This window comes from Colletotrichum truncatum (genome assembly GCF_014235925.2).
Source record: "Colletotrichum truncatum strain CMES1059 chromosome Unknown Contig_0009, whole genome shotgun sequence".
Classification (NCBI taxonomy): domain Eukaryota; kingdom Fungi; phylum Ascomycota; class Sordariomycetes; order Glomerellales; family Glomerellaceae; genus Colletotrichum; species Colletotrichum truncatum.
The window spans coordinates 1,203,456-1,742,271 of record NW_027222406.1 but is presented as its reverse complement, the minus strand read 5'-3'; the positions used below and the strand labels follow the sequence as shown (position 1 = coordinate 1,742,271).

The following is a 538,816-nucleotide window of genomic DNA, read 5'->3' as shown; positions in this document are numbered from 1 at the left end:
TCTCTGCTCTTCTGAAGCCAAGTACTTCCCTCTTCACCTTGGTACTCACCTAGGCTGACCTTGCCATCACGAGCTAAACCGTTTATAAAGAATAAAAAAAATTAAAAAAAACCCTCTGCTATGTATGTCATGACTTGGGTCAAGAAGTAGCCTGGCTGTGATTGTCCAACGAGGCGTCACCAACACCACCCCCAGTCTTGCAACCTTGTAACATAGGCTCAACAACAACAGCAGTAGCCCCCGAATGGTTTCTTATTACAGCTGACGAAACACTGCACTATGCAGGAGCCCTCTCACTGGTCACGGATCGTGGGTTTGGTTCGAAGAAAAGGAATCGACGGAAGGACGGAGCCTCAGGCGGAACTCTGAATGGACAGATCAACGATCCATGGACTGGGATCTGCGGATTTCCAGTCTGCATTGCGGCTTCAGACAACCCGCTCGTCTTCGATTGGGTATTCTTCGTCCTGGACCCCGACCTTCCGAGGGCTTGGGCAGGCACACGCGTGACGTTCTTCCCTCCACATTTTGGCTTGTCCCCAGATGTGGATGATCCAGGTAATTGATAATAATAATAAAAATAAGAATAAAAAATGGCAAGAAAAAAAATTACCCTGTTTTATCTCAGCTTCCCTTGCCATAAAGTTCCTCCCGGAGGGGAGTAAGTACCGTAAATCAAAGAAGTCTATTTGATGACGGAATTAAGAAGGGGTTGCCTAGGACAAGGTGCAACTGCCTTAATGACGGAACTGGGGGGCAAGGAAGGAGGGACTAGCATTTCAACATTCAGTAGATGAAGGCTGATGGCAAGTGCCGTTCATCGTCAATGCCAAATTGACTTTTATGAACCCCCCTGTTTACCTCTTCGTTTTATCTTTCTCCGCCATTAGGTCTCGTCTGTCTCTTCTCAGGCGCAATTTCTCAGGTGTTATCCCCCTCTCTTTCCTGTATCCTCTTCGTCCCAGAACATACTCTGAGCAAAATTTGATCAAACTAACACATTCTATCTTGTGACTAAATCTGCTGTGTCTTTCTTACTCCCCAACCTACCTTGAATGGGAATTCCATGCACACTTTTCGGGCCAAAGTCAGCTGAATTCATACTCCTCCATCTACCTAAAGCGGTCACAGAGAGTGGGAGAAAATGAGAAAGAGAGAGGAAGATGGACAGGGAGAGAGAAGAGAGAGGGATAGAGAGGAAGCGAGGTAAGGCACTAACCGCCCCCAATCATGGACAGGCGGTCCGGTCCAGCTCAGTTCAGCCAGCATTGCCCAGCCCAGAACTGCACTTTGCTGCGATGCGATGCATAGCACAGCACAGCACAGCACAGGCACAAGCACTAGGTGCAAACGGCATCATCCAAGCTTGACGATTCGATTTGGATATTGGGCACCCATGGCACATCCACATTCCTTTTGCTTCCCTGTCCCTGACACATCACAAAGCACCAGAGAGACGACCTCCACTTCAACCTCACCATTCTGAAGCAGGGTGGCAGGCAGGGAAACCGAGAAACGGCCTCTCCACCGCTGCAATGAAGCTCCCCCACCCGATCCCTGCCGCCCTAACCATCCCAGCTACGCCTTGAACACGTTTTGGCTCCTCATTTTTCCATCGCGGAACACGGAAACTTCCCCTGGTGTGTTCTAACGTCACCGTCACCGTCTTTTCGAGAACAGGACTAGGAGACGTGAAAGTCGATCTCGTCTTATCCAATCGCCAGTCGATCCTACCAACCTCGCTAGCCAGCCAGCAATACCTTCCCTTAGTCCCCTTGCTTGGTCCCTTCTTCTTTACACAGGAGGCCATTCCGCGACGATCATGATCCGAAAGGCCAGACTGCTTCACCCCCATCGAAAATCCGACTCGTCACTTTTCTCTACGCACTAAAAACCTACCACCTTGTGCTTGAAAGAGATGCCATACGGAGTACAGAATACGTAGAGCACAGACTGAGCGGTGCAATAACGTAGCCAGGCCGGCCCCATGCTGCAGCAAGCACCACCACCACCACCACCACCACTAGCAGTAGTAACACTTTCGTGACAGCACACCGGTGCAGCTGGCGCCTAAGTTACGCAAACATGCCTTACCTCGAGTTTGTTCTAGCTGCTTAAATTTGGGACCCCTCTTCCAACCCAACATTCCCGGTTTTGGTTATTCCCGCCAACTGTCACCGGAGGCGATCTTGAGAATCATCTACCACGTACGAACCTGTCTGGTGTTACGGAGGCTTAACTGGGGTCGTGCAGATAGGTGATATATTTTCTCTGCAATGCCAGCAACTGATCAAGCCTGCCCCCGAGCAAGGCCCTCTTGCAAATAGATGAATAATAGCCTTACACCAATGACACCAGGATAGGGTACGGCATCTTCATAAGGCGGTCAGTTGACGTGCAAAGTTTAACCCCCAAACTGCGCCAGACTAGCAGACCGACTGGCTGTTCAGATCCACACCAACACGCATGCTGCATCCGCTTCATGGACACCAACACTATCGCGCGCATCGTATCGAGGCGGGCGGGTGGGTGGAATAACTAGGCTGGTCATGGATGCTCACCACCTCCTTCTGATCCCACCCGCTGCATCTCAAGATCCTCGTCCAGGCCATGCCATGCCATGCAAGCCCTGCTTCCCGGCCACCTGGAACACCATTCGCGCGCAGCCATGGCCGCCGCTTCTAGATCTAAGCCGGACAAGATACCTCCTTGGGGTTGAACAGCGAGCACGCTCCATCAGCGGGCCACAGAGAAGGATGGACACATCTTGCGTGCATCTCAGTCCACCATAAGCCAAGGGGGGGGGAGAGCATGGACCGTGGATGAAGAAAGTACCGTCCGAGACGCAGCAGAGTGCGGCATGTACCTCCCGCCATGCCATGAGGGCGGTCCCGTCACTAGCAAATCTCCATGGAGGGGCGGAAAGGAGCGCCAAAATTTAGCAGCTCTGGCACCTCAAGCAAACATGCAAGCAACCCAGCTCAAATTGAGATTGATACGTTCATTGCCTGGGAAGGAATCAAACCCCCAACAATTTTCGGTTGTACCGCCTCGCCGATACAACCAAGGGTCGTCTTCTTTTTCTGTTTGCTCATCCTCGACCCGACCTACACTCCTTCTTTCCTACCACGACTTTCCCCACACCACTATCGATTTCGATGTAATATTCCCTGCAAGTAACCCTACGACTGAAATAACCACCCATGTTCTCAGAGAACACCCTAGTAAGCCGACACCGACTATGACTGACCACTGGCTCCAGCTGCCCGTCACACGGTCACTCGTCATGGCATGGGGACAAACACTTGGAAAGACCCAAGACCCATTCAAGCTCCCCCCTCTATTTGCACCATCTCCACACTCGATGGCCTCCCACCTACGCTTTTTCACGCTCTCTCATTTCTTCTTCGTATTACCATCTAATTTTCGCCCCAGGGACTTCATTCTTCACATTGCTCTTTCTTTCTTAATAGTCGTGACCCACTGGCAGCCTCATTGACCCATCTGTCCCGTAGCGGCCGCTGTGTGCCTCCGATAACCACTACCAGCAGGCAGCCAAAGCTGAGTAAAGTGTGCTCTGTTGGTTGTCGTTCGTTCAGTGTTGGTTGGAACGCTGGTTATTATATCAAGTCTGTGTCTACTCCGTACTGATGCTACAGATGATATCTGACCCCTGCCCTGGTCACCGACGCACAGCACCACCCGCGGGACGTGTCGTTGTACATGCACCATGCCACCTGCATGAGCTGTATGCAAGGCCCCAGAAGGAAGGACGTGCCATCTGCGGCCCAAAATGCGGCCCCCCGACACCTCTGTCGGTTGCGTTTTCAAGGACAGGCCAAGTACAAGATACCTGGGTGCTGTTCCGGAACAGACGACACTGCACTAGTCCAGCGTAATCGACGAGGCCACAAGCCAGGGCACTAACGAGAAGTCGGTCATTGGTGCTCCGTACCCAAGGACCAGGTGGCCGCCCGCCGCCATCAAACTCACTCCTCGCCTCACCAAATGAATCGTTCCAAGAGAGTGGATAAGCGCCATAATTCCACGTTAGCTTGTCCGGGACTTTTTGTGCTTCCGCGAGCAACCCTCCAAGCTAGTTTTTTTTTTTTTTTTTTTTTTTTTTTTTTTTTTTTTTTTTTTTTGGTCCTCCTTACCAAACCATCCCTGCCTGCCCTGTCCTGTATGGCTCTGGCTCCCAAAGTTGGGCACGCACCGCCTTGCAACTTGTTGGAAAGTATCCGTACATCGGTTTGGTTGTCAGACAGAAACTCTATTCTCCTGGTGCTTTGCTCGCATTGGAGGGATCAACTGGTATGCATTTGATGGGCGGGGGCTAGAGCGACGATACACCAGCTCGAGGTCTTACCGCCATCTAAACGCGCTCCACTCTATCGCGAGCTCCCCGAACAGGTCGTTTGTTTCCGTTTCCAAATGCGAATATGTACCGGCCACCCCGGGGTTCCGACGTGTGACACGCTTGTGCTGGAGAACTAGTGGCATCTGCTGTAACAACCGAGACGACAGAGAGGCGGTGCAGAGCAGAAGGCCTTTCATTGAGCCTTCAGAGACTAGCAGAGGGGGAAGGGGGATAGGTACCCTGTTAGACCGCAAGATTACCCTCACACCCATCACGAGGCTCAAATTTGACCAAGTTCCGAAATGTTACATTTTGACGCCACGGATTCGACATGGGTGCTACTGAACAGCCATGGAGCTCAAGCAAACAACTTCAGGTCTGAAGTTGCCCGCCTCCTGTATTCGAGATGAACGGGCGTCCTCATCTCATCAGACCTTGTCGCAGCGCTCACAGGGACCAGATTGAATGTAACGTCAATTCAGAAGCAAGGACATCCATCGTTTCTGGGATAGTCCATGAGTATTGACAAGCTTTCATTTGTGCTAGTCGCTGCCGAAGCCGAGGCAACCTAATAAGTCACTTGTGGCCAGGCGGGCAGACTACTATGTACACGAAAGAGGGGAAAAGCCTACCACCATACCCCCTCATTCATGATGCATCTCCGGCATGCCGTGATTGTCACGGGAATAAGCTTCGTCATTCGGAAGCCACGGTGCGGGAGGGTGTGATGCAGGAGCCGGCGCCGACTCACAGCCGTTGATGCTGACGTTTACCGTCAAGCGGCCGGTTGGAAAGTCTTATCAACATGTCTATTGGACCTCCTGCTCCGCAGTCTTTGTCGCGCTGCAGCCCACCCAGTTCGGGCAGCAGAATTCACTTCACCCAGCACTTCCGGAACTGAGCAACGGCGAAGGCCAGATATGGTCATTTCAATTCTGCGCAGTGAAATGACATCGCGAAATGGCGAGATGAACCCCACCGAAGGGCCGAGTCCTCCTTTTTTTGATGAGACAACTGAGACATCTGCAACAGGAAAAGTGAGCACCGTTATAACGATCAACCGCAAATGCGGCGAACGTGACCGCCGTGGGGCCCGAAAAGTCGGCCAAAGCGTCGATGGGCAGACGGGACATAATCACTGCAGTGCTCGGTAGCCGCCCTTTAGAGGAAGGGTGTTTGAACGGCATCCTGAACATGACCGAGAGGAGCAAAAACATCTACCTTGGCGTTCGATTTACGACAAAAGCCACTGCAAACTTTGATGTCAGCGTCTTCTCAGGCCAGCCCCTTGTTCATAGAGTGAGAAGTGGTCAGCATCAACAGGCCACATCAGCCCAAGCAAGACATGGCATTCAGAGCCTGTTCCCTGCCCGTGTTTGCTGTCCGGCCCGTCCCTAGCAATTTGGTTTGTCAACTAGTCAGCACATATGCTCATCAGTCACCGTCACCCGGGCCAGCTGGCTTTCACTAGTGCCGACCGTTCTAGGCTGGCTGATGAGAAGAAGAAAAACTGGAGTGCAAACTATGAGCGATGTGCATCAGCGATCGTTATACCTCGGGGTGGCGCTCATAGGTTGCGCCAATCTCGCGAAGTGGTTAAATGAGAGAAACTAGGAACCGCCCAAACAGCAACAATGCTACCTCAACAGGAAGGAAATGGCACTGGCACGGCAAAATGAGGCGGCAGAGTGACGACCAGACATGAGATGTGAGAATGGCATGCATTTGCAGCTGCAACTAACAACCAATGTTCACACGGGCCGCGGTTCATGCGCCCAGCCCCTCCCCCCTGGGCCGGCCTTGGAAACGGGAATACTTGATAGGAACGGTAGGTAGCCGATGATCAGCGGGTTGCCAGCGGGCGACCCGTGCAGCTTCTATGCAGCTCGCTGTCTTCGGAGCGGGAAGAGGAAAGCCAGCCAGCGTCGCTGTATAGCTGGCTAATGTACGTCGACGGTGCAACGTCACTGGCAAAGCTTACGACAGGATGCCAGCGCGAGGGAGCGCCACCGAACGATGCGACGTAAAGGGAAGGTGTTGAAAGAGAAATAGAACGCTTTCGCGAAGTTCGTTCGTCACTCAACGCACCATCCGTTCGTGCCCCATCAGGACTGGACAGCCCAGCCCGCTTGGCCTGCATCGGCACCTGAGCTACAATACACGATTCATGGGTAAGCTACAGTGAGCATCACCGCAACCCCTCGTTCGGGAATTTCGCAGGCCTTCCTCCAAGGCTTATTGGTGACTGTGCTGTCTGAACCAACTAGCCCCCCATCCCTCACTTGGTGATGGAACAGTTCAATTGGATTTGCATAACCTGCAAACGTAGCCAGACGCGGGATATCCACTTCGGGGCTTTCTTTTCAACCGCAAAGCTCTCGTGAACGATGTGCTGCTTTGACCGCTCACTCGCATGGGGTTCTCCCTTGAGGCCCAGAAGCTACCCTGAAAGAAAACAAATCAGCCGTCAACTGCGGCGACGCTATGGCACGTGAAACGGAGGGTTAATTGGGGGGGGGGATGGAACCGTTTAAATTGAGGATCTCGGAGCTCTGATAAGCCAGTCGGAACAAGCGTTCATGAACGCCCCCAAAACTTCCAGAGAACCTTCTTTTTTCTATGGCTTGCTTGTGTCAAAACCCAGCGGTCGGCGCTTCGCTGGCATGAACTCGCAGGCGATCTGACATCTTAATCCACACCGCCGTCCCGGAACAGGTGCCCAACGTACCATAATACCCACCCGCTCCGAAACTAGCACTGGCGACCCAAGCATTCTGCCATCTCCGGTAAATGCCCCTTCTTTCGAGTCGTCCCATGACACACAACGGTTCTGGATGTCTCAACCGATGATGCTACCAAGGAACAACAACAAACACCCCTCTCCCCCCTTGTTTTTTTTTTTTTTTTTAAATTCAAATTTATTTGGTGAAGGACAGTAACAGTAATTGAGTCCCCCTCGAACGGAGCGAGTCCCTTCGATCAGGGTTCGCGCGTTGCTTGGCAGGTAGTCATCAGCGATGTATTGGTGCGGGATCTACTCGTGCTTAATTCCCTAAAGTTCTTGGTTTTGCTTTTTACGCTTATTCCCTCTTCCCCCTCAAGTACACTGGAGCCAACCTTGAGATGCTTCATCATTTTCCCTTGCTATTTATATGAGGCGCGGTCCCGACGATGGCTGCAGTTACTGTCGTTCTTGATATGTTTTTTTTTGTCACGTTGAAGCAGTAGTGAGGCAGGCCGGGCCGATTTCCGACGGCTTTACTCGGAGGGTTGGGACGCGAACGTGGTGGTTCCGTGTCTTCGGAACGAGATAGGGTCACCCACGAGGTCATATAAGAGTTGCATCATCATACTTTGAATACCTATCTACATTTATGTCATTTCAATTCATTCTCTTGATTGATGTTATTCTGACATTGTTAGATATCAATCATTTCCCCTGTCTTGGGCTCGTGTTACCAAACTGGACGAAGAGCGGAACCACAAAGCAGCCGCCGGGTTTCCTTCGGATAATTATCCAGTGGTTGCAGCAAGTAGAGATCCCGGGTCAATTCTGCAAGGATAACCACATCTGTCCTCACTGCGAAATCCCTCACTTTTGAGCCTTCAAAAAGGCCAGACCCCTTTGTCGTTTTTGACGAACATTGATCGGACGGAACCAGCGGGGAAAACACAAGCCCAGCCAAGAATTCGAAATGGCGACCATTCAACAATGGAAAGTAGAGGAGCCCTACCTCAACATCCACTGCGCGCTGGGTGAGGGGCCGTACCATGAAAAGGCGACCAACGTCCTGCGCTTCGTCGACATCAAGAAGAAGCAGGTCCACTTCGTCGACCTCGCACAGGGCCCCGGATCGCTGCGTACAGTGCAGCTAGACGTAGCCGTCGGCGTCACGGCCGACATCCAAGGAGTCGACCCCAAGGACAAGATCCTGGTCGGGCTCAAGTACGGCATCGCCGTGCTAGATGTGCAGACAGGGGAGTACGAGTACGTTGGCAAGCTGTACGAGCAGGACAACGAAAGACTGAGGGCCAACGACGGGGCCGTTGATCCTCACGGGCGCTTCTGGCTCGGTACCATGACGGATTTTGGGTTGGGCGATTTCCAGGTTGAAGGTACGTTGGCGGTCTGGCTGCCCGCGCACCCCATGTTCACTGCGCCCCTCGTTCACGCTCGTTGTCACGACAACGCACCTCTTCACCGCATCCATCGCAGAGCAGATGTACATGAGCAGCAACAACGGCTAACTCACCTGTGACCCCTTAGGCGCTCTGCACCGCTTCGATGGCAAGTCGAGCAAGGAGGAGGTTCTCAAGGGCCTCATGATCCCCAACTCAGTCGGCTGGTCGCCTGACAACAAAACCATGTACTTCACCCACTCCACCGAGCGCAAGGTGTATGCGTGGGATTACGCCCCCGAGGATGGCGCGCTCTCGCGCAAGCGCGTCTTTTACAGCCACGACGGCCCCGGAGAGCCCGACGGCTTCCGCGTCGACACCGACGGCAACCTTTGGCACGCCGTCTATGGCGAGGGTCGCGTTCTCAAGATCTCGCCCGACGGCCAGCTCGTCGGTGAGGTGCTGCTGCCCACGAAGAACATCACCTGCACGCAGTTTGTCGGCACTGAGCTCTTCATTACGACGGCATCGCTCGAGGAGGGCGACGGGAATGAAACGCAACGGGAGAATGGGGGCGCGCTGTTCCGCGTCGACGTCGGCGCCAAGGGGCTTGATTTCTTTGAGTTTAAGCTCTGAGCTGGCTTCACCTGTTGCATAACAGGGTCTCTTTTTTTGGTTTCATTTTCATTATTATTTTTATTTTATTTTTACGTGGGAATACGCGATGTTCCTTGATAAGAGAAGCCGCAACTAGGGGTTGCATTTGAGGAGGTGGTTTGGGAGGGTGCTGATCCTGAATGGTCATTTCCAAGAAATGATATGGCACGATGACGGTAGAGTATGTGTTGATGAAGACAATGAAGCATAATGACACCGCTCTTTCACCATTCCCCCGGCCCTCGCCGCGCTTTGCTGGTGTCAACTCGAATATCTGGGTCTTGTCGTGTCGTGTCGTGGTCCAGGGGAGAGAGACTGTGTGTGAGTGAGTGGGCTGCTCGCGCGCAAATCAACAACCGTTGGGTTAACAAGGCATCGTGACGCCAGGTGCGACGAAACGACGATGAAGTCCGTCCGTCAACCCTGTCGTCCGCTCTGCACTTGTGCGCTTCCTGCGGCTCTGACGATAAAATTATCCTGCTGAAGACTTTTTTTTCTTTTTTTCTTTTTTTTTGACTCATGGACGATGGGAGAGGTGAGAATAGTCCAGTTTGTTGCTGGCGATATCCGTATGCAACCCCGTATATTCATTCCTTGGACAAACCGCGGCATGCAGGATGTTCGCCTCACTTCTCACGCCGCCCACACACGCATACACAAACACACAAACACATACACGCGCCTACCATTCAGGTGGGATTGCAGCTTGGGCACCAATGCCTCTAATATGTACACGTTTTTTCCCATCTGACATCTGTACGTTGGGTGTTTGCAGCTGTTCGCCTCCACCATCCCCTCCCCTCCCCGCCTCTGCCGCAAAGGAAGGGTCAGACACCAACCAGCCAGCAGAACTGCGGGAAAGACGCAGCTAGTGACGTCCGACATCGCTAGACGGGGCAGGTAAGCAGAACCCAATCATGCTGCTGGTGGCTGCACACGCCCATACGCTCACAACTCGCCACACCCATCCGTCGTCGCGTATCTGCATCCGCATCGTCGACGTGGCAGGCCCCTTTCTCGTGTAAGGTAGATAATGTATGTGTACATGACACGCGCACACTGTTCCGTACCACTAAGTTTTTGGTTGCTCTGTCTGTCCCGTCTTCGTGTCCCCTTTCTAAAATGCCCACCCCCCAGTTTTTCCAGATCGGAGAATTAAAGTGGTTCCCACGAACGAACAAACGACCGGGGGCCTGCCGCATCGTGCAGTTAGATCGGAGCCCGAGCCGCCATGTCATCCCATCCCCATGTTGCTGGCCTTGCCTGGGCTGGGCTGGCTGGGCTGGGAGGCCGGGCACACGTGGGATAGCCAGCCAAGGGAAAGGGGGCTACAACATGGCCTAATCTAGCTCATACAATCCGTCCTTTATTCATCCGGCCGGCCCCCCAACCCCTGGTCTCCCGGGCATAAGCCCCGGATCCATGGTTAGCTTGCCGCTTACCGCCGTCACCGTCGCCGCCGCTACCGACACTGCGTCTGGCCCTGTCTACCCGCCACCGCCAGTTCAGACTACTTGAGGGCATATATGCGTACCGGGAACAGTTCCTTGGGAAAGCCGCGCTGCAGCTCCGTCTGAATTAGGCGAAGACCCGCTTGCTCGAAGAGGAGTCGGAATTTCTCATCCACCCTGTACGTTTGTTTGCACTTGCGTCAGTAAATGCAGGTGTTTTGCATGCATAACAGGTTTCTCCAGCTACACGGGCCATTGGAGTGAGAAAACATGGGGCCCAGACCGGCCGTTTAACCGGCAGGCCTTATGAATGTTTCCCCCCCGTTATGGTAGTGGTTGGTGACGGGGTTGGACAAGGGAACCGGGGTCGGTGGAAAGAGTACGAATAGTGCAAACTCACCTCGTTACGCTACTGTCAACGTCGTCAAAGAGATCCACGCCGCTGGTGCTTAGGTTCTCTTTGACCACAATAAGGCCGTCGGTAGGAGTAATGACCTCTTTGCAACGACGTAGATAGGCAACAAGCTGATCGTCGGTGAGATGGCCGACACACCATTGGTTCCAGACAAGGTCATATGCGGTACCATCGAGAGGCTTCCACTCCTCGAGGCCGATATTAAAGACGGAGCCGACGCCCTTCTTTTCCTGGAGAGCGGCGGTGAACTTGGAGATGGGCTCGACAATGTCAACTTGTTCAGCTACATCGAGGAGGAGCCCTTCAGTGATACGGCCGATGCTGGGGTTCGGAGTCAGCAGGGGGCCATGTATGAATCGGAGACTTGGGTCGGAGAGGCCAGGACAGGGGTGGTGTGTGAGAGGTACCGGTGAGAGGTTCCCGGTACGAGAGGCGAAAGAAAAAAAAAAAAAAGACAAGGAATAGAACAATGGGTCAGGCAAGGCAGAACATTAGTTCGGCCCGCTTGTGCAGCGCTGTTGTGGTGGTGGGTTAGGGGAGAGGTGATGGGGATAGGATGGCAAAAGGGAAGGGTAAGAGTGAAATTTTTGAGGCGGTGAGGTGGGCGAGATGGCGGTGAAAAAAAGACGGAGGGTCTGCGGATGCTGGTGGTTGTGGTGACGGTGGTGGTGTTTATTGTGACGATGGTGATGTGAGACGGCGACAGGCAGGCAAGAAAACAAGAGGCCCAGGTACATGACACTTGAATGTAACGGGTACCAGCCCATATTGATGACCGGAAAGGATAGAAAAGAGAAGAATACGCAGTGGAAAAAACTCACCCGGCCCCGCCTTCCAGAGCGCGGCTCACCGTCCGCAGACCGCTCTTCGAACCGATGCCCAGTTTGGCCAGGAAGTTGCGCGAGCCCTGCAGGTCGACCTTGCTGATGTAGGAGAAGCCGCCTAACATACCATTCACGTCGGCGTCGATGCCCTGCCAGTAGGAGCGGCCATCAGCTGCGCTGATCTTGGCGTCAGGCGGCGGTGTGGTGGCTGCCATCTGTTGCTCTGCTGCTGGTGCTGGTGCTGGTGTTGCTGAGGATGCGGTCGCCTTTGCGGCTGTGGCTGCGGCTGCGGCTGCTGTTCCTTCGTCGCCGAGCATTGTGATGCACACGCACACGTACGCGCAATCTCACTTCGTAACCTCGTTTATGGTGTGTGGCGGGCGGCAAGCGGCGTGGTGGTGAAGAATAATCGGAGGCGGTCTGTTGTAGTGTCACATTGATGAAGAATCATCTGTAGCTGCATTGCATTGCACGGCCGCGAGAGGGAGGGCAATCCTCCACCAAATGTATTAATGGGGGCTTTGAGAGTGGAAGTTTGCTTAACTGCACATTAGGAAAGTATATGTAACTAAAGGGCTACGCTCGTTCAGATGAATATCGTCGTCCATCGTTTCAGACAACTTCGGATAAAGAAGATAAGAGCGATAAGATAGTAGTTATCTCGCCATGAGATAAGAGATCGGCGTAGTAGAGATCTAAGGTTAAGCTCGTAACTCTCTCTATTGGGACCACCAACCTCGGGCCTATCGTCGCTCATTGCGCACAATAAAGTTGCCCTGAATGCTTACTGAATTATCTGCACCAACGGGAGTTTCTTTTGTCTTTTTCTTCTTCGTGCCCATCCGAACCTGTTCTCAAACTTATCTTTCCTTCCCGCAAAACTACTCAGTGCAAAACTCGAGCGTGTAGATGAAGTCAAACGACAACTACATCCCATCTTCTGCTAATCTGACATCAGCTAGTTACTGTTGGACGGCCTGCATATTATTTTTATCTCAAGTACGCATTGTTGCTTCATTTACGCCCGAACAGTTGGATCCTCGAGATCGACTCATAAAGCAGGGATAGACAGTTATGCAACCAAGACCAAGGACCTGGGACGCTGCTGGGTTCCGCGAGGAGATTCAGTAAACATGTTCCAGGTCTTCTCTCCGGTGCGAAATTCTTTACATCAGTCAGGTGACTTGATTCTTTTCTCGTTTGGTAATTCATGCGACGGTGCGAGAGGTGTTTGAAGGATGACACGGGAGAAGAAAAGTTGCCGTCTCAACAGTGCACGCTTCGAACGGTGGCCATCATCCGCAATACTCCAGCGCACCATGTCAAAATAAATGTCATCATCACCAGACGAAGCAGAATGTCCGGATCGGGACTCAACAAGGCAACTGTTTGTCTCCGAGATAAAAGCGGACGATCATATTGTGGGAACTCGGCTGCGACGTTCCTCGCTGTGTCTCGTACGACTCCGGCAAAACTTGTCTCCAATACAACACGGCTCTTAAAACTTCTCAAAGTACTTCCAAAGGCCGCTTCCTGGTCCGTGTCAAAATTTGCAAACAGGTTCTTCCAAATCACCACCCGATCTTCGAGTTCCAACAAATCCACGAGTCCGGGGTTGCCAAGAGAGCCTAACCAAGACGTGATCGCTGAAAATGGGCGGAGGAGGCATATGGAACAAGGTATCTGCTGAGTCCTTGAAGTGTTTTTTTTTTGTCTCCTTCAGGGTATTGCCCTGAACCCCTCGGTCATGGCCGTTGCAGGTCGACGTCTACTTCATGTGATGTTGAAAGCGACACACCCTGTTTCTCAGGTTTTTGCGTGGTGCGGTCCAGGCTTTTGCCCATGAGGGACTTGCGCCTACATGCAGGCCCGCTACCGGGTTTTAGCTATACTACTGCTACCACGTTCTGAGACTAATTCAAGGGGGTGTCTGACCACCAGCAGACTAGGACTTTCTTTTCTTTCCCCGCGGGGGCGGAACCTGCGGATCGCGTAAAGTCGCCAGTCCATTGCCTGTTTGGGCTCGCTGATGGCGCTTCTCAACGGTTCGGTATCTCGGCAGGTTTCGTGGCGCATTCTGCTACTCAGTTCCGCTGGCTGTTCATGATCTAAGCGCCGAAGTGTCAAATAGCTTGATCATTAGCAGTAGTTGACAACTGGCAGCCTTTACCCGCGCCCACGCCAGTTTTCCTGGTGCATGGCATCGATATTTTTAACAGACCTGCTCGGTATAGAAAATATCCGAGTTGTACCAACCCTAAAAATTGGATGCTGGCGTCATGGATGAGTATAGTGAGTGCCATCACCTGGTCCTGGTTGTTTGTCAAATGTACAGACAATCAGTTTTTGAGAGAAACCGATAAAGTGCGTAATCCTCACAGGGAAGCGGTTCGGTTTCTAGCCTATAGATATCCCTCGTTCTCTGCAACGAGTCGCGGCCGACTATGCAACGAATAGTGTTGAGCAGGATGCGAAGCGAGCTCAGACGAGGCGAGGTGGTTTGAGGCGGTTTGACTTTCCTCGCCTCCCTGAACGATGTTTTGCAGCTTCGTGACCTCGACATCCATGAGCCCAGAAAGCTTACTCTCTAAAACGTGGCAAGGTGACTAGGGGGTGCGAGAGGGAGGCACAAAAGGCACGAGCCAGCAGAGCCGATCACCCGCAGCGGTGCTTAAATCAGTACGTGGGTTCCACCTACTCTAGATTCTCTATGCTTATTTCTGAGACCTAATCAGGGGGTGACCATACAGATTCGAAGAGAATCGAACAAAGCATGAATAACCTTGCCCGATCTGTGGGGCTCTCTCTTATTCGCAGGACATGATACGAGGAATGGCTAAGGGGCGAGGGACTGTGAAGACATCGGACGAAAGAATAGAGTTTCGGTTACCTCGAGCACCATGCCCTTTTGAAGGACTGGATGTAAGGGACTTTGGACGACCATGGACCGAGTCCCGAAACGCAACACTGCGGTTGGCCTGACTCAACGGCGTTACTATTCTGAACGATACGATGGGAGAAGAAGCAGGCAGGCCATTTACAACATTTGCCTCTTTCACGCAACCCTTGAGTGGCTCAGCGTTGCACGCCTGGACATTGACATCTGCCTCCCCCTAGGCTGGTTTCAGACTCTCGGTCACATTCTCAGTATGTTCCGCTTCACGCCACTCTCAGCTTCGAGTTCGTCGGTTTGGGACGAGAGGAACACGAGTACATAAACCCACCAGTCCGGTCGTCCATTTTTGACATTTCTTGGATGGATTCGACGGCAGGCCTCAAATTACCAAGTTTAATATACACATTCCCTTAAATCACTGATTTCACTTCAGCACAATCGACAGGGCTCGATTATTATAATTCGTTTTTAAACTACTTCGGTTCACTTCAAATCCACCAAAATGAAGTTCCTCACCTTTTCTCTTTTCCTCGCCTCGACACTCGTTAGCGTCAGCAGTGCTCCCGCCGATGTTGACAGCAGGGCTGTCAGGTATGTATCTATCATCAATCTTGGAAGGATTAAGCGCTAACACATTTTCAGCTTCCAAAACAACTATGACCAGCATTTGGAGGACCGCAACGAGCATCAGGAGGCTCGCGGTGTTTCCGTCCCGTCTTTCGCCGGCGTCGAGACCACTAGCGGTGTAATCGCTGACGTTCAGGACGAGGAGGAGGCTGTCCCCCTCCGCGCCCGCCAGCTCCTCAAGAAGAAGAAGAAGGCCAAGAAGGGCAAGAAGGCGAAGAAGGCTAAGAAGGCCAATGCCCCCGCTGCAAAGGCTAAGGGCAAGGCCACTCCCGCTGCTCCTGCCGCTGGCAAGGCTAAGGGTGCCGCTCCTGCTGCTCCCGCCGCTGGCAAGGGCAAGGGCGCTGCTCCCCCTGCTGCCGCACCAGCTGGTGGTGCTGCTGCTAAGGGCAAGGGAACCAACCCTCCTGCTGCCGCTCCCGCTGGTGGTGCTGCTGCTCCTCCTCCTGCTGCTGCTCCACCTGCTGCTGCCCCTCCTGCTGCTGCCCCTCCTCCTGCCGGTGCTCCTCCTCCGGCTGCCAAGCCCGCTGCTGCTGCCCCGGCTGCTGCTCCCGCACCCGTGGCTCCGGCTCTGCCCGTTGCCAAGCCTAACGCTTAAGCTCTTCGTTGGTGGTGGCGTTGGAAAAGGCAGTGGGAAGTTCACCGACACTGGTGTCGGATGCTTGGCTATTCGGGCGTGTGAGGGCTACAGAGCGCAGTGTCAGGGTAATTTGCAGACTAAGAATCTGCTACGACGAAAACAAGGTTATCCAAATAGGACGTCCGGTTTCGCGGGTTGCTCAAATAAGATGAGACCAGGGCTGGAGCAGTTGCTGTACGGAGGGTTCAACGGGTGTTGATCGGAGTGCGGATGTACATACACAGCCACAAGGAGCAAATCAAGCGCCGGACGAATTTCTTTCTCAATCTAGTTCACCAATGGACCTGCAAGTGACATGCGATTGGCATTCCAACAATTTGTTCCAGTCGTTGGTTGACTTTCCCTCAAGTGACCTCCAGGCGTCGATGCGAGCTTTGTGATACGGGAAGTCTTGGCGCTATGATGCCAGTTATAGGGGTTCCCGTTTCATGGGTTGCCCGTCCACAGAAACATGTTTCGTGTGTTGGTCAATGGTCCGCGCGGGCATGCATGCAAGTAATACACTATGTACGTTGCGGTCGTCTCATCATCAATTTCCAGCAGAGGTGTGTGTATGTGTGTTGATTCGAATAAGTGCCAGAAAAAAATGGTGTGCAGAGGACAAAGACCCATATCTCCGGATCTGGTCGACATCCGATGCGACGTTCTCTGATGGGGTTTGCGGAGTGGATGGATGACTCGTCGGATTCCATTGTCTCGATGTTGAGTGACGGGGCTTGGCTTCACCTGACAGAATGCTGCATTCGCGAACATGCTGCTTTCTCGGAAACTCTTCCGGAATGGGCTCTGGGTGACCGTCATGGCCCGGCCGATCAAACCCGGCCACCGGGGCTGCGACAAACCAATCAGGTTCGCCCCTCGCCAATTCAAGCCTTTGATGAAGCATTTTCCCATCCGAGCGTTTTTTGTTCTGTTTTCTCCTATCATCTTACTAGCCATGCGTGCCATGTCTCCCAAAATACTTGGCCAGTCCACTTTTCTCCACGCTTCTTCTTTTTCTTTTTCGTCATCCCCACTGAACTAGCTCGCCTTCTCCAGTTTCATCTTCATGCAAAGAAAATCTCGTCGCCCACCGCCCCTCACAGGGTCTTGAGCAAATTCTGCTCTCCGTCTCTCAACACCTCACCTCGGCTTGATTAGCTGAGAATGGCCGGTTGGCCCAATGGCAAGGCGTCTGACTACGATTTCATCGTGCAATCAGGAGATTCTGGGTTCGACCCCCAGGCTGGTCAATTACTTTTTCGCCCTTGTCGCTTCTCGACTGTCTACCGGGTTTTCTTTTGTTCGGCTTGTCGCATATCACTCCCTGCTTCAGAAATTCATTTCTACAGCTGTTTCTGAGCTGATCCTGGTCGGTTTGCTTCGCAACCATACTTCTGATACATAACTGATAGCCAGAAACACGGTGGATTCGAAGCCCCCCGTGCCACTGTAGTTTTGGCATCTGGACTTGTGTTTTGTACTGGCGAGTAGTTCTTCTCCATGGCCTTGAATTTAAAACAACGTCGATTAAACTCGTGGTTACGAAGAATAACGATAAGCTTAAACTGATGACAGAACTCAGTGGCGCGCTAGCGGGAGTTTCTACTGAGTTTGAATGTGCATGGCCTCCCACACTGTGATGTGGCCTCGCGCCTGCATAAACTCAAAAGCTAATGTCAATTACAGCTTGTTCGGAATACGTCATGAGTCGTGGGGTATCGGGGTATCTTTTGAATCCACGACTTTGGAAATATTATTATGCATCGATTACCCCGGCAAGAGATACTGTTGTTAAATTTCTCCAAGAAGGTTGTCAGTCAAGAGATATGCGACCGTTTAGAAGCCGTCGAGACGAATTGGCGATCAATCATAGGGGCATCTTTTGCGTACACATCTACCACTTACCTCACGGACACCAAGGGTCCATTGACTGCATCGAGAAGCGTTCACGTCGAGGTTCATGTTCGGTAGGTGTTCAACTTATGCTATTATATCGCCGAGTAGTCTTTGGTTGACAGATATCTTTGACGACGCGAATAACAGACCTCTTTCTCGACCACGGGAATTGGGTCAATTAGTATATGCTATGCATTCCACTGGATGGCAACTACAGTATGATGCCTGTCTGTGCTCTGCATCATCGAATGAGAGAAAGTAAGTTGCAAAGTCACATGACCTTGTGTTAGAGTTACGGGAGTTTCGACATTATCGGAAAAGTTCGTTTATGCAATACAGGCGATGTACTCATAAAGCTTATATGCTAAAGAGAAGTCTTGTTGACAATTGAACCGAGCCACTTTCGATTTCGTCACTTTTTTTTAAAAAAAAAAAAAAAAAGAAACAAGTCAACCGTTTGAGGACTATCCACTGGGTGCTTTTGCCCTGTTCCGACTTTACAATCGTCCTAGGCCTGAAACCCTCAATATCGTTAAGTCTCGATGTTGTTCCTAGAGACCAATATATCGCTTCAATCAGAAACCATGCCCCTCTCAGCATGTATCTTGCGTAGATATCTGAAAAATGCATGGTCACAAAAGGCAGACAGGGCCATCTCTTAGCAAAATATCCAACTAAATATGGCTTGCAATAATGCCAACGGCAACTCCACTTCCATTTCGGGACACTGTTTTACCCTCCTATCTCATCTCAGTCGAATAGCAACCTCACCTCATTCGCGTGGAAAACCTTTGAATATCACCCAAGACTGAGATCTTCCTTTTTCACACTTCCTTGGCGTAGCACAAGAAATAGGGTCAAGTATGATAAAAAACGTACAGGTTGCACTTTCCTGTTGTTGTTCTGTGGCCTTACCGCCCCGACAGGCAGTAATTGACACTTATATCACTTCTTACCACTTCATCCACTTCCATCAGCAACTTCACCGTCACCCTCTTTCGTTTTCCACATCCATATGAAAGTAAATGAATGGTGGGGGATCAGTAACATTGAGAAGTTTTGCACACTACCTTTCCTTGACTTCACGTTCACTTCATTAGGTTTCAAACCTAAATGAGTAGTTTTCTTTCTTGACCTCATCTTTTCAACCACTTACAAGAACTCTTAGAGTCGCAAACACCGAAGGAAGGAAAGGACAGTGTAACAGGCAGGTACGTACAAAAAAAAAGTAATCACCAACCTCTCCTTCCTCTCTAGGCTATTGCCCTACTTTCTTCAGTCTTATCCAATGTTCACCACTCTAACAGCTACAACTGCCGCCTGACTTTCATACCTCACACACCTTCATCTCCCTCGCAAAAAGCCATCAAAATGCCCAACACCAAGTCTTCTGACATGGCAGATTACCAGTCACGCATAATAGAGCGCATACCTGCTACAGTTCCTGACGCGTATCGCATGATACTTGTTGAGACAATCGAAAATCTCGTCGATAATCCAGGCGACCCTGAAGACACGACGCTCCGCTGGCGCATCCAGGCCGCCTACCACTCGAACACAGAACCCCAAGCCCACGAGGTTACCGCCATGGCCCTCTGCTTTGAATCTGGCGCCCTTGAAGGAGAGCTTCTTGACGCACAGAAGAGATTCTATAATACTCATCTCGACCTTTACCAGCACCTTCATGAGTGGACTGTCAGGGGCTTAGCTCACATGCGGACTGTGCAAAACCGGCGTAGAAATATTGCTACTGCGGCTGCTGTCGGAGAGGGTAGTAGCAGCTATGCTACGGAAAGCACGCTTCTTACTGGCATAAAGCGCAAGGCTCCCTCAGACGGAGATTTTCTCTCCAATGCAAACCCTTCTAAGAAATCCTCCACCACACCCATCGACTCCCTTCACGTGGAGAACGAAAATACTCCTCGACTAAACCAACTTGCCCGCAGCCAGTTCCGAGGACTGAGTGAGGATCTCGCCTCGCCTGCCGCACCGGACCTCAAAACCACCAACTTCCCCAAACTATCCCTTCTTAGCGACCAAGTCTTGACAGTCGACACTCCTGATTCTCCACGAAACAACAACACCAATCACCCCGCTAGCATCGCCGCAACAATGCCAGCCGAATATGATACCGTCACAGCTCCTTCTTTATCCCATAATGAGACCCGCAAGAGCAAAGCTGAGCTCAATGCCAGGATTGATTATCTTAACACCCGAGCCGTTGACAAGCTCTCTCATGCAGAGACCCTTCGCAACGAACACTCTTCACTTTCCGACAAACGTAGCCTGAATGAGGACCCAATCGAGGGCTTGAACTCCTTTGTCAATGCCTCTCATAACCTTAGTTCGCGTGCGATGCGATACCACGACAAGGCAATTCGAGCCACTGGCGAGGCGACCCGTCTCCAAGCCGATATTACCAACGCCACCATGGATGAGCTTGACAAGCGCATTTCTCGTCTTGAGAACGTGATGGTTGGACTTGGACATCTGGCGCGTAGCCTTCAGAATAAATCTTGAGCTATGATGGCTGGATGGATAACGGCAGCTTGTAGCCGACCATAAGAACCACTTCATTCAAGTACAATCGATTGTGGGTTTTGCAAATAAAGCACATGCCGAAAGCAGGATTAAGAACAAGCAATTAGTTCTGGACAGATGATCAATTTTTTGGAGTGCGGCTTTGGACTTGGGGCTACATACCCGGAGGCTTAGTTAGCGATAGGGCAAATAGGATCAAACCAGGCAGAAGCAAGGAGATCAGTTATTTGAGGGCAGTGTGTGGTATTAAACGAGAGAACAAATGGGTTTCTAAAAAACCCACCCCTACTTTAGATGAAAGTTCGTTTCTACTCTTGTGAAAGACGTCGATCACTCTATGGCCTTTGTTGCTCATCGTTGGTGCCCCAGATCCGTAAAACTCCCGAGAAATGAGAAAGACAAAACCAGGAAAAAATAACAAGAAAAGTATTTAGAAACACAGAAATTATAGATTACAGAGATATTGGCCCCCGGAGATTTCTCGCCTCGGCTGTCGCCATTTGCTTTCCCTCATATACACACAATCGTGGTGGTTAGACATTATCAATATGCTTGCCCGCTTTTGCTTTTCCCCTTTTTTTCATGTTTAAAAACAAGTACCCCATCCAACCTTGCAACCATTGGACTTGTAGCAGCTGCTGTTATTGAACCACAAGGATCTTGTGTTGGCACAAACACCCCTGCTCGTGCAACAAAGACCTGTTCCGCACTTTTGGGCAGAGGACTCACCACAGGTATCACCGGCTCTGTTGACAGTCTTGATAGGCTTTGCCGTCTGCGTTGGGACAGATGCGGAAGAAGTCTTCGAAGTCGTCGCCAAGGTGGTGCTCCTGCTGCTGCTAGAGGCTGGAACGTTGCTGCGGCTGCTGCTCGTGGAAACGACGGCATTGACAGAAGAACGAACGCTGCTACTAGCGGTGGACGTTTCAGGTTTCTGAGAGACAGTGTTAGCAGGAGGTAGGATAGAAGAGGTCAACTGGCTTTCAGTGCTAGTGACCTCGATTGACATACTACATGTGCCAAACTTGGATTGACATCCAGTGCCACAATGCGCGTCGGTGCTACCGCAGAAGCCGTATGCCGAACAACAGTTACCAAAGGCTGAGCCTTGGCAGAGTACCTGACCAAGAGTTGAACCTAGGTCACCACACTTTCCATCACGAGAGACATTAGTGTCAGCACCAGTGCCGGAACACTTGCCATAACCACTCTGACAACCGGTATCGCAATGACCGGAAGTGGTACCACAGAAACCGTAAGGCGAACAGCAGTCACCAAAAGCAGTGCCCAAGCAGTTGAATCCATTGTTGGAAGCGCCGCAGGTGCCATCAGTGGAAGGCTTTTTGTTGGCTGTGTTGCTGGAAGCTGGAGCAGCCGCTGAGGCAGCAGAGCTCGTACCGGCACCAGCATTACAAGTACCAAAACCGGACTGGCAGCCGGCACCGCAGTGGCCCTCAGTGTTACCGCAGTAATTGTACTGGGAACAGCAGGTGCCCTGGCCAAAGCCTAGGCATGTTTGGCCAACCTTGGCACCGCACTCGCCGATGGAGGAGACCGGGAGAGTGGAGGAAGGAAGAGCGCCGGAGGCAGCCTTTGTGGCCGAAGAGCCAGATCCTGAAGAAGATTGAGTCAGAAGGGGAAACACGAGAAAACAATCATTACAGTGAGAGCTTACCTGCACCACCTGCACTGCTTACGGTGTCACTGTTGGTGCAAGTGCCGAATTTGGACTGGCAACCTGTACCGCAATAAGCAGCGGTGCTGCCACACCATCCGTTGACAGAACAGCAACTGCCAAACGCGGAATCTTTGCACGTATATCCGGAGGTGCCACCGCATGTTGCGTCCTTGGAGATATTCGTGCTTGTGGCTGAAGCGGCCGCGCTGCTAGCAGTACCGGCACGAGAAGAAGCACCGCTGGTTTTGGAAGTGGCAGCACCTGTGGCAGAGCAAACAGGAGGTGTTGCGGCGGTGATCTTGAAGTTGTAACCGGGGTTGCCACGGCGGTACCAGTTCTCGACGGGATCGCCCAGGCACTCACCAACGGTGACAGCCTTCCAGCCGTTCTTGACGAGGGAGTCGAGCATGTGGGGAGTGAAAGTCTCGGCAACTTGCTGATGAATGTCGTGCTCGATGTGCAGGTAGCTAGCATTGCAAGGAGAGCGGGCAAGCATGGCAGCGTCCCAGAGATCGTTGCTGACGCTAATACGACTGGGCTCCGTGTGCAAGTAACCTTGGGTATCAAGATCAAAGTAAGTGATGTGGTAGCCAAGATCAGCCATCTGACCCTGGCACTCGGTTCCGCAAATGGAGAAAGGCGGGCGCATGTATGTGGGATAAAAGCCAAGAATGTCAGTGAAGGCAATCTCGTTGTAGACCATCTGGTTTTTGCGCTGGGAGAGAGTCATTTGGTCAAGGTTCTCATGAGACCATGTGTGGCTGGCAATCTGATGACCCTCGGCGACCATTCGCTACTGCTGTTAGATCTCCAGTTCATATTGATACAGGCGTAGGGGCCACTTACCTTGATGACATCACGATATGCTACATTAATCATTCCCTTGCCAATGTTGTTTCCGGTAATATACCAGGTAGCAACAGCGCCATGGGCCTTGAACGCGTCCAACATTGCCGCGGTGTACTTGTACGGGCCGTCATCGAAGGTGATGGCGATGTCTCCATCTTTTACACAGCTGTAGATACCTAAGCCGCCATACGGAACACTGCCACGTTTGGGCCTTGCATCATTCGACGTGTCGGGACCGTTGGGCTTCTTGTTGCCGTCACAGGCTGGGCCGTAGCTGATCTGGCAATCCGGCGCCGAGCAGTACTCTGGGCCTGTTCCACACCATCTGTCCATCGTTAGTTGTTTCCTAAACCGTTTTCAAAGGATGCTATGCTAAGCAACTCACCCAGCAGATGAGCAGCATTGGCCCGCTTTGCAAGCACCTGCTGTTTTACCACACGTAGAACCATCACCCACTTTGATGCCGGCCGGAAGGGCTTGGTCTCGAGTCTCCAAAACTTTCGAAGATTCCTCACGAGGCTTCAGTGGTACTGATGGGGGGTTCCACGCCTCGTAGGCAGCACGTTTCCTCCGCAACGCGTCGGGTCCACGGCGGCCCCTGATGATGTTCATTATCGGCTCATCGTGGCTGTGGGCATGAGCGACATCTAACCCAGCGAGGGCGGCGAGAAGGATGTGAGACCAATGCATTGTGGCTCACTGTAATTAACGATAGGAAATAGTTCTCGACGTTGGAGCGAGTGGTATAAAGAAAAAGAAAAATAGAGCTCGGAGATGAAAGAATGACTCCTAAGCTTCTTTTAGGGACTCTGAAACACCTTGATAGAGGATACCAAGAGAAAGCCATCTTGTGGTACTGGTGCGGGCGGTGATGTTATATACAGCAGCAAGGGAGCGTCGAGCTCGATGTCGCCGCATCCAAACGGCGTCACATTCTCCACAACATTAGAGATGAATGCGCAGAGCCACTCCCGCCGCTCGGAGGCTCCAGCAGGCTTCGATGGAAATTGGAGGATCGAAGGCCTAGCCCGCTAAGATGTCCGGGTCGGGAAGGTTTAGGGTGGCGTCCAGACCTCCAGATCACCGCCTATCACGGACGGACGAAGGTGGTGAGCTCGTAGCTATGGAGAAAATAGGATATGATGTGCATATCTTCCATGTTATCACCGCAAACCGTCCGAACCGTAAAAGAAGCGCATTGTAGTTGTTTCCAAGAACGAACGGGAATGAGACCCGACAACAGTTTTCAGGTGAGACCATACCGAAGGCAGCGAGACAGAGGGAACGGGTATCAGCCATTGTGAACCGATGGGGCAAAAGAGGTGGACACGAGATAAATGCGGTCAGAGCGGCCTAGGCTTAAGCCATCGGTTGCGACTGTGACGGTCTGGCGAGATGGCCAGGAGCGCCGCCGACAACTGGCGAGGTAAGCCACCGGAAGGAGGCGCACCGACGTTGCTGAAGAGGCTCGAGGGGTGAAGAATGCTACGCTGAGGAACATTGTTTGACCCTCTGAAGCCGTCCGCGTGTTATGATGTACAAGATACGAGAGATGCAAAAGTCGAACATGTAGCAGTAGCAACGAAGCCGGTATTGGACAAGCTGGGCGAGGGCGCCACCGACATCGTCACCGACGTTCCTGGCCAACTCGAAAGACCGCCAATTTGGTACTGCACCTTCACTTTGCTGCCAGTGACTATCATCAGCGCGAGACCTTTTCCAACTTAGTCTAAGGATCAAAATCGCGGCAAGTCTAAACCAAAGCCGGCAGTTCCTGACAGTAGTGCTCTCTGGTGATTGGGTCATAACTGGCAGGATCGGGGGAAATTTTTAGAAATGAGACGAACGCGTTCGGTCTAACTGGTCGATCTCATTTTAGCATTTTCCGCGGCGTGCCTCCAGGTTTGTCTCTCTATCCCAGTAAGGAACACTGATAGCCTTGGCATTGCCGCACCGCGTAGTTGAAGACTTTCCCCTGACACCTGGTGCTTCTCCTGTAATCTGCATCGATATCCGTCGCTTTACCATCCTTTGAAGTGTTCTTGGCATTTGACGTTACCCGAAATCGATCGGCGGAAGGGCATCCCACGGATGGTGACCATAGATTTTGACTTCAGGTCAGAACAGACATAAGCGAGTCCGACAGTCTGGTCTGGCTTGCAGATGATGTCCCTGCTCTGCATGGAAAGACCCAAACTCTGAGCACCAGTTGAACGATGCGCAAACACACAAACAAAATAAACAAAGCCATACATACTCAAAAATGGATAATCAGGGCACCGACGCTGCCATCTCATCACCCTGCCTACAGCTTACTAGTAGGAACACAGCCGCTAGGGTCGCGATTATTTGACAACGAGCAGATTAAAAGTTGAAAACTACCTCAACCCCGTTTTAAACGGCGTCGCCGGTAGGTATGATGCTTTAAATTTACATTGAAACCACCTAAATGCTTCGTCGCGAACAGGCCCAACTTGCTCTTGGAGTTGTTTTGCGAAAATTTGGTTTTGTACGATGTGTTACCAGTCTGTTCCCGAAATGCCGGTAATCCGAGAATCAAGCTGTTGAACAAGGTTGTGCATATAGACTCCAGACGCCTCAACTCCACACCCCTCGCCGGATTTGGTATCTCTCAATCCATTATCAGGCCATTTGTCACCTCGCCTGATCAAAGATCTTCTCTCATACGGCCGCTTGCGGCAGCTTTGATCATCTCGACAACCTTACCACACTAGTGCCAATGGTATTGCTGGGTCACAGCTCGACTTCCCCAAAGACCCTGATCGTCACAAAGCTTGAACATGATCATCTCAGCGATGTCCAACCTTGTATAAGACTTTTCCTTTCAGTATCCCATGTCCCTGGGCTCGGCACTGTCAGATCCGAGCTAGGTTGTTGTACAACACTCATCGGTTGGTCTTCGCCCTCAGTGATCACAATACGCCGCTTGCTTTTGCAACGCGGGGCAACTATGACGCGTGACGATTTATGGTGCCTTTGCCTTTGCCTTTGCCTGCGCAGCCGCCTTCGCCTTCGCCTCCTCGGCCATCGCTTTAGCCTTGGCATCAGCATCATCAGTGCCCGTTGCACCAGATGTAGGGGAAGGACTGCTACCTCCTAAGCCGTAGTCAAGCTTATGCAGGTCGTCGAGGTCTCCAGACCCCATTGAAGGAGAGGGGCTGTCCGCAGCCTTACTCTGCTCGGCTTGCTTCTTCCGTTCATCTTCGCCCTCCTTCTTGCGGCGTTCCTCTTCATCTTCTTTAGCTTTAGCTGCAGCCTCTTCCGCGGCTTTAGCTTCTTGGGCCTTCTTCTCTTCCTCAGCCTTCTTGTCTTCCTCGGCTTTCTTTTCTGCCTCCTTCGCAGCCTGCTCCAATTCATCGTCTGTAGGGCCTATGCCGCCCTCCATATTGTCGTCCTCGCAGCGTTCGCGTTCCAGCTTCATGTCCATGATGAGGCTAATCTCCGGGCAATAATTTAAAATCTTTTTGCGCTGGGTAGGGTTCTTCCAGACGGAGTCGGGCAACGACTTGCCGCCATTTCGAACATGGTAGCCCATAGGCTTCTCCATGTACACATCCTCAACAGCCAAAACACCCTTCTTACCGTGGGCAACTTTCTCTCCTTGCATGATCCACAGTCGCTTCCCGTACCATTCATCTTCCGCTTCAGTATTGTTGTACCTTTCTTGGAATTGCAGAACCCTCTTGATGGAGGAAACGCGCCGAAGAGAAAGCCCTCCATTGCCTGAGAAACGGTCATCGGGCGTCCTAGAATTGAGTCAATAATTGAATAATGTTTCGTGTGGTGGACAATCTTAAAATGCATACCTCGGAGCGCCGGCCCAACTCCAGTCGAGCCACTCGTTAAGACTGGTAGGAGAATTGGAGCACAGAATACTGTCCGACTCGAACTTCAAAATCCATTCTACACCAGGAAGAAACTCGTCGTAAAAGCGCACGTCAGTCAAAAGGCGAAAGATATGTTCCTTGGATTCGATCTCCCAAGGCTCAGGCAGAACCATCAAGTCCAGCTTTCCGATGACTTGCTGGTGCTTCATGCCATAGCTTCGAGAGACACTGGCAACGCTCTTGTTGGAGCCTATGAACAAGAATCTCCAGTCGGGAGGTACGACCGACGTCATGTGCAACAATTGAGGCACAAGATGGGGTATCGGACGGGGCTCGATGATGAGCGCTAGCTTGGACGCATTGTACCTTGCTCTTGGGTCGTCGGTGGGATTCCAGTCGACCTTAATCTTGGGAATTTTTTGCCTTGCCTCTTCCAGTCGCGACTTGAACTTGGCCTTGATCATGGGCTTGTAGTTGGGGAGGATGTGGGCAAACCACCACCTGCAATGAGTGTCAGTTATCCCTTCAAGAATGTCACACGTCGCGATTGCGGCTAGGTGATAAGACGAACGTAATAGCCAGCGAGGCAAGAAGCAGAAGCCGCCCTTTCGTGATGGCAAACATGCCTGCGGAACCATTCATGACAGCCATGGCGAAGATGCGTCTACGTCAAGGGACAGTGCTGGAGAGCCGCGAGGCGAACGTGAGTAACAGAAAAGGCGATCAACTGTATAGGTGGAATGAAAGATTAATGGTGAAGGAGTCTAAGAAATGTCGAGGCGATACAGAATCGAGGGAATAGAACGCTCGGGGCCGGCAGCGGATTCAAAGACGCGACATATCGAGGTTGCGTGAATCCGGCGAAATAGAGCGTCAATATGGACCTGGTACGTAGTAGCACCCCGTTGTGGACAGCTTGACAGGTACTTGGAGGGGATGCCAGAAAGCTTCGCTTGGACGCAGGCGGGAATTCCGAGAGCCTTGAGGCTGAATGTTCGGTCGGCTTCGGTGGGCTGGGACGATTGAGAGACAATGTCAAGTGAGGGAGAGAAAAACGAAACACAAGGGGTTCAAGGGCGGGATGGGAACCTGAGATAGATAGGGCAAGGCTAACCAGATGACGAGTCGCTGCAGCAGGTGCCGATGTTGATGTCGAATGTCACCAAAGTGCCACCCACTCTGCCGTTAGTTGGTGCAGGGTCTATTGATGGAGCTCGGGAGGGAGGGAGGAAAGCTGGAAATTCAATCAATTCCACCGATCACCCACCCACACCGGAACACACTAACACTAACACTGACGCTGAATGATGGAGGGGTGGGCCGGACGGGAGATGTGGGAGACAGTGGAGGTCGAGGTTGATGGGCCTGTCCTTACGGCTGGAACAACACCTAAAGGTAACACCTGGAGCACACGAGCCGCAGGGAGAAAAATGGTGAAGGTTGCGCGGAGGTATCTGCAAGTACCGCCTTCCCCGAGTAAGTGCTGTCGTGGCATGCATGCAGGGAAAGAGCTCCTCCCGCATGTCCCACTTATTCGGGTCGCTCCTCCCTTCCACGTCGCTACAGCTGATGGCGGTCATTCAGTGGACAGGACTCCCTGCGTATGAGTTCGGTCTCGTCAACTTTGCCGCGCAAGTGAGTCGTTGTCTTTCCGTCCCGTCCAGCGCCTCTACATCCAACACCACAGGTTGCCTTAGTTGCTCAGTAGGTTTTGCACTTAGTGTAGCATCGATTATAAGGTATCCTGGCACAAGGTTGTTGCAAAATCCTATGTTCATCTCGTGACGGCGGGTCGTCATTTCTTCTAGTCGTCGCCCAAACTCTTGCTGCCCTGAACCATTTATTCGATTGATAATGCAAAGAAGTACGGATAGCAAAAGAGCCGATGGGTGCACGGCTCGTACAACTCCAGATGACAGCCGGAAATGCAGCAACACTGTGATAAGACTGTTTTCATATGCCACTCGACTATATCCGTGTATGCAGCTTGGCTGCAGCGACAACTGTGGCGCTGCCCAGCCCAAATCCTGCGTGGTTACAAGATTGCAAATCCTGCGTGGTTACAAGATTGCGGTAGGACTGATTCCGCGCTACTGGGAGAAGAATCTCAGGGGGGAGGGGGATCAGGAAGAAAAAAAAAAGTTTGAAATTGGAAGAAAAGAAAAAGACACCGTTCCTTTTCACGTTGAGACAAGAGACTAGTTGATCGACCGTGCGTGCTGAGGCGGATTATCTAGACTCTATTCTGCTTGTCGCTTTCTATCCACGTGATAAACGCGACAAATATGATACGGACACAAAAGCAACATAGAACTTCCGCAAAAGATATAGATGATCGCCGGTAGCGGATTGCTCTCTGTACTCGATGCATGAACATGACTGCAGACCCGATCAGGAGTCTTTTCGTTATGGTTTCCAGCGATTCATTAAGAATGACCCTGATAATATAACTACCCAGTACCGGGAAAGCCTTTCAGGACGTAAATGTCCGCGAGCGGCGAAGCAGTGTATCAGCGTATCAGCTGGATCCGCCAAGAGAGAAGAAGATACACGCCGCATCGCCTTTCTGTTGCATGGAACGAACAGACCTTGGCAAGTCGTTGACAGAGCCACCTTGTCCGCTGTTCACTCGTATAATATGCTTTCATCGGTTGAAAGTCAAAGTGGGCGAGTGTTGTACGGGGTCCTCAAGGAACATGAGACAGCGTCGCACACGGCCCCCCTTGCGTGCCCTTACATGCTGTCTCTGGTGCCTGGGTCTCTCTGTCTGCGAGCACGGAAAACGTGATAAACTTGATGTTGGGTGAAATAAATCACAAGGCTACCAACCTTTTGCGACAGACAGGCTTGAGGAAGCCGGCCATCAGGAACCCGTGTATCCGTACCACCGCGCACCACACAATTGGGCGACGTCGCAACCCCTGACCCTTAATGCGAATCGATTAGTGGATGATACAGCCGGCGATACCGAGGGTCCGGCACTGGGGTTTGTTGGTTACGACTTTGCGCGCGCCCGTACGGGGATCCTGAGCCTTTGAGTGCCAGGAGAGGGCTGCAAAAGTCAACAATGTCTCCCGGATCGGTTCGTGAGCATGAGACGAAGTTCAACGCCCGTCACGAATTGCATCTCTCCGCTGCTGGGTCGTTCATCATATGCCACCTTGTGACTATGCATGGCGCTTCGTATTGAGGAACAGCAACTGGAGGTGCTCGAGAAAACGCAGTACGAGTGGTGGCGTGACGTCCCGTAGCCATCCACCACTACGGCTGGGTGATGGAAATTAGAATGAGAATCGGAAGTCTGGAGATTGCAGACAGAGTGGCTGGGAGACAAGTAAGACTGCATTGAACATCATTTATAACCATCGATGAGGTACTCAGAGGTACACGGTAGGTACTCGACCGATTTAGACATGCTACAATGGGCTGCATTGCGCGGTTTGACAGGGTCTCGGCGATTGTCGACTGCAGCAAATAGCAGGGGTGGGACCTCACCTCTAGTTTTCAGAAGAAGAAACCGGCGTACACTAGGAGCCCACTAAAACACCTCATTGGGTTCCCTTGGTTGAAACTTCCACGACCCAGGGCCAGGCCTGTTGATTGGACTTTGCTGCCACAACTCTGTCTGGCCTGGCTGGCGTGGACAGGTGCCAAGTGCAAGGGGAAAGGGATGGGGCGTCTTATCATCGGATAGTCCGAGGGTGTGGTCAAGGCGACCATTGGGGGGGGGGATAACCTGACCAATTACCCACTTATTTTGTGATTTGTGGGGCTACCCTGAGATCAGCTGACCATGGTACCTTAATCAGTAGTGGGACGTAATTAGTAACTGGTCCGTGCACCTGACCGATTAAAAATTCCATGGTCAGGTGGACCCACTTCACCTTAATACAGCCAATCATAAAATTGGTCAGATAGACCCATAATTCATTTAAATAAGTGGGTAATTGGTCAGGTTATCCCCCCCCCCCCAATGGTCGCCTTGACCACACCCTCGATAGTCCCTCATGGACAGTTAAGTCGAGGGATGTGCCAGCCTGAAGAGCGCATGTAACCAGCCGCAAATGTGAGGTACTCTCCCGTCTTAGTGCATGTACGAATCGAGCTTTTTTTTTCTTCTCCCTCTCTTCCCCATTCTCTCTCAGACGATCTTCTGTCTTCCACTCATTCTTTCTCTTGTCCATCTTTTGTTCATTTCACCTTCTAAGTATCTGCCAACTCCAACGAGGGCAATGCGTAGTTGTCGGAGTGAATAGCACGTCTATTCGCAACCCGCTGTCGTCGTCATCGGCCGCGGAACTGGACATGCCTTAATTCCCTGCAACGACACCACCGACCGACCCATCCGCGCCATTGACCTTGCGTAATCGCTGTGGACCGGACGGTTCTGCGAATAGCGAGCACGCCCGCTCTAAGCACCGGTCTAGTCTCGAACTCGAACCCCCGCGCATCTAAATTTCCGACAGCAGGTGCCTTTCGCTAAAATTGCCCCCTCGAGCCCTGTTCCCAAAGACTTATCTACTAGCCATCTTGGCTTTCCCGTCAAGATGGCTCAATCACCTCAAGGCGAGACCACCATGGCCGACGTATGGCAGCAAGTGAAGCTCTTGCTTCTTGCCGTCTGGGCCTTGACGAGCCGTCGCATGAGGGTAGCGGGCGCCTTCGTCATCTTCCTGTAAGTCACATATGAATTTCACCGGCCGAGTGAACATGGCATCGTTCAGCACACTGACACTTGAGTGACAGCGGCGTTTCAATATGGCTCTCGCTCCCTACGATCAAGACCATGACGGTCCCCAAGGTCTCTCTCGAATACGCACACTCACCATACAACCACTCCAAGGTCGCGTTGCTTATTGAGAACCGACCCAACCCTATCCTCGCGCCTCTGATGCTGCACTTTATTTCAGTAGTGCCTCCCGACTGGCGCTTCCGCTTCATGGGCTCCATCGATTCCGTGCGGTCCATCAACACCTCTGTTGCCATTCGCGAGCAAGTGGCGGCTGGCAAATTGGATCTGACTTACATTCCCTCTAACATGAGCACTGCTGGTCAGGAGATGATTAGTCGCTTCCTGACCAATCTTTGGCTTTACGAAACGGTCTTACAGCCAGCTGAGTGGCTTCTCGTCTTCCAGACGGACAGCATACTGTGTGCCAACAGCAAACACAACATCAATGACTATCTCGAGTATGACTGGATCGGCGCCCCCTGGAACCCTGGCGGTCGCTGGGGTGGCAACGGTGGTCTGTCCATTCGCCGTGTGAGCGCAATGATCGATATTCTGCGGAACCAGAAGCGTGTCGACGGCTCCGAGCCCGAGGATGTGTGGCTTGCCGAACGTCTAGCTCACCACCCGGGAAGCAAGGTCGCCAATGGAACGGTCTCACTGATGTTTAGCGGCGAAATGCACTCGGGCCCAGGCACGGAAATCAAGAAAGAAGGACAGAACGCGACCCTTGAAGCAGCTGCCGAGGGTGAATATGTCGAGGGTATCGATGACTACCGTGAGGGCTACTACGAACCCATGGGTTACCACACGGGCGGCAGTGGTATCTGGCTGCACAGTCCTATCTGGGGCACACCAGCTTTGCGGAAACATATTTGGGAATATTGTCCCGAGGTTAAATTGACGTTGGCTATGGATGCGGCCAAGTACGTTCCTGGAAACTGCAAAGCCAACTGGAAGAGAGGCCTCGAAGAATATGAGGATGGTGAGCTGGTTGAGCGTGAGGAGGAGATTGACGAAGACGAGGCTTTCTCACAATACCCATTCGGCACGGAGATAATCGATGGACAAGAATACCCTAAGCTGCCGCCCAGCTTGATGGCATGGTGATGCCTGGCTACCCCTCAGGACCCTCATTGTCGCATCAAAAGAACCATAATGCGAAGGATATGGAACCGAAACGGAGGGATGCAAAGTTTGTTACATTAAAGGTATTCTTTGACTGAGGAGTTGGCTTGGCGTTTGGAGGGACAACTTGCAGAAGGACAACGGACAAAGATAGCCCGTCGAATGAGTCATGTATGACATACAGTCATGTAGATCACTATTACCAGTGAATATGGACAGTTCAAAAGAAGATTTATGGCACCCGTTGACATCCAGTGCTTCCGGGCGGAAGGGCGGGCGGTAACATGACGATGTCTGTGCCAATGCCCGATCTATAGGAGGCTCCTCCTGACATACGTTCTCGAAAAAGGGAACCCCCCCGCTACGTAAGTTTGCGCAAATTCCTTTTCTTAGCCGATCTTCAATCTAATTGAATGACACACCACTGTTAAGAGTTTATGAAGCACGGGCCCGGGTCCGAAACCTTAGGCGGATGGTTAACAAACAGGGCGGACAGCTGCAGGTACATTCGCCGCCCAATGCACTCGAAGTTTCCTTCGTTTTCCGTCTCTTGCGCGGATTGATCTCGCGCCTAATTGCCAATTTATAAGACAGATGAAAAAAAAAAAAATTTAAAAAAAAATAGATTGACACGGACGCTTCCGACAACCGCAATTTTTCCTTATATCCCCCTCGTCCCCGACTGCCACCATGCCCGTTTTTGAAAAAGGGAAGTTGAGGGTGATGATGGACCAAGTTAAGTAGACGAGACAACGTCGTAATATATGATGCCGCCACGGCCCGCGGAGAACGATGCATCTATCCCTGACTGAGATATCTGCCGACGGTTTTCTCCGAGGAATGCAAGCAGCAAGCGAGAGAGAGAATCAGACCAGTACGGCAAGGGTGGCAATGAATCGTATAGAATATTCGGATATCAAATTTTTGCTACAAAACACTGGCCATCGGTTTGCCGGCGGGCCTATACTGAAGTGTCTACGCGTCTCATAGCAATAAGCCAAATGTGCCATGGCAAGAATCAAGACAAGGTCGCTAAACGCAATCGTGGTCTAACTACAGCGACCACTATTAGAGCACATAACCACCGCTGCCAAGACATTGCCACTCTCTAACACCCCTGTGCTCCTCCAGTTCGACACACCACCAAAGTACCTCCTTCGCCTTGTCAATTTGCCCACTCTCCTCATGAGCCCGGGCCAGCGCGAACCAGGCTTCCGAGTTGTTCCACGCGGCACCAAGCTTTGTAAGTGCGGACAGGAGGCCGTAGGCGCGATCACGCGCGGCCAGGCGGTCGATCGTGGGCACAGAGGTCGCCTTGTACGGCGCAGGGAGCTTCTCTTCCGACTCTGGCTTATCCAATGACTTGACAGATGACGCAGTGGTTGCCGACTGGTGTGCGCTGGGCTTGCTAAAGCCCGAGCCCGCCGTCTTAGACCCCAAGCCCAGGGGCTCTGATGGGAGGTCCTGCTGGGGAACTGATACTTTAGGTAGGTTCGGAGTTGGCAGTGATAGACTTGAAATGTTCTCTGGCACGCTAAGCGCGGGTATAGCTGGAGGAGGAAGGACTTTCTCGCTGTAGATGTCGAGCAGGATGTTGGACAGGCCGATGGTGGCTGCGGGATGATCTGGGAAATGGGTGAGGGCCATTTCAAAGTCTGACCTGGCAAGGTATGGTGATTCCTTGGCCACTGAAAGGTATCCCAACTGCACCTGCTGTTAGTTAAGTTGCACCGGATCTCATATAGAACAAAACTCACCTCGGACCAAACATCTCCCAAAAGTTCGTCGACGCCCTTCTTTCCCGTCCAACCGCCACCCTTCAATGATAGAGAACCGGTGGTATCCTTGGCCACCTCAGCCTCAAGTATTCCCACAAGTTTCTGAGCCTCCGAAATTGCCCCTTTGCTGTCCTCATACATATTGGCCCGGCGGTAGAATCCTGCAATCATCAACCATACTTTGACAAGAAGAGAAAGTCTTTGTCTGCGCTGAACATCCTCGGAAAAATGTATTAATGGTAAGGGGTTTGAAACGGTGTAGGTTGCGCTGGCGGAAATCTCTGAAAAGTTGGTCGATCTTGACTTCTGAGAAGTGTATGATTCCAGATGATGAAGTGATCGACCGCGAGAAATAGAGGATGCTGTTGAGGCCTGGCGATTGCTGAGGGGATACTCGTTTTGTTGTAACTCGTCAGCAGGAGTAAAGTATACTTCGCCATCGACGACAGTCGGCGAGTGAAAGCTCGTGCCTACACTACCAACACTTGCTGCCCTCTTGAGGCCGTCGGTGCTATCCCGCTTGCGCAGGCTGTGTCTCTTGCCCGACTCGCTTCGTCCCCGGCGTGTAACGCTGGAAAGTCTCCGTGATCGCTTTTCGGTAGGCGAGCCGTTCTCTTGGGTTACCTGAATCGTCGGCGCAATGCTTGCAGAGGTTTGGGTAGTCTGAGGCCGAGACAAGGTTATAGTGTCAGCCGTGCTTGCCCGCCTCGTTCGTTGAGAACCAAATATGCTGCCCCTGATACTTCTCAACGTACCAGCGGAGCTCTTTGGAACCATCGTGTCGACAGTCTTCGGCGGCTGCATGGTAGGTTTTGTTTCGAGGTTGCCAAAAAGTCGCGTAAAGAGCGAAAGTAATTCGGGGCTGGAATTGACAGCGACGTCGGGGCCCTCAAGAAGCTCGACGAGTGCAAGTTGAGTCATCTTTACCTCGAGAATGCTTTCTTTCTCAGCGTCATCCATGTCATCTACGACTCCTCTACGCTCATTAACAACCTTCTCGTCCTGAGCCTCAACCTCGTTAAGGTGCTCACTTTTGAAGTGAACATCCTGCTTCCCAAACAGAACGGAGAGGTTTCCGAATTGCTCATAAGCACCGTCACAAGCCTTGGCTGCCATGTTGTAGTCTTGTCTCGCACTTAAGAGCAAACCCAGGAGATGCCAAAGGGGGACAAGAGATCGTTCTTGCCAATACGAAACGTGATAGACGCTGTCGTCCTCATCCGCGGATTTGTTGGAAATCAACGCCGTCTTGACAATTTCGATCGCAGGCGTGAGATCCCGTCGTTCAGCAAGAAGAAGACCGAGGGCGAATAGACTGCGGACGTCTCTAGTGCGTCCCAGCTCTGGGGACAGAGATTTTCTCAGACACCTGATTGCCCTTGCCTGGATTTCAGTTCGAGAAGCCGCATCAAACGTGGTTTTGGACCAATGGGCTTGAGAAAGGCCAATCGCTTGCCAGGAAAGCGCAATCAAATGAGGCCGAATCTTGGGGTGAAGGGGAGTCGTGTCATCCTCTTCAGGAACCGTGTTCTCATTTTCGATGCTGTTTTTCAGCTGCGGCAGCCTTGCCAACCAGTCCTCGAGCTCATTCCCGATGTCACGGGCCTTTTCGATGGCTTCTCTTCCTCCGTAGCGGCATAGCGCCAATATGCATTGCGACATCGTCTCGAGTACTGTACCGTCATCGTCGAGGTTGACCTCAAGATGGCCCGTCTTATCAACTCTGGCCTTGCCATGCCTCACCAGATCAAGGTACGAGTCAAAAGCCTTAAATGCGAGGTCGAATTCCGCCACAGACAGGTGAACCGTGAAAAGACAACGGAGAATGGCTGTAGAGTGGTAGGTCTTCGTCGCTGCAGAATACAAGGTGTCGAGGACGCCTCGGCTGAGACTTTCTCGGCCACCCTGGCCAAGGTCTTGTTCCTTCCATCCACGGCCACAGAGAATAGACCAGTTCTTCACGACTGCCCGAACAAATGACTCGACGTCCTCTCTAGTCTCATCTGCTCGGGGGAAGCTAGTTTCGCTAATGAGAAGGCTCTCGTACGCGGCCTCGACTTTCTTAAGCTCAATTCTCAACTGGTTTCTGGCGGAGCTTTCGTTCGCAATATTGCCAAGAAAACCTGTAGGGTAGGGTAGGTCCAGCTCTAGTATAGTCGTAAGAGCCAGGTAATACTCCAGCCAAACCTGTCTTCTTGGCACTGAGCCCCTATACCCGTATCCTCCTACTACTGGTCCTGATATCGATTCCCAGTACTTCGCCCACGACCGGAAACAGGCGAGTGAGTTAGGATCCTCCAGCGATCTTTCGTTCGAACGAAGAGCTTCGCTTTGCAGTATACAGTATTCCGTCAAAAACAACTCCGACCACACTCTAAACTGCTTGTGATTGTTGCGGGTACCTGGGGGCATAGAAACGGAGGGCAGTGCGGAATCAAACACAACCAGAGCTGCAGCCGTCTCTTTGCTTCGTGATAGGCAGTTGGCCTTGATAAATGCAGCCTTCAACGCGCAGATGTTGGTCCATTCTGAGAGCTTGTCGCTCGAGTCGAGCTGCGCAAGTTCCTGTTCGAGGTTCTGCGGCAGCTTAGCGACGGCTTGGTCGAACTCCCCTACCGCCCAATGTAACAAGCCAGTACAGATCTGAGCCTGGAATCTATCCTCGGGGAACCTCGTCTCTCCGTCGACAGCGGCCTGGAGCTTGGTGATCACATTTGCGGCGTCGAGGTCCTTCGAGGTAATGGCGGTCGAGGGTCGGCCAGCTCCCGAGGGATCGGTGGCTTTCGCGATGGCGCATTCTGTTTCGGCAGCCAAAGTCAAGCCTAAGAAAAATACGGTGTCAGTAACAGGTTCGTCTCGTCTCGTTGGCAAATTTCGATGAGGGCACCAACAGGTTCGGTCAGGCGCATGTTTTCTGATCTTGCGGACAAACTCAGGAACAGCGCTCCAGTTGCCATCGCATCGAGCATCGTCGAGGGCCTTGATGTAGTGGGCGGCCTTGTTCGGATCGGGCTGCAAGAAACAAGCAAAAAGCATGTGGTCAGTCCAGTTCTATCCATCTCGACGTCATGGGTCAGGGACCGCGCAGGTGGTCCAACTGCAGCAGAAAAGCACACTCACTGCCATTTCGCGATGCTGAGGCCAGTGCCAAAATTAGGAGGGAAATGCAAACCAGTTCTTCTATTAGCACAGCATCTGGACACCCTGCATGTTTTGTTGGAGATACCAGGGGGGCGGTGTTTGGCGATGTTTGGGTCCTCGCGCTGGCTTAATTAGGGGAAAGCACGTTGCATAACTGATTGGAGCGAACGTGATGGACGCTTGTGTTGGCGGTGCTGAGGTGCATTGGACTGGCAGAAAGTGACGGTGGGCTGGCCAAGCTTCCCTGGACAGCAGGTCCCTTAGCGGAAGCACGGGCCAAAAAACGGGTGATGATCCAGGGGGGGCGGACCCGGGTAACGTCCCACACCCACTTCTGGGCACCCCCCACATTTGGGCACCCCATTTACACCAAAAACGCCGTTTTTCGAAATTCTATATTAAACTAACTACTATACTTACTAAGAAAAGAAAATATATATAAACTATGTTAAGTATAATTATAGCCATCTAATTTTTTATAAAGGTTTAAATATAATAATAGTTATAATATAGAAGTTTAAAACTAAAAGCTTTAAAATGTTAGTAGATACTAGTAACTTACTAGTATTCCTTAACATTAGAAAAATATATTTTCGCTTATATATACTTATTTAAAAAATCTAGGAAATTAATATTTATACTTATTAAAAGTATATAATTATATCTAAAAGAGATTTAAAAGTATTACTTTAGTAAATATAGTATAATTAAGGGTTAAAATTCTATAATAGAAACTTTTCTTAAGGGAAATTTTAAAATATTATTCTAAGCTTAAAGAATTTTTTACTAAGTATAAGAATATATAAATCTACTATATCTTACTTAAAAATTCTAATCATATTAGTTAAATATCTCTACCTATTTTATATATTAAGATATAGGCTAGGTAAATTAGTATTATAAATATTAAACCTTGAATTTATAATACTTATTATTAATAATACTAGTATATAGCTACTTAAGTATTATAATTAAGTCTTAATCTATTTAACATATATTTATTCTCTTTAATAAGTAAAGTATTTAGTTTAATATAGAATTTCGAAAAACGGCGTTTTTGGTGTAAATGGGGTGCCCAAATGTGGGGGGTGCCCAGAAGTGGGTGTGGGACGTTAGTGCGTATGGCTTTGTACAAAGTGCCGTTACCTTGTTGTGCCTTTGTTCAGTATCCGAACACCTTACATAACCTGCAAGCTAAGTCCTGTTCACCCAATCAGATGAAAGCAACCTTGCCAGCCAGTGGTACATGTGAAAGGTACCTTTTTCACTTACAGAAAAAAAGTTTCACTCAGCATCAACCGCCAGTGGAATATTGGCTGAGATCAGATATTGCCAATTTTTTTGACGTGATTGACCTCTCGACTGTCACCAAATTCTCAATTGGCTATCATCAACAATCTTGATCTCAAAATATTCATTGCAATGTCTCTTCCTCCCGATCTGAGGGTGCTCTGCCGCCGATTGACTTCCACACCACCCGCTCAGTTACCTCACTCAATCCCGGCATTCATCAACCATGTCCTTCGCTGCAAAGACGTTTTGTCTGCGCCTCAAGATCCAAAGGCGAAAGACAACTCATCTGAGACGGCACTTCTGGTTCACAAATTGAGGACCATTATTACGACTCTTTTGAATGGCAAGAGCGCCATGGGGCGTTTCACTGGCGCAACGCTCGTCAAGGCTGTTGTTGACGTCGGTGGGTGGGAATGCCTTAAGGAGTCTGGCCCTTGGGTCCGTAGTCTCTTGGCTATGGTTCAGGTAATATGTGACATCAAAAATCTTAGGGTCCAATGCTAACGTATACCAAGAAAAACGACCCTGTCCCTGTGAAGGAGATTGCAATCGTTACTCTTGTCAGGATATATACCCTTGTCCATGACTACCAGACCCTCACTAGAGAGATCGCAACACCCACGATTCCGACTTTCTTCACTGCATGCCTGCAACTAATCAAGCTCCCGCAAGCTGGCCAGAGGCTCAAGACTCCGCTTGTTGTTGTTGAGACTATCCTGGATGCATTCTCCGCCCTCATCCCTTTGTACCCCACGACCTGCCGCCCTTTCAACGGCCAGATCAGGACTGCCATCCGGCCTTACCTAGCTCCGACTTCTTCGGATGGCCTTACTATTCCTCAGTCACTCCGCCGCGCTAGTAGGCATCTGGCCATCTCCCTGCATCTCACCACTGCGGGCAAGACAGGGCCGAGTGACGACTGGAAGAAACTGGTCGAAGATATTAGGAAAAGTTTCCACTCAACCGCTGACCAAGTCTTCCGTGCCGTTCAGGAATCGTGGGAGCCGGCAGTACCGTACCCTCGCTCTCAGAGTAATTTTGATGCGCCTCCGCAAGAAGTCGAGGCGGCAGACCAACTGCCGCCTTGGAACGGAATCTCTGCTGGCCGTGACAGGCTGGTCGGCTTGCTTCACTACCTCGCCGATGCCTTGCGCTACTCTACTAAAACACCTGTTACGGTTCCCGTTGGTGCTTTATTGGACGTCGTCTCCCGAGTCTCGCTGATCAGCAGAAATTCTAAATCTCAGTCTTGGGACCAAGCCCTCGAAACGCATGCTGCTGTGGGAAGAGAGGAGAAGGAGGAGCTCTGGGCCGCGATGCCCGATATCCATGTCGCCGCCATGGACTTGTTGCTGGTTCTGGTTCAGAGACTGGACCATAACACACTCTCTCTCGGTCCTGAAATTTATGACAACCTGCTGCTTGTTTTCCGCTCAGGCATTAACGTCCCCTCGGTGCGATTTGCCGCGTATAAGCTCCTTAACGAGACGCTGCCCGTTTGCGGACCGGGTCTGCAGAAGCTCACCGTAGAGACTCTCGGTGTCATTATCCTTGCCTGCTGCCGCGATATTCAGCAGGAGAATGGCTACATCCAAGAGGCAAAGCCGATCAGTAAGACCGGAGCTGAAACGAAGAAGAGCGGCATCGCAGCCAATGCAGACCTTTTCCTGCCCTCGCAAACATCAGAAACCCAGTCGGCTTCCAGACCTAGCCTTTCCAAGGACCACATTGCCGCTGCAGAGATCCTCCTTGCCAGCCTCCTCACTTACCTGCCCCAGCAGCACCTCAAGCCGGGTCTGCGCGGCCTCCTGGACCAGACCGCCATCCTCTCGCGCAACAAGAACGCCATGCTCGCCAGCGTGCTGAACCCGTACGTCAACCAAGCCGGCGCCATGTACCCCAGCATCCTGCCCTACCTCTCGCAGCAGTACCCCAACGACCAGGGTGTCGAGATTCTGCGCTCCAACATTCGTACTTCTACGCAAGGGTCGTCGTCTGACGAGGGCTTCGGCGCCGCCGCCGCAACCCTTGAGGAGCTGGAAGCGGAGGAGGCAGACAAGGACGGGGAGGAGATTATCTCGGAGATCGAGGTGGCACAGGACGAAGAGATGGGAGAGGCACCCCAGCTGGCCAATGGCGGTTCCGCCGAGACTATTGTTGTTGCCAATGACAATGACAACGACAACGGTGGCAACCCGTTCAAGCCCTCCACTGGTGCCGGGGAAGGCTCAATAGAGGTTGCGAACCCCTTTGCAGTGTCCTCTGCGCAGAAACGCAAGCACGACGCCGGCGACGCGAGCCCGCCCAAGAGGCAAAGTGCGGAGAGGAAAGTCGAGCGGACCGTCGTGCCCGAGCCGGCGACCAAGCCTGTCGGGGAAGCTGACGCCGACGACAGCGACGACGAAAGTGTGCACCTAAATATGGATTTAGATGATGAGGACGACGAGGACGAGTAGGATGTTGTTCTTGCCAGTTAAGTGCAAGTGGACATGATACCCCTGGAGCAGCTTCTGTCCGTCAATTTTATTGAGCCTGGTTATAATACAAAAAAAGTGCGAGCTCGCGACTCTGTAGTCTAAGCTATACTCCGTACCAATACCGAAAAGAGCAGTATCCAGGGCCGTTAGGCCGGCGAGTATTCTGGTGTGTTTGTATGTAAAGTATGTTCCGCAGAATGACGGATTTATTTGGCAAACTCTGAAGGCATCCCGCCGATAGCCTCTCGCAACGCCGCCGATGGAAGATTTTCCCCTCCATTACCCAATTCCAAATAAGCCCAATTTTGTCAACAAAAAGAAAGCAATTCGCAAACCAAGAGCAAAAGAAACCCCCATAGCGTACACTCCACTTGTCTCAATCCCTCAACCATGCCCTGCGCTTTTCCTCCTTCCTTGCGCGTCTCTTTTCCTTGAAATGCTTAAGCTCTGACTTGGAAGGCTTCTTGCCGCTCCGTTCGGCTTTGAGACTGCGGCCGTCGTGCGCGTTGGCGGCGGCGTCGACGTCGAAGAAGGCGTTCATCTGCCGTCTGCTCTTGGCCTCGTCCGAGTGGCGGTCGGGACCCTCTCCCATCGTCTGGAACTGGCCAGTGAAGCGATTAAACTGCGCAGTGGCGTTGTAGCCCTGCTCCGCCAGTACGGCGGCTTGTTGGGCCTCGTCGTCCTGATCAGTCTTGTCTCCCTGCGCGTACCACGCGTTCGGATCATAGTCGCCGTGAATGGCGGGGTTGTAGCCACCGGCGGCTGGCCGGTCGTTCGACGGAAGAGGCGGGGGAGCCAGGGGCAGCGGAGCAGATGTCGTGCTTGTTCCGGGCGCTGGTGCTGGTGGTGCTGCAGCAGTGCTGGTCGACGCAGATGCTCCGGCTGTTGGCACGCGCGGGTTATCCCATTGGGTCATGCCGGTAAAGCGGTTGTAGAAGAAGTAGGCCTGGGAGTTGGGATCCCACTGGAAATCCCAGCCGTCATCTTCAGTCGCGGGAGGCGGCCCCGAAGGCAGTGGCGGGTGTTCGCTGGGGAGAGGCGGCGCATCGGAGGAAGATGCAGGTTTCTTCTCGTCGGCAGGCGCGGGGGACGCGCTCTCGCTGGCCTCGCCCGATTCGGACGAACTAGAAGACGGGACTTTTGAAGAATCAGCAGTTGCCGTCCGTTCTCCTTCTGGGGTAGAATCTAGATCTCTCGAACGATTGTGGTCGGCCGAAGCATCCGCCGCTCTGCTTTGCTCTGGATCAGCCTCGCGCGGGGAGGCGGGTCGCGGCGACTCTGACGCCATGGTTTCAAAGGGAGTGGAATGCAGGGTTAAATGAGATGGTGCGTCGCGAAGTAAGTCAGTTGTCTGTCACCGAGTAAGGAGAGTCCTTTTGCCTGGCTGGACCCTCATCGCTTGGAATGGATGCGCGCTTTGGGGGAGATAGAGAAAACGCACGTCGCAGACCCAGTGCTCGGATGAGTGCATCACTGAAATTTGAAGACAAGGAAGACACCGTCCAAGGTCGCAAATGACGGCGGCTGACAGGGGTAAGGGGGGCACTTGCACCGCCATCCCACACTGTGCAGTTGTGGCAGTGGGATCCGGGATACTGTGTGGGGCATTTCCCTTCCAGGACCTAGTTCAGAAGCAATACGACCACTGGCTGGACAGAAACACGGTAGTAATAGTAACACTAGTAGCAGCAGCAGTAGGCACACACTCGCACGCATACTTTCTCTTAGCTGGCCGCCCTTACGGTTAGTGGACGAGGGTGGTGGCTAGGGCTAATTGGATATGAATGGGGGGGAATGGAAAAGTTGGAAGAAGCAAAAGTGAGGACCCTTCCCCCGTCCCGTCGACCAGGTTAAATAAGTGGTCGGAACCTGATGGAAGGTGACGGAGGTAGGTCCGGTCTCGACTGCTCGATTTATTCATCGATTGCCCTACCTAACTAAGCTGAGCTGCTTTTACTGCTCGTAGAACTATTGCATTACTCGCGCCTTTGGACCCTTCAATCCACTTGTTATTTCCTCCAACATTCCCATCAGCAGCCGTTGAGCTTTTGCAGCTGCTTCACCATCGGCTTTATCCGCCCAACCTCATCTGCATCGTCCGCAACGCTGATGACCTCTCGCGGGGAGCCGCAATCCCCCGTCCTCGTCGCTAGATCCCCCAAACCAATGACTGCATCTGGTGGAGCTCATCTTCACTTCATGCTCTGTTGCGTGCCGTCGTCACCCCGACCTCTGGACGACTGTTTGCCCTTTGTTGCTACTCAGCGCCTCGGTTATTATGCTGCCTCATCTCGTGCCAAATACCCCTCTTTTCCCTCCCACAGCGACGAGTGAAGCTCGTTCTGGTACGCCTGGCAGCGCGGCATTATCGTGGTCTCATTTCATTTGAAGCACAACTATCGCACCCGGGCAAGCAGCCCCTTACATCAGCCCACGGCATTTCGATTCAAGCCTTGTGGCTATAATGCCTGATCAGAATCAGTCCTTCCGGCGATTGCTCCCTGCCCCCAAAGCTGCGATACCAGCTTTATCGCGTCTTGCGCAACCCCCCGCAAGAAAACGCCCGGCCGTCACCAAGGTTGCTTGCAACGCTTGTCGGTCCAGAAAGAAGGCTGTAAGTACAGAGCCACCTTCCAACCCTTGTAGTGGTCAACGTCTGATATGTGTGGCTCTAGTGTGATGGCAAAAGACCTTCTTGCTCGTCATGCGTTGAGCTCAGCTCACCATGCATCTACATCAGTGTCGACGAGAAAGAGACACCTGTTATGGCACTCAAGCGCGAAAATCAGGCTCTTAAGAAGGAAAATGAGACTAAGAAGCGCCAGATCGAGGCACTCCTGGCACGGCTCAACTCAATGTCATCGGAAGCCCGGTCACAGACCATAAAAGGCATCAACTTTCTCACAGACCCCAACGTTGCTCTCCGCACTACCAGGCCATCAGAGCCAAACCCTCTGGAGTTTTTACCGCGCCTTCACACCAATGTTGAGTTCGAGCTTATGAGGAAATACCCGGCTGCATATCCTCTCCTGAGAGATATGCCACAGCCTGCGAACCCCGAAAGTGAAGACTTTAGACCGTCCAAAATGCGGCGGATTACAGAGATGACCGATTCAGAATCATCCTCACCAGAGCCTAGTGCAACTCCTGCCAACCTCACAAGGACCGGATCTTCTTCTTACGGCGCTCCCAACGAGCAGGCGCTGCTGCGACCAATCAGCTCGAGTTATTTTGATTTTTCGACCCAAAACGTACATCCACCGGTTCGCGCAGATCCACGCTTGAAGGATCTAGATATCACGTACTGGACTGCGGTGTCTATTCCCAGTGATGTTGCTGCACAGGTCATCTCACTCTATCTCGAGACTGATCATGCAATCCTAGGTTTATTTGATCCTGACTTGTTCATACATGATCTTATTCATTTCGAACACCGCTTTTGCTCTCCTTTGCTTGTCAGCGCTCTCCTCTCATTTGCATGCGTTAGTCTTGGCCCCTTCCTCCGCTTTCGTTAGGCCAGAACGGCTGACTTGACCCATTAGCAAGCGTACGCAACTTATCACTCAGCCGCCTCTGGTTGGAGTCACGAGTTGCAGGCAGAGGCCGACAGACTTTGGCGTGCAGACAAAGAAGACTCGCTCACCAGCATTGCCGCTTTAGCATTTCTGGTTCAGTCTGCAGGGTGCAATGGCGACGGCGAGCTCGATGTTCAGTACATCAAGGACACAGTTGCTATGGCTAAACGGATGAAGCTTTTTGGTACTCCGGATACATGTACCGCAACTGATCTAAACAACCTGACCGAAGAAGATGCAAGGGCTAAGGTCCAGGCTGCTTGGGGAGTTTTCGGCACTCTGTGGTGAGTCTTGGGGAGGACCGCCCTTGTCAGCGACTGGATTCCCTAATCGTGGGAGTAGCTTGGCAGCGCAGTTCTATCTTCCAGCTACTACCGAGTACCCTCCAACACTTCCCATTCCGGGGAGGGGCTCAAAAGTCGGCGGTTGGAAAACAAGCGAGAACACAAACACCAGTCGTAGTAGCAGCCCTGAAGCTTTTCTTACCCCAGAACCATCTCCCTCCCGTCGGAAAAGAGAACAGCTTACACCCGCTTCCGAGACTTTTGCGGCCTTATGTGAGTTATGGGCTATTGCATCCCGAATAACGTGGTATTATCAGCATGATACAGGCCCTGGACGAGCATCTCAAGGGTTCGCTCTAGGGAAATACCACAAGCTGCTAGCTTGGGCAGCCAATCTGCCCGAAAGCATGACGCGTAGCAAGCATAGCCCTGGCCATGTACTCTTTTGTCAGTATGTCACCCGTCACAGATGGCTAGAAGCAGGTTCAACGCTGACGATTCTAACAGTATGTGCTTTCACGGCACGGTTCTCTATCTGTTTAGGCCTTTGATCCCTACTGATATGCAACATGGTATCAAATCGTGGTCGCCGTCGGCGCCTCCTTTCCCGTCAATCTTTGCCGCTTCATTAGAGCAGCTCAAAGACCTGGTTGATGTCTACATGACGTTACCATCTGGAAGAAATTCTATCTTTTGGCATACGGCACTGATGCACGTGGCAAATGCGGCAGCTAACGATACGAGCGATCCGGAGTGGAGGCATTACTTCCTTAAGTGTATTTATGCCTACCTAGGCCTGTACCGCTCATTTGCGGTTGCCGGAGTGATTGCGAAAGGCCTTCTTGCAATGGCGGTGAAACGAGGGGCGCTAGGGACTGCAGAGGGATATGCGCTGTTGCAGGAGCTCAAAGCGACCAAGAATCAGAGGCAGCTAGAGGCTGCAACTGGATTATTTGTGACGGATCTAGACCTTGCCGTGACGGATCGCGAGGCTGCAAGGGTGGACCGGCTGATCGAGGAGTTTGAGGAGTTAACTCTATTAGAGGAGTTTACGGTTGGGGTAACTTGAAAAAGGAAACAGTGGCAGGCAAGCCATGTTGGTACTTCTCGTGCGGTTGGCGAGGCAACATAAAAGTAAAGCACAAATGAGTATGAAAATGAACTACTTAGCATCATCAATCTTCTTGGGGTCTCGTATTCCATGATGATGACTTGGAACTGGGCCCGCTGCTTCATTATCGATGAACTCAGCAGTTGAGCTTGCTTGGTACAAAGGTATGGCTCATTGCACCTTCTTCGTAAGAACCCAGATTTCAACTCCGTAGCAAGTTTGGCTCGTTTATCATTCTGTCGATGTTGGAGAGCGGCTTTGAATCTTTGGTCAGATGTCCCGCAGGAAGGACTGAGCAGTCGGCTAGCTAGCTAAGACTCATTCATAGTAAAGCTTTCTTGAAGGGATCTAAAGATATTATAGTCGTCGAGTTGGCGCTTACCAACTATCCGTTCAAGTGCAAGCTCAGCCAGCCATTTTTGACCCAAGAAACTATGTGTGGTCCGTCTTGTAAACAATCGGTATCGTTCGCCCAGTTCACACGGGGACACTAGCGCACTTTGAAAGGATTATGTGACCCGTGGATTCTGAAGTCTCGCACATACCTCACAAGCTACAATAGCAGCTTCATATCCATTTACAGCTGCCTCCATAGATAGCGTTGGAGTCCACGGTCCTTTGATCAACTTAACCTCCTACCGCACAGTCTCCAATACGACTGGAGGAGTCGTCTGAACCACAAATAGCTTCGCATGACACTCGGTGCCCCACCAGCTGGGAGTCTAGTACAATACGGGAAGCTACACGGGGAGCGACACTAAACGACACCAACCGCATGCGTACATTCGATTCATATTTTGCCCATCACCCATCCTCACTTTACAAGCTGCCGGCCCCTGGCGGGAATTGTTTGTGCTCAGGACGCTCTGTCTATAGCCCGCACCACTGTAGCAGTGCTTGCGCTAGCCCTGGACTGCACACAGCACCCTCAAATCATGGCGACCTAATGGCCGCTAGCCATGGAGCTCCCGTTGCCGTTTTCGTTGCAATCTTGCATAGCTCTCATCCCTACTAGTACGTGCTTTTGCCGCCTCGCCGATCTGACCATTATTGTTCCGACGGTGCGATGGCCAGGCCGCCAATTAGTTCGATGACATTTGAAAGTAGACTGCTACGCTGTATCACGTCTCACATTCCGGTGCGTCGTGGCTTGGTAAATCCAGAGCTAAGTTCTATGGAAAGACTGCGACAATTTGTCACGCGGTTGTTTAAAACAATGCTGCCCCCTCTCGCTCTCTTTCGTTCTGTATCCCGCCAGAGCCGCATTATTGGCTTCAAGCCCTCCTGATCCAAAACAGCATGTCTGTCGCGCGGTCATCGCTCCTGGCCTTTGGTCTTGCTTTTTTGCCTCTGGTTGTGGCTGATGACCACCCTGTCGTCCAAGATGATATCTGCAATTGTTTTCTGACCAACAGTTCTGAGAATTACTTCACCAACCACATGTTTTATGACTTTCGCAACCTAGGCCAGTATGCCGGTGTCCCCGATATCCTCGACGATTTCAACAAGAGCGGATCGGCGCTGCCAACATCCGACTATTTCAATTCCGATGCCTGGACGTCAGTATGGAGTGTCCAGAGATGGAACAATAGTGGAAAGTTAGGCAGGGACGGGAATGATGCGACTATACGCATGACCAACTCTCACAGCAACGTATACATCGAGAAGAACAACGATCCCAATCCCTCATCAGACACATTCTTGAGCTTCCGCACCGCACGGCTCAAGAACTTTCAAAGCTCTGCTGAGATGGAGTCCGTTTCAATGGGTTATCACTTCGTCTCCGTCCGTATGCTCGCCCGCACGATCGGTGACCCCGGCGCCTGTACAGCTCTGTTCACCTACCGTGAGGCAGACAAATACGCCAACGTCCAGGAAGCCGACATTGAGGTATTGACAAAGGACCCAGACAACAGAATTCAGTACACGAACCAGCCATCCTTCGATTCCAAGGGCAATACCATCCCTTCATCAACTGAAAACGGCACATTGCCCAGCGGTGTATCATGGCGCCAGTGGGCTGTCCACCGCCTTGATTGGAACTCCGAGAAGAGCACATGGCTTGTCGACGGCCAACAGGTGTCAAGCATCAAGTTCCAAGTCCCTCGGGACCCCAGCCGTGTCATGATCAACTCGTGGAGCGACGGCGGCTCGTGGTCGGGGGTGATGGACGTCGGCGGTTCAGCCGTCTTGCAGATTCAGTGGATCGAGATGATCTTCAACACCACCGACTCACCAACAACGCCTTCGAAACGTAGTGCTGTCGACCAGCGGCACAACCACGGACCCGAGGGCAAGCTGATTCGTCGTAAAGGCGATGGCCAATGCCAGGTTGTATGCAGTATCGACTCCGCACCCGCCGTCGGACAGGTAGTCATGTTGCACAACGGAACTGCACCTGGCTTGCTGCTCGCCCAGTCCAGCACTGCGGCGTTCTGGTTGCCGGTGCTGCTCATGTCGGCCATGTTTCTCCATTTCGTCTATTAATGACAGCAGTGAGTCTTGATTCGGCATAGCGAAAGATTCAAAATCGGCGTGATTTTCAGGTTTCCGTTTTTTTGCATCAAAGCTCACGAGCTGTCTGTATAATAATTCTTCCTAAATGGCATTGAGCCCTGTTCATCTCAAGATTGAGTTTGAAAGACAAATCAAGAGCTGTCGCCTAAGGTAGTTGAAGGGACGAAACCGCGAGCTCAAACCCCCTGTAAATCTGTCATGACGCACTGTGACGTACCTTGTACAGTGGGCCTTTTCCCCCCTAAAAGGGCCTGCAACATCAAAAGAAGCCTCGGCACCCGATCGAGGGGCGGTAACGAATGGGAAAGCTCCTGTGTCCAAACCCTTGCTGCAGCTCAACCTCCCTCAACAAACTTCATTGATCACGGCGGAAATAAAATTCCTTCGACCCCTGTGATCACCGCCCCTTCCCGACCGCAACGTACACAAAAAGTGCGAACTCCCCAAGATAGCCATGGCCGACACCGCAAATGCCCCGACGAAGCCGCAACGGCGTTCGTCGCCCGTCAAGAATGGTTACTTGATCCTCTACAACTTCGTCTCGGCCGTCGCCTGGTCCGTCGTCCTTGGCCGCACCGTGGCCCTGTTCAACCTCCGTGGTCCCGGGTTCGTCCACCTCGGCGTCGGCGAGTGGACGCGATGGACGCAGACTTTGGCTGCTATGGAAGTTCTGCACGCGCTGTTGGGTATGCCATCAAGATTCCCCTCTCGCGTTCCCCTTCGGTCGATTTGCTTGGAAGAATGAAGCCTGTCTAACAATGCATTGTCCGCAGGCGTCGTTCGCGCTCCCGTCTTCACGACCGTCATGCAGGTTCTCAGCCGCTTCGTCCTCGTCTGGGGCGTCGTCTACCCGTTCCCCTTCCTCGCCCGCAGCACCTGGTACTCTTCAATGCTTCTCGCATGGAGCGTCACCGAGGTCATCCGCTACTCGTACTTTGCGCTCAACCTTAGCGGCTTCCAGCCCAAGCCCTTTGTCTGGCTGCGCTATAACACTTTCTTCGTGCTCTACCCCATCGGCATCACGAGCGAGTGCGCCCTCATCTACTACTCGACCGGCCCCTTGAAGGAGCTGGGCGAGATCTTCCCTTACATTGCGTACGGCATTCTGGCTATCTACGTTCCTGGTATGTTGAAGCTTGCTGTGGTATAGGTTAAGAAGTATGAATACTAAAGCAGAGCAGGCTCGTACATCCTGTACACTTACATGATGAAACAGAGGAAGAAGGTCATGCGCAACATGAAGGCCGAGGAGCTGGCCCATTCCAAGACTCAGTAAGACATCCGATGTATTCGGGAGGTTCAAAATTACAAGGTGGGTATTCGGGAACTAGGTGGGTATGGATTTAGACAAAAAAACGGTATCTAAAAGTGCCAACGTTGCTCTATCGCAGCAACATCCGTAATAAGATAGAAAATTCAAACCGTCTCGTGTATCAGGCTGAGGCACTCTCTCCAGCCTCTTTAATGGCCGGTCTATCCTCTGCACTCGTCTCGTACCAGTCATTCTTTGTCCACTGGGCGATCAGAGCGGCCGCATCCTGTTTGAGGCTCTCGTAGCCCGGGTTCTGTTTGGGATCAAACATGTCTATGTTGACGTCAGCAACACAACGTCCAGATCGAAGAGGGAGAACTTACTCATGTGCGCCAGCGTTTCTTCGGCAGCTGCATCATTTACAGCTTCCTTCCAAACTCCTCCATTAGCCTTCTTGGGCAGATTGCAGAAAGTGCGATCCTTTCCTAGCACCGTCCCTACAACACTCACATCCTTGTTTCCTGCACCCTTCCCAAGCCGCGTGTACAAGTTCGCAAAGCCCACATCGAGCTCCTTGTTCAGTTTAACCATGTACTGCACTCGCTTCTGCAGCTCGGCGCCTTTGGCCAGGCAACCCACAAACTCGAGATGTGAGGTCGCCCACGTCCAGCCTTGCGTGATTTGCTCGCGGTTATAGTATGCCGCTCCCGCGCTTGCCGCCACGGCTGCTGCGCTACCGGCCACCATGGCAATCTTACCCCATTTACCCCAGCCGCCTTGCTGTTCCTTCTGCTGGGATGGCGCAGCCGGGGCAGGTAGGGCTGCGACAGGGCCCTTATTGGGGCTCCCAGCACGCGATGGGGATCCGGCTTGCTTCGCACCCCAGAGGGCTGTCCCAAGACCGCTAAGCTGCGTCATGGCCGCCGACGCAGAATTGTAATGCCCTTCGGCACCGTGGGCGACTACCCCGGGTGAGATCCCTAGGTAGGGTGTGTCGAAGGCGAGGACGCCCTGGACGTAGGGGAACATCAGCCCGTTGAAGGTAGATGGGTTATCAGCCTTCTCAACGCCATCTTCCGAGTAGATGGGGTGTTCAGAAGTTAGCCCGATGACGGTCTCTGCGGCGACAATACCGCCCATGGAGTGGCCCACTAGCACGATCCTGACGGAGGGGTCAACTGTAGGCGATGGGGTGGCATTTGCGACCTCCATATCAATGACTTTCTCCAGCAGCCTTGACGAATGTTAGTTGCGCCGCCCAAGCTTCAGGCAAATGAGGGGATTTACGGAAACTTACCAGTCGCGGAACCGGCTGACGCATTCTCCGAGATCCCCGCGCGTCTCATACTTGGGGTATATGAGGTGCTTTACATTGATCTTGGGGAGCGCAGAGGCGAGCTGCGAACGCAACTGCTCTGTGAACCCTTCCTTGTCTCCAAAGGTGTCATCACCTCCCTACGGAATGTTAGATCATGCATCTTATTATTGCGACAGTAATCGCTTACTTTGAACCCGTGGATAAAGACCAATAGTAGTGTTTTCTTCATCTTGCCGCCGCCATCGATGTTGAATCCGAGTTGGATGTTTCGGACAGCTTGGTTTGCCTCAGCCTCCTTCGGGCTTGACGGCCCACGGTGCGCACACAGTGTGAAATGCATGAAGCGCCCCGCATCGCCACCCCGCCCATGTGACTGGCTTCCTCCCTCTCTTGTAAGAGCGGTCACGACTTTGACTTTGGACACATTTTTTTAGCTCTTCATCTGCACCGGTTGATTTATTTGAGACGTTGAAGCCTCACCAACATGTCGTCAATCACCAGACTCTACATTTGGGAAACTTCCTGACGTCAATGACGCAGTGCGGGCAGCGTTCTGACTTAGCGGGCTCGGTCCTCCAATGAACAGGCCGTCATGTGAGGTAGGAATAGGCAGAATGCAGCCCTATTCTGATTCGGCAGTGGCTATAAAGGTTATTCACGGAGTTGGTTGATCAGGCTGGCAAAGTAAAAGTGTCGGTTTTTGAGATCGCCAACCCCTTTCTTAAAGCACAGAATCTCTTTTGTAGACAGGTTGGCTTTGATACATATCCAGCCCCTGCAACAAACAGCACCTTCTATGTGCGCCTGCTCAGCTTCAATACGCAACACCTGGACGACAACTTTCTTTATAGAGAAACTATTCCCAGGACGTCTAGAATACACAATATTGTCACACAGATGGAACGACGAGAAGGCCAACTTCCAGCAACTCCAGAATGTTGACTTGCCAGAGCTTGAGCATCAGGCAGGGGACGCCGAGATAAAGATGGCATGAGACTTCGCGAACAGGGACCACTCTCAATACGTGTGGATTGATTCATGCTGCATCGACAAAGCGAACAACACTGAGCTCTCCGAGGCTAGTAATTTCATGTTTCAGTGGTACCAGGAGGGCTGGTGTAAGTTTCTTTTCATTCCTCTGATACTTTCCATCCGGCTACTACTCGATGAGACGAGGGACGTAGTTTTACTGGTAGCGAGGTCCATGGAGATTTTGCTCCCTTCCTTCTTTATCCGTATGAAGGCTCGGTGCGCTACCCACTATATAACCTTTTCCAGCAGGGTCGTGACTGATTTTGATCTTGCATTTCATCACTTCATCTTGGATGTGACATTCTTCGCGCTTTTCATAATTATTGAAGGCATTGAAATACCTAATTACGGTAATATTTGTGGTTTGTAGTGCAAGGTTGTCTTGTCCTCTCTATGGGAGGCATATGGACGCATGTGTTGGAGTCAACGGGTTCCTGGCGCAGCAAATTCTCTTGAAATGATTTAATACATATTATCTCTTTTTTCTAGTAGCAATTTCTTGTCGATTCCTCGTGTTTCTGCAAAGTTATTTCTGGCATTCCCTCAGCAGAAGTTTACACGAGCTTGCTGGCTCTGGTGAAGAAATCAGCGTGTAGTTAATGAAAAACAACATAGACTCCCTAAGAGCTGTCGTAAACATCAGCAAAACACGCCTCTGAGGACATTCTCATACGCATTTTCTAAGCAGCAGCCGAGCTTCGTGCATGTTGTCACATACTACCATCCAGACAGGAATGTCCGACTCACCCCCTCGACTATACAGCAGCAAGTCAAGACATCTTTCCCAATCATAATGTTGTTATATATATTATTTCGTTTAAAAAACACGTGTTCTATTTTCAACCAAACCGCCCCGTCTCATCCAAGTCTTGGCAATATTGAGATATAACTACCTTTAGGCTCGGGAACAATCACATACGACCATACCCATTGGAAAACTCGGGATCCCGTCCGCTCTCCCATAGATAAGCCAATGAGGGCCGGATTAGTAGTTGGGTCGGTGACGACCAGCGAATACCTGGTGTTGTATGTTTTTTTCTCGCGGTGGGACACGATGGCTTCTTTTTGAGCGTCAACCACCCACTCCATCCGTCACTGCCAACATTTGGTTTGTATTAATTCACTTTACAAACTCCTCTGTTATGCTGAGTCGTAACATTGCATTTTGATGGCAAGCCATGGGAAAATAGGAAAGTCTCCTGCAAACTCAACCTTTGTTGTTGTGATGACCTCAGTCTTGAATAAGGTGAAGCGTAAGTGGGGTTGACTGTGCTGTCGATACCATCACCATCTGTCCAATGAATAGCAGAAAATGCAGGCAGCAGCCGGGGAAATGGTGCTTTACTTATTCAGGCTCTAGGCCAATCACGAACCGCCATCACCTGACAAGGCTGAGCAAGTACGCCTAAATCAGGCACCTGTTTCCAGAACTCTCTGCTGAGAACGTAAATAATCCTGAACCCTCAAGAAAATTTAGTCCCAGAGCCATCTAAGCTGTCAAATACCAAGCGGAACCATGCGTTTACTCAATATAGAGACCAGAGAACTGGAGGAATATTTCGACAACTTTCCGGCTTACGCAATACTATCGCACACTTGGGGCGCGGAGGAGATTACGCTTCAAGACCTCAAACACCCAGACCACATCAAGAAGAGGGGTTATGTGAAACTCAACGGATTTTGCGTATTGGCAGCAAAGCTCGGCTACAAATATGTGTGGATCGACACCTGTTGTATCGACAAGACAAATAGCGCAGAGCTATCTGAAGCCATCAACTCCATGTTCCGGTGGTATGCAGACGCTCCTGTTTGCTGCGCTTACCTCGAAGACGTAACAGAAGGCGGCCATCAGCAATCTGAGGCCCAGTTTCGAAGCAGTCGTTGGTTCACTAGAGGCTGGACCTTGCAAGAACTCATTGCTCCGCAACGTGTCGACTTCTACGACAGCACATGGTCATGTTTTGGCGACCGACACTCTTTAGCAGAGACTATCAAGGCTATCACCAACATACCTATTTCGTATCTCTGCAACCATCTCACGTTTCGCTCAGCAATGTTTGCTGAGCGTATGTCGTGGGCTGCTAATCGTGTGACGACAAAGGTGGAGGACAAAGCATATTCGCTTCTAGGAATTTTTGATGTTAACATGCCCCTCCTATATGGCGAGGGTAATCGGGCGTTTGAGAGATTGCAACTTGAGCTCATGAAACAGACAACTGACCAGTCTATTCTAGCCTGGAGTCCATCAGTTTCCACATTGGAGTTTTGTGTCATAAATGATCTCGTGCTCAAGCTGACCCTGATGGGGGTAGTGCCGGAAAGCCGTGAAGAGAGCGCCTCTCAAGATCAAACAGAAAGCTCTCATGGATCTTCAAACGACAGATTTCTTGCTCGCAGCCCCAAAGACTTTTCATGTTGGATCGGCATATCTGCCGCACCCGTGGGTCAAGCAAGCTCCGTCCTGGAAATGACCGGTCGAGGCTTGCGGGTCACTCTCCCTCTATTTCAACTCGGAACACGCATCTATGGTGTACTCAACTGTCAGGTTGGAACAGATTTCAGATTACTCATAGCTATTCCTCTGAAGTCTTCCTACCACAACGACGAATACACCCGTCAACAAGAACCCCCTTTCTTACTCAACCTTCCTTGGCACACCACACAACAAATCCGGTATCGAACCATCCACATCAAGCGGATGAAACTGCCTAGCAATACGAATTACCCCTTGTGGAATTCAGGTTTTGTATGCGGATATGTTCGGCTGCAAACTTCAAAAATGCTGCCCGAGCGTTTGGTTGAAGTTATGCCAAGATCAGCGTACAATGAGCAATGGAACTCCATATGTCCCGTTGCGGACAGCCAGAAAAGATGGAGGCGAGTACTTCTGCACTACAAAAAGCATGGAACCATTGAAGAAGGATTTGTGGTAGTTTTGGAACAGCGGCCATATCTCTCCGCTGTCTTCTCATTTCAAATGATCCCGCCCCCTTTTGTTTGCCGCATCGTCCACAAACCTTCGAATCAGTCATTAATGGAGATGACAAAGGATCTTGACTTGTCGGAAGCAAAAAGCAACCTTCTTATGGAAGATGGTCTTCGAGAAGTAACGGTGAAGCGGGACACTTTTCTTAAATATGACATGTTTACAGTTGGCATCTCGAATCTCCAGCCTGGGCCCGGCGCAGGACACAGAAAGGCAGGATTGAGCGAAAATCCCCATTCTCAGAAAATATTTCCTAATTTCGGAGATGCATTTTACCAAGTCGGGAAATATATCTATGATAGTTGCGCGCTTAGCTGGGAGGAATTCTTTCCCATCCCCTTGTCCATCGCCATGTGGGCTCTAGTTTATAACGCGATCAGCGTTACCGAGGCGCTCATATTAGCCATGTTTCTGCTACTGTTTTTTTCAGTACGCTTTAAGGCTCGACTGGCTGCTCATGCTATCCGAATGTCAAGTCGCGATACCCCTGACTACGTTGTTGGTTTTCGATACCAACGTCTAGATTTTGTGGTCAGTGTCGCCTACTCACTGTTGAGTCTCTTGGTAATGAACCGAGAGGCTCGACGCGGCAGTAACCATGTTCTACATATCAGTGTAGAGTATTTCTTCTTATTGAAATGGCCACTTTGGCCTAGAAAGCTTAAGACAATAGTTGCTGGCGTTTGGTTCAGGGCGTTTTGGCTTATGGTTGCACTTTTCACTATTTCCCCCGTTTACGCTCGGGTCGTAGTTGCTGGTGTTTGGTTTAGGGTGTCTTGGCTTATGGCTGCAGTTTTCACTATTTGGCTCATTTTCGTCTAGGTTGTGTTTGCGTTCATCAGCTTTATCGCAGATTCAAAAGCGTTTCAAGGATCGAAAAAATACAAGAAATGAGTGAAGAGTCATTTGGGACCTTGGCGTCCTCTGTCGTGGTTTCGTATTGATATGGGGCCATGTCTGCTGATGCTTGGGCAAATAAGATCGAAGCACCCGTAGCGAATGGATGTTCTATGTTTACAGCTGTTTTGTCTTCGAAATTGGGTCAGGCTGGTTTCGAGTAAAGCTGATCTAAGAGAGATCTTCGCCGCCTTTACATCACATGCATTGGTATAACACTTTTTTGGTTGTACGCCTAAGAGACTAGAATTCTAAGATCGATTGCCAGCGCTTACATGCGTCTTGTACTTGAAGCACAAGATAAAGTTCAATCAGTACGTGGCTGCCAATCTCTGTACGAGGTACTGTCCGCTGTTGATGCCTTCATACTTCTTCTCCTCTTCCGTTGCGTATGTGCCAGGGATGGCCTCGATGTGGCTCTTGAAGTTCGGGTTGCAGAAGTACCTGCTCGCCATTAGTATCTCGCAGGCATCAGTAGAAAGCATGTGTACTTACGCAATGCTGTACCGTGGGGGGTATTCGGCGCCGTCCTCTGGCTTCCTCGGGGGCTCAACGACGCGGTGGATAGTGCTCTTGATAGTGTCATTGCTCCATCTCGCCAACAAATCACCCGCGTTGACGACTACGGCTCCCGGAATAGGCGTGGCATCCACAAACTGGCCGTTCGGGCTTCTAACCTGCAGACCGCCGCGGTCGTCCTGGAACAACAGTGTAATGGACCCGTAATCGCTGTGCTCGCCAGCGCGGACCTGGCCTGGGTTGATCTTGAAGACCTTAGGGTCAACAGAGGGATAATGCAAGAGACGCAAGGTATTGTCGCCAACATCAGTAAACCCATCAAAGTAAGTCTCGTCGATACCCATCCCTACGGCAATGGCGCGCATGACCTCGGTGTGCAGATCCTTGCATTGGTCAAAGAATTCCAACATTTGGGATTTGAACCCTGCGACGGGAGTTCCCTCCTTCTCAACAGGCCACTGGTTAGGGTGGTCAGGCTCGCCATCACGGCCAATCTCAAAACTCTCCTTCAGATCAGGGTTACCAGAGCGCTGCTTTTTGATGTCGTCCGCGTTCATGAATTGGCTGACCTTCTCGCGGCCCGGGGCAGAGTAGCCGCGGTTGGCCTCCGGTGTGGTCCAGCCAACGGCCATCTTTTCGGCATCATCTTGAGCAAAAAAGTCGGCCGACTTGGCAAAGGTGGCGCTGCGGAGTTCTGGGCTGATGGGCACGTTTTGGAGGTAGATGAAGCCGGCGTTCTGGAAGCCGTGGAGGATCTGCTTAGCAGTCTCGGTGCGCTGTGCGACGTCGCCGTTGAGGAAGGCGGAGAAGTCGATGAGCTGGGGGGGTTAAGCGATTACTTTGATGAGTGTTTGAGGTGTCTTGCTATACTTACGGGAATGAAGAGGCCCTCCTTGTCTACTGCGGTAGCGGCCATTGTGATTGTGTAGCTTGAGGCCTATGAATAATTTGACGAAATCTCAAGGACAAACGTTTCAGCAATGCATTGACCGGACTCAAGGACTGGGTAGGGAGTCGCGATAAAGTTCACGAATGAGATTCCGTGCGGGCAGGGCGCCCAAGTGACTTATATTGACTGGTAATACAAAATCCTTGTGAAGGACGCCACCAACCACAAGCCGGACATCAGACTCTTTCATCCGACCATTCAGTCAACTCAACCAGCCAAGGCCCTCTGTTTGAACCCGGTACAAGGGCAGTGCAGGAACAAACCCTTGAAATTCTCTCTCAGAAACATGGGTCGGTTCGAACCGCGAGTCGCATGAGCAGCCGTCGGAGAGCTCCTACGCGGTATAATACTAACGTGTAAGACAAAGTGGCGTTACCCCGCCAAAGAGGACGGAAAGATAAGGCCGGGCATGTTCAAGGACCAGTGCAGTCGAGATAACGGCGGGGTAAAGATAATCAAGAGGGGAAGGATTGGGTTGCAGCCACCATGGTTGGAGACGGTCGCGTGTGGGGAGACTGGGGGGATGAATGGCTGTATGGGGAGAAATGTATTGGCGTGCGGGTCAAAGCAACCTCATCACCTTCCTGGAAAGACGTAGTCCCTCCGGTATCTGATACTTACTTAGGAAGACAAGAGACCACGAGCGCTTAGGAAAGAATCGGCCAGGAACATACGCTTGTCCTTTAAAATTCCTGAATTGTATGTGTTGGCTAGAAAACTGCACCACACGCGATTGAACCTGGGATTTTGTAAGTCAGCTAAGTCAAATCTCACCCTTCCAAGCTACTCACAGGGGCTCACCAACGACAGACAGGAAAAAAAAAAACACCTGTGTCGCAAACCACATACCCCGCATCTCAGCATAGAGTAGAAGAAACTCAAGAGACTCATACTCATTTTCGGGCTGAAGACACAATGGCCTCTTCCGCACCCATGAAGGTGGTGGACATCCACACTCACATGTACCCCCCGTCGTACATCAAGATCCTCGAATCTCGAACCACCATTCCCGTTGTGCGCCGCTTCCCGCAGACACCTGATCCGCGCCTCATCCTTCTCACCTCGGAACAGCAAGCTCTTGATGAAGCTACCAAGGACCCTGCGGCAAAGCCTCCGGGCCGGCCGCTGACCTCTCACTATGCCTCGCTTGAGCAAAAAGTGCACTTCATGGACATGCACAAAATTGATATCTCGGTCGTCTCCCTGGCTAACCCATGGCTCGACTTTATCGACGCCTCTGAGTCGGGCGTCATGGCCCGCGATGTGAACGAGGAGTTCGACCGCATGTGTGCCGCCCACCCGGGCCGCCTTTTCTTCTTCGCCGCTTTGCCTTTGACCGCATCGCTCGAGACCATCATTGAGGCCATTGACCATGTCAAGGCTCTCAAGTACTGCCGCGGTATCATCCTTGGTACGTCGGGGCTTGGCAAGGGTCTCGACGACCCGGATCTGCTGCCCATCTTCCAGGCCATTGCAGCAGCCCGCCTGACCATCTTCCTGCACCCGCACTACGGCCTACCGAACGACGTCTGGGGCCCGAGAGCGAGTAACGAGTATGGCCATGTGTTACCCCTGGCGCTAGGTTTCCCTATGGAGACCACTATTGCCGTGGCGCGTATGTATCTGGCTGGCGTTTTCGACGCGGTACGCGACTTGCGAATGCTACTGGCTCACAGTGGCGGAACATTGCCCTTCTTGGCCGGTCGAATTGAGAGCTGCATCCTGCACGACGGGCAGTTGGTGCGCGAGGGCAAAGTCGGTAAGGGACGGAGGAAGATCTGGGATGTGCTCAAGGAGCAGATCTACCTCGACGCTGTCATCTACTCGGAGGTCGGACTCAAGGCGGCAATTGATGCGAGCGGTGCCGACAGACTCATGTTTGGTACAGACCACCCCTTCTTCCCTCCATTGACTACCGATGAGCAGGGTGAGTGGGAAAGTGTGAGCATGAACGCGGACGCCGTAGCGGTTGCGGTGGGTGAGGGAAGCGAGCAGGCAAAGGCGATTATGGGAGGCAATGCGATTGAGATTTTGAGATTGAAGGTGGATTGAGCAGATACATCTCATAAAAATGAAAATTGTCTTGACTAGTTGACATTCAGTGGGTTTGAGTGAGATGTACAAAGTCATATGAGAACCGGCTTGGCAAGGTGAGCGCCACTGACCGCTTTCCTCTCCCGGCTCGCAGTGGCGGGGACATGAAACACCGCCTTCTGAAAGTATCCATTTCATTAATATTCTGCCGGCATTTTCTGAAAATATGCCTGTTTGGCCCGCGACCAGTTTTATCCCACATCTGAACTCATACAAGTCCAATTAACTCATTTTCATCAGCGCTCAAGTCCATTCCACGTGAAAAAGAGCCCAGGTTGTAATAAAATACATTGTATCATTATGACAGCTGAAGTCCGCCGTTCAAACGGCACGCGTCTCGATGCGTCCCTTGGCATCACTGAGCGCATCGCCCCAAGCATGACTGCTTGGACAGGCGACATGCGCAAGAGGTGCGCATCCCTGAATTCTTACTAGTGGCACAGCTACTAACTATCATTCAGATACACCGACTTCCAAGTCTACGAGATCAACAAGGACGGCTCCGTTCTTCATCTCCAGGAAACCAGGATCCCTCCTCCGCCAAAGGAACCTACTCCCCCGCCACCGGCTCCCGAAGAGAAGAAGGAGGAAGAGGTGAAGACGGAAGAAGCGGAAAAGGAAGACACGACTAAGAGCGGCGATGCCGAGACGCCCGCTATCCCCGAAATCCCGGCTGAAGATGTCGCAGCTCTCGCCTCCCTCACAAACGAAGACTTCGCCAACCAGCTCGTGGCGATGTACCAGGCGATATCGGCTGATAAGAACGCCAAACCCGAGCCGGCGACATCTCCCGTCATGGAAGACAAGGACCAGCGTGGCCAGCTTCACCAGGAGGTTCGCCGCATCTTCCGCTCCGTGATTGATACCTCGACAGACCCTACCGGCGCCATCATCGCCAAGGTCCTCCCTCCTCGCGGCAAGGGCAGGGGCGTCCGCGGCGGTAACAACAATAACAACAACCAAAAGAAGCCCAAGGTCAAGGCCCCTGGCGAGGGAGAGTACCTCCACTTCACCCTCTACAAGGAGAACCGAGACACCATGGACGCGACTCACCAGATCGCAAAGGCTCTCCGCATCAAGCCCCAGGCTATCGGCACCGCGGGCACCAAAGACCGCCGCGCCGCCACCACGCAGCGTTGCTCTATCCGTCACCAGCGCGCCGACGCCCTTGTTCGCGCCAACTCCCGCCTTCACGGCATCACAACGGGTGACTATGTCTACGCCAAGACGCCAATTCACCTCGGTGCGCATGCCGGTAACGAGTTCGTCATCGCCCTCAAGGACTGCGTCGTCGCGGGGTCTCCCGACCTGCCTCACGACGAACGCCAGGCCAAGATCCAGGCGTCCGTTGAGGCCGCCATCGCCAGCATGCACTCGCGCGGCTGGATAAACTACTTTGGTCACCAGCGCTTCGGCACCCATGCTGTCGGCACGCACGAGGTCGGTCGTCTAATCCTCCAAGAAGACTTTGAGGGTGCCATCAACGCCCTCCTCGCCTACGACGAGGACATCGCCAAGCGCGCTGCCGGCGGCGAGGTCCCTGCCGAGGGTCACGCGCGCGACGACTTCAACCGCCACCGCGCGTGCATGATCTTCCGCGAGGGCGGCTCCATGGACGATGCCCTCAAGTACCTCCCCCGCCGGTTCAACGCGGAACAGAGCGTCATCCGCCACCTGGGCAGACCCAACAATACATCCCGCAGAGACTTCATCGGCGCCCTGACGAGCATCACCCGCGGCCTGCGCAGCATGTACCTGCACGCCTACCAATCCTACGTCTGGAACCATGCCGCAAGCCACCGTTGGCGTCTGTACGGCGACAAGGTGGTCGAAGGCGACCTCGTCTTCGCCGATTCCAAGACCCAGACCGAAACAAACGACGACGACGATGAAAGCAACTCCGACGCTCGCGCGCTCACCGCCGAGGAGGCGGCGTCGGGTAAATACACGATCCACGACATCATCCTCCCCTCGCCAGGCCACGCCGTGATCTACCCCACCAATGCCCTGGGCGAGTTCTACAAGACCTTCATGAAGGAGCAGGGCGACCTCGACCCTACCAAGATGATCCGCCGCCACCGCGAATTCAGTCTGACGGGCGCCTACCGCAAGCTCACGGCGCGGTTCCTGGCGGAGCCCAAGTTCGAGGTTCGCGCGTACGAGGACGACAACGAGCAGATGCACCCGACGGACATGGATCTTCTCCGTGCCAAGCGCGGAGACCAGGCGTCTAAGAAGCGCGGCCGCGAGGAGGATCAACAGCAGCAGCAGCAGCAGCAGCAGCAAGGCGAGGGAGCGAACAAGAAGGCCAAGACGGAAGCGGGGCCAGGTGCAGAGGTCCCGGCCGAGGAGGAGACCAAGCCTGATGAGAAGATGGAGGATGCCGTAGCTCAGCCCGAGGAAAAGGCGGAGACGGACGAGAAGACGGCGGACGCCCCCGCGACGGATGCGGCGACCGAGCCGGAACCGGCCGTCAAGAAGACGGCTGTGGTGGTGACATTCCAGCTCCCCAAGAGCGCCTACGCCACTGTCGCCCTTCGTGAGTTGATGGGTGTCGACGAGTCCGAGGTGATGACTGCCCCGGCGCCTGCGGCTACGAAGGCATAAAAGTGTGTTTTAAGGATTTTGTTTTTTTTTTAATTTAAAAAAAAAAAGGAGACCATTGATCATTCTACTTGGCATGTGAATGGTGTAGACTAGATACCCCCCATTGGACAGAGAATCGTTGGGTCAGAAATATATACAGTACTCTCGCCGTGCAAGACAAGACCCCCCCCGTGTCGGCCGGAGAAAGTGCGTTGAGCTTCATTGTGTACTCCTTTCAATTGCTCCACACTAAGAGGCCATCGCTCCAGTACCGTGATGGAAAAAAACAAAAAAATCAATGCCTTTTACTGGCAACCACCCCAGAAATACCACAACAATTTTGTGCTGAAGAATGGCTTTGCTCATCATTCCTGACCATATCCGCTACCACGACTCATCCAATAACAAATATGCTCTGTCCGCGTGACGGCGTAATGTTGGTAATTCTGACCCTACGCCCCCGCTCTTTATTAAATCGTGCAAGATAACCATTTCTTTGAGATTAATTGCTTGACCTCCAGCTTCGATTCAAGATTCGAGTCTTTGTCCTTGGTTGCCATTCTTGGCAGTTCCACGCTTTCGATTGTTGAAGCTACTTGTATGCAAACGCTGAGCAGCTCTCCTTTCGTATGTTGATGTGTCTCCTTGGTCAATGCTGTCTTCGATTCGTCCAAATACTGCGTCTCCGTTCAAACTTGGACTTGCAGGGGTGCGAACATAGCCGATCCTGGGTTGCCGGCATGCATGCAGTGAGTGCATCACTTGACCTCCTTCGTATCCCAGCCCCATACCTGCGCCAGATACTTGGCCATATTGACGCGCTTCGAACGCATCTCAACCATCCAAGGGTGCTCAAGCATCCTCCAGGGGCTTGCTCTCCGAGTGCTCTCCTTCTCCAGGCTAGGTCGCGTTAGTATATGGCTCGTCACTCTGAAGATCCTACTTACCAGCATTCGATAAAGTATTTGAAATTGTCACTCCAGAAGATGTTGGCATCCGGCTCATCTTTAAGCTTGGGTATCGGCTGCCGCACAATATAAGTGAGAAGGTCGATGAGGCCAGCGCGGGGCTGCATCTCAGTGCCATCCGCGGGGAAGGGGAACCGATGCTGTGCCACCTCCAGGAGGGTGACTCCCGTTGACCAGACGTCGGATGTGATGGTATATGATTGGCCGGTGATACGCTCCGGGGCCATGTAGTAACTTGTGCCGATAAATGTGTTTGCTTCGCCCTTGGTGCCAAAGTCTCCCGAGACACCAAAATCGCACAGCTTGACGTCTCCGTTCCTGCACAGCAAGATGTTTGATGGCTTGATGTCTCGATGGATGATGCGCATACCGTGCAGGTAAGTCAGTCCGCGAAGCACGCCCTCGGAGATCTTGCCGAGCACCTTCTCGCCAGTCCGGCCTCCAAGCTTCTTCACCTCTTTGTAAATGCTGTCAAGGGAACCACCCTCGCAGAACTCCATAGCGATCGAAATAGTGCCTGTTGTCGTGTCCTCGAACGCACCGTAGTACCGACAGATATGCTCCGATGCGCACTCCTTGTTGAAGCCAAGCTCTCTAACAATTTGCTTTTTGACGTCGGGATCAGGATTTGTAGTAATGACCTGTGGTTGTTAGTCTTGAGTTCTAGCGGGCCACCGAGATATACGCACCTTCAGAGCAAAGATTGTCTTTCCACCCTTCAATTTGGCCTTCGTGACGGCACCTCCGGCACCTTCACCAAGAGAATCAAGCTCCTCGATCCTCTTCTCAATGCTGGCAACTCTCCAGCCATCTGCATCAAGTTCTTCGACATCCAGCGTCCTGCCGCGTTCCAGGGACAGCTTATCGAAACCTTCGAGGCCTTGGAGGCTGTTGTCTCGCTCCATGCCCACACCTCCGTCACTCCGCTCTGAGTATATGGAGCCAACAGCAGACGAAGGATCGGGGGTTCCCTGGGGTCGTGCCCCGAAACCATATTGTGAAGCAAATGATAACGCCGAGTACTGAGAGCCAGCAGACGTAGGGTTGCTAGCTCTGCCATCTAGTGGACCGAAGCTTCCTGACCGAGAGTGGGCCGCACTGCTCTCACTGCCACCGCTGGCTGACTGTCCCACCCCAACTGCTCTTGGAGGTTGCTCGTATGGTGTTGTTTGGCTGCCCATGGGAGTGGCAAGGTGGAGGGTCGGAAGAGGAGGTCGAGAGTTTACGGGTTGGGGCGCCGTTCCGCCGACGGGTTTTGCATTTGGTGATGGGGGGATTGCAAGGCCGAGTCTCGGTGTTCGGGCACCGCCACTGGGTCTTGACCCGGGGATGGCAGGGCGAAGGAGAGGAACCGGAGAGTTCATCATGGGGGCGGAGCCGGGGGTAGAGAGAGCGGGAGAGGGGGCACTCGGTGCCTGTGAGATGTCTATCAGCATCGATCTTCAAGGAAATGGGATATGAAAGAAGCATTATGTGGAGGTAACTTACCACCTGCTGAGGAGCATCCATGGCCTGAGGTTGTGACGAGTTCTGGTCGGCCATGATGACTGTGCGATATTGAATGAACCAGAAGACAGTCGAATCCGGGGAGGGTTAAGCAATAAAGGCTTCCACTAGGTCGCAATAGGGCCGAAGCCAAGCAAACTTGGAGACGTAGTTCGGCGTAGATTTGGAGTGTGGCCGCTACGGCACGAGACGCGGGCGGAGCAACAAAACTAGCGTGGTTGAGGGATTGTGAGAGGAGCTGACGTAGCGTTAACAGAAGCTGGGGCTAGACGAAGGGAGTCGTTGACTGGTGGTCCCTCTGGTTCGAGGTAAGATGGTTTCGTAGTATCTGTCTAGATCGGTACGTTCGGGGTAGTTTTCTGAAGATCAAAGTCGGACAGAGTGCGAGGCAGAAACACGAAATGGAAACATGGAAAACGAGCAGCTTCTCAGGTAGGGTCTCAAGACAGGTCAGGGCTGAAATCGCAAGTCGAAGTTGGGATCCAGAAGGGGAGGGGGTTTCTGGTGAGAGAATGAGGGAGATGCAGTCGGTCGTGGTTGCGTACGCGGTTTCTATGGTTTAAGGGCCTGATCTGTATCGGAACCGGGGTCTGGAAGAGGGGGTTTCTTCCCAAGAGGGACTACAAGGACCACACTGGAGCAGGAGGGGGGGAAGAGCAGCAATAATCCAGAGCCAGTTTGTGGCGAGACCAAGGACCAAGGTCACAGGTCCTTGGTACTTTGGAGCGCCTGAGTGGGATTGGGTGGGCAAAAAAGGCGGGGAGCGGCGGGACGAAGTCGAGCTTGGGCGCTAATTTCAAGGCCAAGTTCCAATGGAAGACGGGACGGGGGAGGAAGGAGAGGTACCGGTTGGGGGGCCTGATTGCACTGACAGGTGCGGCACCTCTCCCCCTTGAGGGCTTATGTATGATGCTGTATAGTGTAGGTACACGTAATAAGCCAAGAAAAAGCTGTACCTTACTCTTGGGTATTCCTGTCGCCGAGGTATTGATTGACTGTGCAGTGTCTCACTTAGTACAGGCATAATATCTACTATTTAGCAATATGCCGCCCTAAGTGAGCTGTAATCTGTCATCGCAGCCTCGACCTTTACCGCACGAACCAAAGTCAATGAAGCGAGTCAATGGAAGCTGGACAGAAAGATTGCGCTCGGTCGTCCATGGCTTCTCTCTTCTCTCAAATGGTATACCAATCGGGATAGAAAGTCGCGCCACATTACGGAATCCCTTGCTTCGTCTGAGGTTTGCACTTCCCGTTCTGGTACATTCAACGTCAAGCTCGGCACCGGGCCTCCAAACCTGGACTGAACCGGAGAAAACAAGCAAAGCTAGAATTGAAACTGACAGGAGTCTATCTACTACTTACTACCTTTACCTAGAAGAGAAACCTTCAGTAAATAATAGACGCCCCGTCGGGGGGAGAAGGAGACCGAGGCAGCAAATGCAATGCCGCTGTTCCGACTCGAGTCAACAACAGTCGCCAAGTAGATTACTATGTACTCCCCTCGGACGCGTACCCGATGATTAAACCATCTCATCATTACATACAACAACCTCCAGTCCCGCAAAAAAAAAAAAAAAAAAAGTGTGCTGAATGAGCTTTAAAACGAAGCCACTAACGGGTCCGGCGATCCAATTCCGCGTCTGGTTTGGCTGCACAATGAGCAGACAGATGTCTGGCCAGTAACACGCAGCCCTCGATTGACGAGATGGGAGAGAGCACATTTGCGATGCAGCAAAGCCATGGGGCCTTGAGGGACGCTACAGGGGTTGGGCTGCAGTTGGTGGTGTGTCGTCTGTGTCTTGGGCTGCCATTCGATGCCATACCCTGCGCTGCTTGCCCGCTTCTTGTTCCCCTCGAAGCCAAGCATCTCGCCGTGGGCATTGGACACCAAGCAAAAAGCTCGAGCCTGTTTTTTCCCTGTCGACCCAGCACCGCTTCCCGGCCGTTTTCTCCTCGTGTCTCTAATGCATTCCGCCCTGGTTCTGCTGCGTAAGGCGGGGGCCATCCCCGATGCATCTTGGTAGGAGCAGCAGGCAGAGACAGACCATGGGGATTTGATCGGCAAGATGGGACATGCCACTTGTTCAGTCAAAAGCGAACTTGTCGGACGACGGGCATGTCTCCTTTCGCATCCTCAGCTGCATTGGCTATCCACCCCCCTCGCCTCCCCTCGATAATTAGCCAACATCTGGCGCGCAAACAGCCTGCCATCAATCAGCAACCAGTCCTGTCACACACTCTCACACACACCCACGACAAGACCATTGTGAAGTATTCGCACATGAGCACAGGATGGGAGAGCAAATTAATGCCGTCCATTCAGCAGCCAATCACCATCCACAGCGTTGCCATTGTGGTCCAGAGAATGCCGATGAAACTCGCATAAGCCTGTTGACAGCGTCGTTTTGTCTGGAAAATGGGGCTTTTCCGTCGGCGGCAGACGAAGAGAGGGCGCACCACCCCAAGGAGGCAAGACAGCAAGGGAGAAGGGGACAAATGGGGCACCACACGGAGCTCCCCTTGGTATGTGTGCCAGCCCAGTCTCTTCATACCCGTACCTTTGCATTGGTTTCATTCCAAATCATTCGGCACTGCCACTATAACCCAACTCGGCAGAAGACTGGCAAAGCAAATTTGGACCAGCGCTCGTAAGCTGACGGCAAAGACGTTGGGGGAGCAAATGATGGGTGGTACAGACCGTCTGCAGCACTAACATCCCCTCCACTAGTCCTGCGGCATGAATGGGAGGACACCCCCCGAGTTGAAGGGGAAGTAGATACGGACGGGAGGCAAGGAATCCTTTGGGGTCCGAAACATCATGGCAATTTCCCCCTTCGTTTTTTCCCTGCCTTATTTTACACCCAACACGGCAACACGGCAGCATGGCAGGCGCCAGCTTTGCTACAACGTATTAGCTAGACTGTTACAGCTGCGTTGTTTAGCACCAAGCACCCATTTTCTCACCGCATCGCACCGGCCCCCGACAGACTTCGGACGAGGGTCCGATTTTTCGATACCCTGTCCAGGACACGCACTCCGTCGGTACGTGGTGCACCGTTGTTTGACGGTGCTTACTGCATAGGTTACCTTGGTCGGTGAATTTCCGATGTCTGGCTCTGCCTCGAGATGTATGCCTTACGTGACGGCTAAACAGTTCGTCTGCGGCGAGAAACCGAAAACAATCGTTGGCTAACGGTCGCTTTTTTACATTATTGATTCGTTGAATTCGCTACATTGAGGCCTAGATGCGAGGTCAAATAAAGCGACACTCAGAGGCAACCCCCAAAAGAGTCACTCACTGTACGGTAGACAGTGCTTTAATTCCCCATCAAGCGCTTATACTTTTAGGGTGGTACGTCTTGGGCAGGGGTCCGATACTCGATTTCTTCCTGGGCCGCAAGCTTACTTTTTGCCCTCCCCACAAGCGATACATACATCCAACGTGTGTGCTTCCCTCGGCTTACAGACGCCAATGTAATCGTGGGCGCGGTGGCCGATGTGTCCGAGGCTCATGCCATGCACTGTCATAAGCACCAGTCCAGGAACCGGTACCTGGGCTATGCCAAGAACATAGGGCAACAAATGCACTGATGCTGGCCGCATCCCTGGACGGGAAGCAACGTTATGCTGTCATCATTCTCAGCCCTGAAAGTTTCCCGGGGCCGGGCACCAAAACAACGACTTTACACTTGGCTACGCTTCGAGTATGGTCAGTCGCCTCTAACATCAGCCCGACACACCTTTCTCAGCCAACCCATGTCTAGAGTAATACACAGGTTACCACCTGGAGAAGTGGTATTGCAGCTCCAGATGAAGTATGTAGCCAAAGGGATGACAGTTATCCGTCTTATCTATCCTCGAGCCTTTTACCAGCCGAACGCTTCGTTCAATCTTTTTTTGCCGCCTTGTGAGTCTGTGACTGGCTGATTTGGTAGCCCGCTTCTCCAAGCGCGCGTCTATCCATGCAATGCGGATCGATTGCCGCTTTCTGATTGGATTGCCCCGCCAAGACCCTGGTATCACCCCGCCTATCCGCTAACCATGTTCTGAACCCGCCCAAGCTTTTGCGCCGACAATCCAAAATTTTTGAGACCAGAACAGAAAATTCTCTTACGCTGGTGCAGCCTCTATCGCCCGCCCATCACCAAAGTTCCGTGCCGCGCGTCTCAGATCTCCGTTTGGTCGCAATTGAAGCGACAGGACTCGTGATTGATCACCATAATGCCTCCCTCCGTAGCTCCTAGGCGCCCCGGTCCCGCGGCCGACGATGAGGATCCGGCTTCATCGCCAGCCAACTCCTCTGATACCGGATCCGATGCCGAATCCGACTACCTCGACAGCCCTGCTTCGCGCAAAAGGCGGCGGACGGAACCGCCAGTCAACACAGACCTAGCCGATCTTGATGGTGACGACGATGATGACAACGAACAGGAGCTCAAGGCTATTGTGTCGACCATCCAGGCACCGTCGCGGATCAAGCGCGCTGCCGCGGAACAAGCACCGCAGACCGTCCGCCCGACGCCATCGCAAAACGCAATTACCGCGCCGACAGACCCTAATACCACCTTCTCCTCACTCAATGTTCGGCCATGGCTGGTACAGTCGCTGGCCAACATGGCCATTCGACGGCCAACGGGCATTCAGAAGGGCTGTATACCCGAGATCTTGAAGGGAAGGGATTGCATCGGTGGCAGCAGGACAGGTTCTGGTAAAACGGTCGCTTTCGCGGTTCCTATCCTCCAGAGATGGGCTGAGGACCCCACGGGTATCTTTGCCGTCGTCCTAACGCCCACCCGTGAGCTGGCGCTGCAAATCTTTGAACAGTTCAAGGCCATCTCCGCGCCCCAGAGTCTCAAGGCCATCCTGATCACTGGTGGCTCAGATATGCGCCCACAGGCCATCGCACTGGCACAGCGTCCTCACGTCGTCATTGCCACTCCTGGCCGTCTGGCAGATCACATCAGGACATCGGGAGAGGACACTATCTGTGGTCTCCGGCGTGTCAAGTACGTCGTGCTCGACGAAGCAGATCGCCTGCTCGACGCCACCGGACCCGGCAGTATGATCCCCGACGTCGAGGAGTGCCTCTCCGTCCTTCCCCCGTCGTCGCAGCGCCAGACCCTCCTCTTCACCGCCACCATCACCCCTGAAGTCCGCGCTCTCAAGGACATGCCTATCAAGCCCGGAAAGCAGCCCGTCTTCGTCTGCGAGGTCGACACCCAGTCTCTCGCCATCCCCGCAACCCTCTCACAGATGCACCTGCAAGTCCCCGTCACCCACCGAGAGCATTATCTGCACACCTTCCTGCTCACAGACGGTAACGCCTCTAAATCCGTCATCATTTTCTGCAATCGTACCTCAACTGCAGACTATCTGCATCACCTCCTGCGCATGCTCGACCATCGTGTGACATCGCTGCACTCGGGCCTACCACAGCGCCAGCGTGTCGATAACTTGGGTCGCTTCCGCGCCGCGGCGGCGAGAATTCTGGTTGCTACCGACGTCGCATCCCGTGGTCTCGATATCCCCGAGGTCGCCCTCGTTATCAACTACGATATCCCCCGCAACCCGGACGACTATATCCACCGTGTCGGTCGTACGGCGCGTGCGGGACGCAAGGGTGAGGCCGTCACGTTTGTAGGACAGCGTGATGTCGAGCTGGTTCTGGCGATTGAGAACCGTGTGGGCAGGCAGATGGAGGCCTGGAAAGAGGAGGGCGTCAACATCGAGACGCGCGTGCTGCGGGACTCGCTCAAGGTTGTGACCGAGAAGAAGAGGGAGGCGTTGTTGGAGATGGAGGAGGGAAGGGAAGTTGGTGGAAAGAGGAAGAGGACCAAGCAGAAGCTCAGAGCTTAGGGCGACGCTGCGGCCTCGCGGGTTGCCCCTGGATGTTGAGAGTGTGTATAATGAATGGGAATAGACGGAATAGACAAAATAATACCCAATCTTCAGGATTCACTTCATGTTGAGGCAAGCTTCTGTGGTGAATATGGAGCGGTTTGTCGCGAAGGTAATTGGCATTGTCCGGCGTTGCCTTACTCGTTGGCTCTCTGGTGACCTTGCCTTATTACGCTCGCGACCTTCAAGAGTGGTGATTGACGAATCAGTGGGACTTTATGAAAAACTAGTTCGTCAACTGAGGCTGTAGTAACCCAGTCAGTGTCGTATATTAGGTCTCGCTTCTCTTAAAAGTCGGCGATAGTGGCGTATTTACTCAAGAGGAGAACCAAAAGCTTGCGCCGAGTGACATGAGAGGGTTTGGTTGTAGAGCACCACTGTTGAGCGGACCGCAGGAAACACCGCTCAATTGCCCCCAGTGAAAGATCTCGTGGGCTGTTGAGTCTGTTGAGAGAGATGACAGGCTGGAACTGAGTCCTCCCAATATGTTTCCTCAGCTTATGGCAAGCTAGCAAGCAATGCATACTTAATGAAACATCTTGTATAGTCGTCTTCAAGTAGATCAGGGAGATGTAAACCATTATACGCTTCGCTTGGTGTACCTTTGATCAATACTCGGCACGGTATAGATGATAGGACGCCCCTTGTACAGGAGGAAGCTGTGTGCCACAGCTTTAAACTTGGTACTGGCGAAAGCAAGCATGAGACAGATCTATTTCCTCATGCTTGCCCAAAAGGCTGACTATGCGTAGCATGATTCACCTTCCATTGCAAAAAAGTTGCGAGAATACGTGTAGAATCGTGAAACCTATTTAACTGTAACTGATAATGCCTTTTGGGGGTGAAGAGTTCATCAATACGGGCCTTCTCCATGTTGTTCGACCAAATAAATGTGTATTTGAAGGGGATGTCATAAACAAGACGTATCATGGGTAGTTGTTCCCTAATCTAGACGACTTTGATAAGCCTGACATGTGTTTTTTTGTGGCCGAATCCAAGTGTTAAGTTTCTCCTGCAAGTGCATTAGAGGGAAACGAAGGCATGCTACAGTTGGATCAATAAACCGATAAAGAAGTCAGACCACATCCTGAAAAGTGAGTCACGATCTCTCTACGTCAACTGAGTCGAGATATTGCGGAACTCGATAAAACAATCAACAGTGGCATGATGCATAGCAGACTGCTCTCTTGGACCGTTTCAGCATATCAAGTATGTCTCATTGGGTCTCTTATTTATATTCTAACAAGTGAGTACTCGTGTCGTCTTGAGGAAACCGACGGTAGCGATTCCAAGGCCAGTCCCATTATCACACGAGAACCCAGAAGAATTCCAAGGAGCAAAACTTGCATCAACTTGTTCTGTCTTGTAGAATCACGGTCAATAAGTGTGAAGTCATGGGGTAAGTTGATGTGAAAGCAACTGTTTAAACTAAGTTACCCTGAACAGGCTTGAATAGGGGTATCACGATGCACTACAGTCTTATACAGCCTCCATGTATCTACAGCGGTAGAACTAGCGTTCTGTAAGAGAAACAAATACGGAAGTAATCTCCCCAACAGTCCTTCCGAGTGAGAAGCTCCGCTACAATGGCCAGCCGGGAGGCACATCAGTAAATGGTAAGCAGAAATATATGATTGCTTAAACCTCAGTACACAGATAATGCTGAATTATCAAATTTAAACTTACGTATTGTACTCATCGCAGCCTACCTCAGGGCTGAAAACGTATTGTGTGTGACTTTGATCTCCACACGGGAATAGGAGAGTCTCCGTCCTGTGGCCTCAGCTCAGAATTGTACTGGAATGTCTTGACCTGGTGATCCACTTCAGCCAACAACTTGAGTTTACTCATGAATATGATCAGATCCGCGCCTCGGCATCCTAGGCTGATGTCACAAACACCTCCACTCCCAAGGCTTCAGGATCGCCGTCACCAGGCCTATGAGTGAATCACTATAAAGCTCCGATGAATCTCTAGCTTTCGCTGCTCCCTTCGTATCGAGCTTATCTCGCTGATCCCTTCCGAACCATCGTCATTCTGTACAGCCTCAAACCACTCTCAGCCGTAAGAAGTATACCACCACCCCTTCCCCGCCTGCGGATCCGCGTCAAAACCGTCACCCAGCGCCACGACCAGAACCGCTGTAGTTCGCCATCCACGCCAAACAAGACGTCAGGGGAAACACAATTTACACCCCTTATCCAGCCAAGAATAACCTGTCAGGAACGCTTGGCAGGTACCTCTTCCAAACGCCATCTACAAAGACGGGCTGAGCCCCTTAAAACAGGGTTTTCTTAACGCACTAGGCGCCGAGCGCACCGGCATCGACCGTTCTTTGTTCCAAGAATAATTCCAGTCGCGAATCCCGTTCCGCGTCCCACCGACGTCACCGCGGCGGTGGGCTAAAAAGACCGATCTCTCGTATCTCGTCCTCTTCACCCCGGCCTCGGTTGAGAGGGCTAGCGTGGTTGCGCAGCACTAAGACACGTTGCAACCGACCTTGGGGCGTCGCGTTGTTACATCGATGGTTTTATGCGAGGCGCCGTTGTGGCCTGCCCCCTTCATGTCCTCAGTCAGCCTTGCGGGACGGGGTTATTCTCGGAATGGATTGGGTTCAGGAGCATTCGAGGGATGCTAGGCCGCTCCACGCCATGAGAGGGGTAAGCTTGTGTGCAAGCCGATGAGAGGTAGGCTCCTCCAAGACACAGATAGTCTTTGGCAAAGCCTGTGTGGTAATGCCGCGAATTCGGAAAGCAAGACACGGGGTTAGCCTTTTCAGCCCTGAAGGGGGGGGGGGGGGGGGGGGGGGGGGAGGAGAAGAAACGAAGGCACTGTGAGACCGGAGACATTGGCCCCATTCAACATCATCACCATTACGAACTAACCCGACGAAAAACATGCATGCGATAACTCATTTCCTCTACTTTACACCGCCAGCATTCCCCCATGCTCATGTCTTCGTAATCCGCGGCTTATACAAGGAAAGAAAAAAAAAAGACATCAATCACATCCAAACCAAGGGGCTTTGGCAAGATGTCTCAGACCGCAGGTGACGGCCGACATGGCCCTGGTACAAGCCTGGTGGAGACCAAACCCGGGCCAATCCGCTTTCACGGAGACACGTCCCCGAAAACTCGGCAACAGGTCTCGGGGGAGATGCTGTTGCGGTAAACGTAGCGAACTGAGGGGGAAAAAAAGAAAGGTAAGACCTCCGTAGGGCCGCAGGGTGATGTCTCTTCAAAAGCCTTCGCTTTCGCGACCTCAGCTTCAGCTCCTGTGGAACGTAGAGAGGGGCATCGCTCCCAGTTTACGGAGAGAAGTGGGTTACAGTTTTGAAGATTAGTTAGCAGGGTCATTTGCGGAGAGAAGTGGATAAGTCTTGCGGATAGAAGTGGGCCATAGCTTTGAAGATAAGTCAGCAGCGTCAATTGCGGAAAGAAGTGGATATATCGTGCGGCGGACTCAAGCACTCCTCAGAGCCCGGCCGAGCAAGTGCTTGCCAGTAATACATTTGCTGTGTTGGTGATAGACACCAGATAGAAAAGATTTGTTTGCAACAGTTTGTAGGAGTGTATAGAATATAAAACCCAAACGTCCTCATCCTCAAAAATATTATCTCTCCCCATCTCGTTACTTCTTCAACAACAAGTTACTATAAGCTGTTAAGAACTTCTTCTCTCTTACCAAAATTCAATCATGTCGAAACTAGTTACGGTAGTTGGTGCAACTGGCATCCAGGGCGGCTCCGTCATTAAAGCACTTTTGGGTGATGACACCTACAACGTGAGAGCTATCACAAGAGACCCGACCAGCGAAGCTGCTTCTTCATTGCGCGACCAAGGAGTTGAGGTCACCAAAGCGGATCTCGATGACCTGTCTTCTCTCAAGAAGGCATTTTCAGGCTCCTACGCTATCTTTGCTGCCACCAACTTCTTCCAACACTTTCCAACCATTAGCGCAAAGGAAGCAGTAGATATAGAGGCAATGCAGGGCCTGAATATGGCCACAGCTGCTATGGAAACCCCAACTCTCCAGCACTTCGTCTGGTCTACTCTTCCTAATGCGAGCCGAATCAGCAATGGCAACTCTTATGTGCCTCACTACGCTGGTAAGAATAAGGTTGATGATTTTATCAAGTCGAAGCCAGAATTACTGCGCAAAACCACGTTCCTTTGGGTTGCCTTCTACGCATCGAATCTGCAGTACCCTTTCTTCCAGCCGTTTCCCATCCCGGCCACGGATTCGCAAAAATACATTCAACTCTTACCAACTCCACCAAGTGTCCCGCTTACTTTGGTCGGCGATGCCAGAATAAACGTCGGACTTTTTGTTCGCGCAATTTTGAACCAACCTGATAAGTCGCTTCCGGGTAAATTTGTTCTTGGTGCGACGGACACGATGACGGCTGGGGAGCTTCTCTCGCTTTGGGCTTCGATTAAAAGCAAAAAGGCGGAGTGCTTAACGGTTGACAAAGAATTGTACTACCGCTTGTGGCCCAAATGGGCGCAAGTGATGCATGCCAATTTCATGTACTTTGATCTCGTACGAGAAAGGTCATACTCGGGAGAGGAGAGTATCCTTACAAGGCAGGATTTGGGCATTGTGGACTTGATTGACACCGCCACTGCTATAGCTAGAATGGGTGATTTAGTAGCCGATAATTGAGTCAAAGAGTGACTGATTAACGTTGGTAACCAGAGGCTAGAAACAGACCTGAACCAGTTTGAAATATAATAATAACATAAGGATGGATTGATTTGCCTTTGTTAGTTCCAAATTGCAACTGTTCTTCTCGCTTGCTCTGTTAGTGCAGGGGCCCTGATTGATGTATGACTCCACTCTAGTTGAAAGCTTAACGCTTTTGATTCAACGACTCTCCAAAAGCAGTGCTCGGCTAATCGCCTGGTACATAGATAATACTAAGGCAGGATACTGCTTATCAATCCTCTCTCACCATTCTGACTCTTCTGCTTCATTCAGTTCTTGCTCACGGAGCCCAGACCAATTGGCTCTAAACATTTTTTTTTTTTTTTTTTTTTTTTTTTTTTTTACCGCGGATCAAAATGTCGCTGCGAAAAACATCGTGCACGGCATGCGTCTCCGCCAAACGCCGCTGCGACCGTGTCTTGCCAGTATGTCATCGCTGCCTCCAAAAATGTTTACCATGCACATATCCCTATCCGCAACGGACGACCACACTAGACGTTCCACGGCAAGAAACTCTACTTCTTGACCCAATATCAGAGAAATTGCCAGAGTCCATGGAAGTTCCATTGTTAGCAGAAGACATGGGTGCTGGCGAGTTCCAAGATTTTGATCTCTCAAATATAGACGAGTTAGCTGGTTCAATCCTATCTTCTGAATGGGAGGCTTCTTACTTACCGAGTTTGACTGATGCCCTAATCTCGGTGGATATGGTCGATGTATTAGATGCATGGGAAGATAGGCCAATGTCAACCACCGACCTCGGTATGGATAAAAGGGAAGGCAATGGTAAGAGGAGGGGGACAAAAGCACAAAGTCAAGGGCATAAGGGTCTCCCAAGACGAGATCGTAAATGGCGCTATCGCGACGGTCAACAAACTACAACAGGAATGCAGGGCATACCAGCTATTCCATGGCTATTATCAACTAGCGAGATATGGCCACGAGGTCGTGATACAGAAACTTGGAAATTTTGCGCCAAAGAATTTCTCTCATTTGTCGACTCGTTCGCGACTACGGCGACAAACCCGTTCATTCTTTGGCCCAACAGCACCCTTCACACCAGTCTCAATCATCCACTCCAAAGAGCGCTGGGCGTATGTGCCGCGTCCAAAACACTGAATGAAGCAAGTCAACATTCTCTTAACCAGCTCCTCGAGACGGAGATGCAGAGTCTTATCAACAGCCCAGGAGCGGGGATCTCACCGATCGGTTGTTCAAATAGGCCAGGGATACACAGGCTCGGTTATGACGAGAGCCTTGTGGCCTTTCGCCACAGCCTTGGACGGTTACAGGCGATGGTATTGTACCAGATTATTGGGCTATTTAGTCCCAATTCTTATCAGCAATGTCTTGCTAGAAGCTATGAGCCTCTCTTAGCTGCATGGACAAGAGAGCTTTTACTTCAGATACAAATACTGGAGCTGAAGGCTAAGGATGCGTCATTGCCATCTCCCTTCTCTGCTGCTTCTTCTCATCCTAATTTTGACAACCCCGAAGATATTCTGGTGCGTCAACCTACTGGACTAGATATAGAGTGTCCGACGCCTCTTTCTTGGCATGGCACGTCGCTACAAAAGGAGGAGATGAACAGCGCATATAGAACCGTTCTCTTATCAGTTCTTGCCCGCTCCGTCTTTTCAGCACTCACGGAACAGACCTGCATGCTACTAGCAGAGCTGGGCTCATTACCCGTTTTCATACCTTCTGGTGTACCAAATTGCCAAGTTTCGGTCAATGCTTCACGACGAGTCTTCTGGAGCGAGCTACGACATCATGCCGAGGGGCACAAACGCTTCAACCGAGAAAGTCGGACATTATCATATCACGACTTTGCCGACCTTTGGAGCCAGAGCAAACTAGAGCTCGAAGATTGCGATCAATTCATTGTTCTGTTGCTCGTAGCCTGTAAAGGGGTTGAAATTCTTAGGAAATGAGTAACGTTTTTCATTAAGAAGGAACAAATGGTGCATCCATTGCGGCAATATAGGGAAAAGCAATGAAAGACCATTTCGATTCAACGATGTGGTGATTGTTGTGGTAGTCAGAATGCGGGCTGATGGGGCTGCCCGGCCGGCCACCCAGCCAGCCAGACGCCCGATAGGTTGGGCCAGAAAGGCACCACAGCCTACCCCTCCACATATGTTGGACTGCGAGAATCTTTTGAGACTTCAGTTATAATCCACCACTCCTACTGTACTTATACATAGGACGGTTACTAGGAATGTATTCTTTTGCTGTTTTTAGTCCGTACGGGACTTCTTCAGAACTTGTGAAACATCCACTCATGAGGTAGTTTCGTGGTTTACTTCGCATTTACCACTCGCAACGGACGAACCGCAGGTCAGCAAAATAAATTAAAAGAGACTATTGACCTTCTATGCCCTAACGTCACAATCTCAAGATAGTTCCGCGAGTGGGTACAGTAACGATTAGCGTTTCGGGAGATGATATTAAGATATAAAAAAAAAATGTCCCAAGCACCACTCACTATCAACCCCCTCCCCCAGGCTCCTTCACATCCGACAAGAATGAGAACTGGAGTTAACCCGCCAGTCAGTACCGTACGAATGGGAGCCTTCGTCAGAGGGTAACGAACCAAATACCCGACCAAAGGGGGGGGGGGGGGGGGGGGGGGGAAACCTCATTGAATCCTACGTCCAGCGGGTGAGTGAAGTCGTGGTTGAAACGCCATTTTAGACGAGTGCAATAATTAACCGGGGTATATGTCTTGCGACGAGACTGATGTGATTAATCACCGGCCTCCCAAACACGCCCCGAACCAATTCTGAGAACTCCCAGGCCGGTAACACCCACGGGATTATAAGGCCGGCTAGCGACGACAGAAAAGTAAATAAAGAATTTTTTTTAAAGATGGGCTTCGGAGCCCGGCGTCGGGCGGCCATACCCTTACGCTTCGACCTCTTCCGCCTTATGCCATCCCATGACGGTTTGTCATCAGCCCTGGCGTTAGAGGTGTTTTTACATGTCACAGTCCCACAATAAAAGAGAGAGGGAAGGGAAAGAAAAAAAAAACTTCATACGGCGACGCCCTCCCTTAACAGGGGACATGGCTTGTCATCTCCATGTGGGTGTATCTAGCAAGAAGGAAGAAGAGGAAGAAGAGGAAGAAGGGAAAATCTAGACCCAAGCCCACAAAAAAAACCACAGTAGGCGTCGAGAAGCGACCAGAATTGATGGGCAGAAGGGAAAAACACCAAGGGGAATGAGTAAAAAGGACAAAATTTTTTCTTCATGATATCCACAACGATGGATCCCCGACGCGAGCCGTTGTGCCTGCTGACGTCAAAAAGGCGTACAAAGAAAAAAATTCTCCAACGAAGAAACCCACTTGGTTGCTAGTGTTGGTTGGGATTTTTTTTTTTCCCATCCCTCTTCTTACACCTTGCTTGCTTCGTCGCCGCCCAACCGGTTCAGTTCGTTGATCATGGATCTTGGACCCCACCGTTCGTTCCCGCTCGACGCTTCGCTTTCGTGGACGAAAGAGCGGAAAACCTCGTTGCGTGGAGTGGGTTTGTGGTGGTGGTGGATGACTGGACCACCCTTGGGGACAGTCATGGCCCATGCAACAGATCAGGCACATCCCATTTCTGGTCCTCCACCCGTCAGGAACGCGGACATACTACGTAGGAAAAGGGACCCACATCAGAGGTGAATCATGGCACCTTGACAGATTGGGCGGGAAACCACGCTAGAAGCACGCTAGAAGGTTGAAATTCCTCGCTAGACGCTGACGCAAGGGCCATATAGATGGGTCAAAAGCGGGACTCCGCCATATGGAAGGACGCTAGAAGGGCGGGAGAAGGTGCAGGGATGCTGTATCTGAAGCTGGCAGCATATGCGAGGGTTGCGCAATCCTCAAATCAAAACCCGCATTCTTCATTGGGAGACTGAGAAGCGAACTTCTCTGACGTAGTGCAGAGAGATTTCGGAGCTTTATTCCCGTGGAGACATGCGGTTTAGGTTAGCCGTGTCGCATATATCACAAAGAGTTACTCAGCGCAACTGATAAAAATGCAGAGACATCGACAAAAGGCCGTCTCACTCACCGTAACCGAGCAATACAACGCCGACGACCCCCGAGCGATAATCGACATCACGTCCCGCCAGCCACGAGTATCGAGATTAATGACGCCCGTACGTGCCTCCGCAATGGAAGCAAGGGCGTGTTCGGACGAGGCCGAAGCCAAGCCTTCGCGAACCTAAACCCTTATTCCACGGCGACATTCCGGCGCGCCTCATTCCGCAGCATGCTTGTTTGCACCCCCCCATGTCGATGGATTCGGTGTCGTAGGGCATAGCGGCTGCCAGCAAGACAGACATCCACAGGGAGGGAGGCAGCTTGTAGCGTTGTATACCAGAGTCACTCGGACAGCAGGCGAATAGCCAATCTGCAAGATATCCCGGTGGCCGGCAATTCGTGGCACAAGCCGCCCATTACAAGCCACGAGCGGTGAGGATAACACGCAGCTGGGGTAGCACCGCCTCAATGTCTGATAGGGTATTTTGTTGCTACTGATGCAAGGAGCGAATCATCGTGAGGGACTACGGCGTAGTCGATGCGGTCAGCAATGACTGCCTCCCCAGGGAGTGGAAAGCTGCACTGCAAAAAACAATTGCTGATTGGGGGTCCATCCCGCGAGCTTAACTCTCGTTGGCTCGCAGCGCAGCCCTATCTGTGAAACCTGCAGCGCGGCGAGTTACTACGTTCCATCCATTGTGTGTGTTGGGCCCCTGGTGCTCTGTAGGGAGCTTACCAATGACTCTACATGGTAAATTTTACGTTCCCCATCCGAACACTTGGCTTTGCGCACCATAAGCTCTAGTCCCATTTCTCACGGCGGGCATGCGAGCAGTTGTTTTCCACCGAGGCCCGCTTGCAGGGCTGTAGCCTGTAGGGGACCTTTTGCATTTAATGATTTCGGCGATGTCCATAGGCTGACAGGGAGGCAGTCTGCCTACCTACGATTACGGGGGTAAATAATTTTTTTGGGATGAGCCTGAGACTCGTTGGCATTCTGCCATTGCCATCCCGGAGGTGCACGTAATTAAGGTAGTGATTGGGGGTTGCACAGGGTTAGTATAGGCTAGCCGCCACAACCGTGGGATTGTGAGTAGCAACAGCGAAGGAAGCTTTGGTGTTTAACCTTTCGGCAGTGATCGTTATGGCGAGTGCGTGACGGCTGTTGTTGTTGGTTATTGCTGATGATGAGTAATTCTTGTGATGTAGGAAATTGCTCGCCGACAGCCGACCGTCCGTCGGAGGCACGGCGACAAGTGAACCGTGCGGGTAGTTCGGAAGGGTGGGGAGGGGGGTGTTGTCAGATAGCTCTGGTGACGCGCAGAAAAGACGCAAAGAAAATGCCGAACTCCTTCTCCCTACCAAAAACCCTGATTATCGTCGACAGTGGAACTTTCGGACGACATGGGACCACCTCGTGAGCCCTGTTGCTACGGAGAGAGTCGGGCGCGGTCGCGGGCCAGGACCATGGAGATAGCACGGGTTTCTGCTGTCATCCCGAGTAGGTCCCAGGAACATGTGCTGCGTGCGCCGTGTTACGCCGTAAAACGCGATTTAAACATCGTGGGGTGTGCTTGACTGCAAGACCCTAGACTGGGTCAAGACTGGCCGCCCCCAATTCCCGCAACTTGGGAAGCCAAAGTGAAGATGGTCACGCGTGAACCGGCGGTCTAACCCACCAGCCCGGGCGTCCGCTCCGCCGCGTTAGGCACCCCCCTTCCCCCAGTATGAAATCGTGGCTTGGGTTTTCTCACGAGAGACTGGATGGTATTTGGTTGGCTGCGGAGGCGGCATGGTGTTTCTTCTGGAAGGAAACATAGACATTCTGCGATCTGGCCCAATTGGCTGAACCGAATTCGCGGTGGAAGCGAAGGGAGGAGGTTTCGAAATATTGGCATGCTATGCCGTGGGCCCCATGCAAGCCACTTGTAATGACGCCGTGTATTCGTACGTGAACATAGATGCGAATGCGCAGCAGGCAGGCAGGCAGGCAGGCAGAAGAAACATCGAAACACCGTCCCCCGTCGACTCAAAAGGCGTCGGTCGCATTCGCGAGTGTGTCTTGCTGCATGTTACATGCGACAGAGCGTGCCAGATTAGGCCTGGGGAATTAGTTGTGGCTTAAACCCTGCCAGTTCATTGGCAGATGACTGATGAGCGATGAGCAATCCTGCTTCGAAGTGATGACTATGTTTTGAGTTTCCCTTCGTTGCTCCGTGCCCGACCGCGGTGCCGATGGTGTCCGACACTTTCAAAGCAATCTCGGAGAGTAAAATCAATCAATCCAGGGCTTTCTTTCGGGATGGGCAAAATCGGAAACGGCCCCATCTTGTTTTGTCATCACTTGACAGCTTTTGCGGGAGCCAGGGTCCTTTTTCTTTTCGTCGGTATCCATGGAGACGGAACAAGTCGGCGACATGGTGTTTTTTTCGTCATTGATTCTTTCTCACTTTCTCAATCGTGGCCGAAACACTGGACTGGATTGAATTATCGCATACTCTATAGTGCCCCAGAGAAGCAATTCTTGAGTCGCTTTCGATAGGTAGGGCGGGTATCCGCACCTTGGACAGAACAAGTGAGGCTTCACCCCCCCTGGTAGGTGTGTTCTGTCGCCCCGGGCAATTGGGCATTCGCGGCAATCCGACGTGGGGTACGAAAGTCGACTCATCATGACCGTGGCTGGTGTCTAGGCACCATCGTAAAACAAAGCGAGCGAGAGCGAAGATTGGTACGGCGAGTGCAGCAGGCAGTAGGCGTTATGCCTAACGCGGAGGGGTGAATGCCCCTCGCTTATTGGCTGTTGTTACGTTGCCTTCAGCCCTATCTCTATCTCTTTACGACGTAGGTATCTCTTCCCCTCGTTGCTGCGCGTAAGGTACGGGAGTGTATTATGAAGCAGGGGTCGTAAGGTACCAGACATAAGGTACGTATCTGGTTACTGCTCTCGGGGCCTTTCGTAAATCCGCACATATCTCCCCCATTCCCCGTTCGTGTTCCTCGCGATGGCCTCTGATTGGTGCTTTTCCGACATAGCCAGTCAGCTGGGTTAACCGGTCCCCCGTCTCAGGCTCGCATTCGCAGGGGCATGTGGACGTGAACGTGGACGGAGCCGACGGGCGGCCGGGCAGTGCAAGTGCTAAGCAGTGCTGCGTACGTTGTGTACGCTGCGTGTGTGAAATGAGTTCCCGCCAGCTAGGCAATTACAATTCATCCATATTGGTGCAGTCGTGGTCTCTCGGCGTAGTTTGTCAAGACTAGTGACCGACGGGGGTTAAGGTAGCAACCGCGAAACCGTTCTCGGTTTGCTCGTTTAGCCCTTTAGATCTTATGCGAATTGGTAATGCTGCCCATTGCACGCTTCGACTGGGCGATTGTACCAAAACACACCCCCCGCCAATTACCAATGCTGGGGCTGTTCCCCAGCCTGTCGCAAAGGTGCACGAGAGTTACAGAGTGGTGTAGCAGGAATATGAGCCACGGGAAAAATGACGGATACCCCGAGGCAACAGAGAATGCCCACGTAGGCGCCTCAATGTAAGACTGGTAATTGACGTCTTCATTTTTATGTTTACTATACAGCGACCGGTTCAGATGAGAATGAGCCCTCAAGGTGACGCGGCGGAGATTGTGCTATAGTTAATGCTGTCTCCGTCCAGTGGTGATCATCTAATCATGGCAGGTAATAACCATCAAGGGAATAAAAGCATCAACCAGTGGTCGGTGCGGAGTTATGCCTATCCCCTATTTCCAACGCGGCCTATGAGCAGCCCGTGAACAGCCGGGGAGGGGGGTTCCTGGGGAAATGGTCGACGTCGATGGAATTGATTACAGAGAAAAAGCGTGCACTGGCTGACAAACTATCAACCCCGGAAGTGTACAGTAATTCACCTTAACTGCGTAGCATTTTCCATTATCTCCAGGCACTAAAACGGTACGTACCGGCTCGCCAATTCGTGGTCGTCCGCCGAGTGCGTCAGACACCAGGACTGAGACGGAAGCCACGTACCTGCCGTATTGCACCCGGCCAAGCACTGGTAAGCTGGAAAGTCCGAACGCCCACCAGAAGGCAGTCACCACCGCAGTTTGGGTCGCGGAGGCTCGGCGCCTCGGGCTTCTGATGACAAAACCCGCCAAAGTCCACAAAGCCCACACTTTCCGCTGTGAGTGAGTATGAGTCCTCCTTTCCCCCCACTTGGTCTCACACACCCCTCCCCCCTGGCCGCTAACCTCAGCAACCCCGGTGGTCATCACCCCTCTGCACCTGCACACACACACACACCCCTCCCCTTGTCACCGCTTCCTCCTACGCTTTTCTTCTCTCCGAGTCCGACAGTCCCAGGTCAGCGGTGGAGGAGGTTAAAAGAAAAGTGTTTCCCACCACGATCTAGAATCCCATCATCCAGACATCAGCTCAAGATTACAGACAAACAGCCTCAGATATCCGAACAAGAAAGTATTTTCTAATCCAGCCTTTTAAGAATATAATCATCCCTCTATTCGGACATCAGCCCAAGCTGTTCGCCTCACTTCTCCGACTTCATACCGAGATAGCCCCCTTGGATATTATCAAAGCTTCAGACACCAGCACTAGTAGCCTAGGCACCCCTGCACCACCCTCTACCCCCGATCTCGCTTTGAGTCATAACTACCAAAATCGCGACATCAGTCACCGTCGGTGCAAAGTCACACAAAATGTCAACAACAACCACTTTTTCCCATACCTACTCTTCCTCTTCACCACTCCACATCACCGCCCAGAAGAAGAAGATGAGCATCACTCAAACTTACTACCTTGCCCACAAGGCCAGGGCCAAGCTCTCATCTGAGGCTGCCCGTGCCGACCACGACCTTCGCCTCCTCGTTGGCCACGCCAACCTCCTTGACTCCTTGATGCTCGAGCTCGCAGATGCCGAGCGTGAGCAGGAGAGCTGGTTCAACCAATCCGTCCGCGGAGCCACCAAGAGCGAGGAGCGCCACGTGCAATGGGCCGATACCATCGTCGAGAGCCCCGAGGATGACTGGGAGGCCAGCTCTGACGACTCCTCGGACTCTTCCGACGACGACTACGACGAGGAGGAGGAGGACGACATCGAGATGGCCGACACCGTCTCCCTCCGCCGCATGCCCTCCGCCCCCGCTTCCCCGAGAACAACAAGCGTCTCCATCTCGGAAGACTACGACATGGAGGAGGATGACCTTGAGGACGACTACGCACAGCTCGAGCTCGTCCGCACACCTTCCCACTCCTCCAGCAGCTCACCACCAGAGCTTGAGCACGACTCGGATATCTCTGACGACGAGTCGATGCCCCCATCCCCACCAAGCGCCGTGCTCACCTTCTCCGAGAAGGAAGCCAAGGAAGAGATCTCACAACAACGACAAGAGGACGCGTTTTACTCTGAGGGCTACTACCTGCCCCCGAGGAACCCAGCAAGGCTCGTGTCTGCCATCTCAGTATACTAGACACATCCTCTCTCCTCTTGTGATTTAATGATCTCTTCTTTGGTTTTTTTACAGCGAGCGTTTGCATGGCACGGCGTTATTACTCTTACCGATACCAAGAACCGGCACGGGTTATGATTTAAAATGGCGGGTTTACAAAAAGACAGCAATGTCACCACTCAGGAATTTCCCTCTCTCCTCTTTTGGATACTACTCTTTTTCTTATGTCGCAACGGAAAGCAAGGCACGATGGTTGATCAGGTGGATCACATATGAGGGCCTTGATGGATGAATGGACTTGTTACTGGGATTTCTTTTCTCTTCTGCTGCCGCTCCCGACTCCCGATCTCGGATCGTGGAGCATCGTGGTTGAGTGGTTCAGCCTATTGTGTTACAGACAAACAGTTAGAACAAGCCGCTGGGGTTGCAACAGTGCCCCTTTAGCGAGCCAGAATCAATTGAAACAAGCTCAAATTGAACCCCCCCTTTCCCATCTCTATGCCCACGTGAAGAGGTCACGATTGCATCATTGCGCTTCATTCGCCTCATTTCGCAATTGAAACTGGCTGACGAGTCATTTAGGCGGTCCACATGATTCAGCAGAAAAGATATCGACACTATGCGCGACAGCGAGCGAACAGCGAGAAAAGGCCCAGTGTGCCAGGCTACCTTTACCTCAGCACACCAAGGCACTGAGAGAAGCACGCTATAGCAACTACAGTACGCCCAACGTGCGCCCTTCGACCCCCGGCAGATCGGCGTCGCCCAGCCTCCGTCCTTCCTTGCTTACCTCATTACAACCCTTACACCGTTTGCACTCGACTATGGTTTTTGTTCCCTTCCCTATCTTAAACCTCTAGCTTTGAGCCGGCTTTCTATCGACACCCCCGCCAAGTCGTATCATGGACCAATCATAGGAAGGATACATGCATCGCATTTCGGACTTTGGGCGGTGTGTTTTAACTCCCCTAGAGTCGGAATTACCAAAGGGCTGCCTGGAGGAAGCGAAAACACCGACGCCCTGCGGGATGACTGTCTTTGTTATTCCCGTGCATCCGCTGTAGCGCAATTCAATTGCATAGTCATCGGCGACTGATGCATCATGAGTTGCTATGGCTATGGTGGTATTACAGTTGAAGGATCCACGGATCAAATCGACGTTGGACTTGTGTGTATTGTCACGATCCGAGGCAAGGAATCAAAAACTTACGAATACGATTTCCACAGTGATCTGACAGATCCGGTCCTATCGCCTGGTGCCGACCGAATGCGAACCGACAACAGAAACCAAGAGAAAGTCGGCGCAGGCGCAAGAGTCTTGGTACTGAACGATTACGACGATGCGACACGTACAGGCAGGCGGTCGAATTGAGCGGAGCGCGCGGCCTTGCGAGCAAATGCGAGTGGCCGAGGGGGGTGTGTGTGTGGCAGAGGCTTGAACAGTCATCGGTTTCCAGAACGGACGAATCCCGTCCGACCGTATACGACGACCTACTGCATGAAAGGGGAAAATTCGAGGGTGGGTAAGGATGTCGCGGAACAACAAGTTGCCCAAAAGGCGACCTAACGGAACCCGTTCGTCCTCTCGGGGACCGGCTTTCGCTGCGCTCGGGCCGTCCTACACCACGTGTCTCCTCTTCACGCCCATTTTTCCTCCAGCCATCAGGCAGGGCCCTTGTCATTAGCGACCTTGGACCCCCGCTGACATAAGGCGCAGCACAACCCAAAAATGCGCAATAGATCTCACTCGAGATTGAATTGGAGATTAGGGGATGCCCGAGTAAGGAAAAATCACACGAGGTTGGCTTGGCCTTGTCTTTACAGAGATACAGGGCCCCGGGCTTCATTTATCTCACTCAGCCCGTCGTGGCCAAATGAGATTGGCAATTGGCAGGTGTCAGCCAGCCAACCCAAACCCAGCCTCTTGGTGTCGTTCAGCTCACCCTCAAGCCGTGCTGACACGCCAGGATCGATGTCTCTATGGTGAGTTTTTTTGGCTGATCTCACTCACAAGCGAGGGACAGCTGGCAAACAGGGCTGAGAAGGAGGGCACGTTTTCGGTTGGATAATCCGTCCGACGTTTTTTGGTTACTTTCCCAAAGACGAGTCCGACTTCGCTCTGACTCTACCGGCGAAAATTATATCGAGCCGACAATCAACGATAGATAACGGAACGAGGAGGGGAAAACAACGACACGCGGATAGAATTTGCAGATCATGCCGTTCCCAGCTCCGCCCGCTACTCGGCTTCGGTAGCCGACACGGCACCGCCAGGTTTTCCTAGAGCGTTTGTGCTAACAATCGGTCCTCATACCCGTTTTTTTCCTCGGTCGCCAGTCTCGGCAAGCCTAATTGTGTGTTGGCTTAGTTCCTCTTCGGGAAAGTTTTAGCAGACGTGCGGGCTACAGGCGAGCTACAGGCGAGCGACAGGCGAGGCGACGCTTAATTGTTTCACCTGAGGATGGCCACTTTCCCAATCAAGTGTGCGAATCCCGCGGGGAAGGGAAGTCGATGGAAAGAAAGCGGAGACGGCGGTTGTTTACTTTGAGAGTTTTTCTTGAGGGAGTAGTTGCTCGCTGTGCTGTTCGCACGCAATCAACCGAGTCGATTAGGTCTCGGATGGAGAAGTTTCCTTTTGGTGGCGCCCAGAAATTCTAGGCTGTATGGGCGCTACGCTACAGCGGTCGATCAAGACCCTGGTTCTGTCTACGGTATCTCTGGGGGACGATCACTGACCGCTCTGCTGTCACCGGTTACCTGTCACAAACTACCAGCCCACTAATCTTAGAAAGAATTGATAAATTTGAATCAAAGAAAATTATTTTGTTGTAATTGCTGCCTTATCGTAGGGATTAACATTGTTATGCATTTGCTGCGGTTGAGGAGAGGGCCTCAAATGTTGAACCAGGCAACGGGCAGGGCGGTGAAAGGGTGGCCTTGCCTTGCCTTGCCTTGCCTTGCCTTGCCTTGCCTTGCCTTGCCTTGCCTTGCCTTGCCCTGCCTTTTTTGTGCATTCGCCTTGCCGGGTGCCTGAGCCTGGAGCAAGCATTAAAGTGTAGGAAATTGGGGCCAGAGAAACCATAAAATCCGCTGCAGCAAGGGCGGGAGAGAGTGCGTGCAGGTGACACGTCCACCCCGGATGAGACATTGGGCACGCTGGGCCTGGGCGTGGGGTTTTCCTCTTTGCGTGTTGTGTCTGGACTCTTTCCCCTCTTATCTTGCTCGGTTACTGTATGGGTACGGTTCAGATAGATGGGGGGGTCATGTGAGGCCGGATTGTGCAAGGCACCGGCCTGGTGAGCTCTTCGCACGCAATGCTGTTGCTATAGTTGTAGTTGCTGTTTCTGTCTTGGATCGCAATAGTATGCATTGATTGTCTGCTTCGCACGCATTATTCATGATAATGGGAGGTGACACGACGACGACGATGATGATGGATGTTGCAATAGCCCTAAATCGAGTCATCATCGCATAGCCGGTGGCGAGCTATACTACTAGTCTGTAACCCCGTCAAACGCGATCTTCGCATCGCTAATTGTCATACACTTGTAGACCGTCTCCACGGCTCTCGGCTGTGGTTTGTTGATGATCTCTACTACTGATAAACGATAACGGCCTTACGGATCGGCCGTCCTTTCTCCTCTTCATCACTCCCTCCCCCTGGTGATTACGGAAACCCTTGTAGTATCAGGAGCCTCCCGACCGGTATGACTGACCCCTCCGTATCCGCACCGCGCACCCCCCCCCCCTCTCCACCTTTGTCCACCTTTTCTCTCCCGTTAGCTCCGATCCGTCGCAGACCGTATCCATCGCAAACCACACGCCTCCCTCCTCTATTTCCGCCGGGGGGTATGCGGCGAATGGGTAAGAAGCGGAATGAACGTGGCAGTCCTTTTCTTTTCTTTTCTGCACTTCGGCACGGCGGGGCGGTGGGCTTTAAGACTTACTTACATGGGCCCCATCACCAGCACTGTTGTCAATCAGAGGGGGGAGAAGGTGGGCTGAGGCTGAAGGGGGTGAAATTGAAATTTGAGGAGTATTGAGGATCGATGAGGTCGAAACAGGGTCATTATAAAAGAGTGCAAAACAAGCGAGAAAGAGATCAAACTGTCTGGGGGCACAGGGCCTCGACCAGAGTCTGTCCATCACATCTCCGCTTTTTGTTCTCTTTTCTTTTTAAGCTGTGTGTGGTTTGTTCGGGGAGTTGAGTCACCCAGCGATGCGAAATCTTGTCTCTGATGCGCAGATGCAATCTTTCTCCGCTTTTATTTTTTGTAATGGGAGTGAGCTTGGCGTTGGAGTTAATCTCACTTTCTTGCCATAAGTCCAGAACCTTAGCCCCCACAAGGATACATAGTACGCGGGAAGGGGAGGGTGTGAGCGTAGTATGCGAATAGTGGATTGATTGATAATTGTGCTTGCTTTGGTAAGCCGAAGCCGAATTATTCATCGAAGTGGGGGAGAGGGGAGGGGATGCGGTTCCCACACTTTTCCGCGCTGATGATGAATGATGTGGAAAGGGAATGCAGATGCGGGTACGGCCGCCGCTGGTTGACTGCACGGCCGTAGGTATGCTACCGCCCGGCCGAACCCCGCTGGAAGATGCTGGATGATGGAGAGAGGTTCTTCCCGTTGCTTCTTTATTTTTTTTTCCCTCCCCAGCCAGATTTGTCACAGGCAAATGGTGTCTGGTTGCCCGGGGTGTTCACCTCGGTGAGTCGGTGTCGTCAATAGTCCCCTATACCACTACCTACAACAAAGGCTCCGTTCTCAGACATGATGGAAACGGCCCGCCTATCTTTACTACGTGGAGCATCCATCAAGGTCTAGAGCTTGAGGGTTCATGAATAGAGACATGATCAGACAGAGATAGGCAAATATCTCTCAAGTAGGGCGGCACCAGATGAATTGAACTGTCTGGCCGTACATGTTCCCCAACTCACGAGACCACCCGTCTCACCTCGGTCCACCACGCGCCCAGCCCCCCGCCCATCCGGGTGTTCCAGACCAGCGGTTCACTTCAACCTCGTTCAAAGTGCAGAAACAAGAGTTGGTCCGTCCGCATGTCTGATGTTCGGGTGCCTGACAGGGAACGAAATGGAGATTCGGAATTAAGAGTGTCTGTCGTCCAAAGCGAAAGTTGGGTGTGGGGAAGGGGGTGAGTGATTGAGCAAGTGTCTGACAGGATGAACGTGACCGTGACGTTAACCATCTCTCGTCCGGATTTCGGGGTCTTGTGACGGGGGAAAGAGAGACAAGAGGACACTTGCTCTACACTGTCCCTGTACACTATGAGTGGTGCCTCATTTCATTACTGCATTACCCCATACTCGGTGGTAAGAAGTGCACTGCCGCATTCTGTGTGTACAGGGCCTCAAGACCCAAATACCACGCGGACAACAAGCGGCGGCGCGGAGCGGATTTCGCAGTCCGCGCCGACACCGAAAAAAAACTCAGGGTCATTGACTTTGGGTGTGCAGGGCAGGCTCGCTCACACAGAGCACACCCAGAGTGCACCCGGGTCGCCGGATCCTCGTCGGGAACTTGCCAAAGTCCGGGAGGACCCACTATTTAGACATACCACTGGCGTGCTGAAGGTCCCTTGCTCTAGCGTTTGTCAACGACGCAAACATACATACACACACACACCTTCTACCCGCGAGTCCCGGTTTTTTGGACCCTGGAAAATGGTGAGGTCATCTTTGAATGAGCGATCTGCTACCGTTCTGGGGATGGGGGGGCTATGGCGTAGTTCGGACGGCGGTGCGGTTGGACGAGTGTCCGCGCCCCCTACGTTCATGTTGTCACCATTTTATGTTTGTTGGAGATCAAGGGTCGATCGACGGCCGATGGGCAGGGGTTCAAGGGTCTTGGTTGACGTTGAAGACTGAAGTCGCGGATCGCAGAGGTAGCTATGTTTTGTGGCCGCGACGGAGGCGGGTATGCGGTTCCCCCCGTCGTCTCGTCAGGGTTCTGGTGCCGGGCTATCGGTATTCGATCGTCTGCTCGTGGAGAGTGCATCCTAGCGTATATGTATCTGTATGATGGCTTCCTTACCTTTTGATGGTCTGGGGTTTGCAGAATAGAGCATATGTTACATTTACGTGTGCTTTTTGCACCTTTCATGCCTATGGCCTCTCGCTCTAATCACCAGGCCTGAATCATTGGTGTGCTGTGCAACACTGATTCGCCGATGACGGCCATGTGTACTTTGGTTCAGGTAACGTCTTCCCATTAGGCTGAACATGAGCAAAGAGAAACTCCAAAGCTGGGTTAGCAAGTCTGCCTCAAATTAAGCATCTCGTGTCAATATCCATAAATGAACAAGTTTGCAATAAGATATACATCGGAGAGCAAACCGAACGTATCCATGCTACATAGACAACTAGTTGTTTCCCCAAGTCTCAACAGATAGTTGCAAGGGCGGCGGGGTCAACACTGGTAGTTCCTAAGAGATAGACTCTAGCACGAGAGATGATCATAAGGTGACTGGGAATTCAGGGTAACCCAGAGCGACAAGATAGAAATCGGAAAACAGATAAGGCCCATCTCACAAGTGTTGTCACTCAGGTCAGAGTGTAGCACCATGGTTTGACACTGCTACCGTAAGCTTGAATCATGAGCAACTACTTTCCGGAGTAGAAACACGCTCCGTTATGCAAGACTGGCGGAAACCTTTATGCAGTCATCATATCCATAAGTTGGTTGTCTAAAGATCAGTTCAAACTGAAGTCAGCGCGACTTCTGCCTTTGCCTCTGCCTTTGTGTGAAGGTCGGCTTCCTCGGGCACTTCTCTGTGTCAGCAAGAGTGGTCTTTTCATATTCTGTAACCTCAACACAAACACATTCATCCCACTATTGGTAAGCCTTTGTCTTAAGTCCATGAATCTTCAAGTGGTTCAGCACTCAATAATCCCCGTCAAATTTCAAGTTTACATATCAGAAACCCTTGTGTAACTTACACCAACACGTACGCAAATCATAAAGTTCACTTATCACATACGCAGTGAAAAGTATTCAAGTGGATTAAAGTCACCGCTGGCAAGGTTGTATTCCAGGTAAATGTCTTAAATAGCGCAGAAGTAACTACCTTCGTGACGTCTGGCCCTGTCTCTGCGCCAACCCACAGGTGTTGTCGCATGCAGCAGTCTGGACCAACAACGATACCACGCAGCTGGGTTCTCTAACCACTTTTCAACTTTAATGCCTAAAATATGCTTTATTATTACAATGGAGCAAGACGGTTCACGGGTTTTTCCGTGTCAAACTGACAATGACACATCTACTCTTGGGGATAGAGCATTCGAGGAACAAATAGGTGGTGTTGGGAGTCAAGTGGAGGGGCAAGGCACGTGATGACTTTCGAAAACCAACCTGTTTTTTTATTGCGTAGCTGCATTAGCAGTTTCCGTATTCATTTGTGACTAATAAAGTGAGTAGCAGGATTGGATGGAAGAGTAGACGTAGAAATGGCAAGGCGGTTAGTCACCTCGACAACTTCTACAGAGCCGGAGTATCTGCAAAAGTAGTCATAGTTCCCTCCGCATATCTTGCACCTCTGACATCCGCGTTCTCGCATGCATCCCTCAGTTTTCTGATCTCATCTTGTTTCAACCCAATATCTAAACCAGCCATGTTCTCCTCCAGCCGAGCCAGCTGCGTGGTGCCCGGGTTCGGGAAGATGTTGTTGCCCCGCGCAAGAAGCCAACTCAGTGTGAGCTGCGACGGCGTCACTCCCTTCTTCTTTGCAATCTCCATGATGATATCGACGAGCTCGAGGTTTTTGGGAAAATTCTCTTCACTAAAGCGCGGCAAATGCGCCCGAGTGTCGTCTGAGTCGAAGTTCGGCGCGTGGACGAGCGGCACTGGAGAGGAGACCGCGCTCTAGGGGGGAGTCCGCGACAACAGCGACACCCAGTTCCCTGGCAACCTCGAGCATCTTGAACTGCGGCGACTCGATTTCGAGAGCGAAAGGCGAATAATCCATCTGCATGGCAGTTATGGGGTGAATTTTGTGCGCGCGGCGAAGCGTCTCGGCGCTAACCTCGCTCAAGCCCAGATACCCGATCTTGTCTTCTTCCGTGAGCTCGCTCATCGCCTAGACTGTCTTCTCAATCGGCGCCTTTTGGTCGACACGATGGCAGTAGCGCAGATCGATTTGGTCTAAGCCAAGCCGAGAAAGATATTTCGCGCATGCGGTTTTGCAATATTCTGGGCTAGAGTCAACAGCCCAGGTGGGCTGGAAACCAAACCTCGTAGCCAGAATTACGTCCTTGCGCTTCTCGGGATTCTTGGCGAACCACCGGCCGTTAAATTCCTCAGAATCCCCATAGACATCGGCTGGGTTCTTAATCTCAGTATATTGACTACAGCAAACAGAAGTGATGGGTTGCATGAACTTACCTGTGTCCCAAAATCTCTCACCTAGCTCGTAAGCCTTGTCTAGAAGAGTCATTCGCTCTTCGTCAGGCTTTGCAGGGCCATAGAAAGTGCTGAAGTCTATCAGTCCAGGTCCAGGCGGGTGACCTCAGGACCATCGCAACCAAGCTGGCGTGTAAAAAGGATGAAATCTTGAGTTTGATTAGGGAGATAACCAAATTTTGGACTGATTCAATTTAATAGGGCTGTGAGTTTTTGCGTATTATTAATCAATTAATTGTTTGTCCATATCAAGTTTCTCATGGATGTTCAAGTAAAATGTGGCTATTGATCTATAGTACCTGCAAGTCAGATTCACTATGAAGATATCAAGGTCATATATCCGTCTTGTCCTATCTCCCTCTTTGATTGATGACAGAACGCCAAGTTCCTTACGACAAAGTCATGGTTATTTCAGAATAACGGCGTCTGCATGATCTGCTTGGTACCAATATTCGCAAACATATTCATTATGAATCATTTGGTTGGTGTGGCGCCGGGGCAGGCTCCGATATTGCAGCAGCCGTAAACGTACACGCCCATGGATCTATCTTGCGGTCTTGCCGGCAACGATCCTACCAGCAGCATCCAGACTGATCACATGGTTCTGTTGATATTGGCTGAAAATCCTCATAAGGACAGGTTACTTACAAACAGTTCATGGTTAGTCGGGAAGCAGCTCAGTTTTAAGCTGGAATAAGTTTCAGGTGAAGCTGGCGAGGCTGTCGGGGACGCGGTAGAACGGACAGAAACGCGACGAGACGATGTCGCCCGAGACAATGAAGTCTCTCTTGCAGCCTAGATGCATCCCTGGAAAAGGATGTAAGCAAATACTGATAATTACTGGTATATCGGTATTTGAAATATGCCAGCGTCGATGTATAGATGTCGTTATAAGGTTGCCCGCATAGTTTGAGAGTTTGACTTAGTGAGCTCCACACCTCTATATGGTTACCGAGGAGCCGCAAGAATGCAGGGGACAATATCCCACTTACGCTTTCGTTGACCAGAACGGGAGCGCTTGTGCAGCGTTGTATAAGCCGTTGTGAAGTTGACAAGAATCAGACTGGTCAACTATAGCGCAGCAAGTCAAACCGCAAGTCTGCCTATGACCCGATCAACTGACGTTCCCTCAGATGGTGGATCACTGACTGTGAAAACTGGGTCTTTCATTACGAGTTTCGAGATGACAGCTCAGTTTAGCTTGTGTTAGACTTGATTGAAAGCCCATGTCTAATATCTAGCGCGTTTGTTTTATAGCCTTCTATGCGGACATTCATTTCACCGCATTGCTAGTTCTTGAAGGCGATTTGTTGACTCGAAGCAAGCGCTTTCAGATAGCTAATGCCAGCAGAGCGATGGCGTTTCGTTCGCATTACTCATCCAGAAATCAGGACAACCACCCAAGGAGATAAGCGGTCGACACCCAAGGCAACGTTTGGGAAGGAATTCCTAGCACATTAACAACATCCTGACTGTTAAAGAGTTTTAGCCTTTGTGAACCATGATAAGATTCAGAATCGACAGCTTACACTGCAACACCCTTCTGGGCCGGGGCATGCGCATGGGGGCTGAAATAGATTGCTGCAGCACGGCGGGTTTTGCCTGCCGAGAAGATGGCGACCAGACACTTCTTTGACAATTGCCCCATCGGGCATGAGAATGTCGCACGCTGCCAAGGCCGCACAGGAGAGAAGGGTGAAAAATTGCAACCTCATTTTGACGATGATACACCTTGACCTGTCTTGCTCAGCTGTTGTTATAATTCGGTGTTGAAATCAACAACAATCATTGTCTGATGGCAAGCAGAAGGTCGTTCGTTTTATAACCCACGTTGGACGCGTTGCCCCTCCCTGGCAACAACTTGAAGATGATCGACAGGGGAACCACTGAAAGCCACATTTAGAGTTTGCCATTTATTGCTCAAAGACTTGGCTATCTGACGTATCATAATAAAGACACAGTGGAGTTCGGAATCGGTTTCCAGGTTCTCAGATCGCAAAGTTCCTATGCAGTAATGCTTGCCGAAGGAATACACCATTTAGGCAAGTCCAAGATGACTCGGCAGAAAAGCTAGGAAAGGGGCTCACACTGTTGTCAGACCCATTTTACAAAGTTAAAGATCTATTATAAGCTGCTACAGTATTATATGCACAAGTGTACTTTTCATTTTTGTGCAACTTACTGACGTCCATTCAATTGTACGCATGAATTGTTTCTCGAATCCAGACGATTCCCGCCATTGGGCTTTAGTTCATGGGTGAACCTACAAAAGCCCGGTTCGCAGCACCACACCGAGACACTCTCGTGACAAGGATGTTATCGCAGTTCCCTCAGAGTGAGTAGACCGGAAAGTATACATAACAAATTGATCAATACTATAGTAAATTCAGTCTACCGAAGCCGTAGAACTACAGTCTGTCCAGTCTTCTAAACTAGCAGGTAGATTGTCGTCTGCCCTAAAACTCAAAGGACGCCCCGATCCCAGTACCTTCTCCCTCAGCTCGTGTACTGATGTATGGAGATAGCACGATGGTCTCTTCCACGCTGCATAGCCTTGGGGAGGCCCGTAGTGGTCTTCGCTCCCACTGGCGTGGATCACATCTCTCTGTTCCACTTTTAGCTCTAATGCCTGTTCATCCATCTGCTCTGCCTCTTCAAATTTCCCTTGTTCTCTCAATACGTCCGCCAAGACGCCCATGCTAATAAGTGTGTCAGGATGCTTAAGCCCTAACACCTTCTGCCGTAGTTCCAGCGTCTGCCGATGTATCCGTTCTGCCTCTTCATACTGTCCCTGGCTTTCAAGCACAAATGCTAGGTTATTCATGCTAGTAAGTGTGCTAGGATTCTCAAGTCCTAGCACCTTCTGCCGTAGTTCTAGCGTCTGCCGATGTATATGCTCTGCCTCCTCATACTGTCCCTGGCTTTCAAGCACAGATGCTAGATTATTCATGCTAATAAGTGTGTCAGGATTCTCAAGTCTTAGCACCTTCTGCCCTAGTTCTAGCGTCTGCCGATATATATGCTCTGCCTCTTCATACTGTCCCTGGCTTTCAAGCACAAATGCTAGGTTATTCATACTAATGAGTGTGTCATGATTCTCAAGTCCTAGCACCTTCTGCCGTATTTCTAGCGTCTGCCGATGTATATGCTCTGCCTCTTCATACTGTCCTTGTCTTTCAAGCACGACTGCTAGGTTATTCATACTATTGAGTGTCCTAGGATTCTCGATTCCTAGCACTTTCTGCTTTAGTTCCAGTATTTTTCGCTCAATATGCTCCGCCTCGCCATACTTTCCGAGAAGCTCATGAATTTCTCCTGTAATAGACAACAGATTCCATAATGCTTCTTCGTCTGTGCATCGATCCTGAACCTGAAGGGCCGCTTGCGCATGTGGAAAATAGGCTAGCCACACTTCTCTGTTCAGGTGATCTGGCCAAGGAAGCCTCTTTCCAAGCCAGTAGATCGTCTCCGTCACCTCATCTTCTTCCTTCCCTCGCTCCCTCAGCCAGTTGCGCATAATTAAGCGTACCAGTCGATGGATGTCGAACCTATTCGCAGTGTCGCGCTTCTGGATGAACGCGTAAGCCATCAGCATGCTTATTGCTTCATCGGCGTCCATATCGCTATCAATATTAATACTGTCGTCACTAGGCGGTAAAAGAGCTCTAGGAATATCTTTTTCTGCGAGGTAACACATAAAGCTAAGGTAATCTGCTGCTAGTCGGTTGTCCCTTGATATATGCTCAAAAGAGATCAGCCATGTCGTGGCTATCGGATTCTGAATATCCTCGTATCGACCTTGGTCTTCGAAGTCTTTGCTAAGCAGTCTTACTAGGGTATCGTCACTAGACCTACAATATTCGAGATATCGAGTAATAGTCACATTCGTGTTCGTAGCCATATAAGCAGATGCTTGCCGAATAGCTAGAGGCAGGTATGTAAGGTGTTCGAGTAACTGTGCCGTACTTTGATCATGGTCAAACTGGCTTTCTTCTAAGCCGCTGTGCAAGAGTTGAGTAGCTTCGTCGATACCCATTTGCGGGAGAAGCATAACACTATCGCGAGTAAATCGTGCCGCAGCTTGGCGGTTCCGTGTTGTAAGCAGAATAGATCCTCTTCGATTAGAGGGCAGCTGCGATATCAACTTAGAGCTGGTAAACAGCATATTCATATCGTCGGCATTATCGATAATAAGAAGCCAGCTGCCAACATCATGTCGTTCTAGGGCAGCTTTGACCAATCCTTTGACGTCCGCTTCGTCGTCCTCAATGCCTTGGATGCTGAGCTGTCGGCCGATGTCGCGATAAGCGTTCTCAAACATGACCATGTCCACGGCCGGCACCCAGAACACCGAGCAGTCCGGGTATACGTCGCGAACGCGATAGGCGGCTTCGATCGCAACCTGTGTTTTGCCAACCCCTCCGAGACCGAAGATAGCTGTCCTTTGACAGGTATCGCCATAAGCAGACGGGGGAATCCTTTCGAGAAGTTGCGTTAACATCTCGTCTCTGCCAACAAAGTTTGCATTCCGGCCAAATGGGACGATAAATTGAGGTTTCTGGTGAGCTGGAAAGCATTAGACTTGATATCAAATATCTCTTTATTTTACTCTCAATCTTTACTTACAATCTTCTTTCCCATGTAGATCGCTCGACACCAACGCCGGGATGGTGGTCAGCAATTCTTTGGCATATGCTGCAGCAGTCGCTGCCGCGTATGGTTGCCACCGCTTGTTCTTATGCGCGTCTGCATAGTCGCAGATTCCACGGATGACAATACAAGGAAAGTTGTTCATCAATCCGGCTGCCTCCATTTCAAAGCACAAGACTCCTCCTAATTCCCGGCTATGCCTATCGCGCGTCGGTCCATCCTTCATCACCTGGTTCCCAGATGCGATGTTGCCAAAAAATAGAACTGGGTCAGTCGTTGTGCGTGGTTCCCTGCGTATCATGTCTTCTGAACGGCACTTTACACATGTGTTTCCGGCAATGTGTATCGACGCTGCTTCGTAAAAGAATGTCTTGAGCTGAGCCTGGCGATGCGAAGTTTGGACGACTGGAGAGTTTGGATAGATGTATAGGGACTTGCGTCTTGCCCCGATCATCATTTGCGCGGAGTTTAGCCAGAGCATTAAGGAGGATTGTCGGTGGCGCATTGAGGCTACCGGTGCGAGCGATGCGACCGTTAGCCCCAGTCTTGCCGAAATCATATTGAATTACTCCACCATGCTGCCCAGTCGGCTGGCTAATGACGACGTCGCCGAGCCGAATGTCGATGTCGTCTTCAAGGTTCGGAACGCCACCGCCGATTCCAACGAGGACGCTGAACCGCAACGAGGGGAAGTTGGTTTTCATCTGACTGGCTACGACGGCCGCTTGGTTCGTGCCCATCTGGCCGACGGGCAGGCAGGCAGCTACGATGTTGTGGACGCCGATGCGGCCAAAGGAGTAGACGTTTGAATCAGACTGTTGTGACGGGAGATCAGCGTATTCCTCGTCCATCATTTCTATTGCGGCTGCGAGCTCGATGGGCAGAGCGCAGACCCAGCCGACCGTGAAGTCGCGGGCAGTGATGGCATTGGTCATGGCGCCTTAATATGGGATGTGAGTCTGGCGAAGAAGTGTCGTTACAGAAAATCGACATGACAGGACGTGCCAGCACTATGGAGTTGTTTGTTTTGTGAAGAAGCCTGTAACCGCCGGGGCACTGCGACGAGAACAGCTTTGTCTTTTCAGCCTGATCGTGAGGGGTCATACGCATGAACATGAGAATGCTGTAAGGCCAACCAAATTAAGGAAAGCTGATGTGGTTGGTCGCCTTTCTCTCCTGCGCCACATGCATGCATGCTTTCTCGCCTGGGTAAGACGAAATATTGCCCATACGACCACTGCATAGGCAGTATACCACCTGAGAATAGATTAAAATTGAGAGTAGCAGGAATCTCTTGTAAATTTCCGTTGATGAGATTGAGGCATTAGGAAAGTACAGCGACATAAACGCAAGACTTTTTATATTGTAGATGAAGTTCTCGAGGACTTGACACTTCGAGGCCATCGCTATTTGGACTTGTGATATCTTGGCAAATGGGCGGGCCGTAAAGCGACGGGGAAAACCACCAGTTAAATTTGAATGGCTTTACCACGTTGGCGACTTAGGCTGGACGATCTAACCTACGGTAAATGGTACAACTTGGCGCAGACGCTCTCAGGAATCATTATTCGTTGACCAGTCTCCCTTGACATCTGCAGAGTGCCAACGGTATAAAGGGCTCTGACACATGTTACATTAAGCCGTTTGGAATGCACGTTGGCATCCCGACCCGATGGAGGCAAAGGTTCGAAGGGCAACTGAACCAAGTCCGTAACAAAACATCAATTTACCAAGCCGTAATTCAGCTCATAAGGTGTGTGTACATGAGTCGCCCCTAGGTCGCCAAACTGTTTGTAGTTCAGTAATGTACACGTGCACTATAATATGTTCGGAGTTCTCTGCTCATTCAGTATTCAGCTGATGACTGATCATATGAGATGAATGGTTATTCCTTCTTCAATGGCTTTGACTTAGGCTAGATGAAGAAGTGATTGTTGACTTCGCCCATGCGATGAGCCATGTTCCAAGCTTCAGTCTGTAACAAATTAAGTTGCAACAGCTCAGGTCATAAAAACCGAAAGCTGGTTCGATACATGAACTAAATGCATCGAGCGTGCAATGAATGGTGCAACGGCAGTGTCCCGTTCAGGCAATGATAATTTTTATATGAATGCAACCCCCGGGCACCATCCACAGCCCGTTCGTGGCTTATACCGCCGGTTGTGGTACTGCCGCGGAAACACCACTTTTAAGAATGATCTCCGACTTTTCCTTCTCGGCAAGGCACCAAACCGGTTTCATTTACGTAGCTAGGTAACCAGTGCCACTGAGAAAAAGCCAGGTTTATCACTAGCAGAAATTCAAACCGTGGATACGTGAATAAGATTGTGGGCAGTAAACCAGGGCTTAGCTTGGCTATTGCAGTCTCCTCGCCCACGCGAGCAACTGTTGTGCTTCAATTACCGGCGGGTGATCATTTCCAGCCGTTCTCTCCCATTCTTCGACAACATATTCAACTAGTTTTGTCCCTTTTTCCCTCGATGATTCACTGGTATTCTGCAAGTATGCCCACGCAAGGTTGTACTGGAGAGCCAATAGTCGAGCGTCTCCCTCAGATGCTGACCTCTTTTGAGTTGCCACTACTTGCTCCAGTAAATCAATCCCTTCAGCATGCTGTTTAAGTTGGACATATGCTAGTGCCAATTCCAACTGCGCCAGAATGTATCTGTAGTCTTCTGTTGCTTCCGAAATTTTCTCATAGACCGTCATCAAGCTCTTTAGTGTATTGATCGCTTCATCATACTGACCTTCCAGACGGTATACCCTGCCCAGTTTATACTTGGTGTTCAGCAGATACGGATCCCATTCGTACGCCTTAACCGTCGTCTGGTACACATTTAGTACATGCTCGAGTAACTCTACCGCTTCCTTGGTCCGTCCGCCACTTGAATATGCGTCCGCGAGACTCGATTGTACTTGCAGAAGTTGCTGGGGGTCTGAATCGTCTTTCGCCGCTTGCACTGCGACGATATGCTCTAGCAAATCGATCGCAGTACTGACTTTTCGCAGATCTAGGTTTATTCTGGCGAGTAACTTTTGCGTACTAAGTAAAGCCGGGTCATCGACCTTGAGCTTTGAGCTTCGCATATTTACCACGTGCTCAGCAACAGCGAGTGCTTTCGTTGATTGACCGAGAGTGCAGTATTGTAAGGCAAGAAGCATTTGCGGTTGTAACACCATTTCGTGGTCTTCTGAATACTTCCTTGCACGCACTTCTACGACGTGTTTTAGTATCTCAAGTGCCTTGTTTCCCTCCTCGGTGTTCATAAACGTATAATTTTCGGCGAGGTCAAGCAGGGCTTGTAGTCGAAAGGGATGTTCCTCGTCGAGCGTTCTCTTTCGGCTTTTGACCACGCATTCCAGCACGCGTGATGCTTCCCGGTAGCTTCCTTCATATAACAGAAAACGGCCTACCGAGCTGCCTAAATTGCATGCTGCCTTATTGTCAAGCCCGAGCTCTTCACTGGTCCGCAGGAGCCTAAGGGCATGGGGCAAACACTCTCGGATGCCATGCTTGAAGAGGTCCGAAAACACATTGTTAAGCTGCACCAATGCATCGTCCACGGCCTTCCTGACGTTTCCTTGCTGTTTAATCCATACGCCAGCTGCCAGATGTACAAGACTGTGCATGTCGAACATCTCGTCGTCGTCTCGGGCGGTAATGAAGGAGTATCCAAGAAGTGTTCCGATCGCGTGCACCGACTTTTCTTCTGTGTCAGAACCATGGAGCATCGAGCGAGGTATTGCCTTGGGTTCAATTTGTGACAGAAAGGTGAGCAGCTCGGCGGCTGGAGGATCGGATTTTCGAATCTGGTCAAACGACACAAGCCATGTCGTTGCGACTGAGACCTGCGAACCCCCGTATCCGTTATTGTTTGAGAAGCTCCGGCTCAAGAGACTAACTAAATCCTTTTCAGAACGTTTCATCAGACTCAAATAATTAGCAACGGAGATCACGTTTCTGTTCAAGTAAGCCGCAGCATGCTGGATGGCCAAAGGAAGATAGTTGAGCTCTTGTAAAAGTTCCTCTATGATTTTGTTATTATCAAATGGCTCTGGTCGGTTCAAGAGCCTATGAAGAAGATCTTTCGCCTCATATTCGTTCATGGTTGGTATCTTGACCACGTTTCCATCTGTGACCTCCGAAGCCACATCCGGCGAACGGGTCGTGAATAGTGTGAGGGTCTCGTCACGCTGCGGAAGAAAGGTTTGTATTCCGTCGTGGCCTAGAAACATGTCCCCGTCGTCGGCGTTGTCGACGACAAGAAGCCACCGGCCAGCTTCATCTGAGCTCAGATAACGTTGCACCGCCTTCGTGGAGTCCTGCCTTCCAGAAGCTGCAAGACCAAGTTGTTGAGCAATCTCTCCGTATGACTGTTCGAAGCTTTCATGGCTCAGGGCCGACACCCAGAACACTGAGTAGTCTGGCAGGCTGTCTTTCACCCAGTAGGCTAGGTTGAGTGCCGTTTGTGTCTTTCCCACACCGCCAAGCCCAAGAAGAGCCACTCTGTCGGATTCTTTCTGGACCAACATCTCTCGCAGTCTATCGACTATTTCAGTACGACCAACGAAGCGAGTATTCCTGCGGATTGGAATGTAGTGATGCGCTCGATCTAAGGCAGGATTAGTCTCACATTATGCAGAACAAAACAAAACTGAGCACACTCACTGCTCTTGATCTCCGTGATTGACTCGGATGACTGGGTTGTTGAGTTAGCGCTTACCGAAAGCTCGTTCAGAGCCTTGGTAACATTTTCCAGTTCATCATGCAAACCGAAGACCTCGTTCATGGCCAGCGTCTTGACGTGCCCCAAAATCTCCTTCATCAGGCCCTCGACCCGGTTCGCTTTTGTGCCCCGCAACGCCTCTCTATACCAGGCGCGTGCCCTCGTCCACGTCTTTGCGGCGGTCTGGTCCTCTTTGCATTTTCCCTCGAATTCCGCAAAGATATCCTTCAGTATCTTTGCCTTCTCGTTGCAATCTCGAACGGTCGCACATACTACCTTGTAAGCTTCATCATCTTCGGCGAACCTCGCTGACGTCTGAAGTCTCCTTTGCAAGTCTTGGAGAATCTTTCGAACAAGAGGGAGATCTTTTTTCACTTCGTCGAATGCTTTCGGTAGACCGTTTATCTTCTCGATGGTTTTGTAGGATTTCGCAATGATGTCAATCAGTGCAATCGCCGAGGTAGCAACAGCGAGCGCCTCCATGTCTGTCGACTGCATCGCCTGGGTGGACGCACGAGCGGTATAACCCTGGTCCCAGAAAACAAAGGGTGATACTGACTCTGTGAGATTGGAAAGCCTCGTGCCACAGCGGCGCGCGGTCGGGATTATAATCCCCCATCCTCTACAGTCAGATCTGCCTTGCCGGCAATCGTGGACTAATACCCTGGGGGTTGTTGGTCAGCTGCGATTTCGTCAACCAATAACAGCGATACGTGGAAGTTTGGCTGCATGAACGCAAGAGGATGTGTCGCGGGCCAGTTGGTCACCCTGTCTTACTATGTACAGGCCTAGGGCAAAGTTCTATTTTTGATTTTGCGTCCGTCTTATGCCTGTGTCAGTCGAATTTGCGGAGGGACGCTACAGGCGTGATACAGTCTTACTTCACAGAGAACGTCGCTAGTAGCATCGCTGACTTCAAATGAATACCAAGCAATGCCATGTTTTTGATTCAAAGCTGCCTGGCACCTGATATGTCTAACTTGGTCCCGATTTTGTAATTACTTAGACTAAAGGTATCATGGAATGTGCACCGACTTGATCCGACCATCCGACGTTTCCAACAATGTCACCGACGTCACATTACTTATGCGTTCCCGTCCCGTCAAGCTCGTATCTTACCCCTGTGTCCGCGGATAACTCAGGAGGCTGAACCATCTTGGGGACGCTGGGAGGAGGACTTTGGTAGTCCCGATCTCCGCCCAGTTCCGAGGCCGCTATGGTCGTGGACGCTGGCACGGGGGAGTAAGCGTGCTGCGGGGCGTACGGCTGCGCCTCGGCGGTGACAGGGTCGGCTGCACTCGGAGCTTGCTGCTTCTTGCGCCGCCTCATGATGCAGAAGGCCACAATACCAGCCACGGCGAGTACGACCACGCCTCCCACGACTCCACCGGCGATGGCACCGGTGTTCGAAGAGGTTGAACCCGACTGTCCAGAGCCCCCATCGGAACCCGCATTGGAATTGGACCCATTGAAGAGCGCGGCCACTTCGTCGCTTGAGTATGAGACTTTTGCGAGGTTGCTAATTCCTTTTGTCAGTGACTCCTTGTCCGGAAAAGAATTGTACAAGTAGTGCTCACCCTGCAGTATACCAGTCTTTGACAACCTCTGGGGTCTCATAAGTGGCAGCTTCGGGTTCATATTCGTCCTTCCACTGCAGGTCCGACATGTCAAAGATGCCAATGCCCTGGGGAAACGGGTCTTTATCCTGGAAGAACTTGGAAACCGTCAAGCTCCGGTTGATGCCGCCGACGGTGATCATCTGGCGGCGACCGCCAACGGCACAGCCCATGGCGTCGCGTGGGCTGGAAGACTTGTAGTCCGCCTTTGTCCAGACGAAACCGGGGAGACTCAAAATCCAGACCTCGTCGTAGGACTCGTCCTTGTTGCTACCACCGAAGACGAAGCTTGGGAAAACTGGTTAGCAACTGTTCGAGAGACCGAAGAATGGCTGGCTAGCAACTTACATTTCGTACGTGTTTTGATCGCCTCTTGCGCCAACCACACAGTGCCATTGGCGCGGCGCCGGCGCATTACCAGAGGTCCTCTGGGTGTACCACTTCTTCGTCACCGGGTCCATGAAGTAGAGGGTGTCGAAGGCGAGAAGCCCGACGTCATCCGCAGCCGCGCCACCTCCGACCGCATATTGGCCTCCACCCAAAAGCATGACCAGGCCGTTGGGACCGTAGTTAGGCACATAGTGCGCCGCGCCGCCGGCGATGGTGCCGTACTGGGAGTAGGGGACGTCGGTGTGGTTCGTCCATGCTTGCGTCTGGTCGGTGAAGTTGAATTGCAGATATCCCGGCACGGGGCCGCTGGGCGTAGGATCGGATGTCGCCTGAGAGTAGCCGCCAAAGTAGAAGCCCGAGTCGGGCGTGCTCACGTAGATACCACCTTGAGAGCGTTCGAGGCTGACGAAAGAACTGTGACCGGGCTTTATCTCTGTGTTCCAAGAGCCGCTGCCGCTGCCGTCCGGGTTGAATCTCCAAAGCTGCGCATCGGGCAGCTTGTTCTGGTACGAAATGAAGCCGCCCCAGATGTAAATCGCATTGGTGGAGTTATCTGTGAAAATCGCCTGTCTCATCATCGTTGGTGCCGACCGCTTTTTGGTCTCTTTCAGCTGCACATTCGAAGGCTTCCATGACGTCGTGAGGTCGATTGAGAGCGTGCTGTTTACTGTTGATAAATGGATGACTTAGTTCGGGCTACTACAGACACCAAACACGGCATACAAACCTGGGTTAGAGTTGCGATATGTGAGGTTCTTCCCATTAACAAGCTGTGATACCTCGCCTCCATCGATGTACAAATAGTTTCCCACGACAGTTGCTGCTCATAGTCAGCATTGCATTACGGGCTTGCGACTAATGAAAAGTAAAAGCATACTACGGGCGAATACCCTTCTCATGAACTCATCAGCAGATGGCACATCGGATACCTGTGCGGCGGTTTGAGCATAGCCTGTAGTAGCCAGTTGCCCAATGGCTAGCAATGCCGCCCATCGCGACACCATTGGAGCTGATTGGTAATGTGAGCTCGGGAATATAGCCCAGGAGGATATAGCGGCGATCCTAAAGATGGCGTCGACGAAACGATCGGTATTCAATATGAGGCGGGACGCAGCATCGAATTCCTCACATCCGACGACCACGGAAAACCCAAGAACAGGATGGCATTGAATAACAAAGGGAGAGACGGAAGAGACCAAAGCAAGGAAACCGCCCTAGGAAAAAGTCTGGGAAATGTAAGATTGGATCGGCAGAACAGATGATCAGGCACTGCGCATCAGGGTTCCGCTCGAGTAGACTTGTTTTTCAGAACATGTCCAAGGGTAGCAAGCGGCACCTGCCCTCGCCCCGAGATTTCGTATTAATGGTATTCCCTCCAAGGCCAGCTGGGATTTTGATCCTCAACCGTGATTTGTGGGGTTAAGAGACACCTCTGGCGTGTTTGATGTGCCCGGCTAATGATGCTCCTCGCTTCACTCTCGAAGAGCCAGCTTAGCGCTCATAGCCACGGAGCATTGGGGCTTTAGCGCATCCTGCGCCCACTGGACCATGCAGCCGTGATGGCACTGATTGGTAGCTCAACTGCCAGGGTCGATATTCAGGGAAATTGAGAGCCACTGGCCCGCATACTGTAGCATCGCTCTATCAGCCTTGCTCAAAAGACCGCCAAATCGAAGATCTTGTTGTAGGATATGCCGTTGTTGGTTGCCTACACTACAACGGGTGTGGCTGTCTACGGGGCCAAAACTGAGCCAATACCTGCAAACAACACATCTGCCAAGGATCTTCTAGCTTGGAGTCAATGGGGGCTTAAGATCGATCGACTTGAGAAGGCCGTATGTTAGTTCATGTTGAAGGATTAAGCAGTGATGTTTCAATGAGTCTGTAAGAGTTGCTGAGTTAACAACGCTTGAACTCATTGTCGTCCCAGGCATCAGCGAAAAAAGCAAAGCACAGGCCATGATTCATTAAGGACGAACCTGGGAAACCGAATTCGCCTTATCCGCTGGTGCTTTACCCGAACTTTCGTCCGGGCGTCGGGGAATAGTCGGCATTAAGCGATCTGATTGACTGGCGTTCCCGCGTTGTGCCCCGTGCGTCCCGGCTCGGAGACGTCATTACAAACCCCAGGAACAATTTTCTTGCCAGCTCCCGAGCCCATCGTGTGAGATTCGGTTTCCTGCGGCTCGGATTTCGGCTGACCATAGCTTCAAGCTCCGGACATTTGTAACAACACCTGAGTTGCAAGTTTACTCGATTGATGCTCAACCGGAAGCCCCAACAATGCACGGAATTCCACGGAACGCGACGCTTGCGGCGCGAAAGCAGCTGTCCACGGCAAGCTTCGTCTGCCGCAGCTGCCGCCAGCAACAGCAGCAAAGCCGTCATTACTCGAGCAATATAACCCCGGCACCCCCGGCACCGCCCGCCGCTGGCTTTGCAGCCCTCTCATCGCGACGCCTCATTTCCGTCGCCGGCCCAGACGCTGCCAAGTTCCTCCAAGGTGTCATCACGGCCAACATCGCGTCCAAGGAGGCCAGAGCGAGGGAGACGGGTTTCTACGCTGCATTCCTCAATGCCACCGGCCGCGTTCTTCATGACGTCTTCATCTACCCAGATATTGCCGGCTTGGGCGGCGGCGCCGCGGCTGGAGAACAGCAGGCCGGTACCCGGTTCCTGATCGAGGCCGACGCGAATGAGGCCGAGAGACTTGCCAAGCACATCAAGCGATACAAGCTGCGCGCCAAGTTCAACGTGCGGCTGCTCGCGGCCGATGAGGCGACGGTGTGGCACGCCTGGGACGACAGCGGCAAGCCCATCACGACGGACCCTGCGGCGCTGAGCAGCATGACGCGGGACCCGAGGACGCCGGGACTGGGATACCGCCTTATTCAAGGCAAGGACACGCCGCCACAGTTGGACCTCGATGCTACCACGGAAGATAGTTACACCATTAGGCGGTACTTGCAGGGCGTCGCTGAAGGACAGGACGAGATCATTAGGGAGCATGCTCTGCCCCAGGAAACCAATATGGACTACATGAACGGCATCGATTATCACAAGGGCTGCTACGTAGGACAAGAGCTCACGATCCGGACGAAGCACCGCGGCGTGGTGCGCAAGAGAATATTGCCGTGCATGATTTACGAAGTGGACAGAGCTGCCCCTCAGAGCCTGCAGTACAGGCCAGATGAAGAGGCGAATCACGGACCTGAAGGTCTGCCGGCGGAAACGATTCCGCGAGAAACCAGCATTGGCCGCTCTGGTAAGAAGGGCAGAAGCGCAGGCAAGTGGCTCAAAGGTATTGGGAACATCGGCTTGGGCCTTTGCCGCCTGGAAATCATGACCGATATTGTCCTGCCCGGCGAGGCGGCTACCTCGACCTTTGACCCTGCTAACGAGTTCATCTTGCGATGGGGCGAGGAGGACAAGAGCAACGCAGTAAAAATCAAGGCATTCGTGCCCGAATGGCTGAGGAAGGAATTGAACGAGGCACCTGCCCACTAAAGAAGTCAGTGCCATTCTTGTTGTAAAATAGAAGAAAAAAGAGGGGTATAATAATCGTATGTATGATCAAGCGGTTGTCGTCGTTGTCGTCCCAGTTTCCATTATGTCCTTCGTCGCATCTTCCGTCTTCGGCCCCGCCTCCGCCGCCTTCTTAGCTTCCTTCCGCCTCTGGGCCTCAAGCATCCGAGCCTTCAAATCTTCCCATTTGGGTGGCGCACGCGGAGCTGCCGGTGCTGGGTTGGGGGCAGTACTCGTAGTGGTTGGTGCACCTGCATCTCCGCCGTCCGTTTTGCCCTTCTTCCTCGCCTTCTTCTCTGCCTTGAGCCGCCTCTTTTCGTCTAATTGCCTTTGTAATTCAGCTAACTTCTCGTCGTACTCGTCCGGCTCCCTTTCCCGCTCGAGGCGCTCCAGTTGCTCCCTCTTGAAGCGTTCGGCCTCCTCGGCCATGCGCCGCTGTCCTTCTTCACGGAGACGGGCCTTCTCGCGCTCTAATTCGCGGTCACGTTCCTCCTTTTCGACGCGCTGTCTCTTGGCTTCTTGTTCCGCAGCCTCGAGCTCGTCAATCACACGCTTGCGTTGACCCTCGACACGTTGGCGCTCGGCCTTGCGAAGGAGAACGGCCTTACGGGCGTTGTCGTATGCGGCGCGGGCCTCGACATCGAGAAGAATGTCTCGGGCCGTCTCGATAAGTTCCCATTTTTCCGGGTCGAAGGCATCCTTAGTTTTGTCTGGGTGGTACTTGAGCGACTGTTTACGCCACGCGCGTTGAATTTCCTTTTCTTCTTTCGCAGTGCTGTCGATTTGGAGTAGCTCGTACAGGTCGATGTTGTTCGTCGAGTATTCCTGCGCCTTAGCGAGGAGGTCCTTGTTGTTGTCCACCATTTCCGGGGTACTAGTTTGTGTTTGTGTGTATGCGTGTGCTGTTTGGGGGAAGTCAGGAATTGAAGATTGAAGAACGGGCTGCTGAGATAGCGGCGGTCGCGTAGGCAAGTGGCACGTCCTAAAAATTAGTGGGGCCGCATTTACGTCCGTACACCCAACGGTGCCATCTTCAGCGCTGAGTCCAGTACGTGTTGTTCAGTCGCCCCTCACAAGACTCTTCACATGGCAACCAGAATACTATCAATCAAGGCAGTTTACAGGTAGATACTATGCAAACCGAAATCAAACCAGCCTCCATCTTTAATCTCATCGTTTTTAATCGATTGTTGTTCATCTACTTTTACATCAAATCGGCCTCATGCAGGATGCATCAGAGCTCAATGAGCCACCGGTTCAAGGCCCTCGCGACCTTGGTTGAAGCTATCTTGAGTACTAGTTCCGAGGCGTGATACGCAAACATCCATTCTATCTGAGAAGCTGTTGATTTATCTCAGTCCAGACCCTGTTCCTGCGTAAGTGGCCGCACAGCCCAGGTAGATCTCTATGGCGGGGACCACAACGCCAACGTGGGGTCGAGATATTCCTCGATCTTACGTCCGTACACATTTTCTGTTACTGGGCAACCATGCTCTGGAATCAGAATACCACATGGCATTTTCAACCGTCTTGTAAGGGTGTAACGAACGGGCAATTCTCTCCGCCTCCTAAAAGATCCTCGTCCCGGGAACCGGGTTGACTCTAACTAACGTATCTGTCTCAGCCATTCCCACCATATGAGACCATAGTTTTGTGATCTTGTGTGCCAAGGCCATGCGATAGAGTATTGGTCCTCAAAAAACAAGAGAAGCACTACAAAACCCCCCTCATGTCAATCACATGTTATAGCTTTTGGCCGTTGGTCGACAGTTCTGCTGAGAATCATGGCGTCTGGTTCCCCCAGCACTCACACCCATGGCTGAATGCCTGATACCATACTCTTTGTTGGCACCCACGCGTTCAACCTCCATGTTATGCTGATGCAGATTATTTCCACTCATGATTCAAAGGTTGGCTTTTCTGGCAACGCCGCTAACTCGTTTCACTTCCAGGGCTGGTTCCTCGGCCAATCTGGTTCAGAAGACACAAGACCCATCCCCTGCGTCTGGTTGCCCATGTCATTCGGGCGCCTCATTGCCTGTACCGTATGCTGTGCCAATAGCCTCGATGCCCTTCATCACTTCGCCGACTTCTGTGGCTTTCACGATAGTGGCAACATCAGATCCAAACATGTGCTTGTTAGACATGTCTTCATTTGGCATACCTAGGAAGATCTTCAGTAGATCTCCTGTTTTCCACCGACGTCAGTGTCGAATGCCGCATCCACTTACATCCTTCTCGCGACAAACTCCTTAAGGCCTTGGTGGATCTCATATCGTAAAGTGGCTGGCTTGGTGGTCTTGGAATAGTTGACACAAGTTAACACAGGCACTGTAGAGCCGGAGAAACCTGATTTCATAACGTTAGCTCAGCATTACGCACTCGGAGCGAGAATAGCGAACACTGAAAAGCTAGCCAACTGTGATGATGGGAGAGACAGCATGCAGACCAAGCTTACTTGCTTTCTACAACTTACCCGGCTTGGGCATGGTGACAACGGTTAAGCTGACGGTTTTGGTTCACATAGTTGGATTTCCACGGGAAACCGAGACAAAGGATGGCTTTAAGCAGGATCGGAAGCGAATCTGGACTCCACACGGGCAGATTCAAAGTCTGTGATGGTGGACGCCACTGATGAGGTCGTTACAGTGCACTCGGGGATCTCAAATGCGACGTTGGTGGCACAAAAGTAAAGGAAACAGCGGCTTGAATTCAGTTTCCGGGCTGTCTGAACCTTGGCATTGGGGAGTCAAAGACTTTCCTCGACACTAGGGTCTTGTGTGTGCCGCAGGTTACTCTGTTTGATGTCCGGAAAAGGCTAACCACCGCAACACCTGAGCCAGACATGAAGACACTACAACTTTTCCGGAGCCGTACCACATGGCTCGGCAAGGTGCCGGCTACTCAAAGTGAGACTTTTACCTTTTTATACACTAGACTGCCATGCGTGTTATGCACGCTCTTTTCCAGTATCGGGCTTCTCGGGTTGCCGTCGGGCTTGCCCTGTAACAATGAGTCTCACAATATCGCCGGAATTGGATTAATCGCTACATTGAGTTGCGCCCAAGAGGTAGACCGTAGGCGACACGGACAATTGCAGCTCCCCGAGTCCAGTGGCTTCGTGAGGGCTTCAATATTCCTGATTTTCTCCGTAGTAGCCTCTATTGGAAGCAGCTGCCTTGAGCACAACAACTCTCTACTATCATCATGGGATGCTGTTAGCTTCCGGAAGTTTTGATTACCGTTTAGCAGCGTGGGTTCACAAGGAACTAAGACTCACCTCTGCCGATCTGTGAAAGTTATTTCTTTAGAAATATTGACCGCTTCAAGGTCCCGTATTCGTTGTTCGCCCTCTTCAAGCACTCAGTAATAGTGGTGTACGCCACCAGCTGAAAGATGCAATCATTTTGTCACTGAGGTTTCCCAGCCTACCACCACCTCTACCCAGCTATCTGGATCCAACGGACACTACTTTCCCCTTTCGCATGTTTGTCTCACCCAAGCTGCCAGGAACCTGAACCTTACCTCCTTCCGGTCATTTCACATCACCTCGCTTCGTTAGCCCAGGGGTCCATGTCTCATCTGTTCAAACACCACATGTTTTCCAAGCCATAAGCTGCTCTCCCGATTTTCATATAATCTACAATTCAATCCTCATAGATTATGAGGTCTCTTTCGGTTTTTGTTCCTCACTGGAAAACAGAACCATGCGCAGATCCAATTACTACTACTTTGACAACAGTAGATGCAAGGTCCGACACCTATAAGCATTCACCCTACGAAGCCTGTCTCACCAAATCTGTTCGTTTATAAAATTCATAAATATGTCGCCTACCCAAGTCGTAACCAGGCCCTGGTGCTCGTCGTTCCAAATGGATGGTGCGGCAGACGCGTACTTCGTGAGGTACCCAGGAGCAGGTCAGCAAAGCCCTAGGCGAAGCCCATCAAAGTCTAACTTTGATACAGCACCTCTCACTACTTCATCAGTCGAGCCATTCCCAGCCAAGGAGGAACTCCTCGACCTATGTGACTCGGTCCGAAGCTCGCTTCGACAGGAGAGGACTCTAGGGCCCTATGCAGACAGGATCCAGAGCCTTATGGAAAGAGCCCTTAAAGAAGAACTGCGTCACACCCCGACTATCGACCTTGAGACGCTCCAGTACGCCCGACTAGACAAGGTCCTAGCCGATATCCTAGACCCTGTCCATCGCCCTTCGCCGCTGCCACTCCGCTTCCGCGCTGACATGGCCGTCGCTGAAAGCCTCCAAAAGATGTGGCGTACCCGCTTCCGCGAACAATATTTCTCCTTAGATCAGGCCCGCCAAAGAACCCTATCTATTGGCGGCGAAATGCGCGATATCCGCTTCACCGCCAATGGCAAGGACCCCCTCGAGTCGTGGACTGTCCAGAACAGCTGTCGCGACCCAATTTCGGAGCTCGAAGGAAACCAACAGTTCGAGCCTGGCCAGTATGTCGACCCGACAGTCTATTCCGCATGAGCGCATGCTAACCTTTTACAGCTGGTGGCTTAATCTGGCTTGCGCCCATCGTGATGGCATCATTGGGACTGCGGTCGAGAAGCCCACCAAGGGCAAGTACGGCATTACAACTCTGCCTCTCCTGACCGATCGAGAGGAACATGTCCACGGCAACCTCTACCGATACGTCCGTGAAGGCAACTTATCCGACATGCACATCTCACTTCTCACCCAGGTCGGCACTCAGATCCGGATTCTCAGGGGCTATCGTCTCAAGAGTTCCCTTGCGCCCCAGGCTGGTGTGCGTTATGATGGACTGTAAGTTGATCTTTCGTATTTAATATGCCAGAGCCATGACTAACAAGTAACCAGCTACACTATCCGCCAGTACGGTAATAAACTGGACCCTGCTACAAACAAGTACCGCCTCGAGCTACTCCTGGAGCGAGTCGCCGGCCAAAAGGCACTTGAACAGGTACAGCAGGTGCCCCGGCCGTCGCAAATGGATGACTGGGAGGCCTTTAAGAAGGTCGAGGCCGAAATGGTCCGCCAGCGCAAGGGCGACGACGGCTTGCTCGATTTTAGAATGCGAAAAGAGGAAGAACGAATCGATCGCGAGCATTGGAGGCGAGCGAGCGAGTTCAAGGCATCACTCAGCCAAGAGGGATGCGGCCTTGGGCTTATTATGCCCGTTTAATGTTAATGTTAATGGAGAGGAAGCGGACGAGGGTGTAGTGTTGATGATTTCGAAGATACCCTGTGTTACCTACTCAATCCTGTACTACATACAACATGAATAATGATAATGATTATGAATAACATCTTGTAAGGAAAGACCCTCCCTAGAGGTTCAGACAAATGAAAAGAGGAACCATAAAAGTCAATTCATTTACATATTTACACGGGCATTACAAATGAGCCCAAATTTGACTCAGTGAATATCCCAGCCAAGTACTCGTTAATAAATATCTCGGGTGTAGACCTGCTATCGCCGAGATGTCGCCTCTCCATGTATCTCACTTCCCGCTATATCAAGGGTGTACACGACGACCCCACAAACATAATGAAGATGCTACATGGCGTTCCCATACTTGAACCTACGGTTGCTTCCAGCATGGCTGCCAGTCCAAACTTTTGGCAATGGTGCAAGTTTCCTAGACTCTGCATCACCACTCATGCAGGTCTGAGCTGACGATCCCAGGGAGCCTATAATATATCTCCTGCCACACTGTGACGGGACCTGCCATCATGCAGTTGTCTCAGAACAATGAAGCATGATTCGCACTCCGATAGCGCTTGCTTCACACGGTATATGCTGATTTATGGAGACGATTCATAGTCTTGTCCATAATCTTCAACCCTCTGCTGGCTTTCCTGCTGCTGCACAATTCCCGCTTCCAGGTTGCCCTCTACCTCGGTTAGGATCTCCTTGCTAACGAGGCTCCGCCATGTGTACATCTTTGACGGCTCGCCCGTTGCACTGAACGGGTACCCTGTGGAGGACATCAGCTCCATCTTTACCAGCTTGTCATACTCCCAGATGAAAAGCCCCAGCCGGCGGAATGGATGAAGGGGAACACCGCGGATAGGAGACGGGGGAAAGTGACGGAGGCGGATGTTAGCGTATACCCATCCGACGGGGTTCTGGCTCATGAGAAACCCCCGAGTATGGCCTGCACTTTCGTCAACTGCGAGAGGCGGTGATGGTTCTGGCCAGAGGCTGGGCAAAGCATCCGGGGGCAGGTTCGGTAAAGACCATGTTTGGCCTTCGCAAGTCACTCCGGCGGCGCACACTTGGTCGATGAAGTCCGACACGGTGAGAAACTCTTCTTTTTCGTAACGCAAAGCCCCGTACAGGGTCTCTGCGGTTATTAGCTGGTGATGGCTGCCGTTGACCCAACTCAGACGCCCCTCGAAGGACGCCCTTCGGAGTTCGTAGAGCAGCTGGAGTCTCCAGAACCCGCGGGCCGCCCGCTGCTCCTCGACCCAAACAGGCGGGCCAACATCACAGGGAATGTAAGGCCGATCTGCGTAGCGGTTTCGCCAGGATTTGTAGGCCCATCCACGCATATCACCTTCTGTATGCGAGGGCGTTGCAGAGAGCCACTGTTCACGGTAACATGAGAGGCAAGCTGGGATCATGTAGGCAACCCGGCGAGCGGTTTGCAGGATGCTCCTGATAGAACCAGGCGCCTGGCAGCGATAAGTCTGGGTTAGTGGTGGGACGGTGCTGTGGAATCGGCCCTTGCCGTTTTGTTGTATGTGATGGTTGGCGCGTTTGATGAATGCGCCGAGAGATGCAGCTGGTGGGTTATCTAAGGTTGACGTCCGGACAATGGCGACAAGCCGAATGAGGCCGTACACCTGTGGCGCCGTGGAATTCGCCAAGACATGTTCGAGGATTTCAGGGCCGATGGTGGGGCTGTCAAACACGCGGGATACGGCTGGAGAAGCCGTAATAAGGTGGTAGAGTGTCCTACAATCGGTGATGTATGAGACGATCTCAGTGATGATCTCAGTCGGGAGGCTGTCTAAAGAAGGCGGCGCCTGAGCCATGACGACCGGTAGATAATGAGCTTGGCGACCACAGGTTGCCTGGCTTTGTCAAGTCACGGCCGCCTCTGAGCTGAGAGATGGGAAAAAATTTCAGCCCAACATTGTCCAAGCCCAAAATTTTGGAGCAGGCCATGCCGCATTTTAAGCTCTTGATGTTGCTTTTGCTATGACAAGCGGCTGAGGCCAGCTCCCCCGCATTTCGCCACACCACTCCTGAGTTGATCCAGGGGCTTGGTTGGTGGGGTGAGGGAGAGACTCCATGTGCCACGACCTCGATTACCCCCACCACAGACTCTCAATCCAATTTTTACAACACAATCATCACGTCAACTCTACGCGGTCATTATGGGTAAAAACGACAAGAAACCTGCCGACAAGAAGGACGGGGGCAAGTCCGCCGGCGGCAAGAAAGGCGGAAAGGGTGAAAGTGAAGAGAAGGGCGGCAAGGTCAAGGGCGCACAGTCCATCAACGTCCGACATATCCTGGTGAGAATTGACCTGGTCTGAGAATTTCCGAGGCAGTGGAACCTGACGCGTGATTCCAGTGCGAGAAACATGGCAAGAAGGAGGAGGCGTTAGCCAAGCTGAAAGACGGTGCCAAATTTGATGAGGTTGCAAGGGAGTTTTCTGAAGATAAGGCCAGGCAAGGTAAGACCTCAGCTCATCGGATGACTCGCCGAGAACGGAAAGGGAGGGGTTCTGGAACTGAAAACCATACAGGTGGCTCTCTGGGCTGGAAGACGAAAGGAAGTCTGGACCCCAAATTTGAGGACGTTGCCTTCGGTCTCGCTACAAGTACGACATCAAGCCCTGTCATTGGAGAGGCAAAGTCGGAGTTTGGATACCACATTATCATGGTACGTGAATGTTCCACAAGTTACCCTCTCACGGGGTTGCCGCAAAGACACACTGACAGGTGATACAACCAGGTTGAGGGCAAGAAATAGATTCCCGGGCCGTGTCCCACATTGGTAGCAGCAAAATCACTCACGTCCGAATCAAAAATTTGCACAAGTAATTTGGTTCAAGAGTGCCCAATGCCGTTTCTCTTTATTTGACCTAATGCAAGATGACCTGACTTCCAGGGAAGCCCTCCATTTTTTTGTTTCGAGATGCCAGCTGAAGAAGCTAGAGTACAACCGAAAGATTCGTTCGTTGCGGCGGGTTCCAAATTCCCCGCCGCCCCTCTATACCCTTCACCCCGTCGTGACGCCCAAATTCAAATCATGAAGACGACCAAATTTACTGCTCGGTCTGGAAGTAGTTAAGGAGGATGGAGCGCTCCTGGGACTCCTCACCCCAGTCCTTAACGACGACGCAAGAGCAGTTGACGACCTTGCGGGCGTTACCCTCACGGTCAAGAACGCCTAGTTTATCATGTTAGTGCACAGTCCCTCACAACTGAAGCCAACGTGGGGTAACTCACAAAGGCCAGCCCACTCGCCGAGCTGCTTGCCATCGGGAACCTTGATCAGGGGGATCTTGTGCTCAGAGCAGAGAGCAATGACGAGCTTCTTGTAGGCCTCCTCCTCGCAAGCCTCGTTGAGGACGCACATGTGAGCCTGGCGACGGTCAAGGGCCTTGGAAGCCTCGCGGAGACCGCGGGCAAGACCGTCGTGCATGAGGGCAAGCTTCAGGACACCCTTAAGGGCGTCAAGAACGGACATCTGGCCCTTGGAGCCAGCATCGGCGGAAACCTCGACCTCCTCGGCCACCTCGGGGGCGTTGTTCTCTTCTACGTCCGACTGTGAGATGCGCAAGCCATTGGTTAGCGAGTCTGTTTCTGCAATAGATGTGGGAAAGCAACCCCAGAAAGTCCGGGGGTCTTGATCCCTTGCCCGCCCGCAAGAATTACGATTGCCCGCTGCTAAGTTGGGAGCTTTGCGAACAATGCGAAAAACTTGCGTCGCCAGGCAATTGAGCAAGAAAATCAGTGGTGACTCACCATCTTGAATGTTTGCGGTCAAGTCTCTGTCGGTGCGATCCTCGAAGAGTTGTGTTGTAATGTGTATGGGTAGTTTATGAATAAAATGAACTTTTACCTTGTCGCGGTTAACCTGGAAAAAGTGACAGAGGTTTGTGTGCAGCCGATAGAGGTCGCTTATTGGCTGGAGGGTGGGGCCTCACAGCCGTGCGCTTAGGGCAATTTTTCTCTGTGCACAGACCACCCACAAGACCGCTGGCGAATTTTTTCCTTGGGTGGGTATCTGCTCCCACTACGACTTCGCTTTTTTTCCCGCTCTCCCATTCCCATCACGGTCTTCCATTGACAAGTATTGCCAAACCTTCAGCGGCACCAATTACCCAACGAGGTAAGTAAACTAACTCGACTATGGCCTCTTGATTCAAGCAGGAACTCTTGCCTTTTCCTTGATGCCGGAGAGGAGCAATCAGACGAGTCGTGCGATGCGAGAATGCGATGATTTCGACCTCGGTTTTCTGACGGACGCTGCTGCGGCCCCTCTCTCATAAGGGGTCGCTTGTTGCCGACGACGATGATGACATCTGATACGCTCCTTCTCTTCAGCAATGAGCTGGCAGAACCCTCCTCTCGATCGATGCTTGCCTGGGAGGGCACTCTCCACGCTCAACAGGCCTCGGAAGGCTAACATAAACTTCGCTGGCAGATACCTCATTTCACAACAAGACTTGAGAATCTCCGCATTCACCAACCGTCAAAATGGTCCGCACTTCCGTTCTCCACGATGCTCTCAAGAGCATGAACAACGCCGAGAAGGCCGGCAAGCGCCAGGTCCTTATCCGACCTAGCTCCAAGGTCATTGTCAAGTTCCTCCAGGTCATGCAGCGCCACGGTACGTTATAAGCTCTTGATGCTTTGCTATACTATTCTCTTTTTCTATTTTTTTTCTTCTTTTCTTTGGAGGACATATGGAATGTACCATTCGGCATGATAACTAGGGTGACCGTCTTTTCTACTCCCACGACCCAGCCCCTATAAGTTGCCGATAGATAAATAGCGGAGATCTTACACCTTTTTCGGATTTTATCTCGTGATGTTCAAGGTTTAGTCTTACGCGACATTTTGCTAATGCATATTTTAGGCTACATTGGCGAGTTCGAGGAGGTCGATGACCACCGCTCTGGCAAGATCGTTGTCCAGCTCAACGGCCGGTAAGTTGTATCTGATCTACAAGATGAATCGCCCTTGTAGCTAACGCACAATCACAGCCTCAACAAGTGCGGTGTCATCTCCCCCCGCTACAACGTCCGCCTTGCCGACCTCGAGAAGTGGGTTGTCAAGCTGCTGCCCGCCCGTCAGTTCGGCTACGTCATCCTGACCACCTCCGCTGGTATCATGGACCACGAGGAGGCCCGTCGCAAGCACGTTGCCGGCAAGGTCATTGGCTTCTTCTACTAAGTGGAATGGGAAACCAAAAAAAGTTTTTGAAAAAAGGGGCATGGATTTTCGCGGCGTTTGGGGGGACACTTGGGTTAGCCGTGGCCGATACCAGCGGACGCCATTGAGCTAGGATCTCATTTACACCAAAAGCAATGAACTTCAAGCAAGACCCCCACCAAATACGACCAGCCTTCCATGTGTCAATCTGTTGTGTTCTTCTGTGAACGTTGTTCTTTAGGGCTGCCCTGAGAAAGATGTTGGAGGTGATGTGAGCCCAGAGAATCCCATTGTGCATGACCTAGGTATGCGAAATGGAGATACTGAATCATCAGCACGGTCCGTAAACGATCTGTCTTGTCAAAATTTGCCTGCCATAAGAACCGTAAAACTTGATGAGCTAGGACTACATGCTGGGTCACCGACAATGTTCGACTCAGACTTATGTTGTCTTTCTAGGGGCCACAAATTGTTGAGTCAAGCGGCCAGTGTAGGATCTAGATGGCCCTAATGATGGTGATGCCATTGACCTGGGTTCGGTCTTCGAAATAATTCCTCATGATTTGAAATCATCAGAAGCTCTACATGGAGCCCTGGTGGGTTCACCTAGGCTAAGGAAACAGGCTCCGCAGGTGAATGGTTGGAATTATTTGCATTCGGCCTCGGCTCGGCGGAGGCATCGGGCAAGGACGTCCTGTACAGACGGTGAACTGGATCTACAGTGTATCAACAAACAGGAAAACGTAAATGATTGATGGGTACCCTCTTTCAGGGTGACATGACATGCACTTTGTCTTTGTGAGGTTGGACATGGTTTTGTTTTGTAGGATTCGCGTCCAATTTGCGACGCTGGGGTAGTCTTGCAAGGTTTGCCGTAGAAAAAGCAAGTCTAGAACACGGGGTACGTGCTTGATGATCACATATACTATACATAGTAGATAACTACCGCCAGTGTCCGCTCATGGCGTCTTCGTTGAAGCTCGGCTCATCGAAGGCGTTGGTGGGTGGTCTGACATGTCTATAAATAATGGCCATGAGGGGGAGAGCAGCTGCATGCAGTGTGAAAGGCTTAGTCCAATTTTTGTTTTATAGATAGCACATTTGGAGGGCGAACACCTGGTGAGGTTGATGCAAGATTGGATGTCCAATGTCAACTGCCAGTCTCCAGCGGCAGCTTGGTACTGGTGCTAATTGAAAGCCCATGATTGGCTGGGTTGTTTGCCGTCAGTAAAGAAAGTAACAGAGCAAAAGTGCTGTGCGTTGGAATGTCTGCCACAGGTTCCACCCGAGAAGCGTGTACGTACTTCCAGCCCCTCAACACCCCGGCTCCGTCCCGGACACACCTCCGGACAGCTGCAGCGCTTCCCCTGCAGTCATCCAGGGCATGTGGCCTTGGACTTGTTTCCTTCTTCTTGTCCCAGCTTGTAGACATTGTGATTCTTGTGCCAACTAAATTGCATTTTCTTTGTGTTTCTATGCTCAAGGCCGCCATTGTTTGTAGATCGATGGAGTTGACTGTTGGCGCTTGCTCATTGGCTAATTCCGCCGTTGTGAGCAGAAAGAGGAAAGTAAAGTCTGGCTTTGCCGTTGCTCTGTTGATTTCAGCCGCTACATCACAACCACGGTCTTTCGTCATATTCAGACACAGTAAAGTACATTGCTTGCGCCATTTCCGCACACGGGATGCTTTCCAGCAACCTACCCAGGCCACACCTCTTTCTTCCACCGGCTTGAAAAGTGTCGTCATGTTCACTGTACTTAAAATTGTTCCTGGCCATCGGCCTCATTTCGCGGCGATTATAAACAACAAACAAGCAGTGCGCCTTTACCCCCCCCCCCCCCCCCCCCCCCCCACCCATCACAGACTTCAGCGTATCATTCCGGTGCAATGATCCTACCGCCTACAACCGTTCATCTGACCAAGCGAACCCCAATCCCGGGACTCATCACACGGAAACTTTTGAGTGGGCTGCCCTGTAACCCACATTCGCGCGACCCATGACGGCAGCGAAAATCCTTGTCTAGGCCACACTTCCCTCTGGACCCAAGTGATTTGTATTACAAAGGCAGCACAGGCACTATGTTTTCTTCTCGGCTGATACGACGGGGGACGGCCCCACCAAAGAGCCCGCCCGATGACGACGAAGGCTCGGCCTTGCTGATTTCAACTTCGCACTTATGCAGCCGAGCTCTTTTCCTCTTCTATCACAGCGTCGGAAACTGAGCCTGCATACGGAAATAGCTCTCTTTTCCATTTGTTCGCGTTTTCTTACGATATCTTGGCAAAGAACCCAACCTTCTCCCATCACGAGTGAGTACATCTGGACAAGGTTAGATGTTGTCTTTAACGAGGGTCACAGGGGTTGATGCCCCTCCGTGGTAAGATGCAAATAAGCGTCTGTCCACTTTGCCTTGTCTATGACGAAGGCGTAAGGAAAGGCCTGTGATTGATGAACCTGGCCTGAAAGCTAGGCTGGGATAACTGTTGGGTAGGTTGTTGCTCACGTTGCTCACCTACTTTCAGTAGACCCAACATTACGTATGCCACGGTGCCTTCTTCAGCGTCGGTCACCTATCGCTTGGACTTCACCCTCCAATGTCGCACAAAGTCGCCTTGCAACAGCGCGGTCACTCCAATGTTTTTTTGTTTGTTTTTGTGTATCGCTGCTCGGGCCAAGACCATGTACCGGCTCTTTAAGACATACAGGCTCGCACAAGCATCGAGTGATGGCACCGCCCGCCGCCAGTTTCGATCTTTGCAGCCACATCTGCTACCCAACAATGTTTCTAATCCAATCGAGCTCACCACCATCCCAACTGCCGTACCGGCCTTCTCCAAGACGTTTAATGACCTCTTACACTAGACTATTTCGAGTCAAGCTCTTGCTCCTCCAACCCCTTGCCCACGTTGTCTTTTAGATGTAACCTTATATCGAGAGGAGCTGTAATCAATGAACGTACTATTTGAGGCTTCGTCTGCCTCGACTATTAGGCACAAATGCAGCCAAGGTATGCACGCTGGAACACACTCAACATCAGAGCTTCCAGCACCGTGGGCGCCCTCACAATGAATCACAAGGATGGGCTTTCTAATCTCATATCTTCCCCCCGCCCCCCTTTTTGTGGAGAGCCACCTGCCTAGGATGATTATGATGCTATCACCTCTGTGTCTTCCCGGCATGTCTCCTTCGCAAGAGGCTGCATGTTGCACTCACCGGCACGGGATGTGGATAAGATTTTGCTCTGGGCAAGTAGTTCCCTAGTCTAGTGTCCTTCCGGGGCCGATGAAGACTTCTTTCCCAGGCTACCCCCGTGTCTGGGATTGGCAAGAGCAACGTAATCCCTGGCCTTGTACTCTGAGAAATGTCGTTCTCTTCCCGATCGGGCCTTTGACGGAGCCCAATAGCCTTCTCGGCCTCATCCTCTGCCAGTAACTTAGACAGACATTCGTTTGTCAATCCAAGTATCTGGAGTATATAAGTAGTCCCCTTCTCCTCTATCCATCTTGACTCTACTCAATGGCTTTTGGGTCAATCGTCTTTCCCATTGTCGAGACAAAGGAACTAATCCCCGGAAGTTGCTGGCTCTTCAGCTTCTGATCAACGAGACGGTCACTGAAGGCATAATAGCATCCTTTTGGTCAATCATTTAACATGCATACCAACCTCCTGCTGGCCGGTCTCGGCTTAGCCTCCCTCTCATCTGCCGCTTGTCCCTTTGCAGATCCTTCCAACATCAAGAAACGGACCGAGGGTGGTGGCTCGCGTGACCATCTCACCAACTATGAGGTTGATGACAGCGAAGGCTACATGACTTCCGATGTTGGTGGACCAATTGAAGACCAGGTCAGCTTGAAGGCAGGCGTTCGTGGCTCGACATTGCTCGAAGACTTCATCTTCCGCCAGAAGATCACACACTTTGACCACGAAAGAGTGAGTGACCCTTCGAATTTTGATTTATTAGCGTGGCTAACGAATATATCCTCAGGTTCCAGAACGAGCCGTCCACGCCCGAGGCGCCGGTGCGTACGGTACTTTTACCAGCTATGGAGACTACAGCAACCTCACCGCCGCGTCCTTCTTGAGTGAAGCGGGCAAGCAGACGCCGACGTTCGTGCGGTTTTCCACAGTTGCTGGTTCCAGAGGAAGTGCCGATACGGCAAGAGATGTTCACGGCTTTGCCACCCGATTGTGAGTGCTAGCGGCCTGTTGAAGGTCGATCAATAGCTGACAAAATAGTTTTACGGATGAGGGCAACTTTGATATCGTGGGCAACAACATTCCAGTGTTTTTCATTCAAGATGCAATTCAGGTGAGCTAAGCATGGTAAACTCTCTACGAAGCGCAAGGCCTGACATACCTTTAGTTTCCAGACCTCATTCATGCCGTGAAGCCGAGGCCGGATAACGAAATTCCTCAAGCTGCTACAGCTCACGACTCGGCATGGGACTTCTTTAGCTCTCAAACCAGCACGTTGCATACCCTTTTCTGGGCTATGGCTGGATACGGTATTCCCAGAAGCTATCGTCACATGGTGAGCAAAAATGTCATGAATCCAAGGCCGCAGCTAATAGTCTTAGGATGGCCATGGCGTACACACCTTCCGCGTTGTAACAGAAGATGGCAACTCGAAGCTTGTAAAGTGGCATTGGAAGACTCTTCAAGGAAAGGCAAGCTTAGTTTGGGAGGAAGCTCAAGTTGTGTCAGGCAAGAATGCCGACTACCACCGTCAGGATCTGTGGGATGCCATCGAGTCTGGCAATGGCCCCGAATGGGAGTTGTGTGTTCAAGTGCTTGAAGAAGAGGACACCCTAAAGTATGGTTTTGATCTTCTAGACCCTACGAAGATTGTTCCAGAGGAGATCGCACCCCTTCAAAAGCTAGGCAAGATGAAGCTCGATGCCAACCCTGTGAATTATTTTGCAGAGACCGAACAGATTATGGTATGTCCACCTCTAAACCAGTTGTGACAAAGCTAATTGGAGGCAGTTCCAACCGGGACACATTGTCAGAGGCGTCGACTTTACCGACGACCCCCTATTGCAAGGCCGCATCTTTTCGTATTTAGACACGCAGATCAACCGCCACGGCGGTCCCAACTTTGAGCAGCTTCCCATCAACCGCCCGGTGACTCCCATTCACAACAACAACCGAGATGGTGCTGCTCAAAATTTCATCCACCGCAACAAGTATCCATGTAAGCCATCCGATCTGAGAAGGGCCATGATCATCTACTGACTTGGGAAGACACTCCCAACACCCTGAACAAGGGCTTCCCAGCACAAGCGAACCAGACCCAGGGTAAGGGGTTTTTCACCGCCCCCGGACGATCCAGCAGAGGAAACCTGGTTCGCGAGGTATCTGACACATTCCTGGATCACTGGTCTCAGCCACGCCTCTTTTACAACTCGTTGACGCCCACAGAACAGCAGTTTCTCATCAACGCCATCCGATTTGAGACCAGCCACCTCCAGTCGGACGAGGTCAAGCAGAACGTGCTGACGCAGCTCAACAAGATCCACAATGACGTTGCGAACCGTGTCGCTGATGCCTTGGGCTTAGAGCATCTGGAACCTGATTCTCAGTACTACCATGACAACACCACCCGGGGTCTCTCGATCCTCGGCGAGAAGCTCCCTACCATTGCCACCTTGAAGGTTGGTGTGCTTACCAGCCTGTCGGTCGATGGCACTGTGCGTCAGGGCAAGGAGCTAAAGGATGCTTTTGCCGCTGAAGGCGTTCTTGTGACCGTTATTGCCGAGAAACTCTCTGAGGGCGTTGACATGACATATTCTCAAGCTGACGCCACCACTTTTGATGGTGTCATCGTCGCCAGTGGCGCCGAAAGCTTGTTTAATGGAACCAACAAGTCGCCGCTGTACCCAGCTGGTCGGCCAGCACAGCTCGTCATCGACTCCTACCGATGGGGCAAGCCCGTAGGTGGTGTCAATACGGCGCTCAACGAGTCCCCTGCCCTTGGCGTGGAACAGGGCGATGGTGTATACTCATCCGATGGGGTGAGCGGCATTGTGGAGGACTTCAAGGAAGGTCTGGCAACGTTCAGATTCACCGACCGTTTCGCAACGGATTAGGTCTGCGGTGTGTAAACGAGCGGTGTTTCTCTTCGTGTTTATAGTTTACGCCACCATCTGGTCATCGCACACGATGAGGCAGAGTAGGACTTCTCTGGGTATCAATACAAATCATAACTTTTCTTGTTACTACGCTTTCGGATAAGGGCTACTAAGAAAAGTTGTGCCGCTTCACTAACTAGTTGCTGTTGTTCTCCAAGGGACACGGCATGGGCATAGTGTTAATCACAGCTCTGATATCAAGCAACGAGTTGAATGGTGGAGGGTAATTTGGGGATCAATTCATCCGGTGGTTCAAGAACCACTAAACGCCCGCCGTCCCGTTAAAAAAAAAATAGAACAAAGTCTGCTGATCCAAGACTATCTCTTGATCCGCCGATTTCTACTGGTAACACTTCACACGAACACCCCCTCTCCTATCCTCCTCTCCAATCTTTCACACATACACACAAACGCACACGCACACAGAGCATCGCATACTGTTTGAATCGTCTCCTCTCCTCGGACCTGCCGCAGTCTTTGTCATGAGTTTCCATTTGACCTTTCCCTGATTTCTTTCTGCTTTTCATCATTCCCGAGTGCGTAGTCTCGCCTCTACGGCCTCCTAGTTCCCCAACGTGCTCGTTTTTGTCCGTCCATCCTTCCGTCCCCCCCTCCCCCGTGTGTGCGCGTGTTTTTGGTGATGCGCAAAGGGACGGCAACACGGGAAGTAGTCGAGGGCACACCAACACTGATACACCACCAACTCCCGGAGAAACGGATAGCAACAAGATAGTAAAAGAAAAGGAGAACGCCAGCCCGTTGGGGCCCTCTCCGCGATTTGATGGGAGAGGGCCCCGACCATGCATATAAGAATAGAATAAACCAACAAAAAAGTTTACATCGTGCTATCGTCGCTGCCTTTGCATTACCATTTCGTTTGGGAATACACCAGTAATAATAATAGAAAATAAAAATAAAAAAACGCAGCCGGCCCCTTTCATCGTCATCATCATAGGCTTCTTTCGCGGCGGCCTTCCACCTTGGCAAGACTGTCGCGGCGTGCAGCAATAACGGGATGGGAGGCGCTTCAGTGGCCCTGAGGTCTGGAACTGGCCATCTCACCGTAACGTCCGCGGTGCTGCGTCGTGTCGTACGCCTGGATGACCCTCGTCTGACTCTCGTCTGCCTGGGAGAAGGCGTAACCACGCTGCTTGCGCATGCGCTGCACTTGGCGCACCTTGCGGATAGCCTTTTGGAATTGCTCCATTCTGGGCGCGGAGTTAGCAAACAAACCAGAAAATATGGGCGGTTAGGAGGGCAATATACCTTGGTCTGTAATCTTGGATGTTGTACTTCTGAATCTCCTGGATGTGATGGTACGTCTGCGGCATGTACATGCGCTTGGCGAACTTCCATGCGAAGTCTCGCAGGAGACACATAATGGCCAACGAGATGGTCTGCAACCAGAAAACGGGGCTGGTGTACAGCTTAGGGATGACGCCATGGTACTCAGCCGAAAAGGGGATCATGGGTGCGACGGTACCGTACAGCGCGATGAAGCCCCACCAGAAGAGCATGCTGCCGGGGATGGCAATAACATGGTACTTGGTCCAGTTGTTTGTGATTAGAGCAGCTTTACCGAGGACGGTGAGCAGGACGGCAGCATACAGAGCCGTACCCCAGACCCAGTGTCCCGCGATCTGTCCATCACCTTGAATGAGGTCACCATACCAGATAAGCTGGCCAAAGACATAGAGGATGATAGAGTGGTAGATGGCGTTGGCGACCCACTCGGCGAAGATCTTGATCTTGAAGAACTGGTTCTGCTGGCCCATGTTGTACAGCTGCGGGTAGCGGTCCAAGAGTCTGGCCGAGATGAACTGGTCAAGGATACCCAAGGCGAGCGGAGGCAGGACAGTGTAGAAGACATTGTAGAATGACAAAGTCCACGACTCATAGATGACAGCACCAGAGAAGACGTTTTGGAATGTGTACTGCAGGAGTCAGCAAGTATGCAAACGTGTTGGAGTGGAAATAAACTAACCCAGAATTGCGTCATGTACAGAGTGATGTTCTTATAGAAGGAGAAAAGGATCGTCTTGGCAACACGCTGGTAACTCCAGGCGCCGTGCACCAACAGCAGCTTTCTCAGATACCGGAACTGACCGATGGAAACGTCGGCACTTCTAGCAGCTTGGAGACCTTCCATACCGCTGATACCAACGCCGATGTGGGCGGCCTGGATCATGGAGACGTCGTTGGCACCGTCGCCAATAGCGAGTAGAATGGATTCCTTCTGATATTTCTTGACCAGCTTGACGACAAGAGCTTTCTGTAGGGGAGAAACACGGCAGCAGATAACCGCCTTACACATAATGGCCAGATCGAGGAACAGCTTCTCCAAATCCTTCTCCAAAGCGTAGGTCAGGGACTTGCCGTCGATAATGAGAGCCAATGTCTCCGTCTCGATTGTTCCGTCACCTTGGGTTCGAATAGCGTCCAGTTTCTTCTGCAGGTTGTCCCGTGTTGCGGCTGCGCTTTCCTCGTTCACAATCAAAAGCATCATGTCCTCGCTAAGAAGCTTGCAACTCATGCCGATGTTGATGGCAGTCTCCTGACGATCACCAGTTAAGACCCACACCTTGATGTTGGCCTGCTGAAGCGTATGAATGGTCTCGGGAACGCCATCTTGGAGACGATCTTCAATAGCGGTCGCTCCCAGGAGATAGAAATCGCGTTCAATGATTTCAGCAGCCTTGTCCAACTCATCGGCACGGTTGCCACCAACAGTAGTAGATGCCTTGTCGTAAATCTTGTACCACTCCTGAAACTCTTGGTCGGGAACTTCACGCATTGCGAGGCACAGTGTCCGTAGACCTTCCGACGCGTATTCCTCCAGATGGCGAAGGGTGGCTTCAACATGAGGGTTCTGGTCGTTGAGACGTTCGAGAATAACAGTATCAGCACCCTTGCAGTAAACACGGACCTTGCCATCGGGGCATCGGTAGATTGTCGACATGCGCTTTCGGGTAGAGTTGAACTCGCAGACCGCCAAGAGCTCGTATTCAAGTTCCCGTCCGTTGGCTTCGATAAATACAGATCTCGGCTTGCGATCCGTAAAGACATAGCCAAGTTCAGCGGCGCCCTCGACGAGTGCGCCCTCGTCAGGTGAGGCCGCCTGGTACTTAATCTTGCCACCCTTCTCCTCGCTTCTCTCGGGGATGACCGTATGACAGGTAGCCAGGAGAGCTAGGAAATGGTCAATCACAGGAGCTGTTTCGTGGCTCTTGAGGTTCTCCGCAAGTCTCTTATAGTCGTGGATTCCAACCTCAACACCATCCTGAACCGTGGCTCTAAGATCTTCTGGGACATCCTCCGCGTACTGGATTCCACCAATCGAAGCTTGCTTAAACTCCATCATGTTGCAAGTCAAAGTGCCAGTCTTGTCAGAAAAGACGTATTCGACCATACCAAGTTCCTCAACCAAGCTGGAGGTTCTGCAGTTCGCTGGGGTGTCCGTCTTGTCGTAATAAATGTCCAGGTCATCGTTGATGAGAATGCCGTGCCAGTACTTGACCATCTCCAGAGTGACGAAGAGTGAAATCGGCACAAGAGATGAGAACAAAACCCAGTAAGTGACCATGTCCTTGAAGAAAGTCTTAACAATGTCGCCTGCAGAACCAGTAGAGTCGAGCATCAAGTATTGGAGAGCGTCACCCTCAACCTTACGTTGGACCAGATCACCAACCGTGCAAATGACACTGAGAACAAGGAGGATGCCAACAAGAACCAAGACCAAGATATTGAGCTTTTTCTCGACCTTGGTGCGCTTAATGGGGGCTGCTGTCGCGTTACGCATGAGCTTTGTCTCGTGACCTGTGAAGACAACGACACCATGAATCCAAGGAGTGTTGCGCAAAGTCGCACCACGAAGAAGGAGCTGTTCGGGGTTCAATGCCAATTCTTTCTCGCCGCCGCCAGCCTGCATCGTCAAGGTAGCCTCGTACGTATACAAGCTGCTGTTTGGCTGTTCAGACTTGATGCGGCCACCGAGTCTTGAGAGCTCGCTGGAGCTAACCATGGGGCATGTCTCCGGCAGAGCTTGCTTGATCTTCAAATTGGTCTCGCCATCGAGGTTAGCTGTCTCAATATAGCACAGGCCTTCCGGTTCGGAACTCGCGAGGAGAACAAGATCGGCAGGGAACGGCTCCTCCGACTCAACACGGATGATGTCTCCCACCGAAACGTTGATCCACTTGGTCTCCTGGAACCCAGTGCCACGTAGGACACGCGCTTTAGATGTGTTGAGTGCGTTATCGGCCTGTTTTCGTCGGTAATCCTCTACGAGCTCCTTGCCTGCGGAGACCATCATGACGATGAACAGCGGAATAATAGTCGTATATCGGTTGGTAGGTGAGAGGTTAGGGATCTGTTGCAGCGCAGCTGTGAACAAGAAGAAGATGTTGGCGAACTTGGAGAACTGCTCGAAGAGGAACTTGGGAAGGAAGGTCGCGACATTGTACTTGGCTGTCGAAATGTGGTTGTCCACATACTTGTTCGCCGCGTTCGCCGGAGGATTGTTGAGGTGAATAATTCTGGGGCCCAAGGTCGAGGGGTCGGGCTTGCTGCGACCGAAGCCAAACTTGAAGTTGCCCATGTCGAACTTCTTTCCCTGTTTCGCCTGTTGGTCGATACCAGAATCCGTCCGCCCATTTCCTGCCTCTGTTAAAGGGAGATCCATCTCTGAGTATCCTTGTCCCATTCCCAATCTGTTCTTTATTCTGCCAAAGAAGCCTCCACCCAAGCTGAGAACGCTATTACGGTTCCGGGCGTTGGCCCTGGCTGCGGGATCAGTCACATTGCTCTGGCTCGCTGCCGATCCTCCCTGTTGATAATACGAATCATGATCCGCCGGATAGTCGTCAAAGTCGTCGGCGTACCGCTGGTAGTTGTTCAGTTCTGATGTTTGACTGTAATGCCTTTGCATGTAAGGGCCGGAGGTAGCGCCGGCGCCGGCGCCCGGTGCTGAGGGACCACCAGGCGTAGGCCTCAAAGCCGAAGGTTGTTGCGCATTGTGTCCTCCTCCTCCTCCGCCGCCGCCACCACCAACAAAATCGTCGTAAGATACGGAAGGGCGGCCCTGGGCCTGGTTCTGATCTTGGCCATAGGATCGCAGAAGGTCATCGTCGTTCATCGCGGATCGCTGTCCTCCACCGTAGACGGGCTGATCATTTTCCAAATCTAACAGTAAATCGTTATTCGAAGGTCCTCCTGGAGGGCCTCCTGTCGGTCGTCCAGCCATGCGGGGGAGACTGGTTGTATTGGTGGGCGATCAAAGTACGCAGCGTGTCTCTCAATTTGCCCAGCATGCGAAGTCGGGGGGTTTGTAGATTAAGGTCGTGTTTCCGGACACATGAGTGAAGGAGCGATGGAATCGAAGAAGGGCGGAATTGTGGAGGCTTGTCGGTAGCCTACTAGGTCAATCGCGGGAGCCGCGGCGAGTGAAGACGACAACGGCGACGACGACAAGGAGAGCAGCGGCAGTAAGAATCAACGCCTCAGCTGGGCGCTCGTGGTAGCTGGTGGGAGAGTAGAAAAAAAGAGTGGCCCTGCAATCCGTATTTGTTGCAGCACAGCCTCCTTCTGACGCAGGATTAGGATTACACAGTGATCGACTTCGCGCTACGTCAACGGATAGAAAGTGCCGAAGAGATAGGTAAGAGGTCGAGCAGAGGTCCAAGAATGCAAAGCAACGCAGTCGCTATGATTGGATTGCAGCGGTCGAGGAAACAATAGGGGATGTATGTCAGATCAGAGGTAAGGAATTGAGGTGATGTGTGAGGAGGTCGTCTGCGGAAGATGGGATCTGCGGATGGCCGTGTTTGAGGTACTGGTGCTTGAACAGACGGCGCAAGGGAGCAACGGGACGAGACGAGAGCAGGGCAATGCTGCGCAGGTGGCAGCAACTTGGTCGTCTCAAGGTTGGTTGGGGGGGGCTTGCTTGGTTGGCTGGAGAAACTGAAAGGGTCTAGCCTGGGCTGGTCACAGCTGGCAGTGCGGGCTGGGCTGTGGGCTTGCTGGCTTGCTGGTGGGCGGTTGTTTCCACGGTACGGAAGTACTGCTAGTACTACACTGAGGGTGGTCTCTCACCAAGTAGCTAAAACGGTACCTGGGAAAAAGGTGGCCCAGGGTTCTTTTTTTTTCTTTTTTCCACGGCGCTGTTTTGCTGTGCTTTAACCTCATCAATCAGCTCCTGCTACGAAACTGGAGCCTAGGTATGATTTTTGGAGGGTGTCAGCTCCACTGAAAGGGGCACGTGGGGCAAGTTGCTATTCGTGGGCCGCTTAGTGGCCGCTCCATAGAGCCTCTGTCCCCGGCTTGGGACTGGCTGCATCCCACTCTACGACCTTCTCATTCCCTCGTAACCGATGGGACGAGCTGACAAGCTTGCATTCTCCAGCCACAATCATCGACGACGACAGGGCGGACTGGACGGAGCATGAAGGAATGCTTAGGCTTTCCCCCTCCCACATCCCCCTCCTCCCATACTAGTAGTCTTACATTCTGGGGCTGGGGGGATACGCAGCGCGGACTTTTCGCACGGAGACTCGGGGCTGTCTGTCCGTTTGATAAGCCACTTGAGATTGACATGAGCCAACCAAACCACATATCGATAGGGTTGAGTTTAGCAACGGTCCTTGTTCTCGCTCGGACATGATACCCATATGCCAACAGACGATGGGTGACGCCAATGCCAGACCTGCGCCAGGCGAGAGAGAGAGAGACACAAAGGGGCTAGATTGGCAGAGTCAGGCTTGTCATTGCCAGGGTTGCCAAGGACCCCGTCCAGTCGTCATCAGGGAGAGAGGAACTAAGCATCTCCCGCAAACAAGAAAATTTCCCTCCGACAGATCTATAAGTATGAATACGGGTGGATATTTCAGTCTCGCTCGTCTGGATTGACCAGATGAAATTGCATGTAGCCTTGAAAAATTCCCACCCTGACACCGCTGCTTCCCGTTGGTTAGCGAGGCGACCTACCGCTGGAGAAAGCTGATGAGAAGATCCAGTTTCAATTCAAAAAGTGGCTGGGGACCCCGTAAAACAGAAGAGAAAACATTCAAAGGGCCCCTATTGTGGCTACTGGCCACCGTCCCGACAAGTGTCGTTTGCGAATCCCAGTCCAGGCCGCTAGCTCCACCCTAATGTCTGCTTCGGACCCACCGGGTGAAACTTCAGCAGAAGAAACTCGGTACTCTAAACGCGGAAGCCTGTTGCGTCTTGCGTCACTCGTCGCTCAAGAAGACCACCTCTTCAAGCCACACACGCGCCACAGACCTTAGCCTTGTGCGCCACCAGCCACTACTATCCTTCCATCAGTCGCCGTTCCATCTTCGTCCCCCATTTCAACGTCTGTTCGGTTGCATATCCCCAACAACATCCCCACGACGACGTCTATTGATACATCACACATATAATTTCAAAAATGGTGTGCACAAAATGCCAGAAGCTGGGTAAGGGTGGATCGACCCTTGCGACTCCCTCCGTCAAGAAGAAGAGCGAAATGTATCATGGCTCCGCCGCGTCCTCCTCCAAACCGACTCTGGGAAGCACAGGCATCGGCAAGAGCAAGCTGCTTTCAAAGGCGGCCAAGAACCCCTACGCCCAATACTCGAGCGCGTGCTCCAAATGCAAAACAAAAGTGTCCCAGGGTCACTCCTTGTGCCAATCGTGCGCCTATCGCGCCGATGCCTGTGCCTCATGTGGCAAGCCCAACAAGAAGAAGACGGCTGCGCCAGTCGTGGCGGGGCAGAAGTTTACGCTGAAGTGAAGAGACAACGTATTGACGAGGAAGAAAAGATACACTGTAGAGCCTGCGCCGATGTTTTCGATGGACCCGATGCCAATACCACACCCGCCACAACGCCGCCACATGACGCAGGCAGAAAAGTCCGCACAACTCGATACTACATGTGCTCCTTCGATGCTTGTGAGTATTTGATAGCAAAATATCCGAGAAAGTTATGAGTAATTGTGCGGAATGTCAACAAGACGAGGAGGCGGGGGTACAAGAGCTGGAGGAGTGGCATGAGGGAGGCATTACGTTACTTCCAAACACTTGACTATTCCGTCATCAATATACACGGCGAGGGAACACACGTCTCAGGACAGGCGCATCATCACAAGGCAAGACGCAATGGCTATAGGAGAGGACGAAACCGTTCGCAAGCGGCAGAAAATGGGAATGCGCCTCGATTTAGCCAGGCCAGTCCGGCACATTTCCGTGCCATGTAACGCACCGGTAAAAGACGGCGCGTCATACTGCGTTGATATAGATAGGTCACGCCAGACGTAATAAGAGGTCTATTGCTTGATAAAATCTTCAAATTCATTATCGCTTTCTGTCATTACCGACTACCAATTAATCACTGCCTTTTTCATCAAACCGTTAATGTCCAGTACCATCATCGTCCAAATCCAATAACTCACAGGTTCGCTGACGGCTTGTTGACCTTGCTATCCAACCACTCCTTAATCTGCTTGTTGACCTCCTCGGGAGCCTCCCACAGAGCCCAGTGCGACGCCTTGACCTCTCCCCGCGTAAGGTCCTCGAAGTGCTGATCCATACCTGCTGCCATGGCCGGGGGCAAAGCCGCGTCCTTGCTAGCAAGCACGAACAGACTCGGTGGTGTGACCTTGATCGGCTTGCCTTCCTTCTGCGCCTCCTCAGCCAAGGGCAGCTCCTCCTCGTAGTTGAGCTTGCGCGTGCGGTACCAGTTCAGGGGTCCGCAGAGGCCGCTCTTGGCGAAGTTCTCGGTGTAGTACTCGATCTCGGCGTCGTTGAGCAGAGGCGAAGGACCGATCTTGCCAAGGTTCTCGAAGACGACACCGCGGTCCGTCGTGAAGGCAAGCTCGCCCTCGGAGCCGCGGCCTCCGTAGATGCCCTGCAGGAACTGGCGGATGTCCTCGGCCTTCGTGAGGCGGCTCTCGACCTCGGGGCCGCGCAGCTGGAGCTGGTACTTGAAGTTTTGAAACTTGCCCGCGGCAATGAGATCGGCGAGGTCGAACCAGTGGGTCGTGGGCGAGTTGTAGGGGGTGCAGACGCTGAAGACGCCCTTCAGGAGGGAAGGGTGCCAGAGGGCGACGCGCCAGACGAGAGCACCACCCCAGTCGTGGCCGCCGAGGATGATCTGCTCGCCGGGGGCGACGTGCTCGCTCAGCTCCTTGATATCATCCGACATGCTCTTGAGGGTGAATTCTCCCAGCTCCTGCGGGGATGAGGTCTGGCCGTAGCCCAGGCAATCCGGGACGACGACCTGGTAGCCGAGGGAGAGGAAAAGGGGAATCTGGTACCGCCATCCAAGCGAAATGTCGGGCCAGCCGTGAACGAGGACGACGGTGCCCTTGGGGGTACCCTCAGGCTTGCCGTAGAGGTAAGAGTAGGTCTTGCCCCTCACATGAGCTTGCTTGCGCTCGATGCGGGGGTCGTTGGGTGCGATCTTGTCAACAGCCATGGTGAATGTGCGTCCAATGAGCGTGTTCTGTGCTGGGCGTTGGAGATACGACGTAGCTGCCCTCAAGGCGAAGAGATGGCGTACTTATATGTCTGAGCTAGTACTCAACGTCTGCCAAGGTAAGACCCTTGTTGACAGGACAGGACACAGGATAGCCTGTTTCCGCCGCAGTTGATGAATCCCGTTCTGCTGTGGGGGTGTACGAGAGAGCTATGATTAGGCAGAGTGTTCGATCTGCAGTGTGCCGGAGCTGTCATGGAGCAAACACCAGTCTAAACTATTCCAGTATGCTGATTTGTCGCATCCGAGTCATGAATCACAGTAGATTACTATACCACGCCGAACGCTTTAGAATTGGCAGTGCGACCGTACGAGCGGTGTGATTTGAGCCTCGGTCCAGCTCAGCGAGAAATGTCTCGCATATTGCGACCACGGCGGGATAATTGCACCCAAACTTGAGAGAAGAGGGGCAACTTTCTGGGTGACAAGGACGTGACGTGGGGTCCGCGGGCGACACGGCCACAGAGACCAAAGAAACGGCCACGCCGGGAACCCACCCGCGCGGGGCCATCGCATGTCTATCTTCGGAGTCCCTGGACGGAATGGTTCTAGTGCCCCCCGTCCGTGTTACAGTGATGCCTCGGTCCAGGAACATCAGGCAACTTAAGCTAGATTGTCGGAGCTACAGGTCTCCGATCTCCGATGAAGAATTGGAAAAAGAAAAGAAAAAAGGGCATCACCATGTCTCACCCCATTTTTTGTAAGTATTGACGCCGGGCTTCGGTGGCTGTCGGCGATATGCAGGTGGTAACAGTTTTAAACCCATCGTGCATTGCATCGATCTCAGTGCCAACAAGCTCGGCGCCAGACGAGGATCCACAGGCTGAGGGGAGGAGCAACACACGTCACTCGGCCGACGTCGAGTCAGCACATTGCCTCAACCGCTCCACGAATGATGTCTTAGATAGCAAATGCCTTGATTTATATTTTCAGGTATTAGTCGTAAGTATCTTTAAGCAAAGGCCGCTCTGAACTCCAATTGGTATCGTATTCCCGACGTTCAACTTTTTATTTCCCCTTAAAAAGAAAAAGAACAGCGCCTCAACCAGCACCAAAGCCTGGCAGTAAACAGATAGTAGCATGACCAAAAGATAAGTTGCAAGACTCCAAAGAAGCTTGAGGGTCTGCGGCCTGTTGCCGTTAGTAGATCACCATATCCTCTTCGGCATCCTCGACGACGTCACCGGACTCATCATGCGGCTCTCTGTCGAGTCTGTCATTGTCATACAAAGATGCAGTATTAGTACTGCCCGCGGCCGCAGCATCAACATGAGCAGCTTCCGGGGCTGGAGGCGCGTCTGCTGAACTCTCAGCAATTGCAGGCGCAGGTTGGTTTTGCACTATCGACGGCCTACTTCGGCCGTAGCGCTGTTCGTGCGCTTCCTTACGATCATTGAAAGCATCAACCTCCCTTGCTATGATGGCTTTGGCGTCTTGGATCTGGTCGTCGATCGAATCTTCTTGCTCCTTCGAGAGTTTCCATGGTCGAAAGTACTAGGTGGTCCGTCAGTGGAAGGCCAGAGACCCGGGATCGGTTGAAGACTCACAATCGGCGGCTGCGCATGCGTCTTTAACGAGTGTGCCATTGCGAGCATATTGGCGTGTCGAACCCTCATCTGCGAAGAGCATCAGCAACCTTGTCCTTGCAAGGGAGGGACTATCCGCATACGGCTTTCTCGTCAAATTTGATCTGCTCCTGCCAGCGCACCTCGGTGATCCTAGCAAGCTTCTCGGCCCGCCTCTTGTCATCCTCCGCTCTTTGCTTCTGTGCCCTCTCCTGTTGCCGTAGCTCGATCTCCCTGCGCTTCTTGTGCTGGGAACTGGTGCTTGTTTGACTTAATGTATTCAGTAACCCGCCGAATAACCGCTTTCCACGCCTCTTTTCCTCATCTCTTGACACAACGCTACGACGAGCAGTGCCGGCGTCAGCGTCCACGTCGCGGTGCCTAGGTTCTGTAGGCGAGGAGTTCGGGTTTTGTGAGCGAGAGTCGTGATGGTCATCGTCATCAACCCTGTGTCTTTTTGAGATTTCTTCGTGGCCATCTAGCACCGAAGAGGCTTTGCGCTTCTGCGAGACTTCGGCTTCGGGGCTCATGGACTCGGCTTCAATGGCATCGGCAGGTGCCCTGTGGTGGTGTCGTCAGCTGGTTGTGCTCTTGGAAAGATGGAAGGCGCATACTCTGCAACGGTGGCCATTTCAAATTTCGCGCAGGTTTATTGGCCTTGTTTCAAGGATGCGACAATGTTTTACTATAAAAGAAGAAATTTAAGACGACCTTGATCAGATAGTTTTGAATGCGACCTTGTGCCGTGCTACAGCTAGGAAGCTCAAGCTCAAGCTCCGAGGCTGAGGTTTGTCAGCGGGGTCCAGCCACTCACATCAAAAGACCCGCTTGTGACCCCACCTCGGCCCGGATCAGACTGGGGCCGTACCAATAACGGAAGGAGAAACGTCGAGAAGATGTGGCGAGGCTGAGGAGCGCGAACTTCTTCCAAGGTCGTTGTGATTTCAACGTCCCGCCACTTTTGCGATCAACAACAACGTCGCTCCCAAATTTCGCGACACCCAAACACTGAGATCACAAGCGGCGTTATTCTTTCGAATCACACAAAATGTCGCGCCATCATCCGTGAGTATTCTCTCTTGCTTCAAATCCCTTTTCAAGCAAATAGACCCAAGACTGACTATGTATTCTTCAGCGATCTCGTCATGTGCCGCAAGCAGGCCGGCATTGCCATTGGCCGCCTCTGCGACAAGTGTGACGGAAAGTGTCCCGTCTGCGATTCTTACGTCCGACCCACGACCCTCGTCCGCATTTGCGATGAGTGCTCCTTCGGCAACTACCAGAACAAGTGCGTCGTCTGCGGCGGTGAGGGTATCTCGGACGCCTTCTATTGCTTCGAGTGCACGCGACTCGAGAAGGACCGCGATGGGTGCCCCAAGATTATCAATCTGGGTAGTTCTCGAACCGACCTGTTCTACCAGAAGAAAACGAATCGCACGGCGACGTACTAGTCCCTACGTCGCCCGGGTATGGGCACCGGTGGTGTTTACGAGCGTGGTGGCTTGAAACATGGAAACGAATATCAGGTTTTTGTTTTTTTTCTTTTGCGAAACACAGGCTTGGCATCATGTGTATGGCGTTTGGGCGTCAATGATCAGAGACATGGCGGAAGGGTTTACGATTTAGACCAGAAATGATATCTCACTCTGCATGACGGAATAGTTTGTGTCGAAAATCTTGAAAACATGCTCCCATTTGCATAAAGAAAAAAATTCAAGACCACATGGAATTACGGCCATTTCATCCAGGTTCATATAGTACAGTGAAAGTCAAAGCTAGCCGGTACCCGTGTCGTAATCATATGTAGCTAACCTTGACTCCCATTCCCGCCGTTGCCTTTACCTTATTCCAACCATTAGCAAGCAAGCGCTGTATCCGCTCTCTGACGTTCTTCTGCCCAAACATAACTACCAAACCCAAAATAAAGGCCACGAGTCGCATCAGCAACATGGGATTTGTCTTGAACGACGTTCCCAGCTGATCTATGAGCTCTTTCAGCCGAGACACAACCATGGATGCCCTCGTAGCGAAGGTTGGATTGGCTGGCGGTTTGCCCTTCGCTTTTGAAAGGGGCAACTTTGAATTTGAATTCGATCCTGATGAATTCGAAACCGCTCTTGCATGTCGACCCTTGCTTGATCCCGCTTTGCTCGAACTTGCTCTGCTTGGCGTCCTTTCGATACCGTAGTCCACCTCAGTACCCTCTCTTCTTGCTCGCTCCTCCTCCAGTCGCCTGCGTTCCCTCTCTTCGTTTTCTGCCCTCAATTTCTTGGCCTCTTCGATATCACGCCTCAATTGCTCCTCTTGCTGGCGTCGTTCTTCCGCATCTCGCCGTTCTGCTTCTTGCTGTTCTTCTTGCAAGCTTTGCAAGGCTTGTAAAAACGCCTCACGGCGCTCATCGTCTAATACGGAGCTGACGCTGATAAACTCTCGAGCATAATCCCATTCATTATTACGGAGCAAGACGTGCAGCGTGTAAAGTTCGAGGATCTTGACCCTCGCATTAAGATCCCTTGGTGTGTCGGCTCCGCTCGTCCCCTTTGCCGGCGACCTATGCCGATTGTTCAACCGTGGGGACGGCGACGGGGAGTCAGAAAATCTCTGTGAAAGATCCAGATTTGGTGAGGTCGAGGCAGCGAGATAACTCTCCAGCCTCTTTTGATTCAGTTCCTGTGTCCGGGCGTGGGCTAGGAGGAGTGTGGCGCTAAGAGTTTTGTTAGCCAAACTACTACCGGCCACAAGACAAATAAACAACTGGATGGGCGCTTACAGGTTAATGACGACGTCTGAATCGACGTCGCTTTCGACGCCGTGATATCCGTTGCGGACGACCTCCTCCCACACCTCTCCCTCTCTGACCTTGGTGCACAGTGACCGCCACTCCTGGCTTCCGAATGCATCCTTCCCCTCGTCCGGCTCCAGCTCCACGATTGCGTTGAGAGTTGTCAGGTAAAGGCTCCAAACCTTGATCCGGGTGGATCGGGAGGCCCTCGCTACGGGAGCTGGCTCTGTCTGGTCGCCGTTGGATGGTGGCGGGGTGATCAATGGCAAGATGGTAGATAGAGCTTCGGGCAGACGACGCGTGAGAAAGAGAGTCGAAGCCTGGCGGTAGGTCTTAGATATTTGTGAAGTATGGCGCGAGGAGGTCGAAGAGGAAAGAGACGAGATGGAACTCGAGAGCATGTGTGGAGGGAATGCAGATGCGGATGCGGTTTCGGACGAGGCAATCGTGGGACTCAAGGTCGCCGTGTAGGAGCCGTTGAGGGACGACATGTTGGCGGGCATTTAGAAGTCGAGCAGCAGGGCATCCAATTCAATTTGTCGGCATTGACGTGCCCCAGACGGGAAGGAAATTGACAGGGAAATAACCAAAAAAGAACTGGGTTTATTGTTATGTATCCGACGTGCGGAGAATGGCGGCCATCATACGCGTTCCTGGTCAAATGCCACCTGCAAGTTGTGAGGAGAGCCGCGACATGTGGTTGTGGTTAGATTCGGGTTGCCGGTGCTCGGTGGTGGTCGTGCTGGGTTGCTGGCCGCTGGAGAATGGAGCTGGCAGTCTGCTGACTGAGGTGGAATGGGGGGATGCTGGACCAATTACCGCCCATAACCTCCAGGCACAGATGCCACTTTTCGGCCCTGGCCAAAGTTTAGCCTCGGTTTGTTCTCCTGGCAAAGCGTGAAGGAGGTGGGCTCCCCCCGGCTTCTGCAACTTTGTCGGCCCAGCCAGCTGACCGCCAAAAACGAGAGGGGGACGATAAGCGAGTACATGGTCTTGGTCCGCTGTACCCAGTGACGTCGCCCCGGATTCCTCACACGTGAAGTACCCCTCTAGCCTCCACGAGCGCTGCCTCTTCCCGGCTTTTGGCCCTCCTCATTGGGCGTAGCTTCCTGATCGGGGAAGAGCGCAGGGCCTGGACGGAGAAAACAGGGGTTGCCCTCGACGACCGGCCGAGCTTCATCTCATCTAGCGGAGATCACCAACCATTTAGAGACGCTCGTCTCATGCTGTCGCTTGCCTGTCATTTCAAAATTCGTACTCTTTGCCCTCCAAGTTGGGGTTCCCCTCCACGGATTTGCCGTAATAAGTGAAATGTTATTACTGCCTCTTTAATTGACCCCATCAGATGTCATGATCGCGTTTAATTAAGAGTTCGCGTGCCCCTGTACTTACTTCCCCAGATTATCCCGAGGCCGTTCCGAGGCACGCCGGTAACAGAACAAGCCGACGTCTAGCATCAGCCTTCTCGTCCACTTGGATTTTTCCTCTCCCCTTGAGGAAGAGGAACAAATTTCCAATGATGTGATGAGTCTACTATTGACAGTAGAACAAAAATGGTGGAATACCGAGTATCAAATAATGATACTTAGACAAACTTAGCCAAGATCATAATAAAATCGAAAAAAGAACAAACCGAACAGCAAGAAACCCACAACCCAATCTCAGCGGGGCCTTTCGAAGAAAATGTCTAGGATCAGTCCCTATTTTTCATCATACTTTGTACAGTTCATCTCTATTTGCGTACAACGCGTCGTTTCTTCTACTTAACGCGTCTTAAACGTCATGTTTTCCCCTCAGTAAACCCCGCCGGGCCCAATCCATTAAAGATCATGGTAGGCAGTCCACTCTATCTCAAGTGGACGACATTCGTCGAGGGCCTCTAGGAAGAGCGGTCCAGCATATGTCAAACACAAGATAATCCCAGTGGAGAGGTTCAAGTTCCGCATCTGCGTCGTCCGAGTCTTTTGCGGACTAGTCAAAGGCCGACTACGAGTCTGAGCCAGAGTAATTAGGGTCACGCACAAGGTCCAGCAGCCAATATTCACTGTACAGCCGCTTTGTCATCTTATCCCAAGTCTCAAATTGGTGGGTGTTCTGCCAAACGCCTCGCAAGTTAGTTTGGGGGCCAGACGTAGAAGAATAGTAGTAGCCATGAAACCTGGCTGCTTGTCAGTCAACCCCGCAAAGGCTCGACCAGTTAACATACTATCGCAACCTGCCTCGTGTGCATTTTATCTACGATTATAGCCATAGGACAGTTCCCAGTAGATATATGGCTTCGCCTCTTCACCATTGAATTTGTCAAACATACCCGCCAGAGGTCATCTCCTTCAATAGCTTGCTTGCTAGTAGCCACAACCTCCATGCCCATAGCAAGCAGAAGTAATTCGTGGACTTAGCGAAAAAAAATCACCGGAGGAGTCAAGAAGGTCGTCAATAGAAGCTCTGTGAAGGAAAAATAAATCCCAGAACTGACTGAGACTGATGATGCGAAGTCGGACAGATTGGAGTCGAGCTTTGAGCATCTTGAGATCGCTTTATGTTTTCTTCCGGATATCTGCTGACTTGGAACTCATTTTGCGGCGCGAATGATAGCTACCTTCCGGTTCTCACAAGGAACAGAGAAGATTTGTGGGCAATGGTGTGTCTGGTATGCTCTACTAGCAAGTTTCCCAACCGAGGCAATAAAGCCCTAACTATGCGAGTTGGGCCTGAGACGTCTTCAAACTCTCCATCAGAAAAAGTTTTTGTAATTGACGGATTTATTGGACTTAGATACCAAAGCTTTTTAGTGTTCAAAGACTCTAGCAGCTTCAACTATCTGCTTTCTCAGTGAGTTCCGAACCAGAATTGGTAAGTTATCTATTTCTGAGGCTTGCCTGCTCTAGGTTGCTGAATGACACCATAGTTCCGAGTGCGATACTTCATGTGCAAAAACAATGTTTAGGCGGCCACGCGAGCTATCTTGTGATACGCGGTTCTTCTTTTTTTGCTATCTAAGGAAGTGACACGAATTTTGATTTCTCCATGGCTAACTGGCTGTCTCTGGTGCTTACATCAACCCTACGACCCCCAAGCCAAACTGTGATGTTTTGAAAGACATATGCGCTGGAGAAGCTCCAATCCTCTTCATTCACGATGTACTGATGGTCTTTCTCTACGTTTGAGTGCTTTTGGGACAACCAGGCGCTCAATTGCATCTCAAGCTTCTTTGCGGCTGAGATACAGAGCTGGTTTATTGGATGTCTTGTCTAGTTAAAGGCCCTATATATATATATATTTGGAACTCTAGTGAATTGAGAGGAAGATCGTTATCTTCCTGTTTACACCATAAACCAAGGGGTCGTCTTCTGGTGTATCGACGAGCAGCAAGGATGTGACATAAAACAGGTCTGTGTCTAGTATGGTTAGTAAGTGGCTGTCAGTAGCTGTTTAGACAATGGTGGGCGGCGCACCCTCATCCGGTCTGAAGATGGTAGAACAGGGCTGAAAAACGTTGCGTGTAAGTCAGCGCGATTCTTTAGTTAGGTTCGTATTAACTCTGTCGATATATATCGTCGCTATTCCACGTAAGCTTTGATATCTTACGTGAATTGCCTGTTATCTCAAACCTGATAGTTACAAAGCTCGACTCCGCGATAGACATCACTACTCTTGGCAGCTGGGTCCAGAAGTTATCCGTGGTGACCTCCATGGCTGTGCGGATGTGTTGATGAAAGTAGAATGCAACGGAGAGACTCTGAATACGAGAATAAGTATGATGACACTGCTAGTAGAAAGGTGTACCAACCGTTGCGAAACGCAATATGCCTGCGAAGGAAGGCGTTTATCTGGGAGTAATTTCTCCTTGTGCCTGAGGGAACCCTTTCATAACCCACCAGCCTTGAATGACGCAAAAGAAAATGATGGAATATACATCGGAGACACTTAAGGATGGAGATAAGACGAAATAGTGAAGTAAGGTAGAAATAGGAAGGAGTGGTATTATAGCTGCTAGCGAGACGGCTCGAGGTGGCCAAGGCTGTTCCACGTTTACGCTACAAGCTATACCCACACAGACCGGAAAACACCTGCCATAGAGTTCCCCCAACCAGCCGCTCATACAAAAAAGAGGTGTAAAATCAGAATGGGTATCCTGTCTTTCCAGATCGGAATACGAGATATTGGGGAGGCTCCTATCGGTCTTGTTGGGGGCAGCATAACAATGCTGGGCTTTTCTCAATAGTGATTGGGATCAATACCAGCCTACGTAACACCGGAGGTTCAGGCGGACTCTCTATATTGATGATTATGATCACGCCGCGGCACGAGATGTGAATATAAGCGAGGGGGGGCTTTGGTGCTAAGGGGTGGGTGGTCTAAAAATGAGTTAAGGTAGGAGGGAATTGTACCTGGGACTATTAGTGTGAACTGCGCGCTCGTTGACTTGGAGAACAAACACTTTGGTCCGTCTGGCCACGGCTGACATAGACTGACTGAACCCCCTCTTGGATATCATAGTGTGTCTTTGTATGTATGAGGCAATGGTGCATCGTCACGACCCAATACATGGGCTATAGCGTCATTTGTAGTGCCATTTTGAATGAGGAGCATCGGTAGGCTGACGAGTTGCCGGATGTCTTTGTAGTGTAACGACAATCCGGCCAACTGCAAGACAGTGATGGAAGAGCTAAATATCCTATTTTGATAGTGATACCGGGAGGCAAGCACATCGTCTCTTACTTACGACATCATTAGGGGAAACCAGGCGGCAAAACAAGTTCAGTCAACCTCACCGGTCGACATCAAGTGAAGATATGATTGTACAGTTATCTATGATACAACAGCGTTACACTTTTCTTTCCCCTCCTTCACATGCTTTCACTTCCCCTGGCGAGACGGCTTAAGTAGCGTAGACCAGAAAGAAGTCCGCTTACCTGTCGGCCAACATGTTCCGCACGCTGCGGTAGTATTCGAACGGCAGCGCCTCCTTGAGCTCCTCCTTCGTCAGCCACTGGAACTCGCTGTAGCCGTGCTTGTTGTTCGCCAGGTCCGCCTGGCCGGCCATGATGCGCCACTTGAGGAAGAAGGTCTTCTCGCCCTTGCGCTCAAGGCTACCATCCTGCTTAACGGCAGGCTTGACGACGTGATGCGCGACCGGCGCGCGGCCGACCATCCACGTGTTCATGTTGACACCGGCAGACTGCTCAAGAACGCGCTGGGCGGCCTATTTACTCAACCATTAGCACCAATCATCTACCACTCGTCCCTAACGAAAGAGGAAGGGTAGGGTCCAGGCTAGTAAACTCACCTCGTGAAGGTTCTCCTCCGTGCTAAGTCCCGCCGCGGGGAACTCCCACTTGCCATCCTTCTTGACGACAAGGTACAGTGTCCGGTCCATAGCGCGGTCCAGTCTCTTCTTGTCGTTCTTCTTATCCGCATCCGATACACGCGGCTGGGGTGCCTCGGGAGGCACACGGTCCTCCTCGGGGATGATCTCGGCATCGTCACTGACGCGCATGATGGCGTCCTTGAGAATGAGTTCTCGCGTAGTGTCGTGCTTGCTCAGAGAGTCGCCAACCGTCAACTCGTCGTCCCAAGCGCGAGACGCCTTGCCGTTGTACACGCCGAGTTCCTTGGCCACGGTGCCCTGGCGATCCTTGACCTTCATGTTCCAGTCGATGAGGGCAGGAGTGTCGGGCTTGAAGTAGACGGACGTGATGAAGGGCAGCGTCAGCCGCTCATTGAGACGCTTCTGGTAAAAGAAGTAGGACTCCTCAAAGTCCGTCAGGGGTCGCGTGAGGAGCGGCGCCCGCGTAACGACAACGCCCGACTTGATGCGGTAGCCGGGGCCGCTCTGCGTCGTGGCCTTGGGCTCGGGGGGGATGCTGGAGGTCGGCGGAGGAGGGGGAGGGGTCGTCGTGGCCGCGGCGGTGGCGCCCGAGTACGCTCGCGAGGGAGCTCTGATCTGGACTCTAGCGCATTGTCGGCAGAGTCTGGGGGATGCTGTCGGAGCACATTAATCAGTCAATTGCTTCAGTAAAAAGATCATAGTCGCAAACGCACTTCGTAGGAGCCCTAGAACGGCGAAAGCGCCTCTGCTTGAGGCCGCCATGCTGGATGTCTGGTGGTACTGGGTCTCCTCGTCAACACCTCAGTCGAGATCTCCAGATGGGATTGAACTTTTTTGCTGCAAGCTCGGCCGCAGTACGTACCGCGAAGGTCTGACCACGCTTACCTAAGGGCACATGAGCTCCAGGCCGAACATCCTGTTCCGAGGGGTACGTATCGAGACGGCCCGTCTCAGTGCCGGCGATGCAAGCCTGGATGGGCCCTAATGTCGCGAGGCATAAACTCTCATATTACGTCAGCAGTGGGACTGGCAGCGCAGAACCTTTTCTATCTCTGAAGCGGGCCGTTCTCTTTCTCTCTTTCTTCTCTCTTTGTCATTACGGCACCATTTCCTTATCGTCAAGACCTGTTCCGCCTCCAGAACGTCCTGATCATTTTTCGAGTGCCCAGAGCAAAAAGCAGTCTTTTTCGCTAGCAGCGCCTGCATCTTTTCTACTGGGAATCACTGTTAGATAGATACTGCATACATTTCATCTCTCAATGCGCGGCTGGTTGCCGAACGTCCCGTTCAGTCCACGCCGTCGCGTCCAGAGTGGTGGCTCCTTGACGGATTATCCTCAGGCTCAATAAGCCGCGCCTCAAATTAGGCACAAACTTTTGAATTCTTGCTTTGCTCATGTTTTGCTCCGTTGCTCATGCCCCTAAAGCTGCTAACTGCACCAACAGAGTCAGCAACGACACATTCATCTCTCATTAGGCCGTGTTAGAGCAAAGTCGTTATGTCCATTCATCGTATCGTCGTCTATCTACAGTACAGGAGGAAGCTTGTGCAGCCTATCTCAGAACTCTTCCACACGAGAACCTCAGCAAATGATATCTGAGTCATGCGAGACCCTTAACATACAGAACGGGTCTATCCCTTATCCTTATCCGAGAATAACAAACATTCGGATCCAAGCGTGGGAAAATAAAATAAAATTCAAAGCCACTTTCAGATGAAGTGTTGGGTATCAAACCGCGTGGTTCGCTGCCAAACCCCTTGAACGCCTGGTGCCCATTCCGTCCGTGACTTCGATCAAGCCTTCAGTTCCTCAACTGCACGGGCCACCTCCCTAGCGGCGATCTTTTCCCATGCTTTCTTAGCATCCTCGTCGAGAGCTAGCGGATCGCGCAAACCCTCGTACAACTTGCGAGAAACGTCACGATTAATAGTTGCATACTGCTCAGTTGTGAGACCTTTCGCGCGGTAATGGGGATTCAGCGCAGCCCGGACAATATTGCTGATTCTCTCCTTGTTTTCTAGAGATATAGCAGATCGAGTCGGGGACGAATCTTGCGACCGGGTGAGGTTGGCTCGGTGGCGCATTGGTCGTTGGGGTCGAGGCTGACGAATTTCGGCGCCGTTCGACCGGCTATCGGAGTCGCTGCTGTCGCCCGAAGCTCGAGTCGGCGAGTAGTTGGCCTTGGGAAATCTTGGCTCTACGTAAGAGCTTAGAGACAGCGTAGGAGAACTAGGCCGGGGGTGCGGTGGTGGTGTGAGGGACAGGGCTCGGGGGGAGTTGCGCGAAGAGGGCGAGGGGGATGTGACTGGGGAAGAGGGGTCAATCCCAGAACGAGTGCCGAAGTAGTTGCGCATCGCATCGTCGTCTGACGGGGTGCTCATCTCAACCTCTTTGAGTAGAGAAGACAGGAAAGAGGGTCCGGTCTCCGTGCCGATGGGGGATTGAGGACGGCGAGCCGGGTGGTTTGTCTGTCTCGAGGCCGGTGCGGTCGTCGGTGCAGGCGAAGAGGTTGCTGTGGGCACAGAGGTGGGAGCAGAGGCTGATGCAGATGCTAATGCTGATGCTGATGTTGATGTTGATGCTGACGCTGACGCCGACGCCGAGGCAGAAACAGGAACAGGAACAGGAACAGGAACAGATCCAGAGCCAGAGCCAGAGGCCGACGCTTCTCCTTGCAAAGGCAGCCTGCGAGTACGGGGTCTCTTCAATTTGCGCTCGGGTTCCTGTGCGGGCTCCTGCGGGGAAGCCGTAACAGATCTGGACTTTCGCTTCCGGGTATTGGGGGTGGTTTCGGTATCACGAGCCCGTTCAAGTGCACCCCAAGCTCTTTGCTCGTCTCTAGTTTCGGGAGCAGGAGGAGGCGGAGGCGGCTGAACTGGCTCAACAGGAAGGCCGTCCAAACGGTGACCAACGGTCGGGCGAATATTTCGCACAAACACATCCCTCGCGCCCATGCGGCTGGCAATGCTCATACGCTGTTCCCAGTCGCGATGCTCCTGCAAATCGCGGATCTGTTCTCTCTGCTCCCGCTGCGATTGTACTCGACGGAAACTCTGGAAGGCGTCGTCCTCTTCATGGTTATCGAGGTCGATATCAGTGGCGTCGTAGATACGGCTCGCAATACGATCCCAGGCGCCTTGCCACTCAAGGGATCTAGCCTCGCGTCTGGCATTTCTAGCCTGCAGTTGAGTACGCAGGAAGCCACGCCGGGCGTAGACGCTCCGTCTGTTAGAGGGGCGTGCAGCCTGCGCGATGGCCTGCGAAATGGCCTGCGCCTCTTGCAAATCGGCCTGTGAAATATCTCCAGGGCGAGAATGACCTGTGTTGTTCTCGGTACACTCAAAACAGAACCAATATTCTGTCTGAGGCACGCCGGCCAGACCAATACAGTGTGTGTGGTAGGCTGCGTTGCAGCCATCGCAGAGGAGCAATACGTCTTCGTGATCTCCAGACTCGCAGATGGGGCAAATCGGACTGGGCTCGGAAGCATCATCTTCGGGGTTTTCCTCAAGCCATCTGTGAATATCGAATTCCTGTTCTTGCTTCTTATCTTGAACAGCATACGAATCGACGGGAGGACCTGCAAGTTCGACAATTAGTTGCTGTTGTTGCCATGTCGAGGGTGAAATGCTTTGGGGGGCGGATACGTACCGTTCAGCTCAGATGATAGACTGACTTCATTGAAAGGTGTACGACAGATGGGGCAAGTATTGGAATTCTTTGCCCAACTCCTGATGCATCGATCATGGACAACGTGATTGCAGCCGACCAAAGTAGCAATATGGTTGTTCTCGTCTTCTTCGAGTATTTCGATATCGGAGTCGATGCGTTGGTAAGTGGCTTTTGATGTTGTTCCTGTTGTCGCTACTGTAGGTCCCGCTCCGTTTGCGCCGTCCAGCTGGGACGAGGGGGGCTGCAGCGACTCCAAACATATGATGCACTGATCCGGCTCAGTCATTGTGGCAACAGTGGTAGTAACGCTTCAGATTTGATGAATTCATAAAATTCGTAGGTTGGAGAGGCCAATATTTGGCTTTTGAAATGCACTGAAATTCACGTCGAATGTGCGTTGTTGTTCAGCAAAAGGGCTTATGGCGTTTGTTTGCTTGTTGTCTGTCGCGGGCAGTGGGCGGTAAGTGGTGTAAAGAGGCGAGAGTGCAACAGTGCTGCTGCTGGTGGTGCTGAGGTGATAGAACTTGGTAGTGCTGGGTGCACGCCCTGCACTGCACTGCACTGGCACTGGGTTTGTTGCTGAAGAGTGGGAAAGGGAAAAAAAAAAGGTGGAAGGTGGGTAGGAGGTAGTAGGTTTGGTTTGGTGCCTCTTGCGTTTCTGGTGGGGGAGGAACTGTCAGCCGGTTCGGGGTGTTTTGCCGCTGGAAGGACGACCAAAAAAAGAAGTTAAAAAAAAAGAAATAAAAAAAGACGAAAGCTGCAGAACAGCCCAGTGTGGGAGGGGTTATTCACACTTCCGCCTTTGGGGGAGGTTTGTTGTGAGGCGAGAAGTGCTGCTGGGCTGGCTAGTAATTACAGAGGAGGAGGAGAGGATGAGATAGCTGCCGAGGGAGACCTGGAATTGTAGGAGGGAAGGTTTGGAGCAACAAAGCCCCCAAAGCGGCTTTTGCGAGCTTAGCGCAGGCCTGCAACTGGCCTGAAGCGGGGCCAATCAACGGCCGGCTTGTGCAGCGGTGCGCCACACACCTCGCAGACCGTAGTCCAGTGAGCTGGACAAGGGACCTGCACCTGCTGGGCTTGCCCAGAACCATCAGCAGCCCACAAACTCAGTACCTGGTACACACGCTGGACACTACAACTGGACGGGTCAGACCAGCCCACTAGGGCCGCTGCAAAAGCACAAACCCCCAAGGATTGTTGCAGTATGAGCAGCAGAGGCACCTCACTTTCACCTCGCAGGACGAGCAAGGTACACGGTAACGCAGGTAGTGGACAAATGGGGCACTGACTCCTCGGCAACTTCTTGAATCGGGAAAGTGAGGAAGCACATAAAAAAGAGAGTTGATACGTACCTGACTTGGCGGGCAGAAACCCATACGACGGGTTGTGGAGCTTGCGTGTGTTGTGTGTTGCGTTGCGTTGCGTTACGTTTGCCGACCTTTACTCCTCACAGTTCCCTTGCTACTCTCTCATCACCGAGCCACCCTCCAAGATCACGAGCGGGCTGTGACTGGAGACGACGACAAAAGGGTGGTGGGAAGAGGAGGGGAGAAAAGAAGCGTTGGTAGTGGTGGTGGTTGTTGTGAGGTAAGGTAAGGTAAAGTAGGCTGGTAGGCAAGTAGGTAGTATCGGTGGGAGAGTCAAAAAACTCTCTCGGCGGGTTGGCTCGTGCGACGTCAGTTGGTCAGGTACCTCTGGCCAGCTGAGCACAGGGTGCAATCGGGTTGGGTTGATAGCGTCTGCGTCTGCGTCTATGTTGCGTCTGGCGTTGAGGCGAACTGAAAAGTGAGATCGGGATGTGCGAGTGAGGCGTTTACGTCAGACAATGTCAGGTGCGATCCACACAACTAAAGGTAGTGCCTTGGAGTGCCTTAACGTAGGGAGGTGGCTTCAGGATTGGAACGCAAACTCGGCAACGACAAGCCGGATGATAAGGGGGGAATTGGAAAGACAAGAACCGGTTGGTGGAACAAGTAGAATGGAAAGAGGCAGTCGAGGGCGACACGGGCTGGCTGAAGGGGAAAGGCCGGGGCGCAGGGTGTGAATACTTGGGCGCTGGAATGGGGTCAGTCAGTACAACTAAAAGTGCCCATCTCCGCTTCCAAAATTGGGATACTCTCATCACAGGAGTTGGGGGCAGTTGGGGGTTAGGCGAAACTCAGGTCAAGCCAAGGGACTCCGACTCCGTACCGAACTAAGGACAAAAGGCAAGGTAGACGCGGATATGCTGATATACGCAAGGTACACGTGAGACCTTCACGCCCCTCGTCTCGGATGCTGACAAGATTGGCTGGTAGTCTGGCCTGCATCAGTCTGCGACCCAAGCCAGAGTCCGTCTCTTCCTTGGTGTGCCCGAGCGAGTATTCGGGAAAGAGTCGATTCAATCAATTACTGGCCGCCCGTTCCGGCTGCGGATTCGCTCCGGTTTTCCTTGCCTATTTAATTCCCCAGGGCAGCCGAACAAAAGGCAATAGCTAATTTGAAGCGGGCGCAGCGTTTTATACCCTTGTGTGTCTTGGTCGTTTACGGTGGCCGTTCCGCAAGGGAATAAACCCCCCAAATTTGCTTACTCTGCGTAACTCATCTCCATGTACGAACCTTTGGGGTCCTCATCCTTGACTGGTGATTGTGTGTTCCTCCTCAAATGCCACGATATCAGATAACTAGGGGCAAGGCGACCAGCGGGCACACACCGACTTACATGCCGAAATGGCACTAACCCGCCATCCTTTTTTCGGTGTCCTCATGTCCATCGCCGTAGTCAGCCGTCCCATTGGCCCACCTGACCCTACCAGCTGCATCCGCGCCTTGTAAGTCCCAGGCAACATGGATGACTCAAGTGTTAATTCAACGTGGCAGCGTCATACTGCGTGCATATGCTCGCCTGCTTCGAGAATAATCTAAATTGCGTTGTCTAACTTGTGTGAACAAGTAGAGTCATTGCTACCTTCGCATGAGGACCTTGCTGGGGCTTCTCGCATTGATGCAGCCCAATGCAGGCACCCAGCGGGACTTCCCTCAGCTTCTCCTTGGCTAAACACGAAGTTGTTGAGAATCACCGACGCCATAGCCTCGTGGATGCCTCTCTATGACGAATAAGGCGGATCCGAAATGGCGTGGGTCCATCTGGCCATGGGGTTGGTTAATGAGATTGATGACTCTGTCCAGTCCACCCGGCTCCACTCCGTCTGCGACCGACCTGCACTACGCTGTTCATCACATCACGCAAATACTTGCCTCGCAAGTAGAGGGGGAGCACGTCAGGACAAATCGGGAGGGGACGTTTCTGTACGTCAAGTTCTTTTCATTGCTGACCAAGTGGTCGCTCTGGCAGCTGACCGAAGACCCGTTCCTTGTGGCCGTCGTCAGGATGTAGGCATGAATATCCGGTTTTCCCATACACCGCCCGAAAATGCAAAGCAGAAGCCGTCCACCATCCGTCATCCCATCCTTAAACCTCAGCGATTTCCCTCAGACGACGGAGAGTCGAGCGCATGGCAGCAGCAGCAGGGGTGCTGTACTTCTGGTTAGCCAAACTGTTTCCTGTCTCCTGAAGAAGGCGTCGTTATGTGGCCTGGTTAGGGGGTTCTACGTACGCAACAGTGTAAGCACCGCCGGCAACGGTCTTCTTGCAGGCCTTGCAGTTCCAGATACCAGTGGAGTGGCGCTTGACGGTAGGCTTGCCGCAGAAGGTGCAGGTGTACTTGGCGTGCTGGGACACTTCCATCTTCTTGACCTGCTTACGCAGGGAAGCACCGTATCTGGTACCGTACTTGCCGGTAACTCCGACCTTCTGTGCGGTTGTTAGCCATCTATGGCCGGCATGGTTGACATAAGATTCACGGCTTCATCGAGATCCCGTCATACGGCCGTCCCCTAGCATTTGTGACATCAAAGCCACGGATTCCCGCCCACGAGTTGCCGACATGAGAGAGGACAGTCCGAGCAGCGCACCATAGTCGATCTTTCGTTTACGAGACGAGCGCCTGAATTTTAAGCCGAGTTACAGTAGTGACCGTCCAACTGGGGTCCATCCTGTCAATCGTGGGATATACAGGATTGGTCCCGAGTGGTCTTTCTGTCGAAGTAATCAGGGCATATGCGTTTAGTCGTGGTAGACATCGTCGAATCGATCGGGTCTCTCTCTTGTTCTCAACTCGCGGTGCGGAAATACTGATGCTGCGGGGGCGGCCAAATCTTGTCGTACCCAGCCCTCACCCGTCGATGCCAATTCATACTTCGCCTGCCACTGTCGCCAATGGAGCGAATTTGACGGTCGTCAGGGCGGGGTATGGGAATTCGAAGCAGAGTGGGATATCGATGAAGCCAGTCCTCCTGGGTTAATTGCAGAGTAGTACGAACCTTCGTGCGCTTGGCCATTTTGTCGATGTGTTGGGGGAACGGGTTCGTTGACTTGAAGTGCGACGATGGTGATGTTGGATCCTCCCAAATAATTTGAGAGATGGTGTGGTCGGGACGATGAATTTCGGGTACCTAGGGCTGGCTGACTGTGTGCGTGCAGCAGGGGCCACTCTGCAAGAAAAAAAATTACGCGGTAAAACCTCGGCGCAGTGGTCCCTGCCCTTTCGACTGCAATTGCCGTGTTCGTCAAAAAGTTTAGCGAGAGTACACGTGACTGATCACATGACTGTGGTTCGGTAATCTGCCAGCAAGCTCCCAGAAGGTGGTGTCCTACTCAGTGGGTTACACCAGCCTCCTTCTCAAATGGATATTCCAATCAGGCCGGCGCATTGGCGTCATACCTACCCGTCGGGCCTTTTAAGCTGCATTGGGAAAGTAGAGCGTCTGGATGATGGCCATCCAGACGCTAGGGTGCTGAGACAGCACGGGCCAAATGCCTTTCCTAGTTGACATGGCCGTTTGCTACACCACAAAGTTTGTCGCCCGGAACGGTTACAGGGTGGAATGTGTCACTACTGAATCACAAAGCGACTACTGTGAGAGAAAGTTGTCCGTTTAGAAAGGGGCTTGAAGGGAGAGACGGGTGCCACTTTTCGTGACTTGCTGGGATATGTAAAGATGGCCGCCGCGGCGCACGACTTTTGTAGATGTCTGAGACTTTAAGCACTTTGAACTACTGCAACTGTGTTTTTCCCTTTTCTCCTCCTTCACCAGCTCATCTTCCCCGCGAGAATAGTTCAAAATGCCAACCAAGCAGCACGGCCGCCAATACGACTTAGTCGTCTTTGGCGCCACTGGTACGTGCAAGCCCAGGTGTTCTGTGACGTGGTGATGAAGTGTACAATACTCCAAGTGCTGAGCGCTGATCACCATCCCTAGGATACACGGGAAATTTTGTCACGGAGCACATCACGACCCATCTGCCATCCAATTTGAAATGGGCGGTAGCAGGTCGGTCAGAGTCTAAACTTCGACGCCTTGTTGCAGAAAACAAGAAGCTGAATCCTGATAGAGTGCAGCCAGGTAGGCCGAATCATTTAACTTCCTCTTTACATCAGACGGGTGTCTGATTTCTCCGAGTGCCCTTTAGCCAAGCGGCTTGGATATTCCACTCTATTCCCTTAAGACCACAGTGGATTCAACCAGAAGACGAAGAATTGGTGATTTACAATTGAAAAAGAGAAAGAGAGAGCGTGTGTGTGTGAGTGAGTGAGTTAGTGAGTGAGAAAGTGGTGACGAAAGGTGCAGAGGGGGGTTGAATCCTCCGTGCAGCTTCATGCGGGCTTGGCGGCCTCAAACTAGTGCGTGTTGAGCTGTGGTTGAAATTGCTAATCACTGCTTACAGAAATTGAAATCTGTGATCTCAAAGCTGAGGATCTCGACAAGCTTGCTAAAAAGACGTACATTATCATCACTACTGTCGGCCCCTATGCCCAGTATGGCGAGTACGCGTTTAGAGCATGCGCTGAGAATGGCACACATTATATGGATGTCACCGGCGAAACACCTTGGACCGGCACGATGATCAACAAGTACGAGGGCGTAGCCAAGGAAACGGGGGCAATGATGTTTCCGCAGATTGGCATTGAGTCGGCGCCACCAGACCTTGTTACTTGGTTGCTCACGAAGCAGGTTCGCCAACAGCTCTCGGCCAAGACAGGTGCTGTGACTGTGTCTATTCACCAGCTAGAGTAGGCTCCCCATTCCTCCTACCCTGAAACCTTTTACAGAACACTGCTCTAACGCCGAATCTTTCGATAGTTCTGCCCCATCTGGCGGTACCCTGGCCACGGCTCTTGGCCTGTTCGAGTCATTCTCCATCCAAGAGGTGAAAGCACAGCACAAGCCATATGCTCTCTCGCCAGTACCCAACCACAACAAGGTTCCGTCGCAGACATCCCTTCTGACGAAAATACTGGGACTGCGAAATGTCCCTAATCTGGGACTAATGACTACGTCGATCGCGGGCATGACGGATGCGCCTATCGTCCAAAGATCGTGGGGTCTGATGGCGTCGCTTCCCTCACGCGAAAAGCAGTTCTACGGACCAAACTTTTCGTTCCATGAGTACATGAGGGCGAAGAGTTATCTTCGTGGGATAATCATCCACTGGGCCCTTGCTATCTTTGGCCTGCTACTTGCAACGGCAGCTCCTTTCAGGAAATTAGTTAGACTGTTTGTTTATCAGCCCGGCCAGGGACCGGATAGGGAGTTGGCCAAGAACGACGAGGTCGAGTATCGTGGAATTGCTGTCCCGGACAGGCAATCCAAGACCGGATACCCACAGGCTTACTGTCGCGCTTGGTACACTGGTAGCATGTATTATTGTGAGTTCCCTGGCGGCAATCTCTGAACGCTAGAATGCTGACACAAACAGTAACGGGCATATTAGTCGTGCAAGCTGCATCGACGCTGCTTGAGGAAGATGTCGAATTGCCTGGAGGCGTTTTCACAGCCGCATGCTTAGGCCAACCGTACATTGACCGTCTGCACAATGCTGGCTTCAGGTTTGAGTCCAAAATTCTTGAGCATTAGTTAAGCCAGCTAAAGTTATTTGTTGTTTAACTCGTGCGATAATTAAGGGCTATTTCCTTGCATGTAACTTTTTGTGCCTCTGCAATGACATGCGCAAGATTTAACTCACTTTTGAACATCGATTCGTGGTCTCGTAATTGAGGGGTGTAAACTGACTCGGCTGTCCATCACTTGCTCGTAGTAAATCGCATTTCACTTGAAACGTTGAACCCTTACGGCCATTCTTGACAAATTCAATGTTCAACGGAGAACCTATTCTTCCGATGCTGTCAAAACCTGAAAGAGAGCTACAGTTGAAATACAGCGATCGGCGCTGTCATCCATTGGCTTGGGTCTTGGGAATGGCAGTGCGCCTAGACAATAGCCTTATGCATACTAACTTGCCCTAGATTACATAGCTGTAACCCAACGTTAACGTTTGCCAGGGGAAACAGCTCAAGGGTTGGTTGCATTCTGGCTCATATGAGAGCAGCTTCAATCCTACATGGAAGAAAGCGCACCAAGCCTGAAACCAGTTGGCTTTAAGAAGAAAAGAGAAAAGATCAATTCCCTTATTGTATAACTAATGCCATTGTGTTGCGGTAAAAGCTGTAAAGACAAAGACAAAAGATTACTCGAACAATAAAAAAGACTTAGAATAGTTGGTTGTAGAGAAGGCTGGGTGCCTTGATGTTTCCACAGTGGAGTACAGAACCTACTTAACCGAGCCAGCAGTTGCAGTGGCCGGGTAATTAGCGCACCGAAAACAGCTTCCCCGCAGAATTTAGAAGCCCACAGCTGCTTAGAGCCAGGCCCTGGTGCGATGGGGAGCGTACCCAATTCGTGAAAACTGAGGACGTCATCAGGCATAGTGCAAATCCAGCGTCCGGACCCAGCAGCATTGTCGCTTCCACACGTAGCAATGACCTCCATCCCCCGGACACCGTCCAGTTGAGAAACACCAGAATAACCGTTTCGACATGCGATAATACGATCGGACCCGAAAAATTTCCATCACCCCAGTCCGCCGGCTTTTTTTTTTCTATTGGAGCTTTCATTTTGTGATACCCCCCTGGAGCGACAAAAACAGAAAAATAAGAAAGGAAGCTTGCAAAAGATGGATCAGACATCAACAGCCAGTTCGGCCTCGGCCACCGAGAACACGCCACTACTACCGACGACAGAAAACCGCCCCAAGACGGCACGAACGGTCACATTCAATCCAAACCCTGTCACTAAGACGATAGAGCCAGAGCCCGACGTCCCTCGCCCGCGAACGAGCCACCACGGGCTCTCGACGAGCCCCGGCCAGAGCTCTGCCATTGCCGCTATCAACAGCAAACTGCGCCGGAGAAACAGCCATGGCGCCGTACCGAGCTCCATGCCGGCTCAGCTGGTTCCCAAGATCGGACCTCAACGGAGTACGAAGAACGCGCAGAAGTTGAAGCTGCTACCCAATCCGGAGCTCGGCGAAGAGAGCCCTGACGAGGAGAGCGGGAGGGATGTGTACTCTCAGTACACGCGTATTAAGGACCCCACAGCGCGAAGAGACGCCGCGCGACTGGGCAAGGCGGACCGCGAAAGGCTGCCTAGAGTGACGGCGTACTGCACGGCGAACAGGTATCAGATGGATGGTCTAATGCGGTTCCTGAAGGGTCGCGGCAAATCAAGGGGCGCCAACCCCAAACTCATTGATGAATGCATCTACTCGGCCTACGACTACAGCAAGACGGTCGAGAACAGACATGACCGTCGAGTTGGCGCACAACCGGACCCTGTTCAGGCGTACGAGAGGCGACATTCCACAGGTGATGTCTCAGACAACGGCTACCATCGAGAGAATCTGATAGACCTTCAATCAGAAGGTCGTCACGATTCTGGCTTTGTGGACGGATTCGACGGGGGCAACGATCACGACAATGCCATCACCGAGACGAACCCCGACTTCGACACGCAGGTACACACCCCCGAGGTCTTCCTGTTTGACTACGGAGTCGTCGTGATCTGGGGCATGACTTTGGCCCAAGAGCAGCGGTTCCTCAAGGAGATTGCCAAGTTCGAGACGGAAAAACTGGCACCAGACGATGTTGAGACGGAGCATTTCAACTTCTACTACACACGCGAGTACCAGGCCCGCATATACAACGACTTCATCACCTTGCGGGACAAGAGGAATTACATGACCAAACTAGCCATTTCTCATGCGTTAGCACAAAGTGTCAAGGTTTGTGCTGTCTCTCTCTCGGCCACGGTGCTTAAGTTGCTAACTCATCCTAGACCTCTCTCTTCGAGGAGTTGATAGCCTCAACTGTTGACACTTGTAAAGACATTCCCACGCAGATTGCGCTGACTGGCAAGATCGCCCTTAGCCGGACCCAGATCAACATGCAGATTGGCGAGCTCTTCATCCTTCGTATTAATATTCACCTCAACGGCTCTGTTCTTGATACACCTGAGCTTTTTTGGGTTGAGCCGCAGCTGGAACCTGTATACCAGGCTGTTCGCAGCTATTTGGAGATGGACCAGCGTGTTCGACTCTTAACGGAACGGCTTGATGTGATTGCAGACCTGCTGGCTGTGCTCAAAGACCAGCTCAGCCACGGACACGGCGAAAAATTGGAATGGATTGGTAGGTTATTCCCCGTGCAACCGTCAGACCTGATCTAACAAGCGAGTAGTGATTGTACTCATCGCAGCTGAGATTGTTGTCGCAGCTATTAACATTGTGGTTGATTTGTATGCATCGGATTAGCAACATGTATTGTAGGCACTCATATTCTCTTTAAGGTTTTGTTCACGGCGGGGAAGTCGGTGAGCATAGGTAATCCATGCAAAGGACATGCAGAACACACTGGAGTTCGGTTGAGTGCATAGAAGGGGGAGCTTTACGGCGCGAGAAAAGCAGGCGACGGGCACATCAAAAATAAAGTCGCAAGCTGCCCCTTATCCCTGGAGCCGATTATGTTATCTCATAATGTACAAATAAAAACAGAAGGTCCTTCTACCCGCCAGTATCCCCAACGCCTGAACCGTTAATACACCCTAATGCGCGGGCACACATCAGTCATCCGCCTTTTCGTCCTTGTCGTCAGCCGCCGGTGTCTCGTCGGGCTGATCTTCGGTGTCATAGTTGCCCATCTCCACGTCCTCGTCTTGCGAAGCTGCGGGCGCCTGCTCCGGTGTCTTTTCGCGCTCATCCTCCTCCTCCTTGGGCTCGGCGCTCTTGCTCTTGGCTGCGAAGGCGTCCTTCTCCTTCTGGTACTTGGCCATCTCCTTCTCGGAGCGGGCTTGAAACTCTTCCTTTTCGCCCTCGGGCAGGTCCTTCCAACCGCGCGCCAGCTCCTCGTCGACGTTGAGGTCGGCGTCGTCCTCCTTCTTCTTCTCCTCAAGGGCCGGACGCGTCTCGCCGCAGTAGAGGTCAAAGGCGTTACCCGGGCGCTTGGGCGGCTTCGCGACGCCGTTAGTGCGGGCAGTGTCGGCACCCTGGCTCGTGTCACCACCCTGGGTGTGAGAGAAGGTCTCGGAACTCGGCGAGATGGTGGCGGCGTTCTGGCTGAGAGGGTTGGGGGAGTTGTTCTTTGCGGCGGAATCGATCTCGGCAAGGACCGAGGGCTTGCGGTGACCGCGTTTCGTACGCAGAGGCTTCTCTTGCGGCTGAGATGGTGTCAGCAGTCTGCTTTGTCGTCGAGGTGGGCTTGGCGGAGGGCCTACAGTCGGGGGTGGGCTCGGGCTGCCGTCTGAATCCTCCACATTGGTGCTTGTCCGCTTCGCCAGCTGCTCGAGAAGGAATGCTCGCTCCATGCGCAGCTTCTCAATCTGCCGTCGGATGCGGGCCAGGCGCACACGCGTCGCGTCATTCTCCTCCTCGACCTCGCCGGTGCGCTGCTTCAGTTGAATGCATTTTCTCCGATAGGCCTCTTCAACGGAGGGAGGGAGGGAAGGCGGAATCGCTGAGAGGTCGATCGCGGGAGGATTAGCTCGAATGATCTTTTTGGGGGGCATTGTGGTTTATCGCGGCGGCGCGCAGGAGGATTGTCTGGGGTAATGGAGTTCGTGTGTGTAGTAAGAGAAGGACAGGAATTGGCTTTTTTTTTTCCGGGTAGGGGGAATGAGTTACGGCGGGATGGGGTTCGCAGCGGATGTCAAGCGGAGCTTTTGCGAGGGTGGCAGGTTGATTGATTGCTGGGTGCTATTGCTTGATTCAAGGGAGACAAACGTACCGGATTGCGGAGCCATTGCGCCTTAGTAACAAGATTTGAGCTGAAGCTGGGTGCACCAAAAGGACAAGAGATTGAGTTGAAGCTTGATTGGGACGCGAATCTGACGGGATGAAGAAAGGAACTGGGAGGTGAGCCTGCCGAGAGCGTGATCCGGGCGACTGTCGTCAGGACCAACGAGCGAATCGCGCCAGCTGGAAGAGCGAGGCTGGCACCTGTTGTCTCGCAGAAGCCCGGGAGCAGGGGGGGTGGATCAGAGGGCCGGGGGTGACCAAACAACACCCACCACTTGCTATGGGGCCGCCTTCAAACGACTGCGACCCTTGGGGAATGTCGTAGAAGCCACGACTGAGTAGTGGTGTGAAGCCGGAGAGATAGTGCTCGGGGGGGAAATTCGTGAAAAATAACCCAAATTCAAAATCTACATGCAGGATTATTGCAAGACACAACGACGCTTCTGCTACAAAACTTTGCCTAAATCACTACAAGACAACCTCCTGAAGCACCAAAGAATCAGGGAGTCGCTGGAGGCACTCCCCCGAAATTTAGACTGGGCAGCTGTGCCGGATCGGATCAACAGCACGCCTGCCGCACCTTGATTGGTCAGCTCCCACTCCAACCCACCAAGGCTGCAGCATACGCTCCCGCACCACACACGCCTTGCACCCAGACTTTTTTTTGAGCCTGGAGGAGCTCCCGCAACCACCTCGTCAACATCAAGGGCACTCCCACACTGTTGTTTCGAGCGGTACGACAGACATAACCCCGATATCCAAAGCGCATCTGGTAGTCGGTCAATCATGTCTCTCAACATCCCCAACGCCCCTAACGCGGGCCTGTTTAAGCAGGGGTACAACAAGTAAGTGCCTCCTATATGAAGCTCCCCCGCCATGGCTGCCCGTCACCGACTGACCCCTCGCAACAGCTACGATTCCGAAGATGGAGCAGTCTTGCGAAACATCGACGCCTGCCGGGCCATCGCCTCGACTGTCCAGACGTCTCTGGGCCCCTACGGTCGCAACAAGATCGTCATCAACCATCTTCAGAAGATGACCCTCACCTCAGACGCCGCCACTATCCTTAGAGAACTCGATGTCGTCCACCCCGCCGCCAAGCTCCTTGTCATGGCCAGCCAGCAGCAAGAGTCTGAGATGGGCGATGCCACAAACCTGGTTATCGTTCTAGCCGGCGAGCTTCTGCGGAAAGCGGAGGACCTGCTGCGCATGGGTCTCAAGACGTCGGATATCGTCACCGGTTACGAGCGCGCACAAAAGTTTGCTCTCGACACCCTCGAGGAGCTTTCTGTTGACAAGGTTGAGGACATCCGGTCTCAGGAGGAGCTTAGCAAGGCCATCCGCACCGTCGTTGCCAGCAAGCAGAACGGCAGCGAAGACTTCCTGGCCGACCTCGTTGCCGAGGCCGTCCTTGCCGTCCTGCCTAAGAACCCCGTCGGCTTCAACGTCGACAACATCAGAGTAGTCAAGATCATGGGCGGCAGCTTGGAGCAAAGTCGGGTCGTCAAGGGTATGGTCTTCCCCAAGGAGCCGGATGGATCGATCAAGAAGATCCAGAAGGCCAAGGTCGGTGTCTTCTCCTGCCCCATCGACACTACCCAGACCGAGACCAAGGGCACCGTCCTGCTTCACAACGCCAAAGAGATGATGGACTTCACCAAGGGTGAGGAGTCTCAGCTCGAGGCCGCCATCAAGGAACTTCACGACGTCGGTATCAGAGTGGTCATTGCTGGCTCCACCGTCGGCGACCTGGCCCTGCACTACCTCAACAGATACGGCATCCTCGTCATTAAGATTCTCAGCAAATTCGAGTTGCGGAGAATCTGCAGAGTCGTTGGCGCTACCCCGCTTGCGCGGTTAGGTGCGCCGATGCCCGACGAGATGGGCTCCATCGACATCGTCGAGACCCTCGAGATCGGCGGAGACCGTGTCACCGTCTTCAGACAAGAGAACGAGGTTACGAGAACAGCAACTATTGTGCTGAGAGGAGCTACCCAGAACCACCTCGATGACATTGAGCGTGCCGTCGATGACGGTGTCAACGTCGTCAAGGCTATCACCAGAGACCCCCGCCTCGTGCCCGGTGCGGGTGCCACTGAGATCCAGCTTGTCGAGAGACTGAACGCTCTCGGCGAGAAGACTCCTGGTTTGTCGCAGTACGCGATCAGGAAGTACGGCGAGGCCTTCGAGGTCGTCCCGAGAACGATTGCAGAGAGTGCCGGCCTGGACGCTACTGAGGTTCTTAGCAGACTGTACATGGCGCACCACAAGAAGGATGACTGGGCCACAGGTGTCGACATCGAGGTAAGAAATCCACCGGGTCGCAGACAAACACGATACTAACTTTTGTAGAACGATGACGGCAGTGGCACTCTGGACGCCCGCGATGAGGGTATCCTTGACCTGTTGGTTTCCAAGTCTTGGGCCATCAAACTGGCTACCGAGGCCGCTCGGACCGTCCTGTCTGTCGACCAGATTATCGTGGCTCGCCAGGCAGGCGGCCCGAAGCCTCCTGGTCCCAATCCTGTAAGTTTACCCAGCGGAACACTTTCGAATCGACATGCTGACCTGCTGTTTAGAACTGGGATGAGGACTAAATGGGATAAAAGGATGGCTGGTAATGGAGTTCATGTCGGTTTTGATGATCATAGACTACGCCAAAAGTCACGTCGAGATATCCCGAATAGATTCCTAAAGACAACTGCTCAGTGCCTTTAAATGTGACACAATTACCTGCCTCGCTCTTCTACCCAAGACAATCTGTATGTGGTGGGCAGTAAGTTGGTGCAAAACCACAACATCTAACCCCAGTGATTCATGTTGTCGAGAATAATTTTTCAATGTCTCTTCGGAGCCAGGACCGTCCTGTCGAGAATTTACTGGCAATGCCGTATCGCTATGTGAAAGCCTTGATCCTCCGCCCAAGACCCGTCATACAGGAAAACAGATGTAGAAAATCAGAAGCTACTGGATTGCAAAGCACTGTATGCCCAGGACACACGTTCCTCGACCGAAAAGCTAACTGTCCCCCACTCCCCCTGAGAACTGTAAATGTCTGTCACCCCGCCCCCTCACGGTCGTTATGGCGGCTGCACCAAAGGCCACAGATGCGGCGGCCATGACAAAAGAAGTCTGCGGAAGCTGACGAGAGAGTTTATAAAGTATAAATAGTCGGTTTCTCAAGAAGTTGGCTCACGCGGTATCAGAACCCAACTTCCTATTTCTACTCCGTACGCAATCACGCCGGGTCACCGCCTAGGTAGAAAAATCTAGGCATTGAATTGTATAACACATTTAGAAAAACTGCTTTTTTATTCAAACTGCTGTCCTGGCAGATGCCGCCAAAGTTGTGAGTCATAGAACTTCGTCGCCTCTCGCTCTGAAACCACCCATTAGGGACCGCACCAAAACCGACAAGACATCGCAAAACCATAAAACTCCAGGTATTCGCTGGCCATCGTCGACAAAAATACCAATATGGCCTTTACTGGCATTCTTCACATGGAGCAGAGAATGCTTTGCCTGTTTGTGATGGCTTCAACAACCTGAATTGACGGGTGTCGCTCCTCTAGATGGACGGAGAGGAACATGAGAATCTCGATTGGTATCTATCTAAACGAGAGGACTGCTTTATTCCACTGTTTAGTTTAGCACCAAGCTGTAGCCTTCTATGTAGAGATAAATGGAACCCGGTGGGCTGGGCTGCGTTCAAGAGAACATCTCCAAGCGGACGGTTGTGATCAAAGTCACTGGGTAACTCATACCTGCTCAACTAGACTCGGACTTCGGTGCGGGAAAGGCATATATATCTATTAGGTCAAGAGGCAGTTGTTGGGCTTCTGCGAGCCTTGGCTGCCCACTTGGCACATTGTAAGTACGTAAGGGCCTTCAGGGTAGCGGAGCTTTCCAAGGCCCGAATGAAAGATCACAAACCTCGGGCAAGGAAACAAACATCCCTCTGCCCGTTTTTTCTTCCCACGATACACTTTGCTTGGGGGAGGTACTAAGGAATGAGGCCAATTTCATTGATGCGGTTGGAAAGCGTATATGGCACCATTCACTAATCTGAAGTGGCCCATCTTCTAGACAAACTTCCCATATGGCCTGTTTAAGCTGTCAATACCCGATTGCACCTGCGGCCAGGTTAAGTTAGGAAGCCCGCGTCTCTCAAAAGTTAAGTTACATGGGTCAATGGCAGTAGTGTTGTCCTTGTGAACTAGAACGGGTTGGCATTGGACTACTTCATCCTTCCCCCTTCGCAGATGCTTCCCTACCACAAATTTGGTTCTCTCAGGACTCACTCGCTTGCTTATATGAGAAGCGACGACATTTCAGATACGCTTGCGTAGATGGAATCATTACGAGCTACATCATACAGTCTTTCCTGTTGACACAGTCTTGAATACTTTATCAGAAAATATGCAGACAGGAAGGTTGAGGGCATATATGAAACTGCTCAAAAGCTAGTGCTTGGCCCCCTTTCTTTTCCTGACACCTCCATCTCTCTACATTTCTCTTATTGTCCATACTTTTCTTTTACTCCTCCCCAGACTTCCATTCATCACCTAAATTAATCTCGTCCTTCACCTTCATGGTCGAAATAAACATTGTCGAGCCAGACTATATATTGTTCTACCTTTCGGTTTCTTTCGCATCCTCTTCTTCGCGCGGTACACCCAAGGTCATCCAATCATTGTTCATAATCCTTCTTTTCAGATGTCTTCATCATTGGCCATAGAATGTCACATTATGAATCTTCAGGTGAGGATCACCAATGATGACTGCCCTTCGGGGTGTTTGTTATAGCTTTTCCCGAGTTTTGGCAATGAGGACAGTATCTTGTCTAAGGAGAGACGTAGTTCACTCCCCATAATTGCTTCAACTCCTCCTCATCCAAATACCCCTTGATTCGGCCAGAGAGGATATTTGTATAGCACAAGACCCCTTGCCACTTTAGCTTTGTAAAATCTTTTACATTGTGTTACGGTAAGGTAGTCAGTAACCACTGCTAAGTTTCTTTTGCTGTTTCTTTAGCACGGAAAGGCCTCGGTTTTCTCGGGGCAATAAAGCTGTTTCAGAAGCGCTATTCTGAGGATCAATGAAGTCTTACACAACCCGTGACAGCTATCTTCCTCGAAGTCGAGCGGAGCTCCAAACACACATTTAAAAACTTGACTACGCACAGCCAGTCGATCAATTTGAGCTTCTTTTGACTATTGGTTGATCCAAGCAGCTTGGCGCTGGAGTCAAATATCTATTGACGAGATTCACAGGCAGGAGTCCGACGAGTAGAAAGTGCTAAGAAAAGACATCTAAACAGACCTCTGAAAATGTCCCTAGGCAGAAATGCATTCAGGCAGCTACAAAAAAAAATCACAAAAGCAATGCTTCGGTCCCATTGCCGAAGATTTTCCCCTCAGAACAATCCTTTGGCGTCGAACGCCTGGTCTTCGAAAGCTGTTACTTTCCATCACGGACACTGTTCACATCCTCTACGAGGCGCAAACATTGGACCGTCTGAGTACAGAGTTATGATTATCAAGTGGACACCGCAGAGCAAGGCCAACATCTCCGTCTCCGGCCGAGGCTGAAGCGCAGTCTGCACCAACAACAGTACTGAGCAACTGGGTATCCCATACCGCCTTGAACAACGGCATGTAACACAGGCTAAATAAAGTGCGATTGCTGGGTAAAACGCAGTGTAGTTTATTTCGGCATTGGACGACCAATTTTTTTTTTTTTTTTTTGAGGGGATGAGGCACAAAAAAGACAAACAACCAAAAGAGTCCGACTCTCCCGACTTGAACACCTACATGCCACTCTCGTAACTAGGGCACCACTAAGTCATGCAGGCTATACCAGAAGGGTTGAAAAGAGATTTAGACACGCCTTCCTCCCATGGTTCCTACAAACATGTGAGTCGCAGTCACGCACGATATCAGATATAGCACCGGTTGTGGCATGTCAATTGCAAGTAGTATTGTTTTTAGCTCCCGCATATGGACTCTGCCTGTTCCCAATCATGTACAAGCAGCGCACTTTTCGTGGCCGAATATTCCCCCTTTTCCCCCATCCGGTACATGACCATCCCCTCCCTCACTCCGGCATCAGTGGCATGACAAAAGCGACATTACATAAACGCAAGGCCCAATGCTATACATGGGACAGAATTCATGACGTTGGAAGAAAAGCAGGTGTCTCATCAGACAGGACTCGTAGTCCAAACATGTTGGCAAAGAAGAAGAAAAAAGAAAAAGAAAAAAAGCAGATGTGGTATCTTTCCGGCGAAGCGTGCGGCTGCGGAGCGGTAAAGACATTAGCGGGAGCAGCTATATCCGCCAAAAGCCAAAACATAATAAGCTGTAGATCAGGGGTATGATGTTATAAATGACAAGCCGTGCCGGCCAACGACTGTAAGAATGTTTGTCCCGGGGAACCGATGCGCCGCCGCGTAGTCGTCCGGGTGTCTAAATGTGCCCAAAAAGCCAGCCATAAAAATAAGCAAGGCAGAATAAGTAAGAGCTTTTTTAAGCTTCCTCCATGATGCCACCTTCACCCCCTCCTTCTTCTCGCCATTCACGGCTCTTGGAGGTAAGCTTCTTGACGCCTGTAACCCGGCCAGCCCAAAGAGACTCGATGGGTGTGCGGAAGGTGAAGGCGCGCTGAGAGCTGATGACCCCGATGGCTTGAAGGACAGCCTTGCGGCTGTCGCGGCCGAAGACAGCGGGGTGGCTGATCCACTCCAGACTGCTCTCCAATTCGGAATCCAGGGCTGCAACGGTGTTGGCATCGATGCCAGCCCCGAGGCCAAGGCCGTCGTTTGAGCGGCTGCGGCCGATCGCTCCCGCAGCAGGATATCCGTTTACGGCGGAGGAATTGGCAGATTGGGTGGGCGAAGGCGATTGCTTCCTGTCGGGAGTAATGGAGGGTGAGCCCTCATTTCCTGGGTGTGGTGTGGATGGAAGGGATCGGTTTGGTGGCGGTGCCGGAGGGATTGGAGGCAGGCCACCTTTTCCAAGTCCCTTGAGGATCGAACGAGTCTCGTTCAGTAGGGTGTGTGCTCGGTCGTGCTGACCGCGCGATACGAGGGTCAAGGCGCGAGTGAGCATATCCGAAGTTAGCAGCTCCATACGCCGCTGAACAATGTGCGGGTGAGGAGGGATCGGCGGCGAGTTTGCCCACGATTCCTTTCGCTTTGCCTGGGCAGGTAGCATTGTGATTGCCAACAGCGACGGGCGAGGAAGGTGCGAAAGCGTGCCGTCTCGCAGAATGTCTCCCCATGTGAGGTCCGCCTGGATCAAGGGCACCTCCTCTACAGAAGTCACCCGTTGATCGTCGCCATCCCCGGCGCCGCCGAGCGCCTCCAGACCCGAGACAATGTTGTCCCAGGGATCTTGGGGAAGTTGCTCCTGCGATGTGTTGTCCGGCACAATGACAAGCTGCACTAGAACGTCGCGCTTGTCGCCAAATCTAAGATCACCAAGCGAGGCCTCAGCGTCGCGACCGGTAGCCCGCTTGGTAATCTGCAAGGCACCGGATATCTTATGGAACTTGGCCGGTGATCCTTCAGGCAGCTTAAGCTTGAGCTTCACATTCTGATGGGAAAGCGTCTGCATGGCGCCAAGACAACCAGCAAGGCACTCGCGAAGCATCATCCAGTCCTTGACGTAGGTGTAGGACGCCTTGGTACGTGTCGACAATTCGATCATGGTGTCGGGCTTGTGAGTCATGCCCAGACCGAAAGAGTGGATGGTGATCTTGGCAGCTTCGGCTCTCGAAACGACGAAGTCGACACTGTCGGCGTCGGATGTCGAAGCATCGCTGATGAGCATGATAGTAGCGATAGGGTTGTTGTACTTGCGTTGCATGAGCAGGTCCATGGCGACATTGGCGCCTTCAACCACGTCGGCGCGGTGGCTCTTCTGGCCAACCGGCTTAATGGACGATAGTACGTTGCCCCAGCCAGGCCAGGCCTTGGTGGTCATGCCAACAATGGGCACACCACCACCACCAGAACCAAACGTGACGAGACCCATCCTGTCCCGCTCGCCAAGGGTGTTGACCATGAACTTGAGGGCGTCGCGGACCAGGTTGATCTTGACGCCCTGCATGGAGGATGAAATGGGCACAACGACAACGACGTCGATGGGGACGTGAATGGATGCGGGCAAGGTTGGACTCCTCTGGAAGTTCGTATACTCTGTCGGCGCGGTAGTGACAGACTTGGGCCCGCCCCAGGACGAGGCGACCGACGAGACCCTCTGCTGCCGCGATCCACGTTGCCAGTCATCCTCGTCCGTCTCTGAGAAGTCACCTCGGTCGTATTCTGGACTGCGCACGGGAGAGGTCTCGACGGCGTTCAAGTCAAGAAGGGCTTGGTGCCAAAGCTTCAGCTGGTTACGATTCTCAAACCTGAGATGGAACTGTGGCAGCTCTGCCACGGAAAGGTTTAGTGTGAGAATGTTCTCATCGACTAATATTGGTTAGCGCCAGATCCCTCGTTAAAAATAAGGCGACTCACTATTACCCGTTTCTGAGACCTCGTTGAGATGCTTTTTGATGAGAATCGACCCCTTCAACGTGCACTTGGTCGTCTTTTTGGGCATTCCGTTCTCATCCCACTGTCCGGGAACTGGAACCTTCTTCTCCTTCACGCAGATAAGCATTTCGGCGAACAGGAAACATTCCAACTCTTGCCAAGACTGCTTGTCCTTGCCGACGCGCAGTGTGCCATACAACCGCAGTTTGCCGAATCTGGTGGGTGTCAGTTACCTCATTGGCTAGCATGAGTCACCTGTCAGAACTTACCTGCTGAAATCAAGGCCGTGCCAGTTGTCCACCCGATTCCTGAGGCTCTCCGTCATTTCCTCCAGCACTTCCCGAGATTCGTAAGGATAAAACCGCGGTGCACTGCGCGCGGGAGAAGGTGGTCTCGCAAAAGCCTCGTCGATTCTGGCGTTGACAGCCGGGGGGCCTGGAGGGGCGGTCCCCAAGTCCTCTGGGTCCGGTCGCCATTTGTTGTCGGGAACTTCGACGGTGATTAAACAGGTCAAAGTCTGCTGAGTCCGAGACCTGTTGATGGTAGGGAATTCAGATCGCACCGTGACTGTCGGCGCAGGAATCGGGTTTCTTGTGATTGCGCGTGGGCTCCCCGGCGTAGTCTCCATTGCCTGAACGTCGTAGTCGTGCCTGCGCGGCGGGCCGCTCTGGGTCGTCTCGGGATAACCGCCAGAAGAGGCGACGCCGGTGGCCTCACTGTCGCTGCGCGCATGTCTCGAAGGGCCATATCGCTCTGAGGTAGGTGGCTGGCTGCTGTCCCTTTCACGTCCAGTGCTCCGAGGCAGGCTTTCGCGAGTGTGGGTGCTGGGCATGTTCCGTTGGTTCGATTCTATGCTTGTGGGGCGTGGCGTCGGCGTCGGGTTCTCCCAGGGCTGGCCCGTAGGCGTAGGGGTGTGGTTTGATCTAGCGTCGTTGGATGAGACAGATCGAACGAGGTTACTGATTTTTTCTGCAGCAAAGATAAAGAAATTAGGAATGTCTCAGACAGGGGGACGGGGGCAGAACGCTTACCGATATCCAAGACATTGCCGCCACGGCTTGTGTCGAGGTGCAGCGGCGCATCGCACGAAGGGCAATATTGCGACTCAAACTCGCGAATAAACTCGTAAAAGCATGCTTCATGAGATACGTGAGAGCAGGAGAATTGCAATATGCGCTCTCCGCGCAGCGTGTGTTCCAAAGGCTCCTCACAGACGGCGCATTCGCTGCCCACGAAGGTGCGCTCCCTGCGGTTTCGACCAGCGCCGGATGTCATGTTACCGGACGAGTGGCTCTCGCCTCTTCGGTGAGAATCTCCAGAGCTGTTGGCTGTGTCAGGTCGGTGACCAGCCCCGCGGATCGTACCAGCGGCTATTGAGACGTCTGCAGTCAAGAATTGTTAGCAACATGTTACCCAAGTGAACCAGAAACCGCAGGTGGACGAGCTGGCGCAACACGTGACAGCACCGCCAGCAAGTCAGGGTACAGCGAATCCAGACATCGACGAGTTTTGCTGCGCTCAGAACGGTCTGCAGTGGAATTCAGGATTCCTACGTACTCTTTTCGGGAAAAGATGGTGCATCCGTCCATTCGGACCAGGTGTTGTTCGATCTCGATGTGGCGGCGGTTCCAGGACGGTAAGGGTCCTTTACCGCCTTGGGGCTTACAACACCAAAATCAAGGTGATGGTTGTTGCCCTGGCCTTCTTTGGTACTGTTTGAGCTTCCAAAGCCGAACGCTTTCGATCCCTTGCGAGATCGACTGAACATTAGGAAGTCACCAGGTGGTGCAAGGCGCGATTAAGCAATGGTGTGCAGTGATGGGCGTTGGGATTGTTTCTTTTTGTCGTGGGAGTTTATGTGTAGTAGGTCGGCAGCGGGCTCGAAATCGGACTGGGGGAATTGTCGAATCGTAAAGCAGGTCGAAGTGGTGTGTATGGAGGGTTGGGCGGGAAGTATATTTTAAGAATGAGAAATGATATCAGAACAGCGACCGGTATAGACGATCTGGGATCCACCCGCGTGACTGGCCAAGCAGGTGAGGTAGCTGTATAGTGCGAGGTAATAAGAGGACGGCGCCGGGTGGGTGGCTATGGTGGGTGTCACACAGGAACCTGGGACGCCTGGCAGGGTGTTTCAAATGGTTGTATCAACAATGCTGGGTCGAATGGGATGTAGAAAGAAAGCGCATGATTGCAGGGTGTTGACGATGGTGGTTGACAGAAAGCAAGTCAACTGCAGTCGAGAAGAACAGTCGAAAAAGTCAATCCAAAGTTCAGCAGAACGGGTTGAGAAGACGGGTGTGCGAATATAGGCGCAGTAGGTTCGCGCTTTTGTCGTCGCAAGTTCTTTGGGCTTCGGTAGGTCCGTTTTTTGGCGTTGGAGTGGCAGTACAGATGGCGGATTGTGTCTAACCCTCTTTTTATTTTACTTCGTCTTCTTCTTTTTGTCCTTACTTCCACTGTCCCCGTTTACTAGCGGCAGTGTCGTCGGGTATGTGTTGTGGGCTATGTCTCAAGTCGGAATAGGTGTGGTGGTGTGTTAGTCGAGAAAAAAAGAATGGCCAGAGTCAGATTGGACGGTAAGCTAGGTATAGCAGCAGTGGTGGTTGGTTTCGTCTGATTTGTTTTTGGGTATATTCTGGCGGAGATTGGCCGCAATTGGGAAGATTCTGACTGCCCCTTTTCAAGTGGCAGCGTGTCGACGTAAAAGGCGCAAGATGAAGGGTTATTCTGGGTTTATTTCGTCGGGAGCGCCCGCCAACACGGTAGGGAATGTGCTATGCGAGGCAGGAGGGCGCGGAAACGGGGAATGGACGAAGTATATAGTTGTAGAGCCACAAGAAGAGAGACGGGGGGGGGGAGAAAGAGGAAGGGAAGGGGATGAAAGAGCCAGCAGCCCATGTGGGGACGACTGCACGTTTTCCCTTTTCTTTGTTCGGTTAAAACTGGTAGGGTGCCCTGGCCTGGGGCCTTGCTCCCACTCCTACTGCAGAGCGGTGCAGCAGCGCAGCAGTGCAGCAGTGCAGAGAGAGTGAGCACTGTATAGGTAGGTGCATGTAGGTATGTAGGTACGGTACCTAGCGTGGGTGGACGCCGGGGATTGCAGGGCTCCTTGCACTAAAAAGCGAGGGTCCGTATATTTTTTCCTACTATGTAATCTGGTAGCGTGTATGGAGCATGCTGTAAGGTAAGGAACCTTGGGCGAGGTTTTTGGCTAGCTTGCCCGGGGTGCGGCCGGGACCCCTTCTCAAGTGCTCTCCCAGTTTCGGCCCCCCTTCTCATCCTCCCATGTCTATATACGCAGTAGTTTTCCAGGAGGATTGACGCCGTCTGTCAGTGGTGGGTGGTACGTGCCCAGGTGGCTCTTCTAGAAGGGGTAGGCCCACGTTTTTTTTTTTATTCTTTTCTTTTTATGATGGTTGCGAGTCGAAACCTGGCTTGAAAACAGTGGGTGGTTAGTCAACAAGACGACCGCCAAAGGCATGGGAAACACAACGAAAGGAGCAAAATACACAAGTGTCCTTTTTTTAAGTATGGGGATAGATATAAAGCAAAGATCAGCTGAATAGCTCAGGCCTTGTATGTTAAGACGACGGCTGCGTTGCTTGCGCGGTGCAGGGTAGACGCGCGGGCTGGCGGATAGAGCGTGCAAGTGGTTTTGCGTCAGGGAACAGACATCTTGGGGCCATATAGGACGGAGCTTGAGCTAGAACGAAGGACCCAGCAATCTCTCGTTCCTCGCCTTCGTAAACGGGAATAAGGGTGAGGCGAGATGATCGGTCCAGTGTAATACCAATCCTACTACGCCCGCCACCGTACTATGTAGTCTCCGTTACGGAGAATAAAAAGGAGGTGCCGGACCTGGGAAACTTGAAGAGACTAGTGGACTGCTCTCGCTATGCCGGAGGCGCAAATGCAGTACCGGATTGGATATCAGTACATGGCGGGAGCGGATCTCATTGTTTTAGCGATTCAATGGTCGGCACGCTTCAATTTCTTGTGTCTAATATTCGGCCCCCTTTCGGTTACGGTAATGAAGCGATTGTTGGTCAACCAAGACGAATGAACAACGGTACTCTCCGCAACGTCAGTGATTGTCATTCGTGAGGAGAGGAGACAATGTAGGCAATAGGCAGGAAAACCGGGGCGTCGCCAAGCCACTTTTTCATTGGATTTTCATCAAGCCAACTTCGTCTCCTGCGAGCCTCCTGTACCATCATCATCTTTAACGGGTGGCCTGTGTGTTGCTGCTGTCTCCGTAGTATGGACTTTTATGTGTCCCGTGTACTGCTTTGCATGACCTGCTTAATTGACGACCATAAAACGGAGCTGATCAACTTCCCAAGAGAGGCAAAAGAATATCCGCTTTGTTCGAGTAATGACTCTACGTGTTTCGTTTCTTCTTCTTTCTTTTCGCCTCTTCCGTGTAATCTCTTTACCCAATTGTTTATACTCTCCTGTCACAACTTTTTTGTTCTTTGGTTGTCGACCGTGTCCACCCAGCACAGCGAGAGTTTGGCAAGGGGTCCGTGCCCAAGAGTCTTTGTCAATGACCCCCCGGCAATGGTACAGTTCGTTACCCCATGTCTTGGTGCACATCTCGCCAGAACAGGCTGTATAAGACGTGTATATCTGCAGCCAGTGTGTCATAGTGTACATTACGCAACCAAACCCTGCCCGGGCCCCCCGTCGTCCAGTGTGCTGTGCATTGCATCTGGTATTGGATGCCCATCACGAACTCTGTTCACATGGTATACGGGCTTGTTGTCTGTTGTCCGTTGTCCGTGGGCAAAACGCAAAGACCTTGCTTCTTTGCCTCCCAACAGGTGCTTCGCCCCCTCTGTGGCGTACGGATAGAGCAGGGTGCGATCCGATGTTGTTTCCCTGGATGTCGGCCGTGTTTGTAGCCGTTGTGAGTCGCTGTTGGGAGATACGTCTTGTCGTCCTTGGTCGCCTGGTCTTAGTATATCCATGCCAGGTCAACGGATAATCTTCTTTCATAATATTTGTTCCAACACGTAGTATATGACATTGGGCGTCTCGATGCTCCATACCTCCCCAAACTTTGGTTCGTTCTTACTCAACGTCAAGCACCCAGGGTTGGTTCACCTGCAGGCTAAGAGAACGGTACGCTACTGTGTATATGTACTCACCTCTTCCAATACACTTGCAGAATACCTTCAATGCCGCCTCGAGATCCATTTGCTATACCTCAGCCGTACATATCAGTTTACATAGCACCAGACCTGGTGGAGAGAAAGTTCCACTAGTAGCTGCTTGCCTCCCCCTCCTTGGTACTTGCCTCTGCTACATCTGCGCTGCGTGTGATCATGTACCTGCGACTCAGGAAGCCTCCACCGGCCAGGGCTCTGGGTCACCGGATGGTAGGCTGGAATTTCCCTGCCTGCCTTTCTCAGCCAGTCATGCTTGCCCAGAGGGACCAGGAGCCCCGAACCGGTGCCTTTCCACGACCCTTCCTGCCTTCTTGACGAGCTGCCCCGCCATCAGCCCCCGGCCAAACATTGACCCCTGGTCCATGCAATGTGGGTCTTCCCAAAGTAAGGAAACGGCCGCCTGGGATTTTTCTCTGTCGTCCATTTTCAAAGACCCTAGCACTCTCTGCCAAAGGTCCCCTCCTTCTACCCACCGCCACCTCCACCATTATACTGTCCATCATCCTGGCGAGATGAAGCCGTCGACACAACCAAAAGCTAGGATTGCCGTTCATTTCATTTTGGCCCAACGCACCAGAGGGCCCCTCTTCTCCTCATTCCCAATACAGCTTCTGAATAGGGAACCCCCTCGTTCCTCTGTTCGTCCTCATTCAGGTCTCTGTCGCACAAAACAAGGGTTCCCACAGTGTTACGACGCTATTATCGACAATCTCCTGATCGTGAAGGGTTGACAGGTTTACCGATACTCCGCACATCTGCTTGCATTCCAACCTCAAACAACTGTCGCCGTGAACTTCAATTCATCTCCCCGCCTTACCATCTGCACTACTACTAGTAGACCACCCGTATTCGCCTGTGTTAGCCAGCCTCCGCCCTGGAACTCTGACATTCCAACGTTTGGTAAAAAGCAGCACACCCACCCGTCTCAGCTCAGGAACCGAAGCCTGCACCCTAAATAATCATACAGCAGTGCACAATCACCACACCACTACGATCGCCCTCGCTCGCAATGGATTGGCGGTGGCTCTGCATTCGGATTTCATTGGGTCTTCCCGTCCCTCCCTGCTGTATCATCCCTGACTGTGCCGCCTCCCATCTACGCATTAGTCGAACAAACTACAGGTCACCGTTCTGAGTCCAAACTAACACGATGACCTACTTTGCACTGGTTTTCTCACATCAGTACAGTGAAGATAGGACCGTCACAGCTGTACTGGCCAGCCGCGGCCGCGGGACTGTGCAATCTCAATAGAACGGAAAGGGTACCAGAATGTGCAACTAAAATGTTTGTCATGTTTACCGTCGATGTAGTAGTCCGCATCTCTCAATAGTTGCAGCGCCTCAACGCCCACCACCCTGCACCCTACACACTTTCTCACACCCCAGACCAAAAAAAAAAAAAAAAAAACCCCATGACCAACCTGGAGAAAGTGCTTTGTGGCTGTAAGATAGCGAGCTGATATATTTCGTTTCCCGCGCTACTGGGTCATTACTGGTCTACGGAGTACCATGCAGGCTGTCCCAGTAGTAGCACGACGGCCAGGCAAACCACAAGGGTTCGAAGCATGGCTTTACAAGTTACAGCACGTGGCAAGGAAGGGCTTGGTAGTCAAATCCCCAATGAAGAATCGAAAAGCAATGGGCCAACGGGACCCGTAGACATTCTTGGCCAAGCGCAAACCTTGCTGTGGCCGCTGAAAGCCTTGCTAATTCTGTGGCCTGGCCCTCCTTTTTCCCACCAACGTTCCCCTAGCCTTCGGGAAACATTCTGGGTGAGACGCCCAAGCGACCAGCCACCCACGATTTAACGGAGCAAACCCCGCCATCAATGGGCTGCTACGGGGCTGGCATAACCGCTGTAGTGTGGAAAATAGCATTAAGGGATCACCGGCTTCCGAAGAGTCTCCATCGGCCATCAATTGGAACCAAAACACACTGTTTCTCATCTAACATGGTAAATGAATCTTTCTACCCGTCCATTCCCCTCTACTGCATAGTTTCCCGTTCAAGAAGACGCGTGGAACTGCTCTTCAAGTTTGATGAATGCACAAGAGAGACATGTTTTCCACCGCGATGCCCAGATAACACGCCCCAGCCAGCAGGAAAAAAGAAAGCAAAAAAAAAAAAAAAAACAGTTCTACGTACTATATGGCAATTACGTCGGCGAAAGGAAGAAAACGAGCAACATGGGCGTCCCCAAGAATGGCATTCTTCACCAATCATGTCTGGCACCCGAGGATCTGGCTGTTTCCAGAAGACCAACTAGCGTGCCTGAAGTGCGTCAGACTAAAGCACCGTTGCTGCACGAGTGGCGCTAGATCTGCAGAAGGAATTGCAATGTTTCTTCAATTTCAAGAGCGAACGCCCTCAAGCAGGTTCGCGCTTCACCAATTACACCACTGGGTTTGGAAAAGCCATCATCGGGCATCGTAACAACCATCATGCTTTCCCCACTGGTGCCGGTTTACACCAGTAAAGGCGGTTATTCGCCAGCTGGTTCAGAGGGCTCGGACCTCAATCACCTGCGCATCTAACCACACCAACACTGCTCGTCTACAATGTTGACGTGTGTGAAGAACCTATTCGATTTGCGATGGAAACGCCAATGAAAGTTTTTACCCATGCTTTCTCCTTGTTTGGCATCTCCATGTCTGCAATTACCGTTCATACGTGTCTACAGTGTACGTTTCAGCGGACAAGGCCGTTTGCCGTCGCCGGACCGACGCACGAAAAAGGGGACACTTAATTAGCTCGTGGGGACGGATATGTGCATCAAATTCCCCGTTGACGAGGGTCTTCGCCCTGCCCGGATTCGAACTGGCTACACAGTGGGTCAGGATGGGGCCCAATAGAGCCGACCAAATTCGTATGGCGCGACAGAGGCTCTTCCGGTCTCGATTTGTACGGCATGCTAATATCCATCGCAGTCAACCGCACGCAGCATTCGTTGGCGCTGTTGTGATTTGCTTTCTTTTTGGAGATATATCTTTGTTCACCTTGTTCTGAAGACCGCGCAGTAGTATCATCTCTGGCGTTCGTTACAAAGAGGCAAACATTGGGTCTGACCCCGTATTGGGTGTTGAATCTAACCAGGGAGTCCCTCCTTTAAGCTCTATTATAACCAGAACAGGGGCAGAACCCTCCATCAACCTCAGACTTTGCTTCCAGCCGATGCCTTGATATGTATGCATATAGGAATAGTTTTCCTTGCAGCAAAGGGAGGGCGATCCCTGTGCTCCGAGCCAAATCACCAACGGGGGCCAAATGGGAAATTTGTCCCACAAGGAGAGAATATTGGCCACCGCCGGATCTTCGAGCTAAGACGCAACGGGGCCCTTGAGGATCCCGTATTGCTGGCACCGTCTGCCTTTGTGTGGTCGCAAGCTTTACCACTAGATCAGGGTCGGGTTGATGGAGTGCTCGCTAGACCAGGCATCGCAGCTCACGTCATGGGCCTTTCTCACCAATAGCCACGGATTCTGATGACGGGCAGCAGAAGCACCAGTGGCCCTGCCCACCATCTGGTCCAAGCTCGAAATGATGCGCGCCCATCATGTCAATCGTCAGGCGGTGTTTACCACCTCAGCCCATGAGGAGTAGTGTACATGTTCGCAACAATATCAAGATTCGGCTATAGTTCGAACCAAGAGTGGTTACAATACGGACACCAATCCCGATGCAGCGAATTCGACCGATCAGGACTTGGGTAGTCATATCTGATGGTGACATGCTTTCTTTTTTTTGTTCTCATTTTTTTTCAGTGACTGACTGACTGACTGACTGACGGTGAGAGTGGGTCTTATTCCCAGTTGTGCCAGCTATCCGGACAACTCTCGGCTGTCCTGACCTGACACCACATGAGCGCATCGGAATCCTTCTACCAAACCGGGCCCCCAGTCCTTCCTGCATACATAGTAGCGGCCGGATGTGCCGTCTGGCTGAAGGTATCCGCACAAGAACAACACTTATGCAAACGCAGTCATCGCGACGTCAGGGCGTACATGAGAGACCCTCTGGCCCGCCCACTGACAGCCGACTCTGCAGCTTGATGATGCACATGGAGCATCACGATGGAAATCTTGCCGGGCGTAACAGGCACTTGTCGTCGAAACAAGAAGGTATGTACTACACCACATATTGTCAAACAAGGTTGCCACCCCAAGTGTGAGCGGGTGGCCGCGTATCTGGCTTCTCACGAAGGATTGAAGACTTCCCCAGCCATTTCCGACGCTGTGGTTGCTGAGTCTAGCAATGATCTACATGGGTTGGATCTCGAGTTAGCCGACAATCTCCAATATTATCCTTCTCGCCACGTGCAGCTTAGTTGGAACATCCCGTTCTGTTCGCGCAGCCACAAAGACTTGGGGTAGGATCGGCCATCTATCGTCAATGCTCACCGACACGGGAAACGGCGGTTAGCGGTTCAAGCCGTGGAGGAGGAACATGTAGTCTAGTTAGCAGCTCCCTGGTTGTCGGCGTATTGGGGGTTGCACTGTGCCACTTCCTTTGGACCATGCCTGAATGGAGAGCAGCCTCGGTGCCGACGATGGTGTGTGTTGAACCCTTTCGGAGTATTGTAGCATTACGGCAATGCACTCTTTGCCGTACAACGTCGCATTGGCGAGGAAAGAATGCGATCCAAGACGGCACCGAAGTGAGGAGCTTCAGCGACGAGGTGTCCATGAGCAAAATGTCGGTGAACAATCCGCATCAAGACAAGTCTTCGCCCGTTGCGGCGACCTGCGTGCCCTCTGACCTTCACATTCATCAGCGACGGGCAGAGCGTCGGCAGTGCACGATTTCTTCAGAAATGGTCATTCAGAGTTTCCTGACCAGCCCTGTCGAATGGCTACGAGGAACAGATGATGGGAAAAATGGAACCTGGGTGACCATGTCTCGGGAACAAGCCAAGACATATCTGTGTCTCACCATTCCACGGCTCGTCTCCGCGCTGCAAGCCCCGAACATGCTTCGCGAATACTGCTCGACCTTTTGAGCAAATCAGACTCTCGGGTCGGGTTGAATTCGCTCTTGCCGTCCACATCAGACGGCCCAGACTGCGGCGGCGCTAGGTCTCGAAGAAATTCCACGCACATTATCTCGTGCGAATCTCCATCGTGCCGGGTTTTCCTTACAATCGACGCCAAAAATAGGCTTTAGCAGTTTAGCAGAAACCAAGCCTTCCTAATCCCAACGCTGAGAAGGGTATTCTGCTTGGTTTCTTAGTCCAATCTGCACACGCGTGCCGGCGCGCAGGCTGGACAGGTGCCTATGGCCGGCCACATTAGCCAAGTGAGGACCTCCTAGGCTTGGGTGAGGCCTCTTCGTCAGTCGTACCAAGTAAGGTAAAAGACGGCGCCTGTGGCTAATCGAATAGTATAGGCGCCATCCCGCTTGTAGGCGTTTGACGTGGCTATTGCCAATCTGCCAGACTTGCATGGTAATCAAACCCGCGTCGTTCTTGCATTTCTGCTTCATCCCGTCTTCGACGAGGCTTGCATTTGCGACGACGATCCTCATCAATAATACACGCCAAACGGCTCGGGGCTTCGACACATGCGGTTCTAGAAGAGAACATCTTGCCAACCAGTGCTGTCAGCTTTGGGGCCGATGCCCTCCTCTTGCGCCGGCTCGCAACCTGCGTTTGCTTTAGGACTAGTGAACATGGGGGGTTCCCTCGTGCACACCATGTCATCGAGTCAGGCCTTGTGCAGATGTCCTCCGAACAGGCGTCGATCAAACTGAAAATAGGGAGTTCCCAATGCTACAGGTCGGATCCGATAAGGCTCAGCCCGTAGAACCTCCTAGACGACAGACGCGAGTTGGGACGAAGTGAACAGCACTAACTGCTCACCGGGTTTCCGGCCAAGCTTTGTCGGATGATCCGAGTCACAAGCTTCCCACCACAAATTATACACATAATGATGGCAATGTCTAATATAACCCGCGCCGAAAGATGTGCTTGCGTGCGTGAATGGGCTGACGCGGACTCTTCGCTCCAGTCGGAAGATACCTTGATGCCGCTTCAGTCTCAGATCAGAGCATAGCATGAACTTCGGCCGGCACTCAACGGAGCGCCAACCACAGTACAGCTGTCACACATTCATAGGCCACTTGCCTTTACCACCTGATGATACTCGACAGGTTGGCCTTCCCCTCAACCGAGAGATTGGGTTTGTCAAATCGTATCCGCTGGCAATATAGGTAAATCACAATAAAGCGCGGAGGAGTCTCAACTTCCAAGTTTGAGAATGTCCGTGGAAACATGCAGTCTTAAGCTAGGGTCCATGCAAGCCCAGCATTGGATCTTGATCTCGTCCCACAGATGGAGTGTTTCATACTATTTTTCAAACATCCCTAAGACGACCTTGGCCTTGAGACAGAAATCCCACCACTCGATCCAATCCCAAGCCCGGCTGCTGACCGAAGTTTTGCCTTGACACGCTTCCGTTGGTCCATGGCGATCCCATCCTCAATTAGGGCGCCGCCGAGGGCGGGGGGGTTGCGAGTCGCCTGCGACCGATTAAGGACTGCCTTTTCATCTTGCGCATTTTGGAGATTTGTTGCGTCAGAGCAGTCGATCTCGGGATCAGACGATGTGCTGATCAGGTAACTCTATTCGCACAGACGGCCACTTCTGGACGGTCGAGCAGCCGTGGGACCGTTCTGTCAAACTTGTCAAAATCTAATAACTCACGGACGTAAACGGCCGTAAGTGGCGATGGGTTCCTATCAAAGCTACCGAGTTCCCATTCCTACATGAGACGGATACAAGTACTGATTTGTTCGAGACGTCTGTGCTACTGGGCGTCCAGGGAGAGACAGGCTGGAGACGATGTTACCACACCGTCTGCACGAGCGAAAAAAAAAAAAAGAGGTGAAGAACCACGGTCGGCGATCAACTCCGAAAGGACTGGGATGGGGTATATCAAACGTCTTAAGCTGGATTGTGTCCCACCGGCGAGAGGGTTCCTGTTGCAACGACTCTCCGCCTTGCCGCAGCGACGGTCCCCACCACATTGACACCGTGACCGGGTTTGCTTCAACGAATCGCTGAATCACGGCCAAGGCCCAAACAAAGCCTTTTATGTGCATGCCAGGTCGTCAGGTGTGCTCTCTTCGTGGCGTCTAGTTGGCCGTCGGCTCGCGGCTCTCCCCCAGGCTGGAACCCGGACGAAGAAACTCTCAAAACGGGGAAGGGGGAGAAGTGACTCTACACCTGAGGGAAAGCGCGCTTGGCTCGTATGACGGGGAACACGTAGGGCGCTGTTTTTCTTGGTTTCTGGCTGGGGGGAGGGGAGCGTTGTTTCAAGCCCACTCTGTATGCTCCGCTCTGGGAGTCATGTCAGCGGTGGTGCTGCTTGCTGTGGTTGCGGTTCGTGCTTCTGCTGCTGCTGCTGCATCCAACACGGCATGACTCCGGTCGTGGTTCGGTAGGCGAGGCGAGCGAGCGTGCGTATTAGTTGACGGAGCGGGCCCTAACCGCGACGGGGGGGGGGCCTAACGAATGTTTCGGTGGGGACCGCGATATCGTGTGGGCCAATGAGGTGTTGTCGTTTTGACGCATTTCGCGAGCTTCATTTGCGACAAATGTGGCCGCCTTAACAATTACTAATGGCCCTATGGCGCAACGGTAGCGCGTTCGACTCCAGTTCAGGAGCATCATCGAAAGGTTATCCGTTCAAATCGGGTTGGGGTCAGTAAGCGCGTCTTCGAGACGCTGAGCTTTTGATCTTTTTGTTATTGTGTCTGGTTTGGCGGTTATGCAGATGGTCCAACTTCAACGATTCTTTTTGTATGTCTGGAACAGCCAGATGGGCCTGTCTACAATCTGTTTCATTTCACGATGCTGTCAGTTGAGTGAGGGCAAAGATTGTCCAGCGTTGCCGCCTTGTTGTTTGCTGTGCAGGAGCTGTTGACCAGCTCGCTTTGGGTCGTGCCTTTTGCTCGCGCTCATGCGGTATGACCATATTCATCTATAATGCCATGATGTTGGAATCACTCAAATACGACACACCCAATGACACAACAGAACTATAAATGGGAGAGGCAGTTACTCTGCGGCTCAATGATTTTGGGGTTGGAATGTTTACTCGTGTGCACTTGTACAGTCCAGTCCGGTCCAGAAGTTTCATCTGAAGCAGTTCGAGCTTGGATTAGATTAATTGCAACGAGAAATTGATGTAAAGGAAAACACGAATATGAAGGGCCTCATTGAATTCAACCTATCCATCTAGGCTACTCCTAGGGACGTTCTGCACAGATAACGACAGAATCCATCTTGTGTGGAACTAACACGTAGCACACAACCTTGATGGTACAGCATGAACCAATCCGCTCATGTTTACTCACCTTGCCGTTTGCTGCGTAACACGGAGGAAACACATGTGCGAACAACGGCGGGCCGTGCAAAGGGCGTACAGTGAGTGCAGAGAGGCGGGATGAACGAAGACGCCGAACGAAAGGGGGGAGGGGCCTGGGAAAAGAGGAGGCCCGAAATGACTCTCCGGACTCTGTTTGTTGTGATTTTTTTTGTTCTCGTCGGACTGGCCGGTGCTCTGGGTATTTTCCAAGCAGCACCGACGTTTACCGTAATAGCACGCAGGGCTTGGGCTTGAGACTAAAGGGGCCAAGGGGCCCTCGGGCTCGCGCCATCGTGTGATGTTTAGCGGGGGGGGGGGTTTTGGCCGGTAGATTCGCTAGTTCGTCTCAAGGTGGGCTGTGCGGGTATATGCTAACGGCGGCGATCGACTTCGTGCTGAACATGTGTGTGTGTGTGTGTGTGTATATATACTTTTTATGGTCATCTTGTCGTCGGCAGATGATAGTTGTGGGGGTTTTCAAAACGTCGCGGGATATGTAATCGCACCGGAGCATCTGACGCTAGCATCGCTTTGGTTCGGCGAGTCTGCTAGACGACGAATTAGTCTGCAGTTGGGGACTGTGATTCGATTCGATGATCTTTGGATAGGTTGTGATGGTGTCAGAGGACTAATCGAGGGTTGCTGACAGGTGTTTGGTTTTAGAAGAATGCGTTGGAGAAGCCTGGGTCCTCTTGAGGTGGTGGTTGTATGATTCAGGGATGAACAGCTCCTGGCTTTAGTATCATGGTAAGAGCATGCGGTAGAAAGCTCTCGGCGGAGTTGGGTCTAGTATATATCAAAAAGTACTCACGAGCGACGAGGCTTGGACTGTATCCAGCCAGCAAAGGAGATGCTATGTGGCACTTGCCATCATAACTTCAAAATACCAATTACATGCTGCTTCCACTTTCCTCCGAATCATGATGAGCATTCTCTTCACCACGAGACGACGGGTAAAGATCAGGCTTGACCAATTTTTTGGACTCTCAAGGAACATGTTTTGTTATTTGGGTATATATCTCTTGTGGCTTCACTTCCCACATGTATTGTCTTTGGTGTCTTGTGTCCTCCCCGACACACCCATCACCTGATTTTCGGTGTCCGTTAGCATTATTGACAAAATATTACGAATTTCAGATGGAATCCCCCTATTTTTCAATTTTCCTCCCATTATCCAATACCAAATCTACCTATGTTTTGACGAACCTGAGCCTCATTACACCTCCGCTTGCTTCTCATCACCCGGCACCTGCTCGTCTGCAGCATCCTCCCATTGCTGCTTTGCCTTTCGATCCCTTCTCACCAAAAACCAAATAGCCCCCGTGATGAAGAACTGCACCACCATCGTGGCCACTACACTCCGGAAGCCGCGCCGGAAGTATGGCGCCTCAACGGCTGGGAACTGCAGTAGCTGAGCCCAGGCAACGATTGCCTGTCCGATGGCGTTCATAGATGCCGTGACAATGGCACGCTCCTCGGCGTCGCCCGCCATCGTAACTGTCGCCCAGGCCATAGTCAGCGACGGGATCGCACCCTCGAAGCCGTTCAGCATGAAAGCTGCCAAACGGCCCCCTTCACCGACGTTCCAGGCGACCAGCATGATGACGCCGATCAACGAGGGGACCGTTGCGCCCACGGACAAGCCAGCAAACCAGCCGGTGCGGTCAGCGAGCGCGCCAGCGGCAAACGCAGAGACAATGGAGATGGCTGTCGCAACTGTTGGCAGCGTGTTGATTCGCGTAACCGAGTACGTCTCGGGAAAAGCTTTCAGGTACAACGAAAAAGGGGATCCGCTGGGTTGAAGGTTCTCGTTCATGATAGTCCATTGCGCGACGAAAAGATACCAGTGCCAGCGAGTGAAGACCCTCTTGAAGATGTCCCGTGAGACCTTGAGCTGCGGCGGAGCTGTCCAACCCTCTAGACGCTTCTGCGCAAAGGCATGCAGGTGAGCGGGCAGCAGCCTGGGCCTCGAACGCGAGGGCACGTCCGGGAAGACGAAGAAGCCGATGAAGGCGATGGGGATGGTGATGATGGCGTCGACGATGAACAGCCAACGCCAGCCAGCGAGACCATGGACGTGGTGTAGGTTCGTGTAGGCAGCGGCCTGGAGGTAGCCGGCGAACATGGTGCCGAGGGGTGCAGCGATGTAGAATAGGGCCACGCGGCGGCCGATCTCCGAGGGCTTGTACCAGCTGCCGATGACGTAAATGATGCCCGTGAAAGACGATGATTCAAAGAGACCCGTGAAGAAGCGCATAGCATAGATAGTCTGGACATTCTGGGCCCACGCGAGACCAAATGTTGATAGACCCCAGCCGATCTCCAGGATGGGAAGGACAACGTTAATGGGATACCGGGTCAGGTAGTAGCAGGCGGGGATCATGGATGTGCAGTACGATGACCAGAAGACGATGGTCATGTAGTTGAGCTCGTTGCCGTTGAGGTTGAGGTCTTCTTTCATGCCGCTGTGTTGTGTCAGCTTCCGCAGACGTTGTCAGGAGTGAGAGTCATACCTGACGTAGGCATTGGTTAGAGAGGACTGGTCGAGATACTTGGTGAAGAAGCACAAGCAACCAAAGATGAGAATCAGCAGGTCTAAACGCAGCACGAGGGCCTTCTCATTGCTGGGTGTATCGCGTGAGTACCAGCGGAGAGCCGTCATGAAGCGAATCCAAGGACCTTCGTGAGACGACTCTGATCCTGGAGTCTCATCGCGGGCATCGACAGAACTGTCTGCCACAGCCGGCGACTTTTCTTGAAGCGTAGCCATTGAGAGAATCGCCTGGCAGTCTTCCTACATTCGTTGAGTCCTGAAACTTGAAAATAAATAGCCAGACCGGCCCCGAAGCATCGCAAGCATCGCTCTTATACCAATCACTTGGTCTGACTCGCCGTGGAGATCAAGAAAAAGCTCATCGGCGACCATATCGATAACGAATAGCGATTGATTCGCACAATCGGCAAGGAAGCTTGGTTCCCCCATTCGGCCAATATCCGCGGCGATGGTTGGGCAGCGCGATGGCGCAATGGCTGCCCACTATGATGGCAACATCGCACCCCATCTTATCCTGCCTATGAGCCATCGCCGTTGCGCAGCGTTTTTGGAGGCCCTGTCCTGGGCTGCAGGGTGGGCCGTGTTTAAAGCCTCTGAAGGACCCTGATATTCCAAGAGGCGCCACACAACCTGTGCTAAGCTTTGAGGTGCCGGGAGCCTAGGGGTTAGATCGCGAGTTAATTCTACAAACTGTCCAGCGATAACTGTAAGTGTGGTGGGGGTGTTTGCGGGTTGATGTGAATCACTGTGCACGTAGGACCTTGGATGTGATCTGGAAGTCCAGTAATGAATCAGCCTTTTATCATTAAAAGCAAACCGACTTTTTTTTGGCTGTTGCCTCGCTTGAGCCTCCCTCAAATCCAACTTTTGTAGTATTCATTGCCTTTCCATGTCAATTTCTTCAAATTCTCCGTCCCGCCCATTATAGCCCCCGATTTGTTCATTTTCACACCTAAACAAAGAACCCCTTGCGCGCCTTCACGGGTGTCCTGCCGCGTGCCAAAAGCGCCTTCTTCGCGTTGACTGAGTACTTCTGCGCCCTAGGCGTCATCCTCTCGTCCTCCTTCTTGGCAACCCGGAACACGGTAGTTCCCACAACTTCATCCTTGGGGCCACGGCTCTCCCGCGCAATCTGGGCCTCCACCGCACTCAGCTTGCGGACCTTGCGGGGCTTGCGCTCGTCATCGGCGCCTTCGCCGTCATCTTCGGAGTCGGAGTTGAGGAACTCAGCCGGCAGCTCGGCGGGAAGATCAAATTTGTCGAGTCTACGACGTCCGGGCTTCTCCGCCGCGGCCTGGGGCTTCTCCTCCTCCTCCTCCTTCTCCTCCTTATCCTTCTTGGCCTGCTCCTCAGCGGCCGCAGTCTCCTGGGCCTTGCGAACAGCAGCCTGTTCCTGGAGGCGGACGTTGCGCTCTTGACGCTTACGCTTCTGAGCGGCAGCTTGTCTGAGAGAGGGGTTAGCTATGAGACGCGGACCAAAAACTTTAAAGTACGTACTCTGCGATGGCCTTGGTGGCAGCTTGCGCGGACTTCTTCGCCTGAACAGCAGCCTTGGACGTAGAAACTGCCTCGGGGGCTTCATCAGAGTCTGAATCGTCCGCCTGCTCGGCAGCTGGGGCCTTCTTTTCCTCCGCGGGCGCAGCTGGCTCCTCCTCCTTCGTCGCCTCTTCATCCTTTGCGTCGTTTCCGGACTGTGGCGACGCCTCTGAATCGTCAATGACCTTGTCCTCCAACTCCGGCTCTGGCGCCGGCTGCTCGGGCCCTGTGATCACAGTCTGTCCCTGTAAATCGGTGCTCTTGGACGGGGTCGACTCTGCTCTCAATTCCACCGCGAGAGACGACTTCTTTTTTGATGACGGCCTGCTGCTCTCATCCTTCTTGGCGGATCCCTTCTTGGGAGTAGCTTTAGGTGTAGACTTGGGTGTGCCCTTGCCGTCCTTTCCTCGCACGGGTAGCTTCTTGGGTGTGGTGTTCTCCGCCGGAGACTCGACTCCTGAGCGTGTCATATTCCGTGTGGTGACCATTGTGAATATAAGACCGACGGGTCAAACTGCTTCCCGCTGGGCGCTGGGTGGCGAACCGCGATACGAGTGAAACTGCAAGCTGATCCGAATGAACTAAACCAATTTGAATCTTCTTCAAAGCTCTCCGACAACTTTAGGTGACCGAATTGACTGGTGAAGAATTGTTGATTGTGGTTGTTGATGAGTGAAGACTGAGCTGCTGGCGAGAGAAGAGTGCAGTCGCAACTTTTTTTTTTCGAGGTGGGGCTTATCGTTGAAGAATCATAACATGATTGGTCAATCTGCGGACCCACCTCACTCATCGTGAACTTCAGTCAAGCTTGCTCCAAGCTTCATCTCACCACGTTCACACTTGGGGGACCTCAATGTAAGTAGCCTAGATTATTCAATCCTGGATATCTCTTGGCGCCATTGCAATAATTAGGACTCACAGATCTCTGTAGATCTCTTTGAGCGGCTTCATTTTCTCTCTCCCTTTGGTCTCTCCTCGTTCTCGCGGCCCACTCAGCAAGTATCAATGGAACACTAAGAAGCCTATTCTCGTCCTAATCATCCTCGCATATGGTCTCGAGCGCCATGTTCCGGCTAGCAACTACTCCCGCCCGCCATGCGCGGCCATTGGTGGCCGGCGCTGTCCCACGGGTTCTGGCCGCCTTCGCCCCGATACCTCCAGCCTCTGCTGCCACGAGTAGGAGGACCATCAAGATGAAGCCCAGGGTCAAGTCCACACCAAACCTCCGCCCCGACCCGGATGCCAAGCATAAACGGAAAGAGACCATGACGAAAATTGTTCTCACCAAGCGTGCGTTGTCCGAGTTCCGGACCAGGCACAGGGAGCTGCAAATCCAGCATGTCACCGCCGAGGAGGCGTACAACATCTACAGCAAGTACCTGGACGCTCTCGCCAACAGCAAGAAGTCGCCATATTGGGAGGCGCAGTTTCTTTACGGTAAGTCTGCGTAGTTCTAACGCGACAAACATTCACAATGGATTGTATGAGAGGAGTTGCTGAGACCGCAGTGCCAGACACAAACGCCACGGCCGCTGCCCTCCACGAGACGGCCATCTTTGTCTGCACTTTTCCCAACATGGTGCAGGAGGAGTGGTATCTCTATTGCAACCTCCTTAACTCGGCCGCAGGTATGGGTTATGATGCGTCGGCCCTGAGTCTTGCTCGGATCCTCCTCAAATCAAAAGTATCAAAGAACAGCCCCTTTAGCTACTACAACCCGGCGTGGGCCAAGATGCGCGAGCGCTGCAGCGCCCTCATCAAGGCTGGCCGCGACGCCAACGCCATTGTTGTCGAGGGCCTTATACATCTGTACCGCAAGACCCGCGACGACGACCACCTGGCCATCGAGGCCTTCAAACGGGCCGAGGAGGTCGGCAGCGATGCCACGCACTTTGACTGGTTCGGGACATGCCTCGAGCAGATGGGCGAGACCCAGCTTCGCCTGGGTCAGAAAAAGGAGGCCACGAAGACCTTTACCAGGCTGGCGGGTGAGGACTACGCCAAGGGTTACTACCATCTAGCCCTTCTGAAACCCGAATCGGAGCACTACTTGTACTGGCTGACCAAGGCCGCGGTTTCGGGGATCCAGAGTGCGTTCGAGCCGTTGATGAATGAGCATTTGAGGCTGAGCGAGCTGTACGAAGATGAAGGCCAAAAGAAACTTGCAGAGCGTCACCGGAATGACGCTTTGGAGTGGGGCCGGCTTCACAAAGAGTGGCTGTCATTGAGGTCGAGGTCGACATAGATGCTTTGTACAGAATATCCTTGTATTATTATATGTACTTTACAATCAGCGAGCGGAGCAGAAAAGTCTCTCTAGCTCTCTCTGTCACACACACACATTATATTACTCAAGCATACTCCTGTCGATCCTCCCAGCCTGGCTGAAGGTAGCCCCAGTCGCGGTTGAACTTGAAGTCCGTCTGGTACTGCCCGTACTGAACCAGCTTCAGCCCGTCGAGCTTGGCGCCATCGTCCGTTTGCGCCCACAAGCTGACGGCCAGAGTGTTGCGGCCGCGGTTGTTGAGCACGCCCGGCGGCACGGGAAACCGCGTTTGCGGGCCGATGTGAGGGACGTACTTACCATACTGGTAGCCGTTAATCCAGAACATGACGCGCGCCGGCGTGCCCTTGGGCGCGGAGAACTCGAGCCCGAGCGGCGCGTCGAGGTCGGAGTCGATGTTGAGTGTGAACGTAGTGGTATAGAAGCGAATGCCCGCCTTGGAAAGACCCTCGAGCGGGGACTCTGCCGTCCACGATGATCCGGATGGGGTGAAACCCGGAAGATGCCAGCCGAGTCTCTCTGGGTGAAGGCCGCCCTCGTTCATGGGTCCGCGGACAGGATCGATATTGGCCTCGCCGCCGGCTGCGCCAGTAAGCTTCCACTGCTTGAAACCCGTCGATGTGCGAGTGGTGCCAGGCTGTAGTTGCGCGCCGAGGATGCCGCGCGGGTTGTTGATGCCCTGCGCTGTCGAAGTCTGGTCGTGTCCGTGGTAGTCGACAACAACAGTTAGGACATTGTTAGACGCGCGCAGTGCAGAGCTCGGGAGGGCAAGGGATTTATTGGTCGTCGTCGCCGAGGCCGATCCGACGTCTCCGCCGATGAACTGCCCATTGATCCAGGCTGACCAGCCGAATGCCAACCCACCCGAGGCAGTGATGTTGACGGATGTGGAGTTGGCACCGTCGAAGTAGCCGCGGTAGATCTTGGCGCCTGGGTGAAAGCCATAGTCGGAGCTGTAGAGCACCGGCAGGGTAATTGGAGCGTACGGGTTCAGTGTTGTTGTCTTGTTGCAGACCACCCAACGTGAGTCGTCATAATCGGGGGCCGCCTCGGGGAGCGCGTCGGCGGAGCGCCAGTTCTTGAGCTCAGGGAGGGCAATGGTGCGGTCCTCAGCGCCCGGAATCTGGGCGGTAAAGGAGCCGTAGGAAGTCTTCGTAGCGGGTAGGCGCTTTCCGTTCCAGTCGATAGTTTCGATAGGCTTGTCGCCAACGTAGGCCTCAAGAGTTGTAGCCCGGTCATTGTCGCCGGAGATGTGAAGCACGCCGTGGGAAATGCTGGCGCTGCGGACCAGGTAGGGACCGAGAACGAAGAGTTGCTCGTTGGGCTTGACAGTCGGGTTGGAGGTGGTCGGCGGGGCCCAGAAGCGCCAGGCAGTCTTCTGCTCTAGGAAATAAACAAGGACACCGTTGGAGAATTTGACCGCCGTCGAGCCGGAAGCTTGCTTCCAGGTAAAAGCTGCGTGGTCGCCGTTCTTGGTCGCCTTGACTTCAGAGTCGCCAAAGACTTCAAATGTTACGTCGGTCTCATCCTTGAAAGCGAACTCTCCCGTCTGGCCCTCTTGCAGATAAAAGACGAGCACCTCCTCCTTATCGAAGACGCCGTAGGTGGCAATATCAGCGGAGGCGTAGAGCAGAGTGTGTTTGTCAAGAGCATAGTCCGAGACAAGAATCTTGCTCTGACGACCGTTTAGCACCACGCCGGGAACGGTTACCGAACCGGCAGTCGTGTTGAGGGTGACATCAAATTGGATAGGAGTCTGGGAACGAGTGTTGTTTTGCTGCACAACAGTGAAGCCGGCTTGGGTGTCTGGGTTTCGGAGGACCCAGGTGAAGGCGTTTGAGGACGAAAGCTGGTAGCCCGTACCATTTCCAACCATCTCGACTTTCAAGAGCCCGCTGGAAACTCTGGTGAAGAGTCCGATGAGCTTCGTCTGGTAGAGCTTGGTCCACTGCTCACGAGTCTCTCGAAGAGGAGCACTGGTTCGTGTTAGCGGCTTCACGACGGAGAAATCGGCGTTCCTACCTGTAATCGTAACTTGTGTAGACCACCGGAGCAGCGCCTATCTATCGTTAGCTGAGCCTACCCAAGAGCCGGCATATCACTCACTATGGCCCCAGTTTGTTCCTCCGTAGCTCAGGTAGACGTTGAGCAAGGTGATGCGCTGGCCGATGTTGTTTTTGTAGTAGACGTCCGGGAAGGCTGGGTCATGCTCAGAAGCGCACTGCAGAAATTTGTTAGCTAGCCCTCTTGGGACTTTCATGTGCTCCAACATACCGCATCATAGAAGGTCTCACTTCCCCAGTTCGAGAACCACCCTCCTTCAAACTCAGGCAAGTAGCTTGGCTGTGTCCACGCGACGCTCTGGAACCATTGGTAGTACGTCCTAACAACGTTGAATCCAGTTCCCGGGTTCGTGCAAGACAAACCGCCAGGGTAGCTGTCGAGGCCGTAGATGTTGACAGCGCCGCCGACGTTGTTGTAGTCGGTCGACCAAGAGCGTCCACGGAAGCCCTTTTCGTTGTGAGTCAGGGGCACGACGACACCAGCTTCGTGGAATGCCTTCTTAAGCTGCTCCATGTATATGACCAATGTGTTTTCGGCATTGTAAGCGGTCTGGGTGTTCTCGTTTTCGACTTGGTTTAGAATGACAGGCTACCCGGATTGTAAAAGTCAGCATCACACACGAAACCGTACCTCTGAGAACGAATGAAAGACAACTTACTCCGCCGTTCGTGATTTGGTTGGCGGCAATGATCTTGGCGACCTTGTTGATGTATGGTAGCCAACCCTTGTAATACCGCTCATCCGAGGATCTAAGTTTGCCGAAGCGGCCGTCGGCGCCCCATAGCGCGAGGCCACCGCCGTTGGTTTCGGCCTGTGATGATTAGCACATGTCAATTGGAGAAGGAAGGTGCTTCATACATTGCAATACGGTCCAGCTCTTGCGATGACGTACAAGCCGGCCTCCTTGCAGTAGTCAAGCAGGCGTTGGATGTTCTTGCCGGCGGTTTCGAAGTCGAAGACGCCCTCGGAGGCGGAGTGGTAGGACCAGAAGAAGTAGATGCTATTGAAACCAATCAGTTTTGTGGCCAGAGATAAAGAGAAGTGGTTGACTTACCTCACAGCGTTGAAACCATTGGCCTTGAACTTTTGGAGCACATCCTAGAGGGTGTTAACAGGTGAACTCGGGGATAAGAGGGTGACATACAGGCCACAACTCGGGGACGGGCAGTCTCGCGTAATGGAACTCGGCTGAGCTGTCATCTATAGTTAGTACGAGATCAATGCCAATCAATATTTAGAAGCACTAACTAGATGTATACTCTCGTATGGTTGACCAGAAGACTGTACTGGTCCCACGACACAACATCGGTGAGGCCATTGTCAGTGGCAACAGCCCCAGAGACAAGTAGCCAAACCAAGGCCGTGACAGCCCTGAAGAAACGCATTTCGATGGATAATGATGCGAACTCGGCAGGTTCAAGTCGCAGCAGCTCCCGCAAGTCAGAAAGACGATCTGCGTCGCTGGAGCAGATGCTTCATTGCGAATGGAACGCTAGATCTAATATCTTAAAAGGAGCCGCAAGCCGATCACACAAACACACAGCTTCTGCCCACGTACATATATCGCGGGAAATGAGACCGAGTGCAACACCGCAAGAGTTGCCTGCCCATACGGCGGGCCGTTCGTCATTCCAGCAATCAGCTCACGGCTAATATAAGCTTTCCTTGCGGGGTATCCCAGTCTTTCGTTATATTACGGTGCGTGACGAGACCAGACACGAGGCGGACCGCTCTTTGGCTAAAGCAGGGCAACATTTCTTCCGCTGGCCCATGCTGAATTGATCAAAATATCGCAGGCGGCAATAGGGAAGACGCAGGTTGTGTTGCTAGTTTTGGAGCATTACATAAAGTCTCGGCGTTATAGTGACCGAAGAAGCGTGATGTTGCGGCCAAATTGCGGGGTTAAACCTCTGATCAGCCGGAGATCATAGGGGCGAAGCGACCATCTCCTTCCGTACCTGGACGCCAAAGTATGCGTGCCTGTCAGATTGCGAGGAAAGGGCGAGAAGACAAGCTTTTCTGCGAACAGCTTGATTGCTCTCTGCCGTTTTTGCCGTCCAGGCCAAGATGCATGTGACGTGCTTCTGGGTTAGCTTGGTGCAACGGCCCGCGTTGATGTTTTTATAAGAGGGCCAACGAATCCCGATGGCATTCGGATAACACATCGCATCCATATTGCCAATTGAATTGGAGTCCATACATGCATATCATCAGCTTTAATTGATCTACGTATACACAAAGAATGTGTGATCATGGTCTAGAACCTTCATCGAGCCCGACTACCAAGTTTGGTCTTGGACTGTATATGGAGGGAAGTACATACTGCCCGCTCCAGACGCCTCCGACATATCCGAATTGACCGCATACGCAACGTAAGGTAGATGTGGCATTGTAGCTCTACATGGTATCGATTCTACAGATGGCAAAATACATGATCCGAAGCATTGTAGTACCGGGGGGCAAGAATTTCTCAGGAAATGCGTCAATCTTTCGCCCGAGTTCACGAAGACTCCTTTCGCCAATGTAGCATGATGTGCATTCATCCATCCATCACATCACCCGCCTTAAACTGTGAAGTTCGATCTACGTTTGCTAAAGTTTGTCTGGAGAATCATAATATGACGCGACGTTCATTGCCACAGCGATACCATGAACTTTTGCCGCAGAATCACCAGTATTGCTTCAGTGAAATGCATATACTCAACTCTCGCAGTACCGGAGAAGTCCATTTGCACCGCGTACACCGCCTTGACCGGACCGAAATCCAAAAACGACCTCAACGTCAACATCCTCTTCATTGAGCTGCTAGCGTAATCCTATAACAAAATGCTGATGCAAGTTTGAGGACCATGCTTGAAACACCTGCATTGGCCTTGAAAGAAAGTTGTGATTGTAAAAGTAATCGTCGAAAGTGGAAGATGTCGAAAGTGGAAGATGACCTCTGGATAACGTCTGAAGCTGTCGAGCTCATCACTAACGATGGCATATCGTATGTCTCCTCGGCTCAGTCAAACAGCGCCTCCATTGTCCGCCTGTGGCCTCACCTTAAGCCATATGGAGATTTGGCAAGCCCCAGTTTTCTTGACTAGAATCACCCATCTTGATACTCAAGGCATCTGGAGATAGCTTACGAACAACCTCAGGATTGCTTCTAAAAAAAAAAAAAAAAAAAAAAAAAAAAAAACTTAAAAAAAAAAAACTTTAATTCAGACCATCCCCAAACAAGGGCCGTTGGCATCGTGGCGCTCTCTACGACGCGGATGAACTTTTCACTCACATCCATAGAAACCGGGCGACTAGCCCTTGTAGTTCCGCATCTACCACATTTGGCCGACTTGACCAAATTCAACGCCTGCATTGAGCCCCAAAGTCCGCATTGAACTGGTTAGCACTCGCCAAACAGCCCTGGCTAACCCAAGCGTCCTTGAAACCTGGTTGATGTTGCTGGTGAATCGATAGTGCTAAAGCTTCAACAGCCCCTGAGAAAGGGTTACATCCTGCACCAGCCATCTTTACCCAAGAGAATTTTTGGTGCAAAGATACTTTTCGGGGAGGGGCGGAACATGGACCACGACCGGGGTAGGCGAAATACAAGGGAGACGAAATGCGAACGGAAGCGAAATGCTACAGAAAAAGGGTGCATTACACCCCTTTTCGAGCGATGATGGCATCCGGCAGATGGCCCCCTCTAATCAAATCTTAATATCGGTGCTTGGAAGCTGTTGATGCTGGAGCTTGGGCGGCTTTTCAAAAGCCCTGTCAACAACCCCCCCCCCCCCCCCCCCCCCCCAGATTCTCAGCCGACCCTAGGATGTCGCGTGGAAGTCGGAGAATAACTTCACAAACCCATGCGGAAATTGTGCAACAAAGCAGCAGCAAAGCAGGCCAACGGGCGAAAGTCGGCGACTTTCCCTGCAACGTCGTGTAGGTGCAACGTCGGCCTCGAGTCGCTGGCCAAGAGCGGGCATGACCGGTGAGGCGTCGGAATCGGAGGCCTGCACCAACGAGGAGGAATATGGGCGAGGCCAGGGCGCTGAGCCCAGGCATATCACCCTTCCGGCAGATGTTAGTGGGCGATGTCGGTTGTGGTGGATGACGAGTTGATCTTGCTGGCTAGTATCGTGCTATGGCTGAGCAGATGCAGATAGAGAGAGGCACAGGCAAACAAACAAACACATCCTGGCGCTGGCGCACCGACAATGGTCGTCGCTTTCGTCAAAGCCACCGTGAGGATCTATCCGACGGCTCTGCAGGTTGCCGTGTGCAATGGCTAACATGGGATGGGGACGCCCCCAGCTGTCTCGAACGATCTGCAGCATACTGTCGAAAACCTTTGGGCCAATGACGGCTGCACAGGCGACATCGTAACCTGGACATAAGGACATTTGCTACCATTGAGAAGCGGTGGGGATACAAAACTGTCATCCTGCCTCACATGATGGTTCTAGGTAGACGAATGAGATCATGGGAACAGGCTCGGCCGGTTTGTGGCGGCGTCTAGAAGCCATCGCGCTTCGAGACCACATGCGGGAGCTATTTTGATATCGTAGGAAACGGAGAAAAAAAAAAAAAAAAAAGGCCGCTCACGAGACCTGGATAAAGGTGAAACGGACGTTGAGAGGCGGCCGAAGTGATCAAGAGGAGGCAGAGCTTTCACGTATTGTGGGCGTGTTGCCTGCCACGATGTCGTTTCAGCTGTTCCTGAAAGGACAAGACAACGATGGCATTGACTGTTGACAAGCATTCGTGAAGTTGTGACGCTCGTTCGTTCTGAGCGCGGATGGCTCTTGGGCTAACCAGACTTTGGTCGTTGGAGGGGGCGCCGGGCGTTTCTTCCAAATTTGGCAACATTTGGGCCCTACCATGCTAGTACACAATGTCAAGATAGGCAATGGGCACTCGTCGAACAGGAAAATGGAGAGGCGGGTTGACGGGATAAATTTTTTTTTGTTTCAACCCATCAAACATGTGTGCGGGCTGGCACGTTGCGAGTGGATCTGGAGAGAGAGACAAAGAGAGGGGAGAAGGAGGAGTTCGCAGCACAAATTTCAAAAGACAACGGGCGAAAAAAGGCTTACCGTCTGCACCGACGGCTGCACTAATTAGCTTCTCATCGTCGGTGCTGTGGCCATGGCGGGGATACCCTCACCAAAACCCCAGAGTAACACCGAGTCAGTTATCGCAGAGAAAACTCAGTCTGTTCTTGAGATCCCGTTCGTTCATCTCTTTGAGCAAACACCGAACCGCCCTCTGGTTCGTGCAGATGGGGGGGGGGGGGGGGGGCACCCTCCCCTCTTCTGGCAGCGGGTGTTTTTCAAGCAAGATCCCAGCGAGGACAGCAAATGGGAAGCAATGGGAGCAACCTAGTTTTGAGGATGGGGCCAGCGGTTCTTTTCGCCAAACTTGCTTCTCCCGAGTCTGTCGCTGCTGCAAAGGAGTTAGACCTCTGAGTCAAGCTCCGCAGCGGGTGGGATCTGAGATAGTGTGTATGAGTCTTTTCTTCCTCCGTCCTTGTCATTCTGGGGCGCGCGTGGGAAACACAAAAAAAAAAATGGAATGGGCAGAAAAAAAAAGACTCAAAATGACAAAGCAACGTGAGTCTGCAGATACATTCAACGTACTATGTACTAATGCAGATGGTTCACCCCACACAAGGTGCATCAGCATGAGCCCTAAACGCAGGAACAGGCACATTTTCAGTACAGGCTCCGGCATTCTTCGTCCGATTAGATATGCGACGAATGAGAAGCGATGGATTTGCTCGATCCATGGGGCACGGAAGAGCGAATGGTCGCCTCAGCATCGCATCACAGCACATTGGACCAGGGTGGTGATAGGCCGGGTACGTACTCCGCACCTCTTTGCCGGATGTCGTGTCGGGTATCTTACTCATACTATTGCTAAGTACTCTCTGTACGACGTGTGGCAGACGACAGAGTGACAGACACCCGGAGCGTACGGGCGTACTAAACATACACTCTGCAGGCAACATTGATTGCGAAATTGTGCCTCCCAGCACATTACATCTGCTTTCTGCATATATTCAGCACTAACAATGTCAGTGAAAAGGCGCAGCTCCGACCCTCCGTCGCAACAGGGACCCTGATTCCGTAAGGTGCCTGACAATCACGAAAGGTCTTGCATCAGATACTCATCCATTCCTGTCAGCCCGATGACCCGCATGTCCCCAGGCCTGTCTCAGCTTTATTCAGCTTCCCAGACACCCCTCAGAGACGATAGCCAACGGGAGAGGTGAGGGTCAAAGCATCTGATTGGAAAGTGTAAGAGAAGAAGGAAGTACGTGTAGAACATGTGGAAATGCGCCCCAAGCCGCCCCTCTCCCTCTTTCAAGGCGTTGGATGGCGCTGGCTGGCGCTGGCTGGCTGGCTGGAGATGTGGGCGATGGACCAGGCTACTGGGAACCGATCATCGAACAGAGCGATGGCCGGCTTGACGGGTGAGAGAGCCTGGGAGAAAGCCAAGTCTTGCAAGTCAGGGCTAGATTCAATTCCAGATCCATTCCTTTCGTCATCAGCGGCGGTCCTTCCAAGGCTTAGGAGTTCCAGCCCTCTGGCCGTGGATCTAATTCCCGCAAGCCCCGTCGAAGTCCGCCGGGTCTTTGGTGGTCCTCTACTGTTCGTAATCCGTTGTCTGCTGCTCGTGGTGCCTTGTCTTGCCCTGCCCTGCCCTGTTTGTGGCCCTGTCTTCGCTTAGCCGGGGAACTGGGCCTGGGTTGCACTCCTGTTAGAACCCAACTGAGGGGTGAAGGAGAAAAGTTTACCAAAGGAGGGGGGAGTGAATGATAGACAGCCAGGGCAGTGTCTTGCAAAGTGGCGCTGTGGAGAGACACGGAGACGAAAAGTTGTCACTCATCAGGGCCATCGAGCGAGATTTACAGTGGAGAGCAAGGAAATCAAAAGTCGGCGAATCACAGCGATGGTATCCTAACAGTGGATAGCTTCCTGCCTAGAAAGATGAGAGCAGGGGCCCATGACTGGCGGAGGCGCAAGCGGGAAGGAGACCTCATCTCTAGTAGCAAGAAAAAAAGACGTTGAAGGGCTTTTCCCAGGAAGGGGGGCTGCCAGGATTAGGTGGCTCCTGTAGCATCTGCCTTTGTTTCAAGCCCTTTCGTCGCCCTTTCATCAGAGCCTCCCTTGTACCATTTCGCAGTCTATACTTCTCCTATTCTTATTGTACACTGTCCACTGAATGGATGTTGTGCTCTTAAATGCGTACGAGTTCGGCGTTGCAGGATCCCACCTGGCAACAGACGCGGAGAAAAGGGAGACGTTAGACGAAGAGAGACCTGGGAGCCTGGGAGCCAGGGAGGGAGGGGGTGAATCTCATCTTGGAATAAATTCGCTCTGATAGTGCTCTGGCGTCATCCCGCTGTGTCTCCGTCCCTCCCCTCCCTTCCCCCCCCCAGCAAGGTAATCCCGAGAATAGAACAGGATAACATGAGACATTTTACATTTGCATTTGCGTTTTATTGCAATGTCCGCAGCCAACCAGTGATTTGGACACCTTTGGGGAGGGATTTTTTTTTTTTTTGGTCTGTAGGTAATACCTACCTTACCTTATTACTTTAATACTACTCCGTACTATGTATGTCGATAGGACAGGGTATGGCAATCAAAAGTACTTTTCAAGCCCATTTCTTGAGAAAAGGTACTTCTCCCATTGCTCCTGCCCCCATTGCACATCTCTATGTAACTAAATTTCTATCATTTCTACACCCATGAAAAAATTTCCTTCCATAGATCGACTTCCCTGTCGCTTTCCAATCCTTCGGTTTTTTTTTTTTCTCTTCTATCCTGTTCGACCAATTTTCTTCTGCCCTTTCGGTCTTCTCACGAGGTTACAGTATCCAGTTCTGTAACTAGGCTTCCGGAAGTTTACTCCCACACACTACGTAGTACGCAATTCTCGACAAAGATTTCTTGGCCCTTTGGGGGCCGAGTCATTCCTTGCCGGCCGGGTCGTATTCGCTGGATACCCGCTCGTTTACTGAGTCTGACAAGCCAGGCAGGCTGGAGGATTCCAGAAGTAATCGACAACCAGACAATGACATTTGTGCGGACCTTTTTCTGCACAGCTCGGCCCAGCTCAGGGCATCTATATCCCATGTTTATCTGACCGTCTGCGTCAAGCTTATGCATTTGCGCCCCGAGCGCAGCCGGGGAAGCGGCACAAAAGCCTCTTGTTATGCAAACTTCCCCTCCTCCAGAACATGGACTATCCATGTGAGCGGCAACAGGTCCCAACCAACTTTTGCCGTCAGCGGTAGACATGCAGGCCCCCCCCTTCTTCTAAGGCCTCAGGTCTTTCTCAACTGCGTAGCCCCCTTTGCCCCTCTCTCCCCTCAGGTGCGGCAGAGGAGGTTCTCCACTAAGGTGCGCCGGGCACGGAGGCGGGAAGGAGGGAACACCCCCTCTCTCAAAACCTGAGAGCATTGGCTTTTCTCATCTGGCGCCTCCGCTCTTTTTATTTCGGCATACTAATTGCCATGGAAACAAGTGGAGGATTGTGAAATTCCTGCCAAGAGCCACTGTCTTCTTGTTTACGACAGGCGATTCAGCGCCAAACCGACGATGTCATGTCTTCCGAAGCCTCCGACATGTCTTGATGCCATCGTCGACTGTGCATGGCAGCCATTGAGTGCAAATAACAAGTTGTCAGCTTTTGTCTGGTTGAGTCGGTCACTTTCTGGCCGTAGCTAACCGACAGGGATCCGCGTCATGTCTCACCCAAAAACAACAACATGCAAAAGGGACACTGCGCATCCCATTGCTAGCCCCGTCGATCAGCAATCAACCTCTCTTCTGGGATGAACACAAAGAGGCACACAACAGCAAGAGAACACCTGCATGGAGCACGGGAGCTTTCGCTGCGACGCCAGAACGCCTGACGGACAATTGATGGATTGTCCAGTCTGATTCATGGAAGCAAGGGAACTCTGACGTTTGGCAATAGGACGTTTGAACGGCGTCAAAGAGGACCGAAAATTGTGTCTGCACACCCCTCACATGGGATGCAACCATAGCCCTCTGAATCCAGCCCAAGTCCAGCCTTACCCTGTGCTGAGCGAGCTGCTAGTGTCCTCCCTGGACACGTTGTCGAAACCATGCCAAAAAGGACAGAATGTAAACAAGCTAGAACAGCCCAGAGCCTCACTTTCATCGAGCCTACGGGTGTCCCCAGTGGACTTAGTTGCTCGACGCCCGTCAGTCCGCCTCCGCATCGTCAAAAAAGCCATGGCGACGGCCGCTCGGCGTGGCAACGTCACTGCCTCTTCTTGGGTACACCCGGTCGCATGTCGTGAGGAGAGAAACACGGCAGTCGATGCCACAGCGAAGCTGAAGTAAAGAAATATCACGTCCGTGCTAATCAACAAACCAGGCCAGGGATATCCACGCAAGAACGCTCCCACTTCCTACTCTGGTCTTATTACAGACAGCTACCTATATCAGAAAGAAATGAGCGATGGAGGCCAGTAAACGATGCAATCTAGAGCAATGGTAATAACTTGGCTGCCTCTGTCTTCGCAGTGCCATTACCGCGGCGTTTGCCGACTGCCCGTTTGCCTATTGTCTGCTGTTGCTTTTTCTGAATCCCATTGTGGCTGGCGACAACAGTCGTTGCTTTTTTGGAGGGGTCAATTGGCAGGATGATGGATATCCCCTCTCCCTTCTCACGCCATGTCTCTAGTCTGTTTTTTCTATCGATGCTTTACATGGCGCTTGTGGCTTCATCCTCATTAATCTGAGTGTCGCGGCCAATCAACCCCTCCCGAAAGCCTCAACCGCCAGCAGCTACCCAGCTCTTCGTAGTCTCAGCTACGTCGTCAGGGTGGTCCATCGCAGCGACACTCGACACAAGCCTCGACCCAGCAGCCACGAGAAGGGCTGTCGAGGTACAATAGAGTCGACGTAAATGATTGGGAAATCTAGTTTGATTAACATAGGCACACAGCAGCTCCTAGTCTTTGGCATGCACTCCCTCTGCTGGGTTCTACAAGCCCAAGAAAGGACAAGGTCAGAGAGTACATAGCCGTCGCATCGTCCGGTCGTCATCCAATTCGCCTGCCTCCTCTGTGCACTGGCAGAAGCATATCATTGCAGCGACAGCGGCAGCGGCAGCGGCACTGCTGGTTGGGACGACAGAGCCCTGCATTTTGCTCTCCTGCCCTTCAAATATATTTCCCCCTCTGCACTCCAAATTGTACGACATCTGTCTGTATCTGCAAAAGTGCAGTCGGACGCACATTATACAAGGCATAGCAAAGCGTCAGCAGCCCATCACAGACCACGAATCATCTCGTCACCGGGCCTCTGTCCCCTGCTGCCGCGGACTCCCAGTCTTGGCCCAAAGTTACAGTCCCCAGTCAGGGAAAAAAAAAAAAACCAAAGTCTCCCAAACCAGGCCGGACTCTGTCCCAAGAGCACACACCCCCCGGCACGGACAAGGGTAGCTGCCAGTGTTTCGTTCCGAGCACCCCACCACGGCATCCCTCCACTATCCTTGTCATTACCATCCTCTCATCCACTCGTCTCTCACTGCCCCTTGAGTTGGGTCTTGTTGAGTCCACCGAACGGCCGAGGCGTGTGCGTAAGGTACCTTACACCCAGAGCACCTACGCTACGAATAAACTCGCTTGGTCTGCCGTCTGCCCACGCGACGCTGGACCTTCTAGTCCCAGTCCTTCCTCCACTTCGACAGGGAATACCATCGACCCCAAACCCAGGCACCGCACACACAAAAACGCGTCCTCGACCGCCTGCCATACTTTATCTGTTTGGCTCCCAGGTTTCGTTCTTCGTCTCCTCTGCTTACACCTACGCCTCTTGCCCACCAACCCCCATTTCCCCTTCTCACCAACTACTATTCTCTCGTTAACTTAACCTCGAAAGCTTCGCTTCAGCCCATCCCGTCAACAACCTGGCTTGCTAACGGCCCATCCTTGCGACCCCAGACCTGAAGTATCTCATCTTGTTCCGTACAAGAGCCTCGCTACCCATTGCCCGGTATTCTATTCGTCGCATAAGCAACCGCCTGTATCATCTATTCAACCTGTGGAGAGTTTCTATGCGGAGCTCTCTTACAGATCGAATAGCCATCATTGCCCATGTACACGGCTGGTCGACCGCGCCCCCCAACTATCTCGTTCTTTCATAGGCGTCCATCCGGGAAACTCTCGTCGACTTGTTACTTACACCAACCGGCATCTCGTGACCGCCTTGCCTCTCTGTGGTTTGCTGCTCATCGAATAAGGTAGTCTGCTTAGCCTACCTACGCTCCGCAGGGCCACTCCAGTTTCTGTTCAACTCGTCTGCAGAGCTGTGAGCTTGACGGTGATCACGATTCGGACAGGCCTTTGAGCGTTTGCATGTAAACCGGCATTGAAGAGCAAACAGATTCTGATACCCACCGGTCTCCGGCAGACCCATCGCAACGCAAACCCGTCTTCCTCATCTGGAACGAGGCGGATACTCACAACAGAAAAACACCATTTCAATTTACAGTCTAGTTCTCGGCTTTGACAGCCCCAATTTCGACCATGGGTTTGCCTCGAGCTCTTCCAGTCGTGGCTGGCGTACTCGCGCTGATCGCCACCATCACGATTGTGGTCATCCATATCGTGCTCGCGATCCACATTACCCAGGCGTCTCCTGTGAGAACGTCATCAATTTTGTCTTCGGTTATGGAAACCATCCTTCTGGTGGTTTTGGGATGGATGTTGTCAGCAAACCTGATTTTCAAGCTCCGGAATTCCTCCAAGCGAGTCATCAGCGCCATGTTTGGCGTCAGCGTCCTGGCATGTACTATGGCTACTGCGGCGTCGGTTGCCACCATGATTTGCCTCGGCAATGCGACGAGGAACCTATCAGACTCTGTTCTTGGTGCTAAGCAGACGAGCTTTCTCATCGCGTCGTCCGCCGCTCTTGGCCTTTGTTTTGCGTGTCAGCTCGTTTTCATCGTCATTCACTTTGTTCTGGCGCGCCTTTCTGCCAGGGAGGAGGCAGACTCTTACAGCAAGGACGAAGAGTCGAGAAGATCACCCACGGTACACGTCAAGTCAATCCCTTACAGCCGTACTTCGCCCACCTACGAAGGCAGGAGCCGGTCTACTTCGATGGGCTCTCAGACGCCACCTCCATCGAGCAGTGGCCGCTCCGCAACCGAGACGCTGAGCTCAATTCGCTCTTCTCTTTCAAACGTCGTTCGCCCCATCTCCTCCAGGACTCGCCTGCTCCCGTTGAGGGAAAAGCGTCGGGCGGAGTCGATCGACTCGAACCACTATCGCTCTCGGTCAAGCAGTGTCAACGAGGACTCGTCATTCGATTCTTGGGACACCTCGTCGGTTGACATGCAAAGCCGTATGACCGTACTTGGCACATCTTCCCCAGTCCCTGGCGGCCGCTTCCTGGAGACAATTCCTGCCAGCCCTACTACAAGCCGCAGCCCGAGTCCTGGTGCGCCACTAGACACGGATTTGGAGCCTCCACGTGCTCCCCGTAGGAGCCGCAGTTACAGCCCCGTGGGATCACTTCGACGTCCAGAGCCTGCTTTTAGCATGGAGTCTGCCAGTGAATCCCACATTCACCCTCTGTTCCGGTCCGATTCACCAGACCCTCCACCCATGGTGACACCTGGCACAATTGTCACGGCGGCGCCCGACGCTTGCCGGGTCATCTCGGACCGGCAAAGCGTTCGCCGAATGAGAAGCGGCAGTCTGCCCTCGGGTCCCAGTCCTCTGAGTCGTACAAACAGCGTTGAGAACTTCTTCCCCAATGGCGAACCTGTCAAGGAGGAGAAGGCGGAGCTCGAGTCGCCCCAAGAGAAGGACGAGGATCCGACCGAACGACAGATGACACCCCCGATCCCGGAGTGGATACTGACCGCCGGAGCCCGCACGAGTCTTCACGGGTACCAGACCCGGAAGCATCGGGTCGAGGACGGGGATGGTCCACAGGAGCAATCATAATGATGATGAAGAATAAGAAGAAGAAGAAGAAAGGGGGCAAGGCCACGCCAACTACGCGTGTGCCTCTGCCCCAAGAAACAAAAGGAAAGGATAAAGAGCTGACCCGGCGTGGTCCCTCATGAACGACTAATTCCTATTTCGTCCTCGGTGACAACGAGGAGTACAAACTCGGGCGGTGATACCATATTTGAGGATTTTATTTTCTTTGTTACAGCGTGGCGTTGTCCTAAGAGATGAGGAGGAAAAAGAAGAGTCGGCTGGCGAGAGAAGCCACCGACGCGCTAGAATAGCTACAGTAGCTACAACAATTAACGAGTCACATGAAACATTTTCTTCTTGCAACAATGACCTGATGGACGATGGCAGAGCCACGAAACGTCGTCGCTCGGCTACGGATCCTTTTAAGTTTGGCTGATGGGCCAAAGAAGGGATAGGCGGCGGGGCACAAAGCTGCTAATCGTTCTTAAGTTGGCTTAGAAGGATGAGCGGATGCTTCGACAGATCTCGGATCATAGATGATCCCGATAGATTACCGCTCGGTCCGGTAGCGTTGGTCAAGATGCAGAGGCACTCAACCTTACGTCAGCATTTGCTCCCAGCTCCGTTCTGAGCGGTCCTGCAAGCAGATGGATGGGAGAGGTAGCCAGCTCAGAACTCAGACGCAGCTGTGTGATATCATCCGTGGTGGTCGCCTGAAAGCGAGAACACACATAGTGTCAATAAAGGTTCCTATACAAATCTGCAACAACGGCTGTGTAAGCAATCTAGAAGTAACCGATACATAAGCCTGCCGGCTGTCGCACCCCGCTTTCTGTGGCTGCGAGATAAAAAAAAAAATCTGCAGGCTGTCTGGGTTGGATGAACGAATGAGTTGAGGCGCAAATCAGAGCAGAGGCTCCCAAGAGTGTGTGCCCTTCCTCGTCCAATGGTTTCCAATGGCTTCCCTAGCAGACCGGGCTCCTCATACTCGCCTCACCCTGCTTGCCCCAGGTTGTGCAGTAAATGTTGCCTGCACCGCCACTCCTACTACAACGAAAAAAGTTTAGCTAGGCAGGAGCCACCCGACCGCTATCCGGACACTAACCAGTTACCAGTGCTCCTAGGAACTTGCCCAAGGCAGCATTAGAGAGAACGTTGTGACTGCTCGGTTACAGTGGGGCAAGAGCGGAACAGCACCAAACCACTGACCTCAAAACATAAGAGAGAGAGCGTAGAGCCCAGCCCATTGGAGCCGCCTCAGCCAACCAACCGCCCGCCGCCTTCCCCCACTGCGCGGCAACCAAACACTGACTTCAGGTCACCACTTACCTTCGTCATCTCCATTAATTCTGTGCTTGTCCTTCCCGCGCACAACAAAACCTCTGGGTGACGGATTTCCCATCTTTCACCCACAGCTTCCGGTGCATCACATTCCAGCGCAACTTCTACCCCCCTAAGCTGTACCACAGCTTATTTCCATCACTCCAACCCTCTCAGCCCCTCCTTCTGTGATCGCAGCCTTTTGCTGCCCTGAAGCTGGACAAGATGAAGGTTACCTTCAAGGTATGCAGCTTCAGAGTGATGCGGCCCTTCGCATTCCGTCTTCCTCCACTGGGCGACTGGCCTTTGAGCTTCAGCTGACAATTTTTGCCTTTTCTACAGGACTTGAAGCAGCAAAAGTTTACGCTCGATGTCGAGCCCACCGACCTTGTGTGTTTACCCCCACCCACTTCCGCCTCCGAGATCCCCCTCCGCGGCTGCCTTGCGACACCAGGCTTGAGACTAACAGGATACGCAGATCTCTGTTGTCAAGCAGAAGATTGCCGGTGAGAAGGGATGGGATCCCAAGGATCAGAAGCTTATCTACTCTGGTGAGTGGTCTTGCGCAAAACAACTGCGATAACGCCGGCTGACAGGGATTTTAGGCAAGATTTTGAAGGACGACGACACCGTCGAGTCCTACAAGATTGAGGAGAAGGGCTTCGTTGTCTGCATGGTCAACAAGGTTCGTATTCGTTGAACCACTGTCCAGCCAGCGGAGATGCTAACTGTCCAACAGCCCAAGGCTCCCAAGCCCGCTCCCGCCGAGACTTCTTCTGCTCCCGCCGTCCCCGCGACTCCGGCCCAACCCGTAGCCGCAACCCCGGCTGCTCCTCCTGCTCCGGCAGCCCAGGCTGCTGCCCCGGCGGCGGTCCCCTCTACGCCGACTCCGGCTGCTCGCAACACGGGCGGCGACGCCGGCAGCAATGACCCCTCGATGGCCATGGGCGCCCAGCGCCAGGAGGTGATTGCAAACATGGAGGCCATGGGCTTTGAGCGTACCCAAATTGACGCTGCCATGCGTGCTGCCTTCTACAACCCCGACCGCGCCGTTGAGTACCTGCTTACCGTGAGATTGGACCGTTCGCTAAAAGAGGAGTCAAGCCATGACTGACGTACGATAGGGTATCCCCGATAACATTCAGGAAGAGCAGCAGCAACGCCAGGCTGCTCCTGCCGCTCCCGCAGCTGAGCCCGCAGCCGGTGGCGGAGGCGACGACGGAAACGTCAATCTCTTCGACCTCGCAGCCCAGCGTGGTGGCAGTGGTGGCACTGGCCCTACTCGTGCACCTGGTGGTAACTCCCAAGCGGCCGCAGCTGCCGCAGCCGCCGCCGCCGCGGCTCAGGGTGGCTTTGGCAACTTGGACTTTTTGAGAAACAACGCTCAGTTCCAGCAGCTGCGCCAGGTTGTTCAACAGCAGCCCCAGATGCTGGAGCCCATCCTCCAGCAGCTCGGCGCTGGCAACCCTCAGCTTGCCCAGCTGATCGCCAATAACCCCGATCAGTTCCTGCAGCTATTGGGCGAAGAGGTGGACGATGACGTTCCCTTGCCCCCTGGTGCGCAAGCTATCGCCGTTACCGAGGAGGAGCGCGATGCCATTGAGCGGGTAAGCTATCCAGAGGGTCTGATTTCCATTAAAACACTAACGAATCTTAGTTATGCCGCCTTGGCTTCGACCGTGACGCCGCTATTCAGGCTTACTTCGCTTGCGATAAGAACGAGGAGCTCGCGGCAAACTTTCTGTTCGACCAGCCCGATGACGATGATCCTCCCCAGAACTAAGCCAACTTGGAACGACTGCATGACAACTCATTCTACGACAGACACGCAAGGCTCAGGGATTAACCGGACGGTGTTGGCTTTGGTAACACAGATTTAGGGAGAGACCGCAGGATACCTTGTCCAGGAGGATTGAAGGTTTTCAACGTCGAGGCCAACAGGGCGCTCCATTATTCGCAGAGGAGGTAGATTTTTGTTCCCTCTAAGTTGACTTGGGGGGCCACAGGGCGATCGATATGCGGGAAACGAATTGACGCATATGTGGTCGAATGCTACTCGGTTGCAAATGCACTTTGTCTGTTGACCGGGAGTGCTCCTGTTCTGGCTCGGAATACAGCGCGGCGTCGGTTCCAGGTAGCCAGGCTATAGGCAGTGCCAGGTAATTCAACTTTTACGTGCCATTCATGCAATCACCCCTGTGACATCTTTGTTGAAAGCAAACTGCACACAAAGGTACGTTCCTGTGAGGCCAAATCCAAATTTGGCCTCAAGTGGCCTCACATTGGACTTGGGTATGGTACGTACATCGACCTTTGCTGCCTGAATTCATTTCTTCACGGGTATAAATGCTCATGTCGCCTCACACTCTCTTGGTAGTTTCTTTCTTCTTCTTATTCATACTTACCTGCTTTGACGATCCGGAGATCAAGAGAACCGGGTCGGGGTGAAGGGGGGACCTGCATTGCACATCGCGGCCGTGCCCGTCACCGTATGGTGCTCCCTGCGAGGGCCGTACAGGGCTTATTTTTGATTTCTTGTACCATCTTTTTCATTGTGTTTCACTGCTGTATGCGGTGACGCGAAGAAGAAGAAGAAGAAGAAGAAGAAGAAGACGACGAAGAAGAACAGGCTCCGGAGGTGTGCCGTTTGGAGCCACTAGATTCACAGGTGTGTCAAAGGACCAATGAGGTGGGGATCGTTAAGGTGAAAGACGAAAGTAATAATCGCCAAGTAAGTGATTGATTGATTGACTTTGTCTTTTCTTATTGTTCTGTTACCCTAGTGAGTGAGGGTAAAATGTGTCCCAAGGTACCATCCTGTGTGTGTGGTCTTTTCGCTGCTGTAAAATACAATTACCAACGCCGCCTGATGCAACCGAGCTCTCGGAACTGTGCTGTCCGCGTAGAGCCAATAATAGGGTATCTGTCTCCTAGCCGCCTGAATCCCACCCTCCGTTTGTCTCTCTCTCTCTCTCCCCCCTCCCCTTGCCTGTGCTCAAAAGCAATCTTGAGCCGGGAGCCTGTCCCGTAGACTCACCCCCTTATCATCTAATGATCTCGCCGCGCATGTTGTACTCCACTGCCTTCTTCTTCGCCTTGCTTGCGCCCTTCTTCTTTCGTCCGGCGTCCGGATCCATGTTTGTCTCGTCAATGGTGATCATGCCATCGGCGTCGACAGTGATCTGGGGTCCAACACTGGCCTGCGGTCGCGGCTTGTTCTTGCCTCCGCCGGTGGAAGACTCGCCATCCTCAAAACCACCTGCGCCGTCGACGGGGTCTTCGAGCGCCGCCTTCTTCCTGGCATTGATGGCATCCTTGGCCGCCTTCGCCTTTGCCTGCTCCGCGTCGAACTCAGCCTGTTGCTGGCGCTGAGCGGCCATGATGGCCTCTACAGGCTCGTACTCCGCCTTGGTCCACGTCTTGTATTCCTCGAGATCGATCTGGAGCTCCTTCTTGCCGACGAGGATAGCGTCGATCCGCGCCGGCGCGTGGCGCTCCTCGCGGTTGAACTTCATCTTGACGTGACGTCGGTTCTTGCCGGGGAACATGCCGCTGATCATCTGGAAGTCCGTGCCGAACATACGCAGTCCCCGGTAGAACAGCTCTGTCTCTTCCTCCGTCCACACGTTGGGTCCCTTGAGTTTCGAGCCGGTACGATAGCTGTTCTGCGTCGTAAGTGTCGTGAAGTCGTTCTCCTCGATCTCGAGCATGTCCTCGGCCGCGGCGTCGGCGATAGCGTGCCGGTCGAGAGCGAGCGAGTTTTGGTCCACCACGATCTGGCCGTCGATGATCTGGAATTGAGGCCCGGACTGGCCCATGCCACCGCCGCCACTGGCTGGTTTCGCCTTCGGCATGGGGACGGGCACCGGCGTGCCCTGGCCGCTGCCGGTGGTTGGTGCTGGCGTACCGCTCTCCGAACCTACGTCTTCTGATCCGTTCCTCTTGTTCTTGAGCCTCTCTCTGGCTTTCAGCTGCTTATCGCGGTGTCGCTGTAGAAGTTCATCGTGCCGACTGAATTTTTTTCCGATGCGGAGGTCTCGTGTCAAGTCGCCCATCGTGAGGACGCTGAGATCGGCCTCCTGATTTTCGGCGTCATCTGGTGTTACTGAACGGGCTCGGCGAGAGGATTCCCTTCTTGGCATTTCGGTCGCTCCGTCCTCCGCCCCGTCCGTAACGGCGCCGTCTTCCGCCGCCTTCTTCTTTCTCGGTCGGGCCGGTCGCTTCTGGGCCTCACTGCCATCTTCCGTTGTTGCGCCATCATTCTTTTTGCGCTGTCGCTTAGGCTTAGGGGCTGCGGACCCGTCTCCCTCTTCAGTCTCGTCGCCAGGTTGAGGGGCTCTTTTCTTGGTTCGCTTGGCCGGGGCCTTTGTAGTCTTGTTCGCTGTGGGCGCTATGATGCCGTCGGCCTGCGTCTCGATAGATGGTAGCGCATCGGTGCCAGAGGGGTCAGTGGCAGTGGCAGGGGGGGTTTGTAGCTGAGCGGGCGCCGTGTCGTTGGGTTGAGTGGTGGAGGTCGATGGCGGGGTCTCCACCACAGGAGTAGTCGGTGCCTGGGTCGAAGTTGCCGGGCTGCCAGTGAATTCGCCCGAGTGCGTAGTATCCTTGAGGGTGGGATCTTCCTGTGCTGTCGGTTTCACAACGGTTGAAGATTCAGGTTGCTGTGACTGTGGCGTAAAAGCCTGTCCCACGTTCGGACTCGTTGATGGCGGGGTATTAGGTGACTGGGTCGCCTCCGGTTCCTCCACTCCAGCAGTGTTAACGATCTTCTGCGTCGTCTTGTCGTTTGAGACGGAAGGAGCCTCTGGCTGCGTCGCTGTTTCCGTGGCGGTCGACGACGGGGCCTTTGGCGGTTGCGTCGAGGCAGCGCCAGGCGCTCGAGGACGGGCCTGGGGCATTTTTGGCTTGAAGGCCATGCCTCCCTTTTTTTTGAACATTGAGCTCATGATGGCGGTGGTATCGAGTGTCCTCTGGTTATAGATGTAAGAATAGCCTCATGGCCGGACCAAAAGTTTGTTGCAAATCGTCGTGGTCGGTTTTGTCGGAGAAGAATTGGCTCGCACAAGACTTTTGAAGACGGCCGCGGGACAAAAAAGTGACTGATAAAGTAGATTAGAGGGACCCCGATGATTAACCGAAGGGTACATTTTGCGCGGGGCGCCTGACTGGCCGATAAGCAGGAGGCAGCCCCATCCGCGAGCGTGACGCTAGTCCTGTCTGGGACGTGCCGGGCTGGCTTGATTTGAACGTGAAGCGTCGGCGTTCAACCTCGAAAATTCAACTCCTTACCCAAGGATTCCATCCCCCTTCGTCCCCGTGAATCCGACTAGTTCCGACCGTCTCGACACCACGCATGGCCCGAATCAACGTGTAATCACCCTCTGGCTTTTCCATCCAGTCACGCTCATCGCTTTTCGCCGCCTCGGACGCATAAGCTGTCTCAGCATCTCTGCCTTTCTCATGCCTGTAGCGACTTCAGCCCCAACTGCCTCGCCCCGTCCGTCCACCTTATCCAAGATGGAGGACAGGAAGAGACCTCCCATCAGCACTGCTGAGGATCTCGCTCCTCCTAGCAAGCGACATCAAACCGTCAATGGAAGCAAGTCCAAGGGCGATAGCGGCGATACTGCCGAGGAGTATTGGATCGAGGTAAGTGTCACGAGACACAGTTTCCCAACACATCAAGTTTTCTCAACAATCAATGGAACCCCACGCGATCCCCCTCTGCCATCAACGGCTGCGCGACATCACGATCATCGACAGCCACTAGCCACGCCCAACACTGGCGGATTGCCGTCGACTGGCCTGGAATGGCCTTTCGGTCGGCTTCCGAGGGCGACGAGGCTGGCTGACGGCATTCCGTCTCCCTGTCTTCCACGCATCCGATTCCCTCCCACAATGTCTGCCTCTGCACACAGTCGCATGACGCGAAATACATATGGAAAAGGCGCGAAGCTGATGATAAGTTCAGAATTACCAAAAGGGCGCCATATACAGGCAACTGCAAGAGACCAAGAGGGAGAAGGCCGACTTTGAGTCACGCGTCGAACAATTGCAGAAAAACCTCGTGTATCGGGAGGATCACATTCGCATCATCGAAACATGGTGGAAGCAGGTCAGTTTGATTGATCCCTTGATTCAGTGCCTGCGCTGACTGTTGCAGGTCTTGGAGGAGATGGAGCAGCTCGTGGATCCCGCGCTACCACCACCATCAGGCCCGTCAAGTAAGTTTCTTTTTCTCAGCCCAACCTAGTTTGATACTGACTCGAGACCCAAGACCCTCCGTACATAACCAGCACGCATTTTAAGGACAATGATGAGTTCCAACGACACCTGGACGACACCGCCTCAGATATCAAGAAGCGAGCCGAGGCTGTGCTCAATCGGATCGCAAGCGCCAGGGGCCAGATTACGCCAAATATCGCCGATTTGGAAACCAGGGTTAACAGCCTTCTCGCCCAACAAAAGGATTATTTGGTGAAACTCGACCGAGCTCACCAGGAAAATGAGCAACTATCTGAAGATCTCAACAAGGCCAGCCTCAGGTTTTTCAAGGCTGAGAAGCGCATGGACAGACTAAAGAGTGCTCAAGTGCAGAAGCTTGAGCAGCAGTTCATCGCCAGCGCCAAGCCAACAATCGCCGGGGGAGAGAATGGCAGCGACAACGCTGAGGCAAACGGCAATGCGGCTGAGGCCTTGATCAAGTTTGAGGAGGCATCTGCTGTTGTCGCAAAGCAGAAGGAGCAGTTGGAGGCTGCACAAGCAGACATCAAGACGCTGCAGGAGGAGAATTCGGCCCTCAAGTCACGACGTGAAGGTCTCACCGATGAAGACTTCATTAGGACCGAAGTTTTCAAGCAGTTCAAAAGCCAGAACGAGGATCTCATCAAGAGGGTCAATCACTTGGAAGCCACAAACAAGCAGTTGAGAGAAGAGGCCGAGAAGCTGCAGTCCGAGCGAACAGCATTCCGGACCAAGCTCAACGACGAGGCTCAAATGATTACTTCGGATTTGGAGCGACAGGTTGAGGAGCGCGACGCAGACTTGACCCGAATCCGAGCAGCCCGAGACGAATGGTATGCCAAGGCCAACATGTTGGAGACGCGAGAGAAGGAGGAGAAGCAGGCGCACCAACACCTCAAGGAGCTCACGGGGGCGCAGGAGGACCGGATCCAGTCGTTGGAATTGGAACTGCAGCGATTGAAGCCTGCCGAAGACCAGCAGATGGCAGACCCCAACCCCGAGTTGGACAGCCTGCCAGCGGAGGAACTGCTGGCCAAATACAAGAAGCTGCAGCAGGATTTCGAGTCCATCAACAAGGAACTTCCCGCGCTTCAACAAGCATACAAGCGATCCATGACTTTGGCACAGAAGAAGGTTATGGACTTTACCGTCCTCGAAGAACGAGTTGCCGCAGCGCTTGCCGAGAAGCAAAAGGTCGACCAGAAGTATTTTGCGGTCAAGAAGGACGCCGATATGAGGGACCGTGAGCTTGGTGTACTTCGAAGCCAGAACCGCAAGAGTTCTGAAATAGTAGCTCAACTGAAGGAGGTTGAGGCGCAACATCGAATCTTGATTAGCAACCTCGAGAAGCAACTCTCGGACCTGAAGCAGGCAAATGCGGCCATGGCTGCGGAACACAAGAAGATGGAGACGACCAGCTCCGACGCTGCGCGCCGGGTTGATTCGTATAAGAACCAAATCAACGAATTGACGAACCTCGTCAAATCTCGGGACGCAGCCGTCGCTGCAGCGCGAGAACGGACGACTACTCAAGAAGCCGAGGTGGAACGACTCAAGGTGCGCGCAGACATGGTCCAGAAGGAAAGAGACGATTGGAAACGCAAGGCGTTGAGCAACTCGTCGGAAGAAGAGGAAATGCTTAGAGTAAGTCAAACCTGCCCCTTTTACCCAAACACGGCCATCTAACGACGATAGACCTTCGCACTATGTACTGTATGCCGCAACAACTTCAAGGATACGGCTTTGAAGACGTGTGGCCACCTGTTTTGCCACCAGTGTGTGGATGATCGAATCAGCAACCGCATGCGAAAGTGCCCCAACTGCTCACGGGCATTCGATCGGTTGGACGTCATGTCTGTACACCACTAGCCTCGTAGAGGATTTTTTCGCTTCGCTTGAATTTCTGGCTCGTGCGATACGAGAGCCTGAGAGCCTCGACACATGGGCTGTAATTTCGATATCCATCGAACATGTTTGCGCAGTTTGGAGTTTGTTTCGCAGCAGGGGATTTCATGGTATGATACCTCGGGGGTCCAGAGGATGCTTGACTTGGAAATGATGTGTTGTACTTTTACGTGTATGGAAGACGGCCTGGACCTGAGTATGTACATACTATCACACCCCTTCAGGGGCTTTTCTTCAAGAACAGGAGGCCAGACAGGGAGGGGCGATGGATGTACGAGAGCTGGGTGTACAGGATAGACCTAGAAAGTCGCCTTAAATTAACCCGTTCAGATAACCAGCTGGTTCAAATTTGCTAAATCATAATGATGCTGTGGGCTATCTTCTGCTTGTAGACCCGAAACCGGTGCTTTCACGACGCGCCGACGAGCTAGAGGAGCTCGTCGATGACCTGGAAGGACCGGCACCCCAAGAGCTGCCGCTACTGTCGTCGTTTCCCCAGCCTGAACCGTAACCCCGTTGATTTCTCGCGCTGTTTCGTCCATGATAGTACCCAGCACCGTAACCCGCGGCGCCACCGGCCGCTGTTCCGCTCCAGAATCCAGGTCTCCAGCCCTGCTGATTTCCGGCCTGCCAGCCTGAAGGTTTGTTGCCAGGGTAGGGCGGCGGAGGGTCATTGTTATCGGGGCCGAAGCCGGGATCCCATCCGCCTCCGCCTCCACCTCCTCCTCCACCACCGCCGCCTCCACGGCGTTGACCGGCTCCGGCCCTCCGATTCTGTGCACCTGCAACGCACGCCGAGTAGACGATCCAAGCCAGAACGGCGAAGAATAAGATGCCAAAGAGAATTGCACCCCAGTCTGACTCGTCGCCACTACCGCTACCTCCACGGCTCTTACCCAGGTTGGGATACCTCCGCTCACCCTTCTCCGTGAGCGCAAGACGGTACTCTACTCCGCAGCTCCCTTTAAGAACGTACGGGTCATCGCGAGAGGAGTAGCCTTCACAGACAACGTCTGTCGAACCGAGCTTCAGCTCCTCTGGGAGGGAAGCTACACAAGACCACTGGATGTCCTCGGAAGAGTATCCAGATCCCTGGTTTGTGCAGCGCATGACGTCAATGTCGTGCAGTTCGCAGATGGCCTTTGAGGAGATGCATTTCAGCTGGGGGGCGGCGGGCACGCGGCGGTGAGTTGTCTTTGCGCCGCTGCCGCGGAGTGTGAGGGACTTGACGTCCGAGAGGAGGATTGCATTCTTGGGGACTTTGGCTGCTGCTGCTCCCTTCAACAGGGGTAACAGCGAGATGGCCAGAGATAGCGTAAGCGAGAGTTGCATTGCCCTTGTCTGCATGCGCCGGCGTGAGGCTTGCGCGCTTTTTTGATGGAATGTCGGTGCAACACGATGTGTGTATGTGTGTGTGTGTGTCGCGTTCGGAGTTGAAATGAGACCCGTTTGGCGGGGGTTGCCTGAAGAACTCTTGAGAGAAGTGGCCGCGTCACGGCATACGATGGCGGTGTTTCAAAGGATACCTGATTTCCCTTATTTTGGGGGCAGTTATTCTTGATGTAGGCAGTTCTGGCCACGTAAGGTTGGACTTAGAGTTAAAAGGACAGATTTGAAATTGGGCCAGGTAGCCTCCTCGGTGTGTTCCGTATGAAGAACGCAGCAAAAGTATTGGTGACTGTTGTTCTTCGGTGAAGAAGTGGCGCGTATCGAATGCATGTGGCGGGCGAGTGATAATGAGCCACCTGTACTTTGTGGCGTGTGGCTTACCTAAGGCAGAAGAAGAAGAGAAAAGAAAAAGGCAGCCAGCCAAGTCCAGTGCAGTCTGTGTCTTCGAGAAAGCCAAAGCCAAGCTTTCAAGGACCAAATTGGAAGTACACGACTTGGCAGTTGGTCACTGCTGCGCAAGCGTTGCGGATCGCCAAGACGGGCCACTTTTTACCTTGCTGATTACATTTGCCCCCTTGCCCTTTCCAGACAATGACTCTGAGGGTATCTTGTGGCGGGGTGTTGCACCGCACGGGAGGTTTAATTCGTGGCGATCGAGTTTCTATATTACTTACTCCCTCTTTCTCCAAGCTTCTTCCTTGGCGATTCATGTTGGCACACATCGCATCGCGGCGTGACTACAAGCAACGCTGACCCGTCAATCCAAGATTTTATCACGGAATCGCCGCGTGGTTCCTCAGCATCCCTGACGACCCTGATTTCTGGGAACTCCGCTGGTTCTTGCTTCAACCACCGTTTGATTTCCCACTTTTGCTCGCTTTCGGTTCACGCTCGCTTATATCCGCTAGACTCGCTTTGCCACGGTTTCCCACCACCATTGTGGCTTCTCCTTTTTCTTGCCTTCAAGATTAGTTTAATGGGGCTACACGGTGGGAATATCGCTAAAGAGTTCTGATGAAGAACAGGAAACAAATGACCAGACTATGCAGGCGAGACAGGCAGTGAGATTCCTCCTTCGTCTTGCTCTTCCTTCAGCCGTATAGGGGGCGCTTACAGCGGGACCGGGCTGAACCAGGCGCCTACCGAGTCAGTTCGTCGGGATATCCGCGATGAGTTGTCTGTCACATCCACATTGTCTGCTGGGTTGATCTGAAGCTGCTGACGGTCCCGCAGGCTTCGGACGATGCCAAACTAACTCCAGACGTCGGCACCGAGAGCGGCTCGGCAGCTGCTATCTGAAATAGAGCCGTCACAGACTATCGACGACGGTTGTCAGTGCACTTGTTCGAAGACACCTGAGAAGGCTGGCCGCGGGCACCCTGTTCAGTAAAGCTTTACATGTTCAAGGAGTGCCTACGTAATAAAACGGACATGTAGCTTCGGAGACATTACAAGAATACTACTTCAGCCCGGTTGCTGCCTGCTGGTTGACCTGCCACGGCATGTGTCAACGGAGCCAAGCCGCGGGACCATGCATGTCGGCGATCAAGGCGCCTCTTTCAAGCCATGGAGGGACGCGGAACGGAGAGCACCGGAAGATAACGATACAGGAGTGACGCAGCCTTCCCGCCGTCCTCTACTGCCACGGAAATCCCGGTGTACGTACATTATTCATCAGTTGGCTGGACCCAAAATGTTGGAGGCAATTGATTCACTCCTACCGACATGTCATAAATCGCTTGAGGCTGTCTGTAGTTACTTGTTTTCTAACGTGAACGGGCGCTTCATGTACAGACGAGGCAAGAATCAAATGACCCAGCGGACTTTTGAAGCGGACTTTAAGACACGCAACGGCGAGATCGGGTAAGCCGCGGGATTTTACGGCTTGAGGCTCAACTGCCCCTCGCCTGCTATGCTCAGGTAGGTGCAAGCAGCCTCACCAAAAAGATGGTGTGTTTACTTCAGGTAGAAGCCTTCGTCATGGCCGCGTAGCTCTGCCGTTGTTGGATGCTTCTGGGTGTAAGTAGTTGTTTGAGGGGCTCAACGGCGTCTTTTAGCGTCCCGGGAGACCATCATCCTACTGACCGCTTGCTTTGTGGATCAGGAGGGTTGAAACACATGGTCGCTTGCAGCTCGCATTGAATGCGAGTAAAGCGATTGGGTGCCCCATCAGCCGTACCTACTGAGTAGTACTATAGGCAACGGAAGCACTAAGGGCTAGTTGATGGGTTCCCCTACCGCATAGACTTTCAGTACCTACTGTTATATTACGTGGCATATGGTAACCCCTGTGGGGTTGATAGGAGCCACTAGGCCGGTGTCGTTGGGCACAAGCTTCAGCTGATGAGTCCGTTCTCCTACATGGTACTCCGCAGCAAAGGACATTTCCGACCCGGCGCGCGTGTGCCATGGAATCTACATCTCGGTGTCCCCACCAGTTTAGTATAATGACCTCTAATTGCTGTATCCGTACTCCGAAAGTGTGCGGCAAAAGAATCCCAGGCGTATCCCTGCGAAAAGGGGGGGGGGGGGGGGGGGGGGGGGGGGGGGGGACAAGAGTGCCTCACACGACCTCACAAAATTCTAGACGGATATCTACAACTATACGTCGTGTCTTGAGACGAGGGCCAGCATGCTGCTTGTTATGACCGCACACTTTCCTCAACTGCAAAGAAGCCCTGTGATATCATTCCGTCGTTTGCAAAGTGGAGGGGGAGAGGGGAGAAGAGAAAGCAACTTGATAAGGCATGAGCGCTGATGAAAATAATAATAATAATAACAATAATAATAATAAAATCACCAAATGTTGAGTTTGGCCAAAGGTTTGTGCAAGCTTGCCCATCATTTGTGTCAACATACTACTAGGCGTCCAAAAAGCAATCCGACATAATCTTCGTTAGCCATGGATGGTTGAGCCGACCGGCACGGTAGACCCGCGCCAAACGACGCCCCAAACGGGCCTTATCCGCTGGGTTCTCAAATGTCGCCGATAGGTGACTGACTTATTGAAATCCTTCGTGTGACGCGGGTCCACGCCGCACCGTGGCATCGGGCCCGAGAGAAAACGTTATCCCCGGGGCACACTTTTTTTTTTTGGCTGATGTATCTGGCGCAAAGCCAAGAGCAGGAAACATGGAGAGCGTGGGCACGCTGCCAGAAAAGCTTGGCCAGAGAGGCACTCTCCAGAGAGTAGTCTCGTCGTGGTTTGCGTGAGTGCCTTTACTTTCAACGAACACATCTGTACTGAATACGTCGTATACAAGAACGGCTATCTCAGATTTCGCCCCAAACCTCGACTCCACCCACTCAGGTGTGCTGGAACCGAATCCTCGGATGGACGACACACTGGGGGAAGGAAATGAAAAGATCGGATTTCGGAGTGGTGATGAACTCCGAGGGAGGGGGGCCAGAGAAAGAACCTGGCATACCTGCAAACAGCTAAGCGAGTGCGGCGGCAGGCCTGACTCGACCGGGGGAGCGGCAAGGAGGGCGCCGAGACAGGGTGACGGGACGGGCTTAGGGGGCATTTTCTGGAAGGAGGAAAAAAAAATGCAAAGTAAACAAGCCAGCGACCATGACGTGCAGGTGCTGCTGGGAAGGTTACCTGGAGGTAACCTCCACATTCTATGGACACAAGTAGTTTAGGTTAGTGGTGAATAATTCTTCCGTCGTTGGTTGGTTGGTTGGTTGGTTGATTGGGTGGTGGTCATGTTTTGTCGCTGCAGTCATCTGTTCTTCAATCGGTTCCTCTCAACTATACATAAACTCTCGACTTAAAAACTGTCGTCGCATGTCGGATAGTGTCAGGGCTCGGTTGTAATTGGCCCCTTTCTGATCCTCGAGACAAGCGAGATACGAGGGACATATCGCAATCAATGTCATTGGGCTAAGCATTGACATGGACATCGTCCCCAAAACAAAAAGGAATTTGACATGCACAGTTCCCCAGAAATTTACTAGATAGAATGAGGAAAAGAGTCAAAATGGAAGGGGGAGGGGAAAAAAAAAAAAAAAAAAAGAAAGAGGATACAAAGGGTAAGGGAGAGAGCAAAAGCTGCAACCTTGAGTTGGCTGTACGAATCCCGATCACGAATCCCGTCTCAGGCCCGGTCCTCGTACTTCAACAAGCCGTACTGTTATGTAGCTGATGAGTGCCATGGTACGTACATTTCAAGCCGCAGCCTGCTTAGTCGCTATTACCAGTGCGTACGGAATATACGTACACAATCTATGCTATGTATGAAGCAGAGATGGCTAAGATGTGCGCGCGTCTCAATCGACTCTGTTTATGGCCACTCTGCGCTAGGAAAGATTCGCGCTTTCCTTTTTGTGTCTCCCCGAGATACCTCTATTGCAGTGGATAAGCATAAGGTACCTATGTGTGGAGTAAGCAGAGTAAGCATTTACTAGATCGAGTGGCCGAGTGAGTGACTCGGGCTTGAATTGCGGCGTAAACGAGGCTAGTCACACTTCGGGAAGTTCAGAAAGTGCGAGGAAAGAAACGGGTTGATTGCATCCCGCTGCGCTTTGCTACCTCGTCTCTCATCGAACTGGCCAGTCCTACCTATCTGGTCGTCTGCTACCCCCGGTTGCAAGATACCGAGGGGCACCCCCAGGTCCAAAGGTGGCCCAGTCCACTCTGCACTCTCCATCAAAAGTTCCCACTCCAAGTCCTGGGTCAAGGGTGTCTCTAGTGTACACTATCTCTCTCTCTGTCTTTCTCCCTCTCTGCTGCTCCTTCTGAAAAAGGTACCATATAGAGAGGCACACTAACCCTTATCCTGGCCTGCATCCCGAGTGGGAACGGAACGCCTCTATTTTCTTCGCATTCTTATTAATGAACTGAAGAAGACGACGCCCGTCCCATAGCTTCTTCTGCACGGCCTTTTGTCTGCTTCTTCATTTTGGGACTTGTGTGCGCTTCTGAAATCGCCCGCAAGGTCGATCCCGATCGCTGCAAATCTTTTCTTGGCTTTCGCCATCTCGCCGTCTTTCTCAATTTCCTCTTTACCCCATTCCTTTCTTTTCCCTTACATCCCTCACCTTACCCTTTGGGTTTCCTAGCAGCTGTGCATATACATTCCATCCTTTCTGCGCCGTCATCGAGACAACAGACCACCCGCCGCCACCGCATGCGAAAGGCCTGTCACACAACTCGGGCTCGAGCTCTCGCCCGGCATATACTCGTATAATCACCGGCGGCGACATACGCCACTGTTCGCTTCGTGCCTGCAACCTCAAGCTACTTTCAGACGAAACGTTCGCCAAGCTCGCGCGCTGCGCATACTTGCGCAACGAGCTCGACTTATAACCCCCCCGCTCTCCATCGCTCGGTAGCTTCTGCGAGCAGCTACCAATGGCGACCGAAAACGAGAAGCCTCTCGGCGAAAAGCCGTCAGAGATCGTGGAAAAGACCGCCAGCAATGGGCCCTCGTCCGACAGAGGCTCCTCCAACGGCGACTCGACCGAGGCAGACGTGACAAACCAACCCAAGGAAAAGCCCACGGCGAACAGTCTCGAGAAGGCAGACTCCAAGGTCGTCGTGCCCAAGAGCCCCTCCGATGACCCTTACAAGCACCTCCCCGAGGATGAGGCCACTGTCCTAAAGCGCCAGGTTACCACTCCCGAGGTCAAGGCCGGTATACTGACCTTGTACCGCTACTCATCCACCAACGACCTCATCATCCTCGCCGTCTCCGCCTTCATGTCCATTGCTGTGGGTGCTGCCCTGCCGCTCATGACTGTCATCTTTGGCAACCTGCAGGGCACCTTCCAGGGATACTTCAACACTTTTCCCCCGACCGAACAAGCCAAGGCCGACTTCAAGAGTGAGATGGCCAGCCTGGTTCTCTACTTTGTCTATCTGGCCATCGGTGTCTTTGTCGCACAGTATATCACCACTGTTGGTTTTATCTGTAAGTCCGCACGAGCCCCCCAACAACTTTTGAGTTTACGTCTGATCCACTCCCAGACACGGGAGAGCATATTAGTGCCAAAATCCGCGAACACTACCTCGAGAGCTGCATGCGCCAGAACATCGGTTTCTTTGATAAGTTGGGTGCCGGTGAGGTCACGACTCGAATCACCGCAGACACCAACTTGATCCAGGATGGTATTTCCGAAAAGGTCGGCCTGTCCCTCGCCGCCATTGCGACCTTCATCTCCGCTTTTGTCATCGGCTTCGTCCACTACTGGAAGCTTACGCTCATCCTGCTGTCCACTGTCGTTGCGCTGCTCCTGAGCATGGGCGGTGCTTCGTCCTTCATTGTCAAGTACAGCAAACAGTCGATCGAATCTTACGCCCACGGAGGCAGTCTTGCCGACGAGGTCATCAGCTCTATCCGTAATGCCGTCGCCTTCGGCACCCAGGACCGTCTGGCCAAGCAGTACGATGAGCACCTTACCAAGGCCGAGTTTTTCGGCTACAGGGTCAAGGCGACGATTGGTATCATGGTCGGACTCATGATGACCATTCTGTACCTCAACTACGGCCTGGCCTTCTGGCAGGGTAGCAAGTTCCTCATCGAAGATAATATCCCCTTGTCGGATATTCTGATTATCATGATGTCCATCATGATTGGTGCCTTCAACCTTGGTAACGTCGCCCCCAACGTTCAGGCCTTTACTACCGCCATTGCCGCCGCCGCCAAGATCTACAACACTATTGACCGTGTTTCCCCCTTGGACCCTTCCAGCGAGGCTGGCGAGAAGCTCGAGAAGCTCGAAGGTACAATCCGTCTGGAGAACATCAAGCACATCTACCCTTCCCGTCCCGAGCTCACCGTCATGGAGGACGTCAGTCTCACTATTCCCGCCGGCAAGACCACGGCCTTGGTTGGTGCGTCTGGCTCTGGAAAGAGTACGATCGTCGGTCTTGTTGAGCGCTTCTACGATCCTGTGCGAGGAAAGGTATTCTTGGACGGCCACGATATCAGCACCCTTAACCTGCGCTGGCTGCGTCAGCAGATGGCTCTCGTCAGCCAGGAGCCAACCCTGTTTGGAACCACCATCTATCAGAACATCAGATACGGTCTCATCGGCACCAAGCACGAGAATGCCAGCGAGGAGGAGCAACGGACGCTGGTCGAGAACGCGGCAAAGATGGCAAACGCCCACGATTTCATTACCGGTCTTCCCGAGGGCTACCAGACGAACGTCGGCGAGCGTGGTTTCCTGCTATCCGGAGGCCAGAAGCAGCGTATTGCCATCGCTAGAGCCGTCGTGTCCGATCCCAAGAGTAAGTTTAAACAGTGAGCATGCTAGAGAATCAGGCTAATATTTGCAGTTCTTCTCCTTGACGAGGCTACCTCTGCACTCGATACCAAGTCAGAAGGCGTCGTTCAGGCTGCCCTCGAGGTCGCCTCCGAAGGCCGTACTACCATCACCATTGCCCACCGTCTGTCAACCATCAAGGACGCTCACAACATCGTCGTCATGTCCGCTGGACGAATTGTCGAGCAGGGAACCCACGATGAGCTGCTAGAGAAGCAGGGTGCCTACTACAACCTTGTCAGTGCCCAGAACATTGCTCGCGTCAACGAAATGGATGCCGAGGAGGAAGCCGCCATCGACGCCGAGGACGACGAACTCATCCGCAAGAAGTCCCGCGTCTCGGAGAAGGGTTTTGTTGCAGACCCCGACGACAACATGGCCGCCAAGCTGCAGCGAACCTCGACCTCCAAGTCTCTTTCTAGCATCGCTCTGCAGGGTCGCAAGGAAGAAGGCGAGATCAAATACGGCCTCTGGACGCTCATCAAGGTTATCGGTTCCTTCAACAAGCAGGAGTGGCATCTCATGCTCATCGGTCTTTTCTTCTCCGTCATCTGTGGTGGTGGAAACCCTACTCAGGCTGTCTTCTTCGCTAAGCAGATCACGACCCTCTCCGTCCCCGTCACGGACGCAAACTCGCACCAGATGAAGAAGGACTCCGATTTCTGGAGTGCCATGTACCTCATGCTTGCCGGTGTCCAGTTCATCGCCTTCGTCATCCAGGGTGTCGTTTTTGCCAAGTGCTCCGAGAGACTCGTCCACCGCGTCCGAGACCAGGCATTCCGTACCATGCTTCGTCAGGACGTCTCCTTCTTCGACAAGGACGAGAACACTGCCGGTGCTCTTACCTCCTTCCTTTCCACTGAGACCACTCATCTTGCCGGACTTAGCGGTGTCACTCTGGGAACTCTGCTCATGGTTTCGACGACTCTGGTTGCTGCTCTGGCTCTCGCCATCGCCATCGGCTGGAAGCTCGCTCTTGTCTGCACGGCGACGATCCCTATCCTCATTGGCTGTGGTTTCTTCCGCTTCTGGATGCTTGCCCACTTCCAGCGCCGCTCAAAGACTGCCTACTCCAACTCTGCCAGCTACGCGTCCGAGGCCATCTCGGCCATCCGCACCGTTGCCTCCCTCACGCGTGAGAAGGATGTCATTCGCCAGTACCAGGCCTCGCTGGCTATTCAGCAGCGCGCAAGTCTGATTTCTATTCTCAAGTCCAGCTTGCTCTTTGCGGCGTCGCAGTCCTTCATGTTCCTGGCTTTTGCCTTGGGCTTCTGGTACGGCGGTACTCTCATCGCCGACCTTGAGTACAACATGTTCCAGTTCTTCGTCTGCTTCTCGGCCGTCATTTTCGGTGCCCAGTCCGCTGGCTCCATCTTCTCGTTTGCTCCCGACATGGGCAAGGCCCACCAGGCCGCCAACGAGCTCAAGATCCTTTTCGACCGTAAGCCCACCATCGACACATGGTCGGAGGAGGGTGCTTCGCTCGAGGCCGTCGACGGCACCCTCGAGTTCCGCGACGTCCACTTCCGTTACCCGACCCGTCCCGAACAGCCCGTGCTCCGCGGCCTGAACCTCGTCATTCGCCCCGGACAGTATGTTGCTCTCGTCGGCGCTTCTGGCTGCGGAAAGTCCACTACTATCGCCCTGCTCGAGCGCTTCTACGACCCCCTCTCTGGAGGCATCTATGTCGACGGCAAGGAAATCAGCACGCTCAACGTCAACCAGTACCGCTCCTTCATCGCCCTTGTCAGCCAAGAGCCCACCCTCTACCAGGGCACCATCAAGGAGAACATTCTCCTCGGTGCCTCCACTGAGGTCACGGACGAAGCCGTCGAGCACGCCTGCCGCGAGGCCAACATCTACGACTTCATCGTCTCCCTCCCCGAAGGCTTCAACACCGTTGTCGGTAGCAAGGGTGCTCTGCTCTCTGGTGGCCAGAAGCAGCGTATCGCTATTGCTCGTGCCCTTATTCGTGACCCCAAGATTCTGCTCCTTGACGAGGCCACGTCCGCCCTCGACTCTGAGTCAGAGCACGTCGTCCAAGCCGCCCTCGACAAGGCCGCCAAGGGCCGCACGACCATCGCCGTCGCCCATCGTCTCAGCACCATCCAGAAGGCCGACATCATCTACGTCTTCGACCAGGGTCGTATTGTCGAGCAGGGCACGCACGTTGAGTTGATGAAGAAGAACGGCCGCTACGCCGAGCTTGTCAACCTCCAATCATTGGAGAAGAACAGGTAATCGGACGGGTTCGCCTAGGGTGTTTCTTGTCAAAAGAACTACACGAGTGCAGTGCGTACGTCAGCGGAGGTTTATTGTGTTGTCCCTTTTCCCCCCGAGATATCCGGATCGAGACCGATCCATGTCTATTTTTTTTTTCTCTGCATTTCAGGCGTTATAAAAGATGGACGAGTCTTTGCATAGACTGGCCACACCATTTGCGTGGGCTTAGTTTAGCCATTTTTTCTAGAAAAAAGGGCGGTTTTTATTGTTGACGATGGGAGATTATGATTTCGACGCGTTTTCCGTAGCCCTGGTTTAATGGTCTAGGGTTGAGAAAATAGACTCCCCTCCCCTTTGGTACACTTTATACTAAATTAGACATAATTCCAATCATTCAAACAATGGAGGTTTTCCGTTCGATTAAAAGGGGGGGCCTTTGGTGCATTTTGACAAGTTCTCTTTCACCGCTTACCGGTAGGTGTATTAACAGCTGCTGCACATGTACCACGATGAGAGAGTATCGTAGGGTCTCTTATGTGTGTTGACACGTAGAAACATGTGAAGAAGGCAATGTGATTCCAATCTCCCCCCAAGGCACACGAGAACGCAAGGGGAGTAGTTTGAGATGCTGTTTTATATTTCCATTACGCTGTTGCCCACGTCGCGTCGTCCGTCAGCCTGGCCAGCTCATATCAAGGCAGCTCCTGAGGTCAGGCCTATTTGACTCGGACGGATGATAAGGGGTTGGAAAACTCGGAAGTGGATCTGTCCTTTGTTGATACAGTCAGATGGATATTTATATACATATATATATATGTGTGTGTGTATGTATGTGTGTGGGCAAATGATTGTTACTCGCCGGATTGAGTGGTCAGCCGGTTACGATTACACACTCTGGTTACGAAAGGGCAGAAACGGGTATTTTATCCCGTGGCCTGTGGACTTTTGCTATGAGGAGCATCAGTCATGCACGTCACAGAACCGAAGGCTTCACTGTTGCCGGCGAAACCGATTAAATGTTGTTCCGCCGTCTCGGAAAAGAGTTCATGTCGGTGTGAAGACTAATTATCGCGACAAACACTTGTTGATGCTTATTTGCCATTCAGATAGATCACGTTTAGGCATGACATTTACATTGCGCCGTATAAATCTCAAGAACCGCTGGCTCGTACATCGATGGGTGACCCCATCACTCGCCTCAGTACGCCGGGTACGCCCTGTATACCACAGTTACCGGCGCAAGGCTAATCGATCCTTCGCTCTCTAATACAGAAATAGCTATGCGTTCGGACTCGATCCCGTCGGTCTCCATCAGAGGCTCATAATCAGGTAAGGCCATTCCCGGGGCGAAAGTTCGCACTTCCCCCGCTCGGCCCCGACACGCGGCCATGACACGGAGACTGGGCGGCGCGCCCCGATCCTTCCGGCATGGCTGCGGTAGGACTACCACCTGTTGTTTCCTGCCTTAAGAAGTTATGAATTGAAGCTATCTAAACAGACGATGCTGTCATCTAACGGCTGAAACGTTAGTCCACGGTGGGTATGTGATGAGAGTACGTTGCGTTTCCATGTTGTTTTGTCTCGGAGGCTGCCAGAGCCGCTTGCGAACATCTCGTATTGGAGCAGAAGTATCTGCGCCAAACGTTACTTTCCCGACTCACTTCCTGCGCAGAACTTAACTGCGACCGCAATAGATGTGGCGCCAATGGCTGAGACCTGTCAGTAACTTCCTTCTGCTCATGTCAGACATGCATTGCAGTGGTGTGTTGGTGAGACTGTCTAACTCTACACTGAAGACAGCGCGAGTCCGATATGGGTCTGCAATTCGCCCGCCACTTCAGGCGGGCGACCTTGCCAGCTATTGTCCCTTATTGACTTTGAGTTGCCCCATGGCATCGTTGGGTGTGGTCGCTCTAGACTTGGTATTACAGACTTTGTGTGCCCATTTAGATAATGTGCACAGCACGCTCTAGTGTTACGCACGTGGGGATGAGCTTTCCAGATCGTCGCTGAGCAACTTCGCCCTAGTCACCTCGTGTCGTTGAACATCTGTGCGACCGGCGGACACTAATCCACGCTATACAAGGAAACGGACTTCAGACTGAGCCTCCTGGTGAACCGGTGAACGAAAATCTTTGCGTCATTCTGACCACGCGTAAGACCAAATTAGAGCAGCCAGTGGTTCTCATCCTAGACTCCTGTTATTGATCCAACCTCTCGAAGCCAGCACGGCAGCATATGAATTTTTAGCGGTTGGCCAAACTCGTAAGCGCGTGTTCCTCCATACCAACACTCCAACCGAGTTAATTGCACTGCGCATTTGTCTGAGGAAGCCAAATGCTCCGCCAAAGGGGGCAAACATCTTGTACGACAACGGGCTGGGCCAAAAGCGTCTGCTTGCCGCGTGGTCTCTCCATGGTACGCGATCTCTGTGTAATGGTCACACAAGACCTGTTGGGTGGCGGCCCAAGTTCGAGTATCTTCCAAAATTACGGTAAACCGACTTATGCAGGGAGGCGCAGGTACCCGCCAGCTAAAGGAAAGACCACGAAAGCCACAAATCGATAGACCTTGCGCCGCCAGGACACTAGTCACCGCACTGCGAGGTCTACGAATATGTGATGTGTGGATGGGAAAACTGCCAGGAACGCGGCGACCTAATACCAAGACAAGCCGTTTCCTCAAGGCCGTGTGGCAGTCAGACACACGGGAAATAGCATTCTCAACCGGCCGTCGGCATGTCGGCTCGGAGGGGAAATGAGACAAGACTGACATGACACCACTTTTGAGTAAGCGTTTAGTTCTCACAAATGAGGGAAAGAGTTTAGAGACAGTCGTGCAGGATACTTGTCGAAGGGTGTAGGGACCATCCTTCCCACAAGAAACCAACAAATGCGGTTAATTTGAGTTCGGGAGGATATGAGTTGCTGTCGGACCGCCCTATCCGGCGGCCGTGGGGAAGGGCTGAATACTTTCAGGGCCATGTATTTGACTTTGAATTGCAGATGAAGTTTATGCTGGCTGGGCTGACTCCAGTCGTTCAGTGTCAAACTCTCCTCTCTGCCTTACCAGGGGAATTTGCGGAGGAAAGGTAGGGTTCTCCGTTGCACGAGTGAAGTTTGGGTGTGGCTGTGGATGGCTGCAGCTGATGGCAAGGGAATCCTCGCGGGATGCGAAGTAGGAAATGAGCATTCGAAGACGTAAAATGTGATTGGGTTCTTGCAACCGGACCGGTGCCTTGCAGATCCGGCTGATTCCAGGGCATATCTCGTGTTTCCTTGATCGATCGAATTGACGATAGGCGGTGGTGGCCCCTTGTGCCTCGTAGGCATGCATACCTGCTGGTGGCCGTATTAGGTGAATGTAAGGAGGACGACGAGATGACAGCTCATTAGTAGGAATTGTTGGGAGCACTGGTTGTCGGACTGGAGGGATTGGCCGCCGAGCGATGCAAGGAGGTCATCATCAACCCATTCCATCCCATCCTGCTAGGCAGCGTCGTTGGCAGAAGATTACAGCCAGCAGCTGAATCGAACTGGCTGTCGTCGTCCGCTTGTTAAGCCTGGCTGGTCTTAGCTGCAGCTGAAAAATTCCTTATTCGGGCCACGTCAGTTAGCCGGGGCGAGGACAAAAACGACGACTCAGGCGATGGTTTCCAAACTGCCGAGTTTTTACCAAATATTGGGTTGGAAGAAAAAAAAGGCGCAAGGAAAGCTCATGAGTTAATAAACAAGAATTTTTTTTTTCCTTCGTCATTTGGCTCTGGAGAGGTCGAGAACAGACGTTGACCATGGATGGCCTGGCAAGGGGTCGCTATTTTTACTGGGAAGGCTCCCCTTTCCATATTGCCCGACACTTTAACAGCCGGGAAGATCACTGGGCGGTGCAATATCTGTCACGTCAGGAACTTCGGAAGGCGAAAACGAGATGAACCAGAAAGCATAACTTTGTGCTGAATTTTGTAAAGGGGGCGCTCCAAAGCTTCCAAATGGGTGGTAAGCTTGGACGGTGCTTTGGCCATCCAATGGTGGGCGGGTAAGGATACTTGGGGCCAACTGATGGTACCCGCTTTTCCCATATCGTAAACCAAGTCATGATTCGCCCGAGCCATCTTGCAGTTTTTCTTTCCCTTTTTTCCCCTTCAAAGGTATACTACGTACACATACCTGTAGGTGCAGGAGAGACAACTGGTAGAAAATGCTCCTGCCGTATTTTCACAACTTCCACCTTGGCAATGCATATCCTTGAAATATGCATATGCACGCACAGGCGTTTTCGCCTTGTGCATGCGCGCCACCTCCCACCTCCCACCTCCCATCACTTTCCATCCACACTGCGTCTGGATAATATCAAAGAGTGGATCAATACACATTCCTCTCATTCGGACGTCCCTTGCGAGGGGTTCGCTGCTTGGCTACATTTTGTTCCAAGGAAGAGGGCAATTGTGGCAGCTCTCACGAGGGGTCGGCGCAGGATGGACACCAAATACATATAGTACATAATATGTTTTACGGCAGTTGATCTCCGCAGATGAAGGGTCTCGAAACAAATGGTCGGATACCCTCTCCAACAGTGTCCAATCGACAGTCACAGGTGAGCGACGATCAACGGCGTGGACTCCCACCTGAGGGTAGACGAATCCGCCCCCACAACTTCAGGCGCAGTCGGATATTGGCACGCAATGCACCGCCAGAACGGGTGAATCCCCCCCCGAAAAGTGACAGATTCCCCCCTACGCCCACCTCCGCCCACGTTCGCGAGCACGACACCCCGACCAGGGGGATGCCTCCCGATGCGGGCATGAGAATGGTCATCTCCCGCCCGCCGCCTTCCGGTCTTTGGGACCAGCAGTTGAACCGCACTCGTGGTCTCTCATTAGAGCTCAATCCAGTACTGTCGCCAAACGGTTGGCCATTGATGCTCGCTCGTCCCTCGTCCCAACCCTAGCCGAAAATAAACGGTTCTAGACCACCCGTTGGCATTCCTGCTTCCTCCTCGAGCTTACGGATACCACCACCACCACCACCACATCACTTCCTATTCATGCCATGCAGCAGCAAACATGGCACCCATCTCTTACTGCATTTTGGTGTGTCGTATCGGCCGTTGTATGGCTTGGCCAATGCGGCCAGAACACTCCGCCTAAGCCCGGTTGGCCGCTGAAGCCGATAAGGTTGTTTCTCGTTCGTGCTAATTTACAAAATAATACCGCAAAAGACATAATCAAACTCAGTTCTCGTGTCTGCGTTTCGTGGCATATTCAGTTTCTTTTCTGAGCGGGCCACAAGAAACGACGACGTCAACCCACAGTCTGGGAATCGTGGTTGTCACAGCTGGGTCGAGACCTCCAAGCTTTCGTTCCGCTGGGCAACTTGCTTGTACTACGTAACGAGGAGTGGGGTTGCTGCTGCTTATCCAAGTCACTCCCCGCATTACGATGGGTGGTGAGATACCTTGGTTCAAGTGCGACCACATGCAGGACAATATTGGCTCGTTGACGCCAAATCTCCTGCTAGCCCCGCCCAGCTCTGTACGTAGTACTAACCCCTATCCCTGCCCTTGTCCCTGCCAAGGAGGGCCGGTTCTGGTGGAGTTGAGCGACTTGGGCCACCGTCCACGAACCAGTCCAAGTCAGGGCAGGGCACTTCGGTTCGTCTGCAGGCCTTGCCCTGGTGTGAGTGCAGGTCCCAGGTGAGGGTTGAAGTCTAGGTCCGGGTTGCTGTGAACGCGGAATCGACTTCCACGCTTCGTGCCTCTCTTCCCATCTCCTGCCCAAATACGATTCAGCCCACACCCCCATGCACCGTTCACGTTCCACTGAAGAAGCCAGCCCACGGCCCTCTGCTGGGTCTCTACGGATACGTACGCTATCTAGGGCATCGTTTGTTCCTAGTTTTGGGCCCCCAAGTTCCCAGTGCCTGTCCTGGAGTAGAGAACCCAAAAGCCTTCTTCCCCTGGACCCCTGTTCCCCTGTCCAACCTGCCACCACGCGGGCGAGCTAGGCCAAGCCAATATTGCTCGCCTGCCCCCCAACCTGTCTTGCCTGTTTATCCATTCATTGCTCCTCCTTCTTAATTCCTTCCTCTCCCCAACCAGAGCCAGGGATTGTCGCCAGCCTTTCAAGAGCCTCAGTTGCTTCCTCTCGCCAACCGCCTAAGCCGACTGAGCTGCTCGCGACATCTCGACTGACGCCTGGCACCCCTCGCTTATCGACGATATTAGCCAATTCCACGTCGACGAGTAGAATTCGGAAGTTCCAGTCTCCAAAATTCTCGGCTTACAGCATTGGAGGGACGAACGCAAACACATTGGTTGTCGATCTTTGCTAATTTTTGAGGACTGCGTTGGCGACCCTAATTCAGCTCGATTGGTCCTGGATTCATTGACGGAATCACTCGTTTGCCCGTTATCCGAATCTCCTCATCAACAAGACGGCACAGCCCGGCACAAGTGGAGTGGTGGTTTTGTTTTTCCTTGGTGCCATAATATATATCCACCACCGCGTGCGTGATCTGGTCGATCGCCGGCTAGAGACAATCGACGCCGATCAACGTGGGGTTCCTACAGACGACAACGTCTTGTGAGCCAAGTTCTTTGTCGAGAAGGAACTCGTCTCCCAAACAACACCGACGACATTAGGATATGTCCCATCCCTCACATCTGCGTCTCGCAGTTTCATGATGGCCCACACGCCTCTCATCATGCCTTCATTCACTACTACTCCCTTCACCCGCAAGCCACGGTCAACATGGCTCCTTTTCCTTGCCATCATCGCTTTGGTCTCGGCCACCTCCGAATCCTTCTCGGGAACCCTTCCAGCTCAAATCACGCCTCCCGCAGTAGCTGCTCCGCTTGATGCTCTCATCGTGGACGCCCGCTCTCCAACCATGATCAAAGGCCGGTGGACCATGTTGCCGCATGAGAACGACCTCAGGAAGCGAGACAAAGACGGCATCACGCCTACGCCGAGTGCAACTCAAAAGGTTAAGGCTACGGACGACCCGACAACACTGACCCTTTCTGTCACGGTTCCCGCCGCGACCGCTGAGGCACCCTCGCCATTGCCTTCGCCCTTCGATACCAGTCTCGCCTTCAATTTCACCAGCAACGACGGCGCCTCCTGCCCTCGGTTCATCAACGAGCTCCTCACTAACCAGAATTTCAAAAAGTGCTACCCGCTCTCAATGTTGCTTCAGGTAGGTACAATACACACTACTACCGTCCGCGGCGTGTACTGACTCACTCAGGGTTCGAGGTCCTTTTTTGAGGCTGAGAAGAAACTCCTCAGCATCGTAAGGGTGCTTGACGCCACTTGCGGTGCCGACGTCGATTTTTGCACAAAGTACCTGACCGGCGTCGCGGGCAATCTCACCATGGACTCTAACTGCGGCTCTGACTTCGACAGTGGCAACCCAATCGTCATGCAGGCCTACCTCGGCCTAAAATCGTATGAGATGCTGTACAAAGCCACCTGCCTTACCGACCCCGAAACTTCAATGTATTGTTTCGCCAACGCCGTCACCAACCTCACGAATCCTTCCAACGTCTACTTTTACTACCTGCCTCTCAACCTGACTCTCCCCAGCGGCGCGACGCCCACCTGCGGTTCCTGCCTTAAACGGACTATGGAAATCTACCAGACCTTCACGGCCAACCGCAAACTTGCTATATCATCAAAGTATGTGGACGCCTCAAAACAGGTCAATACCATATGCGGGCCCGAGTTCGTCAGCGACATCCTGCAAGCTGCCGTGAGCATGTCGGTCCTCTCAATACCATCGTGGGCCCTGACAACGGTGTTCATTGCCCTCGCGATTGCTTTCAATCTCTAAAAGCGTCAGCGGCATCGCCCGTACGGATGGTTATGAGTCATGTTCTTTGTTTTCCAGCAAGCGCCTTTGATACCCTCACTTTTCGCATTTACTTATCATTCACGCCTTTGGTCGAGCCATCACTCGTCCTTATTTTACACCTTTTATTAGTCTTTAGTTTACCACACATTATGTCTAGGTTTAGGGAGAAAAAAGCCAGTCCCAAGGGATGGGCATTGGTTGGCGGTTTATTAGTTTAGCTGGGCATTACAGGCTGGGTAGGATGGCGTCTCGCTGGGTTGTAGCGAAGGGTTCGAGGATCTACAACATATTGACGGCCGCATCTGGGGTGGGATGCGATACAAATTCTAATCTTCCAATAGTGCGCTCTTAATCTTATTCTGTAAATACTTTTGATAGGCGGAGGCGGTTTTATTTTGGGGAACGAGGAAGGCAACCGATGAGTTGCAAAATAGAGTAGACATCCACTACACTTGCCGTACATGCAAATATGTGTTGTGTTCGTCCCAAGCACTAGCAAGTGCTAAATACACGGAAACCATGAAGATAAGGTATCGGAGAACAACAAACCCTACGTGAGGGCTTTGTAGACTTGGCTTTCCACACTTGATCTCAAGCGATTAGACATATACGAGAAAAAACTTGCACCTACAGCTTCCCCTCCCGCCCACGAGCCACCTTCTCCCGCTGCGCTCCGAGCCGCCTCTGAACCACCTTCCACGGGTGAATCCCATCAACGTACCCGGTAAAAGGCGCCCCGACGCCGTATCCCAACATATCCACAAGCCGCCGCGGCATCGAGTCCAGCTTCTCCCAGTCAACGGCGAGTATCTGGTTCTCCAGCGGCCGTACCCACGGCTGGCAGTACTGCACTGTCATCGCCCTCCGCTCGCGGTCCGACGTGTTCTTCCCGCCGCCGTGCCAGAGCGTGCCGATAAAGAAGACGGCGCTGCCCCGCGGCATGACTACCGGTACGACATCTTCTCTACGGGGAACCTGCTCGTTCTTGTCTCCCCACTTGTGCGAGCCCGGAATCACGACTGTGGCGCCGTTGTAGCTGTAAAGTCGTCGATTGCTACCATGACTCCCTGTTATGTGATTAGCATGTCTGAAACGAGTTTTTCCTAAAGCAGATAACCTAGGTGTCTTACTGTCCCCAGCGGCCGGTGCGGCCGCGGCAAGTTCACGTACTCATCGTCGTGGTGAAGCTTCTGCGGCGCCTCGCCGGGCTGGATGTAGACGCTGTGGAACGCGTTCAGGAGGAACCCCGGGTCGAGATAGTGCTCATTCAGAGCGAGGAGTGCAGGGTGGAGGGGAAACTTTTGGAACACGGGGGACTTGTTTAGCAGGGCGTATATCCTCTTGGTGTTGAACCCTTCAAAGTCGGTGCGCCCCGTGCGGTCGCCCCCGGCCGGGCCTGCCGAGGTCGCGTCTGCTGCGATGCGGACAAGTTCTCTGTGCGCTTCCTCGATCTCGGCATCAGTGAAGGCGTTGGGGATGATTACATAGCCGTGCTCCTCGACATGGTTGATCAGGTCTTGTACGCTGGCGTTGGGTGTAGTGGACGAGTTGTCGATAGTGCTGTTAGGATTCATCGTGCTGGATATGAGGTACTTGGTGTTACACATGGGGTTTTGGGACATGGCCAGCGAGATATATATATAGGTAATGAGATGGTAGTCTATATTAGGAGCTACATCACCAGTTCATCTAGCATAACACGCGTCTAGGTTCTCGGTTTCAGTGGGCCAGCCGAGGTATTATACCCGGTTTTGGAAATCGGACGAAATATTGCTGCTCAGTTGTAGTCCGAGTGGGGTGCGTAAAGATGGGATGTCCCCAACTTTGGGACGAGACGTGTGTGGCGGGGAACCGAGGTCGGGCCTGCGATATGTAGTACGGGCGGGGAATGCAGTAAACCTAAAATTGATACGCTGATGATGTCTTGCAAACTGTCATCCAAACGTCAACTGTGAACCGCGGTTACCGATGCAGCGGGAACATTAAATGAACAAAGTTGATCCCTACTTCCTCGGCCGATTATTAACGCTCAATTCCATTTGGTAAAGTAGATGTTTTGCTCGCCGCCCTTTGCGAAGTTAGACGGCGGTGTTAGTCGTTGAGACTGCCGTAAAATCCGATGTGTAGCGTAGGTGGTTAAACCCGAGCAGCGAAGGAAGACGCCCTGAGCTCTTAGGGAGGCTTCAGGAGCAGTTTAGATATCGGGGGCTGAAAACGGTGTACCAATTGCATTTTGGAGCTGTTGTGTTAACTTTGTGCAACAGCTTGCAATAATCATTTGCTCGATGGTTATGAACGAAGGATTGCTTTTACGACCGTGATATTAAACTGGATCATTTTGAGATGACGAGTGCGAGAAAGGCATGATGACTACTGGGTTTCGACGGGGCTTGGTGACGTTGGTTCGAGAGAGCTGTTCTAAGAGTAGTTTGGAAACGTCATTTTGTGGACTATAGAGTAAAAAGCTAAATAGAGGGGTAAACGAGCTATGTTAGGTAGGAACAACTTCGTACCTCAATAACGAATCAAAACAAACGGAGGCAACGTATGCGGCGAATGGCTTATAAAAGTGTTGCGATAGTTGGAATACGGAGTCGTGTGGCACTTCCAGCCACACGCCCGCCAGGCTGAGAGGCCCAAGCCTCCCAGACCCACGTGACAGGCCAAGGGGGAATATCCCCACCTTCTAGTCAACAACACCACTTTCAACTATCATCATGAACCATCGATTAGAACCAATTTACTGTTATTTGTTATTGACGAACGGAATTCCGTTTCACCCCCTGTTTCACCCCCTGTGAAACCTACACTGATCAGTGGTAAACCTCACAGTTGCCATTAATTTGGTTAACTTCACAATTACCACTCTGCTACGGACAAACCGCAGATCAGCAAGGTCAACACCAGAAGAGACGACTTCTTGAACTGGATACCCAAGCCCAGGTAAAAGTAGGGATTTCGTGCTAACGAGAGAAGAAGCGAGAGTAACTGGGATCTACGGAAACCAGCAGAAGAAAGCTTCTTTTCCTCGAATCTACCAGCAATCCGATTATTCGAGTAACCTAGGGACTGCTACGCTCACCCTGGGCGGGATAAGGTTAATCGCAGCCAATTATCGCTGGCAAGAGCGTTCCATCACGCGTTTTCAATCACCAGAAGAAGAGACCTACCGAATCGACGGTCTTCCAACCTCTTCACGCCACAAGGGCGAAGATTCACGAATCCCACAAGGGACAACAACTTCCCCAACTACAACTATCCCCCACGCGCGGTGCCAATCACGAGGCGCCCGCTAGTTTCTCAATAAATCCCCAGACGAGGTGCCAACCGCGAGGCGCCTGCCACAAGAGACCTCCCTACCAGAAGAAGAACACGCCGAAAGGCGAGCGGAGACTACCGGCGGTAATCCGCCTATACAGCTATACGTATACGCCTCCGAGGCTGCGGCTTAGGAGAAACGCACGTGGTTGTGGGCGTCATAAGGCCAACTGTCCGCTAGATTCTAAACTTCCCAACAGTGAGGAGCGAAGCCCGAAGCGAGAAAGAGAGATTCACGAGAGAATCTACGGTAGAACTCTCTCCCTACCAATTCGAGACCTGTGTATACCCTCACACCCCTCGAGAACATCAGCGAGAACGGCGCCGACGGAAACAAACGACGAACCGACGAAAATCCCCGATTTCACGATTCTTTCCCCTTAGAATCGTAATATCCCGAATCGTCTTTTGACTCCCACTTCCAGGCCTGCATCTTGCACCAATCGCAGCTGACGCTGTTGAGGATTAGAATTCAAGATTCTAAACAGAAGTAATCCTTTTATACTGTCAGAATGGAGCGAAATTCACGAGAAGGATCGCCCGCGAGCGGCGTCACTGCCAAAAGCCAATCAACAGTCCCCATCCCACAGAGAATCGAAAGTATGATCGATCCAGCAGTATGGGGCAACTGGGCAATCGACCTTACAAACGCTAGCCCACAGCAACTGGGTTCCTATATGGGTTTCCTACTTGAGACCTATGAGAAGAGGAATCTCACGGGCCTCGAGCTATGGAACGAAGTTTCTCCCGATTTCGCCGACTGGTCAGAAGAAGACTTCCAGAACGTACCTCCCCCAATCCTACGATTCTTCAGAGACTATTTAATCGGTAACGGCGTCTACGTCGAAATGGATGGCAAGAAAATCTCGAAAAACGTGGCATTAGCCCTCAAAAAGGAAGAATTCCACTACTGGTCACCCCAAGAACTCGAACAAGGCGTCAAGAGATATCGCAACCTGAAGGCTCTGATAAAAGACCCCGAATTCCACGAAGAGATCACGAGACCGGCAACAGTAGCCAACAGCACAGGAGGAAGAGTCGAACCAACCCTACAGCCACCTCCTCCACAAGAACAACAACAGTGGCAACTACCGTACCGACCGCCACATCCCACGGTCTCTCCGTTAACAGACTTCCAACCATACGAGTCAACAGACCGTATCGGAAAGCAATTAACAGAATTCGCGAAACTATACCCCGACGATATGAAATACAGCGGCGATATGTACGATGTACTCGAAAAGAAGATGCCAGTATTCGTGGATCACTGTAGAATGCTGGGAATTCACACCTCCCAATACAACAGGGCACTTCCCCTAATACTGAAAGGAATAGCCAAAACCTACTTCTACGCCTCGATTAAAGTGATCAACCCACAGCCCAACTTCGAGACCATGATCAACCAATTGAAATCACACTTCGAGACTAGGGAAAGGCAACAAGCGTACGTTACGCAGTGGAATACAACTACTCTTCCCCAAATCATTCGCGATAACCCTGGAAAGACCAAATCGGAGTGTTTTGACATACTATGTGACAAATTAAGCAAGATTCAGCCCGGTTTGCCACAACAGGATCACAACGACCGATCCCTCCATACCCAACTTCTACACGCTTGTAGAGATATTCCAGAGTGTGCAATGGCGTTATTTGTACCGGCTGAGACGTACGAGGGACTTCGCAGCCAATTAATCTCGTCGATCGAGACAGCTACCCGTCTCAACCAACAACAATTCAACACAGTAGCCAACCCACCAGAGCAGTACTGGACCGACAGAACTTTCAACGGTCGAGGGCGTTATTCACGATACAGTCGTTCATCACGAAGTCGATCATCACGAGGAAGAAGCCGTGACAGACCCCTATTACCGCCAACGCCTAAGAAGTGCTACGTGTGTGGAAAACCTAACTGCTGGTCAACCAAACACACCACAGAAGAGAGACGAAAAGCGTACGAGAAGTTCAAAACCACCCAATATGCCCAGGATACGTCACTTCCAGCATATGGCCAATTTCTCGTCCAATACGAGGGTTTCGACGGGTTAGACCTACAACCTACCGCCGAAGACCCCCAGCAATACTACCACGTAACCGAACAAACCAGTGAAAGTGACGAAGAGGAAGAGACCGGCAGCGACAGTCAATTCCAGGTCACCGCCTATTTCACTACAACAGCAATTGACGGCAACAGGATCGCCACGATCCTAGCAGACCAGTCAACCCGCCATGCTATTACGAAAGAAGACCTCTTCCGCAACCAACCAGAACCGAAAGAGCTACCTTCGCAATTCACACTCGAGGGACGCTACTCTGCCCAGAACTTCCAAGGGATCATGCCCGACTCGGGCGCAGCAGGATTCTCAACCGCTGGCCACCCACAATTCGTGGCCCTACAACAAATTTACGAAGGAATTACGTTAAACACTGAGGCGGCTGGCGGCGTTACAGTGAAATTCGGCGATGGGATACCACTGGAGTCTATAGGGACTACCAAAGTGCCAACGCCGTTTGGAAGCGTCAAATTTCACGTTATTGAGACTAACACTCCCTTCCTTATGTGCCTAGGAGATATGGACCGATTGAAGGTCTACTTTAACAACGTTACGAATACCCTCATCCAAGGAAATAAGGTCGTACCTATTATTCGCAAATGGGGCCACCCATGGTTATTACTCGATAAGGAGAAACCACTCGCCTGGAACCACCTCACAGACGCTGAATTGCGACGGGTTCACCGTCGCTTCGGACACCCATCTGTTCAACGATTACACAAGGTGCTCCAGAGGGCCGGCCACCCAGTTGAAATTACGGCAATTGAGCAACTATCGAAAGTCTGCCATCGATGCCAAATGCACGCACCAGCGCCATCACGGTTCAAATTCACGTTACGAGACGATTACGAATTCAACTACGAGGTTATCGCCGACGTGATGTACCTTGAGGGTAACAGACCGGTCCTCCACGTCGTCGATACCGCCACGGCGTTCAACGCCGCCCGGTTCCTTGAGGACATTTCTGCGAAAGCCACTTGGGAAGCCCTACGCCTCTGCTGGATAGATGTGTATCAGGGACCCCCAGACTGGCTAGTTACCGACGCTGGAACAAACTTCCGCTCAACAGAATTCCGAAACGCGGCGAGAGGAATGGCAATTGAAATCAAGGAAATTCCCATAGAAGCCCACAACAGTATTGGGAAAGTTGAACGATACCATACACCTCTAAGGAGGGCGTACGAAATCATCAGAGCAGAAGACCCAACAATTACGCCAGAATCAGCACTTCAAACAGCAGTCAAAGCAGTCAACGATACTGCTGGCCCGAACGGAATAGTGCCAACACTCTTGGTATTCGGCTCGTACCCACGAATTACCGACGATTCGCCGCCATCTCCCGAAGTCACAAGGCGGGCGAAAGCGATTAAGAAGGCGACGAGCGAAGTATGCGAACTTCACGCAAGGCGACAGGTGGCAGAAGCTATCGCCACCCGCAATGGCCCTGATACAGGGCCAATTGTTAATTTACCGCTACGGTCGCAAGTACGAGTATGGCGCGAAAAGAAGGGCTGGACCGGACCGTTTACTTTAGCAGCCATAAACGGCGAAACCTGTACTGTCGATACGCCACGTGGTCCGAAGACCTTCCGGTCTACCGTAGTCAAACCATACTACGAAGATCCCGATCAACCACCTAATTCCATCGCCGCGCCAGAAGAAGAAGAACCCGAAGCTGAGATACCGCAGCAGGAAGTAGTACGCGACGAAATTATCGTCGCCGGCGGAGGCAGTGAACCGGACGAACCGCAAGAGGCACCGGAGCCACCGAGAAGACGCCCGGGCAGACCCCGGAAGAGACCACTGCCAATCGCCCACTTCACAGAGGAATTCAACGATGACCCGGATTATCAACAAATATTCCTATCGATTAAGGAGCAAGCAGACGAAGAATTAGCAATCAAACTACGACGAGAAGGTGTTATTACTACACCAGGCGAACCGTTCGAACAGTCAACTAAACAAGAGATCAACAGCCTCATCGCTAGAGGAGTGTTCAAATTCACCCAGTTCAATAAGAGAAGGCACCAGAACGTACGAATCTTCCGATCTCGTATCGTCAACGAAGTCAAGGGTAAAACAACCGAACCCTACGAGAAATCGAGACTTGTAATACAGGGTTACGCCGACGATAGCAAGAAGGCTATATTGACCCAATCGCCAACGATTCAACGGGCGAGTCAACGGCTAATTCTGTCAATTACCCCGTCACTCCTACGAGAAGGGAAACAACTATGGCTTCGAGATATCACACAAGCCTACGTTCAATCCTCCACAAGGCTCAATCGCACTATTCTCGCCTACCCACCGAAGCAAATTCAAGACCAGTACCCAAAAGGGACCATTATGGAGGTTGTGAAGCCTCTGTACGGAATCGCAGAAGCTGGAACCCACTGGTGGGCAACGTATCACAAGCATCACAGAGAGAATCTCCAGATGGTTACTTCTTCGTACGATCCATGCCTATTGATCTCATCTACCGAAAATCCACACTTTGGCTGTATCGGCATGCAAACCGACGATACCCTCGGTTTGTCAGACAAGGCGTTCTCACAATTAGAAGACGAACAGTTAGAAAAAGCGGCTTTTACGGCAAAAGCGAAGAATATCCTCACAATTGACGAACCCCTCCAATTCAACGGAGGGATAATCGCGCTGTCAACCGACAATTCGATCAATTTGAGGCAAAAGGGACAAGCCAAGAAGTTACGATGTATTGAGACTACTAAACCCAACCCAAAACAGCAATATGTCGAACAACGCGCCAGAGGGGCGTACATCGCGTCAATTTGCCAACCCGAGGCCTGTTTCGATTTATCCACTGCTGCCCAACACCAAGACCCCTCGCCAGAAGCGATAAAAGCACTGAATCAACGGATTCGATGGCAAATAGAATCGCCTAACCGAGGAATAACGTTTATCCCACTCGACCTTACAACAGCCAAGCTATTCGTTTTCGTTGACGGGTCGTTCGCTAATAACCACGACCTCTCCTCCCAATTAGGGTTTCTGATCATCCTAGCCAACGACACTTCCTCTGACAGCAACAACGGAGAATTCACGATTCACGGTAACCTCGTTCATTACAGCTCTACGAAGAGTAAACGAGTCACCCGCAGCGTATTAGCGTCAGAGATCTACGGGATGGTCGCTGGCGTCGATATGGCCTACGCCCTCGCCACAACCCTGGCGACAATCACTGACCACCTCAACCTACCAACGATTCAGACAGTTGTCTGTACCGATTCCTATTCGCTGTACGAGTGTCTCGTGAAGCTGGGCACTACCAAAGAAAAGCGACTCATGATCGATATCATGGCGTTGAGACAATCGTACGAAAGACGAGAACTACAAGAAATTCGTTGGATTAACGGCGAAGACAACCCTGCTGATGCCCTCACGAAGAGCAAACCAAATCGAGCCCTCGAGAGATTCGTTGATAGCAACACGATAACGATACGTATGGAGGGATGGGTAACAAGACCGTAACTACGGGAGAAAGTAGGGATAGGAGGCCGAATTGACGAGGAGACGGAACTGTATAGGGACAACGTATTCCAACCGCTTCAACACCATAAAAAGAGAGTTTCCAGTGTTGCGATAGTTGGAATACGGAGTCGTGTGGCACTTCCAGCCACACGCCCGCCAGGCTGAGAGGCCCAAGCCTCCCAGACCCACGTGACAGGCCAAGGGGGAATATCCCCACCTTCTAGTCAACAACACCACTTTCAACTATCATCATGAACCATCGATTAGAACCAATTTACTGTTATTTGTTATTGACGAACGGAATTCCGTTTCACCCCCTGTTTCACCCCCTGTGAAACCTACAAAAAGCTTTAAAATTTTGTAGCTGCGACGTTAAAAAACATAACTAGATGCGTAACCCACTCAAGGAAGAGCACTCTTAGCTCCTTGGACACGTTAGACTCACTGTTTTCGGACGGACAAACTCATAAACCTTACTCGGATCTGTGAAATAGGCCTACTATTTGGGGTCTCAACCACTTTGGAGTTGAGAATGATTTTGGATTGAAAGAACCTCTCCGAGGCCTTCCTACATAAAACAGCTGAGGCTTGAGTCTGTTTAGCATACAGCATGACTGAAATCGACACGTAGGTGGAGGGGTTAAAAAGTCTAGGGTGAGACATTCTTAACGTAAAGACGGCATACTTAAATAGTCAGTTATGCTACGCGTATAGAGGAACTTGTACATAGTCAGGTCCAAAGACACTTAATGTGGCTCCCAACTGCTAAAGTGCACCAAGGCTCTTAATAAGGCAAAGTGCACAAACGCACGTATACGTCAGTGTAACACGAGAAAATATCACAACATGAAGTCCACGGTGAAGTTGCGGGGGTGCAAGTGGTTAAAAGTTTCAAATGGTAAGGATTGACTTAGATTTTGATCAACCAAGTATATGTAGACATTATCAGATTGCTCAAATTTCACAGAATTGATGTGTTGTTCCCGTTGGGTGTAACATCACAAATCCGAATTATGCTATCTGCTTGTGCACTACAAGCATCTTAGCACCTTAAATAAGAAGTTACCCCTTAGGCCCGAGCGTGATATTCTCTGAGACATGTAGTTTGTCATTTCAGTTTGATCACAGAGAGAACAGAGACATATAAAGACTTGTTGTCAAGAGAAAAAGTAATTTAATTGCCGTTTCGCGTGTCAAAAATGTTTCAACTGCTAAGTCGAAGGGATAGATAAATTTAGGGAAGAAACAATATATAACCGACAATCCTGAAAATACTGGACAGACAAAGAGAACTAGCCTCTAGTTCATTCTTCAGTCTCTTCCAGAGGCTTCTGCCCATAGACAACATGACTATAGCACACGTTAGCTACCACTCATATAGGGACTGCATTAGTACTTACGTATCGTATATGATGTGCATAGAACCAGACTTCAGCTCCTTTCTCACTTGGGCAATTTGTACTAGAGTCTCCTCCTTTGTTCGCCCAAGAACGTTGCAGGACAACTTCAACGTGAACCCTTCCAGCCCATCCAAGAGTTGAGCTATGTTAAGCATTCCTATTTCCCGATAATACGGATCCTTAGGCCAAAAGCCAAGCGGAGTCTTGAATCTCTGGTGAAAAATGTTCTGAAAGCCAGCGTCATTTACCCAACCTTCCAGCTTCGCTCCTGGGCTGGGGTCACGTCCGATATCCCGACAGGCTTGACCAAGAGTTCTGTTCCAGTTCCATGCGAAGCTCTTGTCGCTAAGTGTGCCATCCTCGGAGTACCACTCGCTGGTTACGTCTTGGAACTCTGCCCAGCCTCCAGGGTTCAAGTTGCTAAGGTCCTGTCAGTATCATCTTAGGCCTGAAGCGTTTCATAATGGCTTCCGTACTCGTAAATATTTTTCACAAGCTTGGGCCAATCCTTGATTGAGGCTGCCATGTATCTGCACATGATGAAGTCGTACTTTTGGTGTCCAACCCAGGAGCTCTCCACATCATCGATCTCAAATTTGACGTTGGGCGGAACCCTTTTGTTGTCAGCTTGATAATTTACACTGCAAATTAGTAAAGTTCTAAGACGCACCAGTCAGGCTGAATGGCACTCAGGTCGTTTCCAATGACCTCTGCGTTCTCGAAGATGTCGCCCATTTCTACTGCCCCTATTATGGCGTTAGCCACGAAGCGTTACAAATGAGTCATCAATCGGCACGTACAGATTCCCGTTCCGGTGCCGATATCCAGGATCCTCCGGACTTCATCTTTTTGGATTGGCGCCAGGTAAAGTCTACTTCCAATTGTTTTGACTATCAAAGCATGCGCCATGTCGAGGCGATCCATCTCACGCTACACATTTGTAAGCTAGTGATGAGAAATGGTCGATTGAAATAGAGACAAACCTCATCGTTAGGAAAGGCGTAACCTTATAAAACTAGTGAGAAAAACCTGCGAAGGGCGCCAAGGGACAAGAAAGTAGTACTTACTGCCCGGCCGAAACGCGTGGTATCGACGGCCATATTCAACGGGGTAGTCGATAATGCTTGAAGATAGAGATGCAGTATATTGTGAACTGAACATTAGCATCGCCAGAGTATGAAAAAGCCCATGAAACTTACATGCGCTCGTCGATCGTGGAAGCCAAATCACTCTGCAGAGAAAGTAAGAGGTTGAAGATAAAGAGGTGAGGTCATGGAACTAACCGTGGCGTCGTCATCAATCTCAAGTTGCTCGTTTCCTAGGGCTGAAATTGCTTCAACGGAGGGCGCCGCGGGGTTTGATGCTGCCTGTGGCGTTGCTGTACCAGGAGCAGAGGCATCGACGGCAGGTTGCCTTGCGGATGAATCGCCCATTTTCGTTGTAAGTGATGGAAAGAATAGTGGGACAGTGCTGCACCTCAGGAACACTCAGCGATTGCAGACTGATTAAATCAACCAGGAAATAAATCTCATGACAGTCACAAGAGAACTGCGAATCTGAGAAAATTACCTACGAGAGATGAAAATATTTATAGATTTCATCTCTTAATTGTACACGAATTCTCGACTAAGGAAATGCTGTTGGTGCAGATCCAACAGCATATGCCTCTGCACAAACAACAGGGGGGGATGTCCTCTTTTCGGACCACTTCCCGTTGACCAGGCCAATCGACTTCATAGTTGAACCGCTTAATGCTGTGGATAACAACAAATCCCATGACACCTACCAATTCGGAATTGTTTACCCCTCTTCGCTAATGGATGCTGTACCAGGTTTCGGAAGACTTGTCCGCTTCCGCGGCGACTGGCACAAAAGCTGTGGAGATCGTCGCCATCGCCTTCTTTTGTTAAAAAAGGAAACCATGGGAATAATCGTCGTCTTACAGGGGTTCATGCTCAAAGTTTCTGTTGGTTGACTCTTATGTTCAGTTGACAGTCCAAGTCAGCAGGGCACTTGATGAGATAAAGAAAGTTTTAGGGCTATAACTTGCAGTTAACAAAATGGGGAGCGACTCTGAAGATTCGGTTATAGGACTGTTGGAGCTTAAAGTGATAAGCAGCATAAAAATAGAATTCAATTTCTAAATGTCTATGGGGAAACTCCGCTGCAAGAACCTAAGTGCCAAGTTGTGACGAGAAAAGTGGTTCCACAATTGCTGCAAGGCAATTGCACCTCATCTACCTTACCGTGACACGAGAACAATTACGCATCAATAGTCTCCTGGATCTGCTGCATTTGATCCCTGATGGCAGTAACCTCACTGTCGAGTAAATGACGAAGCTCGGGGTTCTCCTCGCTTTCTGTAGCCACGTTTTCGCTCCTAATTATGTCCATGGTCGAACTAATGATTTCGAGATGCCTCTGAATCGTTGTCTGCAGATTATCCCTGAGCTCACGTGTCGAAGAATATAGTCGTTTCCTGAACTCCTTCATGAGATTTGGGAACAATTCCTCGTCCTGAATGGCATCGTTGATGATCCCTTTGCGTCTTCTATCACTCCCAGTTCCTGATACAAATCATTCAGTCAATCAGCCCTGACGGCCTTTCAATTTTGCTCAAACTCTCGCGTTTCAAACTTACCTGCCTCAAGGTTGCAAGCTCTGTAGGAGGCTTCCATTGCCTCGCCAATCAAAGATGTGCGAATACCCGAAAGAGCGTTGATTTTTAAAACCCTAGAAAACAGTCAGTCTAACAGTAGTCCAGTTTCCTCAGTAGGTTTGTTTCTTGCCTGAGGTTTCCCTCGAACTTCCCGCATAAATCCTCCATTTCTGAAACAAGTATGTTCTTGCGGCAGGATAATAACTGGCAGATTGTATCAGATGACTCGGATAAATCTCCCAGGCCTCCCTCTTTCGCAAGAGTCAGCAGTCTGAGATATGTTTGCCTCGATTATGCTGAGGTAGCTTACCGAGGGCGTCAATTTCCCCCTCTATAACTCGCACCACATGATCTGTGATTTTTTCAAGCTCATAGGAGAAGGTTGAGCTGACATTTCTCCATGGCGATGACAGAGTTGTCACCATGCCATGAATAATCTCTTCGTTCCAGTTGTGTGAACCCGCAGCGGGGGTGCAATAGTTGCCAAACTGACGGCAAAACGCGGAGTAACTTGCTAACAGATAATAGTCAGAATATTTAGGAACGCTTTAAAATAAATTTGAACCTACCATGGTGCCACTAAAAGGGTAATCAGTAAAGTTTAACGTTATGTTTGGGCGCAGTTGACACTTACACCGGTCCATTCATATCCCGCGTCAATAGCAGTCTCCCTCCAATCAACGGTATTCCGGACTAGAGAGTGATATGTTGGTAGTTGACTTAGTTAGTTGTATAGGCGGCACTCACTATCATATATCTGGACCGAAAAGTTGTCCTTAACTATATTGTATATTCCATTGATCATAGAATCACGTCCCGTCAAATCCTACATTCGCAGTCAGTCTCCGTCAGAAGTGTACGAAGTTACAGATTCAGTCACTTTTTTCAGCCGTCTCTCAGTTCTGTCCAATGCTTTGCGCACTGCCCGTTTTTGTTCTGCACTTGCACTACCAGCCCCAGATTCGACCCAAAGTGCCACGTCTCCGAGAAGTGCTGGAATGTCGTCCGTAACGAAATTGGTCACAATACTCAATTGTGTGTCTGAAATGATAGACAGACAGTGTTTCCTAAGCGCCAAAATCCCGCTCAATTGGAGTGACGGGAGTGCCAAGTCTTTTGGCTTCGAACGATTTGCCCAGTATTCAGTATTGCTCACACAGAACACGGGTATTTCGTCGGGCACTCCTTCGTCTTCTGAATCGTCTTCGGAATCTTCATCGGAATCGTCATGCTTTCCGTAATGCTCACGAAGTTGTCCAATTACAGAAGCGTTGCGGGTTTGAATAAGATATTTCTTGAGCCTTTTGCTATGATTAGCTTGTTCATGGAATTGGCTGACGTAAAATTGGTGCGACTTACTCGAATTTGTTGTGTTCCAAAGCTTGTCTGTCACAGCCAGAACAATTAGTAACAGGAGCAATGTATACCAAAACTACTTACTGTGTCTTCTTAGCGCGAAACCCAAGATCGATAATCAGATTTCTCTCCTCTTCAGAGAGATCATCCGCGTCTTCAAAGTCGGCCAGATCCAAGTTAATGTCATCCAGTTGTCTTTGTGTAGCCGCTACCGCATCACTGAGTTGCTGGACTTTCCTTGCCCGTGGGCCCTTCCAGTCTTTTTTGGCTTCTGCAGCGCGAATGTCCTGTATACTTTTAAGTATCAAAGTGACTCCTAAATACTGAAAAGGGCAACTCACGTCAGATTTGGTACAAACTATACCGACATTTTCTAATCCAGCTTCTTTGGCTAAATCAAAGACGCTTGCAACGCCAACGTCGGTTGTGGCTCGACCAATGTTACAGATTGCGAAGATCTCATCGCACTCAATCAGATATCGCTCTGTGATGGCTCTTCGAGCAGAGTTCAAGTCACGCAACCCTGACAGAAAGGTTAGTGACACGTTTATACGGCCTGGATGGAAAAACACGGCATACCAGGCAGGTCAACAAGTACGAGTCCTTTACTAAGGATATGCGAATTGAGAGAAACTCTAAGAACGGTGAGCAATTCAATCCTTGAGTTACGGTGAGCATTTGTTGCATACTTGATCTTCTTGATGTATGGCCAGAGCGCCGGCTCGCGCGACGATGCCACTTCAGAGGTTAATCTCATCAGACGGGTGGAACAATCCTGCAGGTTGGTATCAACTTGTCGTCCCTCAATTTCAGATGGTCTCAATTCCACGACACGGGATTTCAAAGTCCGGAGTGCTACTTTCAATCTGTCTTCCGTGAGGAATTCCTCATCGTCATATCGGCCCCGGAACATAGCTCGGAAAGTGTCAAGTGCAACTTGTGCCTGCTCCTTAAAGTCACTTAGCTCATTGCCTTCCATTTCGTCGGAGTTCAGGTGGTAGTGTCGATAAGACTTGAGTAGATCTTCAGCCTGTTTAACGAGATCATCGACACTGAACAATTCAACGTATGTAATGAAGTCAGTTTGGTCGTGGAAATGATACTCTGTAACCACACATGTGCATGCAGCTCCACTGTTACTCTAAGAGGTGTCAATTCACTTCATCCATGGATACACAATGATTGAAAATCTCACCGTTCTTGCAAGACCCTCTAAGTCTAGAAGAGAATTCAAAAGACTGCTCTTTCCTGACGACTTTGTTAGTTTCTTGACAACTGCTTTATGTGTCAGTCGGAAATGATTTCGCTCACCAACACCAGAGTCACCGACAAACCCAACTGTTCGAGTGGATGGGGGCTGAAAGTGAGCAAGTTTCTGCGCTTGCCGATGCAGTTGGCGTATGGTGGAGTCAGGGTTGATGTGAAGAGGGGAACTGCCCAATGCATCCGCTAAACGTGACATGAGGGCCTTTGCATTTCGGAAAGCTTCTTGTACTTTAGGATCATGGAATCGATTGGGAGGAACTTCTTCGTCCTTGACGTCATGCTTCGAGAGCACAGTCCGAGAAATACGGCGCGGCCGCTCAGGAGGACGAGGACTCAGCGATGTCATCCTCAGATTGGGGTTGCTAGCCTCCACCCGACTGGGTTGCTGTTCCGAATTGTTGGCGATTCCAGAAATAGCAATTGCTACATCGACCATGACGAAGGGTGAACGTTGCGAAGTAAGGTTCATGTTGTCCATACATCTGGTAAGGCTCTCCGTTTCCCCGTTTCCTTGACGTGAACGAATTTTTGGGCTTGCGAATGGCGATGAAGTCCCACCATGGCTGGAACTTGAAGGAGATGACGGCGCTACCGATGTGGTGGGCGTTTGAATAACGTAGGTGCCATCATTCGATGTCACACTGATTGTCGGACTCCTAGGACCTCCTTCAATGGTAGGGAGGGGATCATCAGAAGACTGGCGGGCCGGCCCGTCCTTTTTCTTGGATGGAGAGACCCGAAATACAGGTGTCCCCTCAGACCTTGCTATTGAGGGGAACTCTGGTGTTGAATCTGTGGATGGCGTTGGGGAATGCCGGGAAGAAGTCGAAGTCGACGCCGACGGTACTTTTGAGGAGGATTTACGCTGAGTTTGATTAATTATGTTGTCTATTAAGGCAAGGCAGCCGCGGTGTTCAATCACTCCAGATAGGGAACTTACATATCTTGTCATTCTGGCCAACAAATGGTTAAGTTAAAATCAAGGTACGAGGAAAAGACCAAAAATGGACCTAACAGCGGTGGATATTTTAATGACCGTAAAAAACATGCAATAGACGCAAAGCTACAAAGTAGCACTTAAAGTCATTGGTAAGTTTTGACGGATTTTGAACTTGTTCGAGATGTCGCCGAAATTGTCGAGAGACATGGAACGGCTCTTAAATTGCTACAAGACCAACAATTACCCCTCTTGTGCACAGCCTTGCGGCCATGGTCGTTTCGCTCAGGAGTTCCCAAAGCTGCAGAGGCTTCTACGAAATGGGATGTTGGACCGCCCCCGGCCCAGGCTTGTTGGTGCGGTGCAGACCAGTATTGGTTTCAGGCCCTCGTTCTCTGTGCAATTCCCAACCAACACCAATAGAAGATTTCATGCACGCGCCTCAACCCCCCACAAGCAAGGCAGAATACGGTCTACATATGGGCCAATCTAAGAAAACTACCTATGAAGGAAGCCTTGCGTCTCAGCTCGTGCATTTATGTCTCATTGAATATGGCTAAATTTATCTTTTATATACTTTCCCTCATCCTCTCAAGCTTGATGAGCATACCATGTTCGACGACTATGGTTCGGGTTCGTGCACTGGGAAATGATTGGTACCAGAGGCCCGAGGAGTCAAACGGCGCCCAGTATGGGACCAAAAAAGAAAGAAAGAAAAAAAAAAGCGAAAAAGGCCTTTCAGTTGCCCCTAGTCAAATCCGGAGCAAATTCCAATTGGATGGCAGAACTGAAGGGTTTACAAAGATAGTATGTAGTAAGTGCATGTAGTCATTATTCCTTCCAAGTAAAGCAGACAATGACTCGTGACTCTAGGATTTATACGAGCCTAACTTTCAAGGCTCTACTGATAACACGGAAACCAATCGTTTCAAATGGATTAGAGACAAAACATTCAATCAATCGAGTTCACAATCCAAATTAGTTGTAGATAGACTCCTGTCTATGGCTCTCATGTGCGATATCGATTGAGTTTGTCGTATATAGTAGGCGTAATCCTGTTTAGTGCCACTGCCCTTCATTTTCGCCGAGGGCGGGGTAAAGCCAAACCAGGCTCCTGCGTTTACCAGTTTTGTTAACTCATATGGTTAAATCTAGGGTACATCCATTAGGAATATGAGGCGCGCGAGAGGTACGAACGCTCTGTATCGATAAAAAAGCTATGTCACAATACAAAGATTGATACGGGAATCAAGGACAAACAATAAACTGCACATTCACTAGGAATAGTACGGAATAAAAGTGGCTATCAAAGCGGGAGTTCCAGGGCTTGGCAAAAATGAAGTACGGCGGTACTTGATAGCATTGTAAGTACATCCCTCATCCTGAGCCGATGTTAGATTGTTCATCGCATGAACTGCCGAGCAACTGTAGACGGAGAGAACGGAAAACTCCTTACAATATGACCACGTGCTTTTTTAGAATAGCAGGGATACTTCGGTTCAATCAAACATACGGTTTATTATCGCCTCTATCGGCAGCGGCGGAATATGAGTCAATAGGTTCAAATGAAATCTTGTGATGTATGTTGGACAGTTGAGTCATGACTGCTATGACCTGTTCTAAAACTGATTTCCCCTTGTCTCTGGCAAGCCGGTTGGCTATGCTTTTCCGGGGTGTCCAGTCACCGTGAAATCGAGTTACACCGTGATGCGACGAATAACACGTCAGCCTACAGAACTAGAAGACTGTATGATACAATTCTAATGGAGAAGCAGGAGTAGATGTACAACCACCGGTCAGTCCGTCGTTCTTTCTTCATTTTGTGGTACCTCTCACTCAGAGCCAATGCGAGGACAATGCCAGTGCGATAAGTCGCGCGCAAAGCATCTTCAGTCCCCACAGAGGTGATTACTATTTAAACACATGATCGCTCCTAAAAACGATTATATTGCAAGCAGTGAGTATAACACCATACTACAAACATCATGGATCTTTCAAAACTTACAAAAAAGACGCTCAAAGTCTCTAGAGGCTTTACCTACACCTACTACTCCGCAGGTGCCCAGGAGGCAAAGCCTACCATCGCGCTTTTCCACGGTTGGCCCGACTCGGCAAAGGTCTGGGCTGGGTTCGTCAATGACTACCTACTACCGCATGGCTACGGCGTTATCGCCCAGGACTGCCTCGGCTACGGCGAGACCTCCAAGCCCACCGACATCGAGTCATACGGATGGCAGCATATAACGACCGACATCGCCGAGATCCTTGACGCTGAGAACGTGCCCAAGGTCATTTCCCTCGGCCACGACTGGGGAAGTGGCCTAGCCCAGAGGCTTTATCACTTCTATCCTTCACGGGTACAGGCCCTTGTCATGGTGAACGCTCCCTATATGCCACCAAGTGGAGACTTCGACCTGGACTCGGTGAATGCCAGAACCCGGGAGGCCTTCGGCATGGGTCTCTTCGAGTACTGGCACTTCTTCGCCTCGGAAGACGGTCCTGGCATAATGAACCGTAACCTTGAATCTGTATACAGTGCATTGTTTGGTGACCCTCACACTTGGCAAAACACATTTTGTACTCCTGGTGGGATGCGCAAGTGGATCAGCGAAGGCCACACACAGCCGACACTACAATACGCTACGCCCGAGCACAAAGCCGACTTTATGGACCGCTTCTCTGAGGAAGTTGGATTCCAGGCATCGTGTTGTTATTATAAGTCAACTGTATTTGGTGTCCAAAATAAGGCGGAAAAGCTAGCGGCCGAAGGCACGATGATGGTCAACGTGCCAACCCTTTTCTGGGGCGTTGAACAGGACTATGTGTGCAGGCCCGCCGGACTTCAGCCGAGTATCCAGGCTGGGCTACTGCCGAATTTAAAGATAGTCACAAGAGAGGGTGGACATTGGGCTCTACTTGAGAAACCAGCTCAATTTGGCCAGGATGTGCTGGGCTGGCTGCAAGAGACATTCTAGGACAATGCCTCTCGGTCAACGTGTTATCACCAGATGTTACGCTTGAATATGCCGCTGAGGATGTTATTGAAATTGCCGAATGGGGCTGATGTATTGTAGAGACGTAATGAGACTAGGAACAAAGAAAAAGAAAAAAAAGAAGAATCTTCTCTCATGGTTGATCAGTATAGAAGTTTCCAAGTATCGTCAACGGTTTTTCTCCGAGCCCGCTGACATGCAAATTGCAATAAGTCATGACCCCGTTTTACGTTTTTCCCTAATTCTAAACTGTAACATGCGCTACTATTGGACTAGGAAAGTGGCAGTTGTCACACCATCCAAAAGCGGCAGCTCACGCGGTCGCGAGTTCCGTTATTTGTCCGTGTGGTAACCCAATTTTGACGTTCGACCAAGAGCGTGGTGCAAAATGCTGCTGCCTTGAGCTAGGGTACACAATGCTGCTGCCTTGAGTGGGTTCGGCTCATGCGCCGTAACAGCATGTGGGTTCACCAGAGACAAAAAGTATTAATAAACATTTGACAGAAAATTAAGAGATTAGCGTTTAGACCACTTGCTTTTATTTTTCGAAATTGGAAACTTGCGTCTTCGACCACGAGCCGGAATGTTTCCAAGCAACGTCGGACTCTCCATTGTATGAGATTGAGGCTCTTGGTTTACTGCCAAACTATCAACTTGCATTCTCCTATATACATCACTAGCCCAGGATGTTCAAACTCTAGTATATGCGCGATGGGTATCAACCCCGTTTGATGTCTTAACCTTCTTAATCTTTTAATACGACAGCCCTGGCAATACTGGGTGGAGCACAAGGGGGGGGGATTGTTTTCCGGATCATTTTGTTAATTCAGAAATGTCACCTGCCCACGAAGTTCCACGGGGGTCTTTGCTTTGCAAAAGTGCAAATGTCCAAAAGACTGGAGGGTTTTGACAGCTTGAGTGGTTGGATAATTCCGAGAGCTCAATTGACCCGATTGAGTAGAGTAGTTAGCCTCGCGAGGCGTACCTTGGCGTGTAAATGGACTAGCGTCATATGTGGCGTTTTGTGACCTCGTATGGATATTTTGTGTTGGGCATTTTTTGTTTGCGGCGTGGTAGACACTAGTCTCTGACTCGTTGGTCAAGGGGTTTTACACGCAGAACCAACAACCAGGATCCCTTTGGGTGATGCCTGGGTCGCAACGGCATTGGCCAGCAAACGGCCTCGACCGATTCTGGACGCTGTCACATTGCTGCGCCCAGTGCTGCCGCGTAGTCCACCTCTACTCCAACGATCGTCAGTTACGTTAATAGGGGGCTGCGTCGTGAAGGTAGGGTAGACGATGCTCGTGTCTCCGGTTGATGCTAGATGAGGCAATTTCGTGGGAACCCCCTCGACGCTCTGTATAACTGGGCCTCTCTGGATACTCGCGGTCATGAAATGGGTCTAGTATATTTTACTGTTAACTCTTGAAAGACACCAGTACTCTCTGTTATTGAAATATGTCGTACTGTTACCGTTAACCCCTTTCGTAACTTCAAGCCTTTCTTTTACTTATTTCCCAGATACCCTTTTTCTTGCAACTGTTTCTCGCATCAACTAAACTGTTATTATTTACTTTGTTCACAATGGTTTCTCTACCTCGAGGAAGTTGTCTCAAACTTTCTGTAGTTGCAATTGTCTCCATCACAGCCGTCGTCGTTCTCCATCAACTCAGCTACACAAACACAAACGACTTTAGCCTCCTAAGCCAGCCCATCCAAGTGCTGAACGAATGCCCAGTCTCCCCTGAAGGCGAAGGCGACTTAATCGCAAAAACAATCCCCAAAACCATCCACCAGATCTGGAAAACGGCCGACGTGAGCACTTACCCGGCGACTCCTTCGCACGATAACTGGAAGGCTGCGTTCGAACCGAAGAACTACACCGTAAAACTCTGGACCGACGCCGACATCCTCGACCTCATCAAGAAAAACTACACGTGGCTGCTGTCCACATACGAGGGCTACGATCAAAACATCCAGCGAGCGGACCTAGCACGGCTGGTCGTGATACACGCGGAAGGGGGCACATACGCAGACCTCGACGTCCACCCGCGTGACGGCGAGGCGATTATGTGTCTGCAGCGCCATGGCTTGCAAGGCGCTTTCGGGCCTACGGGGGGCTCGACTGGCCTGAGTAACCATTTTTTCATGGCCGAGAAGAACTCGGATTTTCTCAAGTGGGCCCTCCAAGAGGCAAAACGACGCGGCGGCTCGAGTTCGAAGCGGATTCTCTTACCATACCTTAGAGTTTTCTGGTCCACCGGCCCGCTAATGTTGACGGCGGCATTCCAGCAGTACTCGTGGATGTACGGCACATTGGCGCCGCAGGTGGTGCTGCTGAGCGAGAATTATGTAGGAACGATGATTGCTCACGCAGCAGGGAGGTCGTGGCACGGATCAGATGGACAGGTGCTGAACTATATCTCAGACCACGTACAACTAAACGGCATATGGGTGGCTGTGTCATGTTTGGCAGTGCTAGTTTTCTTTTGTATTATGAGGCGTTATCGAGCGGACTTGTCTTATAGAACATGTTGTAAGAATAGACACTTTGAAGTTTAACGAAACGGCATTTACAGCAACAGTGACGGTAATGTGCGCATGACAGGCCAGAGTAATTAATCCTATTTGTACATTAATCATTACTAGGTACCTCCCCTGCGAGCACTAAATATGAAGGTTCTCGAGCTCTTCCTGGAGCACCTTCACCGGACGGAACGTGCTTGTAAAGGGGCGCCCAAGCTGCGTGACCCTGAATTTTACAGTTTCCTCCTCCGTGTGCGTCTTGCCTTCGGCCTTTGCCCTATCCTCCATGATCTGCGCAACGCTTTTCACTTCTTCAAACTCGCCCTTAATGCCGCTTTTCTCTTCGCCCCACAACTCGAAGAACGGGTAGCCGTGGTTGGCATACGTCTTGGCATCCACGGGCGTGTCTGGGGCCGGCTGGCCAGTGACGTTTCGGAACGACTCGATATCCAGAATCTGAAGGTTCACCATCACCGACGCCTCGACGTCCCACACATCAGATGGATAGGGATCAGCTTCGATCACCTGATTGATGAGACCGCCAGCAGCGAGGCCCATCTCGTTAACCTCACTCGCGGACTCGGGTCCACTTGCACTATCCATCATCATCGTGTTCATCGGGGCCATGCCACTGGGAGGCGGGGCGGCGCATGCTAACATGACGTTCGCCTGCGGAGCACCGCATCTCGCTGGAAATTGTAAGCTAAGTTCCATGTTGAAACAGAAGGGTAACATACCTCTGAACATGCCGCGTCGTACTGGCTCTGACTGGATGTGGGTGACGCTGAGCGTAGAGAACTTGACAGGGAAGTAGACGTCGCCGAGCTGGACATCATCGTCAAAGTCCATATCAAATTGGCGGGGCCCCAGGGGCTTAGATGTGTGGTTGCTGAGAAGCTGCTCCTCTACAGCAATGTCGAACTCATCCCGAATGCGTAGCTTGACGTCCTTCCATGTGCTCTCTTCCGTAAGACCCTTGTTAGCCAGGTTGAATGTGCGAGTGACCACTTTCTGTTCCTTATCTTCATAGCGGACGTCGAACTCGGTCGGGAAGTTCTTTTTAATGGGGATGATCTCAATTTGGATACCGCCCACGTTCTCCTCGCCGGTGACCTGGGCCTCGACAGAAAACCCGGAGCCCTTTGGCTGAGCAACGAACTGGCGAATCTTGCCATCCTCGGAAGCAATACCATCCAGCCAATGCTGCTCGGGGAGGACCATGTAGTCCTGAATGGGCTTGCCGCTGTTGAGCATCTTCTTCCTCTTCTCCTTTGTCTTGTCGTTCTCCGTCATGGGGAAGCCGGAGACGGCGTTGACACCGCCGACGTAGATCTTGATGGCAAACGGAGCGCCCGCAGAGAAGCTGATCCACATCGCTTCGCGCTGGTACATAGGGAAGAAGATACCGCCCTTCTTGACCATGTCCTTGGGCATGTTTTGGGTGTAGTCGCGCACCTTGAAGAGAGGGAAGGCTCCAAGACCTGGGGGCAGAGCATTGATGTCTTTGTTGTCGGGCACACGGATTGTGCGGTTCAGTTGCATAGAAAGGGCTTCGCTCTTGCCGCCATGTGAGACGACAATACTAGTAGCTGGCTGCGGAGGCTGGCGAGGCAGGCTGACTCTCAGTTTCCTGCCGGCGTTGATGAGTTCATCGTCGCTTGCGCGCACCTCTGGCATCACTTCGACCGTGTCGGCCTCTGAGACTGGGTTGATTCTCGTCATGTTGATGGTTTAATGTTGTTATGTGAGGAAGTCACCTTGATACTTTGGAGTTTGAAATGATCGTAGGAAGATGCTGTGAAGAGATTGAGGGAATGAGTTGTCTTGAGCTGTTCTTATATAAAAGTTAGAGCTCTTCACATGCCCAGTTTATTCTGATCTAGATTAGGCAGGTTCTATCAAAGCATGACTCAATTTGGTCGACATCAATGGCTGTAAGGTGTTGTTTTGTGAGGGGTTCAGCCTCATCACGACACCAATGACGGCCACGAGCGTTGAAAGAGGAAGGACAAAGAACGGATATGATTGGGTCTCTTCGGTTGAAGCTGGCTGCCTCCAGAAAATGGGGGCGCTGATTGGACAGATCTGGTAGATCTGCCGTTGTCCACCCCTCCAGCTTGTAGCACGGGCCCTCCGTGAACCCCACCTAGTTTTGCGCAACGGCGGATTACTGCTGGAAGGAACTCGCTAGCAACTCTGGCAGCTTCGTTTGGTATCGCGGACTCTTTTTTTTTTTTTTTTTTTTTTTTTTTTTGCCTCATCCATACTTCGCAATCTCTATTGTCTGTCTTCTTCTCATCCATCTTCTTATCACTAGTCTTCTACATCGAATACATCCTGCAATGCTCAACTTCTGCATCGTAACCTTCCATCTGGCGCATCTGTATTAGGCACGTTGTCTTGATGGCTCAACTGCCGTTTCGTCTTGACGGTTACCAACACCAGAAACACATGAAAGCGGTCTTCAAGAATTGATAGCACTCCCTACGGGCCTTTAAGGCATTTTACAGCATTGTTGTACCGAAGCTTTTGGTTTCTGGATGCACACAACCTTCACTGTGAATCCGGGCCAACACAACACCTAATCACTAGCCTGCCAGAACCATTTAGCAGCTCAGCCGTACCAAACATGACCGGAAAACTAGGGTTCAGGAGTGCGGTACCTGCAGGGAACCGTTTACCCCTTATCCACACAGGAATCAGACCACAGCCCCAGAATGATTACTGTGCAACCGCCGCCCGCCAAACTGTTGGACTTGTGCAGCCCCTCTCGAACCCAGGTCCCCGGTTCTGCCAGCTTTGCCCCACCAGGTTCTGATTGGCGGTGTAGACGAATGTCAACTGGCGGGCTCGCCGCCCATCAGGCCACCCAGAAACCATGTCTCAATTCTGCCCTGATGGGTGCATACCCTGCGACGACCTGGCCGTCTTTGCAAATGACAAATGACAGTGGCTCTTGGTGTCTCAGAACTCCGTTTGACAGGCCCCTAGGCCTTTTGTTTCTTGTCCGCATGCTGCTCGGCACTACCCTCTTCGGCAGCCCGTTTGGCTGGTGTGATCTCGTTGCCCTTGATCTGGGGGCCGTCGTCTTCGGCCTGGTCCGCTCCTTCACCGTCGTCGCTCTCGAACTCTTCCCTGACCTCTGCGCACTTGCCTTCAAACAGCTTCCGCCAACCGCCGTTGGTCACCTTGTCGTCGTTTCCGTGTAAGCCAACCTCGTACGCCTTCTTCATCGACTGCAGGCACACCGTCCTCCGCTCGTTGAAATCAAACATGGGCTTCGGATACACCCCCTTTTCGGCAGTCTCCCCACGCCCTGTAATCCGGACGCCAGCCTTCTTCTGGTCGGGCAGCGGGGCCTTCCACGGCTCGTAGATGTACTTTGCGTCCAGGCTCTTGAGCTCCGGTACCCACCGCCGCACAAAGTCCCCGTTCTTATCCCACTTCTGGCCGAAAGATATAGGACTATAGCAACGGAAATATTGCGAGAAGAAGGCTGTACAGCTCAGCCACTGCCAGTTCCCCGCGTTGCAAGCCGGCTCGTGATCGAGGAGCCACTCCTCAAACACCTCGCAACCGCGCTCCCAATCAATGTAGCAGCCTCCTCGGGTGAGGAAACAGGCCACCGAGTGGCGGCCCAAGTGATGAATCCAACCCTCCTCTCGCAGCTGCCGCATCAAGGCGTCGATCCACGGGAAGCCCGTCATCCCGTACTTCCACCTCCTGAACCACTCGTCCGCCTGCTCTGAATCAACATGATACTCGCCGGTGATGAGACCCGTCTTGGAGTCAACCTTTGACGGCAAGTGCCATGGGATGAAGCGACAGTAGGGGTTATTTGCCGTCTGCGTAAACCTGTATCCCAGTGCCGCGTGCGCCGCAAAGTACATGTCGCGGAACAGCAGCTGTCCGATCAAGCTCTCCGGCACTTTCGACGCCCCCTTGCCGTACTTATCCGCAACCTCCTTCACCCCCCAGTAGAACTGCCGCACGGATAGTGCCCCAAAATGCAAGAACGGCGACATAAACGTCGTCGACTGCGGCTCGAAGGCCGCGGGGCTCGTCTTGGGCTTCTCGAACGTGGCCGTGTACTTCTTGTTCGCCAAGATGTCGTCCAGCATTCTGAGCGCCCGCGTCTCCCCTCCGCGGTGGGGAGTGCTCGCCGACGGGAACCCGAGCTCCTCCATCGTCTCGATAGCGAAATCGCCGTTGGGCCCCGAAATCTTCCTGTAAGCCGAATCCTTATCCGTGCGCTGCCCCGCGTTGAAGTCCGGCTTCGTGTCAGGCGGCGTCTGCTCAAAATCCACCGGCATGTCCCCGGGATCCGGCAGCTCCTGTGGCGGCGGGATCGGCTTCGCTATGGGGCCGACTTTTGCGCCTGCCGCCTGCAACTGCGTTATAGACATTGTGGGCTTGCCGCCGTGCTTCTCGACCACGGCGTCGCTGTCCCATAGGGTTCGCCCGCTCTTGACGATGACTTTTACACCAGCGTCCAGGGCTGCTTTGATCACGACTTCATCCCTCTCGCGACCGTACGCGTCCGTGTCCTTCTCAAAGACGAGATGCGTCACCTTCCACGCCTTGAACAACTTGGGGAATAGCGTTTGCGGGCCCTCACGAAGGACGAAGAGCTTAGAATTGGCGTTGAGTTTAGTGATGCTCTCCGAGAGGTCATTCTGGCAATCTAGACTACGTGCCATATACACAATAGTATTAGCAAAAAAAAAAAAGAATAACCACTTCATGAACCAATCAAGTCCCGGCGTGTATGTGACGGAGGGCCAACGCACAGGAATTGCCAACGATTCAGACCCCCTCGGGCGCGGTAGACGTAGTGCGGATCCCAAGTGAAGATGGGCCAGAACACGGCCGGGTCGAGCGCAAGAGCGGCCGCGAGGGCGGGTGAGTCGTGCAGTCGAAGGTCGGTCCGGAACCAGTATATGACGCGGGGGCGGGAGGACATGGTGTGACCGATAGACAGGACGAGTGAGCGAGCGAGTAAGCCCCGTGCAAAGGGCCTGGAGGGGTAGTGTGTAGTGGTGGTGGCTGCAAAGATTGGGGGGGGGGGGGGGGGGGGGGGGGTTCAGTTTCGAGGGCCGGGTGGAAATTCGCATATCACTGAGGAATGTTGCAGAGCAGGAGAGAGATCTCGACGGGGAAATCTGAAATCGGCCGCGGCCATCTCCTTCAAAAACGGGAGCTATGGGTCCGGCAGAGGAGCTATGACCAGAGGTATAATGATGTCAACGACTTTAGACGACGCTAGCACTCAGGAACGTTGATCTCTCTCTTCAAAAAACTTTAAGACGGTGGGATCCATAAACCAGGTTATCCAGCGCATTGCACGGTGGGAATGATATTTTTTTTTTTTTACCCTCTTGTTAATTTCTTTTTGTTTTTTTCTTTTCTTCTAGCTCTTTAAACTTTGGTCCTCAGTCAGGGCTACCCCCTCCCCAGAAGTTTAGCGTTCACGCAAGAAAAACCGGCTCCCCACGATCTGGTAGAAAAGTGTAAGAACCATGAACCCTGACTCGGACGGTCCCCATTTCCGGGTTTTCAACCGCTGATCCAGGGAGATTACGGGTACCACCCGGCCAGCACGACCAACATGCAATTTTATGTGGGTAAATAGGTGTGAGGAAAAGCATGTCTGATGAAAAAGCCGATCGAAACCGAGTCCGTCCCTTGTGTCTCGGGCCGTGGAGGATGAAGGTAGGTGTGGATGCTCGACTCCGGAGCCGGCAGCCCGAGGAACCCTGTGTAAAACGATGGCCCGGTGGCCGGATACAGATCGTCGACGCCTACGACTTGGCAATGGGCCGATGTCTAAGTCAAATCTGGCCCCTCGCTGCGCATCTCACGTGTTGCTATCATGCGAGCTTGGCCCAGCATCGTTCGTGATCGGCGCTCCCTTGTTTGCGGCTCAAAGTAGTCACATGTGGCAAGCTTGACGAAACATATGGAAGCAGAGAGATGCATGTCCGAGAAAGGCGGCGCCCCGACTTGATTGTCTGTTGTTACCTAGCGAGGTAGCAGCAGCAGAAAAACTCTGTACCCGTTTGGGAGAGCTAGACGATTCTATACATGATGGTGCCTCTTCCCGCTGGCAATGCAAAAAATCCAAATACGACAAAACCCCGTCAGACGTCCCCTTTCTGCATGATCATAACCCGTAAAGATCCACTAGGGTATATAATAGATACGAAGAAATGGTGTATAGTTGAAACAAGGAAAAAAACAAAAGAAACGAGGATCCAACATGAATAAAATGACAGTTTGCCGAGACCTCGAGGCCGTGAAGAAGTGCATACTTGGTCTTGTAGGCCTGTACAAGATTGTTCGCCGGAAGGGGATTCCCAGTTGAAAAATATCGCCGCCGTGTATTTGCCGATTTATCTGACTCCAAATCAACGCCATTTAAAGACTGCCCCAGTCAATGCACCAGTAGACGGTTCTCTTCTCTGCTGCCGGTGCTTAGTTTACCGCTGCTTCTTGGGCTTCTTGCGCTTGCCCGTTGAAACAGTATCTTCATCATCTTCATCACTGTCGTCTTGACGGCGAGACTTGGCACCTGACTTTTCGTTACCCTTCTTGATGGAGATGAGACAGCCTTGTTCCTTTAGGCGTTTGGTTAGGGCTGTGCTGGCCTGCATGCCTGGGAAGTCCTTGGCATTATACACAGTAAAGACATCGCTCATGATGGTAGATCTGATCGGGGCTATCCTAGCGCGATGGGTGGGGTCGACGACGACCAGGACAAACTTGAGGCGGTAGTGGCCGGGTGTGCGGACCGACATATCAGGGAAGCAGAAGAAGCAGCCCTCTTCGCCGTGCTCATCTTGCCCTACGAAAGGCGAGGAAACAAGTGACCCCATGATGCGCTTACCCGGTCGTACAAAGTCCGGAGGCATGTCGGTGCTGTCAACCGTTCCGGACTCGTCCCAGATGCTGCAGTGGACAACATAGGATGGGTGGTGGACTCTTTCGTACATTTCATCAGCGGACAAGTCGGGGTTGTTAATCTTTAGCTGAACGATGGGCGGCGGGTCGATAACTCTGCGGTCCCTCTCTCCATAGCCGCAGCATCTTGCCGCAACGGGCTGCTGTCGGAAAAAGATTTCGTATTCGTTCTTGCGTAGCGTGGGCTTCTGTTCTGGGGCACGTTGAGCCGACTGTGAGACTCCGCCGCCGCTAAGAAGATCTTCAATCTTGACACTCCTGTCAGGCGGCTGGACGGTCGATCCAGATCGTACCGGAGGCATCCTTAAACTTGGAGGAGTGAAGGGGATGGGAACCTTCCCGTCATAGTTGCTGTTCGGCCCACGCGGGGCGGTGGGCATTGCTGGCGGTTGGTTCCGCATGATGAAATGCTGCTCCCTTGCTTCCCGAAATTGGTCATTGGACTCACGGCCCGCCGGTGATACTGCCGGCGACTCCCGAGGGGCTTCCTGGTGATACCTGGGCATGGGTGCCCGGTATTGGTCGTTGGCTAGTGAGGGATGCGGTGGTGGTTGATAGTGTTGGTATTGAGATGGCGGCTGTTGGTAGCCAGGAGAAGGAGGTTGGTGGTACTCATGGTGGTGATTGTACTCAGGACGATGGTACTGCGAGTGCTCTTGTGCGAACGGTCTGGGCTGTGAACTGGACATAGCGTTCATCGAACCCGTGGGGGGCGGCAGACGGGAGTGTTCAGGTTCGTAGGAATAGTAGCCTTCGGCGGCAGGCCTGGGCGGGCCATAAGTGGGTGAGGGAGCCCACGAGGTATGTCTTTGAGCCATGTCGTCTTGTTGTGCTCTTTGGTCATAGGTGTAGTGTTGAGGGGATGGACCGGTGGGAGTGAAAGCCATGGGAGAGATATCTAGACTCAGATCAGGTGCTGCAGAGGCAAAGTTCATTTGTTAGCAACAACGACCGTTCCGGCGCGAAGCCTCGATCCACGTTCTCGTCTCGAGATGTGGCGGTCGGAGGGAACTCACAGAGTGGAGAGGGTCTCAGATCCGTCCTCAGCCCTTGACCGAGTTGGGTGTGGAGAGGAGGCTTTCAGCTCCGGATGCGCTCAAGATGATCGGCGTGTGGAAAAGGTGAGAGTGTAGGTTCAAATTGGCGATTGTGAGTGGACGACTTAAAAACGGCGTCAAGTGGTAAATGCAGATCAGGCCACGTCCATGTGAGCTCTAGGCAGAGAACAAAGATCGAGGAGGCTAGTTGGTCTTCTGGAGAAGAATTTCGGACGCTGAAGAACGAACAGACAGGTGGTAGCAGAGCTTTTGTGCTCGTGGCTTGCTCAATGGCTCTCTTGTCTTGGCAGACGAATGTGGGCAAACGTCGCTTGAAGCCAAGACTCGTAGCACAACAGAGACAATACGTTCCCTTTTTTGTTTTTTAACTGCCCAGGCCACCACGATTGAGGTGCGCAGTTGAGACACGGTCTAGTCGTTATCGGTGCGGAAAAGTGCGGGCATTTACAGGAGCGAGTGAATTGAGCGTCGTGGGTGTAGCTGTCAAGGAAATGGGAGTCGAATAACTGGGTAGATCCTTGTATAGAGTTTGGGCTAGTTGACCCGGTCTGACGACGAAACCCAGGAACCGGGAGAAGCGATCAGCGGAGAAGGATGTTCGATTCGGGTGGACAATACACAATGGCGTTGCCGGCGGCACGACGTCGAATGTCGTGCAGTGTAGTGATGGCAATATGGGATGGCAATTTAGCGTCAAAGGAGCGAAGGACCTCAGGCTTGTAACCTAACGTGCGCCGGTGAGATAAAGTAGAATAAGATCCAGAAGGTAGTGTAAAGTAGAAGGGGAAAAAAGGGCGGCGGTGCGCGGTGGGGGTTGCTAGCATGTATATGAAGCTGCGGGTAACTAGACAGGGCCAGTACGCAATTCCAACAGTCGGTTTGCGGGCGCCAAAGGGGATGGACGAAAGGACTGAGGGATTGGGGGGATGGCTGGATGGATGGATGGATGGATGGATGGATGGATGGATGGACGGAGACGAGATAGGCTAGGCTGGATAGCTGGGTAGCTGGCTGGCTGAGATGGGTATCAATTCCCTGTTCGCTCAGTCCGCGGCCTGTAGATGCTCAGTGCAGCGTGCAACACCGTCCGTATGAAGGGCCGAGTCTGCACTCGCTTGAGTGGGTTAAAACGTTGAAACAGAGGTGGGAGGGAGTGGTTGAGGATGAGGAAGAGAGAAGAAAAACGAGCGAGGGCGAGGACGAGAACAAGGGCGGGAGTCTAGCAGCATCAGCACGCGGCGTCCGCAAAGCGCCATGTGCAGTGTTGGCTTGTCTTTTCTTGTCAAGGAGGAGAGACCGGGGTCGGGCCCCACGTCGGACAATGTGATGGATGGGGAGAGAAATTGGAGCCTTGGGGCCTTTGGGGCTTGTGTGGAATTGGTCCAAGGTTGGCCGCCGAGAACAAGAATGAATGAGGTATCTGTACCTACTGCGTAAGCGAGGATGGAGGATGAGGAAAATGATGGCAGTGAATGCACGTCAGAGACGAGTTGCGACAGCCGAGACGGAGATCTTGCAACTTGTGCACCGAGTCTTATGGCGATGATAATGACGATGATGATGAATCAGATAGTGATGGCGGTGGGGGTTTTGTTAATGTTGGTGTTCATACTGGATAATGGGATGCCTCGACTTGACCAACACTATATTAGATGACGGAATTGCCTAGTGGGTGTGGGAAAAATAGAAAAAGGATAAAAAACAAATAAAAAAAATAAAGTAAACTAAATAAAAAAGGATGTCGAGGCGTTTGTCCAGCGAGGAATTTGAAAGCTCTGAATTGGCTGATCAGGCCAGCAAAGACACTAACCAGCGCGGAAACGGCTGAACTGGGGCTTCCCCTAGCCCACGTTTCCACGCAGGCTAGCTTCAGGATGAGGAACCAGCGGACAAGGGCAGGGATGGCGACCAGGGTGCCAGCAATGTGAACCGGACTGGGACAAAGACCGGGATCATGGATACGCCCAGGGCAAGACAGGAGGCGACATTGAATTCGCTGGGGACATACTCGGCCTTTAGGAAGGAACCGAGAAGAGGAATCAAATCAAAATCAAAACAGAGGATAAGATAAGTGACGATGGACACCAGTGGAAAGGAAGGCAAAAAACAGAAGAGAAAAAAGGGTTAAAAGAAGAGTACGTAGTGATCTTACCCAAGGCGCTTGGAATTTGGACCCGTCGCTTTTGTAGCGGCAGAGCCGTACGGGCATCTTAGCTGTACGAAGAAGGGGAGAAGACTGGTGACTGAGAAGGAACGACAACTAGTTAGGTGTGGTTTACGGATACTATGTGTTGTGCTGTGTGTGTGTTCTCGCTTGTGTGGAAAGTGCAAGGAAGATTTGGAAAGTGGGCACTCTCTCAGAATGGAGTACGTATCCGTGCCTTACGGCGGGCGCACCTACTACTACTAGTAGCCACCCCTACTGAACTGAGGGAACCGGTTCTCGGTAAGATACCTCGACGCCCTACCAATACCAACACATTCCATACTGCACCTTACATGGTACTTTTGGGTGGCTATCATGGCGGACTCGGTTCCCCGTACTATGTCTCCATGTATAGTGGGTGCACAAGTTGTTGGTGTGCAGATTTGCATGCAAGCCTCCTGCGCCCAGTAAGCAGGTTTACGACCAGACAAGATCTCTCGTCGTGTTGGAACTTGGGACGCCGCGCTGGATGCCCTTGATGAAATGCAATGCGACCTGACATGCACGCGTTAAACCCCGAATGGAAAATTGGATAAAGGGGGACCCTTGTCGAGGTCACCCATGATCCCATGTCGATCTGCCCCTCCCACCCCCGTCATGGCTCTTGTCCCCCCTCCGTCACCACCCACCAACCAGCAAGCACAGGTCGGAGGCGGGCGATGGCTCCAGACCATTGGACACACCAGGCCATTGGACACTGGAGACTGGCTACTACTGAAAGACAACAACACAGCCTGCCGCCTTTGCAACTTCTCTTTGCCTCCCCAACGTACGTGTTTGCATGCATAGCACGCAATATCCGTAATCTCTTCTGGAATCGGCCTTTTATCCTCGGAAGGCATGGCCAATTTGCGGGGACGGGTCGTACCTGCCGCTAATTGACGGGTACACCCATAGCGGCCGACGATTGGCGCCGGGAGAACTTCCCTAGCACGCATCCACTACTAGTTGGCAGCAAAAGCATCCAACTCATGCCACTTAAGAACAAAAAATGACCCGTTGCGTGCGGATTCTGCACCCTAAACTCACGATGGCATCCAATCCGCACTGAGCGGTAACGGACCAAAAAAAAAAAAAAAACAGGGCCCCCATCCAACGGCTCAAGGATGAACAAGTGCTTCTTAAACCCAGTGGCTGGAACGCGACACTGACGCTAATAATGCAGAGACCTAGGTGCAGGTGCTCCAACGGCTAGGAGCAGCATTACTAGCACCTCCCTAGCCTGTGAAGAAGACCTCTTGGGTCTTCACGTACCCCTTCAGCAAGGACTCGGCCAGACGAGAGATTTGAGCTGGAAGGTCTGCATCACCCCCAACAGCACCTCACACACACACATCTGGAATACAATTCGGTGGCGCATCGGATCGTTTCTAGTCATGCCTCCACCGTAGTGCGTCCTGCGTCTGCGTTGCCCTTTTTCCAAGAAGAAAATCTGCCCGCTTGCTTCACCTAGCTCGCCTGTCTCGCATGCCTCGCATTCGCTCGCTGAACGCCTCCTAGGCTCCCGCAAACTTCGCCCCAGCCCAGCCATTAAACTCATGTTGGACGCGGCTTTGTTTGTCATCATTGAGGCATCAGTCATCAACATGGTGGGTATTGACCTCATCCACGAGCAGGAGGCCTTGTCTCCTCGCATCTGCAGCCATTCATAGCCCACCATCGTACTAATACCTCGGTATGGAAACTGAGTTCCGCGCTGCCCATGTCCAACGCTACGAATGACAGAACAAGCCTCGTTGGATTTTCCGGACGGTGCGGGTACCTCGACAGGGCGATTACAACGGCTCCTGGTCATGAGGGGAACAAGGGCATCACAGTCACGCCTTTAACAACCTCCGCGCCCAGCCCGCCGTTCGGACTTTCTGCCGACCTATGGTGCTATCCTACCAATAAATCCCAGGCAACTTTGTGTGGAAGCCGCCGCTGCCTTCACATTGCGGCACAGTGTCTCACCGCCCAGCTAGCCCTTGCAGCCAAGATCAGCTCGAAGGTAGGTGAAGGGGCACTTGCTCCTGTTTGGCCGTCTTGTGGTATCCATCTACGTCTGCTCAAACAGGGCCCCAGCCCATAGTTGATCATCCTCGCAGTTCCAACGTGATCCTACCGTGGTCCTCCGGCTTTCCAACAAACTCGGCGCTCGATCTAGACATTCTCCCGTACAATCAACAAATGCTCCGTTCGCGCCATTACCTGTGTCACCCTCTTCCAACTAACCAGGCCCCTTCGCTTCGTTTATCAAATTTAATCATTCTCATTGGCGACGCGACTAACTACCTACTGGGTTATTCGCATTGTCGTGCACTGCTTTTGTGGCATCTTCATGTCGGCACATCTTAGATTATCACACTAGCTGAGGGTGGAGGTCTGGAGCGGAGCTGACGGCCTCTTGATTCCTCCGTACGGGATGGAAAAGTATCCGAGACAGGAAGCAATAGCCAAACCTCGACCGCCGTGAGTGAGATGAGAGGAATAGCAGAGTCACAAGGATCATTGTTGGAACTCACAATACATGACTGGTATCTCTGTTAACGTTCTCCAGCCTTGCTTGTCAAGCCTTCTTGGACCTTAACAACGAGGCAACGCCCGGATACACCTCCGGATCTTCGCTGCACGTAGCGACGCGCTTTCGGGTAGCCACTCGGCGCCCGACGCGCCCGGCCGTTGTTCAGCGACTCGAACATATGGCCCTGCCTACCAAATCAGTCAGGCTATACTACGTAGTTTGTCTGGATTCTGTTCGTGCAGCTCCCTCCAGCCAGCAGTAGCACGTGCTACCTTTCTCATGGCGCGCAAAATCGCTATATGACCCTGAAACCATCCCGGCGTCCGAGACTAATACAGGCGAAGTGGTAAATTTGGTAACAGGATTGTCATTAGGAGCTCCTACCTTTTCGCAGCATCAAATTCCGGAAGCAGCGAAGATGCAACCCCGATTCCAGGTTGGCCGCTTGCTCGTCAAGGTCATGACCGCGCTAAGCGACGGTGGCATTGTCGAATAGGAACAACGAGCCGGGAGCTGTTCGGGTTGGGTGCTAAACAAAGGTCGAAGACAATGCATATCTGCGGCGTGAAGCCCATCCTCGCATGGAGTTTTGGAACACAGATATGCAGGCTTTCCGCGATGGTGGTCTCGGGTTTTCGGTCATGATTGGGATCGCCGATTGTTGTTGACGCGCCTACAAGTACTGAGAGAAATGTACAAGCAGCTTACATTTTACTCTATCAAATGAGTGGTCGTGGTTCTTTATTCGACCATGGCCTATCACCCTTTTCCTCCCAACTGGTCCATCAACCGAGTCGGTGGTTCCGACCACTAGCGACGGGCGATTGCAGTGGTAAGCTGTCAGTGGAGTAAGGCTAGACGGAAGTGTGCCTCATCGCCAGTAGCAGTAGCAGTAAGAACGACACACAAGACGCAACCTATCCAGCCTCTGCAGGGCTGCCCCTGGCATTGTACTTAGTGGGCAAATGGCCCTCCGCCAGCCTCATGACAGCCAAAAAGTCCGCTTGTAATGGGCAACGCGTGAGGGCGTGACACTTTGTTGATCAAGCAAAGCCAAGCCAAGCCAGCAGGAAGACCGGCAGCATGCTATTTCCGTGTACTCCACGACAAGACTCACAACCAGCAGTAGCATGCCCAACCGAGATTGTGGGCGTTTGACGGAAAGGGGCAAGCTGGGTGTGTATCGGCCGGGAGAAAAGAATCGACACACCGTGGGATGGAAGGTGGAAGTAAAGACTCGTTCCATTGCGGGGGTTGTAAACTGCTACGTACAGGGAATGACCCTCTCTTCAGCGCCCCTCTTTCCGCCAGTCCCCCAGCGTCCGTGTGCTAACCGTCGACCCACTTTATACCAATCAGACACGCTCAACCCAACGCTACCAGCACGCTAACCTTTGAGTATTTCTAGCGCATCTTGTTGGTTCACGGATGTTGGTGACAGCCCGGTGTAGTTCGCTGGCACTGGCAGGGGTACTCCTGCCAAGGTTGGATTAAACAATGGGTCCGCCATCCCGCCAATCTAGCTCTGACATGACGCTCGGTCCATTATTAACAACTGGGCTGGCACGCTGGCCATGGGATGGGCCTTCCTGAATTCGGATTGAGTAAATGGTAGCATGAACAACCGCACATAGTTGCACCTCTTCTTGGTTCCATGGAAAGCCCACGCGCTGAACGGGGTCGCAGAAAAGTCACTCGGCCGAAGCTAATCAATCTGTTGTTTCTTTCAGACACGTCTCGCTTGCCCTATGGCGCTACTAGTACCCCCGGTTGGCATCGACCCACGAGCCTACGGCCGATATCCTGGGGCACTGTCTTGGAAACTCAACTTGCTTTTCACAGCGTCCTCTCAAGCTCTAAGGACTCTTCCTTACCACGCGGCGGGATCTGGTGGCCTGCCATCTAGGGAAACCTTCTCTGTTTCTCTTCTCTCCCCCCCGCAATGCTCGGCATATGCGTTGCGATCCCGCGAAGGGTACCCGCGCCAATGAGAGCCACGACATGGCTCACCGAGCGTCAAGACAACACGGCACTGGAGCAGCCACGTCTTTCTGCGCCTCTTTGGCGGCATGGCCGTGCGCTAGCCGACCGTCGCTGAACAAGAAAGGTAGCAAAGAGAGGCACTGATGCGAGATGAGCCTCCCAGTATGCGGCAGTTGATGCTCGATTTGAACTCCCATATTCAACAGCCAAGCACTTTAGAGTCATCTTTGCGAACCTTGATGCAAACCTTGAGCCTGCAAACTACTGTTTTCAACATTGGTAGGATTTGAAAGTGCGCGGAGCACCATCTTTGAGCGGCTCGCTCTATCTGGCAATGAACTCTCAAGTTCAGTTCGACCTCCGGTAAAGCCTTGCTAAAGCCCAAGTTCCCACTGGCAAGACAGTCGCCGTGTAATAACACAGCTCGTTGCAGCCCTGCCGCATGTACTCCGTAAGGTCATTGCGATTCAACCTGATTCCGGAACGCCACCGAGAATGCCATGGCTCGCTATGTCTGGGTGCCCTACGGCAATTGTAGCTTAGCAATACCGGTGGTGCGTGGCACAGCACGATCAAATGCGTATTCTAAGCCCATGTACCGCAATTTCCAGTGTCCGTATTGCGGTCCCCGACCCAACACTGGTAAAGTCGTCTCCGCTTCAAGCCCTGAGCGAACCCCTACTACTATGGACATTGTAGATGAGGTTGACGAAACAAGGCAAATGCATCTGCAAACTTAGGGCTTCATATCCGCTCATCACACGAACCCGCACCAGTTTTTAATTCAATCAGCCTGGCAGAGCTAGATGGGAGCAACTTGACTTGACTGTGTGGAGGTGCACAACTGTTAGCAGCCTCGACTTGCAGCTACTCTCCTACTGAACGTTAATGATGGCTAGCTGTGATACTACTTTGCTCCTGTCACAGTGCATCTGCGGTGTCAAGGGGGCTGCTGCTGAGCGCCACGCACCACGCAACAAATCCTTAAAAGGCCAACCAGGTTGGAACCAGTTACCTGGAAGTTTGGCGCACATTGTATTCCGCCCCTGTCGGCTGGACCAGAACAGGTTCGTTTCAATCTCCCACTCTCACACGTCTTTTCTGTTCCGGACGAATCAGTGCGACTACCAGTTTTTGGCCTGAAGCTGCGCCTGGCTCTCGATCTCGGTCAAACTACCGCAAATGATGTAGATCTTCAGCCATCGACTTTGCAGGCTACTTTCAAGGTAACGCTGCATACGAACTAATCCGTTTAGTGGGCTGCCAGTCAGTAGCCTCAAATATCCACCAAATTGACAGTTTAGCGGTCGAAATAAAAGCAGGCATTTATTTGACCACGCAAGAACATGCCTGGCGTTTCCACATTCGAATTAATTCTTTGTCTGCAGGCACCGTTTACCAGACTTCTCGCGCCAAGAAGATCACTCGTTGGTATTGAACCCTGGCTCGGTTCTGCGACGCAACCCAATCTCGCCGCTTTTACCTGGAAGCGACTCTGGCCTTGCGATTTAAGCATATGAACTGTGTGCAAAAGTCCCTGGCCACTGCGACGCCTTTGTTTGAGTCGTATGCCATCACCCCGCATTTAACATAAGATTTCCTTTCCTGCTAACGTCAAAGGGGTGAAGTCACTCGAGGCAGCGGCTAATTGCAGCTGCCTATATCAATTTTCATGACGAGTTTCATGTCGGCTGTTAAGTATACACACAATGTGTGAGAGCGAATTATTCTGGAAGTCCATCTGTATATGGGTTACATCGAGCAATGCGCGACCATCCACATCGGATCAACAGGCGGCCGCGGTATCCGCCGGTGCTCCCAAGCTCTCAAAGGCCGGAATTGGGGCCAAAACAATCTAGTTTGAGCGGGATTAATTTCGGTGAGAGTACTTTTGCTTGGAGTACTTGTTAAGTATCATCTTCCCCTTCTGAATAAGCGTTTTGTTTCTACACCTTGTCTAGCCTCTTACATCAAGCTCGAGAGAGTGTATGGTTCTTGTTCCCCGAGAGCATCCCGCCCTGGAAGCACCTAGCCCGGCTAATATGCCGGGCTCACGTAAACACTCCTCCCTCATTGATTAGATGTGTTTAATTTATAGAGAGCATTGGACTAGATCCGGCCTCATATCGGAGGTTTATGTATCACACCGAAGAGGCTCTTACTTCACTTGGTTCGGGGAAATGAAGGCGACGAGCCTGTGACCTGGGAGTGAAAGGTGGTTGTCTTACCAGAACCAGGAAATTCAAGTGAAGTTAGATTAAACGCGCCTAGTATGCCGAGAATAGACCAGCGAGGGGTGTGCTTACCTCAACTTCTCACCAGTCCAGACCTTCCGGTGTTTAGGTCAGTATTTCACTAAAACTCCCAACCTGGTCAGGGAGTCACATGTACTGCGACGTCCTGCTTCAGACCCTTGAGTGTTTGCGGGGGGCGAGACAAGTGATGAGAAGTCGGTGCCATGGTTCGCGGAGATGCACCCGGGAGGAGGCGTTCGGCACTCGGAGGGAGCAGCCTTGTATGGACGGGATAAGGCCTTCATTTGATAAGATCATCCGGCTCATAGCTACCCTCCCCTCACCACCTAGTCGACCTTTTGTTTTGATCCAGATTATGGAGATGATGGTGCTTATTTCCCCATGGCCGGACTGGATTATCTGCTTCGCTCGGTGGCGTGTTTTTGGTCCCGAATCGTTGACGCGCCTCGTTTGATTGGCGACGGTGGCCATGCGACCTTTTTTTTTTGGGCTGGCTGGCTGGCTGGCTGGCTGGCTGGGCCACCATCTACCTACCTACCACCGCCACCCGCACGCTGTCTTCGTTTTGAGGGGGGGGGGGGGGCAGCGCATGATGTCAATCGCTTCCTGATGCGGCGCAAAGAAGTCGTGGGCCATATGGGCTCCAGGCTGTTCAGCTGCCGCTGGTGAGAAATTGCATCTCCGAAATTCCTTCTGGGAAGGTGGCTTTTTCCATGGTCGTACCTATCCCAGGAACTTTGTTCGTGGCTTGGGTTTTTCGTGTTAGTTCGCCTCGGTTATATATGCATTTTAGGGCGGGTTTGTGTATCATACAGCAGCGTTTGATTGTCTGTGCTATGGTTCGAGGTTGGGATGACTTTTGAGCTTCGTTGAATTTCTATATGGTTGTTACTATTAAGGGACAATGTATAGTTTTGGGTTGTTCATATACTGGACTGACGCGGTTTAGGGTCAGTCGTGTGCGTCCAGGTTTGTACAAAGTTTACACTGGATACGTGAACCGTGTTAGTCCCCTCGTAATGGTAGTGGTTATGTGCGGCGTTCCTTGCCAGCCTAGGTTTGCATTTTCCAATTCAATTTGCGTAGGCTACTGTTCAACCTGAGAGAAAGCCAGCTCGGCATTCTTAGTACTCCCTTTCGTAGAATTACCTGTAGCCTTTATATCTTAGTGAAGGTAAGAATGGGCATGCTGAAATGCAACATCTCGGTGCGAATCTCACAACAACGGAGGCATTATCACAGGAGGCACTCGGGGAGTAAAATAATTTGCGATCAAATCAACTTGGTCCGTCAAGGTTCCTATCAACCGCCCAATTCTGATTCTCCGAGTATGTAGATGCAGACTTGATTGTGATGTAGAAAAATATAATCACATCTACCTTTGCAAGCCCCCTATGACCATGGCCGTGATGAACCTTGAATCGGCGGGTCCCTACCGCAAAATCACATCAGGACGAGAAGACTTTTCCCACTTCCTGTGCCTTGATAAAAGGTTGTTCAACCTGTGCGTTGTTCCGACAGACTGGAAGTCAACGCACGCCAACAGAAGCATTCCAGGCGCGCGACAATGGCAGAGCCATCGCGACAACCGCAGAAGCGAAAGCCGAAGATGGCTCTGACGCCGCTTGCGAAGCTCTTGCGACGGAACCCGTTGGGCCTCTGGCTCGGCCGTCGGCGCGCAGCAAAAGAAGCTAGAGAGTACATGCTGTCGAACCGTCATGCTCATATCCAGATTCTCGAAGACAGTATTGCGGCCGAGGTGATTTCAACGATGAAGGATTCGCTCTGGTACAGACACCAGATGAAGTGCGGCTGCTGGGACGAGTCGGTCATGTCCTTTGTCGATCGTATGAAGAGCCACGTCCGCTTACACCTCCACTTCAAGCACGGCATCAGGCAAGAGTTCGCCCGCCCGCCTGTGTCGATCGCTCATTTTGTCTCCATCGTCGGCCTTGCGCTGAACCCCGCCGCTACTGCGCGCATCGCATCGAGTATCGTGGGGTTTGATGCCGTAGCCGGTGTTTCCTGCGCTAAAGGGTTCCTGGGGCAGCGTACGGTTGGGGATTGGCTGAATGTTATCATCGGTCGACTGTTCTGGGCGAATCCGCTGGTTTCGCCCAAGGTAAATCTACCCAAATTTGTCTTGTACTGACCTGGTTCACATTGCTGACGTTCCATGCCTTGAACAGCCAAGTTCCAAACGTCAAATTCCTGACGAGGATGAGTTTGGAGACAGAACAATAGAAAAGGTCCACCTGAGAGGTAGCACGATCATAGAAGCCTGGGCGAACGATCCTCGAATGCGCAATCTGAGCGGCTGGCACGGCCTGAAGGCCATGGACGAGCTGGTGGGCGCCCGCGATCCTGCTTTGCCGCCGACCTGGACGCCAGCAACGCCAGGCCTGCAATGCGTGTACCATGGTACCGCGCACCACTACAACTATAAGGAAGATAGTTGGCCGGACTCCTTCATAAATGCCAACTTTACCGCTCTCTCTGCCCGGCAACTAGGGAGGGCAAACCAACTGGCGCCGATACAGGTTCCCCAGGTGTCCACCGTGTTTAGTCCCCTGAGGGCGTTCCTTTGGGCTGCCTTTGAGGATCAAATTTGTCTTTTGACTTCCTCAGATAAGCTTGCGTCTCCGCGACGAGGATGGAGATGCGGTGGGGACGAGTACTCGGGTATCGTTCTATTCAGATTCAGTAACGTGGAGCCGGTCCCGGCGGATCTGCGCAGTTACATCATCCCCGACGGCCAAGAAAATGCATGGGGAGAGCGATCATATTCGCTTGCCCCCGTCAACATTGACGAGAAACTAGCCTGGTACCATTACCGCGATCTGCACGAGCAGCTGAGCGAAGGAGGAGAGTGGCCGGATGTTGTCCACGGACTGGAGTATGGTCAATCGACTGTTGGGGTTTCTTCTTGCCAAATTAATACGTGGCGAACCTGTTGGAGAGGCGGAAAGGCGGAGGAGTACCTCAATGCGCGACACATTTCCACCTTCGCCATCACGTTGGATCTCATAGGGGCTAAGCATATTGATGATTCAGTTTCCTCGACTGATGATGATACAATCGGTCAACCAGGGAATGCGTAAATTAGATTTTGTGAAGTCGGAAGGTAAAGTTGGTTAAGCGAGTTTGTCGAGTTGAAAACAAATGGGGGTTGTGTCCTGTTTTAGTTGGCATTCAGGGAAAGTCGCTTCTCGGTTTCTGATCTGGCCAGACTTGAGTAGCCTTTCATTGAGTTTCGCCAATCCCTGAGAAGAGATTATCAAAGAACGCTAGATCTACGCCTTGCAAGGCCCAGTCATCGTCTGAAGTTAGCCACTGCGTGCTCGCCACGTCTTCACCAATAAAATCAAAGGCACTATTGTAGCCTCCTGGCGACAAAGCACCTCGCTCGTTGGCTGTAGTTGGCATTGTCTCTCCCGACTCTGCGGGTGCATGTGATTCGGCTTTGGAGATACCATGCCGTTCGATCTTTATGGTTCCAAAGTGTGGGATGTAGATCTGTAGCACGGAACCGCCATCGCTGACCTCACCGCAGCATTCGAGCTCTTCACCTCCAACCATGTCAAATGATTCTGTCTTGTAGCTTCCCCCATTGGCGACGTCCGCTTCAATGGCCAACAGAGGCCGTAGAATGTTGGAAATATTGTTGGCTATAAAATCAGTAGGGTTGGTTTTTTCCAACTCCTCCAATCTCTCGAGTACGCGCTCCATCATCCCTCGATCGGCAGGGCGTTGGAGGGCAAGGCTTAGTGCGGCCGTGTCGTCGCAGCTACCGTCACTGCGGGGGCCCCGTTGGGGGAGCTGAGCGTAAATATGACCGATACACAGAGTTGTGCTAGCAGTGAATGCGAGGAAATCGATACCGCGGCAGAAAAAGGCTGCGCCAGGCTGAGAGGTACGGAATGAAATGAAACGTGAAAGCACTTCACGACTTGCCGTCATGGCTGTGATTCTGCTGTAAGTATAGGACTGGCCGGCGGCTGGGTGTAAAACATAGGGTAAATGTAGTCGCTGCAAAAGGTGATAATGCGCGAACTGGTTCATTAGGCGCGTGGTCTCGCGAAGGACCGCCTCATCATCACCCGCCTTGGGGATGTCCGGGGCCAGCCACCATTGAGGGGGCATCGAGTTGGTGCCTTGCAGGAGGAGGCTTTCAATTTCTTGTGTCTCCTTGCGTTCATATAAGCCTAATCGGTTGCGGCGTACGATGCGCCCGCCTGCGAGAGTTAGAATACGCTCGAGGCGCTCGAGGGGTTGGCATCCGTCCAAGGTTTCCGGCGCAGCGAATCTGTCGTCAGTTGAGCCTTGTGGAAGACCGAGCATAAGCGAGAGGTAACCGTCTGTCTGCAATATGCGGAACCACATGTGTTCTGGGCTGATGCGCCTCTTTGTTTCTTGGTCAAGGAATTTCAGCAGCGGGCAGTTGGTGCCTCGATCGAGACCGATCATCTGGGCAATCGTAAGCGCACGGCGAATGGTTAAGTATGCTCGGCGGAGGTTGCCGCCATTGTTGTGGTACAAGCTCTCCATCACAAGACACTCGATGCCTTCTACGGAGCCTAAAAGTTCGTCATTGCTAGTTACCAGTCGGATAGACGCCTCGATCGCACGAGACTGGATGCCTTCTGAACTCGTGCTGAGGCCGACGAGCTTTTGTGAGGCGACCGGCGGAAGGTTTTGCAAAAACGCGCTGAGGATAAGAAGTTTTCGTGCAATCAGCACAGGATGTGATCCTGGCGGTGGCAGTTGAAGAAGCTTTTGTGGCGATGGTAGATGCTCCATGTATTGCGAATAGGATTCAAAAACCACACCGTGAGAAAGCCCCGAGATTCCGACTGACGCACTCAGAATGATATCGAGGTCTTGCTGACTAGGCCATGCCGCCAAAAGACTACTAAATAGCTCGATAGACCTAGGGCCACGAAAATTCTGAGCTGAAGAGGAATCAAGGGGAGGTTTCGGAAGCAACAAGCGCGGACGTTCCTGTTGCCGGAACGGGTTACTATGAGCGTTGGCGGTCACGATGGGAATACGATGGGAATACAAACCTCATTCTCGTAGCCATGCACGCCAAGGGTCTTTTGGCCGTTTACCCGAGATTCCACAATTAAATGTCTGGCCTGAGGATTGCTGTTGTCTTTGTTCGTGTTCCTTGGTAGTTGAACGAACGGATCCTCAACTTGGTCGATCCTCGTACCCGGCTGTGGTTTCCGATTCGTATAGTCTTCAGGAAACTCCTGACTGACGCAACGAGTTCCGCGGTCTTTGCACCCAACGCAAAATGGGCTGTTGGAAGATTCAAAGACGCACTTAATCTTCCGCCGCTTGCACTCCCAGCAGCTCAGTGTGCCCTTTCGGAGCTTCCTTCTCTTCGGCTCTCTTCCGCCGTTGATCAGGGGGGTTTCAAGGGTTTCAGGCATTGATGGGGTTATGGCCTGTCAACCAATCAGAAATTGAAAGCCTGTTTCCGAATCTGTTGAACTAATTGCGAAAAGTAGAAGTTTGCCGTCAAGAGATTGCCGAGATGGTGCAGGATGAATTGTTGCGGCGAGTAGACGTTGAAAGTAGACACGGAGCTAGACGATGATTCGTTGCTTGGACGCCACTCGGCGGACGAAAAGCGGAGCTCGACGCTGATTCGTCAACATCTCCGCCGTGTGTGGTAGTCGAACCTCCGCCAGATTGACAGCGTCTGGGTATATAACACTACAAGTGGAGACAATGTTGAATTACTTCTAAGTATTGTGACAGAGATTACTCGTTTTCTTTCCACCCTAGCATACTTTCACACTAGAGAATCGCCTCCTTGTCTCTGCTGCGTTACATTCCCCGAGCAGCTCCGATTGAGTGGCCCCACGAAGTTCGGACAATACAAACAGCTTTCTATCACCCTACCGTGAGAATATTGAAAGTTTGGAAAATGGTGAAGATTGCAATTTCTGGTGCCTCTGGCAGTATGATAACAACTTCAGCTATATTCTGTTATTAAGCTCACAGTGCACCAGATGTTGCCCGGGAGCTCCTGGACGTTCTCATCGCTACCCAGAAGCACGAGATCATTCTCTTATCCACAAAGGTTTGATGGTTAACTCTTGTCAATAACCCAATCACTAATGTTAGCAAAGGATGTCCCAGCAGACGCGAATGTGGCGAGGACCACTTGGATCAAAGTGAATTACGAAAACGCAACTCAGTTAGCCCAGGCTCTGCAAGGCGTTCACACTTTGCTCTGCTTTATTACTACGCAGTCAGACCCCGGAAATGCTGCGCAGAAAAACCTCATTGACGCCGCAGTTAAAGCTGGCGTGAAGCGATACGCCCCGAGCGAATGGGCCACGTGAGTTGACCAGCTTCCAAGTTGACCACATAGACTAAGTCGGCTGCATGTAGGTCGAGCTTCGATTACATGCCTTGGTACAGCGGAAAAGCTGAAATTCGCCAGTACCTTGAGCAATTAAACAAAGACGGAAAGGTGAGCTAAACTATAGATGTCATAAGAACTTACTGACTCGCCGATAGGTTCTCGAATACTGCCTTTTCCAGGTTGGAATTTTCGTGAATTATTTTGCGAGCCCGAATAAAACATCAAAACACATCCATACTCCTCAGACTCAATTCGACTTTCACAAGCGTCGCGCTATTCTACTCGAAGGCGCAGATGACGCCCGCATCAGTCTCATCACTACCCAGGACTTCTGCGCCGTCGTGGCGAGTGCCGTCGAGTACGAAGGCGAGTGGCCTGTTGTCGGTGGCATTCAAGGAGACGAGCTTACTGTCGCACAACTGATTGCCATAGGAGAAAGAATTCGTAAGTTTTCTCTTAAAGATATGGCCACGTTTACGGAGATGCTGACAATCGCCCTTAGGTGGACCTTTCGCTATTGAAAAAGTCCAAGCCGAGGATCTCAAGGCGGGAGTAGTCAGATCCTCATGGCTACCCAATTTTGACCACCCTGCCATCCCTGCTGACCAAGTTGAGAAGCTGGCGTCAGGTATGGTGGCCGGCATACTGCTGGGAATTTCTGCCGGGGCTATGAGCGTATCTCAAGAATGGAACAAGCTGCTACCGGACTATAAGTTTACGCGGGCTGAAGATTTCTTGAGCGAAATTTGGAACGGCTTAAATGTTTGAAACTGGCTTGGACGGTTGTTACGGATTCGTCTGCGGGTTGTATCGCCACTACAGATTTTGAAAACCGCTACTACTAGAGCAACATAAGTTTAAGATTAGGGCGTGGGAACGCATTTTATCACTCTGTAGCAGGGGGGATAATATAAAATAGGGCAACAGACAATTGTGTTACTGGGCATTGTGTTTGAGCTACAGCAGGGAAATATAGTTGATGTTAAGGCTGCAATGCATGTTGCTTCATATTCCATCGATTGCGTAGTACTATTGCAAGTTTCTAGCTCTAGCCATATAGTTAAAAATAGATCTAACTTCTTACTTCCTAAATCCTATCACGACAGACAACTTTGGCTGGTGCGGTGAAAGATCCTATATCGACGGCACAATCAGAAAGAAAGAACATTCTTATTCTTCCTAGTAAACCAGTCAATGAAGAACATGAAAAGGTAAGTCATCCCAGCCTGAAGACAGTGTAGTCCCGGGCGGAAGGGCAAAAGAAAATCCAGAAATTGTGGCCTTGTTACCTTCGAATACTGAAGGGTAAATGAAGGACCGCCAGGCCAGTTGTGCTGCCCTTCTTGATCAACTTTCACGCGATCTACCTCGCTCGTGAACACAAGGTGAGAAGAAATTGAACGATAAAAGAATAAATATGGAAGATTTTGAGGGGTGGTAAGGGATTGTCTATACGTTGTATATGGTGGTTGGGTCCTGGGATAAAAGTGACGATCCAACGTAGCTAAACTAAATAAGAAAGTGTTGGGTTCAATGGAACCTAATTCAAAGTATTGAAAGTCCAAACATCACGTGCTAGTAGCTTTCTACCTAGTCAAACTCTCCTTCACAGCACAGCACGTACGTCACAGTCCTGAAGCAAGAGGTGAGACCTCTGTGAGTTCACCAATACCTCTAAACGTATTGCGAGTTGACGAGGCTTACTCTGGTCAGTCAAATGATTGATTATCCTAAACTAAACGATGATAGAGAAACCGCCCGTCTGAATCAAGAATTGCCTATTCGCGCCCAGATTACCAGTTGTATTTCCTGCCCACAGTCTTCGGGAATGGGAAGGGAGTTCTGGAATTGTTGACGCGCGACTCAGATGCCTCACCGTCGGCGGCAAGGAGAGAGAAAGACTGCGTCGTTGGCATACGCGGTGTATGACCTGAGGCAGCGGTTACTTTGTCTGGGTCGTAGCAGGAGATGCGCTTCGCCGGTTCACCAGGAATGACGACAGCAGACACGCCCATGTTGATATTGTCAGCAAACTGGGCAGCATACTTGATGTGGCGCCCGGTTGTCTTGTCGTAGATGTTCGAAACAGTCAGGTCCTGGCCGAACTTGCCCTTTGTGCCTGATGGAATGCGGATCATCAGGCGTAGGCCCTGGTGGATGTCGATATTGCCGCGCTGCCAGACGAAGATTTCCTTCGGATTCTTGATTGGGCGCAGATCTGTGTCTCCGTCGTCATCTGTTGTGGCGTAGTCAAGCTGGTATCTGCTCGTGTCGAACTTATGCATGTAAATCGCGACCGGATCAGCAATCGAAACAATGTTGCCCTGTGAAGCCAAAGAGTTGATAGTGCCACCAATCTGCGATGGTGTTTATGGCGATTAGCTTGTCATGATCGTTATAAGCATGGAATGCGGTGGGTGAACTCACGACGGGGTCCGAGTTTCTGCCTGGGTTTCCGTAGGCAGAGCATTTAATCAATCTATCTGGATCGGTTACAGGGCCGTCACTGTTCTCGCGAAGCACTGTGCCTTGAGCAGCAATGTCGATTTCAGCGGACAGCGTGTTGTTTGGCTGCAGAAGATGCAAAATAGACCCTGTATCAGTGCGAATGTTCCAGTAATTAGCCGGGTTGTACACCTTGTAGGGCTTGGCGCTCTCCTTGGGGTCTACTAGGAAGAAGTCCTCGTCGCTCATGCTCTTGCTGACCGCTGGGTTGATGTCACGAACTAGTTTGAGGAAGTCTTGCTCTTGGTAGCTGGCAAACACTTGCCAGTACTGCATATCAGTGGCTTTAGCAGGAGGTCGACACTGAGGGGGTATTCTGTGTTCTGCGTGATCTTACCTCCGGGCCTTCGCACGTGAATGTAACAGTTTCAATATCGTTGGTCTTCTTGTTTCTAAGGAGGGACCATTCAAGATACTCATCCTGAGCCATACGACTCGCATCGGCTATAGCCCATCGCATGTCGTCATCCCCATAAGCCTTTTTTATCTACAACAAAGTCAGTGAGTCTATCTTGTACATGAAGTGCCATCACCTAACTTACCAGATTAGGAAATCCAATCCAAGTCACGGGTTGAGGTTCTTGAGACTGGTCGTATGCCGTGACTGTCCCATTGAAGAATTGTAAAAGCTCCGTGCGCCCTGGAGAAACCACGCTCTTTTCAGCCGCGATTTCACCGTCCATCCAATGCGAAATATATTTCCGCGACCATATGTCCCTGACCTCCGGCGACATATCGGGCAGGTTGCCGGGGGGGTTATGACCTGGAAGAACGGTATCCTGGCGGAGACTCATTGTGGGTGCGTTGAATGGATGCGATTAAGAAGTGAGGCGAGACTCCGAGAGTATGGGGAAATCTGGACATGGTCGATGGGAATAGATTGTGATCTATATATTTGAGCAAACGATGCATCAATGAAGATTGATGTCTACTTGTCGCGGCGCTAAGGATAAGAGCCGTGTAAAATTGTACAATAGTTAGAGGTTGTGGCCAGCTGAACCCCTAGACGATGCAACCGTAAATAACCGCATTCTGTAAGATAGATGCTCGGCGGACCAATCTTGTTCGCTGTCCATACGATAGCGGCCGATTGAGCTCGTCGCCTTCCTGAAGAGGAAAGCCCACTTATGTAAGACTACCAGCCAGCCAGCCACTACGACGATCTCACGAACAGCATCACCGATATGGACGTGCTTATACGCCTGGGGATATATTCTCCAAGCCGACCTAGCAACCGAGTTTTCAGCTGTCGATGGAAAACATCGATGATCGCTGGATATCAGCCAGCCACAGATAACTACAATGGTAGAATGCGGTCGGGACGAGGCCCCCATGATAAGTCCTTTTCAGCTGTCCACTGCAGCCTAGTACCCAACACACCACCTGTTCAGGTCGGAACTAGTCCTATCGCGCTACATACGTAGCTGGTATCCTGTTCTTACTATAGAGAGACCTACCAAATCTCATCTCTGCTTAAGTTGTTTGGCCTTTTCCGTCACGGACAAGGCAGCTCGCATTCAAGCTTAAATACGCGCCCATGCTCGCCCATTTTGTCGTCTCGACTCAGAGAAGTACACCGGAAATTGTCCAATTAACATGGCCACTTCCAAGGTGTACAGAAGAGTCTTCAACAGGACAGCTGCCAACGATACAGACGTCCTAGTCACGGACGACTTCATCCGCGACAACTTTACCGATGTCTTCGGTCAGCTACTCGCAGACGAGTCTGTGATATCACTGCTCACTTATAAAGAGCTGGCAGAGTGGTTCTGGAGTATGTCTTCCACTTGGGCTTCCAACTGACTCTTGTCTGACCAAAGGCTGCGTACCCTCCAGAAAGAACGACCAACACGTATAGTTTTACCACTTTCGCCATCGCCGACGGCGCCTTTGTACCCAGATCCGACGAAAACGAGAAATGGTTCTCCAACCACGTACGCTTCCTTACGCTGATCACGCCCAAGGAGAACCCGAATGAAAACGAGGCACCACCTAATGTCTTTGTCGTTGGGTCTCTCCCAACTGATGGGTCTGGTGGATTCCTACAGGTCGCCAGTTGGAACGGTCAAGTGATGCGCTACTATGCTGTAAGAATTCACTTAGCAGTCGAGAGACTAAAGGAGACAGCAGTCCAGTTGTAGATGCTCACCCTTCCATTCCTTAGGTTGAAAATCTGAATGGCGAAGATGAAGGTCCTCGCGTGTGGACTTATCAAGGCGATTCTTGGGGTGCTTTCGCCGACGGCCCAGGCACTGAGGAGACGGAGTACTTGGGGCCATTCAACGGGCATGTTAATGGCGCCTGTATCATGAAAGAGCTGCACAAGTAACCCCCCTCCATTGCAAGCCACACGCTCAAACCTCTACTGACCCGGTCTTCTAGGCCATGGTACCATTGGTACACGGGCTCGGATCCTACATTTGCCAACTGCCTTAAGAAGGAACAAATCAATCTTTACAAGGGCATCCGCTTCCTGACGGGAGACAATCACAGTGTGCTGACGGGTGCAAGCGTCCGCAGCGGCGAGCAGTTGGAGCCAGTGATCAAGGCCATAGTCTCCGACTGGTACACCAATCGTGTGCACAGTGACTTTTACGAGCCCGCCGCCGGCGGCGATGAGCACCGGCTACGAGCCAGCCCCGTCAACACTAGACGTTGGATGGCGCACCTGCTGCTGACGACCACGATCAACGTCGTCGCCGCGCTGTCTGACAACGAAGGCTCGTCGTCCGCCGCAGGCCAAGACGATGTTACAACATATACTGTGGACTGGAACCACTTCTTCAACAGCGAGATGCTGTCCATGCTCAGCTCAGGTCTCATTGTAAGTCCTTCCCCCTTGAGTTACTTGGCCAGTAGCCTATGGTGAGATATGTCCACTAACCGGGGACGAATCACGAACCAAAGCCAAGTCAAGCAAATGGAGGACCCCCCAAGTTTGACGTCGGCAAGGGCACCAACTATGATCTTGCCAAGGAGAAGCTTCAACTGGCGCTTGTTTGTGAAGATGTAGAGGGCAATGAACTGAGCAAGTTCGAGCTACCGAGAGGCACTCTCGGAGGCGGCAAGCAGACCAGGGCATATGACACAGTGAACTTTGTCGAGGCTTTGTCTGGGAGTGAGGGCATGCCTTTCGTCATTTTGCAACCATCGTACGAGGATTCCATCGGGGTGCTCCGTATGCAGAAAGTCAAGACGTCACCCGTCGGACTTCTCTCAGCCAAGGCATTCCGGTCCGTCGTGATGCTCGACTACTGGAACCCGGTGTTTTCCTGGCGCCGCGGCGTGCTCATGCAGTACGTCCCCCCGAGCACTTCGCTGTTGGGCACTCAGTACGATCTCGAGGACAAGTGGGTGGCTGCCATTCGGCAGTCCCGCCCCTTTACGGATGGCGATGTTGACAGTCCCGAGTACCAGTTCATTCAGTTATATGACAACGACAATGGCACCAAGAATCAGTATGAAAAGCGGCTGAACCGCTACATTAGCAAGGTGCGAGAGAAGATGAAGACGGCTGACGGCATCTACGAGTATCTGCAGCTCGCGGAGGCCCGCCGCAGGATATATCGACCGTTGCCCCTCGACGAGTTCGGCGTGCAGCTGCCGTATGCGCGCGCTATGCCTGGCGACTGGGGCTTCATTGAAATGAGGGAAGATGGGATCACTGCTGCAATCCCGCCTCGAGGGAAGCAGTTCCTGCTCAGCTGGACGTTCTCTCTTGCGGGCTATGACCCGCATCTCATTCCGGCGACGCCATCAGCGCCAACATCAGATATCGAGGCCTCGCACGTTGATAACATCCTAACAGATGTACGAATGGCAAACGGCGTGTCTCGATGTCCAGTGATAAGCGCACGCGCCGCGAAGGCAGTAACAGGCAACGAGACTACCAACGGGGCGTCTACTGCACCGCCATATCCCACCTGGAACGACGACATTCGCGCACTCTTTGTCACACCAAAGTGGGTGTCTGATCCAGGAAGTGTCGGCTTATACTGGAGGAGTATGATGCTGGAGTACAGCCCTCTTAAAGGCCAGCCCCTCCATCTTGACCTGTTCTCGAAGCAGTCGGTGGAGGAGAGTGCTGTCACTATCTATCAGCATCTCCGTTCGAAGTCAATGCCCATCACGCAAGATCCCACCGAGTATTGGCCTGACTGGGCGCTTGAGACATTCCGATTGTGGGCAAACCAAGGCTACCGTACCACAACTTCTGACCCGATTGTTCCAATAGAGGTCATCGCCTCTGACGACTCCCCGTTCACGATGCGGGTTCGCAAGGATATCCTGTCTCTCAGTGACACAGAGCTCCAGACGTACCGTGAGAAACTCGACACCGTCCTCCGTGTGGGCGAGCTGTATGAAGCGGATGGGAAGACGCCATCCAAATGGCAGGAACTGGGGCTTCTTCGTAGGTTACCGGGCAGACCCATGGTGTGTCTGAGTGCCAGATTGACCGCTGCTAACGATAGATTTTCGCTGCAGATGCCGAGTGGTGCTTGCACTACCAGGAAGCAACCTTCCTCTGGCACCGGGCCTTTCTTCGTTACGTCGAGGAGCTGATCGACTTTCCAATCCCATACTGGAACGGCTTCGCCGCCGATACCAGCGAGCGTGAGTCGCCGTACGCCGGCATCCCACAGATCTTCCTTGACGACGAGTACACCAACTCCGAGGGCGAAGTTCGCAAGAATCCGTTGCGCTGGGCACTCGCCTACAACGGCAAGAGCAAGGGCGGCGGGGCTTATGTGCAGCGGGCTCCGGAGCTCGTAGAAGGTCGCGGCACCGAGCCGTGGAAGAAGAAGGTTGACCTCTTCAAAACCTATCACCAGCAGATTGCGTTTGCGCTTTCGAAGAAGCTGTACAGCCTGCCGCAATACTGGAAGAAGAGTCCGATGCCGTGGGCAAACATCCCAGTCTTCACTGATCACATGGAAGACTGGAGATATCCTACTTTTGCCAAGGAAATGTACTTTGATGGGTTATTCGAGCAAGCTCATGATAACTACCATGGCTGGGTCGGCCCTGATATGGTGAGTTTCCGAGTCTCTCTGTTGTCTCTTCTCTGGCACTATCATCAGCAATTCTCATGCTAACCTCTCCATCACCTTTAAAAAAGGCCGACAACACCTACACCGCGTTCGACCCCATCTTCTTGAGCTACCACTGCAACATGGACCGCATCGTCGAGCGCTACCTGCGTGCGCAGGCCAGCACGCAGCCGACGCTGACGTTCAACTTCCCACTCCGTCCTTTCGTGCAAAACGCGCGAGCACTAGCGTACGCAGACCCGCGCGAGTACATCTACACCACCATTGGCGACATGCAGAAGGATGTGCGCGCCCTCAACTACCTCTTCGCTCCACCTGTCCTGCGCGACTTTGTGACGCTACCGCCAGCCGTCAGCAAACTAGAACCCAAGGGTGGTGTAGCCGTTCCAATCGTGCCATCAGAAGTAACCGCTGCAACTACCGCCAACAACGCTGGCGCCGCGGAGACCGCAGACACCGTCACAGAGGCCATAAACGATCAACAGCCCTACGTCATCTTTGCGGGCGTCACTTGCACACGCGACAGCTACGAAATCGACGTCTTTGTCCGTGGCGCGCGTGACAAGCGCCCGGACCCGATTCTCAACGCCGACTACATCGGCCGCATCACTCGCCTCGGCATGGGCAGTGGCCGCGACCCAACACGCCCAATCCGCAACGCCTCTCGGTGTGTGAAACCTGCTGTTACACGAGTCTTACGTGCTGATGGAGCGGTTTCGGGCTTGCTACGGGAGAAGGGCGTTGATCAAGTTGTAAGGGACTTGACGACGGGGTTGGAGGTTGCTGAGAGTGAGTGGAAAGAGTGGCCGGGTTTCGTTGGGCGGCTGGTCTGGGGATGAGGTCAGCGACTATTCAGTCTGTCAGACATCTGACGAAGCAGATACTCTGATGCAGAGAGATGAGCATATGGGTGGTATCAATTGAGTCTGCAGCACCGGGTTGCTGCATTTGATGCTCGACATGCATGTGCATGTGACCGAGCTATGTCAAAGGATGGTACATGCTTTGGAAGAAGAAATGTTCATGGTCGAATGAAGATGCTGACTTTCTTATAAACACTCATCAACTCATACAAAGAAAAGTGCTATGAGTCCCTAAATTAGTGCTGCAGAATACGGAGATGTAGCAAGATAGGATATAGAACATCCTTTTCTTCAATATCATAATCTTCTTTTTTTCACCACGGTCAGTGGTTCAATCTAAGGCTTAACTGATGACGAAGCTGCCATTTTAAAGAAGATTTTCCTAATGACCAAATCAGACCGGCGCCTTCGCTAGGGAAGGTGCTTGGTGGTAGCAATTCTTTGAAATACCTATCACACATATTCTAATTTCGACTCATCCAACATCAGCGTTCACAGTTTAGTACGACGCAATGCTTATGGACTTCACAGAACGCCCAAGCCCAAAAATGGGACGGTCCATAGACACGTGCCACAGCTGCAAGGCACCGATACTACAGTTTCCCCGGGCGGGGGATCGAATTGACTTTAACCCGACTTTAACCCGACGACGCGTTCGCTGACGATTCGATGGGGTATTTTTGTTTTAACGCGCAACGTCGTCATGTGCCTCGTCCACAGAAGGCCGAAGTGGGCAAACACTTGAAACGTTCTTCTGTGTTAGGCTTGGTCCAAGTGAGCCTGGGTAAAGCCTGTGAACAAGGTTCGTTGATTCGGAGCGAGCCCGAGCCACCTTCTCCTCTTCTGCAAATGTTTTTTTTTTTACCCCCCTCCCCTTCGCAGAAACCCGCAGTTGTGAAAGGCACGGTGGTTGACAGCTGTCGACGGCAACTCGAAACGGTGAAAACCTGGGGAAAAAAAACCAAAACGCAAAAAAAGAAAAGAAAGATAAGAAACAACCTCTCTTTCGGGGAGAGCGAGCTGAAATGCACTCTCAAAGTTTCATCGCCTCAGCAGGGCGCAATCAACAACGGCAGGCAATGCAAGCCAGAAGGAATCTAATCCATAGCAGCATCACCATCCCGGATCTGGCTGTTGGCCGCTGGGGAAACCCGGCAAAGGTTGGGCAACCTTCAACATCTGCTCACACAATTAAGTCTCGGTTGTGACGACATTCTCCCCATCCTTCCAATCCCCTACCTTCGTTTCCAAACGTTGCCTCTGCCAGCTGAGTCGGGGTTAACACCACCACAGAGTCTTATCTACGCCTGGTGCGTCTCATCTGAGCCTGGGAGACCTGGGTCTTCCTGGGAACAGAGAGGCAGAGAAGCAAGAAACCACGGCAGGACTAGACCCCCAGAAAAGCCCGACTGACTCTTTACTGCCTTACCCGAAGAGGGGATAACCGCGTTTGAGGGAGGGGAGGGAGGGGGGGGGGAAGCCTAAACAGTGGCGATGTTTATGTGCGGTTGAAAGGACAGCAAACACAATTTTTCATCAACTTTGCAGCAGGTAAAAGAAAATTTCATCGGCGAGGGGAGAGACAGAGAGAGAGAGAGAGAGAAAGAAGACAGAACAAAAAAGAGAGAGAAAGAAAGAAAAGAAAAGTGTTGCTGTTTATATCTTTGACAAATCGCGGTGAGACAGAGAATGGACAGCCCGCTGAGCAAAGATATGACCATCGGTAAGCCCAATATGCCGACCACGACAACGACGACGACGACGACGACGATGGGTTCGTCAGAAAAGTTCTTCGAGGTGCGCTCGCCGGCCAGCTTCGCCGCGCGAATGTGGTCTCGCACGCAGAACTGCGGCGTGCCCGTCGTACCGGACGGAGACGTGATACTCGTCGTCGGACTCGGCGAGGAGACGACGGAGCTACGCGTGGACTCGCTCATCCTCAAGCGCGCGTCGAGGGTATTTGCCGCGATGCTCGGCCCCCGCTTCAAGGAGGGCCAGAAGCTGCTCGACCGTGGCTCCTCCGAGCCCGTCAAGATCAACCTTCCCGACGAGGACCCGGAGATCATGGAGCTCATCCTCAACATCCTGCACCACCAGAACTCGCGCGTCTGCCAGATCGCCGCGGCGGATTCGATTCTCGAAGTGGCCGTCGTGGCGGACAAGTACGACCTCGTCGACGCGCTCAAGTACGCGTCGCAGATGATGCTACACTACCATGAGCCGTCGATCGAGCACCTCACCGTCGGCGACCTATGGCGGCTGGGGCTGGCGGCAGGGCTGCTCAACGAGGCCAAGGCTTTCGAGAAGGTTACGAGGACTCTGGTCTGGAATCATACTGTGCCATACATCCAGCTCGTGGATGCAGAAGACGTCGTCGACATCGAATTCGCGTTGCGCATGTGCTGTAAGTTTATACAGATGATGGCTTCTCTTTTCTTGCGACGGGAACGCAAACTCGCTGACAAACAAAACCCAGATCTTTTGGAAAAGGAGAGACAGGACTTGAAGACCTCCCTGCTGCAGCACATGCTGCCCATCATCTCCACGGGCAACCAACTCCGTCTCGTGGAGATCAAGGTGGACTCTGCGGAGCACTTTGACGCCTGGCCAGAGCTGATAAAGCTGTTCGGGGCCAGCCTCAAGGAGACGGCGCGGTTCGCCGAGGGGCTCATGCTGACCGACCGAAGTCGCCGGGCCGCGGGACCCAACTCGGACTACATGAGGCACTTCAGAAGCCGCGGCGGCATACGCCTGGCCGATGCACGAAAGGGACGAGACTGATGATGGGGATGGAAGATTAGACACCGGCGCCGACGGATCCTGCTCTTGCTTTTTCTCATTTCTTACCCATCTGCACAAACCCTCTCAAGAGGTTAAGAAAAAAAGAAAAAGGAAAAAAAAAGTAAATAGGAATCTACCGAGGGATAACAGCGAGGAGTCAATATTTCACTTCAATAAAAGCCGCTCGGACAACTGGCTCGGACATGGGCCAGTCCGTTTCTAGATTATATTGTCCTGATTGATCCTATCCTTCTCTTTAAGCTCTTTCAATCGATCGTCGTTAGTTCGGATCGAGAATGGAGAGACCCAGTAACATGGGTTCGGCGTGAGGTGACATTGGAAGCCAAGTCTAATTTTTTTTTTTTTTTTAATTCTCTCCTACGACTAGGGCAAGCCACATAGCGACAGCCGAGGCATGTCAACGTGGCTTCGGAGCTTTGCAGAATTTAAACTCGGCCAAACGCCGACGGCCAGGCGTAACCCATGCCACCGGGTGGGGGGATCGCAGGCGGCTCCGTTCCGCGTAGTGCGGCCTGCAATGGCCGTATTTTAATAACCAAGCAAAAAAAAAAAAAAGTCCGGTCCGCCAAGTCTTCTAGACCCTCACTAACTTGGCGTGGTCTGGCCGAGGTAAAAACGTCAGTGAGAGGGAGCAAAAAAAAAGTTGATAAGCAAGAGTGGATTCAAGACGGGGTTCACTTCAAATGAAAAGACATCAATGGAGTTAGAGACTCGGATAGTCGAATGGGAATCCTAGCTGAACCCTCCCTTGACGGGCTCCAGAATTTATGGGCTGACCAGGTGCGGAAGTTGAGCATGGCGGCGGTGCGGTCCAGGCGAACAAGCAAGCAAAATTTTAAGAGATTTTCTCAAGAGCCGATGGCTCGGGAGCCAAGTCTGGGCCAAGTCTGGCATGACGTGCAGGGGTCCTCCTAGGTCCTAGGTCCTAGGTCTTAGGTCTTAGGTAACGGTGGCCAAGCATCGCCAGCAAGGTGATCTGCCCCAGTTGATCGTTGATGGTTATTGAGTCAAGCCCAGCAAGCCCAGCAAGCATTCGGTCCCGACGATGGACCGGCTCCGAATGATGGGGAGGGGGTGGGAGAGGGGGTGGGAGAGGGGGTGCCATTTGCTGATCGTTGGGTCGGGCGGGTGTATCGCAGATGTTTTCCATGGAAATGACGAAAACATTGAACAAGAAATGCACCACCACGCGCGGCGCTAAACCGCTAGCCCCGAGTCACAGGTGTATCGCCATGATTAATTTCGACGGGCTTGTAGTATGCTTGTAGTAGTGCAATGGTGTGTGTGTGTGTGTGTGTGTGTGTGTGGTCAACAAGCCGCTCGGACTCGCACTGGACTCGGAGACTCAGCCGAGACGAGCCTCATTCGATGCATGCCAATCTGACGTGGTTTTCCCCAAAACAGCATGTCATTGTTGGTTCTCGACGTGCGCCTCTTATCATTTCAGATCCTACCGAGTACAGAGTAGCATCCGTCCAGATCTGGCAGCTGCGGAAATACAAAGTCCCTCCCAACGGATGATAAGGCCTCCCTAACAATCCAAGCGGTTGTCGATCTATTATTGGGCTCGTCGGTTATGCAACTTGCTAGATTGCTCATCATTAGCCTCATTTTCTCGTACGTTTGTGGGACGGTCACCAGGCCCTGGATAATGATTCAGATTCAGAAATACATATTTACCCAGTGCCGGCCCCTCGCAGGATCGGTGCGCCGGAGTGTATGCGTGTTCTCCGCGAGGGATGAACTCAGCAGGCCCGATCGGTCATCTCCACTCCTGTCTGGCTTTGTAATAAAAAACCACTTGCAAGTGAAAAAAAGGGGATGAGCGGCCGGGATGGTGGCGACCAAACCCGTTGGAGTTGGGACTGCAAAGGCGTCAATCGACCTCGGCACGGAGGGTACATCCACCGACATCCCGGTCTATGGGGCCGCTGACCCATGGAAATCGACTTTGGCATGTCGTTTTCGGTGGATGAGCCCGGTGTGCCCGTCCCTTGAGGGCCCAAGCTTAGTAGCCAACACGTCATTCTGCGGCTACATAAGCAGGTACGTATCTGATCGGGCACGGGAGGTAGGAGCTAAGAAATGGGAAGAAGGAGAGAAGAAAAAGAAGGAAGTACAGCAGGGAGACCCACAATGCACAATCAATTCCGCTCTGAGTTATGCAATCCAGTTCGTCCTGTTCCTCGGTAGACTCCTGTCATCGCAAGCTTGGGTTGAAGCCTATATTCGTACGGGGTATTTTTTTTTTTTTTGTTCTGTAACTGTTGGCTTCAATCACCAACTACAACCCTCTCCATCGCCTGCTAATCTAATAGTATCCTGCCGCAATGCCGATACAACCAGTTGCCCGGAAAAGGCTGGGCGTTTCTCACTCTGCTTACTGGATGAATCACCTGCAATCATCCTGCGACGCATATACGGCACACGCTTGCACTAGCCCTGACACCATGAAGGACGCCCAACCCGGAGATAACAAGTCCATTTGTTGTCTCCGGGCAGCTACTCCGACCCTCCGTCGCACTATACTACCAAGTGTCATAGACCCTAAGAATTATGCACGCGGAAGCCACCCCGTCCGGGTGGGTCTTTGACGGGTGGGCCCCCTTTCCCACCCTTACAAGTCCGCCCCGATGGAATCCATTGTGATACGGGCACCGACAAAGGGTGAAGGGTCTGGAAAATCACATTAGAAATCTCCACCGCGACCATGGCCTGGCCTGGTGCAGTATATAGAACAAGCGCCGTTCCCAGTTCTCCGGGATTCAGATCTCGCCTCAGATCTCCTGTTCATCCCCAACTTGGAACCCCATTTCGACTCCGACCTCGACCGTCGTCTAATAAAGTCTACGCGTTATAAGCTTATAACACCATCATCCCTGGTCCACAACTATTTCGGTCCAAACAGCCCTCTACACATACTAGTTCACCAACCCAAGAGACTACTACATCACCATGGCGTCAGCGCCGCATTCTTCGTCGTCTTCGATAACGGCGACCGAGGCCGACCTCGAGGCCCAGAAGCCCGCCAACAAGGCCAACTACTTTCATCTTCTGTTCGATCAGGCCGGCGTCACCCCCGCCGTCCTCGAGCGCAAGTACCCCGGAGAGGGCACCCACGAGTCGCCCTTTGTCGTTGATTTCCTCCCCGAAGATGCCCACAACCCCCAAGCCTTCCCCATGTGGAAGAAGTGGACATACACCATCCTCCAGGCCATCGCCACTCTCGCCGTTGCCTTTGTGAGTACCGCCTACTCGGGTGGTATTGCTGAGGTCATCCGCACTTTCGGTGTGTCCACCGAGATCGGTATTCTGGGTGTTTCTCTCTTCGTCGTCGGTTTTGCCGTTGGCCCCTTGTTGTGGGCGCCTCTGTCCGAGCTGTACGGCCGTCAGTACCTGTTCATCGGCACTTACATTGCCCTCACTGCCTTCAACGCCGGTGCCGCTGGCGCTCAGAACATTGAGACGCTCATCATCCTCCGCTTCTTCGCTGGTGCCTTTGGCTCCTCGCCCCTGACCAACGCTGGCGGTGTTATTGCCGACATGTTCAGCGCTTCCGAGCGTGGTCTCGCTACTGCCATCTTCGCCGCTGCTCCCTTCCTTGGTCCCTCAATCGGTAAGCAATACTAACCCATTAGACTCTCAAGAAACTTTCTTGTACTAACAAAACTTAGGCCCCATCGTCGGTGGTTTCCTTGGTGTCGCTGAGGGCTGGCGCTGGATCGAGGGCCTCATGGCCATCTTCACCGGTGTTCTCCTCTTCGTCGTCGGTCTTACCGTTCCCGAGACCTATGCTCCCGTCCTTCTCCGCCGCCGCGCCGAGAAGCTCGAGAAGATCACTGGCAAGGTCTACATGTCCAAGTACGAGGCTCACCAGCCCCGCAAGACCATCGGCCAGCAGTTCAAGATCGCCTTGTCTCGCCCCTGGATCCTCCTCTTCAAGGAGCCCATCGTCCTTCTCACTGCCATCTACATGGCCATCGTCTACGGAACCCTGTACATGCTCTTCGCCGCCTTCCCCATCGTCTTCCAGCGCCACCGCGGCTGGTCCCCTGGTGTCGGCGGTCTGGCCTTCCTCGGTGTCGCTGTCGGCATGATCGCTGCTGTCATCTACACCGGCTTTGACAGTCGTCGCTACACCAAGGTTGCCGCTTCCTACGGTGGTTTCGCCCCGCCCGAGGCCCGTCTCCCCCCCTCCATGGTCGGCGCCTGTCTGCTGCCCATCGGTCTCTTCTGGTTCGCCTGGACCAATGGACCCGAGATCCACTGGGTCGTCTCCATCATCGCCTCTGGCTTCTTCGCTGCGGGCTTGGTCCTCGTCTTCCTGAGTCTTCTCAACTACCTCATCGACTCGTACGTCATCTTTGCTGCATCCGTCCTGGCCGCAAACTCTGTCATGCGATCTCTCTTCGGTGCCGCCTTCCCTCTTTTCACCACTCAGATGTACGAGAACCTCGGTATCCACTGGGCCTCGTCCATTCCCGCCTTCCTCTCCCTCGCTTGCCTTCCCTTCCCCTTCCTCTTCTACAAGTACGGCTCCGTCATCCGCGCCAGATGCGCCTATGCCTCCGAGGCTGCTGCCGTTATGGAGCGCATGCGCAAGTCCACCGAGCAGGTCACCGAGGACGATGCGATGGCCGAGGAGGAGAAGAAGGAGCACGAGCGTTCCAACACTGCCGGCTCCGGCGGTGTTCTCTCCGACGACGAGCGCACTGTCCAGGGCGAGACCCGCGCCGAGGACGACGAGGCCGCCCGCAAGACGCAGGCTTAAATGATCCTCAAAAAAGAAACACGTCATTTTTTCTATAATTACGGTTACCAAAAAAGTGTATAGATTGGCGGGATAGATGATGATACCCGGGGTGGCACATGTGCCCGTCATTTGCGAGGAGTTATTTGGCACTGTTTTTTTCTGGTTTACGGAGCATTCATCACGGCGGCTATAGGAGGCCACATGCAACTCAACATATACCATATAGACACCTCGTATATATATAATCATAGTAATAGAGTCTTGGACTACTCAACTTTTTGTTTATCATTCTTTTCTTGTTCCCCATGTGATAGAAAACCCAACAATCCAACCCACTCACAGCTCATCTCTCTCCCTCCCCGCAATTTTAATCTTGAGCCCCGGGATGTTCTTGATTCTCACATTATGCGACGTGACTACTCTCACGTTGCCGCCGCCTTCATCTTCCCCGGGCGCCTCCTGTCCAGGCGGCGCCCACGGCTTCACTCGCCCTTGCCACACATCCAGTCCCCAACCCTGCAGCTCGCGGGGCGTGAACCCTCTGCCCTTGGGGTACGGGTATATCCTCCCGTTGGAGAGCTGGTGGGCCGCGCCTGCTGGGTATCCGTCTTCTGCGGGGCTGAGCCCGAGTTTCCCGGGCAGGGAAGGGAAGTAGGCCGGGTCGACCGTTGCGGCGGTCAGGGAGGAGTAGTGGCTCTTTGCGAAGGCGTGGAGCTGCGCGCGGATGTCGGCGCGGGAGGTGGGCGTCGGGGAGAAAATGTAGATCATTGGCCAGCCGCGCTTCTGTCTGTTAGTATGTGCTCACGTACACACAGTAAAAAGAAAGAGACATAGAGAGAGATAGAGATAGATTGCTTACGTTCAGGAGACGTTGGTGATTTGCGGGCGTGAGTTCCGCGATGACGGGACGAGAAGCTTCGATGAGCCAGGTTTCTAGCCCGTCTGGTTCTGTGAAGGAGCGTGCGTGTGTGCTGTCATCGTCTTGTTTGTGACACACCACTTTTGGTTCTTGTTCCGCGGTTTCGATAACGCCGAATGTAAATTCGGCCCAGTACTTTTTTGAAAGAGCCTCGAATGCCTTTCTAACGACCGTCTCGGAGGGTTCTAGGTTAGCGATGCAGACGAAGTCATCTGCGTTTTTGAAAGCCTCGAATTCCTCTGCCGTGAGCTTTTTTGGTTTCTGAGACGACTGCTTGGCTCTGTTGATGAACTTTACGATCCTGGTCATGTTAGTATGTTGGCAAACGAGGAGGATAGGGACGTACTCGTCGCTGGTGCGCGGGCCGGGGTAATCCACCATCTGCTCCTTGCCGCGAAAGAGCCTGATGACGGGGTATGCTTCAGGCGCGAGGTCAGGGCATCGCTGGTCTTGAGGGCAGTCGTCGATTATTTCCATACGGAAATCGGACTTGGAGCGCGCCGTGTCCCATTCCACCGCCAGTGAGCGGGACTTTTGGTCCGATGGCTGCAGGTTGAGGTTTGAATCAGCCACGTGTGTGCCGCGGCTCAGTCGAGCAACTTACAGTTATGTCTGGACGAAGAGTTAGTGTTGTCGTCATCAAATTTTGAATCAACTCACATGCGACCAGCTTCATCTCATGACCGTCAACACCGTCTGTCTCGGTGCTTAGCCTGGCCTGTTGCTGCTCTTGACCATGGGTCCCAGAAACCAACAGCGCCAAAATCCCAAACCGCAATGTCCGCATCGTAAGCATAGCAACGCAATTTCCGTTTTGTATGAAGACAAGAAAACCAGGATGAAGGTCCATTTATCGAGATGACGGTGGGATGTCGTTGCGGATCCCTGTCGCTGCTCAGACAGGGGCAACCTCCTGGACCAGGGGCCATGATCCAAGGTTACATCCTATGGCACGCTAATGGCCAAGCTCGGTATTCAGTCTTTCTATTCCAGAGACGGAGCAAAAAATGGTTGACATTTGTTATCGTCCTCCAGGTTCTCACTCACACCATATTCATCGTTAGAAGCCTCAATAGTGAAGTGCTTGCTTGAAATTGTAATCGATGCGAAGCAGCTTATATAGTGATGACACGATAAGCTCAAACCTACATATTTGGCTGAGAAATATAGTTGATGGATCTATGCGGAAAAATCGCGATTATTTCTATTATCTCCTTCCCCAGCCATCACTCATTTTATTGAGATGCTCGTCTTGCTGGGCGCTATCAGCCCCATCAACGGATTTACCAACGAGTATTGCCTGCGCAGGAATCCCATTTACTGTAGTTGCCTTCGTTGAGGCCTATTTTACATATCTCAATCAAATCCTCCCCATTCCTCTTCGTCTTCGCTGCCACTCTCACCGCTCCCCGAACTCTCACTCTCATCCTCACCCGAATCATCTTCTTCCTCTTCCTCTTCCGCAGCCGAACCGCCCTCGGCATTACCAAAAGAAACAGGCTCTCCCGTGCTCTTCAACACCGGCATCCCCGTCACATCCCTAATAATCTTCCCCTCCTCATCACGAACATACGGCCCATCTTCGTCAGCCGCCTCGTCCTTGTCCCCGTCCCTCACAAACGCAGCGACAAAGAATCCCATCACGCCGCGCCCGTCGCCCTTGTACGTACGAATACACGCTTCCGCCACCGTTTTGTCGCCGCCGCACGCCTCGGGCAGCCCACGAACAGGCCAGTCCCTCATGCCGGAGACCTGCTTCTCCCTGACGAGAACCCTCCACCCGCGCTCCTTGCCGACCTTGGACTCGAGCGCCTTCATCACGACGCCCTCGTTTTCTTCCGCGTGGATCGAGCAGGTCGAGTACGTGATCTTCCTGGCGGCGGAAAACTTCATCGCGTGCTGCAACAGCGTGAGCTGGAACGACGCCAGCGAGTTGAGCCGCTTCTGGAGTTCCTGCTCGGACTGAATCTCGACCGCGTTCCCGTCGTCGTCGACCATCATCTGCTTCGAATCGTCCTTGTCGTCCCTTTTCCGCTTTCGGTTATCCGTCTTCGCTGCCGGCTTCGCGCCTTTCCCCTTTGCCGCCCCCTTGCCGCCGCTGGAGCCAGAGACCTCGGGCAAGTGCAATTCCGGCAAGGAGTCGCGCCCCACGATTCCGCTTCCCGAACAGCTCGGATCGAGCAGCAGCGCTCCGACATCCTTGTATGCCTCCCCCTTCGGATCGACCTCCAGAAAGTCCTGACCGAGCCCGATCTTGGTCGTCCCCCTGCTGCCCGCAATCTTGACCATCTTCTCCAGCGTCAACGCTCTCTTGGGGTCCCTCTCGAACGCGAAAATGGTCTGCTTCCGCGCGCCCTGTTCCGGCTCATGCTGCTTCAGGACTGCCGCCAAGTGCGTCGTCTTGTTTCCCGGTGCCGCGCAGGAGTCGATGACGTCGCCATCCTCGGAGCGCGGATCGAGAAGGTAGGCAGGGAAACACGAGGCCTTGTCTTGGATGATGATCTCGCCGTCGAGGTACGCCTGGGTCTTGGTGACGTCTGTTCCGGGAGAAAGAGCCAGGAGATGCGGGATGTGCGCGTCGATGAACAACGTCTTCGCCGCCGAGTTCGTCACCGCCTCGATGGAGTACACCCTCTCGAACCCCTTGAACGTCGTCTCGAGCTGCGTCTCAAGGTCGCTCTTGAGAAAGTTGACACGAACCCACCGCGGATGCCTGCCTTCCGGGTCCGCGTTGGCGTTGACGTCGGCCCTGAGGGCCTCTAGCGAGGGCATCTTCCGCCTCAGTCGCGCGCGTGTGAGCTCCGACGTGAGACGCGCCTTGTGCCGCTCAATAGTCTGTCTCAAACCATGAGACTGCGGCAGCGCGATGCCGCCTTTTGACAGCAGAAAGTCATGGGCCAAAAGTAGAGCCAAGATTGGCGTGAGCTGCGAAGGGTGATTAGTAAGTGAAGGCTGTGTAGGGGGTGGCCTCGCATTTAGCCTGGCTCGCGATTCGACTCTAACTCACCTTGCGCTCGTGACGCAGCAAATCCGTCGCCTCGACGACTTCCTTCAGCACGCCGCTCCACTTGCACGTCTCGAAAGCCAGGGCGTATACCTGAGCGGGCGGCGATTTGAGACCCTTTTTGCGAAACACGCGGCTCTTGAGGCTGCCGCCATGGTCCGGGCTGGCCGAGAGAATCTCGGCCGTCTCATGGTACAGCGACATGCTTTTTTTGCCGCTTTCCTAGCGCTTAATCTCAAGCCTGGGGAAAATCTATTGGGTGAAGACGCGGCGAACCAATACTACCGATCCCCGCGCGCGCACGACGGGTTGCATTCAAGGTCTCGGTGAGCGTTGTGGAGATTGTTTGGTTCGTCCGGCGGTCGTTGAAGAGAATTCGCGGTTCGGAGAATTTTTACGGGGGGGGGGGGGGGGGGGGGGAAGGGGCCCGGGCGGGTGGAGTCGACGGGGGAGGGATTGGGCGGTGATGTTTCTAGTCCCGGCGCTTATCACTCGACCTTTGGGGGGGGAGGGGGGTTTATTTTGGTCGGCATTCCCTGACTAGATATGGAATTCTTCTGTTCTGTCCTATTTGGAAATTCTAATTTTACTTCGTCCCCTGTACGAGGTCATTCAAACATGTGGAGTGTTGGCTTGAAGTGCACAAAGGAAATGAGGTGAAATTCTTCATAACCTTATTTCGACCACTGTAGTGGATCGCTCATGCGCCCACATCACGAGTGTTGATGAGGAAGACTGAACCCAAGGATTCACAGCAAAAGATGCCAATTGATGAAGATTGTGTCTGGTTGAATTTTCTATCTGATCCACCAAGACTACGATGGGGGTGATTCCCAATCCATGTATCTTCAGAAACCCTTCCCAAAGGTGAACCCTACGTCGAGAGTTTGAAGAATCGAAAGTATGTGTTCAAGGTACAGACGAAAACCAAATCAGTTGAAGTTTGCCCCCGATGCGGCTAGGCTTCATGCCCAAGCCACGTACCTCCGAGTGAGGTATATGTAAAAAATGTTTCATCAACTTCGTCACAAGCGAACAAAAACCGAAAATCCCTCCAAAAGAGGCTCTTTTCCAAGCCCGACCCGACCGATTTCCATATATCCCGTGTTTGTTTCTAACCCAACCCCTGGTATAAGTTCTGAAACTCCCATTTCCAGCACAGGCCCTAGAATGTCTAACGAAGAGAAGTTTGGTACAGGCGCAAAAAGGTTGAGTGCGCAAAGAAAAACTCCATCCACGTGGTAGACCCTCTACTTCTTGTGGTGGCTGTGACGACGACGCATATGGTCGTGGACGTGACGACGGGCCTTGCGGTAACCATCGTCATGGGCCGGGGTGGCGGCGGCCGAAGCATCATCTGTGGCGGTGACAGTGACCGTCTTCCAGACAGTCTGGGTCTTGCGAAGGCAAGATGTCGTCCTGCCCTTACCGCCTTTGGTCCTGTTCTTGCCCTTGTTGCCGCCCACGGTGTCTGTGGGGTTAGCAGGAGGGGAGGTCTCCTTCGCCACCTCGGTAGGGCCGGCGGGGTTGGCAGCAGGGGATGATTCCTGGGCTTCTTTGGTAGGACCAGCAGGCTGAGAAGAAGCCTTCTCGGGCGCCTGTTGGATAGGAAGCTGTGATGCGGCGGTAGACGAGGCTGTGGGGACGTCCTCCTGCTTGACGACGGCGCTGGAAGCAGCAGCCTTGGCGGAAGTGGGCTGGGCGGCGTCGCTGGAAGGGGGCTTAACAACCGCACCACCACTGCCACCTCCAACAACGCTTCCGAAAGTCCAGCCACCGAGGGGGTTGCTGCCTGGAAGCTGATCCAGGATGCCGTCTGTCTTCTCATCAAGGGGCGAAGGGATGGTGCATTCCTTGTTGGTGTTGAGACCCTTCAGCAGACCAGGGCATTTGTCCATACCAGAAGAACCAGCGTCGCAGTTGTCAATGATTTGCTGGAGAACATCGGTGTCCCAAGCGGCGATGAAATCGGCGTGGGAGCTGTAGCCGGAAACGTCACCGTTGGAGAGGACAAAGGGCTGCTTACCCTGGCCGGGGGTCCAGCGGTCAGCGAACTTGGGGGTGTTCCAGTAAACCTCGAAGAACATGTGAGGGACATGGATGTAGCCAGCAGGGCAGTTCTTCCGGCGCTTGTCCTTGGCATCCTTGTTGGACGGCCAGGTCATGCTGTTCTTGTAGTCATCGAGGGCCTTGTCAGGGTTGTAGCAGGAAGGCATGTGAATGTCTGCACGCAGAGGAGAGGCGTAACCATCACAGTTCTGGTCGGGGAATCCAACGCCAGAGCCCTGGTTGTTGGGGTCAACGATGCCGGCAGTAGATCCATCAGAACCCTTGGGGTAGGAGGCCGGGCTGTAGTTGGACCTAGGGCAAGTCCACTGGACCGGCTGCACGGGGCCATCGGCCGGCTCAAGGTTCTGTTCACCTCCAGTGGAGGGAACAACTCTGCTGGAAGCATTGCCGCTGACAATCTGAAGTCCTTGGGGGAAGGCCTTGATCTCGTCATCGGTACCATCGAAGCTGCGAAGAGGGTCAGTTGAGCTCTGAAAGGTCAAGGATGGTGCTTACAAGTAGTAAATGTTGACATAAAAGATCTCGACGGGCTCAAACTTCTGGGTCTTGGGGTCCTGGAAGTAGAGCCAAGGGAACCAGTAGGCACTGTTGTCGCCATTGATCATAGCATTGGTGCACTTGGACTTGGAGAGGGTTTCGCCATTGGCTGAGAGGCCAAAGTTGCTTCCTCCCATGACACCGTGAACATGCGAGGCGGGCTGTCCAGGAGAGACAATAGGATCGACACGAGTGCGAACAAGCTCCTTTCCATTGAAGCGAAGGACGGCAAAGGTCCTTTCGCTAGACTTGGAGCCGGCAGAGGCGGCGCCAATAAGAGTGGTGAGAGCGGCGGCAGCAGTAGAGAACTTCATGGTTGCGGTTGATAGTACGGTGAGAATGGATCAAAGATGAAGTCAAAGAAGAAGGTTAAAGAAGATGTCGTCGCTGCGACTTTGGGCTTTGAGTAGAGACTGTGGGTGCTGATACCGGAGCACCTTTCAAAAAAAGAATGACTTGTCGCCCAGGCGAGATTGTGACCTGGTCGAGTGACGAAAAGTGTGTCAGACACAGCAGATGAGATAGTGAATGAATCAGACAGATCAAAGACGATGTCTGTATGTTTTGTAATGAGAGGACGTGCTCAGCAAGCTCAGCTTTTTTTGTTTGAAAAGGAATGATGGAAAGAGAGAAGAAATGCCCAGCAAAGATTCGACAAGGGGAAGGTGGAGGAATGGAGAAGTGAGGTCGGGAGTGTAGATCAGGGTGGATGAAGGAAGGAGCGGGAAATATTATAATCGGACGGCATCTGGCAGTTGGCAGGCCACGGGCTAGGTTCCTCGACCTCACCCCCCGGCTCACTTCACATGGGCGGAGGAGGCCCGGGGGATAGGAGGGCGCTAGCCAAAGGCCAGGCGCGCTCAGCCGTGACGCCATGGAATATTCACGGTAGTGCGACCTTGGAAACCAGCGATGGATTCCTACTCGACCGCAGGGTGAAGGCGAGGGCACGGGGACCGAAGTGGTGTGGGCGTGGGTGTAAGTCTACCGGGGCCCGGTGGGAACGTGTCTTGGCGGAAGACCAGCAACTTGGGAAGAACTTTGGGTTAGGCCGGACTGAGTACCGTGTGTGTGGAGAGTTTGTACTAGGAAGATGGGATGAACAACAGGGACGAACCCTCAACATGCTTTCTTGGCCCAGGTATCTGCTCCTCTCGAACGCTATTTTCAAGTACAAGTCGAACCAGCTTACCATTATCCACAGCCGAGAAGCCGTGTCTGCATTAGCGCTCCAGCACTAAGAAGAAGAAGAAAAAAAAAAAAAGAACAGGGAAGCAGAGTCTGGACGATCCTGTTTTGGTGGGCAGAAGACCAGACAGAAGAAACGAAACGCAGCCATAGAGGGTTGAGATGTTGAACCCCTGGATGCCAGAACCCCGCTCCTAAGCTGGGCTCTCTGCAAAGGCATCACATTTAGACTGCATATGCTTACAAACAGAAACGCCTAAGCAGTGAAAAGGAGGCGGCAGGAATGCACAAAAAGCGGTTTGGTGTGCTGGAAGAATTGTGAACAAGGCTCCCCATTGGCTGGGCTCACAACGGACTGCCATTTTTGTACAGGTCCCTGGGCGGATGGCCTTTTCCAGTGTTACGCCGGCCCAGCTTTAGCAGCATGACTCGCCCCTGAGTCTGAGTTCTTTTTTTGCTAGCCCTGTGCCGCGCCAAGTGGCGACCAGTCAAGTTCAGCCAAGTTGGATCAGCACCTTGCTCAGTGACCATCAGCCAAGCGGCTGCAAGCTCACAGTTTGGCAGCAGACGCCCGTTAGTGGCGTCGAGGGTTTAGATTGAAGAGGAGAAGTCCCATCCGTTTGGAAACACTAGCAAAAAAATCTGGCCCAGGACTACAGCAACGGATGCAATTTGATCCATGAGGCTGGCTGATTGTCCATGACGACCAAACCCGGCGGCATTTTCAGGGGTAAAAAAAACCGGATGAGCATCAACGATGACGTTCTGGTAGGTTGTCATGGTGTCTCCTCTCATCTGCCATGTCTTCGCCGTTGCGGAAAGGCTGCCGAGACTGATGATGTGGACATTACAGACGTGTGGTCGCTGAGAATGACGAGGGCCATGCCACTGTGTACAAGGTGATTCGTATCGGATGGCTGGCAGTAAAAATAGGGTGGCCGAAGGACGGTTGCCGATATCTTCAGCCAACTGAGACGGAACAAGTTGAAGACGCAGCTCAACGTCAAAAGAGGCAGTGACAGCACACTGAGAATGTAAGGAGGGGAGCAAGCAAGCGCAGATCACGGTAAGCGAACAAACGGGAAGGAGAGGAGGATTGGGCGCCCCCGCTAACCTTATCTGGTCAAGTGGTTCCTGGGCGAGCGGGTCCACTTGCGCAGGGGTTTCCCCATGCAAGATTGCAGGGTTTTTTTTCTCGGGAGGGGAGAAGCAACGGTCGGGAACATAGAGAGAAAGTGGAAAGAACAATCGAGGCAGCAGCCAAAGGCACCTGCTGATAGCTGATAACACTGTCTCTCTCACCTCGGTCACCTGCAAGACAACTGCCTTTTTCAGGGTCATTCTTTCTCGGTACGCCCACTCAGCTAGCCAGGCCCAAACAATCCCTTTCTTGCCTCTGTGAGGAATTTTCCTGTCTCTCTTCATCTTGGCCTGAGAAAAGTTTTTTCCTAGCTGCATAACTTGTCACGCTTGGTGTACTTTGATGCCACACCACCACAGCTGCTTCTGCTCCAGTCTCCGCTTCTGGGCCTCTGGAACTTCCATTTCGGTCTCACAACGCTTGGTCGGGATGTCGCTTCCAAAAGCACAGACGGCCAGGCAGTAACACTCATTTTTACCAGTGGATGGCGACGAAGAAGGTCGCTTTGCCATACCACTCTCATTGGCTCCTTACGAGACTCAATCACCCTAAAGGAGCACCGGTGATTCTGCTACAGTGGATTTCAACACCAGTCCAGACCGGGCTTCTGATCTGTTCTCGCTGCTAAGGATTTGTCTTGAACCCTGCCATGTCAGATTGCACAGGCCCTGCTCAACTGTCCAATCGTCCAAGGATCTGGAGGAGTCGTATGGGTCAGCCGCCAGTGGGGTTTCAGAACGTCTTATCCTGGCGCTCATCCCATGTCTTCCCACGTTGCAAACAAACACTCCAGAAGATCAACGAATCACAAGTCTCCAAGCTGGCCTGTCGGTCAAGTCCAGCACCGGAGGTCAACTTATGTTTCCGAATGCGACTTCGAACCATGCCCCCTGACATTTGCCTCGAGGCTCTTCTCTCGTTCAGTGCCTTATCAATTTACACGCCAATTCGGCGTGACGGGTAAATTGACAGAATTTGAAACGCGCCACACATCATACATATCTCGTAGAGGCGTGGCGGCGACGGCAGCCTGCCCGGTGATCACCATTCTGCCATCTGATAAATGGCTTGCTTACCTCTTCCCAGTCTGGACCTCGTTAAGCCAAAGCCAACGACACACTAACGTCATCCCTATCGGCTGCCAGCCACGGCCGGCGTAGGCCTCGACTTCTGGAAAATTGAGAGGTTTTTGGTGGCTACAGAAGCACCATGCCCGGACACCCTTCGGCCGTCTTCGTTTGCTTCCTTCGATGGCGTGGTTTTCAGGCGTAACCTGGCCAAACAGTGTTACCCAGGCTTCGAGAAAAATGTCGTGGAAGCTCTCTAGACGTGCTGCTTCGGCATCCCGAAGCCATTGTGGCAACGGGTTGATAGTATGGCCAGTGGACGAGTACCGCAAAGAAACACTTGGTTGATTTGATTAGTCATAATGTCGCATACCGGTGGCCTCCCAGCATTTCTCTCCCCTTCACTGGCACGCTGGCTCCCTTTGTTCTGATCCGTCATGTTTTACAATGGCTCATTTCAACGCTCGTTAATCTTCGCTGTTCCAATTCCAGGGAAGATTCCTTTTTCTCCTTTTGTCTTTCAGGGCCCAGATCGGAGTGGTTCTCAGATCTCTGCCGCAACTTACTGTCACAAAACAATCCCAATTTACCGCTGTCGCTGTCGTCTACACCATCACGCTTCCAGCAGTATCGCTCTTTTTGTTTAAACCAAGACTCATGAAGCCTGGCCTGCTTGCATGCGGCCAAGGTCAACGCGGAACAGACGACAACTGAATCCAATGAATCTCATTCAAAACCCTCACATGGAAGCACAAACTGCTAACTAGGCTAAAGCGGCCCTGGCTGTCGTGATCCTTCTCTCCTTGAGGGGGTGTACCCCTGATCCGCCCTCTAGACGGAAAACCGGCTGGCGCGCGCTTCAGAAACGCCCAGTGCGTAGCGGTCCGTTCAATCTAACAATTGACGAATGCCAGACGACATTGAGAACACTGGTGCCAATGGTAAAACACATTGTTCTGGCGAGGCCGAATTAGTGAATTATTTCAACTAAACATTCATCGCTGGCAATTCTGCCTTTAACCCCCCAAGTTGGTGGTTAACCGTCATCCTTGCTTACCTCACCGTGCGTTGCGTTTTCGGCGAGCGGCAGTTGTGTGTAATTTTCCGAACTTTCTTATTTCTGTCAGAGATTACGACAACCCCTCTGATGAGCTGGCAGCAGATTGTTCTCATTTTCAATGCTGTGCGCCTTTCCCCTCCCCGAAAGTCAGATCGACAGCGGCGTGCACGATACCGAGCCCAGTCAAGCCAAAGACGCCATCCAATCTCAAGCCATGTGTCGCTTCCATGGCTCAGATTCTTTGGTCTGAGCAAATCAACCAAGCACGTTAACAAGGTCTCTTAGTCTATGGTATGACGAAGCGCGGCGGGTGCTTATCGCGGGACCGGCGCATCTTCCGTGCTGCTTCTCATCAGTGGTTAATGACCCCCATCCCATCCCATCAACTTCACAATCTTAACCGCTGCCTCAGCTGTCTAGTGCGGGCAGTCTCACTTCTGGTGTTTCCTCCCATCAGACGAGTCAATGTCCCTGCATAAGCGTCTCTCCGCTAACTCTTCACCAGTGCTGTCCTTTCTCTCCTGATTGCCCTTACATTATTGAGACGAGACAACACGGTAAATGCAAACCTGTTTGTGCGCTTGCCGTGTATCCGGTAGGTTCAGGTCTTGGAGCTAGGGCTGACAGCCCCGTGCGGGTGCTAATTTGATGACGGCAGCATACGTCTCGTCCCAGGCCCGCCGGGCAGCCGTGTTCACACAAGTGTCTAAGCCAACGAAAGAAGCAGTAGTAGTCTCATGTTACTTTCCACGGGAGCGTACACTGCTCCATCAATATTTCTTGATGGCTTATGTTCTCCCCCATGTCTTGGATCCGAAGGCCAATAGCTTGTCGGAAAAGGTAAATATAAACCTCTGACGTGTAACACTCAATATCGGTACTGAGAGACCAAACCAGCCAAGGGGCCATCTCATTTGAGAAAAACCACCAGTGATTAATCTCAAAGGTAGCCGCAAGGTATGCGACGTGTAGCAACGGTGACCAGTAGAAGCAGTTGCCTCGGGACATTTGGAGTTGTTCAGTTTGCCCCCCTTCTGTAAAAGCCCTGGTTCCCCAATGCCCTTGAGTCGCCAAACGGCTTTTGTGAATAAACCATCGAATTTCCGTGGCCTGTGAGAAATTTGAAGGAAGCCGGTTTTCGAATACGTATTGGCTTATAAGTAAGCCGCAGGCCGTAAGAGTGACGACGAAAGACCCGCGCAGCTTGACCAAGCGCCCCCGATGATTCCATCGGAATCTATCCACAGCCACTCGCAGCATTCACAAGCACAAATCATTGTCACGCTTTGGCAGAGGTTCACATCTTGGCTTCGTAAAAAGACAATGATATTCATAGCGGATGGTATTATCAATGTTGATTTTATCTGCTTTTGTGACCCTAAACGTGGGCTCCCATGCTTTAGTGATCATAGACACAACCCGGAAAACAATACTTCAAATAAAACAAATGTCGTTTACTGCGTATCATGCTCCTGCGGCCAGCAGGCAGCCACCTCAATCTCGCCATTCTTGCCCTGCTCGAAGCTGAGAGCCACGGTGCCGCCGAACTGAAGAGGACTGCCCTCCCAAATAACAATGTCTTTGGTTCTTTCAAGACCGAGGATATCCTCGACGTTGCTCGAGACGAGACGGACCGTCTCCTTGTCGCCGAGGTTGGCGTATTTGGCCGCCCAGGCGGCTTCGAGAGCGAGGTCGTGGATGCGGTAGTCGACGGGCATTACTGTTGAGCGTCAGCGCTGCGTGCTTTATATAATAGTCAAATTCAGAACACAAAAGAAAAGCAGCGTACTTTCAGATACGACGGCGATGGCAAAGTAGACGCCGGCTTCGCTTAGGAGACGGGCGACGCTGGGCGTCAGCGGCGGGCCCACGACGGCGTCTCGGTGTCGGAACTCGGCGGGTGCTGGGCGGGTTTCGGTCAGGATGAGGGGGATCTGGGATTTGGCGAGCTCCAGTGCAACCTGTACCAAGGTTAGTTGGGTTAGCTTTGAGGTCTTTTATGTTCCAGTCTTCTTACCAATGGCGCCTCCGAACCGCCCTGGATGACGATGTTCACGTCGGGGAAGTCCTTCTTGATGCTGATGACTTGCTGAATGTCCCACTGCTTTACGTTAGCTTTATATTGTTGGCAGATGTGTCAGGGGGCGGATTACGTGGTTGTTCGCCTTGATGATGAGCGGCAGCTTGCCCCGCGCAACTTCTCCAAAAGTTGTCTCGTTGTGCTTGCCCTTGCCATCCGCAAGGATCTTCCGCAGTTTCTTGACGGCATTGCTGATGGTTCCAACGCTTGCCTTTGCGCCGTCATCGAGGGTAACGTGAAGCGCGACTTCGGGCTTGAAAATGCCGCCGTCGAGAAGGGTGCGGTCGCGACGGGTGAGGATACCGACGCTAACGCCGTTGACAAAGCCGGCCTCGCTAACGGGTGGTGAGATGGCGCGGGTGATGCCGCCGAGACGGGCACGCGCGAATGCCTTACCCTCGAGCTGGACGCCGTACTTGGCGAAGTCAAGGTTCTCAGGATCGTTGCCATCGCGCTTGAAGTCGCCGTAACCGTCTCCTGAGTTAGGCTCCGTAGCAACCTCGACCATGCCGAGGGCGGTTGTGAGGGCGGTCAGGCCCGGTAGTACGTGGCCATTGGAAAGATCGAGCGTCGTGACGTCGCCCTCCGCAGAGGCTTGGGTAACCGCAGAGGCGCAGTTCTTGGAGGTGTTCAAGCAGGTGATGCCCCCCTTGTTGATCACGAGGGTCAGGTTCTCACCAGCGACGTCTCGGAAGGTTGAGGGCACCTGAGGATGGTTCTCGAGGAAGGTTGTGGTGATACCGTTGATGACAAAGGTGGCTTTCTTCTTGGTCTTGGCGCAGAACGCCTCCTTCTTCTCGGGCTCAAGCTCCGTTCTTGTTTTGGGAGTCACTGGTAGGGTATCCTTGGCCGCAGCCTCAGTGAAGGTCGTGCCCATACTCTCCTGGACAATTTGATTCTTCAGTTGAGGTTTGCCGTCGATGTAGACCTGGAGGGGCGTTGCGCCGAGGGACAAGGGGTGGGCGTCCCAGACGACCAAATCAGCGTCATAGCCCGGGCGCGCGTAGCCTACGCGGTAGTCCAAGTCGATAGCCTTTGCCGGGATAGAGGTGACGGATTGCAGGGCCTTCTCCTCTGGTAAATGGAAAGAGTGACCGACGCCCGCCTGGTACATGATGTATTTGGCGTTGGTCTCGGGCGCAGTGTGGTCTGACTTGTAGGCGACGGACACGCCGTGCTCGTTCAGGATCTTGCCAGCCGACAGGTTCGGGGAGTACGCTTCCCACTTGTACAAGCTGAACTCGGCAAAGGTAGCGATTGTGACATTTCTGCAACATGTTAGAACACTATACTCGGAGAGTCTCATGTCTTGTCGAACTCACTCTCCATAGGTCTTGAGCATCTCAGGAACCTGCCAGGCCTCAATGGCATGGTGGAAGGCCCGGATCCTGACGCCAAATTCACCAGTGACGCGCAGCATGGTTTCCATGTCCTCGGGAAGATAGCAATGGTTCTGCATAGCCACTCGGCCGCGTAGCATACCGGCTGTGGACTCGAGCTTCAGCTCGCTGGGGAAGTTGCCCAGCTGCTCGATAAAGCGGCGCTTCTCGTCGGCCGAAGCAGTCGACACAACCGCAGCAGCCTCGCAGTATTCGTCCTGCTTCTGCAACAGTTCTTTGGCCTTGGCGAATTGCTCGCGGAGAATCCAAGCATCAGCCATACGCGTGTGATCGTACACCCGCTTCGGGTTCTCACCGCAGGCCAGCTTCATGTACCTGTGCCGTTCCTCGATAGGGATGCCGTGTTCAAGCAGAAGCTCCTCAACGATGTACTCGCCCAGTTCTCCAGAGTTAAGAACGTTCTTGATCACGGTTCCCTCTCCACCCATGACGTTGGCCGAGCCTGGCAGGATAAGCGACGAGGTGATACCGCCAGACATGATGATACGAGTGCCCTCATCATAGGCCTTCATGGAGTCGATGGCACGCAAGAAGGGAGTAAGGGGCCCGTACGCCTTGTTCACTTCGTTCGTGTCATCATTGGCAGACAGGGCTGGCCAGAGGCTAATAGAGTGGTGCGAGTGCATATCGACCAAGCCTGGCGTCACGAAGCGACCGTGCAGGTCGTGCTCATCAGCTCCCTCTGAGCTGATTGCCTTGGAAGCAGTGGTCGCAACGTCGACGAAAAGACCCTTCTCAAACCTGATATCCATTGGCTCAGAAGCAATCTTCTCGCCATCAAAGAAGGTCGCGTTGCGAAGCACAACAGGCTTCTCTTGCCCACGGACGGGGTTCCATCGCGGGTTCGATTTGCGGGACTTGGGCTCGGGGCTCTGAGGGAATGTCTTGAGGGATGCGCAATGCTGGAGTGACTCCTCGAAACGGGTCAGACGAGCAGATGAAGACGCATTCTGGGCGACGTGGTCGAGCTTAGTCTCGCGCGCGAGAAGAAGACAAAGCCAGGTGATTGCGCCGGCAAGGAAGGTGGCGAGGAGCCCACGGACGGAAACGAGGCGTCGGACAAGAGGGCGACGGGCCCGGACGCGGGGGTAGGCGGCAGCTTCGTACGGAGGTGGGGTCTGGAGGGAGTAGAGTTCGGCCTCTTTCGAGGATCTATCTAGCTGTTGAGCCGGAGAAGGCATCGTGCAACGATGCTCAGAGTCTCAAGCTCTCTACAGCAGTTTGAAGATTAAAGAAAAGTTACGGTAGTTGTAGGTAGTGGAAGAGGGGAATCACATCATTTTAATCAATTGAAACATCCAGAATTGCGACAGAGCAAAATACGCGTCGTAGGATTAGCAAAAGGTCCCCGAGACCCGAAGCAGACCAGGGTAGCTCTTCTCAATCAGGCCGACACGAGTCCGAACCACGATTTCTTCGCAACCATGACCCAAGACTTGGACAGGTTGGGAAGGTCAATTGGGATGGCACTGGAGCTACGTGAAAGCTTGGGGTCTAGAGCGGGGAACAGCACAAGTAGCACTGACGATAAAGGTTAAGCAATGTTAGTGTTACTTATGAACCGTTTCTATTAATCGCTATCAGTTCATGGCCAATGCCCCCACAAGATACCCCAGGCCCCACTAGAGCTTTTATCATCAAGGAGTTTCGCGGCAGGGAGCGCCAGGGGACTCTCGTGTCTCGGGGGTATGCATCGTGCAAGGTAGAGACAACATCGTAAGCGCCTGAAGGGCCTCATGAGCGTTATCGGCATGTCGACATACAGCTTCGTCATCGCCTACGTAGATTGGTGAAAAAAGATTGACCTTGCCCGTTTACTTAAATAAATGCACGGGGCAACTTTTCAAGCTCGAAAGTTTGATCATGATGGGCGGGAATCATATTATGTATACCAAGAGCGAGTCAGACCATCATCTCGAATTGATTCAAAAAGTAACCACTGCCGCACCCACAAGGATTTCTCATTTCAGCCATTTCAGCTTTCATTTTGCATCTTCAGCAGGCCAACCACTAAATATCGACCTTTGGATGAGTGACCAGCCCACAATAAGAACAGACGGAAACCCTGGACTCGCCACCACAAATGAGCTTATACTCCTGTAACTCTACCACACGAGTTGCCCGCTGTGCCGCTGTCGTCGTCGTCTCGTCTTCCCCTGGCTGGCTTTGGCCGCCTCCGTCCAGTGGGCCCCTCCCCCAAAACGGTATCTGCCACAGTGGGCCCGTTTTGGCTCTGTTTGGGATTGTTTGACCCTTGGGGAATCCTAGCTCTCTAGCTAAGCTCCAACTGTTCTCTCTGCTGGATATCGTATTCTTCAAGTCTCCAAATTCCTTATTTCTTCATCATTACACCTTTGTCGCACCCAACTTGAATTGTTTCCTCGGTCGATATCCAATCATTCATTTGCTTGTTTAGTCCACCAGAGACAATCTCTGGATTTTACGTTCATTCGCTGGTTTCGATCCCTTCGTCTTATCTCTAATATCACAAGTCTTGGCCTTCGGCGTGCCTAGTCTCGAGCCTCCCCGCACCATCTCACCCAAATCACCAACGACACCGCAGATTAAAAAAAAATAAAAAATAAAAAAAAACCACAGTTCACGATGCCGGCCCCAAAGTTGGAAGAAGCGGTCCGACCGCGCCGTCCGCAGTCTATCGCGAGCCTGATTGAAAGAGTGTGCCAGCTCATCCTCGTCTACGTTATCGCCTTCGCTGCCATGTTCTTGCTGGTTACCAAGATTTCGCCCGGCAAGTGGCCTCTGCGAGAGCCATCGATGAGCAAGCCGGCGCTTCAAATATCGTACAAAAGGGAGTTTACCATTGGCATATTTTCCGATTTGCATTTCGGAGAGCAGGAGTTCGGCTGGGGCATCGATCAGGACATCAACTCTACCCGCGTAATGCGAAATGTCATGAAAAGTGAACATCCGGATCTCGTCGTGCTTAACGGAGACCTTATCACTGGAGAGGACACTCACAAGGAGAATTCGACGGCGTACATCGATCAGATTGTGAGGCCCATGATCGAGGCCGGTCAAAAATGGGCGTCAGTTTACGGAAACCACGACTCCAAGCACACCTTGGACCGCGAGCAGCTCTTCCGCGCCGAGAAGGGCTACGATCTCTGCTACACTACGTCAATGGGCGAGAAGCTTCCCGGTATCACTAATTACTATGTGCCCATCTTCAAGGACGACGACCACTCGGACCTCGTTGCTCTTTTGTGGTTCTTTGACAGCCGAGGCGGTACCAGCTACCAGACGGACTCCGACAACATGGACGATATTCCCAATTGGGTTGCACCTGAGACCGCTGAGTGGTTCACAAAGACGTACGAGGAGCTGAAGGAGGAACACGGTCGCGTCATCCCGAGCGTCGCTTTCGTGCATATCCCTCCTCATGTCTTCCTAGAAGCCCAGCAATCCAATCTGGACCCCACAAAGTTTCCGGGACTAAATGCCGATGCTCCGTTGGCCATCCAGGGCCAGGGCGAAGAAGACTCGCCGTTTATCGAAGCGTTGCTGGAGGCCGAGGGACTCCACAGCGTTTACGTCGGCCATGACCACGGCGACTCGTGGTGTTCCACTTGGCCCGGCCACGATGCCGGACTTGGCGCCGAAGCCCCATTCCTCTGCTTCGCGAAGCATACGGGCTACGGCGGCTACGGCATATGGAATCGTGGTGCTCGCATGCTGAAGCTGTCCTTTTCCGAGGGCGATGACCCTAAAATGTCAGTTGACACTTGGGTACGCATGGAGAACGACGACATCATCACCCGCGTATCCCTTAATGAAACATATGGCTTGGATTCGTATCCCTCCAACAACGGGGAATGAGGGGAGCCATATATTCCACAACCGCGCGTCGTGCCGCGGCGGCCAAGGGCTTGTCTGAATAAATTTCGTGACAGCCATGCAAGATGAATTATTGGCGCCTAGCAATTCGACCAAGCCGTACGACTACTTTCTTCTGCCTTTTTTGGTCGCATTGCTTGGTCTCAAGGCAAGACATTCGTGCTACATTTTCCGATCCCTAAGAATGCTGCGCCCCTTCTCCGCCCTTCTAGGCACCCCCCCGGAAATTGCACTGACTTCGCCCTGCGGTCAGCTGTTGTCAGCAGCTCACTTGGCGTCTGCGCTGGCGCCTCATGGCGAAACTAAGGGTCGCCAAACAGCACTAATGACAACAATCAGTGCGGTGCAGCCATATTACCATTCTTTCCTCCCTTCGCTCATCAGTTCCTGGCATCAACTATTCTCTTTTTTTCGCTCGAATCGCTTTGCATGATCATCACGGTCAACCGACATGGACCGGAATCCGACCTCGAGTGAACAGCCGCCGCCGAGGTATTCGGCTTCTAAGCCGGCTGACCTGTCGCGGCAACCGCTGCGGTATTCCCCACGCCCAGTCTATATTCTAGCCATCTACCTCATCCTGTTACTCGTTCCGTGGATATGTGTCGTCGTCGTCAATCAGCGAACTACATCCGACCCTTGGGGTATCCTAATGCAAGATGACATGGACAGGTATCGACGATGGTTGAGAGTGGCATCGTTTCTGAGTGCCGTGACGGCTGTTGCCGCTCTGCCATGTGTTGCGGCGCTCTTGGCTCATGGTGCCGTTGTGTATTCGCAAAGACGATTCCACGAACAGTCACTTAGCCTCCGACAATTGCTGGCTCTCTCTGACGGAAGGTGGACAGCTGCCGTCTCCATCAGAGAGACGTCTTCTTACCTGCTATTAGCCGCTGGGCTGTTACTCCTTGGTGAGTATTGTCTCACCGATAGTCTCATGTCCCACACCTAACCAATCTCAAGCTGGTGTTCAATATCCCCTTCAGTCAGTCCTAATGCCGATGTCCTCTCGTGTGGTGTATCCATGTGAGAGCTCCAGACACTTGACAAAGTGGGATCGTACCTGCGATGGGGCTGGGTACCGGGCAGAGAGGCTAGGGAAGGAGCCGGAGCCGACTTTACTGAGAGAGCCCAACGACGTTCCTCATGTCATCGATGTCGTAAGATCCAGGATGACCAATATCACGTCAGCAGACATCCAAGACAACCTCTGGCGAGGCAACAACACACACCGGAGCTTTTTAGTGGGCGTCGACCAGAAGTACGACGACTCTTTCTGGGTGTCGGCATTGTCTGCAGGCATCACAACAGGGCCCCTAAGACAACACTCCATGAGGCTCAACTCAACTGCTGACTGTCAGGTAACAAATCGAGATGAGTTCCCCTCACACTGCGATGGTTATGCGACTTCCATCGAAGGTTTTGGAGTCATGATCAGAACCTGCCTACCAGACAAATTCAACAATGTCGCCATTGAGCGATCACCACTGCCTGCGCGTCGACGCCAGGATATCGAGGAAGTCCTTTTCATCGATGCACAGATCAGCCCCGAGGCAGCTCAGGCCCCTGATTTTCTTCTGGATGCAGCCGAGAACGTCACCATTCAGTGTGTTTCCAAGACGACTCGCGCATTTTTTGAACTTGGTAACTTCCACAACGAGCTGCATCCCTCTGAGATTGTCGAAGAGTGGCCCTCGGATGATGAAATGAGGGCCCGGTTCCATGACTACGACTGGTCGGGGAATCTCATCACCAGGAAGTATGTTAATTCCTGCGAGCCTATGAGCCTAGCTAATCCTGATGCAGCTGGGAAGAAGGGTGGGATCGTGACCGGTACGCGGGATGGACTTCATTACGAGGCCCATTGAGAACAACCACCGAGGCTCTTTTCGGCGCCGGGTCGTACCCGCAAGCTGTACTTGACTTCTTGAGCCAAACCTTCCCCGACAATCAGATCCCCGACAACACTTCCGACACTGCTATCCATGAGGCGCAACGTCGGGTGTGTGCGCTAAGCTCGCCGCTACATGATTGGCAATTGCCGCACAATTCACACAACGACGAATTTGACTCCTGGTACCCTTCCATCTACAACGGATGCACGCTGAAGAAGCTCCCCAAGTCGCTCTTCAGAATGGCTCAGGGCCTTCGTCACCTGACCGTGGCGCAGAGCACCCTCGGCGTTGGCATGTACCTATCAAACGCGGCTGTATTGCAGGACGCCGCTACGAACGACGCAGCTAGGACAATCTATAATCTGACCGGCACCGACTTTGTTGCGCCACAGCACAGCCTTGGGGCGACCATCACCCTCAGCACTCTCATCAGTATCCAGGTTGTGTGTCTCATACTGCTTGTCGGTTACATTTACAGCGTGCCGACATGGACCAACACATTGGATGCATTTGCCATGATGAGGATCGGGGCACAGTTAAGGAGTACAGTGAACCTGCTGCCTCTGCGTCGCGCCACGCAAGACGATATGGACAGGTTCAGCGAGATGGAAGGTTTGATAGGTGTCGTTCCTGGGCCCGGTACCACGGTAGATGATGACCTCGAACTGGCCACGATAACTTCCACCCGCTCTTTCCGAAACATGCCGTCTTCACATCATTACGAGTTAGTCAGGCCTGCGTCACCTGCAAACTCAATCTTGTCGCTGGACATGCCGGCGGCACCCCCACAGACACGGCAACCTTCACAGGCCACCACCGCCGGAATGACTCCGGACGACTTGAGTTCCTATCTCCAAGGAGGAGGTCTGGCGTCGCCATCGGTATTATCTGTGGCGTCTTCCGTGAGGAGCGCATCTCCTCCGCCGCCTTACCTGCCGGCGAGCTCGTCGACCAGAGAACAACGACCTCGTTTACCGTATGAGCTGGGATTGGGGGCGCCGGGGCTGGTCTCGAAAGCACTATGGAAGAAGCACCAACCGAAGTGATTGATTTTTGTCTTTCGTTAATTGCATAATGCCGTGTAGCCACGAGCTAGCGGATCGGAGTTTTTTTATTTGAATTTGTAGGGATTGCATTGATACCCAAAGAGAACATGGTTAAAAGGGCTTTGACGGTCAATTTGTTTCCTCCAGTGGTTTTTGTTCCCACAAGTGCCTTGATCTTGAGTGTGTGATGGCGATTATGCGGTTTGCCATGCTAATTTTAGGCCTCCGACTTGCGTGACGGAGGTCGGGACCCCTCTTGCCTTTAACTCTGCCTCGATCAAACCCTCCATGGTCTCCAACCTCTCTGATGCCCACCACGACCCCTCGGTCCCCAGGAGCAGCCGCGACGTCCGATAAAAATGATACAGCACGAGAAAGGCTCTGGAGTCGCCGCTGGTGATCAAATCCAGGAAAATGCCGAAGCAGAAAAGAGGAAACGAGAAGATGTAGCGCTCGAGGTCAGACCTCTGCGGCGGCGAATTGTTTGAGTCTTTATGCTTCAGGAGCGCAAGGATGACGGATAGACGTGTGACGATCCCGCGGTAGGCGTCGCGCTCCAGGTCGATTCTGTCCGGTGAACCGCTCTGGTTCGTAGTATTTGGGTCGGAAGCAGCCGAGGTGCTAGGGAGTATATGATAGTCTCTCGCCGCTATCTCGTCGTACAGCTGCATGAATTCCTCGATTATGCTGTCGCAGTCCATTCCCTGAGTCTCAACAATGGTATCGAGCGCACTACATTGGGAGATTGAGGACATGTTGGCAAAGATGCTCTCCGAGCCGTGCGCCCTCGTACCTGATAAGAACACCCTTACGCCGGAACTGAGGAGGAAGAGTTGGTCACCTTTGAGGTCTAGCCTTGAGTCGCCAACTGGTGCCCGCTGGTCCTCTAGAAACTCCAGATTGCACCATGTGAGATAGTGTATGAGCATGGCCGTGAAGAACAATGTGTTGTGTTTCTCGCCGCCGTCTTCGCGGTCCAGGGCAGCACTGAAGACAGCACAGCTCCTTGAAAGGAGCACCATTGCCGCTTGTGCATAGGCCGGCTCTTTAGGTCGTAGAATACTGAGATGACGCGCTGAAATGGCTAGCATAGCGGTCATGAGGTATTCCTCCTACATTTTGTGAGAATTCAAATATCTATGTACTTTTTTTTTACAGGTTCGTACCTTGAATGCAAGACATATAGCTGGGCCCCATACTTCATCGAAGCAGAGCGTGGGAACCGTTGTGTGCTGGAAGTGGTGAAAAAGCTCCATGTGAAGGAGGTTCACGGGGCCTGTAAGATCCAACGGCCGTTCATGGACAGGCGAAGTCTCTTTTTCGGAAGATGAAGGCTTTTGGGATGGCTGACAAGTCTCGTTCCGCCTGAGGCAGTTCGCACAGGGGAGTCTTTCATCGCACTTCTCGAGTTGGCCCATGCAAATGTATTGAGGGGCAACGAGGTTTTCTCACCTTTACTTTCCTCTTCTTACATGCTACGCATCCGCCTCTGCTCTTCTTGTGGGTCTTCTTCTTTTTTGGTTCTGAATGTGCCGAATCGACAAATCTAAGAGCAAGGCTGGGATTTTTCCCGGGAGAAGTAGGGGAGCAGGACTCCGGCATTGTCAAGTGTGGCAAGACGTAAGCACAAGGTGGGTGTCAGCAAGACCGAAAGTTCTACTGATACATGGACGAAGTCTTACGAGTGGGTTGAGATCATCCAGGTTAGAAAGTTCGCAGTGGTAATGCGTCTTTTGGATCTTCTTAACGGATGGTTGATTTCCCCTTGGGAATGGTGACATCCAGCATTGTCTTTGGAGGTCTTTCAAATGTAGGATACGGGTCAAAAGCTCTGTTAGCGAAGTCCGTTTCCCGATGAGGAGTGCGAGAGCGGGGCTCGATTCCATAAGAGGCATAGCGTGACAACAGGGACTTGGGGCGGAGGATGAGGTATAAGTCAACATTTGGCGCCAGGGGGCAACTGAACTTGGGAGAGTTGAATGTGCTGCTATTTGTTTTCTAGTTTATAGAGCACTTAGAACACTAGAAAGTTAGGTAAACCGCGGTGTTGCTTGAGTAGTGCTATGGTACTATGACGTCACTCCTACGGTTGTTTCCTGCCGTAATAGGAAAGTCGGCATTAAGTGTACGTATTATGGCAGAGGTACTCTACCTTTTTCTTGTGTCAGCTTAGAATTGCTCCAGATCTAAGGACAATAGTTTATCTTCACAGCAAAAACACTTTTCCATGTCTTCTGAGAAGAGAACTCAATTAAGGCAAAAAACATTTGAACGGTGCCAGTACGGGATATTGTTGATGCAGGTCTTATGGAGGTTTGTGGCATTGTCAACGGGGGTGTTGTATAGATAGAAGGGATACCGGTAACCAACAGGTAACCCTGTATTCTCAAGAATGATGGCGGATGTAGAGAAGAGGCTTTCTTGGTCCATCGTGCACAATTAGACAGTCTATGGTTCCACCACTTTGTCAAGGGTTCCATTAATTGTGTGTATATGGCTCGTTGATTCCTGTCTATTGACATCATGGCGGACATAACATACCCTTAAATACGGCTTTGAAATACCGTAGTATGTATTTATGTGGCTGCTTGTGTACAACAGCCACTCTTTTCGCGGTGTAATAGCAAATAGCAACATTAATTTCCATGTCCAATTGACTATTAAGTTAGTTCAATCCACGTAATTTAATCGTTTTCTAGTTAATCCACCAATGACATATAGAATATAGGAGGCAATTCCAATGTTCTGGCTTTCTTTGAGTGTAGTTGGAGTCTTGCTTGAGCTAACTTCACAACTTGGTCTATGATCTGCCAAGGTAGGCTACAGTTCCAGTACATACAAGTCCTTACAACCAATTGTCCTAAAACAAGCAGAATCTGGGTATTCTTACATACACCATGACTTCTAAAACTCAATTCTAGTCCCCTATGGAGGGCACTTCTTGAACAGGCCAATGGTCAGTGCAAGAGCCCGGGCAGTTTAGCTGCTGGGAAGCAACTGTTCCTTGTTTCTAGTCAGAAGACAACATCTGTAAAGTAGCATATGTCTGATGATAGCAACAGACTGATCCATCCAGTAGCATATACAGTCACCACATAGTATGCTCACGAAAGGCTACCGGGGACGCTACCCGGGGGGTTCGCAAAAGCACTCCCGGTGTACATGACGCCACCGTTGTGATTTGGGGTCCCGCTGGCAGTTGATACCCACGATAATGGACAACTCTAAACCGAGTCTCAACATGGTAAGCAGGGCAACATTGGTACCGGAGATAGGTAACCCAATTATCGTATTTGTCCTCTCCCGGCCAGTCTTCCCGGGTCGAACACTCGTCTCCATTAGCTTCTTTCTGTCAGCATATGCCGCAGTCGTTTCTTGCCAGCGAGAATCCAAACACATCATCACTGTCTGTTGTTCTCTTTCTACCCTGAGCCTCGCATCGTTACAGTTTGAAAAGAAAGAAAAGTAAAAATACATCATGGACGCTGTCCACGCACTATTCACCCTCCAGGGTTACAGCCATACCGAGTATCACTATCGAGTCGACTCAAACAAACAAAGTCTGCCAGTCGCTTCATCAAGTGCGGTGGGATCAAACACCTATACGCAGTCCACCATGGGCGAAAGCCATCTCATGGCGGTACCACGGCTGAAGGCTGCTGCCGGTAGCCTCTTCAACACATCAGTTGACGTCTCAGCCCCCTTCCGATTCCAAGGCGACCTCCTCATCTTCCCCAGGAATGAAGCATGGAAGCTCCCATGGATCGTCTCATGCGAACCTCCAAGCAAACACAACCTCAACTTCTTCACGGACGCCTCTTACCCAAGCGACAACTCATGGGGACAAGGCCAAGCCAAGAACATTTCAACACCAGAAAACCCGGCCGGCGTTGCCGTCGTATGGAAGCCCTGGCCCGGCCTGGAATACAACCACTGGCATCAGCGGACTTATCAGATCCTCAATTGCCCAGGCTTCAGGTCCGCGGAGCTCAACGCAGTCGTCCTTGGTCTCGAAACGGCCACCATACTCTCACGCCTTCTTCCCGAGCTGAAGAACGTGACCCTATTCACAGACTGCAAATATGCAATTCGAAAACTCATGGAGGCAGAGCACAGCTGCAACGAACCCCTCATCAAACGCGCCGTCGCCGCATCCGCTGAACTGGATGCACGAGGCGTCCGTGTCCAGGTGCGTTGGTGCCCTGGCCACATCGGCATATGCGGCAACGAGAAAGCCGACGCGCTGGCAAACAGCGTTCGCAAATGCCAGCCCCCAAAGACGGTGCCAAAAGAGATGCCGGAAAGGATGAAAGAGTACGAGATTCCCGAGCATTGCCTGTGGCTTCGCCGAGGATATCTCGAAGACATGGCAGCGATCAACTTGAGAAAGCAAGCGACGATTACTCCACCACCACCTGTCTTAAGCAAGCCTTGCACAATCAGCAACGCAGCGCAAGAGGTCTTATTCCCTGCTCAAACAAACAACGTAATCACAAACTGGGCTGCTTATTTCTACTACAATTGTGCCGAAGAATCAAACAAGTGGACGCGTAACTCGATTGCCCCAGTTAAGCTGAGCATACCGATTACGGCTTGAAGGAGGATTGGTTAAATGAATGAGTTCATGGGTATCAAGAGGAGTCTGAAGGGCTACAGAGAAGGATTATTATATGGGAAGACGATGGGGGTGAAAGCTCTGATGGAGAAGAGCGGGCGCAGGACCAGCACAGTCATACATTTGGATCAACACCGGAGTTATTGGAGTTACGGGTACACACTCTAGAGGCATTGCAGGACAATGCCGGAGCAAACAATACAAGCTTTTTTTCTTTTTCTCTTTGGACACCAAAATCATGAACCTCCTTTCTCTTCAGTGCCAGCGTCTTGCCCGTGATTAACATTGACGAGGCGCTCTGTTGCCGTGAGAGTCTTGTGGAACCTCCACGGCTTGATCCCACGCTCGAACAGTTCATCCAACTCGGCGGCAGAGCGTCTGTTGCGATAACGTTAGTTTCAAACTGTAATCGGTCACTGTCGATAAAACATACCCTTTGGTCTCGGGAATCAAGAACCACATGGCCACCACGAAGGGTAGGCCGACCCCAGTGTAGAACCAGGCCGTCTTGAGCTCCCAGTTCCAGCGGTTCCCATCAACCATGTACGGAGTCAACACATTCATGACGACACCGGCAACGCAAGTTGAGGCGGCGCCGAAACCAGCCGTGTAAGGCCGCAGTCTCTGGGATGAAATCTCACCAATGAAGCCCCATCCAGTGGCCCCGTTGGCGGTCATGCCGATATCTGTTTTGCAAAATGTCAGCATCCAAAAAAGACTGGTATAAGTTAAAAAGTTATTAGGAGCCCTACTCCATAGACAAGCAAAGAAGACGAGCAGGACAAATGTCGGTCCTCTTCTCGGCACAACACCGAGTATTCCAATGGCTAGACAAGCAACCCACGACAGCGTGGAGCCGCTGCACGAAATCCACCGACGACCAACCTTGTCCGCAAGCAAGATGAACGTCAGGCCTGACGCAATATTGATCCCGGAGGTAATGCAGGTGGCCTGGAAAGGGTCTTGAATGCCAGCTTGCTTGAAGAAGTAGCTCGCAAACGTCGAAAACAGCGTCAAGCCCACGAATTGCTGCGTCATGAGCGTCCACAACGCCGTGACGGTCCGCTTGCCGTCGACACCCTTGAATATGGCATACCACTTGACGTTCGACTGCGACTGCGCGACCTCCATTTCATGGTCGACGGCGATGACAAGCAGCTGGAGCTGCTGTTCCACATCGTAGCCCTCAACGCCCCTGTACAGCCAGCGAAGATTCTTCCTGGCCAAGTCAAGCTTTCCCCGCGTGACGCACCATGCTGGCGACTCCGGTATGAATACATAAATGATGATCATCAAACCAATCTGGCTCCATTGCGTGTAAATCGGCGTCTTCCAGTCCTCTTTGGCATACTGAGACATGACCTGCAACGCAACGGGCGCGAAGAACTGCCCGAGTGCAAACCAGAAGCTGTACGCCAGCAGGAGACCACCTCTGATTCTCGTAGGCGCTACTTCGGCGATGTACGTCGGAACGGTGGACTGGAGACAGCCAACGCCGATACCTGCGAGCAGCTTGGCGACCAGCCAAACGGGCCATGTCCGGGCGACAGACTCGCAGAGGATACTCATGGACAGGACGAACCAGAACCAGTACATGGCGCCCTTGCGTCCGAAGCGGTCCGACAGAAAGGGGATGGTGGTCATGCCGATGATCTGTCCAACGGACATGATGGAGCTCCAGGCGCTGAGGATGGGAGCAGCGAGGTTGGGTTCGCCGCGGGAGGTCGTTTCTGTGGCGAACTGATTGATGAAGCCCGGGTTGGCAATTATATTGCCGTTGATACTTGGTGTGTTGGTGTTAGTTCACTTGTAAACGGTCTAATTGCTTCTGCTCTTGTAGTCTTCTTTTCAAATTTTGTACTGGCCGACCCCCCATCTCTTATGAAGCAAGCGATATCACATTGAAGCACTCACCCAATTTGGTAGCCATCAGTCGCCGCGCTAAAGGCAACGATAAAGCAGGTGGCAGAACAGACTTTGAAGGCCTTGACCGTCTGCCACAACGTCAAGGTTTCATAGCCCGATACACCTTGACCTTTGGCAGCGGCATCGAGGGTCACGTCTTTGGGGTTTGCATCTTGGTTCTCAAGCTCGACGTCGTCGGCATGCTCGAGGGCAATTTCCGGGTTTCCGTCTTTCGTCTTGTTCATTTTCGACTTCTCATTAACCTCGCTTACTCAGGTCAGTTTCAAAAGGCCTACGACATTCGAAGTAATATATACTAGGCAATGTAGAACTGTGACGGAGACGGTAAAGCGGTTAAACTACAAGTCAGCAGCTTGCATGGGAAATCCAAGGCCATTACTTCTTCCAAGGCTGCGCCAAGCACTTTTCCATCCGAATCCTGTCCTGTCAAAAGGCAATGATGCCCCGAGAGCAAGGGAGGAAGGCCCAGCAATTTTGGAGAGATACCTGGGGAAGCGAAGTCATATCAGAGTTCAACAGGTTGAAGACGCCCGTTCGGTTTGTATTACCCCGGATCTGCCCCCGGACTCGCCTGCCAGACTGTGACCGGGACTGTGATCGGTAGTTCGAGCCAAGCTGGAAATGAGGGGAAGTGCGCATCAATAACATCACTACCCCAACCCGGAAGTTAAAAGCATTGGACAAACCCACCCCGCCTGCATCGCTAGAAGGGAAGATCCTACGCCCAAGGTTTGGCCATATTGTTCGCCAACCTGGCTTGGCATAATCAGTTGATTTGGAAGGTCCAACACAGGTTCCGTTGGGGACAAGGGTGGCCGTGGGCCCGACCTCGGTAGACGGGAAAGGTGCTGAAGCAAGAAACACCCTTCATTTCCAATGGATTCGACAATGACTTAAAATAATTCAAGTAGACGTGGTTACTTCGTTTGTTATTCTATGAAGGGGAGGCGTGGCCGGCATAGGACTGTTTACTCATGATGTTTGATTTACAGCAATGCCAACGCATTCGGAGTTTACAGTCGGCAATTTGGCCAAATGTGATATATCAAGGCGAAGACTAATTGAGGAGACAAACTTGATCAGATAGCAATGTTATGGTAAAAATCTTGAGTTACACAAGAGTCGATGGAACTCTTATACGACACTGGTTCCAATGAGCTCATCTCATGGTAGGGGACAGCTGATCAGGAAACATGTCTTCTTCATAATGCACATGCTTCATCTTTAACAAGTTAGAGATTTACTCGGAAAAACAATATACTGAACTTTGAACGATTTTCCATTTGTCTCGCAACCACACCTAGACCCGCAGCCTATATCTATCTTCTCTTGACGCCGCATCCTCCACTCTCGCGCGTCTTCATCGTAACTAATCCCGCTTACAGCTGCGGAGTCAACAACAAGCCTCTTACACTATACGGGGGCCAAATGACAGCTCCTTGCAGCAACATAACCTCAACGGTTAGATTAACCCCGGTGACGCAATCAACATAAGATTTATACAAGGTAGCATCCCCGCGTCGTCTTCAATCATTGGATGTTCTTCAACCATTTACTCTTACAAGTACTTCTTGGGCATGGCGTTCTTCTTCCTCTTGTACACCACGTAGCCAATGGCCAGAACGATTTGTGAGCCGACAATCACAAGGATAAGCTTGCCGTGGCCGGGAGCGGCGTTGACAATGTTGGACGACAGAGTGGCGTGATGGTCACTCATGTAACCCTTGAGAGAGTGCTCCGTGTTCTTCATCTGCAGGTTAAGGTCGGTGCGCATGGCGCGGATCTCGCGCTCGAGACCGTTGATGCGGCCCTCAAGATCGTTGATCTTCTCAAGGCGGCGCAGCTCCTGGCGGAGCGAGTCAAGAATCTTTGAAGTCTCAGCGTGGCGGTTCTCGGCGTGCTGGCCGTACTGGTTGACGGAGCTGTAGATGGTGCCGATTTGATGGTTAATTGACTGCAGGCGGTTATGCAAGTCGGCGAACTGCGCCTTAGACGACGTGATGGTGTCGGCGTTGGTGTCGGGCAGGATCTCGAGCTTGGCGGGGTCAACGGGGCCGCGCGGGTTCTTGACACTGGGCTGGCCCTGGTTGGACTTCTGCTCATGGGCTTGGTGCTGCTGCTCTTGCTGATGTTGCTGGCTCTTGCTGTGGTCTTGGTGCGCGTTGTCAGTTTGCAGCGACTCGGCCATCACAACCATCTTGAAGATCTCAAAGGAATCGGGGTTGTCGGCGCTGGCGGCGGTGATACCAAAGCTGTAGCCGGTAGGGATCTTGACCTTGTCGGTCTCGAAGCAAAGGCGGCCGTCGATCTCGACCTTGAAAACACTAGAAGTCTGGCGCAGCTTGATCTGGCTGGGACGACCAAGGTTGCGGTACTGGTACTGGCAGTGACCAAAGGCAAGACTGCTGATATCGCTCCGTGCCTTGTAGTCGGTCGAGCGGTCGTTCAGAAAGCCGCGCACCATGCCGCCGGTGCCGCCATGACCGTCAATGACAAGGACAAGACCGTCGAAGCGTCCGACAGTGTAGGCCGAGCTCATGCCGACGTCGTTGGCGCCGCCGTGGGTTAGCCAAATGTTGAGGTTTCCGCCGGCGCGCTCGGGGCCGTTGGCTCGGAAGTCGATATCGGCGATCCAGTTGTTGTGCGTCACCTGTTGAGTGCTCCAGATGGAGCCGCGCTGGTTCCCAGGTGCAACGGGGGTAAGAATGATCTTGTTGGAGAGGATTTCGGGCTGGTTCGGCTGTCCCTGGAGGACAAAGTTGGGAACGTGGCCATCGTTGTTGGGTGATATGCTGTGCGAGGGCACAAGTTAGCTGCGACGTCCATGTGGCGCGGCCGAAGATGTGCGGCAAGGGAGCTTCTCACCTGCCCGAGTAACCGAAACTGAGCTCATTGATGAGGTACTGAGCTTGTGTCAAGCTCGCACCGAGCAGGAAGGCGAGCGTCGAGCTCAGGGGAGCTTGCGACACACGCATCGTGACTGAGATCGAGGTAGCCCGTGGGAGCTATCTGTTGGATATGGGGTAGACAGGGAGGATGGAGAACGGGTATCAAGTTTACTGTAAAGAATCCGGCCGTATACCCCAAGGGTCGATCAATTGCTAGAAAAAAAGAAAAAAACAGAAGCAAGCTTCTGCAACGAGGGGCAGAATAGAAAAAAAAATAAATCAATTGCAAAGACGCAGGATTCAAAAATGCGTGAGAGATGGTCCAAAACCCGCCAAGTCAAGAAACTCCAAGCAGGGGTTGTTGGTGGTGGTGCGGTGTCTGTGGGTTGAGGACAGGTTGGCACAAAAAGGGTCAAAGGCTGTTGCTGTGAAGCTCCTTGCTGCATAGATGGGCCACACTGCCCCTTCTGGAAGGATTTGTCGGCGTTGGTTTCCGAAGACAATTTGAGGCAAGGTTCATGTAAAATGGACAGCACAGAGAAAATGCAAGAGCTCTCGCTGTCTCCGACCGCACCAGGCCAGTTAAGAAATCTTTAGTCAATCTTCAGGAGGCTGTGGGGTCTCGTGATGATGGACTCCCAGCGCGTTGAAGCTTGGATTCTGTTTCGCTGTCTTAGACGGAGACCTCACGAAATAAAAGGGACCCTGGTCCACTTCAGCAATGAGTGGCATGGCCCCCAGCTGGTATGGAAATCCGGAGACACACCGCCCGCAGTGGTTGGTGCTGTTTGGTCGGTCACTTACCGTCCCTTGAGAGGAACGCGGTTTCATAATTAAGGTACACATTAACAAGAGAGACGTGGCGGGAGCTCCTAGTATGTGTGTGGCTTGAGTTGTAGAACAACAGGCGCCACACCAAGCCACAACCAGACCTTTGGAGGGGTCTAGCCCATAAACGTACCCTACCACGCCTACACTACTTAGCGAAAAAAAAAATAACGTACCTCTAAACTGGTTATCGGCTGTCGGCCTGGGTTTCACCGCGATTCTGCACGGACCCTACGTCAAATCCCTGTCGCTTCTCCAAAACTATAGTTGCAGCTTTGAGAGCAGGACCCCTGACCAAGGTGAAGGTGGCCTGTGACTTTTCCTCTCGTCCACCAAGCAGCTTCGATTTCCGTCACCACACAAAGGCTGAGGCTATCACGGCACCGCCCAGTTCAATGCGGATACTTTACTGAGAAGATCTGGAACGTGCCAAAATGGCCGAATCATACCCAACCCTCTCCCAATGCGCGCTCGTCGCCGGCGCATTGAAGGTTCTCCTCTTCCCAGCCTAGTAAGTGGACCGCTGATAGACATACCTCCGTCAAGGCCGCCACGGCTAACCTGTCACAAAGCAAATCCACCGATTTCGAAGTCCACCGAAACTGGCTTGCCATCACAAACAGCCTGCCGTTGTCTCAATGGTATTACGAGAAGACGTCAGAATGGACCCTTGACTACCCTCCTTTCTTTGCCTACTTTGAGTGGGCCATGTCGCAGGTCGCAAAGCTGGTTGACCCCTTCATGCTCAAGGTCTATAACTTGGAATACGATAGCTGGCAAACGGTGTATTTCCAGAGATGGACGGTTATCATCTCTGAGCTGGTACTGGTCTACGCACTGCAGCGGTGAGTGCAGTTGAGCGCTTTCGAGATGAGCGGGGAAGCTTATAAAGTACCAGATTCATCGACACCGCGACAGGCACCACAAGGCGCGCTGCTCAGACCGCTGCCATCTCAATCCTGCTCTCGCCCGGCCTTTTGATCATTGATCATATCCATTTCCAGTACAATGGAGCCATGTACGGTGTGCTCATTCTGTCGCTTGTTCTCGCCAGGTCGAAGTCGGGCTTGCTGAGCAGCGGATTGGTATTTGCGGCATTGCTGTGCATGAAGCACATTTACTTGTACCTCGCCCCGGCTTACTTTGTCTTCCTTCTACGCGCATATTGCCTGTCGCCCAAGTCCATCTTCAGAATCCAATTCTTGAACTGCATCAAGCTCGGTGGAGGCATTGCTGCCATATTCGGCGCCGCGTTTGGGCCTTTCGCTGCCCTGAACCAGATTCCCCAGATGGTCAGCCGTCTGTTCCCGTTCTCCCGCGGTCTTTGCCACGCATATTGGGCACCCAACGTTTGGGCGTTGTACTCCTTTGCGGACCGCGTCCTCATCTACGGTGAGTTCTTAGGTTTAGATGCCCTGGATACTTGAGTTGAACTAACATGTTGCCAGTCGCGCCAAGGCTTAATCTCCCCGTCAAGGCTGAGGCCATCAACAGCGTTACCAGGGGTCTGGTAGGGGATACAGCCTTCGCAGTCCTGCCGGAAATCAGCCCGCGGACTTGCTTCGCCTTGACGCTCTTCTTCCAGGTCTTACCGCTGATTAAGCTGTTTTTCCAAGCACCGCCGACCTGGGATACCTTCATTGGAGCGGTGACCCTATGCGGATATGCGTCTTTCCTGTTTGGTTGGCATGTGCATGAAAAGGCCATCCTGCTTGTCATTATTCCGTTCAGCCTCATCGCGCTCAAGGATCGGCGTTACCTCAGCGCTTTCCGGCCGCTGGCTGTTGCTGGGCATGTTTCTCTTTTCCCTCTCCTTTTCACACCGGCGGAATTCCCGATCAAGACGGTCTACACCATCTTCTGGCTGATCCTATTCCTCTTGACATTTGATCGGTTGGCTCCAGCCTCCAGAAAGGCAAGGTTCTTCCTGCTCGACCGATTCAGTACACTGTACATTGCAGTCAGCATTCCGCTGATTCTGTATTGCTCCCTTCTTCACCAGATTGTGTTTGGGAAGCGGTACGAATTCCTGCCATTGATGTTCACCAGCGCCTACTGCGCAGTGGGAGTTGTTGGTTCCTGGTTGGGATTCAATGTAGTCTACTTCACGTCATAGAATGAAGATAAAATATGCCCGGGTGGACAGTAATTATATCCAGCATTAGATAAATTCAAGAATAATTGAGACAAAGTCCGTGTTCTGGTGCGAAACTTCTGCGTGCCAGTGAAGACGGCCACTTGCCGGAAGTCTAAAGGAGACGCTTCGTCCCGTGGGGGCCTAGCAGACGGGAACCAATCAAATTGCAAGGATGCACGTGTCTGGAGGCTGACAGCAGCACCTAACTCCACTAGCAGCCATGTCCCAGGTAAGAAACAACATTTTGGAGCTAACGGCAGAGCAGGGGGACCGGGGGTCGTGGGCCCCTTGGACACAACCCATTGTCTGCCATCAGCAAACGGAAGAACAGAACAAACACATGTCGAACAGATATCAGGTGATTCAGTATCAAAATATGCCTCATTGACTACTATAGAATGCACTCGCGAGGAAATGACTTACACGGAGCTCGGGGGCCTCGGAGCGGCCTGTCGGAGGGCCCCGGTATTGATATCGCGACTTTTCTCACGTTTCTTTTGTCGGAGGCATCCAAAAAAGTGCAGAATTAAAAATTACATGGCATATATACCATAATTACATTTTGAAGCGATTTTTAGACTATTGTGGTGGTGAAACTATGCTACTCCGGTCGTGGTCCCGAGGAGGTGAATGACGAAAAAGAGCCTACCCGTTCAGGCCAGACGGTGCAACAGACGTATTCGGGGATTAATCAACCAAATCGACGTCTTTCTGGTTGCTTGAGTGCTCATTCGATTGCCCTGGCAGCGGCGAGCTCAACGAGTACAAATTCGTGGGTATCCGACGCGGTTGCGGTTTTCCCGAGGTGGACGGAGTCGTGGCGGGTGGAGGAGGGTAAGGAGGCCTGGTGCGCAGCGCTGGGAGATGGGATGCGGAGGCACCGTGGGCCGAACGGGCCAAGCGGGCGTGGGCCAGGACCGCTTTTACTGGCGCTCTTCGTCTTTTTCCCTTTCTCTTCCCTCCCCAAGCTCACCACTTCCTTTCCCACCTTTTGTTTTTTTCCCTCGAAGTTTTACCCCCGACTTGCAGCTTTCGCGCTTCCTCCATCCGCCTGCGACCACAACCACGACCGTCACAATCGCCATTTACCTCTCCATCAAGGATCCCGACACGTCTTCTGTGAGCCGCACCGCGTCCGCGATCTCGCGTGTAAGTGCACCGGTGAACCCGTCCTTCCCTGCCCGACACCACCACCGCGCCTCCGCTGCTCCCGACCGCGACCACAACAACCCGCCACGACCAGCATAACACGCTCGTATCGACCGGCAAATGTTTCCCGCGAGTTTCTAGTGCTATCATCCCGGTTGAAGAGAAGGAAGGCTGGATTTCAGCCTTATTGCGCAATCGGACCTCGACTTTTGGACCATGCCATTGTAGCCCACCACCACCATGGTACGGGCCCTTTACGCGTCGTGTGCGATCGCCCACCGCTGACTTGCTGTCCAGGTTCTTTTTAAGCGCAAACCGGTGCAGTTCTTGCCGCCCAAGGACATCAAGGACGAAAATGCAGAGGTTCGGGAACTGCGTTTCACGGAATGTGCGACGAGTACTGATTTACGCCCCCAGGTCTGGCATATTCCACAGACCGGCGAGGTCTTTGCCCACTATGAGGATTATCTGAACAGGTGAGTTAACCTTTTTTTCGCGTCTTTGGAGGTGTTCTGAGCTAACACGGTGAAGAATGGATTTCTACAAACAGGTGCGTTTCTAGTACAGGTGGGGCTATGGGCCAAGACTTGCTGACACTGCGCAGCGGCGATTCATTTGCCAGATCACCGGACATTCGGGTCTAACATTCTTCGAGGCCCTCAAGAGCGAGGTCGGTCTATCCTAGTACTTCCCAACCTCAGATAACTGACACTGCAGCAGCTTGCCGGTGCCGAGGAGGTCGAGCAGGCCTTCCCCGAGGCCCTCAAGGGCCCGGTCCTGCGGCGCGTCCAGTTTCAAACGGTCTCGCGAATCGATACGCTCGTCGATATGGTTTACGAAGAGTTCAGAGCCGACTATTATCCTGGCGAAGCTGTCACAGTTAGCACAACCGACGGAGAGAGGCTGCAGGGTGTTGTTAGAGAGAAGACCCGGTTCGGCGGCAAGGTCCTACCTGATGGCACCCTTACTCCCCCCTACACGCGGTATACGGTTAGCCTCGAAGAGAGGCCAGGTGCCGAGGCGGTTGTCGACGACGATCACATCTTCCGCGATCGGAAGATTTTCACCAAGTCGGTACTGCGGTCTTTCATTAAGAAGACAGTGACTCGCGAAGCTTGGAACGGCGCGCCGTGGCTCGTCCGGCACGACTATGCGGCGCAATACCACATCGACTCCCGGGTCCCCGCCCACCTTCGCTACGATACCAAGTTGATGGAACGGAAACAACTCCAAGCACAGAAGCGAGCGAACCAACCGCATGGCCAAGAGGCAAATGGGGCGAACGGTGTAAATGGTGCCATGCAAAACGGTCCAGCTAGGTTACCTGAACTGAAACCTGCGCCAAAGAATCAGAAGGGGAAGCTGCAGCACCAATCCCCCGACTTCTCGCAGGATCACAAGGGTTCTCCAGGCATGCTTGCAGGTCCTGATTCGGGCATATTTCAAGCGCCCCCGCATAAGAACCCTTTCCAACTCCCTCTCAACTTCAGGAATCAACAACTGCCGCATTCGATGTCCGCTCCCGAGCTCCCACCCCCTCCGCCACCTCCGAAGTATCCTATCGAGGACTTGCAGGTACCTCTGAGAGAGGGCATCGTCAGACCGCCATTGTCGTTCCTTTGCAAGGATCCCCCAACTGACCCTGATGTGTCTGTAAACGGCGGCAGCACCACCCGCATACAGGAAAAGCTCTCAATGAAGTCCGTCGGCCTCTTCCTGGAGACCTGGGACACGCTCAACGTCTATTGCGAAATCTTCAAGCTCGACTCATTCACCTTTGACGATTTTGTCGAGGCCATGTGCGTTGCTTCCGGAGACATCACGGTTCAGCTGTTTGAAGAGATACATTGCGCAGTCTTGAAACAAATTGTCAGTGCCGAGGCAGACGGTGGCAAGGTCAATGTGCAGTTGCCCGAGTTGGACGACGAAGAGGAGGACTCAGACGAGGAAGAAGAGGAAGAAGCCAAGGAGCCGACGCCCGAGCCCGATCGACCTCCTGCAAGGGCCACGCGAAGCAGTCTTGCAAAGGCCGAAGCCGAGAGACTGGCAGCCGAGGCGAGGGCTGCTGAGAAGGAAAGCCAAAATGTGGAGCCCGAGATTACCCATCGCGCCGAGGACGTCCTTGAAGACTATGACTGGATTGAGGAACTTCGAAAGCGGAATTTCCAGAACGGTGGCTGGGAGAGAATCATGGTTGGCCTACTGCACCAGCTGTCGAAGAACGAGCGGCTCGAGGAACAATGTGAAGAGCTCCTTACGCAGCTCGTTCCTCCGGATGAGGAACCTACGCAAGACACGGTCAGAGAACACTACGCAACCCTGGACGTTAACTACCGGGTACAAGCACTGCAGATTATCTGCCTGCTCACGACGCAGACAAAGGCCATGCGCACGTACATGGAAGAGTGCAGTGAGCAAATGACTGCATTCCGAAAGGAGAAGATTGACTGGCAGCGACAGCGGAAGCAGGCGTAAGTGCCACTCGTTATTGCTTCAACCATGGCATTGCTAACAAAGTTTTAGATTGGAGGAACTTCGCGTTCTGAATGATCAGCGCAAGATTCTGCTTCCCGAAAACATGCCACCGTCGCCGCCTCCTGAGACAAAGCAGGAAGAAGACGTCAAGATGACAGACGTAGACGAGTCAGCGGTAGATGCAGAGGATGAGGTTGCCGATTCGGATGATGAGAACGCGCCGCGCAGGAACATTCGACGCGCCAACGACCGCGCTGCAGAGAGGCAGCGGAAGCGCAAGGAGGAGAAGGAGCGTAAAGAAAAGGCAGCTGAAGCAGCCAAGGTACCCAAGCAGTCGAAGCAGTTCATCAAGCTCCTGAAGGACATCACAAAAAAGGAGGAGTTCATCAAGAAGTGCGAAGAAGAAATCGCCGTCATTGACAACGACCTCCGGGAGGCGGACTGCGGCCGAACAAGGGTTCTTGGCAAGGATCGATTCTGGAACCGGTACTACTGGTTCGAGCGGAATGGAATGCCTTATGGAGGCCTTCCGGACAGCTCGACCGCCGCAGCCGAATATGCCAACGGTTGCATATGGGTCCAAGGCCCCGACGAACTGGAACGCCAGGGCTACATCGACACGGATCCCGAGTTCCAGGCCGAGTACAAGAACAAGTTCGATATGACGGTTCCTGAACGCAAGAAGCTGGAAGAGGGCACGACGAGCATTTACAATGCACGCCAGTGGGGATACTACTGCGAGCCGGAACAAGTTGACGAGCTCCTCAAGTGGCTTGACCCTCGCGGCTATAACGAACTGCGGCTCAGAAAGGAGATTGTGGCCTTCAAAGACAAGATTGTGCTGCATATGGAGAATCGGAAGCAGTACCTGGCCAGCGCAGAACCCGAGGAGAAGGAGGAGAAGAAGGAGAAGAGAAGAGACTCGAAGCGCATGAGCACGCGAGGTCGGCAACAGGAGCCGACGCCCGAGCCGACGAACTATCGCTGCCTTGCCTGGGAGAACACCACGGCGATGGAGGAGCTGGGTCATTTACACTCGGAGCCGCCGCCGCCCCCGAGACCGAGGAAGCAAACGGCAAAGAAGAGACAGGCCGTTGAGCCGTCTCCCGAGCCCGCTCCGGCGCCGAAGACGAGACGCCGCAAGTAGAAACGAGCACAAAACATTTCACAAACCCAACGGTTGTCTGACACGACAGCCTGGCGTTCACTGTAATTACTTAGACATTTAAGCCACCGATTACGACACAGGAACAGGGCGCAACGGGCCGCAGTATGTAACGGTTCCCCCTCGGCTAGAAACGACGGGTTGGAGTTTGTTTTTTGAGCTCAAAAGCTTTGTTTCACGAACTGGCAAGCAGAGAGAAAAATTGGGGGTGTTCCTTGCAATTCGAAAAAGAAGAAGAAGAAAAACCGACGGATTTCCTTCGTAAGGGGGACAAGGTCGAATTTGTTTGTGGCGTGGCTGGCGGGTGACGGAACTCTTAGCATTGGGCCGGCGGTCTGGAAGGCGTGTGGTTTGCATTAGCCAGAGGCTTTGGATTATAGACTCTCCAAAATAGCGGAACTATTTGGTTAACGTGAAGCTGGCCGAAGGTCAGGTGTAATCCTTTGTGATGTTGTCCGTGTGAGTGTGTGTTCCGTTAGATGCGATTCGAGTTGTGTCCGAAGTCGGTTGATTGGAGACTCCTCGCAATGTTATCGTCGCTGTGACCTTGAAGAAGCAATGAGAAAGGAGAATGGTCCTTGTTAGATACATTTTGCGTCTGACCACTGACTAAATCGAGTCGATGGTCTGTCTGCTTAGAATATCTGCTGATCTGGCTGTACCTGCGAGCGTGGGTTGGCCGAAGAGCCGTGTCTTCACTCGCCATCAATCATCTGACCAGATGCAACTACGTACTCCGTTTACGTCTGTCTATTATGGGATTCCAGTTCCAACAGCTTTACATATAGACTGGAAGTACGACCTGTACGTTGTGTAGTTGAATCACGTAGAGCTGCACTCTGAGGATATCTTGCGCCTTTATCAAACTCCACTCGACAACGAGCTCAAACAGTTTCTGGTTCACACAATGCAATGCCCGCCTGGAACGGTGACAGGCGCTTGCGTATCCAGAGAAGGGACCAGGTTGCCGTTGATCAGGGCTGTGGTAAATATTCAACAACAAGCCATGCAATAGAAAGCGAAGCAGGACTCCAGCTCTTCACTCAAGCTTGCCCTCAAAAATATTCACAATATGATCCTGTAGGGACGATGCTGAGGTATACCAGGCTTATACATCAAATGAGAGACTGAAACTAGCGGAAAGAGAGATTATGTCAGGTATAAATAAGCCTACCGGTACAGCACATGCAGTAGTGACCGATACTGCGCGAGGCCCATCACCAGAAACGTAGATATACCAGTGATTCGTAGAAATGGCGGGGGGGAAGCAGACGCCGTATCTGATTATCAATTTGGCGACGGTGATCTGCCGCGCGGGGGAATCGCCCGTAACATCCAAAAATAAAAGCAGTGACCACAAGACTATTGTTGACGCCGGGGCTTTTGCCTCTGTACAAAATTGTCGACTCGACATCACGTACCCAACCAACCAACCAACCAGCAAAACCCCACAAAGTAGGCGTCAGAAAAGAACAAAGTCCAATAAAGAATGCAACACCAGCAAACAACACGCTACCTGCGACTCAAGAAAGCTGTACCAATAAGTTCTAACCAGGTCCCCCACCAGAAAACCCCACAACGCATGCCACACCAGAAGAAGAACAACAACAGCTTCGCCATCCGTCACTCGTAGAAAGTCAAGACAATTTACTCAAGACCCTAAGCCTTGCCGTTGATGACCCGTAACAACTCCTCGCCCTTGGGCGCCCCGGTCGACAGGTTCTCGTACCCGTCGTCAGTAATCAGGATGTCGTCCTCGATACGCACGCCTCCGACGCGGTAGTACTTTTCCAGCACCGCCTTGTCAATGAACCGAGCGTGCTTGGGGTTGCTGAGGAAGTATCCCTCAATGTACTCCCTGCAAAAGTAACTGTTTTTTTCCCACTCGCCATTAGTTCTGAAAATTTCATCATAGCGGAAGTTGGGTAAAAAGGTTGGGAAAAACTCACATGCCCGGCTCGACAGTCACAATCATGTTCTTCCTCAGATACTGCCTTCCCTTGTACGGGGGCGGCGCCGACGCACCCGCGGCCGTGGCGCGCGCCATGGCCCCCATCATCTCGGGTGTGATGACCTCCCTCTTCCCGACGCGGCCGCTGCCCATGACGTTGTTGAGGAGCAACAGCCTCTCCCTGCCCGTCACGTCGTGCACCTCCAGCCCGACGTGGTGCCCCAGGCCATGCGGGAAGAAGGCGGCCACGGTGCCGGCGTCCCAGACCTCGGCGGCGTCCCCCTTGAGAACGCCGAGCTTCAGCAGCCCTTGCTGAGCGACCTTGCTCGCGTGGATGTGCAGGTCGAAGAAGAGCGTTCCGGGGCGGATGAGCCCGATGCACTCATCCTGCATCCTCTCCACAATGGCGTACACCGCTGCGGCCTCCGTCGAGAACCGTCCAGGGATCGGGAGCGTGCGCGTGATGTCGCTGGCGTAGCAGTGGAACTCGCAGCCGGCGTCGAAGACGACGACGTCGCGGCCCTCGAGCGGCTCGTTGTTGGCGTCGTAGTGCAATGTCCCCGCGTTCTTGCCGCTGCCCGCGATGATGGCGTACGACTGGTCGCGGGCGCCGGCCGAGGTGCACCAGGCCTGGAAGATGGCCTCAATCTCGGACTCGTTGTCGAGCTTCAGCAGCCGTTCGGCGACGCGGCGGTGAGCAGCGGCCGAGATGGCGTTCGCCTTGCGGATCATGGCGACTTCGTACTCCGTCTTGACGACTCTTGCCTGGTCGACGGCCGGCTGGAGCGAGGTGAGGTCGACGCGCACGTCCGCCATCTCCCGCAGGAACTCGCCCGAGAGCGGTACCTGGTCGGGGTGGAGGACGTACAGGGTCGAGCCGGGCGTCAGGTTCCGGTACAGGAACTTGTTGAGCTGGGTGTTGTACCGCACATCGTCGACGTCGAACTGCTTCAAACACTCGGTGATGCCCGGGGTGCGGCCGAACCAGAGGACCTGGCGCGGCTCGACGTAGGGAATCCAGAGGATCAGGCGGTCCGAGGCGAGCTCGTAAGTCACTGCGCAGTCGGCGAAGTTGGCACCGCTCAGGTAGTAGAAGCTGTCTCCCGTGTCAATACCATGCTTTGATACTAGTTCTGGGCCAGAGGAGCGGTCACGTACTATCGCCGTTGTCTAAAGGTCGGCCCCATGTCCGAGTCTTCATAGCTCCGGCTCGGCTCGCCGGGGAGGAATACGAGGCCATCGGAGACGTTGAGCTCGGCGGCGACCTTGCGGGCGTGGAGCTTGGCTTTCCGTCCGTCAGCATTTCCGGGATCATCATGAACAAGACATCAGACATTATGGCATTGTTATGTCATGACACAGGGCCTCGAGAGGCTCAAGTAACCACATTCACACAACAACATTCAGCACCAGCACTAAAACAAGAACACGGCATACCGGGATACTTGGCCGGGATCGGCGCGACCGAGTTGACAGACTCAACCGTCGGCGAAGTCTTCACCTCAATAGCCCTTTACAGTAAACACGCCAGATCAGCCAACAACATCCCAGAATCAGTTTGATAAGACAATACGGGAGGAAGAGGGAAGAGGATGAGATGAGCACGTGGAGGGGACGGTTCACGAGATGGAGCAGCAAAACAGGTCTGACGTCGGAAACGCCGCCCCGTCTCGATCGCTTCCATCGCCAAGCCCGAACCGTCGGAATGAAATGGAAGTGAACGCGCAATGCATCTCCACACTTACAGAGCATCAAACTCGTCCACCACGACCACATCGTGATCAACGACACAGTCCATCGTCATGACTGTGACCTTTCGGCTGGGGGTGAGTTTTACTGGGCTGACAGAAAGGAATTCCCCGTCGTCTGCTGCAAGGGTGTGACGGTGATGGTGGTTCGGTAAGGGCGGTCTGACGACGACGGTCTCGTTCGCTCCAAACAGCCTCTCGCGATGGATGGGTCAAGGCGGGTGGGAAAGCGTAAAGTAAAGCCAAAAAAAAAGAGGCCCAGCCCGCTAGGTACAAGGTGGTGCTTGCGATGTCACCTGGCGGCTCTGGGTCAGCCCAATAGCAATGCGGCTTGTGGTTCAATAGGGCGTGGCGTTTACGTGGCGTTGGGGGGGACTTTCCGACTTGGCCAAGACCTTCGCGCAGTTTGTCTTCGGACAACAGCCGCAGGGCAAAACCTGGGGGATTGGTCGGGATGGATGGATCTGGGCTCGTTTGTTCGGTGGAGGGCGAATTGGAGCGGCGCGGTGCGGTAGCAGAGTGACAACGCGTGTGAGGGGCGATGGAGGAGACGAGGGGAGGGGCCTGATGACGCTCAGAGTGCGTCGGTACAGATAGATCTTCCAGCGCGTGCGGTCGCTTGTTCGAAGGTTCCTGTCTGTGTTTCCCGCAACGTATCCTTACGTGCAGCACGCAGGGCAGGTTTCCGTGTCGACTAGGTGGCCGGGGCCCCGTCCTACTGCGTTGGCGCAAGGTTCCGCTCTTCGGTGCCTCCGAGAGCTTACGGGGGACATCGGTTGAAGTCACGGGGATGCGGGTTTACGGAGCTAATAGTCAGTGATTCTGAGTGACTGGACTGGATTGAGGGAAGAAAACGAAAAAAAAGTGGTTCTTGTTGTATGACAAACCGTTATCTCATGATAGGGCGGCCGCGGTTGGGTATGTGCGTTTTTTTTTTTTTTTTTTTTTTGGGAGCATCCACGTATTTGGTAGCGTGCTAAGTACCATGTAGCGTGGTCTTCCCGGGGCGCGAGATTCCCATCGTCCGCTATGGTTACCAGTTTCCAACGCAGGTAAGGTTGGTGCTAAACCCCATCAAAAAGAACATGCAACAGAAGGCACTTGGATTCTTCGACAGCAGAATGGGCCCGGTTTTCGGTGCCGAAACGGCCTCTCTTTCGCCGCCCCGCCAGAAATGGGGATTTTCTGATAAGGATTTCTAAGCCCTGTCGCGCTACTGGTATACCTACCTACCTTGTTAGTTTGGAATCATTGTATATACCATAGTATACGGAGTACACTCCCAGCTACTTACCAGCTTATCCAACGTCGTCTTTGGGGTGAGCTCTCACTGCCTTCCCCCTGTAACGATTGAGGAAAAAAAAGATCCATAGACAGAATAAAACGCCGCGCTCCAATCACCTTTCGCAACGGGTGTCTCGTACAGTATGGCACACACACACGCCCCCCCGTTCCCCACCCTCACGTCCCTGGCCCCGCCAACAGGGGAAAGGCATGTTCTCCACCGCTCGCCAAGAGAGAGATGGCAGTACTGTTCCCCTACGTAGTAGTAGTAAGTATACCTTGTATGCGGCGAAAGGTACGTTCCTGTCACCGTGTCTTTCGGGAACACACTGTAGGCCCCTGTCCTCGTGAAGTCACCGCGGTACGGTGCGAAGTGTTCACTAGTGATCGCTAGTCGACTCGGCCAGGCTACCTTACCCAGGAAGGTGGCAGACATCCAAAAACTAATATTTTGGGTGTGTTATTACTTTGTAGAATGCATACTCTACTACCGCGACCATCACCGCTTCTACTATCCGTACCACAATCACCACTGGCTGCTACCACCACTACTGTTCCCACTGCTACTACTCCGTACAGAGCTGCAAGTCATAACATAGAGAAAAGTCAGTCCATCACCCGTCGATACAGGGCCACTCGTCAATATACTGGCCGACGGGCTCCGCCTCTCGCGCCAGCCCCGTCGTTCGTTCCCTGAATCCCGCATGACTCCTCTCATCCTTCTAAAGCCCGCGTTCCATCCCATCTCGCCCCCAATTTGCATGGAGACCACCTGTGTCTCTCACACGCCCCCCCTACCCTCGCAACCGTCAATCGCGCCATGCCCTACCGATACCAGCTCTATCCACTTCACTTTAGCCCATAGTGTGTGTACACTACCTCGGCCTGCACCTCCCGCTGCCATGCACTGCGCTGCAATGCACTGCGACATGCACTCCATTAGATGTCTGCTGCACCCTCGGGGCCGTTTGTGTTGCAAGTGGGCGACTAGGACCGTGGTCCCTGAGCACTTTTGTTCTGCCTTCATCTAGCACTCTTCACTAGCAACTATACCAAACTCCACCAGCCAGTGTACCTGTCACCCACCTACCCACACACACCTTTCTCCATCTCGGTTGGTTTTGCTCAGGTTGGACAGGTTTTAATTGTGCTGGTAATCATGTTGTTGGTACAAATGTCTATATCCAAATATATGCTAGCTGCAATCTCAACTGCACACAGGCACATATTCGTGAGTGCCTCAGGGCGCAAAGAGAGCAGCAGCAGTAGCAGCAGTAGCAGCAGCCCTACGCCTCCCCAGTCAAAATAGTCGGCCGTAAATCAGCGGCTCATCCAGTGATGTTGTTGATCCCCAGAAGGCCCTGTGTAATCGAGAAACTTTCCGCCTCCTGCCAAACCCTCTATCAAGTGAACCTGAACGCCTGGCAATCGATATTCCCGTCTCTTCATCATCTCAGAAACCCTCAACCCCCCAAAAAATAATCGCACCCTGAGCTTGCAGGGCTCCAAAATAATGATGGGTATCACTTGAAGCGAAGTGTGCCTATAGGCCCTGATATCCGTTCCTGGCGAGCAACCCTGCCGCCCAGTTGTTTTGGTATCCAGACTCTGCGAACATCCTGTCCAGTTCTCCAGGCCTTTGTTGCATTTGCGCTCTCCTAGCCTGCTCCATCCTTGCTGCATCAGACATGCCCGGGTATCCCGAGTGCTGGTACATGCTGGAGAGGTCGAAGCCCGGTTGGTGGTGGTGTTGCTGTTGCGGCGCTTGCTGCTGGCCCTGTCCCTGGTGCAAAAAGTACGCTGGTGACTGGCCGAGCAGCTGGGTGTCGATTTCGTCGAATGCACCAGGCATCATGAAGGACGCATCCTGCGGGCCGCTGACGTTGTTCGGCCCGGGTCCTTTTTGGTATCCCAGCTCCATCATCGGTTGGTTAGGGTAAGCAAACGGGTCCTCCGATGGGAACATCAGCGAGTCGAGCTTGCTGATGTGGTTCATGTTGTTGACATGTGGCGGGGGAAATCCCTGCGGCCGCTGGTTGGAACTCGCCGCTGTGCTCACAGAGTCGGGAGTTGCCCGAGACGGCATCTCCATGGCTAGCAAGTCCTGCATCGCGAGATTGGGGTCCTGGTACGCCGCCTCGGAAATGGGAACGCCATCGTACGAGCCGCGAACCGGCCCTTGCGACATCCGCCCGTTGGCAAGCGATACACTCGGCGACCGGCTCAGTTCTTCGGATCGGCGTTGGCCAACACCCGGGATCAGGCCCGGGTGACCGTGAATGGGCATCGAGCTTGCCTTTGGCCCGGGTGCTGGTCTCTTCTTCGTGGGGATTGGCTGAGCCTTGGCTTGACGAAGCCTCTCGGGTAATTGTTCAAACAAGACCTGCTTACATTAGCTCATGTCGCCAAGACCACATTGGGGTAAAGACTTACATTGAGTGCGTCCGTGACCCTGTCGGCGGCTTGGCTCTTGTTCTGCAGCTTTGCGACCATGTCTCTCCCAGCTATGGCATCCTCTAATACTTCCGCGGAGCCAAGCTTCTCAGGGTTTTCGATGGCGTAGAAGACGAGAGAAAGGATGGCGAAAAATTCGGTGAATAGCATGAACCAGTAAGGCCCGGCAAGCACGTTTTGCTTGCGGATTTCGATGCCAATGTGCACGATGTTGCGCGAGACGCTGATGCCGGCTGCGGCGCAAGCGTACGAAAGCTCGTCGACGTTCTTGTCCAAGCTCAATCGAGGCGAAACGTAATGAAGGAAGGGGCGGTACAGGACAAGTTGAACATGGGCATATGCAAATCTCAACAGATGGCGCACGCTGTTGTCGCGGTTAGCTGCGCTGAACATGCTTCACGCCAGGCCACTTCATCCAAGGACAAACTTACCGAATCACCTCTACTGTGCCATCGGGGCTTGGCCGCCACTGGGAAGGCAACATCTCGTACCACTCTTGCAACTCGGTCTCGATTTGCTTGATGCTAGCGTAACTGATGAGGTACGTCGTGCCTGGTTTGTCTCCCTTCATGACGCTCTGGCCGAGGCCCTTCAAGGGATAAACATGCTTGAGGATCTTGGCCAGAATCTCCATCAACCGGGTGTGGGCATTGAAAGCTTCAAAGAATGAGAACATTCCCGGTGGCGGTGTAAGAATACCCTCGTTTGTGATATATTCGTCGTCGATCTCGGTAGGATACGGCTGGTCAATGTCGTCGGCGTTGAGCAATAATGGAAACCCAAGCATGGCCGAAACGTAGATATCCATCTGTCGAATAACCCAAAACACGCGCTTCCTCACTTCCTGCTCAATGATGGAAATCTGCTCGTGCTTCAAGAACCTATGGAGACCCATGCGCAGAGCTGACCGAAGTGCAATGCCCACAAACGCATAGCATCCGCTTAGGTTCGAGGTTGCTTGCAGGAACAGAATCATAAAGAGCAGTGCTTGTAGCGATGTGAGATCGCGACATTCAGTGATGTCTTGCAGGATGCGCCTGGCGGTATTGTAATACTTCATTCTGTACCCGGTGTCAGTACTAATCCAGTGTGGGCGTTCTTTTCTTTAATGCATATGTAACCTACCCTTCTTGAACTGACTCCTTGTAGGCCACAGGAGGGGCAGTCTCGTCCAAGTTCGCGTACATGCAACCTACTGCCATGACGGCAAACAGCAGGCCAACAAACTTGTGCTCTTCCGTGGTGTAGTCGTCATATGACTTTTCGTAAACGTGATCAAGTAATTCGTAAAACGTGGGAACATGAACCACACGGATCAAACAAGTGGCGCAGTTGAGAGAGTAGTAGCACAGCTTCCTCGCAACTTCTTTGGGAGGGAGCTCAGGGGCGGTATTCATTGTCGAGTCATAGGGGGAGTTGGCAACTGGTGCCGGAGAGTCCAAGTTCATCAAGCCGGCAGGCCGTTCTGAACGTGGGAGGAATGGCACTTTGGTCGGCGGTCCCATCATGCCCCGGAAGTGCTCCTTCATACGCCGCAAGAACACAGCACCAGACGACACTCCGTGGAAGTCCCAACCGCCTTTGTCATCCAAGTCCAGCTGGCCTATGGACTCGATCATTGACAAAAGCTGAGCGTCCTCCTTTTCGGGAGCAGCAAAAGGATCGTGCCTCAGCTTGGCCGCCTGGGTTCGTGCGTGCTCTCGGTTGCGGAACTCTTGCTGGACCGCAGGGTCTAAAGTGGGATCGGCCAAGTCAACCTCTGGCATAAACTTGCGCAGAAGAGTCTCGGCACGCTGCAGGCGACTTTCCAGTGCCTCAATGTACTGGGGAGCAGGGTTTCTCCGCCGGTTAGAAGGTTTATCGTACGTGCATTCTAAGGAAAGCGGTCAGCGCAAACAGAGGGTGAGTGAGGGGATTCATGACAGCTACTAACCATAGCTGTAAACTGAGCAATGGGTGCAGGGCTGCTTGCCATCGCACTTAATCTTTTTACGTCTGCACTCGTCGCAGGCACGGGTCACTCGTCGACGCTTCTGTACCGGGACGTTGGGGGCATCGCCCTGCTGGCTGGGCTTCTCGTCCACGTCGGAGCCAGAATGGCTACCGCTGGGAGAGGGAGGTTCCTTGACGGGCCAGTCGTTGGCGGAAGGCGCCGCAGATTCGTTGTCAGACATGTTGGGAGAGACGCCAGAAGCTTGCGAGTCCGGAGGAGAGTTGTTGTCGGTCTTGACAGGCCGCGGTGGAGGACTCATTGCTGGTCTTAGAAGATGACCAACAACGGGGGCCAAGAAGTCAGGAATTGAAGGTAAGAAATGAGATTGAGATGTTGGTTCTGGATAGTGGTAACAGCTCAGTCGAGCTCACGAAATTTGGTGTAAGTGCAGTTATGGTGGATGAGCTCTTTGCATATTTGTGTGTACAAGGGTCGTTGTCCGACAGGCCGACCCAATTGCTAGGAGCGGCTTTCGGACTGGTCAGTCTTGAACATTTGAAGAAGAACGAAACGTATGCCAAGACTTCGCGGGGGATAGGAGGAAGATAAGTTTAAACAAAACGGGAGACCAGAGAGAGGAGCCGGGGGACCTTTTGCCTCTTTGCTGGCTCGTCTGGGCAGCTGGGGGGGTGAAAGGCCCTTGTTTAAGGCCGAGCAGGGTGCGGGTGCGGTGCGGGTGCAGCGAGGAACTGCCAGATGGGCGTGAGGTGTGTGTAAGTCGCTCGGAAGCTGAGCGCGAGATGGATTACGTAGCGGAAGGTAGCGTCTCGGCCGGGGTTGGTTGAGACAAGAGAGTACATGAGTCGAGGGTATGGTCAATCTGGGCCCGCACGGTGCAGTCACCGCGCTACTGGGACTGACTGTAACACACAGGACACGATCTGGCGGCAGCGGGAATGGGGGGGTGTAGGCCAGGCAGTGGGTAATGGAGGTACAAAACTACGGTACAGTCGCGAGGCACGCTGCAGTACCCTGGGCATCAAGCGGATAAGGGGGGCGTGTATCTTGTTGGGTCACCAGCGGTAGAGTAGCGGATAGGGACAAGAGAGAACGGAGACAATACGAAACCGTCCGCAAAGGGGGATGGGGAGGCTAGGACCAAAGGACGATAGGGACCAGTACGAGGGTGTGGTAGGTTAGTAGAGGTGGAGGGGGGGGGAGGGGAGGAGCAGAAGGAGGAGGGGGCTTCAAGTCGTCTACAGACAGTGTGTCGACGCGAGAGAAAGAGAAATAGAAAGAGAGAGATGGGGTGGGGGTGGGCAGACAATGTACAGAAGCAGGGGAGGCGTAAGGCAGACTAAGCAGGCGAATAAGCCAAGATGAATTAAGGTAAGGCGAGCAGAGCAGCGAGACGACATAATGGCGCTCGTGCTTGAGAACATTGGCGGAAGTGCAAGAGAGACAAGACTTCCTTTTTTTTTTTTTTATGACTAGGTTCCTGTGGTATGAGAGAGAAGGAGGTACAGAGCACAACATAATGACATGTACCGCACCTCCCCTAGCAAGCAACACGACAAGAAAAGGGCCCGCTGAAAGGGGGACCGGGAAGGGGGGCGTATTTACAGGGAAGATGGAGGTAGGGTGTTGGAAGCTCGGTCGAGGCGACCGCGGCGAGAAAATGCGCAATAGTCATTGGTCTGTGGTGGATGGCGGCATTAGAGATGGGCGAAAAGGCTAAGTCCGCGGTATGTGAGTAATTGATGACTAGCTGCGGCGAGGTCTCCGTAACAGTTGGCCAGTGATGCGTCAGTGTTGTATAGCTATGTGAATAATGTGTCTATGTGCACAGGTCGTATGTAGGTGAAGTCAGGGAGTATGCAGTGTATAGAAGAAGTCTGTCTGTAATGCCCGTATGCCATATGTCTCCATGTACCTCTCCGCTGGGAGGAATGGGAGGAACTGGGATCTTGTGTCAATTGACCGGAAAGCCAAGACAAAACAAAACGGACGAAGAAGAAGCTCACAACTGAACGGGTGCTTCTGGGCCTGACACCTGCCGGTGCTGGGGTGGTTCTCTAACTCTGCACAAAGGGGGATCCCGACAGTAGTCACAGCACAGGCATTAAAAGGACGGGGGAAAAAAAAGGACAAAAGAACAGTGCTGGGATAAGCCAGCTTTGGGCTCAGGTCAGGGCGGCAATGGAAAGACTCAACGCCGGCTCGGTGGTCGGTGGTGAAATTGGCTCCGGAGTCGAGGGGGAATGCTTGTTCCCGTGTTAAAAGCGCCCATGCAAAGTGGAGGTCGCCAGAACAATGACGAGATTGGCGTAGTTGGAGCTTCTATCTTGAGAACTCGAGCTAGGCAATCTTGAGTTAAAGTAGGCGCGAAATTGCCGTATAGTGTGGGTACCCAGAAATCTAAAAGAGCGAACAGAAGGATTCCTTTGCGAATGCGCCAGAAAGTGAAAAGAGCGAAGAGAGAAAATAGATGGGTTGGTTGGCCTGTAGAGTTACTCCCTTGAGGTAAAAGCAATCTCGTAGCGATGGATCTACCTAGTCGTAGTCGTCGGACCATGGGCGTGTCAAGGATATGCTTTATGTAGTGGCTACCAGTCTCAGCGCGGATACAATGTACGGCCTCTCGTCCCCTACACTAGCTGGTGAATATGGTTTGATTGCCTCTGGAGAATGTCCGCGTATAGAGACTGCCCACTTTGGAGACCCTTTCCCTCTCACGCGCAAATATTAACCCCTTTGGTATTGGATGAATAATAGCGAGAAAGAGAGAGACTAAAAAAAAGGTGAGCGAGTCGAGCACCCAGAAACCGGCCGGACATCTTTGCGGCTTCCGGCTGGTTTGACTCGAAGAAGAAGCAACAGAGGGAGAAAAAAAAAAGCGGAGTTTTTTCGGAAATGGATGCAGCCCATTTTTTTGCTTGATGGGGAGAGATCCATCCAATATGACATTACTCCGTAGCCCGCGGAGCGTTGAACGGTCGCGTAGAGGTGCACAAATGGGCCTACAAAGTCAGCCATGTCATTTCCATTTTTTTCTTAGTCTTGCGCAAGTGACGAGGTCTCTTGTAACTTCAGCGCCTTGTGGGTTAGAAATCAAGCGGCGCCCACAATCTTCGTGCATACATATGGATGCATGGTGGAGCCGGGGGTACGTATGCCTTTTTACCCTTTTCTGATGTTTGTCTCTTGTGGAATCTTGCTTGAAGCCAACGGTAGCCCTGAATTCCACGCCATTCGGTACCACGCCGCATGGCACCGCGGTGTAAGGCACCTCAATCTGGATACACTCAGATGCATGTACGGTAGTAGACCGCCACCGAATCGTGATCCCGCCCGGCCTCGTCCGGTAAGCTCAATCCAACCTCCAGTTGTTATCTGGCCATGGCCTGGTCTGACTGCCCGCCAACGCTAGACGACAATACCCAAGGATTCCCAAGGTGCTGAGTGTTCATGGGTAGGGCCATGGCGCTTTGTCTTGCCCTACCTGTGACTTACGTAGTGCATCTTCCAAGTCTCAGTTCTAGGCGAGGTCAGCAGGACTGGTCGGGAGGCAGCGAAGACAGACCAAAGTCAGGACCAAAGCCAGCCCAAAGCTGACTTACTCTACCTACCCTGCTTATGCATCAGGACCCTCTACGTAGTCCCCAATGGGACCCAATTGAATCGGAGTTATCTCCCAGGGCCCCTCCCTCCTCGTTTAGCTTTGAACAAGGGTCCCTTGGTAATGCAAGGCAGTTCCAGTTGCAATCAGTTGAGCACAAAGGCAAAAAGACAAAACAAAAACTTACCACATGGCACGGGTGGTGGAAAAATTACAAGAACAAAAAGGCTGGTAGGCATGGTTACTACATTACAGTAAAAAGAAGAAGATAATGCAATCCCTACCCCCTCCCCGAGGGTTAGGTCGGTTCCAAGGTAGGCAGGGTAGTCGTGGCCAAAATCACTTTTAGTCGGTCTCCGAGTTGAGTTGGCGGAGCTAAGGTATTTTTCCCTAAGCAAGGCGCGCGGTGCCATGGAAGGCAAGTATGGTTTCTAATGCTGTAAGGACGGTGCCTGCTGGCTCAAACAGTCTGTGATGCTGCTGGTGAGTCTAGGCTCACGTCCGCACCAACGCCCATGGTGGCAGTAGCCCTTCCTCCAGTGATCCATTACAAGTATCGCATGATAATTGCTCTCAGTCACCGATCGTTCCTATTCAGGGTCGTGTCAATTAGCGCATTATCTACGATTGCCTTTTTCCACCTGCGACTCCTTCCCCTCTCGGACCCCACCCACATGCTGTGGTTGACGGGTGCAGGAATCACCCCGAAGTTGGGATTACGGGTCCAGCGCTCGTGTATCTGTTGTATCGCCAGGTGGAGGGAGGCATAAGGTGCATCTCAGACAAGACGCGACTGTGCGAAGAAGCAAAGGCATTTTGGCTAAGCTGGGACGCCGGAAGACGAACTAAGCGGCCGGAAGGGTGCCACTGGCCAAGGGTCAGATGCAGGACAAGGCAAAACTATGGCGGCGGCGACTATGACAGCGAAGCGCGCCCGCCCCCTTTATGGCCTCGCGTTCATGAAGCAAGCTCATCGAGTTTCTAGGTTGTGTGTGTAAGTGTGTGAGTTGTGTGTGTATGTTATGATTTGTGTGTGCGGGCGAGTGGCTCCCTCCAACCCCTGTGACGGTTTATCACAGGCATTTTGGGGGGTGGCCCCTCTCCAGAAAAGCCTTGGGCTCTTGGCCGGCGGCGGATGCAGCATCTGGCATGGCATCGTGAGATTTTCCCCTCCACAGACAAGTCTGGTGGGAATAACAGACGCATGGAACATTCGAAAATGCTTCGTTTGGTGGATTACCGTCGCATGGTTGACGGGACGTTGTCAAAATGGTCTGCCCTACAGAAGAACAGGGCCCAGGGCTGAAGGAAGTGAGGTTCTGAAGTCTTGGCGTTCGTCATTGGGGTCGACTCAATTGCGAGTTCTGGCCGCCAATTTTCTCTTTTCGCGGGAGAGGAGCCATCAGATTGGCGTAATAGAGTGGTGCAATACCTGAGCCCTGGGGGAGGAAAGAGGGGGGTGCTTGAGACTTGGGGTGCCTTTTGGACGGGGGGGTGTGAGGTACAGGGTGCGACGTACCGTTTAGGGTGAGAAGGACCTGTACCTCACCGCACCTCAGCGCTTACCCTGCGCTGGCTGCTGGCATGTGCCCTCTCACTTAACAGTGGCCAGTGACGGCACGGCAAGTGCAGGTGGACGGGCCACACAGAGCAAAAGCCAACGGCAACGCCAATGCCGCGACGTCCCTTCCCAGTGGGAAGAAAGTTGGGAGCTGTGGGCACTCACACTCCCACCACCGCGTCAGCCCAAGGCGGGGGGGGCCAGAAAACGCAAGAGCTTCCTGGTCCTAAGTCTTGGCATTCTCGATTTCCCTCTTTGCCAAGACTTCCACCCCGCCCCTTCGCGCCTGCGCTTGTCTTGACAACATCCATAGATTTCTCAAGAGCCTCAGTCGAATTATCAGAGGAAATATAGATGGTGCGAATTCGGCGTTTTTTCTCGTTGTTTTTGGTTCGCAAAACTGCCCCAATCCGCCTCGGTCGCCTGCGGACCACTCAACCCCCTTTGGAGTGTGTGCCCGGATGTCAAGGAATTAAAAATAAAGGAAAAATCAAGGAACCGGCCACGTTACCTTCGCCCTCGCCTTCGTCCTCGCCCTCACACGCCTACCCTCGTTATTTCCGCAAGATTCATTACAAGAGCAGGAGAGCGAATGATTTAATGCATGTGTCAGCCACTAGTAGGGCCGTGACTGTTGCACTGTCCTTGGGGTACAGACGTGTACAGTGTGAGATGGATGGATGGGGCAGCTGAACGACGCTAAGTTCTCGGTACGTACCCCGTTAATTCTCATCTGCCATCCCCAACTATGACTTGGATGGGAGGGGTGGACGAGGACCAGGGGATTGAGGGGACGAGGGTACGGGGGGGACGATGGAGAGGGCAAGGTACCTTACAGATGTACTCGGGCCACCTACGGTTGGGACTCGACAGAATTAAACGGGATCAGGTGCCTGGTGAATGATGTGTCGGGGGCGCTCTTTGCAGTTCTTTGATGGAAGGGGCATGGGCAATAGCCCAAGCCTATTCAAGGACAGGGCAGGGGCCACCCAACTTGACCACTACGCAGAACCACCACTCTTACCTGCGACTGCCTCCACTGAGCAAAGGTGGCACGATAGGGAACCAACGGGTGCAACGATAGCGCTCATTTCTCGCGCGCGCCGCCGCCCACAACAGTACCTCAGGCACGGGATTCCCACTTCCATTGACAGAAAGTATCTCACTCAAAAACGGCACGGCTATTTTGCGTCTTTTACTCCTTCTATTACGACCATCAGCTGCACTCTGATTCATTGAGGAGGGGGAAGGCCCTTGCCCCTGCTTCGGGCCTGTTGGACCCAGCATGATACCAGCCTGACTTTGACCTGGCCCTGGGCTACTCTTCACTCTGGGTAACAGTTGCACTGGTCTGTCCTGGTAAAAGACCGAGTCTCTCGGCAACACCTTTTAGACCGCAGCAAATGGGGAGCGTCGTCAACAAAAAAGTCATAGACTAGAAACTCGAGCTGAATCTGAGACTGCCCAGCAGGGATCTTTTGCTTTCCCCAGTCCCATTCATCGGCGCCAGTCGAATCTTGCGCGCATTGTCACAGGGCGCTCACATTAGATCAAATCTCGCCCGATGTTGGACGGGCAGAACGGCAGACCACCGAAGTAAGCCTGCTGCCATGGAATTGACCGCGTAATATGTGCAAGCCAAGGGCGCCTTAGCTACTATAGTATTTTGCTTGGTGACATGCAGCATGTCGCCCAGAATGACACACACATACACATACATACACCTGCACTTGACAACTCGACCCCGTCTGATTAGCTTTGGGCACACTGGACTGAACAAACACCTCGGCCAACTGCCGTCCTGTCGTCTGTTTTTGTCTGTGATCAACCTTAGAATTAGAATAGGGCGCCCACGGCACAACAGGTACGTACCGGAGCTTGCTTTACCAAAAGACACCACTGAAGCACTGCTAGCTTCCCCTGCTGGTTACCCAAGTGAGCTTGCTTGCATACCACTGTTCCTTTGCCCTTTGAATCCGAGTGCTAGGCGCAGCCCCGATCCCAGTTCTGGTGGTACTAATTCCGATGCTGGTCCCAGCCCTGGTCGAATCCTCTTCATCCAACTGATCTAGTCAGATCCGAAGCCCAATGCTGCCTCGTAGGTCCATCGCGGCCTTGCCTGTGTGCCTGTCCCTCCCTCAACCCTCCGATCGCTTGGTCATCATACAAAGCAGTGCGTGCACAAGCCAAAAATTACAGACGAAGAATATGGCGCGGCACTTGCTTCCGCGGGCTGGGTTGGGATCACACACAGGGTGAGCCCAGCAAAGTTGGAGGTTTCTTATTAATGTAGGTGTAGCAACTGGCCTACCTGTGTGTTTCGAACCGGTTCGATTAAGTCGAGCTTGGGTTCCTTAAAGGTACCGCTCAGGAGGCGTCAGGGGAAAGAAAAGTGGCTTGCCCACTGGATTTTCTGCTTGCATTAACTGCATACTCCAGACGAGATAACTGATTGGATTGCGATCATAATGCACAAGTTTGCATTCCCTGGTTGCCGTGCTGCCGGGCCTATGTACGTAGTACAACAAGCCAATCCCAGAAGGCATAGGGTAACTAGAAGGTCAAGAAAGGCAGGCAAAATAGTGGAAAACGTTCAGTGTTTTCCCTACATACGGAGTATTACAATCAAATATCCACCTCATCGCCAAGACTGCGGATGTACTCTATTCCTTGTGATCGACCGGCTGGCGCATCTGGTCGCCAATCATTGGGATAGCGACGCAACCCTAGATGCCCATTTGCGATTGTCTTTGGGGCAATTATTTCTAATGGGTGCATACTCTTATCACATTTTGCCTGTTAGCTTTGTAGTTGCAGCACAACCTTAGTTTGGAACAAGACGTCTGATGAGAGTTACAACACAGCACAGGATGTGCAGATGTGAGATGTACTTCTCAGCTGTAGGGATGTTCACTGCCTCATTCAGGCCCCTTCTTATTCAATTACCCCGCAAAAAAAAAGTCCAGCCTACCACTCGCGACCAGGCTCGTTCCCATTCGTCACCTCCCACTTGCTGCAGGTGCCACCAACCTGCCACCTGGTTGCCTATCTGCCTACATTCCGTCAGAGCCCATCATCACCCCTCCCTCTTCCTATCGTGCCATCGCAACATTCTCATCCATCCAACTGTCTTTGCCCAGTCCCGTTCAACAGTGCAACACAGGCAGGCAGGGACTTTGTCCCTTTTTTTTTTTTAGTCCTTTCTTTTTCTCGTGCCGTTCTTGCAGCTGTCCGGGTAGCAACCACAAACGCATACGAGACGACGCTCTAGCGGCAAATCTCACCTAACCACCGAAGAGGTATGTCGAACTTTTACCTTCTACGGGCTTCCTTCCACCCTGTACCTGGTCATCATCAAGCCTCGCCTCGCCTGCCTTGTCGTGCCTTTTCGGCCGCCTGGCCCCTCTCCCTAATTCTCACCTGTCCCTGTCCTAACGGCCAGACCACCGACTCCAATTTCATCTCCCCAACTCAACCCTGACAGAGAGGGTGCCCCTCATTCCAATCTTTCCACGTATTCCACTTCCCATCCACTCCTCCCACCACCCCTTTGTATTCTCCCAGGCCAACTTTAAACCGCTATCGGTGCTATCGGCCACCGCACTTCCTCCTACAACGGCGCTACCTACCCAATACGACACGCCCCCCATAGCACGCAGCACCCAATTCACCGCACCATAACGTGCCATCCCTTCATCAGCGTTACCGATACACACCTCGTGCTATCGGCCTGCTATCGTCTGGCCCCCTGCTGACCATCATTTGAGCAAGATTTCGGCAGACTCCGCTTGGGTCCAACGTTCGACTTAAGCGTGCTGGCACCATACCACACACTATCCATTATGGCTACCGCTAATTCCAACTCCAACGCCCTCTTGACCTTCTTCTCCCAGATGGACGACCAGGGCGGTGTCATTGTCAGAGGTGCGTCGTCTAAGCCTTGCTTGGGTCCGAGCTGAGCCTCAGCTCTCCGTGCCCTCTTCTTCACCGAGCCGGGCCTGGTCGGGCTGTCTCGAATAGGAAATCAGTGCCAAGACGCGTGGCCTGCTAACCTGTCTGTCACTCTCTAGATGTCCCCAAGCTCGATCTAGATCTGTACATCCAGAACTACACAGGTACGCTTCCACCCTCCTAGCTCGTCTCAACCTTGTTTCTCTTAAGCTGCGCCTCACTGCCGCTCTCAGAGGCTCAGCCTCCCTCCGCCTCCGCCCTCTACTCCCCCGCCTGCCAAGGCTCCGCCGCACTCGGGGGACTTCTACTCACTTTTCCCCCAGGTCGTACCCGCTTTGAACGACTGTTCCTCATCGGCCGGACTTGTGTACCGCTCTGCGTTGATGCCCTGAAAGCTGCAGTAGCCGAGGCCAAGCAGGGTCAGGACGTTCAGAGATATCGTGATGTCTGGGAGTGCATTCGCATCGCTGCTCCCTCTGAACCAGAGGCCACCTTCGACCAAGAATGGGTCGACAACACTGAGAGGGCCAACAAGGCCAAAACTCACAATCTTGAAAGCGAGGTGAAGGGTTATAAGATGAACCTCATCAAGGAGAGCATTCGGGTCTGTTACAGCGGTTTATAGGAGCTCATGATCTTCAAACTAACACATGGCAACAGATGGGAAATGAGGATTTAGGCCGTCATTTTGAGAGCATTGGTGACCTCAACAATGCCGGCGAGGCCTACAGCCGCATGCGGCCCGATGTAAGCACGTCAAAACACATTATCGACGTTGGCAAGCACCTCGTCAATGTGACACTTCAGCGGCGCGAGTGGCCCATGGTCATTGCCAACTTGAGCAAAATCACAGGAGTTCAAAACGGCGACGAAGAAAAAGGGCTTCAACCCTACGTTAAAATAGTGCAGGGAATCGCCCTTATGGGCCTCGAAAAGTTCGAGGACGCTGCCAAAAGCTTCCTATTGACGGATGCCGGCAAGGAAGGGGTGGATTACAGCAACATCGCGAGCCCCAATGATGTGGCAGTGTACGGTGGCCTCCTGGCTCTTGCGACCATGGATCGTAAAGATCTCCAGGCTCGCGTCCTTGACAATCAGAACTTCAGGACGTTCTTGGAACTGGAGCCTCATATCCGCAAGGCCATTTCGCTCTTCGTCAACGGCAGGTATTCGGCATGTCTCGCGATTCTCGAGGCTTACCGGGCCGATTATCTCCTCGATATTTACCTTCAGAAGCATGTCCCTGCGATCTACTCCCAAATCCGGAGCAAGTGCATTGTGCAATATTTCATCCCATTTTCCTGTGTCACTCTCAGCAGCTTGGAGGAAGCGTTTGCAGTGCCTGGCCATTCGCTCATCGATGAACTCTTCACTATGATTAAGGGGGGGGTTTTGCAGGCCAGAATTAACACTATTGACAAGGTGAGTGAGCCCGCGGCTTCCGGGTTGCCCCCTAAGTGGACTTGCACGATGCTGACGCACAGACCATTTGTAAGACACTAGTCGCCGTGTCTCCGAACCCCCGAGCCAACCTGCAGAGATTGGTTCTTGACACGATTGATGCCTACGAGCAAGACGCTCTCGAGCGGATCAGACGTATGAGTATCATCGCCGCAGATATGGACGTCAAAAACCCCCGAAAGGGACCTGCTCATGGTGGTGTGGCCGGCATCGAAGAGCTCTGGTATGAGCAGGCCAACCGTCCAATGGCGGCCGGCGGCGAGCTGAGCTAAAGATGACCCGTTACTTCAGGGGAGAGGCTTACCGGCCGAGTGATGCAATCGTTCTCCGTGAAATCGGAGGCGAGTCGGCAGGTTAGGAATGCTGCTAACAAACGGGGCACTTTTGATAGTCCACTTGGGCACCCTAGTCGGAAACCCTAAAAAATTGGCTGCTTTTCTGGCAATGCAGAATGGGGTGGCCGGCGTTAGATCATTGGTTCCCCTGAAAGAAGCATACGTACGCTCGCCAGCACCTAAGCAATTCTGTGGGATCATATAGACGTCATGGCACTTTTGCGCCAAACAAGCCCAATCAGCCATTTGCATCGCAGTTCAAAAGGGCGTGGACCTCGCGCAGCTGAACGGTGGAGCGGCTAAAAGAATAGTTGGTGGCGTTGATCGCGGGATCTCCGGGGTCTATAGATTGAGGCTTACGCAGCAGGCATAGGCGTGTGTCAAGGGAACAAAAGGTTTGGTGGCCGCTGTGGGAGTAGCCGGGAATAACTTGCTGGCCGTATTCAATGCGATGCAGGCTATTGTATACTGTTTGCCCGAACCGTGTCTATTGTTGAATCTAGCAGTACAGTCTCTCTCATACCTGATGCGAGTTAAACGCCCCACCCCATCTACAATATTATAATTAATAGGCTGCCCTTGGCCGTCTACTTATCGCGGTCTCGTAACTGCATTGGGTGCCACCCATCGACATGGCTGCATTGCACAGTGTTCTCAAGTCCCTCGCTTAATGAGGCCGATCGCAGCCTTCAGCCAGGGATGGTTTAGGGAGGGGAGAGGGGAAAAGACAGAAAGAAAGAGCGAGAGCATGTCGGGGCTTAATGATCACCGCTCCATCCTCCCAAGTGGGTGCAACGCTCCGTTGACATTTTGGGGTGCGATAAAACCACGCCGAGGCTGCATACCATCCCCCCCCCCCCCCTCGTCGTGCGCACTCCTGTTACATCTACCGCAATAGAAAGATAAAATAGAAGAGGCCGGTGAGTCTACAAAATGGGGCATCACTCTGGGGCTGTCACTGTAACCAATGCCAAGGGTCAAGGGCTGGGTGTCAAGGGTGCAGGGAGAAGAAGTCAGTAGTGTGCATGTCTCCAACCGAACCTTGGCAGAGAGGGGCCGGGGAGCGGTTTAGTTTCCTAGCCTGCATCAGGAAATCCGAAGTTCTGGGGGGGCAGAAAAAAAAAACCCCCCATCGAACTCCATATCCATCGTAACTTTTGTTTCGCCTTCCATTTCCGATTTCTAATAGAATGCCCGTCTGACCTGCTGGGACCAGAATGCATCCGCTAAAAAAAGAAGAATAAAAATATAATGAGCAAGATATTACAAACAAAAAGGGAACATGACTGTTGACCCAGAGGAGGGGAAAGAATAAGTGAAGTCCGCAGCAGAAGTAAGGGGGGCGTGAGGAGGGGGAAGGGGGCCGGTCCTCTTGCAGCTCTTGCAGGCGGCCCACAAGAGACATATCCACCTCGCCCGGACTCGATATCCGGTTAACCCTGGAAGAGGTGAGGCAGTCGTAAACCTTGGCTCACCCATGAGTCGTCGCATCGTCTCATTAACCCATCAATTGCCGCACGTCGGTGGGCGGCCAGCGGACCTGCGCAAATGTGAGGAGGCGTTTAATGCTCTGCAGGTACTTGCGCGTGACTTCGTCGCCCATGACGTGACCACGCTCACCGTCATGCAGCTTCTCGCGCGCACTGCGCTCGTGGATGCCCACCATGGTGACTCCGATGGGCCAGGCGGCCTTGCCGATGGAAAGGCGGAGATAGCCATCGTTGGCGTCGACGTAGCGGCGCTCTTGCGCGGCCTTGACGATCTCGACGATGGGCGTGAGGAGGTCGTCGTCCAGGTCGTATTTTTCGAACTTGCGGAAGAGCTGTTGAGGGCCGTTAGTGTTTCTGTCTCGTAAAAAAATTGCAAGCGGTGTGGTAGAGTGAGCATGAGCTTACCGGCTTCAGGTTCTCGCGACTCTGCACCATGGCGCTGTACGCTGTCTTGCTGGCCGTGGTGTCGCGTCGCTCCTGCTCCATTGCCTTCTCGTACTCCGTCAGGACCATTGTAAAGTACGATGCCAATTGCCTGAACAACCAACGTCGGCCCTCCTTGTCCTTGGGTACCGTATCGGCGACCTTCATGTCCTTCTCCTCGACAAGCTGCAGCGTCGTTGGGATCGGGCCCTTTGTCACTACCGTCGTGAGACGTCTGTATCTCCGTAGTCTGGCTGCGTGGCTCTCTCCAAAGAGCGTTGCCGGCTCGCCCAGATCGCGCAGTTTTGTAAACAGTTCCTCGTCGGGCACATCTTCCATGCCTTCTTCCAACTCTGTGACATCTTCGCTGGAGGCCTTGACGAGGTCGGGGAGGCCCAGCCTGCGTCGCCGCGCTTTTTCTTCCTCGGCCTCTTGCTCTTCCCTTCGTTTCCGTGACTCCTCTGCTAGCCTTTGGCGCTTCTCTTCCCGGATCTTGTGCTCTTCCGCAGCCTCTTCTTCCCGCTTGCGTTTCGCGGCAGCCTTCTTCTCGCGTTCCTCCTCAAGACGAGCTTGCTCTGCCAGGTACTCCTCTTTTCGCTTCGCTTCGACATCGGCACGCTTGACGTACTTTGAGGAGGACGACGATGAGCTAGACCCTTTCGACTTGTCCAGCTCCTTGGACATCAGCGCGGCGAAATCCATGGTTGCGGTCAGGGGCAGCCAGCCAGCCGGTCAATGAGGGCAGTCGTCAGCCTGTTTGGCAGATGGTTTCGGGTGTCACGGGTGGGTTCGGGTCGGCCAGAGAGGGTGTTTTGTCGCCAAAGTTGCGTCGCGATGGCCGTCGTCGTCGCCTGGAATCGATGAGATGTCGTTGACGATGGGAAAAGCTAGGCACGGAATAAAAAATCGGATAAAACGTTCCGCAAAAGCTTACTTTACTTTTTTTTACGTTTCCCCCACACTTTGGGGGAGGCAGTGCAAAAGTCGTGTGGTGGACGATCCATGCATGGAAGCTTTGGAAGATCGCGCTTAACTTGCACAGCCTCACTCGCCTACGACCTTGACTCCAGTCGGGGAACGCACACACACAAACTAGTTCCCGTCCCTCTGTGCCTTGGGGGATCCCCCCGAAAACGTGTCTTTGTACCGGTTCGTCGCATGGGGAGCTTGTCAAGCTTTGTTTTACTCCACCGATTTCATATACGTACTTCTTTTTGACGTCTTCCTATCCGGCTTCTCTGTTGGTTTCGTGATACTCGTCGACCACAGGAAGCGTTCAGTGATAAGCAAGGCGTGATGGCTTCAGCCGATCGGGAGGCGACTACCCCATTCTTGCTTCGCCTGTTTTACAAGAATGGGTCATTTCACAGGTAAAGTGGGACCTACGATTCTCGTCGTTCTACTGCATCGTGATGCTGAAGGAAACAAACTGACAATTGGATGCTTTCCAGGCCTGACGAGTTCGCCGCCCGAAACCTACCGCCGTCGTTGTCCTTGTACACCTGGCCAACCTGTACTCTTACCGAACTAGCCCAACAAATCGCCGCCGAAGACCCTTCACTATTGCCCAGCCCGTCCTTGGGCACGAGGCTGGCCTTCCGATTAGTCTACCCCGATACCCGAAACGTAACAGCAGCGGCCGCCGCTCATCATGCGTCCGCACAACCGCGCTTCATGGTAAAGGACCTTGGTAGTGTGGTGTTGGGCGGGGATGAGGTAACAGCTGCGGCTCTCTCTGCGGCCAACGGTGCGGAGGGTGGCGACGAGGATGTCGACATGACGGGAACGCTGGCGCTGCCACCTACGGATACGGCTGATAAAACGCTGGGAGAGGCAAAGTTCGTCGTCGGAGACTACGTCTCGTGCGCCATCTTGCCGCCACTGCCCGACGGCTCGGTAGCGCCAGCCATGACGGCACGGAATGACAGAACGGCTGGACCGAGGGGACCAGCTGTGGGACAGCCTTCACATAACACGCGTCGAGACGCTGGCTTCGCAGGTCGCCAGGGTCGGGATAGAGAACGACGCCGCCCTGGGTTCGGAGAAGGCAGGTTTCCGGAGGGAGAGTGGAGGAGGGGTGAAAGGCTTCCCGACGACCCTCCAGACCGCTCTTGGGGCAGAGGTAGGAGGGGAGGAAGTAGATGGTGATTTACTTCGGCCCTGGGCGTCTTGAGAGTGTGTTAGGGTGTGGTGCAAAGAATGTCCTCTTAGCTGATGGTGGGATTGAGTTTGCATTGTCAACAGGATCCTCCTGGTATGGATTGGTGTCTTGATCCTACAGTGACATCACAGGAACAGAGGCCTGGAAAGTCCTCGTCAGGTTTCTCGACTGGTCGGGGCACAGACGATGACCGCCTACAAAGAATGCAAATCGGCCAAGGACCTTGGCCAGGTCAGAAACAGGGCTTTCTGACCGATTCATCATTTAGACTCAGGGCCATGGGTGCGATATATGTCATTCGGGCTCAGTGTTTGACTTGAGACACAGCTGGGAATATTGACTACTACGAAGTCTTGAGTAGAGACTCTAAATGGCGGCCATGTCGGCGCTCTCAGATGGTCTGAGTAAAGGAGCGGAAGACGCCATAGGCTCCAGCATTTGATTGGACTGTGAGCAAGGGTAAAATGTAATGGCCCGGGGTCTCAAAGCGAGATTGTTTAAAGAAGAGACAACACCTATTGTGCCGGTCGAAGTACTATTCGGTTTTAAGGGTTGCTGTGTTTGCATGGTGTTCAGGTTGGTATTTTTAGGGGAAACCGTATACCATTATAGTCAGTGGGCGGTTGCCAGCTTCCGTCATAGCTGGGTTTGGCATATCAAATCCATTTTCTCAGTCTTTCTTGCACAAATGAGAACTTCTGCTTGATCCTTCATTTCTTCTATTCCAGCCTTTGTTCCTAAGCTTATTTACAATGCCGCCTTCTCAGTATCGTACGTAACCCATCTACCGCTCGTAGATCAGGTCGCCCTTGCGCTTCGCGCGGAGATCGAAGAGACCCTATAGACATCATTAGCATCTAATATCCCCAAATATGCCTGTCCACGCTTGTTATTCCGTAGCATGGAAGAGATATACTCACGTCGCTCTTGTAGCCAATGTAGCCGATGATAGCGGGCACGACAGCAATGTAGATGAAACTGATGCGGGCAGTTCTCGGTGTCCAGCGGAAGAAGATGTGTCTGTTGCTCTGCATGTCTGTTCGGCGATTGCGGGTCAGCACTCCGATGTTCTCTCTCCACAACCCTCAAGCCTCAATAGACCATCAAATAATCGTAACTATTCGTGATTCGCGGGGTTATGGTGTGACGTACGTCCCAGCTTGACCAAGGCCGGGTCAAGGGCCAGCTCTGTCAAAAGGAATTAGCATTTCTTCGGGGTTTTCTTGGTGGGATTAAGTTGCTCACTGTGATGCTCAACGCCACCTGCCATCTTGACTGATGTTAGAGCGATGCTCAATATGTATCCGGTGAGTTAATTGGGTCGGTCGGACGACGAGAGTTGCCTATTCCGCGGATCAATCGGCGATTCTCATCAAGATTCACGGCGTGAAGCTCCGTGATGGCACAATGCTCCACGAGTCTTGGAGTTGCATGCTTAGGTAATAACTCTTGTGCCTCGTTGATAAGGCATCAGCCAATCAAAAAACTTGCATTAGCCAGATGAACTGAGGCTCTGGCACTGTACACCCCACAGCGGTTCTATCTGGAATTACATATTAATTCGCTACAGGACAGTGTGGACTATGGCAGAACACATGCTGAGGAAACCAAATTTCGCCCTACGTACGGATAGGTTTTGTACACATTGTGCTGGATATGTTTACATAAGCACACCAAGTCAACGTGCCAGAGTGGTTAATGGGCTGCCCTGCTATTGAGTTCCAGCTTCAGTTGGAACACGAAGTACAGGCAGTGGCTTCGGTCGCGCAAGTTCGAATCTTGTCGTTGACGTGTTTACTTTTTTGATACTATGCACGACCTTAATCTTTATATGATGGAATGCTCAAGTTCATTTTTGACGATGCCTGCTTGCTAAGTGACTTTTAGTCCATTTTTATCACGGCTATAATGGTTTTAGGTAGCGATTGCGCTTTTACAATTGGCGGTTTCTTGTAATGGAACGACGACCATTGCACTTGCTCTTATCGGGAAATCATGAGGTCATTGGCTCGCGAACATCGCATTCGGATTCAAGAGTTCCTCCGATCTGATGGTCACACCAGCGCTCATGATTTGGATTTGTATACTGAGTCATAGGTGCCGAGGTAAGCCTAAATTGCGGGGCGTCGTCCGGTTTCTTTGTGAGGGTGCTGTTGCAACAATGGTCTAAGTGTATTTCATTTGGGCACATGAAGGCTAGTTTGGTGGAGCCCGGACTCTTTACCTTCCGATGGGCTAGCGACTTAAATGAGTGACATGACCTCAGTGAAAATCATACTTCACAAGGAGATAGATGCATTATAGCTGCCGTAGGGAAGCGAATTGATTGTCAATATAAACCGAATTGCCTGAATTCATCAATAAGTAAGAAATCATGAGCGATCCTGTCGACACAATGGCAGCCGATGAGCAACAGCCCAAAGTCAAACTCTACTGGTAAGTTCTGAAACTGCCACTCTAGATGGATAAGGACTCACAAGAACATAGGCTGGAGCAGTCGAGAGCCCAGAATATCCTCTGGCTCCTCGAAGAACTTAATATCAAGTATGAAGTCGAGGTCTTTCACCGAAACAAACAGACCATGCTGGCGCCTCCTGAGCTGGCAAAGGTCCACCCCCTCGGCAAGTCACCCGTCATTGAAATCTTTCCAACAGGCTCTGGAGAATCTATCAAGCTGGCCGAGAGCGGCTACATGACGCAGTACTTGTGTGACCACTTTGGCAAGGATACCAATCTCATCCCCAAGAAATGGAAGGACGGCCAGGAGGGCAAAATCGGAGGCGAGACCGAGGAATGGACAAGATGCCAGTACCTCCTGCACTACGTGGAAGGAAGTCTGCTGCCTGTCCTTACCATGTCTCTTGTCATTGGAGGTAAGTCACAATTCAAATCTCCTGCCTTGATACACACTGACGATAAGTTTCTAGCACTGAAGTCAAACAATGTGCCTTTCATCGTCCGTCCCATCACCTCAGCGGTCGCGAACAAGATTTTCGGCATGGTGGTCTTCCCCAACGCTAAGAAGCACCTTGCCATGATCGAACAGATGCTCGAGACTGCCCCAGGAGGCGGAAACAAGTACATCTGCGGCGCTAACCTCTCGGCTGCCGACATCCTTCTCAGCTTTGCACTCATCGCAGCCGAGGACGGGTTCGACTCTCTTGGAAGCTGGCCCGGTGGTTCGGCCAAGAAGGCCCATCCAAAGGTCTTTGAGTACATTGATCGACTCAAGAAGGAGCCCGGATATGAGCGATCTACGCAAAAGATTCGCGAAATTGACGGCAAGTTTGAAGCGACAATGTCTAAGATGTAAAATTGTAATCACACCAGCTCATGGCATTGGTACTAGTACATTGACGGGGAGGGGCATATACCACTTGTGTTAATATCTGTATAGTAATTAGAAGCTTATGTCTAATTCCTGTTTCTTGATTGGTTTTTTTTTTTTTTTACTTGTTTCGTAAGGTGCAATCGTCCTGGGCAAATTGACAAGGCCTGAAGAGCTGTCTGCCCACAAGGCCTACCTCATCGCGGAACAATTGGAAAGTCTCGCCAGAGTTGATCTACGTAGTAAGCTTGCCAGAGAAATGGTGTGGATGGCCCGAGCTTTCTTCCAGCTCCAGTGCTCTTCGAACGCTGCTGCAGGGGCCGGGTGACAGGGGCATTAGGCCGCCAAATCGGCGTGCAACTTCCCGCGCGCCGACAACTTTTCTGATTGACACTCCGATTGGGGTTTTTTTCCTTGAAACAACAGCTTCTCAGCGCAAACCTCAGAACCGCCCAATTTCGTCCGCTCGCCAGACGCCATGTTGGCCTCAAGGACGGTATGCGCCCAATGCCGTTCCAGGCTTCTGGCCAGCGCAGCCACTATCGGTACCGTCCGGCCGAACTCGACAGCAAGTTTCCCTTCCGTTGCCGCCGAAAACGCCCCCAAAGCGACACGACCGCCACAACGGGCTGAATCTTTGAGCGGTCCCTCAAGAATACCAGCGCACAAGCCGAGGACCAACGGTAACCAGAGTGCAAGAAAACGAGCACTGGATCTGTTTGAGAGTACCATCAACAACTCGGAGACCCAACCTGTGCTGGAGACGACTCAGGATGTCAATCAACTATATCGGCTTGTCGACCAGCTCGATAAGATCATGCAGAATAAGGAGAACCTATCGGAGGTGGACGTTGCAGCGAAAAGCTATGCGCTCATTGCCACCAAGCTTATACCAGCTTCGCGAAAGATGGGTGGCCGGTTGCCCCATGTCCTCCAAACGAAAGCCTCGCAAGCGCTACGAAAGATTGCCGACACGAAACTCGCCACAGTCGATGCGACGGCGCTTCCGAGTATATCAGACATTTGCAAGCTGCATGCCGACCTGGGCCAGTTGAAAGCCTTGAGGCGCCTGCAGCTCGTCAACGGCCTGCTCAATGCTATCGTGTCCTCCCGACCGGACGAATCGAACTGCTCCGAGCTAGAGAGCAAACTTGTTGATGAGATGTTGTTGGGTGATCTTGTCGAGTTCTGGAAACACTTCTCCGGCTTGAAGCGCGCTGACAGTGGGCTGGAATCTAAAACAAAATTCTGGCTCACTACCAGACTAGACATGAGGGGGATTGAGGAGCCTGCTAAACTCTTCAGAGCGCTCTTCCCGCTCATCGCAATCAATGAAATGCGTGGTCTGGCCCCTGCCCTAGTAGCTACCTATGTGCTGCTGTCCGAATCTTCTTACGAACACACAGAGGCAAGGAAAGAGGCAGAGCCTCTACTGGAGGCTTTGGAAACCATCGTTAAGCGATTTGACCGTCAGAGGCTTCAGCAACTTTTTGAAGGGTACCCTGAGTTGTGGGAATATGTCGAACCAAGGGCAGATTGGCGAGTCATTCAGATGGCCCCTGAAGCGTGGAAAGAGTCATCCATCCCTCAGGCCGACAGCTCAAGCCCAAGTCAGGCAGCGGGGCGGTTCTCCTACGCACTTTGGCACAAGAGGTTCAGCATCGCATACCGTGGGAACGACCACGCAGCCGTTCAACAGGCTTGGAGGGACCTCGTTGACCCAGCCAATGACAAGGACCGCGCTGACAGACTCCGCGGTTGTCCCGAGCTGTTCGACTACATTTTGCACATCTCGTGCCACAAATCTCGTTACGATAGGGCTCTATATACGAAGATGACTTCAGAGGTCCTGGAATACATGAAGAGTCTTGGACTGGAGCCCACTGTTAGAACGTACACTTCCATGATGGAAGGTTGGAAGCTTGCCAAACGGCTTGAGCCGATTGAGCACCTTTGGAAGTCCCTTACAGAAGCCGGCGTGATATTGGACAGGCAGATATGGTCGAGCAGGATATCTGCACTCGGCAGTCTAGGTAGCCCCTGGGATGGCATCAAGGCTCTCACTCACATGGACAGGGTCTGGAACCAGGCAGTGGAGGAAGGCAATCAACAAACGGCCGTTCAACCTGGAATTGCGAACGTAAATGCAGCGATTTCAGGACTGTTGAGACGCGATCGCATGGATGGTGTCCGGAAGGTGCTGGTCTGGGCAAACGAGAAGGGCCTAGAGCCCGATATTTATACATACAACATGCTTCTCTCGCGGATGCTGAAGCAAGGTTCATCTGAAGAGGCAGACAAGATTCTGAACAGCATGAAGGTGGCAGGAGTAACGCCAGACGGCGCGACCTTCACCATCATTCTCGAGGCCGCGTTTGACGACTTGGCTGGAGGAACCCCTCAGGAGCAGAGAGCCGCCATCGACAATGTTTTTAAAGAGATGGCAGCTTGCGGCATTGAACCAAACCAGGAGACGTATGGCAAGATGCTTCACACCCTCATCCGCGCGGGTGACGTTGCCCAAGCTTCCGTGGCCGCCGTGCTCGCCCACCTGCGCGGAAGCGGCCTGCAACTGTCGACAGAAATCTGTACCATCCTCGTCGAATACTACGTCAACCGTACCCAACCCGACCTTGATTCCATCCGCGCCCTCGTCGCCGACCGTCGCTCCCGAACACGCGCGCTGACCGACCGCGTATTCTGGGAAACCGTTATTAAGCACTACCACCGCGCAGGCGACCTCGACGGTGCCCTCGAGATCTTTTATGACCTCGATGATTGGGGTATCTGGCCTGGTCTGCCACTCTTAGAACCCCTTCTCCGGTCTCTAGTTCACAGACGGGACTGGGATGGTGCCAAGAAGCTCGTCACTACCGTCCGGAGGCAGGCTCGTCCACAGGCGGCGGATCGCGATAGTCGGTACTGGAAACATGCTTTCTGGGCTGCCGCCAGGGACTATGACTTGTTGGAGGCGATTTAAAGATCTTCAGGCTCTAAGAGAGGACTTCGCCAATCATCATGACTGTCTCAAGTTGCCTAAGACACAAGACTTCCAGATGACGGTCATATCATGCGAAATATCGCCTCTTTACCTTGTATATTGTAAAATTCATAGATGTACTTTAACATTATCAATCACCCAATCCAGGCCTCTATATCTGCGTCAGCAGCCGGATTCATCTCGGATTCTGTGTTCACTTTTTGACCTGCGCGTGCTGTGGCGTAGGCAGCAAAGTATCCGTTGTCGTGCCCACCACCAAATCCTATGGGTGTGACCAGCAATGCCTACAATACTGTAACCTTCTTCTGCAGTAGCATTATGACGAATACCTGACCTAGGTACTTGCTTTCAATGCTCTGGGTCCCGACAAGCGTTGTGATACTTGATGCAATCATGAAACCATGTGCTGATAATAGCCCCATGTGCAGGTCACCCTCAGTCAGTGAACCTAGGTTAAAGTTGAGATTATGATCAAATTGGGAGCCTCTACGTACATGTCAGGGATCAAGCGATTTGTTACGATGATTTGGAGGTATTTGCGCACAGCCGGTACAAGATCGAACCATCTCACCAGAGTCCCAATGTCAATACCTTTAGGGCAGCTGGGGTTCTCGATTTCACATTGATGCCGAATAAGAACCTCTATTCATGGGGCCTGACGTCCGAGATTCTTTTGGACATTACCAGAAGCCGACTACAGGTCCCGCATAACTCTATTCACTGGGCGAAGTAATAATTCGACCTCGTTATGGTGGCCATACGCTTACCACCTCATATGCATCCTGTGACCTTCTTGCATCTTCCATGAGAAAGGCTGAGGGTTAAAGTTGGGTTCTTAATAGTCTTAACGAAGTTGGTCTTCTTATATACCGGACATTGAGGGTCTATTCATTATGTGGTCTGGGCTGTATTTAGTAGTAGGTAGCTTTCAGCGTTAATAGGTCATTTCTGAACACCAGACCCCCCTTTGACACCTATATCATGTAATTTCAATGCAGAGATGCGGATATTTCGATGTCTTGGGCGATCTCACTTGCAGTCATGTTACTCAAAACCCAGTAGAAAAGATTTGTAGGTGTGGGAGGTTACGTCTCAGTGCTGGCCCCTTATTTTTGGTCTACCACAGCCCTCTACTCCAACAAAGTTCTAAAACGGTCGGTGTTTGTAGTAATTTAGCAACCGGTAGTCCGTTACTACGACCATTATGCAAAATGTCAAGTGTGCAATGCTTCTTGATGCCAGATTCGTCCCTTATCATATGTACAATTGCCTTAAGCCTATAGACGGCAGACACCCTTGACGTGCATATGTCAATATGACAGATGACATCATACAGAGTTTAGGAATGTAGAGCCTTTCCTAGCCTTCAGCGTGTATTAAAAACTACAAGCTTAATCCACCTTGAAGGCACCACCTAACCGACCACACCGAGCACATACTTGATGCCTTCCCAGTGCTCCTTGACAGTCGGCCAGATGAACTGGGGCGGCAGCACGAAACCTGAAGAATCGCCGCTTTTCGGCCTTAACTCGACACTCCATGAATAAGTCGCATTCAGTGCGCCGTGGTGAAAGTCCCGCGCTGAGCCAGTCGAATAGTACAGAATCTCGCAAGAAGGACCGACGAGGTACTCCTCGCCACTTGTCGCCGCAATGGTAGCCGCGTAGCCGGCACCAACATCGCGCTGCGCCTGTAGATTCTTGGGAAGGACATCGGGCTCACACGAGAATCCCCAGGGCAGTAAAATGAGCTGAGAATAGCTATGCCAATCAATGAAGAGGCGGATACCTCCTGGTGTTGCGGCCAATTTACGCGACAGGGCTGAGAGCACAATGTTTTCAGGTGTGTCACCGGGGCATCGACCACGGAACGTCTGGCCACAAGGGTTCGCAGACACGCTGCCGTCTTCAAGAGGATAGTTCCACTGGAAGCCCCAGTTACGGTTACCGTCCGTGCCGATACAGGTAGTGTTAGAACGCGGTTGGCGGTTCTTGCGCCAGAGGCGGTCTGTAGTTTGAGAATAGACAAAGCCTGGATTTTATGCTGTTAGTGAAGTGACTAACCCCGGCAGGGCTCACTTGTAAGACTAACCGTCGGGGTTGTGGAAGGGAACAATGTAAAACTCGTAGGCGTCGAAGAACGCCGTTACATTCTTGTCCCCGGACTTGTAGCCTTCAATGAGCTGGTAAGTCAAGTACTCAACAGTCTTGACGAATGGTGTCAGTTTCTTCATCTTGACTTGGTGCAGGAAATCCACTGACCAATGTTGTGATCCATTCTCTTGCATGAACAGTGCCGTGCCAGAGGATAATTGGCTTATTTCCTGTGTCCTTGCCACCCCAAAGCCTCAAACCAAAGATGTTGCGACCCTCATATGACGAGCCAATGTCCAGCCATTCTGAGTTGTCTGGGAATGCGGCATGTAGGTCCTTCCAGTACTGAACGTGGTCGTCGTAGGGGTGATAAGAGTCAAACCAGCTGAGGCTTGGTAGCTCGCCTCGCTTGGTTAAAGGAGAAGGCTGTTCTGCCAGAGATTCCTCTCGAATTTCCTTGCCTAGATCACTGCTTAAAAGCTGCGCCTCAAGGCCTAGCGTTTCGAAACTGCTGATATCACTCGGCGGAATTGCAACTTCTACAAAGCCGTTCAAGTCAATGGAGTGGTAAGCAATCAGCCGAGACTCAAAATCGCTTGGAGCATTTGCCGTGGACACCCGATACACATGGTAGCCATCGTAGTTGACCTTGGCATCCTGGGAAGCATGTTGGGTGGTAGATCGGATGGCCGAGGCCGCAGCCAAAGACGAGAAGGTAAGTGCACTGATGAACTTCATCGCAGCCTGTGTTCATGTAGGTCCGTAACTCTTCCACTAAAGTCAAAGATTGCAATGCGACGTTGGCGTCTTTATATCTACTTATTCTGTCACGCATTCCTTGTTTGTCTCGTTACGTTTTCCCATTGAAGCGGGCTAGGCAATTCTAGCCTTCATTCTGACTGGTAACCTTAACAGGATACAAGTGAGGGGTTGTTGATAAACATGCAAGCCAAGGCCGCAATGTTTCGATGACGTTCCTGACTTTTGCAGATGAAGGTAGCAATGAGGTTGGGGGTGTTTAAACACAGCGTAGCGAGGAAAGTCGCGACGTCGTATAGAGATGCAGAGCTACTCCCAGAATAGTAGGTGCGAAGCCATTTGGGCAGTTGGTTGACTCCTACCCTAAGCGACGCTGAGGCTTGGCAGCGAGGATAACCGATCGTAATTTGGAAGGACCCGAACGACCCGAAAATTCCTGCTCTAACATTGAGCGTCGGTCACACCAGAGTACTCAAGCAGGAAAGATGGGGTCTTGATTTCAGTTGCTGGAAATCAACTGTACAGCAAAGAGTCTAGAGTTTATGGCGCGAATCAATACACAACACAATGTGCTACACTAATACAACACGTGCTCAAAGTCTACAACAACTTGAAGACTATCAGAAATGTTTCACACACATCAACTGACACACACCAATGAAAACACTGCGAATATATTACTACTCAAAGTTTTATGTATGCCTCAAGCGATCTCCATGGATAAGCCCCTGCAATCCATATCCGACAATCTCAGACAATCGTGCACAAGATCGAATAGTACGTAAATGGCCTCTCACTGATGACTTACGACACGTAAACATCTCGTTCTCACCGATCGAAGCACGGCGCATCGAATCCTACGGTTATCCTTCCCTCATAACACACATTTTAGAACGCATCTCATGGCTCTTGGTTTGTGTGACTAACTGGCGCCGGCTGGACCGCTCAATTTCAGCGGCTATAGCCACTCGCAATGACTACCGCCGTGGCTTTAAATCATCTATTTTGTATTTTATTGTGTCATTCTCGTACATTATGATCCTGCTTGTACACGTGAGGACGGGGAGACTATTTGAGTGAGTGTGTCTAGAGTATGTATTTGTGAGCTCGCCCATATTCCGATGACCCCTTGTCACGAATCGGGCCTAGAGAGAACCCAGGCGGATGAACGGTTCCGTACCGGCCCCGGTACATCAACGGCCCCGCTTTCCGGTTCCGTTACATTTCTGACTTGAAGACTCAACGCCGCAGTTCCATTGTGTAAAGTTTGGCCAGTTTGACATTGTCTATTAAATCATTCGGAACGATAGCTCAGGTAATCTAACAGACTCCCAAAAACCTAAATTGGACGTTTATGTAATTGCATGTGAACCGCTTTGTAACGACTTGGAAGAGTTGGGAACTGGAGTACTTCAACTTTGTACCCCTACGTCTAATCAAATCGCTTAGAATCCCTCTTGTTATGCTCCCACGCCAATTCTTTCGTATTTCTCTGCCTCTTAATTTCTTATTATTAACAATTTTGAAAAAATCTTAACAAGAAAACCCTTCTAAATTCAAGTCAAGCCATCTACGCACGTCTGAAGGTAGAGTCATAAATTGAAGAAAACTCCGGCAAGCTTGCCCAAGAGCCCCACTAAGCTTATTTGGGTCAACTGGGGGCGTTGGTCTCTCCAACTGCCAGCCCAGTTCGCCTGCTAGTTTACCGGAGGGGAGTCCCTTGCTGGACAGGTGTAGTGGTCAGACGTCACAAGTGCCTGTGACGGCCGCCACCTTTCCAGAATTTTTTTTTCTTCCAACGTGGACGCGTCTTGCACTTTCATCCCAAGCTTGTCTACCCAACAAACCTTTGTCACTCACCAAACACCTAGTTCCGACGTGCAGGCGAGCTTTGCAGTCGCGAAATCTCTCTGCTGCAGAAATGGACTAAAGAAATCAATCGAACCTTGATACCGATCGACGCGATGGCTGCGACCGAGAGCTCCAAACCTTCATCGCGCGACGAGTCTTCGGACTCTGGAAGCGGCAGCGACAGCGAACATGAAAGCCCAGCAGCCGTTGAGTGGCTTGCAACAGGCCGTGCAAAGCGGTCTACCGCTGGCAACCGAATGAAATCGATGCTTGCCAACGAAGAACCTGACTCCGATCTCGAACTGCTGTTTGCCGAAGATGACAATGATGAGGGCTTCACCGATGTCGGTGATGGTGGTTCCGACGTGCAGATGGATTCATCATCTGACGATGAAGACGAGCAGAATCAGGGAGATGACATGGAAGGAGAGAAGGAGCTTGAGAAGCAAGCTAAAGAGAAGAAGGCTGCTGCACGGAAGCGCAAGGCTCAGGAGGCCATCCCCGCCAAATTCCGAAAAAAGGTACGCATCGACGCGAACCAGACTGCCGCACCGGCTCCACGACCTAAGAAGAAGTCGGAACGAACGAGCTGGCTCCCATCACCGGCCGACATGCCTGTCCGTGCCTCTCTTCGACAGACTACGGTACTCAGCAAGGAACAGCTACACTTGCAGATGAAGGAACGTGAGGCGAAACGGTTGAAGCAGCTGGCTATAATGGAGAAAAAGGCCAAAAAGCTCGAGGCGATGAAGAAGCCACCGATGACTCAAGAGGAACGACTGGCCGAGGCAGCCATCGTAGAGAAGCGGAATTCCAAGTCATTGAACAGATGGGAAGAGGCAGAGAAGGCCCGCGAAGAGGAACGGCTGGCCAAGCTGGCAGCGTTGAACAACCGTACGCTTAAAGGACCTGTCGTAACATACTGGAGCGGGCTAGGCGAATGGGAACATCACCTCAAGCATGTTGGCAGAGTGGCAGAGGAGGAGAAACCCGTCCGCAAGAAGCGGGAGAAGAAGGAAAAGGCAGAAAAGGGCAAAGGCAAGGAAAAGGATGAAAAGGAGGCTGAGAAGAAGGAGGATGGCGCACCTGCCGCTATAGCTTCCATATCTGCACCTTCGCCATCCAAAACACCAGATGGTCAGCTCGAATCGCCTGTCGAAACTCAGTCCGCGGCGCCAAAGTCGGTGAATGCCGAAGCTTCCCAGCCAAATGGTACTCCTAAAGAGCCATCACCGGCAACTGTGGCTCCGGCAAAGCCTGCAGAGGCCGCGCCGGCTGTGAAGACGGAAGATCGGCCTAGCATCATGGCACCACCTCCTATCCCTCCACCGCCGACAATCTCGCCTACACCTCCTAAACCCGAAGACAAGCCAAGGCTTATGGCACCGCCAACAATATCACCACCGCCGTCACTGAGTTCCAAGTTGATGGCGCCACCGCCTATACCGCCGCCCCCCAAGATGTCTGTTCTTGCGGCCCCTGTCCTCGCACCACCGGTGCTCGCCCCGCCTCTGGGCGGCATTCACCTTGGACAGCACACCTCACAGCCCAAGTCCAACGTTCTCGCGCCGCCCAACACGTCTCAACACAAATCTCCCCTCTCAATGCCTGCGCCGCCTCCACCCCCAACAGCGAGACCGCCGCCACCACTAGCACCACTTCAACCGATACAAGCCCCAGCTCCTCCGAAGCCAGCGCCAGTTGTCGTAGCACCCCAACCACCATCACCGCCGCCTGAACCAGCAGCACCGGAAAACCCTCCACCGACCGAGGTTGCTCGTAACGCATTCATCCTACGCAACTTTGATGAGAATCTCATTAAGGACAAGACAACTCAAACCCGAGTTCTATTTGGAAGGCGGATGGATCGTCTAGCGAAGCCAGCGCCCCGCCCAGTCTGCGTGATCACCGCCCACCCGGCCCGCTACCGCGACCCCGGCACGGGCTTACCTTATCACAACGCCCATGCTTACAAGGAAATCCAGCGTTTGCGTCGCGGGGAATATAAATGGAGTAGTCTCCTTGGCGCATGGGTCGGCAGTTGCACCTTCGCGGCCCGTGGTGTACCAGAGAGATTCCTGAAAGGGGATGGTAAACCAAAGAATAAGAATTTAGAAAAGGAGGGAGGCAACGTCACCACTGGTGATGCTACAGAGAAGCAAGAACCTAAAGAGGACAAGGCCACATCGCCTCCTCAGGAAGAGAAAAGTCAGTCGGAAACGGGGACCGATAAACAAACGGTGCCCGCACCGTCACCGTCAGTATCGCAGCCAGCGCAGCCGCAGCCGGAGACGCAGCCGCCGCAACCGCAGGCTCAAAATCAGACTCCAGAGCAGGTCCAGAACCAGGAAGACCAGGAAGTAAAATCAGCAGAGCCTGAGCTTGCGCCAGCACCCGTGGTCGACCCGGTTGCGACGCCTGTCTGAGTAAGGGCAGACTTTGATGTGTATGTGACTGAATAATGAGACGGGGGTGACTGCTCATGCTCCAGGTTCTCCCCGCATAGGCTTCTCCCGATCAGATCGGAATCCGCAACCGAAACTGGAAAGGGGCTACTTGGGAGAAGAGTGCGGAGGGGTAGCCTGTGTGCGAGGAAGGTTGTTTTGCCCGTTGGTGTAACGCTGTAACGAACCATTGGACTGTAAATCTACTATTGTTGTTGTATGTAATAATACCCCGCGGCACTCTGTGGAGTTGCTCCTGAAATCTCGAGAGAACGCTTCGAGCAATAGACGTTCTGCTTCACTTCGTCGTCAAATCCTGCCAAGCCTGCCACTGTTGAATCTGCTGTTTGACAAACACTAAACAAGAACAACAGCTTACCAGCCCACGAACAAGCCCACATGCGCACACCACCCGAGTCCCAGGATGCCGACACCACATCAGGATACTTGGTCCGGGGAGACAGCTACACGGTACTCCGGAGGGAGGGTCGGCACCGGAGAAGCAGGAAAATCAACCCAGCGTTTTCCCATGTGTGCCCATCTAGAGCGACGCACAGGTTTAAGGGGTTAGGGAACAAACCGGAAGGTGTAAGAGTCGGTCGGAAAGGGGAGGGCCAGGAAGGGGGGGAGGGGGGCATGAAAAACGTTAAAAAACTTGATTTGTCTTGGAAAAAATGGGTGAGGGTGTGGTGGGAAAATATGCTTTTTTATCACTCTCTTTCTCAAGATCCTTCTCATGGTTGGGACGTTTTCAATCTTCAGGCCAGGCACATTTCTGCCCGCCCCCCCCAACTCTGTCCGTCCACGACTCTTTACAAACGTCCTTTGCTTTTCAGCATTACTCGTATTCTTCCACTCTATCACGGGTAAGCATAGTCAGGAACCGACAGGGGGCGCTTGTGAAAGCATGCTGCCACACCAACACACACCACATTTTCCCCCTTTCGTAATCAAACGTTACGTCCGCCTCATACTCTTGCATCTCTAAGGTGTCTAGTGGCCCATGGGCTCATGCTTAACTTAAGTTCTCATCAAAGCGCACACACGTACACATACACACACTCACTACACCTCATACGCTACAACATACCACTTCGTCTTTAATCCATTCAAACTTTCGGGTTCGATATCGGATTCCCGTCTATCCATACTGCACTAGTCGTCCACCCGCGCTCACTTCCACCAGCCATCCACTGCCAGCATCGGACGAATGATCATGTAGGGCAGGGGAAATAGAAGGGACATGTTTGAAGACCGATTTTTGCCCTTTTCCCATCTGCTCCCATACACCAATAGACTACCAGCCTGTAACCCCCCTTGACGGAACACAACAGTCCGGACGGGAGGAGAGACGACAAGGGCGAGGGGAGAGGGCTGGCCGCTGTTATGCTCGCGGGCCTCGAACAAACCATCTCGTCCATCTCGGCCGTGAATGAGGGCTCGAAACTTTCCGCTCCGTTCAGGCGGCCGACACACAAATAATCGCATACACCCATACCTATGGTGAATGTCGCGAATCAGAGGCCAATGTCGTCACAGAAGTCATACACGACCTGCGACCCAATGCAAAAAGAAAAAAGAAAATACACGAGAACGAGGCGAGCATCGAGATGCTCACCCCATCTCACGAGACCTTCACACACTATACCACCCCCCCTCTTTTTTCAAACCTCTCTTTTCCTGAGTGGGAACATGCAGTTCGGAATTGTGGTCAGGGGCAGTCGAGGAATGATGGAAATAGAAAACATTGCTCGAAAGGTGTCGCATAGTGTAAAGTTGCATTATCATCATCCCCCTCCCTCCACCCCTCTCCGTGCCTGTCGTAGGTAGGAGGAAACAACTCCTTTTCGGCAAGAAGACAATTACAGAAAGAGCGCCATTTCCGGCAACCAGACCGAGTAGGGCCACCACAAATTGCCAGCCTGCAATTTGAAGACTTAACTTTCCCATCGACTTCAATCCTCTTTCCTCTCGCCCCACCCCCTTTCCTGACCACTGGTAAATAATTAGTAGCTAAGCTTCTTTGACGGTTTGATGCGCTGCGTTACTTCCTTGCCACGCGGAATGCGCACGTAAGAGAGTGTGTTGTGACTGCCGAGCCTCACGTTCGCACGCACTGTCTCCTCTTATTCTTTCTACCGCTTTTGCTCCTTTGAAACCTGCTGTCAGCGTAGTCTTGGCCTTTCATCGCAGCAGGCTATTTTCGACAACGCCTGAAGCCAAGTCTCAGACGGGAGGCTGTGTGCCACCCTGAGATGAAAAGGGTGAGGTGAGAGCCATGTCATGGGCAGAGATCACGATCCATTGTTAGAGTGCGGATTGAGTCATGGCAGATGTTTCATTCGTTATCTAGCAAATCGTACATCGTTCCAGATGGCCCATCGCCAAGTCAATTCAGCAGGCTTGTAAGCTGCTGCAACAAGTATCGTCCAGATACTCCAAACGCCAAATGCGAAGCGCCCATTCCAACTTTTTTGAGCCAAAATCGAAGACTCAGCTTTTCATGCTGTCTCCATTCCATTTGCCCCCGGATCGCTCAAAAATGTCCACTCCATAAAGCGCCGTGGGCTTGATAGCCGTACCGTGAGTGGTTATGAGGGGAAATGAAAATGGGTATATCGTCCAGTACTCCGTCCAAAAACTCCATTCCAACCGTTTGTAATCGGTCGGTGGCTGAAGCCACCAGGCCGCGCTCGCGTACCCTTCACAAGGGGGGCTAATGCATAGTGCAAGCCTTGTGTAACCTATAATGCAGCCCTGTCTATGTGACCTTGCTGTAATTAAGTGTCCGTAGTTGCTTTTTTAAAGAGAAAAAGAAAAAAGTAAATTGATGGAAAAGCGATTATACGCCCTTTCCACGGATAATATCGACCATCCAGCCCATCTCGTTGACCAAGTCGTCAAGGCCATTGTCGACAGGTGCGGAGACGACGGTGGTAACGCCGGGATGATTCTTGATGCCGGGTGCACGGGGCAAGCTGTAGTTTTGTTCCAAAGAAGGTTTCCTCGTGCCAGGCAGCGATAAAGGTTGGACAAAGTTGGCATCACTCTCGTTTGAGTAGCGATCGTCCTCATTTGAGTCGTAGTAGGAAACTATCTCATCCTCGGGAGAGATGGGGCCGACAGAGGAGGCAACGCTCGAGTCGGATGAGAAAGAGAAGCGCGATGCGGGGGGCGCTTCCTCCAATTCGTTCAATGGTAGAGGAGGAAGGGGGGAGTACTTTTTCTCACGGGTTAGAACCCTGGCAGTGCTAACGGTGGGCATGCTGCTGTCGGAGTGGCAGCGCTTAAAGGGTGGCGGTGACAGGCTAGTAGTGTAAGGGTTGACTTCAGAGAGAGCTGATGAAGCAAAGTTTTCGTCATCCTCGTTCTCCTCAACGATGTCATCAGGGATAAGAACAGTTGGGCGACCTTCGACGCTGGCAGAGACGCTAGCGAAGAGGTTGTCGTCAGAAAGAAATCGGCGCAGACTCTCAGGTGAGAGGTCACGGGTTCGGCTGCCATCGGAGGAAGAGATGCTCTGGCTGTCGTCTGAGTAGGCATAGGAGTAAGGGGAAACCGGTCGGTCTTCTTCCTCCAGCTGGCGAGCGCGATCCGTAATACGATTCGTCGAGGGCTTTCTGGAGAAGATGCGGCGCCATGTAGGTGGTGGTGATGCAGAACCAGCTCGAGAGATTGACCTCACTGGGGGAGCTGCAGGCGCAGAGCCGAGCCGCTGACTAGGACTACCAGGGACTGGTGGTGGGGGCCGAGGAGTGATGAACTTGTCCTCCGGGTTCATGGTTTTGTACTCGCTGTGATGCAAGGACCCTAAAGACGCACTTCGCTTGCGCTCAGCCATCTCATAGGGAACATCCAACGTGTTGACTGTCTGGCCTGGTAGGTAAGGGCACTGGGTGGTAGTTGGGAGAGCAGGATTGTGTGTCTCATGAGTGCCATCAAGCTCGTACTAGACGGTGTTAGCGAATGGACCAGGGCGAAAATCAACACCAGTAGCCACTCACGTAGTAATAGTAGGTATTACCCATCTTCAAACCGCCGTTTCGCTTTTTATCCCTAACACCAAAATCATCGTCGATAACAATGTCGTTGAAGGTGTGGCATCCGCGCCATTGGCCGCGGTCTCGTCGAATGTCTCGCTCCATGATGTAAGGCTTAGAGAAATTGTCCCAAGAACCAACCAAGTGCACTGATCTTACGGTCGGATGGGTTTGACTGAAAGTCACATAGGTCAGCAAAATAAATCGCCGAGGATGTTGGGAAGTTATATATCAAGAGAGCTCGACAAGTGTCAATGATGATGTGAGGCCGTGTAAGCCGTCAGCCACTAGGCTTCCACCAAGCATCAGACCTGGGTCCCTGTCCCTGTCGCCCCCTCCAAAGTGGACGAGGTGCCGACCAAAGCCGGCGAGACTTTTTGGCTTTGGCAGACGTTTGACGGAGTTCTCGGAAGGTTGCCGTTGGGCTCATGATGGTGGATGGGAAGGAGAGGAACGGGCGCAAGCTAGGGCCGGGGACGCAGGGCATGGCATAGCCCGATATAAACTTTTCCATCCGACATTGTTCGAAACAGAAGCCCAAGCAGCTGGTAAAGCACACAGCCAAACAAACTTCGGCGCCTGTCCCCGAAGGTGTTCCCCGACCTTATGGGGAAATCCAAGAGAGTATACAAGCAAATAAAAGGCGACGAACTTTCGAAGGCCCGCTACATGCTGTTGTGGCAGGATTGGGCGAGACTTAGATGTAGACAGTGATGGGACGAGGGGTGATGCTGATCCTGACCAAACATACAATTATGCAAGTTCGAATGAAGGTACGTAGATGGCTGACTGGGTGGGAGCGAAAACGATGCCGAGGCTTCGACCAGCGAACAAAAAGAGAAACGAAAGCGAATAATATGAGTGAACAATGGCCCCGACAGAAAAAACTCACAGCATAAAAGTGAAGAGTGTTGTGGTAGGGTCCATGGTTAAGAGCGGGATGGGCAAAGCCCAAATGAAATAGGTCGTGGGAATGTGTCTCAATTAATGGGAATGCTGTCCCGCAGTAGCACAGCACACCAGACGTCTGCGGCTGGTGCAGTTGAAGGCTTGGTATTTCCTCCTCTGGTTGTTGGCCCGGTCGGTGTGGTGTAAGTCTACTTGGCCTGCGTTGGTTGGGATACCACAGGTTGATTTGATTTCAGTGAAACGCCAGGAGCAGTCCCATTCTGTCGAGATAGACGCAGAGCAGCACCAGGTTGAAAACAGGCAAGGCTGATTTGAAATTGACGGAGGGTGTTATCGACCAATGAAGGGGTCGAGATGTGTGTGTGGAAGCGCCGGGACGGCCGTTGGGATGGGCGAGGTCGATCGTTGACTGGTGAGCGCTTACAGAAACAAGCGGGCGGGCCCTGTGAATGCAGAGGAAGGATTGCAAGGTAAGTACGGTTCTGCTTTGGAACAGGCGAGGTAACGGAGGTATTGGGGGTGCCCAAAACTGTGTTAGAGGTTGAGATGGAATTCAGGTACCCGTCTAGTCCTCGGTCTGGCTTTGGATCGGGGCCTTGAGCTTGAGTCTGGAGTGCGAGTGGGTGTTGAAGGGAAGTTTCCCCAAGTCGCCCTCTAATATATATGAACCTCAGACGGAACTGGGGAACGTCTCGAGAACCTTGAACTGAATGGAACGGAGGGCTAAGGATTACCAGCAGCGCCGTAGGGTACCGTAGGATGAAGCAGTAGCGCGAGTGAGAGAATAATTAGATAGTCGCAACAGAAACGTGCCCTGGCAGCCAGTTAAGCCAGTTGGGAATGAGATCACGACCAGGGTCTCCCAGGCCTTTTGAATGAGCTTTTCGCGCACTAGCACAAGGCAAACCAGATCAAGAACAGGTGGATTAGGTGGGTTTTGTGGATTTTCGCAGCTCCTTGTTTCCAAGTCGGCGGCGGGAGAAGCGCTTTGAGCCCCCAAAAGCCCCCGAGAGCCCCTCTGGTAATTCCGCAAGACCCGTGAGACCCTGGTGAGGAGGCGTCGTTGGTGAAAGCCAAGCGCATCACCTGTGCCAAGTTGGGTAAAACGGGACGAGTTGGAGGCTTCGCCTGGGTGGGTTTGTGGCTTTGAGTGGCAGAAGCGGCCAAAAATCAGACCAGAGGTCTTTGGGAGAGTCCCTAACCTTTCCCGACGCAGCGTGGTAGAAAATAAGTGCTATCCCCAGGCAGGCAGGAGAGGCTCCTTAGCCAACTGCGTCTCTAGGGATTTGAGAAAGGGGCGTACTACGTAGTAAGGGCAGTTCATGCAATCCACTAATATGGCCAGGGCTAGTGATGCCTCGTCAGGCCATGTGGGCGTCCTTGTTCGAGGTTGAGTGCCGGGTGCACCAGCAGGGATGTGGCCTTGTGGGAAGATCGATTGGACGACGTTTTTTTGATTAAGGTCCGCCGATGTAAGGTACCGCTTAATGGGGATTGGCTGCGAGCAGTCGGAGGTGACGAGGGAGTGTTGTAATGTTGTCGTCGCTGGGTACAGTCTCGGACTTCAGTGGACGGCGACAACGGTTGGTTGTTGGACGAGTTTCCCTTGGTTGCTCTTTCTCCTCGCGGCATGGAATGAATTGAGACAAAGGATGGTTTAAGGATTCAAGACACATGAATGAAAAGGGAAGGGAAAAAGAAAAGAAAGAAAAAAAGCGGTTGAGAGCAGAAGCAACACCAAGGTCCGCATGGGCTACTCGCTGTCTGGTGGTCTGCACCTGCACCCAATGCAACGCAACGCAACTGCGTAAGTACGGGAGGCGCAACATGCGCTTTCCTTGCTATGGCGTATCCTGCCATTTTTTGGAATGCATCACCTTGCGCCTCCTCTCGGCTGAACAAACCCGCACGCTCTCTTATCGCGCGTGCAGGTAAGAACCGGAAGAAACTGCCGCTTCTGTAATTTACCTCTGCCCACGGAGTGAGGTCCAACAACCCCCTGGCGGAAACGGCAATTGGCGATCGATAAACAACAAATGTAGCCCGCCCCATGGCTTCGTTGTCCAGGACACAGCATGACAACACGGGGTTTCGAATTGTATTGGGTGTCCTGTATTCTTTCCTCTCTTCTTCAGAGCCAACATTGACCGTGGTGGCTAGGGCTAGATATCTGGCAGCCAACAAACGGAAGAGTTACATGCTGAAGCCTGCCTATTAAGCTGAGACCCGAGGCCCATTTCACACGTGTCGCAATTTGGTGAGTTAAGCCATCAATGCCGCTATCTCATCAATACCATTGTATACACACAAAGGCCATTATAATGCCATGGCAGGCATGGGTATTGGATATGCTACGGGAAGGCGGCACAGATGATCAAACGCAGCAAAAGTTATGTTGGTCAGTCACACGGCTCACTGAGGTTGACCGTGATTAGGCATAATAGGTGGAGACCTATCACGGCGGCACCTGGTGTACAGTGCCAGAGCTTCCCGTCCCCAGACGTACTCCGGACGAAAACTACTCGGCACTCTTACCATCGAAAACAAGGTACCAATGTCCATACGCCTGGCACGGATGCAAACAAACATCGTCCCCCAACCCGAACACCTCGCACTCCCTGTCCCTGAGATATCCGTGCCGAGAATCAGTATTTGGCCATTTTACACCTCACACAAAAACGAGACGCCGTAGGCTTGTTGAACTCCTTGGATGGGACATGGTGTTGTGACCCAAGCATATGAGAGCCAACCCAACTCAACCTATAATGTCTCAGTCTTGAACGATAACCATCATGCAAAGCCGCTGCGAATAGCGTACAGGCGTTATCGACCCTTTTTCGGTTCCATCAAAATTTTGGGCCATTCACGGACCTTGCTGCCAGCGGCCACGCATCTCGATGCATCGGGGACAACCAATCCAGATCGGACATGCGCCGAGCAAAAGTCCGTTGACGGGAACTCCAGCTCCAGCACACCAGCAACAGCCCACCAGAACCAACTAGCACCAACACTACATTGCGCTCCGGATCTTGACAGGCGTACAGACGACCACGCCTGTCATATATCCCAGCTATGGAGCCAGAGGTGCAGCCACATCAGTGCGCTAAGGTACCAGCTGCAGAACCCTGCATCTCTTTGTGATGTTACCCAGCCCGAGGCCAGAGTTGTGCCCGCTCATGTCCTTAGTATCTTGCTACCATGTACGCTACCTACGCCGCCTCGCATTACATGCCTTTCGGCGTTATGCTACGATAAAGCGGCAACATCTAATTGATACCGTATTGATCATATCACAAACATGGTTCCAGGAAGAGCGTTACGCTGGCTAATGACTTTCGCAACTGACGTAAGATGGCTTCAAGACCCCAGCCCCTGGCTGCGATCACGATGCAACATATCCAATGCACTCTCCGCTTGCGTCGTTTACGTCGCGACACAGACTCTGGGCGCAGAACATTGGTTGACATCGTGGCAAAGCCGGACTCGACATTCCAAAGGCCCATAATGCGGCATGCCCAGTGCGCCAGACCAAATCCGTCAACTTGAGTAAAGTCCCGTAGACCTCCTGGTTTGTGGCCTGGTCGAGACCTCGTGATCAACACTGTCCAGACCATTGCCGACTGCCGACTGCAAGGTCGGCGGCACCTCAAACAAACATGAGCTATACAGTCATGCTCGAGTCACATTCTCTGACAGCACCATCTCGAGGTTTCCCTGGTCTCAGAGCTTAACTCTAATCTCAGACAGAACAGCGCACCTTATTATCGGTGTGAGGCTGGAGCGCACTCGGCCGGGTTGACCAGGTCCGCGACCTCTCTGCAGCGCCCTTTTCAACTGTTACGGCCGACTCGACATTCGTCTCGACTTGACTCGAAAGCAGTGTTTATGTTTTTGACACGTTCTAAAACAGGCAGCTTAAGGCGACCGGTACGCACGATTTCCCCAATGCCCCTTACAATAATACCTTTGACTTGACTCGGCCCCATTCCTCTCGCGTCGCAGCAGATAGTTTGGTCAAGGCTTTCGTTCGTCCCTTCTGCCCCATCTTCAATGAAGCCGTCCCCGACCTTCCGAAGACCTCGGCTTGATTCGATCGCCAGATACACCCTGTAAAGACGACGTACAGAGGTTGAGAGAGAATTGCAGCGCATCTAGGAGCCGTAACGTGGTAGGCTCCAGATTGACTCTCATCGCTGTTTAGGGGCAAAGCATACCATGTAGGGTGCCCAGTGTCTGATTCGTTGGTATGAAAACTAATTCGCAACCAATATCTGGTTTCTCTTAACCAGCCATTTTTGAGTATGATGAGAGCATGTCTCAAGAAAAACCACAATGGAGCACGACAGTCCGCTTTCTGGTCCTCAGCGGACAAATTCCGTAGACTTCGAATCGACCCCTAACTTCCGGTGTACGATGAGCAATGAACGATGAGCGGCAAGCAGGAATATACTTATTTTTGCTATGCGTACCCTGAAAGACGGAACTTAGCGGATGAGCTGTTTCTTATTCGACAGGTTATACTCGGCCGTTTGCGTCTTGGCAACGCCACCTGCCTTCTGTCGAGATTCCATGGAATATGGAGCCTGAACTGTAAACTGGTGTAACTAATGTAGCAGACGCAAAAGACGACACTACCTCGCTGCAGGTTCACGACATCAAATGACCGCCCTCCAACTGAAAATAGATGTTCCTCGCCTCCATCGCTTATCTTCCCCGTCTCCCCGAGATTGCCAACTCGCGGCCATTATGGGCTCAAAAGTCCATATGTAGATGCTCCTGTCTGTTTTGTTTCCAGTCTTTCACAGGAGCACGGAAGCCGATGCGATCATGACGCGCTGCAAACGGGCGCAGTCCTCGCGCAGATCACTGAGTCGGGTGCTTCCTCTGCCGTTTCGTGGCACGGCCAAGGCGATCGCACAGCCCAACGGACGGTCCTATTTTATGCTACAGCGCTGCACTGCCAACATGTCTCATCCCCGCTCCTTTGTACGCGGTTTTGTGTTTGTAATGCCTCCAATGACCCAAGGACGTGGGAAAAGTTGCCAGGCTGCATCAGCAGCAGCAGGGACAAGCTGCGGGGTGAAAGTGTAACCGGTATGTTGCGACGGTGATCACTAACCAAGGGGGCTGGACGGCGTTCTGAGGCAATTGAGCTTCCAAACGCGCACATTTCCTCCTTCAATTTCCTCATCAATCGAATGTTTCAAGTGGTGATGGCAGGTCAGACAGATGTCCCAAGCGTTCGGATGGCCGAGGACCCCCTTTCGGGAGTTACGAGGCCCGGCTCCCATATGAACGATCCTACTACCTGCACTTGGGTGTTTGTACCGCGTCGCGTCCAATTCTGTTTAACTCTGGCTGCATACCTGTTTCCCGCTTACGCAGGTACACGTATTAATAGAAGCGAACGATACAGGAAGCACAGATGGCGCCGGAGGCTATGTGAATTATCCGTATTATCGTCCATTAGGTGATGTGATAAGCGGGCTAGAAGTAATGACGTCCTCAAGCCCCCCCTTTAATACTACTTTCGTGTCCACGTTCCGCCAAAGCCGGTACGTTTGTCCCCTTCCCTTGACATCTCGAAGGATGGGGTAACGTGATGGGAGCTGCATAAGAAGATGATAAAAAAAAAAACGAGAGCCTCGCTTGCTACGAGTTGCTCCCCATCAAGTGTGCCGAATACAAACAAACCCCCCTCTCTTTCCTTCTCTCATGGTCAAAATACTTGAACAAGAAATAAGGAAGAGAAAAAAAAATGAAAAAAACTACAACCGACCTTGCTCCCAACGTTGCTGTGCGTGTCACATGAAAAACGCCCTTTCCCATGCTTTCCCTAGTTGTTTGTTTGTAAAAGTAATATTTTACGCCCCGAAGTGATAGAAATCCTGTCTCCTTCGTTTGGGGGTTTTTGACCCGGTTCCCCCCCTCTTGGTTCCTGCTGATCCAAAACCAGTCTCGATCGAACTTTGCGTTTCAAGAAGAAAAATAGAAGGCGCGGTTGTACAGAAGAATCGAAGAAAATGGCGTTGAGCGATTAATTATATGTTGTATCGTCATCGTAGGACGGTAATGGTCTGTTCGAGTCTGTAGTCGGTAGGCATCTCGGAGACCTCAGCCTCGTTTTACCTTTTCTATTCCACGCTTATTTAGACTTGGCCTCTGTCGCCTTGTTCTGCTTTGCCACTGCCAGGCGGTTCCTCCTGTCGCCCTTGTACTTGGTGTCGAGAACGCGGTCCCAAAAGATGAAGAAGGGCTGAGAGAAGTTGGTCTTGATGCCCCACGTCTGGTGGTGGATATCGTGGTACGCGGCGTTGTTGCTCGAGATGTGCTGCAACGGATCCCAAGGCAGGGAGTAGCCGCAGTGGTCATCAACGGTCTTGATAGTGGAGAAGCAGAAGAACAGCAGTCCCTGCCTAGCGTTCATGCCGGTCAAGAGAAATCCCAAGCCGGCGCCGAGAGTGTCGAGAAGAAAGCCCTCGAAGGGGTGGTTGTACAGAGCCCCGTACGCGTAGGGGACGTAAAGGCGGTGGTGTCTCGAGTGGAAGGTAGCTGAGAGAACATTTGGTTAGCCGCTTGCTATTCTGCCAGTGATCCCAGAACGGGGTCAAGTTTGCGCCAAAGGTTAGATCTTGCACTTACTGTACATCCACTTGTTGACGTGCATCAGACGGTGCAGGAAGTACTGCCAGGTATCCAAGATAGAAACAGCGGCGAAGAGCTGGAGGCCAGGAATGACAAGCCAGTAGAGGGCCTTTGCGACGAAGAGCTCCCAAGCGGCGAATGCAGGGACAACTGAATGCGATCCGTCAAGCAGCTCGGTGGTAAGGAAAGGGTAATGACCCCCAGCGAGTGCGCCGGCGATGAAAGGGTGTCCCGAGGCCGACATGTTCTTCGAAAGCGAAGCGGCGTTAAGGCCGAGCAGGCCGAGAAGGGTAGGCAGGGCGCGCTGGGCGAGGCGCACGCGGGTAGCCCAAACGGCAACGTCGTAGTCCTCACGTCCGATAGTCTGCTCGTCGTCGATATATTCCAGGAAAGTGGACATGGCGACTTGAATGGCCTGTTGGATCAGGACATCGCGGGCGACCTCGTACCGCGAGACGTGATTGCGCTTAGTGATCTCCTCGGGAGTGTGCAGACGGTACTGCGGCCAGATATCGTAGACATCAATGAAGTGGAAGAACATCGACAGTATCCAGTAGACGATAATCGGAAGGAAAATGTTCAGGTAGGTGTCTGGGATGCCGGCAATGAGGTCAGGCTTGGGCCTCAGGGTGTAGGCCGGAAGCGGCGGAAGGTCGCCGGCCGCCGACGTGAAGTTGAGCGCCATCGTGGGAGGGAGTGTTTCGTTCACCATGGCCGGTGCGAGAGTTGATTTGGGATTTGTTCGGGTCGATTGGGTGTCAAAGAGAGACGGGACGGTTGTGGTTGATAGCGTGTAAAGATGTAATTCGAAAGGGAGGGCGGGGGGCGAGGCAGGTTCGCGGGTGCGGTAGTTAAAGGAGTGAATGGGTTGGATATAGGAAAGGCCAAATCCTGGGTGCAAAGCAGACAGGACAGGGCTGAGACGATAAAGTCAGAAGACTTGTGGCGAGTTGGTCGTGGTTTCACTAGGCTTGACTAGCTTGGCCCCTGTTCGAAATGCAAAAAAAAAATAAAAACATAGACTGACAACAGTACACACACACACAATACGCAGTCAGAGGAGCAGAGCGGGTATTAAAGGTACGTCTTCCCTGGTGGTGCCGCTTGATGCTTTAAAAGTTGATAGGCAACGGTCTTAGCGGCGACGGCGGGAAGGTCGGGCGGGCAATTTTTTCCCCTTCTCGGAGACCGGGCTCCTCGAGGCGTTGGGCTGCCCATGCACGCCCCAAGAATGATGCGCTTTATCAATCTCGCTTGTGGAAAGGCGCGGGCCTCTCGCCTTTCGACAGTCTCCCGGTTTTGCCACGGATCGAACCACAAATGCCGTTGCTTTAGGTTATCGAACAAATCAGCTGGAATCTTTCGAAAGAGTGCGCCCATTGACTCTGTGAGACACCAATTGAAATGTCATTTGTATTCAATAATCCAACATTTTGCGCTTCGTCCCCGATGAGCTTCGATGCCCATGACGAATGACTGCGTTACCACTGCCCACCACTTCATCCGCGTAATTGCGCCGGGCTTGTCATGTTGTCATAACTCTATTGCAATGCGCGGCTTGCCACGCTGCCGTGTCAGGCCACTGGCTGTCCCCTGTCATTGCCGTGGGTACGCGGACACGTCGGTAGCTTAGGTAAGTCCGGCGCCCGCGGTCCATAGATCCAAACGCTGTGTTAATCTTACTACCCTAGTGCACCCATTCTATGTAGTCAGCAAATCATCTCCCATAAGAGTCTAATTTGGACTGAGTGAAGTCAGCCAAAAGATGTCAGTCACCAAAGTATTCAAAAAAAAAAGCATTGCTTTGATCCGGGTAAATGCTGGATGTGATGACTTGTCTCAAAATGAGGCGTTGGTCCCATCAAGCTCCGCTCTATCCCATGTTATGAGCGCTCTCATAAGGATCAAAGCCCAAGACCAGACGATGCTCCATCCCAGAGAAACTCATGTGACACACAAGAAACTGGCAGGTCAGTTATTGAACTAGTATCCATTCACCGCTGCGACAACTCTGTAGAAACCAATTGAGGCTATCCCAGCTTCGAACGTGGAACATGTGGATATCGTCCAGGCCATCAGCGGCACCGGCGCTGTCACCCCCTTTCACGGCTTACTTAGCTAAGGTATCCAGGCTTTGACTGACCAAAAGTACCAGAGCAGCATGTGCTAGAGGCCGAGTAGCTATAACTCTCCTTCCAGTTTTGTACGCTTGTAAACAGTACAAGGTGTAACAGTTTCAAGCCTAAATCGAATGGCATGATAATGATAAATAAATTCCAAAATAAAGCAAGCCAGACAAAAATTCCGTCCACTTGATATCTCTGCGTTCCAGTGGATCAGGCTGACCCTCATGTTCTCGCCTTCGGGCTGGCCGCTGCCTTGTTAGTCGAATCCTTGAACATCTCTGCAAAATCCTTAACAAACACCCGCCTGGACATCAACGCCAGTCCCAGAAAGGTTTAGCGTTGAAAACCCCACCAAACACAGTCCTCCCACTTGCCAAATTTGCGAACACTTTTCGCCCTTCAAAAGCGACCCCCTCTTCTTCTCTTCTCCAGACTCAGACAACGAATTTCCGTCTCGCAGCCTCGTTCAACCTTTACTCCTCTCCGACCTTCTCAGACAAACCGCCAAAATGATTATCTTCAAGGTACAGCTCCCCCCGAAGCCACGGCAGTCCGCGATGCCCATGACATCTCACACGATGAATTTTACCCCTCCTTCACACCCCCGCCAACAGACGGAAAAAAACAAAAATTGTCTTAAGATAGGGAACTCTAGCTAACGAGAACCCCGCACCAAATAGGACATCATCACCGGAGACGAGATCATCTCGGACTCCTACGACCTCAAGGAGATCGATGGCACTGTCTACGAGGCTGACTGCGCCATGATCACTGAGGGCGCTGTCAACGTCGGTTCGTAACACCCTTACGCTTACCCCGCGCGCTTCCAGTTAGCGAGTGTAGCAGCAAAATCCTGACGAGACAAAACTTGCAGACACCGGTGCCAACGCTTCCGCCGAGGAGGCTGATGAGGGTGTTGAGGACGCCGAGGTCAAGGTCAACAACATCGTCCACTCTTTCCGTCTCCAGTCCACCTCTTTCGACAAGAAGAGCTACCTTACCTACCTTAAGGGTATGTGGAGCCGCCATAACCAATGTATATCCTTTTCTAGACTCAGGACTGACTTTACGCTTCCCGATAGGCTACATGAAGGCTGTTAAGACTGCTCTTCAGGAGAAGGGTGACGAGGCCAAGGTCAAGGAGTTCGAGTCCGGCGCCCAGAAGTACGTCAAGGAGAAGCTCCTGCCCAACTTCAAGGACTTCGAGTTCTACACCGGCGAGTCCATGAACCCCGACGGAATGTAAGCATGATACTATTACCCAACTCCTCGCACTGAATACTGACCATTGGCAAAGGGTCGTTCTCCTCAACTACCGTGAGGATGGTGTCACCCCCTACATCATCGTCTGGAAGCACGGTCTCTCTGAGATGAAGGTTTAAAAAATCTCGGCGGAGAAGTCCTGTTTACGAGATTTTGTGGGTGCTGGGCCAATTTTTACGTCTAGACACCTTGCTATAGCGTCCATCTGCTTTGGCATATATCCCTTCAGATCCTTAGCAAGCAAAAAAGTGAAAAAAAAGAACACTCGGTGTTGGCCGTATTTTATGACGACCCCTCGGTACCATGGTGAACTGCAAACTGTCTTGTCTATTGAATTCCGATTGTCCTCTCAAGGGGCCGTACTCCGCATAGTGGCCTAACTGTTCCTGACAAAAAACGCCACAAATGCATACCTTATGTAATGAAACCCCGCCTCTCGCGTACTCTGACTTGCTCCCACTACTGCTCAAAATGTCGGTTTGGTTGCTAAGGGGATCGGAGGAGGTTCATCATCGCCGGCCGGTCCTGACGGCGGCTGAGGTGCCCCACCAAGCTGAGGCTTCTTCTTCGGCGGCGGCGGCGGGGGTGGCTTCTTCTTCCCTAGCGCGTTGACGAGTCCGGGAGGCGGAGACAATGGGTTAGAAGAGGCATTGGTAACACCCTGCTGTTGTTGCTCGCCAGCTTGCCCGGCATACTTTCCCACCTTGTCGGCAATGCCGTATTTCTGGTTCATGTTATTAGCCGTCTTTACTCCGGCCGCAACCTGGTCTCCGTGACGTTGACGGAAATTGTTGAACGTTGATGCAGCGGATCGGGCGTCCGCCATTGACACGGACGACGGGTCCTTATGGAAGTTGGATGCCGTTCGTAGCGCTGCCTGCTTCTGCTCCATCGTAGTTCCCTCCGTCGGCGGTGGGGTAGACGACTGTCCCGAGGACTTGCCCAACTTCGCGAAGCGGTTCTGCAACTCGTTCATCTGGCCGGCGCTGGGCGGCGAGAAGGCACCCGCTCGCGACGGCGCTGCAGGGCTATTGTTGTTGGACCGAGTCGGTGGCTCAGGGGCGGACTTTCCGATTCCTAGTGAAGGGACTGACACGCCGGCCGCGCCTAGCCTGTTCATCGCGCTCTGGTTGAGGTAGCCACCGCCGCTTGATGCTGGTGGTGGTGCGGGAGAGGATGGCGAAGTGGTCGTAGATGATGCAGAGGGTGTTCTGGGTGGGAGCCGCGGGGGTAGACTCGGGGGTGGTCGAGTGGCCGCTTGACCAGGAGGCGGCGTCCTTCCATCCGCACCATCTTTGCGTCCGGGAGGTGGTGGCAGATGGGCTGTTGACAGACCCGTCGTATTGACACGGAACGGTTGCGGCGGCGGTGCCTCCTCTTCGGGCTCCTCTTGCTGGGGGTATCGATTCGAGTCATCGTAGGGCGGTGGGGGTGCTCCGGGAGAAGTTGCACTCGACCGTGATGGCGGAGGAAGGGGTTGTCCCGGAACTCGTTTCGGCGGCGGCGCGAACGATGAAGGATCTTGTAGAGATGCTAGTGGCCTGGCAACATGTCCAGACCGGTCATCTTTGTCCTTATTCCTGCCCAAAAGCCCGTTCTGTATGTCATCTATCAGTATCTCAATTGCGTGCTATCTCTCCGCCCGGTCGACAAAACGCACCACTTGACCCTTAAAGGTAGTTCCTTCCTTCTCAGGGTGCCATCCTTTTTTCATGAGATTCCCAAATCCAGACATTTCGCCAGGCTTTTCTTTCTTCGAACGCAAAAGGGTCGATAAGGGGAAGCCAAATGTAAAGATGTTTGAATTGAGCCTCGGGCGGTGTGAAAAGGGGCCAGGCCGGTCGGGTTGTGCAATTAATGAGCGGCCGGTGGAGGTTCAATGTCTCCAGCGGTGGCTCTTCGTCAGCGCTCCATCCCAGTCCTCAGCGTGACGTCGGTTTAAGTGGCAGTGAAGGGAAGGAAAGACGGGTATGCCCCGCCCAACTCACTATTGGGCCGCTAACGTTGGGGCGGTTAGGCGCTGGCAGGCCGGGAACGGGCAGATAAGCAGCGCTGGACGCCTTGCGATTCAGGCGCGAAAAGTTAGCCCCTCTGAGGGAAGTGCTGGACCAAATATTGACTTTCGTCGCGTCAGTCGCGTCTTCTGGACCGCACATCGCCGCTTACTCGACTACGATCCTCCCCCACCGATTGTCCACATCAAGACAGGCCAGGATGTCGCAACGAAACATCATCGATGCCGAGCTCTTGACAGAGCACCTTGGGTATGCGCCAATTGTATGTTGCTTCTCCAGGCTGCTAAGCGCACTCTCTTAGGCAAGAGGCTAATATGTCGGCAGTCACTCCTCGACAGCATTATCAACAATGTCAATGCCGTAGCCGACAAAACCCTCGACCGCGTCGAACAGGGTCTATCCAGAGCACCCCCCAAAGCCCTGGGATTCGAAAAGGCGTTAAAGCAAAAGAAGAAGAAGCCTTCCGCCGGTGAACCACAGGCTAACATTGAGGAGACGGCAAAGCTTGAGATTATCGACGGCGTTCACAAGCTGGAAACGCTACTATGTGCTGCCATCGACAAGAATTTTGACATGTACGAACTCTACGTGATGCAGAACATTCTAGGCATTCAACCAAGCCACCGCAACTGGATGCGTTTGGCGCACTATGATGGCCTTGACTTCACGGCAGGTGCGCATGAGGATGCGCCTACGAGAGAAAGCGTTGAAGCGCTGAGGCAGAAGCTGCAGGCTAGTCAGCGACTCAACGTTATGCTACATGCTGAACAGGCGAAGAACGCGGCGCTCTTGACGAAGCTGAAAGATCTTGTTGGCGGCAAGCCCCCTGGCACGAGAACTTCGCTGGGAGCTGCAGAGGTCAAGGTTGAAAGCGCAGACGACAGAGCACCCTTCCAATTCTTGCACAATAAGGGCGACCTTACAGAGGGAGATGCAAAGACGCCTATTACGACGACCACGGCGTTCAACTTGTCACAGCTACAGGCTCTGCGAGCTCTATCTACTTCGTTGCGAAATATTATGCCAGACCTCAAGGACCCATCTAGTATGGAAGAGGGCCCAGAGAAGAACAAAAGTTGGAGACGGGAAAGACTAGAATATGTCGAAGGCGAGACAAGGAAACACCTTGAAACTGTTAGAGGGCTGGAGTTGGGCAAAGACGGCGAGGTGCGTGATGGGGAATGGCAGGGCGAGGGAAGGAAGTTTGCCAAGGGCGAGGTGGAAGGTCTGGAAAGTGTTGTAGCGGCCCTCGGCGGAGGAGTTGGAGGATCCGGTGAACAGGCTGACCCTGACGCCATGGACGAATCGTGAATTCTCGGCTGGGAGGTTGGGCCTTAGCTGGCCCAATATTCTGACGAACACTACGACGAAGGGATCGGTTCGACCAGCATCTGCTTCCACTGTGGCAGCAGCAGTCAACCAGCCCGCACTAGGGACGGAACCCAGGAGATCGTCGACACTCTCGAGACAACCATAGGCGACCAACCCAGTATTCAGATTGGGATGCTGTTGGCGCAGCGGTAGCTTGCGCACAGCTTCGATTGGCGCCCAACGCAGTTAACCATGTCCTTCGGAAGAAGTATTTGGAGATGGCCTAGACTGTTGCGCACACACCGGAAAACTGCTCAGCACGCGACTACAGCGCTTCTTCGCTGGCGACAATATAGCCGACAACAACGTCGAAAGATTATACGGCAACCCGAGATCAGTAAATTCGAGCGCAGCTTGATTCAATAGCTCTCGTGGTTATCTACAGAGTTACAAGCGTGAAGTATGAGCAAATGTCCCGGTTGAAACTCCGCGTTTGAAACTTGAGGGACCGAACAGATGGAGGCTAAGCGTACGGCCCTAACAGAGATGGTGCCAGAGGATGGGTGAACAAGCACGAAACCATCAGGCAGACTGACATGTGAATAAGGTCCATAGATGAAAGGCAGAGAATCAGACACCTATGAGGTGAGCCTAAATGTGTCACCCTGTGAAAAAGTTCAGATAAAACACTTTCGAACACTGGAGATGTCGATTTCAAGTTGGAGTTACATCACGTTTTATGCTTTTAGGCCACCAAGTTGGCAGCCGGCGGAATAAGAAATATAATGAAGCGGGATCTGCTGTAGCCCGCCCGACAGAATGATATACATACAGCCCTTCAGTCCAAACAAGTATCGGCCAAAAGCTGGCGAGAGAAGTCTAAGAAGGATGCATTAGAGCATAATTTTACTGCGCTGACTGGACAAACACTGAGCGGCCAGATGGCGTGAATTGCAATTGGATCCAGCGTGCAGAACCATTGAAATCAAAGAGTAAAACACAGTACAGTGGTTTTCCATGCGCTCCATCCAATCCGCGCCCCCGCCATCTTAGTACCATGGTATATAAGGGACACTGATACGGTGTAATACAGCACAGAAGACATGGATATTTAATTGTGAGAAGATCAAAATATCGAATCAACTCTTTGTGGTTTGATGCATTGCCAGCGTGAGCCAGCTGCTATATGTGCCTAATTCTCATACCCAAACGCCGCCTGCTAGTTGATGATTGTCATGTACCTGTACCTGTACCCCGAACCCATTGAACACCAGTGAATGTAATACAAAGCAATCTGAAGCATTATATGTTTAAATCTCCTCAATGAGACCCTCGGATTTCTGGTCCCATTCCTTACACCATCCGAACCAGTACCTCCGGCGGCATTCAGGTTCCGATGGAGCCTTCGTTGGCGCCGTGGTTGGCGTCACTGTGGGCGCCGTAGGAGCTGCTGTAATCGGGTGAGAGGTAGTCGTAACAATCAGTGATGCCGAGGTGGGCACCGCATCCTTACATCCCCAAAACCGCCCTGGAGTTGCGCAGGTAGTCGTGGAGGATTCACTGGTTGTTGTCGTCGAAGTAGTAGTGGTAGTGGTTGTTGTTGCTGTTGTCTTGTCCTTGCACCCAAACCAGCCAGGCGTCTTGCAGGTTGACGTCGTCGATGTTGATGTTGTTGTTGTGGCTGTAGCGGTAGTCGTCGTCTCATCTAAACAACCCCACCAGCCAGGTGTCTGACAGGTCGCGGTGCGCGTACGGGTCTTTGAAGTGGTCGAGGATTTCGACGTCGTAGTCGTCTCTGTGCCGTTGCTTTCGTACATCTTCCAGTTGACGCAATCGCGGCACTCGGGCGTGGCCTTGCACACAGGAACGTTGTCATACTTCATGATGACGTCGTGGATCACGGACCGAATCTTGTGCGTTCCAATGCCGACTCTCCACCCCTTGTCTGCCACGACATCGTAGACACACTCTACTCCAGTGTGGCAGGCAGATTCCATAGCATAACCAGCGAAGGAACAAGTCGCTGTGGCACCGTTACATGTACCGATATAAATAGGATCGGCCGTATGGCCGAAGTGGAATGCACCGGTGTTTTGGCGAGCCTGGTGGACCATCTGGTCTGCTCCTGGCGGCACAGGCAAGCCGAGTCTTCCAGCAGCGAGCGCCTCCGGCACGGCTTCAAAAGTAACGACAGGAAGGCCATAGGTGAGACCTAGGAGAGAGCTGACCGCACCGCCTAGAGAGTGGCCGGACAACCAGATATTGGCGTTGGGAAAGATCTCGGTAACGTTAGAATACAGTTCCTTGGCGGCTGTGTAGTATCGATTCTCCTCCTGGAGTGCCTGAACAACGCAGGTGTTGTTGCATGAGTAAGTGGAAGTGGCACAATCACACACTTGATGCCAGGTCCATTGTCCTTGTTGGGCGCAACAGCAGCTGAAGAACAAGTTGTCGTTGACCTTGTCGTTGGTGGTAGTGCCATCCCCATCAAAAACCGCCGGGGATGTGCCCTTCAACCCAATAACGACTGTCGAGTTCGTCGCATCCGCCCAAATGTGGCCACGCAAACCATCGGTTTCCCACCCAAAGTCTGCGCTTCTGTTGTATGGACCGCCAACCTCTTCCCAGTCCGCCTGTCCCTCCTCCTCCACGTATGCGTTCGCAGCCATAAGCGCAAGACTCAGAACAGTCCCTTTGTCGGTAATGTTGGGGCCAGGAACCTCGTCGGTGGTCCAAGATGATGGAGACATGATGTTTACGTATCCGCGTTGTCGGGCTTCGGTAACCATGGGGTCCACGACAGAGGGTCGTCGATCTACCATACGCTCTATCGTCAGAGGTGAACTCCGGGCCTTCAGAGGCATGACTTTCTCCTTCTTAAACCCATCCTCCTCTGCCAGCCACACTTGACTATCGGCCTCGTTTGAGTGGCGAACATCTTTGCGCCTGTGCAACTGAGGATGCCGATATGTGCCATGATGGAAAATATGTCGCAATGTGAAGAGATGCTCATCTGGGACGGGTTGTGGAGAGCTAGGCGGTATCAGTGGTCCGGGTGGAAGGATTGCTTGTACGTTGTGAGAGGCATCCCCAACGGATGCCAAGGCAGGCGATACCGCAAGAAACGATAAGAGCAGCTGGGCTGTAACTCTGCCAGCAGAGGTGCATTCCCCTCCTGTCTCAAGTTTTAACCGCATATCTGTTTAGAGAAACTAAAGAGGAAAGAAAAAAATAGGGAATCAGTACATTCAGAGGATGTCGGTGAGGATCTGTGATGTACGTCGAAGTCGGGGGAAGGGTGAACAGGATCAATGATGCCGATGTTGAGGTGCGAAGACTCGTGTACCCAGGTTATGACAACATCAGGTGGGCGGTTGGGCGGTGTTACGTTGATTCCGAGTCGCGGAGGACCACGGACCAGGTGTGATAACCCACTCCTGTGTCCGGCCGGTCTCCGCCCCCAGATCGCTGTTAAGATCTAATGCGAACTGGCTGCAATTTCATTAACAGATCTTGGGGGGTTGGTACCCATAACCTCATGGCACTTGATAAGACGTAATCAGGGACATCCACACCAGCATGTGACCACAGCCACTCTGGACAGTGCATGACCTTATTCTTAGGCTAGTCTGGTGCCTGACATCCACTGTCAGTCATCCGCCACTCCGGTGGCATCAAGGTCGTCTTCAGCGGACGCTCGGCTGCTAGAAAACCCCGTCTCAATCCCGCATGTTAGAGTGGCTAAGGCCGATCTGCTGCTAATATGGCACCAACCTGGGCAAGAATTCATGTTCAAACAGAACGGGATTCATAGAAAGACTCAAAGATGAAGATCCTGGCCAGTCAGATGCTTGGCCAATTACCATAATCTCAACATCACATACATAGTATGCTCAATTCTAGAGGCAGGTATTTTTGTTGTCCCGCTCATCAGTTAATATAGCCAGCTGATGGTCAACCTGGCTTTTCCAGCGAGATGAGCAACTAAGGCGAGCCGTCAGCCAGCGCAAATGTAACACCATACAGCTTTCCACTCAGAGGTCTCAAAGCATCCATTTAGGTTGAACATACGCTAGTCTCCTTAGCTGTTGGCATGAACCGCGCTCAGGCTTCCACCACTGGGGGTTTGTGATTGAATGGGCAATATACAATGCTGAGGCGGCTTGGGAACGTTACCTGGAGGTGCTCAAGCTTGCTGCGCAAATATGCCTTGCATACTTTGGTGGTGACATACTTTTCGAACAGTATATCATGTACTGCCAACGGATTCTTGTGCCAACTTGTAACAAGCTATTAAGACTTCCAACATATGGATACCAGGGATTGTAAGAACTTATCTAAGCGACACACGGCGGGCGCTTCAATATCTGGTTTGCAGGACGTAGCGAGAAGCGCAACGGCCCTGGTGGTACTTCCAACTCTGGGGTGGAGAGCAATTACCGCGATTCCAGTATTGTGATTCCGGTATTTGTGTTCACGCGGGTCACAAGTGCCTTGGTACTTCAGCTAAGGTGTCACCTACTTGGTGTGAGCTCTACCGGAGCCTCTGTATCCAATGTGGTGGCCGTATAGTTGACGGCACTTTCAACAGGAAGAAAGCTAGCCCAACACAGGGCTTGGATTCCAATGTCAAGGGCTGCACTGAGAGAGATATGTGGGTTTGGAGGTACACTACGAGAGGGCTGGTCGGCACATACCAAGAGTTCCTTCAATATCCTTTAACCCACAGCGACTACAGGCGGCGGCCGTCGCTTATCTGCCGCTGTCATTGACTCTATACCTACCTAAGTACTGATCTACTGTGTTGCAACTTTTTAAAGCCCTTGCCTTAGTAAACTGATCGGATTCTTTCAATTTTCGGTTTATTACCGTTCGCTGTTTCTCCTCTGCACGCCACTGACATTCCCGAGGGAATAGGCGACGGTTGAATACGATGAATCTGGGTAACATCTTGAAAGTCTCGTCCCTAAATTGGCGGCCTGGGCAGAGGGGGACTCGCCTGACACTTGAAGCAGAGCAGCATTATGGAAAGCTGCTTAGCCACAGGCCGAGTCAGTGGCGGAAGTCCTGAAACATTTGGCTATGGGCGCTCAATTCGTGCTGATTGCATCCTAACAGGAACAGCTGACTGAACACGAAGCGACCTTAATGACCAGGAGGCTCATGCCCATGTGGAAGGTTGCCTACGAGCCACCAGTGCCTAGCTAATTGGCATCCCCTGTCATACCTGAACCCCCCAACACATGCATGCACTGAATGTCGGGTCCGTCTGCAGATGACACCTTCCATTAAGACATGAGCGGGGACAAGAGCTACCTTGCCTACTAGTACATTTCGGTTACCTGCGTTACCTCATTCCCTAAAGCTTGCGTCTTCAAAGACATCAACCTCCACCTCCGAGCTCTTTTCATCTGCTTATCAGCGCAGGCACCGGCCAGATCGTGCTACTCTCACAGAGACGCTGACATCATTTCGATAGAGATGCGAATAGAAACATAGCTGCCATCTTTGGCCAACTAACAAGCCATCATCCCTGTTCTCTTGCTCCATTTATGGCATAAATCCGCTTGCACGCGACTCAACTGTCCCAGGTGTCGCCGCCAGGGATCTCTTTCCTCTGATATCGGGTTTCAAAGCCTGGCCGATACTTAATGCCGCCCTGACGACAACAGGTATGCGTCCTCTGCTTCTATGATATCAACTTGCCTATCGCTCTTTCCCAAGCTGCAAAGCTGACTGAGATGGCTTCCAGCACTGTAGAAACCCTCATGGCGCCCCCCGGCCCCTCCAAGTCGCCGGCCGCTCGACCGAGCACGATACGAGCGCCGTCATTCACTCGCCAGAGTGAAGACAGCGACCCTCTAAGAGTACCGAAACGAGCCCAAACATTCCAGAATGGCACCACTCCCGACCCGTTGGTCACGCCGGCCGTCTCCAGCAAGTCGAAACCAGCAGATGAATCCGATGCCCCAGATGCCTTCGAGACGAGACCTTCTATGGATAACGACGACGGATTTGATGGAAGAGGATCTGTGGATCTGGGCGAACTGCCAATCGAGCTGGTGAGCTTGACCGACAGGTAGGATCCCCTGCTAACTGGCGGCCAACGAACAAGCACCTGACAGTGCCCAGCTTCGTTGAATCTCTTACCACTAAAACTCACCCTACGCCGCTTAACATCGACGACGTTTCGCAGCTATTCCAAGATTTTTACCAAGTCGCATCAACCCACATCAACACGCACATCTCTGCCCTGGTCTATCGGCATAATCGGGATGCTTCGCCTGCCCCCTCCACGTCATCCAAGGTCTCCACAGCCAGTAGGCTTCGAGCCAAGGCAGCGTCCATCGGCAGCAAAGACAAACCTAAAGTTCTTCCTAAAGCGGAGCCAGAGCAACAGATGATCACCGCAGAGGAGCTCGCGAACAAGAAGAAGGCACGGAAAGCGATCGAGGCTAAACGCGGGATTATCGAGGAAGCAGTCGAAAGAAGATTATGTGAAGGCATATATCAGAAGATATATCGTCACAAGAGTACTCAAGATGAAGCACAAGACGCTAAGCTGCGATCTAAGACGGCAGCGCTCGCGTTAGTCGGCATCGGTCCCGCCGACCTGGGGATTGACCTTGGTGAAGACAAGTCGCAATCTCCTGAGGCAGTTGCTGAAAAGGCAGAGGAGATCAAGAAATGGCTTGAGCAAGCCAGAAGAGACCTGGTTCTCATGAATGAGAAGCGGTATCCTCTCGGCAAGCTACACCACTTGAAGGCGGCTCACAAGAGTATTGTGGAAACACTGGCACATTTTCACCCTTCTGCTTCTGCAGATGAGATTATGCCAATGCTCATTTACACGCTCATTACACTTCCCCCTGAGCACTTAAACGTTATCAGCGACTTACGCTTCATCCAGTATTTTAGGTGGGAGACGAAGTTGACCGGGGAAGCCGCCTATTGCCTAACGAATCTGGAGGCGGCTATCAGCTTCCTGGAAACGGTTGATCTCTCTACGTTGAGGGCGGACGAGCTGCCCCAAGGACCTGCCAGAGGACCGAGCCAGCCAGGAACCCCCCGCGCGGACACGTTTCCTCCGGCGTTCCCGCCCGGATTGACGGTAACAGCGGACACCACGGTGGAGACCAATATTGGCAACGCAACCCCAACTAAACCACCACCGTCACCCTCGGCTTCATCCGGGCTCCGTGCTGCAGTTCAAGCTCGAAATAGGAGACTGAGTGAACTAGTCAACACGCCTGCTCAGGCCATAGGAGCCGCTAGTGATGCTGTGCTCAACACTGCCGATCAGCATCTGAAGACTATATCGACCAGTCTGGGTGACAGCTACAAATTTCTTGTCGGCAAACTGCGCGAGTCTCAAGGCTCGCCGACTGAATCCGGTGAAGGTCTCGTGGTGCCAAAAACACTAGATGATGCTAGAAAATTGGTCAGCACACCGCCCCCCGAGGAAGAGGGCTCAGTTAGCGGTGCTAGTTCCGTCCACATCGCGGAGGAGGTCGATAACACTCGTCGGGCCCTTGTGCAAGATGACAAAGTGTTGAATCTTATTGGCGGTCGCAAGCCTAGCAGAGACCGCAGCGTCGACAGTTCCCGCAGCGCGAGCAGTTCCAAGAAAGCCGTGGTTTCAAAAGAAGGAGAGGAGAAGGTTCCGCCTACGCCATCTACGGCTCCCATCTCGAACCCTCTCGACTCTGTGCGCAACTTTGGCAATTCGTTTTCCAGATTCTCTGGTATGAGTATGATTCGTGGGCTAAGCAGGACTGCATCTACTCCAGTTATTGCTAAAGATACACCTACAAAAGATGTTCCAGCCAAGGCCGCCGATGGCGGCGATCTGGCAACGGTATGTTCCCTCTGGCTAAGCATCAAAGCTGAATATTAACTCTTCCAGCAGGCTTTCCCAGACATTGCAGCAGCTCTGCCCCCTAAACAAGCGCCCAAAGTTCAGCCGCCTAATAAAAGATTTATGGAGCTGCAGAACCCGGGTGACCTTAGGTTGAACGAGGTGCTCGAGCTGTTGCGTGACTATAGAAGACTTGCCAACACATTAAAGGATATGGGGGCTTTTGAAGGAACGAAATGAGATGAAGAATAACGGTCAGAGTGGCTTCTTGCAACTGTAGAGAGGATGTGATGGGATAAGAATAGCATACTGGATACTGGCGTTTTCCATACATTCCTTTTTTTTTTTTTTAACTATCTGTGTTGCCATTCTGATCGTAGATGGCAGTCGTCTTTTTGAAGGGCGTACAGAGACAAGTGCACACAGAAGACGAGTAACTGGACACTATATAAGGAAGGTCATTTGATATTATTAGAGATAGGGTTTCTACAGAACTTGAGAGAAGAAGAGACCGTCATGTTCCAACTGCACGGTCAGAGCGGTATTGGAAGCATCCATTCCTTTGGTGGGATCGAATAAAGAAAAATGTTTTCTACTTGTTTGTGTGTGTATGTACCTCACAGAAGGAGAGAATATCCATTTCGCTCCCTGAGACAAGACTCGCTCGGCGCCCCGTAACACCCAACCATGCTTTGGAAACGATGCTTGAACGCCTGTCCCGCCCTCCCCGAACCTGTTACAAAGCCCGGGGTTGTCCGGGGACCTTCGCCCAGGGAAACTAGTGTATAGTGATGGAGGTGGTATATACCTGGGTTTTTTGTACTTGTGTTTTTGGACATAAGAAAGGACCTTGACGAGAAGAAATCTCCCTTGTGACCCCACCCGTTTCCCCGTGGTTGTCCGTAATTTTACTGTTTAATTGCCTTGTTTTTTTTCTTGTTTTTTTTCTTTTTTCTTCGTCTTTCCAGGTTGTTCAGTGGTTACCATTCAACTTGGGATCCTTGGGCGGGACTGCGTTGCCGCGGTTGGTACGCTCTTGGAGCACGCCGTTCGGCACGCTACCGGCTTCCTTCTCATCATTGATGAGCTTTTCCATAAAGGCGATGTAGTCATATTGAGGCATGCCGCGATCCTCCGCAGTGTCAGGACCATTGTGCGTAGGAATGATCTCGATGAGCTTATCAATGACCTCGTCGGGCACGAGTGAATGACGCAAGTCCATCTCGGTGACATATGGCTTGCCATCTGCGACCTCCCGGAAGGATTGGAAGACCTGCTCTGCCGTGTTCTGGTCCTCGGTGACATCAACCATGAAGCGGATGAACTGCTCAAAGGTAACATGATCGCGACCCTTTGATGTCTCCATGAAGTAGTCGTGCATCTCGTCCTCGGAGAAGACAAGACCGAGGGAGGCTAGGGCGGCGCTAAACTCAAGCTCCTGAAGGGAGTTTGTATCGTCGCGATCGAAGTGACGGAAGACGGACTCGAACTCCTCGAGCTGGATAGGCGTGAGGTTGGTCATGTTACGGGCGACCATCTGGTTGTCAAGGAAGGCGAGCTTTTTCTGCACTGACGATTTGACAAGCCCATGCTCGTAGACTAGTTCATCGTAGGTGTAGGTTGTGAAGTCGTTCTCCTCAATGTTGGCTTCCTGGCATTTGGCATCCACAGCGGCGATGGTCTCTAGATACTTGTCCAGGGGCGGGAGGTTATCACTGATCTTGCGGACGTGGTGCAACTGGTCTTCGACGTCACCGTCGAGGCCTGAGATGGCTAGCTGCATGGTGTTCAGTGCCATAGCAAAATCGTTGGCCTTGTCGGCGAAGGATTTGCGGAGCGCGTTCTTGATGCTATAAATAAGTCAGTACAAGTACCGCTAAACGAGGGTAACACGGTACTCACTCTCTGATGGTCTCGTTGATCAGTTGCGCCCGCTTCATCTCTGTCTGTGACAAACCAGTCCATTCCTTCTCCATCGTCTCAAGCGACAACTCTGGTGGGGGGTCATACGGCCGCAGTCTGTATGTGCCCAATTTCGTCTTGATGTTACCCAAGAGGGTAGCGAGTTCACTCTTTTCAGCAACCCAGTCTCTCTTCTTGCCCCTCTTGAACGCAGCAAACTCGTTAGCTTGAGCTTTAGCATCGGCATACGTCCCTTGAAACGTAGCCTGCTGCCACTTCTCAATTTGTTCCCTAATCTGCCTCAACAGCTCCCTCATCCGCCTCTCATACGCGCTCTGCATCTCCCAGGCTCCAGCCATGTTGTTGACAAATTTCTCCACACGACGGCCTGCATTCTCAACCTTTTCCATCTGGGAAAAGGCATGGAACCAGTAAGCGATGTAGGTCATAAGCGATCGTTCATCGGGCTTAGCAACGTCACACACGTCCTCAACATCTAGCAGCTTGGGGATACCAATCTCCTTGTGCGCAATATCGAAAGCCATCTGCATGTTGCCCCGGTGGTCTGACTTGTCCAGGGCATCGTAGTCAATGAGGTCTGGTCTATGAATGTCGAGCAGGGCGCAGAAGGCAAGTCCGTCATTCCAGCTGCCGCTAAAATCACGGACTTCCACCTCATCGTAGCAAGCAGTTTTTCTTTGGCACCAGAGCAGTAGACCTTCCTTGGCCGTCATGCCCTCCTCATTGATATCACTGATCGTAAACCGCAAAATGAGAGTCCAAATTAGGCCGAGAATGATCTTCTGGTTGCCGTCGACTACATCCTCGGCACCGATGTTGGTCATCTGGATACCTCTGGACTTGATAAAGTCGAGGCCAAGGTTGACATTTTCGAATCGTTGTACGCGAAGCTTCGGCTTGGAGGCGTAGCGCCCGAGCGTGTCGTTGGACAGGCATTCTAGCAAATGGATGAGGATAACCTGGGGTTGCAGAGTCTGTGAGCCAAGAGAACCCCGCAATGTGGAAAAGGGGCTTCAACTAACACCATCGCTAAGATCGAGAACGAGGTCCTTCACCTCGAGTGAACGAGCCTCCAACTTAGTATTAAGCCTGCCAAAAAACAAATGTTAGCCCACGATTATAACAGAGAAAACCAGTATCTTTCTTCTTCTTCTTCTTTTTGGTCGGGAGTGGGGTTCGTCTCGCACCATTTGGTAAAGGTCTTTTGCTGGACAGTGATCCATTTCTGCTGTTCAGCAAACGCCATCCTCGTTAAGCCCTGGTCATGAGGAGGCTCAACAGCGGCGAGGGCGTCAGCGGGCGAAGACCCTGTGGCAGAGCGGAATCGATTTTTCTTTGCGGTGCTCTCCTTTCGTGCTAACGCAAGACTACTGCTCCCAGATCTCTGCAATCGGGCAGCGTGCAACTCCTTTTTGTCTCGTCTGCTTCTGGGGCTTGGGGAGGAGCTGGCGCCACTGTTTGTGCGAACTCTCGAAACGGGGGAAGAATGTGTTGTAGATGGGTGTTCGGTGTTGGTCGGTGTGGTCGGGGTCGTGGAGGCGAACGAAGATGTAGAGGTGCGACTGCCGGCGATGGACTGGGTGCCGGCCGAGTGGTCATGTAAACAAAACTCGGGGAATTCCTCGTTGCACTGGACGTTGCCAGGCAGATTTGTACCTGACAGTGGGCGAAGCCCCTGAGGGGCTTCCGTAGTGGACGCCATTTCGGACAATTCTAGTGGCTCGCTAAGTTGATTGGCAGCGTTCGGCCGCTGCAGGCGCCGGGATTCGATAGTGAAGTGGCTTATCGATAACGGCTAAACTGCCGGTTTTCCAGGATGAAGGGGGAAACGTTTCTTTTGGATGGCTTTGTGGCGCCCGGGTACCTATTGCTAGTTCAGAGTGAGTTGAGAACAAACGAGGCCAACACAATAGCAACACAATAACAAGAACATGAGGAGGGACTGGCCACACGGAATCTGAAATAGGGGAGTCCTTCGTTGTTTATACCACCACTCCTCTAGTCAGTCCGCAGTCAGTCTCTTCCCAAGTAAAGACGAAGACGTCGCGCGGCGCAAACAGAACGAGGTCTCCCCCAGGCGCCATATCCCTTCTGAAACAACAGCCTGTCTCCCGTCTCCTCCACTCTACGATCAGGAACGCACCCTTTCTCCCAGGACCCCGATGATCCCGCCACTAAATCGGCCTCTCGACTCGTTGACAGTAACTCCTTCGCCTTCTCGACCCCGGCGCCAACAGGCCCGCCCCCTCGTCCCACTGTCGAAGCCACTCATGCATGCCATAATGCTTGAAGCTGATCAGCAGGGATCCCCAAGGATGCCATGCTGGCCGTGACTTCCAAATGTGGCCGCCGCCAAAAGTGTTAGCCGTCACGGATAAGGCAATTGCAAGAGATAAGGGGGAGGCTTGCTGGTATTGTCTTTATGCTATTCGCCGGGCTACCTTAGTTGCCCATCCTTGAACAATGGCCTCTACTGGTGGTGCTTGGATTCTTGGAACATTCTTTCCTTCAGCCACTCCCGTCTGGTGGAGAGAGCGGCAAACCAGTCAAGGATGGGATTGCCCACTGGCAGTTTCTCAATCCACAACGTCGTCTATCCCGTGCCGCCGTCTGGCGCTCTATTCCCCGAGGACCCTCCGAGTGGAGGGAACGTTGAGAACGCATGAATGCAGTACGGGAACTCTAACGAGGATCGCGTCAAAGACATCAGATGGAGATTTGCAAGGACACTTCACCAATTCCAAGTATTTCAGTTTTACAGGCCGGGCACTGGTTGATGCTGGTGCTGGCCCGAAGTCTTTTGGCCGATGCACACTAAGACTGGCGAAGGCCCTTCAGCGAGCATTCGAGCCATATTGCGACGCGTCCCGTCCCTAGCCGAGACAAACGGCATGAGACGAAGAATGTTGAGGTCAGACTTGGTCTGAAAAATTAGGAATTTTGTGCAGCCTGAGCATGTGGCCAGGTCTGTCAGTGCGGATAGGGTCAAGTGGGTGGTGATACTAAGCCACAATTCCTTCTCAACCTGGAACTTCTCGCAGATACAACTATAAGAAGACGGTTCAATATGCACAGGGAGGAAACAAACCCAGTGAATAAGACAATCTTAGAATGAAAAAGGTTTGTGTTGACACGTACTCAGTCTGGTTTTCTGTGCGACGTCTTAGGTTGAACTGCGCCTCGCTCAATTTGGTCTTCAGCAACGCTGACTAAGAAGTTGTCTACATAGTATGGGATCAGAACGAGAGTCATCGCGTGCCTAGATATCGTCATCCAAAGATCTGCGTTAAGAGGAACAACCAACGGGGACGTTAATTAGTTGCAGGCCAAGCCGGGGAACTAGGGGGTTTGGTTGGGCAAGGAATGATTGGGCGATACAGTGTCGAATAGCAGGATTTAGTGTTGCAGAAAATCTCGGCCTGAGAGATGGTTTTGCCGACGGCGAAAAACAGCAGATATGCCGAGCAGGATTATCGGGACTACTGCACCGACCTAAACTACCTATGCCATAGCGGGAGCCGCTGAATTCTACAGCTCCAACACCACGCTGCAGCGACTTCTGACGCCATCGGGTTGGCAAATCCGTTCCAGTTACTGGCAGAACTTACAGGGGTTTAGTGCTTAAAGCCGAAATCGGGACCATACCCTCTAAATCTTGAACTTCACGCAACTTTTTCAACCCTCAATTCTCTGGAGCCACCGTCTCTTCCTGCCAAAACAACACGCAAAAGGGCAATAATCCGGCTGGTTGGTGACCTATTCTGCACCCTTACCTTTTTCTTTTGTGCTTTAAGCAGTTGTGATGGCCTCTAGAGCGAGAATTCAGCCCCTCTTCCGGGCAGCTGCCCGGAGGCAGACGCTTTTGAACACCGGCAGCCGGCACGCGATGCGGCAGGTTTCGGCCCCGGTTGTCACCGCCGCCGCCCGATGCATGTCCACTACGGGCACAAGGCCCTCAAAGGAGGCTGGCTTGAAGGAGATTAAGCTCACAGCCAACGCGTACCCTGACATCAAGCGGGACTCCCGTTTCGCTGAGGTGACAGATGCGCACGTCGCCTACTTCAAGGACCTCTTAGGCTCTTCTGGTGTCATTGACGGTGTAACGACGGACGCGGCTGATGACCTTACTGCTTTCAACGAGGACTGGCTGCGCAAGTACCGTGGCCAGTCGCAGCTTGTCCTGAAGCCCGCATCAACAGATGAGGTCAGCAAGATTCTCAAATACTGCAACGAGCACAAGCTCGCCGTCGTGCCTCAGGGCGGCAACACCGGTCTTGTCGGCGGCTCTGTCCCCGTCTTTGATGAGATTGTCATCAACATGAGCCGCATGAACCAGATCCGCTCATTTGACGACGTCAGCGGTACCCTCGTCGTCGACGCTGGTGTTATCCTCGAGGTTGCTGACCAGTTCCTGGCCGAGAAGGGCTACATCTTCCCCCTCGACCTTGGCGCTAAGGGTTCCTGCCACGTCGGCGGCAATGTCGCCACCAATGCCGGCGGTCTGCGTCTGCTTCGTTACGGCAGCCTCCACGGCAACGTGCTCGGTCTCGAGGCGGTGCTTCCTGATGGCACCATTGTCGATGACCTCTGCACTTTGCGCAAGAACAACACTGGTTACGACTTGAAGCAGCTCTTCATTGGTGGTGAAGGTACTATTGGTATCATCACCAAGGTCTCCATCATCTGCCCGCAGCGCTCTCAGGCCGTCAACGTCGCCTTCTTTGGCCTCGAGTCGTACGAGAAGGCTCAGCAGGCTTTCAAGTCCGCCAAGGGTCAACTCGGAGAGATTCTCTCCGCCTTCGAGCTGATGGACGGCCGCAGCCAGGATCTTGTCCATGCTGTGCGCCAAAACAAACGCCCTCTCGAGGGAGACCACCCGTTCTACTGTCTGGTCGAGACGAGCGGTTCCAACGGTGACCACGACTACGAGAAGCTTGAGAAGTTCCTCGAGGACGTCATGTCTAACGAGATCGTCTCGGACGGTGTGCTAGCGCAGGACGAGACGCAGATCAAGGCGCTCTGGGGTTGGCGCGAGGGCATCCCCGAGTGTCTGGGTCACTGGGGCGGCACCTACAAGTACGACGTTTCGATTCCGCTCAAGGACCTCTACCAGCTCGTTGATGACACCAAGGCCAAGATGGAAGCGGCTGGTCTTGTCGGTGACACGGATGAGTTCCCCGCTGTGGGTGTCGTTGGCTACGGCCATATGGGTGACGCTAACCTCCATCTCAACGTCGCTGTCAGACGATACGACCCCCGTATCGAGAAGGTCCTCGAGCCGTTTGTCTACGAGTGGATCCAGGAGCGTAACGGCAGCATCAGCGCCGAGCACGGCTTGGGTGTGGCGAAGAAGAAGTTCGTCGGCTACAGCCGAAGCGAGAGCATGGTTGGCCTGATGAAGCAAATCAAGAATCTCTACGACCCGGTAAGCTTTACTTGTCTCCTGACACTCCGCTCATCCCTTCCTCTGTCATCTTTACATTTACGACTCCCTCATTCTTGAACTGTGATTCTTATCCCCATCTGCCCGCCCCCCACGCACGCTACCCTCAGCTCTGCATGGTGTGTGAAAGGAATGCTGACATTGGGCCAATCAGAACGGCATCATGAACCCCTACAAATACGTCTGAGAAAGCGCCAAGAAACGATACCCCCATCCTTAAACGGAAGAAAACCGCTTTAGCTTTCGGGCCTGAGTCATGGAAATGGTTTGCAGAAGCGGATTGGAGGCCACGGTGTGTGACCTGCTGTACTTCCAACCAACCACTGACCCGTCTAGCCGATGTGGCAGTGGCCTGTAAAAGAAAAGTTGCGTGTGCGTGTGTGTGTGTGTATGTGTGTGTCGTGTGCGTGACTGCACCTCACAGCCCCGTATTATAGAAGACAAATTTCCTAATCGAGGCATATTTTGAATTTTGTCTTACGGAGGGATGAGGGAGAGAGAGGGGGGGAAAAGCCTCGGCAGGCATTGATCGGTTGGATATCACACACGCACAAAATCTAGCTTAGAATATCATATCAAAAGACACAGCCATTTCTTTATCCACATGGCCGCTTCTTGCAGGCCGACATACGGGATGGACGTTGACTTGGATCGGAGTTGTCTGAGATCGGAAGTTGACGAAAGCGTGATGACATCGGCAGCACCTCAGTTTTAACCCTCCATTTCTCTCTGACCCTTGTTTCCCCCCTTCCCCAGCCTCAACCGCAGCGGGATTACCCATTTGTACCGAGGTCAAGTCTTAGGTGTCGAGTCCTTTGGGGGGCTGGTGACCTGGATGTCGCTAAGCAAACATAACAAAACATGATTGGTACACAAGGTTCGGCCATTGGCTGCGGTACGCTAGCCCCAAGCTTCCAGAAGGCGAGCGCGAAACACCAATGAAAATCACGCCCGTCGCCGACACCCGAGTCCGGCGCTGGCGTGTGTGATCGTCCCCCGTGGTTGCGTTCCCTCCCTCCCTCTTCCCCCCCACCCTTGTCTTGAGTGCCTGACCCGTCCGGGCTTTCCGCGCCGCCTGGCTGACAATGCTCTGGCGGAATCTTACTTGCTCAGCTCTTATTTGCCCCTTTACTATGCGGCACTCCGCAGCCGCCCATGTCAGCCCCCAAGCAGCCAATCTGGGACCAGGACCCGTATGTCTCGTGGGGCCTCCGAACCCGACCCCCTGTCATCGGTCTGGGACCGGCATGCAGCCCTACGGAGCAAACCTGGGACGTGCACACCGTAGTGGTCCGGGGAGAAGTACGTGAGGTCGTTTACACTTTGATTACACTCTACCTTAGTTTAATCTGTCTAGTCTCGGCCTGCACCGCAACAAGTCAATCGAGTCGCCCTTCGTCGGTGTATTTACCACTCTCGCGAGTTTCCATACCTTTGCATCCCCCTGTAGACAAGCCCTTGATGGAATTAATTTTCCTCTTTCAGTACTGATATGCCCATTGATTTGCATCCGGTCGATGAACGCCTAGATAATGGCGTCTTTGATGGCCGTTCATGCAGGGAAAAAAGCAAGAGATGATATTCCCGCGTCACGACACACCATCGTGCCTCGGCGCCATACAATCGAGAGACCCTATCTACCCGCACCCTGCCTCCGACCCTAAACCAAAGGGAGGCATATATTTGATCGTCTCGGGGCGGCCAGCCTGCATACGCAGCCGCAGCCATCTTATTCGTCCAACTTGTCCCAAGTGTTCAGTTCCCTTGCTCGTGTCTGTCCCATACGTTGTCATGATCCGCACACCGTAGGGCTGCAGCACACCATCAACCAGCTTCCCGCGAACCATTGCTGGCCTCAAACAGTCCCACTGGCATCGGCAGTCGCCCAAAGTAAGAAGTGCCCCGTCCACATCCTGATGGAGACCTCTCATGTCCCACTCCGGCTGTTGATATGATATATACCGGCGTCTACGCCTGCCTTCCGTGTTCGTCATCTTGAAGAGGCTAGGCCAGCTATGGGCATTGTGTATCTTTCAACGTCTTGTTTCGAGATTCTGATTTGTCACCATGGTTGGAGTCCGTGGTAAGTATAAGGGGTGCGAGACATGCAGGGCTCGGAGAGTTAAGGTAAGCCTCCCCCCTGAAGAGCCCCAGAAGGCGCCTCTTTGGAGAGACAACAGCTGACGCTTCGATGCCTGCCTTAGTGCGACAACGAGCGACCCTACTGTCGGAAATGTATCGACAGCGGCCGTGAGTGCGCTGGGTACGAGCGTGAAATGGTTTTCATCACTGCAACCATTGATGACGGTGGTCGCTGTTCATCTCACCCCCCGCGCCAGGTACATTCGTCCAAAAAGTCTCCGAAGTCCAAGGCTGCGGAGGAAACGGTCCCTCGTCTCGTACCAACCGAACCACTAGCACCGGCGTGGGACGACTTGATTACCTTGACCGAGAATGGCGCCGTATACGCCGTGCAGATTGCGGCTCTGCATACCAAACTCCAGAACGTCATGCGCGGATATGAAGCCCAAAGTCGCAACAAGTTCCCTATCACGTTCCCGCCTTACTTGCCGGTTGACTTGGAGACTTGGGATAACGGCAACGAGGTGGATATGGCTGCCCAGAGTATGATCAGCCTTCTGCCAGCTGGAAACGAGAGCGGGCCACCGGATGGTATTTGCACCTTCCTATTCGAGGTCTGTTACCAACTCTCCCTTTCAAACATCCAGCTAACAACTGGTAGCAAAACCCGTCTTTCTTAGTGACAAACGGTATTACACCCTGGGGTGTTCCTCAGGAAAACCAGGATGCTGTGAAGAAACTCGGTCCAGAACAGTTTTGCCAGTTCCCCGCGCATCATTTCTTTGTCAGGGTTTATAGATGTAGTGCTGTAAGAAACAAAACACGGGGTTTGAAAGCCCGCATGCTAGTCAGTAACTGACACTTGAAGAAAGATTACTCTCGCCCTCTTCTATAGGAAAGCGACGTTCCTATCATCTTTCGATTGGTGCACTATTCCCTGGGAGCGGCACCCCAAGACCTTTTTCGACAGACTTTTCGACGTCATTGTCCCTCTACCCGGAATATTCGCAAAAGTCGACCGCACCATCCCTTTGGCAGCAACTTTGCAACGCCGTTTGAAGGCCCAGGAGTTATTGAACAACTGTTTACAGGTTGAACAACAGCTTGAGGGGTGGCATGCCTATGCTCGAGCGCCGACGCCTGAGCATCCTTATACGTACTGGATTGAGGAATCAGACGATCAAGTCGCGCAACAAGTGCCTTTCGCCGACCCTTTCGCTGACAGTCTTGCCTTCAAAGACGGCGTTTCCTCCGTCATGTTCCTGCATTACTGGATGACGTTGATACTCCTCCATCGCTGTATAGAAACCCTGCACCACGCAATCTTCCAGCCTGTGATCGAGGATTTTCCGAACATGTATCCTGATCTGCCACACCACTTGCAGATCAACTTAGCAAGTTACCAGCAGCGGCGGGAATTCGCAGCTAGGATATGCCGAGCATTGGACTTCGCCCTCAGCACCACTGTCCAGCCGGACCTACTCATTGCGCCTTTTACCGTGGCGATGGAGTTTTATCGTGAACTCAATGCGTCCTCGAGGGACGGGGAGCTGGAGATTATGTGGTGCGAAAGTTTCAGACTGAGACTGATTTCAAAAGGCCAAGATATTGCCAACGTCCTCCATAGCCGGCAATGGTACGACGTTGGCAAGTTTTAAGGAGCTGGCTTCTCACTTTTATGCAGAGCATGACTAGATACGGGGTACGCAAAAACCTACCTGGAGGTAGTTGAGAAAGACGTGAGGGTTAAGGGGATATATGTTACATTTCGGCTGCATGGTTTCGGCAGAATTTTGCGAGAATACGGGCTGTTCGACGTTACTTCTAAGGATCAAAGAGATATGTGGTTGCCATGGACTGGCCACCATTTTGAGGAACTACTGCTGGCATGTAAATCTTAAGCTCCTTCATTTACCGTCGTCGATGACGGTCGTATAAGGAGAGGGAATTGTATCACCTGGATAGTGTTTGAAGAATGATAAACAATGTTTGATTGGCCATGACTCCAAACTTTGCGATAGAAGCAAAACCAAAAGTGAGAAATAAACCAACTTTGCATGTATGGATAACCAGTTATCATTGTTTGGCAGGTATTAGTTAGTTAGCAGGGCTCCCCGTCAAGGAAACTGCAAATAACTGCGCACAGACCACGCAACCAGACCAGGCTCAGAGCTTACAAGAGAAGGTCATTACCCGGACTTTCCCCGGGCTTTGCAGGAGCTCCTGGAGCTTTTCAGCCTTCCATGCCAGCAGGTACCGAAGCTTCGTCAGACCTGCAGCCTGCCTACCTCTCTATTACTCCATCTATCCTCCACCGACCGTACCCCTTCCATCACACAGCGATTGTCCCGCAATATCAAACAACTCTTCAACCCATAACACTGCACAGATTACTTTCTATACGACTATCACATAACAAAGATGGCTTCAGGATACGACAGAGCGTTGTCTGGTATGTCGCCCCTCCCGCCCGCAATTCACCGTGTTAAGCTAACCTGCCGTGATTAGTCTTCAGGTTCGTCAACGTCACCCCTCACTCATATCCGCCGTTCCCCTTCGCCATCTAACTTCTGCAGTCCCGATGGACACGTTTTCCAAGTCGAGTATGCTGGTGAAGCCGTCAAGCGAGGTAATACCGCGCCCCCGCCGCCTCGCAGGACGAACCCCAGAGCTCACTGTTGGCATAGGAACATGTGCGGTCGGCGTCAAAGGCACAGATGTTGTCGTTCTCGGATGCGAAAAGCGATCAGCTATGAAGCTGCAAGATACTCGGATTACCCCCTCAAAGATCCAGCTCCTCGACACCCATGTCTGCCTTGCCTTCGCTGGCTTGAACGCCGATGCCCGCATTCTTGTCGACAAGGCGCGGTTAGAGGCCCAGTCTCATAGACTCACGGTCGAGGATCCCGCCTCGATCGAGTACATGACCAAGTACGTCGCTGGTGTCCAGCAACGGTACACACAGAGTGGTGGTGTCAGACCTTTCGGCATCAGCACCCTCATTGTCGGCTTCGACAACGGCAGCAAGGTTCCCCGCCTTTACCAGACTGAGCCCTCTGGCATTTACTCGGCATGGTAGGAACCTGGATCCCAATGCACTAATAAAGGCCACCTAGTTAACCCTTTTCGTAGGAAAGCCAATGCTATTGGCCGTTCCAGCAAGACCGTTCGCGAGTTCCTCGAGCGGAACTACAAGGAAGACATGGACAGGGAGGCTACCATCCGCCTTGCCATCAAGTCGCTTCTCGAGGTTGTCCAGACTGGAGCCAAGAACATCGAGATCGCGTTGATGGCCCCTGGAAAAACTATTGAGATGCTCCCCGTGGAGGAGATCGAGAACTACGTCAAGAACATCGAACAGGAGAAGCAGGAGGAGGCGGCCAAGAAGAAGACTGGCCGGACGCCGGGCACTGGAAGCGCGGCCATCCTCACGAGAGGCCCCGGTGATGGTGATGAGTAAATGCATGAAAAGGCGTTGGGTTCGCGGATAGACGACACTGATGAGGGTATCTAACCAAATACCATTGTACTACCACCTCTAGACTTGGACGTCGTGGGGAATCTACTTAAATGGTGTCCATGAAATCGCTTGCTGTCACAATCTGTTGTCTTTTTACCCAGCCAATCCCCTCCTTAGCCCAACATGTCCGCATCATCGGAGGGGTCGAATATTGTCCTCCCCTCTTGTTGCCGGACACGCTCGTCCTTAATCATACGGCTGTCCTTACGGGCATCCTCACCCTCGACAGAAATGGCAGCCTTGGGCGTAACAGCGTCAATGACGAAATGATTATCGCAGTGTGGGCAGTATTCGTCGGCTTCTTCGAACTCCTGTGCGTCCTTGCGGAAGCACTTCTTACACTTCTTGCAGGCGAAGGTCATGTCGAATGTCTGGAGGAGAGGATGCTTCTCCTGCTCGGCGTGGCACTCGGCGCAGTCAAACCATTTCTTGCCTGAGGAGCGGGATCTGTTAGTTATAGTACATTGATTGTCTGCAGGCATACGTACAGCATGGCGAGCGGATGGCGACTTGCGCGTTGAGAACGTGTTTGCTGTTACTGTCTTTAGCTGGCGGTCAGGGGTTTCGCGGCACTATGCAGCTCACCACATGGTATGTCTGGATCAGAAGTTTTTGCCGGTGGCACAGTTGTATTGTGCTTCGCAGTCCAGATGTGTATCTCTAGGTAAACAATGCGACTGGGCGACTGACTCTATGTTCGTGAACTTTTGCTGGTGGTATTGAGTTGAAGAAGGTTCCACCAAAGATTTGGTGACTGCTGATAAATTTGGCGGGGTCCTAGTGTGCCACTCAGTGCCTGATTCTTCCCGATGCACACCCCGCCAAATGGGCAGGGGATCAAGCTGTGCCCACGTTCTGATGTCTACTACATAGTAGTAGTCGGCTGGTAACACGCAACAACAACGCATATAACTACGGCTTAGTTATTAAGAAAACTGGGTTTGGCTTTTTGATGTTCTCTCTTTCCCATTGATTTTTTCTTTCCTTCTTACTTTTTTTCCTTTCCTTTCCGACTCACCTCCTCTCTGGCTGTGTTCTAGCAGACCAGGGCATTCCTGAAGTATAAGCGGATACTCAGCCGTATACGCAGGTACAACAGTTGATCTTTAGTATCTCCTATTGGGCCGATAGAAAAAGTATGGAAGCTGCACAGCTCATTTAATCAACATCGATTTCAAATTCATTGGAAACCTAGAGTTCAGAGACTTGAGAGCGGGTAAAAAAGTGCCATAAGCAACTTGCCCCGAACAGGCCTGTGTACCGTTCACCTAGGACCCTGGCACAGTGGAACACGCTAGAGCTGTGTGCGAATTAACTCCGACCTGTCTCCTGCGACCTGTCTGCCTAACTACTGCTTACCTGAGCACGATTTCCAGGCTACATCATTCGCCTCTTCTTCACATCCATCTCATCAACACCATTCTCTCAACATCCACGATCCCTCTTGCCACGATGCCACCGAAGAGGAAGGCTCAAGGGGCCGTCACCGGCAGCATCAAGGTCGGAAAGGGCTCGGCAGTTTCTACGCCAGGAGCGGCCACTCCTAGGAGCGTTGCTAGCGACAATGAATCCTCAGTGGTGGATCCAGTGAGCGAATCCGAAGACGAGAACCTTGAAAAGAACGTCGACAAGTTTTCCGTCGAAGCCTACCTCGACAGACCGAAGGCGAACGGTCATGAATCCATGTCAGCGCTTTTCAAGAAGAAGCGCGACTTCTCCTATCTGCACCTCAAGCCCGACTACCAGAACCGCCCGCTATGGATCGACCCAGCAAAGGGTCGCATTTTCCTTGAGAGTTTCAACCCGCTTGCTGAGCAGGCTCAGGATTTCCTGATTACGATTGCCGAGCCCATCTCTCGACCGTCCTTCGTTCACGAGTATGCCCTCACAACGCACAGCTTGTACGCCGCTGTCTCGGTGGGTTTGTCACCCCAAGACATCATCAACACGCTCGACCGCTTCCTGAAGATGCCTTTGCCTGAGAGTATCCGCAAATTCATCGAGGGCTGCACTCAGAGTTTCGGCAAAGTGAAGCTGGTGCTGAAAAACACCAAATATTTTGTTGAAAGTACCGATCCGGTCATTTTGCAAAAGCTCCTGAAGGACCCTGTTATTGGGCCTCTCCGAGTGCACGGAAACGAGGAGATTACAACTACTGCGGCCCCCAAGCAGGGACCATTGGTCATCCCCGGCACGGCTAATGCCGCTGGTGTTCGGCAGGCTGAGGAGCAAAAGGCCAAGGGCCGTGACGGTCAAGTCAAGGAGGACGATGTCTATGCGACGCTAAACGATGACGATGACGACGACCAGGAAATCACTCACGCCTTCGAAATCTCGGATGATGCCGTAGAGACAGTCCAGAAGCGTTGTTTGGAATTGGAATACCCGGTGCTGGAGGAGTACGACTTCCGCAGAGACGAGGCCAACCCCAACTTAGAGATTGACTTGCGGCCTGGCACATTGATCCGTCCATATCAGGAGAAGAGTCTCAGTAAGATGTTTGGTAATGGCCGAGCCAAGAGCGGTCTGATTGTTCTTCCTTGCGGTGCTGGAAAAACGCTTGTCGGAATCACGGCAGCTTGCACCGTCAAGAAGGGCGTCATCGTTCTCTGCACCAGTTCCATGTCTGTCGTACAATGGCGAAACGAATTCCTCAAGTGGTCGAATATCAAGCCGGAGGATATCGAAGCCTTCACTTCTGATAACAAGGGCAGGGTTTTCCCGGGTAATACCGGTATCATCGTGACCACGTATTCCATGGTTACACAGACCAGAGAGAGATCTCATGAGGCAAAGAAGATGATGGACTTCCTCCAAACTCGTGAATGGGGTCTCATGCTCCTTGATGAGGTGCACGTCGTGCCTGCCAACATTTTCCGAAAGGTCACGTCGTCCATCAAGACGCACTCAAAGCTTGGTCTCACTGCGACGCTTCTACGTGAGGACGACAAGATCTCGGATCTGAACTTCCTCATCGGACCAAAGCTCTATGAAGCCAACTGGATGGAGCTTTCCGAACAAGGCCATATCGCAAAGGTTCAGTGTGCTGAGGTCTGGTGCCCTATGACCACAGAATTCTATGATGAGTATCTCAAGGCATCCGCTCGGAAACGGGCTTTGCTTTACATCATGAATCCCCGCAAGTTCCAGGCAGCCCAGTATCTCATTAACTACCACGAATCTCGAGGAGATAAGATCATTGTCTTCTCCGATAACGTGTACGCGCTGAAGACCTACGCCGAGAAGCTCGAAAAGGCATACATTTTTGGCGGCACGGGCCAGGCAGAACGCATGAACATTCTTCAAAACTTCCAGCACAACCCGCAGGTCAATACCCTTTTCCTGTCAAAGATTGGAGACACTTCATTGGATCTACCTGAGGCGACGTGTCTCATCCAGATCTCATCGCATTACGGTTCCCGTCGTCAGGAGGCCCAGCGTCTCGGCCGTATCCTACGAGCCAAGCGAAGAAATGACGAGGGTTTTAACGCTTTCTTCTATTCTCTCGTTTCCAAAGACACGCAGGAGATGTACTACTCCTCCAAGAGACAAGCGTTTTTGGTCGACCAGGGCTACGCATTCAAGGTTATCACGCAGCTGGCGAATATTGAAAAGACGCCCGGTCTCGCCTACGCCGCTGCCAGCGAGAGACGAGAGCTTCTACAGAAAGTACTCATTGAGAACGAGGCCGGCGGCGAGGATGAAGTGATTGACGACCTGTTTCATAGCGGCACAATGGGCCGGGCACCGGCCAGGGGCAGGAAGAAGGCCGCTGCTAGGAGGACGGCAGGATTGTTGGGCGACTTGTCCGGCGGACAGGACATGGCGTACATGGAGCAGAACAAGAGAGTGAAGCTCAAGAAGGGCAAGGCCGAGAGCAACACGTTTTTCAAGAAGATCCAGAGGGAGAAGGCGAAGCGTTAAATGTATCATGAACAAGAACAAGGTCAAGGCGTTTGAGGATGGGGTGGCATTGGACAGCAAACGGCGAATTTGCTCACTGTAAAACACAGAAGATGATATAAATATTATTTTTGAGAAATTGAAGAAGGCGTACTCGCTGTATGCAAATAGCAATTCACGGTTTCCTCCTGGAAATGCTGCATAGCTCGTGACTGGCAGCGCTTCCCTCGGCGCGTAATCACCTTGGTTACGTTCTAACTATATCGTAACGGCAGTCACGGCCTTCTTCTAAAGTTCTCCAAAGATAACTGGGTTTAGCAGTTTTATTTGGCAGACTTGCGATTTTGTTGGGAGGTATTTCCCTTGACCGATAAGAGATACTCTGTATTGTAGTTATTGAGGTAAGTGGCAAGTTCAGTTGCCACATGCAGCGACTAGATACGTTCCCTTGTTGATAGATCCACGAAGTACGGATACCTGGTAGAAATATAATTATAAAGCTTGGGCTCAGCGTCATCTTACAGTTGGACCTTTACGGTCCTTTACGGCCTACCTTGTTGTAACAGATTGGGAATAGCCTATAGCCAGGTTCTATGGCTGTTCCCTAAGACACAATCCCTTATGTACCTCTTCAGCTGCTGACATCTAATATGTGCAACCGGGGTTTTCGGACTGTCCTCTATGGCCGTGTCCGTTTTCGCAATCAGTTCCTCGGATGTTTCCACAGGAAAAGGGGACCATGGAATATGTTATCCGACCCTTGCTAGGAGGGTCCGTTACCAGCATAAACTTCAGTCAGAGGATCGACATACGCTCCATAATCGGATAACCGGGAGCTATCCGTTGCCTGCAGCAGTTGGCATTGCAAATTGATAGCTGTCACTGTTTTGTCGTGTCAAAGGGAAATATGACTATTTGGTAAAAAATGTTTGGAGATGACAAACTGCGCGCCGGTTGCGGGTGCGTGGAGCAAAACACGCTGAGGTCGCCAAGGCTGTTCGCCCCTTTCTGCTGTTTGTAGATAAAGCAGGGGCATTGCGAGGGTACTCGTCCAGGGAATGGATTACACCACGGCAAAGGAAAATCGCGCCCTGTTTTGATGTCCCTGGACAACCGGCTTATCATCCTACCAGTCGATGGACTTGCTCTTTCACGTGGGCTGTGCTGGCAAATGAGTCGAGGATATGAGGTCGTTGGTCTTGGCAGAGACAACGGGTTGAGTCGGGGTAAACTAATCTTATCCGCTCGAATGCCAATCGAACTGGGCGGTGTATCTGAATAGTATTGCGCGTTCAGGGTTACCAGGTTTTTCTTTGCAGCCAAGGTTTGGAGATGAGCGTTGGTACCGCCATCTCATAACTCGCATGCAGTGCCTCGCTAGGGTTGGAGTTAAGTAGTACTCTGTCGCATTGGTTGAGGAGTTGATAGGCTAGGCGGTGAAGAGGGATGAGTAAGGGAAAGTGCCGAGAAATAAAAAATAACAAAAAAATCAGCTGGTAGCAACGTTGTGTTGAGGTGGTGAGATTGAGAAGTGACGGGGGCTACTGTCAGCGGTTATTTGACGATGTTTCTCATTTCTCACCTCGGTGGCGGTTGGCTGTAATCGGCAGCGGTCTGGACTCAGAATGCAGCCGGCACGACGACATACGAAACGGGCGACCGGGAGTCCGGTTGGGGCAGGGTTGGGATTGGTAACCGAGCCGGCTAATGATAGCACGTCGAGGATGGGCATTGCGTTTCCGCAGGTTTCTTGCCGGTTTGCACACAATATGGGTTGCCCAGCTGCCCAGGAAGGCTTACACCAGATGGTTGTCGGGCTATGCTAATGCTATAGGTGCATGTGCTTCTGCATTGCGCTGCCAAAGGCCTCCGCTGTGAGAGATATGGTGTGACTAAAAACGATTTGATCGGCTTTAGGATTATCTGGGGAAGCCGATAGGTTTCATAGGCCGCCGTGGCTTGAAGCTGGTACTTGCTTTGGGGAAAAATAGAACAGCTTTGAGTTGTTTTTGGCCGTGGCTCAATGCTGTCTCTCAATGCATTCCCATCTGAAGCTTTGGTGGCTCCTTGGCTAGGATGACCTGTTGGAAGCAGCAGCCTTGCTGTTTCATATTATAGGGGGTCGAGAGGCATTATCTAGCGCTGGTGTGATGACCTCTGGAGAGTCATGTTGAACGCGTCTGGTTTCGCAGCTAGTGTTGTCCAAGGCCACACGTGAACAAGCCTGAGGCTTGCTTAATAGACCATCAGACTCTCGGAACAGGCGGTGCCGCAGTTGAGAGATGGACGCATCTGACTTATTGGGCGTCGATCTGCAAAAATTGCAAAGGGAAAAACCTAAGAACAGAGTTGGCATCATAGTTGCGTATTGAGGGATCGGGAGGGACATGGAGTCACAGAATAGAAAAGAAAAAGGCAGCGAACATCAGGCCGGTGATATCGGGGGTATGCATGCATTCACATGCTGTTAAGGTCATCTCAGTCAGGTACGCAGACAGTAGTATCGAAGGGTAGGTAGGGGTACCCGCACTTTCAGCTTTCCAAGAGATCCGTGGTGAAGGAGGGTGAGATGTGCTGGCACCAAAATGACGTATTGGGATAGGTGGTGTCGCCCCTGTTACCCTGTCAAGAGGCAGCTGCACTCTTGCTCTTTTCGGCGTGTGAAGCAGCTCTGCTGTGTTCTGCTTGGGCGAGAGATGCTGACCCACCCAGCAAATAAAGTTACTTGGCACTCCGCCAGTTTGGTCGGGGGACTTTGGGAAGGGGGGAGAAATCATTCTGGCGTGTCTTGGAATGGCACGCCACGAAACAGATCTCTCGCGGGCTGCATCCTGTATCGACTAGGTGCGATATAGTAGGTCGAGCTAAAAGATAGACACTACATTAGGCAGACTGCCGGCGGGCGTAGGGGCATGCTATGTTATGGCCCTGCGGGAAGGAGTCTCCATGCTGTGGCCCCTCCCCATGGCATTTTGACCGCCTAGCACCGACTACGCCCGCTTACGACGTAGCGTGTATCAACCTGAAGATGGCAGCACATGAATGATTTGCGCATATGATTGGCGATCATTCCGGCCATTTCTCAGAATACTTGATGCAGCCACACGCATACAAGCCATCAATCACAAGGAAATAGTTGGTCGGGAGGGCGAAAATGCGAGGTAAGATGCCCGCAGACGTGCAAGTGTGGTGAGGTAAGGTGATGTGGTACCCATTGCATCTGGAGTCAGGGTTGCTGAGTAGGGGTTTTTGGGGTTGATACGATGTACCACTAAGTGCGTGCCAATGATTCACCGGCAAGGCATCATTCAATCTCGATTCTCGGGGACCATGGTTCCCAACTGCCAGGCCCCACGGCCTTCCATGCTCTGGACCAGTCGGCCAAGGCCCAAAAAGGAGGCACAATTCCAGCGTCCCTGTTAGCAGGTTTGTCGGGACAGCCAGGCTCTTTCCACAAAGTGCTCTTTTTCCGTTCCATTTTTGGTGGGGCAGCAGTCACTGCCAAATAAAGCTTAGCTCAAGTCGCCCCCTTCCTTGGGCAGGTTCACAAAACACAGGACTGAAGGGTCGGTCAGCATTGCAATGTCGCCATTTTGCCATCGAACGGCCCCCCAACCCGAGTACTTACAAGCCCCAGGGGTGTTCTCATGGATGGATGGCTGAGAGGTGGATATGCCGCAGCGCAGTGTGGACGTTGTGGTCACTCCACAATACCCGTCCGAGACGCCCGCACACCGAACGGCCATGCTCCCTTCTAATTAAAAATAAAAAATAAAAAAAATAGAGACGTGGAAAAAAAAAATTGGACTCCCCGTCGCACAATATCTAAAACATATCCATCCATCCTCCTCCTCCATTTTTGTTGTTATTGTTGTTGGCGTCCCTGGTTGCTTTTGTTCATTAGTTCAGGAGGAGCCAAGAGCCCGAGGCAAAAGAGCCCGCAGAGCTCTCTCTCTGGGCATTGGCACCGGCATTCATCTGCAATCAGCACCCACAGCATCGGATGCCTCTTCTGTGTTCCACTCTCTGAACTCATCCGATCCAAACCACCTCGACTCTTCCTCCCTACTTTTTTTTCCCTCCTTATCTGCCCAAGCCCCTGCTGTACTTGCCTTGACTTTACATACACGGACGCCAGACTTGATGTCACGCTTACCACTACCGGCTACTACTGCCCCGTCCATATCCCCGCGCACCAATTGATAGTCATGAATTCCAGCTCAGCCGTCATCCAATCCTTTTCACAAGGACGGTTAGACTAAAAGCTTTCACAGCCACTGTGTGCCAAGACTTGGCCCATTCACTAGAACTGCCACCACTACAACAGCGCACCATACTCATACATATCCCCAGGCCGATGTCTCGACTGGCCTGCTTTTAAACAGGAGGGGCCTTTTCCTCCGTTTTACACAGTTCACCATCAACACCATCACCACAATCGCGACCTGAGAGAAATGCTCGACGACGCGCGTGGCTGGCTGCTCGCCCAGCTCCAGGCAGCCAAGCCTTCTTTCATCTCCAAGAAGCCGCATTTCAACTTCATCTCGGCCCACTGTAAGTCACCATCCCAACTCCTCGTCGCATTCCATCTGCGCACAGCGCTAATCTGCACTGCGCTTCGACGACTTCAGACTTCTGGATCTGTGGCCTCACTATACTGGGTTCCATCCTGATTTACGCCAGTGCCGGCGGGCAGATGGCATATATCGATGCACTCTTCTTTGCCAGCGGAGCCAACACTCAGGCCGGCCTCAACACCATTGATGTAAACCTGCTCAACACCTTCCAGCAAATATGTCTTTACTTCTTCACCATGACCTCCAATCCCATCACCATCCATTCCTCTGTCGTCTTCCTTCGATTGTACTGGTTCGAGAAGCGGTTCCAGACCGTCGTCCGCGAAGCTCGTCAGCGGAGGAACACTATATCCAAGTCTATGTCTAGGGCCCGCGGAGACGACCTAAACCAGGCTGAGAGAGGCCGCAGCTTGAGCGTGCGAAATATCAAAGTCATGCACAGGAACGGCCAGCGCACCCGGATGACCAACGACGGCATTCTACTTGACATGAAGGAGGACGAAGACGGCCGAGTATCCCCTGGCAGCAACGGCTTTGTCCCTATCCCCGGCACACCAGCCCACCATCTCTCCACAGAGCAGACGTCGGACAGAGCCCCAGAATTTCAGGATGGTTCACAAGTGACGGATGTATCACAAGGTCGCATCACTTTCGCCCGAAACGTTTTTAGAAGCGATGGTACCGAGCCGGAAGTGAAGCTCCCACCGCCGTCTTCTCCCGCGCACTTGGCTATTCTTGAGCGCCAACGCAATGGCCACGACGAGGAGACCTTACGAATTCCGAATCCTAGAGACGCCGAAAGAGGTATGAAGCCGAAGCGAGTCGAAGACGGTGATGCCCCAGAGCCCGAAGATGACAGAGATGATCCTACTCCCCACGAGCACTCATCCACAAGCAGTGAGACGATTGGTGCGCCACACGGCATGGCCAACGAGCTGGCCAATAACCCTGGCCGCCGACAGACCATCAAGATTGAGGAGCCCCAGCGACCGAGGGATCAGGAACGAACAGTAAAGGAGGAAATTGCAGAAGAGGCAGAGGTCATTGGAAGATCCATCTTCCCCTTCTCGTTCCACAGGCATCACAAGAAAGAATCGCAAAACGAGCCTGCCCCAGAAAATACTCTGACCAAGGTTCGAAGCCGCGTTGACACGTTCAGGTCTGCGCTGTCACGCGACAAAGTAGACGACATGCCATATCTCAGTTTCACACCCACCCTAGGCCGAAATTCTGCCTTTCCTGGTTTGACGCAGGATCAACGCGAGGAACTCGGAGGAATCGAGTATCGATCACTGAGAACGCTTGCTGTGATATTGCTGTGCTACTTCTGGGGATTCTCGCTTTTTGCCATCACTTGTTTCCTTCCTTGGGTCCACACCAGTTCCAACGACAAGTATGGCAATGTTATCGAATCGGCTGGTGTCAGCAAGGCATGGTGGGGTATATTCACCGCGAACTCGGCGTTCAACGACCTGGGTCTTACCCTGACCCCTGACAGCATGAACTCCTTCAACGATGTGCCCTTCATCCTCATGATCATGTCGTTCCTTATCATCATTGGCAACACTGGCTTTCCTGTCATGCTCAGGTTCATCATTTGGATTTTGTCAAAGGTTGTTCCCCGAGGTGGACTCCATCAGGAGCTGCGATTCCTGTTAGACCATCCGCGTCGTTGCTTTACCCTGCTATTCCCTGGGGGTGCAACTTGGTGGCTGTTCAGCATTCTCATCGGCCTAAACGTCCTCGATCTCCTGTTCTTCGTTTTGCTTGATGTAAGTGCTCATTCCTGCGCTGGAAGGGTTTTGCTAACTCCCGCAAAAAGCTTAACGACAATGCTGTAAGCCATCTGCCTGTACATATTCGCATTGTCGATGGTCTGTTCCAGGCCGCATCGACCAGAACGGCTGGCTTTTCGGTGGTAAACATATCGGCTCTGCACCCGGCAGTTCAGGTTTCGTACATGATCATGATGTACATTTCAGTATTCCCGATTGCTATCTCTATCCGTCGCACCAACGTCTACGAAGAGAAGTCACTTGGTGTTTATCATCACCCAGATGAGGAAGTCGAGGGCACAAACGAGAACAGCGCCATGTCCTACGTCGGAACCCATTTGCGCCGCCAGCTGTCCTTTGATTTATGGTATGTGTTCCTGGGGCTCTTTATCTTGGCCATCACCGAAGGGCATCGCATCCAGAACAAGGATTTTGATGTCTTCTCTGTTCTATTTGAGATTGTGAGCGCGTATGGTACTGTCGGACTTAGTTTGGGTTATCCAAACGTCAACGCATCGCTATGCTCACAGTTTACCACCGGAGGCAAGCTTATTATTATTGCCATGCAAATCCGTGGACGCCATCGTGGTCTTCCTTATGGTCTAGACCGCGCTGTTCTTTTACCCAGCGAGTCTCGTTTTGAAAAGGAGGCCGAGGAGGCGCCTCTGCCAGTTCTCGTACGATCTGCTACGGCCGCGTCGACTGGAACAGCGCTCAGCGCCAGTCGATCTCACCTGAGATCAAGAAGACAGAGCACCAACAGGGGAAATATCAACATCTTAACTCAATTCCTGCACCCAGGCCCTCCCATGAACGCACATGAAGAGAGTTTCTCTAGGCGCAGCAGATCATTCGAAGTTGGAGAGCATCATCTACCTATAGCAGAGGAGATGAGGAGGCGTGCCACGGAGCCGGTAGAGGACGACACCACTTCTACCGACTCCGGAATAGTGCACCCTGCTCGAAGAGTAAATACTACGCCAGCACGCTAAAAGCCGTGGCGGTAAACGACCCTAACAGGGTCGATTTTGGTGACAAAAAACGCACACACGTTGCATTGGATTTCACGAGGCTGGCTCGTCGGTTGCATGCGGAGTTCCTGGTTTGATCACAAACAGTATACTTGGTGCGGCAGTCATTCTTTTTTTTTTCAAAAAGACGGTACGGACTAGACAAGCTCAAGCTAGGGAAGGACATGTTTTAACTGGCGTTTGGTAATTCCTGTACATTGTTAGGATTTTGTACAACTATTATGACTGACGAACATATTTCTTTTTTTCTCCTTTTGACGTCTTGACGGACCATGGACCGCTTCAGTGACTGGCATTACGTGAACGGTGTAATCATCTCTAAGATTCAAGGATGCATAATAGCCATGGCATCATAGATAATGATTCAACAGCACTCCACCGGATGTTCACAACGAGCCCTGCTTCTGTGTCTGCAACCTCTCTTTTCGAGTAGCGGCTAAACCTAGCTGCGATGTTGGTTAACTTTTTCAGGCCAACAAAGGCTGAAGATCCTAGCATTGAAAGTCTCTTCGTCACAAGCAGTTGCCATCCAGTAAAAGGATCCATCGCATCCCCTGACTGAGCAACTGGATCTGTTTGGCATCTGCTTTGTTTCTACACAAAACCCAAGTATGCTTGGGTAAAGGACCATCCGCGAATGATTATGAGAGATCTTTATGTGTTCATGTACAAGACTCTATACAGGCCCGTGTTGTACAACTCCCCGTTTTTACCTCTAATCGTACATCACCTCAAGGGGAGGAGGGACAAGAAGCCCCAAAAACAACCTCACGGTACCAGCCACACACAACCCCCCCAGCACATTCCGGAACCATTCTTCAACCCGCTCATTTCTTCTCGAACCGTGTACCAACCTGTCCCTTGCCCTTTCCACCGCGCATGCCGTATCTCTCCTTCTTCCAGGCGTAGACGAGGTGGTCGACGTTGCCCATATCGTGTTTGGGCTGGCGCATGTAGGTGAGACGGGCACGGCGCGCGCGCTTGGGTCTGCGCCAGACAATATCAATACCGATGACCGTCGGCGAGTAGATCTTGTGCCACATCTCGACGCCGACCTTCATAAGCTGCGAGCGGAGAAGAATAGCGGTGTCAACGCCACGGCGGCGGATGCTCATGCACACGCCCGAGAAGGGCTCGCCGGATTTCGTCGTGACCATGAGGACATCGCCGACCTTGGCGGCATCAGGGCGGGCCGGGTCGAAGAGACGGGTTCGGGCGCCCGTAGGGTCGAGAGTCGCGCGCTGCTTGTCATCGAGGGCGATCATCGGGTTCTTGTAGGTTTGGCGGATGGAGGGAAGTTGGGGGTAGACGGCGAAAGTGGGCTTGTGACGGGGACTGACTGCGGCATTGTCAGCAAGAAACATTTTCTTCAATAATCAGAAGATGTACATACACATGGAGGGCTTGATTGAGGGCGCAGGCGCTGAGGGTGTTGATACTGGGGGTTCGGCGGCGGTGGCCATGGTACGAGCCACCAGTTTCTGGTGCCGAGTCTGGCGGAGCGCCGTCTTCAAGCAGCCGACCGGCCGCCTCAGGAGACAGTTTGCGTTCATTGTGAATGTGTGCTCGTGGACTGACAGGTAAACCCAGGAGGCGTTTGTCGTCGGACGAGGCAGATAGCAGACCAGAGCTTCGCAGGAGTCGAGAATCGAAAAGTCGAAGTTCGGAGTGCAATTGCGCGTTCTGATTGGCTCGGTGCATCAATGATGCGGAGCCGGGGCGCTGTGCTCGCGGGTGCCAAAATTTTGGGGGGACCCTGCGCATCTGTCGATACCGTAGCTCCCTCGCCGAATGTCGAGAATCGTGTAGTCTCGACTGCATTCACGCCACACAAGACGACAGTATGTCAAGGAGTTTAGTCGGAAGGGCCCTGAGGGCCAAGCCTTCGGTATGGGAGCAGCCTGCAGGCTGCATCGCGCAGCAGCAACGGAGCTTCAGCCAAACGCCCACCCATCAAAGTGAGTTTCTTGTGATGCCACTCAATGTATACTGCCAACAGCCCGAGAACTAACATGTGCTGTCTCTCCCAGATAACCAGGTCATTTTTGACAAGACCTCGACCCCGGGTCTTGCCCCCATTCTCGAAGAGATCCAGTCCAGCATCATCCTCCCCTTCTACCTTCCGATCCACCAGCGCAAGCGCGTTTTCTCCGAGAAGATGAAGAATAGCCTGCGTAGCGATCCCGTCTACATCGAGGTCGACGGCCACGAGCACAAATTCTCCTTCATCGACGAGGACTCCCTGCCTGCGTCTCGCGCCATCACGTGGAAGGCCCTGCGTGCGATGCAGACGGCCGAGGACTGGAACAACTTTGGTCGCTTGCTTTCTGGCATGCGCACTGCAGGACGCCGGTACAGTGAGATCGACTTCGTCAAGATGATTCGTCTTGCTGGCATCAAGGGCCAGATCTACACCATTATCGAGGCGGCGCGGCAGGTCCGGAAGACGGGACTGAAACTCGACACCTCGGAGAAGGTCAACGAGATCCTGCACTTTGTACAGATGCGGGCCGCGAACAGCGGCTGGGAAAAGGAAAAGACGGAGCAGGCACTGCGGTGGACTGAAATGGTGCTTGAGATGCTCGAGGACGAGAAGCACATCCCCAAGAAGAACTCTGGCGTTGAGCCAAGCCAGCAGATGCGCTGGCCGCTGCACAAGGACCCCCAGGTCCTGGGCGCCGCGCTGCACCTTTCCGCGGTGCTGGCTGTTAAGCACAACGAGGGCAAGGACGTCGACGGCAAGGTTGCGCGGTACGCGACTCAGATCGTCAACAGGTGGCCCGTCGATGCTGGCCTGCGACAGCTGCACCCCGAGGGTGCCTACGAGAACCGGACGAGCGGCGTCGCCTACCTGATCAACAGCCGGACGCAATACTTGGCCGCCGCAAGCCCAATCCTTCACGGTCTGCTACTGGCCACTCGTGTTGTGGACCAGCCTACGGCTCAGAAGTTGCAGGCCATCGCTAACAAGCTCGGTGTTGAGGTCAAGAAGGAGGTCGAGAACAACGCCTACCCTGCCGAGCGCGGCTTGGCGACCTACAGCACCCTATTCGAGTCCGGCAAGTCCAACTAAATGGCTCGGTTGATGATTTTAGCGTTGGGGTTTAAGGATAATGTCAAGAGTAAGAGAGGATTAGGGGAAGAAAGAAAGAAAGAAATCAAGCGGCTCCAGGGGGCAGATGAGGGGCTATGTACAGCTGATATGTAAAATTATCTATGTATACAATCATAAAGACACACCCAAGAGACAATCAAGCCGACTACGGCAGGACAATGTACTTCTCCAAATGCTTGGGTATCGCGCCCAGAAGCTTCTTCTCGCCCAGCCACTTGCGCGAAAACAGTCTCTCGGCGTAGCGGTACGCGCCGTCGCACAGGATGGTGACGACGGTGTGTCCCTTTCCGAGCTTCTCGGCCACCTCCTTGGCCGCCACGACGTTGAGGGCCGAGCTGGCGCCCAGGTACAAACCTTCCTCATCCAGGCAGCGGTACACCATCTCGATGCTCTTCTCGTCAGCAATGTGCAGCGAGCCGTCGACAAGCCCGATATCGGGAGCCAGGTTGTCGGTGATACGGCCCTGGCCGATGCCCTCCGTAATGCTGGATCCGGTGCGCTCCACGAGCTTGCCGCCGGAGCTCACGTACGAGTGAAGCACACTGCCCGGGGGGTCAGCGAGGAAGGACTTGACGCGGCCGTCGCTCTTCTCCTTCAAGAACCGCGTGATTCCGGCCAGAGTGCCAGCAGTGCCCGTCGCGCAGGTGAAGGCGTCGATCTTGCCCTGCGTCTGCTCCCAAATCTCGGGACCCGTGGTCTCGATGTGCGCGCGGCGGTTGGCCGTGTTGTCGAACTGGTTCGTCCAGACGGCGTTTTCGAGGGACTCGGCGTGACGGCGAGCCTGGTGGTTGTAGTTCTCCGGGTTCTCGAAAGCGACAGCTGGGACGGGGTAGACCTCGGCACCCAGCAGGCGCAGCAGGTCGATCTTGCCCTGAGACTGGGTGTTGGGCATGTAGATGACGAGCTTGTAGCCCCGCGAGCGGCAGACGTGGGCGAGGCCGATGCCGGTGTTACCGGCGGTTCCCTCGACGACAGTGCCGCCCGGCTTGAGCAGGCCACGCTCCTCAGCGTCCTTGACGACGTAGAGGGCGGCACGATCCTTGACGGAGCCACCTGGGTTCATGAACTCGGCCTTTCCGAGGACTTCGCAGCCGGTCTCGGCGGAGAGGCGGTTAAGACGAATTAAGGGGGTGTTTCCGATGGCTATTAGGGGAAGGCAGTCGTTAGCACGATGCCTGGTAGAAAGTTACAGAAAAAGATGGGGGGGCGAGGTGGTAGACATACCGCCAGTGAGGCCCTTGACAACGCCCTGCGCCCTGGAAAGGTTGAGCGAGTAGGCGCTGGGGGGGTCAATGGCGCGAGCGGCCGTCGTCGCAAAGCGACGCACGCCGAGACGGTTCATGCTGCCTGGTTACTCGGGTAAGGAGATTCGAGCTCAAAGGAAATTACTCAGCTTTGGCCGAGAGGTGTCCAATGGGTTGAGTTGCGAGGCGGTAGGAGGATGGGCAACTGTTGCGTTGAAGAACCCTCCGGCATTCGGCTTTCTAAGCTGAATGACAGGGGGTCCCTCCCGTGGTGGGGGGTGCTCAATTGGGTTCTGTGTGCCGCTAAAAAAATCACGTCAGAGATGTGGCGGCCGTGGTGGAGGTGCTAAAGAACGGAGCCGGGGGCCGGTGCGGTAGTCGGGCGAGCCGGCCGATCCTTACGTGCCGACGACGGCCAGCATCATGTAGATTCAAGGGAAGGACGTGTAGGCTTGTAATTTATGAGTACCTTCTACCCTTCTTATAACCATTGAAGAAACAGGCGATCAAAGAAGACTCCAAGTACAGTGCTGAGAAGCATGTCAAACGTCGCATTACGCCTGGTACTTTTCTCAATGGTTGTCCACGTGCCACTTAACACTTGCTGAGCGCCACGAATCAGAGAGTAACATGAACCTTTAGTTGTTCTCAAATTAACTGGACGTCATTTTGTCCATATGTGAAGAATACCATGACATCCACTCAAGATGGACTAGCTCAGTTCTTTTGGCCCTTGCCGTTTCATTCATCACGGTGATGCCTCATATTATCAAAATGTCTCATGATCAATGATCACCTCCGCCCCTCAATTCATCAATGCGTCTCACATAAGGCGATGGGAAAAGCCCCTTCGCTCCCATATAAACCCCGAAGAACCAGTCCCCGTTAACATCCTCAATTTCCCTGATCTCGGCACCCTTGGGAAACATCAGCTCATCCTCAGCTTTCGGAAACCATGGCCAAGCCGCGCTCGCTTTCATTCCTACACCACCATCCGGGGGGAAGCCCTGCGCCTGGCCGTCGCCTGTCGGCGCATCTTCTGCCACATCTTTGGTAACGAAACGTTCACGTTTCAGTGTCCCCTCTTTCCACCACCACTTCTGGTACGCCTGCTCGTCGCTTGTTGCCGGTTCCATTCGCAGTCCACGACCACCTACAAGATCGGTGAGGATGTGCCGCAGCTGCCCGCCCGGCCCATCACGGAAGCCAATGACTATCATACGATGACCGCTAAGGCAGCGACGCCAACCGGCATGGCCATTTTCTGGACTGACCTGGCCGCGAGCTTCCAGATTGGCGTAGCAGTTTGTGCAAATATCATAGTCGCCTGGATGTGTGTCTGGCTCGATGGAGCTGGTACAGGTGAAACAATGATACCGACTATGGCTTGGCGGGATGGGATCCTGGCAAACATCACAGCGGGTTGTGAACGTAAGAGGTTTGAACGGACCAATGCTGTGAATATTTGGTCCCGTCAATACCATTGCCGAATGAGGCGGTTGAGGCGATCTGGGACTCGCAGGTGGCGTATGGGCTTGGTGCGGCTGATAAGTCAGGGGCAAAAGGGGATGAGTGCAAGATCGGCCCTGATTCACACAGTTGTTGCAGAATCCCCAGTCTCCCAGATTGCACACGTCACAACGCCAGAAGCACTCATTCGCCCATGCCAAGCATTGTGCACAGAAGTTGCCGCTTTCAAGGCGCTTAACAGGGTCCTCAGTAGTGAGAGTTCGTCTGCCCTCAGCTCCGCCAGGTATGACCCTGGGCTGGAGATACCGATTTGCCGTTAGCATGTGTGGCCTTGGGATGTCCTCCTGGGCGGCTTGTCGAGCCTTCTCCCACTTTGTCCACGCGCCATAACCGAACCCGAACCAATGTAAGCAGCCCTTGCCTGACCTGTAGCAGTCAAGGCAGATGTTCCAGTTCCCACTAGCACAGACTCCACAGTTGTAGTGAAGCTCGTACTCGATGTGCGGCTTCGCGCATCGAGAGCAAGTGATTGAAGGCTCAGGGTACAACTGAGAGCGGGTACGTTGATGACCAGGCGACGAAGTTGGACTGCCAATGCCCAAGCCGACAGGACCTGATGTGGCCTGGCTGATTATGGATAGGTCTGCCGGTCGATTTGGCCGCTGGATACGGGGTGATAGTGGCTCTGTGGGAGGAGAGGCAGCAAAGTTGGCGGACACTAGCGTTGACGGGTTTGGTACACGGGTAGCGAAAGAGAGATCTCGTGGCGTCGGAGGGTCGCTTGGGGCTTGGGTTGTCGGCACGGACGGCGTACTCGAGCTTCTAGCTTCGCCAAAGGCAGCTCTCGCAGTTGACCCATCGCTGAGCAGGGGGCGAGTAAGATCCGTCTGTGAGCGTGTCGCCACTCGGGCTTCAGGCTGGGTTGCAGGGAGAGGCGTGGTAGCACTACGCCCTCCGCTGGAAGTCCGCCGCCTTCTGCGCCTTTCTTCTGGACGTATCTCCAAGTGCATCGCACTTTGTGAAAGCGGTGGGCGGCTGCGATCATCAGGAAACCCAGTGGCACTGGTTGACCTTGAATGGGGCCGTTGTCTGCTGGTCGGTCTACCATTGTCCGATGCGCTGGATCTAATATCTTGAATACGATCAGGAGAATTTCTGGATTGCCCACTAGCATTGCTCCTCCTTGCTCCATCGCCTCTCGTGCGCTCTCGCTCTCGCTCTCGCTGACGTCGCCTATAAGCTTCTGTAATCTTCCGGCTCAGTTCATCGTTACGGCTCAGGTCGATATTGTCAAGATCTAGGCCGTCCAATAAGCCTTCCTCCTGGATTTGCCTGGCGAACTCTTCAATCTCTCTCTCGATATCTCGCTCACTCAAATCCCCGGAGCTTATTAAAGACCTCAGAGATGACTGGTGCTCAATCTGCCGGCGTCGCGTATCGGCGGACGGCTCCTCCAAGTGTTGTCTGGTCTCGCTCCGCCGCCGCCTCGATTGCTCTCCCGGTCTTGCATCCGGCTGCAGTTGGTCCCCTTCGGTGCGGGGTCTACGGCTGCCCTCATGTCTGTGACTGTGGCGGCTATCACCACTGTGATCTCGGCTTCGCCGTGTCCTGCTTTCAATAGAAGTGCTATCGTCCCTGCGTCTTCGATGCCGTGGGGCTAGGGAAGATTCCACTCCGACCTCCCTTAGGCTCATCTCCCGCACATCCTCCAGTAGCCGTCTCTCCTCCGCCTCTGCACGCCTCTCCTCCGGGGTCCTCTCTGGGCTTCTTATGCGCGGGAGAACTTTGTCGCCTGGCTTGTACTTCTTGGCCATCTCCTCCATGTCCGCTTCAGACCTTTTTCTGTCGGGATTCGCAGCAACAAACATGTCGAGAAGAGTTGCGACTGTGGCATTGTGCCTTGTGTCGCGAACTGAGGCACGGCATGACGGGCAGGTGAAGATATTCTTCCCTGGGGAAGGCGGATTTGGCGAATTTTCAACCTGTTGGGACTGGAAGGAAAACCAGTCTTTCAGACATGCACCGCAGTAGGTGTGCAGGCAATCGAGGAGAGTCAACGGCTGGTAAAGGAGTTCGGTGCAGATCTGCAGGGGACGGATTCGGTCAGCACAAGACAAGACGTTAGAGTGCCCCTCCCCTTCTACCTTCTAGGGCGGCGCTACGGGGCGTTGGATCAGATGACAGCAGCAGGCGACTTACAGAGCACGTCAACTCCTTCTCCAGGTCGAGTCCGGGTTTTGAGGAATCCATGCAGCAGCAGCAGTCGCTCCACGCGATCCCAAAAATGCCGGACAGCAAGAAGACAGTGTCATGGGAAGAATTGCCCAAGATGCGCCCGAAGGGACATGGTCCGTATTAAGACTGGCTGTTGGCGAGCTGAGTGGCGGGGCTTGGAAGGCTAGGCGCGCCGTGGCCGCCGCTGCAGCAGCAGGCAAAGAAAAAAAAAATTGGTCAGAAAGGCGCCTGTGATGGATGGATGCGACGGCAGCCCCAACCCCACGTTGGTTTCCATACGCCCACTGGCCCCCTATCCCTGCTGGTAGCTCAAAACATGGCATACAACTTACACTACGGAGTCCCGCACACTGCAGTCTCCCCTCGACAACAGCCTTTTTGGACAGGTAAGCCCCCTGTAAGTTGCTGGGAATACGAACTCAATCCTCCCCCCTCCCCCCCGAGCCTAGTAAAATTCCCGATTCAATTGCTTATGGCGAAGTATTGATCCCTTCACATGTGGACTGCTTCTGAGGTGAGGACCTCCTACAGGAGTACTTCAACAGTAAGAGCAAGGCTTAGTTGGGGTGGTCTATGAGACGGCAGAGAACATTTTGAAAAGAGATGCAACTAGGTTACGAAAAACTCTCAAAATAGGTCATCCTGCGTCCTACCAGAGGGGGATGAGTCTTGCAACCCCAGCACTACGCTGACTGTGCTCTTGCATCGTCCCATTCAACAATTGGAGATCGGATTCCCCGCCCAAAACAGAATGGTCGCACTACATCGTATCTTCCTCGGGTTTAAACATTTCTCATACATTTGTTTATGTTGCGATAGTTGGAATACGGAGTCGTGTGGCACTTCCAGCCACACGCCCGCCAGGCTGAGAGGCCCAAGCCTCCCAGACCCACGTGACAGGCCAAGGGGGAATATCCCCACCTTCTAGTCAACAACACCACTTTCAACAATCATGAACCATCGATTAGAACCAATTTACTGTTATTTGTTATTGACGAACGGAATTCCGTTTCACCCCCTGTTTCACCCCCTGTGAAACCTACACTGATCAGTGGTAAACCTCACAGTTGCCATTAATTTGGTTAACTTCACAATTACCACTCTGCTACGGACAAACCGCAGATCAGCAAGGTCAACACCAGAAGAGACGACTTCTTGAACTGGATACCCAAGCCCAGGTAAAAGTAGGGATTTCGTGCTAACGAGAGAAGAAGCGAGAGTAACTGGGATCTACGGAAACCAGCAGAAGAAAGCTTCTTTTCCTCGAATCTACCAGCAATCCGATTATTCGAGTAACCTAGGGACTGCTACGCTCACCCTAGGCGGGATAAGGTTAATCGCAGCCAATTATCGCTGGCAAGAGCGTTCCATCACGCGTTTTCAATCACCAGAAGAAGAGACCTACCGAATCGACGGTCTTCCAACCTCTTCACGCCACAAGGGCGAAGATTCACGAATCCCACAAGGGACAACAACTTCCCCAACTACAACTATCCCCCACGCGCGGTGCCAATCACGAGGCGCCCGCTAGTTTCTCAATAAATCCCCAGACGAGGTGCCAACCGCGAGGCGCCTGCCACAAGAGACCTCCCTACCAGAAGAAGAACACGCCGAAAGGCGAGCGGAGACTACCGGCGGTAATCCGCCTATACAGCTATACGTATACGCCTCCGAGGCTGCGGCTTAGGAGAAACGCACGTGGTTGTGGGCGTCATAAGGCCAACTGTCCGCTAGATTCTAAACTTCCCAACAGTGAGGAGCGAAGCCCGAAGCGAGAAAGAGAGATTCACGAGAGAATCTACGGTAGAACTCTCTCCCTACCAATTCGAGACCTGTGTATACCCTCACACCCCTCGAGAACATCAGCGAGAACGGCGCCGACGGAAACAAACGACGAACCGACGAAAATCCCCGATTTCACGATTCTTTCCCCTTAGAATCGTAATATCCCGAATCGTCTTTTGACTCCCACTTCCAGGCCTGCATCTTGCACCAATCGCAGCTGACGCTGTTGAGGATTAGAATTCAAGATTCTAAACAGAAGTAATCCTTTTATACTGTCAGAATGGAGCGAAATTCACGAGAAGGATCGCCCGCGAGCGGCGTCACTGCCAAAAGCCAATCAACAGTCCCCATCCCACAGAGAATCGAAAGTATGATCGATCCAGCAGTATGGGGCAACTGGGCAATCGACCTTACAAACGCTAGCCCACAGCAACTGGGTTCCTATATGGGTTTCCTACTTGAGACCTATGAGAAGAGGAATCTCACGGGCCTCGAGCTATGGAACGAAGTTTCTCCCGATTTCGCCGACTGGTCAGAAGAAGACTTCCAGAACGTACCTCCCCCAATCCTACGATTCTTCAGAGACTATTTAATCGGTAACGGCGTCTACGTCGAAATGGATGGCAAGAAAATCTCGAAAAACGTGGCATTAGCCCTCAAAAAGGAAGAATTCCACTACTGGTCACCCCAAGAACTCGAACAAGGCGTCAAGAGATATCGCAACCTGAAGGCTCTGATAAAAGACCCCGAATTCCACGAAGAGATCACGAGACCGGCAACAGTAGCCAACAGCACAGGAGGAAGAGTCGAACCAACCCTACAGCCACCTCCTCCACAAGAACAACAACAGTGGCAACTACCGTACCGACCGCCACATCCCACGGTCTCTCCGTTAACAGACTTCCAACCATACGAGTCAACAGACCGTATCGGAAAGCAATTAACAGAATTCGCGAAACTATACCCCGACGATATGAAATACAGCGGCGATATGTACGATGTACTCGAAAAGAAGATGCCAGTATTCGTGGATCACTGTAGAATGCTGGGAATTCACACCTCCCAATACAACAGGGCACTTCCCCTAATACTGAAAGGAATAGCCAAAACCTACTTCTACGCCTCGATTAAAGTGATCAACCCACAGCCCAACTTCGAGACCATGATCAACCAATTGAAATCACACTTCGAGACTAGGGAAAGGCAACAAGCGTACGTTACGCAGTGGAATACAACTACTCTTCCCCAAATCATTCGCGATAACCCTGGAAAGACCAAATCGGAGTGTTTTGACATACTATGTGACAAATTAAGCAAGATTCAGCCCGGTTTGCCACAACAGGATCACAACGACCGATCCCTCCATACCCAACTTCTACACGCTTGTAGAGATATTCCAGAGTGTGCAATGGCGTTATTTGTACCGGCTGAGACGTACGAGGGACTTCGCAGCCAATTAATCTCGTCGATCGAGACAGCTACCCGTCTCAACCAACAACAATTCAACACAGTAGCCAACCCACCAGAGCAGTACTGGACCGACAGAACTTTCAACGGTCGAGGGCGTTATTCACGATACAGTCGTTCATCACGAAGTCGATCATCACGAGGAAGAAGCCGTGACAGACCCCTATTACCGCCAACGCCTAAGAAGTGCTACGTGTGTGGAAAACCTAACTGCTGGTCAACCAAACACACCACAGAAGAGAGACGAAAAGCGTACGAGAAGTTCAAAACCACCCAATATGCCCAGGATACGTCACTTCCAGCATATGGCCAATTTCTCGTCCAATACGAGGGTTTCGACGGGTTAGACCTACAACCTACCGCCGAAGACCCCCAGCAATACTACCACGTAACCGAACAAACCAGTGAAAGTGACGAAGAGGAAGAGACCGGCAGCGACAGTCAATTCCAGGTCACCGCCTATTTCACTACAACAGCAATTGACGGCAACAGGATCGCCACGATCCTAGCAGACCAGTCAACCCGCCATGCTATTACGAAAGAAGACCTCTTCCGCAACCAACCAGAACCGAAAGAGCTACCTTCGCAATTCACACTCGAGGGACGCTACTCTGCCCAGAACTTCCAAGGGATCATGCCCGACTCGGGCGCAGCAGGATTCTCAACCGCTGGCCACCCACAATTCGTGGCCCTACAACAAATTTACGAAGGAATTACGTTAAACACTGAGGCGGCTGGCGGCGTTACAGTGAAATTCGGCGATGGGATACCACTGGAGTCTATAGGGACTACCAAAGTGCCAACGCCGTTTGGAAGCGTCAAATTTCACGTTATTGAGACTAACACTCCCTTCCTTATGTGCCTAGGAGATATGGACCGATTGAAGGTCTACTTTAACAACGTTACGAATACCCTCATCCAAGGAAATAAGGTCGTACCTATTATTCGCAAATGGGGCCACCCATGGTTATTACTCGATAAGGAGAAACCACTCGCCTGGAACCACCTCACAGACGCTGAATTGCGACGGGTTCACCGTCGCTTCGGACACCCATCTGTTCAACGATTACACAAGGTGCTCCAGAGGGCCGGCCACCCAGTTGAAATTACGGCAATTGAGCAACTATCGAAAGTCTGCCATCGATGCCAAATGCACGCACCAGCGCCATCACGGTTCAAATTCACGTTACGAGACGATTACGAATTCAACTACGAGGTTATCGCCGACGTGATGTACCTTGAGGGTAACAGACCGGTCCTCCACGTCGTCGATACCGCCACGGCGTTCAACGCCGCCCGGTTCCTTGAGGACATTTCTGCGAAAGCCACTTGGGAAGCCCTACGCCTCTGCTGGATAGATGTGTATCAGGGACCCCCAGACTGGCTAGTTACCGACGCTGGAACAAACTTCCGCTCAACAGAATTCCGAAACGCGGCGAGAGGAATGGCAATTGAAATCAAGGAAATTCCCATAGAAGCCCACAACAGTATTGGGAAAGTTGAACGATACCATACACCTCTAAGGAGGGCGTACGAAATCATCAGAGCAGAAGACCCAACAATTACGCCAGAATCAGCACTTCAAACAGCAGTCAAAGCAGTCAACGATACTGCTGGCCCGAACGGAATAGTGCCAACACTCTTGGTATTCGGCTCGTACCCACGAATTACCGACGATTCGCCGCCATCTCCCGAAGTCACAAGGCGGGCGAAAGCGATTAAGAAGGCGACGAGCGAAGTATGCGAACTTCACGCAAGGCGACAGGTGGCAGAAGCTATCGCCACCCGCAATGGCCCTGATACAGGGCCAATTGTTAATTTACCGCTACGGTCGCAAGTACGAGTATGACGCGAAAAGAAGGGCTGGACCGGACCGTTTACTTTAGCAGCCATAAACGGCGAAACCTGTACTGTCGATACGCCACGTGGTCCGAAGACCTTCCGGTCTACCGTAGTCAAACCATACTACGAAGATCCCGATCAACCACCTAATTCCATCGCCGCGCCAGAAGAAGAAGAACCCGAAGCTGAGATACCGCAGCAGGAAGTAGTACGCGACGAAATTATCGTCGCCGGCGGAGGCAGTGAACCGGACGAACCGCAAGAGGCACCGGAGCCACCGAGAAGACGCCCGGGCAGACCCCGGAAGAGACCACTGCCAATCGCCCACTTCACAGAGGAATTCAACGATGACCCGGATTATCAACAAATATTCCTATCGATTAAGGAGCAAGCAGACGAAGAATTGGCAATCAAACTACGACGAGAAGGTGTTATTACTACACCAGGCGAACCGTTCGAACAGTCAACTAAACAAGAGATCAACAGCCTCATCGCTAGAGGAGTGTTCAAATTCACCCAGTTCAATAAGAGAAGGCACCAGAACGTACGAATCTTCCGATCTCGTATCGTCAACGAAGTCAAGGGTAAAACAACCCTGCTGATGCCCTCACGAAGAGCAAACCAAATCGAGCCCTCGAGAGATTCGTTGATAGCAACACGATAACGATACGTATGGAGGGATGGGTAACAAGACCGTAACTACGGGAGAAAGTAGGGATAGGAGGCCGAATTGACGAGGAGACGGAACTGTATAGGGACAACGTATTCCAACCGCTTCAACACCATAAAAAGAGAGTTTCCAGTGTTGCGATAGTTGGAATACGGAGTCGTGTGGCACTTCCAGCCACACGCCCGCCAGGCTGAGAGGCCCAAGCCTCCCAGACCCACGTGACAGGCCAAGGGGGAATATCCCCACCTTCTAGTCAACAACACCACTTTCAACAATCATGAACCATCGATTAGAACCAATTTACTGTTATTTGTTATTGACGAACGGAATTCCGTTTCACCCCCTGTTTCACCCCCTGTGAAACCTACAGTTTATCCTCAGCTAGCATCCTTCAGGAGTGAGTCCACTCCGCCTTCTTCTTCTCTGCAAATGCCTTCATGCCAACCTTTTGATCATTGCTTCCAAACAAGCTGTGGAACACCCTCCTCTCAAACTCAACGCCGTCCCGTAGCGGCAGGTCTTGGCTCTTGTTTACAACCTCCTTGCATGCGTTGATAGCCACACGAGAGTAGCTAGCAATCGTCTCAGCCGTCTTCAGCGTCTCCTCCATGAGTACTTCATACGAAGGGAACGCCTTTGCTGCAAGTCCCCACTGCGCGGCTTCGGTGCCGGTGAACGACTTGCCAGTCAGAATCAGTTCCATGGCCTTGGACTTTCCAATGGCACGTGTCAGTCTTTGACTACCTCCAGCACCGGGAATGGTGCCGAGCTTGATCTCAGGCTGACCAAAGTTGGCATTTTCGGTGCAATACAGAATGTCGCACATCATGGACAGCTCACAACCTCCACCGAGCGCATGGCCTGAAACAGCCGCAATGATGGGCTTCTTGACTTGTGTCGTGAGGAGTGACCAGGACTCGATGAAGGACTTGGTGTATGCCTCAGAAAAGGTTAGGGGGGCCATCTCCTTGATGTCAGCACCAGCAGCAAAGGCCTTTTGAGAGCCGGTGAGGATAATGACAGAAGTGTCATCCGACTCGTTGAACGCCCTCAGAGCGTCGTTGAGCTCATGGATGAGAGGGGTGCAGAGAGCATTCAGAGCTTTGGGCCGGTTCAGTGTCACTAAAGTGGACCTGTGTAAGCATCACCAGGAAGTCAAAGCGACAGCTGAGCGGGCAACCCACCTTGTCCAACGCCGGGTTTGGGCGTAGAAACCTGGATGTATTCGTATGAACCGCTGGCATACCCGCGAGCCATTCTGGGAAGCGTCGGGGCCTGCAGGCGCGAGGCAATTGGCCGAAGATATCTGAAGGAGTTCATTGTGACGGAGCTTCGGCTCTAGCTGTGATGAGGTATAGGCCTGCAAGACTAGATCTCAAAAAACCGACCGGCTTGGGTGTTTGTATTGATAGTGCTTTCGACGTCGAATGCACCGAAAAGAGAACCTGGTAGTAGAGGTTTTTCGAAGAGAAACAGCTCAATTGGGATGGTAGTGGATGAAAACACAGACGGGTACTCAAATGTGATGTAAGAGGTCAAACTCAAGCTCAAGCTCTCTTCAAGCTCAAGGGAGAGCTGGAAAGCATCGGCTCTCTGGGACCGAGGATACAGTCGGTCGTAGCAGGGGCACGGACTGCGCACTGTGATAGCTCCCCCGCGTCACAGGCTTATCGCCGTAATAGCAGATCCTGGTTAGAGACCCATTTCTTCAGATACCATGGTATGCCCCCACTGCGATTCCAAGCTCGTGCTAACCCGCTAGACTGCTGCGCCACAGGGGCTACTTCTGTCCCCCTTTCTGCCTCTCCCCAGCGTATCCAATCACTGAGGTGAGTTGCCAACCGTCGGGTAAGATTCGGACTAACAGCAGGCACGAATCACTCTTTGGGGGACAAGCCTTACGTGGCTGAACCTATTATCCCAGAGATCCCGCCCATCAACCCAAAAATTCGTCCGGACAGATCGCGACAGCCGCAGTTCCTCATTCCCTGACAGCACCAGACTTCTTGTCTTGCACCATCTTTGTTGTTCATCTAACATTCACGACAACACGGGTCTTTGAGTATTATTCAGTCCTGACGCTGGTTTTTCTATACCTAAGTCGCCCAAGATGGACACCATGGAGCCGGAACAGACCCCCTTCTCCTCCGTTACGACGCACACGTCCAAAATCCAAAGAGTACGCCTATCACGAGCTTCGCAATTCCCCAGCGACCCTTGGCTAATGTACCTATAGCAATACCAAGCTCTCCTTGACCAGTCAACGCCGTTTGTGCTCTACAGATGGGTCAGCACCGGCTTCTTCCTCATCATCTTCTTCGTCCGCATCTTTGTCGCGCAAGGCTGGTACATCGTCGCATACGCACTCGGCATCTACCTCCTGAACCTCTTTTTGGCGTTTCTGCAACCCAAGTTCGACCCTTCCAATGAGGCGCTTGATAATGAGATGGAAGGTGGGGGCGTAGGCATTCTCCCGACCAAGCAGGACGAGGAGTTCCGCCCCTTCATCCGCCGTCTCCCTGAGTTCAAGTTCTGGTACTGGGCCACCCGCGCTATCCTCATCTCCTTCTTCTGCAGTTGGTGGGAGATCTTCAACGTCCCTGTCTTCTGGCCCGTTCTGGTCATGTACTGGTTCATCCTCTTCTTCCTGACGAGTACGTGCCCCTCCCTGCCGTGATGATCTTGGCAAGAAGCTGACCCCCCTTCGTAGTGCGCAAGCAGATCCAGCACATGATCAAGTATCGCTACGTCCCCTTCACCTTCGGCAAGAAGAACTACGTGAAGAACAGCTCGTAAGAGCGGCAACGCGATGGCTGCTATGGTTAGGATAGATCGGTGCCTTGCGCCCGAGGCCACTGTTGGCAAGTGTAAGTCTAGGCACGTGGAATAGACAGAATGCGAAAGCGAATACGAGGACGAATGCACCCATAACGAGCTGCAATGGCGACGACGGTGACGATGGAGGAAAATGTACGTATAGAAATGGCGCTGGTATGAGAGCATGGTTGCGACGGCGAACTACTCGGAGCGCATCAGGAAGCATTCTTGCAAGGCCGGGAGTTAGTGCGCCATTGATGAATGATGGACTTGCTTTGGAATCGTTCATCTCATACTACGTATTGTAATAGAGACAGACAAAAAAAAATTGTCTATTGCCTTTCAGATTTGTTGCAGAATCGCATTTGCTTAGCTCAATGAGCTTGGGTGCCTTGATCCGATAAGTTGCTGCGATAAGGCTCGCGGCCCGGGCCCGGGCGCTGGCGCTGGTACAAACTACCCCGAATCTCAGCCTCGTGGAACTTTTCCGGGCCACTTGCACCTTCCTCGTCAACGCGACCGCGACCCCCGTCCCTCCGCCAATCAACCAAGCTCTCATCCTCCCCTCTCCCACCACTTCAATTCGGCACGACTCGGGAATCACTGAGAATCTGTTCGGGAGATCAATATGTCTTCCTCTGCGCCTCGCGGCGGCGAGCGCATGATCCATCAGGATTTCATCGCCAGAATCAGATACTCCAATGCCCTGCCACCGCCTCCTAACCCCCCAAAACTGCTTGATATCCCCAATACCGGCCTTGCCAGTGGTCAATACACGACGCCTGGCTTCGCATCGCGTCTTGCTCGAGAGCAACCGCTGAACATCGAGGTTGACGCGGAGCTAGGAATGCCCCTGGACCTTGTGGGCATGCCTGGTATTTTTGACGGAGATGAGAGTTGTAAGGACAACAAAATGACGAATGCATTCAATGCCCTGTACTGACATTCTCCAAGCAATTCAGGCCCCATCGCAACCTCCTCCCGCTCACCCTCACGACCGACCTCTTCTCAGACCGCTGTCTACGCTGGGCCGCGCAAAGAGCAGCGCTGAATCATCAGTTTCCTTCCTTCGCAGAACCGAATACATTTCGTCTGTGACACCCAGAAAGGGAGGCGCCGCCACGGGCGCTTTCATCAATCCCAAGCTCAAGCGTCCAGAGAAGCGTCGCTCCCCGGAGCCGGACAAGGATTCTCCTGCTGCCATCAAGCGCAAGATCGAGAAGAGTTTCGAGAGCGCCGAACGTTTCGTCAGCAACCCAAGTCGACACCGTCATCCCAGCAAGCCCACCGTCCATCTTGTGCAGTCATACCCACTGCTGCCCGATCACGATGCGCTCCCTGACTCCGGTGCCTATGTTACCGTCAAACTGCTCACCAACCCAGTGGCCAGCGCCAACAAGTACGACCGTCGCCTGCTTAGCGGACTTTTGCGTCCCCTTGATCGGAGCCCAGAGGAGAACGAGGCTTATCAGGCCGCCCTCGAGGCACACGAACGTGACCCTGTCCGCAACCCTAAGCCCGCCAATCTTATGGACTACAGCTTCTTCCTCCCTGCCACACAGACCACGGCTGAGAACTTCCGCGCCAAGTTCGACCCTGAAAATCCCGACCACGATGATGACTCGCTGTATACGCACAAGAGTCAGGGCACCGACGGTTGCTTCCAGTTCTCACGTCTGCGTGCGTATGAAACGACCAAGGAGACGGAGCTCGACCACAATACCAAGTATAGCGAAGAGCTGATCCTTGCATTTAATGACGAGCCATCGGGCAGCAAGCAAAAGGCCGCCTATTACTACCCCGTCATCCAGCGTACCACTATCCGACCTCAACGTGCGAAGAACATTGCACGTACGCTTAGCCAAGTGGAGGATGAGGGACAGGTCGTTAACGAGGTGGAGGTGTCCATCTGCGACCCCAAGGGCATAACCCGCGAAAACATGAAGCGGTACAGAGAGAAGCCCATTGGTTTTGTTGAGGAGGTTCAAGAAAACGCCGAGGGCAACGGCGAGGGTGCTGCGCCTGGCACACCTTCTGACCGGGATGCTGATGGCGATGAGGAAGACGATGATTGAAGGGCGCGAACGCATAAGTGACACGGCATACCATTTGGATTCTTAGAGTTCAAAATCTAGCAGACAGACCACTTACGGCTCAGGCTAAGAGCACTGTAATATCAAGTCCTTTGCGACCAATTTCGTGTAGTATGTGAACAGGAGTTAAAGGGAGGCAATTAGACAAGGAACGTACAAATCACAAAGGGAAAAAGAAATGAAAATATGCGTTTTGGGCGGCACCAACAACTAAATCATCATCAGTGTCATTTGATGATGTATGTTTCTTCATTCTCAGCAAGCGACCAGAGAATCCCCGGGTCATGCTATGATTATACATGTATAATATCTATCCAGTCCGCTTATGAGACAACGGCGGTTTACACACTCATCGCCGCCTATCATACAGTTTCTGTCAAAAAGGGGGGTGGACATACAGAAGAGATACAAACACCGCTAACAACAGCAACGTATATGCGCGCGCGCCAGCACACAATTCCCTCCCTTCTGGTGTTTTGGTATAACTAATTCAAGACAGACAATATTCGTCTGCAGCAACGACTTCATACCCAATTCGTAGATACCAGATAAACTCCGTTTGTTTTTTTCCCTTCCAAAAAATAGAAAATGCAGTCTGCAAGGTGCTCATATAATAAACAAAGGATCCAATACAGAAAACACGCTCTATGCTGGCGGTGGCGCGGCGCCCCCAACTGAGAAGCCGATGGTGTCTCTTTGGTCGTCGATGACGCGGCCATATCTGTGATGAGTAAGTTAGTATGGATGAAATATGAGACAGTATCACGATGAGTAAGGGAAGGGAACTTTACTCTAACAAGAGGCGGAAGAACCAGGCTTCCATGTCCTCCTTGCGAAGCACCTTGTTAGCCCAGTCACGGCTGCTGAGCGCCATGCGCTCGGCCTCGTTGCGACCGAGGGCACCGTCACCAAAAAATCGCACGGCTTCAAGCCAGTCGTCGCCCTGCAGGCTCATGGGCACATAGTGCACCCAGGGGCGGAGCCACTCGAAATGCCACTCGCGGAAGATGGCGAGCTTGAAGACAAGGGAGCGTGACTGCAGGAATGCGTAGAAGCGGCCAGAGAAGGCGTTGCCGTCCATGTCGAGAAGATACTTGTACTTCCAGGCATCCTGCTGCTCGGCGTGGCCCTGGATCTTGAAGAATTCCTTCTGGGCGTTGCAGTCTCCCTCGTCGCACTGTCCTACGTGCGAGAAGTAAACGTCAATGATGTCGCGGTAGTCGCCGCGGGGCACTTCTTTGACCTCCCACTTGGGATTCTGTTCGTCGCCGCGGTTTACATAAATCTTTGCGTTGTCGGCGGCGTTAATCTTTTGAACAAAGTGCTGGCGGTGTTGGCGGCGCCAACCGCCATTGCGTGAGAATCCACCTGTCGTGGAGCCGCGCCAGTAGAGGCGGTCATGCTTCTTCTCCCAAGACATGTCCTTGGACTTGTCATAGGTGACCTTCTGGTACCAGTACCAAGGAGAGGGGTAGAGGATGTCGTTGTAAGAGGAGATCTTGGACTGAGAGAAAATGGGGAAAAGGTCGTGCACGATGTTGTAAGCGTTCGGGCGATCGAAGAAACCGTAAGTCGCACTCAGAGAGGGTGAGAGGCAAACGTCAGACATGGCGGTGACATTATAGACGAAGCCGAGCTCGCTGACACCGTACTTGCTAAGGTCGTCGGAGAGCTCGTCATCCTCGAGCCCACGCGATGGGCTGTCCGGGGGGCAGGACATACGGGAGTGCGTCCAGGTCGCCTGGTGCGCAAAAACGTTGAAGCGGGTGCGCTTGTATTCTTCGATTATCTTGCCGTCGCTCAAATCGCCCGCTCGTTTTGTGAAGGCGTTCTGCGGGTTCGGAGAAGAGTTGGCCTTAGGCATGTTGACATCCTTGGCCCTCTTGACAAGACGGGCCAGGTCGTCATGAGGCACGACAACACGCGGCTCGTCGTGGATGTTGAAGGCGAGATCCATGCTCGGGAGCCACTGGATGAACTTCTCAATCATGCCTGAGGTGGCCTCGCGTTGCCAATCTTGGCCGCCCTGGATGTGGGAGACCTTGTGATCCCGAATCAACAGGCCAAGCAGTTTGTTGTCAAAGCCAAGGGCTTCTCTGGCTCGCTCCCTTATCGTCCCAGGCTTCAGACCCCAGAAGGGTGTAAGCATCTCGTGTATCATGTCGAATTCATCGATGAGCTGGACGCCGTTGGCCTTTGCGAATTCGAACCACTTGTCAAAGTTGGGCGGGGGCGGGATGCCATAACGCCTCCTGTACTCGGCGACGGCCTCCTCCAGCGTCTTGGATTGCTTATTTAGCGTAGTTTGGAAGTCCTTCTCGGCATCAGTCATGAGATGCCACATCGGGTGCGAGCCGGTGCCGGACGCAGGTTTCGGTCGTCTCTCGGGAGGAGGCCCGAGGAAGCTGGCGCCGAAGTCTTTGTCGGCAGCCGCTGGGGGCTTCTGCTCCTCTTGCGCGGGGGGTGGGGGGTTTCCAGAGAGCGATGTTTTCGGTATCGGTCGCTGGTCGGGCGGTAATCTGAATATCGTGTATGCAACGATCGTTAGGAAGGCGATGATGCCGATCAGCGTCCATTGACGACGGCGCATGGTAATGGTGTCGCCTGCCCCTCGTGGCGGGCTACGTTGGGGAGCAATTAGACTATCTCTCAGGGGTAACGGTACGGAGGAGACCTGGCGTCGTTGACGAACACAGAAAAAGAGAGAATCTTATCAATACCTCATTGCATCAAGAATGACTTTGCGCAAAAAGTGCAGCCGCGTATGCGTTGACGTTGCGATATGGAACAGTAGTGTCCTACTGCTGGGTCCTGGTAGTGGTGCCAGTGCTCAACTTTCGCTCCTGGGCCGGGCGGACGCTAGGTCTGTCATTGCATGCCCCTAAAAAATCCGTCTGGAGGAGCTAGATTGGAACGCGTCCACCCGCCCAGTGGCACCGCGCCAAGATGACAGGGGCCATGATTGGATGACGCTTTGGCTTCGGGGAGCTTGATCTGAATCATCAAAGACTCGGAATGTCTAACTGGAATGGCTTCGACTCTCTTTTTTTGAAAGCTTGATTTGATGATTGAGTTTCTTTCTGGTGTTCTTGCAGTCCTTCATGCGCTATACTAAAACCTAGCTGGTTCGTTCATTCAGCAGCAACATGACTTGATTATGGGAAGTTTACCTTGAACAACCTAAACTCGATTCAAATGTTAAAATGAACAAAAAGAAGGCTTCCTATTTGCTGACCCTAGGTTTGAGATTATTGGCTTTGTGGGAGGGAATATTTTGCTTGCTTGCCACAGCTTCCGCCATCTTGAGTGATGGAATTCTTGGCCGAAACATCATCTCACCAAAATGGCAAACTGCAGTTAGGCGTTCAGAGACATGTTTCTGTAATCTGATTTCCAACCATCCTGCAGCTCGTTTAGGTGGAGGGTGCTTCAAGACCAAGTGAGACATGCCTTGGAGAAAATACTGGACTGATGGTGAGAGAACGCTCACTTATCGCTTCAACTAACTTCGATGCGAAGAATTTTAAGCTTTCCGTCACAAATGAGCTTGAAGTAGCTTGATCCTGGGCAAGAGAAGACCGTGCATGGAAATACACGTGGAAAAGATCGAGAAGGAAGAAACCCCATAGGTCTGGACAGCTCTAATGCAGACACCAGGGAGGAAGCAAACGATCCGTTGTCTATTTGATACCCAGAATTCCTTCTGGTGCTTTCCCGAGTATTTTTATCAATACGTAACTGTATGCTTGGGAGATGAGCCCTCCCGAAATTCAAGTTATACAACCCAAGGGAGAAGCAATCCAGAGCAACTGAGATAGTGGCCAAAAAAACAATGCACGACATAGTTGCGTCGCATCAACAAGCCGTCACGTGGAGGCATCACTGGTACGGCCGAGTCCTCGAAGCGGAGCAAATTTCTCTCAAGATAGTGCAAATATGCAAAACATACTTGCATTGCATTGCTTGACCATCACGTGGAGGTCGCAGAATGGGCCTGGAGCCCATTGCCTGTTTAGGTAGCAAGGTGAGGCTTACGATGGAACCTTTCGAGACCAACTCACCGAGATCTTGACCAAATTTTGCCCGCATGGAGGGTATGTTTGAGTTACACGGGCAGTTCCAATAGGTTTAAGTACTCTGAGAGGATTTTTGAGCAGCAGCCCAGCGATCTTTCGCTAGTCCCTAGCGACTTAGGTTTTACTAATGTTCACAACAGCGAAGCAAAGAGTTTTACTAACACGCGGCGCACTTCTTTACCACTTGGATGAAAGAGGTCAGCCTCGAACTGACCATGGACTATCCAGTCGTTAATGCTTGGGGATATAGGTAGCGACGTTAATATAGTGCAAGAATCTCAGTATTTTCGCTACGCCATTAAATAAACTCAAGCTCGTGACCATCTCATTTTGCCAGGGGTTGTCAAATATTTTCGGCGGGCTTCAATGTTAAGGATAAATCCGGTATAACAGGTGAACAGAGATGAAATAGGGTGAGTATGAACAGATATCGCAGAGCGAGGAGACCTTATGGCCGGCTTCTAAACATGTATGCGTATTGCAGCATCACCTCGACATCACACTTACTTATTTAGACGACCTGGTGATGTTTTTCTTGTGCACAACATATTCCGGTTATATACAGCTCTAGTTAAGAGCGTTCTATCTTCTTCCGAGGCATTATTCACAAGCTTCCCCCCAGCATGACCACCCAACCGCATGGGTACTTACCCACTCAATAAACTACTTACTTTGAGGCAATAACAACTTCCTGGGTTTAGAAATGTTCTGCTCAGCTGAAACCAGCCGAGGCCGCTCATGGACTTGCAAACTTTGCAAGCAATATTGCTATCTGGCATGTCCACAGGGCCAATCGTCTTGTCACCGACAGTGCGATTATGTCTCCAAGTGCCTGACAACCATCCGTGACGTAGCCCGTCAGGAAACAAAACAGGGGTGAAAGTGGCTTAAATGTTTGTCACAACTTTCATTCAACAGCCACAAGGCACTCTTTGACATCGGACTAAGGACGGACCCAAGTTTTATGGATATGCTTACCCGGATAGTGGCTCTGTATGTTCTGTATGTTCTGTTGGAGAGTCTTACGGGGGAACGGCTGTAGATCCAAAAGAGGGATAGGTCTCAAATGAATTTAATGGTGCTTTCAACAAATCAACTGCGTCTCTTGCGGAAGCAGCAGCAGTGCAACATCGATCAGCAACCATATTCGAAATTTTTTAGTATTGGAGTATGAAGTGATAAGCGGCTGCATTGTTTGTACGTCCAATGACGTTGTACAGTCAAGAACTAAAGCTCCTACATCCCACCATGGCCTGGAGGTCAACCTTATTTGGGGTATGTCCAGGGCTGTGGCTTGGACACCTCCCGCTGCACGAGTCCAGTGGGGGCCAATCGGGCCTGCTGACGTAAGCAAACCCCCACCTCCGTCCGACCCCGACCCCAGATCCACATGCATGGCGCGTGGTCATCGACTTCTATCCCCATCTGAGTGGAGGACGGCGATCTGGTGAACACGGCACATGATTGTTTGTCTGCCGTCTCAAGAAACGCACGCATACCCAGCGAAACCCGCATATGATTATTTCCGACTGCGTTAGGCTCCCCAGTAATTATTGTTGTTCCGTGCTTTGGATGCTGCTAGAAGTGAGGAGTGGTGCTCCGACGACACCGAAACTTGGCCGGGAACGCGGTCCTATCTCTCTCGACAACGGAGCGATCTCTAACCCCTAGAACAACTCGAGATAGTTTAATACTGCTGCGCGCGACGACCTGCGATTACCGAGTCGAACCACTCTTTCCCGTATTGAATTTGATTGTTCACCCGTATCCGCTCTCAGCACCGAAGAAGCCGAAAGGCGCGAACAATCAAGATGGATCGCATCAGGCAGTACTGGGAGAAGTATAAAAGCAAGCCGCATCGCGAGGAGTATGAGCCACTAGCGGAGCAGGGCGGGGAGGTGGAGGAATCCGCGCTGCTGGGGGCCCAAGATGAGGTGCCTTTCTCTTGGTCGGAGTATCTTCTGTTTGCGTGGTTGGGTATGGCGATGTTATGGGCATGGTATGGCATACTCTTTGTCTTCTCCGAAGCTGGCTCTAACAAATGACTGCAGGAACATGTTTCTTGCTGCCACCCCTTACTTCCAAATACGCTTCCAAGCCGACCTCTGGATCCAGCAAAACTTCCAATCTGCCATTCTTAGCGTCTCGACCCTGACCAACCTTACGGCGATGCTCATCCTCACAAACATTCAATACTCAGCATCGTATCCCTTCCGCATCAACCTTGCACTGATCCTAAATACCGGAATCTTTTCGCTGTTGACGGCTTCTACGTCCATGTTTCTTGACGTCTCTCCAGGTGCCTACCTTGCATTCATCCTGATTATGGTAGCGTCCAGCTCCTGGGCAACAGGTCTCATTCAAAACGGCGCCTTTGCGTTCGCCGCCTCCTTCGGTCGTCCGGAGTACATGCAAGCCCTTATGGCCGGTCAGGGCGTTGCCGGCGTGCTGCCTCCGATCGCGCAGGTTATCACCGTCTTGGCGGTACCGGAAAAGGACGGGATGAGCCCCGCGGATGAGATTCAGTCTTCCAGCTCTTCTGCGTTCGTTTACTTCCTTGCCGCCGTCGCAGTCTCCGTTTCCGCATTGGTGGCGTTCATCCCCCTCGTTCGTCGTCACAACCACATTATCGAGAGCCGCATGGTCGATCGGATGGCCGAATCCATGACTTCCGTAGAAGAAGCCGAGCGTGCCGCTCGAAAGGTCGTTTCGCCACTCCAGCTCTTAAAGAAACTGCACTGGCTCTCGGGCGCCATCTTCATGTGTTTCGCCGTCGCCATGTTCTTCCCTGTCTTCACCGGCAAGATTGTGTCCGTCCGCTACCCAGGCGATGAGAAATCTCCCGCTGGCGCCCTTTTCCGTCCTGCCGCTTTTATCCCGCTGGCCTTCTTCGCCTGGAATCTGGGTGACTTGTCCGGACGCATGTCCACCATTCTCCCGTTTTCTCTACGTCACCGCCCGGCGGCCCTTTTCGGTGTCAGTCTTGCTCGCCTAGGCTTTCTGCCGATGTACCTTCTCTGCAATATTGGAGGCCGTGGTGCGGTGATTAGCAGCGATCTCTTTTACCTGTTTGTCGTCCAATTCCTGTTCGGCCTCACCACCGGCTGGCTAGGCTCAAGCTGCATGATGGCGGCTGGTGAGTGGGTCGAAGATGGTGAGCGTGAGGCGACCGGTGGCTTTATGGGATTGTGTCTGGTAGCTGGCTTGACGACGGGCAGTCTTCTTAGCTTCACGGCGGGTGGTATCTAATCTGGCATACACGGCGTAATGACACCTTTGGCATATCTCGGTTGGGAATTGGAGTTAGGGATGGAACACATGGCACGGGATTACGACTGCAGATATCATTATAGAAGTTATCGATTTTTTATCAGTATAAGGAACGGCCACGGTCTTCGGGGTTGGGTATACAAGCAGGTAGCAGAAATATCCCAAAGACAAATAAACATGTTAGAACAATCCGGCGAGGATATCATCCGCATTCAGCTCTTCTTCAACAGGCAACCGCTCTTCGTTGAACTCGCGATACCATAGCAGCAACTGGGGAATCGTATCAAACACCCACGACGAGAAGTTGTGATGGGACACGAACGTGTACCTCCACGCCCAGCCCTCCTCCTGTCCGTCATGCCTCCTCCGTCGGCAGTACACAACGCAAAACATGCCCTCTGCCCCCTCCCCGGCACTCCACCCCCCGGCAACCTCCCACCCGTGACCGAGGCCAGCGATCGACTTCAACTCCCACGGCGACTTGACCCGCGCCGCCGTCTTCCTATCGTAGTCCCTATTCCCCCAGAGCCTATCGTTTAACCCCCACCAGAACGCGATCTGGTGCATGCCCCGGTACTTTGGCAGCCCCGCGCCGTCCACGGCGTCAACGTGCTCCGCCAGCACCAGAAGCTCCTCCGGGATCGTGATGCTCTCCCTCACCTCCTCCAGACAAGTCTCTTTCAGCTCGGAGAGAATGATCCAGAAATACTCGTGCCACTGCTTCGCCCTCTCCAACTCGCGACCCGCGCGTACGCCGCGGGGCACAGTCACGCCCTCGAGACCGAGCTCCGGCGCAACGGCGTCATATCGCGCCAGCACGTCTTCCGGCGCCGATATCCCCAGCTCCCTGAACGTCTCCTCGTCGGCGGAGAGGAGTGTGAGCAGGCTTTCCATGCGGAGCCGCCCAATGTCCTCGCCGTCATCTAGCTCGTGCTCTCGGCGCGCGCGATGAACCGCACGTAGACCTCGAGGACCCGGCGGTTGCGGGCCGCCACGTGTCCGCGGTATGCGTCGAGCGCCGCCTTGATGTCTCCTGGGGCGGAGCGCATGACGTGTTAATATCGGCGGTTTTTTTTTTTTGTGGGCTATCCGCGCAGGGTGTCGGTTGGCGATGTTTACATGGCGATGGCCAATTTTTTTTTTTATTGTTGCTGCGCGATTCGTGCCGTTGGATCCGGAGGGGGCCTCGACATGTGGGCACTCTTTTGCATTTATTGTTCGAACGGAGAGCGTTCGATGATGTCGTTGAGGGGGCAGTTATTTGGGCTGAGCTTAATCTATGGGTCCTGGTTGTTGACCGAGAGATATCTCCATCTCAGGATCAAGGGCTTGCTGAGCCACTTTTCAAGGAGTGAGGGTGGTGAAACTATACTTTTCTGATGCATTCGAGTCTAATGGCCAGGATTCATACGTTACGAGCCTACCTATATAGGAGTTGTAGTGACTGTTCGTGTATCTTGGCCTGGGAATCAATACTGCTGAATTACATTACGCTGTCTACTTGCTATTTATACACTGTTTGTACACATACCGACGCTTTTGTTTCGCTCAACGGTACAGCGCGCAGTTCTTCATCTGGCCACGGCCAGTATACCACCCTTCTTCAACAAGGGCGCGCTCTTTATCCTGCCAGTCGTCGAATTTCCACGCGGCGTTCTTCCAGTCAAGATCGGCCAGCTTCGCCTCGAAGGACTCCTTGACCACTTTGCCGTCTTGCCCCTCGCAGTATCGTACGAAGAGGGAACAATCTCGCAATGTCATGGCCATACAGAAATTCGCGTCGTCAATACGTGCGCGAAGAGGCCCATATGGATCCTTGTTAAGCTGGTTTTGCTTCAACATTGAAAGGGTGGGCAGCTGTTTCAATAGGCTGTATAGGTGTGCATGATGCTCGTCGTTTTTGAAAAGTCGCTTGATTGCCTTGCGGCGGACAGCCTCCTTGCCTGATGGAGTGTCTCGTTGAGGGTCGAGCCAAAGCGGGCATGGGTAGTTGTCAGGACTGTATTTTGTTTCTTTGGGTTTGGTGTCGGCCGTCGCTTTGCTTTCGTCCTTGGCTTTGCCCTTGTCCTCAACTTTACTCTTCGCCTTAACTTTGCTGCCGTCCTCGCTCTCGAGGTTGTTGGCGTCATAATACTTCTTGGATGCAAGAGCGCAGCACCGGCATGTGTTGGCGTCACCCGGAGCCGATGGTGATTGGGCTAGCCATTTCGGCTTGAATTCGATAGTGCGTTGGCCGTCTCTCGGGCGCATGTCTTCAACGAGCATGACCAGGTTGTCGGTGCAGTATATTGTATCGCCAACAAACTTAGCAGGCCGTCTTGGGGCCATCGGCGGTGCGACATCCAGAGCCTTTAGGTGATTGCGCATGTTCGCGATAGTATCATCTGATACGCGACCCATAATGTGGTCCACGAGCAGGTCTTTTTGGTTGTCGAAGAGAGGCCGAACCATCTCGCGAAAGTAGCAAAACTGGACCCCGGCACTGAAGAACGGCTTATCAGGGTTCTTTGGCTGCTTTGGCACTCTGAGGAGGTATCCTGCGGCAAATGTTAATCATAAAATCCTGTCTAACCATGAGGTCTCGCCTTACGACTTATGACGTCCTCCTCGGTTCCGTCACGTTTGTTTGGCCTCCCGCCGGGCGAACGTAATACTGTTGTGAAAACGACATTGGCAGCCCCCTCTCCCACATATTGAACATGCGACAAAGGGCCGATGTGACGAACGTCTTCAGCGAAGACCCGATCAAGATAATGCGGAGGGCGGACGCCTATTGGACCTCGGGAGTTTGCCATGATGATGAATGATGAATAAATATCTATGGGAGCCAGTGATAGTCTGGACGAAAGTTAATTTTTCTGCTGCGGAATGAATGTTCATCCAAGTTGAGGTTGGACCAAGTAAGATGCTTATGGTCTTGGATGAAGCGAAGTGAGCAAGGCAGCCGGGATGGCTTTACAGGGCGCCCGTATTGAGGAATGCTGGTTTTCCCAAGACAGAATCAACATCCATGATGAACTGCAGAAGTTGGGATACAGCAAAGTTGGGTGGCAGAAGTGTGCTTTCCAAGCTAGTCAACTCAAATAGCGCACCAGAGGGTGGTAAGCAAGCTAAGGGCAGAGGCGGATCTGGCTCTCCGGATTGGCTGCGACACCTCAGTACCTCGATCTGAACGTCTGTTGACTGCTTTTTTGCTGTGGTCGTGAGGTAAGACAATCCAGCGCAAGGCCAGAGATAGTCAGCTAACTAATTGGCCTCGACCCGAAGTTGATGACTGCAAATGTGGCAGGCGACTGCGACTGTCCAGACGTGGCGTCCTGGGTAAACTCAGCAGACTTCGAGCAATATTGACAGGTCTCCATTTGATGTTTGTTGCTGCGTTGCAACGGGCGAGTGGACGTTACGGCTTGTTGTTGTCTTTGAGAAGTCAGCGGTATCCCAGGATGACGACAGTCTTTCCCCTTCTGGGAGTGGAGCGGAAGAGTTGGCTTTTTTTGGTGCTGGCAAGCTGAGCTCCAGTTGACACAACCGTAGCTGCCAGGCTCTTCCTTGGTTCAGTAGGCGCTGCCGGGTTAGCCAATGACTGACTGCCGTCCGCAGGGAGGCGTCAACATGGACGTTGGCGCCTTTGTCATGTTGAGTCTTGACAGGACTGTAGACGCGGTCGTGTGAGGCTGGCCTTTTTTTTTTTTTTTTTTTTTTCTTATAGTAAAATTTACCCCAGAGTCTCGTGAGAGGCTGAATCTGCTTAGTGGATTGGATAAGGAGTATTCATCCAATAATTGTTACGGCGGGCCTCCACATGCTTGACGTGAGTCTTGCAGTAGTGATAGGATGCAGCAGGTCCCTTCAAGTGCAACGCGACTGCTCGGCCGGTCTCAGCCGGAGGAACATCCATACCCGAGTGGCCTGTGCAGTGGGCAGGCTCGTGTCCAGGACATTTTCACCCCCACTGGTAGGCTCCAAACAGCCCAGAAGACATTGCGTCGTTTTTTCCTATACGGCGCCGCCCGTTGGTTCCCTCACTCCGAAAAGTGGAACACTGCGGAGAGAAGATCAAGGGACTAGAGAGCTGGGCTGGAAGGATAGTCAGCGGAGAGAGGGGAAAGGGAGACACGGCACTGGACGACTGGGCAGAGGAGCTTCTGACGGCATTAGAAAGCACCAGACTGGGTGATGAATGGGTCAGAGTGGGCTATCAGGAAGTCATGATGCTCGGGGAAGCAGATAAGAGACAGGACCCGAGAGCGAATCGTGCGCCATAATTTGATCGCCTGGCTTGGCTGCTCTTCCCAGGATTATTATTAGGAGCGACCAACCCGCAATGCGTACACTGTAGTACCCGTTTTACGTGTACATAGCATGCATACAGAGTACCGGGGGAGCTTGATGAAAGGGTGACAACGAACCATGGCGGCCGGTGGAGCGTATAAGTGCCATGTCATTTAGTTCCAGATTCAGCCTTCATGCAAAGATGCATCCGCCGAAAGGGGACGGGGGAATAGCGTTCCTTGACGTTTAGAAATTTTCGGGAATCCTGCCTTGTCACCTTATGCTTTTTCGCTACTTTGGGCGCAAAGTGCCCTGATGTCGTGCCACATCAAGCACATGTCTGTCGATGTCGTCCCATCTTTGCTGACCTTCTCCCACTCGTGATCGGCCCAAGCCTGTAAATAGCGCCGCTGAGAGCTGAGACCAACGCGATGCGATGCGATGCGATGAGATGCCATGGAAGCGGGTTTTTCTTTACTTCTCGCCAAACCATGTCAGAAGGGCTGATTGACAGATCTGGCCGGGGGAGTCTCTGCGACCCCGTTCCCCCAGATAGTTCGTGCCTTGTCGAAACGAGGCCCAACTCTAAATCACCCACCGCCTTTGCGGTTCCCGGCCGCCTGGCCAGATTCGACCGGTGCATCTCATGGCGTTATCTCCGTCGCAGTGTCGCCACCCTTGGTACGCTTTTGGAGTGGCAGATGATGGATGCTAGCTGCCTGTAGTTCTCAAAAGACACAACCTCGGGTGACTCGCATAACGTCCCACACCCACTTCTGGGCACCCCCCACATTTGGGCACCCCATTTACACCAAAAACGCCGTTTTTCGAAATTCTATATTAAACTAAATACTTTACTTATTAAAGAGAATAAATATATATTAAATAGATTAAGACTTAATTATAATACTTAAGTAGCTATATACTAGTATTATTGATAATAAGTATTATAAATTCAAGGTTTAACATTTATAATACTAATTTACCTAGCCTATATCTTAATATATAAAATAGGTAGAGATATTTAACTAATATGATTAGAATTTTTAAGTAAGATATAGTAGATTTATATATTCTTATACTTAGTAAAAAATTCTTTAAGCTTAGAATAATATTTTAAAATTTCCCTTAAGAAAAGTTTCTATTATAGAATTTTAACCCTTAATTATACTATATTTACTAAAGTAATACTTTTAAATCTCTTTTAGATATAATTATATACTTTTAATAAGTATAAATATTAATTTCCTAGATTTTTTAAATAAGTATATATAAGCGAAAATATATTTTTCTAATGACAAGGAATACTAGTAAGTTACTAGTATCTACTAACATTTTAAAGCTTTTAGTTTTAAACTTCTATATTATAACTATTATTATATTTAATCCTTTATAAAAAATTAGATGGCTATAATTATACTTAACATAGTTTATATATATTTTCTTTTCTTAGTAAGTATAGTAGTTAGTTTAATATAGAATTTCGAAAAACGGCGTTTTTGGTGTAAATGGGGTGCCCAAATGTGGGGGGTGCCCAGAAGTGGGTGTGGGACGTTAACCGCTAATCTGCCATCATGTCTTATCGGTCCCCTTCTCACAAGCAAAAAAAAAAAAAAAAACAGCCAATATGTAGTACCAGCAATGCCCCTTCTCAGGCTCACTCAGTGTCTATGCGCCCCGTCCACACTGCCTAAGCCTGAAAACCAGGTTGTAGCCTCTGTCACCTAGTGGGGCCACCCCCTCCGATCCTTTCCTAAGGCCTTCCCCCCTTTGACTAAATCTCTCTCGACGTTACCCTGAGCCGTTGCTTGGGGGGCTTCCGTCACGCTGCAGGCCGTTTGTGCTGCTGTCCACACACCCACACCCGCTGCTCCATGACTCCACCCAGGCGCCCTCCTTGCACGCGACACTCGCAGGAGTCGCCCAGGAGTCGCCCAGTCACAGCACCCGGGAACCAAAGTATCAGAAATTTGCAGGTGGAAAAAAAAAAATTCGCGCTAAGCCAGCACCGTACCACCTACCTCCGAGTATTCCCTCTGCTTCCCGAATACTTAGTGCAGCCGACCAGCGTCATTCGGCGGAAAAAAGGCAGACACACCACACAGAGCTTGCCCTGATCTACATTCCATCCAAGACCTCCTCCAACAAAGCCAACCCTCTGTTCCTCCTCCCGCTTCTCCCCCATATTACTCCGTGACTATTCCCCGGACTTTCGTCTTCTAGTCACATTGCTCCTCAACGAGTCCCTCTGACTCTTCGACAAAGAATCCCATCGTCGCCGTTAACCCTTCATCACCCCGTCCCGATTGCATAGCGAGCCTCGTTCCCCGATCGATTCTTCCTCACCTTCGCCTGGCCGTTCGGCCTCCACCACATCACCGTTCGATGGTTGGCCGCAGTTAACGCCATTTCAACATGGCCTTTAACTTCAACTGGTCGCCGCTCACGGCCGACGCCGAGTTCTACAAGCGCGCCCGCGAGATGCTTACAACGGCTCTGAACAAATCGCCGAAGCCCCCGATCATCGTCGATGACATCCTCGTTACCGAGTTCAACCTGGGCTCCGTGCCCCCCGAACTAGAAATTCTCGAGATTGGCGACATAGCGGAGGATAGATTTCGCGGCATCTTCAAAATGTGCTATTCTGGCGACGCTTTCCTGACACTGAAGACTCGGGTTCAGGTAGGCCGATTTTTTTTTCCTGCTCTTTCCTGTATCTTCCCTGCACGCGAAAGTTTGGAGGCGAAGCTCGGTGCCGCGGCTACGGCAATGACTTCAGCATTGCCGCACTACAACGACCATGCACAATTCCAACTCCGATACATTCCCGATTCAGTGCGGGTTCATTGCACCAAGTTTTTCTTGTCGCAACGTCAACTCCATGCCAGTGCTCGGAATGGTTGGCGGCCACCAACGAGTTCGCACATCACCAGGCGATGCCTACTCCCACAACATTGCCAAATTCGATATGTCACTTCATTTCAGTACTTACCCCAAACATCCCGGTGTTTGTTTTTCCCTCATCAAACATTTCGCCATCTACCCGCGTCTTTGCATTGATCCTTAAATTACCTAGCCGGGATGCGCGTCCCTGGCCACTTTTCGGCAACCACCAGCTGGAACGTGCGTCATAGCAGTGCTAATATATCAACAAATAGGCAAATCCATTGAATACCTATCTGTATTCTAAGCCGACTTTTACATCTCCGCAACCATTGGCGGCGGCATCGGGTTTGACAATCCCGTTATCGATAACTTTGTCCGAAATCAAACTTTCAGCTTTCATTATCCTAGTCTTCTCCAGGCAAAAAGGTCTTACCCTGGTCTTCCGCAATGATCCGCTCGAGTCGCTTAAGGTCTCTTCGACCTTTGATTCGATCCAGTTTGTGCGCGATTATTTGCAACGCACAATTGAGGCCCAATTGAGAAACCTGATGATGGATGAGCTCCCTGCAATTATTCACCGCTTATCTTTGCGTTTGTGGTGCCCTGACGCAGTGCCGAAGGAAGAGGAGGCGCCGAAGGAAAACACGGACGAGACCGTGGTGGACCCCCTGGCAAGCCCGCCTTTAGACCCTGTCGATGCGAATGGCAACCTTCTCGACGCCAATGATGTTTCGTCGTTGTCCCTAGAAGGCGGGCCCGAGGTCCAGTCTCTCTTCTCGCAGAAGAATCTGCTGAGACTTGCAGCATTGAACGACTCACACCGCACATTCTCTCTTTTCACGCCGGGTATCCGCGATGTGGTGTTCCGGGCTTGGACGGGGCCTGCAGTGTCCGAACCAAGTAGCACCCCACCGACGGCAACCCCAAGCCTGTCTAAGACCAATTCATTCCATGGCACGTCAACAACTTACACCTTCTCCGACACAGGTAGCGCCGCCCACGGCCACCTACCTTCCCGGCCGTCGATGGTGAGCCTCAACTCGGCCACCACTGGACTGTCCTTGGGTGCCGGCACAAGAACAAAATCCTATGCTGGCCGCAAGAAGAAGACCAGAGTCGTCAACCTCCGCCGTTCCAAGAACGAAGTTGGGTCTACTCCCGAGGGTAGCGATACCTATTCGGATATGGCATCTGACTCCGCATCTGTGGCTGGTCCCTCAACCGAGCCTCTTATGTCCAGCTCCATTGCCGAGGATCCAGAAGAGCAGGAGGCACTGGCTGAGTTGGCCAACTCCACTCCGAGCAAAGTTCGCTTCAGCCCTGTGGAGAGGCCGCATCTACTTTCAAGACCTCCCCTGCAGCCAGATTTCCACACTACGCCCACGGAGGTTCCAAGCGTGCCTATCAAGCTGGATGGTGAGCGCGATACTGAAACCACGCCCAGGCCCCAGCCTGCGGCGGAGGCAAAAGCTTTCCCTAGTGAGAAGGGCACTGCCTCAGATACCTCGTCTGTCTACGAGCAGGCTTGGATCATGAAGATGGCTGGTGAAATCGCTCGCCGTGTCTACGATGAGAAGAACCGCCAGCAAAACATGTGGGATGAGAGGGAAGATGTTCCCCCTCCTGCCTACGAGGCGTCCACTTAAAAAAAGAAAAGAAAAAAAGGATTTACCTGCCCAAAGCAGGATGAGCATATGTACAAACTGTACTGAGCCGCTATATATCCAGTCCGCTGGACTAAATCATTTGCTTGCCTTTTGTCCCATGAACTTCTCCTCGCAAGGCGTTTCAGGGGCTCTCCTCAATTTTGATCTCCGGAAATGAGCGGGCACAACGCTCTTTCCACACCATGTTTTTAGTGTTAATGTGTATATATCGCATGGCGTTTGAAAGGAGAAGGGGGTTCATAAAAAAGAATGGGTTGTGATTTTACCCCCTGCGACGGGCGAAAGAGAATGGAGAACAAGGGCTCCCCCCTCGTCGGTGTCGTTTTTTTTTTTTTCCTATTTTTGGATTCTTTATGGGTTGGGAATCGGGGGGCCACCAACCATGCTAGTCAAACTGATGAACATGACGGCAGTCTCTTAGACAGACACACACACACACACAAAATATGCGACTGCTACTACATCATCATCAGTTTTTCAACGACGTCTCCGAGGTGAGCGTCGACACATAACACTTTTCACTCTCCTTTGTCTTCTACTTTTCGTGCGGCTAAAGTCATGTCCTGAAGAGGACTGACGGGATTAGATACGGTGTACAACAAATAGGTGGTTGGAAGGTATTACATTGATATCACTTAAAGAGGCGGTGAATGGCGGGGAGGCAGACGGCATATCTGTGGATAGCACTAGTACCTTTTTTTTTTGCGCAATGCCTGGCTCGATTAAGAGATCCACGGCCGACGACATGTCGCTTAGGCATGTCCGAAGAATAAACTCCCATCTTCTATGCAATATACCCTGTTCTGATTTTGTTTTGTGATGCTATCTGTCTGTCTGTCCATGCCATGCTAAATCAACCCTGGTCTCTCAATGGCGGTGGAAGTGTCGGTCGCGCTGCAAGGCTGGTTTGTGGAGCCTCAATTCCACGCCACCACCCCGCAACTCAGCGTCTGTCGGTTTTTTTTTATATCCTTGCTCAGCGATTAGAGCTAGCTGACGGAATCCAACACTGCCAAAGGGGCGCACACGCAATTGGTGCGCGGGACATCCGTGTGAGAGCTGCACTAAGTAATGGGGTTTTTTGCCTCAACTCAAACAAGTAGGACTGTCCGATGTGCAGCAGTTCGAAACTCTAGGCCCACGGACAAGCATGGTATCTGTTAACGTGCATTGCCACGTCAGATAGGCCAAGTCTGTGGTTCGAACCATGTCCGATGGGGCTATGAACCCGCTAAAGAGATGTTTTGCCACGAGAGCCCGCCTCAAAGCAGACTGATCAGGCTCTCTTTTACCTTGTACTGCGACTCTAAGCGCCCTCTGAGTAACGAAGGGTTGAACCCTGCCTTGGTGGCTTTCCACCCCTGAGTTGAGGGCGCGCTCAGGGCTCGGCGTCCCAGAGTCCACCGGCAGGTACAGACCCTGTTTAGGAATTAACAATGTTCTGCAGCCTTTCCATTACGTCGTGTCTCTTCTCCAATATCTTGTTCTTGACATTGGAGGCGGCCACTGCGGCCTTTCGACTCGGTCTCTGAAGCCTTGCGCCAGGCGGTCTCTAGCCACCCGCCGCAGCGGCAGCATTTTCGGCCTTCAGTGCAGCAAGCATTTCCTCCTTTTCCTTAAGGGTTTCCAGCTGCTTCTTGGCCATCTCTTTGACCTTGGTTTCGGCTTCCTTGAGCTTCTTGACCTCGATCTGCTCCGTCTCCAGACTAAACGGCTGGCCCGGCTTGTTAACTGCAGGCAGAAGCGCGCTCCGCTCCCAAGAGACCTGGACATTAGACGTCTTCTCCGGCAGGGGCGGGATCGGCTTGTTCTTGCCCTTGCCACCCTTTCCAGCAGGGTGGCCCTTGGGGTGTGCGCCAGAGGTAAGGATTTCGTAGAAGGCTTCGTATGGTTCGTTGAAGAGTTGGTCGTCAAAGGCCCAGGCACGAATCTCTCCGTCGTTCTGTCGCAACATTTGCTCCTTCTCGGCATCGGTCCTACCGTATGGGTGAAGCCGCAGGTTGTGGTAAAGCGTCTGGGGCTTCTCTCCGGACTCAGTGATGTAATACATCTTAATGGTGATCTCGAATTCGCCCCATCCAGTTTCGTGGATGATAAAGGGCTTTCCCGGTTCGCCGTCAATCACTATGTTGTATTAGCAATGCAGCGCATAGCGGAAACGGTGCGATGGCAACATACTGCGCACATGGTTGGGAATAGACTCGTGCAGCTTGAACTGAACTCTTCGCAGCCAGTATGTAATGTCGGTGTCATCGATGCCCTTGACGAATACTTCCCATGAGTGTGTGTGATCCTCGGGAACGCCCTCCGGTTTTGGGTTATGCTCAGGGTCGAAGGGGCGGGCGGTAGTGCCGTAGACAAAAGGGCGTCTGATTTGGGTGCCCTTGACGCGCTTGCCCAGGCTGCTAGGCGGAGCCATCCTGATAGTATCGGTGAAGAGGTCTGATTATTCGGTGTATGGTGTTCGGTACAGCAAGTCGAAGGTAAACGGAGTCGATATTGATGAACTGAGTAGGTAGTGGGGGAGAAAATGAATGTCGCGTGAAGATGGTTCCTGCAGCCGACTACAGATAGCCTTATTGAAGCGCGCCAACTTTAAAGTGGAGAATGTAACCAAGGCCGACCAATGATGGGAAAGGTCAACATACCCGTTTCTGTGGTGTGGCCACCACCAACCTAGTGCCCGTCTTCAAATTTGGTACTAGGATTCGGATACTGGCACCTGGAAAGAAAATAATACATGGCTGCTCTTCGTTATTGATGTTATCGCCGATGCAGGAATGAAGAGCCGAACAACGAATCGAAGGAGATGGCGGAGATCAGGAGAAGTGGTCAGAACGAAGGAACAAGGTCAAATCAGCACCGCCAAACCAAATCTAATACGTTACGAAGTGCAACACTCTCTCATGGATGTCTTCAGCTTACAGCATCGACGAGGTCATAAGTGCTTCTCCACTATACTACTAATTCAAATAATCGACTTGTTCATGCGCTACAAGTCCCGCGATATTGCCCAAAAACCGAAGGTCTTTTGGAGTAAAACAATTACTTTTGCATCGTCATGGCTCTCTGACTATTGTTCTAAAAGTTCCAAAAATCCATTGCAGTGAGCTAGCCGGTGTTCCATGGAAGTTCATGGAGGTGCAGCCAACGGGAGTCAATCTGACCAATGATAAGCTTTGATTCGTCTGTCCCCCCTGCAATCGCACCCAGCTCTGCGTCAAGACCCTGGAAGATTTCACCGGGAGCTGGGGAGCTTGGGTGGATGATGATTTCATGACTTTGCACCGCGTCCGGAACGACATCGAACCATTCTCGGAAGAAATTGGCATGTGGTAGTTATCGCCGAACTCGGGGTTCACTTTTGATAACGTCAATTAGATTCTCTTCATCTTCTTCATTGCTTTTCAATTATTATTATTTTCCAACTCGTGCTCAATTGGTCGTCAGGCCATTGAACTCATCTGGTCGATTCACCATCACCATGTCTACGGTCGCAGCTACTAAGAAGCTGGTTGTTTGCGGAGGAAATGGCTTCCTCGGCTCTAGAATCTGCAAGTATGCTGTCGCTAGAGGCTGGGATGTCACATCCATTAGGTACCGGCCCTCAAGAAGCTCCATTCAGCTCGTTATCTCTTCCATCACAAGGCCTAACACACTTCAACAGCCGTTCGGGTGAGCCCAAGTGGAACGCGGTGACCTCATCGCCAGCCCCTCCCCAATGGGCACACAAGGTCTCATGGGAGCGCGCCGATATGCTCAGCCCTGCAACCTATGCCCCTCTCATCAAGGGGGCTGACTTTGTCGTTCACAGCATGGGCATCCTGCTGGAAGCCGATTACAAAGGCGTCGTTTCGGGCCAGGAGTCGCCTATCACCGGTCTCCAAAAGGCATTCGCACCTGTGAAGGACCGCGGTGTCGACCCTTTAAAGACCCCTGAGGGCAGCGACATTAAGCCGGCCAATCCCAAGGACCAGTTTTCTTACGAGGTGATGAACCGCGACAGCGCCATCGCCCTGGCTAAGCAGGCCAACGCTGAGAATGTCAAGGCCTTCGTCTACATCTCTGCCGCTGGAGGGGCTCCTGTCCTCCCTGCAAGATACATCACCACCAAGCGTGAGGCCGAGAGCACTATTGCCAGTGAGTTTCCGCGTATGCGCGGCATCTTCCCGCGCCCACCCTTCATGTATGACAGCTCGAGGAAGTTCACCCTTCCATTGGCTGCTTTGACTGGCGCTGGAGCCCTGTTCAACAGAATTACTGGAGGTGTGCTGGGAGGATTCATGGGCGCGAGTGGCGTCAAGCCTCTGCCGGTAGAGTCGGTTGCAGAAGCTGTGGTGGAAGCAATTGATGACCCATCGGTTCAGGGGCCGATTGAAGTCCCTGAGCTCGAAGAGCTGGCGAACAAGGGTTGGAGGAAAACCATGTTGTAATCATGAAATGTAATTATAAAATTGTCATAGACTGTATCATTGCCCAAACAAGCCTTACGGCGTTGATTCCCGTGCCTTCTAACTGCTTTAATTCCAAGGTCCCGCTGTTTAAATCATAGTTCCTCTTTCAAAACTGTCCCTAATCTCCGCAGTGTACTTGTTATAGAAGCGAGCAAGCTTCTGGTTGAACTGCTTGTTCTTTTCGTTGATGTATGTGACATCGCCATCGTCACCGTTCTGTGCCATGCGGTCCTTCCTCTTCTTCAACCTGTTCTCCTCTGCTCTCCTAAGGTCATCTACGAGTCGATCAATAGCGGCCTTGTCCGGCTTGTTTTGAGCAAACGTTGTCGAATCAGCCGTCGAGTAGAAAGAGCCGTCCTTATCCACTGCAATGAGTTCTCCATCCTCCGTCTCGACGATGTCGAGGCCGCCCGAGGCCGCCGCACGCTCGATAGCAGCCATCTTGTCCTTCTCGTACTTCTCCATATCTGGCGCGATGTTCCTGAGCTGCCGCTTGTAAATCTTGTTGCTTTCGGCGCGGTAATCCTGGAACGCGTTGTTGTCACGGTGCGCCGCCTTCTTCTTAATGTGTTTATCCCACTTCTCACTCTCATCGACGGTCCAGTCCCATGCGCGCTTGCGCTCGAAATCGCCACCAGCGTCTTCGATATCTGCCTTCAGCAGCTTATGAGAGGCAATCGCTTGTTTGCGATGAATGGCTACTAGTTGACTCGGGTCGGTGGCGAGGCGCTGCGATTCAAGTGTCGCTTCTTTGAAGTTCTGGTCAGATGAGGTCTTAGCGCGGGCTTTGAGGGCCTTGAAGCGGGCCATGCGATCTTGTGCTTTGGATGCAGCATCGTTGGCCGTTGCTGAAGCGGGCGTTGCTGTCTCTGTCGGTACTGAACTGGCGTCGGTTGCTGCAGGTGTCTCTGTCGCCTCGGTGTTTTCAGCGGGAACAGATTTTGTTGCCGTATTGCGGTTGACTTCCTCATCGGCAGCCGCCTTAGATTCGGTCTTTCTTTTCTTTGCTGGTGGCATTTTTGATGTGTTGATTGCTTTAAGAGCTGTCGATGGGAATAATGCGTAGAGGTCGGTAGTAGAATCGCGATAGTGGGTAAAAGCGACAGAGGCCTTGTGATATGAATTCGAAGTGGGACGTCACTCTAGACAGTGCAGCCGCAAGAGAAAGATACACATAGCCGGCATTTCTCCGAATAGCAAGTTAGTATCAGGTGATACGTGGGTACAGTTGTGGCTGGAGCTGTGGCTGACGTTGGAAGAACAGATCGCCCCACCACCGCTTCCCCGCGGGATCCATACGGGTAACGGGTCCTGCGTGAAAGCACCCGTGGCTGTGCGGCCAGGCCATCCCTGTCCATCCCCAATTCCCCTGCGCCTAGAAGCCCCTTGCATCTCAGGCACATCAACGCGCCCCCTCACCTGTATGCAGCTTCAGGATCAGATGGTATTCTTGAGCAACACTGCGTGACTCTGGAGCTTCACCTGAGCTTGATGAGCCCTTAGAGCGCTCAATGAGCTTCATATAGCGGCCATGAGATCATTGGAAAGTACAAGCGGTATCCGGAGCCTTCGTAAGACCACAATCATCCCGGCTACTGCCGTTCATTTCTCCTCATCTACCAAAACCCAAAACAGGACGCGACCATGGGTTCACGTCAAAAAAAGGCCAGCAGAGCCCCAAGTTCCCAGTAGATGGAGACCTTTCGAGGTGCCAGAAGTGCTTCTGGACCTCGACAGCTGGGGCAGTAATTACACGCGACCGTACGACGAGGCGGAACACAAAGCTCAGCGTGAAAAATGGGCATCCAACCCCCGAAGAGAAGCCACCTTTAAGCGCGTCACCAAGTTTGACAACGATCTCAAGGAGGCAAAGTATAGCATAGCCAAGATCAACCGAGACAAGTCTTGGCAGCCATGGCGCGTCACGGATCTAGATGTCATGTCTGCTGCTCTCAAGGGAACCCCAAAACACACAGAATACGGTACATCAAATATCAAAAGTGCTCAGCACAGTGTAATTCAGAAAAACGGCATTCCAGCATCAGTCTTTCAAGAAGATAAGCGGCTTTTAGAATGGCTACTTCACCGAAGATTCAGCACCCCTCAACGACAACCTAATGGAACACAGCTCTCACAACGTCTAGAGCAACCAACCACCGTCGCAGACTTCCGCCGTTTAGTCTCAAGTCTATTGCTGTCCACTGAAAGCACCAGGCTTCTTTTCAGTAACAAGGACAAGATCGCAACACTCCTCTCGGATATGCTCGAGCGCCGCGTCGCGCAGTCTACCCTCTTGTTGCCCACTCTCAACAGCTTGCTTATACAATGTCAAAGCAATGGCTATACGCTTGGAGCACCACTTTGGAGTGTCTGTATGAGAGTCTCAGCCCAAGCATTCCGGCTCAGGGCATTAAAGATGTATATCGATTATGGTTTCGTTCAAGGTTACGGGCATGATGATCTAGCGGCCACCAAGGAGGTGTTACGCCTTCTGAGCCGGCTCGTCCAAAGGTTAAGGGGACATCTGCAGAATAAACTGAATGATGATCCTCGAAAGGCGCATGATATTGATGCTCATCAGGACACATTTGCTCAATCAATTAGCCGCTACTATCCAGCGCCTAAACAGCTTCTCCTCCTCCTTCTCGGAGAGGGGAGTTCTAAGCCTTCCTTGAAAAAGGTCGTCGAGCAAAACTTTGCCGACAACGAGTTAACTCATCTGTACCAACAACTGGTTGGCGAAATCAATCTCCTTCCAGATGACGCAACAAGACACTCGGACGAAGGGACCAAGGAAACTTTCCATGCAATCTAATGATGGAGGCTTACAAATAAACGGCCGAGTCCATTTCAAAGCGCCAAGCGTGACTATAAGTCCCAGGTCAATGATTCGGGGGAGCCGACGAAGAAAACGGCTCGAAGTCGCCGGATGACGGGAACTTACGAATAACGGCCGACTCGTGTCAAGACACGAGGCGCCAGAAGCACCATATAAATTTGAACGGGTTAGTTGTTAGTAGTGAGGCTAGGATAACCGTCAATACACGTTTTCCATCATCGTTCCAACTCGGACCATTTACAACTGCATAGCCTTACAAAGCTCCCCGGACAAAACCGAAGTGGTACGTTCCTTAGCTAGATACGAACACCAAAGGGCAGGACGTACTTCCTCGTCAACATCCATGACTTCCTACCAACTACGTCATAAGGATACTCTACCTGACACTTTGGCTTCCTATTTTCAGCGCCAATGTTAATTCTGCTTTTTGTTTGGTAGTCTCTCTTCACACGCTACTTCTAAACGTCTATCGAATCGTACATCGTGACCTGTTCATCTTTTCAATCAAATACTGAAAGCCACTTACCTCCCTTGGCCCCGCCACCATGGCCCTGTCACGCCACTACCGGATGCAGGACCCAGTACCATGTGGCTGCTCAAACTTTAGCCCATCCAGCCGGAGCTGAACTACGCCGCCTCCATATTACGCATCCAATTGGGTCCCAACGTGCCAATCCAAACTTTAACAAAAGCTCCGGTATCTCTAAGACACGACATCAAAACCAGGGTTGTGCCAAGCCCTGCAGTCTTCCTGTTCCGTTATCGCTTCAACTATTGTCTGCGCCATCTAGGAAACCAGTGTATGCTAATGGGATTGAGAAATGCCGCCTGTATCGCTTGCATATCATGATTTATTTGATGGCAAGGTTGTAAGTAGAAACTGGGGTCTTTGAGACTGATGATGGCGTAGCTTGGACATATCCATCTTAGTATGCGAGTTATCAAAGCCGATGATCTTTGACATCTTGATGTCGTTCCATTTGTTTCTCATTCATTCATACGGACCCAATAGTCCGGATCAGAAAGTACCAGAGAAACGAATGTAGCATAACAAACCCTTTCGACTACGGCGTGGCGTCAGGCTAGAAGCCCAGCTGCTTCGCCCGTTCACGTCAGTTCTAGCCTCTGGCAGCAGTAAAGTCGCCAGTCTGAATCCGGCTTGTTCAGCATGGCCTCACGCCTGCGGCTTGCGGGGTTTTAGTGAAAGCTTTGCTCTCTTGACTTTTTGTCTCATAACTTTTACTGCACCACTTATCACAGGGCCTCTGGCTGGCTTGTACATTTCTGGGACTCCTAGACCAGCATGGCTGCTTTACCTTCCTCTTATTGTCATATATTTCTTTGTTGCCAAGCTGGATTATATACTCGGGTTGACTGACCTACATCGAAACGTTGCTGCAGCCCGCTTTTGTGGTTCTTGACCAAATGCCGGCGTCCCAATTTCATATATCGCCCTTCCCTCCTCTTCGTTCTGGTCTGTTTTTGAGCCCCGTTCCTATCACACAAACTTTGCTTCGCACCACCGACCGAAGGACTGTCAATAGCTCCACGGAGACAACATGAGTCTGTCCCGAGACCGAAAGAGATCGGCAGTCCAGCGAAGAGAAGTTGGGAGCCAGCTCAAAACGATGCCGCTGCTGGGTGCCTTCATTCTAACACTCTTTGTTACCTCGGCGGCTGGACAGGAACAACCATGCCGTCGCTGGGGTCAACAGGCGACTGTGGTAGACAACAAGCTCTACATTGATGGTGGCTTCTCCACGATTGGAGGCGATATCAATAGTAACACATCATGTACGTCAATTCTTCCTTGTTTCTCCACTAGATCAACCTCCAACAACTTTAAGCAGAAAAGTTGATACAGTATAAGCTTACCAACACTTTGGCTCTTAGATAAAGAATTTCTGTGGCAAAACCTAACTTCAGAAACTCCAAATGACCAACCACCCCCGGTTAACCGCGATATCGTGAAGAACAATACTGTCCCCAATCTGAATGGCGGCGCCCTCTGGGGTGACAGCATCAACAAGCGGATTTACCTCTTTGGTGGCGAGTACAACTATTCGCCCCCATCGCCTGTAGTGCTCTGGTCGTATGACATTCTCAACAACCGGTGGGATACACACGGTGCGCCACCGGTGAACAGGGTGAGCTATGGCTCCAGCGTTGCAATCGACAAAGTTGGAGAAGCGTACTATTACGGTGGCTGGCTCAGCAAGCAGACTGTTCCCAACTGGACAGGTCCTCCAGTCGCCACGACCGGGCTTGTCAAATACGTTATGGACTCGGACACCTGGTACAATACTAGCGACTCCGGTCCGGACACTACTCGCCGCGCCGAAGGGAGCTTGCAATACATCCCTGCCGGAACCGAGGGGCTGTTAGTTTACTTTGGCGGTGTTCAAGACTTGTACTCGAATGGCACGGTGACCGGACAGCCTATGGACCAGATCTTCGTGTACGACCTGGGGAACGAGAAATGGTACCAGCAAAATGCCACAGGTAGTATCCCCTCCCAGAGACGTCGTTTCTGTGCGGGTACGTCTTGGACAGCTGACCAGTCATCATATAACATGTGAGATCACTCCCTTCACCCTGCTTTCCCTCGGCTAATATCCATCAAAGCTACATGTACGGCGGCGCAACCATGGACCTTGCCGGTGGCTATAGTGATCTCTACGTTCTCAGTCTCCCGACCTTCACTTGGGTGAAATTGTCCGATGGCGCGGGAACCGATTTGCGTCATTCCGCCTCCTGCAACGTTGTCGCCGGGGGCACACAGATGTTCGTCGTCGGCGGCGTCTTGCCGAACTCGAGTTTGTGTGACGCACCCAAATACTCCAACACTCACGTTATAGACCTGGGATTTCCAGGCACGGGTAGTTTCTGGAGCAATTACTACCCAAAAAAGGTCAACTACACTGTCCCGGACGGGCTCCTTGCCGTCGTTGGCGGTACCAGCAGTGGCGGCGCGACACAGACCGCTCCCAAGGGCGACTGGATGAATGCCGAGTTGAAAGCATTGATGGCCAGGAACGCTAGCAACACCGCTCGGATGCCGACAAGGACAGCATCACCCGTCCCGGTATATATAGACGACGACGGCATCTCGGTAGGTGCCATCGCGGGCGTCTCCGTCGCCTCCGCAGCAGTGATCGCTCTGCTCGCAGTGGGTTGCTGCTTCATGGTTCGACGACGACGTCGCAGGCAGAGATACTATACCGCCGGAGGATTCCGAAACAGCCAGCAACTTTTCAACACAACGAGCATGTCAAAGGCATGGTCCGCGCCAACACCACACCTCAGCGTGTCGACGCCGTACTCCCCGGCGTTCGGCCACTCCCCGTTCGGCCCGCCGCCGTCTCACACTCCGCAACCCGAGCAGGTGGCGTCGCCTCCCATGAGTCCGCCTGTAGAACTCCCTTCCGTATCGCCAGTTCCTAGCCTACCAATCACCCCGATACCGGTAAGCGCAGCAGCAGTAGCTGCGGCGGCTGCCGCGGCGTCGCAGACGATGCCCACTCCGCCGCCGCCAGTGGCCACCTCGTCATTGGCGAGGTCGTCGTCGATAACATATACGCCGCACAGCGCATACTTCCCAGAAACGGGAACCTTCCCGAATCAAGCCCAGATCGACGAACAGGGCAACGTCTGGGTGCCGCAGGTTAGCATGGTGCAAGTGGCGTCGCTGAGCCGCCCGGAAAGCCACACCGGTACGCCGCCGATGTATACCCCTCCGATCGGGGACCGAAAGTCGCCGCTGCCCGCGCACCCGACGCCGCCAATCGACTACCACCCAACTCCGCCGCCGCAGCAGGCGTACCAGGTGCCGGTGCCGCAGGCGGAGCCGGTAGAGCTACCTGCCTCACCGCAGGAGACTAGTGAGGAGTATTTGGAGTTGCGGAACTCGCGGGGATCGCGGCACCAGACGTATTACAACAAGTAGAGATCGTCAAGATGTTGGTTTCAAGGAACAGTGTATCACAAGGGAAGTTGTGTGGATTGGTGAGCGGTTCATTCATTCCAGCGTTCCAATGTCACGAAATGAGTTTGCAGGTGTTCTTTTTTTCTTCTTCTTTTTCTTTCTTTGTTACAAGATTCCCAATCGGAGTTTGGATGCGACGATTGGACACGACGGACTTGAGTCCGGCTCAAGGGGGGGGGTTTATCCAGTGACCATCCAGGTTCGAGGTCATCAAGGTCCAAAATGACGCAAGACGCCTCGGGAGACATACATGAATAAAAATAAATAGATTAAAAAAAAAGGGCCAAGCTTTCACCCCCCTTGCGTTTTCATCCACTCGAGATGGCGTCAACCATCCGTGAAATTGGGGCAGAACGTAGAGACAGGAGGAGTGGGTACAAACCGAAGGCTTTCTTTACCACATATTTTTCCCGAGTCCCGCCATAGCAGCCAGTGTAACACATGTACCTAGCGGTAGCAATGAAGTGTAGGAATGATGCGCTGCAGCAGCTGGGTTTTAACACAATATCTAACAAAATCACATCAACATCACGCGAGGTCGCGTGACAAGAGACAAACGCAGTGTCGTGCTTGAATGAGGGGGGGCATTGCAAGCCAAAAGGCTCACGAGAGCGTCGTTTCCTCTGCCTGCCTCATTGGGCGGACAAGCAGGGAATGGAATTCGAAAGCATATGGTAACTGATGTCGTGCTCGTCTCGCATCAGCCGCATCGCCCGTCGTTGGGAATATTATGTACATACACATCGACCCGCTGATACGAACGCGGCGGCGCGTGCTCACCCTAGCACACACCCCGCGATTCGCCATTGCAGGGCTCCGTAGAGCAATATGAAAAAAAAAAAAAAAAATCAAGGGACCATTTGTCAAAACCTTAACCGTCGACGTTTAAATGACATAACGAGAGGGGTCTGTAGGTCAACCAACGGTAAAGGCAACTTGTCGTGTGCATAGCGGGCTCGAAAGATGAATCATCCAAGCTCCGGATCAGTCTGCTCGGCGCCGACGATCTCCGTTACACGACATCTGTCTCTCAGATAAAGACCAAGACATACTACACCCGATATCGCTCTGAGAGAGAAGCGCCGATCATCGCAACCTGACGAGAGCGATAACGGAAGTCTTGATCGGATCAAGGGATTTAGCTCGAGCCATCATCGCCTTAACCCCAAGGGAGATCATTTCCGCGTGGTCTAGGCCTTGCCTAGACGAGAGTGATGCTGCCACCCGCGAAGCGTATACTATGTAAGCAACATCTTCCGAGAGAAGGGTGCATAAGCTAGTTGGAGCCAACAACAACGTCCAACCGGGGAGTAACGGCGGAATAACCAAGTAGGACATTTCGCCGCCGACTTCAACCAAGATACCTCCCAGAACACACACACAAAACCGGCGAAAACGACCACAAGCCGAGCATGGGATTTTTGTTTCCCCATGCAGCGACGCTTTCTTTGGGGAAAGTCTCTGCCCGAGGTCTTTTTACAATCAGGGTCTCCACGATCCTACGATACGGATGGACCCCAGATGGATTCAAAAGGGCATAGCGGCTGATGATCTTTGCTTTAGAAGAAAAAAAAATCCCTGTTCCACAGGGGCACAATGCGAGGATGGGCGAGCTCATTTTGCAGTTAGGTTCGTCTGCACTCCATAGATAAGAGGTTCCTTTTCATGCGAACCACGAACCAGAGATCGTGTTCGCCCACGCGGCCATTGCCCACGCCGAAGACATTCCGAACCATCTTCGGCCCCAGTACCTGCAGACGGAAAGGGCACCAGGCTGAAAGGGCCTCGGCCGGGACCAGGGAGTAGCTCCGCGCGCTATGCTGTTACAGCGCAGGTGGGATGTCCGACACCCGTGATGGTGTGGTGCGGTGATTGGTGATGGTTTGGTCTGCCTCTCCGGATGAGCTTGTATCTCTGCACCCTTTTCACCCTTCATGATTTATGGTTATGGGTGTCCTGGTCCATAGGTGGGTGATGGCGGGGTGAGCTACTGAGACAGGCAGACATGATTTCTGTTTCCCCCCACGACGCCGTGAGAAAGGCTCTAAGTGTCGTTATCTTGCATGAAAAGCCTGTATCCAAGAACACGTTTAAAGGGGTCTGGATGCCTGTCATGGAGGGGGTGCCCACCATCGTGTGGGCTGGCAGTCCCGAAAGTATCCGAGGCAGCTAGCCCTCAGCTGCTTGGGCGGTTCCAACACACAGGCGTGTGATGGGATCTGGAGACGATTGGATCGACGGGAGATGAGATCCAGCGTTTTGTGGTAAACTGGATTTTTTCAGTTTGAGTTCGTGGAAAGAAAAATTCTTCGTCTCAGGTTCGTAAGCGAGCAGGCAATGGAAATAGTAAGCTCCCTCGGCGTACAGTAGCCAATAGCGAGCTTCAGTCGATGGTCCGTGAACTGGGCCGTAGCCTGAATTGGTTTGGTTTTTCGGTGTCGACCAGGCGCTGCATTCAGCCCTCAGGGTGACGGGTAAGGTGAGCAAGGCTGTTGGGAGTCGCGGCCTTCTTGGCTCACCTTGAGGGTGGGCGGGCGCTTATGACTTGAAGTCGCATGGCTTGGGACGCGGGAGCCCTCGGCGAGCCATCGTCAGCCGTCTGTCCTGGGTGGGAAAGATGGGCGACAAGTTGTGTTCGAAGAAGGGGGGATAGAACAGTATGGCGTGCATATCGCAAGACTGCCATCACATACCAAAATGGCATACCGAACGGTACGTCGTTTGCGATGTGGTGGGCTGTTGTCAATCTCGCTCCTCAGACGGCAAATTGTGGAATCCGTCTCGGGTGCATTGACGTAACCCTCCTTGCCGGGTTGGTGGGAAGGGCTTCTTTGGACGCCGTCCACTCCGTTGTTAAGAAACAGGCAAAGAGACCCCCACGGATGAGATAGTAAAAGGTTGCACATATGCACTCAATCAACCAACCAAGCAACCTAATCTTTGTAAAAGATAGGTTGAGCCATCCCGTTCGATGCAACTTGTCAATCGACGACTTGCCTGGCTGATACGAGGGACTCAATTGTGTGTGTATTAGGCAGAGACAGAACTCTACTATATCGGACACCGTCGGTTCTCAATAGAGTATATCGAGCCAGTAGCGGGAATACGACGGTTTCAGTGGGCGGCGAGTTGGTGGTGACTATGCAGCTTGGCCTTTTGTCGAAGTCGCAGTTAACATGCGCCGATAGCTGAGAGGGGAAAGTAGCAGCGAGCGATTTGATTAAGAGACAGCAGATGGTTGCATAAAGTTTGCCAACTCAATTGGGTAGTTGAGCACGTCGATGGCAAGACTGACATGGCAACACCCAATTCGAGAAGTGTCTAGCGAAAAAAAAAAAAAAAAAAAAGTTGCAAGTCGGCAATGATTCAGAGAGGCGGTAGAAAGGCGGGAGCCCGACGACATGTCGTTTCTCAATTCGGCAGAGCCAAGCGAGCGAGCAAACGGCAGCCGTCCACGCAAGACGCTGAAGCCATCAAATCCTCTCAGTCAGTCAGGCGGATGCGCAAAGCGTCGCATGTGTCTCTGTCATCCAGTTGAGAGCAGGACAAGAAGCATGAGGATTGCCAACCTCCCACGAGATGTGACCATATGTCAGCTACGGCGAGCTTCAATTGGACACAATGACCGAAGGATAGAACGGCAGTTGTGCTCGAGAGCACAACCCCGCACCCGAGATGCAAGACTGGGTTAGTCGCGACTGCGGTGAGCAATTGATCAACACGGAGTGCAGTCCGTTTCGACTTTTGATCTGACGGTCTATTACTCACACCGTCTGGCGGGACACGGAGCAAAAGCTTTAGTCTTGGTCTGGTGCGTTAGGGCCTTGGGCTGGGGGATCGCCATCTAGCGGAATTGGCAAGTGGGAAAGAGGCATCGCTGCTTAGTCAAATAGTGTTTGGCCTTGCATGAGCACATTTCTTGTTTCTCGTCACATCTGCTGCTGTGTGCCTGGTACCGAGCATGTCTTTTGGTGGGTAGAGCAGCGGAGACAGTTGCGGTTGATGTGGGTTGGCGGTGATTGTTACTGTGGCAGAGCCACATTCAAGACACAGGAGACAGTCAGATTAATCCTTCAACGACAGCCGATGTTGCGTTGTAGCCGGAGCAGCAGTATTAGTAACTTGCTGTCGCAACGCAAGCGTGGACTTGTCCCCAACAGTAATGGATATGTTGCAGAGCACGTTGGATATTCGGACCCTCTCATATGGGACGAGAAAACATACGACGGTCAGAGCAGAGCAGCCCCAATTGCGAGGGCTAGGGAGATGATGCTACCCCATGTGCTGCCGCTTCTTGTGTGATTGCCCTTGGCTAGAGCTAGAGCTAGAGCTAGAGTTAGAACTGGAGCTGGAGCTGGAGCTGGAGCATCGGGGAATCATGCAGCTGGATGTTGCAGCAACGAAGAGAAAATTTTCCGTCGGCTTCCCACTCCGATGGCTAAGAGTCTAGATCGCTGCCCCGCTAGGACGGTGGAGATAAAATGGAATAAGATGCTAAGGAGAAACGAAACGTGCATCGGATCCGGGTAAACTGTAACTTACAAAAAGGGAAAGAATAAAAAAGAATGGGAATGGGCCCTTCCTTTGGCCATACACAATGTAGACACGTGTGTTGTGACGGAAGGTGTCGTCTCTGTCGTTCCGTCTCAACGTGGATGAAGCGGCAGCCGTGGTAGGCCGTTTGCCGTACGGAGAGCAAGGTATACCTGAGGTACATTGAGTCGGTAAAGGGTACAATCCAAGGGAACCCACATACCTACGTACTCTGCAGTCCACAGTTCAGAGTCCAGACATGGTATTTGTGATGCCCTGGCAGAAACGGGGGACCGGGAGGAAGGGAAAGAGGCGGGGCGCATTTTGGGGCTCTCTGGGCTGTGCTGTGTCATCCAACTCTTACATCGTTGTCCACTTGTATGGATTAGGCTTTCCGCATTTGAGTCTTTCTTGGTTTCTGGGCTTTTCCATAATATTTTTTTTTCGTCTTCAGAAATTTCTCCAAACCCAGACCGTGCTTTTTATTTTTTTTAAGTTACTTTTATGTGTTGTGGGTTTTGGTAGTGTTCCAGTCCGTGTGTTTTGTTCCCGGCCGGAGGAATGGCTCGGGAGATGTACGGCAAAATAAATACAAACACAAATTTAGTTTTAAATGTATGTATATATATAAACTAGAATGAGAGGGAAGGTTCTCCCACAGATCCGTGTCGTAGACGCCGGATTGTCCAAGCTCGCAACGCCGCTCGGGAAGCATGACGCCTCCAGGGGACTACCACTACGTAGGACGTAGTAGAGGCTCCTCGCCCTTGGTTCAAGTCCCCTTTTTTGTGGAACCAAAAGCCTCTCGACGCCCGGCCTTCCGGTAGCTCTTTGGGACTGAGACTTGCTTATGAAAGCTGCCGGGTAAAGGTCTAAGTACACTAATGAGTTTTCCTCTAGTTTGACTGACTTCTTGGTGGAGTTGTTTTGGACTCTGTGCGTTTACCTAATATGTATGTAGTGCACTCGCCCGCTGTCGCAAAATTCCAAGGGGGGCGGTCCATTCGTGGGGAAACGTGCTCAGGGCAGTGGATGAGGTGATGCGATAATGCCCTGTGAATCACGAAAGACTGGGGCTCACCGCGAGTTTTGCAACAGCTACGGCGCCAGGAGACCCAGCGAAGGGGGGGAAAAAACCAAACACCGCTGGGTTCGGGGACACGGAGCGCTGTAAGCTGCGGCATGACGGCCTTCAAGTCCCTCTTGTGTGTGTGTACCTAAGGTACCTACCTACCTGCCTGCCCATTCCACTTCCCACGCCAACGCCCGCTGAGGGAAAGATACCCACGGTGTGCTGACGAGACTTGGGTGACAGAGTGACGGGAACGTTTGGTCCCTTTGACAAGAATTGCAACATCCAGGGACGTGCCGAAAGTGAAAAAAACGGGGCTGCGTCACGGTTGGTTTTTTTCTTTCTTTCTTTTTTTTCTTTTCTCTCTCTCCCCAATTGCGATTGCATCATGGCCGAAACCAAGTTCTCGCTACGTACCTTGCCTTACATAAGACGCTTTGCTGTAAGTGCCGTAGCGCGCGGTCTTTAATTTAGACTGTTGAGTCATCTGGGGGAAAAGTTCAAAAAACTAAAATGAAAAAAATCAAGGCATATGAGAAACACCCAGGGCAGTGCAAGTGCCAGTTCAGCGGTAAATGCAAGCAAGACCAGGCCAGAGGGCAAATGCACCAATTACCGCAACGGCCAGTCCCAATGAAGAAGCTGGCAGGGCGGCCGTACAAGCTAACCTAACTGCCTTGGTTTTGAGTTGAGACATTACTATCTGTACTGCTAAGTATACCCTGTGCACACAAGACCCTGGGAAAGGCAAAGAAGATTGGTTGGCACCGATACAAGGTACTTTGATGACTTGTTGTTTTTCTGGTTCCTTTATGCAAACGGGAACGCGCTTGATTTTTTATTTTTCCTGCTCTCTAACTCTCCATAATACGGGGTTACTAAGTACGAGCTGCGCGCATTGCATTCAGCAACCCGCGAAGCCGACTGGCTGTCCTCGGAATTGTCAAGTCGCAGTGTTCATGCGGATGGAGCATGACGGACGGGATCGTGATCTGGGCACAGGTCACAATCCATTCCCGTTCTCCACCACGCATCAAGTGCTTGTTTCCCTCTCGTCACTTTCGTCCAAGGAATTTAGACGGGAAGGGCGTGCGTGCTTCTCTTTATCGGTGTTTGACCTAGGGTACTTCTGAGCTCGTCGTCAGCTACGTCGGTACACGTCGTGTCTGAGGGAGCCGACAGCGAGGCCGTAGAGGTTTCGGCTTACATAAGTCATCTCGGCTCCAGACGTCAACCCAAAGTTTTCTGAGCTGCGGCTAGCATGCACATCTTAGCTAATAACGTCTCTTTGGGCGATGCACCGGCAGCAGCGACTGCATCAGGAGCTAATTCGCGATCTGCAAAAGAAAGGGACGCCCGTTTGGAAACAGAGTAGCTGTAACTGGATCCTTTTTCGGCATATCGGCGTATGGGACTGCAATTTCATTGTCTTGTGCCCGAAAAGAATGATGTACTTTTTTGTTTGTGTCTTTACCGTAACTTGGTCCTACCCAGTCTGGTACGGAGTACCCAGGGCAAAAGAACCCACCGCGGGGAGCCGTGATGGAGTGAGCTGATGACAGAATTGCGAAAATGATGCATCGCAAAAAAAAAAAAAAAAAAAAGCCTGAAGCCTCTCGGCTGGCGTCAGGCCTACCTGGCTTGGCCTTGGGATCCCTTAGCTGCCTATTCCCGCACAATTAGTTCTCCCATGGCCAGTCACCTGGCCACACCTTACCTCACACGTCGCTCATTTTCTTGCATTTTGCTGTCCAACAGAATGTGTCCTCCAGCTAAACTTGGGTGACCATTGATCTCAGGGCTCCCTCCCACAACCCCCCGTCAGCCTGTCAGTAGACAGAACGAGCAGGGTACCGTACTCTGTCCTGCATCCTACTGCATTCTGTACCTGACATTCTAGTTTCGATCGTGTAATGATGGAGGGGTCGTAACTAGATTCGTAATTGCAGGCTTGAATTCACCATTCACCGTTGACCGCCAGGGAGTACGTACTTCCCTGAGACTGTAATACGTACATAGTAGTGTTGGGCATGGTAAAGAGACCCCCCGGAAAGACATGTACTTTTCGACCTTTATCCCCAGACTCGCTCGGCAGCATCGTGCATCACCCTTTGGCTTCCCTTCTCGCTTCCCCATATTTTGGCACTATTAAAAGCCCTGCTTGGCCATTGTGCTCTAGCTACCTAGTCTCGACCGTGATCCGCCAGCCCACTCCCATCCCCACTACGAGAAAACCAGACCACTTCTCACTCACACCTCACCTCACAGACAGGGGGTCCGGATTACCCAACAGAGCCTTTAGAGAGACAGGCAACCCCCGTCCACGCTCGAGCTCGCAATCGCAACCTCTGAGGCACAAAGTACTGTAGTACCTGACCTGACTGTGTGCTTGCTCCACTACGAAGGGAAGCTCAGTGCTTTCCAGCGACCATAATCCCCGTGACGACCTGGCATCTGGGGGCGAATAGCGATATAAACCTCGGACCCCGATCTCGAATCTCGATCTGAGGAAAGACACAATATTAAGGGCATTTCGCTAGCGAGCCGCATTCTTCGACACGTCAAATAGTCGGTGAAGATAAAAAAAAAAAAAAAGTTTCAGAATTAGAGTCAAGAGGATTCAAAGAATTCTCAACGAAATTAGCTTGTATACGCAGAGAGGGGAGAAAGAAGAGAGAGGCATTCCCTCATCCTGCGTACACACAGACAGCGAAGAAAAATATCTCTGACTAGATCACATTCTGCTCTAGTCTTACTAGACGAGAGACACAAACCCGCCAGCCAGTCATTCTTCTTCTGGCCCTTGCTTCAGGCAAACCTAGGGCGACGCTCAGAATCAGAAAGAAACAATAGAGCAGATATCCACAAGCGATACACAGGTTTTCCTGGACGACACTTCAAGAGAGAGTGAGAAAGTTCATCAGGGTGTCTAAATCGTCCGGGTGCCGAGAATTGCGACGCTGCTACACCTGTAGAGCTTCGCGCTGCTGCTACTGCTGCTGCTGTCATCAGCAAAGTTGAGACGACGGACGAATCGGCGGCGCTTTACGATCTCCATTGGCTGGAGGTCCGTCCGCGCCCCCAGCATCTCCGCTTTCGGCGAACCCACGGCCCTGCTCGTCCTGGCGTCAATCCAAGGTACCTTTGCCCACTGGGAAAGTACCTTTTTGTTCAACCGGGGGCTATTGCCTGGGTCAAGGAACACCCAGAGCAGAAAAAATAAAAAACCCCATACTCAAGGGAGCAGCGCAAAGTAGCACGTCAACGGGAAGAGTCACACTCGAGAGGCCCCATACAATCCCAAAGAGAGAAACGGTAGAACGTCGATACAAATACATCCATTCTTCTGCAGCATTACAAATAATTCCCGAGCCCTCGTCCGGTCCCAGGAGCCTCAGAATCTCTTTTTTGCGCTTTCCCTCGTGTCAGTTCCAACTAGGACGATCGTCAGTCATCATCCTCATTCTTGTCCCCTTCAACCCTCAACTCTCGATTACTCAACCTACATATCAACCTCGACGGTTCCTATTTTCGCTTCCTCCGGCCTTCGCTCAATCCACCCCCGAACGAGCCATTCCGTCCGTACCTTACCTGTCTCAGCCCAGGTCCCCGCACCCGCACTTGATCTTTGCAGTGTCGTCATCGTGCTTCTAACCAGCGCATATCCATCTCTGCACCCGCTGTTTAATTAAAACTCGAAAAAAAGACGAGCGAGAGCACTACTGCACTCACCACCCGGCTATCCTCATCCCTAGACTGAGAAACAACCCACGGTGCAACTTAGCGCTACTGACGCCCGCCCCCCCTGGCTTGTTTGCGACTTACTCCAAGTTTGCAACCTCTCACACCACCTGGCACCCCCCGGCCTAGTTACACGACCTTGTCAGTTGGGTCTCACCCCGAGTTGCTGCCTCTGCCTACACTACTTAGCACGGTGACCACAACAACTACCATCGCCGTCAGCAACAAGCCGAGTTAGCCCTGGTAGAAAATAAGAGCGGCCATCCTTCCTGCGGACTAGCACCACCTCCACCACCACAAGCACCTCATCCGCCTGGACCTCAAAAGAGAAAGAGAATTGTGTGCGTGTCTGCGTCAGCTCCTCACTACGGTATCTCTCCGAATTGATAGATAACCGACCTTTTCCCCTGGAGACCTTAGCAAAGGGTGGGAGAAAAAAAAAAGTCTATCAGTCACAGCTCGCCCGCCTGCCCATCACACCGTTCTCGCACTTCTCACACCCATCACTTATCAGCTCGGTCAAATAACACTTATCCACACCCCCAGGCCAAACCCGCCGCTATCTCTCAATCCATCACCAAGCCGCCTTAGTTATTGGAAACAAGGCACACCACATCAGGCGTCCCCTGCACCTGCGGCTGCCTCCTCTCGACCCCTTCTTAATCCTCCCAGCACCCGCTTCGACTTGGTTTGTTTGTGGGGGGATCTTACTCCAACGACCAAAAAAATCTCTTCAGCGGTCTCGCTCAAAAAAAGGGCCAGACTTTCGCCACCCGGAACGCGTGAGGAACAGGGACCGACTTCCTGCATTCCCATTCAAGGCTACCAACAGCGTTATCGTATCACAGCCGTCGTCTGCGAAAAAATTTTCACCAGAGTCACCTACTTATTCCTTCAACTCCACGGGGTTTTACTGGGTCTTTTGTCTCTGGTCACTGCCAAACCCGACGGCCGAGACAGAACTGGCAACCATTACACAGCCGTGTTGTGTTAGTGTCAATCATCTCTCCTTGGGGGAAGTGAACGGCGCTACCCCTCCACCAAACCGCCGTCCCCGCTTATCTCCTCCAGCCCTTTTACCACCGATACAGGCACTACTAAGAAAGGAGTGAGAACGGTCGACTACAAGAAGACCCTTGCCAACATCGCATTGGGGTTTCCTCAACACTGCTTCTCCAGTCAACTTCATATATCAACGCGCCAACACAATGCACCACACTCGCAGGAAGTCGGGCAACACGTCCATGACGGACGTGAAGAAGACCGTCACTGCTACTGATCCCACCCGCTACAGCAAACGCCCTACAACCCTCTCCAGACGTCAAACACCTGTCACGGCGCAAAAGCTGGGCAAGAATCCCAGAGAGCGGGAGCGTGAATGGCAAGACTCGTGGGACGATGATCGGGAGAGCTTCCCTCAATTCTGGTATGTTCACAGCCTTCATTGTCGTGTGTGCCTCAAGATTTTCCTCCTTCTCCTCGGCCTGGCGCAAGTGGCTGCTCACGCCATGTTCTGGGCTTGCGACCCCGCAACAGCTTTGTCCAGCTACGCAAATGATCTTCCACGGCTCGCTGCAGACGGTTTCCCTTTTCGGGAGCATTGCAGTGTCACGATGGACGCTCGGCTCTGGGCGTCAACTATTTGCCAATATCCTTTTGTTTTGAACTATTGTTCTCATATTGTCTACGACAAGCCCGCTAACTAGTGTGTGTTGTAGCATGACCTGCGAAAAGCAATTCGTACCCCAAGACCTCAAGACACTCTACTGCTCAGAAGCGTATGCTCACCCTCCTTTTTCTGATCTGGACAGATCCAGAGTTTGTGTGCGACGTCCAACTGACATATTGCTCAGGTGTCGTCTACATGACCAGCAAAGCGCATCAATCGGCAGAAGTCACAGCCAGGTGCACGCGGGCAACTACCCATTCTACGCTGCAGGCAACCCCGAACCGAGAGACATTGTCCCTCGCGCATCTCCGTCAAGGCCAAACTCGATGCACTTCTCCCCACCCTCGACCCCTGGGGCCACCAGCGGTGCTCAGTACTCATCCGCCATCTCCGCGTTGAGGTCCCTCAGCATCCGGCCCCCAAGCCCGCCGTCCCCCACATCGTCTCACCCCAGCTTGTGGCCCTTCAACAAGAGCAGCGCCGCCAGCCCCAGCTCCTCCTACAACCGCAGTGGCAGTGGGTTCTTCCCCGCAACCTACGACGGCGGTTACACGTCCACCGGCTACACCTACAACTACAGCTCCAGTGGCATGGATCGGCCGTTGCCGACGCGGAGACCCACTGGCCCGGGTTACTCAAGGCCAAAAAGCATCGAATTGGTCACCCCGATGGTCGGTCGCTAACGTCCCAGCCTTGGGGGCTAGTTGCACTACAAAGAAGCATGGTACAGCCACCCTTTGGGGCGACGGCAACGAGGGTAGATTGGCACTCTGTCAAAAGAGCTTCGCATCGGGACCAAGCATGTATTGCAGGGAGGGGGCGACGGGTTCCCGAGGGCTTCGCTGCTGCAAGCCCCGCTGGAAACTCCTCGTACTCGCCTGTAATTACCCCAGCAGCCCCCCAAAGCGCGGGGTTAGCGTCGATTTCGAGCACCGAAAACGCGGGGGTAATTACGGAGACGACGTCGATAAGGGGAAGTCAACCCCAGCTATAGGCTGGGTTCCTCTACGTTTTGTTCGGATTGCCAATCTTCCGAATCATCCGCAGGCACTCTGTTTTCTTTCTCATCAACCAGCCATCTCTCTCTCTCTCCCCCTCACACGCCCCCGGTCTCGCCCCACGGAGAAATGACGCCCTGACGTGGAAAGAACTAGCATTGCGGACTGTGTGGGGAAATCAATTTGCGCATTTACGGCGTGTTTTTCACTGCGAAACGCCATGGCTTCGGTCATGTGAGGGGGGGTGCAAAGGGAAGGAAGGATCAACAAAAGTCGGGGTAGCATTGGGTATAGGCATTGATTGGCATTGGCACAGCGACATATTTTTTTATTCATTTTTTGGATTATTTTTTGTCTTCCCCCGTCTTGATTCGAACCGACTGCTTGGTACGCCATACCCAACGCATCACGGAAGTCCTAACAAAATCTCCGTGCGGGGAAAGAGGGAGGATGGGATGATTCATGACGAGGGGCGAGGCGGGACAAAACAGTTTCTTTCTTCTGCAGACGGTTTTGAACTGTCTAGCATACCACTTTTTTTTCCTTTGTTCCTCAAACTTGTCCACACGCCATCTACTCTTAGCATTTTAGAAATGGGAGCATCCGGGTTCAGTTGCATGAAGGAGGCGGGTAAGCCGCGACGGGTTCAAGTTGTTGTTGGGTTTTTTTTTGGAAGGAAAGGCGCATATTTTTTTTCAACATATCACATCATATCATACCTTGGAAGAAGGAGGCACATGGCGGATACAGTACTCCCCCTCCTCTCAAATGGGCAAATTACAATTTCATTCATGGGTGTATATACTCTATTTTTTTTTTCCTTTTTTCTTTATATTCCACATCATGTCATCATCTAGCATATCTGGGAAATCACCGGAAGGCGGGAAACAAATAATGGGAAACTCAAACCATTGAACAATTAATGCATCATTATACGATTCAGTCAGTCTTGTCTCTCGCTTCATTCAACTCGGACCAAGTATTACAGTTTTCCATGTGTAGTAGTGCCCCAACCCGACCGATCGTTCGAATGTTTGATCGACAAAAAAAGCAACCCCGTGGCAGCGGAAGAAGTAAACATGCGCACGCCGGCGGTACTACTACTACTACGTAGTAGAGTAGCACTTGTTGGTTTCTTTTTGTTTGTCTTTTTTTTTTTTTTTGGCTATCCTTCCTCTTCCCCCGCTGGACCAGATTGTCGATCTTTCTTCTTGTCCATCTCGGTCCCCTTTCCCCACTGCGCCGGGGCTCGCCGTGTGATTTGCATACTGACTCGGGAGATGGACAGGAGCACGTCGAGACAGGTCTTGGGACAATGGGGACGATCACGATGGAAGTGAGCGGGACGGGCTATGTGCGTGTGTGTGTGTGTGTGTGTGTGTGTGTGTGTGTGTGTGTGTATGATGTGATGTGGTGTAGGGGGGAAAAAGACGACATCAAGTGCAGGGTGCGGATATTAATTGACCACCCTTACTGACGCCCTTTTGAGAATCCTTTCTTGGTGAGAGATTAGTGGGTTGTAGATATTGTTCTATCTGTGCCGCTTTATTCGTGAGCCGGCCTAGATCTTGTTCTTTTATTTTCTTCTATTTTTTGAGGGTGTGGTGGTTGTAAACGGGTTCTTGACGTGACACAACGGTCGTCAGCTGTCTACTTCACTTGCATTTGCGCAGACAAGCGAATATATTGTTCGATGTGGGGGTATCGTGGTCATTCATCCAGTGTCACTCGTACCCGACAGGTGCCAACGCATTCATTCTGCGATTTGTATATCGTCCGATTGCGTTTTCTTGCTTTGTCCGGACTGGGTTCCCTAACCGTGACTTCTTCGCGTGCAACGCATATTGGAGAGAGACGAGTGGGATTACCCGGATGTCCCCTGGCCTTCGATCTTCGGGCACGGGGTGCACTCCGGAGTGGTCTTCAAGACAGCCCTCCCCCTCCTCCTTCGGGGACGTGGGAGGCTGCTGCGACTGGACGGCCAGTGGGGGGGACGGGCGTCTTGGGGCGGTGATCGCCGGGGTTGGGAAGATCTGGGGGTTTGGGTTTATTGCGTGACGCGGAGTGGTGGGGATGGGACATGGTATGTGGATTTCATTATTGAAGATGTGGTGGTTGGGTATTGGGGTCAATAGATGGATGTCAGTCGAGTCATGTGTTCTGTCTTGTAACTAGGCCCCAGTTCAGTCATATGAGTACTGGTGGTAATGGTGGTAGTGAAGAATATAGAGGTAAGAAACGAGGCTGAGCGAGAAGCCAGAGACGCGTGCTCTGTGGCGGAATGGTTTGGCCGCGCGTGGTGTCCCCGTGAGAAAATTCGTGTTTTTTTTTTTTTTGTGTGAACGGGAATACTTCTGTGGTGGCCTGTGGCGGTATAGATCCGGTGAGCCTGGATGGGGCTCAAGGTGAAGGTTTCTCGAAGAGGTTGCGATGGGCTAAGACACACATCCCGCGGCTGAGGCGCACTCAATTTTGGTGGATGGGAGTGCTAGTAAAGTGCGTGTGACGACGAGTGGGTGGGATGACGTGAGGTCCAGGCCGGTTTTCTCGAGTCGTGTGCTCTGCGTGTCCTGTCCACCTGTTCAGGGGATTGGTGCCTTTTTCGGGGGGCGAAAGGCCATTGGAGGGCTTGCTGGTGCATGTTCATTTGGAGTAGCGCCCGGATGAAGTTGGCTGGCTGACTAGCTGGCTATTCCTGCCTTCTCTGGGCTGGGGGACGTGGGGAGCAGGAGGTGAGATGCGAGATAGGGTAGTCTCGGTTGTTGATGGTCTTTGCTCCTATTTCGGCAGTGGAAGTGTGATGGGGAGGTAAGACGGGGAAGGATTTAGGATGCGCAACACCTACAGAAACAGGTTCTCGGGACGTGATGGGATGTGATTGAATCAGGGGCCTGGCGTGACTGAGGCGCTGTTGCCTTTTCTTGCAGATGTGATACCAAGCGCTACCTCGCGCATTTTCTCGGCCTGATTTGCGGTTTTCAGATGCAACGGGCAACCCGCCGAGGCCGGGGGTCGGCATGTGCCGGTGTTGTTCGGCGTGGAGCTTGGGCCCCACTACCCGCTCACTGACCCGGGGTGCTGGTGAAGGTACTGCGGCGACCGGGGGTCGGAAGAGCGGATGCGACGTTAGCTGTATAAGAATGACTCTCACCCCTGCTTTTTTGGCGATCAGAGATTGAAACGGCTGCCGGTGTTACTTCGGAGGACCCAGGTTTTGAGATTGTGGTGAATTCTTCGCTGGAACCGCTTCTAGTGGCTGAGTTTGCTGTGAGTTTGCATGTGCGACTCAGATACGGTCGGTTTCCATTATGGAGGGTTGTTTGATATCTCTTGGTGGTCATAAAACCGGGCATATAGTAAGTAGCTGTGGGGATAGATACTGGACGGCAGTTGAACCCTTCAACAGTTTGGCGCAACCAGTGTAAAAATGTAGCGCGGCGATTTTCACTTCATGCAGCAACTTGTGTCTCGTATTTTTCTCGTTTCGGGATTTCAAAGTCATGTAGGCCTGTTGACTTGGGGCTTACATTACTGAGAAATCCAACGTGGCATACGGTTTTTAGATTCTGCTCCTATTTAGTCTCCTATGATTCCCTGATCCAGGTAACAGGTTTGACATGTACTTAAATGCCATGTCCAAAAATCTCACGCGCTGAGATAAAGACCGTAGCGGAAGCTGTGGCAAAATGCGCTATATTGCACAGATATGTTGATTCGTCAAGGGAATCATCGCCGTTACCCGCATCCACTCCATGTGGCTGTGGGAAATAATAGCCTAGTGGGCAACAGCTAGGAGTTGATACGATATATGAACAAATTAGTTCAAAAATCAAGTTATAATGGAAGGCAAATAGTTGAATATGGGACTAAAAATCGTGACAATCAGGAATAGTGGTCTTAAACAGGGCTGAAACCATTCTGATGAATGTCAGTTTTACGGTCTCCTTGGAGTAAATCTCAAGCAACGAGAGTGAAGCGTCGGCTATCAGCGGTTTTCGATGTTTAGTTTTCAAATCAGAGATATTCAAAACATTGAGCCTTCCAATAACCCTAGACTGAATTGATAAAGCTCCACAGCCATGTGAAAACCAGCAGTTGACCGCGAAGCCTAATATCGCGGCAACTTTATCTTGAGTAAACCCTGTAAATATCACAACAAGGTTACTGCCTAGAATGCTTAACTGTATTTTTCTTCTTAATAGGGCTATATATATCCTACTACCTCATTAACGCAAAACAGAACTAGACAAGGTTCACTATATCTCTTTTTGGATTGCCGAGCTCTGTTCTGATTTGAACACTGATGTGATCAATGCAAATTCCAATGAAGACGCTCTTACTGTATTGAATTCTAAGGAGAAGGTAACGCTATTTCTATCGTTGCCATATGTTCCGGCTGTTTCGCTGTTAACTCTTATGAAATTAACTTTTCTAGCGATACTAAGTTGCATCCTTAGAAGTCGGTGCTATTAAGGAAGGACCTTGACTTCTGCTATGCTAGTGGTATGAGCATGTCAACACTGTGCGATGTGCGCAAAGTCAATGATGTGATCCTCTAATGGTCTCCCGTCATACTCACTGACGATGTGACAACAGAAGAGTTGGTGATAACAACGTGATGTGATATTCTCATGGACATTGAATAATTCTGTGACAAAACTGGACCTCCAAGTTGTTATTATCAGGTAGTAGAAGAATTGAACAGGCTGCCTGTCCCGATTCTTTATCAGTCACTTGCTTGCAACTAACTCAGGATCCGGAATCAACATAGCCAATAGTCCTTCAGATTGGTAAAACACAAGTCGAGAGCATGTTGTAAAGGTCTGGCATAGATGTAACAGTCAGTTGGTCTACTTTCAAAGCTCAACCAAATTCAAGAGACGCTGTGCCCCTTGAATCTTCCGGGAGGGGCCATCTTCACATTGCATTTACCGGTTTTTTGCAACTGAAGATACGGCCAAACTTACTGTTTAGAAACCTTCTCACCGAACAATGTCTAAATTGTTAGAACAGCCAACCTTCGTACATCATTCTAAAGAATGTAACAGCGGGCTAGTTCTGCCTTGCAACATTCTCTAGACAGAAAAGAGCACGCAATAGCCAGTATAAATCTCCCTAACATGTAACAAGGCCACAAGGTCATATATTTCCATGGCATGCCAAGTCGACCCCTCCACAGGCACCTTTTCCATAGGAAGATAGTTACTGAAAGATAAATTGCATAAAAACGCCTATGGGTATATCGGGCTATTTATGCATGCCCTATCTAAACCACCCTTCGCCAAATCTCCAAAGTCTATATCCCGTATTGCTATCCAGGTCTCCAATGCTCCATAAATCAAATAAGCCATCCATACTTAAATTCGACGGTCATCGTGCCCTTCTTGGGGACCTTCTCAGATCCTCCACTTCCTCCCGCGAAAGAATGATGCTTTCCTCTCTTTCTTCTTCACCCCCCATCAACTGCTGCTCATCTATCCAGCCAGCCTCAACAGCGAACCTCACCACGTCTGCTGCACATCCAAACGCCGGCACACCTGCCTTAGCGTCCGGGTCCAGGTATTTCCAAAGCTCCTTTGTGGCCTTCTTGAATTCGGCCACATCCTTCTTGTCGCCCTTGAACCCCTTGATCATGTACTGGTACAGGTACGCTAGCCACAAAACGTTTGTATACGGCACATACACATCCCAAGATAACATCTCGCCGTCAGCCGCCTTGGGGTATGGCGAGTTGTGTGCAGTTGGGGGAAGACAGCCGCGCTCGCCACGCATCAGAAATGATCGCATTTGGCGGTAAACCTTGCACTGGGGCGCATGCGTGCTAGTAAAGATACTGAGTTCTTTCTCCAGATCGAGCGCGATAGGCTCAGATTCGTCAACGGTAAGGTCCTCGGCTCGAGAAAGACCATAGTCGAGGATCGTGATGTCGAGACCCGAGTAACCAAAGTAAGGACCTGCTTTACTGCGATCACGAGTCTGTGGCTCTTCTGTCCGTCGTATACAAAGGTTGCCCTCGTGGAGATCGCGATGCTGTAATTGTTAGCGTGGATGTGTATTCCGTAAGAAGAAAAACGTACCTCAAAGCAGTTCAAATCCTCTGCCCTCGCCAAGGCAATGGCAACCAGGAAGAAGATATCCCACAACTGACTCGAATTCGCCAACTCAAAATCCTCGAGTGCCGTCCCTGCGTCGCCCAACTCAACAACCAGAAACGTCGTATCGGCAAGATAACGACTCGGGCTTGGGTAGAACTGCAGTCTATCCGGGTCCTTGCGCTTCATCTTCCGATGAAAGGCCTGGTGCGTCTCCAACAGACATTTTGGCGCTTTACCCTGCACAAGATAGCGTTCCTTGTAGACCACGAAACCAGGGATGTCGGCAAGCCACTCGGATATGCGCAACTCACCGCGCATATCATCCTCAGAATGTGGCTCCTCGTCGACGAGACCAGATCGCTCTTGCGCCTTGGTTTGAGGCTTGATGGGTGATTCAAGGCGGATGCACTTGATGATGCTGGTACCTCTCTCATTTCGAACGCGGTAAACCTCCGCATAAGATGCCTCGGCAATCTTCTCAATGGTATCCCCTGGTGGACAAACCTCATCCCAGGCGAGAATGCGATAATCCGGCCTTGCCTGTTCTGGCTCTGAGATTTGAATCTCTGGAGCTACGGCTCTTTCAACTTCTGCAGGCTTTGGGGTCTTGGATTTTGGAGTTGCCGCCTTGACGGGTTTTGGAGACGGCTTTACTGATTTATTGGGAGATAGGACTTGCCGCCTTGGAGAGACTTGCTTTTTCGGCTTTGGTGGGGATTCCACAGCGATTGAGCTGAAGTCCCTGGACAGCTCATCTTCCGAAGAGTCGTACTCGGCCGCAAGTGCAACGGCATCGAGCCTTTCGGTGATTTTTATGACTGATTCATCTTCAGAGTCCACAGCCACTGCGACCGTCGTCTTGGGTTTCCGTATTGGGCTTTGCGGTAGTTCGCCAAATAGGCGCCGTGCCTTGGCCTTTGTCGACGTCTTGCCGTATGTGCGGTTTGCTATCGTCCGCGCCATTTTGATTGTTGGTTGCCGTGTCTCTTTTTTACCGTGATTCTACAGTATCTTGCTTCCTCTACCTTGAGACATCGCAATGACCGTCGTTGGCATCTATTGACAATTCATGCGGTTGACCAGACAACGAACTTGAAGACGGAGCTGACGTTACTCCGCAGCCGCAAATTCCCCACTAAATCCGCCAAGCTGGGCTCGACCGCATTCAGACAATGTGGAGCAGCGTCATTACCCCCAGCTTCCAGAAGAAGCCACTTGACTGGCTGAAGGCTGGCTGCAGACTGGCTAACGACTGGCTGACGACTAGTTAATTTCGCCTTCTCTTGGGCCAGACCTCCTCACAAGCTCGTAGCTTCACTGTCTGCCTGTCTTGCACTTTGACAACTCACAGCCAGCCAGCCAGCCATCCCCGACCGCAACCATGGCCAACATCCTCAACGGCCTCTTCGGAGGCTCCAAGCCTTCTGCATCCCCAATTCCCAACGGTGATTCTGGTATGTTGTTTTCAAGTCCCAATGGCTATGTCTTGCTTGCCGTCAAAGCTTCCACCCACGTCTTTCCCCTCCGCACCCACAAAATCCACTTCCTCAAACTGACGCAATTCCCAACCACACGCAGATTTCGCAGACTTCGCCGGCGTTCCTGACCCCTCGCCCACGCCCGGCGTCTTCACGGCTACTCCCGGTGGTGCAAGCCTCGATAGCAGCGCCCCTGCTGCGACAGGTCTCCCCTATACGAAATGGTACAACATCCACGAGCGACACTCGCTTAGCGAGTTTAAGCTTGAGGGTGCCATCCTCGCCGTCAGCGCCATCATCTTCCTGCTGCACATCATTGGCGCGCGCCTGAACCGCAACAAGGCCAAGGCTTGGGCTGCCGCTCACGCGCCGACCCTGAAGAACGAGTTCGCCTCCGTTGGCTTCTCCTCGCGTTCGACTGTCGACAGTGACCCCAAGGACACAGAGGGCATGCTGCGTGAGAAGTCTCTCTTCGAATTTGCCAGCTATGGAACCGGTCGCCAGAACATTGCCTTTATGGATGTTAAGTTGACGCTCAACAAGCGCTTCAACCCGGCCCTGAGCATCGTCGAGACCGTCTCGAGCTTTTTCATGGACACCGTCGAGGCCCCCCACGACTCCTTGGAGGCTGTCATCTACCCTTTCGACGGCAAGGAGTCTCTGACCGTTCCCTCCGTCCCTGGCACCCACGAACTGCGCAGCAAGGAGAACAAGAGCACTTACGACAACTTCGTCTGGGCCATTGTCTCCAAGGACCGCATGAAGCAGGTTCGCGATGACCGCTACGATGTCTCCATCACTTTTACCAAGGACCACAACAAGCTGCCCAACTGGCTTACCGTCATGAGTGAGAGCGCCGAGATCACTGAGCAGCTCCTTACCCCTGAGCTTGCCAAGGCTGTTGAGGCTGCTGGCGACGCCTTTGACTACCTCATCGTTTCCGACCAGCCCATTGAGAAGCCCACCACGTGAGTCCCCAGCGCTGTGCCGCCCTCCTGCATTTCATTACTAACACTTCTCAGCCTGGAGGAGACCACCCCCCGCAAGCGCATCTTCCTCCGCTACCGTCTGCCTTCCAACAACAACTACGACTCCCTGTTGCCGCTGTTCCAGTACTTTGTCCGCATTCCGGACGCCCTTGTCTCTGGCGCGCACTTCCGTCCCGAGGTCCTGCGCAAGGTCCGCAGCGTCCGTGATGAGTCCATTGCCCAGATCAAGAAGGCTGCCGAGGCTGAGAAGGCCGAGGAGCGTGCCCTTGAGCGCGAGAAGCAGAAGAAGGCCAAGCGTGATGCCGAGCTCGGCGCCCTGGACGCCAAGGCCCAGAAGAAGTACCTCGAGAAGGAGCGCGAGCGCGAGCAGAAGAAGAGCATGAAGAAGCAGACCATGCGTGGTTAAGCGAATTCTTTATTTTTTGCGTCCAGGCTTCGAGTTAACGAAAAGGTGCATTCTTCTTGTTTCGTTTCCAAGCGAAGGAGGTCATGTTGGATCTGGTTAACGGTGGGATTGGGACAAGGCGGTGTCTACACTATGATCTAGGGCTGGTGGCGGACGAAGTTGTATAATAACAATCAAGAAAAGCGATGGCGGGGAGGCAAATAGCATATCTTGTGTGTCAAATCATATCCTAATAAGCTTTCATTTTCTAAGTTTGTTGTGGTCATGTGCCATGGATCTAAACGGCAAGTCTACTCGTCCTGCGCCAGAATACCCTCGACACGCTTGACTTTGTCTGCGGCAGACTGCTTCTTGTCCGTCCTGTCCAGCAGTCAGTACGCATTATCTCTAGGCGTCGCAACTGAAAAGGGAAAAAAATAAAGGATGAGAGGGGGGACAAGAAAAAAAAGAAAAAAAAAACATACCTCGAGCCCACGCGCATCGAGGACTGAATCCTCACGACACCGCTCTGGTGAACGAGGGAATGAGCCTGGCCGATGACGCGGAAAACATCGTCCCAGCTTCCCTCTGCAAAACGCCGGAACGTCACAAGGTTGTCAGCAAACATCTCTATAACTATTTTCATTCCATGCATATAATGAGAGTAATATGACGGGTTCGGGTTCGGGTTCGGGACAGGACGGGACGGGAAAACTCACCGACGGTGGTGCCGGCCGAGTGCATCGTGTACTTGAGCCCGCTTGCCTTGAGCAGGCGCTGGACCTGCGCGACCTCGTTGGCGACGGAGACGCTGCCTGTGCCGACGGGGATGAGGCAGAAGTCGGCGTACGCCGCGGCGGGCGTGGGGATCTGGGAGTAGTCTGTAGTCGTCGACATGATTTCTTATTTTTTTTTTTTTTTTATGGAATTCTTATCCTCTGAGATGGAGGGGTTGAAAGTGCTTATGAGAGGTATTTTGCCGAGCTAGCAGCTTGACTTTCGATTCTTTTAGTGTTGTTTTCGACTTCTATTGAGAAGATTGATGGTTGCGTAGTTCTTGATATATAGAAAAAGAGAGATCCCTTTCGAATAAACCGACAGCAGTTAACTAGCCAGACAGAGGGAAAAGGTGTCGTGACTCTCTGCGTTCCGTTCGGGGGGAGCTTTTGCTGCGGGCTTTATCCAATGATGCAATGGAGTGTGGGGTTTTGGGCCGCCCGTCCAACGGGGAGGGGTTCGACAGTGTAATTCTCATTATCACATATTACCAAACTTACAAGTCAACGTTTTTGGAACATGAAATTGAAGAATTGGTCATTAAAATTTTGTATCTTCTTTTTTTCTGATTCCTCTGGTATTATCATCCTCCGGGAACCATCGAGCGAAATCGTGGTTCCCCGCGAGGATGACTTATGCTAATCATTGATCCTATGCTAAAACAATTGGCTGGTTTTGCCATAGCCCAGACTGCGGGCTTTTGGTATGAATATCTTCCCTTATCCCCCCGATAAGGCATGTTCCTCCCAATTCGCGGGGGTGTTCCCGCAAAGCCATACCCTACGTAAAGCAGGCGGCATAGAAAATGAAAACTAATCGTAATACATTGCCCGTCTACCGATGTCTCGGTTCATGAGTAACGCCATCGCTATGCAATAAAACGAAAAAAAAAAGTCAAGACGGAAGAATGGAAATTTAGGACCTCCCAAGGTATTTTTCCGTTTCCCCTTGCAGATATCAAAAAAGTATAAAAAGACATCGTACAGCCGCGCTTTGACCTCTGGACGACGTTCCCGCGTTACTTCTAGAAAAAGAAAACGGCGGCAGCGAGGAAGGCGACGAGAGCTCCGGTCTCCATGCCAGGCGCCCGGCCGCCAAGGTTGGCGCTGCTCTGGGCCGTGGCGCTGTTGCTGCTGCTGCGGCCGGTGATGTCGGACGACGAGAGCCCATTGAGCGAGTCGGCGGTATCAATGGCCGGGCCCTTGTCGAAGAAGTCGACTAGGACAAAGGTCGGCTTCTTGCCCCACTGACTGGAACACGTCTTCGCGTGCAAGCCAAGGTTGCCGGCGGTGGAGGTGCTGGGAGAGTTGGTGACGTCGATGTCGCTGACGTCCGGGATGAAGACGTCGGTAGCCAGAGTCTGGTACTGGAAGTGGTTCATGAGGGGCAGCATGTTGGCCGAGACGGCGGCGGATGCGGAGGCATAGGTTGAAGGGCGGTCGATGGTGCAGTTGAAACCCGAGGCAGAGGTGACCTCGTAGTGCGTCTCGAAGACGTACGAGAACTCGGGGAGGAGGTACGGGTGGTTTGCGTCGGCGGTAATGGAGGCGACGAAAGTGACGAGGCGGGTGTTTGCCGAGATCATCTCCTGAAGGGTTGGCCAGCTCGAGGTCGCGGACGAGGATGACGGCTTGTAGCCGTACGTTGAGATGCCGGAGGACTCAAAGACCGTGCCGAAGGAGGAGGCGCTCAGGTTGTCCGAGTTGACGAGGAGAATGGTGACGACGTCATTGGTGTGGACGTCCATCCAGGCCTTGATGGCAGAGAGCCAGTTCTCGAGGGTGCCGGCGTCGAGGAGACTGCAGGTGGTGTGGCAGAGCTGGAGGGTGGTACCGCCATTGGTGCCGTTCACAGCGTGGACCTGGGCCTGGAGCAGGCGCAGACCGGAATTGAGAGCGACGGTGGCGTTGTAGTACTGGTTTCCGGCAATGGAGTTCTTGGTGCTGGCGTCGCGGAGGAAGGCGCTATCGTGGGCACCCATGTGAGTGATGTTGTTGTACTTGCGGCTGCAAAGGGAAGGTGAGTTGTTGCATGCTGTCGTGTTGGAGGAAGACTGGGCGGCGTTCGAGACCGACGATGTAGTGTCTGAAGGAAGGGCGTAGACGGATGCTGTCGTCGCAAGGAGAGCCGCGAAGGCTTTGCGGAGGGAGAAGACCATGTTGATTGTGTTGTTTGTATATGTGTGTTGTGTGTGTGTAAGAGCTGACCAGCCTAGAACCACCGCGAGAACTTCACAAAGCAAGACCCGTTCCTATTCTTTTATGGACGTCGTCGATGGGCGTCTCCGATTCTTTCTCTGCGCCAGGCACAACAAAGAGGTGGTTGGCGAAGATCAGAAACAAGAAAGGTTGAGGGTGGAGGAGAAGGAGGAGGTTGTGAGCAGGGCAACGGGTGAGGGAATACCACCAGGTGAGGTAATGCAGGACAGGGTAGCTGCAGGGAAGGTTAAAGGGTAAAAAAAAAGAAGCAAGACAAGACTGCGATGAGCTCTTCTCGGAAAATCGAAAGCGGTGCCGGATCCCCAGTCTTAATAGGTATGGCAACGAGGGAGTATCCTCGCAAGACCGGGCCAAGGCTGGGGATAAGGAGGAAGGGGGATGGTGTGGCCCCCTACCCTCCATGGCTACTAGTTCACGGCCTATACACCTTACGTATCCCCTGATGGAGTAATGTTGCTACCTGCTGGCTGTCTAACATCAGACAAAGTGCTGCGGCTCATGTCTGTCGCTGGGGCTGAATATGGGTACAGAGAGCGAGAGAGAGGCAGAGAGGGAGTCCTTGGACCCTGTTGGTTGCGCGGCCCCCAGCCCGTCCCACGTCCGGGTGGGGCTCCGGGCTTGTGGGCGGGCTGCATGGCGGCATGGCGCAGTCGCAAGTTGGTACCGACAGTGGTAGTTACTTTGGGCAAAACAACCCTTCAACCACTCTAAATTTTTTTATACGAGTCCCTGCAACGCCCTACTAGGCCTGTCTCTAGCTAGGCTATTTTCGCTCTTTTCCCCCCTTCCCTCCTTTGGTGTTTGTTGTCTCTCCTCTTTGAAAAGAACAGAGACCAGGGAGAAAACCACAGGATACGCAAGGAATTGTTGTATACCTTCACCTCACAGACTTACACAGCCACTTCGTCGGGCATGCATTGGACTCGTACGCCGTAAGGAGTCCGTCAGCAGAACGTGCAGTGCATTGGGGGACGTTTTACCCACTCGGGCAAATCACCGAGCACATTTCGTCTATGGAACACTGTAATGTATACATCTACCTTACATAGAGTACCACTAGCCCCCATTTGATGCCCGTTGCAATGCAGATCCGTCAATGGTGAGGTACAAAGAAACCAGACGTGGGCTTCATCCAGAGTGCTTCACAAAAGGTAGAGTGTCGCGTAATAAGCCCCTCGTCTGGGCGGACGGACAGGCGACGGTTCGAACGTGGGGAGAGAGAGTAAAAGTGACACAGAAGACACACCACACAAAGGGACACACACACACACACACCTAACGTCGTACAATTACCAGCCAAAAGGACAAACCCCCCGACTCCACGGACTTGAGACAGCCCCAGCTAAGAAGGACAGTGACGGCGCTCGACGTCGCTCTATGTCTCACCCTTCAAACCTTGGACGAGGCACCCTAGTCCAACCCCGGCCGTGACGGACCTCGCCAACTGCTCCTTTACCACGTTATTCCCTCGAGATGTAGCAGTGAACTGCTAGCAATCCGAAGTTGGGAAAGATGCGAAAGAAGCACCGTTGCAGCCGCACGAGTATTTTTTTGGTCTCCTCTCTTCTTTTCTCTCCACGACCTCGGCCCAAGCACCGTGCTGAAGCTCCCTTTGACTTCTTCCCCGGGATCGTCTGCTTTCCGGCGAGCGATCATCGGCAACCCTGAAGCATAACGGCGACCATACATGGAAAACCAAGAATAAGGCTACCTGTAACTCTGACGGGTGTATGCACTATGCCAGCTAGATGACCTGCTGTATTCTCCAAGACGATGACGCATGTCCAGCGTTCCATTAGTGTCAGATTGTGGGTGATCTTTGATGGAGACCTAGCCCAACCGACCCAGCCGTGTAAATGAAGAGCCATCAAGAAATGGCCGCTTCCAACCATTTCTGTTTCAATCAATCATGCTGTATGATGTATTGGAAAAATTATCTGCAAAAGGGAAAAAAAAAAAAACAAAGAGGTTGAGTTGCATTTTCCAACCTCAAAGATCCATGTTGATCACTTGCATATGTTCTCATAGGATACCTCGGAGCTGAGCAGCGGCTGACTCGTGCGGCTGTTTTGTTTGTTCGCCTCAAAGTGTCCTGTGCAACCAGTACGAACCGTCAATCATCATGGTTGCCCAGCCGTCCAGCCCAGTTTGTTCCAAGTTGGATGGGGCTCAAGCTTCATTTTTTTACTGGGGAATAGACGGTAGAGATGGAACACGATTGGAACAAACCAGCAAAAATGAAGATGGCTGCCGAATGCCAATCTGTGGATGCCGCATCCCCAGTGTTTCTTGTCAGGAACAGCGAATAACTCGGCTGGTCGATACTGGCAGGTACGGAGTTACCTGCAGTACGTACCTTGTAGTAGTGTACATCAGCTTGACACCAGCCACGCAAGCCACGAATCCAACAGCTGTCCACCAATGAGCCGCGAACAACCCGACGATCTGGAAGGGGCACTAAAAGGGAAATCTCTCGTGCGCCTTGACGGGATTCGATGGAATTAGTGGAAACGTTGGTCGAGAACTTGGAAACCAGGCACGATAGCCAAGCAAGAAGAAAGATAACTTGGATAAAGGCGACCCACGGGCCCGACCGACCATCACCATATCTGCCCATCAACACTGGCTGCTTCACGTCAGCAGATCGCTTGACATATTGAGTGGTCCCTCTCCTCATCCCGCAGTAATACCGACGAAAAAGAAGGTGGCGGCCCACCACCAAAATCCCCCTCTCTCAAGGAAGAGCCCTGCCACGATCCCCCAGCAAGATCGCCGCCACATAATCTATTTTTGACATTTTCCTAGCGTTGTCTGTTTTTACCTCGTCGTTGTCGTCAACCCGGGCTGTCAAACACATTGTTTCCTCACCGTTGTACGTGTCTGCCTGCCTTGTTTATTCAGGACCAACAAGGGAACGAGGTCTCTCGGGACCTTGAGACGTACCCTTAATCACTCAATATATGTGGATGGATACAAGCTACTGCCAGCCTTATGCCGTCTCACGGTGCCGGCATCTTGGCGTAAAGCATATCACAGCAGCCACGTACCTCTTTCTTTGACCCCTAATAAGAAGCAGTGAAACATGGCTCTGATGCATCTAGAGCATTTAGATTACTAACAGGAGGCCTCGAAGGAAATAAATAAAAAAAATTGAGAAGATCAACCCGTAGCGGCAAAATACGCAGAGACCTCGCGGGAAGTTGGTCTACAATGCTACTCTACTCTACTACACTCTGATCACTCGTCCCGGGGCAAAAAAGCAACATAACCGTCATCAATAGACATTCGGCTGATTGATCCGAACCGCTACTCTAAAAGCCCTACGCACGACCGATTCTTGCCTCTTTCGTGCTCCTCTGCACCCCGTTCCTCATGTCACCTCAAAGGCAAAAAAAAAAAAAAAAAAGAAATCTAAACGGCGATTAAAGACATGACCATTGCCGAATCCCAACCCCACCACCATTCGTATTCAACCCGCTAGAAATAACCCATTTCGTGTCTGCTAGTACACGAATCTTTCGCCTCCCCTTGCCCCCAAAAGTCCAGACCTAATCGGCGCTTCGACCTTGTCCTATTTTTTTTTTTTTCCCTAATGATTTCCCCCCCGTCATTCTCTTCTTGCGCTGAGCCTCGCGGCGCAAACACCGCACATGGGATTGCATTCTCCCACACACATACACACACACCCCATGTCACCCGACAACCCACGGGCCCGGCACTTCACGCCCACATCCCTGTCCTCCCCGGTCCTACTGTCTGGACCGGTACGCGCAAAATGAAATGGGAAGGTAAAAAAAAAGCAACGGAAATCACGGGTTGCGGGCGGCCCTTGCACCTGGCGAACGCCGAAGGCCTTGTTTCCCCCGTCGTCTGGTTTAATTAGACGAGAGTGTTAAAAAAAAAAAAAGCGTTGTTATGCGCGCGGTGATGCGCAGCTTTACGCCGGTGCCATGTCGACTTTGACAAACCTCGTCGTCGTCGGGTTTTGTCATCGTAATAGTATACGTAAACCACACACTGCTAAGCCCACCTCTAGAGATGTCATGTTATCTGTGAGTAGGCCCATGGAGGTTCCAGGCGATGGAAATCTGTCAACGGGTCCAGAATGAAACAAACAGAAGGGGAAAAGGTGAGTGAGTGAATGTGGGGGAAGAAGCCGCGCCCATTTTGTTCGTCTCTGCCAATTTGAGACGCTATGCAATGTCCATGTCGTGTTCAATGCTTTCACTCTTCTTCAATGCCTTGGTTGATTAATTCGGATGCCTCTGGATTTTCTACTTGTGTTTTTCTCTCTCTCTGACGGATACACTTGACATTCCCTACTCATCAGCTTGCCCATAATCATATTGGTTTTGGGGCCTCGGCTCCCCCCCTCTATCTCGTGTCACTTGTCCATGCTCATTTGAATAGCTTACTCTGGGTCCGGCGCGAATCCAGACTCCGAGCCGGCCGCCGCCTCCATGTCCTTGAGCGCCTTCTTGCCCTCCTCTGTCGTGGCATCGATAATCTGCTCCTCGAGACTCAAAATGCCGGCCTGCCGTTCGCAATCTCGTTAGTAAAAGTCTCATCAAACATCACGCGCGCTTTAATCGTCCAGGGCATCCACATACCTCGCCAAGCTTGCCGACGATATCCTCGGCCTCTTCGACCTTCATCTTGCCCAGGACCTCGTTGACCTTGTCCAGGCTGCCGCTCTCCAGCGCCTTCTGGAAGTCGGCACTGAACCCCTCAAAGATGGCCCGACCCTCCTTAACTGCTGGGTCCTCGCTGTCCTTGGGCGGGATGGTAATCTTGATCTCCGTACCGGGCTCCACTGCGTGCAGCTGAATCTGTTCCACGCCCTCCGGCTCGTTTGCCCGCTCCTTGATAATCTCCCGCGCCCTGTTCCAAATCTTGCCGTACGTGTCTTGCACATCCTTGAAGAACACATCCTGCGCCTGGTGACCCTTCGTCGTGATGCGCTTGAAGAACATACCCACGCCGTCCTTGCCCAGTGCCCGGCAGTACTGCAGCAGGAGCGCCTGGTGTACGCACTGCCGGCAGTAGTCATCCTTGCCCTCCAGTGCCGCGTCGAACGCAAGAACAAGCAGGCCGTCCGTCTCCCGCTCCGTCAGGATCTCTGGGTTCTTGGAAAGGTATGCCAGACTGGCCGAGTAGTCATCCGGCTTGATCTGCGCAAACTTCTTCGCGGCCGGAGATGCCTCGATCTCCTCGTCGTCGTCATAAGACGTCTTTGAGTCCTTCGGCGGGAGCGACTGTGACATGTCAAAGTTGGGGTTGAGAAGCTCCGGCTTGCGCTCAGGTTCCTTCCCCGTCGACTGAGACTTGTTGACGTGTGAGCTGTCGAAACCCGTGTGGATGCCCTCGCTCGTGATCTTGCGGCCCTCCTCCTTCTCCAGCTCCGCCAGCTTGGCCAGAAGCTCCTTCTGCAGGTTCTGCACCTTGGTCAAATGCCCCTCGACGCCCTCGAGCATGCCTTGGTAGCGGTTCTCGGGCTTCTTCTCGTCCAGCTCCTTATTAACCTGGTCCAGCAACACGGCCATCATCTTGGAGAAGGTGGGCAGAGGCTCCGACTCGGTGTGGATGCCCTCGGGGCGCGGCGGCGGTTGGTCGTCTTCGGGCCTGCCGGCAGACTCCATGACAGCCTGGAAGGCGACTTCACCGGGGTTGCGCGTCTCGGCCTCGGAGGCGTGGGATTTGAGGGCCTCAAGGAGGGCGGATATGCGCTTCATCAGGCCATCGTTGATGATGCGCTCATACTTGAGCGTCTCGATCTGGTGCTTGCGTTGCAGACGTTCCTGGTGAATCTGGTTCTGCTTCGCGCGGATGAAAGACCGCTTATCGACGTTGGGGTGCACTTCGACGTCGGAATCGTCGCTGAGCTCCAGCGCGTCCTGTTCGTTCAATCGTGGTTAGCTAGGTTCGATAGCCGGAGAAAAGGACTGCGTGGACCATGCGCGACTTACCCATTTGCTGTAGTCAACAGGCATCTTGGCTATTATTCGACGATGCGATGTAGATGCTAAATCGCCTGCGGCTGGTGCGGGCCTCGATCGTTGTAGTTCAAGTCGAGGTGCCGTGGAATGTTCTGGATTTGGTTTGACAATGGCGGCTTGCTGCAGTTGGTGGTGAACAGCCACTACGGAGCATCACAGGTGCGGGGCACTACCCCGCCGTCTGTACTTTCACAACACACCTGCTGTACGTAGCTGCAACTCAGACTATGAGGTCAGCAAGAATTTCATAGGCGAATAGGCGAAAGGTCAAGTATCACACTGCAAGAAGTGATTGCCCAGCACATTTTACTGCATTACCAAACTAGAAATTCTACAGCCATCTACATCCACTGTCTACTCCTTTGTTCATACGGCATCCAGCAACTTCTCAAACACACAAGACCCTGCCTGTGTCAAATCCATCCTTTGCAACTCCCCCAGGCAAAACGTACCCTCTCTGATTGCTCAAAATCCTGACTCCGTTCACCTCTGAATCCGTTGAAAAATGAGTGTGTCCAAACACCCAAGCCCCAACACGGCTCCAATCCCCATCGGACAGCAAATCTGTAGCAAAGGCAGAAGCCCAGGGGCTGCCCATGTGCCTAGGCTCCGAAGTTCCCTGGACAGATGGCGCATGGTGCGTAGCCACAATCACTGATCTCTCAGCCGGCACCTTTCTCAGCTCCCTTCTCAACCACGTAGCATCCTCGAGATGAGCCGCATTGTGAGCATCAACAGCCCACCCCTCAATGTACTGAAAGTCCTTGACCTTGCCCTTCACCGCCGCGCTAGCTTCGCTGGGGATCAGGGACCATAGCGTACAGCCCAAGATCGTGATATCCGAGTCAGGGATATCGAACCTGTCCCTATGCAGAACGTGAAGCCTCCCCTTTAAGCACGACTCAGCTTCAAGTTTTCGTGCCTGCTTGATGGTTCCCTCGTAGCTGAGGCCGTGAAACTCGTGATTACCCAGCACGAGCAATAAGCCACACTCGAACTGCTCCGTTAACCGGCGAATGAAGGCGAAATACTCTTCGTAGTCAGCTAGGCTACCAACGTCTCCAGCAAGTAGAAGATATGGTGTCGTGGCGGGAAAATCAAAGGTCGAGTACTGGTTGCCTTTTTCCAGGTGTAGGTCCGACATATACTGGATGACACCAGAACGTGCCGCGCCCGCTCTCCTCTTTTCCATGGTCATCCTCTTGAAATGGTGTTTCCCAAGTGCGCCCGAGAAATTTGTATCGGTGCAGATATCGCATATATCACACGCATTGGATTTTGACCAAGTGCCACAGAAACGCTGAGAGCTGTCGCTGGTGGGCGTCTCCAGTCAGTCGTCTTATCTTATCTCTGATTACACCAGCTTCAAAAGCTCTAAAATCAAGCCACAACCTCCCTCACCTGTCCACAACGGCATTCTACTTTTTCATGAATTCAAACCCGGCGACTAAATAGGTTCTTTTGAACTTCCCTGCTGATACTTTGATTGTTGTGTGGGGAAATTTTTTTGAACCTTCACATATGACAACTTGGGGCATGCTTTGCAGGTCGTAACGCTCTAAAGATGAATATTCAGGTGTGGCAGTTGTCTGCCTTCCACTCCATGTCAACTCCTATTCCAGGAGTCATGAGACTAATACTATCATATGTTACATACACTCGCACACAGTATTTCGTAATGAGTACAAAAGCCGCATAGAAATGGGCATCTCAAGCCCTCCTACCAATAGAGCAGCCAATTCGCTCTCGTCTAAAAGCCAGATGTCAAGCCAAACTCCATGCGTGTTGCTAATCCGGGTCATTGAACCGTTGGCTCAGTCCCTTATTGCATGGTTTTCAGGAAACCATCCAGGTCAAAGCTCTCCTCGTACTGGCTATTATCCCATAAGTCGCCCAAATCATCGAGCCAAGCCTTCTTGCCGGGTTGCTTGCTCGTAACAACATCGCCCGTTTCGATGTCGACCATGTCCTCTTCTCTGCCTTCCATTGTGTTATTCGGTTTGTCTGATATGAGACTGGGTCCTGTGTCTCCCAGATTAAACAGGTCGAGAATTTGATCTGTATCCATCGTAGATAAGCCAGCATTCTGCTGATTCACGACTGTTGAAGCGACATCAATCTTGAAGCGCTGGAGGCTGAGAATCTTCTCTTCAAGTGTGCCTCTGGTGATGAGGCGATAAACGTTAACGACCTTCTTCTGACCGATACGATGGGCGCGATCCATGGCTTGCATGTCCTTCTGTGGGTTCCAGTCATGCTCGACAAAAATGACGGTATCGGCACCGGTAAGGTTGAGACCCAGACCTCCGACGCTGGTAGTCAAAAGCAAGACATCATACGAGGGATCGCTATTGAACTTGTTGACGATGTCTTGTCTCTTGTTGGCTTCGACACCACCATCCAAGCGCAAGTAAGAAACACCCGGCAGCATACTCTTCAGAACAGTGTTCTGGACCATATCCAGCATCTCCTTCATTTGACAAAAGACCAGAGCGCGATGAGGCTTGATCGGCTGGTAGAGCGGATCATTGGATTCAGCCTCTTCCACACCAATACCGCAGTCAACCAGCAGATCTCTCAAGGCGGTTAGCTTGGGTGCGTGAACCGGGTCCTCGAGGCTCGTTCCTTGCTTGTTAAGGATACGCTGAGTCTCATCGTACATGTTGTGACCGGGCTTCATGACCATAGCAGGCGAGTTGCAGAGCTTGCGCATGTACTGCAGAGCCTGGAAAATGTGGGACTTGGCTTCCTTGTCTTCACGGCCAGCCTCTTCTTGGATCTTCTTGCCCTGCTTCCTGGAGAAGTCATCAAACAGCTTCTTCTGAAGGTCGCTCAGGTCACAGTAGTAGTTCTGCAAGATCTTTGGCGGTAGATCATCCAGCACCTCCTCCTTGAGACGCCGGAGGAGGAAAGGAAGGACTTGTTTGTGGAGAGCTTCAATAGCCAACGCTCCGGCTTCCTGTTCTTTAGAAGAGGCTTTGCTAAAGCGACTAGCAGCAATGGGCTTGGCAAACCGGTCAAGGAACACCTTTTCGGCACCAAGAAATCCTGGCATCAAGAAGTCGAACAGTGACCAAAGTTCAAGGACGTTGTTTTGGATAGGTGTACCTGTCAAGATCAAACGGTGATTGCTTGCCAGTTTCTTGACGGCAATTGTGATCTTTGCCTTGGGGTTCTTGATCAAGTGACCCTCATCAAGGATAACGTAATTCCAGTTGTATTTTGCAAGCACATCTGCGTCGTTACGGCATACGTCGTAACTAGTGATGACGATGTCAGTCTTGTCCAGGTTGTCCTTCATTGATTTTCGCTCGGCAGGTGGGCCGACGTAGGCCGTCACGCTGAGGAACGGAGCGTAAGTCTTGATCTCTTGCTGCCAGTGGCCAGACAAGGTAGGCGGGCAGACCACCAAAGATGGCAGGCGTCGAACATCAGGTGCACCGGTCTTTGCAAATTCCTCGGCACGTTGGTGATGGTCGCTGGCAACCATGCAAATCGTCTGCAAGGTCTTTCCAAGACCCATGTCGTCACAAAGGATTCCATGCAAGTGGTATTTGTTCAGGAAGTGCAACCAGTTCACACCTTCTTGTTGGTATGAACGAAGTTCGGCCTTGATTGCAACAGGAATCTGGAAGCTTTCTACCTTCTTGGGGTCAAGAAGTTGAGAAATGAAGGTTCTTTCCCGGTCTCTGCCCTTTAGCAGCTCTTCGGACAAACCTGGAGGATCAGGAATGCCAGCCTCCAGCGGTACCAGCTTAACCAAGGTGGCAAAGGATGTTGTTGCAATCAGGCGAATCTCATTGTCAGAGTCACTCATGCGACCAAGAACGGGAACAATGAGGAAAATGACATAGGGCAAAATAGAATCGCCCATAACAGCAATCAAGTGATAGATTGCCTCAATAGCACCCTGTCGGAAGTTGAGATCGACAGGGTTGCTGATGGATGGCAAGACCTTCTCCACCAGCGCCGTCATTCCCTCAACTGTGATGACACTGCAGATCGTGGCCATGCACTTCGCTGCCATATAACGGAAGACAGACAGCTCAGAGTGTAAGGCCTTGATAACCAACGGCACCTTCTCCATGATGAAAGGATGGATGGCTTTGTCGAGGGTTGGCATGAGTGTGCGAATAAGGGACAAGGCATCAACGATTTCTTGCCCAAAGGTGTTTTCGGGGTCCCTTGCTTCAGCTGGCAATGCACCAGTGAATGCCTTGACAAGAGGTTCCTCCATGAAGACTCTGACCGTCGGAACAGCGTTGAGAAGCTCAGCACCATAAGTTCGGGACAGAATTTCGAGCGCCTCTTTTGCACCACGTCTCGTGATGCGTGCTGCCTTGACTTCCTTTGCCCATTTAGCAGCATCTGCGTGGTCGACTCTGTCTTCCTCCTTTTGCATGGAAAGGACACAGTCCGTCTTGGTTGCGTGAACTGGAAATTCGGGGGTTTCGGCCACCTCAACACAAGAGAACTTGATAAGGTTAGAAACGACCTTGTCGGCAGGTCCACGTCTGCCCATCTCGTTGAACAACTGAACAAGCCTGGCAATGGTTGCTGAGGAACGGCTTTGCAGTTCCTGGTTTTCCTCCGTTTTGATGCTGTCCATGATACCCTTAATGAGGGGACTAGGCTTCTTGGGCAGGACCTTGATAGCAACCAGAGCGCAGGCCGCAGCCGCCTTGATACGCACATCTCGGGCATCCTTGGCGGTCTTGGCGTCGGAAATAGCGGAAGCAGCCACATCTCTGGCTTCTCCAAGCATCTGGCTGGCCACCAAGCGCTGTCCTGGTGACATTGCCTTCTTAAGTTTGTCGAAATCTTCACCAATGACCTTGTCTGCAACGGCGATGGAGAAAGCGCCAGGGCCAGCCTGTTCGTCGCCCTGGACCAGAACAGCAAGAGTAGGGAGTCTTCCACTTGACACCTTACCGTGATCGCGGAACATGTTCAGGAGTTGCTGGCATTGAGACCGCACACGATGCATGTAGCTGACCAAGTCGCCATAGTGAGGAGGTCGGTCAACCTCGATAATCTTTTGCAAGGGGGCCACGTATCTCTGGGGACCTTCTGTTGCCTCGCAGTTTTTGGCATATTCGTCAATAACCATACAGGCCGCGAGCTGTGTGGACGAGGACCTGTCGACAAGACCGGCAAGAAGGAGCTGGTCATATTCAGGCATGCTGGGAGTTGGGATAAAGGACATAATCATTCCCATCGCCTTAGCAGCCGACACTCTCGATCGGATGAGAGTGTCCATGCCCACCAGGTCGACATCTCCTTGGATCATGTGGCCGTCAACGTCGTGTGTATGTGATACGACAGGTGCGTCATCTGTTTTGGCAGATTTCCTACGACGTTTCGTAGCTCTCTCGGGTCCTTCAGGAGAAGATGCTTTGCGTGCAGGTGTCGCGGTGACTGCCGTGTAAGTGCCACCTGACGGCCTCTGGAAAAGGTGTGCAGGCATGGGTATGGGATGGCGTGAGACACCGATCGGGTGCAGGGTAAGCCTCATTAGAGGATCGACGTGAGGAGCAAACTCATCAGCCAAAGCCTCCGGTGTCTTTGAGAGTGAACGGACGAGGGCCGTCCAGACTTCCAGGGACATGGCAAGTGTTTCTCTGTCCCTTTCGACGAGGATATTCTGAAAGATGAGACGTAGGATCCTGCCATTCAACCATCCGCGAGAGTTTTCGGCGCCAAGGTTTGCAAATGTCATGAGGGCCTTCAAGACTGCCAGACGAACGGAAGTAATGGTGTGACGGAGGAACGGGTAGAGTCGCGGTACCAAAAGAGTAAAAGAACGTTCTTCATCCTGCGCAGCAGACGTTTCCATGGCCCGTAGCACCTCAGGATAGCTGCATAGTGTCGCAAGAAGGTCCATAATCTTTCCGGTACTGGCACTTAGGTCGTCGCCAAGATCGGCAAGACTTCCCCACATGATGTTGATGAGACCGTCAATAGAACCGGGCCGCATAGTCACAAACTCCTTCGCCATAGGCAAGAGCGTTGCTGCACTCACTGATCTGACATCGTCGTCATGCTCCTCCAACCCCTTCATAACCAGGCGGACGACTCCATCAATCATCTCGCCATCCTCCAGGAGAAGGTCTTTTCTGACGGCAACAACATATCGCAACCCAACCATGCCACCATGGCAGACTGACCATTGAAGCATTTCAAGATGTAGGTCATCTTGCATGACCATGCGGTAGAGAATCTTGTAAATTCCGTGAACCGAGTCTGCCGGAACGTGCCGAAGGACTGATCCTAGGGATTGGCCGATAGTTTCGCGAATCGGCGCAACAGAGGTGTCAGAGCTGTAATCAGTAAATCTGTCCAGCATCAGGACGCAGCAAAGTCGGCAAGCCAAGTCTTCAAGCCAAGCCTGGTTCAGACGGTCGTTCTCCGCCCGAGACTTGGAGCGCACTCGGCCAGCTCCAGCTCCATGAACGCGAATGACTTCTCGGATACCCATAGCGGCCCCATGCCGTGTCTCCCAAGATGGATCGAAAAGATCCACTTTCAGGAAATCGCAGAGCCGATCGTATGGCCATTCCGCACCTTCCATAGTCTCATCCACTTCAATTTCAGACTTAATCTGAATCACCGGACCCTTGAACTCACTGACAACCTTTGTCTCCTCATCGACATCGGCCGGTCTCTCCAGGTTGAAGTAGTCGTTGACTTTACCGTTCTTTTGCTTAGAATCGGCATCGGGCATTGGTGTGTCGTCAAATCCTTCGGAGCCCGCGGTTGTAGTCCTTCTGATGGACAAGTCTCCGAAACCACCTTTTCCTTGGGCAGCCTTTTGCAGCTCTCTCTTGCGTTTTCTCTTGAGCACGTTGAGTTGTCTTGAACTCAAGCCGGCTTCCTCTGCTGGCTGGCTTTGGCCTTGGGAAGTCGCGCTCTCCTTACCTCCGTGCCCGTTGGCTGAATCTTGGGGAGTAAGTGGACTGGGGTCCTTCTCAATGAGAACGGGCATCTCGGTGTCCTCGAAGACTCTGCCAAGAAGACCTAGTCGTCCATTGAGGGTCTTCTTTTGATGTGCGAGCCGTGCAGAGGGATCTAATGAAGCCAAAGCATACTCGATGTTGCCGCCTCTAAGCAATTGGCGGCCATACTTGATAATGTGCTCGACATTGAGCGATCCCAGCTTGAGGAGCTCATCATGAGCGAAAGAGGTAACATCTTTTTCCTCTTCCTTCTTCACGTGTCCGTTTTCCTCGGGCTCATCCTTCTTAACCGGGGCGGAGTCTTCATCTTCGTTAGGATCATATAAAGGTGCGTTTTCAATGATTTTGCCAATTGCTTTGGCCGCTGTTGACCGTGTCTCCCAGTCCTTATGTCTCAGATAAGGTACGACTCTGGAGAGGAGGTTGAAAAGCTCATCTGGGTGTTGTTTCTGCCAATCAGCAAGTTGGTTGACAGCAGTATCACGAATGAGACGGGTGCTTCCCGTCTCGAGAATCCTGTTTTAAATGTCAGCTGAGATTTTGCATGATGAGTACAGATAATGATCGAGCGCAACGTCTCTGGGTTGCAGTCATCATTCATCCCGAGGTGTGACACGCCAATGGGATGAGAAGACAAGGATCTGGGGCTTGAAGGGGAGTTGGGATGCCATGTGGATTCACTCACGTGACTAATCTGTCAAGTCTGTTTCAACAAGGTTAGTGCTGGTTCTAAGTTGGGCGAAATTGAGGATCCCCGTGGGAGCAACGCACCTCGACGCCATCTTGTATTATGATGGACTTGATGGGAGTCTCATCATAGGTTGAGGTTCTGCAAACGGTGTTAGTGGCTTTCTGGCGAGGCTGCGATGAGTTGTTAAGAGCAGATGAAAAGGGTGCGACAGCCAAATGCATGAATGGGGCAAAATAAGAGGAGCGACGAGAGAAGTCTAAACACGTGGTGTATGCCATCCTGACTTGCCCAAACGAAGGTGATGCACTTTAGTGTGAAGCCTGAATCATGACAGCTGGGGGGAGCCGTGTCGAAGGTAAGATGACATCGATAGCTGAGTAAATACGGTATAGAGGGTTGGAAGTAAACCGGTCCGAACAGTCCAATAGGATCCGTTGAGAAGACTGAAGTATGAAAGGAAGGGATGTGTATGCAGATATCGGTGTGAAACGCAATAAGAAGAGAAAAGATACGTACCTATTTTGTGCAAGCCGGTAACGTTGATGAGCATCAGTTGGATGGGGCCGAAAGCAATCGCGATCCCGTCCAATGCGGATCAAGCCGAGTCTTGTTTTGAAAAAGATGCAACTACCATGCATGCATCGAGCAAGTAAGAGGCAATTGGAGTCGCTGTGATAAGTGGTGTCGAATTCCGACGCAAACGCAACAGCGATTAAAAATAGCAGGATGCGGAGGTTGTCGCAAACACTCGATAGGAGTGAGGTGGTGATGGTGACGCTGTGTTTTTTTTCCAAAGTGCGCGCACGTGGTGATACGTGCAGATCAGGTTGAGGAAAGAAAGCACCAGAGGTGAGGCTCCAGAAGGCAAGAGGGATGACGCCTTAAGTGGGAAGGAAGCGACGCGTTTTTGGTGGATGATTGATTGGGATGCGGTGCCAGGCAGGTGCGAGGCGGGAATGCAGTGCTGCGGTGCCTAAGGAAGCTACCGAAGTGGCTACTCGTTGCCTGTCGTTTGGTGCTTTGGTGCTGTTGGCTGCCTGTGGTATTGGCCAGCCGTGGGTGATTGCACCAATGAAATCGCAGGGATCGAGGCTCGATGGGGTCTGGTCGAAAGAGAGCAGCACCTCTGGTCGCCGCGGGACTGCGCTCTGGAGGGAAAATTTGGGGTGGAGGGGCCCGGACAGTCTTAAAGGTATGCCTGCAGTACTTTTATAATTACCCGTGGGCCCGTGAGAGAAAAAAAATGGAAGGAAAGCCAGCCGTTCCTTCACGCAGCGACGGCGTCTCGCTTAATTTCCTTAGCGTCATCTAGTGTTCCTGGTCCACCTCCACTCCCCAGCAAACAATAAACCCTGTCAGGTGCTGTCGTCGTCGTCGTCGTCCTCGCCGGCCTTCCATTCTGTCTGTGGTTGTCCCTTTTCATCCAATTCTCCCCTTAGATGCCGTGCCCTGCCTTGCACTCTCATGAGGCAAAACTTTGGGCTTTTCTTGACCAACTCCTCAGTTCTTTCCAACTTTCCTATTTTTGCTTCCAAATGATTCTATCTCTTTATTTTGCAGCCGTCTCACCAAACGCATCCTTGTGTTCATGGTACTATACCACCCCCCTGTCCAACCTTCATCGCGGCTTGTTATTAACTTTCGAAGCATCACTATATCTCGCATTTGCAGTATCACTCATCGGATATCCACCTAACCTCAGATGCAAGGTAAGGAAGAAGCAGGAAAAATTGCAGAAGCAGGCGAAGAACTCGGGTAGTGTCGTTGCTATACAACCAACACCAAACAGAAACAAACTACAATCTTGCCCTACGAAACAGTGCAATCACCGTTTCACCCGCATGCCCTCGAGAACCCTCGGAACCTTTCAATTTTGAGTTTCGTCTGTCTCTGCTGTCCATCCCCTCGTGCAAAGGTCCCCCCTCGGCACTTCCCATGGCTGGCGGAGCCTATCACGATCGGCTCTCATCATCAATATGCTAGTACTGAATTGGGCTTCTGTATGCGCATGTGCCATCATGCCTCTCTCTCCCTTGTGTGAGGGTGACTGGTAGGCTTGCGTCGATGTCTCGTTCTTTGCTTGGGGCGGGTTTCTAGTGGTTTCTCGCCTTGGTGGCTATTCATACATACCTACCGCTGTCCGTTGCCCCCTTGCCACCAAGCTACTAAAGGTGGCTTTTTCTTCATCAGTCAAAGCTAGTTCGTTGAGGTGCCAATTCGTGTTCCATTGAATGGTCCGCGACAACAAGCCTTCCATCAGATCTGGGCAAGCAAGCAGTCAGATGGGATAGATCCGCCCATGACTGTTTGTGTGGCCCTGCTATTTACATACCAGGCTCCCCCTTGAAGACTAGCCTGTAGCTGCAGTACACACTACACACTGACAGGACGCTTCTTTTTTTTTGACCCTATTGGCAGCATTGAGTAGTTGACAGCTTCTCATTATTACTAAAGCCTCTCGAAAACCTGGAAGCTAGGCTGCAGCAGGTCACAGTCCAATGAATGAATAGGTGTACCGGATGAGATCGATTGATGAACCGACCGATTCGATGGCTGCGTTGTGTGGGAGCCGGATAGACGGTGATGGACGAGATGCGACTACTGCTGCCACTTGCGATGCAGGAGACGGCGCAAGGATCATCACAGGCATAGCTAAGGCAGGGCGTGCAGCTCCGGCCGGTCCTGGTCTGATGCCTTGAATTGGAAATAAGCTGGTTCGGGGCTGGCACAAGACGTGGGGTAAGGTTGGGAATCTTGGCGTGTCCGCCCAGGGTCCTAAGATTCTGGCGTTCCAGCGGCACGCCATCTCTGATTCGTCTTTGGTCATCAATTTCCAAACTGTTCAAGGGGCCCTGCCGCAGCCACCGGCCTAAGATGGGCTGAATGGCTCGCTGCTGGCTGGTCGACAGGTGGTATTGTCTGGTTGCTGTGCGCTGTGCCGTGGCAGTAGCACGGCACTGACAAAGGCCTCTCTGCTTTTGCCCCGATTTACGATGGCCTCATTTCACCTCTCGCTCCGCACCTCCCGACAGTCCCTGGTTCTTCCAGGGCGACCTGGAATGTCTTACCCAACTCGGCCTTTTTTTCCTGCTCTCTCGTCGCTGTGTCTGTCACTTTTCATGCCCACCTGGGGCCTTCGTCTCTCCTCTTCCCCCATGCTGTTACGTACAGACACAATCACTTTACTTAGCCTTCAATTACTCGGATCTCGTCAGCGACTCGCCTTAACTTTGACATCCAACGCCGACACCTTATCCAGCGATGTGATACGTGGTCTCAGTCCGTCAATTTTGCTGTGAGAGGACGTGTACCTGTGTCGGCCATGTGGTCAGTGCATGTAGCTCGACGGTGACTCGACCGGGGTATCCGTACATATGGGATGGATCCAGCTCCATCCATGTTGAAGCTCAAACTAATTGTTGATCGCCCGGTATCATGAATACGGCTCAGGCACACCGACACGTTCACGCGGTCGCGCATCACACTCACACAAACGGTTTGCCCTTCTTGACCTTGAGACACAGCAAGCACTGCATGCGCACTGGCGCCCTCTCCAACAGCCAGACAGAGGGCCAACGCGGATGTGTCGGAACAATTGCGTGGAGGGAAGAGAAAAAGAGAGGCAGGGGAAGGGGAAAAAAAAAAAAAAAAAAACTCCTTCACCAGCCACTGACAGGCGTGCTCTATGGCTGTTCAATCACGCCTCCGCAATCCATCCTCCTCTGGTAAAGTCTGTCTCGGCGAGGATGGGGCAGATATTTCCATGACGAGGCTATGGTATTGCCGGAGATTCGCGGACATATCTCCTGGAGTCACCCTGATGCGAGGGCGACTCCATATTCAGTGCATCCGACTCGGACCGTCGTTACAACTGCCGGCGGTTGATTTTAGAAGTCCGATTTGCACATTCAAAGTTCACAGGGTGATGTCTATTGAGCTCCAGGTCATCTTGATATTGTATACGGGCTAAGCGATCTAGCAAACGGCCGCTGCCGCGTGAAAGGCCGGGTGAACCAGAGCTGGTGATAAGCTTAGGGGATAACCAGATGGATTTGACTTTGACAATGTCGAGTCAGCAGTCTGCCTCAACTGACTGGGTTGTCCTCTTTTTATTATTATTTTATTGATTTTTAACCGAGAGAATGACTGAGAACGCCCATTTCTTCGGTCTAGGCATTGTAAAACGCGAAAAACCGTTGCATCACTTGGGTTGAAAGAATTCCATTCGCGGCTCTTGAGCCACTGCTTAATTAGCTGTCACTAGATCCCATGCGGGACGGGAATAGCGTCGTGAAACCGTCTAGCTGGGACATTGGCATAGCCGACTAATTCGTATGCTACCTACGGTACGGAGAACCTTACTGTAAATTGATGTGTAATCACAGTGAGAACTACAGTCTTTGCGTCAGGTACGCACTGTTTTCTGCCGTCTTGCCTTTACCCTTTTGAGCTCAAGTTGTCCTCAGGCACGCGCCGCCTGCCAAATGAACGCACCCCAGATTCGACGCGCCATGATCTTCCACGTCGCACGGCGAGGGCATCGCGATTCATTGACGCGTCAATCCCCACCATCGCCAACAATCCGTCGCAACACCTTATCAAACCGATGAAAATATTGCGCGACACCTCACCAATCCCACCAGCGACTTCAACCGCGCAAATTCGCTGCCCTTGAGGCCGCACCCCTCTCGCCCACCATGTACATTAAACAGATTATTATCCAGGGCTTCAAGAGGTGGGTTGCGCCCCTAGAAACAACATTTCCCCAAGTGATCCCCGCTGACTAGGCCGCAGCTACAAGGACCAGACAGTCATCGAGCCTTTCTCCCCCGGCACAAACGTCATTGTCGGTCGCAATGGATCTGGCAAGAGTAACTTCTTCGCGGCCATCCGCTTCGTCCTCAGCGATGCCTACACCCAGATGACTCGCGAAGAGCGCCAGGCGCTTCTGCACGAAGGTTCAGGATCAGCCGTCATGTCGGCATATGTCGAAATTATTTTCGACAACAGCGACGAGCGCTTTCACGGTGGAGGCAAGGAGGTCATCCTGCGCCGTACCATCGGCACCAAGAAGGACGAGTACTCAGTCGACCGGAAAGTCGTTACAAAGAGCGATGTCATCAATCTGCTCGAGGCTGCCGGCTTCTCGAGATCGAATCCTTACTACATTGTGCCCCAGGGTCGTGTCACAGCATTGACGAATATGAAGGAGTCTGACAGACTCACTCTGTTGAAAGAGGTTGCGGGTACCCAGGTTTACGAAGCGCGTCGAACCGAGTCGCTGAAGATTATGAACGAGACGAACAACAAGAGAGAAAAGATCGATGAGCTGCTGGGTTATATTAAGGAACGTCTGGCTGAGCTCGAGGAGGAAAAGGAGGAGCTTCGAGGTTTCCAGGACAAGGACCGTGAGCGCAGGTGTCTTGAGTACGCGCTCTACTATCAGGAGCAACAGCAGATTCAAGAACAACTCGAGCGCATTGAAAGCATCCGTCAGAGTGGCCTAGACAACACCGACTCGATACGCTCCGAGCTGAAGGAAGCAGAGAAGGCGCTCACGAAGTTAGAGGCGGACATTCACAAGTTGACAAAGGAGCTGGACTTGGCCAAGGTCGAGCGCCGTCAACTCGAGGAAGATCGTCGTGAGACTGCTAAGGCCAAGGCCAAGGCAGAACTTAAAGTGAAGACGCTATCAGAGGGGCAGTCCGCGGCAGTGCAAGCCCAGCAGCAGCACGAGGCTGACCTTACGGCGACCATCGAAGAGATTTCCGCAAAGAAGCAGGAGCTCAACAACATCATCCCCGAATACCTTCGACGAAAAGCCCAAGAAGCGGAGAAGAAACAGCAGTTAGATACTGCCGAAGCCGCCCGCAACCGTCTCTTCACCAAGCAAAGTCGTGGCTCCCAATTTAAGAATAAGTCTGAGCGTGATAAGTACTTGCGAGCTGAAATTGAGGACTTGCAATCAAGACTCATGAGTCACAAGGCAAACAAGATGGATGCCGATGAGGATGTGGCCAGGACCGAAAACGCCATCAAGCAACTTGAAAATGAAGTTGCAAACCTGAGAGAACAGCTGCAAAACTCTGGTGGCGCTCGCAACGAACTCTTTGAGGAGGCAAGCAGAGCACGAGAGGTTTTGGACAAGCTTGATGATGAGAGGAAGGTCCTCTGCCGTCAGGAAGAGAAGCTCGATACGGTCTTGTCAGATGCGCGACAAGAGAGAGAGCGGGCGGATCGTGAGCTTAGCACAATGATGGACAGAGACACTGCCCAGGGTCTTGCTACAATTCGCCGCCTGAAGGCTACGGAGGACATCCCCGGTGCCTATGGAACGATGGCGGAGCTGCTCAAGGTCAGCGACACTTACCGGCTTCCTGTTGAGCAAATTGCGGGTAATAGCTTGTTCCACTACATCGTCGATACCGACCAAACTGCGACATACCTGACAAACCACTTGCGCTCCACCTATGGTGGTAGACTTACCTTTATGCCTCTCAACCGTCTCCATCCCAGGCACGTCAACATGCCGCGGTCTCAAGATGGCATCGTGCCTCTCATAAGCAAAATTACCTATGATTCTACGTTCGAGAAAGCCTTCCAACAAGTGTTTGGCAAAGTTGTCGTTTGCCCTAATCTGAGCATTGGAGGTCAGTACGCAAGGAGTCACGGCGTCGACGCCATTACTCTGGATGGTGACACCACAAACAAAAGGGGCGCGATGACTGGTGGATACATCGACCCTAGGCGATCCAGGCTGGAGCAGGTTCAGGCTGTCAACAAATGGCGAGACGAATATGAGCGACTCCTATTGCAAGCCAATGAGTTCAGGGCTCAGATCGAGCAAAAAGATCAAGAAATTACTCGCGCCTTGGGTGAAGTTCAAAAGGCTGAGCAGAAATTGCGTCAATTGGAAGCCGGCTTTGAGCCGTTGAGACATGAGCTCGCCAACAAGAATGCTCAGCTTGAGCACGAGAGACGCCGTTTGAGCGACGCCATCAGACACAGAGAGGCGGTTGAGCGGGACATGAGGGTTTTCACCGAGAGTCTCGCGGCCGATGAGGCCGAATTGGCATCCGATTTCAAGAAGGCTCTCAGTAATGCTGAAGAGAAGCAGCTTGTCGAGCTCGACATGCAGGTTCAGCAGCTTCAGAGAGAGTGGAACGAGGCCAGCAAGAAGAGAAGAGATGCAGAGAGCCGTAAACAGATTCTTGAGACGGATATCAACCAGAACCTCCAGCTGCGCCTCGATCAGCTCAATAGCCAAGCTTTCGAGAACAACACTGCCTCTGGCGATTCCGGCGGCCTTAAGGAGGCACAGCGCGAACTCAAGAAGCTACAGAAGGAATCCAAGGCTATCGAGGCCAAGATGCAAGAAATCGAGGCTAAGATCGAAGAGCTTGGTAGCAAGCTGGACCGTCGGGAGGCAAAGAAGGCGGAGCAGGAGGAGATCCGGGCCACTGTTGCCGCAAGAGAGGCCAAGCAGCGCGGTGCAATCGAAAAGAGCATGTCGAAGAAGGCTGTGTACACGGCTCAGGCTGCAGATGCCGCGAAGGCAATCAGAGACCTCGGTGTTCTGCCCGAAGAGGCGTTTGACAAGTACGAGAACATGGACCCGCGCCAGATCGACTCTAGGCTGAAGAAGGTTCGAAACGCGCTGAAGAAGTTCCAGCACGTCAACAAGAAGGCTTTCGAACAGTACAACAGCTTCACCTCGCAGCAGGATCAGCTGATGAAGCGTCGCAAGGAACTCGATGCCTCGCAGGAGTCTATCGAGGAGCTTGTTGCCCATCTTGACCAGCGCAAGGACGAAGCTATTGAACGTACCTTCAAGCAAGTGTCCAAGGAATTTGCCACCATCTTTGAGAAGCTCGTTCCGGCTGGTCATGGCCGCTTGGTCATCCAGCGCCGGACCGACCGCCGCGTTGACCCCGAAGAGTCCGACGAGGAGCAGAGAGGCAGCGTTGAGAACTACACTGGTGTCGGCATCAGCGTGTCTTTCAATTCCAAGACCCTCGATGAGCAGCAGAGAATCCAGCAACTCAGTGGTGGACAAAAGAGTAAGGAAATCTTGATTATTATACCTCGTATCATCATTACTGACATGTGTCATCAGGTTTGTGTGCCCTGTGCCTCATTTTCGCCCTCCAGCAGACGGAAAGCAGTCCCATGGTCATCTTCGACGAGGTCGACGCCAACCTGGACGCGCAGTACCGTACCGCCGTCGCCAGTCTCCTCGAGTCTATCTCGCAGGAAGCCGGCACGCAGTTCATCTGCACCACTTTCCGTCCTGAGATTGTCCACATCGCCGACAAGTGCTACGGTGTTACCTTCCACAACAAGACGAGTTCCATCGACTGTGTTCCCACCGAGGAAGCCCTCAGCTTCGTCGAGGGCGTCGCGGCCGGCAAGTAGACGACAAAGTAGACAGCGTAGTTACGGTTACTGTTCATAATATCGTTATGAGGAAGGTTGACCCGTCTTGGATGGGGTGGTCGACCGGGCATGGCGTTGCGGCGATTTGTAGTGGCTTGTGGAGTCGGTTGATTGCTTGATATCACGAATTCGCTTACCTGTGGGCGAGAAATACTCTCCACCGTCATGTTTTTTTTTTCTTGATGGACATGACTTGTAGGCCTAGACTTTGCTTATTTATTAACTGTTTAACGACTGGTTGCCACTTTTGCTGTTTCACTCGTTCTTGCTGGTGTAGAATCTTGTCGCTTTCTTACAACCGGTCGCAACTGCCTTATTGAGCCCCACCTTCAGGTCTACAGTTTACCGCCTCATTCTGGTAACATTCACTTCTTTGGTTCTGCCGCGCACTTTCCCCGTTGAAACCTCGAGGCGCATCAGGGCGCTCCCTTTTCTGGTGTGCACATGTAGCATAGCAATCCTCAATTGTAACAACGTCCTCTAGAGTATTCAAGAAAGTCTTTGCCGTTCCTGCAGTTTATATCTTCGCACCAAATCCAATGTTTGGCCTCAACGTCTGCATATATTCCAATGGACACGGGATCCAAAACAGAGGCAAGAGAACCATCCAAAACGACATTTTGCTGACTCCCCTCACGTATGAGTGCCGCTCTCCCTACCGAAAAACAAGATAGATATACGTGGCAACCCTGTCTCTCTATAGCATACGTAGTTCCGCATGCTTTACAACAAACTTCATGGGCCCAGAACTCTTTGATACGTTCATCCCCTTTTAGATCTCTGGTCGCTTTGCACCAGGGAGTGCCCCATTGCTCTTTGTTGAAAGGAACCATGCGCCCTATCCGGCGATCACCCCCCAAGCAAGCGCAAAACTGAGGATCCAATGCTCGGAAGATCCGGTCATCATCAAGATTGAAATGGGGGCAGAAAATATCTCCAAAGATCTTCTGGAATTCCTTCAGCTTCTGCCTCAGAAATGGGACTGTGATTGGCTGCTGTTCGGGGACCCTAAAGAGCGGCAAGGTCCAACGAAGTATGAAATAAAAATGTGACGTATTGAACTTTCCCAGACGAACATTTGGAGGCTTCATGTAACTCTGGGCTTCGGGAGCACTCGATATAGCCAAATTTTCGCATTGTTGGCAAGTTTCCAACCTTGCTAAGTCGCTCCCGTTGCTGTTGTCATCTTCCATTTCTATTATCTTTGCGAAAATACGATGCTTTGGAACGACCACGTGAGGACACAGCCGAATAGTTTGGCATTCACAGAGGATGCAACAGCGACTTTTCGTAGGCTTGTTGCGTTCCTCGTATCTGAAGTTTATTCTAGGTCGATTGGACAAGCAAATAGAACACCATAAACATTCGAATGTGAGACTACAATTATGTTTATTGTAATCCCCGGGTGTCGCTCTTTTCTTGAAACAATCAGCACAAAATGATTGTTTCTTGGCGCGTAGGATTGTAGTTGGATCACTTTCAAACAGTCCTCTTTTCTGAGGTTCGAAGTCATCAGTATGAAACTTGCTGAAAATTCTATCCTGGTAGATGCGCCAAAACGTAAATGAGACTTGGCGTAGCATGTAGAGGTCCGAAGTCTCTACGATTTGTAGGATCTGAAGGAGCAACTCGTCTGGTAGGCGGAGAAGTCGACTGTTATTTAGGTTTTCGTAAAAATTGATCTCCCAGAACGGAGCTTCGGGACGAGGGTTATGAAATTCATCTTCAATGCCCAATTCTCGAGTTGTAATGTTGATATCGGCCTCATTTAGTTGTTCTGATTGGCAGATGCCCAGAGCTTGAGATTCGGTACTCATCGTTTGGCTTGCTTGCGTCGAATGCAGCCCCCCAATTTGATCCACGTAGGCATTCATGACTGGATATGTTACACCTCTCTTAGTGCTTGTGTTTTTTCTGCTGTAAAAGTGAAAAATAATAAATACAGTGGTGTTTGCAGCACACCAACCCTCAAGGGAGCAGGAGAAGGAATTTGTGTGATGCTCGGCACTGCTGAAGAAGGGCTGAACGCAGAGTACACGCAATTATGAAGTTAGAAATCTTTCTGGGAGTAATTTGGATGTGATATGAAGACGTCTTTATATAATTACCATTAAAGCTAAAACTTCTAAAGGTTGTATTGATCTACGGTACGGCGTTATTCTAAAATTTGGCAGAGCCGGGGAAACGACAAAGCTTTAGATAAGGCATGCCTATGATCATATGGCGTACAAGAAGCTAACATGAATATGGAATTTGTCAAAAGCTGTTCATTGAGATGCTCAACATATTTTAAGCTGGGATTTCTCTGGACTATTTTGAATAACGAAGGTGATGTATCGTTTTCCATTTTGGTTCACGTGCAGTCACTGCTTCTGCTTTGCATGTCTGCAGATAAGTCTCGACCATGGCCTCTTTTCTTTTTCTCAACGAGACTCGAATGGATTTCAGGATTATACGGTATGCCGGCTATTCACATTTCTCAAAGGCTACGACCTTGATGATAGCCATCCGTGGCTCAACATTGACTTACATCGTCTTACATAGAATCTCAGTCATTTGAACCCAACGAACACTGTAGAAATCAAGTCTCCAAAAAGGCATTTCTTCCACGGCTGGCAAACATGTCTCTAATGTCTGGTAATGCTGCAACTCGTCTTTTCATGGCCCAGTTAGTGGTGTACTACTCCAATCCAGGTTGCCGTGCCTTCTGCTTGCTGATATGGGAAGCCAAGTGCGTGCGTTGCGGCTACTAGGTACTATTCGAGCATGTTGGATTCACGAAACATCTCGTTTATTACTACACTTAACCTGGAATTATCTGTAATTAGTGAGCTTGAAACCTGGATAATCACTTGGCTTTGGACAGTATACCAGGAATGTTAGAGAGGAATGAAATAATATCAATAGATTAACTGCAAGGTCATGAAATAAGCTATGTTGTGAAGGGTTTAATTTTTACACACCCTGGCAACTATCATCTAACGTATTACAAAGTCTATCAGTATCACAGCATCAGATTAAATCAAAGCTATGAAGCTGTCAAAGTACCCGTAGATACTATTGATTTCTTTCAAAGCTAGCTCATCGCAGCTTTAACAATTCCTTCCGATTACGACAATATTGGTACAAGCGATGGACACCCGCACGGTTAGAGATATCGCAAGCTAAGCTTTTATACGCATCTGAAGACGCTTTTATGCGGAATTGAATACTCTCACGTATTGTTTTTGGAAGATGGAGGGGGCGAGAGTACTCTAGAACGTTCTGCAATGGGAACTTGGGGCATTCGAATTGCCCTTGGTCAATCCGAGTTGCTTCGACATACAAGGCTGTATTGATACATCCATCAAGCTTGGTTTACCTTCAAGAACATTCTGCCTAATGAAGCTTGGTTATTTTGTCTTGTGTATAGTTTCTGGTAGGTGACATGTTTTTCATATATGCCATTGATTAAATTAAAGGATGCCTAGGGTTACTTTTAGTCAGATTCATCGTGAGGGCTAGCTCGCCGCGATGTTCTTCAGTCATCGGCACTCGAAGGTGGCACACGATGAAGGGAACGTGTCTGATTCGAACAATATCATCGAGCTGAAGGGATGTTTTCGGGAAAAAGTCATGGAAATAGGCCCTGAATAATTCAGGAGGGGTGAAGTTCATGAGCGGGAATGTTCTGGGGGCTGGCATTGTTTGATTCAACGGCTTGGGTAGAAGAGTGTCAATTCTTGTGGTAACATGGAAAAAGTGACTCAAATTCAGCATTTCCATCATCAGACTACCTCTCCAGACTAGTTCAAACCCTGTCTTTCCTTTACAGAGTGTCATTGTTGAATGAGGAGGAACACACATCTGGCTACACATCGAGACCAACCACCTGCGAACAAATATAAGAAGTCCTGGAGACACCGATTAGCAGGGAAAAGTGATGATCCATGGTAATTGGAGCGTACGAGAGCTAAAACATACAAGTTCCTGCTTCTAACGATCTCATGTTGATATGTAAAATCAAGGAAAGCGCTGTCGGTGCTCGTGGCTCTGGGGGAATGCTGGCATTATCACCAGCCGGGGCCTTCTCCAAGCTGACAAAATTTTTTTAACATATTGGCATGCGACCGAGGAGAAACTCAATCCGGTCTTAGAAAGGCGCAGTTCCCGGTCAAGAGATTTTAGGCATCGTAAGTCACGTAAGCCTCATGGACAATTCCTCTTCTGCCTATACTTATGATGAAATCAGAGAGAAACACGTTGTTTCGTCCTAGTATGTCAATCTTGCTTTCACAGCGTGAATCAACAGCCGTGCACTACCCATACAAGACGCAACTCGAACGCCTGATATCTCTTATCTGAAGTTTTAAGCTTATATCTCCTTCATTTTCATATTATATCTGCCATATATGCCATAGTAGTGGACAAGGGAAGCATCACATCTCAGGCTCCAAACTGTAGCCATGGAAAGATACATCGTCTTTTGTACGTCAACAGGTTCATAACAAGTGAGTTAGCTCTGCGCTTCATGCTGCATAGTCGTAAACTAACGCAGTAACATCGCGCGGTGGTAAAGCTACGGATCGGGCCTACGCGTGAGTCTCTCATCGCTCATCGGTGGCCCAATTTACTACACAGTGGCAGGCGAAACGACCACGGCGAGCAGGTTTCCAATTGCTACTGCGAATAAGTAAAATGACCCGGGTGGCTGTTGTGACCTGTTGGACTCAATGGATTTACTTTTCGCAGTCTCGGTCTGCATTTTCGCAGGCATTCAAGTGGATTTTCTCTGCCTTCGATGACCGTACCATCCCGGCAATGCGTTATAGACAACCCGATCGAATATACATATACCAGATTAGATCAACTGAGCGATCGTGATTGGAGAGTGGAGTCGGCGTTTTCCGATGTTTTTAATGCGGCCAATTTATCGGGAGACCACTCGGTCAGCCTCATTTTTGCCTCTGACGGTCGTTGGGCATCATGTCGTCCGCTACGCTGGCCCAACGCTGCCTCGGCGTGTAGTTGTCATTGCCCAAATTTCTGCGATTGATTTGGCTCCGATTATGCGCATTGTTGACTTGTTTAAGGGTCTAGGTCAATTGCGTCGGCGACTTGATGTCAGTAATCCACCATGGGCGTTCAGCTCAAGTGCATCCGGGTGTTCAGGACTAGGATTGCGTAGTATGTAGCACATAGCTCCTTGATATCGTTGAAGTAATCACATGGAGACTTGGTTTAATTTGAGACCTCTCACATGAGATTGAGACTGCCCTGAGGCTGTATGAGAATGTCAACTGTGGATTGTCATGCTTCGAAGTCGCGTAGTTGATGGTCTCTCATCAATTGAAGAGTACAAAAAGCACGAGGCTTTCAATAAAACAAATCTTACCTGCTTACACAGTGCACTACGTTGGTTAGATCTGAGAGATTAGAATTCACCAAGTATCTTGTTGTTGCAATGGCCCTTATCGTCGAAGAAATGCAGTCGACAGACAATGGCATCGGCTGAGACGAATGAATTCACCTAGTCCGTCATGATTACCTTGGGAAATGCCCTTTGGTTCGAGGCATCGTTCACACCACGCAACTTTCTCAGCATTCCCTTCTCCTAAATCTCATTCGTTTGACCGCCTGAGACGGCAGCGGTTCTATTCGAGATGAATTCCTGTGACTTGTACTGAGAGATGACATGAGATTACAACCGTAATGAACTTACCCGAGCTCGACATGCTCTAAAAATGGAATTCAGTCTTACGTTGCTTTCTTAGACCTCGATCGTCAGTACTATCTTAAGGTCACATACCTGTCGGGGGCCAATCAGCCCAAAGGGGTGTCAGGGTCGTAGCCAAGATCGGCCCAATCCATGCCGGCCCATGGGGTCGAAGAACGGCAATCGTCTCCTTAGGAACAACTCATAAGGGTGCGGAGGTTGCTTTTCTTCCGGGTTAATTGCTGCCGTTGCTTCACCAGACAGTTCCATCGGAGCAAGGCCAAAACGGCAGTAACAATCCTTCACCAGCTACGGCGCAGAGACAGATTTGCCTATAGGACTGGTGAAACCGACTCACTTACTTTGAGCTAAAAGCGTCCTCTAGTTCAAAAACAAAAAAGCAATTTGGTCGAGGATACGGTGATCCTTTTTTACTGTTCAATCAACTATCGATATGGCTCACCCTCGCCCTCATGAAACTTGAACGACGTCTCTTGCTGGTTTCAATTCCTCGTATGCCAAGAAATATTTTACCAATCATACCCGCGAGATGACCAATGCTTGAGTAGCGTTTTTGAGGTGGTCTAACTTACTTGTAAGAACCCAACAGACTCATAAAACAAATCAGCTAGTCTGAAGCGTGATAGAGTAACGCTGGCTAGGTGAAATGCCCAACGATCGCCAGATGCCGATGCAAAGGCGAGCCTCTGAGACAGCGATGGTGAGCGCGTTCTGTTTACGTTTCCATTGTCAGTTTCGACGACGCCGGCAGTTGAGATCTGAGGCAAATGTAGAGCTCCCGCAAAACGTGTTTGTACATTCTGAAGAAGGTACTGAATCCGCTTGGCCTGCGGTTCACCTGATCGTCTGGTTGTGTCGAATGTTTCCAGGTCTGGAGTATGCCATAGTCAAGATGTACATCAGCTGTGCGACAAGTATCAAACCATCTCGGATGACGATTCTCATCCTGATTCTGGGAAATGCAAAGTCTGTCGACATTGAGTCGTTCATCTGAGTGAGATGCTGTCTGCCCCAAATGAAGAGTACTAAGAACAGCACTCTGATATGAATTTGCCACTCGAGTAATGACTGATGCCCTGCTCGACACCTCGACGGCACGCCGGACAGACATGATCATCAGTCTGACGTGAAGGCAAACGTCAACTGACTTCAAGGTTGTCCAAAAAACTCAACTGATCTGGGGGAAAATTGCCAGGCCAATAACAGTTGTGAACAATAGTCAGTGACTTGTAAGTGAATACAGTGCTGCCGGACAGAGCCCATCGGAGATGAAGGGTGACGACAAAGAGCCAAGAGAAGATACAAAATTAAAGAAGGTTCATCATCATCATACAACACCGGACATGGCGAACGATGGACATCAGCGAGCATTGAGACGTTCAGCGACCAACCCCACACGTCGTCGACGGGCATGCCAAGTATAGAACAAGCCTTCCAACGACGACGTTTTTCAACGAAGGGCCGATCACAATGTCGAGCAGGGAAGCCACTGGTTCTCGATAGGCTTTTTTGGGGCTGACTTGTTCCCTTCCTCTCCCCCCCCTTGATCAACACAAGGGCGTGGAGTATGCTTGGAACTATTCCTGTAAAGACCAAAAAAAAACTTTGAAGAAGAAAAAACAAAAAATATTGTGGTATTCCTGTCAGCACCCACGGTACTCGGTAGGAAAAATAGCCAACTAGGTGAGGCGGTCCCGCGTTTTGCGGCAAAAATAAACATGTCACCGGCGGCATCCCACACCCTCCTCCATGCTCTTCTCCAACATCTTCCTGATCTGGCAGGCTGGGGGGGTGAAAGGACGGGGAAGGGGATTTCGGAGACAGAAAGGCACGGTCCATATGACAAACAAACTACGTTTAGAGATATCACGATAGCGGTCTCGACCAACGTCGCATTGAATGGGCCGCAACGGCAGGATTGACCCTCGCCGCGGGTTTCTTGGCTCGTCGGCGACGGTAAAAGAGAGTCCTGGGCAGCGAAAGTCTTAGCATCAACCCAATCTACCCGAAGGATGGAAAAAGGGGGGCGCGGTAGAAACGAATATCTCTGGGCGCTCCGATTGCCAATACCGGCCAAGACGAGGCAACAAAGCTTTTTTCTCACCACTTGCGGTCTTGGCGGAACCTCAACAACAATGCGATGTTGGAAACTCTAGTTGGTAGAGAGAGAAAGTGGCATAATAGGATGGGTTCACCACGTTTGAACACGGTGCGGCAGCTGCCGCCACTCCCGCGGACGCCTCAAAGAAGAGCCTTATGAGACGAGCCCCAACCTCTTTTCGAGAACGCCAAGAAGATTGAGAAGTGATCCCACTAGGACGGATGGTTTGAGTGTGGTTGCAAAAGGCGGTAATTGACCATCATGAGGTCATCACTCTTCCCTTTTGACAACCAGCCCAGACCTGGGGGGGTGTGAGATCACGCCAATCAGATTTTTTTGTTCTTTTTTTTTTTCTCCCATTTTTTCCCTTCTTCTTTGGGGGGGTTTTGGGTTTGGCTGTAGTTGTCCACTCCCTGCCGCCAATTGCTTTGCACGAGCCATGTTTATACCAAAAAAAAGGTGAGAACAGAGTTGATACGTGCCGCAAGCTATAATCAGCCTGGGACCTGGACTGATTCAGTGCCCTACTCTGCCAAGAAATCTCTAGACAAATGGGAATCGTTGCAGAGGGATTGACCTTCTTGTGCCTTCGTCCACCCCCGTGGGGACGAAAGCTGGATTTCTTTTTCTGGAGCAAAGACACGACAAAAAAAGATGTATCCCGTACGCATTAGATAATAGCGGCTGGAGAAAAGAGGAGATGGACAGAAACGCAGAATAATGGAGAAGAGCAATTGGGGGGGAGAGGAAAGAGAGAGCTTCTTGAGGAGCCAGCAGCTGGAGCAGTAGCAGCAGCAGCAGCCACTCATGATTGCTCCTTGCGATGAGGACCGACGAAAAGAAGGGCCGCGTCAGTGACGATCCATGGAGCAGTAATATGACCAGCATCGCACTAATATGCTTAGCCAGCGTCCCCAAAAGTCGTGATGAATCGTAATCTGCGGTCAAATCTGCGGTCAAGATCCGAACCTTGCAGCAGGACGGCGTAGTTGCGCGGTCAACCTTGAAGACGACTCGGGAAAACGGCGCCTTCGTGTCATTACTAGTGGAGGCGGCGGCCGAATTGCCCACAAGATGGAGCCCAGACCATTGGTCCAATATTTGGCCAATATTCAGGGACCTTTGATGGGACCTCCGCAGCGACTCCTCCTCCTCCTGTTCTGGTTTTGGTCCTGAACCAGAGAATGGCTGATTGGCGGAAGGGGGTAGAATTGGGGAATGGGGGCCTCTCCTCTCTCTCCTGCTTCTGTTTCTACTTCTCTCTGCCTCATTACCCAGGCCCCATAGTAAAGCTCAAGCCCCACGGACGCCAGAGCCAGCTTAAGCGGAGTCAAAAGAAGGGAAACGAGGAAAAAACGAGCCAAGCGGAGACTGGAAATAGTGGCTGGGGCTTTCTGAGAGGAGGAAGTGGGAAAATGGCCCCTCTTGGCTCGGCGAGCTCTCCCGTTTCAGTCAGAGTGAATGTGTTCGTTTATTCGTTCTGAAGAGATGGAAATGCGACGTAGCTGGCACATTTTCGTTTCCCTCTTTGCATTTTTGTTTTGGCATAAAATTAGAAGCTCAATTGTACAAGATCAACGCCTCCCACCCCCCATTCGCTGCAGCAGTTGGGGAGCGGTCAGAGAGAGATGGAGAGATAGAGTACCTATCGTCTCTTCCCGCGGATAACTCTAGTCGATGCTCTATTTTAACACACAGAGACATACGTCGCCACCAGCGTACAGAGTAGTGATCAACCATCTAATGCCGCACGTAGTCGTGGCCTATTGTTTTATTTGGACGAGAGGCTAAAGAAGAAGGGGGGTGTGGTGGAGAGAGGAACGTGGAGGGTTGCACTGAAGGAGCTGTGCGGCGCCAAAAATGAACCCTGAACATGCAGGAACAGGACCTGGGGTGGGTTCCAAACGACAACGGCGCCGTCCTCGCGACTGCGACTGCATCTGTACGTTTAACGCCTGAAGATGGGGATGTATCACGACTTGTCTTTGACGGCACGGACGGCTCGATAGACAAGAGACAGGAGGAACGACAAGTTTGACACAACACTAAAGCACGCCCGCCCGTGTCTTTCTCTCCCGCGACACATGTCGTGCATTTCGTTTCCCCTCTAGAAGGTACACGACAGTAGAAGGGGGAGAAAAAAAAAATCCATCCGCCACGCCACCGCGTTTAGTGGCGGATCTGCAGCTGTCGGCCGTACTAGGGCGGGCATCATGTCGACGGGCACACCCGCAGTGGTTGACACTGGTGCGATTTGACTGCCATTGGCGTTGATGTTGGCGTGGCGTGGCGTAGTTAGTCTTGGCTCTGCGAAGGATCACTTGGCCTTGCGACAAAGAGCTTGCGTTTCACTGTGGCTTTGTCTCAGTCTGTGGGCTTTGTAAGTTTTGCGAGTCTTTGGTTGATGTGTTGGTGACGGCTGTGCTGGATGCAGGGCTGGGATGATGAAAACTGTCAATGGTCTCTCTCGTCAGTCTGTGTAGTTTTGTGCGAGCGACATGACAGTGGTGGTCCTGCTCTTGCTGCTGCTGCTGCTGCTGCTGCCACTGATGCTCTCCTGGTACTAGCCCCAGGGCCTGGGGCTTTGTTGAGTGCTATTACTACTTCGTACTGTGTGCCCTTTTGGGGAAGGAGTGGGCAAACCCGCCTAGTCAAGATCCGCCGTGCGTTCCTGCAGATGGGAACGCTATTGCTCCGCCGATTTTATGTAAGATGTATGAGGTAACTTCGTGTAGCGCTCCTCTCTTATCTCGTCTGTCGCGCGGGACCGCGTATGGGGACTTTGAGAGGAGGGGTGAGCGGCTTTTCTCGCTCGACCTGAACCAACGACCGAGAAAATTTCCCAGGGACCCATCCGAATCTCGACCCCAGCCCCGGTACGAATGCCACTATCCTGAAAGTGTCGTCCGTCCCTTGATGAAGCTTTTTCGGATAAGTTGGGTCGGGGGGGTCTTATCAGTAGGCACTAAACAGGACGGCGGCCAGCCTCACTTCCAAGGGACTGGGTGTGGCGCCTGATAGGGCAATTGGAGTTTGAAGTCATTACTTGTATTAACTCTTGATAGCGGCAGCGGCAGCAGCAGTAGTAGTCGAACAAACTAGGGCATGCGCTGCGGCTCTGTGGTGCTCGACGAATGGCCGCCACCAACATGCATCGTTTGTACCACTTCACGCACTTTTGGTTTGTACTATGGTACTACAAACCATGGTACATACATCAGACATCTTGGCCGTTTCTTGGTATTTTTTTGGGGGGGACGCAAATGGGAAGCTAAGAAAGCTAAGCCTTCAACGCCCTGCAATCCCATGCAGTAGGCCCCTTTGCGTGATTGTGAGATGTGATTTTCGTGCATTTCCCTTTTCTCTCCGACTTCCCACCCCCTCGTCATCCCACCAATCAATTTGATTCCTTGAACCGGCTTTGGCCAATTGAGGCTGCAAGCCGTAATCCGCCAGCAAGCGAATTCGTGTGTCTTGGACCACCTTCTGGCTCAAGTTGCCAACTTTGCCTTCTCGGTAATGACAATGACGTGAAGCCCCATTGGCGATAATGCCCTCTCCGAGGCTTTCTTGGAGCGGGATTCAATGCCAGATTCCATGTCATTTCCCGATTGTCCATTTAGACCCCATCCCGAGCCCCGGAACTAGACTGAGTTTGGCAGGGGGTTATCTCGCTTTCCAAGAAGCACGAGGTCAAATGGAGAATAATTAGACACAATGGATGGAGTCAAATTGGGGGAGAGAAGGAGCGAGATTTCGATTCGGGCGGCCAGGGACGGGGTTGGTACGGGTTTAACCCAACACGCGCCAACCTTAGCCTCGGCAGAATAATTCAGCGATTCGCGAAATCAACTTTTTTTTTTTTTTCTCCTTCCCTTAGTTCACCCTTCTTATGACGGGATAAAAAATTTTATGCTCGTGCCGCAACAAGACCAGCACCAGCAATGGTAACACAAAGCAGCGATCACGGATCTCGTGTGCCAAGCGGTTGTTTCCGAATACATCCTAGTCGTGCGACGCGAGGGTCGGTCTTGTCCAAAAGCTTCTACCATCCCTGGCCATGACCCCCATTCTCATTCGTCTCTTCCCTGGTTGTTTGATCTCTTGCACTGTTTCAACCCGACCAAGACCTTTGCAACACTGTGGGCAAGGCCAAATAACGAGCACAAGAGAGAGAGAATATATGAAGATGCACACGCACTAGAAAAACAGCAACCGTCAAGTGCCGACAGTGCGTGGTACACCCCTGCATAATCCCATCTCCAACTCCCCAACAGAACCATTAAACGACGCAACGCATATGTGCCTCTGTGCAATGGAGGGACGGATTGGCACAGAGGCAAGCATTTTAGATCCGCAAAATTGCCGTGTTTGTCGTCTCGACCCATCCCACGCCGCCCACACGGCTCCTGCACCGAGACAGCGGGACTTTCACCGATGTATGGACGGGTGCTTGCTGTTCCAAGTTCGCCTTGGACACTTGTGAGAGACTTCCGGGGCCTTGTCCCAACGTCTTCTTGGCTTGCCTTGGCTGAAGCTGGCTTGAAGTCCCGTCCACCTGTCGTTTATGTCTGTTCTCTATGCTGATGCTGGCTAGCTGAAGTAAACCTTCATTACTGGTCATTGTTGTGCAGCTGGTCAACTCAGACGCGCACTCAGCTTCGTGGCTCATCCATTATTTTGCTCTGCATTTTGCCATTCGATGATCGCTCTCAACGCAGCGCCCCAAAGCAATGACGAATACCGACCAACTTTACCGCACACCGACAAAAGGAAAAGAAAGTCTCCATATGCAAGTCCAACACATCAAACCCTCACAGCCCGCCATCTGTGCGAGGTCGGACGAAAAGAAAAATTAAAGAAATAGAACAAGAGAAAAGCAGAAAGTGGGAGAAAAGGCGACGTCCTGACTGGCTGCTGCAAACCTCCAGAACCAAGAAATGCCCACCACACCCTTACCCTTAGCCCGCGCTACTCGCAGCACGTCAACCCCACGGCACTGAAAGCTCCATGACCCCTGTTCGATCGAGGGGATTGATGGGGATCGTGGTGGGTTCCCTGGGGCTCTGCAGGGGCTTGTAGTGAGCAGGGTCCCTCCTCGTTAGCTCTAGTCGAGGAGCTCCCCTTCTCTTTTCGGTCTTTCATTCCCTTATCGATGCAGGCATTGCCATGGAGCAGTCCATGAAGGCCAGCAATGCGCGCGAACGGTTTCCCTTACTATGCACAAAAAGCCTGAATCGTTCCGCGCTCCCACCCGGCGGAGCGCTGCACGCAATTACGACAGATTTGCAGGATCACTCAACGGGGGTCTGGGTCTTTCCTGTGTCGTTCGTCTCGCGGCGCGAGATGAGAGATGACGCTCGCCAACCCACGCATATGCCACGCTGGTGTCTTTTTTTTTTTTTTTTTGTGTGCCTCGCCTGACTAGAATGCAATTCTTCCGCCCGGGTGGTCGTTGACACGGTGTACGGCCCGGCCGAACCTTTGTTGGCGTTGCTACCGCCGCTGCCTCGCTGCTCGCCACCCAGCAACAGCCTTTATCCATCTTCCCCATCATGATCAAATCTCGCCTCCAACTTCCATGCCCGCTTCTTACGTGCCGAATTGCGAGCGCTTCCACACACCCATGATGATGAACATGAGGACACTAAGTGGCTACTAGATCATCCGTCTTTCATCATTTTCATAAATTCAATGCATGCGCATGGCGCACGCTTCGCATACACTTTTTTTCAATTTCCGCCTTGGCCCGATGACGAGAGGAAATCTATTCTGCCTTGCTTCTCTTGGCCCCCATCGTGGGGTGTCGAATGCTGATTCAGTCCCCCCCCCCATCCCCCGGTGATTGTCCCGTCCATCAACAGGAAGGCATGATGTACAACAACCTGCTGCCAAATTACCACTGTCGTTTACTATTCCAGGAAACCCAACCGTTTGACTACGTCGTCGCACTTGATCTGAGTAGGGTTTTGCCTTGGCGGGGGGGAAATGGCTTGGCAGGTGTCTACCTGGGGGAGTGTTTTCCCTAAAAATTGGGGTTTAAACACACTTGCAGTTTTAAAGCACTATTTTAAATAACAATATTAAGAGGGATCTGAAAGGCAAACATACTGCGGGCACGCCAGAACAGGTTTAACACGGTACAGCCTCGCAGTCAAGGCCCGTCGCGAAAGCAGATGGTTGACAACGTGTTTCCAAAGGAAAGACTTGGCGGGTTTTCGAGGTGCTCGGGCTTTCAGCAACCTTGTCTTGCCTTTTGCCTTGTCTTGTCTTGTCTTGCCTTGACGGGACATTTACTACGTAGACGATACACATCTCTCGCCGCCGTGCTCTATTCCGGGGGTTTCTTGGCGCGCCTCTCAGTGCCAAGACATGTGTCGTCGCCCTACTAAACAGCAAGACATGGACATGACAATTGGGGGGGCTTGGCAGAGGCTTTATCCTGGTGTACATCGCTTGTGCAGTACGTGCGGACGGGCACTGTATGGCGGAAGTTGTACGGACATGAGATGTGCAAGGTAGTGGGTGTGTGTGTGTGTGTGCATGCATTTCTCCAGGATGAGAACACACACACATAGAGAGACAGGCAGAGAGAGGAAGAGGATACCGATAGAGGGGTACGTACCCGGGTCAGCGCACTAAAGAAACGTCACGTGACATGGGTTTCGGAGCTGAAACTGTCGCGACCAAGGGGCCGGACGAGTTAGTGGAGGAAAGAAGGAGGGCGGTGGGGCCCAGGTCCTGGTCCCAGGTCCCAGATGGTCAAACGTCTCTTCTCTCCACGGAACATGTCCTTGACCAGGGGGGTGTGTCCGGGTCCGCGCTCAACCTGGACTAGGTAGAGAAACCCACCATGATGAAGACTTTCAACTACGACTTGCGCGGGGGGTTGGCCCGTGAGCACCACACTCGATGAAATCTCGGAATTGGTGTCTGTGTCAAGTCCTCGTTTTTTTTACCTCACTCTTCTGCTGCGAGAGAGCCCTTACCCGTTCAAGGTACACTCATACTACTACTGAGGCATTTTATTTTTGTACAGCGAGACCAACACGCTACCCGCCCGCCCACGCGCTGCTCACGCACATCGTCAAGTCACTTCAGAGTTCTTCCTCGAAACGCACGACTCAAGCTGGCTTCCCCTTGTTGTCAGGACTGCATCCTCGCATCCTGGCAGATGAGACAGCGAGTTGTCTCTGTCTTGATAGGTCGGCCCGTCTAATGGGGCATGGCAAATTTGCGCTAGAATTGGCCATGTCTTCCAAAGAAGCAGGTACGTCGGCTATTGCTTGCCTTGTCTTGCCTCCATCTCGCCCTGCCTGGCTGGGGGTTCCTCTGTTCATGCTAGAGTCTCTCTTTCTCACGCACTCCTCTCTCTCTCTGTCTGTCTCTCTGCCTGTTTCTCCCTCGCATTAGGCTCGCTCATATCTCGCTCTCTCTCTCTCTTAGTCTCCTACCTCTCCACCCCCCACTTATGCCAATTATGCCCTCACCCGCTGTACTATGTACGTAGTAGTAGGGGGAGAAGAAAAAAAAAAAGTCCCGTCGCCTCTGATTTGCTCGAAATAGCATCGATACCGCCCGGTCACAGTGTGTGGAGTTTTCCCTCACCCGCATCTGTTTTGATGCTTGCAACTTCTTGGCGTTGATCCGAGCAAGACGGGGTACGCAGCTACACGCCGGTCCCTTGTTCACACGCCGCCGCGGTATCTCTCGTGTCTCTGCTGGAGTCTGGCCGCCGTGTGCCTTGCCTCCATCTGGCCTGGGCTCTTTCACACACCTCTCGACCTACTCGTGTGTGTGTGTGTGTGTGTGTGTGTGTGCTGTGCTTTGCCTTGCCGCGAGTTATGCCAGTCTGCCTTCCCGGCATACCTTGGTCCCATCTCTTAATCTTTTTTGTGCGCATCCGCGGAAGTCCTCGCCCACTCACCCCGTCCCCGGCCTCGCCGTTTGACAGATAATATAATATGCCCTTCCTCCCACCGTGATTCATGTCTCTTTCACCCTAGCCTTCTCACCCTTCTTGTCCCTCCTTCCTCCATTCCTTCCTTTAACCCCTCAACCCTCAATCTCGACCTGTCCTGCGTACTCTTGTTGGCTTGTTGGCTCTGTTGGCTACAGCTGGACTGTAATCCCTCGTCACCATGGCTCCCTTCAAAATGGCCGGTCTAATCGGCAAGGGCGGCAACAAACACTACCCGACGCCCATCAGCACTGAGGAGGATGACCAAGACCTTGAGACGGGCAACTTCCTCCAGGAACGCCAAAGGAACAACCGAGTTGAGGGTGCTCAGGGCGAGAGCGGTACCAACGATGAATACCGATCGTACGTCTTACAACACACACCCTCAATGTCTCTCTCCCAACTGTGTATACTAACTGCTGCTCACTTATAGCCTGATCCGTTACATCGACACATACAGAGATCCCAATGCGGAACCTGAGGAGATGGAGGAGTCTGCCTCCACCGAGAAGGTTCCTGCTTGGATGTTTTGGAAGAAGAAGGCCGACGGTGCCGCCGGCTCCAGCTCTTTCGTTACTCCTCCCGACTGGCTCAACACCGACATGAAGACCGGTCTTGACCCCATGGAGGTTGAGCGTCGCAGAAAGTACACCGGCTGGAACGAGCTCACCACCGAGAAGGAGAACATGTTCCTCAAGTTCGTTGGTTTCTTCCGCGGTCCTATTCTCTACGGTAAGCAGACACACCCCCCAACAACTACACCGAGAGGGAAAACGCTGTGGCCAAAAGCCCGGCTTTTCCCCCCTAAGCCTACAAGGGGCCGCATGAAACACCATCGAACAAACGCTAATAGTCTGATGTAGTCATGGAGGTTGCTGCTATCCTTGCCTTTGCTCTGCAGGATTGGCTCGACGCTGGTTTGATTGTCGCTATTCTGTTGCTTAACGCCGCTGTTGGTTGGTACCAAGAGAAGCAGGCTGCCGACGTCGTCGCCAGCTTGAAGGGTGATATCGCTATGAAGGCTCGTGTTGTCCGTCAGGGCAGAGAAGAGGAAATCCGCGCCCGTGAACTCGTCCCTGGTGACATCGTAAGTCTCATCATATGAACGCAGCCGGTTCAAAGAAGAGCCAATTTCCCACTAACACGCACAATTCTAGATCATTATTGAGGAAGGCCACGTCGTCCCCGCTGACGCCCGCCTGATCTGCGACTATGAGAACCCCGCTGGCTACACTCAGTACAAGGCTGAACTCGAGGCTCAGGATGTCATGTCCCCCAACCGTGAGAAGTTCGAGGAGGCTGACGGTGAGGAGGGCGGTACCCCCCACCTCGGCCACGCCATCGTTGCTGTTGACCAGTCTGCCATGACTGGTGAGTCTCTCGCCGTCGACAAGTTCATGACCGACACCGTCTACTACACCACCGGTTGCAAGCGCGGCAAGGCCTACTGCATTGTCACCCACGGCGCCCAGGCTTCCTTCGTCGGAAAGACCGCCTCGCTCGTCCAGGGTGCCCAGGACCAGGGTCACTTCAAGGCCATCATGAACTCCATCGGTACTACTCTTCTCGTCCTCGTCGTCATCTTCATCCTCGCTGCCTGGATCGGTGGTTTCTACCGCAACATCGAGGTCTCTGAGGAGGGCTCTTCCGTCAACCTGCTCCACTACGCTCTTATTCTGCTCATCATTGGTGTCCCCATCGGTCTGCCCTGCGTTACCACCACCACCCTCGCTGTCGGTGCCGCCTACCTCGCTGAGGAGAAGGCTATCGTCCAGAAGCTCACCGCTATCGAGTCCCTCGCTGGTGTCGACATTCTCTGCTCTGACAAGACCGGTACCCTCACTGCCAACCAGCTGTCCGTCCGCGAGCCTTTCGTCATGGAGGGTGTTGATATCAACTGGATGATGGCCGTCGCCGCTCTCGCTTCTTCCCACAACATCAAGGCTCTCGACCCCATTGACAAGATCACCGTCCTCACCCTCAAGCGCTATCCCAAGGCCAAGGAGCTCATCGCCGACGGCTGGAAGACCGAGAAGTTCACTCCCTTCGACCCCGTCTCCAAGCGTATCACTGCCATCTGCACTCACCGTGGAGTCCGCTACACCTGCGCCAAGGGTGCCCCCAAGGCCGTCCTCGCTCTCACCGACTGCACCGAGGAGCAATCCGCTCTCTTCAAGGAGAAGGCCGCTGAGTTCGCCCGCCGTGGTTTCCGTTCCCTCGCCGTCGCCGTCAAGGAGGAGGATGGCCCCTGGGAGATGCTCGGCATGCTGTCCCTGTTCGACCCCCCTCGTTCCGACACTGGCCAGACCATCATTGAGGCCCAGGCTCTCGGTCTTCAGGTTAAGATGCTTACTGGTGACGCCCACGCCATCGCCGTCGAGACCTGCCGTATGCTCCAGCTCGGCACCAAGGTTTACAACTCTGACAAGCTCCTTCACTCCGACATGGCCGGCACTTCCATCCACGATCTTTGCGAGCGCGCCGATGGTTTCGCCGAAGTCTTCCCCGAGCACAAGTACCAGGTCGTCGAGATGCTTCAGCAGCGTGGTCACTTGACTGCCATGACTGGTGACGGTGTCAACGACGCTCCCTCCCTGAAGAAGTCCGACTGTGGTATCGCCGTCGAGGGTGCCACCGAGGCTGCCCAGGCCGCCGCCGATATCGTCTTCCTTGCCCCCGGTCTCTCCACCATTGTCTCTGCCATCAAGCTCTCTCGCCAGATTTTCCAGCGCATGAAGGCTTACATCCAGTACCGTATCGCTCTTTGCTTGCATCTTGAGATCTACTTGGTCTCGTCCATGATCATCATCAACGAAACTGTTCGCGCCGATCTTATCGTCTTCCTTGCCCTCTTCGCCGATTTGGCTACCATCGCCGTCGCCGTAAGTTTTTGCCTTGCTTACATATATACACGTTCAAAACACTAACAAACATCACAGTACGACAACGCTCACTTCGAGAAGCGCCCCGTCGAGTGGCAGCTGCCCAAGATCTGGATCATCTCCATCGTCCTCGGTACCCTGCTCGCCGCCGGCACCTGGATCCTCCGTGGTACCATGTACCTCACCGACGGTGGTGTCATCCACGAGTACGGCTCTATCCAGGAGATCCTCTTCCTCGAGATCACCCTTACCCAGAACTGGCTCATCTTCGTCACCCGTGGCTTCGAGACCCTCCCCTCCTTCCAGCTTGTCGGTGCCATCGCCGCCGTCGACGTTCTCGCCATCCTCTTCTGCGTCTTCGGTTGGTTCTCCGGCGGCCGTGGCGAGCCTGCTTCGCCTCCTTCGCTCAACCGCTTCCTGTCTGACAACGGCCGCACCGACTTCGTCACCGTCTGCGTCGTCTTCGTCTACTCCGTTGCCGTCACCATTGTCATGGCCCTGATCTACTACATCATGACCAACATGAAGAGCCTCAACGACCTTGGCCGCAAGAAGCGCAGCGTCACCGACACTCTCATCGAGAACGTCCTGACCCAGCTCAGCAAGGTCGCTCTCGAGCACGAGAAGGACGACAAGGGCGAGCGCTTCTACATTGCCAACCGCACCGTTGTCGAGGAGGGTTAAAAAAAGAATCAAAATCTCATTTTTATTTTGTTTGAGAGATTCTTGAACTGGGAAGTGCTGCGAAAGACATAGCAACAGCGTGTTTATTCCACTACCACACAAAGCATTCTGCAATTTTTTTTTATCCATTTACTTTTTTTTTATTTTTTTCCATCGGGTTTACAAAAACAATATCATCATAGAGAGAAGGGATTCTGGAGGGGGATGGAAAGTGGGAAAGGGGGGGGAATTCTTCCAAGATGCGCTTTGGTAATAACTTGCGACATCTACAACTGTCACTAATGGCCCCCGATTTTTTTTTATAATTGTAACAAAAGACCATTGTTCTGGCGTTGGTCGGGTCGGTCGGATAATCAAATCGATTTTTCTATGTTCCAAAACCTAACTATGTCTTCGTTCCTATTTCTCAATCTTGTGACATGTTTGATCGACTGACTTTCCCAGTGGACGACGAGCAATTTCTAACTCTTTCAAACAAGACAAATAACTAGACATACAAAAACACCAACTGCAACAACAACGACTGACACGGGACCGAAGCGGGGAGAAGGGGGAGGGGGGGGGGGGCCACAACAGTTCTGGCCTCTACCGCATACTCCGGAGGGAAAACCTTTCCACAACCCGGTCCCGGAGAAAGAAAAGAAAAAAAAGTCGTGCGTGGGCTCGGGGAAATTCCAGTTGGGTGTTTGGGCACGCCACTCTTTGGTGGACGTTGCCACATGAGTCGCAAACTCCGGCTGTTTTCAAAAGTTGGGGGGGGGCTCCCGGACCCTTTCATGCGTTAGGTTAGGCTGGGCCTCTCCTCTCCTCTCCTCTCTCTCACTCTTCCTCTACTCCTCCGGAAAGGGAGTTTGAAGGAGCAAAAGAAGGGGGAAAAAGTGGCCCGAGTTCCCACCTCTATCTACCGCCACCTTTTTTTTTTTTTAACCTCCGCCAACGACTTACTTCTCTTTCGCCTCCGACATCCCGCTCAGTAAGATGTCCTGCACGTCGCGACTCAAGGACAAGGAGGAGACAACGGACGGGTGCCGGTGCTTCAGCATTGGGGGGGGGGGGTGGGTTGAGGCGGGACCGTTTTCTGGTCATAGTTGTTTGCACATGGGCAAGTTTTTTTTCTTCTTCTTCTTCTTTTTCTTCTTCGGAACACAGATCGCGCGATCCAGGTTGTTGTTGACCCCACGTCCTTTCCGTGTGTGCATTGTTCCCCTCGGGACATCCGGCCGGGAAGGCATGAGATTCATTCATCTAGGAAGAAGGGGGGAAGGGGGGAGAGGAGTTCACGTGGGTGGCAGAGTAGTCGGTATACCGAACGAACACTGTGCCCGTTTTGTGGCCGGGAAAAGGAGCCGTACGCATCTGCGGTCTCGGGCGCTCGTCGAGGCATTCTTTTGTTGGGGCCGGGATCCATGTCGTTCCCTCGGCGGCCTTGATAGCCTCGTGCTCCCACCGGGATCCCGTCTTCTGGTTCTCATGTCAGATGTCTAGGGCTACCGAGGCAGGGCTTGTGCTGCTGCCCAATCTATACGTGGCGTTGCTATTCGGCGGCAAGAAGGCTAGTGGAATAATGGTTTGCTCCATTAGGAACTATGCAAGACTTTTTGGGTGCGTTGGACAGAGGCATCTTGGTTTATTGATGCCCGACGACCGCCTGGTGCTCGTGACGGATCACAAGCTGCCGGACTGATCCAAACAGGTATGACGGCATTTCTGAAGTTGCATGTTGGCGGCTCTCGGCAGGCTACATCTGTGTCTGTCTGCCGAGTTGCCTCTTGGGGCAGGTTGCCAGTGAGCACTTGGAGGATTGTGTTGGTGTCCAGAGTTCAGCCGGATGTCGTCATGATAAGATTCTCACCGACGCAGCGCCGGGGGGGGAAGCTTTGTCGATGAGACTTTAAACTTTTGCTGATGACCGCTGCCGCCAAGAAAATGCGGCGTTGCCCTCAACGTTGCTTTCAACGGCTTCGGGTAGAGCGCCCTCTTTTGTCTTGCACACTGAACCTGACAGGAACTTCATTTGTGCATCTGAGAGAGTTCCTTGGCTTGGTGGCTTGGTATGCTTGCGGCGAGGAAGACACGCGTACGGCTCGGCAGTGAGATGCTGTTCTGGAACAAATAAGGTTGGTGTGGTGAGTTCCGTAGACTTGTTGTAAGACCTGCATCGCTTTGTTGACGTTTACTGACTATCTTGATCCCGAGATTACGATAAACTCTTAGCAGTAACCATCTGTAAACAACTTCAAGTTTTGACCTATCTATCAGCAGTCCTGTGAATGCAAGTCCTCTCAACATCGACTGCGACTTTACTCAGTGAATCTTTGTTTTGCCGTCTTCTCCAATATGCCTCCTCGGTTCCTACTAGCTTTGGGCAGCCCGTGAAGCCCTCGGTGTCACGATTGCCGGCTAACAACCTAAGTTTGACTGATATTTCTGGACTTGGCGGACCATTATGGTCTTTTTGGCGATGGAGCGCACTTTCTAGCTCTTGGCCAAGAAGAAATTGCGACCGGAGGCCGAGTAGTTTCTCCAGACGTAGTCCGGTTCTCTCGTCGCAATGGGCTGACATATTCGCAAGGTGTTTCCTGACTAGCTTGTTCTCATTTACAATGGGATTGAGAATCACAACTTGTACGTCACAAGACTGCCACAACGCGGAAACTCGACTAACCGGTGACCTCAGATGAACTCTCATAAAAGACCAGAAAGATCTGACAACGCATCTGCGCCGGCTCGTATTCCGTACAGATACGACAATGGTGCTCCCTGAGGAGCACTTTCCAGTTACGCAGGTCGAGGAAAACCGAGCGAGATACTTTCAGAAATATCTTCGGCGTCGTCTATGTCTTTCGTCGCGACATGCCGGTTGTCTATATCACTTGGGCTTCCGAAGCGAACATGGGATGCCAAGGTGAGAGGTGAGAAGTGAGTGGATCAAGTTAGTGCTCAGTATGCAGACCTTGAAATGTCGGTCGTATGTACCATGTCATGGTGGCACAAGGCCTTTAGAATCTCCGTATGACATGGCTGGTGCTGCCTAATCTTGTATTCTGTGAGCAGACTTGTGTTGAAGGCAGGCTCATGATTGTGGCGTTCGTCCAAGTGCCGACAGAGATAGCCTACCTTGATAACGCTATTCGCAGTATTCAGAATGGCACTGCCCGCGTGTGATGCTCCTCATTGCTTGATATACTGCGCACATACCGGGCATTACTGAGACTGCATCATGAGACCGGTTACAGTGTAATAGCTATCAGAGTGGTTTGACGCCATCTCACTCAGTTCAAGCCCCTGAGTTTATGATGACTTGGCGACTGAAGTGCCTTCAGTTTTCTTTGTAATGGCAAGGCTCGACTGGAGCTGATCAGACATAAACCAGGCCAATCAGATTCAGGTCGCGATGTCGACAACTGAAGGCGTCATGAGGTTGATACTGGCAGTTCTCACTTTAGATTCAGAATACAGCCATCTTGAGCACTATAGTCCAGTCTATCTTCCATAATCTTCTATATTCCGTACGTCCTATTAGCATATCTCAGTGAAAAGCCCTGCGCTGAGTAAAGCTTTGTCCTGAGATGAGGTTCAAAGACGGGGAGTTCCTGGAGTTGGTTGGTAACACGATATGACACTGTCGATGCTAGTTATTGAAGAGACGACTGATTCCTCTGGTTTATGTAGCATATGACGGAAGCTTTCACGTAGCTTTATTCCAACTTCGCTCGACATGCTCGCCCCTGACAGCGAGAGCCTTCGTCTTGTGAGGCAGTTCGTTGTACGAGCGCTTATATGACTGATAATTGCCTTGCGACTTCGTTCAAATCTCTATATTGGCTGCTTTCCCACTGGGCGCAACATTTTAAGGCATGGTATTCGTAAACGAAGAAGGGTTATGGGGATGGTTTAGAGATCTCACGCTAAAACTCTGGGAGACCTCACCCCAAGAGACAGTACGTGACTTACTTCAGTATATGAGTTCTTTTCAGAATTTGCCTTTATCTCTGGCCTACGTTTAAGGCTTGGGTCAGCATCGATCACTGGGGACCGAAATGCGATGAAAGTGTAGGGGCACTGCCCAAGATGCCGCAACAGATTGGTGTCAGATGGAACAGCTTCGCCAAGCTGCAGAGGAGACATAACGTCCACATGCTTGTGGATAAGCCTTCAAATAGAGACAAGGACATGATATAGATATCTTCCTTGTCATCATACATTACAAGCGTTATGGCACATAATTATCTTCCACGCCCATGGCTAGGACTTCGCGGGTTGGCTCCGTATCTCAAAGAAACACACTGATTATGCGGTCAAGTCATAGGATGGAAAAAAGGCTTGAATGAAACTTGGACGCTAGGAATCTATCATTTGATTTAAGCCGCAAGATATTTACGCATCGCCGTGAATGCAGATCGTCGTCCCTTCGAGAATTAATGCTTCCCAAGTTTGCCTCGCTCATATCGACTTCATGCATAGTATGAGAGTGAGAGTCAGTCTATGTTAGTTGTCTTCTGGCTTCGAAACCTAGATAGGAAGTCTTATATAATTTCGAATAAGCTATGAATCAGGAGTTCAACCCTTTATGCTTGTATTCGTTCTCGCAGTTAAGTAAGATTTTCTTCTAGGAGATCGATCATCTTTATGTGACAGTTTGATTTGAGTGTGTAATCAATATCGCTTATTTTTAATAGCCCTTGTTGACTTCTTCCAAGCCATCCAAAACGTAATGGGACCCAAGATCATGATATATTATAGTTGCTCTGCTTCAATCATATGTTTTCGCTCTTTTACAGCCCCATGTTTGCAATAGGAGTTGTTCAAAGACGTGATAGTTGAGGAGCAAATACCAAGGAGAAGGTACACTGTTCCTATCACCTAACTTTTGAAACTATGGAGACATGAAGTCAAAAATTGTCTCGTGAGCTTTAGCTCCATTGCTTTCACACCTGTTGACTTTTATGGCATAGCATGTCAAACCTCTAGACCGTCAGCATGGTCTGCGGAGACTCCTTTTCCCTGATGAGGCTTTCGTACAGCTTCCTGGATCTAGACATTCGCCACGGTTTAGCGGCCATGAGAGGACCAAGCGAGTGCGCTTATATTGTATATAAAAAAGCGCGGGCTATACTCACGAAACCAGCAGCATCCAGGTCAAAGCAGCTATTCTCCGTTTTGATGAAATGGTCATTGAGGCTATCTGAAGTTCAAGAGATGCTGAGTGGCACAATATTATAGGTACTACTGGTATGTCTAACTCGCTTATCGCCGCATTATGGCAACGAACTGTTCACACCATGTTGTTCGCCTGCCCGTTCAGAAGGAAGTCAAGGTACGTGGAGTTCCACGATAGAGGGACAGCTGAGAGTAGACTAAACGGCAGTCAATTGGTCATATATCCTAGGGAATATATTGTTCAAAAAATTACAAGCTTAAAACTAGGCTTAAAAATTCCTCGATTTCCTTCTTAGTTGGCCGGGAGTAATTGGAAAATTGGGAGGTGATGGGTACAAGCAAGTGCTGAACAGATTCGTGGTGAACTCTTCTCCTTGTTGACTGCAAATCTCTAAATGGATCAATGATGGTGATATTAACTATAAAACGTCAATGAACCCTTTTCATTACCAGCATATTGTGAAGGACCTCCAAGTATCGCTGTCATTTGTTTCTAAAGAGTCATATATTTAAGTGAATAAATAGAACTAGTATGCTATATATTGGTACCATGTAATAAAACTGTATAGTTTTCTCGGATAGTCACGTAAAACCAAACTAGTTAAACATTCAGCTCATCAATACCACTCTTATTGGCATCGGCCACCCGCAGCATGATCTATCACAGGCATTTATTCCCCTCTGCGAATGCAGGTCCCGTAGTGGCTTATTATTCCCCCGTCAATCTACTTCTTATTACGTTTATCCAGTCACAGTTCATAATACGCTAATCAACCGGCATGGAGTGAACAGTTGTTTTGCCTGTCTCTGCGAGATAAAACCACCGGAACATTAAACACATTACATCAAGCAACCAGCATACACACTACGTTAAGGACCCGAAGACTAGCTGCTCTAATAAGACGCAGACTTGCAGCAGAAAACTACAAAACATGCCTGCTGATTTGCCGTGCTCATACAGACTGGTAGATATTCCAGTCCGCCACATCAGGGGCATAAAAGGTTGAATATCAACGGGGCCGACACGGCACATCTAAGCTAACACTTCCTGATGCAATGCCTCCTTCGACGCGGGATGTCTCTATCCGCAGCCGTTCGCAACGGCGTCTAATCTTGCCACATGGCTCAAAGACCAAATAAAGCCCACCAACGGCCACTCGCTAAATCATCCCAACCCGAAGCTTCCAGCGGACCGTCTTACAACAGAAACGTTGGAAAAAGCAAGCATAAATAGGCCCAGGCGCCTCCAGGTCCCAAGCGAGAGACATTCGCTGCCGAACGACGCCCGCGGCGTGGCAAGACAGAGACATAGACTACCCCGCGGGAACCCGCATGCCACCCTTAATAGGCGCACTTCCGGGTCTCTCGTATCGGCGAGAGGGCTGCGGCTGGCCGCAGTGCAGAGGACAGCCCGGTTTTGACTCTTTCGCGTGGAGTATCTCCCGGTTGGAGGAGTAATTTACGGTTGCGACGGAGGATGGGTTCGGTGTCGTTGGCGTCGGGATGGCGAGTTTATCGTCGACACGGGGGATATGGGGAGTGAGAGGGTGTGATTTTAAGTAAGACATGCGGCATTCTAGACAGTCCGCAAGTGATGCCGTTTCGGGAGTAATCATGAACTCTGAAGGGAGGGCTAGTAGAGACAAGTTGGTCTCCGAGAAGCGAGGCTCTTGAAAGTTCGAGACATTACGCTGATATCCCGAGACATCAACGGAAGAGAGATGTAATAGACAGCACATTCATTACCAGTTTTTCCAGACGTGTGAAGGTCAAGATACTAACTGAGCTGCTTTGAAAAGAATATGGAAGCTCTCCAGCACATCAAGAAGTCTCAAGTTTGCTGATAAAGCGGCGGTGTCTACTATCCGCCTTAAAGAACCCATCTCATCAGGACTCTTTACACATACTTAGCACCTAGCTCATTAGAATTATATACATAGTTGTATTAGACAATTGATACGATACTGGGAGAGAGATAAAGAGAGCAGTCATACGCATAGTAGTCGTCGACAGCCACCAGAGTAGCTAGCATCAATGCAAAGACCTGTTGCTGAGGCAGACCATCACACATACTTCGTCCAGCCCGTCACGGGCATAATGGCGATGCCAACAAACCCATGTGCAAAATGCCAACCCAACCCGTCTGTAAAACCCGCGGCCACCGCGCTTGCAAAAAACCAGCCAAGACCCATGATGATGACGACGACGATGCCAGAGTAAACTCTCGCCGGAACGTCCGAACCAAGAGTCACGATGTGCAGCTTCACCTTGAACGGTCCAGCATACGAGACATGATCACCAACACGGTAGGTCACAAACCCACGAGTCACGCCATTTCACGACTCCGTCCACCTAAGCGCCAACCGGTGGTGTTCAGCAACGGAAACGACACACGGGGAAGGGGGAAACAACTGCATAAAGTGATCATCAACGGCGTTCAAACGTCATATTGCATATAGACACAAGTCAGTTCAAGTTACCATCAATCACCCGGCCGCTTTTTTCCGCTGATCATTTTCCCTCCCGGCCGAGTCAAGAAGACAACTGATCAACAGGACGGAGGAGTAAAGGAAACCCCCCCAGAAAAAACAGGGCCGTCCGTATTAAACAAACAACCCCGGTGAACGCCCAAGGGAAAAGAGGGACTAACTAACTGAGTAAGTTGCAAAGAAACAAAAATTCATGGAGACTTCATTGAGGCCAAGGAACATGTTGGGCCAACAACTCAGACCACCATCCACTACGCACCAAGGAGAAGGGAGGGATGAAAAAAAAAAAAAATCTCTACAACATAGATCCAAGATTCAGGGACCTATATCCAAGATTCCAAGATCCGATACTATTCATCACCACTACATACGTAGGAAGTACTTCACTTCCCGGTCGACGCGCGCCCTTTTCTTTTGCCCCCCTACTCCCAGCGCCCACTATCCGATCCGATTCCAAAGGAGGAAAAAAAAAAAAACATCAGATCATCAAGGGCCCGAGTCAAACACAGAGACCGGTCTTCAGACCGACGAGCCCATACACTTACACCACACGCATACACGTACACACGCACATATACCCGCAAAGGCAAACGAACCCCAACTCCCAAATTCTCCGCCCACCCTTGATACAATAAAATTCAAAAAAATCAGGACATCGTCCGGACCTATGACGGCAAGACCAGCCATTAAGTTTCCGGTCAACTTTGGAGGCAAATCCCCCTCGTGGGCCACCATCCTGCACAGGACCATTGGAAATAACTCGGTCCATGGCCTTCGGAGTCCCCTAGCCGAAGGATGAATTGCCATTAAGGCGGTAAAGGGGCAAAAAATATAGGGAAAACGATTAGGAAAGGCAGAGTCAGGTCACTATTCTCTCGTCTCTCGCCGTCCACTTGCCGAGAACACCATTCTAGAAAGCAAGATTTGAACTTTAAGCGTAGATCACACAACGCCCAGCAATTACTATGTATTCCAACGCCGGTTATCCGTTCA

General features: G+C 52.2%; 147 protein-coding genes across 147 annotated transcripts, besides 1 other annotated feature; 72 read left to right on the top strand and 75 right to left on the bottom strand.

The window, feature by feature from the left end:
• Window positions 1-3,723: 3,723 nt before the first annotated feature.
• CTRU02_212996 (uncharacterized protein) lies at window positions 3,724-3,927 on the top strand (the record flags this gene model as incomplete). Its single annotated transcript, XM_036721559.1, has 1 exon — window positions 3,724-3,927. One exon carries the CDS (start codon window positions 3,724-3,726, stop codon window positions 3,925-3,927), a length of 204 nt encoding a protein of 67 aa, XP_036586728.1.
• A 4,128-nt stretch (window positions 3,928-8,055) lies between these two features.
• Window positions 8,056-9,115, top strand: CTRU02_212995 (calcium homeostasis protein; the record flags this gene model as incomplete). Its single annotated transcript, XM_036721558.1, has 2 exons — window positions 8,056-8,476; window positions 8,628-9,115. The coding sequence occupies 2 exons, from the start codon at window positions 8,056-8,058 to the stop codon at window positions 9,113-9,115; spliced, it is 909 nt and encodes a 302-aa protein (XP_036586727.1).
• A 1,531-nt stretch (window positions 9,116-10,646) lies between these two features.
• CTRU02_212994 (DUF858 domain-containing protein) lies at window positions 10,647-12,143 on the bottom strand (the record flags this gene model as incomplete). Its single annotated transcript, XM_036721557.1, has 3 exons — window positions 10,647-10,764; window positions 10,988-11,323; window positions 11,824-12,143. 3 exons carry the CDS (start codon window positions 12,141-12,143, stop codon window positions 10,647-10,649), a joined length of 774 nt encoding a protein of 257 aa, XP_036586726.1.
• A 2,503-nt stretch (window positions 12,144-14,646) lies between these two features.
• Window positions 14,647-14,808, top strand: CTRU02_212993 (uncharacterized protein; the record flags this gene model as incomplete). The annotated part of the gene is made up of 1 exon (XM_070205954.1): window positions 14,647-14,808. One exon carries the CDS (start codon window positions 14,647-14,649, stop codon window positions 14,806-14,808), a length of 162 nt encoding a protein of 53 aa, XP_070060347.1.
• A 416-nt stretch (window positions 14,809-15,224) lies between these two features.
• On the top strand, window positions 15,225-15,944 carry CTRU02_212992 (uncharacterized protein; the record flags this gene model as incomplete). The annotated part of the gene is made up of 2 exons (XM_036721556.1): window positions 15,225-15,313; window positions 15,365-15,944. 2 exons carry the CDS (start codon window positions 15,225-15,227, stop codon window positions 15,942-15,944), a joined length of 669 nt encoding a protein of 222 aa, XP_036586725.1.
• A 3,291-nt stretch (window positions 15,945-19,235) lies between these two features.
• On the top strand, window positions 19,236-20,384 carry CTRU02_212991 (uncharacterized protein; the record flags this gene model as incomplete). The annotated part of the gene is made up of 1 exon (XM_036721555.1): window positions 19,236-20,384. The coding sequence occupies one exon, from the start codon at window positions 19,236-19,238 to the stop codon at window positions 20,382-20,384; it is 1,149 nt and encodes a 382-aa protein (XP_036586724.1).
• A 607-nt stretch (window positions 20,385-20,991) lies between these two features.
• On the bottom strand, window positions 20,992-23,622 carry CTRU02_212990 (chitin recognition protein; the record flags this gene model as incomplete). Its single annotated transcript, XM_036721554.1, has 4 exons — window positions 20,992-22,019; window positions 22,081-22,876; window positions 22,930-23,257; window positions 23,318-23,622. The coding sequence occupies 4 exons, from the start codon at window positions 23,620-23,622 to the stop codon at window positions 20,992-20,994; spliced, it is 2,457 nt and encodes an 818-aa protein (XP_036586723.1).
• Window positions 23,623-25,918: 2,296 nt separating this feature from the next.
• Window positions 25,919-27,431, bottom strand: CTRU02_212989 (uncharacterized protein; the record flags this gene model as incomplete). The annotated part of the gene is made up of 3 exons (XM_036721553.1): window positions 25,919-26,699; window positions 26,760-27,281; window positions 27,352-27,431. 3 exons carry the CDS (start codon window positions 27,429-27,431, stop codon window positions 25,919-25,921), a joined length of 1,383 nt encoding a protein of 460 aa, XP_036586722.1.
• Window positions 27,432-31,327: 3,896 nt separating this feature from the next.
• On the top strand, window positions 31,328-32,619 carry CTRU02_212988 (uncharacterized protein; the record flags this gene model as incomplete). The annotated part of the gene is made up of 2 exons (XM_036721552.1): window positions 31,328-31,455; window positions 31,527-32,619. The coding sequence occupies 2 exons, from the start codon at window positions 31,328-31,330 to the stop codon at window positions 32,617-32,619; spliced, it is 1,221 nt and encodes a 406-aa protein (XP_036586721.1).
• A 1,086-nt stretch (window positions 32,620-33,705) lies between these two features.
• On the bottom strand, window positions 33,706-37,541 carry CTRU02_212987 (filamentation protein; the record flags this gene model as incomplete). The annotated part of the gene is made up of 4 exons (XM_036721551.1): window positions 33,706-34,341; window positions 34,395-37,237; window positions 37,307-37,427; window positions 37,536-37,541. 4 exons carry the CDS (start codon window positions 37,539-37,541, stop codon window positions 33,706-33,708), a joined length of 3,606 nt encoding a protein of 1,201 aa, XP_036586720.1.
• A 1,437-nt stretch (window positions 37,542-38,978) lies between these two features.
• CTRU02_212985 (uncharacterized protein) lies at window positions 38,979-41,305 on the top strand (the record flags this gene model as incomplete). Its single annotated transcript, XM_036721549.1, has 2 exons — window positions 38,979-39,314; window positions 39,365-41,305. The coding sequence occupies 2 exons, from the start codon at window positions 38,979-38,981 to the stop codon at window positions 41,303-41,305; spliced, it is 2,277 nt and encodes a 758-aa protein (XP_036586719.1).
• A 397-nt stretch (window positions 41,306-41,702) lies between these two features.
• On the bottom strand, window positions 41,703-42,722 carry CTRU02_212986 (WW domain-containing protein; the record flags this gene model as incomplete). The annotated part of the gene is made up of 2 exons (XM_036721550.1): window positions 41,703-42,645; window positions 42,685-42,722. 2 exons carry the CDS (start codon window positions 42,720-42,722, stop codon window positions 41,703-41,705), a joined length of 981 nt encoding a protein of 326 aa, XP_036586718.1.
• A 1,068-nt stretch (window positions 42,723-43,790) lies between these two features.
• On the top strand, window positions 43,791-46,254 carry CTRU02_212984 (C6 transcription factor; the record flags this gene model as incomplete). The annotated part of the gene is made up of 5 exons (XM_036721548.1): window positions 43,791-43,940; window positions 44,002-44,808; window positions 44,869-45,185; window positions 45,244-45,636; window positions 45,693-46,254. 5 exons carry the CDS (start codon window positions 43,791-43,793, stop codon window positions 46,252-46,254), a joined length of 2,229 nt encoding a protein of 742 aa, XP_036586717.1.
• Window positions 46,255-47,595: 1,341 nt separating this feature from the next.
• CTRU02_212983 (xylanase 3) lies at window positions 47,596-48,783 on the top strand (the record flags this gene model as incomplete). The annotated part of the gene is made up of 1 exon (XM_036721547.1): window positions 47,596-48,783. One exon carries the CDS (start codon window positions 47,596-47,598, stop codon window positions 48,781-48,783), a length of 1,188 nt encoding a protein of 395 aa, XP_036586716.1.
• Window positions 48,784-49,267: 484 nt separating this feature from the next.
• Window positions 49,268-50,089, top strand: CTRU02_212982 (protein tyrosine phosphatase; the record flags this gene model as incomplete). The annotated part of the gene is made up of 3 exons (XM_036721546.1): window positions 49,268-49,499; window positions 49,572-49,937; window positions 49,995-50,089. The coding sequence occupies 3 exons, from the start codon at window positions 49,268-49,270 to the stop codon at window positions 50,087-50,089; spliced, it is 693 nt and encodes a 230-aa protein (XP_036586715.1).
• A 157-nt stretch (window positions 50,090-50,246) lies between these two features.
• CTRU02_212981 (uncharacterized protein) lies at window positions 50,247-51,612 on the bottom strand (the record flags this gene model as incomplete). Its single annotated transcript, XM_036721545.1, has 4 exons — window positions 50,247-50,398; window positions 50,449-51,299; window positions 51,363-51,520; window positions 51,571-51,612. 4 exons carry the CDS (start codon window positions 51,610-51,612, stop codon window positions 50,247-50,249), a joined length of 1,203 nt encoding a protein of 400 aa, XP_036586714.1.
• Window positions 51,613-53,273: 1,661 nt separating this feature from the next.
• Window positions 53,274-53,378: a sequence feature (Protein overlapping with rRNA (CTRU02_212980, KAL0932027.1) was converted to a misc_feature.).
• Window positions 53,379-53,931: 553 nt separating this feature from the next.
• CTRU02_212979 (het domain-containing protein) lies at window positions 53,932-55,624 on the top strand (the record flags this gene model as incomplete). The annotated part of the gene is made up of 2 exons (XM_070205953.1): window positions 53,932-55,527; window positions 55,568-55,624. 2 exons carry the CDS (start codon window positions 53,932-53,934, stop codon window positions 55,622-55,624), a joined length of 1,653 nt encoding a protein of 550 aa, XP_070060346.1.
• Window positions 55,625-56,609: 985 nt separating this feature from the next.
• On the bottom strand, window positions 56,610-57,733 carry CTRU02_212978 (thymine dioxygenase; the record flags this gene model as incomplete). Its single annotated transcript, XM_036721543.1, has 3 exons — window positions 56,610-56,742; window positions 56,794-57,635; window positions 57,692-57,733. The coding sequence occupies 3 exons, from the start codon at window positions 57,731-57,733 to the stop codon at window positions 56,610-56,612; spliced, it is 1,017 nt and encodes a 338-aa protein (XP_036586712.1).
• Window positions 57,734-58,476: 743 nt separating this feature from the next.
• CTRU02_212977 (uncharacterized protein) lies at window positions 58,477-59,140 on the bottom strand (the record flags this gene model as incomplete). The annotated part of the gene is made up of 2 exons (XM_036721542.1): window positions 58,477-58,505; window positions 58,558-59,140. 2 exons carry the CDS (start codon window positions 59,138-59,140, stop codon window positions 58,477-58,479), a joined length of 612 nt encoding a protein of 203 aa, XP_036586711.1.
• CTRU02_212976 (pseudouridine synthase) lies at window positions 58,682-62,467 on the top strand (the record flags this gene model as incomplete). Its single annotated transcript, XM_036721541.1, has 3 exons — window positions 58,682-59,740; window positions 60,101-60,270; window positions 60,322-62,467. 3 exons carry the CDS (start codon window positions 58,682-58,684, stop codon window positions 62,465-62,467), a joined length of 3,375 nt encoding a protein of 1,124 aa, XP_036586710.1.
• Window positions 62,468-63,204: 737 nt separating this feature from the next.
• CTRU02_212975 (MAP kinase kinase) lies at window positions 63,205-64,956 on the bottom strand (the record flags this gene model as incomplete). The annotated part of the gene is made up of 4 exons (XM_036721540.1): window positions 63,205-63,346; window positions 63,394-64,055; window positions 64,104-64,829; window positions 64,903-64,956. The coding sequence occupies 4 exons, from the start codon at window positions 64,954-64,956 to the stop codon at window positions 63,205-63,207; spliced, it is 1,584 nt and encodes a 527-aa protein (XP_036586709.1).
• Window positions 64,957-69,144: 4,188 nt separating this feature from the next.
• Window positions 69,145-70,779, top strand: CTRU02_212974 (DEAD/DEAH box helicase; the record flags this gene model as incomplete). Its single annotated transcript, XM_036721539.1, has 1 exon — window positions 69,145-70,779. One exon carries the CDS (start codon window positions 69,145-69,147, stop codon window positions 70,777-70,779), a length of 1,635 nt encoding a protein of 544 aa, XP_036586708.1.
• A 3,738-nt stretch (window positions 70,780-74,517) lies between these two features.
• CTRU02_212973 (hscarg dehydrogenase) lies at window positions 74,518-75,486 on the top strand (the record flags this gene model as incomplete). Its single annotated transcript, XM_036721538.1, has 1 exon — window positions 74,518-75,486. One exon carries the CDS (start codon window positions 74,518-74,520, stop codon window positions 75,484-75,486), a length of 969 nt encoding a protein of 322 aa, XP_036586707.1.
• Window positions 75,487-84,259: 8,773 nt separating this feature from the next.
• On the top strand, window positions 84,260-85,030 carry CTRU02_212972 (uncharacterized protein; the record flags this gene model as incomplete). Its single annotated transcript, XM_036721537.1, has 1 exon — window positions 84,260-85,030. The coding sequence occupies one exon, from the start codon at window positions 84,260-84,262 to the stop codon at window positions 85,028-85,030; it is 771 nt and encodes a 256-aa protein (XP_036586706.1).
• Window positions 85,031-92,509: 7,479 nt separating this feature from the next.
• Window positions 92,510-92,767, bottom strand: CTRU02_212971 (putative aldo/keto reductase; the record flags this gene model as incomplete). Its single annotated transcript, XM_070205952.1, has 1 exon — window positions 92,510-92,767. One exon carries the CDS (start codon window positions 92,765-92,767, stop codon window positions 92,510-92,512), a length of 258 nt encoding a protein of 85 aa, XP_070060345.1.
• A 43-nt stretch (window positions 92,768-92,810) lies between these two features.
• On the bottom strand, window positions 92,811-93,104 carry CTRU02_212970 (aldo/keto reductase; the record flags this gene model as incomplete). The annotated part of the gene is made up of 1 exon (XM_070205951.1): window positions 92,811-93,104. One exon carries the CDS (start codon window positions 93,102-93,104, stop codon window positions 92,811-92,813), a length of 294 nt encoding a protein of 97 aa, XP_070060344.1.
• A 2,712-nt stretch (window positions 93,105-95,816) lies between these two features.
• CTRU02_212969 (kinesin light chain) lies at window positions 95,817-99,015 on the bottom strand (the record flags this gene model as incomplete). The annotated part of the gene is made up of 3 exons (XM_070205950.1): window positions 95,817-97,996; window positions 98,057-98,344; window positions 98,403-99,015. The coding sequence occupies 3 exons, from the start codon at window positions 99,013-99,015 to the stop codon at window positions 95,817-95,819; spliced, it is 3,081 nt and encodes a 1,026-aa protein (XP_070060343.1).
• Window positions 99,016-101,169: 2,154 nt separating this feature from the next.
• On the bottom strand, window positions 101,170-105,817 carry CTRU02_212968 (kelch repeat protein; the record flags this gene model as incomplete). Its single annotated transcript, XM_070205949.1, has 9 exons — window positions 101,170-101,295; window positions 101,495-102,693; window positions 102,750-103,367; window positions 103,471-103,489; window positions 103,927-104,326; window positions 104,385-104,711; window positions 104,772-105,480; window positions 105,541-105,633; window positions 105,691-105,817. The coding sequence occupies 9 exons, from the start codon at window positions 105,815-105,817 to the stop codon at window positions 101,170-101,172; spliced, it is 3,618 nt and encodes a 1,205-aa protein (XP_070060342.1).
• Window positions 105,818-107,096: 1,279 nt separating this feature from the next.
• On the top strand, window positions 107,097-108,320 carry CTRU02_212967 (folate-binding protein YgfZ; the record flags this gene model as incomplete). Its single annotated transcript, XM_036721532.1, has 1 exon — window positions 107,097-108,320. One exon carries the CDS (start codon window positions 107,097-107,099, stop codon window positions 108,318-108,320), a length of 1,224 nt encoding a protein of 407 aa, XP_036586701.1.
• Window positions 108,321-108,386: 66 nt separating this feature from the next.
• Window positions 108,387-109,202, bottom strand: CTRU02_212966 (uncharacterized protein; the record flags this gene model as incomplete). Its single annotated transcript, XM_036721531.1, has 1 exon — window positions 108,387-109,202. One exon carries the CDS (start codon window positions 109,200-109,202, stop codon window positions 108,387-108,389), a length of 816 nt encoding a protein of 271 aa, XP_036586700.1.
• A 2,960-nt stretch (window positions 109,203-112,162) lies between these two features.
• On the top strand, window positions 112,163-113,513 carry CTRU02_212965 (uncharacterized protein; the record flags this gene model as incomplete). Its single annotated transcript, XM_070205948.1, has 4 exons — window positions 112,163-112,272; window positions 112,315-112,806; window positions 112,859-113,134; window positions 113,189-113,513. The coding sequence occupies 4 exons, from the start codon at window positions 112,163-112,165 to the stop codon at window positions 113,511-113,513; spliced, it is 1,203 nt and encodes a 400-aa protein (XP_070060341.1).
• Window positions 113,514-114,136: 623 nt separating this feature from the next.
• CTRU02_212964 (uncharacterized protein) lies at window positions 114,137-115,372 on the bottom strand (the record flags this gene model as incomplete). The annotated part of the gene is made up of 1 exon (XM_036721529.1): window positions 114,137-115,372. The coding sequence occupies one exon, from the start codon at window positions 115,370-115,372 to the stop codon at window positions 114,137-114,139; it is 1,236 nt and encodes a 411-aa protein (XP_036586698.1).
• A 345-nt stretch (window positions 115,373-115,717) lies between these two features.
• On the top strand, window positions 115,718-116,306 carry CTRU02_212963 (peptidyl-prolyl cis-trans isomerase PIN4; the record flags this gene model as incomplete). The annotated part of the gene is made up of 4 exons (XM_070205947.1): window positions 115,718-115,858; window positions 115,918-116,020; window positions 116,093-116,233; window positions 116,302-116,306. 4 exons carry the CDS (start codon window positions 115,718-115,720, stop codon window positions 116,304-116,306), a joined length of 390 nt encoding a protein of 129 aa, XP_070060340.1.
• Window positions 116,307-116,739: 433 nt separating this feature from the next.
• Window positions 116,740-117,320, bottom strand: CTRU02_212962 (40S ribosomal protein eS12; the record flags this gene model as incomplete). The annotated part of the gene is made up of 2 exons (XM_036721527.2): window positions 116,740-117,117; window positions 117,318-117,320. 2 exons carry the CDS (start codon window positions 117,318-117,320, stop codon window positions 116,740-116,742), a joined length of 381 nt encoding a protein of 126 aa, XP_036586696.2.
• Window positions 117,321-118,052: 732 nt separating this feature from the next.
• On the top strand, window positions 118,053-118,751 carry CTRU02_212961 (40S ribosomal protein uS8; the record flags this gene model as incomplete). The annotated part of the gene is made up of 3 exons (XM_036721526.1): window positions 118,053-118,185; window positions 118,435-118,504; window positions 118,562-118,751. The coding sequence occupies 3 exons, from the start codon at window positions 118,053-118,055 to the stop codon at window positions 118,749-118,751; spliced, it is 393 nt and encodes a 130-aa protein (XP_036586695.1).
• Window positions 118,752-122,383: 3,632 nt separating this feature from the next.
• On the top strand, window positions 122,384-124,821 carry CTRU02_212960 (catalase; the record flags this gene model as incomplete). The annotated part of the gene is made up of 7 exons (XM_036721525.1): window positions 122,384-122,662; window positions 122,718-122,920; window positions 122,969-123,041; window positions 123,096-123,263; window positions 123,310-123,672; window positions 123,719-123,926; window positions 123,977-124,821. 7 exons carry the CDS (start codon window positions 122,384-122,386, stop codon window positions 124,819-124,821), a joined length of 2,139 nt encoding a protein of 712 aa, XP_036586694.1.
• A 1,069-nt stretch (window positions 124,822-125,890) lies between these two features.
• On the bottom strand, window positions 125,891-130,105 carry CTRU02_212959 (phospholipid-transporting atpase; the record flags this gene model as incomplete). The annotated part of the gene is made up of 3 exons (XM_036721524.1): window positions 125,891-126,071; window positions 126,130-126,797; window positions 126,848-130,105. The coding sequence occupies 3 exons, from the start codon at window positions 130,103-130,105 to the stop codon at window positions 125,891-125,893; spliced, it is 4,107 nt and encodes a 1,368-aa protein (XP_036586693.1).
• Window positions 130,106-132,289: 2,184 nt separating this feature from the next.
• On the top strand, window positions 132,290-132,634 carry CTRU02_212958 (cript family protein; the record flags this gene model as incomplete). The annotated part of the gene is made up of 1 exon (XM_036721523.1): window positions 132,290-132,634. One exon carries the CDS (start codon window positions 132,290-132,292, stop codon window positions 132,632-132,634), a length of 345 nt encoding a protein of 114 aa, XP_036586692.1.
• A 655-nt stretch (window positions 132,635-133,289) lies between these two features.
• Window positions 133,290-134,318, bottom strand: CTRU02_212957 (uncharacterized protein; the record flags this gene model as incomplete). Its single annotated transcript, XM_036721522.2, has 1 exon — window positions 133,290-134,318. One exon carries the CDS (start codon window positions 134,316-134,318, stop codon window positions 133,290-133,292), a length of 1,029 nt encoding a protein of 342 aa, XP_036586691.2.
• Window positions 134,319-135,518: 1,200 nt separating this feature from the next.
• CTRU02_212956 (nuclear protein) lies at window positions 135,519-136,473 on the bottom strand (the record flags this gene model as incomplete). Its single annotated transcript, XM_070205946.1, has 3 exons — window positions 135,519-135,872; window positions 135,926-135,994; window positions 136,048-136,473. 3 exons carry the CDS (start codon window positions 136,471-136,473, stop codon window positions 135,519-135,521), a joined length of 849 nt encoding a protein of 282 aa, XP_070060339.1.
• Window positions 136,474-136,991: 518 nt separating this feature from the next.
• CTRU02_212955 (uncharacterized protein) lies at window positions 136,992-137,394 on the top strand (the record flags this gene model as incomplete). The annotated part of the gene is made up of 2 exons (XM_036721521.1): window positions 136,992-137,008; window positions 137,079-137,394. The coding sequence occupies 2 exons, from the start codon at window positions 136,992-136,994 to the stop codon at window positions 137,392-137,394; spliced, it is 333 nt and encodes a 110-aa protein (XP_036586690.1).
• Window positions 137,395-137,740: 346 nt separating this feature from the next.
• Window positions 137,741-139,216, bottom strand: CTRU02_212954 (peroxin 26; the record flags this gene model as incomplete). The annotated part of the gene is made up of 2 exons (XM_070205945.1): window positions 137,741-138,647; window positions 138,714-139,216. 2 exons carry the CDS (start codon window positions 139,214-139,216, stop codon window positions 137,741-137,743), a joined length of 1,410 nt encoding a protein of 469 aa, XP_070060338.1.
• A 4,421-nt stretch (window positions 139,217-143,637) lies between these two features.
• On the bottom strand, window positions 143,638-144,819 carry CTRU02_212953 (mitochondrial 54S ribosomal protein mL46; the record flags this gene model as incomplete). Its single annotated transcript, XM_036721519.1, has 3 exons — window positions 143,638-143,931; window positions 144,016-144,722; window positions 144,771-144,819. The coding sequence occupies 3 exons, from the start codon at window positions 144,817-144,819 to the stop codon at window positions 143,638-143,640; spliced, it is 1,050 nt and encodes a 349-aa protein (XP_036586688.1).
• A 1,032-nt stretch (window positions 144,820-145,851) lies between these two features.
• On the bottom strand, window positions 145,852-148,016 carry CTRU02_212952 (PHD-finger domain-containing protein; the record flags this gene model as incomplete). Its single annotated transcript, XM_036721518.1, has 2 exons — window positions 145,852-147,638; window positions 147,710-148,016. 2 exons carry the CDS (start codon window positions 148,014-148,016, stop codon window positions 145,852-145,854), a joined length of 2,094 nt encoding a protein of 697 aa, XP_036586687.1.
• Window positions 148,017-151,181: 3,165 nt separating this feature from the next.
• Window positions 151,182-152,110, bottom strand: CTRU02_212951 (60S ribosomal protein L43; the record flags this gene model as incomplete). The annotated part of the gene is made up of 4 exons (XM_070205944.1): window positions 151,182-151,245; window positions 151,327-151,542; window positions 151,969-151,979; window positions 152,093-152,110. The coding sequence occupies 4 exons, from the start codon at window positions 152,108-152,110 to the stop codon at window positions 151,182-151,184; spliced, it is 309 nt and encodes a 102-aa protein (XP_070060337.1).
• Window positions 152,111-152,894: 784 nt separating this feature from the next.
• CTRU02_212950 (saccharopine dehydrogenase) lies at window positions 152,895-154,687 on the top strand (the record flags this gene model as incomplete). The annotated part of the gene is made up of 5 exons (XM_070205943.1): window positions 152,895-152,949; window positions 153,032-153,175; window positions 153,498-153,843; window positions 153,914-154,486; window positions 154,513-154,687. 5 exons carry the CDS (start codon window positions 152,895-152,897, stop codon window positions 154,685-154,687), a joined length of 1,293 nt encoding a protein of 430 aa, XP_070060336.1.
• Window positions 154,688-155,783: 1,096 nt separating this feature from the next.
• Window positions 155,784-157,418, top strand: CTRU02_212949 (sporulation protein rmd1; the record flags this gene model as incomplete). The annotated part of the gene is made up of 3 exons (XM_036721514.1): window positions 155,784-156,890; window positions 156,944-157,295; window positions 157,345-157,418. The coding sequence occupies 3 exons, from the start codon at window positions 155,784-155,786 to the stop codon at window positions 157,416-157,418; spliced, it is 1,533 nt and encodes a 510-aa protein (XP_036586684.1).
• Window positions 157,419-157,711: 293 nt separating this feature from the next.
• On the top strand, window positions 157,712-158,407 carry CTRU02_212947 (uncharacterized protein; the record flags this gene model as incomplete). Its single annotated transcript, XM_070205942.1, has 1 exon — window positions 157,712-158,407. The coding sequence occupies one exon, from the start codon at window positions 157,712-157,714 to the stop codon at window positions 158,405-158,407; it is 696 nt and encodes a 231-aa protein (XP_070060335.1).
• On the bottom strand, window positions 157,727-158,668 carry CTRU02_212948 (HMG box protein; the record flags this gene model as incomplete). Its single annotated transcript, XM_036721515.1, has 1 exon — window positions 157,727-158,668. One exon carries the CDS (start codon window positions 158,666-158,668, stop codon window positions 157,727-157,729), a length of 942 nt encoding a protein of 313 aa, XP_036586683.1.
• Window positions 158,669-159,683: 1,015 nt separating this feature from the next.
• CTRU02_212946 (T-complex protein 1 subunit theta) lies at window positions 159,684-161,494 on the top strand (the record flags this gene model as incomplete). The annotated part of the gene is made up of 4 exons (XM_036721513.1): window positions 159,684-159,742; window positions 159,809-161,201; window positions 161,250-161,423; window positions 161,477-161,494. The coding sequence occupies 4 exons, from the start codon at window positions 159,684-159,686 to the stop codon at window positions 161,492-161,494; spliced, it is 1,644 nt and encodes a 547-aa protein (XP_036586682.1).
• Window positions 161,495-165,424: 3,930 nt separating this feature from the next.
• Window positions 165,425-169,204, bottom strand: CTRU02_212945 (von willebrand and ring finger domain containing protein; the record flags this gene model as incomplete). The annotated part of the gene is made up of 5 exons (XM_070205941.1): window positions 165,425-167,370; window positions 167,419-167,651; window positions 167,706-168,417; window positions 168,468-168,806; window positions 168,994-169,204. The coding sequence occupies 5 exons, from the start codon at window positions 169,202-169,204 to the stop codon at window positions 165,425-165,427; spliced, it is 3,441 nt and encodes a 1,146-aa protein (XP_070060334.1).
• A 12,985-nt stretch (window positions 169,205-182,189) lies between these two features.
• On the bottom strand, window positions 182,190-183,743 carry CTRU02_212944 (major facilitator superfamily transporter; the record flags this gene model as incomplete). The annotated part of the gene is made up of 2 exons (XM_036721510.1): window positions 182,190-183,438; window positions 183,487-183,743. 2 exons carry the CDS (start codon window positions 183,741-183,743, stop codon window positions 182,190-182,192), a joined length of 1,506 nt encoding a protein of 501 aa, XP_036586679.1.
• Window positions 183,744-184,479: 736 nt separating this feature from the next.
• Window positions 184,480-185,551, bottom strand: CTRU02_212943 (uncharacterized protein; the record flags this gene model as incomplete). Its single annotated transcript, XM_036721509.1, has 2 exons — window positions 184,480-184,972; window positions 185,025-185,551. The coding sequence occupies 2 exons, from the start codon at window positions 185,549-185,551 to the stop codon at window positions 184,480-184,482; spliced, it is 1,020 nt and encodes a 339-aa protein (XP_036586678.1).
• Window positions 185,552-186,112: 561 nt separating this feature from the next.
• Window positions 186,113-187,308, top strand: CTRU02_212942 (uncharacterized protein; the record flags this gene model as incomplete). The annotated part of the gene is made up of 2 exons (XM_036721508.1): window positions 186,113-186,500; window positions 186,578-187,308. The coding sequence occupies 2 exons, from the start codon at window positions 186,113-186,115 to the stop codon at window positions 187,306-187,308; spliced, it is 1,119 nt and encodes a 372-aa protein (XP_036586677.1).
• A 106-nt stretch (window positions 187,309-187,414) lies between these two features.
• CTRU02_212941 (glycosyl hydrolase family 35) lies at window positions 187,415-190,796 on the bottom strand (the record flags this gene model as incomplete). The annotated part of the gene is made up of 9 exons (XM_036721507.1): window positions 187,415-189,323; window positions 189,370-189,406; window positions 189,454-189,568; window positions 189,622-189,999; window positions 190,070-190,222; window positions 190,270-190,411; window positions 190,466-190,509; window positions 190,556-190,604; window positions 190,660-190,796. The coding sequence occupies 9 exons, from the start codon at window positions 190,794-190,796 to the stop codon at window positions 187,415-187,417; spliced, it is 2,964 nt and encodes a 987-aa protein (XP_036586676.1).
• Window positions 190,797-191,888: 1,092 nt separating this feature from the next.
• CTRU02_212940 (uncharacterized protein) lies at window positions 191,889-192,212 on the top strand (the record flags this gene model as incomplete). Its single annotated transcript, XM_036721506.1, has 1 exon — window positions 191,889-192,212. One exon carries the CDS (start codon window positions 191,889-191,891, stop codon window positions 192,210-192,212), a length of 324 nt encoding a protein of 107 aa, XP_036586675.1.
• A 2,840-nt stretch (window positions 192,213-195,052) lies between these two features.
• Window positions 195,053-195,229, bottom strand: CTRU02_212939 (uncharacterized protein; the record flags this gene model as incomplete). The annotated part of the gene is made up of 1 exon (XM_036721505.1): window positions 195,053-195,229. The coding sequence occupies one exon, from the start codon at window positions 195,227-195,229 to the stop codon at window positions 195,053-195,055; it is 177 nt and encodes a 58-aa protein (XP_036586674.1).
• A 5,739-nt stretch (window positions 195,230-200,968) lies between these two features.
• CTRU02_212938 (uncharacterized protein) lies at window positions 200,969-202,396 on the top strand (the record flags this gene model as incomplete). The annotated part of the gene is made up of 1 exon (XM_036721504.1): window positions 200,969-202,396. One exon carries the CDS (start codon window positions 200,969-200,971, stop codon window positions 202,394-202,396), a length of 1,428 nt encoding a protein of 475 aa, XP_036586673.1.
• A 1,524-nt stretch (window positions 202,397-203,920) lies between these two features.
• CTRU02_212937 (UV excision repair protein Rad23) lies at window positions 203,921-205,478 on the top strand (the record flags this gene model as incomplete). Its single annotated transcript, XM_070205940.1, has 7 exons — window positions 203,921-203,938; window positions 204,038-204,085; window positions 204,174-204,246; window positions 204,301-204,380; window positions 204,435-204,805; window positions 204,834-205,302; window positions 205,353-205,478. 7 exons carry the CDS (start codon window positions 203,921-203,923, stop codon window positions 205,476-205,478), a joined length of 1,185 nt encoding a protein of 394 aa, XP_070060333.1.
• Window positions 205,479-206,739: 1,261 nt separating this feature from the next.
• CTRU02_212936 (myb-like DNA-binding domain-containing protein) lies at window positions 206,740-208,638 on the bottom strand (the record flags this gene model as incomplete). Its single annotated transcript, XM_036721502.1, has 1 exon — window positions 206,740-208,638. One exon carries the CDS (start codon window positions 208,636-208,638, stop codon window positions 206,740-206,742), a length of 1,899 nt encoding a protein of 632 aa, XP_036586671.1.
• Window positions 208,639-209,152: 514 nt separating this feature from the next.
• On the top strand, window positions 209,153-211,804 carry CTRU02_212935 (E3 ubiquitin-protein ligase BRE1; the record flags this gene model as incomplete). The annotated part of the gene is made up of 5 exons (XM_036721500.2): window positions 209,153-209,341; window positions 209,664-209,807; window positions 209,856-209,916; window positions 209,970-211,579; window positions 211,631-211,804. 5 exons carry the CDS (start codon window positions 209,153-209,155, stop codon window positions 211,802-211,804), a joined length of 2,178 nt encoding a protein of 725 aa, XP_036586670.2.
• Window positions 211,805-212,215: 411 nt separating this feature from the next.
• Window positions 212,216-213,172, bottom strand: CTRU02_212934 (DUF1183 domain-containing protein; the record flags this gene model as incomplete). The annotated part of the gene is made up of 1 exon (XM_036721501.1): window positions 212,216-213,172. The coding sequence occupies one exon, from the start codon at window positions 213,170-213,172 to the stop codon at window positions 212,216-212,218; it is 957 nt and encodes a 318-aa protein (XP_036586669.1).
• Window positions 213,173-218,585: 5,413 nt separating this feature from the next.
• CTRU02_212933 (ABC multidrug transporter mdr1) lies at window positions 218,586-222,742 on the top strand (the record flags this gene model as incomplete). The annotated part of the gene is made up of 3 exons (XM_036721499.1): window positions 218,586-219,144; window positions 219,201-220,466; window positions 220,515-222,742. 3 exons carry the CDS (start codon window positions 218,586-218,588, stop codon window positions 222,740-222,742), a joined length of 4,053 nt encoding a protein of 1,350 aa, XP_036586668.1.
• A 6,659-nt stretch (window positions 222,743-229,401) lies between these two features.
• CTRU02_212932 (C6 transcription factor) lies at window positions 229,402-230,556 on the top strand (the record flags this gene model as incomplete). The annotated part of the gene is made up of 2 exons (XM_036721497.1): window positions 229,402-229,920; window positions 229,972-230,556. The coding sequence occupies 2 exons, from the start codon at window positions 229,402-229,404 to the stop codon at window positions 230,554-230,556; spliced, it is 1,104 nt and encodes a 367-aa protein (XP_036586667.1).
• A 648-nt stretch (window positions 230,557-231,204) lies between these two features.
• CTRU02_212931 (phytanoyl- dioxygenase family protein) lies at window positions 231,205-232,151 on the bottom strand (the record flags this gene model as incomplete). Its single annotated transcript, XM_036721498.2, has 2 exons — window positions 231,205-231,644; window positions 231,695-232,151. 2 exons carry the CDS (start codon window positions 232,149-232,151, stop codon window positions 231,205-231,207), a joined length of 897 nt encoding a protein of 298 aa, XP_036586666.2.
• Window positions 232,152-234,407: 2,256 nt separating this feature from the next.
• CTRU02_212930 (uncharacterized protein) lies at window positions 234,408-239,435 on the top strand (the record flags this gene model as incomplete). The annotated part of the gene is made up of 1 exon (XM_036721495.2): window positions 234,408-239,435. One exon carries the CDS (start codon window positions 234,408-234,410, stop codon window positions 239,433-239,435), a length of 5,028 nt encoding a protein of 1,675 aa, XP_036586664.2.
• Window positions 239,436-240,739: 1,304 nt separating this feature from the next.
• On the bottom strand, window positions 240,740-242,268 carry CTRU02_212929 (UMTA methyltransferase; the record flags this gene model as incomplete). The annotated part of the gene is made up of 9 exons (XM_070205939.1): window positions 240,740-240,785; window positions 240,836-241,255; window positions 241,312-241,449; window positions 241,506-241,581; window positions 241,636-241,765; window positions 241,819-241,841; window positions 241,903-241,988; window positions 242,035-242,066; window positions 242,119-242,268. The coding sequence occupies 9 exons, from the start codon at window positions 242,266-242,268 to the stop codon at window positions 240,740-240,742; spliced, it is 1,101 nt and encodes a 366-aa protein (XP_070060332.1).
• An 829-nt stretch (window positions 242,269-243,097) lies between these two features.
• Window positions 243,098-246,585, bottom strand: CTRU02_212928 (Nuclear GTPase SLIP-GC 3; the record flags this gene model as incomplete). Its single annotated transcript, XM_070205938.1, has 15 exons — window positions 243,098-243,402; window positions 243,477-243,568; window positions 243,625-243,745; window positions 243,805-244,008; window positions 244,064-244,073; window positions 244,129-244,187; window positions 244,242-244,320; window positions 244,651-244,795; window positions 244,854-244,880; window positions 244,935-245,137; window positions 245,192-245,373; window positions 245,430-245,485; window positions 245,540-245,991; window positions 246,046-246,125; window positions 246,162-246,585. 15 exons carry the CDS (start codon window positions 246,583-246,585, stop codon window positions 243,098-243,100), a joined length of 2,439 nt encoding a protein of 812 aa, XP_070060331.1.
• Window positions 246,586-249,038: 2,453 nt separating this feature from the next.
• CTRU02_212927 (putative epoxide hydrolase) lies at window positions 249,039-250,028 on the top strand (the record flags this gene model as incomplete). Its single annotated transcript, XM_036721492.1, has 1 exon — window positions 249,039-250,028. One exon carries the CDS (start codon window positions 249,039-249,041, stop codon window positions 250,026-250,028), a length of 990 nt encoding a protein of 329 aa, XP_036586661.1.
• Window positions 250,029-251,633: 1,605 nt separating this feature from the next.
• CTRU02_212926 (mipc synthase) lies at window positions 251,634-252,611 on the top strand (the record flags this gene model as incomplete). The annotated part of the gene is made up of 1 exon (XM_036721491.1): window positions 251,634-252,611. The coding sequence occupies one exon, from the start codon at window positions 251,634-251,636 to the stop codon at window positions 252,609-252,611; it is 978 nt and encodes a 325-aa protein (XP_036586660.1).
• A 105-nt stretch (window positions 252,612-252,716) lies between these two features.
• Window positions 252,717-254,252, bottom strand: CTRU02_212925 (uncharacterized protein; the record flags this gene model as incomplete). Its single annotated transcript, XM_070205937.1, has 1 exon — window positions 252,717-254,252. One exon carries the CDS (start codon window positions 254,250-254,252, stop codon window positions 252,717-252,719), a length of 1,536 nt encoding a protein of 511 aa, XP_070060330.1.
• Window positions 254,253-255,562: 1,310 nt separating this feature from the next.
• CTRU02_212924 (DNA photolyase) lies at window positions 255,563-257,538 on the bottom strand (the record flags this gene model as incomplete). Its single annotated transcript, XM_036721489.1, has 2 exons — window positions 255,563-257,264; window positions 257,366-257,538. The coding sequence occupies 2 exons, from the start codon at window positions 257,536-257,538 to the stop codon at window positions 255,563-255,565; spliced, it is 1,875 nt and encodes a 624-aa protein (XP_036586658.1).
• A 1,516-nt stretch (window positions 257,539-259,054) lies between these two features.
• CTRU02_212923 (vea protein) lies at window positions 259,055-260,470 on the bottom strand (the record flags this gene model as incomplete). The annotated part of the gene is made up of 1 exon (XM_036721488.1): window positions 259,055-260,470. The coding sequence occupies one exon, from the start codon at window positions 260,468-260,470 to the stop codon at window positions 259,055-259,057; it is 1,416 nt and encodes a 471-aa protein (XP_036586657.1).
• A 10,637-nt stretch (window positions 260,471-271,107) lies between these two features.
• CTRU02_212922 (uncharacterized protein) lies at window positions 271,108-272,607 on the top strand (the record flags this gene model as incomplete). The annotated part of the gene is made up of 3 exons (XM_070205936.1): window positions 271,108-271,662; window positions 271,730-272,436; window positions 272,595-272,607. The coding sequence occupies 3 exons, from the start codon at window positions 271,108-271,110 to the stop codon at window positions 272,605-272,607; spliced, it is 1,275 nt and encodes a 424-aa protein (XP_070060329.1).
• Window positions 272,608-272,783: 176 nt separating this feature from the next.
• Window positions 272,784-274,978, bottom strand: CTRU02_212921 (Zn(II)2Cys6 transcription factor; the record flags this gene model as incomplete). Its single annotated transcript, XM_036721486.1, has 2 exons — window positions 272,784-274,541; window positions 274,607-274,978. The coding sequence occupies 2 exons, from the start codon at window positions 274,976-274,978 to the stop codon at window positions 272,784-272,786; spliced, it is 2,130 nt and encodes a 709-aa protein (XP_036586655.1).
• Window positions 274,979-275,478: 500 nt separating this feature from the next.
• On the top strand, window positions 275,479-276,690 carry CTRU02_212920 (NmrA-like family protein; the record flags this gene model as incomplete). Its single annotated transcript, XM_036721485.1, has 6 exons — window positions 275,479-275,512; window positions 275,564-275,634; window positions 275,684-275,895; window positions 275,949-276,030; window positions 276,078-276,366; window positions 276,425-276,690. 6 exons carry the CDS (start codon window positions 275,479-275,481, stop codon window positions 276,688-276,690), a joined length of 954 nt encoding a protein of 317 aa, XP_036586654.1.
• A 1,025-nt stretch (window positions 276,691-277,715) lies between these two features.
• On the bottom strand, window positions 277,716-279,221 carry CTRU02_212919 (uncharacterized protein; the record flags this gene model as incomplete). Its single annotated transcript, XM_036721484.1, has 4 exons — window positions 277,716-278,279; window positions 278,350-278,697; window positions 278,765-278,914; window positions 278,970-279,221. The coding sequence occupies 4 exons, from the start codon at window positions 279,219-279,221 to the stop codon at window positions 277,716-277,718; spliced, it is 1,314 nt and encodes a 437-aa protein (XP_036586653.1).
• A 3,849-nt stretch (window positions 279,222-283,070) lies between these two features.
• Window positions 283,071-284,317, top strand: CTRU02_212918 (uncharacterized protein; the record flags this gene model as incomplete). The annotated part of the gene is made up of 2 exons (XM_036721483.2): window positions 283,071-283,460; window positions 283,547-284,317. Coding segments are annotated over 2 exons (1,161 nt in total), but the record flags the coding sequence as incomplete, so codon positions are not given.
• A 1,713-nt stretch (window positions 284,318-286,030) lies between these two features.
• CTRU02_212917 (BTB/POZ domain-containing protein) lies at window positions 286,031-287,122 on the top strand (the record flags this gene model as incomplete). The annotated part of the gene is made up of 2 exons (XM_036721482.2): window positions 286,031-286,745; window positions 286,818-287,122. The coding sequence occupies 2 exons, from the start codon at window positions 286,031-286,033 to the stop codon at window positions 287,120-287,122; spliced, it is 1,020 nt and encodes a 339-aa protein (XP_036586651.2).
• A 2,731-nt stretch (window positions 287,123-289,853) lies between these two features.
• CTRU02_212916 (major facilitator superfamily transporter) lies at window positions 289,854-291,914 on the top strand (the record flags this gene model as incomplete). Its single annotated transcript, XM_036721481.2, has 3 exons — window positions 289,854-289,871; window positions 290,069-290,759; window positions 290,818-291,914. 3 exons carry the CDS (start codon window positions 289,854-289,856, stop codon window positions 291,912-291,914), a joined length of 1,806 nt encoding a protein of 601 aa, XP_036586650.2.
• A 318-nt stretch (window positions 291,915-292,232) lies between these two features.
• CTRU02_212915 (uncharacterized protein) lies at window positions 292,233-293,611 on the bottom strand (the record flags this gene model as incomplete). Its single annotated transcript, XM_070205935.1, has 5 exons — window positions 292,233-292,679; window positions 292,756-293,116; window positions 293,162-293,361; window positions 293,420-293,427; window positions 293,476-293,611. 5 exons carry the CDS (start codon window positions 293,609-293,611, stop codon window positions 292,233-292,235), a joined length of 1,152 nt encoding a protein of 383 aa, XP_070060328.1.
• A 560-nt stretch (window positions 293,612-294,171) lies between these two features.
• On the bottom strand, window positions 294,172-296,023 carry CTRU02_212914 (nol1 nop2 sun domain-containing protein; the record flags this gene model as incomplete). Its single annotated transcript, XM_036721479.1, has 2 exons — window positions 294,172-295,740; window positions 295,823-296,023. 2 exons carry the CDS (start codon window positions 296,021-296,023, stop codon window positions 294,172-294,174), a joined length of 1,770 nt encoding a protein of 589 aa, XP_036586648.1.
• Window positions 296,024-297,069: 1,046 nt separating this feature from the next.
• Window positions 297,070-298,740, bottom strand: CTRU02_212913 (uncharacterized protein; the record flags this gene model as incomplete). The annotated part of the gene is made up of 2 exons (XM_036721478.1): window positions 297,070-298,336; window positions 298,385-298,740. The coding sequence occupies 2 exons, from the start codon at window positions 298,738-298,740 to the stop codon at window positions 297,070-297,072; spliced, it is 1,623 nt and encodes a 540-aa protein (XP_036586647.1).
• A 5,596-nt stretch (window positions 298,741-304,336) lies between these two features.
• On the bottom strand, window positions 304,337-307,543 carry CTRU02_212912 (uncharacterized protein; the record flags this gene model as incomplete). The annotated part of the gene is made up of 5 exons (XM_036721477.1): window positions 304,337-304,602; window positions 304,672-304,843; window positions 304,900-304,983; window positions 305,036-306,230; window positions 306,285-307,543. 5 exons carry the CDS (start codon window positions 307,541-307,543, stop codon window positions 304,337-304,339), a joined length of 2,976 nt encoding a protein of 991 aa, XP_036586646.1.
• Window positions 307,544-308,966: 1,423 nt separating this feature from the next.
• On the top strand, window positions 308,967-310,199 carry CTRU02_212911 (calcineurin-like phosphoesterase; the record flags this gene model as incomplete). The annotated part of the gene is made up of 1 exon (XM_036721476.1): window positions 308,967-310,199. The coding sequence occupies one exon, from the start codon at window positions 308,967-308,969 to the stop codon at window positions 310,197-310,199; it is 1,233 nt and encodes a 410-aa protein (XP_036586645.1).
• Window positions 310,200-310,668: 469 nt separating this feature from the next.
• On the top strand, window positions 310,669-313,158 carry CTRU02_212910 (uncharacterized protein; the record flags this gene model as incomplete). The annotated part of the gene is made up of 3 exons (XM_036721475.1): window positions 310,669-311,128; window positions 311,181-311,976; window positions 312,024-313,158. The coding sequence occupies 3 exons, from the start codon at window positions 310,669-310,671 to the stop codon at window positions 313,156-313,158; spliced, it is 2,391 nt and encodes a 796-aa protein (XP_036586644.1).
• A 194-nt stretch (window positions 313,159-313,352) lies between these two features.
• Window positions 313,353-314,760, bottom strand: CTRU02_212909 (C6 transcription factor; the record flags this gene model as incomplete). Its single annotated transcript, XM_070205934.1, has 4 exons — window positions 313,353-313,779; window positions 313,810-314,270; window positions 314,325-314,558; window positions 314,611-314,760. 4 exons carry the CDS (start codon window positions 314,758-314,760, stop codon window positions 313,353-313,355), a joined length of 1,272 nt encoding a protein of 423 aa, XP_070060327.1.
• A 1,876-nt stretch (window positions 314,761-316,636) lies between these two features.
• Window positions 316,637-317,755, top strand: CTRU02_212908 (uncharacterized protein; the record flags this gene model as incomplete). The annotated part of the gene is made up of 1 exon (XM_036721473.2): window positions 316,637-317,755. The coding sequence occupies one exon, from the start codon at window positions 316,637-316,639 to the stop codon at window positions 317,753-317,755; it is 1,119 nt and encodes a 372-aa protein (XP_036586642.2).
• Window positions 317,756-318,009: 254 nt separating this feature from the next.
• CTRU02_212907 (MFS alpha-glucoside transporter) lies at window positions 318,010-319,923 on the bottom strand (the record flags this gene model as incomplete). The annotated part of the gene is made up of 4 exons (XM_036721472.1): window positions 318,010-318,151; window positions 318,207-318,459; window positions 318,526-319,556; window positions 319,688-319,923. 4 exons carry the CDS (start codon window positions 319,921-319,923, stop codon window positions 318,010-318,012), a joined length of 1,662 nt encoding a protein of 553 aa, XP_036586641.1.
• A 1,334-nt stretch (window positions 319,924-321,257) lies between these two features.
• Window positions 321,258-322,674, bottom strand: CTRU02_212906 (lectin family integral membrane protein; the record flags this gene model as incomplete). Its single annotated transcript, XM_036721471.1, has 2 exons — window positions 321,258-322,491; window positions 322,565-322,674. 2 exons carry the CDS (start codon window positions 322,672-322,674, stop codon window positions 321,258-321,260), a joined length of 1,344 nt encoding a protein of 447 aa, XP_036586640.1.
• A 1,175-nt stretch (window positions 322,675-323,849) lies between these two features.
• CTRU02_212905 (dolichyl pyrophosphate Glc1Man9GlcNAc2 alpha-1,3-glucosyltransferase) lies at window positions 323,850-325,531 on the top strand (the record flags this gene model as incomplete). Its single annotated transcript, XM_036721470.2, has 4 exons — window positions 323,850-323,926; window positions 323,988-324,260; window positions 324,314-324,807; window positions 324,864-325,531. 4 exons carry the CDS (start codon window positions 323,850-323,852, stop codon window positions 325,529-325,531), a joined length of 1,512 nt encoding a protein of 503 aa, XP_036586639.2.
• Window positions 325,532-326,941: 1,410 nt separating this feature from the next.
• Window positions 326,942-330,323, top strand: CTRU02_212904 (ddt domain-containing protein; the record flags this gene model as incomplete). Its single annotated transcript, XM_070205933.1, has 7 exons — window positions 326,942-326,944; window positions 326,999-327,064; window positions 327,119-327,177; window positions 327,233-327,251; window positions 327,306-327,371; window positions 327,422-329,172; window positions 329,225-330,323. 7 exons carry the CDS (start codon window positions 326,942-326,944, stop codon window positions 330,321-330,323), a joined length of 3,063 nt encoding a protein of 1,020 aa, XP_070060326.1.
• Window positions 330,324-332,000: 1,677 nt separating this feature from the next.
• Window positions 332,001-334,096, bottom strand: CTRU02_212903 (xaa-pro dipeptidase; the record flags this gene model as incomplete). The annotated part of the gene is made up of 5 exons (XM_070205932.1): window positions 332,001-332,199; window positions 332,291-333,388; window positions 333,451-333,577; window positions 333,730-333,803; window positions 334,038-334,096. The coding sequence occupies 5 exons, from the start codon at window positions 334,094-334,096 to the stop codon at window positions 332,001-332,003; spliced, it is 1,557 nt and encodes a 518-aa protein (XP_070060325.1).
• Window positions 334,097-336,867: 2,771 nt separating this feature from the next.
• On the bottom strand, window positions 336,868-340,030 carry CTRU02_212902 (C6 transcription factor; the record flags this gene model as incomplete). Its single annotated transcript, XM_036721467.1, has 5 exons — window positions 336,868-337,707; window positions 337,758-338,142; window positions 338,210-338,839; window positions 338,904-339,651; window positions 339,712-340,030. The coding sequence occupies 5 exons, from the start codon at window positions 340,028-340,030 to the stop codon at window positions 336,868-336,870; spliced, it is 2,922 nt and encodes a 973-aa protein (XP_036586636.1).
• Window positions 340,031-348,733: 8,703 nt separating this feature from the next.
• Window positions 348,734-350,575, top strand: CTRU02_212901 (26S proteasome subunit RPN7; the record flags this gene model as incomplete). The annotated part of the gene is made up of 5 exons (XM_070205931.1): window positions 348,734-348,815; window positions 348,962-349,006; window positions 349,076-349,446; window positions 349,503-350,264; window positions 350,327-350,575. The coding sequence occupies 5 exons, from the start codon at window positions 348,734-348,736 to the stop codon at window positions 350,573-350,575; spliced, it is 1,509 nt and encodes a 502-aa protein (XP_070060324.1).
• A 1,561-nt stretch (window positions 350,576-352,136) lies between these two features.
• CTRU02_212900 (potassium channel regulatory factor) lies at window positions 352,137-353,253 on the bottom strand (the record flags this gene model as incomplete). The annotated part of the gene is made up of 2 exons (XM_036721465.1): window positions 352,137-352,460; window positions 352,534-353,253. 2 exons carry the CDS (start codon window positions 353,251-353,253, stop codon window positions 352,137-352,139), a joined length of 1,044 nt encoding a protein of 347 aa, XP_036586634.1.
• A 594-nt stretch (window positions 353,254-353,847) lies between these two features.
• On the top strand, window positions 353,848-354,699 carry CTRU02_212899 (sin3-associated polypeptide sap18; the record flags this gene model as incomplete). The annotated part of the gene is made up of 2 exons (XM_036721464.1): window positions 353,848-353,921; window positions 354,003-354,699. The coding sequence occupies 2 exons, from the start codon at window positions 353,848-353,850 to the stop codon at window positions 354,697-354,699; spliced, it is 771 nt and encodes a 256-aa protein (XP_036586633.1).
• A 797-nt stretch (window positions 354,700-355,496) lies between these two features.
• CTRU02_212898 (nadh:ubiquinone oxidoreductase subunit) lies at window positions 355,497-355,982 on the bottom strand (the record flags this gene model as incomplete). The annotated part of the gene is made up of 4 exons (XM_036721463.1): window positions 355,497-355,550; window positions 355,633-355,748; window positions 355,865-355,900; window positions 355,958-355,982. The coding sequence occupies 4 exons, from the start codon at window positions 355,980-355,982 to the stop codon at window positions 355,497-355,499; spliced, it is 231 nt and encodes a 76-aa protein (XP_036586632.1).
• Window positions 355,983-357,086: 1,104 nt separating this feature from the next.
• Window positions 357,087-358,025, top strand: CTRU02_212897 (putative glutathione s-transferase; the record flags this gene model as incomplete). Its single annotated transcript, XM_036721462.2, has 3 exons — window positions 357,087-357,148; window positions 357,200-357,585; window positions 357,640-358,025. The coding sequence occupies 3 exons, from the start codon at window positions 357,087-357,089 to the stop codon at window positions 358,023-358,025; spliced, it is 834 nt and encodes a 277-aa protein (XP_036586631.2).
• Window positions 358,026-358,518: 493 nt separating this feature from the next.
• CTRU02_212896 (glutathione s-transferase) lies at window positions 358,519-361,020 on the top strand (the record flags this gene model as incomplete). The annotated part of the gene is made up of 1 exon (XM_070205930.1): window positions 358,519-361,020. One exon carries the CDS (start codon window positions 358,519-358,521, stop codon window positions 361,018-361,020), a length of 2,502 nt encoding a protein of 833 aa, XP_070060323.1.
• A 1,435-nt stretch (window positions 361,021-362,455) lies between these two features.
• Window positions 362,456-363,872, bottom strand: CTRU02_212895 (zinc carboxypeptidase; the record flags this gene model as incomplete). Its single annotated transcript, XM_036721461.1, has 3 exons — window positions 362,456-363,072; window positions 363,133-363,274; window positions 363,303-363,872. The coding sequence occupies 3 exons, from the start codon at window positions 363,870-363,872 to the stop codon at window positions 362,456-362,458; spliced, it is 1,329 nt and encodes a 442-aa protein (XP_036586630.1).
• A 1,985-nt stretch (window positions 363,873-365,857) lies between these two features.
• On the top strand, window positions 365,858-368,170 carry CTRU02_212894 (uncharacterized protein; the record flags this gene model as incomplete). The annotated part of the gene is made up of 1 exon (XM_036721460.1): window positions 365,858-368,170. One exon carries the CDS (start codon window positions 365,858-365,860, stop codon window positions 368,168-368,170), a length of 2,313 nt encoding a protein of 770 aa, XP_036586629.1.
• A 482-nt stretch (window positions 368,171-368,652) lies between these two features.
• CTRU02_212893 (uncharacterized protein) lies at window positions 368,653-368,826 on the bottom strand (the record flags this gene model as incomplete). Its single annotated transcript, XM_070205929.1, has 1 exon — window positions 368,653-368,826. The coding sequence occupies one exon, from the start codon at window positions 368,824-368,826 to the stop codon at window positions 368,653-368,655; it is 174 nt and encodes a 57-aa protein (XP_070060322.1).
• A 2,204-nt stretch (window positions 368,827-371,030) lies between these two features.
• Window positions 371,031-372,333, bottom strand: CTRU02_212892 (uncharacterized protein; the record flags this gene model as incomplete). Its single annotated transcript, XM_036721459.1, has 2 exons — window positions 371,031-372,137; window positions 372,193-372,333. The coding sequence occupies 2 exons, from the start codon at window positions 372,331-372,333 to the stop codon at window positions 371,031-371,033; spliced, it is 1,248 nt and encodes a 415-aa protein (XP_036586628.1).
• A 6,949-nt stretch (window positions 372,334-379,282) lies between these two features.
• On the bottom strand, window positions 379,283-380,494 carry CTRU02_212891 (sphinganine hydroxylase; the record flags this gene model as incomplete). The annotated part of the gene is made up of 2 exons (XM_036721458.1): window positions 379,283-379,689; window positions 379,780-380,494. 2 exons carry the CDS (start codon window positions 380,492-380,494, stop codon window positions 379,283-379,285), a joined length of 1,122 nt encoding a protein of 373 aa, XP_036586627.1.
• Window positions 380,495-382,270: 1,776 nt separating this feature from the next.
• On the top strand, window positions 382,271-383,290 carry CTRU02_212889 (translationally-controlled tumor protein; the record flags this gene model as incomplete). Its single annotated transcript, XM_036721457.2, has 5 exons — window positions 382,271-382,432; window positions 382,589-382,700; window positions 382,783-382,920; window positions 382,991-383,150; window positions 383,206-383,290. Coding segments are annotated over 5 exons (657 nt in total), but the record flags the coding sequence as incomplete, so codon positions are not given.
• Window positions 383,291-383,637: 347 nt separating this feature from the next.
• CTRU02_212890 (uncharacterized protein) lies at window positions 383,638-384,906 on the bottom strand (the record flags this gene model as incomplete). The annotated part of the gene is made up of 2 exons (XM_036721456.1): window positions 383,638-384,768; window positions 384,832-384,906. The coding sequence occupies 2 exons, from the start codon at window positions 384,904-384,906 to the stop codon at window positions 383,638-383,640; spliced, it is 1,206 nt and encodes a 401-aa protein (XP_036586625.1).
• Window positions 384,907-385,385: 479 nt separating this feature from the next.
• On the top strand, window positions 385,386-386,497 carry CTRU02_212888 (mind kinetochore complex component; the record flags this gene model as incomplete). The annotated part of the gene is made up of 2 exons (XM_036721455.1): window positions 385,386-385,448; window positions 385,511-386,497. 2 exons carry the CDS (start codon window positions 385,386-385,388, stop codon window positions 386,495-386,497), a joined length of 1,050 nt encoding a protein of 349 aa, XP_036586624.1.
• Window positions 386,498-387,807: 1,310 nt separating this feature from the next.
• On the bottom strand, window positions 387,808-389,694 carry CTRU02_212887 (uncharacterized protein; the record flags this gene model as incomplete). Its single annotated transcript, XM_036721454.1, has 1 exon — window positions 387,808-389,694. The coding sequence occupies one exon, from the start codon at window positions 389,692-389,694 to the stop codon at window positions 387,808-387,810; it is 1,887 nt and encodes a 628-aa protein (XP_036586623.1).
• A 2,544-nt stretch (window positions 389,695-392,238) lies between these two features.
• Window positions 392,239-394,595, top strand: CTRU02_212886 (vps9 domain protein; the record flags this gene model as incomplete). The annotated part of the gene is made up of 3 exons (XM_070205928.1): window positions 392,239-392,576; window positions 392,630-394,355; window positions 394,404-394,595. 3 exons carry the CDS (start codon window positions 392,239-392,241, stop codon window positions 394,593-394,595), a joined length of 2,256 nt encoding a protein of 751 aa, XP_070060321.1.
• A 733-nt stretch (window positions 394,596-395,328) lies between these two features.
• CTRU02_212885 (alpha- sarcomeric (f-actin cross linking protein)) lies at window positions 395,329-397,980 on the bottom strand (the record flags this gene model as incomplete). Its single annotated transcript, XM_036721452.1, has 4 exons — window positions 395,329-396,205; window positions 396,258-397,237; window positions 397,301-397,367; window positions 397,466-397,980. 4 exons carry the CDS (start codon window positions 397,978-397,980, stop codon window positions 395,329-395,331), a joined length of 2,439 nt encoding a protein of 812 aa, XP_036586621.1.
• A 2,100-nt stretch (window positions 397,981-400,080) lies between these two features.
• CTRU02_212884 (actin interacting protein 2) lies at window positions 400,081-401,908 on the top strand (the record flags this gene model as incomplete). Its single annotated transcript, XM_036721451.1, has 2 exons — window positions 400,081-401,703; window positions 401,876-401,908. 2 exons carry the CDS (start codon window positions 400,081-400,083, stop codon window positions 401,906-401,908), a joined length of 1,656 nt encoding a protein of 551 aa, XP_036586620.1.
• A 1,450-nt stretch (window positions 401,909-403,358) lies between these two features.
• CTRU02_212883 (uncharacterized protein) lies at window positions 403,359-403,568 on the bottom strand (the record flags this gene model as incomplete). The annotated part of the gene is made up of 1 exon (XM_036721450.1): window positions 403,359-403,568. One exon carries the CDS (start codon window positions 403,566-403,568, stop codon window positions 403,359-403,361), a length of 210 nt encoding a protein of 69 aa, XP_036586619.1.
• A 220-nt stretch (window positions 403,569-403,788) lies between these two features.
• On the top strand, window positions 403,789-405,461 carry CTRU02_212882 (C6 zinc finger domain protein; the record flags this gene model as incomplete). Its single annotated transcript, XM_036721449.1, has 4 exons — window positions 403,789-403,848; window positions 403,926-404,417; window positions 404,465-404,611; window positions 404,676-405,461. The coding sequence occupies 4 exons, from the start codon at window positions 403,789-403,791 to the stop codon at window positions 405,459-405,461; spliced, it is 1,485 nt and encodes a 494-aa protein (XP_036586618.1).
• Window positions 405,462-406,224: 763 nt separating this feature from the next.
• On the top strand, window positions 406,225-407,263 carry CTRU02_212881 (proteasome component pre6; the record flags this gene model as incomplete). The annotated part of the gene is made up of 5 exons (XM_036721448.1): window positions 406,225-406,255; window positions 406,312-406,318; window positions 406,380-406,432; window positions 406,491-406,878; window positions 406,936-407,263. The coding sequence occupies 5 exons, from the start codon at window positions 406,225-406,227 to the stop codon at window positions 407,261-407,263; spliced, it is 807 nt and encodes a 268-aa protein (XP_036586617.1).
• A 173-nt stretch (window positions 407,264-407,436) lies between these two features.
• Window positions 407,437-407,913, bottom strand: CTRU02_212880 (zinc finger protein; the record flags this gene model as incomplete). Its single annotated transcript, XM_036721447.1, has 3 exons — window positions 407,437-407,756; window positions 407,812-407,855; window positions 407,909-407,913. The coding sequence occupies 3 exons, from the start codon at window positions 407,911-407,913 to the stop codon at window positions 407,437-407,439; spliced, it is 369 nt and encodes a 122-aa protein (XP_036586616.1).
• Window positions 407,914-408,775: 862 nt separating this feature from the next.
• On the top strand, window positions 408,776-411,247 carry CTRU02_212879 (DNA repair helicase RAD25; the record flags this gene model as incomplete). The annotated part of the gene is made up of 1 exon (XM_036721446.1): window positions 408,776-411,247. The coding sequence occupies one exon, from the start codon at window positions 408,776-408,778 to the stop codon at window positions 411,245-411,247; it is 2,472 nt and encodes an 823-aa protein (XP_036586615.1).
• Window positions 411,248-415,680: 4,433 nt separating this feature from the next.
• CTRU02_212878 (potassium ion transporter) lies at window positions 415,681-418,570 on the top strand (the record flags this gene model as incomplete). Its single annotated transcript, XM_036721445.1, has 3 exons — window positions 415,681-415,780; window positions 415,858-417,575; window positions 417,626-418,570. The coding sequence occupies 3 exons, from the start codon at window positions 415,681-415,683 to the stop codon at window positions 418,568-418,570; spliced, it is 2,763 nt and encodes a 920-aa protein (XP_036586614.1).
• Window positions 418,571-419,436: 866 nt separating this feature from the next.
• CTRU02_212877 (mitochondrial 54S ribosomal protein bL19m) lies at window positions 419,437-420,162 on the bottom strand (the record flags this gene model as incomplete). Its single annotated transcript, XM_036721444.1, has 2 exons — window positions 419,437-419,948; window positions 420,003-420,162. The coding sequence occupies 2 exons, from the start codon at window positions 420,160-420,162 to the stop codon at window positions 419,437-419,439; spliced, it is 672 nt and encodes a 223-aa protein (XP_036586613.1).
• Window positions 420,163-420,452: 290 nt separating this feature from the next.
• Window positions 420,453-421,682, top strand: CTRU02_212876 (uncharacterized protein; the record flags this gene model as incomplete). Its single annotated transcript, XM_036721443.1, has 2 exons — window positions 420,453-420,567; window positions 420,625-421,682. 2 exons carry the CDS (start codon window positions 420,453-420,455, stop codon window positions 421,680-421,682), a joined length of 1,173 nt encoding a protein of 390 aa, XP_036586612.1.
• Window positions 421,683-421,869: 187 nt separating this feature from the next.
• Window positions 421,870-423,066, bottom strand: CTRU02_212875 (cysteine synthase; the record flags this gene model as incomplete). Its single annotated transcript, XM_036721442.1, has 2 exons — window positions 421,870-422,867; window positions 422,949-423,066. The coding sequence occupies 2 exons, from the start codon at window positions 423,064-423,066 to the stop codon at window positions 421,870-421,872; spliced, it is 1,116 nt and encodes a 371-aa protein (XP_036586611.1).
• A 687-nt stretch (window positions 423,067-423,753) lies between these two features.
• On the bottom strand, window positions 423,754-426,688 carry CTRU02_212874 (RING finger domain-containing protein; the record flags this gene model as incomplete). The annotated part of the gene is made up of 2 exons (XM_036721441.1): window positions 423,754-426,522; window positions 426,638-426,688. The coding sequence occupies 2 exons, from the start codon at window positions 426,686-426,688 to the stop codon at window positions 423,754-423,756; spliced, it is 2,820 nt and encodes a 939-aa protein (XP_036586610.1).
• A 2,050-nt stretch (window positions 426,689-428,738) lies between these two features.
• CTRU02_212873 (uncharacterized protein) lies at window positions 428,739-432,431 on the top strand (the record flags this gene model as incomplete). The annotated part of the gene is made up of 2 exons (XM_070205927.1): window positions 428,739-431,762; window positions 431,784-432,431. 2 exons carry the CDS (start codon window positions 428,739-428,741, stop codon window positions 432,429-432,431), a joined length of 3,672 nt encoding a protein of 1,223 aa, XP_070060320.1.
• A 397-nt stretch (window positions 432,432-432,828) lies between these two features.
• Window positions 432,829-433,757, bottom strand: CTRU02_212872 (enoyl- hydratase isomerase family protein; the record flags this gene model as incomplete). The annotated part of the gene is made up of 2 exons (XM_036721439.1): window positions 432,829-433,559; window positions 433,622-433,757. The coding sequence occupies 2 exons, from the start codon at window positions 433,755-433,757 to the stop codon at window positions 432,829-432,831; spliced, it is 867 nt and encodes a 288-aa protein (XP_036586608.1).
• A 790-nt stretch (window positions 433,758-434,547) lies between these two features.
• On the top strand, window positions 434,548-435,233 carry CTRU02_212871 (Rer1 family protein; the record flags this gene model as incomplete). The annotated part of the gene is made up of 3 exons (XM_036721438.2): window positions 434,548-434,616; window positions 434,674-435,091; window positions 435,148-435,233. 3 exons carry the CDS (start codon window positions 434,548-434,550, stop codon window positions 435,231-435,233), a joined length of 573 nt encoding a protein of 190 aa, XP_036586607.2.
• Window positions 435,234-435,882: 649 nt separating this feature from the next.
• On the top strand, window positions 435,883-437,329 carry CTRU02_212870 (RNA polymerase ii- paf1; the record flags this gene model as incomplete). Its single annotated transcript, XM_070205926.1, has 2 exons — window positions 435,883-436,153; window positions 436,209-437,329. The coding sequence occupies 2 exons, from the start codon at window positions 435,883-435,885 to the stop codon at window positions 437,327-437,329; spliced, it is 1,392 nt and encodes a 463-aa protein (XP_070060319.1).
• A 663-nt stretch (window positions 437,330-437,992) lies between these two features.
• Window positions 437,993-439,937, bottom strand: CTRU02_212869 (capsule-associated protein; the record flags this gene model as incomplete). Its single annotated transcript, XM_036721437.2, has 2 exons — window positions 437,993-438,068; window positions 438,139-439,937. 2 exons carry the CDS (start codon window positions 439,935-439,937, stop codon window positions 437,993-437,995), a joined length of 1,875 nt encoding a protein of 624 aa, XP_036586606.2.
• A 3,297-nt stretch (window positions 439,938-443,234) lies between these two features.
• CTRU02_212866 (nucleoside transporter family) lies at window positions 443,235-444,672 on the top strand (the record flags this gene model as incomplete). Its single annotated transcript, XM_036721435.1, has 2 exons — window positions 443,235-443,422; window positions 443,475-444,672. The coding sequence occupies 2 exons, from the start codon at window positions 443,235-443,237 to the stop codon at window positions 444,670-444,672; spliced, it is 1,386 nt and encodes a 461-aa protein (XP_036586605.1).
• A 201-nt stretch (window positions 444,673-444,873) lies between these two features.
• Window positions 444,874-445,587, bottom strand: CTRU02_212868 (uncharacterized protein; the record flags this gene model as incomplete). Its single annotated transcript, XM_036721436.2, has 1 exon — window positions 444,874-445,587. The coding sequence occupies one exon, from the start codon at window positions 445,585-445,587 to the stop codon at window positions 444,874-444,876; it is 714 nt and encodes a 237-aa protein (XP_036586604.2).
• A 29-nt stretch (window positions 445,588-445,616) lies between these two features.
• CTRU02_212867 (uncharacterized protein) lies at window positions 445,617-445,742 on the bottom strand (the record flags this gene model as incomplete). The annotated part of the gene is made up of 1 exon (XM_070205925.1): window positions 445,617-445,742. One exon carries the CDS (start codon window positions 445,740-445,742, stop codon window positions 445,617-445,619), a length of 126 nt encoding a protein of 41 aa, XP_070060318.1.
• Window positions 445,743-446,241: 499 nt separating this feature from the next.
• On the bottom strand, window positions 446,242-447,488 carry CTRU02_212865 (inositol-pentakisphosphate 2-kinase; the record flags this gene model as incomplete). The annotated part of the gene is made up of 2 exons (XM_036721434.1): window positions 446,242-447,230; window positions 447,284-447,488. 2 exons carry the CDS (start codon window positions 447,486-447,488, stop codon window positions 446,242-446,244), a joined length of 1,194 nt encoding a protein of 397 aa, XP_036586603.1.
• A 3,892-nt stretch (window positions 447,489-451,380) lies between these two features.
• CTRU02_212864 (mitochondrial distribution and morphology protein 34) lies at window positions 451,381-453,497 on the top strand (the record flags this gene model as incomplete). Its single annotated transcript, XM_036721433.1, has 3 exons — window positions 451,381-451,647; window positions 451,681-451,806; window positions 452,124-453,497. The coding sequence occupies 3 exons, from the start codon at window positions 451,381-451,383 to the stop codon at window positions 453,495-453,497; spliced, it is 1,767 nt and encodes a 588-aa protein (XP_036586602.1).
• Window positions 453,498-455,070: 1,573 nt separating this feature from the next.
• CTRU02_212863 (Protein AF-9-like protein) lies at window positions 455,071-455,937 on the bottom strand (the record flags this gene model as incomplete). The annotated part of the gene is made up of 2 exons (XM_036721432.1): window positions 455,071-455,642; window positions 455,697-455,937. 2 exons carry the CDS (start codon window positions 455,935-455,937, stop codon window positions 455,071-455,073), a joined length of 813 nt encoding a protein of 270 aa, XP_036586601.1.
• A 1,065-nt stretch (window positions 455,938-457,002) lies between these two features.
• Window positions 457,003-457,951, top strand: CTRU02_212861 (nad dependent epimerase dehydratase family protein; the record flags this gene model as incomplete). The annotated part of the gene is made up of 2 exons (XM_036721430.1): window positions 457,003-457,115; window positions 457,186-457,951. 2 exons carry the CDS (start codon window positions 457,003-457,005, stop codon window positions 457,949-457,951), a joined length of 879 nt encoding a protein of 292 aa, XP_036586600.1.
• A 108-nt stretch (window positions 457,952-458,059) lies between these two features.
• Window positions 458,060-458,989, bottom strand: CTRU02_212862 (syf2 splicing factor family protein; the record flags this gene model as incomplete). The annotated part of the gene is made up of 1 exon (XM_036721431.1): window positions 458,060-458,989. One exon carries the CDS (start codon window positions 458,987-458,989, stop codon window positions 458,060-458,062), a length of 930 nt encoding a protein of 309 aa, XP_036586599.1.
• A 514-nt stretch (window positions 458,990-459,503) lies between these two features.
• CTRU02_212860 (methylmalonate-semialdehyde dehydrogenase) lies at window positions 459,504-460,787 on the top strand (the record flags this gene model as incomplete). The annotated part of the gene is made up of 1 exon (XM_036721429.1): window positions 459,504-460,787. The coding sequence occupies one exon, from the start codon at window positions 459,504-459,506 to the stop codon at window positions 460,785-460,787; it is 1,284 nt and encodes a 427-aa protein (XP_036586598.1).
• A 1,583-nt stretch (window positions 460,788-462,370) lies between these two features.
• CTRU02_212859 (cell wall anchored protein) lies at window positions 462,371-464,757 on the top strand (the record flags this gene model as incomplete). Its single annotated transcript, XM_036721428.1, has 3 exons — window positions 462,371-462,605; window positions 462,705-463,386; window positions 463,437-464,757. 3 exons carry the CDS (start codon window positions 462,371-462,373, stop codon window positions 464,755-464,757), a joined length of 2,238 nt encoding a protein of 745 aa, XP_036586597.1.
• Window positions 464,758-475,350: 10,593 nt separating this feature from the next.
• On the top strand, window positions 475,351-476,494 carry CTRU02_212858 (uncharacterized protein; the record flags this gene model as incomplete). The annotated part of the gene is made up of 3 exons (XM_036721426.1): window positions 475,351-475,568; window positions 475,861-475,920; window positions 475,996-476,494. The coding sequence occupies 3 exons, from the start codon at window positions 475,351-475,353 to the stop codon at window positions 476,492-476,494; spliced, it is 777 nt and encodes a 258-aa protein (XP_036586595.1).
• Window positions 476,495-482,179: 5,685 nt separating this feature from the next.
• Window positions 482,180-483,867, bottom strand: CTRU02_212857 (Serine/threonine-protein kinase haspin; the record flags this gene model as incomplete). The annotated part of the gene is made up of 2 exons (XM_036721425.1): window positions 482,180-482,839; window positions 482,887-483,867. The coding sequence occupies 2 exons, from the start codon at window positions 483,865-483,867 to the stop codon at window positions 482,180-482,182; spliced, it is 1,641 nt and encodes a 546-aa protein (XP_036586594.1).
• Window positions 483,868-484,285: 418 nt separating this feature from the next.
• On the top strand, window positions 484,286-485,777 carry CTRU02_212856 (DUF1682 domain protein; the record flags this gene model as incomplete). Its single annotated transcript, XM_036721424.1, has 3 exons — window positions 484,286-484,358; window positions 484,483-485,350; window positions 485,405-485,777. 3 exons carry the CDS (start codon window positions 484,286-484,288, stop codon window positions 485,775-485,777), a joined length of 1,314 nt encoding a protein of 437 aa, XP_036586593.1.
• Window positions 485,778-486,067: 290 nt separating this feature from the next.
• On the bottom strand, window positions 486,068-486,653 carry CTRU02_212855 (uncharacterized protein; the record flags this gene model as incomplete). Its single annotated transcript, XM_036721423.1, has 3 exons — window positions 486,068-486,137; window positions 486,242-486,374; window positions 486,476-486,653. The coding sequence occupies 3 exons, from the start codon at window positions 486,651-486,653 to the stop codon at window positions 486,068-486,070; spliced, it is 381 nt and encodes a 126-aa protein (XP_036586592.1).
• A 904-nt stretch (window positions 486,654-487,557) lies between these two features.
• On the bottom strand, window positions 487,558-488,691 carry CTRU02_212854 (PLC-like phosphodiesterase protein; the record flags this gene model as incomplete). Its single annotated transcript, XM_036721422.1, has 1 exon — window positions 487,558-488,691. The coding sequence occupies one exon, from the start codon at window positions 488,689-488,691 to the stop codon at window positions 487,558-487,560; it is 1,134 nt and encodes a 377-aa protein (XP_036586591.1).
• Window positions 488,692-493,326: 4,635 nt separating this feature from the next.
• On the bottom strand, window positions 493,327-494,742 carry CTRU02_212853 (hsp90 co-chaperone cdc37; the record flags this gene model as incomplete). The annotated part of the gene is made up of 2 exons (XM_036721421.2): window positions 493,327-494,646; window positions 494,719-494,742. The coding sequence occupies 2 exons, from the start codon at window positions 494,740-494,742 to the stop codon at window positions 493,327-493,329; spliced, it is 1,344 nt and encodes a 447-aa protein (XP_036586590.2).
• Window positions 494,743-495,136: 394 nt separating this feature from the next.
• Window positions 495,137-495,940, bottom strand: CTRU02_212852 (uncharacterized protein; the record flags this gene model as incomplete). Its single annotated transcript, XM_070205924.1, has 1 exon — window positions 495,137-495,940. The coding sequence occupies one exon, from the start codon at window positions 495,938-495,940 to the stop codon at window positions 495,137-495,139; it is 804 nt and encodes a 267-aa protein (XP_070060317.1).
• A 630-nt stretch (window positions 495,941-496,570) lies between these two features.
• On the bottom strand, window positions 496,571-501,733 carry CTRU02_212851 (SNF2 family domain-containing protein; the record flags this gene model as incomplete). Its single annotated transcript, XM_036721420.1, has 1 exon — window positions 496,571-501,733. One exon carries the CDS (start codon window positions 501,731-501,733, stop codon window positions 496,571-496,573), a length of 5,163 nt encoding a protein of 1,720 aa, XP_036586589.1.
• Window positions 501,734-507,092: 5,359 nt separating this feature from the next.
• Window positions 507,093-510,810, top strand: CTRU02_212850 (chromosome segregation protein; the record flags this gene model as incomplete). The annotated part of the gene is made up of 3 exons (XM_036721419.1): window positions 507,093-507,130; window positions 507,190-510,455; window positions 510,512-510,810. The coding sequence occupies 3 exons, from the start codon at window positions 507,093-507,095 to the stop codon at window positions 510,808-510,810; spliced, it is 3,603 nt and encodes a 1,200-aa protein (XP_036586588.1).
• Window positions 510,811-526,789: 15,979 nt separating this feature from the next.
• On the top strand, window positions 526,790-530,174 carry CTRU02_212849 (plasma membrane h+-atpase pma1; the record flags this gene model as incomplete). The annotated part of the gene is made up of 5 exons (XM_036721418.1): window positions 526,790-526,971; window positions 527,042-527,340; window positions 527,472-527,695; window positions 527,766-529,490; window positions 529,548-530,174. The coding sequence occupies 5 exons, from the start codon at window positions 526,790-526,792 to the stop codon at window positions 530,172-530,174; spliced, it is 3,057 nt and encodes a 1,018-aa protein (XP_036586587.1).
• Window positions 530,175-538,816: the final 8,642 nt, after the last annotated feature.